The sequence below is a fragment of the Neolamprologus multifasciatus genome, chromosome 1 (assembly GCF_963576455.1).
Source record: "Neolamprologus multifasciatus chromosome 1, fNeoMul1.2, whole genome shotgun sequence".
Classification (NCBI taxonomy): domain Eukaryota; kingdom Metazoa; phylum Chordata; class Actinopteri; order Cichliformes; family Cichlidae; genus Neolamprologus; species Neolamprologus multifasciatus.
In genome coordinates this window covers 21,819,039-22,390,528 of record NC_140439.1, presented here as the reverse complement: position 1 = coordinate 22,390,528, position 571,490 = coordinate 21,819,039, and the positions used below count along the sequence as shown (strand labels likewise).

Sequence of the window (571,490 nt, the reverse complement as noted above, 5' to 3'; positions counted from 1 at the left end):
CTTGTCATTAAGCAATTTAAAGCTCCGCTAACTTAATGGAATTTAATTGGAATTCTTAAAAACAACCTTGGGAAGGTGGGAAATAAGCAATGAATTCACACTTAAAGAAAGCACAACCTGATTATCTAAAAAAGATGCAAAGATAAAAGACGAACTCAGAGTTTAATAAGTACCCTTCAACTAGCAAAAAAGGGAGGGTGGGGGGTGGGGGGGAGACATAAACACACAAACAAACATTTGATTTCTGCCAGTGCTGCCGCTTTTTCTTCCTGGGTGGCTTTCAGAGGACATTCCTTTCTATTCGTAATTGCCGGGGTCAAAAAAACGCTTTGTTCTTCCTGCTTGTGTCCTCTCATGCTTGAACAGTTCAATTACTGACTGCTGAAAGGAAGCGACACACAGGCAGTAAATAATTTCTGCATAATTTCTTCACACAAACACAAACACACACCTCTGTAACTCCACGCATAAAAGCTTCTTTGGCGAGTTTGGCCGGTCCGTCGACAGTTTTGCCGTCGTCCTCCGGACCCCAACTGGCGCTGTAGACGTCAATATGCTGGGGATTCAGACTGAGAGACTGTGCCTCCACCATGTCAGTCACCTCACCGTCCAGCATTCGCACACCTGCATGTACGTTCACAAATGCAAATGTCAACTACGTCAAAGACGGCATGGCAAAACATGGATTTATTACTACTTTTACACCATTATTCTTACGATACTGTAAGTCAAAGATGCTAATTCAGTTTCACTACGTGTCACTCTGGAAAATGAGAATTGCTCCAGGAGCCAGAGAATTTACTGACATGCTTAGGTTAACTGAAAATGTGCGTGTCATTTAGCCTTTACAGATACAGAATCATCCGCATAAGGTACGAAGCTGCATCTGGAAGAGTGAATTTGTACAAAATGAAATGGCTGGTAATGGGCAGGTGCAAGGTTATCGATGATTACACCCTCATGCAATAAAGAGGATGTATGTTTTATCACAAGACGGCTGATCAATATTTCACCAACTCATCTAAACAAGGCATTTTGTAGAAGGTGTAACACATAAGCCATTATAAGATCCCTACTACATTTGTGGTGCAGAAAATTATCTCAAAGCTAAATTGATTTAAAAAAAATTGAGAGAGATTTGGTCGCCCATACGGAGATTTAGACTTATTTTCATTACAATCAAATACAAAAAACTAAAGCAGAATTAGAAATCTGTCTCACACACATGCGTTATAAATATTTTAGTAGAATTTTAATGACTAGTTTTTAATTTTGTGTCTGTTAACTGTGATGTTTTTGGTGTTTTTAGTTTTGGTTGTTGTTTTGAGGTTTTTTTTTTTTAAACCTGTACAGTGTACAGCTTAGTTTTGGTTCACCTTGAATCCAACGATAAGCACTCAAACTACCCTGCGGTCATGACAAGAAAGAAAAATGCATGCAATAAAATGTGTATTTTACATACATATATACATACATACATATGAATGAATGCAATGCTAAATGAGTGCAGTTTTCCAATAAAACTGAACAATGCAAAGTGCTGATGTTGACGGCAATCTTGCAGAAATCTGTTACTGTCGTCTGTAGCTCTTTGCCATAGTGTCGCAGCATGAAATGACAATGTACTCAGCAAGGTGTAGGCACAGAACACTACCGCTGTAGTGTCTAATTTGCATATTTACACATGGGTTTTCGATGCAGCGTTCATGTGTATTTGTAAATCTCCTGCAGTGGTGTGCTGCTTGCTGCTGTTAGTTTTATGTCTACCTGCTGGGATTACGGAGCCCATCACGTAAATCAAACACTATCTCTATTGATTTTCTTTGGTCTTTGAGCTGGTTTGTGGGTGAACTACCTCCTCAAGTGTGAAGCAGACTCCTGTGACTAAAAACTCAGATAAAAAGAGGAAAGGAAACAATTTTTCTTCTTCTTCTGTGTCTACATGAAATTAGTGCAGCTGTGAGAGCGTAAATTTGATCAAAGTTACTCTTATTTCAACATCTAACAGTGTTAAACTAAAGCTTCTTTATAAGGCAAATGATAGCAAGAATATGCTGTGCCAGTGACAAAACATACATAATGCAGGATGGCTATATAGAGTAGGTGTTTGTCCAATCCAATTATTTTTTTTCAGACGTTTGTCTCGCAATGAAACTAGCGTTCTTCCACAAGAAAAGTGACAGGGGTGGGAGAATCCAAGGCACTTTAATAACAAACTAATTTGCTGCTCCGATTACAGGTCAGGTTACTTCATGTTGTTATATATGGCTATAAGTAACAAAGCCGCTACTCTTTGAAGTTCTCCAAAAGCTCCAAACGGTCACTGCTACTAGCGTTTCCATGGCAGCATACATTTTTGTGAGAGGAATGTGTAGGTCGACGAGGAGACTCAAGCATTTCCTCTAGCTGTCCAAAATCCTGAATCACAATCTCCCCAAAATAGAGAGGCTAAGAGCCATACTACAGGTTCAATACAGTTCTAGAGCAGATTCTACATTCCAGCCTCTGAATCTTATTAATTATTTGCATTTCTGTCAATAATCTTTTTAAAGTGTTTAAAAAATAAACGAACAAATAAAACAACTGATTGTAATGTCCAGGTGCCACACGTTGAAGGAAACACAAAGCGGCAGTGAATTATTAGCTCATCAGTCTCATCATCCCCCACAGAGAAACAGGTTTTTAAAAAAAAAATAAAAAATTGGTGACGACCCATTAGGTGATAATTGTGTGCAGCTTTGATTAAATTCTGGCCAACGCTGTTGGAGGAGTTTCAATTCTTGTGAACAAGCCGACACCTCTATATGCCATATGCTGACCAGCCTGAAGGAACGATGAGCTCATCCTGCAGCGGCTGTGGCCTAACAGGGTCAGAATATTGGTGGTTCAATCCCATCCTGCTCTAGTATGCATGCCAAAGTATCTTAGAACATGATACTGAGCCCCAGATGCATCTATCAAAGTGTAATTGTCTGAGTCTATTTACCATAAACCCAAAGAAGTGAAACATTTCAGAGAAGATTTAAAGAGTTTTGAGGTGGTGACCCTCCTAATGTTGGATTTTGGTCAAAGCTACTGTATCAGCTTCTACTTTTGTTAGAACTGGGGCTTTTCTAGTTAATTGTGAGGATTATTTGTTTCTTTACCCCAGTTAATCTTAAGAATACTGAAGCCAGTCAATCAATCTAATTTAAGAACAGCCATAAAAGTACCTCACAGGAGAGGATTCTGGCTAAACAATGGGGTTCAGTTCTGCAGGTGATAAGATGGCAGGTGATCTTGTGCAGGGAAAAAAGAAAAGAAAACCCCTAAAAAACTTTGCACTGCTGCACCGCTACCTCCCAGCTTATGCTACTGGAATAATGACAGCATGAACAATAAATGGGTTTCCCTCGCTTGTTTCTGATGTTTGACAAACACATTTCCTTCCATTTCTTTAGAGCTATTGAAGAATCTGCACAATCTGGACTCATGTTACTGTGTTGTATTATGTCAGGTAAATTTTTGGAAAATGTCTGTACCCTGTAATAAGAAAAAAAGATTGTTATTCTTTTTTGTTGTTTTTCCTTTAGTTATTTGTGAATGGTGGTTTTGGTTAGACTTTACCGATCGAAAAGAGCCTTAAGTGTAGATAAAGAACACAGTAGTCAAACTTTATCACAGCTGGGAGTAGGCAGAAGGATATTGAGATAAGCAGAGACATAGTGAGCTAAAGCGTGCACTTAGATAAAAAAGCTCCTACAGCATGTGCAGTCCTTAAAAAGGACTAAACATCATTAGGTTGCATCCTGGAGTCATCAGACCACCACAACACTGACAAAACAATATGTCTTCTGCACTAAAACAGGCATTGAGCCATCATCATCATCATCAACACAGCACACATGTGCACATGTACTGGCAATAGCTCCACAGCAACTTATTTTCAACATCAAATTTGATGTGGCTGGAATTTTAGCATGTGAGAAAAAAATTTAATTACACTTTTTTTTTAAAGATGAAATAATTTATATGCAAGATGTACAAATCAAATCTGATATTTGTTATAATATCAAAAAGCTACTGAGGTTTCTTTTGAAGGATGGGAAGAGAAACGATAAAACTGCTCTCTCCCTCTAGGCAGAAGCAAAACAACCCATCGGGGTGCAAAATCCTTTTTAGAACAAACAAATTAATATTTCAAAATATTTTGCCACGCTCTCCGCTTTTGTATATTCTCATAAATGAGAAGCTCCGACTGCTGCTCCGCATCTTCATCATTTAAAGATAAAACTAACAGTGGTACACAGCACACGCCGACCCCTAAGGCCAAACACCAGCATATGATTATTCATCTGTGTGGAGTTGCACCTTGACACGTTAACTGCTAGCTCACTGAAACTGTTTATTAACAAGGACACCCATTAGGAGTGCAAAATAATCCGTTAAGAAAAAAAAAAACACAAGAGAACAAGATTATCACAGGCATTAGCACCGAGACTAGGGTTTTCATTATTGGGAAACTCGTTAATAGGTTAATTAACCGATCAATCAAACATCTAAAACAGTTTAAAATAATAAAAATATGACTTTTAAGTGATGGAAATATTTATCTTGTGAGAAAAAGTGAGAAAAGAATCTTTGAGAAGCTGCAACCAGGAAATTGGTTTGTTTTATTTCATAAAAAGAAATAAGAGAAATACTTTAAGAAAATGGTTGTATTCATTTTCTATCAACCGATTTGTTTTGGGTCAATCTGCCACATAAATTTTGCATTAGTAGTTTGCCTTGTAGATGAAAATGGAAAATATATCTGTAAAACAAAGAGAACAATGAGACAAACCCGAAACAATGAAGTACAAATATGCATTTGGGATTTATTTCATTGGACTTGCTTTCTTAAATTAAAAAAGACAACGAGTGAAGATGAAAGCCAGCAACAGCCTGCATGTGCACAGTGATGGACACAGACACGAGGTGATGGCATTTCTTTGGCTAGAGTGACACAGTCAATTTGTGGTTGCATCACTTGAAAACAGCAGGAGCTGAAATTACAGCAGGGTGCCAACGAGACCCTGCCAAACGTGTAGAACAGCAATCTGACTTCTGGCTGTCTGGGACTTGGCTTAAAAAAACAGAAGACAAAAAAACCTAAAGCAGAATTTGCCTTTGACCAACTAAAGAATGCAGATTCACATTTATGCTGAATTAGTTAAAACCTTGAGGAGTCTCTTCATTTCTTCTGAGACACCATCAGCACAACAATGTGCCTGTAAATATTCAGAGTTTGAAATTTATTGCGCTGATGTCTGTCAGCAAAATTACACCAAAAAAAGCTTAATTTCAAGCATCTATGTGGAGAGCTGGACTAATGGGCCAATACAAATCTTAAAAATGTAAGGCAGGGCACTGACCTTGGCTAAGGACTGTCACAAAATTTTAAAGAGATAATTTAACTAATAATTTTATGGGTTCGGGGATAGAACAGTTTGCCTGAAGAGAACACCTGAAGTGAAGTATAAAAGCCATTTTTATTTATGTGTAGTGTGTATACAAACTGTTATGGCTAATGGAGATTCAATAAAAGCTATATGATTGTCTCATTTCAGTGCATTTCAGCACTTCTACTCCATGCAAAACCATTACACTTACAGCACACTGGCAATCCACATAACAACTGTGGTGATGTTCAAAGAGATTCAGTGGCATGCTGTGCCTGGGAAATGGGCTGAAAATAACACAGGCACAGCAGAACAAGTATTTCACCTCATTCTGGCAGTCAGAGGAAAAAAAAGGAAGAAAAAAATAAAACCTGAGATGAAACTGAGTTTTGCCTCTGTGAGATCGAATCAATCATCCACACCATACCTCCAATCTTTGCATTGTAAGCCACACCAACGCCACAGATCCCATTGCTGGCAACTGCCGCCACTTCTCCTGCGCATCGGGTCCCATGCCTTAAAAGAAAGAATGAGAACGTCAGACAAACTGCTTATCCTAATGTTATTTGCCTAATGACAGCATTTTGCTGTATAAATAAACACACACACACACGGCAGGTTGTGCACTTGTCTAACAAAAAGTTACTTGTGAAATACTCAACTTCATCTTTCATTGTGGTTAAGCTGCAGACCGAGACAAAACACACCCACACTCTTTGGCCTTGATTGTTTAAACAATCTGAATTCAACCATTAAAGAAAAAAATGTTTATGACTGAAAACCACTGTGCATTACCATGTCCTTGTAGAAAAAGTAAACCTTAGGAAGCCTAAAGCGGTCAAGTGAAAGAAAAAATAAATGGCCATATAACACTAGTGGCAAGAAACTGAGAATCACTTCTGCTGTTATCGAAACGCCTATTTCATCAAGTTTGAACTTCTCTAGCAAGATAAAGCTGTAGGCAGAGATACAAAAAGCAGATACAGAAGGGCTTGGGAACATATTCCAGTCAAGTGCATTCCCATCGCCTGCCAGATGGACATGCACTCTTAATGCCCTCTAAACCATGGCGCAATCCCCATTGGATTGCAGCCATTCCTAGACAGGAATGCTGGATCCATCAGGAAACAACAGATACAGTGGACCTTCACTACTGAAGGAACTATCTAGGCCAGCAGGCTTTCATTGAGGCCCTCTGGGTAACCTGCCAAACCACAAACCAAATAATCAAAACACCCTATCAGCAGTGAACAGCCTTCCCTGATAAAATGGGCTGCATCTGATGTCAGAACACGGACATTTAGTCTGAGGGTAGACTAGGGCTGTTCAATATAACGATATATATCGGATGACGATATAAAAACGTCTATCATTTCATTTTACGCTATCGTTTGTTTCGTGGTGTCGCAAAATAAACTGTTTACAGCAATATTTTTTTCATCGTTTTGATGGTCACTGTAGTGGCTATATTAATTTCTTAAAGTTCTCTCTTCCTCTTATATTTAATATAACCACACTGCAGACGGACACGCGCCTGTTTTTATGGGTTGTGGTTAGCAACAACGACGGTAAAACCATCGCATGTCCGCTTGTTTATTTTCCACATAAACCTTTCACAATAAAGCTCAAGATCCTGTTGAGAATTTTCAAAATAAACGGAATCACGTGAAAAAGTATGCAGAGTATTGTCGGATGAGAAGCAAAAAAAGAGTCGTCAGGTGCTAAAAAATAAACCTTAGACTCAAACGTTAGAACAGGCTTTCCCCGCAGCACACCATGTAATAAATACTCACAAAGAAAACGGCGGCCGTTACAACCTATGTCTAAAAATGTGTAGTTTCATGCATCGGTTAAAACACTCGACTCCAGGTACAAGACGCCCAGCTGGAAACACTTCACCTACCTGAGATTCACAGAATTTACAGAAAATATTAAATTTTTTGTGATTTATATCGTTATTGGACGATAGATGTTTTATATCGGGATATGAGATTTTGGTCATATCGCACAGCCCTAGGGTAGACAGCTACTAAAGTCATAAGTAGTTCTAAATGAGCATTAAATAAATAAGAGGGCAAAGGTTAATGTCAATGCCAGAGGCAACAAAAGTGCCACGTCTCTTAAAGGCCTCTGTTACCACAGAGCTGGTAGCAGAGGCCCAGTTGGATAATAAAAAACATCTTTACAGACACCAAGTTAAACACTCACACACGCATGCACACGTCATCTGGATTTTCCAGTGAACTTTATCACAGCAATCCCAGTAGTGTGCGTTTGTTGACTTTGGAGTCTTAGATCCTACAGCATCCGTGTTTTTGATGAGAAAGCTGATGATAAAGAACAGCTCAGGTGTCTGCGATGGGATCCCAGGCATGCACAGGCCTATCCCTCCTGAAGTCTTCCTCTAATACATGCATTAAAGTCAATTACGTGCTAGGCTGTTCATGGGATACAAATGATTCACAGAGAGAGCCCTGGGCTTCTGAACCTGATTATATAAGAATGACTTGCGTAATCAGGGTTTTGGGAATCATTTTCCTGTGAGAAATGAAATGGATACACAAAGATATCTCTTTGCTCCTCCTACTCATTGCTAAGGTCAGTAGAAAAGGGGGGGGAGAGAAAGAGAGAAGGGTGCATCTTTGGGCCAAATTCTAGCAAATTCTGATTGGGCAAAGAAGCTTACTCCCTTACTCAAATGAAATTTTACTACCGTATCAGTTTTTTAGGTTGTGAGGTCAACACATCCACAAAACCTCCTCTCTCTGCAGAGACAGTACAGTGTTCTAAAACTGGTGCAGCGCCCGTTCACATTGTCCCTGTTTAGAGGGGGACCAGTGCACTTTGCAGCACAATTGAGTTATTGCAGTCATTTATCATGGGGGGGAAATGAGATACAGTGGGGCAAAAAAGTATTTAGTCAGCCACCGATTGTGCAAGTTCCCCCACTTAAAATGATGACAGAGGTCAGTAATTTGCACCAGAGGTACACTTCAACTGTGAGAGACAGAATGTGAAAAAAAAATCCATGAATTCACATGGTAGGATTTGTAAAGAATTTATTCGTAAATCAGGGTGGAAAATAAGTATTTGGTCACCTCAAACAAGGAAAATCCCTGGCTCTCACAGACCTGTAACGTCTTCTGTAAGAAGCTTTTCTGTCCCCCACTCGTTACCTGTATGAATGGCACCTGTTTGACCTCATCATCTGTATAAAAGACACCTGTCCACAGCCTCAACCAGTCAGACTCCAAACTCCGCCATGGCCAAGACCAAAGAGCTTTCGAAGGACACCAGGAAAAGAATTGTAGACCTGCACCAGACTGGGAAGAGTGAATCTACAATAGGCAAGCAGCTTGGTGTGAAAAAATCAACTGTGGGAGCAATCATCAGAAAATGGAAGACATACAAGACCACTGATAATCTCCCTCGATCTGGGGCTCCACGCAAGATCTCATCCCGTGGGGTCAAAATGATCATGAGAACGGTGAGCAAAGATCCCAGAACCACACGGGGGGACCTGGTGAATGACCTGCAGAGAGCTGGGACCAAAGTAACAAAGGTCACCATCAGTAACACACTACAACGGCAGGGAATCAAATCCCGCAGTGCCAGACGTGTTCCGCTGCTGAAGCCAGTGCATGTCCAGGCCCGTCTGAAGTTTGCCAGAGAGCACATGGATGATACAGCAGAGGATTGGGAGAATGTCATGTGGTCAGATGAAACCAAAGTAGAACTTTTTGGTATAAACTCAACTCGTCGTGTTTGGAGGAAGAAGAATACTGAGTTGCATCCCAAGAACACCATACCTACTGTGAAGCATGGGGGTGGAAACATCATGCTATGGGGCTGTTTTTCTGCCAAGGGGACAGGACGACTGATCCGTGTTAAGGACAGAATGAATGGGGCCAAGTATCGTGAGATTTTGAGCCAAAACCTCCTTCCATCAGTGAGAACTTTGAAGATGAAACGAGGCTGGGTCTTCCAACATGACAATGATCCAAAACACACCGCCCGGGCAACAAAGGAGTGGCTCCGTAAGAAGCATTTGAAAGTCCTGGAGTGGCCTAGCCAGTCTCCAGACCTCAACCCCATAGAAAATCTGTGGCGGGAGTTGAAAGTCCGTGTTGCTCGGCAACAGCCCCAAAACATCACTGCTCTTGAGAAGATCTGCATGGAGGAATGGGCCAAAATACCAGCTACTGTGTGTGCAAACCTGGTAAAGACCTATAGCAAACGTTTGACCTCTGTTATTGCCAACAAAGGTTATGTTACAAAGTATTGAGTTGTATTTTTGTTATTGACCAAATACTTATTTTCCACCCTGATTTACGAATAAATTCTTTACAAATCCTACCATGTGAATTCATGGATTTTTTTTCCACATTCTGTCTCTCACAGTTGAAGTGTACCTCTGGTGCAAATTACTGACCTCTGTCATCATTTTAAGTGGGGGAACTTGCACAATCGGTGGCTGACTAAATACTTTTTTGCCCCACTGTATGTCAGCAAATACACAGCTGATTTGGGTTTTCAACATTTACCTGCAATGATCCAACAGCATTAGTCTTTGACTACGATCCAGAAATGACATTATTTAGATTGATTTTATATGCACAGGCTTTAATACTTGCCCTGCATGTGTGCTGCCATAGTAAACAACAAGCAGCCAGAGTGTTTATAAGAAGTACAGTGTGCAGAAACTCATACATACACACATACACATAAATACTGTGTGAGTTTTGAAAGGAGGACAGCTATAAGTTCATACGCGTCTCTCACTGCATGCAAGCTCAAACACAAGTGAAGCGAGCTTTAGCTGCAGAGCTTGTGCCTATCGAGCGGACCACAATAGTTAATCAGTCCCAAACTCCACTTTCACTAGCTGCTTGCTGTTAAATAACCACTGTGGTGATAAAACAGATGGTGGGACAGCTGATAGTTACTAAAGATAGCATTCCTCAACAACTTCACATCAGGTGGTAATAAGTCTGTCTCAATGACTGTTCGCAGTTTAGACTGAGCCCTAGTCAATGAGCTGTTGTGATCACGCTTCTAACACTCCCTATCGACAGTGGCCTACTAAGGATGTCGTGCTCAACAGTTTTTCTTGTGAAAGAATAACAGAAATCAACTTTTAGCCCAAAATAGGACTTCACTTCCTTGGGTGTGAAGCAGATTGGATGAATGGTGGTGAGGAGAGGGGGGAAAAGGGGAATAAGAGAGAAGCCTTTATAATAATATCAAATAGAACCCCGGTGAAAGATTTTAATAGTTTATTGCCCAAAATCTCCAAATGCAGATTGATTCCATATCTAATTAGAAACTATGACTCTGAGTTCATCTGTCAACAGCATAATCATTCACAAAGATTAGCCTCGGGGAGCTTCCAGTCCCGATAATGAGAGCGAGACGTGATTGAAGGAATGAATGCTGGCTCACTGACTGTCCTCATTTCTACTGTTTCGAGTTTCTGAGAAGACATCACATTAAAGCTGGACTGAACCTCGTGCTCAGGGTTCCGGCAGGAGGCTAAAGAGCTGACAGCACAGTGCTGGAGATCTTCACATGAAGTACTCCAGAGAAACCACTCAGAGACATTGTCAGCAGGAACATAGAGCTGACTGACAAGACAAGGGTAGAAGTGTTCCATCAGTTGTTAACAAGTCCCGGAGATTAATTATCACGGCTGTAATATCGTCCAGATAAATTCCCTGACACTGCAAGGCTCTCAGATAATATGAAACAGTCTTCTAAACTCTCAGTTGCACACACTTCTTAAAAAGAAAACTGATCATGCTACATTTACACAGGACAAAACTTGTTTGCCTTGTTTCTGTGTCCTTCCTCCGAAATACATTTTCCCATTCTGTTAGATGTAGTTTGGCAAGTGCATCAGAAAGCCCTTATTATATGGAATAGAGTACAAAGAAAACAGAAATAAAAGCAATGTTATCCATCATCATGTGGACAATTAAATCTGATTTCTGTATACATTAATGTCATTAAATGCCTCCCACTTTACCAACTTTACTTTTTGACTGGTGGGTTTATAGCTATGCTGCCTAAATTAGCAATTACAATCATTAGCAGTTACAGTATGAAAACGTTCTCCTAAATAAATAAATTAAATAAATAAATAAATAAATAAATAAAGACCTTTAATTATCATTCTCTGCGGAGCTGCCATAAAATCTCCCTTTTCCTGGAAATAAAAAAAACTCTTCATAGAAACGCTGAAACACCTTTTGTATGTGATACACTGTTCATTAACTGGATTCTTTGTCTCTAACAAAAAATTATGGTGAACAAAGAGCCGTTTCAACAAAGCCCTGTTCCGATTACAGCAGGAACAAGCCCTATGGCAGACTCGAGGCACAAGGACTGACTTGGGTTACAGCAACTACAGCTGGCTGCAGGCTCAAGGCCAACACACAATCAGTATTCAGACCCACAGCTGGCAGAACAATCAGCATTGTCTAAAACCTAAACTGCTTCACTCAGACATGATATTGTCGTCCTCAAACTCGAGGAATACTTGCTGGCTGGTCTCTGAACAACCACCTTCTCTGTTCATTCTTTAGTCTATTGATGGTTTACCAGTTAACAAACAATCAGACCCACAGGTCAAAGTGTCTGGTTACGTTTGCAGAGGAAAGTGAAGTAAGGAATGTGAGGTAAATTGTCCTGAGAGATCAACGTAAGGTCTGGAAAAGTATTCACAAGGTTAGTGTTAGCAGGCTTTTTATCCATTGCTGTGCAGTGAATTCTTTTGAGGTCACATGTTTAGTCAGTCCTGTGTACGGATACAGATCAACTTGTGTCATACATGAAGCACACTTTCACCCAACAAAAAGCCTAAATTCAGTTTAGTTCAGCTTGAGTCACAAACAGTAAGACATGGTCAATGTGATGCATCTCAAAGTAGCAGCAAGATTTGTGGTGGAGATTCTGTGAAAGGGTTACTAAGGCTCGTAGCTGCCGAGAGTTTAAGGATCTCTCAGCTGGTTGGTCACACGCTACTGAAAACCAATGTGTCAGTTAGTTATTGGCTTTTGCTCTCAGTCACTCTCCCCGTGGCTACTGTACATGTCTGCTCCAGTTTGTAGCAGCTACCAAGGCAAGGCAGTGCTGTTGCAGTGCTTTATATTCAAAAACACACCAGTCTGGGATTGAGTGCCAACTGGACACCCTGTGTCCCCTATCACAATTTTTTTCCATATAAATTATATATAAAGTTCAAGGAAATTCCCTGCTGCATGTTTATTAAGTTAATGAATAATTCTGCTAAATTACTGAGATTCCAACTATTGAGCAAAATAATCATGACTATGGTTTTTGTGCTACAGCAGCACTAAAAGCTCACAGGCTCAAATTAATTTTTATTTTTTTTAAGCATCCCTGTAGACTGTCAGTTTAACATTAATCAAGAATTGCAGATTTGGAAACCGTTCTGATAGAACTGAGAGAAACCTTGGAAAAAGAAACATCTAGATCACATGGTGTTTTAGATAAACATGACGGTGAATGGTCCTTATTGCTGCGAGAGAAAGACTGCTTTATGTAGGTGAACAGAGTTGGGCTTTCTGCAGGGAACAGACACTTACAGTTTAACACAACGTTACGCAGTTTCATGCCTGCCCACAGGCTGTTTACACATGCATCTGCACCAACCTCACAGTAGAGCAAGGATAACAGGCAAACACACATCGTGCAGTGTCTCACACACACACACACACACACACACACACACACAATTGTTCCAGCAATAAGACAGACACAGGGAGCTGGGTGGCAGGAGATAAGGGCCGAGGTGAGCGAGGGTTGGAAAGAGGTGCAACCAAAAATGAAGGAAACATCAATAGTAAGTGTCTTAGCTGGGCTCCGGGCCACTACGAGCAGCTAGAAGAGCTTAAGCGTGCCTTGGCATAGATTTTGGATATATGGAGCCGCACCAGAGGGATGTTTTTCCACATTCTTTCACAAGAAAATCTTGATGTCGCTGTTAAAAACACTTAACTGAGCTAAATCAGAAAGCATGGCACATACTGTTTGCATTGTCTCACCGTTCCAAGCGTTTGCTGATAACTGTTTGTGCTTCTGCTTTAAATTACGGTGAACTATGTTTAATTTGAAAGCAATTAGCTACTACAATCAGCCCCAAACCCCTGTATGTTCGACAAAGCCTTTAAGGTGCTGATTCAGCATTAGCATAGTTTCAATATGTTTGGGCCATGCTGCCACTCTGATTGTATCCCTCTGGCCTCCATACTGATGGTGCCTGCTCCAGGGCCCTGTTGCATTTTCATCCATGCCCAAGTATAATCTTCTCACCAGTAATCATGGTGAGCCTCAAGTTAAAAAAGCCTCCCAGGCCAGTGGCCCACAAGCAGCAGATTATAGCAAATCAGAAATTAAACCCAGAAAGAAGGCAGGCACTGAGAATGAAGAGAAGCAAACAGAGACCCTCCAGAGCCAAGAGCTTTGCTGTTTCATTAATGCTGATGAACTTAATTCAATCAATTCTCTGCAAGATGTCACTGTGATGGTAAACAAGTCCTAATGCCATCTGCAGATGCCACTGCAAGAAAGTAGTTTTCTTCGCACACTACCTTAATCCTTCTGCAGATTTATCTGGGCTAAAGAAACGCTCGATTTTTAAAGGCCAAATCAAATCAGAGACTTATGTTGTGGATATGACAGGAGTAAGGTTTACTTTAGAAGGCAGCGGCACATTTTCGGAAATATCAAATATCCTAAATACCAAAAAGGGAGAGAGAAAAAAAAAGAAGCTGTTTAATAAAACAAAACCTACAGCCTTTTACATTTAATTGTATCTGCCCTCAGAATTTATGCCTCCAGGCTAAACAGAGGATGGGAAACAGTCGCAGACTTATCTAGATTTCAGTTGTGAGCTATTACACAGGGAGGTGGACAAATTAATAAACAAGTTTTATCTTGACAAAGAAGAACAAGAGCGTGTTTTCAGGGAAGGCCAAGAGTAAATTAAGTTCTTATCTGAGTAGAGTTTTACCTGTTGTCATTAAGCTGTGTGTATCGAGGCTGGGGATCTGGATCACCATCGTTCACATCGTAGCTGGCATCCGGGTCCTTAGAAAGGACAGATGGTTTACTGACATTTTTATGAACTTAAAAAGCATGTAAATGTTAGAAACATTACTACAGAAAAATAAAAGCAGGGCAACACTGCAGAATTAATTAGAAAATCCTTAGAATAGCCCTCTATTGTAATTGTACAAGTACAATGAAGGAAAAAAAAAAAACCTTAGCAGGTGCTACTCACATAGTTCTGCATCAGGTCAGGATGGTTCTTCTCGATTCCATCATCCAAGATTGACACCACCACACCTTTACCTGTGTAGCCCAACTGCCATGCAGCTTTAGCATTCAAGTCATGGTGGTTGCTGTTGTACTGAGGGGCAGAGAGCAATGAAATACACAGAATTTAGCTATGAGAAAAATATCTGTGAGATGACAATCAGTTTTAACCAAATGTGAAAAGGACACCTTTAATAAAAACAAATTAATAAAATAAGAGCAATTTAACATGTTTAGGTGAAGGCTGAGCTTTTTGCAAAGTTGTTTTGTTTTTTTTTTTAACCATATTTTATTAATACCTGGTAAGCCAGAGATATAGTGACGTGGAAAATAGCAATGATCATTCAGTATGCTTTTTGATGGGCTTTCGACATTCAGCTTGACCTTTGGTCAAAAGCCACGTCTTGCTTTCAACTACTTCAAAGCCCTTTTTATTTTCAAAGTGCATCATTAAAATATAATGTGTCTAGTGTAGCGTTTACTGTATTTTCCTCTTAAATTTCCACGCCTTGTGAGTGCAATTTACCAGACAGAATTATTTTTATTTCTCAAGCTTGTACTGCCATTGACACTTTTAAACCATCGACAGGAAAATAAATTAAAATGTAAACGCTGCGATCTGCAATGCTGATTCAGACTGAAAAGGTCTTTTGTGGCTTACACACTTGCTGAATAATAAATCTGAGAGGCATGTCCAAGGTTTCACTTTGGATATTGTTCATCAAATCTTTCCCATCTCTCTTAATTTTAGCATTTCCTTGGGCGCACTCATATTTCGAGCAAATTTAGAGCTGAGCATGAGATCTGCCCATGATTTATCAATTGTACAAGAATGAGTCTAATCAGACTCTTTTCCCTCCTTGATAAATATAAGCATTATTAAATATTCATTGTAACAGCAGATGCTGGAAACCCTGCCAACAGACCCACCCACACCCTCGTGTGGTCAGTCTGGTTCGTTTTAATGAGAATCAGACTTATTTAGTGCGTTGAGAGAAGAGCAGCACATTACTGATGCTCACGACCTCTTTGGACAATTGAGTATCACCAATATTATTCAAATCCACCCAATGCATTTTGCATAATGACAACCATTTACTGATTTTCTTTATTTTATTTCTGCAAGGCTGAAACAGACAGAAGTATAATCCTCTTCTGTGCTCTCCAGTGGATTAGCTGGACAAAAGGAATGATAAGAATCATCAGCTGCAGCCCTTGAAAGACACTAAAAGCACTCCCCCAACTTTCACATAAAACATATCTACATGTATCACAGACAGGTTTTTATTAAACAGTTCAACTCTTAAATGCTGTGAACTTGGCACATTTACTTATCAAAGTGCCACTAACAGTTCAAGCACAGTGGAGAACAGAGTGCGTTAAAGCGAAGACATTTTGAACAAGTGGTGAAACAAGTGTGCTTTGCATCACCATGAATAATCTTCTGCCTCAAGCAACCTCACAGTAATTGCAGGAAGAGTGAGGCTGAACAGAAAATCTCCAGAGTTGTTACTGCTGCTTTTAACAGGCCAGTGTATCAGTGGCATTCTTCAAGTCGAATGTGAAAATCAATCGACTGAAAACAAGCGCACTTCAAGATGAATCACCCCTCTCTCACTCCGCTTTTTGCTCTTTGTTGCTGTGCTGTTTATGGACCAAAGTAAACCATCAATTTCAAGAAACATGCCATTCAGAGCTGAGGGGAGCTCGGTGTACGAAAGTATGCTATTGTTAAAGCTGAATCCTTTAGGTAAAGTCACACTAGAGTGTCTTGTTCTACAAACAAGCCAGACAAACAGCACCCTCCCCAAAAACACACACAAAAAAAGTATATTGGATTCATACAGGTTTATTTTCAAACCCTGAGGAAATATCACAGCTCTAAATGTAATTACCTATATTGACTTTAGACAGATAAAAAGCTCTACTAGGCTGCAGCACAGAATTATTTTTCAAAGACTGACAGAAAAAGAAAAAGAAAAAACCCATGGCCTCTTGTTTATACTTACCAGGTACCACTGGTCTCTGAACTTGGGATCTAAAGGCTCTTCAAAGACATCCCTCTTTTTCCTCTGTTTTACCACCTGTTGCTCTGCCCAGGTCACCTAAACAGAGAAAGGACACATTAGGAGTTTAACAATGGTGAGTCTTAAAAAATAAAATAAAATAAAAAAACCTTTTAACCACACTCAGAAAATAGTACAAGAAATTAAAATGAACTGGCCACGAGTGTCACCATGTCACATAAATTAATAGAGAGTCCTCAGCAGGACAACAGCAGAAATGGTGAGATTAGAGGCACAGGAGCACTATGGACTCCTCACTAATGAGACTCACTGAATTCCAGAGCAGCTCAGGACTAATTAAAAATTTCTGTCTCACTTTGCTTGTGGGTGCACCTAGACAAGTATGCAAACCAACAACAGACAAACGGAGGCAGTTTTTGAGCCAACGCCAAACAGAACAGTAACCAAGTCTGCACTGGGTTTTCAAAACATGGGAGCTCTATCAGGAATTGTTGACAGAAGCAGAATACAGTGAATATAAGCCCGCCTTTTTACACCCTCTGCAGAATTGTTCTTGCTGTACTGCAAAACGGCTGGTTACACGAGAACAGGAGAGGGGGAAAAAAATGTGTCAGAGGAGGAAGACAGAGAAGTGCCTGCTGCAAGGACGAGCACCTGATTTGAAGGACGACTAAATCACAGCACACCCCTCTCCCCGCCTCTACAGATCACTAGAGACACAAGGCTGAGAGAAGCAAGAAGTAAATGAAGGTCATTTCGACAGCTACACTGAAGCAATGCCAGTTCAAAAAGTGACAAAAGGGAGGTATTTCACTTAAGGTATGTACGTGAGGTCAATCTATCCAAGCGGAAATGTTAACATCCAGATTCATCCGGGGTCAACGGGGGTGACGTGTTACTGTGGCAGTTTACACCAGACTGAAAATAAGGGCCATAACAGAGCAAACCACAAATACAGACAAGCACGCATATTTTAAAAAAATAAAAATAAAAAAATGTTACCATACACAGAAAAATAAATGTCTACGCTTACTTCCTTTCCATTTTCAATTCTCTTGAAGTGAGATCAAGGTGGTGCAACATCTCAGACTAAAAGGTTACTATGATTCTCTCTCTCCAAGACTGTTATTTATATCTTAACAGCAAATGTCATGTTGTACACAGAGACAAGATAATAATAAAGTATATTAAATATTGCTTCTCAGCACTGAATCAAATTCTATCAAATCTAAAAAAAAAAAAGAAGGCAATCAAACGAGCCATTCATTTTGCAAGAGTCACACAGCATGTTATGTCCAGGGGCAGCTGTGGCTCAGGGGGTTGAGGGGATTGTCTGCAAACTGGAGGGTTGGTAGTTCTGAATGTTAAAGTATCCTCAGGCAAGATACTGAACCTTGAGTTGCCCAGATGCATCCAAAGAACTTAGACATACAAAAAAAAAAAAAAAAAAACAACAACCAAAAAAACCCAAACAAACTGTACTTTTTAGTGGCCCCCATTTGGCCACCCCTATGTAAAAATTCAGGAGCCATCCCTGCCTGTATCATGTGTGCTATTTGCTAACACTTGATGCTGATCTCTCAATCCAAGCTATGTAGAGTTAGCAGCTTTGTAAAGTCCACCTGACAACCATCTCTTCTCTCTCAGGGCACAACAAAGAGACAACATTTGGTTTTGCCCTGAGAGAGAAGTAGTACTAGAAGTTGCCTATTGATATGAGCTATTGGCTAATGCTTGTAATTTTACTTAGTAGCAGTTAGTAGATATTTGGTTTTATACTGCTTTTGACCTTAGGTTAGAGAACTGTCTTGCTTTTGCTTTTTGTGTTAGTCTAGTGTTGGGTTGGTTTGAAGCCTTAAAAAAAAGATGTCTTGAAGCAAATAAACTGCTAATCTCTAGGCAGGAGATTTAACAAGTACCCTAATTACTCTGAAAAGGGCAGGTAACAGTACAGTTTAGAGAAATAAAGCGAGCTGATGATATGCAATGTCTTTCAGTCACTCTAATATTGGCTTCCTAAGGAAAAGGGCACAACTGACAAAAATGATGTCTACAGTCAGTTGTACGCTGTGACCAATTTGTAATTTTCAGTCATAAAAAGAAAAAAGTATGACATTTTCTCCTGCGTCATCACGTGGTTCTACGGGACTTTCTCTTCTTCGTTTTCTGCAATGTTTTCATCACACCTTAATCTTGGTTTCACACCTACGCAGGGTCGATGGTTGTTGTGCAACATTTCCACAATGATTCTGTTCAAACAGATCAAGATTCTTGGAAGACAGAAAATGTTTGCAAAGTCTGATGCAACACAGGAAATTCAAAAATTTGCAACAGAGGATTTTCACTATAAACATGGTGTGTGTGAAGTGTATACTACTAGATCTAATCTCATCAATTAATGCAAGTCATAGTTCAAGTGTATGCCTTTGGTGCAGAGAAGGCATGCCACCTTTATTACACTCTATACATTAAAACCAATATAAAATTACTGATCCTTTTAGGGTCTTTTTCATCTTTGTATGACTAAAAGAAAACACTATTTTTGATACAAACAGCAGCCACTGCAGTTTAGAAATCAGTACTTGTCCCATTACCTGTTAAGGTTGCTTAAAACAGAGTTAATCTTTCCTATGTTAGTCATAATAGATGACTGCCAAGTCATACACACTCGACTTCCAGCAAACATGCAGAATAGCTTCCCTGCAGTCGTTACAGTTCCTGCTCCTTTCAGCTTCAGGCATCTCAGTGACACCAGTTATTTCCAGCTAATTTGTGCAGTCAGTCATCTTAATGTCACACACAGTTCTTGGAAATGTCCATCAAACTGAACAAAGACATAATTTTCCACTAATTAATGTATTAGAGAGGAGTACTTTAGTTCTAGTCACAAGGAACTGACAGCAGAGATTAGTGGCCCGGGCATGTCCATAAACTATGCACACAATGAGGATGCAGAGTTTTAGAAATGCATCTCTCCGCTGACACCTTACATTATTTACCAATCATTTTTAATAGCGCGTCTTTTCTATAAATTGAGCATCTCCATACTTAAGTAAACGGTGAACAGAAATGGTGTAAGTTATATACTTTTTCAAAGCCAAACTTGGACAGATTCCTACTTTTTCCTGGAGTGTAGCAAGCATTTCCACTTTCTACCTTTTAAAAAGAGTCTTTTGAAAACCTTCAATAGTCTGTGACAGAACACAAAGTATCTATGAAGTTGTCAAATGGGCACTTTTATTAAAAGGAGGCTTTGAAAATTAAAAACTGTCTGTCTATCTCATACGCCCAGACCGGCCAACGCACAACTAATGTTTACAAACAGACTGCCTTGGCTCATGTTTAGGTGGAGAGTCCTATCTCTGCAACACATAGGCTCCCCACCCTTCCCATCTTACCCAACCACTGCTTTGCCCTTCATTATACAAACACAGCATCCTCCCACAGGGACCAAGTTGGAGCCTCAAATGAGGAATCATTCCCATAAAGGAATACAGTCGAGTGCCATTCGTATCACACCTCAGTCACAATGTCATTTATGTTTACAGAGCTGTTATTATTCTTGACATAAAAAGCCTCAACCAGTCAAACCTATTACAGCAAATCCAGCTTACAGTGCTCTGTGTATGCGCGCATCTTCTTTTTCTTCTATTCAACAAAATAATGAAATGAAGTAAACTTCCCAAACAAACCAAAAAGAAAAGCACAGACAGCATAAAACGGGACAGCTGAAGTCACGGAGGTAGTAGATAGACCCAAGCTTTAAATCTTGAACAGACCCTATTAACAGTACTCTCAGCTCTGTCGTCATTCTATGAGATCTGGCATAGGTCCAGGTGCTTTTGTAAGTAATTAGATGCTCTTCAAAGAGTTTACTGAGCCTTTTGTTCAGGCTTCATCTCAATCAGTTTAAAAGCTGCAGAGGGCCTTGCTAAGATTTAAAATTCCTTTCATTTGAAGCATTTCTGCAATATTTTATGGAAAAACACTTGGGCTGATGCAAATGCAAGTCCGACCTGCTGGTTTTCAAGCTCTGATCAAACTATTCATTACAGGAAAGTTTAAAATGTGTAGCAATGCTAATACGTTTGCAAGTTAATGATAATTGTGCAAAGCTCTACTGATAAAATAAACTCACGAATACTGACAAACTAATCTGACCATCGTGAACTAGACAGGAGGACATGAAACTGTAAGGCTCCACTTTCTCTGAGTTGCTGTGGGGGGGAAAAGGATTCAAAAACAGGAAATGGAACACCAGCGTTAAAGGAAATCCCAAAGAGGGAGGTGGGCCACTTCTAACATGTACGCAAACAAACCCAGCAGAAGTTGTTCTACTCCCAGTGTGCACCTGTACTGCAGAGATGCAGTGTGTGGCCAGAGATACTTCAAGGCAGATTTCATTTCTTTTCTTCCGAGGCAGCAGTAGTTTTGATGCACATAATGATTCTGCAGATGCACCTGTCGAGATTACTGTAACGGGCATTAAATTTCGAGGTTTACAGAATAGACAGGACACAATTTAAATGCAAATACATTTATATCGTTTCCAGAGACTTGTACGAAAGCAAAGAGGAGCTTTTTTACAATTTACAAGGAGGAGAGGAACAGTGTTGAGAAGCTGGAGCCAGATTATAAAAGTCTATTCACAGTTATGCATCATGTTATTTTAGTCAGGTTTTTTCAGTGAAACCCAGTGCACACAGATCACTGTGATCCAGTGTCAGGGAGAAACAAAAAACAAACAAAAAAACAAAACAAATCAAAAAAACCATCAGCGTTTAAATGAATAGAATAAAATATATGCAAGTATAATATTATATATAATATTATATATAATGTTATAGTTTTTTCTTTTCTGCATAATTTAGAATCCACTGCAATCAGCTGGAAGTTATGATTTAACTTTTGATTCCTGCATGTGATTCGGTCTGAAAGTCACCCTAAACTCTCCTGTCACAAAAACAGAAGGTCATTTCCAGCTCCTTCAAAGATTACACAACAACGGGGCAAAATTTTTTACATAAAACACTATGGAAACCCACTGAGCTGAGCTTAGAGCTGTAATAATTGCTTAATTAATGGATCAAAGGATTATCTCAGGAGGTAAAATGGGTCGCTCATTAATTACAAGGTTGGTGGTTCAGTTCCGGCTCCCTTTTTATGCACCCCTCAGGCCAGACACTGAAACTGGCTTCGGATGGTCACCCCAGCATGTTGCACAATAACCTGCTGCTTTAGCTACATGTGAAGTTGAGGCATGTCATACATCTATATCCAAATTGATACATTGAATGGTACACTAGTTGATGTTTGCATTTATGCTTATGTGGTCAGTAATTTAGCAACTTTAGTAGTTAGCAGATACAGACAAAAAAGTTTACTACAAAGCTGCCATGTTTGACAAGTTTTTGTATTTTTTTTCTATATTGATTTGGTTTTAAGTAGAGATGGCACGATACCACTTATTAATGTCCGATACCAATTCCGATATCATAAATTTGGATATCTGCCGATACCTATATGAATCCGATACAGTGTATTTTGTAATCAAAAACGTTTTTATAAATATCTTGTTGCATTTTGTATAAGTTCATACTAAATTTATGCAAAAAATACACTCCACCCAAAACATTTTACAGTTCAGCAACACTGATCAATCTAATAGATTTAAACCTACACCGTCCTCCCTATTCTGGTATTTTAAAGAGTACTTAGTGGAAATATTAAGCAACCTAACTAATAGAGTTGCCAACTCCCAGCAAAAATATTAGGGAACCACCCCCTGCCCTTAATCGATGTAATTAACTTTAATTTAATGCGAGTGTAAAACAAATGCACAGAAATCAATTATTTTTCTACAATATTTAAATAGATTTAACATCTCAGGAAAAAGTACTATAGCTTACTAGGGTGTATATTAGACTTATTAGTTACTATATACAATAATGGATTTCTATACATTTAATCAGATGACCACTTTTGTAAGATTCAGATAATTATTTATTCAAAGGTTTTAAATGACATAACAAAGAAAAATATTTATTTGTGCCCCCCTTTCTCTGTTAATGCCCAAAACTTTGCTAGACCCGCCCCTGCACAGTTACCAGCCGTCAGCTATGTAGAAAAGGATCCTGCTGTTATTTGTCTCTCAGAAACAGTTCATAACTTCCCTTCAACTCATTCATGTCACCTAAAAGGTAAACCTGTTTCTCCATCACCTGTTCAGCTCTGATGATTCAGTAAGGACATCTCCTGGTTTTATCTTCATGTTTCCCTCTCATATCCAAACCGATGTCATGACCAGCAGCTTTTACAGCTGTGGCTCCAGCAAACATCAGCTGATAGTAGAAAGTAATATTAAATATATTCTAACAACAGCTGATCACGCTGAAAAGTGCTCCTGTTGTTTATCCGCTGGTCTCCTCTTTCTAGCGCAAAGTGGGCGATAAACAAACAAGAAAGACGAGACTTGCGGCAGAAAAGCCGATCAGCTGATCATTGATCAGTTTCATGTTTGAAGTAATAACAGGAGAGGAAGGAGGAGTGAATGAGAGAAGTAGATGCAACTGCGCAGCAAAGACAGAATAACTCCAGCTTTGTGTCTATTTTTTAATTCTAGCTGAAGTACGGGACAAATCGCTTCCTTTTCACTTCAATATGGAACTCCAATGGCCAGTCCAGCTGTGGCTCAACATATCAGTTGTTAAGCTTAATGTGGAAATACTATGCAAACATTCAGTGATGAACTTACACACTTGCTTTACTTCTCTGGGATAGTTTTCGCCGAGATGAAATGCCGCGGTTAGGAAGCATGTAGCGAGGCTCCAAATGCTCCAACAGCCGCTCTGTCACGTGACACATACTGCTCCGATGCGCCGATCTGGGTTACGCCAAGTAGGGCGTTTTGTGAGGTGATTTTGTGATACTTCGGATCGGATTACATTTTTTTATTTCTCTCCGATATCCGATCCAGTAATTTATGTCGGTATCGGACTGATACGTAATATCGGATTGGTCCATCTCTAGCTTTAAGTGTCTTTTTTCAAAATGAATGATTTTCTTTCATTTAGAAGCATTAAAAAGAATCCTTCAAACATTCTCTTTCTCACTTGCTTTCCCACAGCCATGAATGTTAATTTCACACCCTTCCCTATGTCCCTCCCAGTGGGGGTAGGACACTGACTCATTTTCACACTAACCTCAAACTCCTACAAAAAAGCAAGAAAACACAGACATGTGAATTTTCAAATTACAACAGTTAAGGAGGAGGAAGAATCAGGTCGATAGAGAACTGCATGTTCACCTTCCAAGCCCTTGAGTAAATGAGGGGTGGGGGGGGGGGGAGAATTTCAGTCCTAGCATCAACAGTTGCCTCTCGCAACTGTTGATGCTAGGACTGAAGTGCTGCGTTTAAAAAAAAAAATAAAAGGGAGAGGAAATTGTTTGGACTGACAAACCAGAAGAAAGATCTCTTACATTTTTTTAAGTTAGATTATTATTACAATGCCAAACAATAAAAACAGAATGACTTTAATATTGAACATATGGTAATAAAATGCAAGAAAATCTGCCTGCACGACATAATGGGGTTGTCATCTATTTTATCAACCTAATTGTTCAATATGTTAAACACGTTTATTCCCCATTATCCCAGCCCATGTACACTGAACAGCTACTTTATTTGGTACACAGTGGTTTGCCTACAGATCTGCTTTAATTCTTCATAGCATCGTTTCAACAAGGTTGCTGGAAACGTTTCTGAGGTTAGACAAAATCGATGTGCAAAACCAACCGAAATTGACACCAAAGCACAGTTTGTTCACGCCAGCAGATGTGATTCTCTTTCGGTTGTGTGGGAAAATCCCAGCCTTTCTGAAATAGTCAGACTGACACCAACAATGATCCAAAAGTCACTTAAATGAATTTTCTCCCTCATTATGACGCTCAGTTTGACCTTTGTCTTGATTGCACCGGCATGACTAAATGCACCGAGTTGTTGCCATTGGACTTTCTGATTAGATATTTGTATGAACAAGCAGTTGAAGAGGTGTACCTAACAAAATGGTTGGTGAGCCCACACAAGGCACTGATCTTATTAAAAAACAAAAAACAAAAGCACGAGTGCCATTATTTAGGTTTGTGTATGGAAATAAAACTTTTGGAATATTTATGTTAGTCTTAAAAGCATTTCTGTTTATCTGTTTATGTTCTTATAAACTTTGCAAGACTTTGTTCCCCCATTTCTGACATTTTAGATGACAACCCATAGCAAATGATTTTAAGAGATGGTTTTATATTTGAAAATAAATAAATAAAAAAAATACATCCAAAGTAGGATTTATAAGCTTTAAAGAGAGTGCGGTTTACTAGGTCAAACACAATTCTAAAGCCCGATTCACTACCAACTTCATCCAAAATGCCCAAAAATAAACCCCAACACTGCAAAAATCCATCCCACAAAGTGCGCTCTAGCATAAAGCAGCAGTTTCAACACTTCACACCTAGTCAGTCATCATTGCATTAGAAACCAACAGACTTCCTTTGCATGCACGACTGTAGCACCAAAAACAAATGTCTTACCTTGGGATCGTTTAGTAGACGGACGTGCGTCCCCCTGTGATCCGACAGTGATCTCTTCACCACTGTGCGATGCCGGAAGTGATAATAATCACCAAATACCTGCAGAGATAAGGAGATATGATCCATTATCACATCAGAGCCATTTAAGTCTCTCTGTAGTCTGATAACAACTCTTCATATGATAATATGTTCAATAAAGTATGAAATCACTGTAGTCTCTATCCTTTCATATCCTCGACCAATAAATCAATATTTCCAGGAAAATCACAACTGTGTGTACAGAGCCAGTGCAAAGTCAGGCAACACGCAGCTGGCAGTTAATTTATAAAATAATACACAGGTATTGGTAGGACCTTCACAGCAGTTATAGAAATATTTCATAAATATATACATATGCTCATATAAAGTGTACACATAGTTACATAAAATTCTTAAAGAAAAATACAACATAACAGATGATAAAAAAAAAAATCAAATTCATGTTTCTATTTACTACAGTCCATCTATAAACCCATTTTGGCCTGGCTTATCTCTCCCATCTTTGCAACCATTTCTCTCCACATTTTGCGGCACCTAATTAGGCTAATGGGCTGCCAGCAATGCATGACACGATGTACTCGCATTGTTTGTGTAAACCTACCCCACCCCACTCATGGTACCACAAACTTGACTTACACATTACTCATTGGGAAATCCTATACGTGACCCATATTCCTCTGTAATCAGTCCATTAATACAGTATGAACCTAGGTTATTAATATTGAGCAGCAGCACACTTGGGAGAACAAGTTGTCTAAGCAAATGAAAAACACTTCACATCACAGCAGAGCAGTTTCAGAGGGAAAGAAACATGGTAGCTTTGTTTTACTTTATTTTTTTAAAAAGTATATATTTAAAAAACAAAAAAAGAAAAGAAGAAGAAGAAAAAAAACACTATAATAACCCATTATCACACTGATCCTTGTTTTCAAAGCCCCGCATTATGAAATGATTCAGTATGTTATAGAAACAATGCAATTAAACATTTTTTAAAAGGGCTATGAATGAAAGTAAAATGTTCTCGGGTGGTGGTGAAGCGGTGCCTCTAATTAAGCTTTTTTTTTTTTTTTTTTTAAGTTTAGTTTCACTTTTTGTTTTCAAAAGAAGGATTTCCAAAGCCAGTTTTGAGTGTTAAAAATGTTGATGGGTAGCCTTAATTAGGAGTGGAGAACAGCCATATATAATCAGTGTCTGCCTGAGCCCGTTTGTCACTGCGTGCTACATGGACTGTTGATACAGTCTGTCTAATGAGTGATGACTAAATAAACTAACTAAATGAATTAATGGTGAGAATCTGCACACCCCAAAAATAAATTAATTGACACCGAATCCAATTTTATAGTCTATTACTAATTTAAATCATGTTTCAATAAAAAGAAACGGACTCAAGGTTTAGCTTGCTTTTGTACTAGTTCTCTACTGGTGTTTTGACTTTCTGATCAATTATTAAAGCAAATGTACTCATCAGTTAGAGCAAAAATTACCAATGAGTTTTGGAGAGAGAAAAAATACCCATGTATACTCAACTAATCAAACAATCAAAAACTGTATTGAGTAGCAGCTGATTTTCCCTTTCCTTATGTTTCTTCTCAGTTTCCCTGCTTGTTCCCGCTCTGCATTTGTGTGATTTCTCTCCAGCCGCCACTTGCACACTCTTGCACTGATCCACTAATCAACCTCCGGCTGGATACATTCCGGCTCTTCACTCAATTATCTCACACATTGTGCAGTTAGCCAATGTGTTCCAAATACAACGGACAGCTTCTAGTTCAGTTGTTTTCTTGTGCTACCAAGCCTGCCAGCCCTGCCCCCTCTTCCACATCCACTGTTCCAGCCACGCTCTCCTTCCTGCTCCACCTTAAGCAGTTTCCTTGCTCCCCACCTCATGCTCATCCTGACAATGGTACTGTACAACAAATTCAGTTCAACTGCTCATTCTGCTGGAATCCTGCTTTTGCTCCTCATTCGGCTTCTTTATATTCGAACTGTTAACTAAAACATACTTACACATTTTTTTTGTGTGTGTGTTGTGTGTCCCAGTAGAGATTGGTGTTGAGCTAAGGTAGTGCAACACTCCTCAACTCTAAAACAGATACGGCTCAGCCCACCAACCTCCTCTGCTCCCATTTAATCACAGTAAACAGGCCAATTCAGCCTGGCTGACACAAAAAGCTCCTGCACACAAAAACCAAAGGACAATAGGGAGGCAATAACCGAGAGGGAGGACACACTTTACAGTGATATTTAGCTCAGAGGTGGGACTACCAAAACCACAAGTCTCTGTGTGCAAAAATCATTAAAGAACAAGTCTGGATATAAAAGGGGAGAGAACACTGACAACCAAAAGGCATTAGCCGAGCCAACCAACCCTTTTCCGAATAAAAGAATGAAAGCAGGTAGCGTGTCCATTGAGTTTGCCAAGATAAGAGCCTGGGAGGCTGGACACTGATCAAAGACATGGGCAAAGAGTGGCAGGATTCATTAAGCAACCTTAAATAACACCAACATCGGTGAAAAGATTGGCTGAATGGAATAATTGAAACTCATTGCAATGATGGTCAAAGAAGATAAACAAGGTAAAATGAAAAGGAAAAAAAAAAAAAAAGTTACTGTTATCCAACTTGGGAAACCTTTTAATTAAATATATGTGTCTGAAAATCTTATTTCCATAGGTCATAATTATTTCACTTTAAGGCATCTTGTCATCAGATTTTTAGGAAATTTGCAAAGTTATGCCGACCTCCCTACAAAAAAAAAAAAAAAAAAAAAAAAAAAAAAAAGAACCACGGCAATCTGGCCTGTGATTAGTTTTTGGACAAACACACCTTGCATGCACACACATACTCGAGCAGGGACAAAAAGGTCAATTCCCCTGAAAACATCTCAGCTGTTACAAATGTATGCGCACACATACACTCACCCGCACTTAACCAAAGGAAATCCATTCCAGTCCTGTTAAATGTCTACCCTGCAGCTTAATCATCATCATCAGGCAATCAGCAACAAATCTTAAGAGCTTGTGTTTAACAATTTATCTCAGGATCACACTGTTTCTGTGGGGTTTTAACTGCTTTCCACTGAGAGAGAAAGAGCCATTTACAGCAAAGACATTCACGTGGAAAACTGATCTGGTCCACAACTTCTGATGCGATAAGCTGGGCACCGTTGGAGCACGACAGACTTAACCGGTGCTCACCTAGTGGCCTGTTACTAAAGTGAGGCATTAATCCATCAACCTCATTAATATGCATAGTAACAGACAGTGGAAAATTACTGTCTGCTGCTTTGTTTGCACGTTGGCTCCCTCCTCAGCTGCCAAATTTACCTTTTGGGCAAAGCACTTATCGAAAGGTTTGGTGTCTCATCTCCAGAGGCTGTTGACACAATTATGTCTTACAAAGAGCCAAACAATGTCTGGAGACAAATTGGGAAAGAGGTTTGGGGCTGCAATAAGACGATAGCAAACAGTTTCGGATGCTGTGAACATCGAGCCTGTGGATTTTTGAAAATCCCATTCAAGGGGGAGCCATCATTGTGGTTCAACTATGGACACATCAAACCACCCCACACTTCATTTTCACTTGGATTGCGTTTGATTTAAGAGAATCACAATACATTACCATCACAAAACATTACCATATTTTGCTCGTGCATCAGTGAGCAGAGATAAATTGAAAAAAAAAAAAAAAAATTAGACTTTCATAGGACAAGTAATCATCCTAAAATAGTTCAGCAACTTGTTTATTTAATGAGGCCAGAGTCCAATTACTCGCTGCGGTGAATGGGCAGAACAGGGCACAGATGGCCACAGTGGCAGCTGGATATAACAAACTGTTTCTTAAAAAAATAAATAAATGAAATAAAATAAAGACAACAACAGAGTAGACAGACCAACCCGAGCTCCCCGCACACACCTGAAAATGGGCTTTCACAGCTGGTCTATGTTTCTGCCAAACCGCATTTAGTCATTACATGTTCTCTCCTCATTGTTTGCCCCCTTAATTATTTTCCTAGCACACGGCATCTCTAGTTACTCATTAACCTTTAGTTTTATTTGGCAACTATGCTATGTATTTACTTAATAAGAACACAAGCTAAATCATCACCACAGTGGCTCAATGGCACTGTTGCCCCACAGGAAGAACACCGTGTTTTGAAACCTCGCCACAACAAGGCTGTTTTGTATAAGATTTGTATGTGCTCTGTGTTTGCATAAGCTGCCTCCAGTTTTAACCCATCCTATGAGGATCTAAATACAGACAGCAAACATTTTGCACGAGTTAAAGAAAATTACTCAAAAAAACTTGCTTCAAACTTTAATTTAACATTCTTTTGTTTTCTGTTAAAGAGCTGTACATTAAGCAGTGGGTAATTTGACAAACAAAAAATGTCTAAATTAATATAAAACAAACTGGAACAAACTGTTAAACATATGAAGCCTTACAAGGTAAACGCAAGCTACCTTATTTATCAACAACCAATCCATTCTCAACAAGCTACCGCCCTCATTCCTTCGCTCTGTTTATACTGTAAACAGAGATTATAATTCTTGGCACAGTCGACCAATCAGTCTACACAAACTGTTTTGAAGAACTCTGATTGGCTCATTTAATGTTGAACAAAAAAAGAAAATGGATTAAATACAGAATTGACATTTCTGTACAGAGGACAGGCTGATATAGGCAGTTTCAATATCTACACTTGAAAGAAAAAAAATTACCCACAGAGTTAAGAGAGCCTCAGTTTAAGTGCTAATGATCTAATGATTAAGCTAATTTTGTATTATGTGGCTGGATGGGTTAATGTGCAAAACAAAAAGGTCAGGATGCCCTCCTTTAGCAGATGATTAACCTTCTCAGGGGTCTGCCACTTGGCTTTTGTTGGCTAGTTGGGGACCTCTGATGAACCCAAACACACCTACATTCACCTGCTGGCAACACAGCAGGCGCACATTGGCAGATTCTGTTCAGCAATGTAATGCAATACTTGAAATCCTCGCCACATTTTTACTTCTTGTTAACCATTGACTACACAGTAAATGCCAATTTTTTTTATTGACAAAAATAAATAATATTTACACTGATGCAGTCAAATAAAATACTGATTCTCGCAGCTTAAATTTATGGCAAGCCTCTATAATAACCATGCAATAAAACAAAAGAGGCAACTATTGTTTGCCTTCTAATTACTTAATAAAAAACAAAGAAATATTAGCTCATTATATGCTCCTTTCTTATTGAGTCCCTGCATTAGGAAATGACGGACTCAGCATCTCGGCCACTGCAGCACAACCTCAACTTTATAGAGAGGATGAGCGTGTAAAAAGTTTACAGTGTCATTGCAGGAGTGCTGCAGGGCTGGTAGCTCACGGGTCGATGCATGCTGTTCTCAGATGACTAACTCCTCGCAGTGTCTTTATGGTGCTGTGAAGGTAAAGTCAGAAGCACAGGACAAGACACATACACAGCTGCTTTAACACCCAAGTCCCAGCTGCACTGAGTTTGTACAGACTAACATAATCAATTATAGAAAAGCCAATACATCTGAGCAGTAGAAATCCAATCCATCTGTGCAATCGTGTTATGATATATGGAGATATAAATATATATAAACACACCTCTCCCCTTTAGGTATTTAGCCCCATTTGTGAATCACATGGTTTCCTCGAGTGTCTCCATGGTCACACATTAAAAACGAATGTCTAAAAAAAGTGAAAGGAGAAAAAGAAATACCAGAATGTTCTGGCTGAATACTGAAGACTTACTGTGAGACACTGAAAGCTGGCCTCAGGATGAAGTCAGATAACACGCTAAAAATTAGCTCATCCTGAGCACAACTACAACCAGCAGGTGCTGTAGGGGAAATGTCTGAGATACGGATTCATGAAAAATATTCTCAGAAATGAAACAAGGTTCATTGGATGATGGCTGACCGCAAAAAAATACCTTCAATTATTAACCTTTATTTAACCACCAAGTAAAAATAATTCAGACTTTTTAAAAGAGCTCTGTGGGCCCAGAAAGGCAGCATTGCCATAGCAAGATTTTTGATGCGATGAGTTGTTGAGTTTGAACCCAAGACCTTCCTGCTGTGAGGAAACATTGCCAACCACAGGACCACTTTAGTATTGTTCAATTCAATTTGATTTATACAGCAACAAATTACAACAGCAGCTGCCTTAAGGCACTTTGCACTGTGAGGAAAAGACCCTACAATAATACAACAATATACCCAGAGATGGTTGAAGAATCAATTCCTCAGCTGTCTTGGGACATGTGTGCAAAAATGTATCTCGGATTTAACTGTCACAGATAAGACGTTTAAAAATCTCTATATATGTGAAGGTCTTGATATTCATAGTGCTTTAGAAAAAGAAGAAAAAGAGTGAAGTGTGCACACGTCACCATTTCCTGAACTGGGAAATTCATCTACTGAAGGTTTTGATGTACAACCAGCAGTATTCACAAGAAACACAAAGGTAAAGGCAAGTGCAAGATATGAATCATCCACAGCAGATGATTCAGACTAAAATAAATCAGGGTTTGTCCAACAGCCCATTTTTTTGTATTCATTCTGATAGCAGTGGTGGCACTGCAATATTGTTCATTACTCCCCCAGTAACATTTTACTTTCATTAATATTTAAAATTATGTCTAATTTATTTTGCTGTAAACACCTCCCAGGCAGCTGCAGTGCATATATGCATGCACACTTTTTTAAAGCAGTTCACTAATGCAATACAATGTCCCCAAGCAGGCATAAAGTGATAGTCTAACTCGAGCAGTCGTCTTGCATTGATCCTTTTAATTGTTAATAACAGAGCAAAGAATTCCCTCAAAGTGGACAAAAGATTAAATTAGAAGAGTGCAAACATGCTAAACTACTAATCAAAAAACTTGGCTGATGTGAAAACGTCCCTTCTTGTTAACTGAAATAAATATCTATAATGTTAAAAAGTTAAAAAAAAAAAAAAAAAAAATAAGGCACATGTGTGATTATGCTCATAGAACTTCTAACATGATGAACCTCTAATCACAATTGTGCACTCTCTCTTACAGCCGGGAAACAAACTACTTTTCATGATCAGCCTGCTGGAAATCAAAGATTGCCCCATTAGATTTGTATTAAAAGTTGAGAGATAATCTCTTTAAACCCATCAACAACTCTCATGCAGATGTCTTGATGAGCTCTTCCTCATTAGTGGACTGTATCCATCACTGGAGTGTGAGTGTGTGTGTGTGTGGGGGGGGGGGGGGGGGTGAGGTGGGAGCACTGGGGCTGGGGGTGTCTGGAAAGGAAAGACATCTATACAGAGATGGAGGAAATTGGAGAGGGACAGAGAGGAAGCAGGCTTTTATCACAAGGGAGGCAATTCTATCAGTGGGAGAGCAGAGTGTATGATTGCTTCTGACACTGCGAGGGAATACTAAATCTAATCTGAGCTTTCAATCTGTATTTAAAAAATAAAAAATAAAAAAAGTACAGAAAACTGACCAAAACAGTTTAAATGGAGAAAATGATGATCTTTAAAACCAAAAAGATACCAGGGAGTCATTTTGCGCGTCGGGGTTCTTCCTATTTTGCCCCCCTTTTCCAGCAAACTTCCATCTTTTGCGGTTATTTCGGTCTATTTCACAAATAAAAATTAAAAGTAGGTTTGAGTGAACAAAATCATACTGAACAAAACAGGTTTAATCTTTTGTTTTTAGAACGGTGGTGAGTTTCCTCTTACTAAAACCTTTATTGGTGTCTGCAAAATCTCTATGTAGAAACAAATAATAATCCTGTTATTGTGTAAATACACTGTTGTGGCATTCTGGCTAATTGCTATATTGCTAAATAATTACTTAGAGACTATAGCTCAAGGCTGCGAAGTTCAAGAAACACAAAAGGCGATACACAGCATTTATTCCGGTTGCAGTGCTAAAACAGTGAGCAACAACACTGCTGCCAAAACAGGAAGTAACTGGTTCTGCTGATACCTTCCTCGTCCCTCAGACATTTTGACATCTGTGCAGCCTTGTGTATTACAGTTTCTTTGAAGAACTACAGCTATAAAGAATGGATCATTACAACAAAATTTCTTTCCTGCTACTACATTGCTGTATAACTTGTTAATGTTCAGCCAAGCTTAACAGTTGATTATTTGTAACGATATATGTACCGGCAGTTCAATGATATTGCCACTTATTTCAAAATAATTTGGTTGTGACAGTCATATTAACACAGTTATAAGGCAGTTGGTAGAGAGCCGCTTTGCAGGCTGTGCTGTACAGGTATACAAGCAGCTCTGCATAAATCACACCATCCTGCTTGCCTTGTTTTTGAATATATAAAGCTCATTGTGCCCGACGCTCCCTACCACAGTAAACAATACTCTGTGCAAGCAGCAGAGCCAAACCACGTGAAAAACTGCATATGGTCATTACTGTGGAAACAAATGCGTTTCCATTTTTTCCCCTTCATTTTTTGCAAAGTTATCTAGTCTTTTGAAACAGCAACATTTTCATATGATAACTGGCCATGTTCTAATGCAGTATTAAAAATGACCCAACATGGTTGTAGTGGTTTGTCTGTGTTACCTGAAACATTCTTGATAGCACTCTACATGCAGCAAATGTACACTTTTTAGGAAATGGAGAAAATAATCCGCATGATGAGGTGAAATGTTTTGGGGGTTTTTCCAGCTCTCAAAAAGGTCACACCATTTCACATTCATGAAGATTCTCTTCCCCCCTTAACACTGAACAAAGTAAAATCTGACAGTGCTGAGAAGAACAGAAGATGCACCATGAATTCACTGGCAGGTAGTTTGCTTCTCAGCCCCAAAGGCCCCCTGTCAGGAGTGCTGGAATAAAAGCTATTATATAAGGAGACATGAAAGCAGGGTGCAAAAAAAAAAAAAATCTTGGATTGGATGCCATTAATATGCACTGATGAATAACCATGAGCGCTGATATTAATGCTGCAATGAGTCAGATTACCGCACTGAATTATATGATTAGGCTGAAATGTAGGTCTCATCACCTGGTTTCTGTTTTATTTTTATTTCCCTATTTTAAGGTCAGTTTATGATGTACATGCAGAGGTGATGTTCTTTACGGGGAGTTTAACAGCTGAATCTGAAGTTAACAGTGCATCTAAACTAGCAAAGTAGCACTTGGATTGTAAATTCTAAGACCACAAGGACACACGCACACACCTCTGTGCTCATTTCAAATATAATGTCAGTAATAACCTGTTGAATTTCTTCCCACCTTCCCCTCTTCCTTGCTCACACACACAGACTCCCTCACACACACACACACACACACACACACACACACACTGAAGATGGTGCAAAAGGTGATTGCCAGTGGGACAGGGGCTAATAAGATTTAATTCTGCAGTCTAATTCTATCTCCCCTTTTAACTCACGGAGCAAAGATAGAGCACTCCTGCAAGACAGTAATACCAAACAGGCTCTCCCCCCACCACCACTGATGGACCGCTGGGGCCATGTGAGGAAGCTGCACTCTCTTAATTTCCATCTAAAACATTTCCATCACTGTCCTCTCCCGCCACAGAGGACTGAGCATTTTAGTCTCTGCACCCACCACACCACCACAGGTAGCTGAGCCCTCTGCACTTCAATTTAAAGGAGTGTCATGAGGGTCTCCCCAAGGTGCACAGCAGCTGCATTTTAAGAGTGACTTTGAGGGAAATTGTGAGGTGAAGGACATTTCTTTAATGAAAACTGCCTTAAGTTAGAACATTTCTTGGCTATTTTTGATGGCCTTAGCACAATATGGAAACTCTATACTTCAAGCAGCTTCTCTCAACTCTCTCCCCGACAAAGAAGTGATTTGAAGACCACCTCTGTACTCTTAATGAGGAGTTCTGACACCTCAGTATGTGTGTATCTATCTATCTATCTATCTATCTATCTATCTATCAGGAAAGACATGGGTTGACGACCATTAAAATATTTTCCAGTTTTTCTAAGGTTAGAGGATCATCTCTCTCTAACAGCTAACGTCTGAGGCAAACTCAGTCATTGTGTTCATCAGCTCAGAAAAGAGCTTCAAGAGTTGCTCCTCTCTGTCTTTCTAAGAACAATATTTAACACTGTTCATTAGACTGGGCTCATTTTGACCATTTTCTGAGTGTTCTGTTATCTTTGACTAGTCTGGACTCTATTGTGTGAACAACAAGTAAATTAATCACCCAGAATATCCTTAATCATTATTTGTTTGTTTATTCCAGTACATCCTGCTACACAGTGCTGCCATTAAATACTGCTGCCAAGGCCTGAGGCTTTATGCATTAGTCCATGTGTGAGATCGCCCTGTTATTCCACAACAGTCACTGACTCAGTACTTCTCAATGCGCCATATGGGAAGTCGTGTGAAAGATCGCAAAACAAGACGCAGCACACATTTTGAACAGGGGAAGCCCTTAAAGCCTGTTTGTTACTGCTGCTTCCATGGAGACCGAGACTCAGTTTTGACAATCTGGTATCTTTTAAGGGGGTGAGAAGGGCAAGGGAAGGTAATAAAGTATTTGGTTTGTCAAAATAAGAACAGCCTAGGTGAGTAAGGAAAGGGATTATGCACACTGGAATTCATCCACAAGTAATGCGGTGTTATTTTTAAGTGCAGCAGGGCTTTTCAAAACATCACCCAAACTAGACACAACCGCTGTGCATTTGATATGGCATGCTTTGCAAACATTTATGATTTAAAAAAAATAAATAAATAAAAATGTTGAGCACATATTTCAGGCTGAATAGCCATCTCATCAGTCATTACTTATCTATACTGCCATTGTCTTGCTTGAGGAAAGACTACACGCTGGGGCTTTGTGCTTTTATGATGTTGCAGTAAAGGTGCTAATTTGGGGAAAAAAGTCTTCCTCCTCAGTAATGGGCACCTGGTGCCTTATGGGCCACTACACACATGCACTCACATCTTTCATCCCTTTACCTTAAATTTATTTCAACATCAATTTCACAGATAAACGTGCAGCAATAGGCGAGAAATTGATGGTGCCAAAAAGTGTTCCGGCGACTACTCACACATATGTGCTAAAACAAAATGCTACACACGCGCACGCACGCACACGCACGCACTCGCACGCACACACAAATTTTTTTTTTTTTAAAAAAGTTGTTAAATATTTCTTCAGAAAACTGCTTCCAAGTAACTGAACAGTCTAAATGAGGCACCAGCATAGTGAGGCTCATCAGCAGCAGTGCATAAATGCATATTACAGGCACACCCACTTTCTAGCTATCTGCAAGAGATAAGATTTTTTTTTTAAGCTCTGCACTGATATCAAAGTTTCCCATAAATGAACTGCATCGCAACTGTGAACGGTACCAGGAAAAAGCCACGGACCATTTCTGAAAGCACTTTTGATATTTATCTGTTGTAAGAAACCAAAGGACATCCTGTAAGTAAAGGATCATTTCCCCGAATATCTCAGTCATCTTTAAAGTAGATAGTACAGGGAAAGCATTTTACACTTAGGTTTTATGTAGCGGATAATGGCTGGCTGGCTCTTCTGAGGAATTTGTGGGATGTCTTTTATATTCAAATACATTCAAAAGAAGATTAATAGTCACAGTTCAGCGCATCGACTTCTGAGATTTGACTTTCAAAGAAGATTTGTTCTCTCTCCCCCCCCACATCCAGTTAGAATGGTTAAGTATAAGCATAACCTAAGTCACATCCAGTCAACTTTATTGTGCATCTTCCAGTTTGCAAAGAACAAATCTGTCACATCACAGCATACGACACAAACATCACCATCGATTCAATATCCAAAGGTGAGTTGGATGACATCCATTAAAAGGTTTATAGATCAGAAGGGACATAGGAACAAAAAAAATGTAGATTCCCAATTAAATTTACTCACTAGTAAACAGATTAGAGCAGGGGTCTCAAACTCCAGTCCTCGAGGGCCGCTGTCCTGAAGCTTTTCCATGTGTCCCTGTTGCAACACGCCTGAATACAATTAGTAGGTCATTAGCAAGACTCTATAGAACATGACTGCATGCTGAGGTGGTGATTCAGCTATTGGATTCATGTTACAGCAGCTCATGAGTGAATGAACATGGTCCAATAAAAGTACTTTTAGAAGTATATTTTTCCAAACACTTACATTAACTTAAATTTACTTGAGTAGGGTTAGGGGTTGGCACTTCAGCATGCAGTCAAGTTCTATACTCTTGCTAATTTTACTCAGGCGTGTTGCAACAGGGACACATGGAAAAGCTTCAGGACAGCGGCCCTCGAGGACTGGAGTTCGAGACCCCTGGATTAGAGTGTTACCTCCAAAAATGATGTGCAACAAGGACAGGGTTTTAGTGTTCTCAGTCACCTCACCATTCCTATCCTTGGGGCATCATTGTGTCAAAACAGGTGACTTTTATACACAAGAAGTCACACTTGGTAATGGGTTGATCCGAAATCTTTTTAATACCCCAAGAATTGTATATTCATCCGTTTTCTTCAACTTCGGGCAAGAGCCTATATCTTGACAGGTCACCAGGCCTACCTTGACAGCACCATTCATACTTTCATTCACACCTATGGGCAAGTTTAGATTCACCAATTACCCTAACCTTACTAACTGCATGTTTTGGACTATGGGAGGAAGACAGAGTACCAAGAGAAATTATGTAAACTCCACACAAAGGCCAGAGTGTGAATGTTAACACAGGACCTTCTTTTTTGAGGGAACAGTGCTAACCACCATGCTGCCCTACACAAAGTTGTATGTACTTCCTAAACCTTACCAAGTTGTCTTTACTGCCAAAGCTAATCAGTAAACTTACGGACTGCAGATTTAAAAATCTAGTAACCCGATGATATATTAGCCATTATTTTTTTCCCCTTTTAGATGCATGAAACAGATACCCTAACATTTGTTACGTTATTTACTTGTTTACACTCTGGCCAAGTTGGCTTCTGTTGTGGTGCTCTAAACACTCATAACACTGTTGAAAGCAAACACCCTCCACATCTTCTCTTTACTTATTATTTTAATCTACTGTCCATTATAAATGCCAACATGATATATTGGCAAACACCCAATATTGGCTGATAATATCAGTCTGCAGTTAAACTGGTCGAGCTCTAACAACGAGTGGAAGTGAAACTAAAAAGTGTGTGGGGACCCAAAGGTCTATGAGCCAGGCTTTTCCGGCTGTAAACCCAGGAGATTATGCCAGCAGCATCCCTCCAACCTCATTATGAGAAATTTGCAAGTCTTTAAAATGGGATGTTACCTCCAAGCAGCCGACATAGTCGTAGCCCAAGCATCTGAGCACTGATCTAGTTTATTGGGATGAGAAGTCTTTTGATGCGACACAACAGACAATCCTGCCCATCATTACACAATTTTTTGCTGATCAATAGGTGGCAAGAAGGCAAAAATAAACTTAGCTGGCAGATACAGGGAAGAAGGAGGAGGTAAAAAGTAGCCACGCATGTAAAACGGTGGAGGATCAAACTGTTTAATAAAACTAAAAAAAGTTGAACAAAAACTCCACAGGTGACCTTCACGTCTCGGTTAGCAACATAGAAGCTGAGCTGATAAGCGAATAAATCAGAAGACTAAGCGGAGTACTACGCACACGCTGGGTGTAATGAGCAAATGATGATTAGCACGGTAGTCTTATTTACGATAAGGCTGAGTGAAAATACTGTCAACAGCAATAAAGTAGAAGTGAAATCAGTTCCAAGCAGATTGTCAGAGAAACTGGGCCACCGTGGCTGATGATGAACCATCATCATCATCTTAGGAAAGCACATCAACATAGAAATCACAGCTGCGCCCTGCTGCAGTCGCCACTGTTGCCATACATGCTGCACCTATTTGTTCCTTGAATATGAAACTGATGTGTTCATTTATGTGGGTGAATGTCAATCAACAAAATTATTCATAATTTCCTCACCCTAGGCAGTATGAACAAATACACTCTTCCAACCAAATAATTCAGCAGTCGAGGGAAGATATGTTGAATGCACTTGCAAAACAGAATTATTCATAGTAGACAGCACCATGGAGCAAAACAACTCATGTCCACATTATGAGAAAGAAAAGCAGTCACTGCCTTGTCAAGGATCATTAAACTCATATGACATGGCTGCCTTTATTTCAGCTCCCTGTCAAATAAAGATGCACTTGGTGTGGCTTAAAAATAATATCAATTACGCACTCGTTCCATAGAGTGGAGAGTGTACAGACATTAAGCCGTGTGTACTGCCTTGCATATTGTGTGTGATCCTGGCACAGGAAACATCAAAGTCAAGCCAAACATCAATACAGTTTAAGTAACACAACACTGAGTAGAGAGAACTGTGTGTGCAAGATGAATTACCAAAAGCAATTATAAGAATAATTCACTTGCTCACTTAAATTCACTGTCAGACCATATGGTCTCTCAAAATGTGTGTAAAGTGTCTACCACTGAAAACTGACATTTTCAAAAGGAACTGTGGCTCTTCGGTGTACCCTTATGATTGGCACATCTTTTGCCAATAACCAACCGACTGACTGCAGATGAGCAAATCCTGAGCAATCCTGCCTTCTAACTCTTAGAAGGACTATAAATTCCAAAATAAACTTTATTGTACTCAATATGACCTGAAACTAGTGACTGAGATCAGAAAGTTGTCAGGAAATTGTTTACAGAGGTCACAGAGGAAACAAGCCAATGGGCCTTTAAAAAGAACACAACTTTAAGGCATTTCCACATTGGCTTCACTTTCCAGCCCCAAAAGCTACTTCCAGCTTTTAAACTGTCAGTGAATCATACTGTTGGAAAAGGTTACCAAAATATTTCTACAGTCTTGGGATTCCTGTCAATCTACAATAAGGCAAAAAGAGGAAACACTGATGCCGTGTACTCTGGGGCACTTTTCACATCTTTCAGGATGTTTTCTTGCAACTGTGGCATTGTCAGTTATGTCAGTGAGTCTTCCCCAACATCAACGCACTCAACTGGCAAGTAAATTCCCGGTAACTTTATCCATCATCTGTGCCAATGTTCTTTTCTTTAGCAATCACAACTTGGACAAAAAAAAAAAACTCACTCACAATAAACACAATAAGAAAAGTCCACAACGCGTGTGACACAGGTCTAAAGAGCACACTGGTAAATATCCTCAGCCTATTCATTCATGTCCTCTGTAGTGGACACACAAATCACCCAAAATTTACAATTTTCTTCGTTCTCAGGAGGACCCGCGGGACGGTTTCCTCTTAGGAGGAGGATTACTGCACGTCGTCCAACGTGAACAGATGCTGAGCCATACTCTGTCTGCACCTCCTCCTCAATCTCACTCACAGCAGGTGAGAGTGAAAACAGCAGAGCTGCACATAACACAATCGCCGAATACTAGCAGTAACCTTAAGCAGCATCGAGTCGTACTGTGGATACTATTGGCACACTAATCAGATTCAAATCAAAATGCTCACATATCACCATTAAAGCATTGTACATTTACTGGGCACAGCTAATATAGAATTAGTATAGGCCTGATTGAAGTTGTGTATCCAGAGGTTAAAACATAAATCCTACACACAGCAGCACAGTTGCCATACACCTACTCAAACATGTAATTACACATCATACGCTGCCTACAGATACTAAACCAAGTCCGGAAGAACTGTATGTTAGAAACACCTGTGTTTGCTTCATTCTGGCAGAGAATGATGGAAGCACAACATGAAACTGATTGAAAGGGGATCAGTTATGTTACAGTAAATAAAGGGGTGTAAATAGCTACATGGACAACAGCTGTCTCCCATTCAGTAAACAATCAAAATACAAGTTAACCAGATGTAACCAGTAATAGTCTGGTTCAAAAACGTAAATCAATGGATGCAACATCTGTGGGGAATTAAATTAAAGAACAATGTGTACAGTACGGAGGCAGGGCTGCTGGTAAAGTCCCTCCACACTGATGGTTGACCCACACATGCGCACTTGGGGCAACTAAAAAGTTTTCCCAAAGAAAGTACTAAAACAATGTAAATTAGATGCCGTGACACATGGTATCAGATTATTTGTAACAGTGTGACTCAATTCATGAAGTATGGAAATTTCACAATTTCCAGCATAGCTCAAGCTATTAAAATAAATAAATAAAAAATTAAAGTGTCAGTAAGCTGACTTCCCAGAGTATAAGACATGGCTTACCAGTTTAACCCATTACTTAATGCGAAAACTTTTTATAGACCATTTTTCTCAGGTTTTGCACTGTGGTGGCATTTCGGGTCACATATTTCTATGGAAAGGAAAATTCCTTTCTCTTGAATAGCTCTGAGCACACAGACTGTTCAGCTGCCACAACTGCTGGATTAAGACTTCTGGCTGGCCAAACCACACTGCTGCATGGAGGCAAGGACAATGGCAGGAAAGCTGGCCACAACCATTTCCTCCAGACTAACAGACCCAGCATGGTCATTCTGTTATTTAAGAGATTCCCTTCCTCCTTCGACTTTTAATCCACATCATCTGGTTCATTTCCCCACAGTACAAGACTGCTCTGCTTAAAAGTGTAAGATCAATTAACATTGAGACAAAGATTCAATTTATCCAACTTTTTAAAAACAAACAAACAAAAAAAACAACTTTAAATTGACTTAGATTATGTCCTTTAATTACAATTCAACTGAAACAAAAATTTTAAAAGAAATAAAAACTGAACATGGGATCAAGAATTTGAATCAGATGACACCAGTGGGTGTTTCTGCCCATTAAGTCCATTTCACAAGAACAAGTCAGATCTTTGCTGTTCAAAACACTGAGTCAGTTTGGGTTTTGAAACGGGGATGAGTGCACCATTACAAAGATGAGGGCTGCACTGGGTTTATAAGACAAGGCAAAGGGTTTAATAAAATGATATAAATGCCAGCCCTATCCTAGCATCTAGGAAGATTAATAATATACCATATATATGATTTCTGATGATAAATGTCTTGTTAAAAGGAAATATGTCAGTGGTAAACAGAAAACCACCATGAGGCGCACATTTATAACTCTCTTAAGTTTTCCCTTCACTGACTAATATGTGACTAAGCAAAAACAGAAGGCATGTCTCCTGAAACCCTAACAAGTATCAGCACCAGTATCAGAGTTACTGTGAGCTGGGACAACAAGGAAGAAAGTGGAACAGAACTAAAATAGACAAACGAGCTGACCTGGTGCCAAAAAAAGGATAATAAAAGGTTTCAGGCTGTGTTGTGTGCATGTGTTGAGGGGGGTTATGATACAGCTAGTATTATAGGTCTGGAAAGCAGTGGGAGGCTGACAGTTTTCTGTGGACTAAACACTGAGCCCACTTGCTGGGAAAGCTGCCTCAGAGTCAGCACAGGACTCGGCTATTTCCCATGCACCATAATTGCTGGTCTCTTGGTTTACTTTGTGCATTGGAAGATTGAGAAATGGCAGCACTAGACTCTGAGGGAAACCTGTGAACTGTAGTATCTCCACTGGCCCACAGCAGCATGCAACTGAGCAGGCTGACGGGAACAAGTACTGTAGTCTGGACAACTGCCCTGAGAAGGAGAGCGAGCTACTGAGCCCCACCAACTGTCAAAGCTATCAGAGTACCCCGTCCAAAACATTGTAACGTTCCTTGAGCTGAAGTTTTTCAGAAACAGATCCAAACAGATGGACACTTGTCACAAAACACCGTCATCACACTTTCCTTTGCTACTCATTTCCTTTATATTGCACCAAATGCTGCTGGAATCTAACATTTTTAGGTTGTGAGAGGCCAATTCAGCTCTGAGCCTTTTTTAGCTATAATGTCTAGAGCTCTTTTACATGTATTGGTTGCGCATCTAGGGCTGTTGTGCAGTTATATTAGTTAAGGGAGACATGCTTGTATTGTAGCGGTCACAATTTCCAAATCAGAAATGTAATGCGACATGCATCTTTAAAAAGGGATCAGCTATGATTTAGTCGACGCACAGCCTAAGGTGCACTGAGATTAAGTGGGGTTTGAAGTTCTGTGATATTGTGATTACGTGTTGCCAACTTCACTCAAATTTCTGTCTTGCTACAGTACTCTTCCAACAGAAGTGTTCAAATTTCCTGATATAATACACAGAAAACGGAAGGATTTTAGCGTTTAAATGCCAGTTTATCTAATATGTAACTGTGCGCATGTGTCTAAAGTTGCCAAAATTAGACAATCTGTCTGAATAACATATTTTTTAAGCTTATACTCGAACAGGTATTTTAATAACTGGCTGGTTAGACTGGCTCTCTAAGCTCACAGCGCAGCTCCTGAACCGTGCAAGAACTACATTCCCAGGATGCAGTCTAACATGATGGAGGTGGAGTTCATCTCCCTGTGGAGATAATCACTAAATAGTATCAGCAGTGACTGGTTAACTGCTCAGCAACATAGGAATGGCCAGAGCTGGCTGGTTTGCAGCAACATAACTTTAAAAACTATTAAAACAGAGAGCGTAATTCTGCTGGTCAGATGAAAAAAAAATAAAATAAGATCACAAAAATGCTAGAATTATTTGCCAAACATACTTGAGAGGATGTTAACATAACTGGGAAGCCAGCCCAAGTCTGTGGGAATCACTATGTAAGGAATTATGGATCAAAATGATAATCACCGTTTGCAGCCCTTGAGAATATCGGGGGGGGGGGGGGGGGGGGAATCTCTTGTTATTGTAGTTTTGAGTTGAACCAGATCGTCCCAACTTAATGTAAATGGAAAAATAGATTACAGCTTGGACCTCTTTCATAACCATTAAAAAGGACACAGCCTTCCCCCTCAGCTGCCAACATCCAGATATGTACATAAAAGTATTATTCTCCATCCAACAAACCAGTGGCTGCAAACTCCCACCACTAAATACCAGCCATAAAAAGAATCCAATTTAGCCAGCATGTCTTCAGTCAGCAAAATCATCATCCACAATAAAGAAGACGAGCATCCTATCAATAGCGAGCATCCTGGGATTCAATTTCACAAACATCTGACGAGGTGGTGGGAGAGGGAGGGGGAGCTGCAACCCACTGATGCATAGCTTACATCAGCAATAAAATATTCATGAACACTTGAGCGTACACACCAACAACTGATACAGTACGTTGATATGATGATTCCTCTTCCTTTGCAACATGGATAGATGACCTAGAAAGAAACCCTGTGTTTTACAGTCTGTGTCACTCGACTGCAGAGCTCAAACTAGCCAGCTAAGAGGACTTCCATGGAAACCAGAGAACAAAGACCCGATGAGCCCATCACATCAATAAAACAGATGATATAACACGCTGGAAGGACAAACACTTTTTTTCCAAGGGATATCAACACACACAAAAAACCCACTACCTCCAGCACATCTAGAAAATATCTCTGCCAAGTTGGCATGATAGCAAAACATTACTGGAAACACTCAAAAACAAATAAGCGCCTACTCAGAGTAAGACATTGCAAGCCAGGAACTCCATGGTGCATGATTGGAAGCTCTGAAAAATTAATTCAAGGTGCAACAAAAGAGACCGAGAGGTATTTGGTTGTTCGTGCCAAACAGCACTTTGATGAGAATTCTTCCAAGACAGACTCGGCCTGCGAACGAAAGCAACTGTACTGACGTGCTGGTTTCATTCGGGCTGACAAAGAAATGTAACTGACGGCAAAAACAAGATGTTTCTCGTCAATACAGTAAACAAACAAATTGTACTGGCAGCCACAAAAATGTGCTGTGCATCATGTACGTTGCCAAAGAGACCATCACATTTTTCAAAATCTGATTTTCATGGTGACCAGTGACACAAAACCAGACTCCTTTCAGAGCAGAAACCTCTACCTCTGGCACTGCTGTAAAACAACACTACCTGTATCGCTGAAGATGACACCTGATGTGAAATCTAAACCCAGCATCTCTGCTACACTACAATCTAAGACCTCAAAAGTGTTGCAATTTAGCAGGACTCCTGTTTCAAAGGTGTGGGGTTGGAGGGGGGGGTTTGCACGTAGTCGTCATAATAAAGCTCCACCCAAATGCTGCATTCCTCCCATGCTGCTGCCTCCATTACAGGCTTTTAAACATTCACTTCATTGTTTTCATTGTAAGGGGCTTATCAGATCTAAGCCTTTAACCTTTTCAAACTGCAACGCAAATGACTGCTCCACCTCCTGGCAGCTTGCATGCGTATCTTGACAACATGAGGAGAGGTAGGTCAAAGAAGATCGTTGCGCCTTTGTTTAGAGCCCCTGACATGACATCAAAAGCCAAAACCAGCTACTTTCACAAACAGATCAGTTACCGTCTAACACAATGCTAAACAATGTGCCTCACTTTACCTCCCGGCAACGTAACACTTAAACCATCCCCAAACGTCCACTGACATGAGGGAAACCAAGCAGCATCTGCTAATGCTTCATAATGAGAAACAACAGCGGCATAATGCATTCTACTGTTTTAAAACTCCACTAAGTCTCATTTGAACACATTTAGCAATAATGCTGATTTTCAGTGTGACACACGTTCACGCCTGGAAGGTGCCCAGTTCGACCACAGTCTTATCTCGTGGCCACTGGAGCAGATGGGTAAGTACACAGTCTAACGGCCCCTAAAAATTGGCTTCCTTCCTTGAAGTGATGTGTTCATTTCCCCACCCAAATTTACAGTGTCAGCGATAACATTTATGACCACACATTCAAAGCTTTTTTTAACTTTACATTTTCTGTAGGAACTCTACTTAAACATAAACCAAATATATTAAAATCACTGATGTCTTACTCTGGGAAAACTGTACATGCTGCACATACACAACATACATCAGAGGCTTTTTGTGCCTTTGTTCAGGTGTTGACCCAGTGAAAGACAACCATTAATGGGGAGGGTTTGGGAAGTTCCTGTAGCTAAAAGTGAAGGCAATATTGCAGTTATCCACTGACCACCAAGACCCTAGAGTTTATCCTTACATTTTGTTTGTTTTAAACCCTGCCTTTAAGTATTGATCATTTGTTCTATTTATTAATTTATTTTTATTTTTTTTAAATTACGGTAACAGAATTATTACCTCACTCATGAAATAAAACTGCCATCCATCTACCTTCTTAATGGATACAATGAATGACCATTTCAGTCAATATGCATGTTATTTCCTCAATGTATAAAATCAAAGTCAAAACTGAAAACCACTTCCCAAAATTCAGTGTAGCTCCCTTAAATGATTTCTGCAACAACCCACACACTGCACATAGGTTTATGACACTTTGATGAGTACAGTGCACCGCCTGTGATGTTTTATACATTAATAGGCATAAAAATGTGTCACGCATTTAAGTCAAACCAGTAGCTGAACATTTTGTAGGTATTCCCCACTGTCATCATCATAATCAGCGTACAAAACCAAGAGTACTCTCCATTTCAATACTGGCATTCCTAAAATACCTCTTCTCTCAGTATGTGTACGTGCTTGTACATGTAAGCATGCTTATATTTAAAAGCTACAGAGGTGCCTGTCCACGTGTTTTCATGTCCCCTCAGCACATCTGGCTCTAGTTACAGCCCCTGTGACCTGTGTGTGGTTCTGCTCCATCCCAGCCCCCATCGCTCCGCTGTGGGAGAGCAGAGTAATGACTGAGTGCTGCTGGGCCTCTGCTGCTACATTTCCCAGGACCTCTGGTAATATGGGTGGTTCACTTCTTTGTTCAAGGCTTTAGATGGCCTCCTGCTGATCAGTTTGTTCCTCCCGCCCCCACCAATCTTTGTCTTTTTTTGTCTGACTTATTTTTTAAAAAGGAGAACAAGAGTTATGTTGTCAGAATGTGTCTCCACAAATACGGATTTGTTTCTATGTTCTCATGATGTTGGCCTTCTCCACGATTACTGCACGTCGCAACACTGAGTTTTTTGACAAGACAGCATTTATTAGTTTGACCTATAGCAGTGTCATTTTGATTAATAACCCAATCTAAAAAGATAAAAAACAGAGGTTCACAGAAACTTATCAGTGACTGAACTATAATGAGAATACCAAACAGAACGGAGCCGATAAATTTCACTGAGCCTTTGAAGTTGTCTCCATACCAGACACTGTTTTCCATCTTTGGGGAAAATAGCCTGCACATACTATTGTGACATTTTGCACAAATATGTGCACCGATTTAAACAGAAAAAACCAAAAACAAACCCATGCCAGATGAAAATGTTGCTTAATAAATGAGTGGTTAAAAAGTCCTTTTGATGTATGGAAGATTTGAGAACACAAGCCTGTCATACTTGGACACAATTATAAGAAGTCCATTGGCTTTTTCCGTTCACATTCTGCAACAACAACTTCATTGCATTAAAAGAACCAACAAGGTCAACCGTGCAAGAAATGAACAAAAGGCATTTCTCCAGCAGTCCAAATTGTTTTGCAGCTGTAAAAAAATGAGTAGGCGTCGTTCTGCTTTGCTCCAACTGTATGAAGCTCGTGCTAATGCATGATATGGGCAGACAGAAGCTTTCTTGGTTATTAATATAATTACTTTGCTAGAAATTCACTATCATTTACTCATCTGAAAGCATTTCATCTACGAGGATTCCAGCAGTTTACCTTTTTGTCATCTTTACACAAAGTTGCTGCCTAGCCATGAATGCATCGACTTAACTGAGCATAAAGGCGAGAAAAAAAGATGAGGGAGAAAAAGAAAAAGATATGCGCTATCACCATACAATATGTGTGGCCAAGTCACATCTCAAATTACTTCTGTGACACAGACACGCTGCTGCTGGTGTGAGGAGAGACAAGATGAGTACAGAAGTGTTTATTTTTTTTCCAGCAAGAATGAACAGACCACTGATCACCTCATTCACATGGAGCAATAAATGACTTCTAGTAAACAAATGTGGCTGTATATCAGCTGTAAGAGAGAAAGTAACAAGTCTTTTTTTTTTTTTTTTTTTTTTTTTTTTAAAACAAACATACTTTTTAAATCAGTCTTTCTATGCCTAAATATAAGAGCGGGCTAATAAGATACATTATAAAACTGATGCCTGGCAAAGAGGGTCAACTCAGGCCTGCAGGGCTTGCACAACACTGGTCATAGTTTTGAGGTTTTCAAAGAGAAAAAAAACAAAAAAAACCTTTGATTACAAGTTCAAGGCATGTTCAATTGCTGACAAAATCTGTAGATAAAGCAGGATTAATCAGCTCAAACCTTCAACCCTTGCTGGCATTTTTATGGTAATTTCTAAGCTCCAAACACAGACAAAATTTAATGAAAAAAAAATAATAGTGTAATACAAAACTTTCACAATAAGTGTAATTTAATACTTGGCTCATCAATAAAAAGGATTCCAATATCAGTTACAGCTTTTTGTGCTGGTAATGGATTAGGATTTAATTTCAGGTGGCTCTAAAGTCCTTGCTTTCAACACAGAAGTCTCCAGCAGAGCAAACAGGATAAGTCGATCTCTGCAGTTCATTAACTTTCAAAGAAGTGCAGCTGCACTGAGATGAAGTGAGATCTGGGTCTGCTTAGTGAGAGAGAGGCTGAAGCATGGAATAAAAGGGAGCCTCTCTCATTAACAACAGCACAAGGGCCAGAGACACTACAGAGATACACCACCCGCTGATGAGCAACTGTCCCAAGAAGAGAAATGATACATTCATCTCTAGATTAGAACAAAAATAAATTAAAAAAAAAAAAACTTGCCCTTTTAATAGTTATGTACCAACTAACGGCCTAAATCCAACAGTTCAGCACTGGTTTGCGCCATTCGTTACTGAACTTCAAAGAAGCAAAGTCTTTAAGGCACATGCTACACGACTGTACAGGGCTGCACACTCCATTGGAGCCATCAGCTCTCATTGGCTAAAGTGGACCAGAGCCACAGTACATAGAGTGGTGTGTTAAAGATTTATGAAGATATGGCACAAGTAAATCAGCTTACAAAATATGCTTAAGTATACTAAAATATTTAGAAGTACAATCAACACAGCTGGTGTGTTTAAGCCACATTTGACTCAAGGACCCTTAAAGGCCTTCTGGGAACAGTAACATCATGCATGATGATGCACAAACCGTGATCCCAGTATAATAACCGTTGTCCCTCGAAGCTTTTGCTAAACACACACTGTAGACCAACCGATTCCGAATAATTTTAGGATCCTTGTAAATTAATCAATTCTATACACCATATCTACCAGATAAATTACACTGGCTACTGTATATTTCCTTTGGTGTTTACATTAGAGAAAAGAAAAAACACAAAAGCCTTTCTTAACATCAAGTCCAGAAAGGCTTTTCCCCAGACCTGCATGCGCTTCGTTTTTTCCCAGATGAACCCACTTTCCATGTCAGCTACAGAAAAAGCAAAGAACAATTTCACAGTTTGTGACATTTCACACTTCATATTTACTTCAAAGTAGGATGTTGCTAGTATCATGTTAGGTAGCTACAGCTCAGTGAATCAGAAAAGAGGCGTTGATTTAACCCTTATTTAGCTATTATGAAGGTGCTGATCAGTCTCTTTTCCGGCAGATGAACACTGTGCTTAGCAGCACAAAGCAGGGGGGGAGAAGAAGAAAAAGAAAAAAGCAGAAGCACCTGCGCGTGATTGTACAAATCATGCAGCGGAGCTCCTTTCAACACTCAGCAGGTAGTTTCTTCCCCATCATCTGTGGGCCAATCATGACAGCTCAGAAAACTTTCCAGCAAATTTCTTCAACCCCCCCCCCCCCCCAACCACAGTTAATCACTTCAGGTCTCCAGAGTCCAATTATGCATTCTGTTCCTTCAGTCTTTCTATGCTGATGCTTTTCTCTGATTCAAGGCTATTGTGCATAGTGATAAAGTTTCACCAGAAAATAATTAGTCCTTTTAGCAGGTACTTACCGTTTACCAGACCAGAGAATCTGTTTTCAGGTTTTGTAGCCAGAACACTTTTATCGCTAAACTTTTGACTTAGACCCTTCATCAAATCTCATTTTCTGCACATTTATGCTAAAAAAAAAAAATATTAAAAAAAAAAAAAAAAAAACTTTAAAAAAAAAAAAAAAAAAAAAAAAAAAAAAACCACCACGATTTTAAGAAACCGGTTCTGCCAAAGCATGACATGCTAGGTACACTCAAGTAACCAGGGAGAAGTCTTGAAATTAATTATGTAAAATGTGTTTCAAACAGGCCTTATTTAAAAGACAAACTGGCAGCTTAAGTCAAGAAAATATGCCTTCACTGTATGTCCCAGACACTGCATAAATACCATAATACTACACTGAACAAATTTAATAACAGAAACCATTCAGTGCTGCTGACAACACACTTTACTCAATGATTAAAGCATGAGAAACTACTCATGTCCACAGGGTGTGACAAAGTCTGATTCAGAAAATGAAAAATGAGAAGACTGTGAGCGAGGAAAACAAACACTGATCATAACCCAATCTCACAGAAACCTCCTTCAAATGAAAGGAAACTTTACTTTTAACAAGCTCTGTAGATAAGTTCAATTCAACAGGGCCAGACAGTCCCATGTTTTGTTTTAGTTCAGTTTATGGATTAGTGTAAATATACTTTGTGACATGTTTTATTTAGCCTGCATCAGCAAATTAAACTAGTTAAACTTTATTTCACTGTGGCAAACCTTTAAAATCTTCCAATACACATAATTTACCACAAAACTCTTTAGACACCTACGCCAAATGTTTTTCCATTAAATATGACAGGTCTTGGATGATTTTAAAGAAAGAGGGGAGAGCTATATACCTGGCTCACCCACTTAAACGTAACATTATGTTCTGGGATTTGACATTTTCTGATGTCATTTTTACCCATTTAAAACTCAATGACTGATTGGTAAGTGTTTGCTCGCTGTTGCTAGGTGAAATCAGTCACAGACAGGGTGCTACCACTGGTCACTGGCAGACTGATGCGGTCGTCCGTAGTGGAATGGAATATATGTATGGAATACGTATGGAATATCACCTTCAAAGTAAAAGTTCCAGTTTGCCTCTTACTTTTCACAATAACGAGGAGGTTTTTGGTGCCGCGCCATATAACTCTTTGCAATCAATTTCAGCTGTCGACTCCCACCAACCTTCAGCAAAAACTTGGGGTATGTACATGTTTCCCCAGTAACCAGTAGTTGCCAGGGTGTCGCCAACTGGTCTCTAGGCTTGTGGGTCTGTGGGCTTAGATGCACAATAAATGTTGCAACACAATCAACACACCAAGTTAACACTTCTGTGTAAAAGGGCTCTAAGTGTGCTGCTGTGTCATGAGTTACTGAGACACAGGAGACTCATCACATGCACTTCATCAGAACTGGAGATAATTTCCATCTTTTTTCGCTACTCCTTTAATCTTGTGCTGGACAGAATATTAATCATCTTTTTTTTTTTCTTTTTTTTTTTTTGGGGGGGGGGGGGGGTCTTACCACTTCAAAAAGGAGGAAGAAATGAGCACATTACACAACAGAAACGGGTCAAGATGGTGCCATGGAGTACAGTGAGAGCACTATACAGAAACAATCCTCTCTTACAAGCAAAGCCCTGGGGTAGACCAGCAGAACAAGCCAGGAGGGCAGTTGGTCTCTAAATAGATCAGCATCAAGAACACAGGCGTTTTTATCCACCAGCAGCAACATAAAACCACTGCTCACAAGAAGGGAAGTGACAGGCTTCTGAGGACTTTGGCTTTGAAGTGAGTGAACAAATAAATGAGCTACTGATTCATTATCCTTTTGATTCCACCTCTGTTTATGAATAATCAGAGGGAAAAACTTACCAATACCAAGGAAACATTTTAATTACTTTAAATTATTATTATTATTTTTTCATATTAACAAACACTAGTATCCTTCACATTCCAGGAGCAGGAGGAAGCAGAAAAAGGTTCTACTGACACAAGCTCTTTGCAGTAAAAGCAACACTGTGTTAACGTCTAAGACTTCCATGGAAGCACAAGTTAAAAATGATGACATGCCAACTTCCCCATTCTTTAGTAATTCCAAGACATGGTGTTACATAAATACCTCACGAGTACAAGCAGCACGATTCTTCAATAAAAGAAAACGCAAGGTTGACCTGCGACATTTTCAGAAACTATGTTGCTGCATTTTCAATTATGCCTTTGATCTTATTCCATCTGATCCCATTCACTGATCACACTATAATGATTTTTAACATTGTGTCAGTCCTTATCAAATCACATCTTACCACCAACAGCAATTCCCCTAATCCCATTTGACCATTTATTTAAATACCAGCATAATGGAGGAGCAATTGAAACAGATGTGCCACGAAAATTTAAGGTCCTCTTGAAAAACTGCAACGCACGTCTGACGATCTGGGCAAGAAACTGGGCCTTTAAAATTTAAAATAACCATCCGGAGACACAAGTTGGCAGTTAATACCCATTTGCCACAGTGTGAGTCAGCAGTTTCCTAATTTTATTACTTTTACTTAGTTTTAATTATTATCCTTATTCTTAAATGGCCCTATAATCTTGACGTAATGTCAAAGTGAGAGGCGTAATCTATTTGCAGACCACTTGGTCAGAGCAACCCTTTACTTTTAAAAGAGATAGTCTGGTTAATTTGAGGCACATTTACAGGAACATCTCTGCCTTTAACAATCAAGGGAGGATGAGAAAAAAGAAAGACTTATAAAGGCAGCCAAGTAAGGGGTAGCACATAGAGGCAGTATAGCTCAGTTGTGACAGTTTGTGCACTTAGTGTGTCAAGAGTTTTACATGATTTGCTGCCATCAGACAACAGCTTGATGGCAGCTTTCAAGTTTCTGCACCGTAAAACAACCAGCTCGAGTCTCACAGTCTCTGGCTCGGTTTGATTGATTTGCAGTAAAAGAAAACAAACTGGACTTAAAGTGAAGTTTACCTTCAACACAACTTGAAAAAGATAAAAAAAATAAGGGGAGATCAAACAACAACAAAAACTATACATATATAAAAAACAAAAACAAACCCCTTGATTTAATGGCACTGTGATTCTGATTCAGCAGCCTCAATACAAATACTAAAAACTGAATGAGAAAATGTCAAAAATGTCAAATCAAAGTTAAATATCCATTACCATTTAAAAAAAGAAAACACATAACCCTGACTCACTGCTTTGGGTCAGCCAGCTAGACTTTTGTTGCCTGTGAATCCCCTGCTCTGCAGAACAGATGACACATAGATTACTCAAAAGGAAAAGTACTCTGTAGCTGCAGTCATAAATCCGACTGGTATATAAAGACACATAATGAACTGAATGCACCACATAAAAACAAATCGCTCATTGAGCAAAATTATCTCAAACATATCTACCCGACTCGTGCAATGCATCGTGTACGATTTGTTCTTCATCTTTTTGTTTACAGAAATGTCTTCGCCCAGGGTTTGGTCCACTAGGCACATCAGAGTTTGGACATGTCCATCATTGGTGGGTTTTATTTTGCCAATTTACTTCTCTGCCTCTTTTGAACATGTCAGTGAATTACAGACTTGTACAGGGTAACCGTCTGAAGATGAGGCCTCCTTGGGTGGCTGTAGCTCAAGTGGTAGAACAGGCCATCTACTAATCGGAAGGTTGCTGGTTTGATCCCTGGCAACTAACCCCAAGTTGCTCTCCGATGCAACTATCAGAGTGTGAATGTTCGATAGAAAGCACTAGAAAGAGAAAAAAAAAAAAAAAGTACTTATGAATGGGGCACATTGCATAAAGTGCTTTGAGTGCTCAGGTAGAGCAGAAAAGAGCTATATAAGAACCAGTCCATTTACCATTCCTTTTTGTTGTATTGAAAGAGTTCACAGATGTTACTCTAGATTCTTAATAGTATGATTAGCAAATCTAAACAGTGGAGACCTGACATTGTAAGTTAAAAGGTAAGACAAAGCACCACTGTGGAAGTTTCCATTAAACTGTCAAGACTCATAAGAAATCCACAAGAAGCTAGCTAGCTACTGCTAGCGAGCATCATTATCTGAAATAACCCAATGTTCTCGGTTGTGCATCCTGAAATTTGAACAGTATATGAAGTAACCCATATGTGAAAAATGGGATAATCTTACACAACCACAATGGCGCTCACTAACATTCTGATTAGCAGACGTTCCTGCCAACCACGTTATCCCCAACTTTTAATGTGAAGGATTTTTTTTTGGTCCCAATTTTCGCCCATATCACCTAATTTACAGGACCAGGATGGGACAAGCAGCGATAACTATATCTAATGATGGCTGTTGGACTGATGGGTAATTTTAACCTATAAACTGCAATTAATGCAGACACCTTCATGAGAACATGCTCTCGTGTCACATAAAAATTGTGGGTTGGCTAAGGGAGAGGTTTGTATGGATGCCATAGAGCGAGCAGCATAAGTGAAGGCGAAATAAAAACAACCATCATCAGCGCTATAAAACCTGCCCAGCTGCAGTCTTTGATCCTCCCCTCCAGCTCCCCTGCTTAATTTGAACACCTGCACACACCGAGCCACACGCACAGCCCCGCTGCTCACACACGCCACGCCTGGCCACACATCGCTCACACAGCAAATCTCACTTCCCATCAGCTGTAGGCAGGAGCAGCAAACAGATTTGTTTGTTTCCATCTCTGAAGGAATTACTTCATTTTAATCAATGAGCAGTGATGTTATGCCGTCGGGGCAGCGCAGAGCATGAGCGCGTCTCTATTTTAGTTATCACTTATGGTTATAGCTAACCTTTCAAAGATCATTAGCAAAATGCCAAGGACTGAACAGATGTGGGCGTTGCATGTCATTTACTCTTAAGGTTTCATATGCAACTGGATGTCTCCTGAAGCCTGTGCCTAAAACGGTCAATTCAATTAGAGCTGCAACGAGGGATCATTTTCACCACCAACTATTCTATTGATTTAATAAAAGACATCTGTGAAAACATCTCATCGGTTTTACAAATCTATAAATGTCTTTGTCTCTGTGTGTCAAACAGCTCAAAATACCCAAAAGACATTTGAACCACAGACTTCTAGAACAAAAAGCATTTCCACCCATTCCCTTAAAACCAAAACACAGTTCTGGCAATGTGTTCACTGCTTTAATAAACTGAGTGCCTGCTGCATCTTTGTTAAGACAAAATCATTAGAAAAAGGTTATCATTCATTTTTTTGTCCTTTCCACACTAACCTTGAGTGCACACAGAGGAAGTTAATGCTGGTAACGATCGGTAATCCGTCTTGTGAATTTCTCTTTGATAAATCAAACCCAGGTTTTCATAGGATGCCAGCAGCCCAGCATGTGCACATTAGGACACAGGTAATGGTGGAATTCCTTAGCAGCATAAGATGGCTGCCATAGTTCTTCCTGCAGAACATGTATGAGGTCAGGGCTGATGCCTTTTTAAGCAGGATAGTGGATCTAATGTTGGGCTGTATTTACTCACCTATTCTCAAAAACACCAAACATGTATAACATGTTGTGGATCAAAAGGGGGGAGGGGTTTAATAAGAGGGATAACTGATTTAAGTGAAAACCTGGAACATCTGTTTTTCATTCAGTTCATGTTTCAGACTTCAGAGACCTCAAGGCTTTACTCAGCATCTTTCCAGCTAACTTTATTAAGCCTGCTTTGTTAGATAGACCCACGCTCTGCCCTTTTTCCTGTCTAGATGCTGCGTCAAGACTACCTCATCAATCTACCTCTGGTCAGACAAAACGGTCCATTTTCCTTCCATAAAACATCATAAAATCTTTTAAGTTGCTGAGACAGGCCGAAACATGCGGAACCTCATCTCCAGGGTGCAGTTTTGTAACTACATGGGTGTAATTGCTTTGTCTGGGTTTCTTGTTATTCACAGCCAATACATAGTTAAAGGATTAAATGTGTAGGATTACTCACTAGTCTTCATGCTGTGATTCAGAGCGAGAATAACATTCCTAGTCACGACCAGTAATACCATATGGTGCAGTGCGGAATATTGTTCCCTGAAAACAAGGTGAGGCTACACAGACTGAAACATCTGCTTGTTCCTCAATCATTTTCTAAACCAGTCAAAATTAACATTTTTAAAAATTGTATATTTAGAAAAACAAAAGTAATACAAATGCACACTGGCATTTAAAAAGGAGACAAATGGGTCACTACCTACGAGCTTACCTCGGTCCCAACTCTGTCAGCTTGTTAGTGTTTTTAAAAAAAATCACGTGAAACTTTATTAAAATTTATGCGACATTGCAAAAAAAAGTATTATTTACATGTATAATTTGAATTGATTTGAGTTGTTGGTGAGTGTTTAACACTCACCAACAACTTAACCATTCCCCAGTCTAATTAAATAATGTTTAAATAAAGTTTATTTTACAAATATATCCACTAGTTTTCACTTTCTTGGGGTGAAATAATAGATCCAACGTAACACAGCTCTGTCACATATACTTAAAGTTACTCGTTATGATTGTTTCATACAGAACAAAACAATTTTGAAGCTTGAAAAATCCATTTCCCCGAGACATGTTGGCCACATTTCCTTTCCAAGAAGAAATAAAAATAATAAAAACTTTATAGGGACTCATTACTATTCCATACAGACGTATAAAACAATTTAAAAGAAGGTTATTTATTTATTTAGATACTTTTCACAAGCTGCAGTATTACATCTGTGGTTTTATTTCATACATGGGTACTGGCTCTATGTTGACTTTAAAGCTTATTATTCTAGTGTGACACCTGTTGAGCCATTTCTCCCCTCCTATTGGGTTAGCTGTTAATCACCGATACATGACAACAATTCAGCTTTTGAACAGTAGTCAAGACAAAGAAAACACTCCTTCATGCTGAAAGACTAAATTAACCTTTCCCGTCTTTTTCCTTTGCAAGGGGAGGGTGTGATGGAGTTAAAGGATAACTTTGTTAATTGGTTTCCATCGAGTCCAAACAGGAAGTCATTAAAAAGTGCCTGAAGATTACAGGAAATAATTATCTGTAAGTTGCTGGCCATTTCTTCTGAGTTTGAAAACTATGGGAATTGTAAAATCTTCATTTTAAAGCTTTCGCATATTGAAAGCAGTTCAAAAAAAAAGATCAGTACCAAGTTTACGAATATGCACAAAAATCTGCTCATTATTCAGTGTTTTCACCTTTGTCTTGTTTACTTAGATTCTTTAAATATTGTCATCAATAAAAACTATAGACGTTATGAGGCGTTTCCTGCTTTAGGGGAGGTTTGTATATTTGTATACTGCAGTTTTAGCCTACAGTCCCAACTAGCTCACTACCTAGCGCTAAGAAAACTAAAACCATTTTTTTAAGACTATTTAAAAATCAGATTTCTTGGAAGAAATTCATGCTTCTTGTAGAACCCATCTCATAACAATGATCATGTAAAAAAGCACTGGCAGGACAGGTAATACATAATGCTTCATCACACCATAACAATACAGTCACACAATGGGCCAAAGAACAGAAAACCGGTTTTAACTGGAAACATCAACAATGTGAAGAAATCAGAGTGCTTGTCTTCCGATGACAAAGTTTGCTCTCAGACTGCTGAGAAACAGCAAGCCAGAAAACAATGGCTTTAAAAATAATCACTAAAATCATCAAGAAACTCTCATAAAGGATTTCATAAATGTTTAGAGAATATAATAACAGAATTTACCAAATCAGAAATTAGACATAACAAGGGCACACTGTGATCATAGCTGCAAGCCCACCTTCTTTCTTCAGGAATTAGATAAGCCCTATATTTAGATAGTCAAATTGAGGTTTGTTTAAATTTCATATGAACTGTTTACCCCTAATCAAGAGTACTTCAGGTCTTTGACACTCCGATATGAAAACAATGCAACAGCAAATGCAGGAAAAGAAAAAGAAAATGCAGCTTATTACTTACGTGTCCATAGTTGATGAATCCATGTTTGCTAGCAATTTGATCAGCCTCCTCCTGACCTCCAGGTATGTGGACAGCCCATGTGTTGGTGTAGACCTTCTGACCCTGTACCGGTCCACAAACCAGCAACACCAACAGAGGCACAAGCAGCAACTCCAGCAGCCTGAACCTGCGGCCTACGGAGGGAGATGGATGGCCAGTAGCCATGGGTTCCCCTAGTGCAGCACAGTCACTGAGCACAGCGCCTCTCCAACAGGCCGGGGCTGCTCACAGTACATGCAGGTGCACGGAGCGTCAGAGAAAAGGAAAGTCACAAATCACCTGAAAAGAAAAGGCAAAAAATAACAAAAGGTACAGTATTAAAACAAGATACCGTAAGGTTTTAAACTAACAAAAGATTTAAAGATACACAAATCAAATTTCCACAGAACACAAGAACAAACACACGCAAGGGAAAGAGGGGAAAGTAAACAGTTTAATTTTAACCTTATCGCCTTCCTTTATTTGGTGGATTAAAGAACATAAAGGGGAACAAGAAAGAAATAGGCTTGGTGTGGAACTTTACAGATTTTAAATTACACTGTAAAGTGACTGCAGAGGTGTTGCAAAGAAAACTGACCACATTAAATATGTTAATCTGTTTTGTTCATCCACCCCAACAGGAGTTCTGACCACGCACGTTGCAGCCCAGCTAAACACAGCCATTTGATAATCCCACAGGAAGAGCCGGACGCCCAGCCCCAAAATGATGTTGCGGTCAGACACGCAGCGGCAAATTGTGGTGTTCACGCTCTCTTGGGAGGATACAGTACATGCCGTTTACAAAAAAAATAAATAAAAAAATGCTGAGGTATACCAAGTTGGCAGCAGAGGTGGAGAAATGTGGTTGGAAAGCTAGACTACGCCCCGGATGCTGGGGGATCACAGCAGAGGCAGTTTTGGTATGAGGTGCAGGATCGGCTTGAGGGAGGAGTTTAAATGCCTGAAGGTAGCAGCGGCAGCCACCGAATGGCTGAGGCCAAGGACAGAACATCAAGTGTTAGAGGAGAGAAAAAAAAAGTTTCCGATTTGAGTGATGCCATTTCTTTGAAAAATGCTAACTGATGCGTTATCAGCCACTCATTGGAAAACATCTAACACAATCTTATGAATGAGACAAAGCAATTTATCTTATCAAGCCACAGCAGCCAGTGCGAGCCGAGAGATCTCAGCTTGCGGTGATTGTTTGCTGATACAATTTTGCATCCGAGCTGTTGTTTAGAGTCAAGGTCAGCTGTGGCTGTTGAGACCATTATCCAAAGTGCTAACTCTGTTGTAATCTTAAGCTCACTATGCTGCACTAAATAAAGTGCTTCCATTCGGCCTTTTCATCGCATCTGTTCTGCTGTGGGACGGAGCTTTCCATCCTTTCGCGGGTGTTACAGCCTCTGTTTTAGCCATTCGACAAATTAAAAGACTTGAAATTATCTCGCACTCCAAATGAACAAACAAGCGCTTCGAGATTTCCCTGAGCAGTTTGTTGTGAGGCACGCATGATGTGTTAAGAGGTGGAAGGAAAATTTAGCTGTCACTTTTAGTGCATAGTGTTACCAAAGACAGATTAAAAATATCCCACCAATCCATTCATCACAACAACAGCACACAAAACAACATCTTTACTATATGAATATTACATATATTTACATCACACACACACCTTATCTAGGTTTGAGGTGCAATAGGAAGCAATCTAAATAGGAATGTTTAATCCCTGTCCTGTTCCCTGTCGTTTTTCCTCCAGTTCTTCCCAGGAAGACACTGCAGCATTCCCAAGCCAGGCAAGAGACAACATAATTTCTCCATCAAGTTCTGAGTCTGCCCTGGAGGTCTTGTTTCAGCTGGATATGTCAAAAATATCTCACTTGGGAGACATCCAAGGCAGATGTCCAAATCAGCTCAAGTGGCCCAACACTGGTTGTCAACTTCTCTTAGAATTCCAGGATTTTACACCAGAAAAACCCATTAATCAACAGATACGTGACCAAACTTTGTGTATCACTTAGAACTTGATACATGAGCCATCAAGAACAGCCTGATACTTCTGTCCATGCCTTGAGATAAGGGAAGACATTTGGATCCAGATTAGTTTGTTACATTTTCTTCATTAGAACATCAAGACAATGTCTTCTGGGTTTCTGATTTAACTCCTTCTAAAATTCCTATAACAATGACCTGCATCCACACCAAAGTTTAATCACTTGTAATTCGGGAAACCTTTTAGTAACACTGAGTAAGCCTGAGAAAACTAACCAATAAACAAACAAAATCAAATCGATTATGACCTCCTTGGTGGAAGTAAATAAACACAATGATTATCTACTCACTATTTTGTCGTTATCAAAAGCTGATACTCTGCTGAACACTCAACACAGCTCAAGGCTGCTTCCCAGGAACCTCTGCACTGTCAAATGTCAAAACACCTCTAACAGCAATTTGTCCTAAATGTGGAACTTTAAGTGCGATTTTTTTTGTTGTTAGGTTTATATCAACCTTGATGTAAAAAAAAATGAAATAAAAATATGTGGTAGATCTCCATCACTTCAGTATTAAAGTTTCTAGAACAATGGTGGCTGTACTATTGCTCCAATGGTGGAGCTTATTGCTCAGAAACACAGAGGAAGTCTCCTGGCATAACCTCCTCTTCTGCATACGTGTCAAAACATCTTTATCTTTTGCTGCCAGATGCTATACACTGTAACAAAATGTCTTTGGTAACTTTATTGCCTAACACAAATACCAGATTAACGCAGAGCATGCCAACTCGCTTGAAATAACAACATCTACCTTTTAAAAGCTCCTTGTTATCTGGAATAAATAATGCACATGTAGAACTGACAGGCTGCATGAGGTGAGGACTTAAAAGTGTACATCAGACATCAGAGTCCAGACATTTACTCATCCCTTTACTAGGTCCGACTTTGTTCAGTGTGTTGTGAAGCTACAGGTCACATCATTAGCAAAAAGCAAGCAAACAGGTCAGCCCGGCTCTGGCTGACATGTCAAGCTGCTAATCTATGTCAGGACGTTTCAAGAGTAGATTTTCATTGCATAAATCCCTTCACATCAGAAACAACTATAAATAAAAAGCAACATGTATAAGAAAGCGAGCAGAACAAATCAGGTGTCAGAAATACATCTCAAAAACACCCAAATCCCTCCATCGCCTGTTAATTCCCTCTCTCTGTTCAGATAAGCCTGTTTTACAAACACAGAAATATCTAGCTAAATTAAAAAATTAATCCAAACGCGCCATATTAATTACACGTTTACCTTTTCATTGCCCACTCAATTTGTACTGAAATAGACACACAAGAGTTTGCTCCTGTGTGGATTTTACATCCTTCTGAAAAGCTCAAAGGTTACAAGCTACTTAAACAAATATTTGCATAAGTATTAAAATTAGGTTAAAATGATCAGATTTTTCTAATTAAAAGGAGTCAAGCACTCAAAGTATTACAGACTAATATGACGGCATAACTCACTTTACTTTGTCTTCTTTCCTGTAATGCAGTAAGTATCAGCGAGTGGCCGATCCCTGTGCTCTGTTTGGTTTGACACGCACCTTCTTTAAAGCACTTTTGCCTGTGACCTCACCTCAGTGCTCAACCACTCAGTTTCTCCAACGTCAGCTTGGAAAACCCACATACCGTGGCCCAACAACCACTCAACTACTTTACAGTCTGCGAGAGACAAAGACAAAGCCGACCGCTGGGCTGCGAGGTCTTTAGTGTTACCGCGGTAAATGATACCATATGTCAGACTGCGATAACACAGGTTATTACAGAAAAAACCTGCACCATATTATAATTAGCCAAGTATCATTAAACTCAAAGGATAATACCGCCCTCATTACCAATCTCATCAGGACAATTTAGAAAGGAAAACAGTTTACACCTCATCAGTTTATTGTTTACATTTTAATGAGATAAAAATGAACTCAAATGCATTTAGCCCATATGACCCTTTGAGAAATTCAAATATCTGGCAATTAGGATTCTCTCTCACATTGTGACATACACAAAAATCAATATTTCTCCGTTGGCGACTCAAAGAGCCTCCAGAGGGTTCTGAAGATAATAATCTGTGTGTGTAGCAGAGTGATGAAATGACAATAACGATACTGATAAGTTGAATCATGAAAATGCTACGAACAACATAATAAAAATTCAATTAGTGCTCTCTGCTAAATATTGCAAGAGATTAGCGGAGAAGTGGAGTGCTCAAGCCAAAAATATTATACACAGTAAGCGTTCGCATCCGGGATACTACAAACCATCAACTTCTACTTCTTTAAACTGTCTACAAGCACAAGTCAGCAGTTCTTGGACGTCTACGGTAAACCACAGCGTTTCTAAATGTGTAGATTAGAATCCTCAGGGAAAATCTGGTAATTCCAATCAATTGACATGTTGTGATGCCACACGTTTACATTGCCTAGTATTCCTAACAACAACCCCAGACATTTTTTCTTTCATACATATGCAATAGCACTGTTGTAGCCAAAAGTGCAAATAAACTTGTTTAACCGCTTGTGGCAAAAAACACACCAGTGAGTACAACCAGGATATAAAGGCATGCAAAGAGGATATACGAGCACCTGGTGGCGTGCAACCCAGTCACAAACAAATGACTGAGCCAAACACTCGCCTGGATGGAAATGACTGCTAAAAATAAAAGCGTTTCTTAAAATTTCCAGGTAAAACATTACGTAGCCTACTTTTATGCTTTCATTTGACTTTTAATGTGTCACTGTTGTTGTACTATAATGCTCCTACTGCTGGTGGCACCCTGTGACAACAGATGCACATTTCGAATTAGGCAGTCTGTCATCGGAAACTACCCTTCATTTTGTTCCCACTAATAAATGCTGTTGCCTGCAAGCTGCAACCACCAATAACACTTTCACTGTTTTTCATACATCTTTATAAATACCATTATTGCAAATTTCATTTAAATATCATGTTATAATTTTGAGGCTATATCACCCACCCCTAGTATCATTAGCAGTATTTGGCAATTTCAAAATCTCACGTTCCAATATGTCAGACAATATTTTTCCCTCCTTTCAGAAACACAAAGAAACAGATTTTCTTAACATTTGATAGTTTACAGCTCTGCTAAGATCAGTTGGTTGTTGCGTTCCAAACCCATGTTGCAAACAGGAAGTTGCAGAGTACCCTCTGGTTTAAAAAAATAAAATACTATCACAATATGCATTCTCAACATCTCGAACATGGTTGAAAGGAGTTTCTCACGCGTTTACTTTTTAAAAACATTTTGATTAATCAGCTGTTCTAAATGGTGATGAGCAAAAACCAATCAGCTTTGCAATGATTGTTTTTCTAAAATGCATTTATCAATAACCTCTTAATAGGTTATCCCACCCCTGTTAGAGACAGAGGCCTCTCCCTAAGAATAACCTTTTAAAAGAAGCCGACTGAACCAGCAGAATATTCGTGTTTCTATCCTTCCATGTGCTGAGGAAAGCCTCTGGATGACACACAGGTTTCACTGCTGAATAAAGCAGGAAAACAGAATTCATTGAGAAGTGTAACTGCAGTGTTAACTTCTTCCTGTCACAGATTTCCACTGAAGAACTAAAGAACTCAAGATGAAGCCTGCTTTTGAAATAGATACCTGTATTATTGAAGAGAACGAAAAAGAAAAAGAGCTTTGGGACCACTACTGGTTCACATGTGCTTTATAAAAAAAAATTTAAAAAAAACACCGCTGTGCATCTTTATAGAACAAGCCCTGTGTTAAACCTAAACCTGGCACAGCTGCAAGTATAAAACCCTTTCATTCAACATACCAGGAGTACAATGAAAAACATCCAAGCTGAACCTCTCCTGGTATTGTTTATGCTCTTGAATGCAGGTTTCTAATAGCAGGGGTGGCTTTTTATTCATCCCCAGGGTGCATGTTCTCACCATTTTCCCATTTTTTGCGTATCACACCTTCTTAGACACACAACTAAAACCAAACACATCATCAGTGCAGTGTTCCCAGTTTTAAAAAAACAAACAAACAAAAAAAAAAAACAAACCAAAACACAGCCTTCATTGTCCACAGAATATCATGTGCTTTGCTATCATTTTTTAGGAGTGAGCTATAATTTTTATTATTAAACCTATTTGGGGGGTTACTGGAGGACTGATTATCACCCTGCCCTATTAGTGCTTGCAAACAACAAAAAAAACTTGCTCATCTGCCCCCCCCAAACATGCGTTTTGTTCCAGTGTTGTCATCTAACTACTTCTCCAGACTTCCTGCTGCAATTTCAGCATTAATGTATTATATAAACACCTCTGTAATATTTTTTCTGACCCTGAGAGCTCTTTCTACGTTTTAATTTTTCTTAAAAGAGCCAAGTGCACAGATGAATTCCGTTAAAAATCTGGCATGATAAGGAAAAGCTTGCTCAGATCTATAAAGCATCAAATGCTTGCATTCAAAACAACATGCATTGTGTTTTTGTAATGTGGTACATGTCACTGCATGCAAGGAGCTTTACAGCTTGTTTTTATGTTTATCCATAACGATGAGCAGCTCTATATTGCCACAGCAGAGAGGTAAAATTATCAGTAGGTGTAACAATAATGGGGAAAACACAGAGGCACAACAAAAGCAGGTCAGCTCCCACGATCAGTGCAGCATATAGTGTGACACTTAATATTCAATGTTCAGTCACATTTCATAAACCCCAAACGAGATTTTCAGGGAAAGCTAATCCAGATTATGTCTTAAACTGTACAAGACTTGTATGTAAAGCAGGCCAGACAGCGAGGTTAATACAACAGCATTTAAACTACTCACATGTGCCAAAATAACAGCAATAGCTGATCAGGACATTACTCAAAGAAAAACTGTGTGTCTCAGTCTCCATAGTCATTGGATATACAAGAGTTCCTATAAGCTGCATGTGGCAACAACAAGTACTTAGCCTTCAGAAGACGGTAGCAGAGATTAACTGCAGTACAGATCAGGAAGGAGGAAAAACTTCTTTCTCGGGCCTTAAATGCCAAGAAAAAAAAGGGGGGGGTGAAACGCTTTGATGTTTACCAGCTAAAGTTGAGAGGTTTTCGTGTGTCAGCTGACGGCGGAGTTTGCGGTCGCTTAAACTCAACTCACAGGTTAAGTCCGTGACAACAACACGCTGTCATAATTTGGCTCGGAGCAAGAGGTTGGAGCTGATCCGATGATGACTCCTGCGCTTGACAAATATGTCTGAAACTGTAAGCGCGCCGCGATTAACGCAAACTTGACGCCGCGGTAGACTGGGCTGTTCCGTCTCACAGGTGCCTCCCCTTTTTTCCCCCTCTCTCATCCGCCCCTGCCGAGCATTTCCTCACATTTTACTCCTCACAGCACGGATCACGAACGCCACGATTTTTTTTCTCCTCCACTCCGCAGGAACAACCACAGAAACCGGACGCGGCGCAGTCGACGTCAGCTCGGCATGTGTGTGTGTATACGCGAGAGGTCTCCCCCTTTTTCAAGCAGACACCCACAAACTGACAGGATAACAAAAAAAACATCAACACGTCGTCCGGTTCTGCCCTGTGTCACGGACCCGGTGGTCCTGACACCGAGGGCTCGGTAAACTTGGCAGCCCAAACAAGTAACGACACAAGCTAAAGCAGACAGGAAACTTACCGACGGCTCAACTTACCAGCTGCCGTTTACATCCTGCTCCACACGGCTTGTTGGTGCCTCACACCGCGGTGTTAGAACCGACGACGACGCGACGAAACCGCAAAAAAACTGATAACAGCGAACTGCTGGTTATAAATAGTCATGATAACCCTCCGGTGTGTGGCTGAGTGGTCCGTACAAGCCCCAGGAAATACGTCACGGCCGTGAATGTAGCGGAGACGTTAGAGGAAAACTACCGAGCTGCGGCGCTGCTACAGCCCCACCTGCCGGCCACAGGCGGCGTCGCACCCTCATGCCGACACAGAGGCTGTGTCCGGCAGCTGCCAAACACGCTATTGATTCCTAGAGGGGTCATTTATTATAGTGAAAAACACGCAGTGGATGCCAATCTGTTACGTGTGCGTGACTGTATGCCAATAAAGCTTACTGTAGTTGAGAAAACTGCTGTTGGGCCTATTAATTTACCAGCTTCCTTAACCTTTAAAAGGTTGGGGGGAAAAAACATAATCTATGTCACGGTGCAGATTATGACCTTTTGGCATATGTGGAAAACAACCCATATGTTATCTGAAACAGGTTCAATGCGTTTTAAAAAGCACATTTGCAGCATCTGGTCCAAGCCTGATCGCTATAATTTCCTTTGTTACAGTTTTCTCCACACAAACTCTAATAGTTTTTTTGTTTGTTTGTTTGTTTGTTTGTTTTATCTCATGATGCTGCCACTCCCAGAGCCTGGTCCTGTCCAAGGTCTTTTCCCTTTGAAAGGGAGTTTTTCCTTGCCACTTTCACAAGGGCTTCATACAGAGTTGTTGGATTATTGGGTTTTTCTCCCGATTACCTTCCAGTGTAAAGGACTTTGATTCTGTTTAAATTTTTCACAATCAATCCCTTTGATGTATACCAGTATAGTAAATTTACATTTACACAGAATCTCAAAGCATGCAAATGACTGGCTTAGACCAAGGAGGACCCCTATCGCCTCACCGTAGGAGGGTCTCCGTGTGCCTTTGAGGTACCCCAGCTTTCCCCCACAGTGCAAAGACATGCATGTTGGGTTAACTGGTGATTCTAAATTGGCTGCAGGTGTGAATGTGAGAGTGAATTGTTGTCTGTCTCTGTGGGTCAGCCTTGGGACAGACTGGCGACTTGGCTAGGGAGTACCCCGCCTCTCCTTCCATTGCTGGGGTAGGCTCCAACCTAACCCTGAACTAGATAAGTGGAAGTAAATGAATGGATGGAAAACTCATATGTTAATAATACTGACTAGTCCCTGCTTTTCTGTGTTAGATTTAACCCGACTCTAATTAGATGCATGCACCATGTGGGCTGCCCCTGAAGCCAGCGCCTGGTTCCCTTCCATATGGGGACAAACTCAGCACCAGGGTTGCATGTCATTAATTCATCTCTCTCACTCCATTTTCTGTCAACTGTCTAATGGAGCATTTTAATAAATTAACACACTACCTCAAAAATAATGGGAAAAAATTAACATAATATCAAGAAAAACTATTCACTTTTTTTCAGATAATACAGGAACCAGTTTATTAAACAACCTCCAGAATAAAGCAGGATGTTAAACCTACTCCAGGTCCCGGTGGGCAGGCCCATTTCTTAAATCAGAAACCAAATGATAAGCAGTGAACAGTTTCTCACTTGCCTCTTTCTATCAGCGTCCTTCAATAATTTAGTGAGGCCACCTGCAACAGTCTATGGAACAAACACTTCAAATGCTATTGCATTCATCAAATGTTAAACTGTTGCATAGTTTAAACTATTCAACGGTGCCTCCGCTCAAACCTGTTTCCTTGACTACCCATTTTCCATGAGTGCTTATTCAGCTCACCGGGGGCCTGTCACAGCTGACTCAGGGCAAAAAGAGGGGTAAAACCCAGAGAGATCATCATGTCATCACAGGCAACACAGACACTCACACTTCACATTCACATCCACTCCTAAAAGTTGACATACTGAAGTGAATATTCAGACAATTTGCAGTTTTGGACTTTAAAGTCTCAAATCATGACAGCTAAAAGGTTGTAGCAATGGCTAACTGAGGCTACATCTTTTAATTACTGACTTACTGAAAGTGACAGTTCAGTAATACAATACAAAAACAGAAATGTTTATTTTTATCCCTTACGTCTTTTCAATTAATTTATTTTTATTGATAAGTTAAAACAATAACATATTCTGCAGATTTTAGAGTATTTGTTTGTTTCTTTGTTTTTTGTTGTTTGTTTAGAGAAATTAAAGAAATTGAGTTTGTTGCAAAGCTTATACAAGATTCATAAATGACGTGATTGTATTGTTGTCCAGAGACGGTAAGCTGGGCACACTCAAAGGCCATATCCTGCGGTATTGAAGGATTCTTCCATCAAATATGCAGCATTTCATAAAATGAAATGAAATCCTGCTGTAGGGGGGAAAAAATCTTTTAAGCGCACTGAAAGCTCTATTTCCACTGACACAGTGCCGGTGTTATAATGTGCAGTTGTGCCTTGCTACCTTTTGAGAAGCAGCCAGCATTCTGACAGGATTGAGAATCTATTATTATGCAGCTATAGTCGGGGTAATTGATAGGGGAAGAGAATCATGGTGGGCAGAGTCTGCGGGCTTCATCTCTGTCGTGGTCCCTGTGGTTTCCACTTCTTGTGCCTTCTGTGTTCCACTTTCTTTGTTATCATGTTTTCTTTCAGTCTTAATTCTCAGCGTTAGCTATTACCTATTTGTGGTGACAGCCTCTTTTACTTTGAAAGTTAGTTTGTTCATTTGTCTTGTTTTTTGGCTTTGTTTCCTGTTTTGTTTTTGTTTTATTGAAAAGGCATATAGACTCAATCAAACTGAACATCAGAATTGAGAAGAAAGACTTGAATTTGGCGTGGTTGTTGGTGTCAGACAGGGTCGTCCGAGTATTTCAGAAACTGCTGATCTACTGGAATTTTTCCCACACACAAAATATCCAGCAGATCAGCAGTTCTTTGGGTGAAAAGGCCTTGTTGATGTAAAAGGTCAAAGGTCAGACTGCTTTGAGTTGATAGGAAGGCAACAGTAAAGCTTGATTTTGACTTCTGTGGGAAATCTACGCCCTAATTTATGTAGTAACCGAAAAACTCCTTTTACCCCTGCACGCAACCTTCCACGCCATTCAGACTGTTGTGGAATGCCTTGACCCGACGTGTAGTTACATTTCTCAGGAGGTGCACGTCAGGTTACATAGAAGGTTGCGGTGTAGGGTTAAAATGAAGTTGCGGTTATGGCCTAAGTTATGACGTAGATCTGATGCAGAAGTATAATTCATGTGTAACTCAAATGAGTGCAGAAGAGCACACATTGGTTTCAGCAGCAGAAGACCACACCACATGCCAGTCCTGTCAGCTAAGATGCGAAAACTAAGACTGCAAATTTACACCGGCTCACTGAAACTAGACAATAGGAGATTTGAAAAATATTGCCTGGTACAATGAGTATTGATTTCTGCTACATTATTCAGATGGTAGGGTAAGAATTTGGAGTAAAAAGCATGAGCGCATTGAACGATTCTGCCTCGTGTCAACTGTTCAGGCTGCTGGTGACACGGTAATGGTGTGGTGAATATTTTCTTGGCTCACTTTAGGTTCCATAGTTCTAGCTGAGCATTGTGTAAACACCACAGGCTTACCCCTTTATGACTGCAGTTTATCCATCTTCTAATGGCTGCTTTGGGCCATGTCACAAAGCTCAAATCATCTTAAAGTGCTTTCTTGAACATGGCAAGAGTTCACTGTACTCAAATGGCCTCCACAGTGACCAGATCTCTATTCAGTAGAGCACATTTAGGATGTGATGAAACAAGAGATTCAGATCATGGATGTGCAACCAACAGATTTGCAGCAAGTCCAACCCAGTAGCAGCAAACAGAGCCTAAGAAATTGTCTGATGAGTGTATAGACCACGGTGTATTAATGTAATGAAGTATCTCAAATTTCTGAAAGTCTTATCCTCTGTCAAACATTAATTATTGCAGTGAGATTGTTCTAACAAAAGAACATTACAGACAAAACACCTACATAAACTCATTTATATTCTGCCAAGCTGATAACCCACATAAGAGAGAAACATGTGCAGCCAAGCACAATCAAGAGCAATGCAATTTAAAGGAATAGCACGCAGACGAAACAGAACAGTTCAAATTATTTATTTGAAGTACAAATATGATGATACCATGTCAAAGGGACAATTAAATGTTCTTCCAGTCTTTTAAATGAGTTGCCAAAAGAAGAGGTGCAAAGCCAGTGAGCATAAAGTGAAGATGTCTTTGTTCAGGGCTGCTGGAGCCAAGTTTCTCCCTGTGGAAGAAGGAGAACACAGAATACATCATGAGCAAACACACAAATCTTATTCAGTGCTTACCAGAAACAAGTATCATGCAGAGTGGCTTTAACAGACTAAATATGGGGGAGGTTATCAGTTGTATTGTTTCTAAAGACACCCACCTCTCAGCTCCAGCAGAACATCTCCTTCGTATTGAGCTAATCCAACAGCATGTCTCTGTTCCTTGTCCAGCTCTGCCCACTGCTCCTCAGTGACAGCCCACGCCTGCTCCACACTCAACCATGACAACTGAACTGCACTAAACACCACCTGTCAGGCACACACCCAACACAAAAAATATATATTTTTCATTTCCAGGAATGCAGACATTACATGGCATCAGATTTCCTTTGATTTGACATTTCTCAGTTATTTCCAGAGTTGCACATTTTTATGGCGAGTTCAGTAACTTGTATATAAATAAAATGTTATATTATGTGTATTACAGCAAAAAACTATCCTGTTCTGTTTATCTGTCCAATTAAAAATCACAGACAAACCCTTTTGAGGCCCACTGTAAGTTAGTGCATTATTTATAATATTTACTTATTTAATATTCATTTGGTGAAAATCACAAGCTTAAAAAAAGGTTTTTCCTCATTTTCAAAAAGATAAAAGAGAATGACTGAATATATAGTCATGTGAAAAAGAGAGAGCTCTTGGCTATGCATGTCCTTAAAATGATTGTCTCAGATACATAGATGCCTCCAGCTGTAAGCAAGGAAATCGCTGCCCACCTGCTCTGCAGACCTTCTGTTTGCAGAGGGCACTCAATCAGAAGAGAGCTGACTTAAAGGGAAATGACCTAAGACTGCTTGCTTCACCAAGGGCCAGAATAAAAAAAATAAGGATTATTTTAATCTGTGAATCATGCAAAGCTACTCTAATGGATCTAAGAATAAAATTATGGAGCTAAAAATCGAGATTCCCTTTAAAACAAGTGATGAAACTCACTGCCATCTTTTTTGGTGATATCAGGGCGATAGCTTCAGGGGTGATTCCCCCCACTTGTTCTTGTAGCAGGGCTGACAGCACCATGTCTGGCAGGCCCGCTGGACATAGAGGGAGAGAGAGAGAGAAGCGCTATAGTGAGATAATTAATGTTTCTCATGTCACATCACAGGAGGAGTGTAGAGAAACATTTCCTCTTACTTCCGAGCCTGTACCCTCAGGGATACTTTTAATTGTATCTATCCATCTAAGAGCTGTCATTTCCACTTTAAAAAGAAACAATTTTTTTAAAAAGTTAATCAAAAAGAGTTTACACCCAAGGGATATTATGCTCTACTATACCTGCCAACGTCCCAATTTCAGTGAAAACTTCTGGTCCCCAAGTATTAACTGGACCAAAGGCCTGTGGTCTGGACAAACAGCTTGTCAATGCCTCCATCTGCTGCTCTGTGCATGGCAGGGATGTCTCCCGCAGGAACACAACAGCCATACTGCAGTTTGAGGGAAAAGATTCAAGATTTTATTCCTCCTCTGAGGGGAGAAAACGTTTTCACTGGGTTTGTTTTGCTCAGAATCGTGCTCCCGCCTGCTGTTGGTTAGCATCTGCTAGCAGGTTCATGTGATATCAGCTCTTTTATTCATAAAACCACAGCAGATAGTTTTGTGTTGCAGCAGGAGGGAGTTTCATTATGAGCTATTACTTTGACAGATTGTGAGAGTAGCATTATTTGACAGATTTTTTTTTTCTCCATCATGTCAAACTAAGCTGATAGCTATGTTTGACATCTGCCAGTTTGTGATTGTTCCCGTACATATGCTGGATAATTTGTTTATAAAGTTGGATCGCTGTGTTTCCTCCTTCTTGCTTTTACATGTTTCTGTTGTAGCTAGAGCTAGAGCTAAGTGCATGTAGGAAGTGTGGGTAAGCAATTTATGTCACTGACCTGAGGTTGTAGGGGCTCAGTTTTTTTATCTCAGAGGGATGCAGACCACAGATCAGATGGCCAAACACTGCCAGATCAACAACTGTTAACTGCTCCACTTTAAGTTTGCGTTTCCGCAGCACATTCAAAATCACTGCTCTCATCTGAAAAGTCAGACAGGAACCACACATTTTCATATTAACACACTCAAGTTTTGATTCTGCAACTTATTTTTATAAATTTGGGGGTCAAATTCAAAGGAAAAGCCTTCAACAATGCAGTCAGTGAATCTTATGCATCGGGTATGCGGAGTATACTTGGCCCTGAGTGACTATCTTTATCCCATAATGAAATAAATGATCCTGGTGGCAGACACTAAATCGTTTGAAGACTTTGCAAAAGACACGAATCAGGCAATAGAGCCCAGAGTCTCTAGATCTCAACCCATCTGCATCCCTGTGGGAGATTTGGACATTATTTTCAAACTTCAAAACACAGAAGAACCCAGTTCAAACCCTTCTTTAAAACTCCACATGCTCATAGATTCAGTGCCAACAGTTTAGGCTGGTTTTACTTTCATTTGTCACCCATCTGTTTTAGAGAATAAATTAATAAATATTTTTTAAAAATAGCTCACCTTTTTAGGGCTCCAGTCTGTCAGTGTGCCCAGATGTGCCAAAACACCTGGATTAGAGAGGTTAGTGTCTTGCAGGTCCTTGTCTCGCATTGCAGTCACCAGTGAGCCCAGCTCCAGCACCTGATCTTCACTCAGCTCTCTCACTGGACTCAACAACTGGATTGAATGATTTATTTTTTATTTTTTAAGCTAAGACACAATAGTCTAGATATACAGTGGGGCAAAAAAGTATTTAGTCAGCCACCGATTGTGCAAGTTCCCCCACTTAAAATGATGACAGAGGTCAGTAATTTGCACCAGAGGTACACTTCAACTGTGAGAGACAGAATGTGAAAAAAAAAAAAATCCATGAATTCACATGGTAGGATTTGTAAAGAATTTATTCATAAATCAGGGTGGAAAATAAGTATTTGGTCAATAACAAAAATACAACTCAATACTTTGTAACATAACCTTTGTTGGCAATAACAGAGGTCAAACGTTTACTATAGGTCTTTACCAGGTTTGCACACACAGTAGCTGGTATTTTGGCCCATTCCTCCATGCAGATCTTCTCAAGAGCAGTGATGTTTTGGGGCTGTCGCCGAGCAACACGGACTTTCAACTCCCGCCACAGATTTTCTATGGGGTTGAGGTCTGGAGACTGGCTAGGCCACTCCAGGACTTTCAAATGCTTCTTACGGAGCCACTCCTTTGTTGCCCGGGCGGTGTGTTTTGGATCATTGTCATGTTGGAAGACCCAGCCTCGTTTCATCTTCAAAGTTCTCACTGATGGAAGGAGGTTTTGGCTCAAAATCTCACGATACTTGGCCCCATTCATTCTGTCCTTAACACGGATCAGTCGTCCTGTCCCCTTGGCAGAAAAACAGCCCCATAGCATGATGTTTCCACCCCCATGCTTCACAGTAGGTATGGTGTTCTTGGGATGCAACTCAGTATTCTTCTTCCTCCAAACACGACGAGTTGAGTTTATACCAAAAAGTTCTACTTTGGTTTCATCTGACCACATGACATTCTCCCAATCCTCTGCTGTATCATCCATGTGCTCTCTGGCAAACTTCAGACGGGCCTGGACATGCACTGGCTTCAGCAGCGGAACACGTCTGGCACTGCGGGATTTGATTCCCTGCCGTTGTAGTGTGTTACTGATGGTGACCTTTGTTACTTTGGTCCCAGCTCTCTGCAGGTCATCCACCAGGTCCCCCTGTGTGGTTCTGGGATCTTTGCTCACCGTTCTCATGATCATTTTGACCCCACGGGATGAGATCTTGCGTGGAGCCCCAGATCGAGGGAGATTATCAGTGGTCTTGTATGTCTTCCATTTTCTGATGATTGCTCCCACAGTTGATTTTTTCACACCAAGCTGCTTGCCTATTGTAGATTCACTCTTCCCAGTCTGGTGCAGGTCTACAATTCTTTTCCTGGTGTCCTTCGAAAGCTCTTTGGTCTTGGCCATGGCGGAGTTTGGAGTCTGACTGGTTGAGGCTGTGGACAGGTGTCTTTTATACAGATGATGAGGTCAAACAGGTGCCATTCATACAGGTAACGAGTGGGGGACAGAAAAGCTTCTTACAGAAGACGTTACAGGTCTGTGAGAGCCAGGGATTTTCCTTGTTTGAGGTGACCAAATACTTATTTTCCACCCTGATTTACGAATAAATTCTTTACAAATCCTACCATGTGAATTCATGGATTTTTTTTTCACATTCTGTCTCTCACAGTTGAAGTGTACCTCTGGTGCAAATTACTGACCTCTGTCATCATTTTAAGTGGGGGAACTTGCACAATCGGTGGCTGACTAAATACTTTTTTGCCCCACTGTATATATATATATATATATATATATATATATATATATATATTTTATTTTTATTTATTTTATTTTTTTTCCCTCTACATCTCATAATTATTTTAATTCTTTAGCACCTCTTATAGATTTTTGATCACATTTTTGGAACATATATTGCTACCACTTTTGTTTTAGATCCACCTCATGGGGTCAAAATCTAAACATGAAGGAGAGACAGAAGAGTCCCGCTCTGACAGACCCTGAAGCAATCTTAAGGGATGATATATACAGAGAAATATAAAGAGGAGGACCTGTAAGTGGAATTTAACTGACCTGTCTGAGTTTCACCCACAGTGACCGGCGCTGCTCTGAGCTCAGCAAAGAATCCTGACCAAACACCTCTACGCACTGTTTCAGCTCCTCCTGTGACATTCGGCTAAGCTGAGTGGATGTCCAAGCTGAAGGATATGTCCCTCTAATGTCTGCACAGCTTGGAACCGGCACTGCTCAAGAAAAAAAAAAAACCCCACACATGCGGATTCAGTGAAAAGCTGCTAAAAGTTGGCATTTATATGTTCTAGTTAACAGAGCTATGTAAAATGCATTAAACAGAGCATGCACTTAAAGAAACATTTACTGAACTTTTTGCCCTCCGGCTCCGTGCTTTCACAATGCCCCGAATGAGGCTCTGAGTCTGCTGTCTCTGGCGATGCTGGTCAATACACTGGGTAATGCACACGCCACCAGTAATGCTGTCTTCCCAGCGCCTTTGACCCACCAGGACCTGCTCCACAGTGTCTTTATTCAGCACTGACTGTACAGCAGAAACCCTTATTATGAATTCCTGCAGGTCAAAATGTCTCCAAGAAAGCCAGTGAAAGTAAAATAAATGTAGTTATTTGAATGATTTTTGCTGCTTACCAGTGGAATGGAGTTAATCTGCTTTGTTGAGAGAGCAAACACCAGTCGACCCAAATGTTCTACATCTCCAATTTGCCACTTGGATGGCTCTCTGGAAAACAAGAGTAGGTATTCATTACTGCTGCTTAAAGTGGGAAATCTCTTATTATCCTGGGTTGTGGAGCCGGGGTTTTATTAGTTCTTTGAAATTTAGGGGTTGTGTTTATTGTCTGGGATTTGATTTACATTCTTTTTTTTTTTAGAATTTCTGGTTCTTAGTGATGTTTATCAAGTAAGTCTGTTCCTCTTATGTTCTGAGTATGTGTTCTGTTAGTATGTTTTGTTAGCTCAGTGTTCCCTCTTTTCATTCTGTAATGTTCCTGTCTCTGCATCCACAGAGGTTTAGTTATTATTTCTTACTTCCTGTTTTATTTTGTAAGTTGCTCTCTCCCTGCACTTTAATCATAATTAGTTCCATCTACATGTTGTTTCTTCAGCTGTGACTCTAGCCCTCAGTGTGAATGTTCTTCGTCTCAGTGTCTTTTTAACCAGTTATCAAGCCCTGTGTGTTTCTCTTTGTGCCTTTGTGGATTTTGTATTGCTGTGTGGGACTTTTACACCCAGCCTCATTAAACGGCTGACAGTTGTTAAATCTTGCTCGTCTCCTGAGTTTACATTTGGGTCCTAATCCTCCGAATTGTGACAATCCACGTGTTAGTGCAGGAGCAGTGCTGGGATTTCCCAAATGGACTTGTATTTTACACCATTATTCTACTCTCCACAAATGGATGTGGTTTGTGTCTGAAATACAAAGTTCGCAGGTCAGTGTAAGACGATTAGTATATTTTACTGTATTTTGGACCAAGAAGCTTTGTTTTGCAAATTGTTAAAAGTTGAGACCACATAATGAGACAACTCATCCAGATTCTTAATTTCATTTCACCCGGAATAATCCTCAGCTTGACAGACTGCAGACTGTATTTAACCATTAGTTATTATCCGTCTCTGTTTCTCTTCCACAGTGTCTTTTGTCTTGTCCCCCTCCCCCCCCAGCCATGTGTAACAGATGGCTGCACCTCCCTGAGCCTGGTTCTGCTGGAGGTGTCTTCCTGTTAAAAGGGAGTTTTTCCTTCCCGCTGTCACCATGCGCTTGCTTAGAGGGTGTCGTCTCATCGTTGAGGTTTTTCTCTGTATTACTGTAGGGTCGCTACTTCACAATATAACACCACTTTAGGCGACTCTTGTTGTGATTTAGTGCTCTATGAATGAAACTGAATTGAACTGGAGGTGGTAATTTGTTACAGGTTATTATTGTATGTACTGGTTTCAGGGTCACTTGAGATCAGTTGGGGCTAAAATGTACAAAAATGGTTCAGACAACCAAGCTGGTACATTAGTTTGTGTGTGAAATTTCCGATTTGCTACAGCACTGGGCAGCAGCACTATTTTGGTCCAGATTGAACTATCACATAAATGCTGATGCTGCAGTCGTGACCTTTACGTCAGTATATTTCAACTTATATAAGATATGATAAAGAAAATGATGTGGTGGGCTTGATTTATTTACATATATTTTTACAGGCTTACATTTCATGACTTCCACAGTCCTGTTTGATATATTTTCGATTTAAGTTTTCATCATGTAACCTTTTTTTTTTCTAATTAATTCATTTTTCAGTGCTTATGCTGCTTGTTTGTGTGAATCCAAAATAATAATAATAACAATATTTTAATTCTTATCTTGAGGTGTCAAAAACTCCTACACATGTGTTGCTTTACCCAAACAGGTCTTTCTGGGTGAGCAGAGCGCTGATATCCCTCAGAGCCTCTTTAGGAAGGCAGAAATGTCTCATCTCCTCCAGCCGCAAAGCCACCGCTCGTCTGTCCACCAGAGCCAAACTGTCCCTGTCTAAGAAAGGCAGCAAAGGTCCGAGGATATCCAGAGCGGTGCCATCAATCTGCCCCTCAGACAGAGAAGAGCCCTGCGGAGCACGACATACAGAGAGAGACGTCCCGGATTACCAGGATTTCACACTGAAATGACTTCACTTGTGTGAAAAGCTGCCGAGAGGATAAAGGCGGGTTATGTTCTGAAGCACTTTCTCCATCTGTTTTTCTCTAAATACTATAACCGCCTGCTTGAAAAGCCTGAACACACAAATGTTCTTTCTGCAAAATTAATGAGTTAAAACAAATCAAATACGTGACACACAAACACTAACTGAAGCCCTGATTTAACTCATCGAGAAAATGCTCTTCTTCTTTTCGGTTTGCTCTGAATTCTCATTATAATGGTTTAGAATTTTATTACTTTGGGAATTTGCAGAATTTGGTATTTGAGCTTGATAAAGTTTACTTCCTACAGCAACAGAAAGTCTAAAACGTGCTGAAACATGTGCTAACTTGTGCCCATCTTGCTTGATAAGCTGTTATTTTGGGTGTTTTACCAGCTCGGTTAAGGCCTTCTCGGCTAAATTGGTCTGTTTATAATGTGGCAGTCTGAGAAAATCAGCAAACTGTGCTTGAACGTGGTCCAAAATGGCTCTGAGGGATGTATTAGAGAGTCTCTCTATCATGGTCACCCTGGAAAAGAGCAGAGCATGGGTGTAAATGCAGTCACCCGAGAGAAACAGTAAAACATTTATTCAGAAAAAAAGAGTAATATACAAATATAAGGAGGTGATATTTACGGCAATGTTGCAGAAAATGCAGAACTCAAAATATTGAGGTCGAGTTTAGGTTGTCTCCTCAGTTCCTCTATGATACATTTTCGCTGGTGGCACATCTGAACTTGTTAGTACAGGGAAAAAATGCATTTTCATGGAAACATAAATTTTTATGGCTCATATTCCTCACCAGAGCAGGTCTTATGCCTCCAGGCAGCTCACTAACAAACTGAAGCAGCTCTACAAAATCTGTATCATTGGTCCAGAGCTTCAGAAAGTCACAGCTCATTCCACCAGCGATATGACCCAGATCTCTATGAGTGAGAAAGAAGTCATTATTTAGACTGTCTTCTAAGCAGGTGTCTGACTGAAAATGAAACTTCAGATGTTTCTGTTGTGTTTTTTATTTTAGCTTGCAATCAAAATATTAAATGAATTATTAAATCAGTGCTTTGGCTGGGGTGAAACCTACCTCACTGACTTGCTGGTAATGTTTAGAAATTCATGGATCTTACTGAATAGAAACTGAGTCTGTAAAGAAAAGGAACAGCATGAGTCAGCATTTTGACTGTGTGTTTCTTTAAAATCAAGAAAGAAACTCAAACCAGTTTCCAGATATTACAATAAGGCAAGTTTTTTTTAGCCCCAACAGGAAAATGAAAAATCAATTCCCTAAACGGTGACGAACAATTGGTCCCTTATATACTTTAGCATTGCCATTTGTGAAACTAACAGTACCCTCATTTCTCATTATTACACATGACATAATTTATGGACATCTATAGTTTGACTTCTTTACATGTGTGAATTGGATGGGTTGTTACAGACGTTTGCTGAAAATGTCACATCAATATATACTTAGAAAATTGGTGTTCAATTTTTATTTTAGCCACTCTATATGCACACACACTGGTTGGAGGATATTTATCAGCAGACGCTGGTTAACAAGAGATATATGTATATTGTACAATATAAAAATCATATTGCAGGTTAGTTCAGAAATAGTGTCATCACGTTGTTTAACCAGAAACGTGAGTTCAGCTCAGCTGCCATTCTATCCTTTTTTTCCATGTAGCACGTCATAATAGAAGGAGACTGTATATGACACTCAGTCCTTCACAATAGTTTCCTCCTTCATGTGAGACTGACTAATATGAGCACAGATGCTCTGCCTGCTGTTGATGGTATTTTTCTCCCCTACAGCTAAGTGCAACTGTAAACATGGCAAAGTAAAAGGGAAATTATGCTACCAGCTTAGAGGAAATGTGAATTGGAGCAAACAGCCAGCAGTATGTGTAGAACAGTCAAGATTTTATCACTGTAGATTCACTTTAATCTGTAGAGCGATCCTCATAATAGACCAGCATAAACGACCACACCCTCTCTGCTGGCATCAGCCCCAGAAATCATAAATGTCTCTATACTATATATATGCAGCAGTATTGGTTTTAGGTGAAATTTAAGATCACTCTGACAAGTGTTTAATTCATAATGCTCATATAAACATTTAGTACTGTTTTTAAGAGGAAATTTAAGGTTTAACACTGACCCAATGATCAGTCCGATTACTGCACATATCAAGGAAGATAATGAGAGAAAAGGAACTTCATTGGTTTGACTGAAGTTTTGTCGGGCTGAGAATAGGTGGTGAAAGCAGGCTAAAGCAATTTTGGCTGTGACAAAACCCCTTTAAGGTAGCCAATTATTAATTTATGCTGTACTCCTCCACATCATTGTACAACATCCAAACTAATTAGCTTGATGGCAGCTGATGTGAATGGAGTATTAATATCCTGAAAGGGCCTCCTGAAGCATATCCTATGAGTTGCAGATTAACGGGGGTGAAAACTGAAGCTGCTAACAGTTTCTTCTTTTGTAAAAGAGCTATTGTTGTTGTATGAATGTGATGTTAAACAGCATGCAAAAAAAGGGATTCAAGTAAAAGGGTGCACCTGGTGTGGCGACCAGTCTATGTCTCTGTACACGCCGATGCTTCTCGAAATGATTTCAGCACTCATGGTCTGCATCAGCACCCTCAGAGGGACAAATGGTAAAAGACAGTTTAGCTGCAGAGTGGTGTTCTTCGTGTCTCTGTGCAGAGCCTGCTGAAACAGAACCACAATAAGAAATGTGAATTTATGCTTTATTGAATCTAATTTGTCACAACCTGCTCAAATGTCTTTTTTACTCAATGCGGCACCAGAGGGGAAATAATAAACCATAAGATTAGAAAAGTGAGAAGAAGCAGAGGAGGAGAAACAAAGCTCCATCACCTCCTGCATTGCATTGTATAGCATGGCTCTATGGCCAGGCTTAAGCTCAGTTAGCAATGTTCTCCAGCACTGGCAGTGGACAGCTTCACTGATCTCAGCCCACTGGAGGTCTCTGAGCACAGCGGGGGAGAGACCGGAGTGTAACGGCTTCAGTCGGCACAGTTTTTCCATGGTGAGCTGGCATGAGGAGAAAAACTCAGAGGTGAAAGTGCAGCTGGACGGAATTCAGCACAAATATTTTTAAAATTTCCACTTACGTTGGCGTCCTTCGAAATCTTGGATAACATTTTAAATGCCTGCAAAGAGCATTAAAAAATAAGTCTGCCAACAAAACACCCACATTTTAAGAAAGTTCACACAGGACACATATTTCATCTCTGCTTATTCCCTGCTTTTCATTAGTTATATGCAAATTAATAGTAGACTTACATTTATGCCAAAAATCCCTGGCATTACATATTTCAGTAAAGGTTAGCATTTCATTTCTCTGAAAAGGGGGGTCCACTGCTACACGCTTCACATCACTTTATAAAAAACAACTAGAAGTTGTCCTGACAAATCGGAAACTTTGTCGAAATGCAACTCAAATTTATACATTTACAGTGACACTTGGGGAGGAAGAAGATAAGCATGACAAGAGAAATAATTCCCTGCTGACCTGTGCTGGGGAATATGTGTGTAATCCTGGCTGTGACAGGACTTCCAGGAGTTGATCTGAGGGGAGTGACAGCAGAAAAGAAGCTCCCAACTGGGGAAGCAGACCACTGAGAGCAGACAGCTCCAGAGGAGCCATGCTGCTGACATTCAGGGTCTGAACTGCTGGTATTAACCAAGAAGACAGCTATTCATAAGACACAGTGAAACAGAGTTAGTCAGACATGCCATGAAAACATACTTGAGAGGAGACTGTAACCTGAAGTTGTCCCGTGCCCCTCACCCTGCCACCGGCACTGACAAAGCCCTTGGATATGCACAGAGACAGCTGCTGCCAGAGAGCAGAGGCCACAGCAGAGTCCTGAAGATATGAACCCAAGTCGGATGGATCCATGTAGCACGCAAGGACTCCTAATCTGCAAAAGGCACTCATTCACTTTTCTGATCACTTGATTTAACATTAAGTTCAATGGCATAATGCTTTTTGTAATAGACTTCTATTATCTATCTATCTATCTATCTATCTATCTATCTATCTATCTATCTATCTATCTATCTATCTATCTATCTATCTATCTATCTATCTATCTATCTATTATGAGATAAATCACAGCTAAATACAGAGATCCTTACAGAATGAATAAACTACAGCACAATATAGATAACATATGTTGCATTGGGTCTGATTAAAATGAGATTCACTGCTGTTATTAATCATCATCAGCTTGACTTTCTGGGTGAAAAAGAAAATTGCCGTGGACCCTCTAAGCTACAACTATGGACCCCAGATTCATGTTAACTTCCTTTGCTAAAACAATACCAAACAAATATTATTGTGCAAAAGTCTTTAAACATGCCTAATTTCTTTACAGTTGGCTCAGGAAATTGGAAATAGGGGCACCAGTTTATTTAAGCATGAGTAAACATAAATGAAAATACAATTAAAAAATTTTTTTTTTTAAAGTTTTCACAAGCTTGAAAGTCAGTTCTTGTCAGTCAAGTTTTATTGTAATTTCTCTAAGTAGTCTTTGGGAGTAGTTCTCCAGGCTTCTTGAAGGACATTCAAAGCTCTTTTTTGGATTTTGGCTGCATTATGTTTTGTGTCAATATGATCCCACACTGCTTCAGTCATGTTGAGGTCCGGGCTCTGGGGAGGCCAATCCATGACTGATAGTGATCCATTGTGTGTTTTTTCCATTTGCTTTTACTGAACTAACAGTGTGTATGGGATCGTTGTCATTCTGGGAAAAAAATAACAATAACATTTAAAAATGCCAATCAGATGCTTTCTATATGCTATTTGATGGTGGATAAAAATTAGATGTTAGTTTTTATATTTCCATCAGTTTTGACAGGATCTTCATCACCACTGGCTAGCCCAAACCATGACAGAGCTGCCACCGTGTTTTACAGATGGCTGTAGACTATCTCTCCTAACCTCCTCTGTACATAGTGATGAGGATTTCAACATGTTGCCACTCATTTTCAGTCCAGTCCTTGAGGCATACCTCTGCCTTTTCTCCCCTTTTCCCTTTTCTTAAGAATGGCAGTCACCCTTCCACTGAGTCAAATTCTGATGAGGCTTCAGTGAACAGCAGACGGAACAGCTGAAGGACCAGATGCATTTTTCACCTGTCAGGTCTGTGCTGTTTTTTTTTTCTTTCTGTTTCTTGAGGACCTGGTTTTGAGATCATGTTCATCTGCTATGGACAGTTTTTTAGGCCTGACACGTTTTTGTCTTCCGGTTGTCCAGTTTCCTCATTTTTTAAGGACTCACTACACACTATGCCAGGTTTTCAACTTTTTTTGGTGCAAAAATACTATTTTATGCTTGTCAAACTGTATTATCTTTGGTATTCTTCAAAGATTCAACTGCAAAATGGGAACAAATTATATGTTTTTGCAGCACCTAAACATACAATTGAAAATTGTGGTATATCTGAGTGACTCACAGGCTGGCGTTAAGTGGTTGATCACATACAGAACTGGTCTGGAAATGAGTGAAAAAGCAGCCAATGTCCAAAGAAAAAGAAAAACTGTTGCTCTATTGGTCTAGACTACTCAGAAATTTTGAAGAAAGTCCGACTCCTTGGAAGAAAAAATTAAAGAAATGCGAGGGGGCTCAAGACTTTTGCACAATACTCCAGACATGGATAAGCTTGGATAAGTTTAAGGTATCTGGGTCCCACCTCATTATGTTGTCACCAGTCACATTTATCTTCCTACTGAAGAGGGTCCGCAGCACATGGCGCCCCCTTACTCCATCCAGACTGCCATTGCCAAGTAACTCCACCAAAGGAGCAAGCTGACAGAGAGGATTACAAAGCATGCAGAGTGAAAAGAAAGTTTCATGGTGGTAAAGTAGGTCTTTAATAGTGGAGGTGGAGAACACTTTTCTCTAAAACCTCACATACGTGTTGGTATTGGTTGGTGTATGGAAGCATTAATTCATGTAGGTATTCATTAATGAAAAGAGATAAAGTCATGCAAGAATATGTCAATCAGAGAAATGCCCTCAAACCTGCTGTGATGTCAGCTGCTGAAAATGACTGACTGGGAGGTAAGGCAGAAGTGGGAGGATGGAGCTGAGAAAGTATGGTGGCCATGTAGGGACATCACCCACCACGCTAGACTGCAGGAGTCTTTTTACAAAGGCCTTTTTCTGCAGGGACTTCATCCCCGAGCTGTGGTCACGGATGGCTGTCAATCTGAAGAGCATTGCAGAAGCTGTTAGTGTCACATTGAGATGTTTTACATTAACTATGACCACGTTTGGCCCACAACTCACACGCTGTCATTGACGATGAGGGAGGCTGGGAAGCTCATTATGTCAGAGACAGACATAAAGGGAATGAACTGAGAAAGGTCCACAAACAGCTCTGGGGTCACTCGCGGGAACTTGTGGATGAAAGCTGCTGTCATTGTTTCCATGGCCTGCAACTCTTTTTGAGAGGCCTGACAGAGAAAACAAAACGTCATACAGGAATGGACGTGGATTCAATTTGGCACTCTTTAACTATGCATGGACCATGACTTGAATCCAAATAAAGCAGAAGCAGCACAGTGCAACCTACTGTAATAACCACCAATCAAAAGAAATGCATATGAAAGAAAACACATTACAATTCTTCTCCATCTCCTTACTCTGTGATGAATAGTTTTACTGAGTGAAATCAACAGGGGCTCATTTATGTGTATCTATCCAGCTAATTAGCTTCTTACACAGAGGAAGCTTTAGCAATAAACATATTTAAGTACAAAAAGTTGAAGAACAAACCTGGCTGGTTTCAACCTGAAGCTGATCCCAGCTTCGATGCATGTGGGAGAGAAATCTCTTGACTGCATCCTTCTCAGCCGACATCACTAGAGTACGAATGCTGTCTCTTGGCATCTGGAGGTACTCCTGGTGGGAGATTCAGTTGAATTTAACTCTCAGTGTGTCTATGTGTGAGGTGTTATATGTGGGTAAATCTGCACACGCTCAGTACCTGCAGCAGAACCTTGAGAGCAGATGAGTTGTCATCACGCTGGATGAGGTCCCAGAGGACTGGCTGATGTAACAGGAGTAACAGGTTATTTACTTATTGTGTGTCTGTTAAACAAATATGTCTGTTAGTAACTGCATCTTACACTGAAGCAGCTCAGCAGATCCTCCTTTAGTGTGGCATTCTGCTCTCTGCGTAGGAACACTCCCACAGTGTGGAGAACGCTCGTGGAGGCTTCCGGCTGCAGTGCGGACCAGGATGTGTTGTCGATGAGACTGGAGAGGAGAATAGCCTGACCCAGACCCTGCCTTGCCTCTCTTTCTCCCTCGTCCAGCCCCGAAGAGAGACCCACCATAAAATCTAAGACTCGCAACACATATCCCAGCGCCACTAAAAAACCCTCACGCTCTCCCATCTCGACCTCACATACGCTCAGCTTGTGCAGGACATCCATCAGCAGTGGTGCCGGCTCCACGCACAGCTGCGATGTATCAAAGTCATAAGGTGCTGGAAGCATGTCAAAAAACCTCTGGAGGAAGCACTTCCTGTCTTCCTGTTCAGCCAGCAGATCAGCACAGACATCAGCAAACTGAGGATTTGTTCTTAAAAGCCGATAGTAGAGTGTGGCATTCAGACAGATGTACTCTCTCAGTCCACGTGTCTGCACACAGAGCTCCAGGAGGGTGAAGTTAGTGAAATGTTGCACAGGCCACTCTCTGTACTGACAAGTCTTCAAAGTGGTGTCATCATGGGAGACATTGTGTATTTTGGAACAGTATGCTGCAGCCCACCTGCCCTCTGGCAAGGACTGGTGAGAGTCAGTGCCACACAGAGATGAGATCAGGACTGAGTTGTTGGGTAGAAAGCAGTGTCTGAAAGCCTGAGCACTGAGAGACCTGCTGCCCAACTGAGCCAGACAGTTCTCACTGAGTCCTGTATTCCACATTGACTCATCTGAAAGCTGCACACACAGCTCATCTATGCTCGTCTGGTTAAAAAAATGATAGTCCTTTGTCACTGCAGCCTGAAACAGCACAAAAGAAATTAGTCAACCCACAGAATATTCAGTTCTTTATTAAGAATCTTGTTTCGACTTAACTCTGGAAACAAAAGATTTAATTGCACATAAACAACAAATATTAAATGTATTAATTAAACAAACGATATTAACAAAGTTTGTTTGTATTCTAACTGTGAAAACCATTAGGACACCCAACCCCCTAATAGCCAGTGTTACCCCCTTTGTTAGAAATAACATCAGTGATGCTTCTTGTAGCCGTCCACCAGTCTCTGACATGGTCTGAGGAAGGTTTCCTCCAATCCAGCAGAATTCCTTCAGCTGTGAGATTTTTGAGGAATTATTTGCATGTACAGCCCATTATCCCAGAAGTCCTAGTTTTTGTTCTCTCTGGCCTCCTGGCCTCTCCCATGCAAGTTAAACATGTGCAGTCTGATTTCTGATTGTAGAGGCATGCATTTTACATCAGCAGTCGCAATAGCCTGCTGTATGTCCTGTGAAGACATTTTTTTGGAGACTTCTTTTAGCATCTTGCACTCTGCTCTGGGGATGAACTTGCTCAGACAGCCAGACCTGTTTTCAATGTCCTCCACTTGTAGACTATTTTTGGGAAGGAATTGCTGACTTCAAATTCTTTTGAGATCTTTCCAAATCCCTTCCCAAACTCATAAGCTGCTGCAATCTTCTATCTGAAGACCTGAGACAGCTCTTTTGATCTCATGATAGTGTTCACTCTCACTTCAATGGTCAGGAGCACACCAAACTCAGCCTCTTAGGTTTAAACAGGGCAAGCCTCCTTTAAAATGCTGAGTAAGGTTGTTTTAGTCATGTGCAACTGATGTGATTCGCCTGTGAGCGAATCCTTGGCCATTTTTAATGTGAATTAATGCAGCGGTGTCCTAACTCAAGTATTGCATTTTACATTAAAATGTGTTTTCTTCAGTTATAATTGTTTAGTTTTATAATTTGAACCTCCCACCATTGTTAAAATGAATATTAAATTTCCATATGACCAAACATGCTTGCAGGCTTTCACAGCATGTCCTAATTTTTTCACATGACTGTATGTTAAGATTAAAAAAAAAGGCAACCAAAACTCAAATTTGTATTCCTTGCTAAGCTGAATTCCAAAAAGACACTCATGCTCACTCATCTAAAAAGTAATCCATTACCTGATGTGCTCTCTGCAGCCAGAAAGATGAGTTGGCACACACTGTATTGTTAAATTCATGGGCAAAGAACTCGCTGCAGACATGGACCCAGAGGAAGTCCTCCTCTGCAGCAGACAGGTACCAGGCTGCATCAGAGCACGTAGCATGCAGGTCGAGCTCCATCTGATCCATTGCAGGGTTAACTGACCCATTCTCACCTTCAAACAGTTTACAATAGAGGAATACAGTGAAGTTAGAGACGCCAGTCAAGCCTGGGATGGATTCATTACATGCAGCCTCCAGGATTTCTGTAGAGGTGGAGTACTCCATCTCCTTCTGCTGACCGGTGCTCTCTTTAGTCTCTGTTTGTGACTGGCTGTTAGGTGCAGTTAATGGTTCAATGTGAAGCTTTTTGTTGGAGACTTTACGTGAAGCGGGAGTGGCTTTTGGGGTTGACTGAGCTGGTGATTTTGGTGATCTTGGCTCATCTCCTTCAGTGGAAGGGCAGGACAGGAATGGGAGGGAGCTCGGGAGGCCCCGGGAGCTTACACCCAAAGCTTGGGTGTTCCACATCACGTTGTGCCTTATTCCCCTACAAATCCACAGACAGAACAATGTCTGTTTTGTTTTGCTAGATATTTAATGCAAAATATATCAAATTAAATCAAAAACTAAGTCATTTATATTTCTAATATATCTTACCATAAGATGAGCTGTCGTAGGTCGACTTCAAGAAGACCGATAAGAAAGGAAACATTATTTGGAAATCAAAGTGAATAAGTAGTGGAAAAGCAGCTGGAAGCTTCTGCAGTACACAACCATGGATGATGTAACACTGCAGCTCGACTAACAATGCCCAACATATAAAGTTACTGACATCAATGGGAGTATTAACAGATGCCCTCACTGGCCAGGATGATTATAACGTTTTTAAAGCAGTGTCATTCACTGTCCTCTCCCTGGGGGGTTTCTCTGGGTTAAAATTGTTTTCTGAACGAGCACTTTTTATGGAAACTACAGGAATGTGACCTTATTTAATTATGAAATTATGAAAAGATTCTGATGTTAGTTTGTGTTTAAATGCAAAAAACAAAGATTTCTAACCACATCAGATAAATTTAACTCCTGTTTTTTATTTCTTCTAATTGTGAGAACAACTTTAGACCAAATCTCATATAAATACTCACCAGCGGAGCACCGGCTCCGGGTTTTGGGCTGTGGCATATCCACCAGGCTGCTAACGTCATCAAGCAGCGCCATTGTGACTCTTGATACTTTCTCCCTCAGGTTGCCATAGACAGAACTGCCCACCCTGTGCAGGAGGCCCCTTCTCAGCCCATCCAAACTCTGCACGAGAGCTAAATTTTTCTGTGCCAAATTGCCTCCTCGCTCGCCTCCACCCGAACGTGACAAAGCCTGCAGCAGCAAGCTTTGCATGGAGTTTGCCTCCTCCTCGGTGGCTACCATTTCATCCATGGATGCATTTCCGTACAACCCATTCTGTCTCATGGCCTCAGGGGGCAAGCTGAAGGGCTTTAAACGTCCGAATGCATTCGAGCCCTTGCTGTGTTCAGCAGCTTCCCCTGCTGGGTGCAAACTAACTACAGGCTTCCAGTTGCGTGTTTCTAGGAACAGCAGCAGCTGCTGAAGCCAGCTGACACTAAAGGCACAGTCAGTGCGACCCTTCAGTGCACAGATGAAGCTTTGTAGGCCTGCACTGGCCTGACCGTAGGTCCCGCTGACGAGAGCCTGAAGAGCAGCTTCCAGCACAGCACTCACTGTCCTCCAGTTTTGAGCTATGAAAGTCAAGAAGGGCCTGTGAGACTGACGCTCTGATAGAGTGATGAGGCTCTGCAGCAGGCCTAGGAGCCAGTCCCAGTGTGGGCTACCTCTGAGGGACAGAAACCAGTCCTGCATTCTAACGCTGGGCCGGGGTGGCACCCGGCCGTTCCACTGATTCTGGGCAGCGTTTCCTTCAGACTGCAGGAAATAATGCAGCACTTTCTCCCAAAGCTGCTCCTCGTCTGGCTCTGCCGGCTCCTCCTCCAACTCAGCACCCATCTCCTGAAGATACATGGAGATGTTGTAGAGGAAGCCAGAGAGACGATGTCTGTTAATTGGCTTGTTTAAAGAAGGCATATTCCTGCTGGGAAGTAGACCAAGCGTTTTTAAGCCCCCCACGATATTCCTCATCCAAGTGGGCACAGACTGATCCTTGGTGTTTGTCTCAGTGGGAGCTCTCTGTGGATTTGCACCGCCTCCTTTACTCCACTCTGAAATGATCTCCTTCAGAATGGCGTATTTCTGGTCTTCCTTGCCACCTCCTATAAAATAGCATCAGAGATAGCTTGAGCTAGCATTGTGTAATAAACAGATAGTAACCAAATACATAAAAAAGTGGATTTGGTAGCATGTTTTGGTGGCCTACTCACCTGTCCTCTCAGGTGCTCCTTGTCTGAGTAAAACAGCACAAACTATGATGCTTGTGAATTTAAGAGCAGCCATCTCCGACCCTTTCATAGCCATCTTCATCTCATGCCAGCCCACACCGCGACTCGTTGGTGTCACATGTTGCTCTGTAGACTGAGTCTGCTATTGATTTCACAAAACCGTCATTGAAATGCTTTTTCATTTTAGGTGATGGGGTTGGCCTTAAGGAGTAAAGTGTCTCAGTGGAAAGGGGATATTAAACCTTAATGCCTGGCTACCACATCACCTTACCATCATGGCTGCTAAAACAAGTATCAGTAATGTAATTAAGTCTTACAAATGTTGGGGCTGAAAATTTAAAGGGTCCACATTTTACGCTGAATGGATATCTAAAGACTGTTAAACAGGATTCTTATATTCACACTTCAGTACATCCTTAGAATACCAGGATACATCTGTTTCATTAAAACTATGCTTTTGAATGATAATTATACTAAAGACAAAAAGAAGAGAACTTATTTTCTGAACTTACCCGCAGTTCCTATGCATTCATGCCTGTAAGTATCCTCTGAAGTGTTTGTCTAACACCTCCTCACACTGAGCGGTGTCAGCACGCTCTGCACTGACCTCTTCCTGAGTGCCACTCTCTATTTCACCATCGCTTGGACTTTCTCTACCTTTCACTCTCCTTCCCCACCCCTCCCCCCAGTGTCCTCTATCACTCTGTTATTTTAACTATTTGTGGCACCTGTTTTTTTCTTTGTCTCTGGGGTTCAGGCTGATGCTTGGATTAGTATTTCATGGTGTTAGTTGTGTGGATTGTTTGGGGGGGGGGGGGGGGGGGGGGGGGGGGGGGGTTGGGGGAGGGGGGTAAATCTGACTTCATTTGACTGTGCAGATAATCGGCAAGGCAAAGTGGTTACTTTGAAATAAGGCATCACATGTCTCAGTCTTGTTGGTCACTACTAGTGCATACCCATGTTTTAAGTGCTCCCAGTATATTTTGAAGCACCTCGAGGCTACAGGAAGGTCACAGCATTCAGCAAGGTGCACAAAGAACATGAAAATCTGGATCATGTTAATCACACCCAGGATATCTATCCCCTAACTGTCCCATGTCCCCCTGCTGCTTAATTCTCCATTGAGCTGAGACTCATCTTATGACACAGGGTTTGTTGAGGGTGTAGTCTTACCAGCAGTGCCAGACCAGCAGGACTGTGCAGGCTGTCAGTGTTTGGACACATTTATCCCTCAGTAAAGCAAACTTACAATTGAGCCCTGTGCAAGGGGACGGGAGCAGGCTCCCCAGAGTCAGACCACTGTCTGCAGGCGCTGAAACCCTAGAGGGTTGAGTGAAAGGACCATCCCCTCCCTCCACTTGCTTTAGCTGTATGATACTGTGGCCTGCACCGGGACAATAACTTCCTCCTGTATTATTGATGCAGCGGGGAACAGCGATCACTCAGCGCAGCGGGGCTCGATTCACCACGGGAATAGGCAATGAGAAACTGGATCTGCCACATACGTTCCTCCTCTCTCTGCTGGAAACTCAGTCATGGCGGAGGGGAAATCATCTGATGAAAGTAGCAGTTGAGATTGGAATATTTGATTTGAGTCAACTTTTTTGACCTCATATTCCTACATGAGGCCAAAAAGCTTGCAAATAGTCAAAATATAAAAGTAATATATTTAAATTGCAGCTTGTGTGAGAGATATTGTTTTGTTTGATTGTTTTTGCTGTTTTCTGTGTCTTAAAATGGTGAGAACAAGCAGCAGCATCCAGGAAAGAGAAACAATGGACCTGTGTTGTGCCAAAAAGTGGTTTTGAGTTATTTACCAGATTTTTTAACTGTTGTAAATGAGTTGTTAGCCTATAATTAGTCTAAAATATGCCAAACATATCACTCATGAATGACATCAAGTACTTTTGAACCAGAAAGAACATTTCTGTCACAAGGCAGAAGCAACGATCAGTTTTTAGCAAACTGACTGTTTTCTATACTTTATTTATCAAGGTATAGTACTTTGTGCTTGTTTGATCTAAAATATGGTTACACAAGTTCAAAAAATATGCAAAAAAACCCCCAAAACATATACACATATGGTTTACACTTATCCATTTCAGGGTCATGGGGCCTATCTCAGCTGTCTTGGTGTGAGTGCGGAACAACATGGACACTATCCACTGTATCTCACACCCTCACCCTATAGACAATTTTGAAACAGCAGTTATTTTAAAAAAAGAAGCACTGGGACAGTGGGGGAAAAAAAACAAGGAAGACCATGTGAACTTCATAGAGAGGCTGAGGTCAACCAGGAGGTGCAATCCCAGAAACCTCTTGCTGTGAAGCAACGTTGTAGCGTTAACCACTGAATGATTGTACAAAACACTTTAATGCAGGAAGCAATGGAAAGAGTTTTAACAATTTTAATGAACAACTTCAAGATATGCTAACAACATCTGCGGCAAGTTCAGGAATTAAAGTTGAATAATGTTCAAGGGAAGGTCACAGATCAGCAATCTAATGGTCAAGTCTACTCTTTACACAGGATAGAGTTCAGTTACTGCAGCATTCTTGAACTGCTCAGTTTTCGGCAGGGTTCTCGTTCAGAAAGACTGACGTTGATTCACATAAGAATTCCCTGTTGCCCACAGGTCTAGACTTATGTGAGTATTCCTCAGTAAAGCCAGAGGGGAACAGGCCAGGAAAAACCAGGCGCTAGGCAGGCGCACACACCCAATCTGGATGGAAGAGGATAACAAGGTAAGTACCAAAACATCTATTGGAAGAGGCCTGAGTAACACTGCCACATGATATAGCTTAGCAAACTGGCAATGTAGGGATAACAGTGGTTAAATACTGCAGGTGGGTGTTGATAAGAAACAGGTGCACCAGGGAGTCTTGGGTAACCACGCCCACTTCTGGGAGGAGTCTCGCTCCCATGACAAAGAGCGTCAGACCGAGCAAACGGAGAGAAAGAGTGAAGCCAGGCCAACATCTGTGACCATGACACCGTCTGAGACACAACGATGAATTGTGTGAATAGCGCCACCTATTGGCTGTCATTAAAAACACCTGACAAATGACCAATGAAGTATCTTCATCTTTCAGTTGCTCCCTTTAGAGACGACATACTGGACAAAGGATGTCAAATATGGAGATGACACGCAGGCTTAAAGGAGAAAGACCACAGAGAAAATTCATGGAGGTGATGAAGGAGGACATGCTGAGGGTTGGTGTGACAGAGGATGCTACAGATAGAAGCATGACATACCCTTTAGTCTAAAACAACACACAACTTTTTTTTTTTCTCAGGATTAAGAGATCCCATTTTAAATTTTGATTTATATTTCTTTAAGTCATACGAGCATTAAAGGTAGATTAAAGAAAAGATGTAAATGAAACATAAGTGTTCCAGTCTTTGCAATCTTTGCTTCTCACTTTAATCCAAGTGCTGCTCCACATTTTTACCACGAGGATTCCTCTCATTGGGAATTACAAAGGAGCTCTTCCACAGGAACACCAAGAGCCTTTACCTCAGTGTGCAGCAGAAAATGCTTCCGGACCTGCAGGATACAAAGTTTCACGGCGCTTATTGTTATGAAATACATTAAAAGTAATTTCGGGAAACAAACAGACAACTAACCATGGAAATTTGATTTATTTTGTGCTGTAGGGTCTTGATGGCAGTATTTTTGGAGTCAATATGTGCCTGCAAGCAAAAACATTAAGAGCTTCTTTAATGTTCTTATAAAAACATGACACTTCCAGAAATATACTTAAAAATATACACTCACAGGCCACTTTGTTGGTAACGCCTTGCTAATACCAGAATTAACCTTTTGAGAGCTTCAGAGCTTTTTCTCCTATTTCTTTGTGGCACAGATTCAACAAGGTGCTGAAAACACTCATGTACATTCATAATGTGACTCACCCGTTCCACCACAGCCCAAAGGTGCTTTATTGGATTGCGATCTGGTGACTGTGGAGGTTATTTGACTCCAGTGAACTCATTGCCATGTTCCAGAAACCAGTTTAAAATAATCTGAGCTTTGTGACATGGTGTGTTATTCTGCTGGGTGCAACCATCAAAAGATGGGTACACCGTGATCATAAAGGGGCGGATACAGTCAGCAACAATACTAGGCGGTAGGCTGCAGTGTTTAAATGATGCTCAGTTGGTCCTGACGGGTCAAGAAAATCCCCCCACCACACACACACAAACACACAATTACCTCACCACCAGCACCCTAAAACAGTGGCACAAGGCAGTGTGGATCATGTTGTTTAAGCCAAATTCTGGCCCTGCTATCCAAATGTCACAGCAGAATTTGGCACTCATCAGACCGTGCGCTTCAAGGTTCAATGGTTTGTTCAGAGATGTTCTTCCAATCAGCTTGAAGCAGTCTGGCCATTCTCCTCTGACATCAACAAGGCATTTTCACACAGAAAGTTGCTGCTTCTCTTTTCCTCATCATTCTCTGTGAACCTTCAAGATGGTTATGTGTGTGAAAATCCCAACAGATCAGCAGTTTGTGAAATCCTGACCATGTCTACAGGCCGAATGCCTTGCTACCACGTCACTGGCTGATTAGATATTTGCGTAAATACGCAGTTGAACTAGTGTATCTAACAAAGTGGCCAGTAAGTGTATATAAAATCAGTGTAAAGGTTTAGATGACTGCTGAAGAAGAAACATGAAGTAGATGTACAACACTACCTCAGTTTTCTTTATGACCCTGATGAGGGCTGTTTGGTCCATGTTGGAGGCTGAAAGCACCGCACTGAGCTGAGCCTCCATCTCCTCCAGGCTCTCTGTCAGAGCCTGCAGCTTCTTTTCCACCACCATGTTCTCTATGTCTCCATTATGCTGCGCCTTCTCAACAATCTCAGTGAAAGCCTTGCGAAGTTCATCCCTTTCCAGTTGGAGCTGTGCAGCAAACACACAAAAACATTCACATAAAATGTGTGCAACTACACATGAATGGAGCTGATTGTTAGTTTTTACCTCGCTGAATTTCTGTTCCAACACCTCGTGCTCTGCTTTCAGATCTTTCAGCTTTTTTCTTTTGATGTTTCCAATTACATCCTGTCAAAAGCAGTGCACAGAAATTATGCTCATACTGGGCTACAGCGATGCTGCACAACAACGAAGATGCTGGTAAAAGCAAGAGAAACTGTCCAACAGTAAACTCTGTGAAAAAAGGTGCCAAAAGAACCTTATTTCTTGAGTAGTGTCTCAGTTTCTTGGCAATTTCATCGTTTTCTTCCTTGATCTTTGAGATAAGCTCAGCAAGATGTTTGTTCTCCTTCAAAACAGTTACCACCTCCAGTTTCATGTTCTTTTGTTTCTTCTTTGCTTCATTAATTTCTCCCTGGAAAATTCAAATAAAACATTGCATGTGAAAATAAAACACATCTGGGTCAAAGCTGGTATAAAAACTGTTCAGCAACAATAAATAATAAAATTTCAGTCACCATTTCAAATTTGGAGGCTTTTGTTTTGCATTTTACAGAATATCAAAACAATTTACCTGGTTTAAAGATACCCTCTAATGGTTCTGCTATTTCATAGATAAACCGTTCTAAAAATTATAAGCTGTAGTCACAAGCAGAAGACTGATCAGTAGTGAGTTATAGGTTTAAACAAAGCTTGTGTTTGTGATCGCACCTTGAGTTCAGTGAGCGTGTCCGTGTCCGTTTTCATGATAATGACAAATTCCTCAGCGCTGCGGTAGGTTTCGTCGTGATCTTGTTTAAGAGCGGCGATGTGGCTGTTCCAGTGGTTTTCTCTATCGCTGATCTCACTTTTCCAGATGTTGTCCAGATCTTGTTTTAGCGCCTGCACTTTCATCTCAAACGACGCTGTAATTTCTGCTCCAGCCGTAACACAAAAGGATGGCCCGTGTTCAGTGCTCGACAACGTGAAGCAATGAATTCAACTCAGAATGCGGTTTTTATTTTTGGGTTGTGTTTTTTACCTGCAAGCTGTTTCTCCAGGTGGTCGCTCCTTGTGGTCAGTTCTTCATCACGTTTCTGTTAAGATAACAACCAGTTAGGAGTGTTTATTCTTGCAAGCTGAAGTATATCAGGGTCAGACGTGTAGAGCTATGTAATACAGTACTGAGGTGCAACAACAGATAACAGCTATGCCCACGGTTAAACCACAGTGAGGATTTTACACTGATTAATCAGCCTTAAAAGACCACAAGAACAAATTTGTGGTCAAGTTCTTACAGCTCATGGAAGCCAGACTTTATGAATTCACATGTGATTCTTTTTTGTTTGAGGATCAATTTTGACCAAATTTTGCTCTTTTGATAAACATTAGTGATTTTTCCCCTTATCTCGTTTATTTATTTACTTACAGTCTCTGTTTGTACTTTGCCTTCTAGTCCATCTTATTCTTAGGTTATGTTCTAGTTTAGTCCTTGTTCTCCCAACAACAGGAGGAAGTATACAATCAGTACTGTTTGTATGTGCTTGTAAGCAGTCTAGCATGCACAGTTTTCAAGATATCATTTTTAGATAAATGATATCTTGGATACCAATAACAGCTCAAGCTGATTTCATTTTGATGAAAACCAGGTCAAGGTCATGGCACATTTGTGAAAATCAGTAAAAATGTTATATTATCTACAGTTTTTTGTGGATTATCAAACTTCACAACATGATACTAGGTATTGGGGGACATGAGTACGTGTTAGCACCCAAGGTCAAAGTTGACCTCGGAAAAAAAAAATATCAAGAAACCATAATCTATCATATGAAAGGGCACGTAGAGAGGTGTACGACACACACTTTTTTTTAATACGACACCCTATGACATCACAATGACACCATAAAGTTTTGCAAAATCAAAATATCTCAAGTTCTTACAGCTCATAGAGCCAAAGATTTCAACTGATTCATATGGGTAAAGTACACTGTTTTAGTATTTAATGGTTCAAAGTCATGGGTCAAAGCAGGCTGATGTCAGCAATTTGTAATAAAAAAAAAAATCACAAAAAATTAAGGTTTCATATCCTCTCATTATTTGTCTGTATATTTATTGTGGTAGTCTCCCCTTGTCCTTTGTCACGTGCTCACTCTGGTCTATGTAACTGTCATAGGTTCCTAGTAAGTTCCTGGTTTCTACCTAGTCTGAGTTTTCTTGTATTTCATTTCCAGTGAGTTCACCAATAAAGTTCTTAACAATGTTTCACAATAAAAGCATTGTTAAAAAATGCTATGCTTTTGGACACTGGTTTAGCTCGGTGGTTGAGCAGCGACCACATGCCGCAAAGCCAAATGCAGTGGTGTGTGAATTAAGCCATCCATCCAGGTTCTACCCTCTTCTGTGTCCAAGTCATGGGAGTAACAGTCTAAGCAGACATGGCCACACCTTCCTCTCCACAGCCACTTCCTCCAGCTCCTCTGAGGTGTTCCAAGTCCAGCCATGAGATGTGATCTCTCGAGCGAGTGCTCTCTCCGCTCAGCAGGACATGCCCCAAACACCTAACTTATGTCAGAAGCCTGAACCACCCCACCTGGTTTCTTTTGATGTAGAAGGGCAGCAGATCTACTCTGAGCACCTCCTGAATGACTGAGGCCCTCACCCTCTCTCTAATGCTGAGATCAGACATCCTTTGGAGGATGCTCATTTACCACTGCTTGTGTCCACAGTCTCAGTGTTTCGGTCATTTCTCACAGCTTGTGGCCGTGGGTGTGGGTGGAAGCAAAAATCTACTTAAATACAGAAATATGAAGGTTTTTTTCCTCAAAAGTGGAACAAGTGGCAGAGTATTATTCTAGAGCACCCCGTCAACACTACGAATATGATTAAGGTAAAGGGAAATGTATGTTTTGTACTACAAACCAGTTCAAGTTCCTTCTTGGTTTGTTTAAAGTTGATCTCTTGGATGTCCACCCGCGTAATTGTCTTACGAAGCTCTTCCTCTAGGTGCTCTTGCTCTTTCTCCATCAGTTCACTGGACGCCAAAGAATCTGCATTCAGTTCAGCGATATCATTCAGGTGTTCATGCTGGAGGTGCTTGATCTTCTGCTTGTACACCTGGTGGAAAAACAATCACATGTGAGCGTTTATATGGAAATCCAGTATTCCTAAAACACGTAGCCTTGCAGTTGGTATCATCCACCATCTTTTAGCCCTAACCCAAACCCCTGGCTTGGTACCTATTCAAGTTAGATCAGCGGTCTCCAACCCCCGGGCCACGGACCGGCCGTGAGAGTTGAGGCTCAGGTGTGAAATGTATGGTTTTCAGGGTTTTTATCGGTTTTTATCGTTATTTTTTTTATCGTTTCTATCGTTTTTGGTACCGGTACTGGTTTTATTTTGTTGTATTTATCCACGACACCTTAAAGGCCGGTCTGTGAAAATATTGTCGGATATAAACCAGTCCGTGGCGCAAAAAACGTTGGCGACCGCTGAGTTAGATTATAATCTCTGGCCAAACCTCATAGACAACTTAATATTAACACCACAGCCCTCTCGGTTAGCCATCTTTATCTTTTATGCTAGCGGCATAGAAAATAAAGTCATCTGTACCTTAAATTTATCAGTAGCCATTAATAAGCAAATCTCCATAAACAGATTCCTACATATATCATAGAATAACCTGTAAACACTGAACCACATATCCTGGTTTCACTAAAAACCTTAAAATATTAGCATAAGAAACTTGTCCTGATTTAGGTTTCTTGAAATGTTTTACTAAATTTAAGAACACGATTTGGGACTTCAGCATCACCTGACTCCACCTGACCAGCCTTCAAAATGGAAGAGCTATCTATTTTTTAATATTCTCTCTTAAAATCAGTAAAATCTTACCTTAACGTCTAATTGGTGACGGGCCTCATTTTCTTCTACATCCTTTTCTACCTTTTGCAGCTCAGAGTCAACCTCCTTCTGTTTTCTAAATGTGATTTCCCAAAAGCTGTGGATCTTGTCCCTCTCCAACTGAAAGTAGTTTCTCTCTTCCCGCTCTCTATCCAGTTCCTCTCGAAGACGCATAATGTGCTCCTCCAGCTGAAACACAGAAAGGTGTGACTGTAGTTTTCATGTGCTCGACAAACCAAATGAACATATTGTCACTTTTTTTCACGCTTTAAGAGAGTCTGAAGAAATCACTCTCCAATTTCCATACACTCATCATGGGCATCAATATCATGGTAATTTGGTCCTTTTAATGATTTCTTTGTTGCTTTTCTCTAACCAACAAAGGATCAAAAGTTTACATACCAGCTCAAATATATACACATACAGTCACATAAGTCTTATAAGTGATCCTACATGTTCTACAATGTATCTTAACTTGATAAGGCCAAGGCCCATTAACTTGGAGGAGTGTGGATTAGAAAAAATCCTAAATTAATTCAAACTTGCACACTCCAATCTTGGTTTTTTTTTTTTGTTGTTGTTTTTCTAATTCATTAAAGATATAGCGTGTACAATCATTCCACCCTGGAGAAACAACAGTTCAAAGAAATCTTTAAAAGCCCCAGAATGCTATAACATCCATGTCCATGACAAGTGCATGTAAACTTTTACCATATCCATGTTTTGTTTTTGTTGTTTTTGCTTTTTTTTGGTACTTCGATGGATTTATGCATCTTAAAAGTCTTCAGGGGAAGCTTGGCACATTACAAAGTTAGAAAAAAATCTGAATTGCATTATCTGCATCATGACGCCTTTTTGCAGGCAGGGAGGCTCTAATTAAAATATTCCAACGGAGTGTTTACAGAGCTTGATCCGTATTAGGAGCCAAGATATGTCAATCTCACTTGCATTGAGTGTTACTTAAATGTTGTGCCTCAGCTTTATGTGCTACCCCTCTCAATGCACAGATCACTTTGAACAGGTTCCTATTTGTTTCCTCCTGACAAAAAAATACACATTCAGACACATTTTATCACTCTTCAGCTCTGACCTGCTCCTTGGACATTTCATCCTTGGTGAGGCCATTTATCAGCGTGGGGGTCCTTGGATTTGCTGGTTTTTTATCTGCACTTTTCTTTTTGGGTGGCTGGGGGGAAAAGAGTCAGCACAGCTGTTTAAAGTTAAAACTGCTTTCTGGTTAGCAACCAATGACTGCATAAAAGATAAAAGTATATATGTATCGATCCATGTATCCTTTTATATTTATAAAAGAAAAAGTTTTCTATAGTCACTGGTGGTAGCCTTGAGTGTGTTTTTTAATTAGCAATGAGAAGTATACAAAAGTAAGCTACATTTATACACACGCCCAGCTGCTAGCGGCATAAAAGATAAAGCTGGTTATTTACTACAGATAAATCACTTGTTTCTTAATTATTTAATGCTCACCATCTTGTACGCTGCTCAAATTACGCGAAGAAGTGTTCGGTTTGATGCGAAAAGAGCAGCACACTCAGTAAGTACTAGTGTTGTTATAGCAACATAAACACAAACCTGCTGAGGAGGCGGAATCTACAGACGGAAAACCAATCAAATGGGACAGGAAGGGTTCTTGAAGCAGGATGATTGGTTAACAATTATCAGGTAATTCTACTGAGTCTGTTGAACACAAAACAGGCACATACTCATAAGCACTAAACAAGGGGGAAAAAAGAACATCAGCGTTTACGAGTGTGCGTATCTTTCATTAAATATTTCAGTGCTTTTAAAGCCGGTGATAGAGCTTCAGGTTTTAATGCAGTTCTTTTCATGTAACCAGTGAAATCAACTTATTAGAAGTTAAGGTGGGTAACAGGAGGGGATTCACAACTGCTGCAGTGTTGACGTCCTACTAGAAAGATTTTAGCATGCTTTTCAGCAGAAAGGAAGAGACTATTATCACTCCTGATCTAGTCACCTATGGGAATAGAGCCGATAATACTTAAAAAAAAAGAAGAAAAAAAACCCTCCAAAAGTCCTTTAAAAATATGCCATATATGAACCAAGTATTAAAGATAGGTTTATATTCTGGTCCTGCTTATTTTGGGGGAAAGATTTATCCTTTTAGCCTGCCAGATAATTTCCTTAAAAGCAAATTGATCTGATGGGCATGAGTGCTGCCAACTGATAGTTGAGCTGGCCTTTGAAAATAGAATATTTAGAAATTTAACTGTATACCACACAATTTGTTTAGAAAGTGAAACAGTATTGACAAGAAATAGTAAACAAAGGTTAAGTGCTAAATCAACAGTGTTTTGCTAATAGCATGGCTCTACTGAGGCCACTTAGGCCCAGACTAAAATATTAAACTCTGCTTAGATTGTGATGAGAGTATGCAGATCTTTCATTGTCCCCAGTAGATTAGATGTCTCAGTGCAGGTTATCCCAGCTGCTCCCATCAAGATTCATAAAGCTTTATCACTAAACACATACAAGAGGAACAGCATTCCCATCAGTTTCAGTTGTTCTTCTAGGCTAATAGGCAAATGTTGGCATACCAGTATTTAATAAACATATACCTGTTTAACTTCAAAATATTAGGACACCAACATTTAGCTCAAAGCACTGCCATGTCATGGGTGTATTTAGAGAAAGTACAGTATCAGAGATGTAAGTGTAGTTGTACAGCTTTAGGCCTGTTATTCACACGTTTGGTATGATGCAGGTATTTTAAAATCAAGCGATATCGTAAACTAATACTTTAGACCTGAGTAAAATTTCATCTGAGCGACATTTCACACATATTGTAATCTGAGGCTATAGCTCATGGTGGTCTGGAGCAGTAGTTCTCCAGACTTTCTGAAGTTGGCCTTTGGCTGCTATTCCACTCATTTTCAGAATATTTGCTTTTGCTTATTTGTTAAATCACACCAGCCTATGAAAGACAATAAAGGCACCCTGTGTTAGATGCTTTTTGGGGGGGGTTTTCTTTAGTTGGCACTACAATTTTTTTTTTTAAAGATAACAATTTCACAGACATAAAAAACTGTATTTTTGCACAGAGGTGATTCTCTAGCTGAAGACTCATATCTTAGCAGTATGTTCTTAAAAAATGAGTAAAAAGTGGACAAGTGGAGGTGAAAATAAATAAGAGGCATTAATAAAAATATTTAAAAACAAACAAATACTATCTACAGCATTTGAAAGCCCTGTCATTAAGAAAAAGGAAAAAAAATTCAGGATAGACCTGACAGATGCATCTAGAGCTTCAGTTGATTGACCTACTGATCTACTAATCAGGAATAGTTTTAATGACATATTAAGGAAGGGAAACGGGAAGAAAAGGCCAAACTGTCCAAGAACCAGACCATAAATCAGCCAATCAATTAGTGAAAGGATGTAAGGAGTGATGCATCCAAAGTTGACATTTGTGGTTCAAATCAATATGTATGGCGATTAGAAAAGAAATACAATAGTGAAAGTTTTCAGTCATCGAAAACGGTGGAGGCTCTGTCATGGTTTGGGACCACATTTCATCTATTGGTGTCAGTCTTGTACTGTTACCATTTCCAATTTTTCTAGAAAATACAAAGAAACTTTTTGCATAATTTTATTGTTGTTATGTCTTAAAAGTTAAATACAAATCATTATTTAAAAAGTGAATATTCGCTTTTGAACATAGGGCTGAGTTCCAGATAAAACACTGGGTACACTTACACCCATCTAAAAAGCTTATCCAAATCATGGTCACAGGTCCCAGCAAGGCGAGAGGTAGTCAATCATCAGGCCAACACAGAGACAGGTTTAACACTCACACTTATAATAGTGGCTAATTTAGCCAGTTAATCTAGGCACCAGTCACCAGTTAACCTAGCATATCTTTGGACTGTGGGAGACATCAGCATACCCAGAAAAAACCCACGCCCCACACAAAAGTCTGGATTCAAATTCAAACCCAGGACCTTCCTGTTGTGAGTCAACAGGGCTAACTGCTGTGACTCTAGGCCACCTGTTGTGCTTTTACATGGAGCCTAAAATTCTGGAAGTAACTGGTTTAAAAGCTGAAATGCTTGACAGTTCAATCAGAATACAAATACTTTAACTCTGAGTGTGCTTTCTGTCCACGCCCTTGGTGTTTGCTTCCAAATTCAAACTCTTGGACACTTTACATCAACAGCACTGAAAACACCATAAATATGGATCTTCAGGAAGCTCGAGAAGAATGCTGCACGTTCGCCGAGGTCCCACAGTTCTGATTAAATGCATTTCATCACAAACCAGTGTTTAAAATCCCACCCAATTAAAAACATTAGCTCATGTAACCACAGGCTTTGAGCATGGGGATGTCGAAGAGGTTGCAGATGCCTTCTCTCTCATCCAGATCACAGGTGTAATCTTGTTTAGATGAGGGATGGAGACAAATGGAGCAGAGGAGAAAAAACGGTTAGGCAGATGTAAACGTGTAATTACCACATTCAATATGCAATAATTGTTAATAACTTTATAAAGATGAATAAAGTGTACTTACCTTCAGAGGACAAGAGCTTTGTGATTAGATTTGTATTTAATATTCCTACAAAAAGAAAAACAAACCAGACATCAATTTACAGTAAAATTATCTGACTTTAGTATTTTTAAGAGCGAAGACCGGCACTACCTCTGGGCGGCTCTGTTTGGTCCTGGCGTTGGTTCGATGGATCTGGTGCTGGAAAAAAGATTTTTTTTGAACAAACTGTGAGCTTGAAAATGTAGATACGTTAAATGTAAAGCCTGCATAAGCATGAAAGAAGGAACAGCCTGTCTGTATCATTTCCTCCTTTAATATTTAACGATACCATTAGTCACACAGCTTATTTAACTAAGCATTGAATCGACTTTTTCATGTTAGAATATTATGTGCTTTTTTTTTAAATTAACTGATTCCAGTCACATGGGGGAAAACAGTGAAGACTGTGGCACGATCCAAAGTGGTTGCTTCAAACACCAAGTCTGCCACCACGCAGGGTCAGCTATCATCATCAACATCATACACAGCAGTTTGTTGCCTTTTAAAAGTTTAAAAGTTAAAAAACTGTTGGATGAATATTAAAAAGGCATGGAACTTATAAAATGAAGGGTTTATTAGTTTTCATTTCTCTTTCAGTGGTGTATCCAGGAAAGATAACCGACTCACTTTTGGATTCATCAGTTTTGTTACTGACTTTACTGTTTTCTTCTCGCCAGGCAGACAGAGCTAAGCTGGCGCTCTGTAAAATTTCTTCTGCTGGTGGGACTGGAAGTACAACAGAAGCAGAGCTGACGGAGCATTTGTTTAGAAGGACGACATCTATGGGACCTCTGGCGCTTTTCAGATGGATCTGGTACCTTGCCGGGCAGTTCTGGACCTGTACAAAAGAGGAGGAAGCACACATAAATCACCCCCGTCTGAATTAAGGGCAGCAGCGGGAGTATAAAGTACAGTCGCTTTCAGTGATGCAGAACTTACAGCTTTGGGAATGGGGACATCTAGCTGTGTGCCAGGTGGTGCTTGCACTGCTAAAAGTGTGTGGCCTGAGAAGAAACAAGATGCAGACAAGTCAAAATATGATTTATATGTATTTATTCCAAAGAGCAGAAAGCACCATCTCAGGCTTACTGACTCTACTTTATTTTTTTAACTATATAAAAATATACTGAAGAAAGAGTAATTGCTTGAAAAGAGGGATTATACATCACCACAAAAGCAGTTGCAGATATCTTCATGATTCACATATGTCAGAGTTGATCTGAGTTAAGGTTCAACCTAAAATATTTTGCTATTCAGAAAAGAGATGTGATGGATTGTTGCACAGCATTTTCTGTAACAGCACAAATGCAAATGCAGCGTATCTGTCACAGAAACACATTAAATCTCATCAAATCTGCTAAAAATAATATCCAATATCTCATTTTCAGTTAAAGCTGGAAGCATAAAACATTTAGTACAAATACACATAATTCTGTTCCTACGTTGTGGTAAACAGAAGTAAACACATACACGCCCACGGACTATACTACAACTTTGATGTTTTTATTACAACATGCTGACATCAGCTTGTCTTTTGGAAATCCTCAGTAATGACATCGGTATTGTTTTCATAGATCATTTGCACTGCTGTCAGGATTGTTAATATGGAAATCTAATGTAGTATATTAATCATATTTGTGTCATTGTGAAGTCATATAATGGTTTACTGAAAAAATAATGTTTTAAAGAGCTCAAAAAACAAAGTGCTTACACCCCCCAATGACTAATATATTGCCCCTAAAGTTTGGAGATGATTCAATGGAACCTAAAACTTTTTCCTAAATCGGGTGACCCTGACCTTTGACCTTGAAGCATTCAATGCTTAAATTATGTATTTTATTGTCTTTACCCAAATGATTGAGGCAGAATTGGCTGAAATCTTTGGCTTCTGTGAGCTGTGAGAACTTCAACCTTTCATGACTTGTTACTTGATATGGTTTCACAAAAAGTTTTAACTCATTTTCACGTTTGGTGTGTCCTTCACCTTAACCCTGTTTTTACCTAAATGAAATCAGCATTTAAAAAAGATACCTTGAAAACTAAAGGCTAGGCTGTAAACAAACAAAACAGAAGCAATTACATACTCCCTACCTTCTAGGGGGAGAATAATGACTGAGCAATGTATTCAACAGTTATAGGAGAAAAGGATATTTTCTGCAGTCTTCTGTTATATTCTTGATGCTCTGTTCGACCCAGCGTTTCTGCTGGTCCAAAACACATTCCATTTGCTCCAAGCCCTTCACCTCAGACTTTAACTCCACCAGCCTGTTGGCTAATAGCTGTGTATTCTCTCCCAACGTGTGGCCTCTTATTCGTGGGGAAAATAAAAGAGAACATGTTAACTTTTACTATTATTTATGTTATGCTTCATATTCTTGACATATGTGCATGCACACAAGAGAAGAGTTAAAAACTCACATCCACTTTACGGTGCTCTTGGATATTTTCATAATCAGGCCGATGCCCTCCAGTACATTTGTGATGTCGTAGATTCGCCTCTTCTGTCCAACAGCCAGAGCCCTGACTGCCTGAAACAACAGGGGGAAAAAAGATGCTTTTTCTACCCCAGCCTCCGTGTCTGACACACACACACAGCAGTTCTTCAAAGACAATGCATCAGACCTACACTAACACCCCAGATGTGCTCCAGTTCTGTACTGTCAGCTGGTCTCCTTAGGGGTCAACAAAGTTGAATATCTGCCTCCGTCTCACTCTGTCTCTTCACACCAGTCTGCATGTACTCCTTCTTAGTTTTTACACTCACAATGTTAACAAAATCAAGCTGCTGTTCTTGTGGGGTTTAATGCACTTATTTATTTTTCCTGAAGCAAAAGCTTTTGCTTAACAAATGACGTGTAATTTTTAAATGTATGCCAAAATGTAGCCAGAACAATCCATGGACTTTAAATCAGAGAAAACATCTTAAAGAACTTTAAAGAAATCGAACCCTAAACCCACACATGGGGAAAGGACAGCCCGGGCCCCACAGATCATGCCAAATAAGGGCTGCCGCATGCTAAAACACAAACAAAACAAAGCCCAAAATTTAAAAATAAATAAATACGTGTAAAACTCGTGCTTAGGAATCTCAAGATGCAGTGTGTTTTTATTGCTATTTAACTTGGCTTCAATCCAGTTTGAATATCAAAAAAATGGCAACATACAGACTAATTTAAATGTCTTTTTAGCATGTTAGATGAATGATGTAATGTTTCCATTCTAACCTGTTACAATGTGTCAATTCAATTCAATTCAATTCAATTTTATTTATATAGCGCCAAATCACAACAAATGTCGCCTCAAGGCGCTTCATAGATACAGAGAAAAGCCCAACAGTCATATGACCCCCTATGAGCAAGCACTTTGGCGACAGTGGGAAGGAAAAACTCCCTTTTAACAGGAAGAAACCTCCGGCAGAACCAGGCTCAGGGAGGGGCGGCCATCTGCTGCGACCGGTTGGGGTGAGAGAAGGAAGACAGGATAAAGACATGCTGTGGAAGAGAGACAAAGATTAATAACAGATACGATTCAATACAGAGAGGTCTGTTAATACATAGTGAGTGAGAAAGGTGACTGGAAAGGAAAGACTCAATGCATCATGGGAATCCCCCGGCAGCCTACATCTATTGCAGCATAACTAAGGGAGGATTCAGGGTCACCTGGTCCAGCCCTAACTATATGCTTTAGCAAAAAGGAAGGTTTTAAGCCTAATCTTAAAAGTAGAGATAGTGTCTGTCTCCTGAATCCAAACTGGAAGCTGGTTCCACAGAAGAGGGGCCTGAAAACTGAAGGCTCTCCCTCCCATTCTACTTTTAAATACTCTAGGAACAACAAGTAGGCCTGCAGAGCGGGAGCGAAGTGCTCTAATAGGGTGATATGGTACTACAAGGTCATTAAGATAAGATGGGGCCTGATTATTTAAGACCTTGTATGTGAGGAGCAGGATTTTGAATTCAATTCTGGATTTAACAGGAAGCCAATGAAGGGAAGCCAAAACAGGAGAAATATGCTCTCTCCTTCTAGTCCCTGTCAGTACTCTTGCTGCAGCATTTTGGATTAACTGAAGGCTTTTCAGTGAGTTTTTTGGACATCCTGATAATAATGAATTGCAGTAGTCTAGCCTGGAAGTAATAAATGCATGAACTAGTTTTTCAGCGTCACTCTGAGACAGGATATTTCTAATTTTAGAGATGTTGCGCAAATGGAAGAACGCAGTCTTACATATTTGTTTAATATGTGCGTTGAAGGACATATCCTGGTCAAAAATGACTCCAAGGTTCCTCACAGTGTTACTGGAGGCCAAGGTAATGCCATCCAGAGTAAGAATCTGGTTAGATACCATATTTCTAAGCTTTTCAGCGCCGAGTACAATGACCTCAGTTTTATCTGAGTTAAGAAGCAGAAAGTTAGTGGCCATCCAAGTCTTTATGTCTTTAAGACATTCCTGCAGTTTAACTAATTGGTGTGTGTTATCTGGCTTCATGGACAGATAGAGCTGGGTGTCATCTGCATAGCAGTGAAAATGTATGCTATGTCTTCTAATGATGCTGCCTAGGGGAAGCATGTATAATGTAAACAGAATTGGTCCTAGCACCGAACCCTGTGGAACTCCATAATTAACCTCAGTGTGTGAAGAGGACTCTCCATTTACATGCACAAATTGGAGTCTATTAGATAGATATGATACAAACCACTGCAGTGCAATACCTGTAATACCTACAGCATGTTCTAATCGCTCTAATAGAATATTATGGTCAACAGTATCGAATGCTGCACTAAGGTCAAGAAGGACAAGCACAGAGATGAGTCCACTGTCAGAGGCCATAAGAAGATCATTTGTAACCTTCAATAAAGCTGTTTCTGTGCTGTGATGAACTCTGAAACCTGACTGAAACTCTTCAAATAAACCATTCCTCTGCAGATGATCTGTTAGCTGTTTGACAACTACTCTTTCAAGGATTTTTGATATGAAAGGAAGGTTGGAGATTGGCCTATAATTAGCTAAGACTGCTGGGTCTAGAGATGGCTTTTTGAGTAAAGGTTTAACTGCAGCCACCTTGAAGGCCTGTGGTACATAGCCGATTATTAGAGATAGGTTGATCATATATAAGATCGAAGAATTAATCAATGGCAGGACTTCTTTGAGCAATTCAGTTATGCAGTGTGTGGTCCTTCACTTACTTTAGCAAAGCTAGTATGGCTCTCTTAATTTAATATATATGAAGCAGAAGATCTGCATGTACAGTAACCAGATGATGATAGTATGTAGTAAAGTGTGACCGGTCGCCCCCTTGTGAGCCTTGAAGGTACTGCAATTTATTTACAATATGTCTGTGAAGGTTCTCAGTCATCTTTTTCTTTATTTTGCTTGAAGAGGTTTCACCTCTCATCCGAGAAGTTTCTTCAGTTCTAGGGTAAAATGGTAGAGAGTCCCAGATTTAAACCCTGTGGGAGTTTCCCCCCAAAGAGGGACAAAAGGACCCCCTGATGATCCTCTACCTAATCACATGAGCCAAGGTGTGAAAGCGGGTATAGGTCACAATCAGCCACGGTTTCTGGTGGGCTCATTGTGAAACCTAGCCCCACCCTATCATGTGATTTCCTGAGGTCAGATGGCCCAGGGTGTGAGTGGCAGTTAAGGCGTCTGGGACGGGATCTCAAAACTGGATTATAGATGGCAGACAGTTGGTATCGTAAGCCACCGCCTCTGTTCAAAGATAGTCGCTCACAGTGGACGTCAAGTATTTATTTATAATAAATACTTATAAATAAATAAGTATTTATTTATAATAAATACTTTCTTCTTTTTTTTAAATCAGTTAACTGAAATTATTCTTATAAGATTTTAAAAATAGAATGATATATTAATCTAAAAATGTAAAAGTCTATAACCTACAGGACAAGAGTAATTCTATTCCAAATCATCTCATGTAAAGTAAAACATGTAGAACATCTTTAACTTCAAATTTTCCGTCACAAAATTGGAGAAAATGCTGTTTTCATGCTTAATTCATCCTGGATTGAAAAAAATATCAAGTTCTACCACAAAAAGAAAGATAGCATAATCGGAATAAAAGAAAATCAAAAGTATCCAGATGACTTAGAGAATAATTTTATTAAATATGCACATTTTTCGATTTTGAGACCCACTGTGTTTACATTTAAAAAGTAAACTGAAGTATTTACTGTGCTCCCTTTATTTATGTACTCTGTGTTCCTAAACCTCTTGATGAAGGATCAGGTCAACCAGTAAATCCTCCGAGGACCAAAATGAAGTAATGAAAACACAAAGGAAAACTAGGCCACGGAGGCCTGAAGTTTAAAAATGGCAGGCATACAGTATAGTGTAGCACAAATTTAAAGTTTCAAAGCTATAAAATACTGTACAACACACAGGTATAATTTGATGCAACATGCTGGCCTAGGTGTTTACTGTACTGTGTGGGCTCACTTACGTCTCTCAGGTCCAGCTCGCCGCTTTTAGACTCTTGCAGTAACTGGACAAACTTCGTGGTGAGCACATGAAGACTCCTCTGACTCCTCTTGTATTTGGGGTTTTGTTCTGGCATGCTGGTGTCTTCGTCCGGGCTGTGTGGGCTATCTTCAGGATCCATAGCTGCTGCTGGGCAGGAACACAAAACAAATGAACCCGAGATGGGGCCTCTCCGATCTTTGAATGAGCCCGCCTCACACAGCTGCAGAGTTCCCTTCGAAATAAAATATTCTCAGTGTTTTCCGTGTATGCTCTCTGCCGTTGCTTTGTCGGGTTTTCGGGTATATCTTGTGTAAATAAGCGTTTTGGCTAATCAATAATGTCGAGCTCTTTAGATTTACATTCACCTTCACCATAAGTGCTACCTGGGGCTGATTTATTATGAAAAGACTGTGTCGGAAATGCAAAAAAATGTTTAGCTTTTCACTCGAAAGTGGCTGTTTTAGGAGGTGTAGTTTATCCTGCAAACTGGTAAAACCCTTTAGTTTTTCTAAAGATCACTTCCACACGAACACAAAAAGCGACGAGCGTAAGACAAAACAACTGTGTTTACCTTGATGGCTGGAGGAAGTAGCAGCGCAGAGTTGCTAACGTTAGCAAGCCCAACAACGACAGCCGATTTCAGTGTTTAAACTGAGACAAAGGTTTTGGCGGACAAGTAAATATATCCGTTCTTAACCTCTAATGTAAACACAGTATTTACATGGTAAACAACACCGCGCTAACTCTAGTAACAGTCTACTCCCAACTGTTTAGGCGCGGAGCATTCCGGTAGCTGCATTTACCTGCCTTCACAATAAAACCTAACCATTCGACCAACCAAAATAAAATCAGTCTAGTCGGACATCCAAAACCTGTGAATCACTGACAAAAATAGGTTTTCTGCGACTTTATCCTCGTGTGAAAAAGAGTGTAAAAATTAGATTTTGTTTTTGTTTTTGTTTTCAAAAACGTGTTTTCATTTAGCAAATTTCTTAATTTTCATTTAAAGATAAAATTTACAAGCAACACAGCAACAATGTGGACATTACGCTAGCATAATGGAAAAGATGTCTGCAAACATTTCATGGAAAATAAGCACATAATAAGTAATAATAAATGAACGTTTGCTGAATATCAATTTATTTAAATCTTGATATGAAAGGTGAATATGAAAACTTATCATCTATGCATATTAATGCGCTATTAATGGGCTATATACATGCTGCACACAATTCATCACAAGCCTGTAAATGATTTATCTTGAAATCTGCAGCAAAATCATATATAGAGGTTATAGATAATTATTAAGTACTGTAAAGTAATGTTTATACTTGCTCTCGCTTTATTAAAGGTATATTGACAAGGAAAAAAATTATTGTAGTCAAGCGATCTTTATACATATGTGCTGTAAGTAATATGATCATATGATAAAAATATATTCTCAGTAATTTAAAGACTTATTTAAAAAAAACTGTGACAAAGATTCTGAATGCTTGTTTAAAGTGGCTGCAGACGGGTGCAAACCCATTCCTTGTCACACTCCAGTCTGATAAAAAGAAAAAAATTTAGTATTAACATTTTTAATATTTATTTTTTTTCAATAAAACCTGAAAAACACATCTGGTATTTAAAATTGGTATTAGTGGAAATGCAAATGTGTTGTATGTATTTGCATTTTTATGTTAAAAACAGCAATTTATATTCAGTGATTGGAACCTGACCTTTACTTTGTAACTACAGCCAGCTTCATATCATCAACACCGGTCCATATAAATGTATATAAATGTATATTATTTACATTTTTATGAGTAAATAAGTCATTATATCCAGGAAATAATTATTTACGATTATTTACTGGAAATAATTATTTACAATTATTTACTGGATAATAATATTGTGTTATATAGATAAACCCAGATTTGCTATTTGAGAATGATAAAAACTTGGAGTCATGAAATCCAGAAACCTGGTCATGCTCCTTATCATTATAGGGATCAGATGTCCCACTAGGACTGTTTTCGGATTAGGGACTGTTATCAGGAACTGCACAGAATTCCCTTGTACCCCTTTAGTACTACGGCCATGTTCTACATTTTGATCAGCTCTAATTTGCAGAACCCCGCACAGCAGCTTTTAACCCTTGGGAGTAAATTTCAATTTGGTCACCCAAAATGTCTCTGCTGGGAATCCTTTGGCAGAGAGTTGTCATTTAACTCATCTGCTCTATTTCTACCATCCTGAAATGGCCCCAGGCACTTATCTGAGTAGTTATTTTTGAAGCATTTATTTAATACAACAAAAACAAAAACTGCATGTGCAAAAGTCACCACTCTAAACTGATCACACTGTGTCCCATACTCTGGGTTTAAAAGCTTTAACTTAATTCAACTTCCACTTTTACCAGCATCTTTCCTCTTCTTCTTTCAGCTGCTTCCTTTTGGGGTCACCACAGATGATCATCTGCCTCCTCTGCCATCCTCTTCTGTCACACCAACCCTCTGCATGTCCTCCTTTACGATATCCACAAATCTTCTCTGAGGTGTTCCTGTTTTCCTCCTGCCTGGCAGCTCTATATTCAACATCCCTCTGATGTACTCATTTTTTTCTAATCTTGTTCATCTTGGCCACTCCCAATGAACATCTAAGCATCATCAACACTGCCACCTCCAGTTCAGCCTCCTGTCTTTATGGCAGTACAAAACCACACCATATATCACTGCAGGCCTCACTAATATCCTATAACCCCCCCACCCCCCCTCACTCTTATGTCCTCACAAAGCACCCCTGACACTCGTCTTCACCAGCTCCTCCACTGTCTTTTGTTGTCACCGTTGTTGCTTTGGATATTGAGTACTATCGACCCGTTTCTTTTGTCCTCAGGCTTGATAGAGAAGACACAAACTCAGTGTATTCAAAATATATACTTTATTCAACAAAACCTTCCGGGAGGGAGATGTGCACAGCGCGAAGCCTCCTGCAAAATCTAATGCATTATGTTACGGATTCAAATATTGGGGATGGATACAAGAGGAAAACCCAAAATAACAACACTGGTCCGGCCGGGTCAAGTCAAACGATGATTTAATGAACACACGCGTGGGAGATGGACACCATACAGCAGACAGCATCAGATCTCAAAATGGTGGAGCCTTGATCAAACTCTTATAGCCTCTAGTGGCCCCCACCTAATCATAAAAGCCTAAACATTCACATTCTTTCTCACACAGCGCCTAAGCTACGACCTTGGCTCCCTGTTTATCTGCTCCTGCTAAGATGGGGCAGTATGTTCTGTTCTCTTCTAACCAGACAAATAAGGCGATGACTTTCTGTGAACAGTATTTCTTATAACTCACAGTATAATGCATCATAAAACAATATCATTCATTCACAATAAATCAGCAGTCTAATGTAATGCAAATCAGTTTACCAAATGTAATAGTTATCACCTTCTTCTAATTCAGGAGAATAATGCAAACTAAAACTACATAATAATTCACAATCTTTAATTAGGGGTCTAACATGGCATAAAATAATATTATAATCCGACAATTACCAACAGGATGAGTGTAATATACTCTACACCCCCGCTCCCAGTGGCGGTCCTAGCCTGTTTGGCGCCCTGGGCGAACATTCCCTCTGGCGCCCCCCCCCCCCCCCCCACACACACACACACACAAACACACACACAAAACATATTAAGGATTGTACATTAACATAAAACTGTTGTACACACACACACACGAAGAGAGAGAGAGTATGCATAGTATGCAAACGGCTACCAAACAGCCATCATAATTCGTCATACAATGAGAACAGGACAAATCAACAATTGACAATGACTAATTAATATTAAAATCTGTAACATAATGTATTGTTTGGAGTTTAGTCTGTTACTGTTACTACTTTTACCATTTCTTCTTGGAGCAACTGTAACCCACATCATTTCCTTAGGGATTAATAAAGTATTCTGATTCTGATTGTTTCAGGATGACCTGCCATTATCCAATCACACATCTGCTTACCTGTATCTTTTGCTCGTTTCTCCTCCTCTTCTTTTCTCTTTTTTCTAAACTGAGGACCTGATGGCTTTGAACTTTTCTTGTCCATCTTCCATTGGTTTTAACGTTGCACTCCAGTATGAACACAAATCCCCCAACCCGAGGATCAGCACAACATAACCTAACAGACCTACACCTTAGTTCACAGAATCACTTTGTCTAAGGTTTATTTCTGAGATTTCACACAACCCTGGATTCAAATCATGAATACATAATGGGCTTGGATTTACAACATTATAAATGAAATGTGCTCTATTTGGAAGCAGCCAGCCCCCTCCCCCTTCGACGGGTTGTGTGTGAGACTTTAAATCATCAAACTGTAAATTTTAAATTGTTATTGATCCCTTTACCCCGAGTCCTAAAGTGTATGTTTATTTTCTTACTCTTCTTATATTTATTGTTTGTTTCCTTGCACTGCTGTAACTGGAGCCTCGTCGTCTCGTCTCTCTATAAACTGGACTGTATGTAGCGGAGATGACAATAAAGGTTACTTTGACTTCAGCAGCGAGCAGGCGCACCGAGGGCTCTCGCGCTCACTTTTCGTGTATAGAATTGGAAAAAACATCGGTGCAAATTATAAGTCTGTATCAGGATGTCTGGTGTTTTCGTGTTTGTTGGTTTGTTTTTATTTTGTTTTATTGCGAGTTGGTTATTAGACGCTGCTCCAGCCGGTCAGAGAATCCCCCGCCGCCCCGCCCTCTGGTCTCTGCGCCGCAAGCAGCAGGCGCACCTCGCAAACGAAGGACGCCCTTACTCCCAGCAAATGGGCGATAGAAAACCGATCGGTGCCTGTGCCATTCCCAATATGCGCTGGCTGACGTCGGGGCAGCATGAGTACGAGCATTATTTATTTTTCGCCGATGCCCGTGATGCCGCCCCCCACCACGATGCCGCCCCGGGCAACTGCCCGTGTCGCCCGTATCTAAAACCGCTACTGCCCGCTCCCCACGTCTGGCACTCACGGCCCGAAGATCGTCTCCTGATATTATCATCAGCACAAACATGAGACTTTCTGGAAAGTCTGCACTAAAGATCCTGTTTATCACAATTTCATGTCGCCAAGCAGTCTAATGACCTAAAACACAGTGTATAAACCCTCAAAGCTGGCCTTTAATATTACACTTTAATATTACTTTAATATATACTTAGCAAATAGGCACTTGGATTATATTTTATAACAGTGCTACTAAAAGTAAATATAACAAAATTAAGGTAACAAGGAATCGTTTCAGCCCTTGTCAGATTTGTCATACTTAGGCGTATTTGGGATGTCTACTGCATTCGAAAAGCTACATTTTTATTATTATAACTACTCTGAAAAATAGAGAATGTCCTTTATTTACAAAAAAATAACAAAGAAAAAGCTAACAGTGAAACTACTAAAAACTAAAAGTTAGTTTAGTTTTTCAACAATAAAAAGTAAAACTGAAAACGAAACAAAAAACTTAAAAAAACAACAACAACAACAACCAACAACTGTCATTTCAATTATTCACACCTGTTTCTAAACTTCAATATTTGTGTTCGACAGCGCCATGTGAGTCATGTGACCCACCCCGCCGGTCATATGACGTTCATTTTCCTGCGGAGCTGTAATTGAGGAAGTTGAAGTGAACGCTTCTTCCTCTTTCCTCGCCGAGCGCAGGGATTTATTTTCGGGGTTCGTTTTGTGTTTGAGACATGACCCGGGCTTCAGCCATGCTCGGTGGAGGTCTGCTGCTGTGTTTGCTGGCCGTGTTTCCGCTCGGCTCGCGGGCTGAGTACCATCCGGACGAAGTGACGCACTTGCCCGGAATGACGTTCAAACCGAACTACCGACAGTGGTCAGGATACCTGCAGGCACGGCCTGGAAAGTTTCTCCATTACTGGTAAGAACCGGTGGTAAATGCGCCAGAAACGTCGTCAGAGCATGACAGGTTGCCCACACCGCGGTGGTTTCTGTGAGCAAATGCAGTATATATACACTTCTATTTCTTTATAATGAGACACGCAAAGCTTTCTTTTTAGCCCCACACACAGAATATAAACAACTTTAGCAAACTTTTACCTCTTATACTAATTATCTGCAACGGGAGCCAGATTAAGTTTTCAGTTTAGAGCCCAAAAGGGAAAAGAATCGGCTCATAATCAACTTTTATAATAATATTAATTACAACTAAGTACATCCTTCACGTTCTTCCCACTAATACAGAGTCTATTAATTACCCCTGAGTGTATATGGACCACCTACATAATAATATATAATAATATATACTTTTCCCCTAAACCCACCTGCAGGTATGTTACAGCTTTCAGTCTTCCTGCAGGATTTTGGAGTGTGTCTGTGGGGAATTTTTGCCCATTCATCTAGAAGAGCTTTTGTAAGGTCAGACACTGTTGTCGGAGGAGATGACCTGGCTCACTGTCTCAGTTCTTGTTCATCCCTAAGGTGCTCTGTGGGGTTGAGGTCAGGGCTCTGTGCAGGCCTTACCTTTATGGACCTTGGTCCATCCCGGAACAGAAAAGGGCCTTCACCAAACTGTGCCTACAAAGTTGTCTAAAATGTCTTGGAATGCTGAAGCATTACAATTTTCCTTCACTGGAACTAAAGGGCCCCACAACAATCCCATAAAACAATCCCATCACATTATTGGATTCAATAACTAAGCGGTACACCTAAATGCTTCTGTTGCTTTTGTCCACATGATGTGTTTCCTTACGTAGTTCATGTAAGCCTGGTAAACATGACTTCATGTTTGCAGCAGCACCTTGTGTTATCTTGAATCAGAAAGACAAACCAGTTGAGCAGGTTTCTTAAACTTAAACACCAAATCACTGAGGAACTTCAAGAAAAGCTTTAGATCACGGATTTTGATGCAGACAAACAAAACTGTCCTTGTGGTTCTAGCTTGGGTCTTATCTGGTGTATGAGTGGTGTCAAAGGTTTTCTGAGCTCAATTATTGTATTGGCTCTCAGGTTAAAGTGCATTGGAGCAATTGGTCCTTATTATACTCGTTCTTGCCTGCAGATCTACTTTCACTATTCACAAGAGATTATCTAGTTAGTTGGAAAGAGTAACTTTGAGTTTGTGATAGCTTGTGATTTCCTGCAGGTTTGTAACTTCTCAGAGGGACCCAGTCAAAGACCCTCTGGTGCTCTGGTTGAATGGAGGCCCTGGCTGCAGCTCGCTGGATGGGTTCCTCTCAGAGAATGGACCATTTCATGTGAGTTTGCTCACTGTGTGCATAACTACACTCGTGCACTGAGTAAAGTGGATTTCAATTGAAAAGTCTTGAATCTGATTTTCAGGTAAATGATGATGGGGCTACGCTGTACGAGAACAAATTCAGCTGGAACAAGATTGCCAATGTGCTGTATGTCGAGTCTCCTGCAGGTGTGGGATATTCCTACTCTGATGATGAGAAATATGCAACTGATGATGACCAGGTGAGTTCAGTGTGTTAAATAACCAATGCAGATTTTTACAAAGGAAGAAAAAGTGATTGTGAAATGTGAAAACATGTGAAATGTTTATCATAGGTTGCCCAAGATAATTACAAAGCCCTGCAGAATTTCTTCTCCAAGTTCCCAAACTTCAGTCAGAACAAGTTCTTCATCTTCGGGGAGAGCTACGGTGGAATTTATGCACCAACGCTCAGCCTCCTTGTGGCCACGGGAAAAGCCAAAATAAACTTTAAGGTGAGATGCTTCATCTGCCTCATTTCCTTAATGTAGTTTCATGATGAAGGAGAAGTTGTTCCTCTATATTGTGCCCACTGACGTGGTTTAAAGTGACGCATTTGCTTGTTTCCAGGGCTTTGCAGTAGGAAATGGCCTCAGCAGCTTTAATCTCAATGACCAGTCATTGATCTACTTTGGTTACTACCACGGCCTCTTTGGAGAAGAGTAAGTTTTGCCAAGGTTTCTTGTTTTATTATGAAGCAATGGTGTTTATTGTTTGCATGCTCCATTACACACGAGATGAATTCTCTTGAGTTGATACATAAAAAAAAATATCTGATCACTTAGATTATTTTTCCTATTAAAGTCAGGAGCTGGGAAGCATATTAAAATTTTTACATTTTAATATCATTCTTCATATAAAAATATGACAGAAGTAATCTGCCTTCAAGTTAAGAGATCATTTGCACAGAGCTGATGCAGAGCTGTTTCTTGTGCAGTTTGTGGCGTGACCTGAACATAAATTGCTGTAAGGATGGGACCTGCAATTTCTACAACTCCAGTTCTGAGACATGCACGATACTGGTAACGTGTTCACTGTTGCCTTAATCAACTGGGAATTTCTCATGTTGACTTCAGAGTCTTTCAGACATATACTTCTTTGTCTCCTTTACAGGTAAACGTGGCCTTTGGTCTCATCTATAATAGTGGACTTAATGAGTACGCTCTTTACTTGGATTGTGAAGGTCAGAGAAGATCCAGTAGAGTCTATGAGAGGACCATGAGTCTTCTGTTTAGGAACTACAGGAATCACCCACATACACACAAGGTAACCCTCCAAAAACAAGTTTTCGTGAACTCCATGTCTGTCCTTCACTTGTCCTGGGTTTTAATGATAATGTTTATTGAAGTTTTCAGCACAGAGAAGTTCCTCCACCACTCTGGGTGAAGTCCCACCCTGCATCAACAGCACAGCCCAGATGAACTGGCTGAACCGAGGTGACGTGAGGAAAGCGTTGCACATTCCAGCTATCCTGCCTCCCTGGGATATCTGCAGGTACGGTAAATAATGAAATCTTCTGGTTATTGCAAAATTGGTGATAAATAATGTTATGTGTGCACCTCAAGTCCTCTTTGTTGCAGTTTTACTGAATACAGTGGGATGCGAAAGTTTGGGCAACCTTGTTAATAGTCATTATTTTCCTGTATAAATCGTTGGTTGTTACAATAAAAAATGTCAGTTAAATATATCATATAGGACACACACAGTGATATTTGAGAAGTGAAGTTTATTGGATTTCCAGAAAGTGTGTAAACACATGACTGTGGCTCTCTAATGGTGGGTTGTTCCTCATCATAATAATAATAATAACAATAAACTCAGACACTGAGGCTTCTATATGTATACATCCTCACATATATCAGCATTTCTGCCAATAACAGCAAGTTCAAATAAATCCTGGTGTGGACGGTGGTGTTGATGGAAGGCGAAATGAAGATTAAGTTTCACTTTTTAAGAAATCTAAACCTTTCTCAAAGGCAGTATAACTTGCCAGGGCCCTCGCATTTAAAGCATTATCTTAGTTCAGTTCAGTTCACTTCAGTTCAGTTATATTTATATAGCACCAAATCAGGCAACGGCCTCCTGTTGTTGTACTTTTTTTTGTAAGGTAAAGACCCTAAAATAATAGAAAAACCCAAACAATGAGACAACCACCTGTTAGCAAGGACTTGGTGACAGTGGGAAGAAAAAACTCCCTTTTAACAGGAAGAAACCTTCAGCCGAACCGGGCTCGGGGAGGGGCGGCCAGCTGACGCTACCGATGGGGGTGAGGGGAGGAAGACGGGACAAAAAAAGCACAAATGAATAACTAATGACTGAATGCAGAGTATGATTGTAATTAGCATGGTGTGATTTCCGTGATGATAAATATGTATTTGTTGCAGTGATCAAGTTGGAGCGCAGTACAAAGTGCTGTATGCAACAATGAAGGACGTGTACCTGAAGCTGCTCTCTCTGGGCCTCCGTGCGCTCGTCTATAACGGAGACACCGACATGGCCTGCAACTTTCTGGGTGACCAGTGGTTCGTGGAAGATCTCGGCTTGAAGGTAGCTTTAATTCTACATTCATAAATTATACTTTTTCACACCAATTACAGGCACTACTTAATTGTACTAAAATGTTCTTAGGCAACCACTAAATACCAAACCTGGATTCATGAGGACCAAATTGCTGGCTTTTATCAGATGTTTGGAAACATCACTTTTCTGACTGTTAAGGTAAGCATTAATGCTTTTGCATTGTCGATTTGTTTTATGTGAAGATGTCGCAGTTACTCAAAATACTGCTTTGATCTGTTTCAGGGTGCAGGTCACATGGTTCCTCAGTGGGCTCCGGGTCCAGCTCTCCACATGTTTCAGTCTTTCATAACAAATTCCCCTTACTGAGTCGGAGAATGTACTTTTTCTTTATTTGTTATTGTTGTTCTCAGGGAAATAAATTTGAGATGTAAAAATGACTCTTTGGTACTGCACTTGTTCATTTTCAGTTACCTCCACTTTTAATAGGTCAAGGCTGTCAGCCTGGCTCTTGACAGAACAAATGGAGAACACTTTCTTTGTTTTTGTTTTTTGTGGGGTGGGGCGTGTCCAAAAGTTGAATTCATCATATTAACAAAGAAATGAATAACCCATAGTTATTAAATGGTTATAACTGTTTTGCCCTCAATCTGTTTTTATGGGTGAAATTTGTGTTCGTTTAGATTGAAGTTAACAACTGATTTGGTCACAAACCTGCTCCAAAGCTGCTGGTTCGTGTGTATTTTTACCATTTTTGTCAGTAAATTCGGGAGCTACTTGTGTATAAAAGAACCATCTGCATCCTGTGGTTTCTGCAAAGCTTCTTCTCATTGACTCAGACAGATCTGAGTCCAGTTACTTGATGCTGAACTTTAATAAAAGTATATAAAATACTGTCTGTGGCACTTATGTAAATGTTTTTTTTTTTCATCCTTATGGTTGACGTGTTAATAAAATAACAATATAAAAGGATTTTTTTTTTTTAAACGTGTTGTCTGATGATGCCTTAACTCCGATCAAAAACTGTAAGTCGAAGTAAATTCAATGTCTTTTATTACATTTTTTGTTCAACTCATGAGATTTGAGCAGTCTACATTTATTCACATGCTTTAACTGCACCTCATTAATAGAAGTAGCATTAAATGTTCACTAAAATATTTCTACCAAATCTTCCCATTAACATATTTTCAAGTCACTTTTATGAGACAACAGGGACATGATTGTGATTAGCAAATGCTTTGTTAATCAGTGGCGTAAATGCAGCTGATCATCAATAAATTAAGTTTGACACACAAGTTAAAGCACCAAACCATAAAAACACAATGATCATAACAATGATTGTCTAAAAAAAAAAAGTATCCCAGCACTTAGTATTTTAAGAAATTTTCATTTTGTAGTTTTTCTTCACAATTATGATAAATGTGTCCGTCCAGCAGTCTCATGTAGCATACCCGTGTTTCTGACAGTCCCTTTTTTCTGTTTTGTCAGTTGTGTTCACAAAAATACTTGCTGGGTTTCATTAAACGGGAAAAATATAACTACATAAACATGAAATCACCAGAGTCACAAAAAAAACCAAAACATGTACTGCAAAAATGGTTATTAAAGTTACAGTTGGTACAAAGATGAGGGGTAAAGTCATTTGATGTAGTTTAACCATGTCAGTGATCTGTGCTCTGTACGTCTTTAGTGCTGGAGTTTTGGGATATTTGAGAAAAAAAAGAAAGCTCCCACTTTGGTTTGAGGCAAACAAAAAGTAAAATTATTTCTATCATCACATTAACTTAAAATGTCACATGTGCAGTTTGTTCACTTAGTTTCCTTCCTGCCGTGTCTTAAAACCCTTTTGTGTAAATAAAGTGCAAAGTGAATTGCTTTGAAGGTTACATCCTTCCCTCTCTTTACAAACCTGTGGAGGTGGTGCTCATTTGTGCAGACACCGAGCTGCACTTTTCACCCTGTTTTACACACTGGCTTCAATGAGCATATCTTTGTAGGCTTTTGCTCATTTGTACAAATAATCTAATACAATCTAATCTAAAATTCACTTGTAAAACTACCTTGTACTATAGCACAATAAATTACACAAACCAATAAACAAAAAAACAAAAAAAGTAACTCATTTCTAAATCAGTTTTAAAGTGTAGTATGTTTGGTTGTTTTGTCCCTATAATTGAAAACCTCATAATCAAACTGCCCTGGCTCTGCATTAATGCCACTCTACGCCTTTACATACATTTAATATGCTTTGTCCTACTGTGGTAACGTATCACGTAATTCAGATTTTGTTTTTTACACTGGTGAGTAGACAAACTATTAGCAGCGACATAATTAGTACTGAACATGAATTACATTATGACATGCTAATTAAATTACGCAAAGTGGTACAATTCTTTTCTTATAATCAATCTGATTAAGTCCTCCAGCTCTTGTAAACAGGAACGCGTCATTGTTACATCCGCAGAGGGGAGTAAGGAGTGTGTGTCCCCTCTGGAAATAATGACACAGTAAAACACATGAAACATGCTGTTAGAAGCGTCTGAATTCCCTCGGCATGACGGGGTGACTCCCCGATTGAGCAAAACTCTCTAGACCTTCATGTCAGTACGGAGAAGGTGATGTTTGTCTTTGTTGTTGTTGTTGGGGGTTTTTTTGGTCACGAGATACTTTGTATCATCCAGAGGCCTGAGAGCAGCACTGGCTCATGAAAAACATTCCCTTCAGTTGACGACGTCCTGGTAGATGGAGTTCGTCGTGGTGAGGCCGAATATGAACGCTCCAAGTGTAACCATGGCGACACTGAAGATCACCAGCCCGTGCCAGCTGTGAAAGAGAGCAAATACATTCGTTTGAGCATGGATAACCTTTTTTGCAATAATGACAGTGAATCATGTGGCTCCAATGTCAAAAGATTAAAGAATCTTTAAAAAGTGTTCAACTGGAAAGTTTTTCTTCAACTTTGATTCGTCACAGATCAAACAGATGCAGAATCACAGTGGCATAAAAGACGGGCTTATCCAGTTTTACAGCTTTTGCTACTAATAAAGACGTCCCCCATGGCCATTCATACCGCACTAAATTAATAGATAAACAATGAAGTTATAGAATGGGTTTTTTTTTTCAATATTTACTCTATAAATTTCAGTTCCACAGTAATTAATAAACTAATTAATAAAAAATTGCCCATTTTCTGTAAATTAACAAAAACCTTCTGCTTTATAATTAAAGGGTAGTCTGATCAATAGCTCTCAGAACAGCCTCTGCAATGTTAAACATTTACACCCAAACAGTTGTGCTGACGCTTTTCTGTCATCACAGCAGGATTTCTTTGATATGTAGAAAAAGGCAGGTACTATTGAAACTGCACTTATTTTTCTTATATTGGGGGGATTAGGGATATCCGGGATTAAATACGTAGTTAAACCTTTTTACAACGGCAAAAACAGGAGCTTCACTGGTCTGGCCCACTTAAGATCAAGGTATGCTGTATGTAATCTGTTGTAGTCATTTAATTGTGAAGGGTAACTATAATGTAGCATCCAGTATTAATGCAGTTTTAAAAAGAGTGCAAATATGCCCACAAGCTCAATGACAGCCTCACATGCAGAGGGCCTTTTGAGGTTTTGAATGTGTAGTCAGCTGATGAGAAAAGAGCGTCATGCAAAATAATCACTGCATGATTCAACAAAAAAAATAAAAAATAAAAAATTCTATACACAAGCAGAAACAAGACCAGAAATCAGCAGTGCCTCACCTTGCAGATCGGATGTCTGTCTCTGAGAGTTTGGCTTGCATCAAACACAAACCTGTAAATTTAAAGAAACACTTGGTTGGCTTTACAGCGCGTCAATAAAAGCTGCACAGAAAACCCGAACAGATGGCGTGCAGTGTACCTGGGAAGACAAAGATGAAGCAGGCTGCCAGTCCTCCGATCAGAGAGATCACTCGACCAATGTCTGGGATGAAGAGGGCAAGGACGAGGGTGATGATAAACCACACCAGCGTCTGCAGGATCCTCCTCCTGCTCTCACGACGTACACACACCTCTACCTGTTCACCTTGGAAACGCAGCCAAAGTCCCTCTATAACTGCCCTAGAACAACACATGACCACAGCAGAGTACTGAGAAGAAAAGATCCATAAAAACTAAACAAGGACTTCAGTACACACAAACACACCGAGGACATACCAGCAATCCCTTTGACTTTTTCTGGCTTGTATTTTTAAATCATCTGATACAGATTTTAAAAACTACACACGGGGTACCACCTGAAACAAATCCCACATCAATGCTCCTTTTCAATTTCTAAATATTGGAAAATTTAGCAACCCTAGAATCACTAATAAACATTATTTAATGAGGACAGATTATATTTAGCCAACAACAAATACATAAATATGGTCAGTTTCTTCTGCTGGCGATAATTTGAATGCATCTCAGTGCATGAAAAAAAAAAGAAAAATCACAGGAGACAAAAAGGCCAAAACAGAAAAGATGTAAATTATCTGATGCCAGTAACAGGCTGCAGTGAGAAATCTCACAGATATCGCTTCATAAGTTTTTCACTAGTAAGAACTGACAGCTGGAAAATGCAAGCTCAGTGCATGTGTTGATAAAATTACCTAAATGGGAGCCTCACTATAAAAATAATAAAAATCAGCTAATATATTTTAGACACTTGAAATGCAACCACTAAAGGAAATAGGTAAGGTAATAAATAAAGGAAAGAAATAAAGTAAAGGAAACAGAGCAGAGCAAAAAAAAAAGAAGAAGAAGAAGAAGAAGAAGAAGAAATGCTCACATAGTAAAATTACTATTACTGGATGATGCAATAAAATGCTACAGTAAGCCAACAGATGTTGAACCCATAATCATCATCACGTGTGTTTCAACCCGTATGTGTGTCTAATTTGACAAATACACACTTGAAGAGAGAGAGAGCAGCAAATTAGCAGTAAAGACTCACTGTGGGCACATAAAATACGAATGTTTATGGTTTTACATCAGAATTTTTTTCCTTACATTTGCAACTTTGTAAACTTAAACTATGCTGTCATTCTTTTTAGAGAGAAGAGGCTTTCCTCTAGTAAATTGTGCTGTCATTAACTTTAATATTTAACATGCTCATTGAGCCCTATAGAGTCTGAGATGTAGCTTTGGGGGTTACTGCAGTTTCTCCAAGTATTGGGGGTCTAGTCTCAGGGTCCACTTACTGGGACGTCCACTCCTGTGAAGATTATGGCATGTTTTGACACACTCTCCACCTCTAAAGCTTCTGCCTTTATAGAGGTGATCACGCTTGATTACTCTCGATTAATCAGCTGCCTTCAATCAGCACCACTTAGCTGCTGCTTATCCTAAGAGTGTTCTTCGCTTTTATTTTTCACAAGGGATACAAATAAAATACTTTATTTTGATTATGCCATCTCACTTTAAGCTTTTCTCAAGATGAAGGGGAGGAAATACAGTTAGAAATGGAGGAAACAATATGCACTCAGACACATGTGCAGCTGAAGCAGCCACAAGAAAAACTGAGACGCTCAGATTACAACAGAAACAGACAGACACAGTGAGTATTACTCTATTCTCTGCTGAGGAAACCTTTAGTCCACTGTATCTTTACACTGCATATGGCTTTCTGCTGTATTGTCTTGACCCATTAATATATCCAGATATCAACTACAGGTTCATCATTAGTATTACACGTTTTAGTTTTGTTGTGTCTTACCTGCCACAGAAGTGTAAAATAGGGTAGGAGGTGACCACACAGACGATGATGAAAGCTCTCGCAATGGCTACGGCGATATCATCGGGGGGGTACGACATCAACACATCCTGACTGACGCTGGAGCCAAATGTCAGGAAGCCGCAGACACCTGAACAAATCAAAAATCACACCAAGGATCGTTTCACTGTAAAAAAGCAAACCTGCAGGCTGACTACATTTCTGGAATATATTTCCATGCTATAAAAATACCTTCAAGTACCTTTTACATGTAGTTTCTCAAATATATTTAAAAGTCAATTATAAACATGCATCTTATTCAGTATATATGTACAATACCTGTTCCAGTGTAAACAAAAAGGCAGATTAACATGCTGAAGGTCACAACAAGCCCCCAGGGTCTGATCTCTTTCCTCCTCATGCTGTTGAACACTGGCACGGAGCTGACATGGCACTGTGACCGGAGATCAGGACGGAGAAGGCAGGAGATACAGTTTATTAATATTAAAGTCTAATCATAAAAGGCACATAACTTAAAATCTCATCAAATGATACCAAATGAGGAGATACCTGGAAGCCAAAGCATATGGTGGGCATTGCATTAAAAACTGCAGTCCAGGAAGCAGAACTGTAACAAACACAATGATTTAGCAACTCAAACAAAGCCAGATGAGGAGGATGCAGATGTTTAGAAAGTGTTGTGAAATGTGTCCACACCTGGTAGGAACATAGCCCGGAGTCACCTCTTTGTCTGGCCAGAAGTACTTAATGATGACCACTATGGTAACATACCAGGTTCCCATCACACTCAGAGTACTACCAGAGAAAAAACGAACAACTCAAATAATCAGTGTAAATTTAAAAAAAACAACAACATAATAATAATAATAACAAGAAGAAGAAATCGATTCTCAGAATGAAAATAAGCTGCAGGTTAACAGGGGCAAAGTTCTGTACCTGGCATACTTCTGGAAGCCAATCTCTTTGGGGATGGAGAGAGGAAGAATGACCAGTATCGCAGTCAGAGAGATGGTAAATTTGCGGTTAGTGTACCAGAAGTGATCGGCTTCACCCTCTGCATTATGACCCGCTGCAGCAATCACTGTAACAAAAAAATAAGGATTTCAAAAACACTTGAGAAGGCCCCAAAGAGAAAGAGCCAGAGTACAATCTGCTGTTTGCTGGAGAAGGGTACAGAGCAGGAGATTAACTAAACTGCTGTACACACGGGAGGGATGTAGAAATGCAGACGATCTAAGTCACAAACACTTCATTCATTTCTAAATAGCAAAAGGCCAGAGTTGAATTCTTTTAAACGCTGTCAGCATCTCTGGGTTGAGTTAATCACATGAGAGACACATTTACTGAGCGAAAAAAGCTGAGTAGTGTCATCTCTGATGTTCTTTGCCCTCATCATTGATGACACTGCCTTTTTTATACTGCTCTATGACAGAAAGACTTCCCCTATTTAATACATCACAGCTAAATGCAAAAGGAAAGCAGAAATGTCATTTAAATGTAGGAGATGATCCGAACATCTCATGAATTAGGCCGTGTAAAGATAAATAAAATAAATCAAAACCTTATATGATTTAAATTTGGCTGATCTTCCTTTTAAAGATCATACTCTTGTCCACCCCAGACCACTTTAAGTGTCACTAATATTTTTGATGGCTTCCTGGAAGTCCTGTCCTGTCCCTGCCTCTGCAGCGTGCACTGGATCTTGTCCTTTACATGAAATTAAATCCTTCACCTCAGATTTCATTTTATGGAAGTGGTCAAAGTCACACAGAGTCAAACCCAGGAAACAGAGCTTGTGGTCAATAACGACTGTGTAGCCAGAATTTTATTTTTTTTAAAGATGGTTTTGAAGAGATGAACAGCTAAATTTAATTCAGGTACATCTTTTGACTTTTACATTCCAGTTTTAGAGGTTTTGGTTTTCTAGAGACGAAACAAAAGAGCTAACCAGTCTGATAAAGTACACTTACAGCGATCGAGCTGGTCTCCGATGACAATGAAGAAAGCAATGCATGTGCCAAATGTGTAGATGGCAATGGCTACTTCACATACAACTCCTGTGACTTTCCCGCAAGTGGCTCGAACAACTTCCTGGTAAGTAGCTTCATTACTGACCTGAATAAAAAAGACATAATTAAAAAAAGGACGTTGATCAAACAGTAGGTAGGTACACGGTAGTGATACTAAGGTTTCTTATGTGACTTCATTATCCAAGAGTTGCCTGCCATATTGGAGGTGATGCAATCTATTGCCTGTTGAGGGTGTACATGTTTTTTCACTCACAATTGTGACAGTTTATCTCATTTATGCTTAATGTTTAATAAGTTTATCGCTCACTTAGATCCCAGTCATACAGACCTAGAGACCAGTCAGTGACCGCACCTGGCAACCTTTGGTTCCTAGGGAAAAATGTATATTTCCCAACTGGCTGGCGGGTGGTTGGAGACAGTCACTAGGTAAAATCTGTAGCACAGAGGGTGGTGACCCAAACACCTTATTGTGGTTGGTTTGCAGATCATCACAGTCGCCCACTTCAAATGCTCACCAACTACTCTCCAATGGTAACCAAAGCAACCAAAAACAGGTGTTTGAGTCAGCACCATATAGCTCTTCACAACCAATTTCGACAAGCAACCTCCACCAATAACTCGCCAACCAATCAAGAAACACACACATACACATTTTTCCCCTAGAAACCAATGGTTGCTAAATGGCCTGCAATCGGCCTCTAGGCCTATGTGATTTGGGTTTTATTCAATTAACACAAAAAATTTACAAAGTTGCACGAGTTAAATTCACAAGGTTAGCAATCACATCTGTAGCCTGTATGTATTTACCTGAATTTTCATTTACCACCATTAAAATCATCATCATTAAAATGTTACACTTAAATTAGCCGTTGAGTTTCAATGCCACTGAAACAAAGGTTAACTGTCCAAATTAGGTTTTTCAACACAAGCCTGTGATATTTCCCGCAAGCCTAAACTGATGTATCCATGCACTCACTGAGAACATGGAGTCCTCCTGCAGTGTGCGGCATTTAAAACAGGTTTTTCTACATAACTCCACAAACAACCGAGCAGCAGGAGCATCGCTGTTTACTACTTGAGTAATTCAAGTCACTCTTAATTGGATTCTGCCAGCACGCAGGTTAAAGACACAGAAAAACACTTTATCTTGGCTACCACAGCTTGATTTACCGATGTCTGCATAGTTATTGGCAAAATTAAGGTTGGAGTCTCACACATTTACACAGCCAGAAACCATCCAACAGCTGAATGTAAATGATTTTCTTCAGCGGATATTGTTGCATCACTTAAAATTTACTTAATTCAGCTGACTCAGTCTTAGCTTTACTCTTTTATTCCAGTGTTTTGCGAGACGTAAGCACAAATCTGAGCTAGTGAGGAAGTGAAAGTCCAAACCTATCCATATGATCAGGATTACAACCACAGAATAAAGAAGTTGTTACTTAAGAAGCCTGCGCAGTTTGTTTCACTACAAATGAAGGAAGAAGACAAAAGAGAGACAACACTGTTCTGAGTTAGAGGTCCAGAACATGGCAGAGAAAATATAAGAAAAACAAGTGAAAGGTGAAGAAAGTTTGGGGGCGGGGGCAACACAAACCAGGGAGCAGTATCCGAGGATCACCAGCCCGGTGATTATGAAGATCAGCATAAACTGAAACACAAGGAAACACAAAGCAGCACTATATGAATATGCTGTCACATGAATACAGAGAAAGCAGGTGCTCTGGTTGTCAGTGCTTATATTCTGGGAATGAACAAGCTCATGCTATATTCAGTCTGACTCCCCTTCCAGCTAACCTAATAATAACTGTGGGTAGTGACATAAAATAACATTTTTTTTTCCTTTCAGCTTCTCTTAGTGCCAAAAAATGTTTCACCCTCAGTATAATGAGGGTATACATTGATCAGCCACAACATTAAACATCAGAGTTATATTCTGGAGGTCCTTCTTGACCCTCCAAAACTGGTCTGGGGACTGGGCAATGAACACAAGACATCCCTTGGTGTCTGATACTCTAACACTGCCAGTGGATCTCGTAGATTAAAGGGTGTGACTTGTGTGGTTCACATTCTTCTGGCACATCCCGCTGATGCTCTGTCAGACTGGGATGTCAGGAGATTGGAGACCAAACGTGGTTGTGTTTCTAAAGCTGTTTCCAAGCATTTTCTCAAGTATGATGGAACGCATTGTTCTGCTATAGGATGCTTCCATTTCTATCCAATGATGTGCTTGGCCTCTAGCAATGTTAAGGTGTGTGGTATGTCTCAAAGTAACATGGGACCAGGACCATGCCAGGACCCAAGACCTTTTAGGACAAAAACAGGATCCATTCATCTCAACACTCAGTGGTTTTAATATTATAGATGATCAATGCATGTAGTTCATAAAAACTGAGCAGACCAAATTATAACTGAATCCTAATTTAACTGTACTTCATGACATACATGCTTCGTGCAAGACAAAAGAGGTGTAGCAGAAGCGCATAATCTCCTCACCATCTGAAGCACGAATCCTGCAGTTACACCTCCTGCCATATTGAAGGCCGCAGGAAAATTGAGTAGACCTGCTCCCAGCGCTGCATTCACCACGATGAAAACAGCGCCTATTGGTGACACCCCCGAGCTCCTCCTGTCAGACTCGGGTTGCCGAACAGAATCCACACTGGGGCTCTGCAAGAGCCACGCCCTTTCTCCAGAGTCACTACTGCCAGCACCACCCCAGTCCTCAACATCATTTTTAATTGCCATGAGTCACCAGGGTGCAGCTCAGTCTGGGAAGCGTTAAGCACCTCAGAAAAACAGGTGACGAAATTTGAATGAAGCTACGAGATATAACCCAGCTGCAGATGAATATTTATGTCCAGTCAGGAGCCAGCTGAGGTTTCTCAACGGTGATGGTTTGATGGTGAAGCCATTTGGAGATTGAGCTGTAATACAATATTGCCTGCATTTAGATGCATTTGGGAGAAGTGTGGTATCAAAATAACATACTGAGTACATTAGATGGGGAAGTAAAAAAAAAAAAAAAAAAAAAAAAAGGGGGTTTGAATCACGAGTCATGTTTGGTAAAACAGTTTCTGCTCACTGATTCCTAGAAGTCCATAATATACTGTATGTAGAAATTACCCAGTTTAAGGCAGTGAAGGGGTACTATTCATTTTAGGAAGATGACATGATTCTTATAATCACCATGTTTAAAAAAAAAAATCTAAATCAGTGAGCTCAAGAACAAACATACGTTTTAGAGAACAGTCGTTTTACAAGTGGATCTCTTAGAAAGTAGCTAATAAATGTACGGCAGGAAGTGTAGGAGAACACGCAAAGCTGCCAGGAATAAAGCATGGAGGTGTCCAGCTGATCTCCAACACAGTCACTGTCACACTCACACACACACACACACACACACACACACGGGTATCTACAGGAGACACTGGTCAAGTAATCCACCTTTTATCGTAGCCAGATTCAGGCTTTTGTTTTCACTAAGGCATTTATCAATACACCCATATACCACTGTGCCTACATTAGCTAGCTAGCAAACAGCACACCGAGCTAAAGAGATCTCGTTTTCGACAACAAATCCACACATTTAAACACCTCCGCGTTACTCACAATAAGGATTAAAGAGTCGTCTCTGTTTCGTGTAAGACTAAAGTGCTCGTATCCTACCTTATGCCGCCACCGCTGGAAATGAGAGACCTTAGTGTTTTGACCGTAACCGTGACGAGCAAGTCACATGCGGTACAATAGAATTGTGGGTAATGTAGTTCCCCCTGTCGTTTTCTTAAACCCTGTGGGATTACCTGAGGCCTTCACTCTTGACATAATCAGGAAATTGTTTCTACCCTTCCTTATATGCCGCTGTTTCTTAAACTTATGGCGAACATATAACGTACTCTTAACTTAACCTTTGTTTTTGCTATAAATATACTACTGTACATTTTATGCTTTTAAAAGTATTGGTAAAGACCGATTTTTGTGTTTCTATAATATATGTGTATGCTCTGTTGTTCATTTCTGACTTCTCAAAGGAATCCAGTGTGCTGGTTCAAACTGGTTATAAGAACATGAATTCAGTTTTGCCTAAAATAATTTTTAGTTTAAAGGTGTTTGTATCATGTTTATGACAGGTGGTCTATTAAATTTGTTTATTGCTGTTATCTGTCAATAAAACAGAACAAAGGGCGCATGTAACCATTTCTTACATGGGTAAACTATTATCCAAGAACATATCAGAAACTTAAAGACCAATGAAAATGCAGCCACACCCATTTAAGCAAATCGATAAGTCAGAGCACTCTGTACTTTTGTGCTTATGCAAGTCAAGATCACTATATACAAGTTTAGCCTATCATAGCTAACAAAGAGCGAGGAAACTGCCCTGGACCTCAGTGCAATAATCCATCACTTGGGATAAGATGTAGGTTGTCTGAGCATGATGTGGTGGGTAAATGTGAAGTAAACAGACAAAATTGACTGGTTTCACATCTTTACTCTATAATGATTTATTATTTGTTCAATGATGTACAAGACCGACGATCCATAAGAGAGAATGCAAAAACATGGAGGCAGAGTACCAGAAGTATGAGCAGACTCGGGCAAACCCCACATTTTGTATTGCCATCTGTGTCTCCCAGTCCAGATTCACACACTAAAAACATGATGTTCATCTGAATGAACAGCGTGTGTGCATCATGAGATGTTGTGTTCCCCCGAAGAAAGTACCCCACACAACTTTACCATGGAGTACAGAGTTTTCATTTGGGGAGATGAACAAGTTAAGTTTTGTGTAATAAAAATTTCTCGCAGTGAGATCGACAGATTTATTGTCTCCATTCTCAACGCTGAACCATGTGCTTGTTTGTATCTGGGCTTTTTATGAGGATCAGCAGAGAGAGACTGCTGCCCTGTAATCACTAAAACAGAAATCAAACAGATTCAAATTCTACTGAAACAGAACAGATAAAGAGTAAACTGCTGAATCATTGTTAGGGCACATCCACAGAGTAAAGAGATTACATGATTGGCAGATGCCCATTAGTACAGTAAAGCCCAGTTAAGTGCCAGTGATGTCTTGAGACTCAAACAGTGCCTCACAGGTTAAAGTGCTACAACTCCACAATTAAAAGGAAAACCTCAGATCAACTACAAGCTTTCACAAAGAACGAGAGATCTCATCTCCGCCTAGCATCGCCTGGATAATTTTTCCTCAACGTTTTAGAGTGTAGGCCCACAGCAGATAGAGTATACATGTAGGAGGACACGAATGTACAGCCAACAGTTCATTTCTGATAATAAATAAGCAAAAATGATTCAGTCATGGGAAGAAATCTCTCAATTTGGCAGGGGAAGTCTTTAGTGAAATGTAGAGGAAAGAAAGTGCCTGTAACAAGAGCAATTGTTCCAAATTTAACTCATGATGAAAGCCAGTCAGGAAACAAAAAGGCTACAACTTAGAAAAGAAAAAAAGAAAAGGAAGTTTTCTAAAGGTGGAATGAAGGAGACAGAATAAATGACGCTTGAAGCTCCTCTTTAGTGCTGCTCCTTCTGATTTTTGCTGCTCCCCCAGCGGGATCCACTCTACTTGGTGACTGCGTGGATCGCGTCTGCAAGGTAGCCCACGTTTCCAGAGGTCACACCTGCCATGGAAATTCTGCCATCCTTGGTCATGTACACTGAGAACTCTTTTGTCAAGCGCTCGACCTGCAGGGAAAGAAAACACAGCACAAATGAAGCAGAGGAAAAAGGCACTTTTTATTGTTTGTTTTAAATAAACATTCATCTACAGGATCAAGACTCATAATGTCAAACAAAGACTGAAGAATGCATGTTTTTAAATGAGACAGCAGGCGTTTAAGACCACATTCTTAATGCAACCTGCACAATACAAATCGCCACTAAACTTTGGAACAACTAAAAAGTTAAACAGCAGTAAACCATTACCCCCTGGCGGTGAAACCTCAGTCAGTACAGAAAGCAGCCTTACACAACAGATATGACTGTAAGAGTGGGCCTGCCAAAAGGCAAGTCCCTTTCCTAAGAGAAACTCTCCTCTGATATGACCTGTGAGGTTTATTGCTGAATGACATTATTCATTACACTTTGTTTAAAGATGAAAACTTATCAATTTCTCTGCCTGCTCTGCCATTAATCGTCTCAGTACCTGTTCTGGCTTGAGTCCTGTGAAGCAAAACATCCCGATCTGGTCGATGACGTGCTGCCAGTTGTGGGAGGAGCCATTCTTTTTCAAACCGGCCACCAGCTGCTCTCTCATCTTGATGATGCGGTTAGCCATACCATGGACCTCCTCCAGCCTGGACACAAAAAAACAAAACAAAAAAACAAAACACATAACTAAGCATCAACCTTTTTGGGGCACGCTGAAGATTTGAAGCGTTCCCAAAGTATTCAGACTACATTAGTTTGATGTGTCAGAGTTTAAGTTGCTAGTTGGCAGCAGCGCATAGAGCACTGACCAGGCTCCATCCCTGAAGGTCCTGGAACTGTGTCTCTAAAACCTGACTTTACTCCTGGAACATGCTCAACTGAGGTAGTCGTGTCACTCCCAGCTCTGATTTCTGTGGCCAAAGGAACGCAGCATAAGTGCAGTGTTGTGATAACCTAAGGAGCTTGAAGAGAAAGCAACTGGGCTTCATTTGGTTTTAAAACTGAAGAAGCCTCTTGGATGAGAAGTGAAACCTCTGCATGAAGCTTAAAGGAGGAAAGAGCCCAGTATTTAAACCCTAGTGGGGTCGTCTGTGGATATGTCCGTGTTTAAAAGGTCGTACCACAGTGAGTGCAGCTCTGGCGTGTTGAGAATAGTTGCTGCAATTCTGGCACCATTCACTGGTGGGTTGGAGTAGATGGGCCTGATGAGGATCTTGAGTTGAGACTCCACCCTCTTTGCCTCCTCTGAATCTTTGCACACGACAGTGAAGCCTCCAACACGTTCACCTGTCAACATGCACAGCAAGTAAAAAATATAAACACTGATGACAAAAAAAACAAAAAACTCAGGGTTTAATACAAGATTTTGGTTCAAGATAAACCACCAACTCTACTGAACAACCAATTTTAAGAAAATTGAACAGGTTAAAAATAAGCAAGGATGACAGAAACACACGCACGTGTGTAATTAAATAGCTTGCGATTCTTATGTTAGTCACATTTTCCCAGACTCATGTAGGTTTTAATGTGGCACCAGTGTCAGAAGGTGGCAGTAATGCACCTACAGACTGTTTGCAAGACACCACTAAACAGAAATAAAAGACTACGTAGAAGGAGACTATTCTAACCATATGTGGACAGTGAGAATAAGTGTTGCCATACAAGTGTGACAACATTCAAAACTCAAAAGGACTACTGCTGTACCCAAATAAATATATTTTAGTATCAGTGGGTCTTGTTAAGGGATCAAGATAGATCTGCTCAAATGTTTCATTTCAGAACAGAAAACACCCATCGTGTTGCATTTAAGAGCCTGCACTGAATCTGACTGACCATAGAGTCCCATGTTCTTGGCAAAGGATTGCGACAGCACAATGTTGTGACCGTTTTCAATGAAGTGGCGGACAGCCCAGGCATCGCGATTAATGTCTCCACTTGCAAAGCCCTGGTAGGCCATGTCGAAGAACACGAGCAGGTTCCTTTTCTATAAGAGTGGTGGTGGATGAACAAAGACAGACAGCAGTTAATTATGCAGAGCTCATCAATTCTGCTGTCTTAACTGTCAGAGACCTCATGAGATAAAAGCAAAGCAACCGTTTCATCATTAGCATTTTCAGAACCTCTGATAACGTCTCACCTTCACAATGTCAGCAATCTCCTTCCACTGCTCGGGCCTTGGATCCACACCAGTGGGGTTGTGGGCACATGCATGCAGCAGGATGATGCTCTGCTCTGGGATTTTCTGCAACATAAACGAGGGTTTCAGTTTTCAGCCTACAAAAACCCACACACTACAGACCTGACAGTGTTCTCACAGCAGCAGTACTCTTACACTGCTCATGCACTAGATATGACTAACATGAAGTGGTTCCTCACCACGAGATAAAGCAGCGTTTTCCCAACCTTTTGGAGCCATGGCACATATTTCACATTAGGAAAGTCAAACAAAAATGTAACAAAAAGCATATTAATAATAGCTTTGTCTTCTGACCATTACTCATGCTAGGGCCTTCATCTGGGTTGGAATTTACTCCAGGACCCAGGTCAGATACACTACATTTTCTTTTCAAATACTTATCTATTGCTATTACGCGCTGTGTTGTCTCACTCGCATGACTAATATGCAATTTCTCCTGTTTTCTGTTTTACTGGCAGTTGGCAACTGATTTAATTAGAGCAGGTAGTTGAACTGCCCTCTAGTGGAAGAGAATGTAATTGTTCTGTTTGTTACTCAAGCCACTTGCTTGGAATACCAGATGTGGAACCAGATAATTTTTCCACAGCACACCTGATCATTTCTCACAGTACACCTATGTGCTGTAGCACAGTGGTTGGGAAATACTAAGATAAGGGGATGAGAATTACATGTACATTTCAGCAAATCTTTATTAGAGCCTCATACACTGATGCAACAACAATTCACACTATGCCCAGTGAAACTTCCCTGATATCTGTGTGTAAACAGAAAGTGGGGCAAGACCAAAGTCCTCTTGGATGGCTCTTAGTATAAATACACCGTTTGCACTACACACCACAAAAGTAAAAAAGCAGAGTCCCATGTCCTGCGTTCCTTTCCCAATAAAAGGAAAATTTCTTAAATCTGATCACTACTCTCGAACTTATCCTTCAAAATCATAGATATCATTTGGACAACTCAAAAAGGATAAAATAATCAACAATAATCAAATTGTTGGGAAAAATGCTGAACATGTTTCATTTTCTTTTGACGCATGTATTTTACACATTTCTTACAGAGATGTCATCCAGCGCTCCTTTGAAGTCAAAGCCACAGGTGGAAGGTTCATAGTAGCGGTAAGCTTTGAGCTGCATGCCAGCATCTCTGAAGATGGGTGTGTGGTTCCCCCAGGAGGGTTTGGGCAGGTACACATCATGTGGCCCAGGGTGGAATCGAGCCTGTGAAACAGGAAAAGCTGATGAGCTATAGCACACCAAGAAACCTCATTTTTAAAAACAGGTTTTAAATGTCAGGTGATCAATACAAGAAGACCTCACCAAGAAATTGGCTCCAATACGCAGAGATCCAGTTCCCGAGATGGTCTGGACGGTGACGCTCTGTCAGGAGAAGAAAACTGCTGTACTGATATGGATTTCTTTTAAAAGACAAAAACTATCCATCGTCAACTGAACTTTAAGTTGAACTTACTCTGCTACTTTTCAAAACCTCATTTTCAGGACCAAGAGCCAGCTGAGCACAGGCTTTACTGAATTCAGCCAAACCACCAATGGGAAGGTACTCCTTATCCAGCTGCTTAGCTGCAATGATAGCCTCTGCCTAGAAGAAGGCAAAGAAAATGAGGCATAAAACATCCTCCTTTTCATCAGCTGGCAATGGTGTGTGTATGTGTATGTATGTAACACACACACACACTTTGCATCTGATAATTTAATCAGGAGGTGGATCTACCTTGCGAACACAGCTGAGGACAAAAGGCTTTCCTTGATCATCCCTGTAGGCTCCCACTCCCAAGTTCATCTTCTTGGGGTTTGTGTCCTTCTTGAAGGCTTCAGTCACCCCCAGGATGGGATCAGGGGGACCCATCTGCACTCCACCCCACCAGGAGCTGCACCAAAGCAGATGAGTCTAGTACTTAGATTGTGGTCACAAACAAATACTAGTGCATCTTTGAAGAGGGGCAAACTGCTTTTAAGGTGCCACTACCTTGTACAGTTTAATGCATGTAGCCTGCCAACAGACTGCAGATGCAAATTAGCAGTAAGCTAAAACTGATACAATGCATCAAATGGCAACATTTATGTTAATATTGTAGATGGTCCCCTTTCCAGAAAAGGCCAATAAAAGAAAAAAGAAACATGCTGCAGAGCCTAATACCAGCTTAACACCTCATGTGACCTGGAGATAACACACTGACTTAGAGACGCATGAATGACACATGCTTGGCTGGTACAAGCATCATGAAACATAATCCCATCAGGAAGTCCAGAGTCCAACAACAAGTGTGACAGTTAATCAGGATCAAAAATGCCATAATTACCCAGTTCCCACGACAACAAACACTCAGTGGAGTATTATATTCCACTGAGTGAGTATTACCGTTCTTTCCTTTATATGCTCTTCCAGCTTTCAGCATCATCTTGTTGAATATCATTATTTTCTTTTTAAGCTTATTGATCTTTTGCTGTTTCAAAATACTTGATGCTAATTAAAATATTTGTTTAAGTGGCTGATTAAGGTAAAGAAACTAAACAGTCCTTGAATTTCTTATTAACAGTACTTATTAGTAATTATTTAAAAAAAAAAACCCACACAAACATTAACAGTACTTATTAGTAATTATAAAAAAAAAAAAAAACCCACACAAACACACTACAGAAAGCAAGACAGATACCTAAAGTTCTTCCTTGGGACAAATGGCTTAGAAAGGCTTATTTTTCAATCTCACATTTTACAACACAGACTAAAGACTGAAGTCTGATTTAAGCATAGACGGGGATATATGGGTTTTGGAAAAAAGAAAGAAGAAGAGAAAAAAGTCAATCAGTTCACTTTTCTGCTTTCACATCGTCAACTGATATTAATACAATACATCTCCGTTTGTACATAGATTTAGAAAACCCACACCCACTATCACGTTTTTTTAACGTGGCATGATTTTACTTTTGCTGCACTCTTGCCCTCACAGACATGTTATTGTATCAGGTTTCTTCTACTTTCTAAACTTGAGTCTAAATTTAGGACAGGACACTTTGCAAAGGGCAAGTGTCTCTAAAGTGACATTAAAATATTTTTCCTATCATTTGGCACAAACTTTTTTTCACCTAATTAACATCTATACAAACAGTATTAGTTTTACTGTGTGTAACATACTACTGTTGACATTAACAGCAGGAACGTAGCAACTAAAGTGTTATTTGCGTTCATTTGTCTCATCACACTTGCAGTGTGCATGCAAGCAGAACCTTTGAACAGACAAACTTCAGCGTTCATTTAAATATTTACTGAGAAGTTATCAGCGATCAGTAGAGCAGAGGCCTTTGTGGCACGGTAAAGGGCAATATTGTTGTTCACCCCTATCAACTTCTGACATTACCCTCTAAAATTACACAATAACGGCTGGCTGCGTGCTTGAACATAAGACACCGAATCACGACAGCAGAAGCTAGAAAAACGAAACCTAGAGTTACTGCAGTGAAGGAGTAAGCTAAATACAGTTTCCCACGTTCACAAATATCAGCATTTACGAAAGCTTGAAGTTAAATATTTTAATCGCACAAACGAGTAACTGAGGACGAGTTTGTCCTCCAAGCACACCCTGAAAGGACACACCAGTGTCTCAATTTCCACCTAGAAATTAGCCAATCGGCGCTCAAAGGTGGGAAGCGACAGCCAATCAGCTCGCACGACTTTACAAACTACGACAAGTCGCTTAGCTCAAACTGTGCAACTGAAATTATCGCGATGGTTTAAGTCACTCAAAATGTTTTCAGGAGCAAAAGGCGAAACCGTTTATTAACAATAAAGTTAACTGTTTAATACTGTAAACTTAAGCTGCTCTTGATAACGTAACAAATCCGGCTGGGCTTCAGTCTCCACCATGCTCCGGTGCTAACACACCAGCATGACTTTCATCAGTACCGTTAACCTCATTAACAGCAACTCAAAGTTGTGGTAACTCAAAGTTACTGTTTTGAGGTCAGGTTAGAGGTAAGCAAAGAGAAAGTTTGTCTTAAACAATGGCTGTTGACCTTTCAGGCCATCAAGTCACAAGAGGACATCGCTAACCTACATATTAGCTGCTACCTGGGAGCAGATGCTAAACCCCGGACAACAGCAGGCCGTTTAAAAATCCTTTGACCTCAGTCTGAAGTTAGCTGACCGGCTATTGGGGCTACACTAACCGCAGAGCAACCAAGCTCCACCATAAAACATAAGGTAACGTCAACCTTCAAATAACGTTTGTTCATTGAGCTAGTTGCAAAACGTGACAGTTCATGCGACCAAGTAGGTGGTGCTTAACGAACTGAACGTCCACGTTACTGCCGTTTACCTGTTGCGGGTGGACAGGACTCCCATGGACGGGGAGATGTTCCCCAGGCAGTAGACCATTTTGCTGGACTTGAGCAGAGCCATCGTTGCTGCGTTTGGGAGGCGAGCCTAGAAGGATGTGGACGGATGTGAAGGACAGGCGAGACCACGCTCCTACGCTCTGAATACGCGCTGACGTCAGAACAGTCGCCAGTGATCGTACGGTGTCGTTTGGTCTGTATTTATAGAGGAGAAAAAGGAGAAGAAGCGTGAGTAATTTGTTATAGATACACACAGAAACCAGATAGTAAAACTCAGTAGCGGTTTTTGATACGGGCGACACGGGCGGTTACCCGTGGTGGGAGGCGGCATCACAGACATCGGCAAAAAAAAAAAAAAATGCTCGTACTCGTGCTGCCCCGACATCAACCAGCTAGTGATGGGATTTCCGGCTCTTTCGGTTCGGCTCACTAAAAAGAGCCGGCTCTTTCGGCTCCGAACCGGCTCTTCAGGTTGTTTTGTTGCTTTAATTAATTTATTATTAACAATAATATAAAATTATGCACAAAAGGAATTACTAACGTAAAAAAAGTGGTTTTATTTATATATGTTTATATATAAATATATGCAGTGGCCCCTAGAGACAAAACACGTACAAACTCCAAAACACATTTCTAGCATGAACTGAACTTCCAAAGCAGAGCTACTAGATCACTTAAATTATACAATTGAAAGCATGTGTGTATTGTTTGTGTATTTATACGCAGGCACTCATATATATTCAAATAATTAAAAAAAAAAAAGTTCATTTACCTGTTATTACCACACCAAATCTGGTCGTTGGTACTTGCTGGCTTGTGTAGCCACTAGGTAACAAAAACTCAACAGTGCGCCCTAGCATCCTGGAGCACTTCTGTTGTCTTTTGTACGTGTTTTGAGTTTTTATGTGCTTCTGAGTTTTTACGTGTTTTGGAGTTTGTACGTGCTTCAGGGTTTGTACGTGATTTGAAGTTTGTATGTGCTTTGTCTCTAGGGGCCACCGTAAATCTACTTTTATTTATTCACTCCACATAAAATGTAATAAATAAATCATATAATACAAAAATCAACTATTCACATTTCAACTTTTAACTATTTAAATTTTCAGCTTTTTCCTTTTACAAATTTAACATGAAACAACACAAAACACTGCAAACCACAACACAATTAAATATAAATTAAAATATGAAAACAAAAAGAACATACATATTCTCTGTCATATGGGCCTGCATGAATAAACTTTCTGAATCCTTTATCATCTGCAACTGAAAATAGTTGTGGATGATTACTATACCTTTCTAATGTGAAGTTGTTGTCCCTGGCTCTCTTTCTCTGTCTCTCCCTCTGGCTCTGTTCCTGTGCTACTACTGAGTGTAACTACCGCCCCTCCCCCCTCTGCCCAGCGTAAAGCACAAGGCTCGTGTGCTGAGTGAAGCAGGAAAAAAAAGTGCGAGAGAGAGGCTGAGAGAAAGAAAAAAAAACCCACGTGACGGCTCGCGATAAGGAGCCGGCTCGCATCGTTCACGTCAAAGACCCGGCTCTAAGAGCCATTTCGTTCGCGAACGACCCATCACTACAACCAGCGCATTTTGGGGATGGCATAGGCACCTATCGGTTTTCTATCGCCCCTTCGCTGGGAGTAAGGGCGTCCTCGTTTGCGAGGTGCGCCTGCTGCTTGCGGCACAGGGAGGAGAGGGCGGGGCGGCGGGGGATTCTCTGGCTGGCTAGAGCTCGCATAATAAAAGAAAATAAAAACAAAACAACAAACATGAAAACAGCAGACATCATGATACAGACTTATAATTTGCACCGATGTTTTTTCGAAATTCTATACACGAAAAGTGAGCGCATGAGCCCCCGGTGCACCTGCTTGCTGCTGAAGTTAAAGTAAACTTTATTGTCATCTCCGCTACATACAGTCCAGTATATAGAGAGACGAGGCTCCAGTTACAGCAGTGCAAGTAAACAAACAATAAATATAAGAAGAGTAAGAAAATAAATATACACTTTAGGACTCGGGGTAAAGGGATCAATAACAATTTAAAATTTACAGTTTGATGATTTAAAGTCTCACACAGAACCCGTCGAAAGAGGATGGGGGCCCTGCTGCTTCCAAATAGAGCACATTTCATTTATAATGTTGTAAATCCAAGCCCATTATGTATTCATGATTTGAATCCTGGGTTGTGTGAAATCTCAGAAATACACCCTAGACAAAGTGAATCTGTGAACTAAGGTGTAGGTGTGTTAGATCATGTTGTGGTGATCCTCGGGTTGAGGGAATAAAGAATACTTTATTAATCCCTAAGGAAATTATGTGGGTTACAGTTGCTCCAAGAAGAAATGGTAAAAATAGTAACAGTAACAGACTAAGCTCCAAACAATACATTATGTTACAGATTTTACACATTTAAGAAATAGCACTAATATATACAGATCATTATCATTAAATATCAAGGATTAACAGAGGTGAATATAAATAACTGTCAAGAAAATTGACAAGAATATTAGAGAGTAGAAAAGAGCATGTGTAAAAAGGGTGTAACTATTGCAGTGTTCACAGTGTGTTAGAGGATACCACTGACCACAACAGAAATACAACAAGATAGCATTTATTAGTAGGGATAGTGAAGTGTCACTTGGCTATGATATTAAAAAGTAGACACTGATGTAGCTTACTGAATTTTGGACTGTGTTCAGCACAATATTAATTAGTCATTGTCAATAGTTGATTTGTCCTATTCTCATTGTATGATGAATTGGAATGGCTGTTTGGTAGCCATTTGCATACTATGCATACTCTTCATATATGTGTGTGTCTGTGTGTATGTTTCTCTGGTGAAATTCAGTATGGTTCCAACAACAGTTTTATGTTAATGTACAATCCTTAGTATGTTTTATTTGTGTGTGTGTGTGTGTGTGTGTGTGTGTGTGTGTGTGTGTGTGTGTGTGTGTGTGTGTGTGTGTGTGCGTGGGAGGGGGGTGCACCAAGGGAGTGTTCGCCCAGGGCGCCAAAGAGGCTAGGACCGCCACTGGTAAAACTTTCATCTCGCTGTGGATCTTAATTATAAATTTCTGTGTGCTAGAAAAGGACATATTTGCCAGATTTCTTAAAAAGAAAACAAATTAAATGAAGGTGAATGTTGAAATAAATGTGTATCAATAATTTTGAAAACAACAACATGAGAGATGGATAGATGGAACTTTAGTGAATCAGGAAGTGCGGATGATTAGTAAGGAGGAGGTGAGGACATCTATGAAGAAGATGAAGAACTGAAAGTGGTTGGTGCAGATAAAACATCTTTGGAGGTATGGAGATATCCAGGAGAGAGAGAACACAATCTTGGAGAGTACTGAATGAAAGTCAGTGGAAGCAAAATTTCTGATGAGAGTGGGACAGGTGGAGAGGTGAAGCTGCAAGGAGTAGAGGTAGTGAAGATAGATGAGTTTAAATACCTGGGCTCAGCCATGCAAAGCAACAGATAGTGCTTAAGAGAGGTATAGAAGAAGGTACAGGCAGGGTGAAGAGGGTGGAAATCAGTGGGGTTTTTTGGAGATTTTTAGTCTTTTACCAGCTTGTTAAGTACATTGTCCATCATTTTGAACACCGCGTGGCTGTCACTTCAAATGACAGAAGCAACATGACTGTGTTCGCTTGCATATTTATTTGCCTATGGAGAGCCAACAAACATTTTTATTTGCTTCCCTCAGTTACAATAACTTCAAGTGTCCACACTGTAAAAGGAGGCCATAACACAGTTTGGCTGTACGGGGTCAGCTCAGTTGATACAAGATTAAGATTCGATATTATTATATGGAACGTCAGGGGATTCCCCAGGAGCGTCTTCCTTGGAGAGCTCAACCCGGGGTTGCGGTCATGGCCTGTTAAGGGCTCTGTTTTGCTCTTAGGTGATGGTTTCCTCGTGGCTGCGTGCAGCGGGGCTAGGGGAGGGTCTGTGGTGACGGAGGTGGGTTACTGACCTGGTAGCCTAGCTGCCCCTGGGTGGATCCGGGGAGGGCGTGGGGTTCTGGGGGTGCTGCGTCTCCGGGCTGGGGACCTGGCTGGGCTTGGGGGCTTGGGTCCTGGTTGGTGTGTCCCCGGGATTATTGGCGGGTGGGTGTATGAGGGCTCAGCGGTGCGGGGTGCCGCCAGTGCATCGACCCACCTGGGGGGCTCTTCAACTGGTGGGGGAGGCTGTTACATCTTGCAGGAGGTCTCTTCTCTCCAGGAACTCACTCTGCAGGTGGGGGAGATATAGGAGAGGTGGAGGAAGAACTCAGACTGGGTGTCTATTGTCTTGTGTAGTCTGGAAGATGAGTGGATGACGGGGTGGGTGCAGTTTTCTCTGTGGTGGGGTTGGGTGGGCTGTCCCTGGCTCTGTGGGGCCGGGCGGCGCTGCCCCCTTGCCCTGGCGGGTTGCAGAGTATGGGGGTGCCTACTGGGGTCAGCGGGGGAGCTGGCCCCAGGGAGGGGCGAGGGAGGAGGAGTTGGTCGTCCGATTGGGGTCTGGAGTGTGGGGCCTCCCTGCTGCTGCGGAGTCAGGGCAGTCTGCTTCTCTCCACCCCAGGGAAGAGGGTAACACTACCTGGGTCTGGGTGCAGTTTCCCCCTCCAGGGGCAAGGGTACCTAGACCTGGGGCTTAGAGTACGCTTGGGGAGTGTGATTGTGTGTACAATGTCTCTTTATGTCTGTCTCCACGTTGGGTGAGTGTTGAGTAATTGCATATGAGAGCATGAGGGTGGGAATGGATGTTCGTATTTGTGTGTGCCTGTTTGTCTGTGTCTATATGTCAGGTTGGGTATCAGATGCCACCTTTCTGGGGACATCTCAGGCCCTCCAAGGTATGGAGGCCTATCTCCCCCACCACTCCCCCTGCCAGTGGCAGACGCCCTCAGACATCGGTGCATTGGTGGTTCTTTGTGTCCGGGGGTGGGCGTCCAGGTACGCACCGGCTCACTCCTGGTAGCTGCTGGTCGGGGCCTGAAGCCTGGGGCTCGCTCAGGCCCCTTCGGGGGTGGGGTGCCCTCGGCCTCTCGGCCTGGGGCTCGGTCACTCTGGCACAGCTGGCTGCCGGCAGAGCTCATGGGCACGTCACTGCAACCCCCCCTGGCTTCTGCTCCGCGGCTGCTGAGTGACCCCTCATCTGGGGCTCTCCTCAGCTCTCTCAGGGAGAGTGGCACAGCTGCCCCTCCGTTGGTCTTCTTTGGTCTCTTGTGCTCTGAGGGCCTCTGGATGTCTGGAGCCTGGATCTCCTCCATACCTGCTTCATGCCCTGGAGGACGGGGCTGTGGATCCCCACACCATCTAGCAGATCATTACATGAAGGAACCTTTTAAATACAAGCGCGCTCATGCTCACAGGTGTACACATGGGTGCTCACACACACAAACTACACCCTTTTTGGCTCCTACCTCAAAACACACTGTGCGCTGTCGATCCTACGTGCTGCACAATAATATTCAATATTTAGTATTTACTGTAATATTCACATAGATTATCGCAATGATGTTGTTTATTATATTGCTCTCTTTTTTTGCTTGTTTTCTCTTTTTTCTTTCTCAACAGGTGATCCAAGTGATTGATATATGTATTTTTTGTCTGTTTGTTTTGTTGGTTTTTGCCCTTTATCACCGTTCCTCTTCCCCGCTGTTTTTCTTTCCCTACCTCTCTTTCTTTCTCCCTTTTCTTTCCCCCAGTCATGTCTGTCCCGTGTGTAGCAAGTGAAAATAAAATAAAATTTAAAAAAAAAGATTTGATATTATAATCTGACTCTTAATCCCTAGAGTAGTGTGGCATGGAGAGGGCAGTGAAGGAGGGAGGGGGACACTATACATACATAAATCCACACAAGAGCAGTGCAATCTTATTTTAATTTACATAACGTCTCCTGGATAAAAGCCATCTGACTCAAATAGAGGAGCTTTACGTCTTTTTAGTCACTAAATTTTCAGGGGAATTGATTTATTTGACACGGGCATAATAACACTGCATTGAAACACCCAGTTATGCACAAGCACCACATGCACTGCAGCTAATTTACAACACCTGTCCTGAGGTGAGACAAAGGGAGCCATATATAAAAATATGAAACAGATATAAAAATAAAGCTCAAGTTGAATACAGAGTTATAGTGCGGGTGTGCTTTTATTTCAGCCATAGTTTATTGCTTCTGTTGAAAACACTCAAACTGGTTTGCATTTTTATATCACAACCTTTGCTCTTTTAATGATGGTGAGACAAGATTTTGTGCATTGTGATGTGACAGTTACTGTTTATTGAGGCCTGTGTGCTGTTTGTACTGCAGTGCTGATGTCTGGACACAAAATATCTCTGAGTACTGAGGAAGCATGGCGTTGTATGTATTTTAAAATAATCCTTAGGTTGGCTTTTAAAGCGAAACATACTTTGTTTTCCTAAAAAATGAAAGGAAAAAAAAAAACAATGTATCTGTTCATTTTTAAGTAACTTTTATTACCTGACCTTACAGTCATGTGATTGGTAGTTTTAGGTTATAGCAAGACTTTTCTACACACATTATTCACGTCTTTCAAATCTTAGATGTGAGTCTAAGATGATTGTTCCCTGATAACTTAATTTCTTTTTTTTCTTCCTTTTCTTATGTTTTTTTTTTACCATGAATGCTAATTTTTGGCATTGTTTACTTGTAGAAAAAGTAATTGAGAATATATATATATATAGGGGTGGGTTTTTATAATCGATTTATCGATTAAAATCGATTCTGGCTTGGATTACGTAAAATCGATTCATTAAAATCCTGAATCGATTTTTTTAATATAAATTTATTTTGCCCGAAATGCCAGAATCTCTGGTGAAATCTCACAAAATTTCAACAACCACCAAACAGCTAAAACAGTAAATGAGAGCAGGAACACGGATTCTGCACAAAGACTTAAACACACAGTGCAGCCCGCGGATCAGAATCAGTTAGATGTCGAATTTCTCACAGTCGGGGCGGAAAGCCGACAGCCCGCTGATTTTGATCTGTCGGCGGGTCTGCGCTTTGTGTTCACCTCCTTTATGCGCTGATTCTAAAGCTGTTAGTTTGATGTCTCTCCAAACAATATTGACCGAACCAGCAGCAAAAGAGGATCCAAACTACGCTTCACAAAAACATCGTCATGTATTCACTCTTACTTTTACTGTTTTGCTTCGACCACGATGCACAGCTCTCTCTCTCTCTCTCTCTCTCTCTCTCTCTCTCTCTCTCTCCCCCTCTCTCTCTCTGTACGGTTTTCTGCATTATTCGCTTGCTTGTTAGGCACAAGTCTACCGTTGTTTACAGCGCTATCGGCCGACTTTTTTTTTTCTGTTTTATATACTTCCGAAAAGAAAACCTAATTTCTGCCGTTCAATGCTGAACAAATTTAAAATTTTTAAAATTATGCAAAATGCAAAATGCTTAGCCATGTCTCTAATAAAACCGCTGTAACTTCAGAGGTAATGTTCATATGTTGATTAATGGTTTTCTTTCGTTTTTGATGTACTGCAGAATATTTTTATAAAATCCCAGGCCAGGAAAAATCACCTTCATGTGTTTCTGTGTTTTATCTTCAGCTACTTTGACACAAAGGCATCTGCTGTGACGCTCACACCTTTGATAAAGTCTTGCGTGTGTCAGCTTCCTTTTTATAGATACAAAAATATGTAAATGTACTAATCTGAATTATAATATTTCTGACTGTCAAAATTTCCCATATTCAAATCGAAGTGAATCGAATCGAATCGAATTAAATCGAATCGTGGATCGAATCGATTCTGGACCTTGTGAATCGGAATTGAATCGATTCTAAAAATCAGTGACGATACCCAGCCCTATATATATATATATATATATATATATATATATATATATAAACATCTTTTGTTAAATGAGAGAGAATTTAAATTAGAGTAAAATGTCAGTCATATATATGTAATATCTGTAATATTCTGGATATTTATAAATGAGCAATTTGTATATTTTATAGCTATTTCTTATACTTTGTAACTTTGTAATATATTATATTTTTTAATCAAGTTCAGTCTGTTACTGTTCTTATTGTCTTGGAGCAACTGTAACTACATAATTTCCTTAGGGATTAATAAAGTATTCTGATTCTGGATTTAATGATTCACAGACCATAATGGATATGCACAAATAAATACAAACTTTAAAAAATAATAATTAAGGGAACACTGAGTCATCACAGTATAAGTCAGTTAAAGCTTCCTGGAGGTCATTTTGTAGGGCTCTGGCAGTCATCTTCCTCTTCCTCCTCATACAAAGGAGCAAATTCGGGTCATGCTGCTGTCTCTGATGGGAGACAGAGCTAACCTTCTTGCAACAGCATGTTTAGATGTCATCCTGGAGGAGCTGGACTACCTTTACAAGCTGAATGGGCAGCAGGAGCCCATGCTACCACAAATGACTCAACACTAGAAAAAAGTAGACGTGATAAGGAAGGATAAGGACAGATTAATGATCTGTAGCCACCGCCTGCTAATCAGGTATTTTACTTAATATAAATAAGAAATAAAATGATTGCAGGAACGATGCCGCCAGATATTAACAGCATTCTGCAATTACTTGATTTTCCACTTGAGGGCAATATAACACAATAGGCAGTGTCTGTCTGTGAAGGTTCTCAGTCATCCGAGAAGCTTCTTCAGTTCTGATGACTGTAAGGTCAGAACTGAAGAAGCTTCTCGGATGAGAGGTGAAATGTCCTCAAGCATTTTAAAGAAGTCCAGATGCTTTACTTTCCAAGCTCCTTAGACAATAGGCAGTGTCTCATACTATGGCTTAAAACTGTCTTTTTTAAAGCTTTATACATCCTTACCATAGTAATCTTGATGATCACTGTGAAAAATATTAGAAGATGGAGTTCATTCACACTTTAGTGTTTAACATAAAAAATCAAGCACATGATTGTACCTGAAACACTGCAGAAGATTGTGCTGTTTCTTTCAAGGAAGTAAAATTAAGAATTGCCATTTCCTGTGTCTGTGTACAGGTTCTTCCCACTAGATGGAGACCTACATATGTCAAATGTCACTATATGTGTACCAGCCAACGATCCAAATGAACTATTTATCCAACCTTTTATCCAGACAGTTTTATCCAGGGGAAGAGGCAGAGTACAAATTGCCGGTCCACAACCATTTATATTCATATCCACACTCCTAGCAAATAGATAATCATCAGTTAAGCTAACATGCATGCATTTGGTCTGTGGGAGTAAGTCAGCATCCAGAGAAAGCAGGAGCATGGCTGTGTGTAAACTGTACACAGAAAAGCCCGACACAGCCACCCAGAACTGCCAGCACCCCACAAATGTGACCTGGGAGCTAAACAGCTCCACTAACATAACAAATGACAGGAAGACTGAGAGTTTACATTGGGATCCAACCTTTACAAACGCATTGCAATAGTCTTTGCTTCCATATTAACATCCAGTCGCCCAACTCCTTTTCTGTTAAGCACCCTTATTCTTTGTGTCCCTCTAATCATTCAGGGTGCACGAATGAGCTGTGGTTTGATGTTAAGGGGCTTCTGCAGTCAGTGCTGCTCTACATGAAGATGTCAGTCATGCTTATTTTCTTCCAGAAGCAAACAAGTTTGCAAGAACAACGACCTCGCTTTCACTCAGTCTGTGTGGAAGGAAAGAGCAATCTGGAAGAGGATCACACAGCAGAGCCTGGAAGTCCATAAAACGTTCTTCTGCAACTTGACAGAAAACAGCAGCTTCCACTGGCACACCAACACAGTGACAGAACAGGACGTATACTTGGCTTATGTGGGACTGCCAGTGTGCAAAGGAGATATGGATATTTCCAGCAAGCCCACATCAGAGAGAGGGACAGACATGAGGAAGAGCGCAATGCAGATTTTAGCTTTTTCTTTTTGTTTAGTCACAAGTAACATGCAAGGGTTTGACTTGGAATAGATTGTAGCTGAAGGTTCATCATTAGTGACTGCACCATATGTTTGTCTGAGTATGATTCAAGTAATATAAATATGTAATAAATAGTAATATAAAATGTTAAAGCTACTAAATCGTACCCCAAAGCAGAATTGAAGTCATCCAACATTTTTGCTAAAACCACTGAGCTGAAAGAAGTTTAAGTGATGAGGAGAAGAAGGAGGCTGAAGAACTGTGATGTAAACAGATCAGAGTGGAAAGAAGCATTAAAATGGAAAAGCACCAGCAAAAGAATAGAGGAAGGAGTGGTGAGAGAGGCCTGTTATTCACTGTAATGCTGAGTGATGTTTCACTGCTTAGCTGAGATTTTTGAACAGGCCCTTTAGGAAAATATTACATAGGATACATGTGATATGTTTCTGTTGCTATGGCTTATGAAAATCCCTCATTATTTACTTCTCTTTATTCTCTGTGAGGTTCTGAGCTCATAGATGGAGAGGGACAGACATGAGGAAGCATAATCTGTGATTATAAAAGGACACAAAGCAGTGCAGAGAACCAACAAACATTACATTTAGTGCATTTATCATATTTAGTAATCGGCACAATGTAAAGTAGTGTCTTAAATAGTGTCTATTTATTTTTATTATTTGGAAAAATAATAAAAATAAAAGAATTCTGACAACAAATTTAATCTGACAATAGAAATACTGACAGAAATATACAGGAACAAATCAAGTGAAGCTCGTTTCTGCCACTGAAAACACATTTTTCAGTCTATAAGTCAAGAAATTGTGTTATTATATTCAGGTTTTAGTTATTTTCTCAGAAGTTTCAAAAATTTGAGATAATAACCTGAAATTCTGATTTATAGATGGCAAAAAAATCCTCTTTCCAGTGGTGAAAACAAAGTTTCATAATAGGAAGATATCAGTACACAATTGTTTTATTCTTCTTGCAATCGTGTTGGTGATGCACAGGGTTCCTAACAAGATAGAGCTTGTTTGGTGCAGTCTGCTGTGGTGCACAGTCCCAGGAAATAAAGAGACTTTTTTTTTTTTTTTTTTAAATCTAAGACCTGTAAGGTTTATTATCCTTCTCAGTGATCGGAGGAATATATGAGTATGCGAGGCCGTGCATACATAAACAACTACTTTGCTCCATACTGGTCTTTTTTTCATAGCAATCATTTGGAGGGGGTTTATTTTATTTGGGAATAAACATGCAGGAAAAATGATGGCTTTGTTCTATTAAAGAGCCCCAGTAAGTCATAACACTGTGAGCCCGGATGCACAAACCAGGACCCTGAAACTAAAGTGGATAATAGTTTTATTACTCTTACTGGGATTTTTCCAGTCATTGTTAATCTGAGGTCTCATAAAGCAGAATAAATGAAACACCTGTGAGGGAGCGCAGGGCCCTTAACAATATTTCCTTGAATTTTAATGTGTAAAAAAACTTGGATGGTCGTTATTATGTACCTTGTGGCCATCCAGCTGCAAAGAATACTATATGTTCTACCTATGAGTGCATTCATCATTATTGCTTTTTAATTGTCCTGTAATAGTACTGTCACTTCAGCTGTGTAGATTTAAAACAGGGTACTCAAATAAAAATATTCGTGTTTCACTTCAGTGTGCGTTTCGGTTCTTGGTGTGGTTTAGGTAGAGGGCAAGAGACAGACAATAAGAAGGAAAAAAGCGTTTGTACAGATTTTTACAGGCAGCATGAAATCTGCAAAAATCAAACTAATATACATCTCAACAAGTCCTGCAGCACCAGTGGAAAGACGTAAAACAAAAATTGCCACACATCAGCTGTGTGTCTCTAAGCTGAGTCAGAGTGGTGGGTGCAGCAGTCTAAGCAGGGACCTCTGTCTCCCCAGTGACTAGCAGCTCTTCTAGGAAGACAGTGAGGAGTTCCAAAACCATCTGAGAGACATAATCTCTTTAGTGTGTCCCAGTCTAGCCCAGGGTCTCCTCCCGGTTGGGCCTGAAACACATGATCCAGGAGGTAGATGCTCGAATCAACTTGAAAAAAATAATTTGTAAAGTATCTGCGAGTCCTCCTGAAGGCCTGTGTCCCCATACTGGGATGTTACATTTTGGTTTCTTTGCACCTTATGCTTCATTTTACTCAATAAAGTTGTTCTTGAACTTGTTAAGCAATTGTGTTGTACTGTAGAAACAGCCAATGACCCATATGAGCGCATAGTTTAAAAAAAAGAAAAAACAATGTTCTCTTTAAAAACAATGGTTAGTCCAACTAATCCCAAATAACTAAAATTAAAAATGCATCCCAAACCAAAAGCTTTTTTTTTATTTATTTTTTTTAGTTTAACCAATCAGGATAGGATTGATATGTTTATTGATTAGCATTCAAATATCTCAGTGAAGACAGAACAAAGATTTACCACAAAGCAAGAAAGCATGAGACAAGGCTAATCAAAAGGTATTGGCTGAAGCATTTGCTTATTACGCCAACCCTTTTAACAAAAGATCTTTTAGCATGCAGCTCCTGTACACAGGGCTCGAAGCAAATAATAAAATTCAATTCAATTCAATTTCATTTATATAGCGCCAAATCACAACAAATGTCGCCTCAAGGCGCTTCATAGATACAGAGAGAAAAGCCCAACAATCATATGACCTCCTATGAGCAAGCACTTTGGCGACAGTGGGAAGGAAAAACTCCCTTTTAACAGGAAGAAACCTCCGGCAGAACCCGGCTCAGGGAGGGGCGGCCATCTGCTGCGACCGGTTGGGGTGAGAGAAGGCAAACAAAGCAAAAACAAAACAAACAAACAAACAAACAAGAAAAAACACCACCACCTTAGTAAGTAACTACATCAAAGCAAAAGAATCAAGAGGTTTTCTGTTTTTTGTTTTTGTTTTTTTTTTTGCTCTTTTCATTCTTGATATATATATTTTTCTAATACTCTATTTTTAAACATATTTTTAAAAGCTTGACTCTGGAGGTTAAAGAATGCAATGTATGATGTAAAACATACATTTAATTCAAATACTTATCAAGTCCAACTAATCCCAAATAACTCAGGGGAATTAAAAATGCATCGCAAACCAAAAGCTTGACTCTCTGGAGGTTAAAGAATGCAATGTATGATGTAAAACAGGAGATAAAGAGGATAAAGATGGAATAAGTCACGTAAAAACGAAATGCCAGGCTGTATGGGTTCTGCACAGACAGAACTACAGGAAAATATTTTACAGCAGCCTCTAATATTAACATAATTTGCTCATAACATAAAGATAAATATATATGAGATTTTAAAAAAGCTCCATAGCAAATGCTTTTAAACTCAAAACCTGTGTGAGTGTGTGTATAATATAAACACTCTCAGGGCTCTCATCTGCTTGTCTCATTCCTCTCGCCGAGTGGGACTGATGAGTGTGAGGGAATCAGAGCGGATATAACTCTCGTTTCCTTGTTGTCAGCAGTTAACAGCTCGATCTGCAGCCCAGTTTTTCACTCTGTGCTCTGCTGTGGAAGTTACGTGTGTGTGTGCATGCCCACATGTATGTGACAGTTAAGATTTGCTGCACTTTTTGAGAGTGTGTGCAGTGGCAGCGATGGTGTACATGGAGGGGTGTGCTTTAAAGATAGTGAGTTTAATTAAAGATGAAAGAGCTGATGATTAATTGATGAAAGGTAGACTGTTCCATTGCGCTGAAGTACGGGGGGGGGGGGGGGGGGGGTGGGGTTGACCCTCTTCTCATATAGAAAGCAACTGAAAATTGCCAGTATGTAAATACCAGTGATGTGTTATCACATCTTTTGGAGCCTTCTTCCTCATGTTATTCCAGTTTTGGTGAACTATTCCACACATAATCTATAGAAAATATCTGGAAGATCACTTTTGTGGTGGAGACTATGTTCCAGTTAACTAACATCACCAATCATTTCTTATATTTTGCTGCATTATACCAGGTTTTTGCTATATCTGTTTCAGAAAGAACGAGGCAATCATCCTACTGCTGTTTTGTTGTTTGTATTCTGGCTCGTCTTCCTCTGCTGACTTCATCTCAAAGACTAGTGCCTCTGAGGCTCTCCTCTATAAAAAATGGAGTAGCACAAGGTCTTTTTACATCACACTTTCTGGTACCAGGAGATTAGAAAGTGAAGGTGGAGTGCTCTGGAGAAAACACTCTTGCTCTGGGCATCTGTCCTGCAGTTGTACTTGCCACGAGACACTAGGAGTGAGAACAGACTACATCAACGTCTTACTGCGGCAGCTGTGGCACAGTGGAAACAATCCCCCTGATAGCTGACGTGTAACAAAACAGTATTTATGCGCTGGTGGGACTTCTTTTGATGCGAGTGAATAACTGGGACAAGAGCTGTCATGTTATGTTTATTCATTCTTTCGGTAATATCTTTAGTAAACAGTACAAGCCTCATCAAATAAAACAAGCTCATAATAATAAATGGTGAATGAGTTTGATATAAATAAACAAATTCAACAGAAGCATTCAACTTGAATTCAACAGGAGGGGAACATATGTCGACAGAAATTAATTTAAAAATAGAAACGCATATCAAAAACGGGACATCAAATGAATAAATACTTTAGTCATTGCTAGCTGTCTCACTATTGAACTGCATGTTTAAAAAAGAAGAAGAAGAAACTCTGATGGTACAAAGACTAAACAGCAGGGCTGCAGTACACTGTGCTTTCAGGGGCGTTTTTGTCTTCACTCTAAGTGGTGTAGCGAGGCCGGGGGTCATACATGCAGCAGGTTACATCAGGAGGTAGGAAGGAGGAGGCCGTGGGGGAAGGATGGAGTCCAGGCAGAGGAGTCACAGCATGGAGTCCCGGCAGAGGACGATCTCCATCTCAGTGCGGTACAGTTTCCCTCCATCTGATAGAGCCATGATGCTCTTCTTGTAATCCTCCAGTCCGGTTGAGTCCACGTCCTGCCATAAATGACACGGGCACACCGAGTCAGCGGATAAGCATACTCTACACTACAGCAATCTCATCTCTGCTCTATATTTAGCAAGTAGACAAGTAACCTGAACTGATTAATCAATAGGCTGACTATTCATTACCATTTTGTTCTTGTCACAGAGGTCCTTCAGCAGAGCATCGAGCTCCTGCTCATCAATACATCCGTTACCATCCTGGTGGATGAGACAAGAGAGGAGGTCTGAATTATACAGACAAGGAAAAGTTCTCCTAAAAGCAGGGATCAAAGCAGGTGAGGGAACCGGATCAGGTGTAGCGGTGCAGCATAGGGGAAAACACTTCTTAGAAATAAGTCACATAACAACTTGTTTTGTGAGTTTCTTAGTGTGCACGTTGTGAATAATCCCACTGAATTAAACAAGATATACGCAGATGTTTTATGAGCTATTCGGCTGATTTTCCACTATTTGATGCTGTAAAGCAAAAATTTGAATTCAGTGAGTGAATCTAATCATGACCTTAAATATAAACTGATGTCTGCTGCCCTTGATGTACATCCAAACATTGACCATGTAAGCCACAGCCTGCTGTAATCTTCCCCAAAATACTGCACAAAATATACCAAACTGCCTGATATTCTCATGAAACCTTTAAACAACACAAAAAATAGTACACTTCGATTACTTTTGCAAGATTTTTCACAAAAACATAATTAGGACATCCAATGTATTAAATTTCTCTTGTGTTTGAAAACATTCTCTCATCTTCCTCCCCTGTCCTGTGTTGCTCTTCCTTCAGTATCGCACATTTACAACAACTGAGCACTCAGCTAGCAGACAAATCCTGTGACAAACTGCACAAGAAACGTTTCGTGTGTACAAATCTGTACATATTTGTCATATTTGTTCAGTTTAAAAATGACCTTAAAATAGTTACTCTGATTATACTGCGACCAAAACTGTATTTGCAGCTGCAGTATTAACGGTTCACCAAGAAACCATTAATAAAAGAAAAATTGTCTTTCTTGAAGGTGTGGGACGCCATGATTTTCTTATCAACGAGCTACTTCTGCCATGCCCTCAGTCAACACATCAAGAGTGAAAAATCAATTCAATTTTTTTCATTCATGATCAGATACTATTATGGTCCAGGCTAAAGGGTTTTGTTTTCCTTCTCCTGTCATCGATTGTGCTTTCTTTAGTTTCTTTTTCTGTGCAGGCGGTGAAGTAAGCTGACGTTTTCCTCAGTCTGCCTTCGGGCATGGCCTCCACTGGGAGCCATCTACACCTGTGTTCAATCACATTATCCTGAATACTTAGTGGCTAGAAGGACAGCAGAACTCCGTCAAATTGTTCGTCTCCCTCATTTGTATGAGGCACTTTGACTGCATGTCTTCCTCTTTTTCCTGGGTCCTGGCTCTGCTGTGCTTACCTGTTATCCAGACTTACCGGTATTGCCAAGGAGTTGCAACCGTCTCCGTCCATGTACACCTGCCAGTACACCCTTCATCAACACTCACAGCGATTCTTTGAGGCTAAGATTAAGACACTAAGACCTCACCTCTTTGTTAATTAGGACAGATGCTTTTTACATTACACTATTAATTCGTTTTTTAAGTAATTCATTCTGTACTAAAGCAGAACAAAAGACTGAAATTCCCATGATGATAGCAGAACTAAAACTATCCACTTTCTACCGCTGATCTGGGCCCGGGTCACAGGAGCAGCAGCCTAAGCAGGGATGCCCAGACCCTTTTATCGCTGGTCACAGCCTCCAGCTCTTCCAGGGCAACACAGATACGCTCCTGAGCCAGCTGAGAGGCATAATCTCCCCAGCGTGTCCATGTCTGACCCAGTGTGTTTGTTTAGAAAGTATTTCACAGATACTTTGTATGATAATCAAATCAAAATGATTTTATTAATCCCTGCAGTGAAATGTGGATCAGTCACTAGTGTTTCTATCCCCAAATCCATGACATTATATAGACTGCTAAGACATTTCCCGTGATGATGATCCAGAATTATTTGATCCTCAGTTTTCCACCAATCCCCATGAGGGTGACATTTATAGTAGAGAGCAAAACAAAATCATCAAGCACTTGACAATGTAAGATATTCAGAGTTATCCGTAAGGGTGTTAGCATTCTGATCTGAGCAACTACCTCCAGTACAGCTTTACAAAGCTGCTAGCACAGCTGCACACATCTGTTTAGGTACCACACACCATGGATAATACACAGGAAGGGAATATAAACTATGACAGAAAAAGCTGAGGAAGATGCTGTTTTCACCTGATCGTAGAAAGTGAAGATGGAGTCAAACTCCTTAACCGTGAGTCTGATACCCTGTGTGTAAGAGAAAAACAGAGAGGAGCAAAATTTGTTAGAAACTGATGGGTATTTCTAGAGAGCGGTAAAAGCCCCACCAGATCCAGAACCGATATTAATCCATGCAGATTATGATAACTGGGACTAGATTTCAGTTAATCCTCAGCAGACAGACTAATCCTCTGTCCGAAAGAAATTGCGGATCTGCCCTCACAAGTCAGCTGTACATATCATGACATGGTACACATGGGATGTATATGTGAAATGGAAGGTGAAACCTTTCTTTTTTAAAATAATAATCTTCTACAGTGCTGTTTACAAGTATTTCACCTCTTCCTGATGTCTTATTTTTGCATATTTGTCACACTTACATGATCCAGATCATCAAAAAAATAAACATTAGACAAAAATAACCTGAGTAAATACTAAAGGGAAAAATCTATCCAATCCGCTGTGTGAGAAAGTGTTCCCCCGCTTGTTAAATAATGAGTTAACTGTGATTAACCACATTTTTTGGAAAGCTGGGTTCAGTTTCTCTCACCACACCTGAGCCAGACCTGTATAGTCAAAACGTGACTTAAATAGAACCTGAAGCAGGCTAGAAGAGCCCAAGAAGAGCTGAGAAACAAAGCCTGGAAAGGGTTATAAAGCCATTTCTAAGGCTTTGAGACTCTACTGAACCACAATGAGGGCCATTATCAACAAATGGAGAAAACCTGGAACAGTGGTGCATGTTCCCAGGAGTGACTAGGAGTTAAAGGTTCACACAGATACCTGCTGATAAGTGCTACGTAACAGACTTCTTCAGCTTTTCAAGCAGGTCAGAGTCTCGGCTTTAACTGGGTCACTGTAACACGTTGATTTTTTTCCTTTTTCAGCCCTTCTGTTGTAGATTTGCTGCTGTGTTTGGGATCATTGTCCTCTTGCATAACTCACTTTGGGCCAAGCTTTAGCTGTCAGACAGATGGCTTCACATCCGACTCTAGATCACTTTGGTATATAGATGCGTTCATAGTCTACTCATTGACTCCAAGGTGCCTAGGTCCTGTGGCAGCAAAACAAACCAAAATCATCAATCCTCAACCACCACTGCACTGACAGGTGGTATGAGGTGTTTGTGCTGACATGCAAGTGTCCAAAAGACATTGTTCTGGAAGTCTAGTGGTTCGTTCAGATCTAATGTTGAAGACATAAAATGTGCTGCCATTTTTTTTATTTTTTTTAGAGAGAGAAGCTTTTTGCTGGAAACCCTGCCATACAGGCCACACTTGTTCTTTTTTCTCATTTTACTGTCACAAACTTTAACACTTAGCGTGCTAACTGAAGTCTGTAGAGTCTGGGATGTGGGTCTTGGGTTTTTATGTGAGTTTGTGGAGATGTATTAACACACATCTGAGTGCTACAGATGTGCTACAGACCAGTGAACTGCCAAAACCTCTGTTTTTTTGTATAGCGTTGCTGATACTTCCTGATGATCAATTAATCAAGCAGATTTGATTAGCAGCACCTAGCTGCTACTAAGCCTCTTCCTGTGAAACCTTTCTTTCTTACATGACTGTACCTGACCAATGTTGTTGTCCTGCCAGATAGGTCTTATCTGCCTGGCTGGACTGCCTCAGTGGTTTACAAAATCCCAGCTCAATCAGGCATTCACAGAGAAAGATGTTGAACCTAGAAATCCCATCTCAATACACCAAGAAACATGGAGCCCATCTGGCCGCAGGAGGGGAACTTAGACTATCATATATTTAGCTATCATATATAATTTTGTTCTGAATCCCTGAAGAGCTCTTCAGTTTCTGACTTTTTCACATCAAAAGGAACTGACGGGATCTGAAGGAACAAGCTTTTGTCGCTTATAAGCATAATCTTACCTGGAACTTCAGCAGGAAATTTTCCTGGACCGGCAAGAGCCTGTGGTGAAACACAGACATGTGAACAGTGTCCTTAAAGAAAATCTTCCTAGCATACAAATAACACAAAGATGACACTCACCTGGCCATCTCAGAGAGGCCCAGCTTCCCATCGCCATTAAGATCAAACATATTTAGCTACACAGAAAGAAAATTAACAGGGAATTTACTGAAGTAATGTATCACATATTAACTACTCAAGGGAGCTTAAATGCGGCAGTTAGGTGTTTAGCCCACAGCAATACAGGGTTATTCTGTGCTAATGGGCTGCAATGTTTGCAATCTTTGCCTCGTGGCACTCACAATCGTCTGCGTGTATTCATTAAGCTTCTTGTCTTCATAGTTTCTGTTCGCCTTCTTCAGCAGGTCTGACAGGAAACCCTGAAGTGAGAACAAAATAACCACCTCAGCCACTGATTAGATGAGCAAGCTGAGTGTTTGTTTTCAAGTTGACGTTTTGTTTTTCACATGGCAGAATTTTCAATGGAGCGTGTCATGTCCATGTGCAGTTTCAGAGTAGTTCAATCAGTAGCACCGATTCTTCCAACAGCGTAACACACAGAAATGAATCATCTCAACCAAGGACAGATTAGTTTAGTGTATTCGCTGCACAGCCAGTCACACTCCACATATTATCTACTTACTGCTTCCTTTTGTTTGGTTGTGAAAGGAAAATGACATGTATAACATTTTCTAAATATGTCTTAAATACTGGCGTGTCTATGTAAATTGCCCCTACGTTTGATATTAATTAGTTATTATCACATGTAGGGGCAATTCTGCAGCCACAGTGATCAATTTGAATTTACTGCACAGATCACTGCCCCATGCAGCAATCTGCTGTATAGTAGCACACTGAAGTCATCTTTTGCTGTTTCATTTATAATTAGAAGTGTTGTGTAGGCCTGAATCATGAGGAAAAGACTTAAAGTTTGAATTAATGCTTTTATGTGGATGCAGCAAAGCGTGTCTGCATGCAGAGATGGAGCCACTCAATCTGTTTAGGATTACATACATGGATAGTCCATGAAGAAGACTACATATGAGGGTCACACAATGGGTCACATTTACCTAGAGTCTGAAGAAAACGGTTTGTAGAGAAGATTTCTAAAATGCATGAACAAAACCAACAAAACTGTCCATCTGCATAATGATACTACATTTATTTTTGCTTTATTTGTGATTTACCTTCAGCTCATTCGATTCAATGTATCCACTGCGGTCAGTGTCATACTTCCGCCAGGCCTGTCGGACAAGAGTAATGTTTTCAGAAAACACCATATCATCTTTAACCACTTTGACAGTAAAATAATAAAACTAAATCCTTACACACTCATAAAAACTCAAGTAAAAACAAACACTGTGTAAATGTTGACTCTGTCAAAGACCTCATCAAAGATGGATACCTAAAAGTCCTCCAGCGCTCTCTGCGTTTCCCCTGCACAAAGCTGTGCTCCATTCATAATGTATGGCTATCTGAGAATAGCTTTAACACACAGAACAGCCTGAACATCACACCACTAAAAACCTTATAAAGTAGCGCACATTAAGTGTGTGTTTGTACAGTTTGTTTACAATTTAAGCTCACCAGATGTTTTCTCTCAAACAGGAAATCTCTGCTTTATTATGTACAAGGTGTTAAAATATCTTTGGAAGAACTCCTTCAATGTAATTAATCCATTATAGGTGATATAAAGATGCTTCTCAGGCTCAGAGTCATCAAATAACTATTTACTGTATTTGCTTTTTGCTTCTAATTTTAGGTTATTTCAACTATTCATCAAAATGGCCAAAGAGAATTTATGCACATCAGTGATGTCATTCTGCTGCCAGGCGTGAGTGTGACCTAGATCTCAAACACAGCAGTTTTCAGGACAATATCGAATATTTTATGAGTATCCAGGGTTCTAATTAACAATTCACACCTTAAGTGGATTGTCTCTGTATGAAACAGGTGTCCTAACTTGGGAGGAAAATTAAAGGAAATGTGAGTCAGCTGAACGGGCGTCCCACAGGACGGGCTGTAATGGCACACGGACTAGAGGCGATTGTGAGCAAATTTCACAGCTCACTAAGATTTATTAGTCACTGAGCAACTTTCCCTCCAAAATATGGGACTTCAAAAGAAGCACAGAAGGAAGGAGGCTAATTCTTTACATTCAACTGAATGGCTTTGGATAAGAATATGAGCTTGGCTGACCAAATGTGTAGGGTTATGTAAGAGTGCTCGCTGCAGATCAACAGTTAAAGCCCGGGACACAGATGTGCATATATGCCAACTTACTGCCATGAATTCAGAACTGGATCCAACAAACTCTCTGAAACAAATCAGGAAGTTTTCTTCTGTGGGCAGAATCTGAGCCAACTGCAGAGTGATACATGAAGAAATGGGACGATTATTAACCAACGTCACATATGTTATGTTATTGGTTTGTAGTTAGAGAGTGTGAAGCATTTGAAATGTAGGCTTCATATAAACAATTGCCGTTCACACTGGAGACAAACAGGGAACAGAAGAGGATGAATGAGGCTGGATAAAAAGTTTCTAAGAAAATTAATTGTTCTCACCTCTGACATCTCAATTCTCCCATCAGAATTTTTGTCAAAGCTGGTCATGAACTCTTTCATCTTTTCTTTGAATGTGGCGTGTGAGGGATCCTGCAAACACATCGAATTACACTTATCAAGATATATGAAATATATGAAAGGTTACTCTTATAGAGTAAGGTTTAGTAATGGGCATAACTCTTGAAAACAGAACAAAACACCACAATCTGAAAATAGACAGCTCTCTTCCTTCAGCTCTCAACCTCTTTATTCTAAGCCCCGCACATCATGGGCTAAAAATAAATACATGATTTTGGGGCTTTCAGTGGAATACTTTTAGGTTTACACGCTCTGCCTTTGCAGAGGGGTAGAAGACGCATAAAAAGTGGCTTTTCGCGGCCATATTACTCTTGATCTGCACAAAATGATCCCTATGAGTGCCACCCACTCCAATCTGAGACATTATCAGATGATGATGATAATGATGAATAAAATGGTGGTAAAAAAAATATAATGCAACATTTTTATAAATAAGCCATTAGATAAATGCTGGAGAGAATCATTTATCTTGGGATTTAGTGCATAAAGTGCTAAGACAAAGATTTTAATTCAATTATAATTGAATGCACTCTTAATGGTGGTGTTTATTTCTGAGGTGGCAGCAGCACATTAGAGCTCTGAAACCTTAACCTGGATACGTTTAAACTTTAAAATGTTACCGTACCACAGTCTTGTACTGAAGGAAACGTGAGAATCACTTTAGTTTGTTTAGTTTTTAGTATCAATGTGAAATTAATTTTAGTGACTGAACGGGTATTCTTGTTGTGTATTTTGTGTTTGAATAGCTCAAATTCTAACAGAGTAAAATACACTTTGTAGCACATTAGCATCAAGCATAACAACATTTATACATTTTCTGTATCACCAAATTAATACATGCACGTTCTCGTGATAAAGTGACGCAGATTTTGCACATATAAAGGCTACAGGAGATCATCTGATTACAGGGGTTTTCTCTGTATTATTGTAGTGTTTTTAGCTTGCAATATAAAGCACCTTGTGATTTTTTTTTATTGTGCAATTTACTTCTAATATTTTTTTATTTTATTTTTCTTCTTTTAACCAAGATTTATATTTTACAATCAAGGTTTATGTTTTTTACTGTATATTTTATTTTATAGTTCATATTTATTTTTAATTTAGTGACTGTTATATATAATATAACAGCCTGTACAGCACTCTGGTCAACTGATATGATAAAGGGATAAATTTTGACTTCACTTCACTTGAAGCTGAGTGAAGTGAAGTTGTCCATTTATATTAACTGATTAGGGCAACACGGTTGTGCAGTGGTCAGCGCTGTTGCCTCACAACAAGAAGCTTCGGGTTTCCTGGGTTGTCTGTCTCTTGATGATAGACTGGCGACCTTTCCAAGGTGTACTTTGCCTCTTGCCCTATGACAGCTGGGACAAATTTTTCAACACCCCCACAACCCTGAATTGGACAAGTGGAAGAAAATAAACTGATGGATGTACAAAGAGTAAACACACTCACCATCCCTGCTCCTCGTCTTGCATTCTCCAGCTCGCTGAAGAAGTTTTCTAACTCCTTCCCTTCGATGTAACCATTTCCTGCGGCGCATCAGAGGAACAAAATTAGTTTGACACAAATGATGTTATGAGGCTTTTAAGTCGCCTCAAGTTTTGTTGACTGTTCAAAAGTTTAATTAAAGACTCAGATGTGGATGAGTGATTAAAGGTCACCAGGGGTTCTTTAAATTTGGCAACAGCCGCCAAACATTGAGCTCTACTTCAGTCTCAAGTCCTCTTACCCCAGTAAGCAGTTTACAGGAGTGTATATGGAGCCTGTACATGCCCACAGCTTCACCAAAATCACTCTCTAAATATATTTGGCTGGTCCATCCATCAAATCAGCACAAAAATCTGAATAAAACTCTGAATGAACACTGGACAAGATATGAGTGAATCCTGGAGGACGGCCACACTGGGAAATAAGATGACCAGCTGCTATATCATCTCTACAGAAGTAAAACTCACTCTGATGAACTGGAAAGGTATGTTACACAAAAACAAAGTCATGCTAAGCTGATATTTAGCTGTGTGGCGATTCAGTGTCATGCTGAAATAAATAAAAAAAACAGTCAAGCGCTGCCAGAGTGTAAGCAGCATAATGAGCGCTTCGTTTTCTTGCCTAAGAGGGTGAAAGTGTTCAGTCAGATTGATGCTTATTGGGGCATCCTGTCCCTCTGTCTGGGTTTGTGCTTCTTATGATGATCACATGACCCGAGATAATTTAACACAATAATTTACTTCACTGGTTTGCCAGTAACACGGTAACATAAATTACACTCCCCAGTCTCTTTTTAATCATAAGAATGAGTCCCATCTGTGTACTATACCAAGGGGGGAGGGGTTGCTTTTTATGTTGCAAAAATAGACATCGATGTAAAGGTTATTTCAAATAAAACAGAGTAAAATGCAGAGATGCACTATGCTCCTATCTTCATCTCTTAATCTCTTATCCTCTCATCTCCCTTCCTTTTTGATCGTTTTCTCGCTCCCTTCGTCCTTTCCTCCCTTCCTCTCATCTCGGTGCCCAGCATTATTTGGACACTTTATTTGATAGGTGCTCCATGTCACCATCTGGGCTACGGGTGAGCCGATGTTTCGACATAAACATCTCAGTTTTTCAGAGAAAGATTACAAAGCTTTGGGTGCAAAAAAACCAAAAGATACAACATGCAAAAACTACACAGCCTCAGTTCAGCAGATAGTGATGTTCAGCTGAGAGTTCCTATTTTTTACTATTTCTAAGAGGCTGGGATTTAAATGGTAAAATGGCTGGATGACCATAATCTCTATCAAAGTGCAAATTAATGATAGAGAGCTTTTAAATTGCAGAATTTAAGCTATAAAAATCATCTGGTCATCAAGATGTCAGGAGAAAGGGTCAACAGTCTGACCATTAATTTTTGCATCACACTATTACTTGTATAGATAAATAACTGAACGAGTGGACGAACAAGCAAAGATAAAATTCGCGGAAATTCATCGTGTCCAAAAAACAAAAAATATCTTTGGTATTAAAATAAAATTTATTAAAATAAGGAGGAATCCTTATTTTATACCATTTTATTAAATGATATGGCACAGAGTTGTCTCATAGTGAAAAGAGTGGATTTGAGCGTTTGTATGTGGATGTTGTGCGTTCTCTATGTGCGTGAGTGGGTGCTTGTTTCCTCCCACTATCTTTCAGAACTGGTTAATTTAAATTGATCGTGGCAGTTTTTCTCTCTGTGCTGGCCTTGTGGTGGAGTGGTGCTCAAACCAGGGTGTCCACTGCCTTTAACCTTTTGCCAGATGTGATAGCCTCCCAGCAAAGAAAGTGAATGGGTGGATGCTAAGGAGGTTGGAAAAGAGCGCATAATCTGTGGTGATATTTCTATCATATGTCCGCACCCCGGGCCTACATAAGCAACCCCTCTCAGCTCATCGGCGCCTGCTGCCAGAGTTTATGTTGCAGTCCGAATCTCAGCTGTCACATGGAGCGCACCACTGCACACTGAGCAGATGCAGTCGTTTCTCTCCCCAAACAAAAACACAGCTCAACTGCTGATTGCTCAGTGACACCTCGGAAACAATTCAGCTGATGCACGATGACTAAAAATGACAAAAGAGGGTCATGTGGGAAACAGATTTCTCAGAGAGGGCGCCTGAGTGTTTCACCCCTAGGTGTGAACACAAACCCACATGAGGCACTACATGCTGCAGTATCAGCTGTATGAGTTGTTTTTGTTTGTATGACAAAGAGGAAAATTTGATTCATTCTTTGTGTTTAATTCACTGCAAAGCAAAGTCTTTTGTCGGATACACTTTATATCAAAGATGAATAAAGTCACCGGGTCTGAAAAGTGAAACCCGGCTATTGTTTTTTTAATGACCAACAGGGGGCAGCTCCTCTGGTTTAAAAAATGAGTTCAATTTAATAAAAATCTATAAGAAAATAATCATACTTGACAGTTATTTATGAACTTAATAAACATTTTCCCCATGAGTTTGTGGTACCAATCATGAGTTTAAAATCTTCTTTAATACAAAGCAATGTTCATTTTGCATTAATATGGTCCCATTTAGAGTAGAATTTATAATACAGCAGGATATACTTTAGGATGTGACTACCTCATGACTGAGCATCCAGTGCAATGTCCTCAGTTTATCACTTCTCACCTATGACATATGCTTTCAGAAGATCTAACTGGGTAACCTGAGGTCTCCAAACAGGAATCTACAAACCGGTGGTTAGTGTCACTGTGACTGCATCCGTCTGGTAACTATACAATCCTTGCTGCACTACAGAAAGGAATTTGTTGATGCCCTTTTAGTCAACAAAAGCGCACTGCCTACATATCACCCAAAACAGACTGTCAAGGTTGTGATTAACTCATTTCTCTCACCTTTGCAATTTAGTCCATCTTGGAGTGGGGAATTAATTACTCCTCACCCTTACTGAGCTGCTCCTAACCCTCTCCTTCTACAGGCACAGTTAAGCCACAAAAATAACTTAGATTAAGAACAAATTGGGGTTAAAATGAACTAAAGTGTTGAAAGGGAGCAGAATTTACAGTGAGGCTTATTGTGAAAGCTCTGTGGGCCGCTGCAGTACTGTCAGGCTGTGCTGTTTGATGAAAACAAACTGCAAATTTATCGGACAAATAAAGGTCATGACTTTTTCTCAATGGCTTCAGAGGGTAATCTTTCAACTGAAGTTGCAAAATGAAAATATGTATAGCTGGATCGGCTCATCGTGAAACAAGGTGGGGCGATGAAAGCACTCTTCTGCAGTTCAGCTGCCCCACAGTTAAACAAATATCTATTTGTATATCAGATATAATATCACTAATTGCAAATATGCATCAACTAAACTTAGACTAAACTTGGGAATTGTATTTACTTTTATTCCTTGAAACTGATATAACAGCTTTTGTAGTTTTGATCCATTTATAGACTAAAATAAGATTTGTTTTCATTTCAAATCTTAGAAATTAAAATAAAAAAACGGAAAATTTCATTCCACCTTGAGCACTTAATGTTACTTTAAAGATATTTTATAATGAAGTCTACCTCAAAATTAATTACACTGATCATTGCTTTCTTCTGTGATGCAAGTTACGCTATATTCATATTCATTTTAGTGCAAACTGTCCAGTTTCGGAGATGCTGGCTATAGAGATGTCTGCCTTCTCCTGCCTTGTAATTTTCAAAGTTTGAAAATTCATTTCAAAATCTGGTCTTTTTCTTGAAATCATGACCAGATACTCAAAAAAATCCATCATGCTTGCGCTGAGAATTTTCTTTCTACTATCCACATCCCCAAAACAAAACAAAGAAAGCGTATAGCTGCAGTTCTCTAAAGATCAGGACTGTTCCTGTAGAAACATCTATCACAGAAATACATTCAAGTAATTGTTTTCTGTATGGCTTTATCATTGTGGCCCACTTTACAATGTTGCTTCACTGTATTGACGGTTGTGAGCAGTTACAGTTCTTCTAAGATACCTCCAGGGGACGTCAATCAGGTTGAAGTCTTGACTTTGGACCATCGCAGCACGTTGATTCTTTTCTTTTTCAGCCATTCTCTTGCAGATTTGTTGCTGTGCTTGGGATCATAGTTCTGTTCCATGACCCAATTTTGGCCAAGCTTTAGCTGCTGGACAGATGGCCTCACATTTGATTCCAGAATACTTTGGTATACAGAGCAGTTCATGGTTAACTCAACGATTTTAAGGTGCTCAGATCCTGTGGCTGCAAAAACAAGCCCAAATCACCACCCCTCCACCATGATGCTTAACGGCTGACGTAGGAGCCATTTTTTATGTTGGTACCTTATGTATGCCGCTAGGGGTCACCTTTTGTGTTTTACGACATGGTGTTTATGGAAATGTATTTAAGGTAGACACACGTAATTAGCGGCAGGTGTGTTGTTGTTCGGAAGGAGCAAACAGTTTGTGACCGCTGTGCTGTCATGATATGGTGTTGGATAAAGAGAACTGTTGACATCAAATACAACAGAGGGAAGTGGAATAAAGATTCGAAATGAACAAGATAAGTACGGCTGGAGTTATTGGACTGTAACAAGTTTAACAAGTTCATTCATATCAGTGGCAACGCGTCACCCCCGCCAACGAACACCTCAGTAGCTTCAGCTGGCCTGAGGTGTTCTTGCTGATATGCTGTGTTTGGTTTTCTCCAAACACAGTGCTGTGCATTATGGCCAAACAATGCACAGCATTGGTTGGGTTGCTTAGTAGAAAATAGGCCTGAAACCTCTCTCAACAGTTCACAGTAGGTTTTTATTTGCTTGTTTTGGTGCTTGAAATGCCACACAGAAAGTTCCACTTGTTCTCCAATGCGACAGCTCACACTAAAACAATATAGATGGATAAATACAGACCAGAGTAAAAATACCTATATCTTATTAAATGAAATTAACACTTGCATTAATGAATATAAGTGGCTGTTTGCCAGTGAGCATGCATTCTGGCACATTTACATGGCCATCTTTTAACATCGACCCTAACCGGAACCTGTTTATATCCTTAACCCTAACAGCAAGTGGAGGGCTGTGGTAGACAGGATCATCCAACATGTCCTCAATCCAGTGGTCTAAAACTCAAACTGATCCTCATAACGATAGCTGTACAAGTACACACACACACACACACACACACACACCATCCACTCTCCACTTCACTGTAAGCTCCACCCAACAAAATCCAGAGAGAAAAAAACACTCCTTCACTCTTGCATCCTCTCATCTCTTACCTTTTCACGCTCCCTCCATCCCCCACGCTGCTACCCCTTTCCCCCTTCCTCCTCTGCATCCACATCGCTCTCTCCCCTATATCCCCTTCACTCTCTCTTTTCTATCTTTCAGCCCTTCGTCTCACTGTTTCTGATCTGTTTTTTCCCTTCGCCCTCTTTTTCAGCATCCTCTTCGTAACACAACTTTACAATCCACTGCAGACCCCCTGACACATTTCTATAGTAAACAAAGTCACAACGTAAATGATCTACAGTGATTTAATCTGATGGATTTTACTAAGTAAAATAGAAAAACTGTTTACTCATATCACAAATGTATCCTATATATAGTAACCTATTAGTTAATTTTCTTACTGCAGTTTGTGGCATTACTGCACTGATTCTGCAGATTTTTATTACATTTTATAGTCGCTGAATTATGTTTTTTTTTAACGCACAAAAGGGTTTCAACTCTAGCTGGACACAAAATTCTTTTATATGCACTAATTTCAACCCCACCTTCTACATAATTACTGTTTAGTAATAAACACAAATTGATCCGATGGCTAGTTCCACAGTCATTAGACAGGCGGACACTTGAGCGCACTGACCGTCTACGTCAAAATGCTTCCAGATGTCGATGAACTGCGCTGCGGTCAGCTCAGCCAGGTGCAGTTGGGGCGGCTGCTGCGGTTGAGTTGCCATCTTTGCTGTTTCTCCCAGCTTTAAGTCGTCCACAGTAGTTGGAGGTAAACTTTTCCCGGTGTAGAGTTCCTCGGGTCTGTGGGATGTGCCTCCTCAGCCGGGGCTTTTAAACCACCCGCGATGCCCGCGCTTCTGCTGTCCGCCACACGGGGGCGTCTCGACCGCGAAGAGAGCAACAGCAGAAGACCAATTACAGGAGGAGTGTGAGTGTGTGTGTGTGTGTGTGGGGGGGGGGGGGGGGGGGGGGGTCCTCTGGGCTTTGTATATGAGTCACCATTAACTGCCGTCCAGGTTGCTGGTTTCATGGAAGGATCATTATACATCATCCAATCCTGCTGCTCCCGCAAGGGGAAAATTGCATCAAACAATTTATTCTAAAGCAGGGCGCCCTGCTGGCTCCAGTGGGTCTACTCACATCTATGTCATGCCTGTCTCTGCCAGTCCTGCATCTTCCTGAAATGTGAATGATCAGATAAAGTGTTAAATTAATGTCCAAGCACACCTGAGGAGGAGGAAGAACTCATAAAAATGAAAGGCTGAGGGCCATCCTTTCTCACAAATCCCTACGCCACTGCTTTTTCTTTTGAGATGACCTATCTGTCTTTCCTTCCATCACCTCCTCCCCTCTCAACCTTCCACACCCTTTAGCATCAATCTTCCCGACCTGTGCAGGTGAGAGGGGAACTCAGTCTCCCCAGCCAATCAAACACGTACTTGGCTTCAATCCAAGCAGCAGCAGCAGTAGCTGTTCTTGAATGGCCACTAAATCACCTAAATTCTTTTGTTCATTCTGCAGTGCACTGTTGTCCCCCTTTTCCTCACCTTCCCCTCATTCTGTGGTTCTTATCCCTCTCTGGTTTGGACCCCAAAGAAGGATAGTTGGTGTGCTGGGGGATGGGACTCAGACGATGAGGATGCAGAAGAAGAAGAAGAAGGAGACACTTTATCTCCTCACTGCAGAGCTGTGTGCTGCAGAGAAATGGAAGAAAAAAGAAGGAGAGAGAGCAGGAGAGGGCAGCTTATAAGTCTCTGTGTGTGCGTGTGTGTGCGCGTGTGTAGGATAAAATGCATATGTAAATACTGTGTATGTGTGAAAGACAGAAAAAAGTGGGGGTATTTTTAGGAACTCCCCTCTTAAAGCCTGAAGTGTATGAATAATGATCAGAGAATTTATAGGATTTGTTTGCAGAGCTCGGAGCACTTTCTGATGAAAGTGCCAGAAGTAAAGCAATTCCCTGAATAGTGAAGATGGATAAGTGATGAGGTTGTTAATGGACCACTGATCACCTTTTAAACAGACTTTGATCTGACTTATCCAAACACAAAAAAGGCATGTGAAGATGTGCACGTGCATCATGAATTTAAATCAGGACGGTTCCCCCGTTAGTGTTTGCATTGCATGCCACTCATACTTTTTGTGGTTTGCAGATTATGGATAATGATGCAATCTGGTTAGCGGTGTATTAAACATATCATATGAAATTTAGATTAGCTAAAGTGGCTCAGTGTTGATATCTAAAATGGAAAATGAAATCAGGATGAGGGGATGGGGCAGACAGCCAGGTGTTTAAGAGGCTTTTCAGTTCACTTTGATTACATTTTGTGAAAGGCAACAACAAAGTAGCATCTTTGGTTTTATGTAGAATTATTCAGGATCAAGAGCACAAACCCTGCACAAGTTTACACATAAAGACAACTGATTATTTAACAAATTTATAACCCAGCATGTGGTCAAAATGTAGCTTCAATATACAGTCATGTGAAGAAAACTTTAACTTAGTGTAGTATTTCACAGGACTGCAGGGAGTCCTGTGAAATACTAAGTAAACCACATGATTCAATAATTTGTTGAGTCACCTTTAGCAGCAAAGACGTTAAGTAATAATTTTCTGTATGACATTATTAGTCTCTAACATCATATTAAAGGAATTTCATATAGCCTTTCTTTGAAATGTTACTTCATTTCTTTGAGCTTTTCATTTATTTGTTTAATCACAGCTCTCATGAAGTCCCACCACAGCATTTCAATCAGGCTTGTGCTTTTATAGAGGTGATCACACTTGCTGATGATCAAGTGCATTTGTTTGCAGCACCTGGCTGCTACTGCCCTCTTGCTTCCTGTGGAATCATTAAGGGTGGACTTTAACAGGATTATGTAAAAACTTTTTTTCCCCACATGAATGTATATGAATGAATATCCACTGAATTTTAATAAGAGGAGATTGTTTGGTGACTGCAGGTTGACGCTGTCGGTTGATGGTATTTGTAGAGGATAATTCTCTCTCTGCATCTGTGCTGCTCTGATCGGTGAAACTGTTTTTCTCAGTTGTTCACCTCTCTTTTTTTTCCACAAGGAAAGAAAGTGCATCCAAAGATTCAGATTCAGATTATAAATCTTTCTGGCTTGGGTGAAAGAGGCCTTGTGCTTTCATGTGTTTCTAACACACAAAGTTTTTCTGTGATGTTGTAAAATAGCCTCCAAGGATGAGGCTCCATTCATTTTGTTAAGAAGGCTGACATTAATCCAAAAGAAGGAGGGAATCAAAAGTGTGAGCATGATCCAACACAAAATGCAACTCTTTCAGTAAGTACAGCAAAGGTTTTTCTTTTATTTGTTCATTTAATTTGGGGGTAAGCTGTGTGGGGTTTATGCGATAAGACAGCGGAGAGCGAAAGATGCGGCAGCTGCAGCGTATTATATTAAACATTAGCGTCGTCCAAATAACGTGATGCAGCTGTACGAATGCTCTCCTTGTCTAAATGTAGCCCCTGGCTCATCGCTGCTTATCCACACTACTGCTGATTAGCATGAGTTACTGCAGCCAGGAAGAAACACTGATGAAGCAGAGTCCAGTGTGCTTAGAGACAAATTATCCAGTCATCCATCCTTTTTTTGTAAAACTCTAACTTAGGGTTGCTGGGAGCTGGAGCCTATATCAGCTGACTTGAAGGGAGAGGCTGGATAATACCTGCCTAATGAGCCCCTCACTAATGTGCATGCTCTGAAATCCAAAATGCTTCAGCTATTGCATGCCAACATGTAATGCTTGAATTTCTGTGCATCTCTGTTTGATATTGGATAAACAAACAGCACACAAATGAATAATGTGACCCATATGGCACATTAATTACAACAGAATAAATTTAGGTTCACACATAAAAGAAAGGTCAGGGTGCATGAGGTATGTGTACTGAGGAAGCTGGTTCATAAATAACTGAGCCTTGAACATTTATCCTTCTAAAATACTCACTGGCATTTCTTTTAGCTTAGATCAGTTGAACTCTGATAAAGTTTACAGGTGGATGTGAGCAACAGCAATCCAGGATGGGAAAATAAATGAAAGAAGAAGAAAAAAACCCACCATGAAAAAAATTGATTAAATTATTGAAATCAAGTCAAGTGATATAAAGAACAAATAGCAAATAGCATATCACCTTCTCTTACACCTACTTCTACAGCAACCTCTGAGTGTTAAAATTTAATAATTTTTTCATCTTAAGTTCCTAACCATCCATATAAGAAATTATTTTTCTCCTACATGGAAGGCATTTAACTGTGGTCCACAGTCCAATCTGACCATGGACAGGATGAGTGTTAAAGTGAACTGTGCTGAGGTGAACTCAAATGCAAAATGCAAAGCCTAACAATGTAAATCAAAACCAAGGTTTTTATGTGCCGTTATCAAAGTCCAAAAACTAAATAAAATTTTTAAAAAAAGAGAATCAAGAGATGACCTGGAATCTCAGAGAAACACAGGAAGCTAATTAACCATACACAGAAAAAAATCTGACACAACAATTTATACACAGAGAAATAATCTGACATGACTATTTACATACAGAGAAACAACCTGACAGGGGTATATGTACACAAAAATATATCTGGAAGGAACATTTATACACAGTGAAATTATGGTAAATGGACTGATTCTTATATAGCGCTTTTCTACTCTCCCGGAGTACTCAAAGCGCTGCATCCAACATGCCACATTCACCCAATCACACCCATTCTCCCAAGCACTGACTCTAAACTGAGTGCTTTTCTAACAACATTCACACATGCAGACTGGAGGAGCCAGGGATCGAACCCACCAACCTGCTCTACCTCCTGAGCTACAGCCTCCTCAATAGTCCTGACAGGACTAATTATATAAAGAAAGAAAACTTTCTTTTCTTTCTTTATATAATTAGTTTACTTTTTTTTCCGGTGTTCATAGAACAAGTAGTAGAATCGATCTCGTCTTCACCCCCAAACAATCGTTGGGAAACATTTTGAGATGTACAATAGGCGATATTATTATATCAGATCATGCGCCGGTTTTTGTTCAGCTAAGTGATCTAAATCCTGTCCCTCGGTCTCATACCTGGAGATTTAACAATTTTTTGATTCACGACCCAAAATTCGAAATATTTTTAAATGATCAGCTTGAACATTTTTTAAAGGTTAATGCAACCCCTGAAGTTTCTCCAGGCCTGCTTTGGGACACCCTGAAGGCACCCGTGGGCTGATTATATCATATTCAGCAGGCCAGAAACGGAAAAATCAGATGGAACAACGGAAATTAGAACTGGAATTGCACAAACTGCAAGCTGAACATAATGAATCACCTTCAGAGCAATTAAGGAATGAAATTCAGGTGGTTAAAACAGCTTTGGAGGCACTATTGACAAGAAAGGCTGAGAAATCTCTTTTCTTCGTGAGGCAGAGGTTATATGAGTTTGCTAATAAACCTAACCGCTATCTGGCCAATCTTCTTCATAATAAGGGTGCTGGTTGTAATATCCCATGTGTTAGAGACTCATCTGGTTTACCTAAATATGACAATTTAATTATTAATGATACTTTTAAAACTTTTTATAAGCAGTTATATACCTCCCAGTTTAAATCAACATTGGAACAAGGTATGCATCACTTCTTCTTAGGACTAAATTTACCTAAAGTTACTGAAATCCAAAGGGATGATTTATGTAAACCTATAACGCAAAGTGAAATTCTGAAAGTTATTCAGATGCTTCCAAATAACAAAGCCCCGGGTCCAGACGGGTTCACGGGGGAATTTTTTAAGAAATTTAGTAAGATTCTGACTTCCCCACTGTATAAGATGCTTCTGTCCTCTTTTGAGGCAGGCACTCTCCCCCCCTCCTTAATGGAGGCTAATATTTCGCTAATTTTGAAGAAGGGGAAACCTCCTGAAGAATGCGCTTCTTATAGGCCTATATCTGTTTTAAATCTTGATTTGAAGATACTTGCTAAGGTCCTAGCTATACGTCTTGAGCCAATACTACCTTCGATCGTTAAGAATGATCAAACTGGTTTTATACGGGGGCGGTATTCCGCACATAGCGTGAGGCGCCTACTTAACATTATTCAGCACTCATCTTTGTTTAACCCTGAGGCTCTAGTCATCTCACTTGATGCTGAAAAGGCCTTTGACCGTCTGGAATGGCCGTTTCTTCTTTTCACACTTCAAGAATTTGGTTTAGGTGACAACTTTGTTAAATGGATCCAGATCCTTTATACTTCCCCTCTTTCGGCAGTGATTACCAATGGTTATAGGTCGGACAATTTCAGTATTGAACGTGGCAGTCGGCAGGGCTGTCCGCTGAGCCCTTTGTTATTCGCCCTGGCTATGGAACCCCTTGCCACAGCCATTAGGAAGGATGCTGCTATTGAAGGACTCTGTTTGAACAATTCTCAACATAAGATTTCACTTTATGCAGATGACGTCTTAATTTTTCTAAATTCTCCTGCTCACTCAATTCCTAGATTAGTTGCGTTAATTTCCCAATACGGCTCCTTCTCAGGCTACAAGATCAATTTTTCTAAAAGTGAGGCTATGCCCCTCTCTGTTCTGAATGAGGTTGATCCAAACATTTCTCAGCCTTTTCGTTGGTCTCCCTCCGGTTTCACTTATTTAGGAGTAAAGATTTCACCGAATCTAAAAGAAATGTATAGTCTGAACTACACCCCTTTAATTCAGACCATCAATCGCGATTTGGATAGGTGGTGCAGCCTCCCTCTGTCTCTCTTAGGTCGTATTCATCTGGTCAAGATGAATATCCTCCCTCGCCTCTTGTATTTATTCCAGATGTTGCCGCTTGCTCTGTCCAAAAAGGTTTTGTCGAAATTAAATGGTTCAATTATTTCTTTTATATGGCGTAAGAAAAGACCTAGGCTGAGATACAATTTTCTGTGTTTGCCTGTTCAGAAATGCGGTCTTGCCGCTCCCTCCTTCCTACAATACTTCTTGGCTGCACAGTTTAAATTTCTTACAGAATGGTTTATGGACGATCAGGATTCCATTTACCTCATCGCTGAGTCCACTTCTTTAAAGGGTCTTCCGTTGCGGAACCTGCTATATATTTCCTCAGGTAAAGCCACAGTTCTAACACGAGATAATAATGAGCATAAGAATATGCTCATTATTTGGCGCAAAGTCAGGCGCCTGGAAGGATATCATAATTGTTTCTCCCTTCTTACTCCTATTCATGAAAACCCTGACTTCTTACCTGGTCTTCGGGCTGGTTTTGCGGACTGGTCTCAAAAAGGGATTAATACGGTGGGTGATCTTGTTCATGAGAACTCTCTTCTTACTTTTATTCAACTGAAAAGCAAGTTTGGTCTGACCAATAAGGATTTTTTGAAGTACTTTCAGGTAAAGCACTATATTACTTCTAAATTGAAGGATTTTAATGGAGGTTTTGGTCTTTCTCCTATAGAATCACTCATGGTAAAAACTACCCAACTAAAATGTATCACTAAAAAGATTTATAACATTCTGTCTGATCTTAGAATGGATAACTCTAACAAAATCAAGGGGCAATGGGAATCAGACGTAGGCGCTATAGATGCTGAAGCTTGGGATGAGTTGTGTTGTTGTCCTTTTAAAGCCTTGGCATCTAATTCTATTTGGGAAAGGCAGTTTAAACTTATAAATAGGCTTTATATTACACCTGAGAAGAGACACATAATGTTTCCAGCTTTGCCTAATCTCTGTAACAAATGTCAGTCTGCTGTTGGTTCCTTTTTTCATTGTCTGTGGAGCTGCCCTGTTATTCTACAGTTTTGGAGATCACTCATAGATAAGCTATGTACTATATTTAATTGCCGACTGCATCTGGGTCCAAGGACTTGCTTGTTAGGACTAAATGATGAGCTACCTGCCAGCTTTCGCAGCAAAGATCTCCTTCACATACTGCTACACTATGCTCGAAAGTGCATTATGGTACTGTGGATTTCTGATAAGGCTCCATCTGTCAACCAGTGGCTACAGTCGGTGATATGTATTGTGCCAATGGAAGCCTTCTCTACAGGACTTAAGGACAAACCTTTCCTTTTCTATCGCATATGGGACCCTTTTTTGGCCCATCTGGACACTCCTTCTGCTCAGAGGTTGAAATCGGGCTTACGGGATTTAGCCTGGCAACAAAGGGACGATTGTTAACCTTTCTCATTGTTTATTACTATTGCTGTTGGCTTTTTCTCTCTGCCTCCCACGTCCTGCTATACATGTAGATGCATCTTTGTCCTGTGTACGTATATGCTGGTGACTGCTGTTTTCCTGCTTTGCAATTAAAAGTTCAATAAAAAAAAAATTTAAAAAAAGAAAAAAAAAGAAAGAAAACCTGACAAGCCTATTTATATACACAAAAACAATTTGGTATGACTATTTATATGCAGTGGACTAATTGGGAACAAGAAACAGGGGGTAGCTGAGATGAATTACATGTAGTAAGAGACACCAATACAAGGCATAAAATACAGAACTAGTACAGACAGGTATACAAACCCTTTAGTCAGATATGAGGAGTCAAGACATTAATTCAATTCAGTTTATTTTTTATATAGTGTCAAATCACAACAACAGTTGCTTCAGGGCACAGAAATTAAGCAGAAGGAATAGACTTGAAAACACTGAATGAACTATATCCAAATAATACAGCAACCATAGACACTGGTAAATGGATTAGTACTTATTTAAGAGTTTTCTCCTCAATTTGAGCACTAAAAGTGCTGTCTTACTACATGTCTCCTTTTTTTCTATGCCTAATCTCCAAAGATGTCTAAGATCCCCAATATTTCGAGATGGGATGAATCTACTAGCATGGCCACTGTCATACTGGTGCCAAAGAAGGCCTTTTGTGTAAATATGATACATCAGCTGCTTTGACAAAACAGTATTTAATGCCTCAGGGATTAAAACAGGCCCAGAAAAGTCACAAAAGATTGTCTGGCTCTTTCATCCAAAGAACACTGAGCAGTAGTTTAGATATCCAGAGAGTCTGGACCAAAGTGGTGGACCAGCTGGGATTTTAAAAAAAACTACCACCCTCTTTGTGCCACTATAAAAATCTCGCTGGTAACAGAAAATTTGAATAAAAGGCAGCGCAATAAAGTGACAGAGAGAAGCAGGAACACTGATTTAAATCCACTGTGGCAAGTATGAAGCAGCTGAAATGATCAGGGTGATGCAGAACAGCTTGTTCTGAGGCAGAGCAAGGGGATCAGCTATGACAGTTATGTTCATCCCACTACCATGATATATAACAATTGTGACTGAGAAGCAAAGTGCACTTCATAAGGGTACTATTTTATTTGTGCCGTCACAAACTCTTGGTCTGATGATACTATAGTGGCATCTTCACACTCTACAGATAACAGTAGGTATCATGTATGGAGGCACTCACAGACTTCCTGGATCTAGTAATCAAGCTCATGGTGATTCAGTTTAGCCACATTCATGTGCTATTTCACATCTTCCTCTACCAAACCTCCCACAAGCCTCTTTCTGATCACTCAGGAACATTGATTGAAATTTGAAATTTTACAAAGTCCTCCTCTCTTATGAGATGCCACTGAAATGGCAGCATCTACAACTGCATAATTACATGCTCTAACAAACAATAAATGCCAAATGTGCATATTGTTGGTAGGAATGAATATCATGGCGGGATTATTTGTTTGGAAGTGTGCATGTAGATTAAATTACGCTTTCTGGGTTTGACTGCCACACATTTGCTCCAGTGTTAATGTAGCTGAGCAGCAGTCAGAGTGGGAGGGTACGATTTGTGTAAATTAGAGTGACAGTGAGCCTCATCGCCGTAATCAGGCAGTTTTATCAGCCGAACAATGTGGACTGAGTAACCATAGTGAAATCATCAGAGAAGTTTGAGCTGCCAGAGGCTGAAAAGCTACGCTGAAGACAGATAAAGCAGAATCCAATTTTTGCTCTTTTTGGCAGATTATGTTGTGACTTAACAGCGCGAGAGATAAACACTTTACAGTGACAAAAACTGCATCATCATTTTGTGCATGCTTTTTGTATAAGCAGCAAATATATACAGATTCACAGACAGTATCTGCCACTCTCTGCCTCCACACTGTGGCCTCCTGTGGAGATAGAAGCTAACAGACTGCAACCCAAACATCAGCATGTGGCTTTCACAGATGAAAGCAGGACAACATCTTCTCTCCTTTCCACAGGGAACAATTAAGATGTGGACCTCCCAAGAGCACACTGGAAAACAACTCTACCATGTGGAATAGAGTCACCTGAGACAAGAAGGGACTATTTGCACTCATCATGCAATAACAAGCCCTGGAGTGATGTGAACTAACAACTTCATAGGTCAGCAAAAAAATTAAGCACTGCAGGTTACAGAAGAGTTTGTGCACCTTTAGATCTCACCCTGGGTCAACACACCTGAATCACATGATTAGTTCATTACCAGGCCTCTGGAGAACTTCAAGACATGTTGAGAAGGTAATTTATCCATTTAAATCAGCTGTGATGGATCAAGGACACATCTAAAACCTGCAGGGACACCGGCCCTCGTGGACTGGGATTGGGGACCCCTGGTGGAGATGGTGGGTACTTTTCATTTATAGAAAACAGTGCAGAAAAAGGAGCTAATGCTAGTTAGCTCAGTAAGCATACACTGTATTGACCTTTTCTAGACATGTGACCACTGACCACATGACATTAACTTGTCCTCCATTTTGGACATGTGACAATCATGGTGACAGTGCAGGCTCAAGTAAATAAGCCCCGGTCTCATAGGCCTAGAAACCAGTTCACAACTATCTGGCAAACACCAGTTGTGAGCGCAGGGTGTACTTGGGAGTATAATGCACAATTCTAACTCCTTATGCAATACAAATACAAAGGTTGTGGGGGGGAAACAACAGTGTCTATATATTTGTTGAAAAACAAATGACTGGCTGTAGACTAAAATAACTTTGGTGCCTGACTATAAACATTTTAACATGCAAGTCACATTTTAACATGTGAGTTAATTTAACATGTGAATTAACATGCTTTTAGAGTTTGAAGGGTTAACAAGAGAAATTGGAGTCTTTGTCACTTCTGCTTTGGCTTCATTTTTCAGTCCCTCAGTTTGATGCTGGTGTGTTAAATATGTCAAAAATACTCTCGATCTAGAAGTTGTTATCACATTGCTTCAGTCTGTGGTCTATTTTAGGCTGTGGCCCTGACTGAAGCATTGAAGCCGGAGCATCGGTCAGTGTGGGAAGCGGTGCCTCTCCAATGTGCACATCCACTCTGCAGCATCAGTGTTGTTGGGGGCGAAAAATGAATGTGTTAGTACGAGCATGAATCACACACATGCAGCTGTGATGAATCTGCGTGCTGACAGGTTTCCATAAACAAATGCACTGAAGCACAGCAAGCACTCCCATATAGACAGCCCAGCACACACACCCGAGCAAACACACCGTCAGATGGACGTCTACTGTACTCTGAGTCTATGTGTGTGTGAACAAGTGTCCCTGTGGCCTGATTTGTGCCCTCTGCCCCTACAGGCAATCCTTTTTATTGAGTCAATCCAATTCACTGGTTGAAGAGAAAACTATTGATGTGCCTTCAAGCAAAAAGCGAGACCCCATCAGAGAGGCAGGGAGAGAGAGAGGCACCAGTGTGCAGTTAACAGCACCTGCAATGAGCAAAAATCCATCCGTTATTGATTAGAATTGTTCAAACTGTAGAAAAGAATAAATGCTTAGTGAAATCCTCAACGCTGAAGCAAATTAATCAAATTAAACTAAAACCAATGTGGCCCATATGGTCTATAATCTAGCTGCCAAACTGATAAAAACACACACACACAAGTGCAACCCAACAAACACACAGCAGCTTCCAGCACTCACTCTGGCAGCTGCACATTTTTAGGCTTTGGCTTTGCCTCATGTTTATGTTCTGGATAGAAAATTAGACAATGAGCTCAAAGTGCAAGCTGTTGGCTCAGAATACAAGCCAGGCGGGTTTTTAGCAATGTCAGATTAACATTTTAGACTTTTGGGCTTTGGGGTTTTTTCCCCCAAATTCCCCTCAAACACTGTCAGTGTCGAAAACATATATATTTGTTTTATTCTTATATAGATATTTTTTACTTTAATGTGCCCAATTGAAGATTTGTCAATATAATTAACTGTACATGATCCCAGTATAACACCGTGTGGAAATACCAGCCACGTCTCACACAAACCATCAGACTGCAGTCAGTATTTACCTTTTATGCCCTTTTCCATATTTATACGTGTCTACTTGGTTGGACTGTATTTTACCTTAATTCTCCTTTAACTAGCTGGAATCAGCCATAAGAAGATGAGCACACTGAGTCATGAAGGAAAGGATATGTTCAGCAACAACACTCAAGTAGGCTGTGGCATTTAAATGATGTGTTAAAAGATTTTACCTTATTACCTTTATGTTTAGCTTATTTAAATTGCACAGAAATGCCTGTACATAGCGTGTCAGCAAATTCTTTAGCTGGAACAAAGTGATCACATGAGGAAGTTGCTCAAGTTTAGACAACACCCACATGTATTGTTTTAACCCACTACAAGATCGTTAATCAACTTGTTCCTCCTTGTCTTGCAAGGCTGCATCCTGTGCAGCCTCGTATGCAATCACCAGATAAGAAGTTGTTTTTTCCTAACTTGTACTCCACCCATGAGTGTTACGTGAGTAAGCAGTATATAATAAAGTCTGACCAGATGCCTGGCGCGCTTTGCCTGCACGTCTTTGTAATTGACGGGACGTGGTCAGGCAATCGTCCATGTACATGAATTAACTCTGGGGCCCGTGATTCTTTGCTTTCCTGAGGTTTTTCTCCTAACATGATGCTTAACTAGTATTAAGGGGCCCAAAGCAAAAATGTCACAATTACACCAACCACAATGAATCTAAACTTTTGATGCGATTCTGAACCATCTGTCACAGAAGAAACTGAGACTCATCAGACCAAGATTTTTCCAATCTTCTGTTTTCCCATTTTTAAGGCTTTTATAGTTAAAACAAAAAATAGATGTTAAATAACATTTTATAACATAAGCACTTCAATTAGAATAACTAATTATAACTAATAACTAACTAATCTGTGACTCTCTATAGTCAGATATTAGATTTTTTTTTTTTAACATTATCTCTTTTATTGAGAAAGTAATTGAACATGACAGTAGTATGTCTTTTTACATTGTCTTTGCTTTCACATTTTATTAGATGTTTTAATAGCAGTAATAGCACAAACATGGGATTATAGCTGTCTATCTGAGGACTGGCACCTCATCTGCTAATATTTGGTTGACACTTTGTGGTTTTTCACACTTATTCCTTAGTGTCGCAGAAACTGCCAGCTTTTAAGAACAGCTAACATTTGAAGATCTAAAGTCATGTCACATACTCAAAAGGGTCAGACCATGTGCTCCCTTAGCACTTATCATCTCTGGAGCCAAGAGAAGAATTTCAGAGAAGTGGATTTATGAGTATCAGACTATGACAGATAAATTACTTAAAACCAAGGGCTTCTGTTCTTGGCTACACTGGAGGTGCACTGCCAACACCAGCTGCTGTAAAGAATATTACTGTGTTGTGAATCTTAGTGAATGTAAAACAGTTGCACAGCTGCCTGAATTTATCACAGCATAATTTAGGATGGGTCAGGGTCACCTGATTCAGTCTGAACTACAGCACTGTTAAAAGTATTTAGTACTTAGTTTTAGGATTTGCATATTTGTCACACTTACATGTTTCAGATCATCAAACACTTTTTAATTCACTTCACTACACTCAGGTGGCAGAGCAGATCAGCCACTAATCAGAAGGTCCTGGCTGCATGCCAAATATCCTTGGGCAAGATACTAATCCCATGTTTGCCTACTGGTGGTGGTCAGAGGGCCCGGTGGCGCCAGTGTCCGGCAGCCTCGCCTCTGTCAGCGCGCCCCAGGGCAGCTGTGGCTACAGTGTAGCTTGCCATTGCCAGTGTGTGAATGGGTGAATGGGACCCCAAAGGTCCCATTCAATGGGAATGTGAATGGGACCCCAAAGGTCCCATTCACAGTGTGTGAATGGGACCCCAAAGGTCCTTCCCTAAGGACTTTTGGGGTCCTTAGGGAAGGATTGAATGTATCTGCTATACAAATGCAGGCCATTTACTATGGAGGAATATTGGTCCACTCTTCTTTGCAGGATTGTTTAAATTCAGCCACATTGGAGGCTTTTCGAGCAACAATGTCCTCTTTAAGGTCATGCCAAAGTATCTTAACATGATTATTATTATTATTATTAAAGTCAAATTTTGATGAGATCACTCCAAAACCTTCATTTTGGGTTTGTTGTTTTAAGCCATTCAGAGCTGGACTTAATGGTGTGTTTCAGATTGTTTCCTTGCTGCATAACCAAAGTGTACTTGAGCTTCAGGACATTCTCCTTCAGGGTTTTCTGGTAGAAAGCAGAATTCATGGTTCCATCAATTACAGCAAGTTGTTTGGATCCTGAAGTAGCAACGCAGCTCCAGACCACCTCCAACTGAATAATTTAAAATGTTGACTTACTATTGCAGCTTTTGTAACCTGATTAAATATATAATAAATGACCTTTTGATTTGTTGGAATTGGACACATTCATGTTTAATGCGACAGAACCATCTGTGTTCAGGAAAAGCTGATCGGTCTATTTGTATTAAGGTTGTCGACACACAAATACCATGGGCCATCCTGTGTCACTAGAGCTTCTAAATAGCATCTTACAAACCACACATTCAAAAAGCCAACCAATCAAAATGAAAGAAAATGTTTTCTAGTGTAGACGGCTCTATATGTGCAGTTGGTGGGGCTGAAAAAGGAAAAAGTCCCATGTGCTGAGGTGATTTACCTGCTGGTTTTGTCTCTAGAGATTAACAAGATTTACACAGCCTTTAAAACAGAACTAAAATGTTTATTCCCTAGAATCAACAAAGATTTACACTCCAAGTGTGGCTGAGTTTCAAAGGTTAATAGGTTTCTGTTGTTTGAAGATGGAAAACACCTGTCACAGAAAAAGATTTGTAACCTTAAATGCCTCCTTTCTCCTCCTGTGGCATTTTTTTCTTTCCCCACAGACTCCTAAGCTGTATAAAGTAGGATTAATACATCCAAACCGCATACTCTCTTTCAGTAAGGTCTCGAGAATTAATGTAAGATTATGTATGTATCACTTCAAATATTATCTGCAGCAATCAGTTTGGATATAGAAATTTAGGATTTAGGTTTTATCTCACTGGGGGACTTATATGAACAGCCAGTCATAGTTTACTTATCTGTGGGGTTTTTTAATGTCTTTTCTCTTAACATTTCTACTAATGCTGCAGAAAACAGTGGCGTGACACTGCTATCAGTGACTGCTCTGCAGATTTTAGAAGGCTTTGCTTTCGGTTGTGATTCTGAAAAGCCTTTTGGCCATGACAGCAACTTCACAAGCTGCTTGCTGGGAGCTGTTACCACAGATTAAAATGTGCCTTTTCCACATGTCGATGTTTGTTTGTGTCCTTGCTCATACTGTAAAAGCATTGTTTGCTACTACCATGCCAGATGTGCTATGCCTCGTGTCTCATATTCTAATTCAGAGGTTGACCTCTCCTCTGTGTGCTTTTAGATGATCCATCTTTCCTGTATAAGACAGACAAAGTGGGTTTGCTGTCAGACAACATCTGCAGGAGGAGAGAGAGCGACTCGTTTGCATCGCTGTGGTGTGCTGGTGACAGAGAGCAGATGTTCTCTGTGATTGCTTAGCGCTGTTTATTTCTGCTCTGTTCCTCGCCTCGTCACAGATAATACATAACTGTCATCCTTCACATTCCTCGAGCGTAACTATCAAAATTCACCCAACTTTTACAAGCACTGCATGTTTGCGTTTTACGTAGTTATTTAGTATCTGTTCTGAGATTATATAATAATGACTACTTCACCATTGTATATGTGCTGCGCATGTTTTTATTATATTAACATGACATATATTTTGGCAAGTAAATAACTGGAACTGATTTGTTATCTTAAGTCTAGAAAGAGTCTCTATAGTCATCAAGCATGCAGTGCTGAGCATGACCAAGTGGTTTCCCTTCAAGGTTTTCGCCCAGAGACTTTCCATCCATTCTCTTCTGCTTCTCTTCAGCATCACGGGGCATGAGTGGGGGCTGGACCTTAACCCAGCTTATCATAAGGCGAGAGGAAGGGGACACCCTGGACAAGTCGCCAGTGTGTCACAGGGCTCAGAGAATTTCCTTCTTTTGCATTAGTGACAGTTTCCAGCCTCAGATTGCTTGGCTTAGCCAAAGTAAAAATGTGATTGAATTTTAAGAAAATGATTTGGGTTAAAATACACCCTAATCTCTGAGAGCGTGTCTGGCAGAAAAGCCTGAAAGAAGCACAGCAATGCTTTAAACTAAAGGCCTCCATCAGTCTGGCATGTTAACAATGACTACATTAAGCTATAGGGAAAGTATAATTTCTTTGTTTAGGATGTTAGCATGGTAATCTTTTAGTTTTTTCCCCTCCTTTTCTCCTTTTCCTCTAAGGGGTAGTGAAGACTGACAATCCCAAACTCAGACTCTTAGGCAGGCAGGTATCCAATAAAACCAATGTTTTATTGAAGGTGAAGTGAAATCCATAAAAACACACCGGGAGCTAGGAAACTAAGAACCAAGAAATAGGATGATGTGACAACTAACTAAGACAACCTGAGGGATTAAATAGCTAAACGAAGAGATGTAGGCAAAGGGAGACAGGGTAATATCAATCTGACAAAACATGGGGAACACCAGAAAGGCGGGGTAAAGTGAAAGACGATATATCAAAAACATAACAGTAACTGCAATAAAATCACAAAGCTGAAAAACACAGCAACAAACTAAGAAACAAACTGAGGATAACTGATAATCATCAGGATCAACAAAGGTCCAAAATTTAAAAAATGCAGTGTAAAACACCCAGAACCATAACACTTTCTCCTTTGCCTTGATCTCTCCTGAGCTCTGAGGTGGACATGGGCAGGCTCTATCTACCTGTTTCTTTCTAATCACTCGCCAGGACTTCTGAACCAGCTCGAGTTACCATTGTCTGACAGACTGTCATCTGTGGTTGTGGTAAACAGGCAATCTGATATTCTCTCTGTAACTGTGTTAGCTCAGCCGAAGGGCTCGCGCTCCCTGTGGATCAAAGTCTTCAGACGTTGTCTACTACACAAACTAATCTACTTCTCTTTTCATACAGAAGTCACCTGCTGTATAAAACTCCAGAACTTCCCATTGACCTCCTTGTTGGAAGTCTTAGCTGATATTTTTAAGTTCCTGTTCAATAAATATTTGACACAGTGAATGACGAAAGTACAGCTTAACCTGGTGTAATTGCTTACAAATCACAGGAAATGAGAAATTATTGATGAACGAAGTCATCCATAAGATCTGGTTCTAAAATCTATAAACAGGAACCTTCATGATGACCGTACAGATGACCAGGTCGCCAAGGTTATGGGTTATGCTGAAAGTGTCAAACAGCTTTGACGTTTCATTAATTTTTGCCAAACATTGTTTTAATGAGCATAGTTTCCTGGATGTTTAGTTACCTTTGTAGAGCTTTCTATGGTTTCACACAGTTAAGACAAGTTAATGTCTAACTGAGGTATCAGTCATTAATTTTGCCTTTGTTTTCTGAATAATCCTTGGTGGAGTTACATCCTTGTTGGGGGGAGGTTATTCAGGGCTCCAGCCACTGAAGTCAGAGAGTTTAAAAACTCCTTGAACCTGGCTATTAATGTAGGATAGTAATTATTTATATTTATATAAATAATTACTATTTATATAAATAATTTATATTTATATATAATTATTAATAATAGGATATTAATGGATAGGAAGATTACGTTTATGTTAGGTAAGTTCTGTAGTTGTTGATTTTTGTGTTTCAATCCAGCAACAAAAATCAATTAAATACTTTATTGTCCCACAAGGGGAAATTAGTTTAGCAGCAAGGGCAACAATAAGAGTAAACAAAACAATAATAAAAAGCCACAAGTCAGTTATTTACCATTAAGGAGACAGGTTACAGTAGGGATAAAGGAAACCTGGGGTCTTTTAGTCTTCCTCACCGATACTCTAAAACAGCGGCCAGAGTCACAAGTCAAACTCACTGTGAAGTGGATGGTTAAGCAATTAACAATAGAATGAGCCTTCTCAGCCCATGCTTGTTATAATTGCCTCAGACTTGCCAATGCCCTGAGATTTTGCTGGCAGTTTTTACCAAAAGGTTCCAACAGAGTCACGTTACCAAACCAAGCAACGATACAGAAAGAAATAACAGTTTCAATAAAACTTCTGTAAAACAAGCATAACATTTCAGATGAGACCGATCTAATTTTCCTTAAAAATAGTCTTTGCTGAACTTTTGGTAATGGCATCAAAACACAGTTTGTGGTCGAGAACAACCCCTAAATACTTGTAACTCTCCACAATCTAAATATCAGCAGCTTTAATGATAGTAGTTGATGAGCTATAAGAAGAGTTCCTAAAAATCAATAATCATTTCTTTTGTTTTTGACACATTTAATGGAAGGAAGGACTCATCACACCAATCCACAAAATCTTCTACAACCTGCCCATGTCCTGTCTCGTTGCCCACAAGAAGACTAACGATCACTGTATCATCAGCAAACTTCAGGATGTGTCTGTTAGTGAAATTACTGCGACACTCATTCGCATACAGAATGAACAGAAGGGGTGAGAAACAGCAACCGTGGGGAGATCCAGTAGAAGAGGAGAGCACATCAGAAAGTACACTGTTCACCTTTACGCATTGTGACCTATTAGTCAAAAGGTCTAGCACCCGACTGAGTTGGATCAAGCTTAAAGTGATTATAAAGCCTATCAGCAAGTAAGGGGAGCTAAATTGTTGAATGCAGGTGAAAAGTCAAATAATAATCTTGAATGAGTGATAGGGCTGTCAAGATGCTTATGCAAGAAATGCAGGAGTGTGACAACAGCATCCTCCAAACATCTTCCTGCCCTATATGCGAACTGGAAGGGGTCAAGGTGATGTTCAACCTGCATTAAAATCTCTTTCTTAATTATCTTCTCAAAGGACTTCATCACTAAAGAAAGTCAGAGCCACTGGTCGAAAGTACCAGTGGCTCTAAGTACCTTAGAGGAACTGCCCTTAGCAGCTGGAAAAATGACAGCATGTTTCCAAGTCTTAGGTACTGTCTGAAACTCTAAAGAAAGTGAAAAACTGTGATTAAAAATCCCACTCAACTGACCAGCACAAGCTTTCAGTACCTGTCCACAGATGTAGTCAGATCCAGGAGTCTTAACCTTAGTGTGTCTAAAGAGATTAGCTACCTCCCATCATCATACAAAATGTAGGAGTGTTAGTCTTTTTTCTTATTGTACTCGTCTGCATAGAACAATCAAGATTTTCAAAGCTAAAATAAAAACTGTTAATATCTGACAAAGGTAGAGGTAACCCCATCTAAAGAAATGTTACAGTTACCCTTAGTTTGTAGTCCTATCAGGGTTTTCACACCATACCAAGCTCTCTTAAGGTTATTACTACTGAGTTCTGCCTCAATGTCAAACTGTCATTGCTGAATGTGTGGATAGCGTTTCAGCTTGCTAATTAGGCTTAGACTGGGTAATAACTCTAGCATTGGCTAACCAGTTTGTTTGGTGTGGAAGTATAGTAGAGATCTAGCACAGCTCCAGCTGAGAGGGAGTACCAGCTCAAGACAGAGTTGGAGGTGGACAGGTCAACAGTCCTGAACATTCACAATAATAAAAATGGATTGCATTTATATAGCGCTTTTCTAGGCACCCAAAGCACTTTACAATTCCACTATTCATTCACTCTCACATTCACACACTGGTGAAGGCAAGCTACAGTTCTAGCCACAGCTACCCTGCCATATCGCGCCATCAGCCCCTCTGGCCAACACCAGTAGGCAGTAGGGCACAACGACCAGGAGAGAGAGCCCGCGGATTGAACCGGCAACCTTCCGGTTACAGATGAGCTTCCCAACCCCCTGAGCCACAGTTGCCCAATAGTGACTGGGAGCTGTGTGGTGTAGTTCCATTTCCACGGAGGTGCAAGTCAGGTTACAGCGTAGGCTATAGCTCAGATTTAACACAGAAGTCTAAATAAACCCTCTGTTACTTTGAGGTCTTTGAGCTGATAGCTAGCACACTCCACTAGCTTCAGGATGTGCGGTCCAAACAAGGCTCAGAAAGTCTGTTTGTCTTGACCATAAGAAACTTGAAGTTGCCATTTCAAAATCTATGAGCTTGTGCCAGAGGTCTATAGGCAACATTTTCAAAGACTCAAGAAACTAAGAAGTCAAACTTATCAAGGCTTTGATGGAGAAAAATGAATTTTCTTCAATGCTGGAGCTCTGTTTGTGATGCTACAGATCTGCCGTGAGTATGAGCTACTCCCAGTTGAAGATTTTGAGAACTCCGGTAGACCATTCAGCAGATATTGAGCTCTTAGTTCCAATTTTATCTTCTTCTATCACAAAGATGATACAGCATCTGGTAAAACATCTGTTTTGACAGCTTCATCAACTGACCAAATATCATGAAGAAAAACATGCTGATATATTCATCGAAGTGATGATGGTTGATGGAACTGCTTTGTCAAGCAGACAGGTGGGACCTGACAAAACAACTGAGGAGAAGCTGTTTGTCAGTAATAGGCATACAAAAGACTGTCTTATCATAGATGGAAGTAGTCACCCATGATGTCACCCACTAGTACCATATTCAGTCCTCACCTCTGGCATTTTGGCCACGATGTCTTTGTTTTTTTGTTGTTTAAAAAAAAACATAAACAGTGAGGTACACAAGCAGCTTTTTAGCTTACCTTCAAATCGTTTTATTCTAAATGAATAGGACAGGATCTTTATTGTCACTGTAACATGCTCAGCAAAATTAAGTGCAATTTCAGCAATGCGAAGATCACTCGCAACAATCATAAAACCTATAAACTATATAAAAGTGTATGAAGACATAAAAATTAACAAAAAATAAAAGGAACCAGCCTCCCAGGCTGCAGAAACCCTTATTGCACAGAGTAATTCATATAGATATTGCAGCATTTAATGGCTGTACAGCTCTGCAGTAAAATCTGTCTTTTTGTCCTTGTTTTGATTTTTCTGTACCTGTATCTTCTGTATCTCCTTTATTACCCCAATGAGTAGGTGATCAGGGTGAGATGGACCTATTATGAAATTATTTTCCTTTTGGGGATTTGATTAATAAACAGACTGTAATGGCAGGAGTCACATCCCCGCTGGTAATTCAGGTTTAATCCCTTTGATCGTCTTTTTTATTTGCTCTCTGATAGTTTTATTAGAAAAAATGCGTAACTGTGCACAAAGGGTATTTTGTAAAAAAGGAAAAAAAAGCCAGTTTTATTGTACTGTTGTATCAATCATGTGTTGGACATTTAACTCTCAGCAGGCTGTTTTATTTGACTCCTTTTAGCCTTGAAGTCACGTGAGGCCTAAAGGTGAAAAACACTGTTGATCAGGTAAAAAAAACCTGCTGCAGAAGCTGTTGCGGAGCTTTTTCAAACACTTTGCAAATTTAATGTGAAACAGGATTATGAAAACTAGGCACAGAATAAAACCGAGAGTTTAGTAGTCTTTTTGTTTTGACAGGTATGTTTTTGTGGAATGTTAATACTTACTGCAACCCATTTTATTTCTGTCACAGATTAGCGATTGAAGTTGCAGAGTGAGACTAACAAGCAAGACAGCTTGTCTGAAAGTGAGATCAGACAAAGAAAACTGACTGAACTGAGCTGATTCCCTCTGATGAACATGTTCCTCCTCACCAGCATCTTCCTGCTGTCTTTATTTTTTTATTGTTGCATAATGAGAGTTTCACTGTCAACATCTTTACTCTGCAGACACAGGAGCAAGTGGAGAATCTCCGTTCAACCCTGAAATAAAAGCAAAAATCAAATAATCAAATTCTTTTGTTTGCGGTCTGTAGTCTCTCCTCACTCAAGCCGATCGCCCATCAAAGCCTCGCTGTCTCGCAGATTTCTTACTGCTGAGAGTCGAACTGAGTTAACTAACTGACTGTGCATGACTTCAAGTCCAGAGTGGCCCGTGGTCAGAATCAACAGAAACAACACCCACTCAGTTATTTGGTAGTGTGTATGTGTGTGTGTGCATAATTTGCAAAGGCAGAATGGAGAAGAATATTACACAGAGAAAGAAATATATTGAAGTTACACAACCCAGTCTCTCTCTTACACACACTTTTTAAACAAACCTATCCATTTTTTCCTATTTTTGCTGGATTAAATCTCCTAAACCGTACATCTGTATGAATCTCTGTGGTCTAAATTGTGTGTGTGGGGTGGTGGTGTTAATGGAGACGGGCAAACAGGGAAAAAAAGATTAGTGGAATTTTCTGATTCTGTCAGTGATCCAGTTTTCAGCTATAATCTGCAATCAAACTTGAATTGTATTAAACAAAATAATGAAAATCCAGACAACTTACTTTTTACAATGGCAGTTTTTAAATGGTTTGACCCCATTACTGACCCATATTACAGATTAATCTCACTCGACCTATACTCACATGAAAGATTTGTACTGTTGCATTCGGATTATTTCAGGGTCACCATCCTGGTTGCAAACCTGTCTGAACTAATAAACAACTATTTATATCGGTTTAATTTATTGGTTTGTTTTTCTGAAACCTCTGAGGTGAACCTTCTCAGTTAGGGTGATTTAACAGCTTCTTCTACATCCACAGATGCTGACACAAAGATATCCACCAATGGCTGAACAGATAAAGCAACAGCTACAACATGATGGTGGTGGAAGTGCTGCTTAGTCATTTGGGATAATTGGGAGATACTCTGTTTCCACAAATGTTTGTACATCACAAACAATTGCTGCACCTATTTCCTAACAAGCTATAAAGAAATGACAAGTAGTTCAAGAACTTTGCGCAGGACCGAGATCGTGTTGATCTTTTGGATGCTCCTTTTTAAAGTTGGCTTCAAAAAACATCTGCCTATATCTCACTTTGTCCCCAGCATCAACCTTCTGTCACACCATGAACTCCATCCTAGAGAAGCACCATGTGTTGTTAACCCCGGTCCCAACCAATCAAGTATCAAAACCTCATTTTTCCGAGCTTGGAACTAACTGTGTGAGCCATGAAACAACTGCCAGAACATTCTTCTTCTTTTTTTTTTTATTTAGTGTTTATTGAACCTTTTGTAAAAAAAATTAGCATATATAAAATTTAATTTGTATCATACATTTTTTGCAGTTTATTGCTTGAGAGTATTATGGACTTTATTTTGGTTTTTCATTGGGAAAGAAAAAAAAGAAATCACACAGATGATGTATAAGTCTCAAAAACTCACAATAACTGTATGTATCAAATATGATACACATGACTAGACATTAAGGAGTTAATACACTAGTTGGGTTATCTTTAGACTTAAGTAAACTAGCATTCTTAAAAGAAAAGAAAGCCTCCATGTCCTTTTTTTAAAGCCACTTTTCTTTTTACATTATTTTTATAACAAAATATACTCCTAATTCAAATTATACTGAAAAAACAGAATAAACAAACTAAAAAGATGACAAATAAAACAAATCCCACAACACTCCCCCTCCAGCTGTACAGAGCATGACAGATGAAACTTTTTTTTTCTGTCCATTGACAGTACAAAGTTTTCCTCACTGGACACAAATGAAATTAACTGGAAACAGTAATCTGATGGAGAGCTGCATAAAAGATAAAAAGATACTCAACACAGTGGGATTAAACACCGTGTTGATGCAAAATAGCAGGCACTTCAGGCTCTCTGTGATGTCAACTCAAAACATCCGTGACCAACAGGAGGTTTGGTGCCGACAGCTGGACCGCTGTTTATTTAGCATCCTGAAATCCCTCTGAGACTTTGGTCATGGACATTTTCTGCTGATCAAGTACTGAAAGTAATTTGCATTTTTTGCCATGCCACGTTTGTGACTCCACTTGATAGATGTCTCACACGTGACTGCATCCATCAAGAGAAGTCTGATAAACGTCTTCTGACTGCCAGCGTCGGTTCGAGTTGAAGCACACTGAAGGATCTGAATATCTGGAGGTGTGTTGTAATAAATAAGTGGGAGGAGTGTAATGTTAAATCAGATGAGTTCATATCAACATGCAAAAGCGATTCGGTGACTAACTGCTGAAAGCTCATGCAGCTGAGCAGTCTGCTGATTCCATAAGCAAATAAACTGGACTGTGACATGATGAAACTGCTTCTGAAGCGAAAGAGTGTATACCACAGTGACAGCCCACCAAAGCGCTATGCCTGCATGAGCAGATGCAGCTTCCGTTGGATGATTTCAGAGTTCACGGTCCACAGGAAGTCAGTCAGTCCTCCAGTGAGCAGCTCCTCCATGGGAACAAACTGCAGCACCTGTCTGTCGCCTCCACCAGGCTCATTTTTACCCTCCTCATCTCTTAACAGCTGGCTCATGCTCTCCCAGACTTCAGCGAGAACCAGCAGCATTTGGGCAGCGGCTTCAGGGCAGAAGCCAACACACACCAGCACCGTCCCAACCCCTCCAGAGGGGGGAGGGCACTTGAAGGAGACGGAGCGAAAACATGCGTGCAGGCAGAGCACAACGGCTGCCGTGACACGGGTGAGAGCAGAAATCACAGGCAGCAGCAGGGCGTCCCCAGAGCTCAGGCTCTGCAGGGCAAACATAACACAACTTAAGAGCTGCCGCTGATACAGTGGCTCACCATCGTGCAGCAACACGGAGCCTCTTTCAGGAAATGAAGGCTCTGCAGAAAATGTTAACACTAGATCCTCAGCTTGGCTATCAGAGATCCCCCAAACCGAGCAGCTGCCAAACACCAGACACTTTGTCTTCTTTTTGCCTCCTAAAGTGTCGGCTTTAAAGACACACTGGCCTGCAACCCCTGACAAAATGGAGGACGTGCAAACCACATGGCAAGAGTCACAAGAAGTCACGTGAGTCCAATCTACAGCTGTGTCCATCAGTGCTTCGTTCAAGTGGTTTAACAACCCGCCATCACAGAACGGAGAGTTTCTGATTGCAGGCAGAGCAGTCCCCACAACAACATACCACGAATCCACCTGACAGTTGGACAGGGGTCCCTCCAGCTTGCAGTCCTTCCCACTCTCCTCAGTCCAGTGTCTCTGTATCCAGGTGCCATGGCAACCCCTCTGAACACGCTCCCTCCAGCTTAAGGTCTGCAATTCCCTCCGCTCATTGAAGGAGCCCGCTTGCTTCTTCTGTCCCAGAGGTCGTCCGGCTGACACGCTGCAGCAGGCAGGAATCACGGTGTTACGAGAAATCCATCGACTTCGCGGGAGAAAACACACCTGCACACAGAAAGACGTGATCAGATTTAGACTTCTGGGAGCATCACACTAGTGTTGGGTCAGAGTATCATGTTTTTTTTTTTTAAAAGGCTACATTTGGATTTAAAATTAATTTCAGATTTTTGCTGTAATTTGTAAATTGTTTCTTAAATAAAAGTTGCAGCCTAACCAGATGACTAACCTAAAAAGAATGAAATTGAAAATTAAAATGTAGAATGAGTATTCAAGCCATCTTAAATATGGATTTCTTTCAAATTTCTTACAGAGCTATCAAGTTGCTTGCACAATACGGAAAATATTGGACAAAATTTTTAGAAAAAAAAGTTTTCAAAGACTATTTTAAAATGACAAGAAGAACAATTTTTTTTATACACGTTAAGAGCCTGAATGTGTAAACGCTTCTATGAACAGGCTCTGAAACTCACACATTCTCATCCAGCTCAGTAAGTCTGACTCAAAGTGCTAAATGTATGTGAGACTGCATCATAAAAACACACACACACATTTTTTTGTTTTGCTGTCTTCAACTTTTCTTTTTTCTTGCAGTTTTGTATCAGTGCAGAAACTCCCTTTGGGGAAAATATAGTTCCAGTTGAAGTGTGCGCATTCCCAAGCGGACTGAAAAATGAAGCCAACACGGAAACACCAAAAACCAAACTTTTATAACTGCCACTCGAGGCTGACTCCCCAAGGACTCACGCATTAAGATTTCTGAATTTACAGGGTTCGGATGCATGTTTACAGCCTGGTTTTGGCCTCTCCTGGAATCAATCCAACCTAACTCCGAGATAAAAACTGCAAGTCATTCTTTTATGTGTAAAGCGATATCCGGCTTCACTTGTCTATCACAATGCTTGTCTATCTTTGCAAAACAAAATGTATTACACACACCCAAGACCTGAGTTTACTTAATTGGAATTACAGCTCATTTAAATCTCATTCCAGGTAAGTTTGAGAGTCATCTGGCTGCTGCACTTGTTGGTGCACTTGCTCACATACACATCGGTCACAAATGAAATAAAGCAAAATAATATTAATAATAATTAGCTGAAGCAGTGTTCATTTTGTTGACCAGCAATTTTCGTCAGTGACATTTTTTTTTCTCACGAAAACAAGACAATAGCTAAAAGCTAATGCAGAAGGACGAAAACTATGATGACACTTTGGTCAACAAATAAAAACAAGATGAAAATATTCTGGAAAGGCGTGATCCGATCAGAAGTAATTAAGTTGTGTAGAAGTGTTTGGAAGTGATTCCCATTTCTCATAAATGTCGAGAGGAAGAAAAAAAAAAACAAAAACACGTATATGGACACATTTCGCATTTGACATTGTGCAAAATTCTCCCCGATAACAACACAAACTTTTTCACTGTATATTTTAATCAACTTTGCATTTAGTCTACCACAATTTTATGATATTTAGTTGACTAAAACTAAACTTAAACTAAAGGAAGATGCCTAAATTATAACTAAAAGTAAATGAAAGTAAACTCTGAGTTGAAGACGTTATGTTACCATAAGAGCAATGAAAGGGCGAATGTGAGAGAACAGGAAAGCATGGCTGTCATCAGAGCTTTTCACTTGCATCAACTCTCATTTGGAAACAAAGAAAAGCTGCTGTTGCTGAGCAGTGATTTGCCAAACATATAACAACATACATGTGTACTGAACAGTCTTGAGTTTTCATCTGCATCCCACCATAGTTTGACCGTAATTTTTAAAATAACTAATCCTGAAATTATGCTTTAAATTAGGCTTTTTAATATCATAAAAGTTATTACCAAAGAAATTATGAAATTAGGGAAAGGAGCATAAATGTCTCTGTAAATTTATGAAATTTGTCCAACAGTTGGAGAAATTTCACCCTCAGGGCTCAGTGAATGTTTAAACATAAATTTACAGCAATCGATGGAAAATGTTGCTTAAGTTTTGTTTTGTATCCCGACCAAACTGGTGGAATGACTAACCCTCATCACCTTTTCTAGAGCCATGATTGAGTATAGCCAGTAGTCAAGCCAAATTTTAGGCTAAATTTTGGGCACAACATTATTACAGCACTCTTAAATCCTTCGAATCCTAATTAACTTTCATAAAAGCTCCCAAACATCTGCTAGCTGGATATTTACGTTTGTATCAGCTCAGTTTTCTATCATTTTAAAGCATCTTACCTGGAAGCGCCGTAGGTACTCCTGAGCCACACAGTCCCTAATGTGGTTGAGCCTCTGCCTCTGCTCTGCGCTCATACCTTTAAACAGTTGCAGGTTCTCTGATATCGTCTCTACCTGCAGGGTGTGGAAGTATGAACACACTTCCACATGCTGGCTCATGAACGACTCCGGGATTATAGAATTCTGGAAAAGTGCCTCCCTGTCGGCTAGATGTGATCCATAATTACGAATCAGTTTTGAGAGCAGAGGCCTCACAGCCTCCTTGTTGTCATAGTTCAGACACACAACATACACCTCAGAGTTTCCTGCTTTGCTGGTGGCGGGTTTGAAGACAGTGACAGACTGAAAACAGCAGTTCAGCAGGTAGAGCAAGCAGATGGACGAGTGTTCATACAGGGTGAACATTTTTAGTACAAAGGAGCCGCCGGGGCTCAGGAGCAGCAGAGCAGCTGTGGCCTCACAGTAATGTAGTGACGCCACCAGCGCCTCCTGCTCGTCGGGGTTCTCCTGACAGTCGAAACTTCCATCTGCCGTCACCAAATCAATCCTCCGCATGTTAGACACAAAGTTCTGCAGATCCAGCAAGTATTGCTGGATCATGATGTTCCCTGTGTTGTCTGTGCCGAAGAACCACCAGGGCAGCGTGTTAGCAATTAATCGATCATCTGCGATGGTTGTGTTTCCCCCGTTGGCCTCGTGGTACGGGTTGAGGGTGTTAGCAACCCAGTTCCAGTCACAGTATCGTGTGGCCTCACTGGTTTTGAGGTAGTGGTTGAGAGCGGTTATGAAGGCCCCCGGTGCCTCACACAGATGGACCGTGTTCAGCTCTCCGTTTTGAAGAGCCTCGTTTGGAAGGAGTTTAAAGGTTCCCAGGATTTCGTAGAACTTACACCACGCCTGAGTGCAGATCTCTGCGTTGGCAGCAGACCGGACGGCACCGATCACCTTCCCGGCCCGATTGGTGGAGCTGGTGTGCTGATGCCACACCTGTACATTTTTGTCACTGAGCTGGTTCTTCACGTCATTCAGCGAAACCTTCAGTGCCTGCAGACGGCAGTGCTGTTCCGGTGCGTGTCTGAGAGCAACGTTCGGGTCAGGAATGCACCACTCAGACCCACTGGATGGTTTCACATACGTTCTAACTTTGCTAAAAAGACCTTGAATCTCAGCCAGAGTTTCAGGGTCAGGTGCCACCATGTTGTTAAAATGTTGCTGCTGCTGCTTGCCAACTTTCCTCCTGGTCCCATTGCCTGTGCTCATCCTCCACACTTCCTGTGGGGAAAAAAGAAGGGTAGCTGACTGATCAAAAAGCCAACCTGCTTCATCTGTTTTGACAGAAAGCTCAATATAACCAGGCCTTCTTTGCACTATCTTGCTTCCTAAAAGCTGAAAACCCAGTCAGAGATTAGAGTTATTATAAAGATAGAACAGGTGTTTATCCACTTTTTGTGCTAAACCAGGTTTTATATTCAAGCTGTGAGCACAGTCACATAAAAAAAAGGGGGGGGGGGGCATTTGTCTAATTTGAATCCTCTTCTACATAAAATCGATCAGTTGAGCACCGCCTGTTACAGTAATGACCCTCTGAGATGGGTGATAGATATAACTGCAAGTTTAAAGACTACTGCTACAAATTAGACTAGAAAGTAATGTAGAGTTTACCTAAGCAGAGTGTTACGAACAAGGGGATGCAAAGTCTGCAAACATGCTGTGCATAGCTGTGCCCAGGCTGAATGCTGATTGGTTGAAAAGTGGGCTAGAACAGGCCAAACTGAAGCTAATTTATAGACATCGTGCTGTGGGCGTCAACTTTAGCACTGTTCACACAAATTTATTTTCTGCTCAATCTGTGATGTAATCTGTGATGTAGTGAGCCATGTAAAACACTATAATGGGATACTCAAATAAATTCACCAACCCATATAAGTATTGAGCATTTTATTTAATGACTTTAAAATAATTTACAGTCAGAATTAAATTACCAAAGCTAACATTTTACTCACGAGCGCACATGAATTAGATCACAGCGCCGGGTAGGAGGAGGTACTTCTGGGTCATTTCTTAATGAGTCTGGAGTGACTCAGTGATGAACAATGTTTGCTAATCACAGTATATTAATCTGTTATTTGTCATGAATCACACCGATAAACTGCTGTGCATGAAAGTCAGCTGTTCCGCTCAGTATTTGTAAACACTTCAGTTACGGTTAACGTAAACTAGATGGAAAACCAGCCTGTTACTTTTAGCGGAGGGCTAAAAGTATCCACACATCACGTCATCAGTGACGGAGGGTCACTGATGACGTGATGTGTGGATTTGTTTCTCTGTTATCAGAGTACTCAAAAAGTTAGGGATGAATTTCTATGATTTGTTTGTTTTGTCTGTCTTTATTTTTTCCCAATTTAAGATTACATTTTGCACTTGATTCTGGTTCTGGATCGGAAATTTTGGAAGGGTTCTTTATTATGTGTGAGGGAATCTCAGCCTTGGTTGAAGTATGCAGTCCTCGGCTGCTCTTGGTTTTCCATACAAGAAACCGGGGAGGAGATTAAACGGCCATGGCAAGCATTTAGAAAATGAAAAATAAAACTGTAAGTGCTGTGACTCTAAACTTAAAAATCATAGCTGAATCCAAATAAACTAATTAACACTCTTTTTGCTTTAGGTACATGATACTTATAATAAATAATGAAATAGATAAATGAATGAAGATACGCTCAACAGAGAAACCATGAACGATTCATACTCACAGCCACTTTATAAAGGTACAATTATTCAACTGTCTGTTACCACAAATGTCTAATCAGCCAATGACGAGGAAGAAAGGTGATTTAAGTGACTTTGAACGTGACATGATTGTTGGTGGCAGACGGGCTGGTCTGATCATTTCTGCTGCCTTGCTTTTTGGGATTTTTACACACATCCATTTCAAGGGTTTACTGAGAATGGTCTAAAAAAGAAAAAATATCCAGTAGTTTTATATGACAATAAGTTCACTGTACTAAACTCTTTTAAAGCATCTTTGGGATGTGCAGCAACTATTATTTGGTCCATATTGACTATATCATGTCAATATGGACCAAATCTCTGTTTCAGGCTCATGCCATCCTTATCTTTAAAAAATATGAAATGAAATGAGAAATTCTGACAACACTGGGATTATTGAGTGTGTAAATAAACCTGCGGGCACGCGTTAAGGAAAACAATCTTTACACAGCTGTGTGTTTAGGGCTTTATGAGTACTAAGCAGACCTCTGCGTGATAAACTGGATGCTAAATGGGACACAGTCCGGGTTGTGTCTCTTCGGAAACCTTGAATCTTCTCTCACAGCGTGTTCAGACCTTTAAGTCTTTGAGGAAGAAGGAAAGATGTTTCTATAACGCTACTGTATAACAGAGACAACAGAACACTCTGAGCAGAAACTCACCCAACTGCTGATGTTGTTGTCCGGAAGCGGAACCTGCGGTTCACGTGATTTACAAGATCCTGCGCATGCGTGAAGCCGAGTGGGTGGGGTTCTTTCTTAAAGGAGTATGCCGCATAAATTTGGTGGTGAGATTGTTTTAAACTTCACCAACATTATCATTCAAAAAGAGTTTATTATGTATGCTGCTCAAAAAACTAAAGGAGCGCTTAAAAAAAAAAGAAAACCAGAGTATAGCATCAAGTTAAACCTGTGGGTTGTTTATCTGCTGAGTTAAGTTGAAGTTTTAGATGTTGGAGGCCACTGACATTTTTTCCTTCTCATCCTTTCTGGCTGTTTTTTTCGCTAGTAGTTTTTTTTTTTTTTTTTTAGCGAGGGTCAATGTCTCTATTGGTAGCATGAGCTGGACCCTACACAGGTTGCACAGATAGTCCAACTCCTCCAGGATGGAACATCAATATGTGTTTCCACATAGTTCTGTAAGAGGATGACTGGTGAAATCAGAGTCTCTGACCCAACAATGAACTTGTTGGATTTGGATTTGCATGCATCTTTTCAGCCAAATTACTCACAGCGACCCGATCTGTGTCATCATGTTACATAATTATTAGAGCTCGTTCAAGTGTAAGCTGATAAAACCTGAATTTTAAAATATTGTGTTTTAATGCCATGTTTGCAAGGACTTTTTATTCTGTTTGTATCTCTGATTGCTTTTCCTTCTTTACAGTCTCCTTACATATGTTTCATATACGGCGTATGCAAAGTAAATCCAGGCTTTAGTAAAAAATATGTGACTAACTAAAAACAGGACAATCACAGAGGAAGTCTCATTCATAAATAATGGCCCTTTGGGATATCCAAGTGCAATTAGCATTCCAAAAATAGTGGGCACCAGTGTTTTGTCATCCAATTTAGTGCAATAACAGTGACACCTTCTCTAATATTAATTAATATTAATGTGTGCATTGTAGTTACCTTTTCCCACCAGTTCAAGTACACTGCAGTCTGTCAAACCTTTTCAGATGAAGGAAATCAGAGAGGGAGTTTGGGGAAGAGGAGGTGAATGAAGGGCTTGTTTTAAGATGCAGTTATGCATTGTGATCATTAATAGTCCAAGTTCACAAATGATTTAAAGATTACTTTTAAAACTGTGAAGAGAACTAAGCTTATATTTACTGTTTATTCATTGTTTTGTCTTATTAGGCTGTGAAACAGAGACATATCAGGATGTCCTCTTTAAATATGACTAAAGCTATTTATTTTATAACCTTGGTTCTTCAATCCAGAAGATTATAGTTTTGCACTAACCATACTAGTCAAGTAGTTTTGTAACATGCACATGTAAAATAATTTATTTAGTACTGTACATCTCTGGAACTGCAGTAGATCAGTGAGCACTGAAGATTAGTCTTAGATTAGTCCTCTGAATGATTTGTCCTGTGAATTCCTAAGTGCACATTTACTGTTTCCATAGGAATTAAGAGGTAGAAGCCCAGGGCTGCTAATCAAATGTACTTTATTAATTGATCATTAGCAAGCATGAGCACCTCATATAAAAGCTTTTTATCTGGTCCAGAGGAGCAAACATCAGTGTTACAGTCTTCCCTGGAGTGGACATCCCAGCAAATTCACCTCAAAGTCAAAACAGTGCACAAAAACCCAAGAGCTACATCTCAGACTCCACCATAACAAAACCTTTGCTCATCCACTGACTTTGTCTTTTTAAGTGGTCCCATGGACCCATGGTTGCTTCTGTCAAGCTAAAATGTGATGTGCAGCATTCAGAGTGCAGCTCAACTCAAACTTACATGATGTAAACAAAAATGGAATAAACCGGCACTGTGCACAAGTTTTGACAAATGTTGCTGGTCACTTGTCCCTAGCAGAGGTGTGGCTGACAGCAGTGCACTGCTGGATCAACATCTGCCTGCACAGTAATCTTACAATGATGAGCTGCAAGAAGCTCCCAGAAACCACAGGACATCAGCAGAGATCTGAGCTGTTTTTGTTGTAGACAGAACCACACAATGCTAATCAGGTGGTTTTAATGCAGGAACTGATCAGTGTAGTGTATAATGTATACAGTCTCTAACATGATAACCTATGAATTAAAGTAGATACTCTCTAAATATGTAAATGCTTTATTGGACAGGAATAAAATGACTGTGCTTTTTGCACACAAATAGGATGCAGTGCTATTGTGATCTGATGCACACACAAGGTGACACTGGCCTCTCCTTCACCTGAGCTCATTGCTACTGCAGCGATTATACCACAGAGTTCGGCCTGGAGGTTAAATATCTGCAGTCATCACTTCAGTAAAGACCGAGCAGCAAAATGATGAAAACACGTTATCTCCATTGTGATGATCTCAGCCTGCTAGCAATAAACACCATGCATAAAAAGGTCATACAAGTACTGCATTCAGCTATGTTATACATGCAGCACGCTGTCAGCTGCAGACAGTCAAAACAGTAAAAGCAATACAAAAAAGAAAACTGACATTTGCAAACTGAGCAGAGACAAAATATTCTTTTTTTAAAAAAAAAATTCTGAACACAAAAGAAATGCAGATTTCAATCAGTGTGACAACAAAGGACCACACACACACACACACACACACACAAATGCAGACACAGAAATAATATGCATCCATCCGTTCTCATTCAGGCCTTCTGCTGACACTCTTATCAGGAAGAATTAAGCGTTTAAAGAGATGTCACCCACAAATTGTCGTTTAATTAATCAACAGTGGAGATACAAGCAATCTTTCAGTTGGAAAGAAGCTTCAGGGGACAACATAGTAATGAGGGTTGGAAATTATCTTTAAAAGTAAGGGGGGAAATAAAAAAAAGTCTCATGTAAAGAATAAGTAATGATTTTTTAATGAAGCTGGCAGCATCACACTAGACACAGAAATGTCAGTACATTTATCAGATAGGTTTGACTGTCATGGTGCACAGATAATTTTAATGACTTTTGGTGAAATCTTGAAATCTTGGTCATTTTCACTTGTCTAGAAAAATGTTGTGTCTATTAGCACCAACCAGCAGAAGGCTGATACTGGACTGTGATTGTTGTTGATGGGTAGGGGACGTTCAAGTTCATTTCAACTGGTCATTAATGTGAACCAATCACATGCCAGCACATGCCAGCAACTCAGTGCATTTAGGTACCGCAGCATGGCGCTGATGACCCACTGAGCATCGGAATGAGGTCAAAGGTGATTTGAATGTGACTTTGAATGTGACCTGTGTGTAAACTGCTGATCCACTGGCATTTTCCCATACAACCATCTCTATGGTCTACAGAGGTTGTTCTGAAAAAGAGAAAACAACAACAAGAACTCAAATGACCATAACCAAGATATGCAGATGAGCATCTCTGAACACATAGTATGTCACAACTTGAAGCAAATGGGCTACAGCAGCAGAAGACCACACTGGGTACCACTCCTGTCAGCTAAAAACAGGAAGCTGAGGCTACAGTTAACACAGGCTCACCAAAATCATTAGATTAGAAGATTCGAAAATGTTTCCTGTTCTGAGTCTTTCTTTCATTCAGATGGTAGGGTTAAAATTTGGTATAAACATGAAAGGGTGGAATCCATCCTTGCTTGTTCCCAGGATCTGCATCACATCTGACCAATCACATTGTTATGATGTCACAACTTTGTGACTTGGTGAAAAAACCTGCCGATCTACACTCAGGAAGAAAATCTAAAAATCGGGGGCAGTTAGGGTTTCAGTTTTGTGTGCAGCGTTTCCACATAGCAAAACTATGACATCACTACAATGTGAATAGTCACTTGCAATGTTGAACCAAAACTAATGTTCCTGAATCAACAAAACTAATGTTGATTCAGGAACAGCAACAACACAACAATAGAAGGTGTACCTAATAACGCGAGTTTTCTGGTTGATTTGTGCATTTGTTTGTTTTTTATTTCAATAGCATGAAAATGTATGTGTTAAATCGTCTAAGGATCTTGGAAAGAAAAGCGTCTGGACTTCTTTAAGTTGATTGAAGACGTTTCACCTCTCATCCGAGAAGCTAAGAGGTGAAACGTCTTCAAGCAACTTAAAGAAGTACAGACACTTTTCTTTCCAAGCTCCTTAGACTATCCTTTATGCCCAAACAGACGAGCCAATAATATTCCAATTGTTCTCAACCATTAGCTTTGTTTAATGAGTATTAGCAATGTTAGCATGCTAATTTACTAAACTGATGAAAACAGTAAACATGAGAGGTAAATATCAGCAGGTGAGCGTGACTTCTTTGAGGATTGTGATGTTAACCTTTAAGTCACAGCAGTGCTGATCCTGCTCCAACACTGAGTCAGAAATCGGGCTTCAACATCTTTATGTGGATGCTGGACAATAGTGAGGGTTGATTGAGTGGGTGAAGTGGGTGAGTGAAGTGCTGCTGTGACTGAAACATCTGTTTCATCCATTTCACATGTTTGTTGCTTCAAATTTGGCAAAGCTGCAGGTGAAGATTTTTGTAACAATTTATAGCCTTATGATAAGGAGACTTATTGTACACTTTTGTTGAACCAAAACTAATGTTCCTGAATCAACAAAACTAATGTTGATTCAGGAACAGCAACAACACAACAATAGAAGGTGTACCTAATAACGCGAGTTTTCTGGTTGATTTGTGCATTTGTTTGTTTTTTATTTCAATAGCATGAAAATGTATGTGTTAAATCGTCTAAGGATCTTGGAAAGAAAAGCGTCTGGACTTCTTTAAGTTGATTGAAGACGTTTCACCTCTCATCCGAGAAGCTAAGAGGTGAAACGTCTTCAAGCAACTTAAAGAAGTACAGACGCTTTTCTTTCCAAGCTCCTTAGACTATCCTTTATGCCCAAACAGACGAGCCAATAATATTCCAATTGTTCTCAACCATTAGCTTTGTTTAATGAGTATTAGCAATGTTAGCATGCTAATTTACTAAACTGATGAAAACAGTAAACATGAGAGGTAAATATCAGCAGGTGAGCGTGACTTCTTTGAGGATTGTGATGTTAACCTTTAAGTCACAGCAGTGCTGATCCTGCTCCAACACTGAGTCAGAAATCGGGCTTCAACATCTTTATGTGGATGCTGGACAATAGTGAGGGTTGATTGAGTGGGTGAAGTGGGTGAGTGAAGTGCTGCTGTGACTGAAACATCTGTTTCATCCATTTCACATGTTTGTTGCTTCAAATTTGGCAAAGCTGCAGGTGAAGATTTTTGTAACAATTTATAGCCTTATGATAAGGAGACTTATTGTACACTCCTCTTATCCATGGAGCTCAAAGATTTTCATTTTGGCCAATTTTAAACTTCCACCTTTAGACTTAATAACTACAGAAACTACCAGCAAGCTTGTCTTACTGGCTTTACCTATTAAGTTGCCTACATAAATGTAATGACAGAGAATGACTGCAAGATTTAAGCGGTTTTCTTGATTTTCACCCTTTTTTCCTTGAAAATGGTCATTTTTCCAGCAGGTTGGGCAAAACACAAGAAGAGCATCACATTATGAGGGTTTTCCTTAAGGACATCAATAGCAAACATCTATTGCATATTGCATAATATTCATGAGGAACTGCTGTGTTCCTTTTTTAATTTTTTTAAATGAAAGTTATTTAAATGTTGTATGTTCAGACAGATAAGTGCTGGATTACTGCAAAGTCAGCATGGCTCATTTTGCTTTTAAATCAGATGCCTCCAGACTCCAGATAAAACACCCAATTTTCCAGATGTAGTGTAAACTATTACTCACTCGTGCACTGACACACGTGTGTGAGCATGTGAACGCTTCCAGGCAGCGTCCTATTACTCTTTTATGCTTGAAGTCCATAAACAATAAACAGCTATATTCAGCACACCTCAGCCATCACCCTGTGCTCAGTGAAAGCAGCAGATTTATATCGCCGCTGGGATTAAGGCAGTGTGGAGTTTAGAAATGGTGCGACAAGATAAGGAACAAACACTTAAGAGAAAGGGAAAAAAACAAGTCTTCAGTCAATTTATCATCCTGTAAATGCAAAAGTACATTTCAGGGACAATGAGTCCATCTGTTTATGCTGAAAAGGCTCAGCGGGCTCAGACAAGCCATTATCGCTGTGGCCAAAATAAGCATGATAAGAAAACAGCTTCATCTTATCTGTGTTGTCACTATGCAGTTCCAGATATTCAGCATGTGGATGAAAAATATACAGAGAGAGGCACTTCCTAAATGGTGCAATGCTGCCCCCTGGCAGTGCTTAAACATAAACGAGGGCTCAGACAGATGAGATGTTTCACTGATGCTTCACCAGGCAGTCAAATATTATAGTCAATATTCATCACATCACATAAGAAACCATTCAGACACTGTCAACCTAAATTAAGGCCACAGACAGTCAAATAAGAGTCACACATACCCCTAAAAACCTCCTTTAAAAATGCAACATTCAGCTCTCTGAGAGAAAAAGAGAGAGTTTATCTAGTTCTGAAAGTTCAAAATTTGCGGAAAACCTCCATGACAGCAAGGGTTGTGCTCTGTCCAAAGATGAATGTTCCAACTACAATCGTTATGACTCCCCAAGCTGTTAAAATCGCCCTGAAATGATAAAAATGCAATCAGGTAATCAGGAGCATCAAGTGACAGATCAGTGCAGATGACGCGGAGCAACGGCAATAAAAGAAAAAAAGAAAATTCAGAAGCATTTATCAGTCTGTCCTTTAGCCAGAAATCCTTCACTTCTGAGACACTGGATCAGATTTACTGTGCAAATAAAAGCCCAGAGAGGGAGACATTACCTCACAGCCATTGCTGCTGTCTGTTACTGAATCTAAGAGTCATTCTTAGCATACAGTCATGCAAAATAAATTCACAATATTTCCTGAAAAATCTCCAGGAAGTAAAAATTTCCACATAAAATACTGTCTAACATTCATTTATTGCGATATATTCTTTAAACATTTGTTTACCTGTACAAACTGTTGCATGTTCAGCATGTTCCATTTATTTGGATACATTGATTTGAATAGAGATACTAGCTGAATGAATTAGAATAATACATGGATTGTTTCTGTCTGCTCACCTGACTCTTGAAGAGATGTTCTCAGTTTGCATGGTGAACACTAAGCAAAGACCTGCAACACACAAAAACACACCACACAAGGGCCTGGGTTACAACAAAGTCCTTGTACACCTTTCTCTTATTTTTGTATTGATTGTATATGACAATAAAGGGCTATTCTATTCTATTCTATTCTATTCTGTTCTATTGCACCCAAATGTAAATATGTCATTACAAAACAATCAAAGTCACATTAAAGTGAATGTTGCTGCTACCAGGAAATATAAAGATGAAGAAGGCGCTGATTCCACCGATGATGCTGATGACGTCGCTCATGTCAGGTACAAACATGGCAATGACAAGCGTGAAGGTGATCCAGGCCACCGTGAGAACAACTCTACAGCGAGTCTCAAACGAATGAGTGACGATTCCCCGGTAATGTCTGCGAACTCGTAACATCAGGTTCAGGATGACTGACCTGTTCCACACACAGAAACACAACATGGTAGTAAGCATGCTCAGAGTCAGAAAATTAAAAACATCTCCACCCTGGTGAGACTTACCTCCCGAGAAGAAGAATAATTGGGTAGATGGTGATAATTGATATTCCGAAAAGTAGCCTGGAAACTATCATGACCACATCATTTCCTGGATATGACATCAAAATATCTGAGGCTACGTCTTTTCCAAATGTCAAGAAGCCGTACACACCTGGAGAAGAGAGCAGGTTTGATAGAGAGCTGCCAAGTAAGCCGATAATACGCTTGTTTTGGGAGGGGACTCACCAGTTAGAGTGTAAATGAGCAAACAGAAAAGCATGGAGAGCACAGAAATGACCACCCAGTGGGAGATCTTCTGGTTCTCCATGCTAGTGTAGATCGCTATACAGGCTTCATGGCACTGCACACACACAAGCACACTGTCAGAATATTTGAATAAAATCCAGGCTGTCTTTTGATGATGCTGAACATTGAGTTCATTTTAGCATGACACAAATGTATACATCCTTACTGGAGTTGACAGGAAAGCATATACATATATATAATTATAAATAATAAAACAAATCGGGAAAATTTGTTTTTATAGTTTCTGGTAAATAATCTTGATTTGAGTAAGTGTGACACACTCCTGTTTATCTCCTCATTCTTTAAAATATATATAAAGACTTAAGGCAGGTGTGGATAGAAATGGGGTGCAATCTGCTGGGTATACCTAATAAATTGGCTATTAGACTGTATTATATAAAGGGAACATTAGGGAGTCAAGCGCCTTGAGGCGACATTTGTTGTGATTTGGCGCTATATAAATAAAATTGAATTGAATTGAATTGAACAGTTAAAGATGTCCAAAAACAATCCTACCTGAAAGCCAAAGCAAATGGTGGGTACAACACTAAACATCGATGCCCATGAACTCACACTGAAAGACACAGATACATGTTCAGTAAGGTCGCACACGACAGGCACTAATCATGAGGATATGCATGCATTCAGATTTACTGACCTTTGGCTGTGGTCTGGAGATATGACTGCGTGACTGTCCATCAGGTAATATTTTACAATCACTGCCACACACAGATATGTAGCAGCCAGCGTCCCCAGCACACTGACACAAAGAGAGACGATGAACTCGCGTAAACATTTGCACTGTGAGTCAGGCTGAACGCAGGTTAGTGCTGCTTACCTTGTGTATTTCTGGATGCCAATTTCTTTTGGGATGGACAGTGGTAGGATGATTACAAGGCACATGACGAAGAGGGCAAATCGTTGGTCTGTGTACCAGTGGTAGGGCATTCCCGCCTCACTCGATCCCGTAACTGTCTCATAGAGAGAAATACACACTGGAGACAAAAAAGCGAGAGAAGTTCACAATATTTATCTACTGCAACATGAAAAGCATCAGTAAGCAGGACAACAGGGAGCAAGAACTGTCAAATCCTATAAGATTTAATGGGTCTAGTTGACTAGATTTACAAAACAGTCACATAAATTTTGCTTTTTCCTTTGTAATTTTTTTTATGGCAAGATATCAGTTTTTAAAGTCAGTGGACCAACACACAGAAAGATGAGGTGTCCTGTGAATTTGTTTCAGCCATTTTTCACTAATCTGTATCATGCAGAATCTCTGAAAGTCAGGTGGGGTTTGGGGGATGGAGTGTGTTTGGAAATCCAATCAAATGATGTGTTTAAAACGGTAACAAAGCAAAAACACTAAAGGAGATTTAAAGGTTTTCAGATAAACAAAACACAACAGGAAAAAAATGAAAACGTGAGATATTCCTGCTCCCAGTCACATGTTTAGCCTAATGCAAGCTAGAATAAAAATTAAAGAGCAGGTGATCTGCAGTCTGTATTAGGTTGCATGGTTACAGGTTACAGGGAATGGCAGCTAAACTGATCAAACTCAGGTGACGACAAAATAATGTCAAATACTCTAGAAAGCAGTGTGAAAACAGAATTCTTACAAGCTTTCTTTTATTCATATATTTAACCTGCTAAGGAAATAGAAAAGGTAACATTAAAAGTATTAAAAGGTCATAATTTGGGAGTTTTTAGTGCATCAGCAGAGCATTCAGTGCATCACACATTCTGCTGTAATGGGTAACCTTAACCTGCTATCCTGTTAAAACCCCTAAAAATGTTGGCCTTACAGCTAGAGGCTAAGTCAGTGGAGTGGCAGTATTTGTTTGTGCTCAAGGTCTGCAAATCTAATGGTTTATTAATATGTGTATAGTTAATGTTAGCAGATTTCTATAAGTGACTTTGTTTCTTGTCATCTTTCCCTGCTGTACATGAACACACAGGTGCAAAGTGTAACTTTTCATGCCTACTTCTGGTTGTGAGTTCATGTGCAGGCAGATATTGGAAGTCTGCAAGTCTGGAGCTGAAACAGGACTTCACTGTGTTTGTTAATGGACCACTGAGACCCATTCAGCCGTCTTTTTCTGCCCCTGGTCCAGGTCACAGGGGTGGAAGTCTAAGCAGACAGGAGGTGCTGGTCAGATCCTGGTCAGATGATCAAGCCACCTCCACTGGCTCTTTTAGACATAGAGAAGTAGCAGCTTTTCTCTGCAATGCCAGGAGCTGTACATTGTCTCTGGTAGGGCCTCCTAAGACCACTGGACCACTGGGTAAGGTGTCAGACAAAGAGAGATTCAGTAAAGCCCCATGATGGTGCCCAGTGTTTAGTGCCTTGTGGACTGGTTTGAAGTCTAGTGAGAGGCTATGGTGGTCTGATCCCTGATTGGCATCACTGGCTTTAGGAGCGGTGATAAGATAACAGGAACTTATTCAATAAAGTTTTTATTTTATTCTCATTTTCCTAGTTAACTTTTCATTGGAAATGAGTTAAAAAGAACGTTTGGGGTGTAATGTTTTCCTTTCCATCATATTGGATCTGAGGATACCTGTTACACACTTCAAAACTGTTGTCGGTGTCCTCTTTCTTGATATTTTGTTATTTCCAACTGACACCAAGTAATGTCAGAGCAAAACAGAGAAAGCCATAGAAGAAAGCAAGAATTTGCTTACTGATTACCAAGGCACTGATGCCACAGGTGAAGCTGTTTCTCTTAAAGCTAAAGAAAGCAAAGAGGAAGGCACAGGTCTCGCTTACATTTCTCCAGCTGATCCTGGACCACCACGAGGAAGGCAACACTTATCATGAAGAGGTTGAAGCAGAAACAGACTTCACAGAGTTTCCCCACGGCTCGTCCACACACTTCTCTCACCACGTCCTGATACGTCTTCTGTCTGCTGACAGATGAAGCATAGCCGAGGACGACCAGGCCGCTGATGAGGAAAACCAGAGACACCTGAAGGGGCATCAAAGGGATCAGCTTACCACAGTGATGATATCGCAAACTATGAGACAACAAGGCTGTGGGTATAGGTGTTTAAAAAAAGACACCTGAAAGAAGAAACATGCAAAGAAAGAAAAATATCCCAAAGCCTACATGTTTAAAATATTCAGTCTCTCCAACCAGTAATCCAAAACACTCAGGTTAATAAGATAGATGTCTAAGTAAACACTCTTTCTCTCCTGGGGGAAATTGAGCACACGGGAAAATGAGATGAGGAAGAAGTAAGAGTAAAGACAGGTGGCTCACAGAATAAAACAGAAAGTAACTATTACAACCTAGACGCACATATGCACAGCAGCTTAACACTCAGGGAAAGAACAAATCCCAGGACTTTGAAAAGTGCATCTCAGCATTTTTAACACTGCAGGAAATTAAATGATTAAACAATATCTGTGTGCAAGTTATAAGTTGCAGCTGCTGTAACCAAAGTGACCGTTACAACAACTGGTGTTAAAAATATAAAATATATAACAACAGTTATATGAGACAAAGATGTCAAGCTCTGTGCTCGCTGACCTCTTGGGCCCATTCTTGGAAAGCATGCAGTAATAAGTCCATGAGATACACACACACACTGCTTTTCCAGCAGTCAGATGCAGTGCACTGAAAGTTTCAATCTTCACCTAAAGTGGAAGCTTCATTAGAGCTCACGTGTTAAATCTATTGTTCTCTTTCACACCAAGAAGCCAGAGAGAGGGATGGTGAATCCATACTGAGCCCACACAGGTGGTAGACCAACAGACAAAGTAACCTCTGGGGGAGGGGGACATATAAAACTGTTGAATTTTGACCTAAATTATTATGTTTCGATATTTTAGATAATTCTTTGTAAACAACACTAACTTCAGCTGCAGCGTGTTAGATCCTGTACTCACCAGCTCCACACTGACTGCAGTGGTGACTCCCCCCGCCTTCTGAAAGGCCCAGGGGAAGTTGAGCAGTCCGGCTCCCAGGGCAGACTTCAGCATGATGAACACCGCACCGAACGAGCCGAGCCGCGGGGGGGCCGCGTGAGATGCCGATCGGGCCAGCAGGCTGATGCTCTCCCGGGCCAGCTCCTCCATGATCCAGAACCAACACACAGACTCACAGAAACACCAGAAACTATTCTTGTGCACCCAGAAACTTGCAGTTCACGTGTTTGACTCCCTCTGTATCTCCAGAAGTAGTCTCAACCCGGTGAGCTGTAAACTGTGCCAATATATAGACCCACACACCCGCACACACACGACTAACATGGTCTAATTAGACTTTTCGACTATTACAAATTTCACTCTGAGGTGAAAAATTTGACAGTAAGGTGAGCATGTTTACTTCTGCCCACTCCGCCATCCCTTCATGTCTGTCTCTGATGCTTGCTGATGAAGAAGCCTAACTGAGCAGTGAGGCAAGTTTGAAAAATTTAATCAAATCAAATATATGATGTTTCATCAAAGCTGACAAACTTGCAGTGACATCAGCAGACTGACCTGCTGAGTGTTTCCGGGAAGAAATATTCAACTAAGTCCATTTTACTCTCTTGTTTCTTTCTATATAAACAGTCCCAGCGCATCTCACACCATCGTTAAGGACAATAACACCCACCTCAGGGGGGAAATTGACAGAGAAATAAATACAATTGTTCATTTTATTCTTATTTCTTATTAATTTCACGCATTATGTACACAGATCATAGAGTTGGTGCTCAGTTCAGCTGACAGCTTTAAAGTGTTTACATCCTGGTAGAATAAACCCTCGGCCACATGGATTGGACAGCCCAATCTAATACACCAGGAATTCATAATCCCTGCCATGTTTTATGCTACACACCATCTGCTGTAGAGCATCGCTCAAAAGCGGATGAGGACTCAGTTGAGAACAAAAATAAGTTTAAAAAAAACAACAACATGAAAACATGTTAATGGTCAGACTTTGCGGCTCCTCCTTTGAGTCTCACGGTGATGGAGATCGACTCCTGTGACGATTATGATAGAGAGATTTGAGTGAGCAGGTCTGCGAAGGTGTTCTGGGGACAGACAAACTATTTAAGGGACAGGTCATCAAACTAAGATATAAATAGATGTTTTTATATAAAGAATTCAAAATGTATTTTTGCAGGCTACACAAAGATCTTTTTGTTTCTTTAAAAATATTTAAAGTGAAATTAAATTGAGTTTGTTATGAATTGGGCAAATACATTTTTGCATGTCTTCATTAATTAGTTGATTTATATTTAATTTCACCAGAGCTGTAGCCCCAAATTCTAACAATCACTGAGTACTGCTGCCAAATCTTTTATCACATAGGTGCCACAATGGTGTAATAGTCAGCGCTGTCACCACGCAACACGAAGGTCTGGGGTTTGACTCCACACAAGTACACACTTTGCACTTCTTGAGTGGAGTTAGCATGTGTGGGTTCTCTCTAGCTTCCTCCCACACTCCACGACATCCACATTAAGTAATTTTTTTCTAAACTGGCCCCAGGTATGAATGTTATCATGAAAAGTTATCTGTCTTTGGATGTTGACCCTGATTGGCTGTGCTGCCCAGTGGCAGTTGTGCCCCATGACCCTGAATTAGATAAGCAAATTGGAACTGGGTATAGAAGAGCTCAGTGGAAAGACTTTTAAATAAAATACCTTTCTTACCATTCTTTCTCTTTCTAGTTCACATGAGCCAAGGTGTGAATTGCTAGGTATGTGAACTTAAACAACCTGCACTCACCATCAGCTGTTAGAACTGAAGAAGCCTTTCAGGTGAGAGCTGAAATGTTTTTAAGGACCTGAACAGAAGTCCAGCTGCTTTCAACTCAAGCACTTTTGATTACATAAACTGGGAGACTGCTGTGCTGACTTACACAAAGTATGTGCAAGTGTATGTGTATGTCAGCACAGCACAGCACAGCACCATGCTATGTGGATTCAATAAAAAAAGAAGCAGCATAAACGGTCACTTTAGAGCACCAGAACTAGATGCTTCTGCATATGTATGTTTCTGTTTTCATTTGCTGCTCAGGTCTGTTGTAGTTTTATTTAACTAACCAATCTGCAGACTAGTTAGTTAAACTAATCCATACATACGCTGAATGTTAGTTTTCATTTCAAATCACGCTCATAATACATGTTATATCTGCAAAAATTAAAAGAAAAAATAGTATTTTTATCTATAAACAGTGTAGCTCTAACCCTCTAGGTGGATTCCACCCATTTTCAGTGTAATTCTTAATTATCTTCATAGGAACACACTGTCTTGTCTGTTTTGCACTCTTTGACAAACACTCCAACTTTAGATTCCTGCCTAAACTAAAAGACTGCTTTTAAAATGTGTTCATTTAGGCACAGCAGCTTTTCCCCTTTCTGTTTGTGGCGACCTGCCATGTTATGTGCAAACTCACTGAGGGTCGTATTGAAATTCAGTCTTTGTGTACTAGTCAGGATTTTAATCTGTATTTTTAGACAGAGCAAAATGCTTTTTGATGGCAGTCTGATGGATTTCAGGCCAAAACTGGAATCAGATAAATCTGTAGTAGAGATGACACGATACCACTTTTTTATGTCAGATACCGATACCGATATCATAAACTTGGATATCGGCCGATACCGATATGAATCCGATATAGTGTGTTTTTTAATAAATAAAACTGTTTTTTAATATCTTGCTGCTTTTTGTATAAGTTCAAACTCAAGTTTAAAAAAAAAACACTAAAGCTATTCTGTTATACCTGTATGCAAAAAATACACTGTACCCAAAATATTTCATAGTTCAGCAATACTGATCAATCTAATAAACTTAAATCTTCTCCATCCTCCCTATTCTGGTATTTTAAAGAGTAAGCAACCTAACTAATAGGGTTGCAAACTCCCAGCAAAAAAAAAAAAAGGGAACCACCCTCCACCTTATGATGCTTAATCGACGTAATCAACTTTAATTTGATGCAGTGTGAAAAAAATGCACAGAAATAAATTATTTTTCAAGAATAATTAAATAGATTCAACATCTTTCTTTAACCGAATTGCAGACAGATGGTATCTTCCCAAAGGAAAAAGTACTAGCTTACTAGGGTATATTAGACTTAATAGTTACTATATACAGTAATGGATTTACATCAGATTAAAACTTTGGGTGTAAGATTCAGATAATTAATTATTAAAAGCTAGACATTTTAAATGAGAATAAGAAAGAAAAGTATGTCTTTGTTCCCTCCCTTTTCCCCGTTCATGTCCTATCGCCCCCCTGGCTAAACTTTGCTAGATCCGCCCCTGCACAGTTACCAGCCATCAGCTACATAGAAAAAGATCCTGGTGTAGAAAGTAATATTAAATAAATTCTAACAACAGATTATCAAGCTTAAACGTGCTGCTGTTGTTCAGCCGCTGGTTTCCTCTTTCTGGCGCGAAGTGGGCAATGTCTTGATGCATTCTCAATCATTCAGGAAAATAAATCTCCAAAAGTTGATTCTGTTCATCTGGACGTAGCGTTTTCTGGGAGAAACGTTTCGTCACTCATCCAAGTGACTTCTTCAGTCTCAGCTGACTGCAGGTTTCCCCAATCTTATAAACAGTTAAGGGTACATCTTTCGCCATCTTACAATGCTGTGATTGCAGCCATTCCCCAACTCTCTGTGAATGGTACTCATGGCCATTGATCAGTGGTCTTTGATCAGTGGGTTTTGGTCAGTGGTTGTTGATCAATGGTCATGAGAATTTGCATAATTATGATTAAGGAACTGACCTCACAGCCCATTGTTCCTTCAGTGGGCTGGTTTCAGTCATTATGCAAATGTACTGTTTATAAGATTGGGGAAACCTGCAGTCAGCTGAGACTGAAGAAGTCACTTGGATGAGTGACGAAACGTTTCTCCCAGAAAATGCTACGTCCAGATGAACAGAATCAACTTTTGGAGAAGTGGGCAATAAACAAACAAGAGACACGGACTCACGACAGAAAAGCTGATCAGCTGATCATTGATCAGTTTCACGATTGAAGTAGCAGCAGGAGAGGGAGGGAGAGAGAGGCAGTCGCTCCATATATCAGTTGTTAAGCTAAACGCTGGAATGCTTTACAAACATTCAGAGATGAACTTACACACTTGCTTTACTTCTCTCTGGGATAACTTTCTCGGAGATGAAATGTAGCGAGGCTCCAAATGCTCAACCAGACCGCAGACAGGTCTGGCACGCCAGAGCTGCTCTATCACGTGATGCATACTGCTCCGGGTTATGGGCCGAGTTACGCCGTGTCGCAAGTTTTGTGAGGTGCTTTTTTGATATGTAATGGATCGGATTACATTTTTTATTTCTCTCCGATATCCGATCCAGTAATTTAGGTCAGTATCTGACCAATAGGTAATATCAGATCGGTCCATCTCTAATCTGTAGTGCAAATGGAATGAGACGTACACACTTAAAACGATGAAAGAGCGCTGGTCAGGCTAACCTGTGAGATTTGGATAATCTGGAGGTTGATAAATATTAAAGGTATTTAAGGTCCACCTGAGGTTCCCTTGACTGCCACAGCATCAGTCATCACTCCTCACATGATGTTCAAGTCTTCCTACCTACGGTGTTTATCTGCTCTGAGGCCACTGAGACTGATTTTAAGTGTTTTGAGGTGCAACCTGCTACACAGTGGATGAATAAAGATAGATGAGATTAATCATGACTCTGCTGTTATGAAACAGCTTAAGGGTATTAAGATTACACACACACACACACACACACACACACACACACACACACACACACACACACACACACATAAAACCTGACTCAAAGCATTTGATTTTAGGATCAGTAATAGTTTCAATCACTCAGCAAGACTGTGTCATGTATGTTAACATACCTTCCATGGTGAAAAATCACAGTGACGTAAAGTTGCATGTCCCACTAAATAATGCAAAACTAGAAAATGATGCAGCAAATACACCAGTGATGTGTAAACCAGTGAAAGAAATTCAAAACATTCTTACAAATGACAATTATACACTAAAGAGACTCAGACTGCTGACTAATGTGCTTGTTTTCCTTTATGCTTCATTACTGTCCAAGGAAATGTTTATTGCATGCTTTTTGTGCATTTTATTGAGACATGTGCACACTGTTCCCACAGGAGACATCTTTAAACTGGGTTAAAGTCACATGAAATAATAACATGTAGCAGCACATCAGAGAGTCTGTCGTCACATAAATCTGATTTCATGTCGTTAAACCAGTCAAACAGGGTGATGACTTAAACCTACTGCACAAAAACACAGTTCGCCCCCCTCGCTGATAATACTCTCCTCCAGATCACACCTGATTAGGTTGCACCAGATCTGAACACCTGGCGTTACAGCATGCCTCAAAATCTCCTTTGTCCTCAAATCATGGGACACTGGTGATGAACTGCAGCAGGGCTAAAAGATATATATTTTTCATAACCAGAGCTTTTCTTTCAGCTAAGTTGCCTCATTAAAGAGATGTGGGGAAAGGGTTTATTCTTCCTTACATTAACTGTTCGTTCTTCTTTAACAGAATAATAAATATTAGATCATGCGAATTTAATCAAAATCATTTAAACTCTTGCAGTGATTGAAAACTTGGTGGACTTCATGTAAGAGGCTTCTGTCTGACAGAAGGCAGGTCTTCAAATTTTTTCAATGCGTCAATGCTGTATTAGTGTACTGAACCAAGCATTTCAAACTGATCCAGTTATAGCAATCCTTATTTAAGGATTATGATGAAAGTGACTTGTATGGATTGTGTGCCCTTGTTTGTTTGGATTGTAGGGGCAGCAGGACTGTGATGGCCTGCTGGCATCACTCCGACCGAAGGGTTAATATGGGTTAACTAACTCCTGAGCAGAATTAGCAGCATGCTACACGCAGGGAGCAGTACAGTGAAGAGCGTGGGGCTGTGCTTGTGTGTTTGCCCTTTCAGTGTTTCCTGGTTTGTCTGGTCGGACGTGGGGGGGGCTCTGAGCTGCAGGCACGGTGCTGGGTGGGAGTGTTGTGCGGCTGGCGCACATGTTGTAGAGGTTTCCAGAAAACTCTGTCTTCCTGGACTCTTGTCTTAGAGACTCCCAAACCGCTGCTGCTTCTCCAGGACAGCCAGCCAGAGCTGAGTTGGCACAAACGTGAAATGCATTCCAGGACCTTGAAAGAACCAGGATAGGAAGAGAGGTTAGCATCTCCAACACATAACATAAATAATAACCCAGTAAAGTAATGAGATTACTACAGTGCTGATAAGTAGCTGACTTCCTGTGGTTTATCACTTCTCTGGTGTCCTGCAGGACCTTCTGACATCACTTTTGGGTCACAGACTTAAGACAGCTCATTTTCTGGTAATTCGAAGGAGACCTATGTTTACTTCCAGCTTCATATGTTTATTCTTAAGGCCTTTGCACACAGCGCATTGTTAAAAAAAAAACTATTTCACTCGCTGGGCCCACGTCCTCATTTTAGGTTTGACAGTGTTTTTAGTAGGTACAAGTGAATGCTTGGACAAGAATTGAGCTGCGGTTTGAGGAAGGCCTTGAAGGGGACTGGCGATGGCTCCCGGGCCTGGCAGATCCCCATGCACCATCTTTCTGAAGCAGGTTTGTGTGACGTGTACACACTGTAAATATATTTTTGTGAAGCATTTTTCCTCAAAAATGCACCACTAAGCAACTGAGTATATCAAGCACTGATGAGCTGGCCCTGATGTTTCTAAACAAAAATCGTAAGAAACTGAGATTCAGCCGATTCTCATGAGAAGGCTGCTTTCATACATATTTATGGATGTCAATGAGGCAGTTTGAGCTGTTGTTGGAGGACTTGTAACAACTTCTGAGGATGCAGAGAGCCAGTTGACCCAGAGCAGCAACTAGTAGTGTGTCTGAGGTAAACCAGTATTATCTTACCAATTCCAGATCACTCGCATTTTAACTTACAAGCTCACTGGTTGCCAGATGCAGTGGCCTGATTGGTCAGATCTGTTTATCTGGAACTGAAAAACTAAATTTGATTCATAAATTCATCCTGCGATAACATGTTTGGTGTGCATTAAAAACAGGTGAGTCCAAAAAATATTTTGAAAGGACAAAGAAACACAGCCCTTCAGCTCTTGATCTGTGACCTCAGTGAACACTTTCCCAAAGGGTCTGTGGTTTCAGTCACTAGTTTCAAGTCTCATTAACATAACATTAAAAAAGACTACAAAGCAGGGCTTTGCTATGTTTTGGAATGGACAGTTTCTGGTGATGGTGTTATAAAAACTGATCAAAACAACTTCAAGACAGATTAACAGTCGTACCGTGCACTGACAGACTGACACACACAAACACACACCTGCAGATGGCATCGATGTCCTGTGTGCTCTGCTCTTTTTGTGTGTCCACTAAACTGTCCCCGAGTGTGAGTAAACACTGAGCAAAGCGTTTGTAGATGGAACCACATGAAACAGGGATTGCGGCGCTGAGACACACGGGGACCAAGCCTGCTGGAGAGGGAAAGACAAGACACAAATATTTGAACACTACAAAAAGATCATTTTATCTAAAGAAGGTCGATGCTCTTTCTCAAAGTTGAGCACTAAAGACATATAAAACACTCCTTTTTTCAGTGCAGAAGAAATGAATGCATACATGAGGAGACTGCGAATACAGTGTTACTAAACTAAAAGGTTATGATGGGAGAAAAATAAAACCACTAGATTGTTGAGGATTTGAATACAATGTTTGTATGCTCATAGTTGTGATCCATCAGGTTCTTAGATGGATCAAACAGATACAGAAATATGTTGTATTCCATTCATCTGGAGGGATTATACACCCTCAGAGCCAAATTCCATGTAGCACTATAAAGCCATGTATAAGCTGTATGGTTGCATCGGTCAGTCCACATAACATGTCATATAAAACATGTCCTTATGTAGTTTGAGTTTTCACTGAAACCTTCCTGAAAAGCTGAGACACAAGGTCTGACTGGAGCACTGATTTGGGAGTAAATCTGTACTGCAAGATCGCTATCAGTTTGTCGTTGGCCTCGAACACATTCGTTTGCCAGCAGACCTGATGAGCTGTTCCAGGGTCAGCCCTAAAACCATAAACATCAATCTGATGCTAAACCAGCCTTCATTTTTCTGGCTCCAGGCTTTCCACAGAAATTTGGATGCTCTCTTTCTAATGTACTGCATGTGACTGAGTGCAGTTTGTCTAATTTCTGCCTTTGTGGTTCAGAACTACTGTTGGCTCTGGACAAGCTGCTTACACAGGGTGTAAAGAACACTGATCTTATTTTATATATCACTGAATATTGAAGCATTGATATTTGAATTAAAGAACAGAGCTTAAACAGCAATCCCAAAGGAGATCTGGCTGTCTGTATACATTTGACCAGAGGATATAAAACAAAAGTTAAATATGCATTGCAAAAACCAACCGCTTGTCTAAAAAATTAGCTCAGAAATTGGTGACATCTCGGACATTTTTGCCTTTTGTCCACACGCCACTTGGAACTTTTGTGATTCAATCAGTCTAAGACGACCTCGTTTCTGCCTAATGCCAGTGCACGTTATCAGCTGCATCATTAAAGCCCTGATGTTTTGCTTTTGCTTCTCTGTGTTCTTTCTTTGCAGATGTTTTTTAATAGCTGTCTCTGCAAAAATGTAATGAATTCCTGTTGCGAAATTTCCATGTAACTTGGTAGATTTTTCCACAAATGAGCTTCATTCATAAAATGCGGTTGCACTCCTCACCACCACTGGCAGTCACGGCTGACTGCATTATGTTTCCAGGTTGTTGGAAAGTGTTCTCATGGGCACAATGTCTCCAGGGATTTTCTTCGTGTTTTCCACAAATGTTCAGTTGAACTCGAGGATGAACTGATTACATTTCTGCACTCAAAGGTCAAAGACATTGTGACCTCAATAAATATGTTGCTTTGTGATAACTCAGTAGCTCCGATTAAGACAGAATTTCACACAAATGACAAATGGAGATGAAATGATGATGTTGTGACTTTTATATGCAAAAGGATAAAGGTCGTGTTCACTGCAATGCCTTAATTTTCTGCAGAAACATCCTTCTGGCAATTATTCAAGGGCATTATGTAGCTATGTTAAAAAGTCAACCCCAAAAACCTTTATAATGTTAGGACAGCCAAGGTGGAAGCAGAATTCGCATTATTTACTATTAATAAAAACATTATATAAAGATAATAACATAAAATATAAAACAATATATAATAAATATATTTAATATAACTTATACAATAATAAATATTACCACAAGCATCTTACAGGGTGCCTGAGCTTCTTCTGAAACTGATTTCTTCTGCATCAACTTATTTACCCTTTTTTAAAAATTTGTGAGAAATCCAGCCACAGATACTCTGAACAAATATAAAAGTAGCAGAAAAATTGAGCACAAAATGAAAAAGTGGTTAATCAGTAAATCATTTTGGCTGTACCTTTATGAACTTCTGAGTAGTTTGATTTGTGATATAAAAAACAAAAAAAACAAACATATTTTGTGTTCTTTATGTTATATATGCTCAAATCTACATAATTCAAATACTGAATAACATTAATACTAATATAATAAATGTACCAAAGTAAAAAACACAATATATTCTTCAGTCTGCTCTGAAGACTATTTATTTAACCTTGACTTGAAACTCACATGGTTTCCTGTGTACCCAGACTTAGTGTATGTGTGTCTGTGTACAAATGACAAATAAAAAAAATTGAATCTAATCTTTCTCTCTAAGATAGATGGTTTTGTTTCCCTGGGAGAAAGATTCTGTAACTGAAGAGTGTAATTGATATCTTGCATTGCACTGGGTATCTATTTTATTCTATTTTATTCTATTTTATTGTTTCCTTTTTTTTAATCAATGTGTGCTTGGAAAAAAGATTTTAATCTGAAAGATATTACAGTAAAGTAAAGGTTAGATAAAATTTAATATGTGTTGTAGCAGAAATATAACGTGGTATGAAAAGAAGGCTCCAATTTGTCCTCAGCTAAATCTACTTAGTTTCCTTCCATTGGTGTTCACACTCAAATACACAATGTTGTACACCTTTCTGCATGCACACACACACACACAAACAGCCTGGGGAGCATTTCATTAAGGTAAGCGCATTTGTAAAGCCTTTCTCATTAATATCAGAACAAGCTGAAGGGAACATCCATTATAAGCCATCTGAACTTCTCTGGACCTTTTCTGACAAATCTGAAAGAGCAAAAAAAAATGTATATCCGTATACAGATGCAGGACAAAATTGGGGCAGTGAAGAGCACACTCAACACTTACAAAGTTTTCCCACAAGACTGGATTGCACACAAACACATACAACATGGTCACACTACAACTGGAGAGTACGGCAAGTTCCTTACTGAGGCAGAGGGCGATGGGCAGCAGCACCGTCGAGCTACCTGGATGGGACTTCATTGTTTGGCTCAGAAGTCCCGTGGAGCCGAGTACCACCCCCGAGCAAGAGGCTCTGATGTGAAGCTCCCACTTGACGTAAATCCAAAAAGTGCAAAATTTCTGGCCTAAAATGTGATTTTTCCAACCGTCCGTGGGGAATTTATCAGATGGCAAAAGTGCAGCAATGCACGGAGGCACAACCCAGCTGGATTAACAGTGAAAGGGACCAATGCATCACAGAGAGTAAGAGGATGTTGTGCTTGTGTGTATGTGTATGTGTGTGTGTGCACTGGGAAGGCTTGGAGCAACAGACCAATGAGAGCATCACATCATAGCACAGTGGATTAGAGTGTTCTCATTTCCGGTTTTCAGTATTTGGAACACTTGTTTGAAACCCAGATATATGATCTTATAATGATTTTGCTGTTCACACTTGTGTGACACCTACCTGTTGCAAAAATCTGTTTTAACCATTGAACAGAGTTTGTAAGTGAACAGTGAAACAAACCATTATTAAAGGTGTCAGGAGGCAGGAGGATTTTTTTTGTGCACAGATGGATGACATCCCAGTGAGGATAACACAATCAGGCTCACCTGGGAGTCCAATGTGGTTCCACAGCGCCTTCTGGGAATAGCCTCAGCCCACGAGAGAATTCATCCGCTTTTTGGGTTATGACAATAAGAGACAAAGACAGAACTGTTAAACTGTTGAAAACGGGTGATTGTGATCTTTACTCCTTGACTTCCTTGCGATTCCATCTTACATCCCCCTCCTCACCCTCCCAGATGGTTCACACTCTGTGCATTAGTATAAGTCCTGGTTGACATCTGCATACCGACACAGGAGGAATAGGAACCCATTGTTAATCTGCGGCTTAGAACAACCATCGACTGCAGAGTAATCTGTCTGTGTCCCAAGCTGCTGCCCTAAATCGATACATCACTGGAGCTACTTTGGCAAAAAGTTTTCCTGGAAACATCTGCATTAGCTCATCAAATTCATCTCTATGCAATGTCATATTGCAGATGTGTAACATTTACGGTGCCATGAAAAAGATGTCATTCACATCTATCAGTTGGGAAAGGTTTCAAAGACATTTCTGAGGCTTTGGGACTCCAGAGCTATTATCCACAAATGGAGAAAACTTCAAACTGTGGTAAACCTTCCCAGGAGGGGCCATTGTTACCAAAGAAGCGCTTCAATAACTCTTCCAAAAAGTCTCGAAAGAACCCACATTTGCCCAAAAACATCTTTGTGACCCCCAAGATTTTTGGGAAAACATTCTTTGCACTGACAAGACAAAAGTTTGCCTTTTTGGAAGGTTTGAGTTACTGTTACATGTGGCATAAAACTAACACAGCATTTCTTAAAAAGAAAATAGTACCAAGTCAAACATGGTGGTGGTCAAGAGTTAGTCTGGGCCTGCTTTTCTGCTTCAGGACCTGGGCGAAAGAAGAAGAATGTCCGGCCATCAGTTCATGTTCTAAAGCTTGAGCGTGCTGTATATAATCAGGTTATATCTGAAACATGCAAGTGTGACAAGAATGAAATAAATAAAGAAATCATGAAGAGGGCAGATACTTTTTCACTGCACTGTAAACTGGGTGAACTTATCTAGATTTTTTTGCTATTCTAAAAAAAAAGAAATTCCATTGTTTATATATAGCCAAACAATGGCTGTATTCACAGTAACATCACCCACTGGTTAGTGAAGTACAATTGTGAATCCTTAAGTTGAGGACTTTTGCTGTCCTGATGTTGTGAAACTGGAAATTATGGGGGTGGGATCTCACACCTTCCTTCAACCTCCTTTTTGGCTCTAACCGGGACCGCAGAAGTAAACATAATGCCATTTTATGTAAGACGCAAAACTAGCAACTGAAACCGTGAAGTTAGGAAAGAGGCTCACAGATTAAAGGATCTGAAGGACTGTTTTACCCCTAAAATTGTATTCAGTCTTATTTTTTTGTAAGCACAGGAGTCGCCCTCTGTTGGCCAAAGACTGCATGCTTTGAAGAACTTTGGCTTCATTTTTGAGATTTGGAAGTGATGTCCATGTTTCACATGCTTTGTGATTGTCCAAATCAAGGACTTTATATTATACAGTCTTCAGGGTTTCTATAGGCAGGACCAATCAAATAAGACTTAACTTAAATTATTGCTGCATGTTGATGGGAGTCAATGGCTGTATCCCAATTCAGGGTCTGCAGCCTTATGGGGCGCATTTTAAGGTCGATTATGTCACAGCTACACGACAAAGGTTGTCCCAATTCAAGGGCTGCTCGAAATGCGGCCCTCAAATGCGTCCTTCATTTCCCTGAATTTTAAGGATGTGGCGGTGTAGACTTCGTGGCCCAACATATCCCAGAATGCATAGCACAGCGCTGGGTGTGGATAATTTTGCCATAAAAAAACAGCGGATGAGGGGGGGCCTGAAGAGTAAACTTTAAGTAAGTACTGAATATTATGTCACTTATTTATGTGCAAATGTTTAATAACTAAGAACATTAAAACATTACTGTTGGCCACATGTCGGACAATGCTGTATGAAACGTTTCCAGCTGTTAGTATGATAGTTGCTAGGCAACCTGGGCAGCGCGACGGAGGCTAGACCATCCCATTTTACAAGCCTCGCACTTCCGTCCTTAGCGGTCTTTGAGTACGCGGCCCTTGTGGACCGTTAAGGCTGCTTACTTTAAGGCTGCAGACTCTGAATTGGGATACAGCCAATGTCGGGAGTTTCCCTGTGCTCAGGGTCCTAATATGCCACACCCCTGAACGGCTGCAGTTTATCTTGAGGCTATATTTAAATGTTTGGACCTTATGTTTAAATTAAAACCAATCCACACTGAAAACAACTTTTGTTGTGAGATTCTCCTCAAAGAGGACTCCTGCTGACAACTTTTGTGAAGTGCTGCGCTGACCGTTTTCCTCCTCCTCTTCTTCATTGCTCACTCACTTAGCTCAGAGCCGTGATCCATGCACGGTTACTTTGCTGTTGCGAAACTGTCCTGTTTGCCTCACGCAGGACACCCAGCTTGTTGTGTGATGATTCCATCAGCGTTTTCCTGGACAGCTCTGCAGAGAGCTGCGATTTGCTTTGTCATGAGCAGTTGAGACGATGGTTGCAGAAGATTCCAGATATAATATTCCTTATTCGATTTGTTTTAAAAGGACAATGTAGTTTTTCCTTATTCTTTTAATACAGGAAGTCAAAGCTTTAAAGTGTCACAAAGTATTTAAACACAATCTGATGAATAGAAGCTCAATATAAAATGTCAAAAGAATTATTAAAATAATTAAATATTATTCAGTAATTATTATTATCAAAAAGTACATTCCTAAAGGAAACTGAAAGCCTAATTAATAGTGTAGAAAATGTTTCAAGCATTTCAATTTACAAGTAAAACAATATACACAAGATGTGAATATTGATATACATGTAGCACACTAAGTATTCACACTAAAAACAAAATATGCAGTAGCAGCATTAGTAGGATATGACGGAGTTTTTAAATGGCAATTCTGCATACTGTCAGCTGTCCAAGGATGACCCCCCTGATCGAGACTCACACACTGAAAGATAAAGGTGGATTATTATATAGCTATAGGAAATTGCAAAAGGATGTCATGCAACTTTTTTTCTATAAATCTAACATTGCTTCCTTAATTTTTTTTAGATCATGACCAGCAAAACTATAAACTTTGACCTGGATTACTTACTTTATTGCCTTTATTACTACCCTTTCTGACACACTTCAAAGATTTTCCATGTTTATATACAGAAAGTCTTATTTCAGTGGATTTCAGAATCACATGTTGCTTTCATTGTTGTACCTAAACAATGAAACCTGCCTTGAAAAGATGTCATTTGGCCTGATTGCAGTGGTAACAGCCATCAAGAAGGAAGATAGAGTTGTGTAAGTTTGATTGACAGCATTGGATTAAGGCCTTACGCAACACTGTAGGGAGTAGAAAAGATAAATCCAGATGAGATTACGAACTGGATCCTCGCTCTTTCCAATGCTCTCTCTCTCCATCCATTCATCCATCGCTACCCCTTTCTCTGTTTCACATTAATACATTAGGTGTTCAAAAATTACCCATTCCAGTGTGAGCGGTGGAACTGCATTACATGCCTATGTTCGTGTTGAGATAATTAGCATTTCACTTCCTTAAAATCTGTAACAATTAAGCAAATGAGCATCAGATTGGCCACACATAGATAGATCAAGCAAATTAGGTCATAAAGAGAGGAGCTGAAGCTTCTCTTCTTCAAGCTTTTATCCCAGCGCCATCTAGAGGGTAAAAATCATGCTTCAGACTCCGACTGTACAGATGATTATTGCTGTCCTGAAACTCTGGACTGGACAAGATGAAGAATCAGTTTCCAGTCAACTAAAATATGACACTTTGCTGTTTTAAAAATGAAATCACATTTGCATTAAAGCAAGAAGTCAGAATGTGTAATTGAATTCACTATTTTCTAGTAATTGGCCTCATTTATTAACAAATTGGGTCTTAATTTATCAATTTAGTAAATCTGAAGCAAAATACGACTAGGGATCATTTTTTGAGGAGTGATTTCTCTTTGGTGAGTTGGTCCTTTAATCAGTTTAGGCTTGTTATTTACACTAGCAAAGAGAGAGATATATAAAAAATTAATCTTTTGTTCTGACATTATATAACCCAGTTTCAGTGTAAGCCGTAAACAGAAGGCACTCATTACATTTAAGCGAGAAAACATTTCATTTGTTTTCTTTGTGCAATATTAGATTAGAAATTTCAGTTTTGTGCAATAAAATCGAGATTTATTTTTTAAATAAAGTCCTATCTCTGTTATTCTGAATGTAATGCCAGCAAAAAACTGTGTAAAACTTTGGGGAAGAGCAACAAAATACTGTGGAGCCAAAAACCCTTCTCACTCACTTTAGCTAAGTTGGTAAAAACAGCTTCTCAGACATTTAGAAATAGAATTTAACATACAGTGTAATTAGAAAGATGATTTCACCAGGCCAAAGATGGCCATCACATTCAGGTTTTCAGGTGGTGCTGGATTCAAACAACAGTCAGAGCACGGGTTTATAAACAGAGCCACAAAAGCAAGTTAAAACTCTGACATGAAAAGAAACACACAAAGAAGATCCAAAAACTCTAATATGTTCTTGAGATCCAGCCTGAACAATGACGTAAAATATAAAGCTGTTTTCTGACCACTCAAAAGTTTAACTTCCTGATAGAAGTAATACTATGCATCCTGTGAGCTAAAGAGAGAGATTTGTAGACCCAAAGTCAGCATCTCTATGATGCAGAGCTATTAATCTGCACAGATTATCTATCCTGTGCATCTGTGAAGGCACCACTAGTGCTAAACAATGTGTGTGAATAATTTTAAGATCACTGCACTTTACGCGACGATCGTAAACTGTAAGGTTTCCAACACAAGTCTTTTATAAGTTTATTTCATACAAATTTTATTATTTTGTCCACAACTCAACAAAGCTGAAAAAATTTGTAATATGACTTACAAGAGCCACTGCAAATCTTCGTGTCATTTTAAAATAAACCCCTCACCACAGTCCGGGGATGAGATCACATGAGCCAAACCCCCCCAACCCCAATATCAATGAAGGCTTAAAAAGAAAACAACAGAAACACTGTCAGATCCTTTTTTCCCCACCAGAAGTCTCTAAAATGCTGCTATGAGACAAAATGCTTGTTGGCTTGAGAAATAACTTGCCAGTCTTAAACAATGAGCTGCCAGATCAGCTTCAAAAATATGAAATGTTTGTAATAACCTGTGCTTAAAACACTGATGAACAGGACAAATATGTGGCCACTAAACATCTGTGTGAAGAATAATGAAGAGGCACGTAAAATGTTTAAATCACACCCAAAAAATGAAAAAGAAGTAGGTGCTGCTTCCCCAAAACTATGGAAAAAACGTCCCCAAGAAGCATCCTTTAATAACAATTAATTTTAAGTGCCCTTTAAAGCTTTGAGGAATTTCTTCAAGTCTTTTTTTCTTCTTCTCAGCTGCAAAAATACCTCTAGCAACAAAAACAATGGAAATAATCTTAAGGTACCTTTAAAGGCACCTTAAGGCACCTTTAAAGGCAACTCTGAAACAGTCGCGGTAGAGTTTTATTTAGTTCACTACAACCCTAAGCAGGCCAAGATTAGTGTTTTGGTTAAAAAAAAAATCCTATAGATACTTTATCTTGGCGCATTTTTGCTTGTTATTGTGGGGTGTTATCCTTTTTTTTTTTTTTTTGCAACAAGAGCTCCTAAACTCGGCTGGAAAAACAAAACAAAAACAGCCTAAGGACAAAAAACACTTTATGCAGCTAGGCAGTTTTGAGCATGTTCTTCGCCGGTGTCCCCTCAGTCTGTCCCGTCATAAATAAGTCTGAAATGTGAGTCTGTGCAAACTACGAGTCTTGTCTGAATGGATTCATGTGATCTTGGTTTGGCTGCAGACCAGAGGCAGACTGTGCATGTTTCAATTAGATTAGCAATAAGTTTATTACTATCAGCTACATCAACTAGCCAGCCTACAAAAAAAAATTAAAAAGCAAATAAAAATAAAAATCAGCTCTACTTGAAAATAAATTGTCATCGCTCTCAGTTTCGTAGAAATCGGGGCTGGATCTGCTGTCTCCTGCTCTCCGTCAGTCTGAGTCTGTATAACGGCTCGTCGATGTTCACCCATCCCATCAGATTTTCTTCCGAACGTTAGCAGCCACCGTGTGGCCGTACAGCAACCGGTCCCGTTCCCGCACTTCCTCTTGCAGCTTGGCCTCCGCCACCCGGAGCTGGCGGATGGTCGCCTTCATCTCCTTCATCTTCACCTCCATGAGCGCGATGATGTCCCGCTGCTCGTTCAGCTTCCTCAGCAGCTCGGCCGACGTGGTGCCAGTGGTCAGAGAGTACGAGTGGTCCAGCGGGCTGCTGGTCACGCTGACATACTGCACGGGTGCCGCCGCGGATGAGGTGTCCACCTGCGAGTCGCCAGCCGTTACCTCGGCTGTACCGCCGACCTGCCCCGTGTAAGATGTCCCCTCCGTTTGGACGGGCAGTCGCGCGGTGCCCAAGTACTCTCCGTTTTGGCCAATCTGCACCACGGTGATGCTGTCGTCGCTCGCTTCCCCGCCTGCGTTGGCCTCGGCTCCTTCTGCGGTGCTGCCCAGCACGGAGCTGGTGACAACAATTCCGGAGGTCGCAGCTGCGGCGGGCGCGGGAACCGCCGCGGATACTTTCCTGCCTCTGCCCCGCCGACTCCTGCGCTCATTCACCCCTCGCAGAGGGAAGAGGGACGGCACCCGGATGCTGTAGGTTTTCCTCCCGCCAGCGAAATGCACGCTGCAGACTCGATGCCCCGTAGTCGGCTGGAAGGTGCTGAAGCAGCCGCTGACCCCGGCCCGGGAGATGTTCCTCAGCCACTGCTCTCTGAGAGCGGTGTCCTTAGGAAACGTGTAGAAGCGCAGTTCCCGGTCCCGGTGCGAGTTGTTGTAGCAGCCGGGGACACAGCAGGTGAACCCAGGCATATTTACTTCAGCGCCGAGGCTAAATCTGCGGCCTTCGGGTGAACTTAAGATTATTTTATTTTTGTTTCTTTATTCTATGCTATGTTATCAAGCTCGGCGGCCTGCAAGCGGAACTACACGTCCCACAACGCTAACAACTTCCTGTTTATTTTTTAGCAAAAGTGAGGCGCTCTCCTTCGTACGACGACTAAATCCATCCGAGATTAAACGGCCGCGGAGCACACGAAGCTCTTGCATATGCTGAATTCACGGCTGCTGTTTTATTTTCAACGGTAAATGTTTTTTCTTGTTCTTAGCTCTGTTATCAGGGTAATCGTCCACCACTGAGAACTAAAAGTCCCACAATTCCTTGCGCTTCCTGTCCATAACCGTTAGTGATATAACGCCTCTGCTGGTCAGTGTGTGTAACGACACCGTTCAAGTAGGCGTGTGTGTAAAGAAAATACTATCAACGTGTTAAAAAAAAACACAAAAGAACTTAATTAATTATTTATCTTTTTAAAACAAACGCTGTATTTTAATGTAAAACGACTTATATTTCCTTCTCAAAGGAAAAGAATATATAGAATCACAAACTAAGGTGTTTTCAGTTACAGCTGATGATTAACTGATTAAAGCAACCTAAGTTTAATTGGGGGAAAACTTCAAATACAGAATAACAATACTGTAAAATTTGATTAATACATATGTGCAATCAGAAATAACCATGGAGAATAAAACACTTTTTAGATGGATCAATTTTATTAAATTCAAGTCTAATAATTTAATGTTCTGCTTTTTCTTTTGACTTGCCCTTTTAGATGTTGCTATGGCATATCATAGGCCTCTGTCTCACCCTATAACTTTTATCCCCCTTAATCACACCATCAGCCATTGTCATCAGTAAATGTCATATTTTGGGGTGAAATCACCGACAATAATAGAAACAGTGCATCCCCACCAGTATAAATATCTAATCAACTTACATCTAATAAGCATCCACAGAAGGTGTATTGTATTGTATTGTATTGTATCTTTATTTTGAACATGTTAAAATAGTACAACAACAGAAAAAAGAGACAAACAAACAAACACAGCAAAACAAAAGGAAAACAAAGCAACAATAATTATAAATAACTTACATGTTCAAAAAGGAGTAGGAAGAAGCATAATCTTATTTAATCCCACCCCCTTTCCACTATTTAGTAGTTAATAGTCTACACTTTTTCTTCCTGTTTCCCTGTCCATCAGAAATTCTTCATTACAATTACATTACATGTTACATGTGTTTTTTATTTATTTATCTATTTTTATATTTTTACATTTATACTTTAAATATATTCTTATATAAACATACTAGTGCACCTACACATATATACACATCACTGTTGTGAAAATAGTGGGTGAGAACACCCGATCAGAGCCCTACCTCCTTCCTTTACTTTGCAAAAACCACAATTTTGAACTGAGTCATGCTTGGACATTGCTTCAGTTTTTCACTTCCAGAATGTGGAATGATTTGTGATCCAGATGTGTTTTACTTTACTTTACTCATGGTGATATATCATGTGTGTATTTTATGAGAATTTCAAAAAAGGTATCAACGGGTATTTTTCACTAATTTAAAGTTAGACTGATTTTCAGTCTGTTTCCTTGGATTGTTTGTTCATCTTTCCATGTCAACTGCCACACTGTCCAGGTGGTAGTAACCATTATCATCCACCTGATGGCCTTGTAGAACCCTCTTCCTGCACTCCTGTGCTGGTTTAGTGTTTGGCTGGTTTAGTGGTTGGCTGGATGGTTGTTGATTTGGATGCTGCAGGTGTCACTTTTCTGATCATCATCACACTGCTATTTCTGCAGATTTAGTTTATTATTTACACACTGTAAATCTGTAGTAGCCAAATAAACCTCACACCGTATTCATCCAAGATCATTTCACAAAGTAAACACCAAAGTTTAAAAGTATTTTTAAAAATAAATTGTATTTGAAAAAGCAGAGGCAAAAGAATGTAAACCAAAGTCACCCCTGCCAACAGCAGCGTTAAACATGAGCGCTCACACACACCTCTACAAGTTTAAAGTCTAGTGTGTTGCTCATGGTGCCAACAGATGAACTAAGAGTTAACAATGGGTTCTTATCAGGGAAAAAAGATACATTTAAAATGGTATCTGCGTTGCAGTAAGTAAGGTCCTGCTATTATACTTGCATCAGGGCACTTATCTGGTTATTTGAAACATATGTTACTGGCCCTCCATTCAAAAACAAACAAAAATCACTATTGATTCTCCACGAACAAATATTGAATATATATTTGAGTTTGTTTCTGTGAAATCTGTGCAATTGTAACTAATACTGTCAAATAAAATTAACCAGAATAAATTATCGAAATACATTTAACCGGAGACATTATATGAGAGGGATGTCACTAACGTAACTGAAATACAAGGGAAAACACTGCAATAGTAAACGTGGTAGAATTAGGCTATAACTTTAAGAGAGTTTTTAACCGTTTTAAACCTTAATTTCGTCTCAAAGCAAGCAAATTGTTTTGTGGATATATTTAGATTGGAGTGGTAGCTACGCCTTGAGTTTTGGTAATGGTTAAAAATAACAAGTCAGATAACTGCTTTGGGGTAGGCCTATTTCAAGACGACTGCCCACTTGGAAGAAGCTTTGAGGCAACTGTTGTTGCGATTTACATAAAACTGAATTGAAAATTTTTAGATTAAACGAGTGAAACTAGTTGACGTACTGTGGGATTTGTACAGGTAGCGCACTGAATCATGGGAAAACTATTGAAACTTCAAGTAATGCCTTAACAGCAAGGGCACATATTTTATTCGTAAGACGTATTAATACATTAATAAAAAATATCTTTCAAAGCAAGGTTTTGTGAAACTTTTAGTATCTTTGTGTTTAAACGTAACGTGTTTCCTATGTGTCCCCCGTGTTGATTTTCCGCCGGTGACCTATCTTCACAGCTTTAGTATGTCCGGTTCCCGTCACAGTATTGCTGTTGCTGCTGAAGTTACCATTAGCAACTGGGCAGCGCCCGGCTCGACACCTTCCGACGTCGCTGATGTTGTGCTGCCAAATACAGTAGGTAGTTAACGTTTCCTTGCTTTTCACTTGGGATCTGTTTTAAATAATACCCGTTTCTAGATACTTTAACGCTAAACAGTGAGCCCGAGAAGTATCTTTACTGGGAGTTTTTTGTGCACGCTCTGCGGTTGTCTGGCCAGCTAGCTGAACGTGCTAGCTAACGTTATCAATAACCTGACTGTTTAGCTAGCTCACTGTGTGTGTGTAGGTGTGTGTGCACTTGTAGCAGTACGCGTGTTTGAAACGAAGACGTGGCCACTTTGAGGAAGTTTGCAGTGTTTTATGACATATGTCTGATCCCGAGCTACTACTTCTGATTCAGAAAGCGACGAGTCTGTGTGTCATGCCTTTGATATCTCATCTGTCTAGCTGACTCGGCACGGCACGGCTCAGTTGCCAGCGTTGTCGGTGTGTGAGAGAATTCAGCTGCTTTAGCCTGGCGCGGATGCGGTTTAAACCAGAGAAGGTTCCCAAAGGTGGCACAGGTAATGCAGGTGCAGGGGCACGCAGACTTTCCTCCGTCACCCTTCTGTTGTACAGTCATCATGGCCACAGGGAGAGTCGGCAAGATAGACATGCTCATTGTTCACCAATATAGCACTGTGCTAAATATGGACCCACCCCGCATTTCTTTATATTTTGCTAGGAAAACGGAAAATAGGTACAGCAATTTATGGAGTGAGAGAAGTTCACATCTGAGCCAAAGCTGCTGTTCTGCTGTTTCTCCTCTCAGCATATACCTTTCCTTTCCCCCCCTTATTTCTCCCTAAGAGTCCACATTCAGTCCCCAAAGACTGTAGTCTTTGTAGTGGTACATTTAGTTCATTTAATGTTTATAAATCAATTTCACTTTTTACTTTGAATTATAATTAACGTTTTTGGAAAACTTCTGAATTAAAAGGATATTTTTTTTGTGTTTTTGTGTATGTTTTTCAGCTTAGTTGATTTTTATGCATATGTATTTAATGTAGATATGGCCTGCTATTTAAATCAGTCACCAGTCTATTATCATTCCAGATCAGGAAAACAAGGGAGTAAACTCATACTGGTTCAGGTGATTTATAACTTTCAGAACAACATCAAGTGAGCTAAATGATTAGATTGTTCTGGCTTCTGGTTTTTATGTTTAGCCTGGTTGAAAGACAAAAGATGACATTGACATTCAGTGGGTGTGAACGAGGAAAGGCATGTTAAGTATGTGGCAGGACACGGCGTGAGAGCCTGTCACAGAGGTCTGATAAGAAAAACTGGGCTGAATTTTCATTAGACCTGCAGATACAGTCAATAAAGCTGGGATAAATGGGTAAAGCACTTATTCACTACTCTTTCTCATTTCTTAGTGCTGCATTCACAAAGAGTTTTTTTTATTTCCCGGGATTTTGTTATGTTACTGGATAAAGGTTGATTGTTCTTTAACTGTTCAATTGTTAATTGTTTTATAGGCTAAAATCAACAGCACAGGCCTTGAAAAGCTAGTGGATGATTTGCTGTTGAGGTGCTGGAGTGACTGGCGATGGTTCACACATAGGGTCCCACTGAGCAGCTCTACCATGCTGCCGGGAGTCGGTGTGTTTGGCACGGGGAGTACGGCCCGAGTGCTGGTCCCACTGCTAAAAGCTGAAGGCTTTGAGGTTCATGCACTCTGGGGGCGAAGCGAAGAGGAAGCATGCTGCTTGGCAAAGGAGCTCGGCATCCCGTTTCACACCAGCCAATCTGACGACGTCCTGCTGCATCAAGATGTTGACCTTGTCTGCATCTATATTCCACCATCCATGACAAGGCAGATAGCAGTCAAGGCACTGGGTAAGACTCCATAAACACAAATATAACATAATCTAACACAGTGTGTTTGGCAGGATAGTGACTGAGCTATTAGCACTGTCACAGCAAGAGGGGTTCAAATCCAGGCAACACTCTTTCGTACAATGTTTGTATGGTCTCCCTGTTCTTGTGCAGGCTTTCTACAGGGCCTCCAGTTTCTCCTACCACTAACCCTATTTAGTATGTCATGAAAGAAACCATCTCAAGAGTTAACACCCTAAATGAAGGTTGAAATATTAAGATTCACATGTTAGTATTGCATATTTCTTCCTCTTGCAATAATGCTTTCATGTTATCAGTGTTCTGGTACCAAATTACAAAATTTTAATGAAAACATGCAGTGCTCTGAAACACTGACCACACGGTGAAAATGGCAGACAGCACAGATAGCAGGGAAAAGCACATCGGTGGCATTATTAATCACACTAATTAAACTGAAAAATATTGATTACACACACAGTGTGGTGAATAAATATATAATTACTGCTGATAGCCTCATTAGGGACATTTTTTTTATTAGTTATACAGGTATTTGATGTATCTTCTATGTTTGTTTTACAGTGTGTCCAGAACTGTAGGACTCAGTTTCATGATATTGCCATTATTTTGGGGAATGTATTATTAGTTGCTTCCACCTGTAATGACTATAATCCTAATGCAGCTCCTCTGGGGGTATCTCCACTTATCTTTGTGCTTCATCACAAGCCAGATGTGTCAGATAGAAACCCTTCCAAGTTTCAGTTCTGGGTTTCGATTTAGCACCCGTAGCTGTTTTCACACATGACCTCCATGGATTGTCAGGAAACTCAAGTGTGGTAATTGCCCTACATCACATGTAGCACACACCAGGTGATAGTCTACTTTAGATGCGTTCTCACTGCTGGAAATACTGCATTTGTTTAAAGCAAGGGAACTGCCTGGGTAGAGCATGCAAGAAGCAGCATACATGAGTGCCCACTCATTTGCTGGAACTTCACCAAACAATTATGTGTGCTGTTCCCACACGAGAACCGTCAACCATCACGCACCATTTGTTCCAGTAGGCCGGAGATCGTTCATTGTCCATTCTGACTATGTTAAACATTTGCTGTGTCACATACAGCTTCATCAGGTGAGGTGTGGAAAAGTTCAGAGCCGTATGTGAAAACGGCTCGTGCCCTGAAGCAGCTGGGTGTGACAGGTCAGATCTCAAACGCATTTCCTCTGTAACGTATTCTTCAGGGTTTGTTATTGATGTGTGATTAATGGTGATCAAAGCCTTGATCAACAGCAAATGTAGCTACAATTTTTTTTTAAAAAACAGAAAGAACAAATTCTGTCAGCAGTAGACTGAAGCAAACATAATCAACAAGGTTTCCCAATCAAAGGGGACTTGATACAGGGCTTACTGTATCTGATGGAATTCCTAAGCGTTGACCACAGTTTCCTGTTTTAGTTGCAACTTCCTGAGTGTTTCCCCGCTGAGGGACTAATCCATGGGACCAATTCCAAAGGCTAGTGAGGTCTGATTTAAAATGTATAACAAACGCTGCACTCACTAGATGCCGTCACATAATTTTGGTTTATTCGTACCTAATATGAGGAAATGAACAGTAAAGCAATCAAATGCACGCTCTGATAGATGCACCGAACTGAAACTGCTGCAGATCTGAGCTTATGTAAAATAAATTGTGTGAAATCTGTTCTCATTGGCTCTACGCCAAAGATCAGTGCAGTAAGTTAATAACTGCTGAATCTCCGTCTGTCTTCAGGTATCGGTAAGAATGTCGTGTGTGAGAAAGCTGCAACTGCTGTGGATTCATTCAAGATGGTCACTGCAGCCAGATACTACCCACAGCTGCTCAGCATTATGGGTAACACCCTGCGCTTCCTGCCAGCTTTTGTTGCAATGCGCCAGCTGCTGGTGGAGGGATATGTGGGCGAACTGCAGGTGTGTGATGTCCGAGTCTATGGTCCGAGCCTGCTGGACCAGTCGTACGGCTGGACCTGCGAGGAGCTGATGGGAGGAGGCGGTCTTCACACTGTTGGCTCCGCCATCATCGACCTTTTGAGTTACCTGTCTGGCACTCGGGCACACCGCGTGCATGGTTTACTGCGGACCTTCGTGCAGCAAAACAGTTTGATCCGAGGGATACGCCGCGTCACCAGCGACGACTTCTGTTTCTTCCAAATGTTGATGGGTGGGACAGGGTCCAGTAGCGTGTGCTGCACTGTGACCCTAAACTTCAACATGCCGGGGTCGTTTGTACATGAGGTTATGGTAGTTGGATCCACTGGGAGATTAATTGCCAGAGGGACAGAACTGTATGGGCAACGCAACGGGAGTAAAAGTGAGGAGCTGTTGGTAGGCGACAACGGCTGGGTGGGACCAGAGGTAAAAGAAATGCCCCTGCCTCTCCTGCAGGGCCTGAGCTCCATGGTGAAGGCGCTGAGGCAGTCTTTTCAGGCTAAGGAGGAGCGCCGGTGTTGGGCACGGGGACCAGTTGCCACTGCACCAACGTTTGAGGACGGTCTGTACGTGCAGACGGTGGTGGAGGCGGTGAAGCGGTCCAGCAGCAGCGGAGAATGGGAGTGTGTTGAGATCATGAGTCATGAACCTGATCCAAACCAGAACCTGTGTGAGGCTCTCAAGAGAAACAAAAACTAGATCTGTTAATTCACCCAGTGCGACTACTGCATGTCTGACAAAACGGAGCTCTGAATGTTTCAAGTCCGCTGCTTCAACCTTTTATGTGACACATGACTACTTGGCTTGTTTTTTTTAACACACTTGTCACAATTTGAACATAATTTTTTTTATTTGACTGTGTTGTGAATGCTTGAACCCTCACAGATGTGATTTGTTTGTACACTAAATTTGTAAACCACAGCTCTATTATTCTGATTCTCAACAGAAAACATTATCATAGCTGTAAAGCTCATTTAAACGTGTTAAAAGCTCCCTGTGCCCCACCAGCAGTCACCTTACGCTGCCTTTATTCTCATTCTTAGCTTGAAGTTGCGGAGTCATGATTTCAGATTTTCGGCTAAAAAAGGATCTAGACCTATATTAGTTGTTAGCCAATAGTAGATTTTAATTTTAAAAAATGGTTTTAGGTTGTTGGGTTGTTTTTTGTTGTTGTTTTCAACTTATGAGCAGTTTCTTTTGATTTATTAATATAGAAAGAAAACAATTATGAAGTCTGAATAAGTGCATTACCCCTGAACATCCCTTTTTTTTTCTGGTTATTGTTTTTAATATTTTGTTGCTGTTGTTTTTTCTTTTAAAGTTTGGGTATTAGAGTTTGAGCTGAGTCTAATATTTCCATGACCACCGGCTGGCTCGCTGGCTAATAAACCATGCGCCAGCAGGAACAGTTCATTGAACCCTGCAAGAAGTCAGTGGTTTCAGGACAGATTGAAAAGAGTGTCTCAGTCATATCTGAGTTTGTTTTCGCTGATAACGTGAGAGGGATTAATGGGTACAGTATGCCTATTTTATCTGAATTAATAGTCTCAGCTTGTATATCCACCCTTTTTGATGGTTTTCTCTAGTTTTACGATTAGATAGATAGTTATTTTGTTGAGCCTTCAGCTCTGGGTCAAGGATCCTTTCCCACACTTTGCAAATCCAGGTCTGTAAGTTTCAGCATATTGGTTGCAGTTCACCAGTTCGCCTGTGCTAAAAGTTTTGTACTGTAGCTACAGAAAGATTTGTTCAAGCACCATTTTTCAGGTGATTAATGATGCTGTGTATTACTATAGGGAAACTGGAACACCATGTGATTCTCTACTGTAGATAAAATTTAGACTTTAATATGTTTGAATGGAAATATATTGGTATTAATGTACACTAACAGCACCTTTTTATAAAAGAGGGAGTGTTTACCTCAGCCATGACTGTGACCATCACAGCAGCCGGGTGATTTGACTAACAAATGACCCGTTGTGATTCTGATAGAACTCAAATTAGAGCAAGTATAATGGAGCTGTGTTCAGTTTACTTTCTATTTTATTTTTCACCATGTAATAAGTATATTTTAGACATTTGAAAAAAAGAGGCTTAGTAATGTGTTTGTTACAAAATGGCCATGACTTACATGATACCAGGGATTGAGTAAAATAAGCTATGTAGAGAATAAAGTAACAGTCTGTAGCAATGCCCCTGAATTCCCCACTGTAAATGTATACTGAACTATTACTCCTGTAAGCTGGAAAAGAGGATGTAGAAAGTGTGCAGTTGCCTGCTGCACAGACAGAGCAGCAGTCACAGTTTTACCAAAGTACATTATAAAAATTCAAAATAAAAGCTCTACTCTAGGATGGATGACTCAGCCATGTCCTGTTGCATAACTGAATTATGCCTCAGGGAGTTTTTGGTGCATACGCTTAGCACCTGTTTTTCCATTTTGGACTGATAGTATTCCATAAGGATGTAGACCTTGTGGAATACGATCACCATATTAAATTGGTATTTCCAGTTTATTTTGATGTGTATTTTCATAGACAGTATAACAGATGAACGAAGCTTTCAAGTCTAAAAGTTGAAGCCAGCCTGGGAGTGCCATAAACATAATTATTTTTAAAGGCAAAACCTGCAATACTGTGGGGGGAATGACCATTGAATTTGACCTGTGTAAACACTCTCCTGTTGAGTCACTCATTTTGGGTCACACTAAATAAATGATTACGTCTGTTTTTTAAATTTTGGTCATTCTTTGTGTCAGATAAAAAGATTTTTGAGGGTATGCTGGTTAGCTAGCAGCTTGTGATTGGCAAGCTGTTATGAGCATCACAGTAGCTATGTCCATCTTTTATACTGTCCATGGATTTATCAAATAGATTATAAGATGACAACAACATTGAAAATAAAAGCTAGGATGCTTAGGGGGAGTCATTCTCACATGCTCTGTTTGTTTGTTTTGGTTTTCTTCTGTAATGTTTTGGGCAAACAATGACTGCTGAGATGAAACATCAGTGGATTATTTGGATTGTGTCTCAGGGAGTGTTTTGGAGATGTTCTTGGCACCTGATTTCCACTTCACACTGATCATAATCCATTTAACCAGAGAGCTTCTACTAGCCTTCAGGCTGCAAAGCAGAAAATTAAAGTAGCAGCCGGCTCTTCATAGCATTCACAGTGTTTAGTGGTAAACTCTGAGATGTATTTGATTCAAAGCCTGAGTGGTTTTAAAGTTTGTGTTTAAGGTGTGTTTACATTTGTTAAGCACTGAAGTAAATTGCAGATTTTTTTTAAACACATGTGGGGTCACCAGTCGTTCAGAAACTGTACTGATGTTTTTATTGAGTGAAATCACTGGATTTGATCTGTGTGAAAGTGTAAATGTGCTCCAAGCCAGACAAGCTTAACAGGCGTTGTAGTCGCTCACTGCTTCTTACCTCTGCTGACTATCCTAACAAATCGTGGCTTCACTGTTGCTAACGCTGGTGTGACAGGAAATGACAGGGGGTGTGTACTGCTTTCGTCTGGCATGTCTGTCCCCTTTTTCAGCACCACGCAGGATTGCAGATATAAACAGATGCCCGTTACACTCTTACTTCATGCTGTCCCAACAGTGCTTTACAAAAACAGGAAGTTGAGTTTACATTAAGTGTCTTTATAAAAAACACAAAGCATGTCACGTTTGCCTGCAGGATGTTCCATAATCTGACACTACTAAAATACATTCCAGCATTCATCATCATATTCTTATCTACAGTTGTTTTGTTGTTTTTGCACTGAGAATGACATGATGCCACATATTTAATAAACACCGTGATGCGTGTAGCGTCCGGCCAGCTCGCTGAAGAACACTTTTTATATTTATTTGTAAGCTCAAGTGGAGAAAGTTTGCCATTTTCTTTTGTGTTTTTAGCCTGTGAACTTCTTTTTAAACCTGTTTTTTAAGCACTAATGTGTTGCTTTAAAGTAGGGAAACTGTAATGCTCATCTGCTTGACGGATATTTCCTTTAATAAAAACGGCTGCCTTTGTTTAACGCCTGTTGTCTAATCTGAGTTTGTTTATTGTGTTAACTGTGAAGAAGCAAGGCAAGCTAAGCATAGAAAAAGAAAAAAAACCCTCCATCAACCTTGATGCTCCTTTAAAACATATAAAGTGAGGGTTACATTAGAACTATTGTGCTGTAATCTGATGGCACAGCATCAGCCACTCCAGCTTGTTTGAGAACATGTGGAGTGTGAGAATATGCCAAAGACAATCAATTTAAGAGATGCCAGTTTATCTTTTATTATTATCAAACTGTGTTGCAGTAAGAGAAAACCATTCCATTGATCTATACTAATTCTAGCAAGTGCAGGGCATGAGTCTTTTGCCATATTTTACTCAAATCTGTGTATTTTCCTTTTGTTTGCTGCAGCAAATGTTCTACCCCAACTTTATTCACTCATGAAATTACAAGAGTTTCATGGTTATATCTTTAAAACTCGAGTCAAATGTCAAACACCTTTAAAGAGCTCTTATTTTCACAATTATACTCGAGCACACCTATTGTGTAGGCATAGAGATATAAAGCTAATTCCTTACTCACAAGGGGCCACCACATTGGGCAGTTCCACATGCTTTGATTTTGCTATTTTTTTTTACATTGTATGCCCTCCAAAGGGATATGTGTCTGCCCCCAGGATCAAACCGGGGATCTTTTATTTGTTAGGTGAATGTGTAAACAGCTACATCATAGAGCTAACTAGTTATCATGATAACTAGTTTATATTTATAGTATTATTTACTTTGAACTTTGTTATCAGTAAAATTTAGATTCCATTACGTTTTATTGCCTACGCAGTTTAGTTTTTAATAATTAGTTTCAGTGTTTGTTTGTTTGTTTTTATTAACTCGGTTATTTAATTTTCATTCTTTCAGCATTCTCTTATTCTCCACGACCGGATTAAATAATCTGATTTTTAGAAGTCACTGCATCTCCTAGATATCCTCATAATGATAATAAGAAAATATATTAAATAAAATTTAAAAAATAAACTCTAACTCTTGAGTCAGATTTAGTAAACATTTAAGATATGTCTACTTGTGATCGCCGCGAATCGCTATTAATCTGTTACTTGTGGACGGTAGAAGCTGCCTAGGTAACCATCTTCCATATTTACTACCGGGTCAGCAGCGGCAGCGTGTGCTTTCATTGGTAGTTTTTCAGTCGTTCGCGTGGAAGCTAGCAGTTATTCTGTCGCCTTTAGTAGCTGAAAATCGCTGAAAGTCATTCACTTTTTATGGACTCCGGTCGCTACGTCGCTTCCAGTGTTGTCCCGCGCGGAAGACGACGGTTGATACCCCGGATATGACGTAGGGCTATTACATTTTCGTATGCTGCGCGTAGTATCAGCTAGGCTAGCACATCAAAAACAAATAAACTCCATTAATAGTACGGATAGCCGCAGAGTAAATATTCGTTCTATACCGAGCCGTGGCATTTGACTTTTTATTCACAGCAGTGCCAACCTGTATCCACCGCGATGGTTCGGGCGCGTAGTAGTGTAGTTTGGAGTTTTTTCGAAAACAACGACTCACGATCTGTCCGTTGTCTTCTCTGCGCTCGTCACTTGCTCAAAAAAGGTTGTGGTTCCACCACTGCTATGCTGAGACACCTGCGTGTGAAGCATCCCAACGAGCTCTCCACGAGAAGTTACGGACCCGGATCTAAACATGGCCCCGGGGAAGACCAGCACCATCAGGCGGAAGGAGAGCAGTTCTGCTCCGGTACAGCTCGTCAAACCATCTAAAGTGAACCCCAGCTTTGTGGGGACAGAAGTAGATATACTGTATAGTGTTTTAGAAAAAGGCCGCCAAAGGGTTAGGGTTAGTTAAGGGTGAAAACCATATTCTATGTGTATTGAGCAGTCACTAAGTATTATCATGTAGCAGAATGTTCACCACTTAAATGTAACTTTGTCTCTTTCTTCTTCAGTGGAAGTGGCACTGGAGGACGATGAGGGTGGCACCATCACCGCTGTACACACAACTGGAATCAGCTCTTCTTTGAATGATCTCCTTCCACAGGAGGGTCCATCAGAAATAATAACACAAATGGAGACAAGTGATGAGCGCCCTGTGAAACGATCGCGACATCGCAGTGTGATCTGGAAACACTTTGATTGCTTGGACAATCTGAACGCCGTTCGTTGTCGCATCTGCATGAAGAAGCTGGTTGAAAGTGGTGGCGTCAGCAACCTGCGGCGACACTTGTCCTCAAAACATCCTAAGGTGTACTCTGAGCTGTTATCCACCCAGCAGTACCCACCAACACCCTTAAACTCCTCACAGGACTCAAACACTAACCCTGAGTCCGATGAGGCCTTATGGGGGACAGAGCAGAGTGATGCTCTAGGTAAGCTGTTTGACAGCCATATTAAAGTTTCACATCTACACAAACAAGAGATAACACCTTGCTTATCTTCCTCTTCAGTATCAAGGGAGGTAGCTAAAGTTCTGGATTGTTTTCTAGTGTTTTCTGTAATCAAGACAAAAATAGAGGAATGAAAACTCTATACCAGGGGTTTCATTTTACAGTGTGATATTGATAGGAGATCTCCCGCCTGCCAAAAGTTACTGTTTTTCCACTGTCCACTATAGAAATGTCTGGGGTTTTGTCTGTTTGTTTGTTTTTCACGGTGTTTTCACAGTTTTAAAAATGATATTTTCTGCAAATTAACAAAAACTTTATAGTTTATAATTACAGGAACCTTTTATGTAATTTTACTGGTCTGGTCTGATCAAAGTGAATAGGCTATAAGCACTTTTCCACCCTTACGGACCAAAATTCTTAAACCTCTCACACATTAATTCATAGTACTATGCTGCTCCCTTCACTTCCACTCTGCTGCTTTGTCTGCAGTAGCTCTGTTGCCTTCAGACTTGATTATGCCATATTATAGTTTGATTTTTCCTTTCTAAGATCACTCGCTCTGCTCCCAGTGGACTTATATCTCTTTGTGATTGGTCAGATGCTGCCAGTGTCACACCTTTTCATGCATGTGTATCTATGAAAAGGAGAATAAAGAATCATTTGAAAGGATTTAGGCACTGATTATGCATATAATGTGGTCTCCTTTTTATCTGAGTGACCAATACACACAAACTTAAGTGGCTCAAATTTAAGAACACATAAACAGCTGTGAATCTACATCTGGAAAAATAAGTGAACTGCTATAATGTGACTTCTTCTCTAAAGGCTACCTGGAGTCAGGTGTTCCAGTTAAGGACATGAGGTGTGAGTTGTGTGATTACAACTATGTTTTCTTTCTTTTCAGTGGAAGTCTTGTCGAAGGACAGAGACTCTGAGACAGTAACACTGGTGAATGAAACCGATAACAGTTTGGCTATCAACGGTATCTTAGACGCTTCCCACGGAAATCCAGCAGAACCTCAAACACACACAGAAGGGAGTGACGACCTTCCTGCAGGACGTCCACTACGCAGTACCATCTGGAGACACTTTGAGCGCTTGGACAGTCTGAACGCTGCTCGTTGCCGTATCTGCACGAAGAAGCTGAAGTGCGGGAAAAATAGCTCCAGTAATCTGCACCGACACATGTCAAAGAGACACCCAAACTTGCTGTCAGAGCAGGTGTCCAATGGGCTGCGTTTACCGCCGTTAAACTCATCTCAGGTCTCACATGCCAACAACAAGACGTCAGAGCAGCGACAGGCTCCAGGTACGATTTTATAGCTCACAGTTGTTTCACTCAGTCTACAGGAATTGTTATGATACAAATCTCTCCCTCTAAATGCTTCACTCTGGGTCAGCCCTGCTTTTGGTCGCATGGTCCTGTTTCTCCATGTAAATGTGTTCAAAGAAATTTTCTCAATGAAGAGGAGTGTATATATAGATATATAGATATATATTTATTAGTGGTGCAACGATACTCGTATCTAGGGCTGGGCGATATATCGAGTTTTTTAAAAATATCGATATATTTTTATACGAGATATAAGATGTGACAATATCTTTTATATCGATATAGTCTATGTTACGTTATAATTATAGTTGTGGAGCCACAAGTTTGCCTCTCTTTTGTCCACTTTTGTCTTTACCCAACGTTACTCGGCCTCGCCTCTCCTTCACTGAACACAACTCCACCTCCTCCCCCATCACTTCACCTGCAGGAAGTAGTGATGGGTCGTTCGCGAACGAAATGGCTCTTAGAGCCGACTCTTTGAAGTGAACGACGCGAGCCGGCTCCCTGAGGTGTTTTTTTTTCCTTCTCTCACCCTCTCTCTCGCCCTTTTTTCCGCCAAACTCCGCACGCGCGGCCTGTACTTTGCGCTGGGCAGAGGGGGGAGGGGCGTTAGTTACACTCGCAGTAGCACAGGAACAGAGCCAGAGACAAAGAGCCAGGGACAACAAAGTCACATTAGAAAGGTATAGTAATCATCCACTATTTTCAGTTGCAGATGATAAAGGATTCAGAAATCATGCAGGCCCATATGACAGAGAATGTGCATCTTCTTTTTGTTTTAATATTTTAATTTATATTTAATTGTGTTGTGGTTTGCAGTGTTTTGTGTTGTTTCACGTTAAATTTATTTAAAAGGAAAAAGCTGAAAATTTAAATAGTTAAAAGTCTAAAATGTAAATAGTTGTTCTTTGTATTATATGATTTAATTATTACATTTTATGTGGAGTGAATAAATAAAGTATATTTATGGTGGCCCTTAGAGAAAAAGCACGTACAAACTCCAAAACACGTACAAACTCAGAAGCACATACAAACTCCAAAACACGTACAAACTCCTAAGCACGTACAAACTCCAAAACACGTAAAAACTCCAAAACACGTAAAAACTCAGAAGCACGTACAAACTCCAAAACACATAAAAACTCAGAAGCACGTACAAACTACAAAACACGTAAAAACTCAGAAGCACGTACAAACTCAGAATCATGTACAAAAGACAACAGAAGTGCTCCAGGATGCTAGGGCGCAGTGTTGAGCTTTTGTTACCTAGTGGCTACACAAGCCAGGAAGTATCAACAACCGGATTTGGTGTGTGGTAGTAACAGGTAAATTAATTTTTTTTAAATTATTTGAATAAATATGAGTGCTTGTCTATAAATACACAAACAATACACACATGTTTTCAATTGTGTAATTTAAGTGATCTGGGTAGCTCTGTTTTGGAAGTTCAGTTAACGCTAGAAATGTGTTTTGGAGTTTGTATGTGCTTTTTGGAGTTTGTATATGCTTTAGAGTTTGTACATGCTTTGTCTCTAGGGGCCATATATAAACATATATAAATAAAACCACTTTTTTTACATTAGTAATTCCTTTTCTGCATAATTTTATATTATTGTTAATGATTAAATAATTAAAGCAACAAAACAAACTGAAGACCCGGTTCGGAGCCGAAAGAGCCGGCTCTTTTTAGTGAGCCGAGCCGAAAGAGCCGGATCTCTAAAAAGAGCCGGAAATCCCATCACTAGCAGGAAGCGACAAGATGGACACGGCAAATCTCCGTTAACGAGTTACTGCGCATCGCCCCGTGCGTGGGGCTGGACAGCGTCAACGTGCTAACGAGCTAACCACGCTAACGAGCTAACCACGTTAACGCCATACACGGCCTGAAATCCTTTCATTTTTTAAAAAACCGACAGCGCGCCTTATGTATGAATTCTGGTTGTGCTTGATGACCGCGAACCGATTTAATGTGGTACACCACGCTCAGCAATCTGTCAAAAATGTTTTAGTATGCGTTTGCTAAGCTACGGAGCTGCACCGCTTGATGGATTGTCGGAGCATTACGGCTACCGAGGAGCCTCGCGGAGTGATACGTACTGTGCTTCAACGTAATATTACCGTATTGTGTGTGTATAAGGACCATAAATGGCACCTGTAAGACACACGGTTATGAAGCGGATTTCAAACTCCAGGCTGTCAGTCACGAACTTGGAAAGAGAGCAGCTGTGAAATCTGTCTTTGTTATGCACAAAAACAACATAGTTTTCTTTTATTTATGGAGCAATATTATTTAATAAATGCTCATAATTTATTTTTGAGTAGTTTTTTTTCATGTACATCTGCGCTGTATGTTAATAAAAGTGCCCATGTGACATCTGGGACACAGCTTTAAATAAGAACTCTCTTTTTGTTCTTACCTTATAGCTTTATAAAAAAATATCGAGATATATATCTTATATCGCCATTCAGCTAAAAAATATCGAGATATGAATTTTGGGTCATATCGCCCAGCCCTACTCGTATCTATATTGAACCGTTCGATACAGTGATTTCGGTTCAGTACGCATATGTAGGAACAATACAAAATTTTTAATTTATTTTATCAACTTTCCTTCCAACGGTGCTGTCTGTGTTGAGCGCTCAGTGGATCTGCGCTCGACAGTGCAGCCTAGGCGGAGTAGTCGAACGCAGATTCACTGAGTGCAGGGTAAGCTAGCAAGAAAGAAGTTAAGCTCTCCTTGCAACATGGCAAATTGAACTTCCCCTACCCTCATTCAGATCTGGCGTTTGGAACTATTTTGGTTTTCATGTGACGTACGGCCCTGAAGGTAAGCGTGTCATGGACTAAAGTAAAACAGTATGTTGGATGTGCCAGCAATGCTCAATTACATGGGTGGGAACTAGTGTGTTAGCACAGTTAGCTCGTTAACGTGTTGGCTGTCCAGCCCCAAGCACAGGGCGATCCGCGGTAGCTCGTTAACGGAGATTTGCCGTGTTGTGGCGTTAACTCATTTCAACAAGATTTACTGACAGCACTAGTGGGAACACAACGAATATGACTGCACATTTACGCAACACCATCCTAGTGCAAAGACAAGTGGAAGCAGACAAAAACAACAAGCACGCATGCTGCAAACTTTACCCGAGTCATTTAGACAGCCGTTAGCACATGATTCTCCTTATGGGAACCTGATATGTTTAATATGCTTCTGAGAATATAGCCCAGAAGAAGCGTATAGTATAGCTTTTATTTTGGAAAGAGCCATTTCTCTGTAATAAACTCTCTTTTCCAAAGATGAGTGATTCCTCAATCAGATACAGGGCTCGCAAAATCGCTAGCCCGACGTCCCGCGCCCAGCGATTTTTCCAGTCGGGCTACCAAAATCTATCTCTGCCCTGCCCGTCGGCCTATCGTAGGAAGGAAAAATATATGTCAATGCTTTTGCATTCTTTCGGAAATGTAGCTGGGTAATTATGTCATTGCCATCGGTGAGCCACTGTCAGTATGTGACATATTGAAATCGCGTTTGAATTTGCGCTTGTTTTTTGCTTTCACTTTGCAATCGCGCGAACTGTGTATAGAGAGCGACAGCACTGATTGGTGAGTGATGATAATTTGCGCACCAATTCCTCTGACATCGTCTTATCAATCATTAGCTTACTATGCAAACATGACAAGTGAAATCTCCAGCAGCAAGCTTAAACATGTGAGAGGTTGATCGCGCAGAGAATCGCTGAGCGTTATGTGAGTGCCTGTGTAAAAGCAGCAGGATATATATTTTAGTTCTGCTGAGCCAAATAAGACAGGTCAGCGTGAAGAAGTGACAGCCAAAGAAAAGCTTACCACAAAACGGAAAAGTTATGACAAATCAGACTATAAGGCAAAAGGAAAGTGCAGCTTTATGGTTTCATGGACAAAAGAATTTCTGTGGCTGCAATATGACAAGCTAAATAACCAGGGGTGCACATAAGTGGTCCGCAGGTGCGCATTCGCTGTCAAAATAAAAAACGTGCACAAGATAAGAAGTTGCAACGCGTGTTTGCGTACATAAGATTTTCAGGAGGAGGACAGGCATTTGTTTAGAACTCTTAAAGATGTCGAAGAAGCTCCTTTAAGCAATTACTGTGATGTTCCTCCACCTCCAAAGAAATGTCAGAAGGAGTCCGAACCACAAAAGAAGCGCGTATTCTCGGAAAAGTGGTTGCAGGAGGCGAGCTGGCTTCAAACAAATGATGAACGCACAGAGATGTGGTGCAGAATGTGCCGTGAAAATTTAATAAATGACAAATTAAAAAGGCATGAACATTTTTTTTGTATCGAAAAAATATCAAACCGTGACACCAAAGTACCGAACCGAACCGTGAATTTTGTGTATCGTTGCACCCCTAATGTGTGTGTGTATATATGTATATATGTGTGTGTGTGTATATATATATATATATATATATATATGTATGTATGTATGAATGTAATGTGCCATTGCTCACACTCTGAACCGAAAAGAAAGGAAGAAAAGAACAGGCAGACCGAAAGGGCTCGTGCTGATGCAGCCACTACTCTGTCTGCACTCCCTACTCTTTGGTTTAGAGCAATTTCCTTTTTACAAGACTGAAGTGACATAGTCATTACTCCAAATTATGGCACAATATGATATATAAATCTATATTTTGAGGACTTTTTTTTCTTTGCTTTAAATGTTTATCTGTTCCAAATACCTGTTGTAACTCCCTCTGATTAAGAATAATCAGTAGCAGCCCTTAAAAAGACACCTCAGTCCTGTTTTCCAGGTTTCCACTGTGCTGGAGGCTGTAATGAGCCTAAACCTGAGTCCTTCTCCTCTTGCAGGTGCATTGAAGACGTCTGAAGGAGAAAAGCGTACGCTCAAGAGGGAGAGAGAGCTGATAGAAGCTCTGAGGAGAACGCAGAAGGAGGAGGCTCGGACTCTGGAGCATCAGAGGGAGCTGCTGGAGAAGCTGCGTGCAGCTAGTGCCAGAGAGGCGGCAGCAGAGAGGGAGCAAATCGAGTCTCTGAGGAAAGCACAGCAGGAGGAAGCCAACGACTTAAGTAGACAGCAAGAGGAGCTGCAGAAGGAAAAGGAAGAACTACAGAAGAAATGGGAAGAGCTCCAGCAGGAAAGAGAAGAGCTCCTGCTGTTTTCCAGAGAGCAGCAAGTCTCTTGATTTTAACTTTGATGAATGCAGCCAGCATTGCTTAAAACACAAAATGCTCTGAATTTGTTTTAGTAAAATATGAAAATGTGAAAACAATAGGTGTGCAGTGGTTTGTTTGGTTTTTTTTGTTACGGCTTCATCCTGGTATTTAATCCAGAACCCCATCTCACCTTGCAAAGCCACAAAAAGCAACTTTCAGTTAACTTTTCCCTTTAAAGATACCAAGAATATCATATAGATCAGATATATGTTTTTAATACCATAGTAGGTGGGGATGCTCTGCCAATGGCTTTCCAGGACAATATACAATAATGGTGGTGACGTGTGCTGGTCTATGCATTACATTTAACCCTCTACTGTAAACTATTATCAAGTTAATACAGAAATTTTCTTTTTTCATTAAGCAAACTTGAGAGCCACAAAACTGCTTTTGTTCATTCACATTTTTAGCAAATAGTTAGATGTTATTAAAAATGTGTACTTGGTTAAATAAATCTTGGTTTATGCTTGTACATCATCTCATATGCGTCTGTAAACATTTATACACCAATTTCCTTCCATAGTTTTAGCCCCATACGGTCTCCGTTCACTGAGAGGTGTTGCAGCAGCGCCCTCTAGGGGACCAGTTTCGGTGCTGTGGGTTTGTGAGCATGCGTGGTGGTACGTGAAAAGTTTCTCCCCGAGTAACAGTTGTCAGGCACTTGTGTAAAAATGCTGACCTATCCTCACCACTAACAGACTTTAATATGTAATAAAATGTATATATTTATATTATTCTTGGTTAAATATAACGTTGTCGACACGGTTATGATTTTAAGACGAGTTCGTCTTCTCTAAAGACCCGATAATAATGCGCCGAAACGCTGCCTGGCAGACTAATCACGGGGAATAGTAACAAAATGATGGACGTTGGCTTCTGTGTCCTGTTCGGTGGCGGAAGATGGCTGACGGTGTGACCCATAACAGCGAGAAGATGCGACTCCAGCTCTCTGTCCTCTGTGAGTATGGACACCATCTCTGCCTGACGGAGCTGGAGGACCTGGAGAAATTTACCAGCAGCTCTGCGAGGAGAGGTTCGTACCAATGGCCGCTGATGGTGGTTTGTTTGCGGCACACAGGTGCTGTCGTCATCCACGTAAACTTAACAGGCGCTCCTCCTCAAACCCGCTGCTGAGAAAGATGTCTGCTTTAATAGATATTCACAAAAACAGCAAGCTTTAATAATAGTTGACTGTCATCAGTAGGAATGCAGTCATGCACCGTGTCACTTCATATTTAGTGTTTTTTTTCTGTTAAATCACCATGGATCGCCTTCTTCCTGCTATCAGGTGTTTCCCAGTATTTGTTGTCGCTTCGTTGTCTCATTAAGTTTTACTGTGTTTATATTCAACAAGCTCCTACTTACATAAATAACCCCTTTACCGCCTTTTAGATGTGGACAGATCGATCCAAATATCTAGTATCAATTCCAACACTAATATTGACATTGGATCGATACTTGCTACACCAGCATATTTCTTGCGTTCTTCGCACCCATCAGATAAAAACGAGACTTTCGAGAAACACATGTCCTTAAGTCAAATACAGCCAATCAGCAATGTAAATATGAAAGATGGGAAATGATAACATGAAAACACTCTACAGTGTTTGTCTCATCAGTCATGGTATATGATGACAGAGATGGACCAATTTACCCTTAAGTAGACCTGAATATACAGTGTATTGTCTGAATGTTGCGGCAGAAACTGAGACTCATCAGACGAGGCAGCGTTGTTCCAGTGTTCTGTGTTCCAGTTTTGGTGATACTGACAGGACTGCTGTTGTAGGTTCTTCTTCAAGTGATTATTTCAGTTACTGTTGCCTTCCCATCAGCTTGAAGCCCATTCTCCTTTGACCTCTGGAATCGGCAAGGTATTTTCTCCCAGAGATCTGCTGCTCACTGGATATTTCCTGTTCTTCAAACCAATCTCTGTAAACTTTAGAGATGGTTATGTGGAAAAATCTCAGATCTGTAGTTTCTGTAATACTCATACCTGTCTGACACCAACAACCATCCCATGCTGAAAATAACTTAATTCACCTTTTGTCCCCATTCTGATAGTCATTTGAACTTAATTAGGTTGTCTTAGTTACATCTACATGGCTAGATGAACTGAATGTGATTGCCTGATTAAATATTTGGATAAATGAGCAGTTGTACCTAATGAAGTGTGGATAAAGTAATGAGAGTTGTGGGACCTCTATAAAGAAAAAACTGGTGTTTGTTTTGTGTTTATTGCAGAAGGAGGTGGAAACAGAGCTGGACAGACTGGTAGGGCAGGAGGGGGCCATTCACACCAAAATGCTGGCACTACACAGGATGGGGTACACACAAAATCAGCTGCTGGTCTAAAGTATTTAAATGCTAATCTGTAATGTGTTGTACTGAGAAAAAAAATGCTTTCTCTCTTTGCTCTGCAGACCCAACCTCCAGCTGATTGGAGGAGATGCCAGCCAGCTGTCGGGCATGATCACTTTTACCTGCAGCCTGGCTGAAAACGTCAGCCGTAAAGTACGACAACTAGACCTGGCAAAGGTGAGCATGCATATATTTTAAAGCACCTCCATCAGACCCGCCCAAAATCAGCAGTTTTTTGTTTTGCTTTTTTTTTTTTTTGCTTTTTGGCACTATAACTTGCAAATTTAAAACCAGCAAATTTGTGCCTTTGAAGTACGTAAAACATAGTATTTTTTTTACCATACTTGTTACAGGTTTTGGAGACCTTGTAACTTTATAAGGACAGGAGATGGCTTCATGAAATTTACAACCATCTTTGAACGTCAGTAAAAGATGTTAGCATGTGAAAGGTCTCCTTTTAGGCCATCATTTTGATACCAGGCTCATTTTCTAGGCGTGACTCCTTCTGGGTCAAAACAGCTTTGATTTCTGAACATGTATCTCATTTGATTTCCCTCAGACGCGGCTATATAACGTCATCCAGCGTGCCGATGATATCCTCGACCTGAAATTCTGCACAGACGGGGTGCAGACAGCTCTGCGTAATGAAGATTACGAACAGGCTGCTGCTCACATCCATCGATACCTGTCTCTGGACCAGTCCGTTATCGAGCTGAGCAGGCAGGGAGAAGAAAGTATGGAGCCTCTTATTCTACATCAGCGTGCGATCTTAAACTGCAGGCTTAGGGTTAATTAAGCAAATGGAAAATGCAGTTACAGTTGATTTGAAAAATAAAGCTCCATATAGCAGTTAAAGTCGTTACATTAAGGTTTGGGTAAGTGCCACAAAGATACACTAACACTACCATTTCATCACGTCTGCACAGGCAGCGCTGTGGACGCCAGTCTGGTCCTACTGCAGGAAGCAGAGCAGAAACTAAAGGTCATTGTTGCAGAGAAGCTTGATGAAGCCGTAGCAGCAGTCGACCTGGCACAGGTGGAAAGGTTTTTCAAGATCTTCCCTCTTCTTGGCCTCCACCAGCAAGGCCTCGCTCGATTTGGCCAGTATCTCTGCAGTCAGGTCAGTAATGAAAACAAGTCCTTTATATTTGCTCCTTGTGATGTGGTGATGTGGATCCAGATTTGGCTTAATGGGGACATTACAATTCAGTGGTGATAGATAGCACATTGGTAGTCCATGAGAGAGTGTCCAAAGTATATGGAACAGCTGGTCAATGGGCCACTCTTCATCTGTCAGCCAGCCAAGAAGAGAAGTTATAACGTTCAAAGAGCTGAAGTGAAACCGAGAGTTAAAAACAGAGAAAAGTGTCACTGCAGCCGCTGTTTGTGCTTTTCATGCTGTATTTTTTAATCTTTGGTGTTTGTTTCTCGCTGTTCTCGTTCCCGATGATTTTCACTGCTGCTCCCTTCAGTGTTCCAGCCCGCTTTCCAACCAGTGGTTGAAAACGCCTGTCTGCAAGGCTCTCCATAAGCAAATACACAGACAGCGGTAGCACAAAATTAAGCATAACTCATCATAGGTGGTGACCCTAACTGTGGTCTTATGCTATTATGTGTTATTTATGCATCATAAATTTCTTTTCTATTTTTCCTAAAATGTTTTGCTTTTCTTCAAAGGATAGGTTTGGGGTTGGGTTCTTCACCAATGATCAGTTAAAGGTTGTCTGGTTTACTGATGAAGGTCACCTGCCAGCAAACCAGAATGGGTTCACCGGTGGGGATTTTACTTTGTTGTGAACACAGACAGCTGCAGAGACTACAGACGTACAGTCATTGTAATGTAACACATGTGTAGTTGGTGTTGTTGTAGTGTAGTCCACATGGATGCAGTTATTTAAAAAAAAACAGTACACAGATCACCATCAGGTGACGATATTTACGCCACTCAGACCCAAGTAGAACTCAGCGGACGCACAGATATGGAAACTAACTTAGCCTCCTGCATGCTGGCTTGCCGTGCCAGCCGTTGGTCGCTCTATGAAAGTGATTTTCAACCACAAAGGAAGGAAACAGTATAGTTTAAAAAGGCAAAAGCAGAATACTTACAAGCCAATGTTTTGGTATGGAGGATGAGTGACTTACATAAATGATGGTCTCATGCTTGGTCGGGGCACCTACTAGTCATATTTTCTTTTTGTCTCCTATTTATGCATTTCATCACACTTGTAATTTCAGTTTATCCTGATTTGAGTCATGTATTTTAGTCAGCTACAATATGTCATTTTGATTCACACACTCTCACACAGCTTGCCTCCAAAGCTGAGGAGAACCTGCTGCTAGCGACTGGAGCAGATCTGGGTGAGAAGAGAGCTCTGCTGATATTTGCAGACACGCTAACGCTGCTGCTGGAAGGTGAGAAAACACAGACTGTGCGTGTCTGCCTGAATTCCCCTTTGCATGCTCTCTCCACCCGTGTGCTGGTTTGCGTTCACAGGTATCGCTCGCGTTGTGGAGACCCATCAGCCAATAGTAGAGACGTACTACGGTCCAGGCCATTTGTACACGCTCATCACTCACCTGCAGCAGGAATGTGATCGCCAGGCCCAAAAAATAGTTGACAGGTTCATCCAGCAGAGAGGATACCACACCAAGGTGCGTGTGAGACGCCGGCGCTGCATCACATGGTTGCTTTCACTGCGTCCCTGACCCGGCTGTGACCTTGAATCTGCTCTTTAGTTTCAGGTCGTCCAAAGCAGCATGATGAAGAGTGTTCCAGGGGAGAGGATCGAGCCAAGGTGCGTGTGTTTGCCTGAGCGGGATGCTGCATTTCCTACATGTTTGAGGGTTTATATTTTTGTTTATACCTCCTCCTTCCACAAACAGGGAGCTGGATCCCGTCCTGGCAGAAGTCACTCTGATGAACGCGAGAGCGGAGCTCTACTTGCGCTTTCTACGTCGCCGCGTGATGGCCGACTTTGAAGTTGGGGACGCTCAGAGCATCACGCAGGGTAGCTTCATGTGTGATTTTCTTTTTCTTTTTCTTTTTTAAATTGAAATGTGATTGTAAAGAAGTGTGCAGTTGAAAATGTGTGTTTTCCCCTCCGTGTTTAAACACACAGAGCATCAGCAGAACGTGGAGAAGCTGCTGAAACACTGCCTGCTGAGCACAACGATGCAGGAGCTGATTGGTTATTACATTCCCATGGAAGAGTACTACATGAGAGAGTCTGTCAACAAGGTCAGCTGAGTGCAGTGTTATTTCTGTACTCAGTTCACTCAGTTCACTCATCGAAGACTGTTTATGTGTCCGCTGCACTGACACAAACGTGAAAAGGTTGTGTAACATTTCTGTGGATGTGCAGGGAGCTGTACATGTCGAGTCTGAGGTTAAAAAAAAAAAAGCTTAAATTCTGCAGGTCACCCTCATCTCTGCTTCAGGCTACATTAGCTGCTGATAGTATAATGCACTCAGATGACAGACCAAACTGTGGTGGTCATGTTGCATCATGGGTAATTACACATCTGTTTTAGAAAGGGAAAGAGAATATGAGGGATAAAAAAAAAGGCAGCTGGCTGGTTTTACGTGCAAATTCATCAGCATTTTCTTACTTGAATTTATCTGTGATTTCACTGCAAACATTAAAAATTGCTTAGATTACCTCAGAGCAAATGATTCCCAAAGTGTGGCCTGCAGCCCCCTGGTGGGCTGTGAAGGTATTGCCAAAGGTTAATTGGCAATAAATACAGACTGTGTCAAAAAGATTTATCCAATTTCAAAAGGTTGTATTTTTTGTATTTCATTTGAAATTTAAACATTTTATTTTAAAATTTAACACCATCTGCTTCTTGGGGTTTGTGTTTTTGTTGGGGGTTTTAAAGCTATCGTCACTCCTGAGCAAATGCTTTGCTTCTCTCATGAAAAAGGTTTACAGCTTTCCCTAGTGGAACAGTTCAGAGCATACATATTTCCTTCATCAGGGTTTCTTAACCTTTTCCCTGCACTTTACAATGCCCAAAAACTTCACACATCAACTGTTTCTCATTTATGATTAGTGATGAAAAAAAGGTTCGGCGGTGCTCATGTAATACAAAAAGACAGGTCCGCCGGATAGATCAGCAATTTCCTGTTTGTTTACTTTTCCTGAAACAGATATGTGCATTAATTTAACGTAGTTTTACTCCACATTCATCCCCTGGTTGTCCACCCTGGCCATGCAGAAGCTCTGTGCCTTACATAGAAAAATGAGGACATTTCAGCATATGCTAATTATAAATAGACAGACTGATTCTCATTCAGTCGTGTCCTGAATGTGACAGTAATTTTACATGTGTTTGATGACTCGCAGGTCTGGCAATGAAATGGCTATAGTGACATTTTTAAAAATCAAATGTAATATTTGTAGACAAGATCTGAATGTACTCCAAACATGCATCCAAAAACGTAACTCTTTAACACCCGAGTATCAAACAGGATGCCTGACTTATAAATCAAATATTTCTCATGTTTCTGAAACAGTTTAAAGTTTCTCTCTAGCCCAAACTTGTAGAAGAGCAACGGTAATGACAGCAGTACCTTGTGAATGCTTGTGCTACTGTATAATAAAGTCAAGTTGCTCATGTCAAGCTCATTTTACATCAGAGGCAACATACACTTCAATCTTAGATGGGGGCGGACAAGTAAAAATACCCTTTCTGTCACTATAAAAATGTGTTAACTAACTAACTTAACTCTTTTACAAAAAAGAGTAACTTTGTATCATTTTATTGTATGTGTGTTACCTTATTACTGTAGTATAAAGTAACTTCACGTTTTTCAAAGCCCCTGATTTATTCCTTACCATGTTATTAACTCCTCTCCTCCCCCAGGCTGTTGCTATGGACACATACGAAAAGGGACAGCTGACCAGCAGCATGGTGGACGACTGTTTCTACATTGTGAAAAAGTGCATCAGCAGAGCTTTATCGAGTTCCAGCATCGACTGCCTCTGTGCAATGATCAACCACGCCAACTCCGTGCTGGAGTCTGACTTCAGGTCGCTCGCTCATTTTCTACCTCTTTAAAATCCTGGTTTTGTTTGGTTTTACACATTTATTACATTGACACGTACCCCTTTCCTGCCTCAATGCCTCTTCTCACCCGTCAGGGAGGTGTTGTATAACAAGCTGCGGCAGGGCTTCCCGGCTACAACACTGCAGGACATCCAGCGTGGTGTCAGCAGCGCGGTCAGTCTGATGCAGAGCAGCTTACAGCAGGGCAAGTTCAACACGCTGGGCATCGAGAGTACCGAAGACGCCAAGGCTGCGTTCCTGGTGAGACCAGGAATACTTGCCTCACTCGTAGAGCAGTTCCTTATAAATCTTTGTCAGACTGTAAGATAAATGAATCACTCACATCTGCTGTATAAGCCTTTTAAAAAAGAGCTCAGCAGTAATTTAAAGGAGGAATCGAATGAATGAGCTAAGTGAGTAGTGCTTTAATTTTTAAAATGGCTCTTTGTTAAAACAAGAGCGACTTCAAAAACCTTTTTAATATCATTATAAATTGAAATTAAGAAACACTTAAAGGCTTATAACTACCAGCTGAGGCAGGAGATGTCAAAATACCTCATCTCCAGCAGATTATAGTTTTTAAAGCAGGACTGAGTCACGTTGGCTGTAAGAATCATTCGCCCTCGTCCCCCACTCAGGTGACCCTGAATAACGTCGAGGTGTGCAGTGAGAACATCACAACTTTAAAGAGGAACCTGGAGGTGGGTTTGTGCCACAGCTCTTCCTTCCTCCTGTTCATTGTATTATTTATATTTTTCTCCCCAGAAATAAAAAAAAATTTAAATTTTCTTTCCGGTCAGAACGACTGCTCCAAGTTGTTCAGTCAGGGGGTCGGCTCTGGAGAGCAAGCCAAGATTGAGAGCTGTTTGTCCGACCTTGTCAGCACGTCCACAAAGTTCAAAGATCTATTACAGGTTGGACGTGCACGCAGACACACACACACACACACACACACACCACATGCTTGTCTGCACAGACTTGTATATTTTCTTAATTGGAGTGGGAGCCTCAGGATGGAGAACTGTTGTTAGACCAGAGAGCACCGTGGAGGGAGAGCTCTTATTTATTTAACAAGTCACAGGAGATCTAGAAGCGCAGCTTTAATGAGATCTTTTAATAAAGCCCTGTTTTCGAGGAGGTGCGTGTCGTTGTTGTGTAACCCCGGGGATACTCCGGGCGTGGCTGCCTGACATCCGGCTCCAATGAAGCAGATCGCACCTGCTCCACACGGTGCTTATGATTCCAGAAAATGCATCCCAGAAACAAGTTTTTGCTTCGTGTTGGCGCTGGAGAAGCCAAAGACTGGAACAGTGTAGAGCACCCAGTCAGTTACTAAAATAACAGACCTCGTGCTCCCGGGGTATCCCAGTATCCCGTGAAAACATGACAAACCCACAACCTGTGTGCTTCCAGAATAAAGAGAAATGGAAAGAACTAAGAATTTATTTATTTTTTAAGGTCAGGTATTTGTCTTTGGTTTTCTTTCACAGGAGGGTCTGACGGAGCTAAACACAACAGCCATAAAGCCTCAGGTCAAACCCTGGATCAGCAGCTTCCTGTCCATCTCACATAACATAGAGGAGGTAACGCTTTCACCTTTCTGCACACGAATAAATCAGAGGTTACAGAACGTCTTGCTGCAACTGTCTGCATCCCTCACAGGAGGAGTTTAATGACTATGAAGCTAATGACCCCTGGGTGCAGCAGCTCATCGTCAACTTGGAGCAGCTGATGACCGAGTTTAAGGTGTCTTTTAAGATTTGACTTTGTGTTTACCGGCTAAAGATACTCTTCCTCACTGTTTAGTAAACTTCTCTTCCCGTCTTCCGATCTGAACTCCCCGCCAGATGGCACTCTCCCCGGTCATCTACGACACGCTGACCAGCCTGATGACCAGTCTGATAGCTATTGAAATGGAGAAGACAGTCCTCAAATGCTCGTTCAGCAGGGTGAGGCGCTTAGCTTGGCCACTGGGTGGCAGCGAGCTGCTTGTGCGTCACGTCACTGACACTCCCTTAAAGAAAGGCCTCCAATAATTTATTAATGAGTTCAGAAAGGCCTGTAGCAGAGAGTGATTCCTTCTGGCACGGCAGCTTCTTCCTATTTTTGTGCAGCATGTTTTTACATAACCTCTAAATAAATTATGACACAATGTAGAACATATAGTCCTAAAAAAGAAAGTTGCCGTGTACGTAAAATGCACCCAGACATTATTTTTTACTTTTCTGTTGTAGCTCGGGGGGCTCCAGTTCGATAAAGAGCTCCGGTCTCTCGTGGCGTACCTCACAACTGTGACAACCTGGACCATCAGAGACAAGTTCGCTCGCCTCACACAGATGGCCACCATTCTCAACCTTGAGCGGGTAATTTAGACTGTTTTAGAAACACACACACCATTTATGGGGGCTTAGCACCAGTGATGGATTGTAACTAGCAATGTTTTTGCCATTGGGAAATATCTATGTGACAGCTTTAGCTGCTATCCATCCATTCTCTTCCGCTTATCCAATTTAGGGTCGCAGGGGGGCTAGAGCCTATCCCAGCTGTCATAGGGTGAGAGGCGGGGTACACCTTTAGCAGGACACCTTTAGCTACGAGTTGCTTTCATTAACCTGGCTTTAGCCTACCTCATACAGCAATGAAATGTGGCCTGCTGGCTTAAATGCAGGAGTTTTTTCCCCTGTATAAGTCAATTTTTGGTATTCCTTTCCCCAAAGAAGTCCCCAGTCAGTATCACGTTGTCAACTGGGATTTCTTTTATTCTTTTTGTCTCATAGCATGTTTAGAAATGACAAGAAATATGGGCTCATGTGGTTTCCACAGAGTGTGGACCACTCGTGCTTTCTGTCATACTGTTGTGAGCTGGAAAAAACACTCTAAAAGTACCAAAAATAACCAACTAAAGTTACTATTACTTTACCGATTTCTTCTGCAGGTAACTGAGATCTTGGATTACTGGGGCACTAATTCTGGTCCCCTGACGTGGCGACTGACGCCGGCAGAGGTGCGTCAGGTCCTGGCGCTCCGCATCGACTTCCGAAGCGAGGACATCAAAAGGCTGCGGCTGTAACCCTTGGAACTGGTGTGCGGGTGCCTTCGATTGCTGTGAGAGTTTTCACTGCAGAACTCTGTTTGCATTTCTGTGGAGTACGGACAAGCTGAGGATTTCTTTTTATCTGAATTCGGGGGGGTTCAGACCTTCTGCTCTTCACCCCTGACTGATGACAGTCTATATCATTATAGCCGGGCTTTTATGGGGCAGGGATTTTGACGAATTTGATAGGAATTAACTGTAAAATATGAGAACATTCTGTTAAATGTTAAATTAAAAGCGTGACTGTGTAATTATATCTCAGTGGGAGTTTAACCTGTAACTGGCTCTGAGAAACGAGGACACACTGGGACTGAAGAGCGGCGCTCTGCGGCTCTCGGTGAAACAGAGCAGTAATGAACATCGTACCCATTAAACTGACAGAAGCAGGTCAGACAGCTGATCCAGCCTAGTCATTCAATATATGAATAGCTCCTTGTCTGCAGCGATGGAACACTTTTAACCTAATAAATCGAGAGCTGCTGTGCGACGCCTCTGATCCCCCGCCATCCGCCACATTTCACCGAGTGCTGCTCCGCTGCTGCGCACGACCTGCTCCCAATCTTTTATACATATTTCTGACACTAAATACAAAGCTGTGCTCACCAGGCGATGAAGCATTAAAAGTGGTCCACTTTCATAATGTTCAGCCTAATTTCCCGGTCTAACCTTAGTTCTCGGCACAGGTTAAAGCAGGTCAGCGTTTGTTTAAAGTTTTGTTTTTTCCTGAGCAGCGTTGCAACCGTGACGGTCTCGTTTTTTGTTTTCCTTTCAGTCCTGTGTAATCAGACTCAGACAAACACAGGGATAGTTAGGAAAAGTGTGGCTTTAATGTAAACACAACATTCGATTGGCTCAGCACAAACATTCCACATGAGAGCAACCAATAAACTACTGAATAGGATGAGGGGTGCAGCACAAAAACATTCACAGTAAAAAAAAAAGAAAAAAAAATCTGGTATAATCATAATATATATATACAGTACGGTGCTTTTTTTAAGGTGAAAATGGAGATATGAGGGTTGATATGTGATGGCTAGAGAGTATACGGGGGTGGGAAGATAAATTTCTGGGTGCATGGGTGAAAATGGAGAGCTGTTTTTTTGGGGGGGTTTTTTTGTATTTTTCCTTCTCTGTGAAAAGAGAAACATGACAGAAGAAAGAGGAGAGAAGGAGAGGGGAGTGGTGGGATAATGGTTCCCTCCTCACTGATCAGGGGAGGGGAGGTGAGGAGGAGGAGGGAGTGAGGGAAGAAAAACTTGACTCCCCAGACAGAGGCTGCCTCAAATGAAATTGTTCTCCTCGTGCAGTCTTCTATTTCTACACAGATTCACATCGAAGGGTCACGCACCACACGGAGAACAAGATGTCATCGGAGGGCTGATTTCTACCCTCTGAACCGAAGGCGGGAATCGGTGCACCCCAGTTATTTTGTGACAGGAAATAAATAAGGTGGCATGGGATTTCAGGAGGTAGGAGGAGGCATGTAGGGCGTGAGGCTTAAATAAATAAATCATTCACTGATAATAAAATGTTATATCTGTTGGTTAAATAATAGAGTCGATATAATGAGCTATGATTTCTGATCCTATTCCCCTAACTGTCGTTCTCAGATGGTTGGCACCGATATTTTTTCAAGAGATATCATTGGCTGTTAGGTATTTCCTCAGGCTACAGGAGGCCAGTGCTGATGGGCAGCCACTCTGAACAGAGGGATCCTCTCTTCTAATCGTGATTAAAGTAAAAGAGAAAACCGAGAGTGGAACAGACCTGGGGGGCTACTCCGTCATGTGCACGTCTGAAGGAAAGTTTAAATAAGCCTCCTTCTTTTCCATCCATAGCCCTCAGCCACAAGTACAGCACCTCCCTGACATCCCCGTCGTCATCTCCACACACAACAGCAGCTCTTCAAACGGCGCACCAGAGGCTGTATTCAGTAAAGAGGCGTGCCTTGAGACTTGCACTTAAAAACAAAAATGCCCACAAATTCTGGGGACAATATTCCACGTTGTGCTTAACCCCAAAAAAAAAAAAAAAAAGCACGCTCCTCGCATTACGTTTCAAGCTCCGGCTGAATAAACCCCTGGTGCCGCCGCTTCTGACCCTCCCGGTTGTTGACACGGTCATAGACGAAACAGCAAACATTCAGCTCAAAAACACATTTTGAAAAAAAAAGAGAGACAAAAACGGTTTTTTTTATACTGAAATCAAAATAAGAGGAAGAGGAACAAATCATGGCAATAATCCAGTGTGGTGTCTGACGGCAGCTCTTTGGGTCCGTTTGGACGTGTAGAATTACATATTTATGTGTTTAAGTATCATCAAAATTATCATTATTAACACCTCATACACTCCATGACAACCTCTGTGCTTGGCCAGGCCTCAGTATAAGCCACACCCTCTAAGGTTGTTTGCAATAATGATGTCGGTGACGGCATCAAACACTACCTGGATGTTTCCCGTGTCTGTGGCACAGGTCAGGTGACAGTAGATCTCCTTGTTTGGAGAGCGGTTCTTACTCTCAAACTGAACCTGAATATATGCAGTAGCGTCTTCGTAAGTGTTAGCACCTGGAGAGAAAACAGCAGAGGGCGATTAAAGCGCGTCGCTTTGCTCGGGAAGCCGCTCCGACTGAGGGCGCGGGACTCACCTGTGTATTCTGGAAAACAGATCGTCAGCGGGGACTTCTTTATCTTCTCAGCGAACAGATCCTTCTTGTTGAGGAAGAGGATGATGGAGGTGTCGATGAAGAACTTGTTGTTGCAGATGGAATCGAAGAGCATGAGTGATTCGTGCATGCGGTTCTGCGGAAAGAACAAGTAAAACAATGAGGGGAGTCTAATAAAACACAGGCCCAAAAGACACAGGCCCGGTCTGAGCCCAGAAAAACCCTGATAAACTAAATCACAGTCCCAGCTTTAATGATTGTTTAATTGCTTCTGTTATGAAACAGAACAAACACACATTTTACAGGATTATTATTATTCCTGTTAACTCAGCACTTGGCAAATATGCATGTGTGGGGGTTTTCCGTCACAGAGGCCTTTTAGAGCGGTTTTAGCCAAACACAAAGAGAAATCACCAGCCTTGTCACATTTTTTAACCACTTTTGCTCATCTTAGTCTGATTTTTTCTTTTTTTGCACTTGAAACGGTTGGAAGTCACAGGGAAAGGCATAGAGTTCTGTCAAGTATGGTAACAAAAGTATTAAGCCAGGGGGGAAAAAACTGTGTCAAATTTATATTGAAGAAGAAACGATAAATAAATGAATAAGAAGTGTTTTTTTCTTAAAATTTAAAGTCTGAGAATGGAATGAGGTGGTGTGTGGACTGTACATCCTGCCTCTGAGACAAATTGAGATTGCATAAATACATATTTTTATACAAACACGTGGCAAAAAAAACTTGCCATGAAATCTTCAAGTTAATTGGACGACTTCTAAGTTTTATTGGATTAGCGTCAGTGGAGGGATTCAGGCACACTTACAGTTGTTTCATCTTCATGGAGCACCTGGTCGTACCCACTCAGAGCGACGCAGAAGATGATGGCCGTCACGTCTTCAAAGCAGTGGATCCATTTCTTCCTCTCTGACCTCTGACCTCCCACGTCAAAAAGCCTGGAAAAGGGCGGGGGGTGTCAATACAGAGCGGGAGCAGAAAATCTTTGAACTTCGAGCAGGAGCGGCTTCCTACCTGAAGTGGAGGTTTTTGAAGGTGAAGTGGGTTTCGACGATACCAGTGGTCTTCACACGGGTTCTCAGGATGTCCTGCTCTGTGGGCTGGTAGTCTGCCGCACCAATTCGGTCTAAACTGTCCAGATAGCTGATGAAGGAAGACAGGAAAAGCAGTGGATAAAAATGGTGGATTTTTTGTTTGTTTTTTTTTTCCTTTTGTAGTCTTTTTGCTCGACTCACTATTTAGCCGAATCATTAAGCTGGTATTCTCGAGCACGGTTGAAGCACTCCTGAGTCCCGGCGTCAGCCCATAAACGCTTCATAGCACTGAGGAGCTCTGCAGAGTACGGCTCTGTGTCCTCCATACGACTGACCACATCACAAACCAGCTTAGCATCGGCCTGCACGAGCACATTTCATTAGATCAGGGAAGAGCAACTAAATTATATCAGTATATTTATTATTCATCATCTGTCAAAGCTGTATATATGGGGCTTTTTAAATATGATAAATCAAAATACACATCTGTTCCTCTAAATGGATGCTACAAAGAAGTTGAAAAGTACACTAGATAAAACTGCTGCATCCAGTCCTTAAATCAAAACCCAAAGATGCTGTGAACTACATGAGACCAAAATTCGAGGTTATTTTGTTAAAATTGCAGCTTCTGAAGGGTGAAGGTAAGACTAACTTTTCGATCCTTGTCTCCAAACTCAATGCCCAGTGAGTCCATGGCTCGAAGGATGGCTGCCAAGCTCTGGATGGTGTTGCTGTAGACCACAGGCTTGTACTGCTTCACATCATCCCCAGAAAAGCCATCTTCATGGATAATCCTGCACAAGTACAGAGATATTAAAGAGGGAAAAGTCAGACTAGTCCGTATGCTATTGCACAGCTAAATAACTGCCTTTTCACAATAAAGGTTCTGCCTCTGTGTGTGCGCACGTGTGTGAGGTGGTTACTGTCTTATCATGCTCTCTCCCGTGTTCCTACCATCTCTGCCTTAAATCCATTTTTAAGTGTGTGTGTATAGTGTGTATAATGAGGCAGAAATTGATCACACACTCTGTCTGTGATCTGTAATTGGGCAGTAATGCGATATTTATAATTTATGATGGGAAATGGGGTGGAATCAGTCAGAGCACCAATCAATCACACAGTTAAACTCCTCCATAATCCGGGTAGCATTAAATCATCCATCAGGACATCCTCACCCCCTGGCTTGATCGATAAAATGTCAGGTGCATCCTCCTGAAAACTGACCCGCAATCTACTCCTTAAAGCGGGCACCCCGTTCCCTCACTTGTCATCAGCAATTGATATTTGATTTGGGGGGTGGGGTAGTAAATATGGGATGACGGTTTTAATATATTCATCTCATTAGTGCACATTACGAAAAGATGTTTCACGGCAGGGAGATCAGCCTCACGCCCTGAATCTCCACCACCATCATAAAAATTAACAGTCGTGTGAAATAAAACATTAACCCAGAGGGAAACAGGAGCAGAGGTGCCATCTAAAGCTGATAGGAATTATACCCGTCGATTAATCGCTCATGCAGTGAGTATTTCCAAAGTGAAAATACTCAAAATACAATTACGGATAAAAGAAAAGCACCATTCAATCATCAGAATAAGTTCCTGACAATTAACTAATTGGTGAAGCTCTAAGGTAACTGTGACTATTGATCAATCCTACAAAGATGTGTGTGTGCACAAAATGCTTATAGTGACAAAAAACCTGCATAATAATAACTATTCTGACTGAACGAGATACAGGGAAGTGGATAGTTGTTATAAAATTATAAAATTATTAAAAATTATTAAGAATTCAAAGCACTAGTTTAAGGTATATGCTACTAATAAAGACCAATCACAGAGTGTGACAGTGGAAATGTATATAAATAGACATGCCTGACATTTCTGCAGCTGCAACTGACTGCCGTGGCAAGTGCTACATCAATCTATCGATGAAGCTGCTCCTTGTTTAATTCACTCAGTCCATGTGGAAAATCTACTCTGGTGTGTATGTCTGTGCTGCACTTTTCTGGCTCTACTAAGGCTTTTCAAACATTTCCTGTTGCCTCTCTTTTACAAACTGGCTAGAGTGAAATTGCAACACTGCCTAAATACCAACCTGCAAGATGATGTGTTGGCAAATCAAAATAAGGGCATGCAACCTGAACTCTCCAATACCTAAACTTTATTACTCATGATGTGTGTGTGTGTGTGTGTGTGTGTGTGTGTGTGTGTGTGTGTGTGTGTGTGTGTGTGTGTGTGTGTGTGTGGTAAAAACCCATCCATCTGCTGCTTGCTTGGGCTGAAGGAAGCTCTGAAAGTGTTTGTAAACACTATCTGGCCCAGTGTGTGGAGTTCAGGGAAGAGTGGTGAGTTATGGGCAATCAGAGACCGCAAGGAGGGTAATGAGGTGAAGGGAAGAGGCATAGAGGGAGGGCGCAGTCGGTGCAGTTGCAGGAAGGAGACAGAGATGTTTCACAGGACAGAATAAGCAGAACAGCGTGGCTTTTTCATGCTAAAATATCGAGAAACTTAACTAAGAGGGTTAGAGGAGATGACAACTGTGATTTAAAACATCAAAGAGTGATTTAGCTCAGACAGGGGGAGGTTTAGATGCTGTTTTAGAAGCCATATTTCTGCGTAAATCGGCTTTATGGGCAAAGTACTCCCGGCGATATCGGGCACTTAAAGCCATTAAGATTAAAAGCAGAGGTATTCACTAATGGACCTGTAGTCCTCACTGTAATTCACACACACACGCTCGCGCGCGCACGCACACACTCGCATACGGAGAAACAACACCCACACCTCCCCAGTCGCACACTCCCTGTAGTCAAGCCAAAGCCTCGTTAACTACATTTCAGCACCCCGGCGGTGAACAGCACCCTGGGACGCACCGGTGTGGCCTCCGCAGCCTCACTGTCGGTCTACAGGAGGTGCTCGAGTCACCGGCACTCCTCCTGGGCTATACGGCCTCTCGAAACATGGCGGCTCAACCTGCCTTAGCCCATATAGGGGAGGCAGGCGCAATCTCGGGCCTTTCACTCTCGATGTGTGTAAGAGGGTCGAAATAAGGCCCCGAAAAAATTAAAATTAACGGACACTTACTTCATCTGCTTGACGATGGTGCTTTTGCCGGACTCTCCGCCGCCTGTAAAGAGGGGAGGAGGGCAAGAGTGAGAGCCGGCAAAGAAATCAGTACCACGGAGAGCACCTCCGCCCCATGCAGTCCCACCAAAAGAGGTAGACCGAGCCGAGGAGACGAAGCCCCGCGGCCGGGGCGGCTCTGATCTTACCGAGCAGGAGGAGTTTGACGTCCTTTGCGGCCACCAGCCCGTCCTCTTTCAGGTTTTTCTCGATGGCCTTGCTCCGGTCCAGAGCGGCGCGCTCCTCGGCGCTCAGCGTACATCCCATGTTTCCAGGCGAATGAGCAATCCCGTCGTCTCCCCGGTCCGCCCTGTCCCTCGCCGACTCTCTGTCACTGCGTTGTCTCGCTCGCGCTCTCCTCCCGCGCGGTCTGCTACAGCATTAGGCCCGGATTGAGGGCGAAACGGAGCCGGGATCCCGAAAAGGTCTTTTCTCCGTGACTGTGAGTCTCTGGCTCCGTCCCCTCTATCAGAGGGGGTTGAGAAGGGGGGTGGGAGGTGGGGTCGTTGTGCTCGAGCCTGCGGGGTTGGGGTTGTTGTTAGGTGGGGAGGGGGGGTCTCGAGCGCGCGCTCTCTCTCTCTTTTTCTCTCGCTCTACAGGGCGGCGCTGATGGTGATGATGGTAGCGAGCGCGAGCGATTTCATCGTATCTTTTTTTCACGAAAGCAGGCAGGAGGGGCGCTAGAGGATGAGGGAGGGGAGGAGGAGGAGGGAAAGCTGCGCGAGACTCACCTAACGCGGACAATCTGGCTGACGTCAGAGCAGCCGAGCTCTAATCACGTCCGATGAAAGATTATTCAAACGAAAAAGCCGTTTAAATGGCAAACGTCGCCCCCGTGTCTCGTGGCATCAGTGGAAATCGTGCAGTGGTGGGAACGTTAAAACGCCCCAACGCGGTCACCGTCTATTCCCTGGGACAAGCATGACGTGCGATTATGTCAACAGCATAAATAGGCCTGACCTTGTGATCCCGGCGAGCGAGTTTACTGTGTAAAAGTACTACAGTGATTTTTAAATAACGTTGTTTTAGGAGTTAAATACAAATTCCGTGTATCCTATGCACAGGTATGCTATATAACGTCTGCCGTTGGGTAACTGTAACGGTGTAAAGCAGCACAATCGCAGTCACACATACAACCACTAGCATAAACAACTGTTTACGAATGCAAATATAACACTTTAATTTTTTTAAATCTTACATTTAAGATCTTAAGTTCATTAAAAGCTGCATGAGGAAAAATGTGAAGAACAAAAATTCCCAAATTAATGTGGTGAAAGGTACAAAAAAACCCTCTCAGAAACAGGGAAGTGGGCAAAAGTTTACATCCACTCATCATAGATACAAATGTCACTGTAATATGGGGCTTTTAATTATTGTTTTTGTAACTGTTCTTTTTCTAGGGTGGAGTAATTGTACAGGATACATCTTTAATGACTTTAAAAGACTAATTTGGCGAATATACACCCCAATAATTGCTTTAATGTCCCTTAGCAAGTTGCAACCAGATGCTTTTAGTAGCCAACAAAAAACTTTTGGCATAATTCTGTCTGTATACTCAGCCATTATCCTTAGCAGAATTGGTAGAGTTCATTTGAATTAATATGGTGTCCTGGTATGGACCTGAGTTTTCAGCATAATCCACAAATTTTAAGTAGGGTTGAGGTCAAGGCTTTGGAAAAACTATTCCAGAAATTTAATGCTAGCCTGCTTTATCAATTGTGTCCAAGTTTCAACTTTCTAGCTGCTGTCCTTGAGGTGAAGTTGAACAATTTGGAGGTAATCACCTTTTACATTATTCCATTTATTTAGTGAAATGTACCAGTACCAGTGGCAGCAAAACAGCCCCAAAACACGATGCTGCCATCACCATGCTGACATATGGAACAGTGTTCTACAGTGAAAGCCTCACCTCCTCCAAACATACCTCTTGTGATCAGAGCAGGGACTTTTTTTTTTTTTTCTTGGTCAGCACCCTTTCAGTCCGTGACAATGTAAAACTGGCTTCACTGTGGACAGAGACCCTGTTGTTACAGAAGTTTTCAGTTTATGGCAGGCATGAGTCCTTGTGGCTCCCAGGTTGTTCCTGAACATCCTAAACAATTTCCTCTCATCTGAGGGTGACAGGTTGAGTCTTCTGCCAGATTTTGGTAAAGTGAGGACATATCAGAATAACTTGTACTTATGTACAATAGTTTGAACTCATGATCTTGCAATCTGCAGTTGTTTAAAACTGGCTCCAAGAGACCTTCCTAACTTGTGTGTCTACAAGTCTCCTTCTTAGATCTTCATTGAGTTCCTAGGTCTTTCCTTGGAGTACTGGTCAGTCCAATGAGTGCTGTTAAACAAATCCTTTTGCCAGCAAAGACAAAATACCAGTTGTAGTTAATCATTATCACTAAGGGGAATGAACGGTGGTGTTGTCAGTTTTTAAGACATTGTAGAACCTTTAGCACCACCTATTTAAAGTTTTAAGTCAGTGTTTGTACATATTTGAATCTGTATGATTGTGACTCATTCTTAGCACCAAATTCTTGTTTTGTAAGTTATTAAAGATTTATTCTATACAATCATTCCTCCCTGGAAAAAGAACAGTTCAAAGAAATAATTAAAAGCTCCAAATTGAGGTTGAAGACATCCACACCTGGACAACTGATTGCTCCAGACCAGCAAACCGCTTCCCACGAAAGCAGAAGGGATGTAGCTACTTCTTTTTTCACAGAACGACACAGAGTCCTGTAAAAACGTTCTTTTTGCATGTGCCTGTTTATAGGTTTGGAACAAACATACACAGCCATTCAAATGAAGTCTCTTTCAGGTAAGTCTTTGCTGATTTCGACAACACACAACCAAACCACATCCTGCACATATCCCATCGGCTTAGCTCCACAAAAAAAAAAGAACACGTGTATCCAAACTGGCTGACCTGTTGTCGCACCTGTTCACCTGCCGACCCCAACCCACAAAAAATTATGTGGATTAATTTTATTCTCCATCATTATGATCTAAATGTTTTCTTGAATTCATCTTTTAACCTCCATCAGGCCTAAAAGTCATATCATTTAAATCACTTGACGGTATTAACAATATCAGTGTCAGATTAAATCAACATATGCCACATCGTGTCAGTGCGGGAGTAAACACCTCTGTACTCCATAAACCCACAAAATTCCCAAAAATATTACTGAGGACACAGCCTAGCTATCACCAGCAGTTGGAGCAGCAGGGACGTGTGTGTTTAACTTAGGACACTATGTATGTCTATTTGAAGAGTCTGTATTACATTAGTGTGTGTGTGTGTGTGTGTGTGTGTGTGTGTGTGTGTGTGTGTGTGTGTGTGTGTGTGAGATAAACACGTCTAATCCACAAATCTCATCTGGATGGATGGTCAAGTTAAAAAAAAAAAAAGTGGGGGAGGGGCTCTTTTACAGTGGACCCTGAATGAAACCAGCACAGGAGCTCAACCTGTAGAAGCTCCATCCATCTTTGACAGCCAAGCTGAGATAAAACACACACACCTACCTCAGATCCGCCCTGAAGCGCCCACATCATGACTCAAGCAGTGACACACACACAGACATTCAGCATCAGCAGTTCAATCATGTGCACGTGTGTGAGTGACAGCCAGCGCTGGTGGAGAGGGAGGGCGGATTAACACTAAATTATACCTGAGGGACTTTTGACAAAATGGTGTTTTCAGGTTTAATTACACTAATGCATCAAACAGAAACATGAAGCTTGTTTTTTTTTGTCTTTTTTTTTGTTTGTTCCTCAATCATTTAATTTGAATGCACCCATTTTGTAGGAGAAAAAAAACAGTCTCGCACTCATTAGAAAGAAGACCCAACAGGTTCCATCTGTAAATGACTTTAAAAGGAGAACATGATGACAAACAGTTTAAACAGTGCATTAAATCATGTACAGCATTTTTTAAAAAAGTGATGACAGATCATTCAACTAAATTGAAAACAATTATCAATAATACTAATAATTGAAAAGCAAAGACGTGAATCATTCAATATACGCACACACTCCCACAACACACTCCTACCACGCACGAACACACGGGGGATGATTTGAAGGATGGGATGCTGCGATGACAGACGTGAAGAACAAACACACTGTGTGTATAACATAAGCAGGGAGGACAAAGTCGCTGCTCCTTGCACAGAGAGGACTCCGCCCCCCCCTTCTCTGTTTTCACAGCTCAGACTCAGAGTTACTCTCGCGGCCTGCAGGTCCAGAATATTTTCAGCCAGGCTCGTGAGTTTGCAGTCCTCTCAGTGCTTTGACCAGTCGGCTCAGCTGGCCGCCCTCCCCTCCGCCTGGATGAAGCGGCTGAGAAGCTGATAGGCTTGCTCATACAGCCCTTCTCTCTCGTTACTCGTAGGCCAGGTTGTCTATGGCCGGGCCCTTCAGAGCGCGGCAGTTTCTTTCCCCAAGGCCCTCCCTACGTGCTTCCACTGACGGCCCACTCCGTTAGAAAAAGCTTGCACATCTGCCGATGTCAGGCAATTCGAGTCCTCTGACGGGGCCACAGGATAAAGATGAAGGGAAAGCATTAATGTAAACCGCAATCAGGTACAATTACATAAACAGTGTTTTACAAACAGATGTAAACAGCAAGCTCTCACAGAAGAACTTAGGGCAGGGGTGTCGAAACTCCTATTAGTTCACGGGTGATAGTGAGCCGAACTCTAAAACCATTACATAATAATGTATAATTAAAAAAAAAAAAAAAAAAAAAAACACTCCTCAATGTTTCCATCTCTGAGGTATAAAAACCTGAGCGAGAGTCAAGATTTTAATAATAGCTGAAACCATAAAGCTAAATGAAAGACACCCATCATCCCACTCCACTAAAAAGAAAAGAAAAAAAAAAAAAAAACACACAGCCAGACAACAGAAATTAGCACTTTCTTTAAAAAAAATCACTGCTCATTTAATAAGAAATGTATTTATACACAGATGACAAAAATTATTCTATGCGTTCTTTCCATGTTTCCACATAACCAGAGTCCATCAATCCATGGTTTTTAACTGCTTATCCAATTCACAGCTGCAGAGCCAATGGAGCCAATCCCAGCCTGTCACAGGGTGGAGGCGGGGTGCCCCGTGGGACAGGTCACTTGTCTCTCAACTATTCCCACTCTCATTCACACCAATGGGCAATTTTAGAATCACCAATAAACCTAATGTGCTTTTTTTTTTTTTTATGGTGGTGGGAAGCATGTGGATTTAGAAAGTCACTAAACCCTCACAACTTTTCAAAATCAAATACATTTTCACTTCCCAAACTTTTCCACTTCCGCGTAGTAATCCCAGCATCACTACGTGAAGAATCACATTTCAATTTATCAAAAAAATTAGAGTTTTAAAAGAATTTACTTAAAAGTCTTTAGCAGGCTGCTTCAATCACACATTTGACTCTTTTGATGTAGTGTTTCTTTTCAGCTGATAACTCCAAATGCTTTTCTAAAAATGTCCAGGTGAGAGCACCTTGGGAGGGAGCTCTAAGCAAATAATAGTACCTGACTCTAGTACAGCAAACTAAATAGTCATATAATCAAAACTACAGTATTTCATATTGATACTGTAGTTTTCCAGGAGTAAGTGCACACCTGAATCCTCAGACCAGCAGTGTTACCTTCTCCGCTGATGTCCAGTCATCCCCCACTATGAGTGTATAACTATGAGAAAAGCTAAAGGCTGCAGCTTTCAACCCAAACTTAAACACCAATAGGACTTGTGTACATGATGCATTATTGTGTGGATGCTTTAAGGCATCCACACTATTGTTTTTTAATTCCTTGCTTCTCATTTAGTGTTGATGTCAGTTTGGCTGCTGTTTTATATAAAGGGCCACACATAAGGGACACTCAGCACCTCTGGAAACTCCTGTAAACATCTGTAAAATTAACCACATTTATTTTCAAGCTTCAGATTTTTTCGAAACATGTAAACCATGTTTCTAATAGGTAAGTGAAATTTAGCCATGTTGGTCCACTTTTAAATGCAGGAGCAAAGAGTCAACAAGAAGGGCTCATCCAGTTGTGAGGCTAGAAGAGAGGTAGAGCATCTGCCAGTCATGTATCATGACACTGCTGGTGGTACACCCAGCAAACGTTTAAGACCCCTGAACTTGTATGACCTCCCTGTTGACATTTAATAAATCCCTTTTCTACATACATAGAGCTCCGATTGCATACGGCTGGAAAAAAGCTCAAGTGGATGCACCCCCACACTGTTTAATTTTAATGTACACCGACAGGACTTTCATACTTTAATACTGCACTGTCCTTTTGCCAGCTGTAGCTGCAGATTCTGCATATTCATTCGTTTCATGTGCTTTAAGATTATAAAACAGCTTTAATGAGTAATTTTCAGCCAGATGGGGACAGTGATACCACCTGTAAACACGCATTTTACCTGACACAACTACAACTATTCCATGTGGGCAAGTTGCTCTTTAGACATTCAACAGTTACACAGCAACACTAGCAAACATCTGGAGACTAAAATTCATTCATTTTCCTAACCGCTTCTATAATTCAGGGAGATGTGAGGCTGGAGCCTGTCCCAGCTGTCATAGGGGGATAGGCTACCTCTCCAGGCTATCTGGAGAGCTGTACCGGTGGATTTGAACCCAGGACTTCTCAACGTGAGGCAACAGTGCTACCCAGCTGACCAATGTCCTAACAAGTCTAAAGTTCATCTTAACTTAGCTTAAGCTTTATGTCTTCACTACCTCCTGAAGTGCATATCGCACTTAGCACCTTTAAGTTCACTGGTTTGGTTTTCTGGCTCACTGCTTCAGCAAGCAGCTGGTCTCAAGCAGCAAACACTACTTGCTAAGCACCAAACAACAAACAGGCAAAGTCAGCGAATAGCCTGTGAGCTGTATAATCTGATTGTTCGTATGGAAAAAACTGGTCAGAGCAGCTTTAAAGTTGTGCACTTGCATGATCAAAAGTACTGAAAAATCAGGTGCAATTAATAAAGACCAGTCAGTTCATTAACAAAAATCCCTGCTGTTGTACTTTCACACTTTCCTTTTTCCCCATCAAGACCACCAACATCAATTTACAAACCCCAGGAGAGCTTTAATGTGTCACTGGGTGTTTAATTTCAGTTGTTTGGCAGCCACCAAATCTCCTGCATTTTTATTAATTCAAATTTTAGTTGACCCAATATGAAATCAGTCCAAGTATGAAAACCAAATACATTATCTGCAGTCATTAATCTCTTCCCACTGACTGGCTGGATTAGGGAGTCATCTGAAACAGTATTGAATTCATGTGCTGTCGAGAAAAAAAAAGTCAATCAACAAAGTTCTGTCAGGTTCTTGAATTTAAAAAAAATTGTTTTTGCAGACACATGAAGAGAACGAGGAGATGGCAGTAAACCCACCATTTGTAAATGAACGACCATCCTCGATAGTTAAATTACAGAGAATATAGATATATAGAATATAGATATTCTCTGTAATAGATATAGATATAATAATGTACTGTGGACAGCACACCACACACACGACTAGTAACAAGGACCGTCTCGACTCACCAAACACTCTGTTCTGAAACTTGAAGCAGTTGCTGGGAACGGGAGACTCTTCCTGCATGATGGTGACGGACTGTGAGGCAGGACCGCGGGCCTGACTCTGCAGCTGCTGCTCGAGCTCATCGATCTCCTCATCGCGCAGGCGCTCCGGCTGAAAGGCACAAAATGGCAGAAATCCCTCAGAATAAAAATAAATGAGAACGTCAAAGTGGGCACACTCTCCGAAGGCCATAGTGACTACAATAAAGGGCCATGGCTTAAATTTGGCAGAAACAGGAGATTATTTGTTTCAAAATGCTAAATTTTGTGGTTACATTTTCAGTGGATCCAAAATGCTGCAGAGCAAGTACTCACAGGAACTAGAAAGAGAGAGGATATTTCCCATATTGGCTTCTCTTCTTTGGCTCTCTGGTAGAATCAAATTTAAAATCCTGCTCCTCACATACAAGGTCTTGAATAATCACCCCCCATGTTAATGACCTCATAGTAGCATATCACCCCATTAGAGCACTTTGCTCTCAGACAGCGGGCTAACTTGCGATTCCCAGAGTATTTAAAAGTAGAATCAGAGGCAGAGCCTTCAGCCTCCCAGTTTGGATTCAGGAGACAGAAACCCTCTCTACTTTTAAGATTAGGGTTAGAACTTTCCTTCTTGGTAAAGCAAATAGCTACGGATGGATCAGGTGATCCCTGAATGCCCTCTTAGTTATGTTGCAATAGGTTCAGACTGCTGGGGGCTTCCCGTGAAGCAGTGTTCCTCATTCTGGTCTCTTTTCACTCACTGTATGTTTTGACACCTCTCTGCATTTAATCATTAGTTATTATTAAATCTCTGGCTCTCTTCCACAGTGTGTCTTTTGTCTTGTCTCCCTCTCCTCAAACTCAACTGCTCCCAACAGTTGGCTGTGTGGAACTCTAACAAGTGATCAGGCTGAACTGTCACTGAGAGAGTGTGGCTGTTAGCTTTCAGGAACAGGTATGATTATGACAAACCTGCTTGTGTGAATCTTTGTGAAAAGGTTTCACATTGCAGCTAAATTACCTTGCAAGAAAAAATCCCATTAGAAATCGGCCAGTGTCAGGCACGATGAGGTGAAATGAGATCTACTTTTAAAATCCTTTTGCCTCTTTAAAATCACTGGAGAACAGTTTAACAGGAACATCAACCTTACCTGTGACAGGTGGATGTGCTGTAGGCAAAGATCCAGCTTGTCCAGACACCGATCCAGAGTATGAGTGCCTGCCTTGAGCTGGGTTTCCACAGTTAACTCCTGGGACAGAGCGAGCAGCCGGCAGGCGTGCTGGCAGAGATACTGCCTCACTGCTCCAGAGCTGTAGCTCTCCAGGAACTGATGACATGCTGCCACATTCACAAACTTGACCTCCACCCCCAGGAAGGGATCCGCGTCATGGACCTTTAGGATCTCAAATGTACCCAGGCCTCCAGCAGAGTCTTAACAGTGGAAGACTATGATTAATCAAGGTAAATCCTACAAGAGGTTTTTTCTATTTTAATGAGCATGCAGTATGAGAAATGCCTAACCGAGGGCTCACCTGTAAGTGTCAGCTTGATGACTTTGAAAATGATGAACTTTCCCTGTGGGTCTTTGTAGAGAGAGAGCAGGTTCACACCAGGACACAGCGACTGCAGAAACATGACTGCGCATCCCGTCCATTGACCTCCATCCACAGTCTTGTCCGCCATTCTCTGAACACTACTTGAGACAATTAATGCAGAAAGGTACACTTTCATATATTGTATATTCATCAAATATAAAGTGAAATATTTCAAGCTTTGTTTTTGCTTTAACTTCATTGATTTTAATGTATGGCTCATGAAATCAAGTATCTGAGATTAGTAAAATATTTGCCGAGATCAATGGGAATAAAAAGGATTTACAAAGGAAACATCCACATGTTTATACACTTGATACTTGGTTTGAGCTCCTTTGCCACTAATTACTGCATAAGTGCAGTAATGTGGCATGAAACCGATCAGCTTGTAGCACTGCTGAGGTGTTACTGAAGCCTAGGTTGCTTTGATTGTGGCCTTAAGCTTGTCTGTGTTTTGGTTTTGGGTATTTCTCGTCTACTTTGTAGATTTCTTGCGGTGGGAGTTAGGGTCAAGTGAGTTGGCTGGTAAATGCAGCAGGGTGAAAACAGGGCCAGCAAACCATTTGGTGGTAGTTTTATTGCTGTGGACAGGTCCTAAGTGGTGCTGGGAAAGGAAATTGACATCACTGTAAAGGTTGTTAGCAGATGGATTGATAAAGTGCTCTAAAGTCTCCTGGTAGACGACTGTGTTGACCGCCACCAGCAGCAGCAGATGAAATGGCACCCTAAATTGTCACAGACTGTGGAAACTTCACACTGGACTTCAAACACGTTGGATTCTCCACTCTTTCTCACATATCCAGGACCTTGATTTCCAAATAAAATGCAAGTTTTACTTTCGGCTGAAGACGTCTGTATGTGGTGGCTCTTGATGCACTGACACCAGCCTCTGTCCACTTCTTGTGAAATTCTCTGAAGTTCTTAAATCCACTTTTTCCCCCTCTACAATCCTCTCAAGTCTTCTGTCATTGTGGTGCAAATTTTACAATACTCTTCATTCTTACAGTCAACTTTCTGTTTATATGCTTCAATACAGCAATGACTCTCTATGGCTTATCCTCCGTGAGGAGGGTGTTGATGATCGACTGGACAACTGTCAACTCAGCATTTTTCCTAATGATTGTGCTTGACCACGTGGTTAACAGAGTGTATATATACTGTGAAATCCAAATTAAATATTCTACAATATTCCACTACATGAGCTATAAACCATAATCAACTGAATTTAATCAAAAACACGTCTTGAAATAATTTGCTTTGTGTAATGAATACAGAATACATGGAAGTTTACTTTTTTAAATTCAATTACATGAATGATATTCAATTTCTTGCACTAGCATAACAAATAAGACAGTGAGCCCTACTCTATCACCTGTTTGTAGGTTTTCTTGTTTGTTAAATTTGAGGATTTTCTCCTTTTCTCTTATTTCTCTTGTCTTAAATGTAATGATTCTGGGTTTTGTTGTGTTATTTAAACATTTAACTACATTTTTGGATATAGATTTTTTTTTTTAACTGGTTCAAGGTAAGAGGCAAGGTGAACCCTGGATCAATCCATCACAGGGCTAACATTTGGAGACGGACATCCACACTTACTCACAGATAATTAAAAAAAATACTGACAGCAGCAGCTCAGCCTCCTAGCAGATGCACCTATTTAAATTTCAAGTTTTCAATTTCAAAACTGACCTCTAACTTTGAGATCACGGTCAATGAGATTCAAACTCACCTGAGATTTTTAATAGATACACCAGCTGTATCAGACCATTGCTTCGTTCTCGAGTTATCACGTTATCGCCCAACAAACTTGGGTGTCCACGTCCCCCACCCACTCGCTCAGCAGGATAATGAAAATACCCCATCAGCCTTTTACGACTAAGGGATAAAAACAACTATTACTCAAACACGCATGTCTTTGGACTGTGTGGTGAAACCGGAGCATGCAGAAGAAACCCATGAAGATGTAGGGAATATGAAACTCCACAGAAAGGCTCCAGCACAGCAGGAGGTTTGAACCCAGTGTAAATCACTGTTCCTCCACCATCAGCAGGTAATAAAAACATGTGGTGAGAAACGTACGTCATCTCAAATTCAGGCTCTAAATTTTTGATCAGTGGTCATTAATTCTACGTCTCATTTTATCTGAAGCAGGAGATTCAGTTTCTAATCGTGTTCACTCAGAGTGATGGAATAATAAACCGTATCACCTCTGCTGACTTAACCGCCCCGACCCACGGCAGCCAAAATACATCCACCATGTTTCTGGCCTCACTCCACCTTTTTTACCCCAGCTCCCTTCTGAAACCCTCATTACATAAAAACATGTTTAATCTCATCCCTCCCCTCCCCCACTCCAGCCCCTGACTCCTGTGCCCTGGATGAACCGCTGAAACCTGCTAATGCTGTCTCTATGCATCCTGACTTTGAGCGCTCTGCAGGGAAAGAGGAACCTCTGAGCTGGATTAGGTGCACGTCCTCGCATTTTACTGAATCACAGTATGCTTGGCGTCTAGGTGTACAGGAAACGACTTAGGCAGTATGTAATTATTTGCTATCCTATCAACTGGTACACTGGAAGTATACTGTGAGATTAGTTTAGCAGCTGGATGAGGATTAAGTGATCATCGGGAGCTTAAAATATATAATTCATCCTTTGCTGCCAAAAGCCAACCTCTAGTATTCCCTGGAGAGCTTGTTTGGTGTTTGGGTAACAAAACATTTTTTGATTCAGAAGCATGAATCAAACGAATTCAAAAATGGCTCATTTTGTCCAGTCCAAAAAAAATACGAACAATAAATTCAGATGACATAAAAGGGTAAAAATGGAAAGTCCTCACATTTGAAAAGCATAAGCAGAAAACATTTTGTAATCCCCCCTGACTAAGTTTGCAAACGATCATTTTCAATTATAAATGTAGCTTTTTAACATCTAATCATCATACATAAATATAAGAATAACTGACACGGGGCTAATGATACAGCATTAAGTTACACTTGTAGCGTTTTTAGTAAAGCTCTCTGTTGGAAAACAAAACATGCCAACTACATGGTGACGCCATGCCATATATCATTTATCTGATGTCAAGTCTGGCAAGAGATTTAAAATGACCACAAATAATTCTTCTTTTTTTTTTTTGGTCTAAAAAAAAAACCTTGAAAAATGTGATCACAGGGTCTGCAGGTAACTCTGTTGCATGTGTCTGGCACACCTGTGTGGGAGTCATGCAAGAAAAAGGTCTTTATTGTCAGGAAAAGACCATCCCTACATGGTTATGTCAGCCTGGGGGGAACATCTGTGACTCAAGTGTCAACAACCAGTAGTTAAATCCTTGGCATGTCCATTCTGTGGTGTTCTTTGGCAATATATTAAACCCCAAATCACCTCCCATGATAATAATCCTCAGCACACCGACAAATCCACAAAGGAAGACCTGAGAGGCAGGAAAGGGAGGGTTATTGTTCCTGTGAAGGTAACACTTGTTACATGCAGGAAAACCCTCAAACATCTTTCAACTGATGGACATGAAGGAAGAGGGGTCAAAAATTTGCAACCCAATATGAAACACCAGTGGAAAAAATTCATTATTCCTGCTAAGGTGGACAACACAAGCTTCTGTGGCTGAGGGCGTAATTACGTAATTCACACAAATGAATGATGTGGTGAAGCATGCGACCTTTATCTGTAGTCACTGTATCAAAGATCAGAGGTTTGCTCGTCAAAACGAAAAGCCCAGTTTCCAGAGGATGTACAAGGTGCTATTTACACAACTGAATATTGATGGAAAACAGCTACAGCTAGAAATATTGATTCCTCATATCCGAAAGATCCTTTCCTTAAAGTAGTTTTAACAGTAACAGTGTGATCTGACCATCCAGAGATATAAAAATGAACTGACTCTGTCAAAATTCAGAGGTTTCACCTTGTGAGAAGGGGGTGGCAAAATCAGAGCCTTCGTGGTCATTCATCATCCGAAGCTTCAGCATTCTGTGATTAAATCAAGTGGGTTTTTCCGAGGTTACAGTGTTTTTAAGTTTCAAGTTCAGTTTGACTTGTTTCTTCAGTGAACTGCTGGTTAGAGAGGACAAATTTTCCTCAGCAGAAGTTTGGAAAACCTGAGGCCTTACATGTTGGGAAGGCTCCTCTTTACAGTCAGTATGAATAAGAGGAGCACGTTTTGCATGCAGACGCATAAGAAGCGACTTGTGTTTTTGATCACCTTAACTTGGCAGGTCTTCCAAAACCATTTCAATTAACCATAAACTTTGTTTGCAGACTATTTTTGCTCAGGCACGTTTATAAACAGTTTGTAAACTGTAAGTAATGAATTAAGGGGCAAGAAAAAACATTTAACTCCTCTGGAATATCTGAGGTTTCTGAATTGATTCCCAGCAAAATATTATATGGAAAAAAAAGCACACTATGACTAATAACACACCAAACACAATCTGAAATTCCTCCTCTTCATCATGAATGCCTCTAAAAACTGCTACAGGAAGCATCTGACGGAGGTCGCGGCTGCTGAAGGCGGCTGTTTCAGTTACTAATTTCAAGAGTTCATTTGTTATTTTCCACCTTCACTGTTTGTTATCTAGCTGTTCATAAAGGACACGAAAATGTTTTCAGTTTATTCAGATTTTGTTTTTATCTTATTTTTACTTAGAATATCAGATCACATTATTTCCAATGTCTTTAAAACAGTTATTAATTTATTTTTTCAATTTAGCCTTAGATTCTTTTTAATTTTGGGCTGCCATGGTATCAGAAAACCCTCTTCAGCATGGCTCTTGTGTTTCAAGTTAGATCATTCTAATTAGGGAGACACAACGCAATGTGTGAGGGGTTCATCTCTGAAAATGACATTTAGCACATCTGAACTAACTCAAACTTACATTAACAAAAGGAGGCTAGTTGTGAATAAGTTATTTATCCCCCTGTACATCGAATATGACTAGCACTTCCACTATAAGTCGAGTATGGATGACCTGGGTAAACATGTGGAATGAAGCTGACTTAAAATAATGGTTCCTACACCAGTAGCCTGAGCCATGGATCCATGCTTTTATGTCAAATTCTGACCCTACCATCTGAAAGTTGGAGTAGAAAACAAGACTCATCAGACCAGGCAATGTTTCTCCCCCCCTATCTTCTGTTGTTCAGGTTTGTTGAGCCCCTGTGAACTGTAGCCTCGGTCTCCTGATCGTAGCTAGGGTGGCACTCGCTGTGCCCTCTGCTGCTGGTATGGTCTTGTGCAGCTGAGCCTATTTGCTTCCAAGTTGGATGTGCTATGTTTTCATAGATGCTCTCCAGCATACCTTTGTTGTAACTAGTGGTTATTTCAGTTGCTGTTAATTTCCTATGAGCTCAAAGCAGTCACCCCATTCGCCTCTAGCATCAACAAGGCCATGTGATTGGCTGATTAGATATTTGTGTTAAGAACAGGTGTATCCAATAAAGTCGCAGTTAAGTGTATAATAAATACGTACATCACGATTACAGCTTTAGCTTTGACTTCTAAAGTCAGGCAAGCCAGAAAAAGTTCGAGATCCACTGAATTATAAGCAAAAACATTAACAAATGTTGCTATCTGAGGATATTTTATTACATTTCTATGTTTCCTAGCTTAAAGTAACAACAAAACCTTCGGTTACAGCTTATAAATTCATCATAAATTAAGCCTTACAGAAACAACAGAAAACACACCTAGAGTTTACTCAAATTATAGACTATGTAACTTTAATGTCAAAGCTATAACTGTTGTCCAACTTAAAACTAGGGGACGTGGTTGCTATGCGACACGTACGTACAGGTGAGCTAGCTGATTACCTTTACAGTTTGACAGCTGCATTGGTTTGAGTCAGAACACCGCAAAGATAGCTATTCCGTTTTAAAATGTCAGTGCCTTATACTGAAAGGGATGGAGGTTACTGTGAGAAATGTCACGCAGAATAGATAGAGCTACCGTAAAGCTACGAGCAGCCACGCCGCTGAAGCGGCCCAAAGCCTCGGGAAGCCCACACGCCTAGTTTCTGCCTAGGAGGTCCTTTGATTCACCGTGAAGTAACACTTTGACAAGCTCGGCTCAAACTTACCTTAAAACTTTGTTAAAGTGTTTGGTAACGCTTCCTTCTGTGGAATCACACGGACAGTATGAGCTTCCTGGCTTTCCATTGGGTGAGCAGCAATCAAGCTGCGTTCTGATTGGTGGAAATCAACGAGGAAAATCGTGACGGGAAGGAAGTGTTTTTTTGTGTGTGTGAGGGTTTTTTTGTTTTTTGTTTTTTTCATTTTAACGTAAACGTTCATATGTAGTTCAACGAATCCCTTTACGAACAATTTCATCTAGCATTTAATCATAAATATAAACCTGAACCAAAACACTGAAACACTTTACTGGCTCTTTGACGAGTCTAATTTCTTACTGTGTTCGCTGGGTTTTTGTGTGTTAACAGATTTAAACAGCTGCTGGGGAAAACCAAAACAATGCACTAGGCATATTTGCATAGTCACACTGACAGACAAAAACGATGCAGGGGTGCAAAGGTTTCCCGGAAATTTAGACACAGGTGAAACTGATCTAAGAAATCTAATCAAAAACATTAATCAAATGGAACTTTTATGTCATTTATGAACAAATATATCTGCTGGCTTCAGCTTTTAAGTTTTATTTTGTTTAAATATATTTGTTTTGGGGGACTTTTAGCCTAACACAACTAAATCTGAATGTATATAGTCCTGTGCAAAAGTCTTGAGCCAACAGCTCATTATATTAATTTGTATAGTAAGAAAAATATTATTTTAAGATAAATATAACAACAAAATAATCAAAACATGAAGACAAAAATGTAACCAAGTTACAGAAAGTCTAAAAAAAGTGAGTTTTTAACTGCTTTTTAATGAACACCACAGAGTCTGGAGGATCTCAGGCTCAGTGGGAGAGTCTGAGCACCACTGCTGCAAAAACTCTGTCTCCTTTAGTACTCACCCTGATCACATGATGTCTAGAACCTGCTGAAGATGTATGGACGTATGGACGTTTACTGATCTAGACTAATGTTTAACACATAACTAAATTGATAACAGTGTGACGTGTCGGTACTGCAAACACTTTTGCAGTGGCGAACAAAGAAGCTTTGTTAAGCCAACAAATTCCTATCATTCAGATGCAATGATATAAATGCATGAATATTAATTTCCAACTTAGAGCATGACACTATTGAAGAGTGAACCAGAGATTTAATGTGAACATCTAAAGTGAAAGCTGCATCAAAAGTTGCCCCAGGGTTCCTAATAAAAGATTTAATAAATGTGGCATAGTTTCCAATATTATAGACACAAATCTGCCAGGGGCACAAACAAGGATTCATGTTTTTCTTCAATAGGTTGGATAAAATTGTCAGTCATCAAGCTTCTAAAAGAGTCTACGCACCTATGCAATCTCTGTAACTTAGAAGCACATTGGGGCTTAAAAGGTATATAACAGAATGTCATCTGCATAACAGTGATAAGGAATGTCCTTAAAAGCATTCAAAATGTGCTGAAGAGAGAGCAGGTATAACAAAAACAATCAAGGCCCGCAAAACTGAGCCTTGTGGCACACATTATGGCAAGCAAAGGGGTAGAAGGCCTTCAAGACCTCAAGGAGTTATACTTTCTTGTATTTTTTAGTGGTCTTGAGGAACAGTTTTCTGGGCTTTTTGAAGGTCTTTTTTTGTTTATTTTTTGTTTTGTTAAGCTGCTTAACACTGACCTATGAATCATTCAAATATAAAAACGACATCTAACTCAAGGGATGAAATAGTTTTAGCAAAGAACCCATTTGAAATTATATTTATTGGTAGTTTGTTACCAGCAGCCTGTCACAAACATATTTCTTTCCATTTCTTGATTCTTTAAAAATATCAAAGATAGCACAGTTTGACAGTCATAAAATCATATTTTTGCACCACCAAGGACAGATAAAAACTTGGTGTATGTCAATATGATGTGTAGTGTGTGCAGTGTGGAGAAACTGAGCAAGTGGAGGATAAATACTGAAAATCAGCAACAACAGGTCTTGAGGAGATCAATCCAAATTTTAGTTGTTTTCATACAAATGGTCATCATTATGTATGGAGCAGGTCAGGATAATCTAAAATAACCCTTTTAATAAGTTCTAAGGAACCAGAGTGGTACTCCTCTTCCAGGCACAGGCAGGCCACAGATAATAAGATCAGATAAGACCAGATAATCGACACAGTTAATCTAAAAACGTTGTGAAAAGTTTATTTTTAGTCATGTTTTTAAAATGTTTTACTCAAGCAATGTACAACTCTGGGCAACGAGCTTTCATAAATGTTTTATCTCATTTTTTTGCACATGTCAGAAGTCTATTTAAACCCTACCATATTAAAAAGGTAACACACAAAAGTGAACAGCCCCCAAAGATTCTCTGTCAGGAAATTTACAATTTGGATTCTTGTACATTTACTCTAGCCAGTCAGGTGAAGGTAACACTAAATGTTGGATGTCCACTACTTAAAAGGAAGAATAAGATGAATCAGCTCCCGCATGCTTGACAAGTATAACAGCATGGATACATAAACAGTATAAAAGATTGATAAAGGCACTCTTTCGCAGTCGCCGTCTTGCTATTTTTGAACCACTTTTGAAACATGGTGGATTTAACTGTCAAAATGAGGGTTACTGCACAATCACACCTTGTGATTAAGAAGTTGGTATGCTTGTTAATACCCTGCCAGCTAGCATGGTATTCTTGGTGGATTATGCTCCTTTATAACTCTAATAATGACCATAATTCACAAGATGAACTTCATGTTTCATTCTGTATGACCTGAAAATAGCAACTGAGCCCATAAAAGCGTTTACTGAGGTCACAGAGTGAGGGGGGCGAGGGTCTTTTTCTCATAAATGTGAATACAACCTGAAGTCTTTTGGAAGCAGAGGAGTCGCCCCCTGCTGACCATTAGAAAGAATGCAGGTTTAAGACACAAGTTGGCATTACTTTTCAGACGTGGTAGTGCCATCATAACTACGGCTTTTCTATTTAAAAAAAGTTTTTGTCAAGTTTTGTTAGGCCTGAATGCAGCCCAGGTGCATACGCTATGCTGCGGACTGGCTCTGAATATAGCAAGGAGAGCCATTTTCATCCTTTTCCAGATTTCTACAACTTTAACAAATAACATAAGTAACTTTTTTAAGGTGACCCCTATACCATAAGACTATTACAGAGGCCTGGGTTAAAATGTACACCAAGGTAGTTTTGTGCATGTCTTTTTCCCAGCTTTTCTGTCCTCTCTCCACTGTCCTATTGCAATAATGACTAAAAAGCCTAAAAATACACGTTTAAAAAACGTTTTTTTCCCCCTTCTTGGAATAACTAAAAAACTGAAGTGTCAGTAACATCGCACAAGTCAAAGTAGCTTTGGTTGGCATTACATAGCATGTTGCCCATCATTGGTGGTTAGATCCAACCAAGACTCCATCCCTATATATTTCCAAGTGAGAGGAGTGAGTGGAGTTCATCTGCCAGTGTAAATGCCCCCCCCACACACACACACTCTTATGTATTTATATACATATTTATTCATAGTAGACAAAAGAAAAGTCATAAAACTCTCTGCAGGTGGAGCTGCCATCAGGCTCAGTAGTGCTTTTATGGTTGACATGTTTGACAAACTTGAGAGTCTCTTTGTCTCTGTAGACGAGTGCGAGGGAATTGTCCTCTGGGTAGACAGTCAGAAGCTGTGAAGAAAGAAAGCGATGATGATGACTGCCGAAGCAACATCCACACATGTGCGATTACACGTCACATTAATCAGCACTCACCTCCTCATCCTCTTCATTAGCGACATAACATGTAAAGCCGCCAAACTCTGACTGCCAGCCTATGAGAGAGAATTAAAAGTTCAGTACAGTCACACTGGTGTCCGACAGTTCGTTCTTCTGCTGGGTGTGAACTCACCGGCACAGCCGAAAGGCAAAACGAGGTCCAGCGCATATTCTGCCCGCGCTGCCTCTCCATCGTGCAACAGGGTGTAGCCGCCATGAGACCATCGACGTACTTCCCCGCAGCACAAAGGGGTGCTCGGCTCTGAAAATACACAGAGGTCAAAACACACGAACAGCGGCGGCGGCTGAATGAAAGCACTCACAGCGATGCACACCTTTCTCTCTGCTCGCATCTGCTGAGGATGGTTCATTTGACGACCCCGTGGCTTCTCCATCATCTTGCTGCTTTTTATCCTTCTCTTCATCGCCATTCTCTTCGTTGTCAGCCGGGCAGAGATAGTGCAATCGAAGGCCAGTGAAGTTGGAGAGGAGCAGGAAGAATGCTTCTGAATGAAGCAGCTCCCAGCATGCACTCACACACTGAGGCAGTGAGTCCAGAGCAGCAGCTTCATAGCACCTGAAAGCACACAGGTTATTAACCAATCTTAAATACAGAGTGCTACTTTAAAGAGTCAAACATACTCACTTCTTATTGGGTGGACCTCTCTTCTTCCACTCAATCTGAGAGAGCCGAAGTGCTTCACTCACCTCTTTGAACTTCTCCTCCTGAAGACAAACGCATAATCACTCAGCGAAAACAAATGAACACGGGAAAGACACGACACCAGTGCCAGCGCTGCTCTGATGCCTTTTTGAAAAGCAGTGCACACTGGATACTTGGAAATTATCTCATTACTCAGTGTTGTGTAGCTAAAGCTGAGGTACTTTCTGTGTGGAAAAAAAAATCATGCGTGCTTCATCTGCAAATCATCTGTGAATAAGAATTTCCAGCTGCAGTACTGCGTCGGTGGAAAAGAGTTTTTAGAAGTTACCTTGAGAAATCCTTTGAGCTGAATTTCAGAGCTGTCTTCAAAGTCCTCCTGAATCTGCTCTTGATAAGAAATGTCCAAATAGATGGGATTGATCCACTCCAGCAGCACAGTTTCCTGCCACGAACACAAACAGCAAACACATGAGCTGGCAAGGAGGCTGTCCAAGAGAGGAACAATCTGACATTATAAGAAATCAACTGATGCTCACAACTGATTAAAAAAAGCTTACACTGGAGCCTGGAGATAGCTAGATTTGCATACAGAGCTCTCATAACACTATAATGTACTCTCACAAGCCACTAGGTGCACCAGCTCAACTGCTCGTTAATGCAAGTCAATGGAGGCATGTAAACATGGCAAAGACAACCTGCTGAATTTCAAACTAAGAATCCGAATAGTCGAAAAGTGGTGATTCAAGTGACTTTGAACGTGGCATGATTGTTTGCACCAGATGGGTTGATCTTAGTCTTTATGCTGAGCTAAGCTAACAAATGCCTCCAGCTGTAAATTGATTGAGAATCATGCAAATTATATGTTATATCTATCAAACAAAACGTATATAAAATTCTTCTTCCAAAATTTTTTGAGATATTCCTACAAGATAGCACCCACATCTCTCGGTAAGTGTGGATTCCTCTGGACGGGAGCCACTGTGTGGCGAGGAGGACGTTCCAGAGAAGGTCCGTGAAACCAGCCGCTCAGAGACAGTCGACATTTGTCCTGCGACAAAACTTCAGACACCTGAAGAAAAAAAGAAACCCCAAACAGTGTAATTTCCAAACGCAGCCTTTTCAAAGAAATAGTAAAAACAAGAATATTTATCCTTACTTGGTGAAAGGAAACTGGAGAAACTTCAAAGAGCACGAGTGTGTTCCAGGAGGGTACGAGTGACTTCACTATGCTCTGTGGCTGCAAATAACCTGACGACAAAAATGAAATACACACTTCTGTTGTGTAAGAGAATACGCACACGCGCGCGCGCGCACACGCAAACACAGTGGGACACTCACTGTCTGTTGTGTAAAGATTGAGGGTTCCCCCGTCGCTGCTCTGCCACGGGGGCACAAGATACAAAATGAATGCAACGCGCCTCCCTTCCAACTCATCATCGTGGCACAAAAGAACATCTAGAAATAAGACAGACAGACAATAACTAAAACAGAAACTCACAATGTAACAGTTTTCCTACTGAGCTAATCTCACCTGTATATTCATATTTGGCACAAGAAATATCCACAGTGGGCTCCAGCTCAACCCCCAGAACCTCCCCGAGCCAGGACCGGAAACGCCCAAACAGTGCTGCCCTACAGACAGTGGTACAGAAACGGGCACACTGTGAAAACCTGGCCGTGACCTTTAAACGCCGTTTAAAATTTGTAACTCTCACCACACGGACAGATTGTTTAGCTACCTGAAAGCCCTCTGTGACATTTTGTTAAGACATAAATAATAGATGACCACAGAGGGAGGCCGTTACTGTGTAATTACTGTATTTATTCCCCAGTGCTGCACTTCTTCAGCAGGTAAAGCGCATATACTCACAAATATGTATCCAGCACATGTAAGTGATTCACTGTAGACAGCTTGTCATAATTATAAGAAGAAAGCAGCACGTTATTTCTCAAAGAAGAAAGGTTTACACTGGATTGTGCTATTTTGGTAATATATGGAGCCTCTGATTTGACACACAGCTGATTTATACGCTGAGATCCTGATTTTTCTTGGACTTGTCTCACACACCGAACCTCTTGGCAGTCATTTCCAACATCTACTCTGCTCCGATGACTTACAGCCTTGTGTTCACTGCCAGCCTCAGCTCTGTAGTAGAAACTAAAGAATAAACCACCTTCCTGCTTTAACAAACAGTCCAAATATTCGCAAGAAGTTTCAGTCATCATCACTAAATGTAATATACCAATTAGGAGGGCATCTGTAATCTCTGGCTCCACCTGCTGGACCTGAAGAATAAACTTCAGAATGTTTCTCATCCTTCCATCAACATCAAGAGTCCAACAATATCAATATGGAGCTGGATACAAATACGAAAGTACCTCTTTTAGTGTCTCGGTAAATCTGCGAGCCAACATGAACAATGCCAGGACCCTGAAGGTGGCTCACTTAATGAAGTCCTCATTAATTTTCTTGCTTTGAAGCACCAAAACACCAGCTGTGAAAAGGATCTGTGACTTAAATCTACCTGATGAATATTGTCCACATCTGCTTTGTGCCACCAAACACAACTCTGACCTGTCAGAGGCCTTTATTCCACAAGACCTCTGACACGAGGTGAGGCCTCCATCGATCAGGATGCTCTGTGCGTACGATACATTTTTATAGCGAGCAGTATTAAGGTTGAGGGTAGGGCTGGGCCATATCATACCGTTCACGGTAATACCGGTATAATGTTGGGCAACGACAAGAAAATTAAATATCGCGATAGAATATGGGTAAAATGCGCATGCGCGGTGCCTTTGTTTTCATACGCACATGGCGAAAAAGGCATGGCGGCGACAGAGAATGACAAGGGCGAAAGCGGATTTTTGAATGAAATGGATGAACCAGTTTGTAAAAATGCTGCAACGACAGTGGTGTGGAACTGGTTTAGCTTTCGTCCGTCAGATATACAACAAAGCACTATTTTTGGTAGAGCATGCTAGCGGGCCGTCGTTATTACCGTGTATTTTTGGTAAATATGGCACACTTAAAATCAAACCTTTGATTTTTCTGAAAATCGACAGTGCCCCTTATAATCCCGTGTGCCTTATGTTTGGATTCTCGTTGTGTTTACTGACCTCGAAACGATTTTATGTGGTACACGGCGCTCGAAAATCTGTCAAATGTTTTAGCAAAGCCACACTGCTTGATGGATTGTCGGAGCATTACGGCTATCATAGGCAGGAGCCTCGCGGAGTGATATGTACGGTGCTTCAACATAATATTACCGTGTGCATAAGCTCTTTTTAAGTTTTGTGGATATTATACATGGTTATGCTGAGGATCTGTCGGCAATTTTCACTGGAAATGCCTTTTGGTTAAACTGTCAGCTAGGAATTTGCATTTGCACTGTTACGTTTTTATACAACTTTAATGTAAAAAAACAGCTGCTTGTTTAAGTGAAAATACATTGATGGGTTTTTTTGCACTAATAAAATTGTGGAGTTGTAAAGTATTTTGTCTAGTGTCAATTATATCGTCAGTTATATCGTTATCTATATCGTGATAAATATTTTTGGTCATAACGGCCTGCTCTAGTTGAGGGGTCAGAAAGCACTCGAGTCAATAAGCCTTGGGTACCCAGGTCCAGTTCACCCGTTTTCCTTTAGCCACTTTTTTTTTTTAGGCACCAAAACATTTTTTGCGCCACGTTGTGATTTGATATCGCTTGTGTTTCACCTTTAAGCACGCCCTTTTCCTTTTCTTTTCATCCACTTGCTTGCCTTCATCTTCTTCTTTTTTAGTCTTCATCTTCTTTGCCTTCTTCTCTGTTTTTGTCCTCTTCATTGTCATTCTTTGCTTTTGCCATCCTCCTTTTTGGATTTTTTTTTAATCTTCATCTGCCTCCATCTCACTTTAACACTCTCTTCTGTCACACCAACCTTCTGCATGTCTTCCTTTGCTACAGTCGTGAACTTCCTCTGTGTTCTACCTCCTTTCCTTTTGCCTGGCAGTTCTTTATTCAACATCCTTCGTCCAGTACGTCCACTACCCCTCCTCTTTGCACATGTCCAAAACCATCTCAGCCTTGCCTCTGTAACTTGGTTTCCAATCCTGTTATACTCAGGACCCATCTGGGTCACTCCCAGTGAAAATCATCTTAAACTCTGCCCCCTCCAACTCAGAGCTGGAAGTTCAGTCGTAGTTTTTAAATAATATGACAACAAGAAGATGAGTATAATAAAATGTGAAAAAAATCAAGGCTTCTGATTTTCATAAATGAAAGCTTTCTGCCCATTTGACAGCTCACACACACATATAACACAAATGAATTCAAACTATTTTGTTACCTCAGCCCTGCGATATGTGGCTCTGTTCTTTTCTTCAGGTCATCTGACTGTGTGGGGACAACAAAAACAAATAATAAAAAACACAAATGATAAAGACACTGGAATAAATCAGTGTGAGGATGAATGAAAAAAAAAACCTGTTTAAATTTATACAGGTCGTTTGATTTTTCATGGAAGTTTAGCTCCAGCAGCTCTTTCTTGAGGTTTTCTGCGAAGGCTTGGCTGCTGATGAAGTTTCTGAAGATGCAGTGAGGGAACGGTTGGCAGTCCAACTCCAGATCGCCTGCACAATAATTACACACACACACAAGGGAAACTGTGTAAACAGCAAAGTTAAAAAAAAAAAAAAAGGGCAAAACAAACGTGGCAATATTTGCTTTAGAAGAGAGACAGAAACTTAAAATACTACACTGACCACGGCCACTGTGAGAGGGGTGCTGCAGAATAGTCCAAGTGATTGCTGCTTTAATTTCCCGGTCAACTATACATAAATTGCACGTCAACACGATTTTTTAAAGCTGGTGAACTAGACCAGAAATAATTGATAACAAAAGAACAATAAATCTACTTTCTCCGGTACTTTATACCCTCTCAGTTGCAATGCAATTTAACGCTCAACTACAAATCAATGGCTTTTTGATGGTGACCGGAGCAGAATGATGGTCAACTTTTTGTCACCTGGTCGACTACAAATAGATCAAATATCAATGACAAAAAAACAACGGTAAATCAACATTATTACAACGTCCCTATAGTAAGACCGTCGGTTTACCACAGTATTTCAATGTTGTTACAACATTGGCATTTCAACCCTGACCATAACGACGGATCGGATGAAAAATCAACATCAATTCAATGTCGTCTTGCTATCTGGGGGGTCTTTACAATCTGTGAGGGCAAAGTTTCAGAACAATGATTAAAGTTTAATTTGGGGGGATGTTTTGTGCCTATATTAGTAATTATAGCAAATGTTAGGCAGGAAAGCAGGAAGAGAGAGCGGCGTACTGTTGTATTACAAGATGAATGACATGGGAGAGGGCATGCATATAAACGTCAGAGAGGGTTTACTCCAAATTTGCTGCTCCTGATTGAAGCAGATCTCCCAACAAATTCCCGTAAACACACCAATAACAGCCGCGTCAAAGCTGCAGGTTTCTGAAGACTGATTAACAGCTGCAGATAAATATCTGAAGCTGAACTTTGGTCCTCTCACTGACCGTGGCTGTAGGTAGTCCTGCGGCTCCATGCCTCCGTGACGGCTCTCTTCACCTGGTCGTCTTCTACGGCTGCGCAGAGCTCCACCGGCTCCTCGCGGCTCTCCTTCTCGCTCTTCTTCTTCTTCTTCTTGTCTGTGCTGCTGCACTCGTCCTGTGGTCGTTTGGTGGCCATTACAGAAACCTGACACGAACTTTCAAAACACGCGTGGACATGGCCTCGCACGACGCGTCGCGGATAAATGACGTTATTAATGCTTGTAGTTTGGCCCTGAGTGCAGACTGTCAGGCAGAACTGAAACATGACTATAATATTCACACTAAAATAGAACTTTTAGGATCTGATTTCAGGGATTTACTTTATCATAATTTTACCTCTTTAGCTTTCGGAGGATTAGGTAATAAATCTCTTACAGCAGCCAGGTAAGAAAGCATATTAAAGATATAGCTCTTCAGTCAGTGGAGGGGATCACGTACAGATGACTTGTCTCTGTTAAAGACCAAAATAAATAAAATCAAAAATATACATATTGGTCTTTTTTTCTCCATTAGTCTATGGAGACCAATGAAAACTAAACATTTCAAAGAAATACTCAATTAAATTCAAAATAAAAAGTCATAACTAAACAAAAACTAGATAAAATATGTCTGTTCTCATTCAAGCACTTGAAAGTAAGGCAACTGAATTCTATTTGGTTCACGAAGACGTTTTAATTCACTAAAAAAAATTGTTCCCTTGGAGGTGGTCCTGAGAGTGGTTGGCACACCAATCCAAAATGTGAACATTTGCACTCTTGGAAGTGTGTCATGTTCACATTTTGGACCAAGATGACAGATGATCTGAAAGAAGAATAAAGGAGGCTCTCCATGTCCATGGTCAATAACCATCATTGAATAAAATCGGTGGCCCTTCACAGGCGATTCAGCCCTCACTCACACCTTGACCCATGTGAGCTTAATGGCTCACATGAAGGCAGGGTGGGGCCTCACAAAGAATTAAGAGTTGCTGATGCTAATAACCCATGTCTGGATTCATACCTAGGCTCATGTATTGCTGATCGACTTGTATAAATGTAACAGGGTCATAAGTCACATTGTTATAATTACACAAAATGTGTCCTAAACCCCCAAACTGTTCCTTTTATACCTGACTTTTAGGACCTCCAAGCCTGTAGTTATGTTCATTATCAGTTAGAGCCCCTCCTCATTCTTTTCTTCTTCTTCTTTGGTGCAACCCTATAAATACAGTGTACCCCTTTTGCCTCTCCCCTTTTCTACAATTCCCCTGTGGGAGAGGTGGGTGTCATTTCTTTCCCAACACTGTAAAACGCTCATATAATGCATATTTAGCCACCTGGATGTTTCTGATTGTGATTTTAGTTCAATTATTGTCATTATTAAGCCTGTTTTTTGTTAGATGTTATAAGTGTGTAGTATGTGTGTATTATAAATGTGTTTTAGGCGCCATAAATGCTAGCTTGGAAGTTGTGGTGGGTTGAGCTAACCCTCTTCCCCACTGTTTGTATTTGGTCATAGGAGCTGGAGTGGCAAATTATTTACTTGGAGGCCTTTCTTTCTTTTACCTTTTGTGATCAGGTATGTCGGATTTTGTGTTGTTGTTTTGTTTTATCTTATGTCAAATATGTTACGTGTAAATCCATACTTTATGTTCAATGTAAAAATAAATGCAGCCCTTTTCTACAATTCCCCTGTGGGAGAGGAGCTGGAGTGGGCAAATTATTTACTTGGAGGCCTTTCTTTCTTTTACCTTTTGTGATCAGAGATCAGACACAACGCAGAATCACACCGGTTACATAAAGAAATGGTCAGCCATTTTCAGGACCACCGCCAAGAGGAAACCTGATGAGGTGAAGCAAGTACACAAATCAAAATAAGTCCGGTTCCTGTTATTTCAAGCGCTTAAGACTATTTAAAAGCAGATCTGGTGCAGACTACATAATTTGGTGCTGACCATAACCTCAAACATATGCCACAAGTTTAAAAACCCTAGAAAAAGAAACTGGGTTTTGGGGCTAAACCTTTATTGACTATGACAAGGATATTCTGTTCAATTAAAACCTGTGGGTAGCTGAGATCTGGGCTAATTAGAATAGAACTCAAACTTAATTTTCAAAATATAAACTTGACCAATACTTTCCAGTATTTTTCAAATATAACCCAATGAAGTCTCAAATCAAAAAGTCAGTTTTTCCATGATAAAAATATTATTGAATTAATCACTACTGTGGGTGGTTCCTGGCTCTTACCATTTATTTAAGATATGGTGAGAAATTTCCTTAAGTATAAGACGTTTTTGAAGCTTTTTTTAGTGGTTAAGATTTTTCATGCTGTCTAATTCTAGTCAAAAATCCACAGTATTCCCAAAATACATTGTAACGATTTTCCTTTTTTGGTGTTTTTTAAAGCGCATGTGTTATGAAGCATGTCTCTATAACTTGCACATCATCTCCTGTCTTTTTATGGCATCCATTTATATTATTATGATTACTCATGTCTGCAGCCACATGAACATCAGAAAGCTGAGCTGTGGGCAAATAATTAGAAATTATCTGAATAAAGGAACAAACACACTGTTTCTGTCAAGTACAGCCTCACAATTTGCGTGATAACACAAACTGAAAAATGTGGATCCTGATCACTTTGGTATCAAATAAATACACTATTTTAAAAAAAACCCAAGAGAATACTCAATTATCACAGTACAACGCAAAGTTAGTTCAACTTTAGGGAACATCAGTTTTTTCGGACAGGAAGGAGAAACTATGGTACGGGATGTTATCAGAACTAGACCTCCGTGAGGATGGTATGAGGGCCTGATGTCATTTAGTGGGACTGGCTTGATAAATGTAGACCAAAGAACTTCAGAACTGCAGGTCTGCCACTGGGACTCTGATCTCTTCACAGATGAGAGCACATGTGACAGGCATAAAAGAGTCTAGAGATCCACTCTTTCTTCATGCAAACATAGTTGACGGGAAGATGAGCATTTAAGGAGCCAAAGCTGCCCACCTTCAATCTTTGAAGCACTACGACAGCTTGTTAGTGGGAGACGTTACTCATCATCTCACTGCTGGTGGAAGAAACAAGACAGATGTAGATTTCTATACATTGATTTGCATTAAGCCACATTAGAATTCAGGCACTGGAAGGCATTTCATTACTCAGCAGGATCATAATCCTGAAAATAGAGCAGGAAAAGAAAAAAAAAAAAAAGCAAAGCGTTGAAGGGGAAGAGGTGGAGAAACATCCTCGACTGGCTGAGTCAGTCAGCTGATCTGAATCCAAATGAGCGCCCAGAGCTGGATGTGGCTGTGGGGAAGCCTGGGAGAACATCACTGACTGCACAGCATTTTCCCCATACATTAATCACAATAATGCACACATTTCTGTCTGACCTCCTCAAATTAGATCCCAGACTTTAATGGCACCTGCTGTCACTTTACCAGTTTTTGGTTGTTGTTTTTTTAATTCAGCCTACATCACAAAAATTACTAACTTCTCCAAAGCTTCTTTGGATTTGTATTTCTGAACAGCAAAAGATGTAATGTAGCATATTATTGAAACTTCAAAAACAAGTCAGTCAGACACGGCTGCTCTTTGCACTTTATAAAAAACGTACTCAAAAGACTGCTTTATTAAAAGAAAATAAAAAGAAAACACGGCATTGTTACAGGTTAAAACAACAGGAAACTCAATGTTTCAGCTTGTTTAATCAAACACTGGCCTCCTTCGAGAGGACATAAAATCAGATTTTTAACGCACTGGAATACAAACCTGCAGACTACAACAACTCTTAAGGTTAAAAAGAAACAAAGAAAAAAAAAGACATTTTCATAGTCTTCTTAAACAGTATAAACACCCCTGCGGTCTGCAGATATACCTGACATGACAAGCATTTGTTTTGTGAAAGATGGTGCTGAGGCGAAGTCTTTTTTCTCCACACTGCGGGACGCACTCACAGAGACGGCCACATGTACTTCTGATCATTCGAGTTAGTTGTAGATGAAGTTAAACCTGTAAAAAACAAACAGTGATTATTACAAAATCAATGCCAGTTAGACACTCACGTTGACAAACTTTGATGATAAGAGCATCTTTTCCAGGACAAATCTGTACATTGCAGAAGGTTTACTACAAAGGAAGTAGCTGTTTTTAACCTGGCTAGAACTAATGTGCTCAGTTATGCTCAGTTTGGATTTAAAATCCCATCATCATTTCTTCACAACCCCCCCCCCCCCCCCCCCCAATTTGTCACGTGTTTCAGATCAAACTAATTTTAATACTAGACAAAGAGCAAATACAAAATTCAGCTAATAATGCGATGATTTCATGTATTGAGGGAAAAACCTTTTAAGTTCTGTCCCACTTCAGTAGCTGCATCCTTTGAAGACCAGCTCGATTACATCACAGCAGGTCACCGAGGGCCGTTCACATCCGAAGGCTCCTTTGAAAGTGACCTACAAATGTGTCCTCTTCCCGGGCTTTCAAGGATATGCTGAGTGCATCCCTCATAGGCCACCCTATCCCAAGTTTCATTGTGTGCCACCGGCTGTGGGCTCATCACTACCTGTTAGTGTCATGGTTGCTAGGCAACAGAAGCAGCACACGAGAGGCTAGGCCGCCTCATTTAGCAGCAGCCGATGAATTGGGACGTAGCCGCTAATTCGTACGTAGCTATAAGAAACACATACGTTCAACGCACTGAGCCATACCTCATCAACACAAGCTAGTGAAGCTCCTCTGTAAGGTTGCACCACACTAACTGTGTGCATCACTTTGTCACTAGAATTTGTGTCAAGTTAGTGATGCATAAAAGTTTATACTCGTGCCTTTTACCGAGTGGAAATTCCAGCCATTGCGATACAGATTTGAAAATCGATGGGTTACATTTGTAGGCCATTTATCACTGATAAATGATATATTTATATTTAGCTCATGGATTGGTAAAATAAATATATTACCTCAAGAATTCACATACATAATGATCTTCTGCAGCATCAATCTCTTGTCTAATTTGCAGGAATAGTCTTCCATTTTGCTGTTATATGTTTTATCACCTGTTGTGTTGATAATGTCTCTGATCGGAGTGCAAACTTTGTGCATTTGTGCACACTGCCAGTGACCAGAAAGAAACCCTGCTATGTTATTTCACAGCGCATCCCTCTGCTCTGAGGAATCCCTGCATCACTCGAAAACATTGCAGTTCTACTATTTTCTGTCCAAACGCATGCAAAAGTCCTGAACATTACCTGCTCAGCAGCTGTGGTAGACTGGAAATGATCGGTCCATATCCAGGAGCGTTGTCATACAGTTCAAACAACGGTGCAGCCACCAGTTTATAGTTTTTGGGCACGGCAAACAGTGCTGTACAAACATCAAACAGAGATTTCAGTAACAACCAAAGAGACTCATCTAAGTCTTTACTTATTTTAATTAAACGTAAAAGAAATTTTGAGATACACTGACCTTTTTCCTGCAACTGGACCAGGAACAGCTTCTTATGCTCTTTAGGTTTAGTGATGTGAGCTGGAATATAGGGATACTGCAGGGCAAAAACTTCAGATTAGTTCACATCAAGATGTAGATGTGGCAATATCCAACATGACTGATATAAAAATGAATCTAATATTAATTTTAGTCATTCTGTTGAACTGTTCTTCTTCCAGGGTGGAATGATTGTAAATCATACATCTGTTGATATGCAGTGAAGTTGAAGAATTTGGAGGTGGTCCTCTTTCTTCATCATTTCATCCACTTATCACAGTGTAGCAGTACCACGGGCAAACTTCTGACAACTGTATGTATATTCTTGGATGTAGAGCAATGTTTAAATTGAGCCTAATGTTTATTCCAAGTTTCTTCCTCACAGTAAGAATTACATGGGTCTGTACTCAGTATAGGCTAATACCTGAAGCCAAGGTATCTGTATCAGATCAGATCTGGAAAGGGCTGGCTTGATGCATCCCTAGTTAAAGTATCATAAATATCCTTCTGATCATCTTCTTTGTACTGACCTGTGGAGGCTCAAAGTTGGGGCGCCACCAGTTACCAATACAATCATCGATCACCCAGTCTTGCTTCACACCATCCTGCCGTCCAAGGATCTAACAATAAATTTGAAGTTAATACACACAGAATCAAAACAGCCAGCACAATGACACTAAACTCAAAGTTTGGTAGCTACCTCGGTCATCAGGCGCTTCAGACCCTCCACCTCATCTTCCCCAGGGTTCAACTCTCCACCAGGCCTGCAGCAGAGAAGCAAACTGTGAGGCACCCGTACAGGAAAAACTACCTCAGTTTGTTCACACAGTAGAGCTCTGAACATCAGATACTCACAGTTTAAAGAAAGTTGTGCCCAGCTGCAGGAGCAAAACATGAGGCAGTCTGTGTTCATGGACAATGAGGACACCCTCCACTGTCCTCCGCATCCCCATCTTATCAAACTCTTCCCGCATCCGCTGGAACCGGGCTGCCACCGAGCTGTCCTTCTCATACAGCGGCTCCTTGGTACCGAATGTGTAGTTGGTGAGGGGGTATCTGACAGGAAAACACACAAGAAGGCATTTCAGCATAAATGGAGATACCCACAGCGGGGTACACACACAGAGAAAGCTGTGGGAGACAGAATGATAAAACATACAAAGAATTTTTTAATCTATGGCTATAACAAAGGTTTTTCTCAAGAAAATAACTGGTTTTACTTAATTATTCAGGGCTGCTCAAATTTGTTCATTAAACAGTTAAAACCCAGATTTTATGTTTAAAAAGTAAAAGCACCCCAAAAAATTTAATTTCACTGCTTAATTCAGGCTTTCAGCTGCCACAATCAACCTGATTAAGTCCCTAGTTTGTTTGTTTTTTCCTTATTTTTTGTAAAAACGTGATGGAGTATTTATCAAATTAATTTTTTTCTTAGAAATATTTTCTGAAAAAAAATCATAATTGGAGAAAAAATGTCAGATTAATTTATTAGAGGTGACTAATTGGTTATTTTCTTGATTGACGGATGATTCGATTTCAAACATTAATAAACAAAGAGCCCTTTTTTTCAGAGCCCTTGTGAATTTGAGACATTTCTTTTAACCTTCATAAATTCTTAGAAATTCCTTAATATTATTTGAATGTAATTTTGTAAATTTTCTTAATATTCTAAGTGAAGACTTAGTTACCTGTCAGGCAACTTCATGGCAATCACATTTAAATCACGTCTCGTCTCCAACACTGATAATGGGAATAATTAGTTACACCTGTAACTAAAAGTCAAAATTTTACACTACGTTCAGGTGAAATAAACACCAAAGCTCGGTTATAATGTCAGGGTTACAGCCGAGATGTTTTTCCCATGTTTTAATTTCAGAATAACCCTCTCAAAGCCTTGATAAGACCACAGACATCGACCCGCTAAGTGGCTTCGTCCTGCAGCGACCACAATTAACCGAACCAAGCAGGTCGCGCTGCATCCTGACTCCTCGGTGTGCGATAATTAACGGCCCCACGACGGTAGTGAGACCAGCTACGTGTGCGGTGCTTTTAGAACGAGCCACACGGACTTACAGGTTGATTGTCCTCTCCAGTGTGAGCGGCTTCGCGGGCCCGTATTTGTTCCCAAACTGGACGGGAGCGGAGCGCGGCCAGCCGGTGGACGAGCGGCTGGGAGGCGGGACCGACATCTCTAGCGTATGCTCAGCGACACTAAACCCGCCGGAAAGAAAGCACCTCCGCTGGGAGCTGGTTATTTATTGGATTATATGAATTACTTCAGAAACGCCGCCGACCCTCCACAACAAATGTCTCCGCCGTTGTTAACCTCGCTCCTCTTCCGGGTGAAGTGCGGCTTTGTGGTGGGGGAGACTCTTCGCCAGCGACCCCTGCTGGTCTGGATCTGAGACGTTACTTCGTATTTGATATGTAGCGAACTATAAAAGGGTGTGTCAGTGAAAATTGAAGTGTAAATTAACCAAAAATGACCTGTTTTACATTAAAATATATATATATATATTTTATAAAATATTTGTTTATTTTATTTTTTATTTTGGATTTTTCTATTGTATATGAAAGGCACGAGTCAGAAGTATGTGTGGGTGGTGCAGGACAAAGACAGATGGGTTTAAGGTGGGGATGAGATTTCATCAGGAGTATACTCTGAGCTCCTCCACCCAAGAATACAGACGAGGCCAGGCTATGATGGACTGCGATGTCTTCACATGACACTGTGATCTGTTGTGAGATTAGGGACCAGGCGAAAGAGAGCAGGTGGAGGTATCCTTTAGAGAGAAAATGAATAAAAGTTGGTAGATGCAAGACAGAACAGCTGTGAATGGATGAGAGACACATTTAACAATGAAGCTGCAAGGAGCAGAGGTAGTGACAGTGGATGAGTCTTAATACCTGGGGTCAACTGACAATGCACAAGGGAGGTGAAAAAGAGAGTTCAAGCAGGAGGGACAAGGTGGAGATGGGGTTTATTTGTGACAGAAGGATAGCCGCAAAAGTGAAAGGGAATGTTTACAGGATGATAGTGAGACCTGTTTTGATATATGGTGTGGAGACAGTGGCACTAACAAAAAAAGATGTTCAGATTTTCACTTCACATTTTCATTTTATATTATCATTCTTATTCTTATATCAAGGTTAGAAATTGGTATGTCAGGGGGAGAGGTCAGGTTTGAGAGGCAAAGCTGAAGACAGTTTGGACATGTGCAGAGGAGGGATTGTGGATATACTGGACAGAGGATGTTGAATATTGATCTGCCAAGCAGGAGGACAAGGGGAAGACCACAGGCCCAGCAAACATCCCCCCTTGTTGCTCGAGGGGGTAATGTGGGCAGAACCCCTTGGGTTACCAGGGATCTGGATCTGATGCAAAAAGAAATCCACAATCAGAAGCTCTGCACAGTCAAGTCAAATGAGAAACGCCTCTAAATTACAACAAATGCATTTCATTTCTACTTTGTATTAACTCTTGTATTAACCCTCCATATTGAACTTGTATATCACGTGCACCTAAAGTAAGACTCTTTGTGTTTAAACTGTTTCCTTTCACCCTCCAGGCCTTTCATCATGCAGTTTCTGCATACCGGCAATCATATGTTTAAAAAAAACACGTCCTCAGCCATTGTATACATGTGCAAAATCGGTAGCACGAAACTGAGAGATTAAATTTGTTATGTAAGTTAGCTGACATGCAAAAGGTGACACCTTTCCTGATAATACACAACTCGCACAGATGTTCAGTGGTTAAATGTAGTCCGATGAAAAAAAGGAAACTCTTGGAAATGTCTGCCTCATAGAAATGAAAAGGAAAAATACTATTTCATATGTATGACTGAGTTTTCAGATGTATGACAACTCTGTATACCAGAGTTGTTTATTGAAAGATGATAAGTAGAAAACCAGTTTCACTAAGACCCAGCTATGAAATGTGTTTAAATAGGCTTTTATACATTACCATTTATCTTTAATTACAACTCTTTTACAAATAAATTTGCTAAAGTTAAAGGCATTTGACTTTAATAAAAATAACAACATTATCAAACTTTCATTCTCTGCAGATGAAAGTTGCTCTTTTATGATCAAATTAAAATCTGTTAGTGTGTGTGGCCATAATCGAGGCTGAGGATTATTATGAGATGTGGGAAAAACCTCCACAAAAAGCTGAGATGAAGTTGCTCAAAGTAATGATTTCACACAGTCACTTCAATACTCCATTTAATAGTCATAACTATGTCTCTTATCCATCTATTGTAAACATTGTGTATTTTTTTTTACCACAATAATTGTCTTATGGTACATAATCACACGTGCAATGCAAAACCTCAAACATAAGTTAAAAAAGGACAAAGACACTGCTGGATTTGTTGATTACATCACACCGAGGGGATCTCAGTTCTTTGGTCCAGTGGCCCACCCTTTGTGGTGTGCTGCTGTGATGTGGTGGTCCCTGTAGGAAGTGCCATGGATCATCATTCCCCTCCCTCTGCTTCACCCTTTACTGTGGCCTCTCCTGCCCCCTCCTCCGTCACAGTAGTTGGTCCCGTGTTTAGCATTTCCTTTTTTCCTCACTTATCACTCACTGGTTTAGTTTCCTCTTGCTTTTGACCCACTATCACTGCTTTCTCTGTGCAGCGCTCACCATCCTCCACTGCTGCAGGTTCAGCCAGTGTGTCTGCTTCAGCTTTCACACTTTCTTCCCGCTCTTCTTTCGTTGTCGGTTCACTCTGGGCCACGGTTGGTTTCTCACTCTGGCTCCAACTGTCAACCACTTCCTTCTTCTCGTCTGCCTCAAGTACTTTGTTCGTTTGTTCCCCATCTGCTGCTAAAAGAAAAACAATATCATAAAACACACCATTCACCATGCACCTATATACAGAGATCACAAGCAGAACTTAAAACTCACCAGTGCCTTTTTCTGCAGGCCCTACACCGGATCTCTCATCAGATATCTGGATTACGTTATCTTGGCCTGGACTATCGCTAGCGGGTGGTGCAGCAGAACTTGTGTTATCGGTAGTGGGCGGGCTAGAGATAGTTGGTGTGAGCTTAGTGTCAACATTGTTGGGAAAAGGTGGCTCTGACCCAGTCGTGAGTGGGGAGCTAATTGCACCGGAGGTTGACAAACTAGCGGTGGAGGTGGTTTCTGCTCGGTTCAGACTGGTAGCAGTGGAAGTGGTGTCTGTAGGGTTTGTTTCACTAGAAGAGGTGGAGGGAACGGACGTAGTGGCTGGGTGAATGGCGGTAGATGAAGAAGCGGAGTTAATGGAGTCAGTGGATAATTGGGGTTGAGGTTGAGCTGTAGGAGTGGTAGAAGGTGCTGAGGTGGTAGGAGGAAGGGCAGCAGAGACCATGGTGGAGGAAGCGGTAAAGGTGGGGTCATGTGAAATTGTATTTACATCACTTGAGTCAGAGGGAGGTGATGTAGTCATAGTGACTAATGTTGAAGAGCTACTGGATGTGACTGAAGCTGGTTCATGACTGACTTCACTGATGGTGGTGGTAGACAAGCCCGGCGGCACATCTGACACGCTGGTGCAGGGCGCAGAAGCTGTGGTGGTGACAGAAATAGCTGCATCGCCACCAGCAGCAGGAGCAACATCAAGTGAGAGAACGCCATTTGGCTCTGGCAAAGTCGATTTGGCTGACAGATTTGTTGACGCCGTGGAAACAGGGCTTTCGTCACTGGGAGCAGAAACAGTTTCCGAGGTGGTAATGGAAGGCCCGGCAACTGTTGCTGCTGAGGTGGAAGTGACAGCGAGGCTTGGAGTAACAGACTCTGAGGAGGTGGGGGTAACGGATGCGTTGGCAGGGGGCTCTGTGGGTGTGGTCGTAGTTTCGGGGACGGAGGTTGCTGCGGGAGAGTCAGTGCATACATCTGCGTGTGAGGGAGTTACAGTACTCGAAGGGGGAGCTTCAAAGTCGGTCGAGTCGGGGACTGCGTTTGAGATTGTCGGTGCAGCGGGAGCGGTGGTGGCCGGAGGTGACGGCGCCGCGGCAGGGCTGAGTTTAGTGGGCGTGTGTGTCTCTGCTTCCTGTATTTGGGCCAGCTCGTTCTCAGGTGTGTTGCGGCCGGATGTTGTGGGGGGTGGCCCCGGTTTGATAACCGGCTTTGGAAGCAGAGCGGGTTTCCCGGCTCCTTCGTGCGCTGACACACTTGCCCGAATCTGATGCCTTGTGTCTAAAAGGCAAGCAAAATAAACGTGAAAATGGTTCACTTACTGTACTCTGTACACATTAGAGCGTAAACCAGCGTTTTACCTGATGATGCAGACATCGTTCGAGGTTTTGAGAAAGTGGGAGGTGGCTCGGGTTTACTGTCAATGATGGTACCTGAAGGGCAAAAATCATTACCACAGGAATTAATGGCCCTATAATAGACTGAAAAACCACAGACTCCTGCTTGGCTTATCAGCGCAGCCCCTCAGATACTAAATCTTTTCATTGGAGAACTGATCCATGTCGAGAAGCCTATCCTTTTGACACAAATCCCTAGACTTCAAAGATTAATTTAGCCTCATTAATACTACGCTGGAGCTGAGAAGACTATTAAACGTCTCACAGATAAAGGCACATACCTTCAGACTCTGCCTTTTTCATCTCTCCTTCTTGATCCTACATAAAAAAGGAGCATTTAGTACTTTTTAAGGCCTCTAAGATATCCATAACAACATTCAGACATGCAGATGTGCAAACCTGTGTCTCTCCTGGCAGGGGTTTGGAAACTCCAATACGCTGAAGCATGAGATGGAGCTTCTGTTCAAAGCTATTCTGGCCTTCAAATTGTTTCTAAAAGCAGCAGCAAACCAAATTTCAGTTCTTATCCACTAATGAAAAAGACTAAAAAAAACAGGCATTAACTCTAGCAACACCCACCTTTGCTGTGTTTCTGGCATTGGTCGACCCCGCTGCTGCTGAGCCAGATAGCAAAATGAGAGACTGGGACTTCCCCTCTCTGAGAGCTCGGCGGGGAGGCACTGCTTCGCCCCTCAGCGGCGGAGCACCAGAAACAGGTGTCTCCCGAACAGCTGGCTCTCCAGAAACAGCAGTGGGAGCCTCTTTTGCTTTCTCCTTTTCATTTTCCTTGTCGTGTTCCTTTACTCTGTCTTTGTCTTTGTCTTTCTCGGATCTCGCAACCTCCCTGAGAGGGCGAATGAGATCAGCGATGGAGGCCTTTTTGGGACGCCCCTCATGGCTCGTCTCTGATTTCAAACCTCGCCTCTTTTTGAGCGTAAAGAAATCACCCAGCTTCCTCCGGAGGGTTTTCGTCGGGGCCGGACAAGGGACAGAGCTGGCAGGAGCCACTTCGTGCACTGTGATAGATTCCTCATCCTGCAGCTTCCTGTACAAAGAGTCGTATGTCTCAGTTTAAGGTCTATTCACTTGTACGGGTGAACATGAAGGGGCTAATTTGTGTGCCGTGATACTCACAGTGTATCAGCAGGCAGTACTCTCTTAGTAAAGAACTCTTCAACTCCTTCATCCACACGCCCCATGAGCTCAAGGACTTCATTTTCACTCTCGATTATTGTCTCCTAATTACCCCCCAGACACACACACACACACACAGAAATCAGATATTTTGCACCACGGATCAAACAAACTAACAAGGAACAACTCGCATCTTACAGCATGTAACTTTACATTACATAACCATCACTTCTGAAAACCCACACACTCCTGGCACTCCTCATGCCTCTATAGGTGTATTTTGGTTTGATTCTCTCATCCATTTATGTTACGATCCGGGCCTCCCTGGACTCAGTTGCTCAGTAACGTACAATGGGTGCTGGGGGGTGGAGTGGGAGGGGGTCGTCATTGAATTTTTTAAACGCTGAATGGAAGCAACATAACTCATTTTTGCCAATATAGGTAACGTGATATCAAAATTGGAGCCGCATCGTCCTGATCACATTAACATCTGTGCCCACAAGTAGCAATGAAAGTCGGGGGAGGCTCGAGTCCAGAAGGCAAATTTAGCCGAAGTCACCGTTACATGATATCCTGTCAGGGGAATTGCTTGAATTTTGTCTCCCAGGCCATTTGTCTCCAAGGGAGTGACTGAATGTCTGCAGCCTAATAGCTTTGTGACAGCGTGATCAGCTCAGTGGAAAACGGATGAGCTCACACATATATTTTACACGATCACATGAAGAAACTGAATGGCTTCTTTTTTTCTTTTTTTTTTTAAAGAGAAAGCAAGAAAACGAGCGCCCACTCTCACAGAGGCAGATTTCATTGGCTTCCTGAAGCAGCCGGTGACCGGTACAATGGCACTGCCTAATTCAAGCCGGGGACCAGGCATCTTTTACAGCACTCCCCCTCCATCCTTCCCTTCCCCCTGCCTCTCCCCTCTGTACCCTATTCCATCTCTCCTCTCTCCCTCCCTTCCATTTTCCCTCCTCTCTCTCTCAAACACACACACACACACCTTTCCCTCACTCTCCATTTTTACAGAAACCTCCCTGATTCTCCTGCACAGTACCTGCGGTCTGCTGGGACGATAGTTCAGTTTCTGTCGGTGAGGTCTCGGTCTGCTCTGGGTGTAGTGCCTGAGCGCCGGTCCGCCCAATGGCAGCTCCATTGGGGAGACACACGGCACGCTGTTGCCGTGGAGCTCTGTTGCCGTGGCTCTGTTGCCGAGGCACCGTTGCTAAGAGCACGAGCAGCAGCGGCAGTATGTAATGCCTCTGCTGAGGTGGGAGGGGCCGGGATGGCGAGACTGACAGATCTGACAACAGAACCAAGCCTTTCTCTGTCCCCCTCCCCTCTGTGAGAGGAATACCACGGGAAAAAAAGATGGTGATAAAATAAGGAGGCAGGGATAAAGTGACCACCCTAACATTTGCTTCATCCCTGCAGCCTCAGCCAGGAACGGCACATGCATGGATGCACCGATTTACTCCAGTGTGAAAAGGCTGAGTGCACAAAATGTTTTACTGTGGTTACGTAATAAATTAATAATTAATTTTATATGCGGAAAAGAAGCTATAAATGACAGACTGACCCACTCTGAAAAACTTCACATTGCATGCATTTAGTGTAACGCCTGTGTTTTACTCTACCTCTCCTGCATGTGGTGACAGGATTAAGTTATCTAAAAAGCCCGGTGTTTATGCACTGTGCATATTTATCTCTCTAGCGTATAAAGTGTACTGTCATTATTATATCATACATATATATATATATAGTTATATCGGGTGTGTGGTATACACACACAGACCCTAAAATTGCACAAATTCTAATTATTATTTTCTCCTTTCGTCTAAAACACGTTTTAAACAGCTTTTCTGTAGTTCTTATCTTTCTTTCCCTTTTTTTTCCTCTCTCCTTCACAAATGTTTGCTTTTGATCTGAATAGAGTTGTGCACGCCCCCACAACAGTTCCTCACACACACATAGTCTCTTTTTCACGTATTTCACTGTTTATATCGCTGTGCTCTTCTCTTACTGTTATGTCACTGTTCTCTCCTATGTTTCAAAAATTAAAACTCGTTCCTGAACCATTAAATAAGGCACACGCCCTTAGCAGCAGTTTCCATACATCTTAATTATGCTGCATATCCTCCAAAGGACGCGTATGGCAGGTTTCATGGGAATTTGGTTTCCTGGTTGGAATATTTGATAATCAAAACCAGGGCTGGTATTTACATGGAGCTCATGTTTCTTTTCCAAAATAACAACCCACAAACAACTTGTTTTTGCATTTATAAACAAAGGTCAGGTTTTCCACATGAAGTAACATGAGAACAGACCTACAGCAGGTCACTGTAACCTAGAAGTAACTTGATTATTTAGATCTCTTTATTATGCTGACAGAAATCAAATAAAACTTGCAGTGCTCAGATTACAATTTCATCTAATCAGCAGGTTGTCTGGAGAAACTTCACCAGTCCAGAAATGCTCAGGACAAACAAGGGGATCAAGTGTTCACGTGTAACTGACTTTCACAAATAATGTCGGAGGTATTTGTACTTGCATTTCAAGAAATGTTAAGCTTTTAATGCATTACAGTTCAAAGGCAATTACTGTACTGCGCAGCTTTTGTCTGCCAGCTGAACACAACCAAGTCTGATCTTCAAAACGTGGAATATTTCCCAAACTGTGACAGATTATAAAGAAATGTGAGTCTGAATTATTAGACAAGCAGCTGACAGATGACGACATGCAATAATTTGCATCATTATCCACTATGCACATTTCAGCTCAATGCTTTTAAGGTGTGAATGCAAAGGAAACCCAGTACCTAGTAATCAAGGCAGTTAGGACTTTTATAGGCCCCAGCAGAGGCAGAGGCAGACATTTGATACATCCGGGGCTTAGGGTAGTACGCATGTGGGATGTGTGTGTGTGGGGGGGGGGGGGGGGGGGGGGGGGGCGATCAAGACACGAGGACTAAACCCCAATTCAACCAGACCCCCGAACTGATCCGAAATTAAAACAGGACTACAACAGTTCAAAATCAGGACTACTTAGGATTTAACCAAGACAGAACCACAATCAGAACTAGATGATAGCAGCACTGAAAATCATCATAGACCTGCACTACACTTATTTTTTAATTCTGCCAAAGTCCACTATTTAGGTTCAGAAAAGTTTATATTATTATTTAGCCTTGTTGTGCAAACAAGCCTGCATTACTTAATAAATATAGAACTTGAAAAATAACAAACCTAAAAAGAAACACTAGGTACGAGATACATGAGTACCTATGATACGGTGATACTTTTGGTAAACAACCATTTGACTAACATGTCTGTCTCACCTGCTCTTGTTCCATCTCTGTTCTGTCCTCATTCTCCATCTCCCTCTCTGTTCCTCTCTCTCTCCCTCTTTGTGCTGACAATCAAGCCAAACACCAACATCATCAAATATACAGTTGAAACCAGATATTTACATACTCTTCAGATAAAAACAGATACACTTTTTTAATTGTAACATCAAATCAGACTAAATGTTTATTTTTTTAGGTTGATAAATATAAAGAGTAAAGAGAGAAACTATCTGTATTTCTTAATTGTAAATGGCACCAAATTGTATTCAAAATTGAGCCACACTTATGGAGCTCCACAATTCTTTTCCTGGTGTTTTGGTTGACATCTCTTGATTTTCCCATTTCAAAGAAACAGGCTCTGTGTTTTGCCTTATATGCATCTGTGCCACAAATTTACTCACATGGACTCTGCTAACCTATCAGAAGCTTCTTCAGCTCAGAATGGAATCGTCTGGAGTTTTCTTATTAATTAACAATAAACTTAGTGTATATGTACTCCTAAATTTGATGAAAGTAATAAAAAATAGACAGCTCTCACTCTCTTCTTTTAAAACAGTGCTGCCTGAGAGCCCCAGAATCACAGGAATCCAGTACTGATTTCCAGCTTTGTCCCTAGCACACAAGAGATTTCTCCAAATTCTCTGAATCTTGTGACGATAATATGTACTGTAGATGATAACATATTCACAGTCTTTTTACATTTTACATGGAGGAACAATATTCAGAGATATTTTCAATATTTTTCAATAATCAGGAATTGTTCCACAGTTTGTGGACACAGTTTATTCTAGACTGGTGAACATCTACCCAGCTTTACTTCTAAGAAAGTCTGTCTCTCTAAGATGCTGGGTCTAATTAACCTAATTGCAAAATGTCCCTCCAGCTTAAACATTTACTTTGTATCTGTGTTCTAGTGTGGATAAAATATGAGTTTATGGGATTTGCAAATCACTGAATTCTGTTTTTGTTTACATTTTGCACACTATCTCAGTTGTATGGTAGTTTTTCGTGTTCTAGCTACTTTTATTTTATCTCATGTTTAATTTTTGTTCTTAATTTTGTGTTTAGCTCCAGGTCCCAGTTCCAAGTCTTAGTAAACAAAGGCTAAAATAAAAGATTTCCCGTTTAATTTTAGCTGCTTTTTTATTTTATTTCATATGACTTAAATATTTTATACCTAGTTATTGTTTCTAGTTTGGTGTTAGTTAACTAAAAAACCTTTGAACCAAATAATTAATGGTGGGCTATAATTGAAAAGCCCTAAAAGCTAGGGTCCAGGAGATCACTTTCCCATGGCAACAGTCTAAATAGGTTTTCTTTTCATCTTACATACACTATGCAGCTAATTATCACTCACGATTTCATTTGTGTGCATGTTGTAAACCCCAATTTGACACTTTCATGCCGCCCTCCAGTGGCTAACTGGATGAACTGCTTTAATCCAGCAAACGTTATTTCTAATCTTGACTCGATGCTGTTGAATTTTTAAAGGTCACTCCCGATGGAAAAAAAACTGATAGCATATCAGAAAACTAATCAATAACTTCTCCCTTTTAATAACCGTCTCCGTGGTTGCCACGCCCACGCCTGAATTCAAATCTGGCGCCCATCACCCACAGCAACATCCCGATCCCTCCTCTTTACTCCCCGGGCACCTAGTTGCGCAGGCGCAGTGGCTCTTATGGGCCGCCATTTTGTATGTTAGGCCCACTCTTCCAAAGCGGGAGAAAATTATTAGCCCGGCGCGGAGCAGTTACGGCCGTTCGCTGCGGGACTGAAAGGAGCTACTGTAGGCGCTGAGCTTCCAAGTGAACATAAGGAGTAAAGGAAGAAACCAGGAGTAAGTAGAGCTTTTACTTTGCCTCCAAACGCGGAAACGTTTTTGTAGGAGCCGTCGCCGGCCTCTAGGTGTCACGGTAGGGCTTACCGGCCAGGCGGCTGGCGGGGGGTGTTTGTCTCCCTCTATCGTTATCTAAAATGCACTAAATCCGTCTATAAAATGTAACTCCCTGTTTCAGTTGAGCATTTTGTTGGTTTTTGACCGATATTTCGATGTATGTGCACAGGGATGGCTGTATTTATCGGTGTTCCTGTTTTAAGTTTGTTCAGGCCTGACGTCCATCTTATCGTGCCCTTTGTTTCCTGTTTTCAGACGTACTCGCGCCTCCCGAGTTAACCAACTAACACGAGACAGTATTTAAGTAGTTTTATTTCGCTTATTAAACTATACATCATCTTTTGGACAATGTCCCGTGAATTGATAAGAACAGAATGGAGGAGAACGGATTTTTAGATAAAAAAAACACACACACAAGCGAACAAATGCTTCCTGAAGCATCAGACTAAATGTGATTTCTGTTACTGGCTCACAGTCAAAACCTATCAGCGTTCAGCCAAACCAGATAACCAGTGGAAGGCACGAATGAAAACTCTTTTAAACATTTGCATCACAGTTATTAAAAACGGTTACTGCATCGTCCACCAGAGTTTCACTCTGGCTCAGGTGCTAGTTTACATGACCCGGACTCCTCGAACTCTGGCTTGTGCGGGGTGTCACTGCGTAATAGCTGTACGTGCTTAGTGTAAAGAGTCTAAATATGATCGTTTTTAGTACTCTGGTGACTCTTAACATCTGTGGTCTCTAGTGGGCCCAAGTCCAGGAGATGAGACTTTTATTGGTCCCTTGTATACTTTTACTGACTCACAAAAAGCAAAGCTAAATCCCGGGAGCTTAATCTGTAAAACTATAGCATAATTTATTAAGCGATTTGTTTTACATTATAAATAAAACTGTTAAATAATCTAGTGTATTGTTTAAAGCTTGCACATTTAAACTTGTGGCGAACTTAAAGTTAATCTGAATAGAGACAGCTTTCATTGTAGCCTCTTAATTGTGCTGTGTAAAACAACCTGATCAGTTGAAGAGGAGAGCTTTTCTTAAACTATCTGAACAGGTACTTTATGTGGAACCCTTTAACTAAAAACAAGGTTTCTTGTCATCACACACAACTACAGCTAGCTGGCCCTCTCCACATATGGTGACCAGTAAATGAAAAACGTTAAAATACTTTGTACAAAATGCATTGAGCGCTGTTTGGTATGTATGTTCACATGAGAAAGCACAAAATAAATGAAAACAGAGAACATGTTGGGTTGAGGCATTAAATCAACTAGTTACTAGTTGGTGGCCCTGGTGAAAATGGGGCATCACTCATCCCTAGCAGAGGTGGGGTTTGTTTGTTTGTTTTATTTTGTGTTTTGTTTTAAAAAGTAAAAAAAAAACATGCTGCTCATCTGACATCAACTCCAAGTAAAGGACAAGGGAAACGGAGTTTGGTGTATAAGCCCCCAAAAACCCAAACAAACTGTGGACAGTTTTACACACTAAACTGTTTTTTTCTAAAGTTGCCAGTTTAAATGGGTGTAATTGATATCCTGGAAATGGAAAAGCTTTGTATTCTGCTGGCAGCACTTTTTGTCATACTGCACATTCAGGAAAAGGAAAACCAAACACTGGGAATGTTTTCAGCGCACAGGCAAATATTGATACAAGGATATTTTTTTTTTAATTGTTTGTTCAGTTAATCTAGGTGCTTTCATCATCTGGTCTAAACATGTCTGGATTTACTGAAAGCCATCCCGTTGTTTCAGTTTAGCCAGAGGGCAAAGGAAGGGGGGGATCAAATAAAAAAATAAACAAAGCACTTTTTGGTTACAAACAATTCTCCATCACATCAGTCTTTCCTTTTGCTAAAGATATTCACGTTCTTTCTGTTTAGCGCATTTGTTGGCTCATTGCCATGGAGGCTGAGGTTGTTTCCATGGAGTCCGCTCAGGTGACGGATGGAAAGGTCCTGCCAGAGGGTGGAGAGGCCTTGACGCAGGGTGAAGTCGCTGGTAACATGGAGATGATGGTGATGGATGCTCTAGATCCAACTCTTCTACAAATGAAGACAGAGGTGTTGGAGGGAGGCGGCACAATGACAGTTTCAGGTGGAGACGAGGGCCAGATCATCACGCTCCAGGTTTGTAAAGAGCACGGTTTAAACTTTTTTGCCTGATTATCTATGTCAGGTCTTTTATTTTTGCCATCAAACGATAAAGTCCAGTCTCTCTTCACAGGTGGTGAACATGGAGGAGCAAGCAGGTGCAACATTAGGTCTGGGTCAGCTTCAGCTCGTGCAGGTACCTGTCACAACTACAACTGTAGACGGGCTCCAGGCTACTTATGTTGAGACGTCAGCGGCTAACAAGGATGCAGAGCCAGTTATTTGTCACACTCTTCCTTTACCTGAGGGCTTCCAGGTGAGAAATGACTTGAGGCTACCCGGTGCTTTTGATTGTCTTTGATTTTCAGTGAAGTCTTTGTTCCATTAGGATTCATATGTCATATTCCTACACTAGGTAGTTAAAGTGGGCGCAAATGGTGAAGTGGAAACTGTAGAGCAGGAGGAGCTCCAGGCAGCCCACGAGGAGCTCCAAGGGACAAGGGTGGAGGAGGAAGAGGAAGATGAAGAGCCAGCAGAGGTGGAGACCTCTGTGCCCCCGCAAGATGACCCAGAGTGGACAAAGGACCCTGACTACCAGCCCATTTCTGCTGTCCGTAAAGCAAAGAAGGGAAAGAAGAGTCGCCTGCGCTATGCAGAAGGCGATCGTGACATGGATGTTTCTGTGTACGACTTTGAGGAAGAGCAGCAGGAAGGACTGCTGTCTGAGGTTAATGCTGAGAAGGTTGTGGGCAACATGAAGCCCCCGAAGCCCACAAAGATCAAGAAAAAAGGTTAGACTTTGATCAAGTTACACGATTTTTTCTTCTTCTTTCCCAGTGCTAAATTGAACATCTCTGTGTCCAGGTGTTAAGAAGACTTTCCAGTGTGAGCTGTGCAGCTACACCTGCCCACGGCGCTCTAACCTGGACCGACACATGAAGAGCCACACAGATGAGAGGCCGCATAAATGTCACTTGTGCGGGAGAGCGTTCAGAACAGTCACACTGCTGAGAAACCACCTCAACACACACACAGGTATTTGGAGAAATTACAGAAATGGAAACAATTTACTGGATGGTCTTGGTGAGCGAGAAAGTAAACTTTCAGAGTGTTTACTTATTATTACTGCAAAATTTAGTGGGCATTTATCTCCTTTTCATCCAGTGTTGTATTTCAGATTTCAGCTACACCAGCAGTTAATATACAGTTCTGATTTTCTTCTTCGTTTAAAGGCACTCGGCCACATAAATGCACAGATTGCGACATGGCGTTTGTGACCAGCGGTGAGTTAGTGCGTCATCGTCGCTACAAGCACACACACGAGAAGCCTTTTAAGTGCTCCATGTGCGACTATTCCAGTGTCGAGGTGAGTTATATTAGTTATTTAATTGGGCATCAACCTGGTCTCTATACCATGGGATAAAGGCTAATGTGTCTCTCTTTTCCTAGGTGAGCAAGTTGAAAAGGCACATCCGCTCTCACACAGGGGAGCGACCCTTCCAGTGCAGTCTGTGCAGCTATGCCAGCAGAGACACTTATAAGCTGAAGAGACACATGAGGACACACTCTGGTAAAATCCTCTTAGATTTTCAGTCAAAGTGTGTTTTAGCTCCAGTCTTTTAGGAGAGTAGCTGACTCGTCTTCTTCTGTTGCAGGTGAGAAGCCATACGAGTGTTACATCTGCCATGCTCGTTTCACACAAAGCGGCACCATGAAGATGCACATCCTGCAGAAACACACAGAGAATGTGGCAAAGTTTCACTGCCCACACTGTGATACCGTTATTGCACGTAAAAGTGATCTTGGTGAGTGATTTGAGACTATTTCTACTTCAAACTGCATGCAGAAGGACAGTTAAAGGAACGTAAGCATGTTGCTCTCGGTTGGTGGATTGCCCTGTGTTGAGAACCAGAATATTTCAGGGGGTCTTTATCTCTATAACAAGGCAATATGACATTTATCTGACTGGATTTTTATGCCTTTGTCTCCATCTTAGGTGTTCACCTGAGAAAACAGCATTCTTTTATTGAGACGGGGAAGAAATGTCGTTACTGCGATGCTGTGTTTCATGAGCGCTATGCTCTCATTCAGCACCAGAAGACTCACAAGAATGAGAAGCGTTTCAGATGTGACCAGTGTGACTACTGCTGCAGACAGGTCCGTGTTGGGCTGGAATACGTTATGCTCCTGCTGTTTATTTTACTGCTAAACAAACGTTAAATGTCTTTTGTTCTGTTACCCAACAGGAACGCCACATGATAATGCACAAGCGCACGCACACAGGGGAGAAGCCATTCGCCTGCAGCCAGTGTGAGAAAACTTTCCGTCAGAAGCAGCTCCTGGACATGCACTTCAAGCGTTACCACGATCCTAACTTCATCCCCACTGCCTTCGTCTGCAACAAATGTAGCAAGACATTCACTCGCAGGGTAGGACTGACCCTTGAGATCCTAGTGCACACATGAGAGGGTTGTTTGTGTGCGTATGTCACAGAGGTGTGACAGTTCTGTGTTTTTTGCTCCACAGAACACGATGCTGCGTCATGCTGACAGCTGTACAGGTGACGCTTCTTTAGAAGAAAACGGAACTCCACCACCCAAAAAGGGACGACGTGGCAGAAAGAGGAAGATGCAGTCCAGGAGGGATGATGATGACGACGACACAGGTCTTGTACACAAGTGCTTGAAAAGCTGATATGCAAATAATCAAAGTGTCTTAAGTAAATATTTAGGAGCCTGTCAAAGAGGTTTGGGTGCTACATTAAATTGTTGCAGATCTTGATTTTTAAGGCTGTGCAAGAAAATGTGATCAAGTCTAACAAGTTATTGTCTCCCCCCCCCCCCCCTTTTTAAAAAAAAAAAATATATATATATATATAGAGGGCGATCTTGATGAGGTAGAGGAGGAAGACGATATGCTGACTGAGATGGAGGTGGAGCAGGCCCCGCCTGTTGTCCCTATCCCAGCCCCAGTGGAGCCACCAGTCAAGAGGAAGCGTGGGCGCCCCCCAAAGAGCAAACCAGACAGTAAGCGTTTAATTGGTGACCGTTTTTGATGTCATTTAACTCGTAGTGTGTAGTGTTGCATTTTTCACATATAACAAAGTACCCTTTAAACAAATGTACCAATTTGAAAAGGTGTGTCTTTAGTCTGACCTGAAATTGTCCTAAACAGCGGCTGCTATCATCCGTGTGGAGGACGAGGCCACCGGAGAGGTGGACGACATCATTGTGAAGAAGGAGGTCGGAGCCGACCAAGACGATGATGCCAATGAGGCCGCACAAGAGGTGGTGGTGGGTGGAGGGAAGTCGACCATCCAGATGGAGGAGCTGACCCAGGGAGAGGGTGCCACGCAGGTGGGGCAGCTGTCTGAAGCCCCTCCGAACGGGGACCTGACTCCTGAGATGATCCTCAGCATGATGGACCGGTGATGGGTGTGAGGGTCAACCCTGTTTTTAAAAAGGAAAAACAAAACCCAGCCCTTTTATTAAGTCTGCAATTTAATTCTTGGCATTTAGGATAACAAAAGTCCTCCACAGACAAAAACATCACTGTTGTAATTTAAGATTTTCTTTTTAAATCATGTATTGATACGTGACTCGGATGAGTGAAAAGAGATTTTTTTTTTTTTCATGTTTGTTTGTTTTTTGGTTTTTTTAAGTAATGATTTACCAACCAAAAACTCATGGCAGTTAATTTTGGAGTGGCTGTAGTTCACGGGAGTATCTTACCCTTTTTGTTTGCTTGTTTTGGGGGGGGGGGGGGGGGGTTCCCCTCTTGTCAAAAATCACCATTCAGTTCATTTCAAGATTACCCAATTCTATTCTGGATACATTTCCGACCTCAAAATCTGCGAAGGCATCCTAATCGTTCTTTAAGTTTAGTTTTTGTTTTGTACATAGTGCACATGGTGTTAAAATCCAGATCATATTTATCAGTGAAGCGTTGGTAAATAGGAAAGTGCTGTCTAGTAAAACTGCAGAGGAAAATTGTCTTCTGGGGTTTCACTTAAGAGCAGTGTGATGCCAAAAACATGTAAATTAAGCCCAGAGCGGAAAGTCTTTTGAAAAAATTGATTGCGGAAATACATTTTAAATAAAGGGGACTTTTGATACTGCTGCTAGTCACAGCCACTTCAAGATTTTTTTTTTTTTCTTCTTTTTTTTTGAAAAGAGTATTTTGAATTGTATTTCTTTTTCTTTCTCTGTGGTGAGTAAATCCCTTTTTAAGCATATTTTAGTTTTTAAAGCTTAATAGACTGCTTCTCTCATGCTCCTTTCTTGCTACTGTTACACTTGTAGATTATGTGTATGTACTAAACATTGATGAGTTGATCAAAAGATGGTTGTTTTCGCTCTCTCGTGTAGCCATTCCACTTTGAGTTGTTGTTTCCCTTTTGTACCATTGGCGATGCAAAGCTACGTAGCAGCTTGAATGACCTTTTAATAACTGTGTGGCAGATGAGAACAGATGTACAACTGCACAACCAATAAATGAGACTAGTAGACACGAGACTTTAGGTTTCTGCAGCTGCAATAACTGTTTTTAAAAGTCTGGTTTGGCTGAGTAATTAACGTTAGTGGCGCACTCATGGCAAAATGTTTGCTTGAATAATTGTTTATTAAAATTGGCTAAGAAACAGAGTGATAAAACAGAAATGTCGGTTTATTTTGCTTGCAAATATATTTTATTAAATGGAAACATTGATATTAATTTTTTTAAAATCTTTATTTGTATGTCCTAAAGAATATTTGGGAAATGGGCTCTGGTAGTGGATGTCATTAACATAAACTGTATATAAAAGGTGGTCGTAAGTGAAAGGTAAAATCAGTCCAGATGTGTTAAACCCCCATTCTTTCTCTTGGCCAGCAGAGGGTGCAAAACTGAGTATATTTGTTTGAGCTCAGTAAACAGTTTCCTGCTGAGTTTATTGTCTCAGTTGCTAGTTTTGAGTTGTAATCAACACAATATGATTGTTTTGTAAACTGGTCCCAGTTCAAGTCAAAAAGGATAAACGACCTTGAGATTGGTTAGATATACCACTTCGCTTGTGCTTGGACTTGATGACGCAAATTCACGTAGGGATATCCTATTCGGGGTTGCCATTTAGCTGGCTTCACTTTCCCTTCCAATCAGGCAAAGTGATCTCATTTGTTTATCACTCTCTCTTTTGGCATATTCACGTGAAGTGGATTACGCTGGACACATCTGACCAGTCGCAAACATACTGGCAGCAGTGATATTTTTTTTGTATTATTATATTTATTTATTCTTTTGGTTTTTAAATATGTTTTTAAAAGAAGAAAGGAAACTCCAGTATTAGAAAAATTTAAAGTTGCTCACATAATCCAGGCTAAAGGAAACACAGTCAGCTGTGTGTGTGTGTTTGCATTTTAAGTCCTTTGGTCAGTAAAACTAAAGTTAACCCTTTTTGAAGCTAGGAAGGAAAGTAAAAAAAACCAAGCACATCATGCAAGTTAACAAGACTCATCTGTATCACTAGAACGTGATGGGTTATAGTTATTCCATTAAAGTTTTAGTTTTTTATTTCTTTGGCTGCCAGTCCTGGTGCAGTTTAATGACATGAGAGTAATGTAATATATAAATAAGAACTTAAATGCTGTTTACCTGTAAATTTGTCACACCGTCGACAGAGGTCTGTGGCATTTCCCAGGAATGATGGTACTCTCCAGAGAAGTGAAGTCAGCAGCATAAGTTACCATGGCGATGTACTGCAGTAAGAAGTCTTTGTCTTGATAATAATTAAAACCCAGAGCTAAACTCAAAGTTACCTGGGCATGCCCAAATCTTGCTTCTTAGTTCACCAGTGGAAATGCTCAACATCAGACCTCACAAGGGATCTCCCTGACTGCTGGACGACATCACTGCACTGTGGCTGCATCCATCTTTTACAAAGTCTAAAGGTGTCAAAACACAGCTGTGCCTAAAGATACGACTCACTGCTGCACCTTCCTCTCTGTTCCTTCTACTCACTGTCTTCCTCAGCTGGATACAGGTAATGCAGTCAAAACCTGGCAAAGCTCAGCGTGCTCTCACAGACTAAGGCAGGAACTCAGAACAGCCACATCAAAGCATCTAAAAGCACAGCGACAACATAGATCCATTACATTAAAAATTGGGCCTCTGTTTGACACAAGCGCCTCTCCCTTAAAGCCAGCTTTCTTCTAACTGGCTGTCCCACACAAACACAAGGTTGGAACAGCAGGTGGGTGGAGCTATTATATCCCTGAGATTGCCTATTTGACATAGAGAGCTAAGAAATAATGGTTTCAAATAGAGCATTTAGATTATTTGTGCACACATGACCTATTTATTAGAAATTTTGCCCATGTTTAATATGAACATTCACCACTATAACAGCACATATAGCTGGCTTTTATATATAAATGTGAAAGATGATACAATTGATAACATTTCACATTATAAATGAGTCATAATTTGGACATTATTCTAGCATAACTGATTTACTAAAATACTCTTTTTACAAATAAACTGCTGAAGATTTGTGACCCAGAGTGTATCTCTTAAATTTGAAGCTGTGGATTTTAATCACTATAAAGTCATTAAGATTATACGTCCATGCTCACACACTCACTCATGGTTTTCTTACACTAATTGGGATCTTTGTGGGATCAGTCTGATCAGCCTCCAATAATAAAATTCTCAACTCCGTTTAATCTTTGGCTTCAGTGAACGTGCAGCAGCAGCAGGATCCAAAATTCCACTTCCATTGCATGTGACTTGTCCCGTGAATTTTTATCATGTGAAAGGCACGCTGGGGCCGATTATAAATGCTTTTCACTGCTACTGCTGCCATTTTAATTTACCACATGCCCAATTTAACTAAAATAATCTCATTTTTGTATGTGCACCAACAAAAGGAGTAAATATCTGCAGGGTATTTTAATGCATTACTTTAAAAAGTAGATTTTTTTGTCCTGTTAGTTAGCATACTCAGCAGCCTCACTTAATGCTTTTGGGTGATACTATCCATGGAGTACTGACATTCACACGTGGCACCCATCTTATTCAAACTGGATGTTTAGTGTCTGCTTTTCTTTTTACTATCGAAGCGTTAGCTCACTAAGGCCTTCAGAAAGATCTGAGTCTCCATCCATCTATTTTCTTCCCCTTATTTGGGGCCAGGTTGCGGGAGCAGTAGCCTAAGCAAAGAAGCCAGGACCTTTTGTCTCCCCAGCCACTCCTCCAGCTTATCCGGTGAATACTAAGGCATTCCCAGGCCAGCAGAGAGGCATAATCTCTGCCCAGGGTTCCATGTCCCAACAGTTAGCCTCGATAGCTGGGCATTGGACCATCAGGGCCTCTGCCCTTGACCACCACCCTACATTGCACCTGCAGGAGATGGCCCGACATGAGTCCAGGCCCATGTTTCCTGTTCGAACCCCATGGAATAAGGCCCAGCCACCCTCCCTCTCCAGGCCTGGCTCCAGGGTGAGGCCATGAGAATCCTGTTCAAGGGAGGGTAAACTAAACCTTGATTTCTTCCCCTTCATTTGGGTCTTGTGAATTGCTCTTCATCTGTCCCCTCAACTAGGACAAATCCCCTAGCAGGCGACAAAAGCCACATACAAACTCCTCCATCATGGTAAGGTAGCCATTCATGGAGGGGTGTTTATGAGTCTGAGAAATGAAACTGTTTGAAATATATCTCCCTGCTGTGGAGAAGACAGTTTAAACTGGTTCAGGACTGGCCACCCTAGCAATTTTCAAACAGGTGGGTACATATGATGGAGGTATATAAATACAAAAGGCCATCAGTCAAACAATAAAGTTGTTCCTTAGTCTAAAAGCGAGACGGGAGTTTTAACCGCTCCTCTCTGAACATTTTAGAAGAAGGTGAAGTTGTGCCAGAAACCTCAGCCCCCACACTTCACCAAGGGATCTGCAAGCAGTTGTTGGCGTCAAAGTCTGGCACAGACTGGGCTTCCATGGGAGTCGTGCCATGAAACAAATCTCCAAAAAAAACTTTAGAGCTAAACTAGTTTGTTAAATCTGTAGGCAAACGCTTGATGCCTGATCCAGACCAAAGACAGTTTTCCAGGATAAAAACCTCAGCCATGAAGCGTGGGGACCCTTTGCTGCCCATGGGCACAATGCTAAAGCTATACACCTCATCAAAAGAGTGCTTGATGACAATTTAAGCCAATCTGTTTTAAAGTTAAGGTGGTCACCTCAGTCACTTCACAGCAAGAAGGTCCTAGGTTCAAATCCAGTGGCCTGCTGCAGTCTTGCTGTGCAAAACAGCGCAAAAACATGCACGTTAGGTTGAGTAGTGATTCTAAACTGGCTGCAGGCCCTGCAATCGACCGGGATCTGTCCAGAGGGTGGATGGATCAGCTTACATGTCTGAAATAGTGTAGTGTCACACTTTTCACTCACTCTCATATGAAAAGCGTATCACAAACTATAAATGTCACACCAAATGAGAGACACTTTGTTTTTAACTCTGGCTAATACCTGAGTTAACACACAGCAGCAATCAGCCAATCAGCAGATGAGCTGTCTTGTTAAATTATCAACGAAGAACACACTTGCTGATTAACTTACATTTGACTGTTTTCATGTCAGAAATTAAAAACCAAGCGACATCCTTATCTGCCTAATCATACTCATGCTGTTAGTTATAGTGCTGGAACACTCTGGTGCAAGTGTCACTGGCCATACACTGCACCTGAGTCTCTTTCTGGCTGTTGTCTGGGGTTTAAAAAGGTGGTTTGCTGCCAATCTTTGACTTTCTTTTATAAGTTATAGACACCCCTTCCCTTAAATCTCTCACTAGGGGTTCTTCATTTCCATCCTTGCTTACAAAAAAAGTTGAAAAACATATCACAGGGCCTCTTTGTGTCTCAACAGCCAGAAGGTGGAAGCTTAGGGGGTTTTGGCTACTAAAATAATATAAAAGCCTTTATCATTTATTCCAAACTGCCTGTGATGTCCTGGACCTGGTTTTTTAAAATTTCTTTTTTTAATGCCTGTTTTTGGTTGTAATTTTTCCATTTAGCGTTTTCCTGTTTTTCTTCCCCTCCTTGAGCACCAGTGGTTTGTTATGGAAGCTTGTTTTTGCCACAGAAAAAGACAAGCAACCAAACATTTGTTGTCATCCAAAAGCCACTTTTTTGTGTTTATATATATATATATATATATATATATATAAAACACAAAAAAGTTCTGAGAATTAACTTCTCAGAACTTTGAGTTAGTAAGTTGAAAATTTCAGATAATAATTGCAAATTTTGAGTTGTGAATGGCATTTTTTTTTTTTTTTTGGGTTGGCAAAAACAAGCTTGTGCAAGAAGTGTGTGCAACACCAAAGGTCCTCCTGTTTTATTGGGTTATTCCATCTCAATTCATAAGAGATGAATAACCCTTCTTCTTCTTCCTGAAGAAAGGAACAAAAAGAACTGCAGGTAAAAAACAAACAAACAAACAAAAAACAGTAATAAAATAAAAAAGTGCATTTCCTAATAAGAATTATACAAAATTGCAGGTCCTTACTGTCATCAGTTTTCTCAAAATAAAATATTTGAAAGGATGAAGACAGATTTTTTTTTAAATTAAACTACACAGACAAACACTTGAGCTCAGTCATTTACCAAAAAAAAATCTGGTGTTGTTCCTCATTTTCCCAGCATGACTTAAAAAAATGTCTACAGTATGTTTGGCATCATTTACAACATATACAGTGTGTTTTGTAATGGCACCCAGCACACAGCCTCTCTTCTTGACCAGAAAAAAACTTCCTGCTGGGCTTTGAGGTTACAGTAACTGAATTAAAGCATGCTGCTCTGCCTCTGAAACAATCTTTGCCTGCCCTGTATGAGCATTTTAAAAATTCATATAGGGAAAATTCGAGAGAACATAACAAGAAAGTTAAAATATATGGTACATAGTGGCATACCTGGGGAATACTGTACGGCAGTTGTATGAAAATGCACTCTGACGAGCTGTAACTAAAATATCAGGCCCCTGCATGCAAAACTGTGGTTTCTACGGGCCTCCAACTCGGCTGTCAGAGATAAGACATCCAAATATTTGCAAGCATCCATCATTCTGTGTTAACCAGAGCTGTCACGTACTCAGTCACATTCATTCCTTCATTTTTTAAAAAATTGTTTTTTTGTTTTATAAAACTATAGACAGTAGGAACCTGAAATTTTGCATAGTTCCCAGTAGGAAGTGCATCTTTCTTTGGAATTTCTTTCATGTAGCTCTGGGATGATCAGGTGGGAAGAATTAGATGAAATAACATGGGATGACTTTCCTTTTAAAAAAAAAAAAAAAAAACATATTGCCGTCTTTTTTTATGGGGAGGAGGGCATTTTGGACCGTGTGTGATATTATATTAATTTTATACATGTATATTTTAAGGGGGAACCGTTTTAAGAGCATTTGGTGTTGCTGAAGGAGAAGCTGTTCCTACATTTTATCACAGGCACGTTAAAACATGAGCCGTGAATGCAGCACATCTGTAAACATCTTACGCAGTCCACCATGCTAATCATCCGCGTCCCGCTGCTAAGGCTAAAGGGACACTTTTTTTTTTTTTTAGCTTTTAATAACCTCGTGTTTTCTGTGATGGGAGGACTTAACTAAACTTAACTAATTTAAACTAGCTCTAAACTGTACAATCAGATGTGTCTGCTTGTCTTTTCTTGCGTTTACAATGAACTACAGTTGTGTTGCGCTGTTTAGTTGCGGCGTTATTTAACGTACGGGGTTCTTCTCGGCGGCTCTCCCGGTTGTCCCAGCTGCAACGTTTTGTTGTGGAAGTCTGGAGGAAAAAGTGCCACATGCTTTCCCCCCACCTCCTCCTCATCCTCCTCCTCGCCTCGGTCAAACTTAGACAAACGGTTCTCGGAGTTCCTGCACCTGATAGATTTAACGGCCCAATGAGAGGCTTCACCGAGCCGCCACCCCCGGCTTACGGCCACGGCTGAAGGAGAAGTCGGTACTTCCCTCAGTGCTCTCCTTCCAAAACGTCATATCTGTTTTTTTCCGATGGGTTCACGGTGGCGTCGCCAGCGAAGCACAAGCAGCAACGGAGAAAACAGTGACAGACAGAGGGACATCCTTGTTGCCACAGCAACTAACAGAACCGCGATTCCCGGTCTGTGGAACATTTCAAAATAAAAGCAGGATAAAAGCAGGATTTTAACTATTTCTGTTTTCATGTGTCCAGTAAGCGACGTTGTTTTGTTTGGTTGTGTGATTCTTAAAATGCGACAAAGTGCTCAAAATACGTGTTTGTGGAGACTGGTCTATAAATATAAATATACATCTGATATAACAGAAATGGAAGCATCTTCCTGCTATAGCTGGTCATTTTGATAAGCAAATTATTAAAAGAAAAGAAAAGAAAAACTTTGGCACAAGTTTTATTACAAGGAGGAAAAAAGTCAGTTGAGAAAGACTTTCATATATACTGTATGCAACAGATTTCTGCTTGTTCATTTTGAGGATGTTATGAGAAGTCAAATCAGGAAATTGTTGTATTGTCCTGTCTAAAAACAGATTAATGTCTGTTTACTTTTTGAAATGGCAAGTTGCCATAATTTGATAAGTTAAATATGGAGATGAGGCATATTTAAGGAAGGTGGAAATAAACAAGTACTCACAGATTGAAAAAGTGGAGGTGTGGCTACAGACAGAATGAAGGTTTAAGGACAAATTGATGTCTGTTGTACAATGGGCCATTAGAACAAACTGACTCTTTCAGTCTTCTTTTTTCAGCTTTTCTCTTTAGGGGCCACCAGATAATGTCCTCACATGTCCCCCTTCATTACATCCACCAATCTTCTCTGTGGTCTTCCTATTTTCTTCCTGCCTGCGGCTCGATATTCAGGATCCTTTATCCAGTATATCCACTTTCCCTACTCTGAACATGTTCAAACCATCTCAGCCTAACCTTTCTAATCGTATCCCTCCTTGTCACTCCCAGTGAATTCTAGCTCAGCCTCCTGTCTTTTTGTCAGTGCCACTATCTTCAAACCATACATCATAGTAGGTCTCACTACCATCTTGTAAACCTCCCTTTTTACAATTTCTGCTATCCCTCTGTCACAAATTACCCCTGACATTCTTCCCCACCCACTCCACCGTGCTTGCACTCTTTTAATCTCCTCTCTTGTGCACTGTCCGTTCTTTTCGATGGTTGATCCCAGATATTTAAAGTCATCAACACTCTTAAAGCAAGCATAACCTCTGTAGTGCTCTTTCTAAACATGAAGTCACACTGCTCCTCACTGATCATCAGCTTTCCCCCCCCCATATTGGAAAACACCAATATGTTAGAAATCTGTCAGAAACTCGTTTAAAACTAAACATTTCTATTGTTATTTATTATATAAATAACAAACGCAGCCCACACTTTTATACCCAAATTTGAGCGGGCACACTGGACAATCTCTGAGACTGAATCAAACACAACATCCAACCAGTAAAACTACTTTGTCTGTTCAGGAATGCAAGTAAATTACTCTAATTTGGCATTTTAATAATAAAGTAATAAATAAGTTATTTACAAATAAATTTGTAAAGCACTATAGTTCTTAGTATTTTCCACCCCTCTGCTATTTGCTTCAATGCAGTTACTGCAAAATAAATAAAATAAAATACGTAATTCTCGTGTTGTTTTAGGTTAATTAGAGGTTTCCTCCCGCCAAAAATATAAAACTGAATAAAACTGGCTTTATTTGACTTGGGTAACAAGCATTTGTCTGGCATTGCCAGTCTGTCTCTCCTGGACCAAAGTAAGCTTTAACTCTGAAAAATGCGAGCCGGAAGTGGTATGCGGTGCTTGCCGTTGATTTTACTGTGAACACAAAAAACTGCGAAATCAAGGAGAAGGACAGCGCCCCGAATAACTGTAAACCTCTGCAAACTGCGAGCGGCACTGTGCTGGAAATGGGACCGGGGTCGTGTCCTCCGGGTGGTCGGACTTTAAAAGAGAGGTAAGGGGCTTCTGTTTTTATCCCCAAGGTCACAAGCAGAAGCCTGGTCATTTTCTCTACATGGACATGAGTCCGTCCGCCGTGAAGTTGCCTTGCAGTGATGTTGTCGAAATAAAATCCGCTAGCAGGCTCCACTTTGTCCCTGTTTTTTCCCAGCCGCTTTCGGTGTTGTGATTTAGCGGGATGATACTTTAAGGAATAGAGTGGGTTAGAGGGAGAGAGAAGAAGGCGTCCTGGTGGAGTTTTTGTGGCCTGTGATGAGCTCCGTGGGGGCCCCGGTGGGATATGTGTGTGTGCGGAATACGAAATGTGGCACGACGGGCGGCTTACAAGTTTTGCGGGTGGGACTCCATCCCCCGGACTGATGGTTGAAGTAAAGAGCAGGGCTGGCCGAGGCGTGTTATCCGACTCAGTGGCCTGCTTTCCGCCGGGTGAGGCTAATCCAGTAATCTGTAATAGAGGTGGTGGCGTTTCATTGTAGCACCATCCTCCTCCTCCTCTTCCTCTTCTTCCTCCTCAGAAACCACAGAAACTACGGATGAGCGCTCTGTCTGCACAGTGGGAGCGACATGGCTGGCTGTTTTTGCTCGTTTGCTTCTTAAATGCCTCATAATTGGTCGATTAATTGAAGCCGTTCAGTAGCTGCTTTCCTCCTTATGTGCAGTTTTGTGGTAAAATACACACTTCGGTGCAGTTTTGTTCAGTGTAAACCAGTTAAGACACCACCTTTACCTTTACCCGGTACCTCTCCATAACCCGCTTTATTTTCAATTATGGAGCATTATAGCTTTAGTAATAAAGACATTAATCAAAATACTATCGTTATGTTTAGTTTAGTTATGATCGAATCACCATATGTGACAGCTCCAACCTCAACCCTGTGTTTTGGAGAAAAGCTAAAGGACTTTTGATGAGCTTCCATACCTCATGCAGTTGTTTTATTTAGATCTATAGGGTACGTGTTATTATTTATTAAGGCAATTTGCACTACCTCTTACACAATGTCAGCCTTATTTTTAGTGTTAGTTAACTAACTAACTTATTTTGACTTTTGTTTTGTGTGTTGTGTATTAAATTTCTTAGTATAAGACCCAAATTAGGCACCTGTAGCACTTTAACTTTGTTGTGTATTTGTCATGTTTATCATGTTGCTGTAACACAAAAGTTCCCTTTCCTCATTAAATTATCTAGCTAGCTATCTTATCTCCCTGACTACCAAGAAGCCTTCAACGCCCCTTCTTGTTCTTTATTTATATACTTTTTCTATTTATTTAAGTTATTATCATTATTGTTATTAAGAAATGTGACATATTCTGACCATATAAAAAGCTTGTAGTGAAGATAAAAATGCAGATTTATATCTGTCGTATTAAGCTAGCTATATGTGTTTGAGCATTCAGTGAGTGCATTAAAGTTATTTATTTTATTTTATTTTTTGGTTGTTTTTTTTTTTTTAAACAAAGCCCTGGTCTTGTGAGGTGTTTGGGAACAGTATCCTCTTTGTTCCCCCCCTGCTGCGTGGAGAGGATTAATCCAGCTAATCATCTCTAATGTATGTAGGGGAAGGGATAAAATCACATCTGATGGAGAGGAAACTGAGCGACTGCGTCTCGTAATTATCAATATAACCAAAGCCCGCTGGTGTATGACATTTATGTGAGCGTGCAAGATGTGGGTTTCCCTCTGTCTCCTCTGTGTGTGTGTTACCATGATGACTTTGCACTTTCATAGCCAAGTCCTGCACATGTTTGGCTAAAGGCGATTGGTGGTGGGGATGTTTTATCCGTGAAAAACTCTTATAGGGTGTTACACCTTTTTTTTGCCATGTTCTAAGCACGATCAGCTCCAGTTAATCCCCCCTCGTGTGCAGCAACTAAGATTAGTGGGTTTAAGTGGACCCCCCCTAGTCCCTGTGTGAGAGGAGGAATAAATTCAGGGTGTATACGCTCATATCATATCACTGGTATTGATTGTGATTAGGTTTTGATTGTGTAATCTGTGAGAAACTGGTACCACAATTCACCGTGTCCTGTGCTGACTCATTCACAGACCCCGTGTGTTAATATGGGTTTGGCCCTTGCTTGGCGGATTTACTTTGGTTTTAAGTCTGCAATCTCTTTTGTGACTAGTTTAGCTCGGGCACGACCCTCTCTTCCTAAAGTTTTCCCTGACGGCAGCAGCATCGCTCTAATCTGCACCTTTACTAACTTAGCTCGGAGCGGTGAAGGGGTGAAAAGAGATGGTTTTCGATTCTTCGGGCCAAACGTCTGTGTAGAATTTCCTGTGTAGAGTCAGCCGTGAGACTTCCTGTATGTACTGTGGTGTTGGATGTGGAGTGGAGGGTGGGTGGAGTGGCAGGGAAGGAAGGGGAAGAGAAGCACAGGCAGACTGCACTCGCTGCTGTTGTCAGCCATGGCCACTGTGGTTGTTGCTAACGCGAAGCTCGCCGTCTTGCAGACAAAGCGGTATGGACACACTGAGGAAGTGAAAGAGGGGATTGCATCCTCTTTTTTTTTTCTCCTTTCTGTTTTCTCTGTGCTATTAGCTGAATCACTGATTGTCTTAAAGGAGCTGCAGTCCGATACAGTGAGGAGCGAAGCTAAGAGGGACATTTTGTTTCTAATATCTGCTTTTTGTGTAACTGCAGGACATGTTCTTCAGTCTGTTAAAGCCACAGTGCTGCACACAACTCTCCAAGCATGTTTCAGCACTGATAATATCTCTTCAATCAGCAGGTGGGCAGCACCCTGTCTGCCCTACTTGCCTGTTTTGAATGTGCTTAAACTGAATGATCCTGGTGGCCTTATCAGAAATCATCCCATCTATCGCTCTCTTTCTTCCTCCCCCTCCTTCAGCACTGTTTGATCCAAGAGAAGCGTGCCTTGTAAGGAAGCAGGATGTTCACAGGCTCCACCAAACTGCCACCCACTAAAACCCCCCAGCCCGAGCGGCTGGATGAAGTGTACGCTGCCTTACGCCGAGGCCTACAGTGAGTAAACACATTTCAGGCTCAGTTTAGGGATGGCTGCCAGGTGGCATATCTCTGAACACGCAGGAAACAGCTGGGCCTCTCTCTTTAGCATAAAGAAAGGAGAGATAATTTCTTTTTCGCCATCAGGTCGTACCTGCAGGTCCACCAGCTGGAGCTGGACAGCCTGGGTCAGCAGATCAGAGAAAACAAGAGGAATGGTCGCTTGGTGAGTCAAACCAGTCGCACCAGTACTGGCTGTGATCGGTGTCGTCAGCCGCTGCTTTGATTTGTGTTTTTGATCGGTGTGTTTTTTTTCTCTGCAGGGGTCTTTGTATGAGTTGGATAAGGTGAGATTTAGGCAATGAAACTGAAATAAATAACTTTCTTTACTAGTTTGGCAAGTGTAATAATCATATTCTCCTCTGCAGCACGTGAAAGCCATTGAGAGGTTCATGCGTCGCTTGGAGTTCCACCTCAGCAAGGTGTGTATTTACACATTCAACCCGTAATGAATGGCAGTGAGGGAAAGGACAACAGGCCATTGAAAAGGTGCTTCTCTGTATAATTCAGTAGGGCATTTTAGCATCTTTCAGCACATCACATCAAAACAATACATTATTTTTAATGGCTGCTGTGGACCAGTGTCTTTGTTCGCTCACTGCTTGGGAGGCAGCTATTTATAGCAACAAGTCCCTGATAAAGCCAGTTTGTAGAGATGCCAGGATACCAGATACCCAGTACCAGTAGAATTACATGATTCCAGAAACAAAAACCAAATGATTTCTCCTTCATTAAAAAATCATTTTTAAATCTCTGACATGGTGACGGCACTCTGTTTATTTGAATTGTTAACATTATATTTTGGAGACACGACACAGGCTGAAATGTTAGGATGGTTGCTCAGTAACCTGCTAACATTACCTTGAGGTATAAAGTTAGTTACATTAGCTTAAGCATTTGTATAATGTTCGCTAGGGATGGGTTATAAAGCCTAAAATCCAAACTTGTTTATGAAGCACATTTAAACATCACATGTACATTTCAATAAATACAGGGTATCAAAAGGAATCATCTGATTTGAAAGTGGTTTAATTATGCAGACATTCACCAGTAACGGTCAAAGTGCGTACTGTTAGAAAGATGTTGACGAGATTCGGGAGTTTCACGTGGTTGATGATAGGTACCATAGCAACAGCAGTGGCTGCAGTGACTCCAGAAACATAGGGCGAGTTTGACTATCGTATAGATGTGTGTCCCCCCTCTGGATGCACGGCATGAGTTTTGTATCTAAAACGTTGCATTCATCCGTGTATTCTAAATTTTACTGCAGGTTTTATTTAAGCCTTTTGAAATAGGATGATTCCTTTTGATACACCCTTTATATCCAAAAAACTCACAAAAATACAGGCAGCAGCATTTGTAAGTGTTAGTAAATGAATTCCCACATTTCCAGTAAGGTTCTGTCATTGATGATGCACTTCCCAATTTAAAGTGCAACTCTACTAAAACAAGCTGTAGCATTATAGTGTAATAGTGATGACACAGCACAAGTCAAATGTTAGCACAGAAATGGCCTGGGTAGGGTTTTCCCCGGTAACTTTAGGTCAAAGTATAAAATACATGCTTAACTAAAATAGCAGTGCACACTTTACCAAACAAAATGCTAAATATGCCAGAATAACATCATAAAGTACTTCCTTATCTGACTCATAATGCCTTTCTTATCAACAAGTCTGTTTGAGCCTAACCAACACAAGAGTTTTAACACAAAGACAGTTACCGATATGTGTCATGTGTGTTTCTTGCACATGAAACATAAAAAAGTTTCCCTAGAATTTGCCATTTATTTGTTCATTTCTTGGATCAGCTGACTGTTGTGTTTGTGGCGTTCCAAATGTGCTGCTGACAGAGAAGCTGCAAGCTGATGTGGTATTGATGTCAGCCTGCTGTGCGAGCTGCAATGCAGCATGGACACTAAAGTTTGTGAATGTAATAACTTAAGAATGAAGCGACGTAGGATTTTGAAATTCACGCTACAAGTGCATCTACAAAAACTGTTGGGCAAGTTTGAATGCTTGTGAATTCTAGTGACTCCAACCTCAACATCAAAGATCAACTTTTCTGAAAATCACCTAGGATTTTCAAATTTATGCCATAGGAGCTGAGTGGTTGCACTAGTCACCACCAGTATTTTTTAATTTTCATTTATCGGCCGTTATCAGTGCTGCTACTGACAGATTGGTAGATGGCTAATATTAATCGAAAATATTGACCCTAAAGATAGACTAGAAAACTTGTAGACGTAGTTTGCCTCCATTATTTCTCCAAAAATGGCTGCCTTGCAACATTCTGTACTAAAAAAGAAAAAGTACCATCACATTTTCAGAGTTTTGGTAGTGAGAGGTGTTTTGGATCTTTTGACATCCCTGGTTTGCACTGCCTGATGGCCACACGAAAAAGCAGCGATTAAGATTTGCTGGTGGAACATGTAGAAGTTAAAGAGGAAGCTATTTTCTCAGGAGGTGGTGGAGACCAAAACAGAGCAAAGGGGATGCTGAATATCGGATTTAAATTCAGCAGACAACTCCCAAAGGACGCTAATGTTGCTTTGTCACTCATTATATAACCTGCAACATTTATGAAACAAACATTAATGCTATTTTGTTTGATTAAACCGCAAAGGCACTAAACTTTTGCAATGTTTGCATTTCCAGGTTGAAGAACTGTACGATGCTTATTGTATACAGCGGCGACTGCGTGATGGAGCTAGCAAGATGGTGGCAGCCTTTAACTCTGCCAGTGGCAGCAAGGAGGCCCGAGAGAGTCTGAGTGAAGCCAACAAGGGCTACAGGGAATGTACAGAGGCAAGTAATGGGTGTGGTTCTGTTAGATGTTTCTATCATAACTAGGGCTGGGTATCGTCACTGATTTCTAGAATCGATTCGATTCTGATTCACAGGGTCCCGAATCGATTCAATCCACGATTTGATTAAATTCGATTCGATTCAATTCGATTTGAATCTGGGAAATTTTGACAGTCAGAAATATTATAATTCAGATCAGTAAATTTACATATTTTTGTATCTATAAAAAGGAAGCTGACACACGCAAGACTTTATCAAAGGTGTGAGCGTCACAGCAGATGCCTTTGTGTCAAAGTAGCTGAAGATAAAACACAGAAAAACATGAAGGTGGTTTTCCTGGCCTGGGATTTTATAAAAATATTCTGCAGTACATCAAAAACGAAAGAAAACCATTAATGAACATATGAACGTTACCTCTGACGTTACAGTGGTTTTATTAGAGACACAGCTAAGCGTTTTGCATTTTGCATAATTTTAAAAAGTTTAAATTTGTTCAGTGTTGAACGGCAGAAATTAGGTTTTCTTTTCAGAAGTATGTAAACGGGGAAAAAAACAGCGGCCGACAGCGCTGTAAACAACGGTAGACTTGTGCGTAACAAGCAAGCGAATAATGCAGAAAACAGTACAGAGAGAGAGAGAGAGAGCTGTGCATGAAATGTGGTAGAAGCAAAACAGTAAAAGTCAGAGGGAATTCATGACGATGTTTATGTGAAGCGTAGTTTGGATCTTCTTTTGCTGCTGGTTCAGTCAGTTTTATTTTTATTGTTTGGAGAGAGATCAAACTAACAGCTTTAGAATCGGCGCAAAAAGGGCGTAAACACAAAGCGCGGACCCGCCGACAGATCAAAATCAGCGAGCTGTCGGCTTTCAGCCCCGACCGTGTCCGTGCCGTCAGGTGAGAAAAGCGACATCTCACTGATTCTGATCCGCGGGTCCCGCTGTGTGTTTACGTTTTTGTGCAGAATCCGTGTACCTGCTCGCATTTACTGCTTTAGCTGTTTGGTGGTTGTTGAAATTTTGTGAGATTTCACCTGAGATTCTGTCATTTCGGGCAAAATAAATTTATATTAAAAAATCGATTCGGGATTTTAATGAATCGATTTCACGTTATCCAAGCCAGAATCGATTTTAATCGATAAATCGATTATAAAAACCCACCCCTAATCATAACATGATTGTTTGTGTGATTTGGGCTGAAGTGAATGACTAGTGAATTACCGATTAATCCAAAACCAAAGAAAAAACACATCTAAGAAGCAGAAAACATGAAATATCTGCCAAATTGACTAATAAGTCCCTATTTTTTTCGGCTCTTAATTTAATAGGAAGCTGTACAATATTTAAAGCTGTGTCTGCTTTTTTTCTCTGTAGCACATGTGCTCACTTGAGAGCGAATTAGAAAGTCATATGGGAGAATTTCATGTGAAGATGAAGGGTGAGTCGCTTTCTTAGCCCATGTGACTTCCCATTTGCTGCACTGTAAATGAGCTCAATTCTCACTTCTCAGTTTCTGATGTTTCAGGACTGGCTGGATTTGCACGTCTGTGCGCTGGTGACCAGTATGAGGTAGCACAAAAACACAGGCGCACATTTCTATTTGCGTATCTGCATCACCATTATCACACCCACTATTTTTGGCCCCGGCAGGTTCTGATGCGTTACGGTCGCCAGCGCTGGAGACTACGAGGCCGCGTAGAAGTCAGCAACAAGCAGATGTGGGATAGCGAAGACTATATTTTCCTGCCTCTCATCACAGAACTGCTGTCAATCAAGGTAATGATACCACATTTATGTAAATCTTACGGAAAACCTGCAGTGTGTTAGTTCATCTTTTACTAACTCCTACAGCCATTTTAATATGCAAAACACTACAAACAGTTCGCTAGTAGGAAGTGTTATAATTTTTTGTTTTTAAGCAAATGACAGACTTTATTGGTCCCCAAAGGTCAGAAAGTTCCTATAACAGCGACTGATCACATGCTCTGTGTATGGAGGGTGTATCCTCCCACCTGAGTTTGTTTCCACCCTTGACCATTTACTCCACTCCATTCTCTCCCCACGTTTATTACTATTAGAGGTGGAAGATAGGGCTGCTTGATTATGGCAAAAATGATAATCACGATTATTTTCACTGAAATTGAGATCTCGATTATTTGACGATATTTATTTAACAATAACAATGTATTGAATATTGACTTTAAAGATTGTCAAAAAATAATATAAAATAGTGTGCAAATACTGATAACAGTGCAAATGTTTGCAATATAAAAAATAAATGAAAAATGTAAACATCTATGTTTAGTGAACTTTGCAGTGTTGCTCTGTGGTGCAGCTACGACACCGTAGCAAAGTTTACACACTATGTCTACTTGATCCACGTCTGACTCCGCGAACCCATAATGTTTCCACACCACTGAAGTTTTTTTTTTTTACCTCTCTTTTCAACCAATGGCAGTCACTCTCCTCTCCAAATAACTTCTGCTTAGCTTTCCGAGCTTCCCTCGGGTCCTCTTAATCAGCGGTCCTCAACCCCCGGGCCTCGGACCGGTACCGGTCCGTGAGTCGTTTGGTACCGGGCCGCGAGAGTTGAGGCTCAGGTGTGAAATGTATAGTTTTCAGGGTTTTTATCGGTTTTCAGCGTTATTTTGTTATCGTTTTTATCGTTAACTCGGTTTTCCTGGGTCTTTTTACGTGTGTTAGGAATAAATTTTCTTTTTTTCGGTACCGGTACTAGTTTTATTTGTTGTATTTATCCGCAACACCTTAAAGGCCGGTCCATGAAAATATTGTCGGGCATAAACCGGTCCGTGGCACAAAAAAGGTTGGGGACCGCTGCTCTTAATTGTTGTGACACGTGTTCGAAATGCAGAGAGGTGCGCTCGATTTGCCACACGGAGCAGCGCGAGAGTAAAGCACGAGGGAGGGGCTAATAATCGGCTCAGTCATTTTTAATGATCGTTGAAAGCCCAGGTCGTAATTGTGATTAAAATTCGATTAATTGAGTAGCCCTATTTATTACATCCAGCTGCCTCAAAAAAAAGATCAGCAAATCAAAAAAAAAAAAGGCGAAATAATAAAGTAACGTCATAAAGTAAAGTAATAAATAAGTAAAATAACTCAGTAATATTCATGAGTCAGTCAAAACAAGAAAATAAATCCATTTTTGGGTCAGGCAAGTACATAGATTACAATATGGTGAGACAGAAGGACCACGAGGAAAAACATGTAGAGCAAACATGTAAAACATGTATGTCTTAAAATACAATTTTGTACCATCTTTAATGACTTTAAACAGCAGGCTGTGCCAGTGAGACATGAGAGATTGTTGAAGTTGTTAAAAAAATAGGCGATGATCAGTGAGTAGCAGTATGGCCTTATACAGATGTGATTGATGGAGACATGTCTAGAGAAGGCATAGGAGAGGAACTGTGGTACTACATGAGAAGGATGTGAGGGTGGTTAAGGTCACGTATGAGGACAGGGACACAGTGGTGAGGTGTTTGGTAGGAGGGACAGATGGGTATAAGGTGGTGGTAGGATTACATGTGAGATCAGCTTTGAGCACCTCCGTGTTTGCAGCGGTGGTGGACAGGTTGACAGGTGAGGTCACACATGTTTGCAGACAACAATGGGATTAGTAGTGAGAGTAAGGAGCAGGAAGAGCGTCTGGAAAGGTGGAGGTATAAAAGTAAAGGAGATGAAGAGGAATAAAAGTCAGTAGAAACAAAAAACAAAAAAAACCATTTGTGTGTGAATGTAGTGGTGTAAATAGCTGGAGTCACCCATCCAAACAACAGGAAGTGTACAAGAGAGGTGAAGAAGAGAGTTCAGGCGGGAGCAGGAGGTACAGGATTGGACATCAGTACATCAGAGAGAGCTTAGAGACAAAAGTTAGAGGGGCGAGGCTGAGACGGTTCAGACGTGCAGAGGAGGGATGGTGGATATATCGGACAAACGATGGCAGAATAAAGCAGCTCAGTAAGCAGAGAGTGTGACGTGTAGCAGACAGTGTTTGAAATAAAGATGAGGATAAGGACGGATGTGCTGGGTTATTTCATGAGGTAGTTAGATACTTCCTGTAGCAGAGGAGCTGAACCGTGATCTTTATCATGTTTTGACTGCACTAGAAAAAATACTTGTTGGTGGTCAGTTCGGTTTGTCACATACACCCAGAATAACTCCCTAATACATTCCCTGCTGTTAGAGACGTGATTCATTTTTTTAGACTTTGTCTTTGTTTTCTTTGATTGTTTGTTTTTCCATGTACAGATTAACAACTTCCAGACTGGTAATTCTGTAGTCATAATAAAAGTAATAATAACCTTACCCTTGCTCTTACACACGTTCATATATGTGCGTTTGTATCCACCTCTCAAAGCTTTAAATGACCACATGGTCTCTGCTCTCACGATGGGGTTTGTATTCTTCTGTTTCTAAGGTGACGGAGCTGAAGAGCCTGGCCAATCACGTGGTGGTGGGCAGCGTGTCTTGCGAAATGCTCGATCTTTTCTGCCCGCTGCCTCAAACACTCGCCGTGGATATCAATGACCTCGGGACAGTAAAACTGAACTTGGAGGTCACCTGGAGGTATTCAGACCTGCTACACACACACACACACACACACACACACACCTCAGTTTACATGTGCAGCTTTTTTTTATGATTATTCACACGTCTTTTGTCTCGTTTCTTCTTTCTTCAGTCCGTTTGATAAGGACGACCAGACATCTTCCTCCAGCACAGTTTCTAAACGCCTGCTGTCCAATCAGAGCCCTCCAGACACACCCTCTATGCGAGAGCAGGTGTTTTATGTGAGTGACAACATGAGAAACATTCACCTCCAGCTTTTTCCACTAACAACTTCTCCTTCACACCTGTTCTCCTAACATCGCTCGGTCCCAAATTCTATAAATCAGCTTCTTGCATTTATGCTAAACTGATGGGTGTCATTACTGTGGTTTCACTGGCCTGTTCTGTTTCAGCTGCTCCCCGACTGCTTCCTCTGTAGCGGTAGCGCTGATGTGTGTGAGGATGTTCTCAGAGGGTTGTGTGGGTGTGGTCGTGATGTGCCTGAGGCGAGCAGAGTGAACGATAGCCGTAGCGTGTTGTGTGACAGCAGCAGTATGTTGGAGCGGAGCTGTGGTCCTTGTAGCTGTTTAGTAGTGGTTGAGTAGAATTCCAATATGTTCCTCCTCTTCCTCGCCTCGATGAAGAGCATGGCTCGGTGTAGGCACTGGCAGAGCCGCTTGCTGGTCAAGGCCTTCCACGGGGTGGCGGCGGACAGGGCGGCGACCTTCCGCTGTGAACTCAGCCATGCAGCGCCTCAGTTCACCACAGCAGAGTCGGTGTGTTGGGATGTAGTCGTAGCTTTAATTTAGTTTATAGTGACGGAACAATTATTAACTAGTTAATATCCAATCAGATCCTAACCACCCCCCCCCCCCCCCCAAAAAAAAATAAATAAATAAAACAAAAACCCAAAAACTGATTGTATTTAATTTTTAATCCCAACTGATCCAAGTTTTGTTGCGGAGATTTGAGTTTTTCTCATATAATCAAGAAAGTTCAGTGTTTAAAGTAATGACATTTCACAAGTTACCAAGGTCCCAAAATTGTCCATCAACATTGCCTACACACAATCTTGCTATTGCTGGGTTGGACCCTCTTTTACCTTCGTTACCTCCTTAATTCTTCATGGCACAGATTCAACAATGTGCTGGAAATGTTCCTCAGAGGTTTGGTTCATAAAAACATGATAGCATCCCAAAGGTGCTCTCTTGGATTGAGATCTGATTGTGGAGGCAGTACAGTGAAGTTATTGTCATATTTAAAAGTTGCAGTTTGAGATGATTTAAGTTTCGTGACACAGTGCGTTATCCTGCTGGAAGCTTTCAGCAGAGAGAGGATGGTGGTCATGAAGGGATGGACATGATCAGCAACAATACTGAGGTAGTCTGTGGTGTTTAAATATGGTTGGTTGTTGTGAAGGGGCTCAAAGTGTGTGGAAAAAAACATAGCCTCCACCACCAGAAGCACTCTGAAGCGTTGACACACAGGATGGGTCCATGCTTTCATGCTTACTTCAAATTCTGACCCTGCCATCTGAATGTGGCAGCAGGAATTGAGACTGATTAGGCCAGGAAACATTATTCCAGTCTTCTGTTGTCCGATGTTGGGGTTTCCTCAGTTTCCTTTTGATAGCTAAGAGGAGCAGCACCAAGTGTGGTCTTCTGCTGTAGCCCATCTGCTCCAAGGTTTGATGTGCTGTCATTCTTCTCTGATGTCTGGCATCAACAAAGCATTTTCAGCCAGAGAGCTGCTGCTCACTGGATAGTTTCTCTTTTTCAGACGGTTCTTTGTAAATCCCAGAGATGCTTATGTGGGGAAAATTGGTGCCAAGCCCATCTGGCACCAAAACCACACCATATTTGAAATCATTTAAATCCGAGCTCTTCCCCATTCTGATGCTCAGTTTGAACATGTGATTGGATGATTAGAGATGTTGAACAGGTGTACCTAATGAAGGGGCTGATTAGTACATGTTACACTGTTGAGAATATTAGCAACAAAAACTGAGTGAGAAACCTAGGACACTGCATGCTCGTACAGAAGCATCTCTGCTTTATCACCTGTTTTACTCTAAATAGAACTACATTTACAAAATAAAAATCTTACGTCTAATAGGACCAGAAACAAGTGAGTTCATATGATAAACTCATCAGTAGAGCTTTTTTTCATAGATCACTGTGACATCAGCTTTACTTTTGTCCTGTCTTTCTCCCCTCAGACCAAACATTCATGTTACATGGCCGGCCCTCCCTGAGCCCGGTTCTGCCTGAAGGTTCTTCCTGTTAAAAGGAAGTTTTTCCTTCCCACTGTTGCCAAGTGCTTGCTCACTGTCCGATTGTTGGTATTTTCTCTATATTATCGTAGAGTCTTCCTCTTCCAGTCTAAAGCACCTTGAGGTCACTGTTGTTGTGGTTTGGCCCAATCCAGATAAAACTGAACTTTTCAGGGGATCATGTCCAACTTGAGAAACTGTGGCTTTGTTTTTGTGAAAACTCTGGAAACCGTCAGATTACTTTAGTTGAATGCTTTTATCTTTAATCTTCCCCCATTTAAAGCTTTAAGGATATAATTTAATGATAGGTGTTCAGTTAGCATTGTGCTGCGTGTCACAGTACAGGTGATTTAGTTTCTTGTTCTGATCTCGTTTCCTTTCATCTCTAGTCTCTGCTGAAGCGTCAGGGGGAAATGGAGAATGGGACGGTCTGGTCCAACTCCTCTGAATCCTCCGATGACTCATCCAGTCCAGCACTGGCTCATCACGCTCAGAGACTGACGGCGTCCAACTTGCTGCAAACCACTCTCACCACTCAGCTGTCATTCACGCCACACAAGTCCAGTGCATCAACGCCCTCGCTCTCATCCAACCAAGAGGAGGATGAGACCGAAACCGGGGAGGTTTTTCCTCAGACGAATGGCCATCTGCAGGCTTCCTTCTCCCACGGCCTCGCCAGTGAGAGCAGCCCGGATTGTACCGCAACTGACAGAGTGTCTGTCCAATCAGAGGAGCTCTCTGAAACCTCAGCAGACCTGAGCTGCTCCTGCCCCGACATTTCTCTGCCTCCTGTGGCGTTTGTGCCTGCGGAGGTGAACGATGACGCGTCCGTGGACTCGTTAGCCCGGGCTGAACAGACTGAAGCACAGACAGACACTGAAGCAGCAGCAGAGGAACACAAGGTAGACCAAAGTCAACCACATCAGCCCGTCCAGGAGATGAAACATGGCGAGGACGTTCCAGCGGTGAGTTCAGGAATAAATTTAACACATTCGTGTATAAACAGCGACGTATTTAACTCCTCCGTGTATTTCTCCTCAGCCTCCTTTCCCCACATCTGCGAGTTTTAACCAGGAAGTCGAAACTGCCCTTGAAAGCTTCGACTTTCTCAACTGCTCTGATCTCGATGAAGAAGAGGAAGAAGAACAAGAAGACAGAGGAGAGAAAGAAGAGGAGAGAGGAGAAAAGGAAGAGCGGGATAATAAATGTAAAGAGGACCAAAACAAGAAGGAAGAGGAGGAAATAAAGGAGGAAGAAAAGAATGCAGAGATCCTGTACTGTGGAGGAAGGTCAGTCAGTGTGGGGACAGAAATGTTTGTCGACCGTGTCCACAACTGTTAACCTCGGTTTCTTTATAACAGACTATATAAAGCTCCACACCAGCAGATAAGAGCTGGTGTGGAGCTTTACAGTTAAGTATAAACGCAACTTTAAAAATGAATCATTAACCAAACTCAGAGAAACATGGAGCATTTAGGGGCTGATGAAACCGGAGATGAGAGACCCAAAAAGAAGCAAAATGAGAGGGAAAATTTTTTAAAGATTAACATCAGGAATCGTTCTTGTGTCTCCATTTCTTCCATTGTCTTGAACATGTTTAGATTTTGATCCTCAGAGGTCATCGTGGCAGTAATTCTAGTTTAATCATCAACAGTCAGGTCTCCTCAGTACACTACTACAGTGTTTCCAGGTATTTGGCAGACGGATATTTCCAGCCATAATCTGCTGTGCAAATGCTGTTTATTATATTTCTTACTGTGTTATGAAATATCACAGCTTTGTTAACAATACTGTAGATGTTTAAAGTTCCTGATATCTGTGTCTCTGAACTAAAAGGTAGAAATGTGAAAGTTTTATTCTGACTCTGTTGCTCGTAATAATTTAATGTGGCCGCTAATGTATACACGTGTACACATACTGTATGTCAAAGATGGACGTGGCTAACCAGAGGGGGTGAGGGGCAACTCTCCCCTCCCCATCTATACGGCTCTCCCTTTCCTTCAGTAGTTTTTGAGCTGTTCAACATGGCAAACAACAATCAAATTAGAAACTGCTGTTAACTTTCAGCACTCACAATCCGCGACAATAGAACTTACCCTGCTTTGGGAGGACGATCCCATTCTTTTTAAAGATTTTTATTACATCACTAAGGTATTTGAGAGTAAAACCTATCATTAAACAATTAAACAAAACAAATGCACCGTATTCAGAGTCTCAGGAGACTCAGAAAAATCCTAGAAATATTCCTGCTGTGTGTCAAACACACTGATATCAGATTTCCTTACAAGATTGAGCTGTGCAGCTTCTTCTTTCTACTTGTTAGCAGCTACACACTGCTGTTGTGATATCCTGCAGTTATTCTACCTTTTTTCTTTTTTTTTTGATTTACTAGTGGTTGTGAAGCTGCTGCGACAGGCTGATATAGAGGAGCTTTAAAACTGCTGATCTCAGTAAATCCAAGTTTTCTTCTTGCTTGTGTGGATATTTGCAGACCTGGGCAAAAGTGGACTCCGGGCTTGACATAATCAAAGCGGACTGTTTTCCTAGGAGAATCTACTGTAGAGGAACATTTATTAAACTGACAGCATTTTGTGCTGTTGAAATTTGGGATTACTTCATATTTTTAGCTTGTTTGTCCAGTTTCAAAGCACCAAGGTGGTGATGGCCAAAATAGAGTTTCAAAAAGAAACCAAATGGCTGATGTCACAATGCCTGTGCATCTTTTTTATACAGTCTCTGTGTACATATATGTTTATGTGAGCTTCTTTATGCCCGGTACAACGTAACCGTGACGTTCTGTCTCAGGAACAGAATTAACTCTAAATCGAGAGATCCAAGCTGCACGTGGTACTCTGTGTCAGTGAGCAGGTGGGCGATAGCATTTATGTCAATGTCACAGCATTTTGTTTTGTCTCACTCAGCAGTGACGACGAAGAGGAGGCTGATGGTCTTGAGATCCTTATGGAAGCTCCAGAAGGATTTAGGAACTCTGATGAAGATCGTTTCTCTGAATCACAGGTAAACAGACTATAATGTTCTTTAATGCTCTGCGATTGATTAAGGTGTGGCGATGTGAGACGTTACATCTGTGATTGTAGCTCGTTAACAGCAGCATTACTATTTATTGCACAGTTTTCTTATAAAAATGCAGTGTTTTATAGTTGCTGTGGTCCATCCCACTTTAACTCTGGAACTGTGTGTGTGTCATCTGTCATACCAAGTCTGTTTCTAGGTAGTGTGCAGAATGTTGTTTGCAGTGACAATAAAGGAATTTGACCTTGTAGAGTAAGAGTAGAATTTTGGGACATAATTATTCACACTGTGTGTTCAGCGTAAAGCCTCAATCATACTTTCTATGTTTGTGAATCTGAGTTGAGTGACATAAATTTTATCATCTCACATGGGGTGTTGCATGTTTGCTTTTTGTGATCATATTGACGTGTCCATGGAGAATACACCACTAAAGAGAGGAGCCGAAAGAAGCATATCAGAGTGCAGGGGGTGTAGCAAACCTTAACATGTTTTAGTGCACACAGTTCATAATCTAAGAGGGTCGGTGCATATTGTAAATGCATGATGCATATATACATTCATGTTTTATGATCACCATCTGATGTAGGTAAACTGAATCTATAAGGTGCTGCACCGTGCTGCCTTTACAAATGAAGAATTGTGTTTTATTTTTCAGGAGTCGAGCGTGGGTGACGCGCAGGATTTGGGTCATATAGAAATTTCTGAGGGTAAGGAAGAGGAGCACAGCGAGGGAGGCGAGGATGACGGTGAGGAGTCAGTCAGTAAACACAGGTGGTAGTTCTTCAAACTGCAGGTGTGAGAGGTTTAATTTTCCCTCTTTTTAATCTCACAGGAAAGGATCAGGAAGAGGGTTGTTCTAATCCCAGCCAGGTGGACCTACCTGACTTCGAGTGAGACCACGGATCCACACTTAAACCATTTCTCCCACTCTGGTGCCATCTGTGTCCCTCTTACACTGCAGGATTGGAGGCCTTGAGGATGTTCCACTTACTGCTCAGACAAACAGGCTCCTCCCAATCACGGTGGAGTTTGTGCACATATTCGCCTTGTTCTCACCAGGAATGATAAACCTCGAGGTTTCTATACCTCAGTCGTGACTGTAAACACACACACACATACACACACACTTCCTCCTCTTCGTCCTCTGACAGTAATCATACTTTGAACGCAGACTTTATCATGTGCTCTGGGTTAAAGTGGGACCCCACTTAAGTTTACACTTTCATAAACTGCTCCTGTCATGTGGAAAAAAAACATTTCAGGAACAGCTTAAAAAGCGGCCTTTTTTGTTTTTTTAAGTGATCTAATCATTTTCAGGTGGTTTTATAATTTCAAGTTGATGTTTTTCAAGCTACAGAGACGCATACAATCAGCTACCAAGATGCATTATAGTGACTTCAGAAAAAAAAAAAGAGTATTTGTGGATATGGAAGAACTACCGAGGTATTGATTTTCAGTGTTAACTCTCTGCACAGCCCGGAGCTCTTTCATTGCGAGAGGACAGGGCTTCATGAGCATGTGATGTTTGTCTGAAGACATGAAGTCATTTCCAAAGCAGCAATGTACCCTGAAAGTGAGAATTTTAGGCTTTCAGAGACGGTTAATGTTTAGAAACACACTCGGAGTGAATTTAAAGGTCAAAGTCGTACCAGCGCCTAAGCTGTTATTAGAAATGAACACTTGAAGGATAGCAGAAGTGCGAAACTGTATTTAAACCTGCATGTGTAGCTGCCTCACACACATACATACACACACACACTGCCAGCATGTCTGCATTACAAAGCTCAGCTGATCAGTTTAGGTGTGTAAGCTATGCTCCGCTCTGAGAAAGCCATCCGGTCTGTGACTGTGTCAAAAAAAAAAAAGAAGAAAAAAAAAGCTGCCTCACAGGGGCGATATAGTCCGTCATGCTTTACATGTTTCTTTAACAGCCTCGTCATTCAGAAAGTGCCTCAAGCGACGTTTAGGTTTTAAATGCCACGACAGGAGAGATCAGGCAAAGAGAACAGTGTTTATTTTCTGAATTACTTTGAGAGTGTGCACAATAAGAGATATTTACTGTTTCATATAAAGAATTGTATATGTCTTGAAATGTCGAAATGTTTATGTTCAGAAATGTTTAAACTTTATAAAGGTTTCTTTAAAATTAACACGTGCTGCTGTGTTGAATGAATCAACTTTAGTCTCGCATGTCATCAGGAATGTGAAAGTATTTTATGTCCCCAAAATAACAGGAAAATGTACAGATGTCTGTAAAGGTGAGACTTGGTTACCTCTTAACTAGATACCACTCAGTCATGGTTATATGAGCAGCGTCCCACCAAAGGCTTAAAGTGACCAAAGTGGGATTGTTTATAGATATTTATACTTCCTGTTGTTGCATTTTTACTTTTAAAATTGTTTCTTACTACAAACTCACCAGCTACTTTATAAGTACACCTGTTCAGCTGTACACAAGTATCTAATCAGCCAGTCACATAGCAGCAACTCAAATGTATTTAGGCAGGTACACATGATGTTTAAACTGAGCATCAGAATGGAGAGAAAAGGTGATTTAAGTGATGTTGAACATGCTGGTCTACTGGAATTTTCCCACACAACCATCTCTAGAGTTTACAGAGAGTCGGTCAAAATATAGAAAATATCCAAAGGGTGAAAATTCCTTTTTGAACACCACACTGAACCTTAAAGCAGAAGATCACACAGGCTCACCAAAACTGGACAGTAGAAGGTTGGAAAAACTTTGTCTGGTCTGACAAGTCAACAGTTCAGACTGTTGGTGGTATAAAAGGTGATTTAAGTGATGTTGAACATGCTGGTCTACTGGGATTTTCCCACACAACCATCTCTAGAGTTTACAGGTTTACTCGTCTGGTCTGACGAGTCAACAGTTCAGACTGTTGGTGGTATAAAAGGTGTGGGAGATGTGCTCTTGGCACACTTTGAGCCTTTAATACCCACTGACTGTCATTTAAACACTGCAGACTGACCGAGTATTATTGCTGACCATCTCCACTTGACACATTTTTCTTACACTCGGGTTTTAATTTGATTGTAAATTATTCCCTGTCTGCTCTCTTCAAACACAGAGCAACATTATTAACTGACACAGAAGTCTCAAGGCAGAAACTCGATGCCCTCAGTGGTGATGAAAACAGCTCATTTGACAGAGACTGGTTATGGTTACTAAAACTGTTGGGTTGTGTGAGGGTTAAGCTTGGCGAAAGTCTCAAATAAAGAGGTCAGTGTGTGTTTGTATAATTCCTGTGAGCCAACAGCCTCAGCCTTTCTCAACCTTCTGTTTGTGAGCTACGACCAATCAGAAGCGTGGAGGTAAAGTATAAAGAGGAAAAATGGGTGAGATGTGCACAAAGGTCTGGTAAAAGATAAATAAGGATTATTTTTAACTCATGCAAAGCTACTCTCCCAAAATTCAGGGACAAAAATCTGGAGCTTGAAAAAAAAGAATAACAGGTAGCAATAACTAGACGATGTATTCTTATCAGAAACTAAATATCAAAGCTCGCTGAGTCACTGTAAGAAATGTCGATATTTTATTTGTTGAAATGTTCAGCGGGATAAGTCAACAGAAAAAAACATCTGTTATAAAAACCACCCTGTTAAATCTAACTACCTAATAACACTGCAACACACAAAATATAAAAATCAGTGCTTTAGGAATTTAAAATTTGTATTTCTTTGTGAGGCTGAAAACCACAGAAACCTCAACAGGTCCATAAAGATGATAACCCCCCCCCCACACACACACACACACACACACACGCACACAAACTGTAAAAACAATGAATCGTTTACCTAATAAACTCATGACTTTCAGTGCAATAAAGCATCAGCTTTTAAACACGACTTTAAAATAAGAAAACTCCAGGATCTTCCAGTGTCGTCTCTTTTGTGCGATCTCTCTGAAAATAAAACAAAGATTAGTCAGACTCAAAGGGTTTGATACATATGCATCATCGCTGTCAGGTTGATGTCAGTTTTAATGTTTCAGTTTGGTTTAATTAAATCTCTGATAATCTCATCTGATCACAGTAATAATCCCCGTTTGCATTCAGATTTTGCCTGTTCAGATACATAGATAAAGGGCCCTTTCATATAAATGGTGGCAGCTGTATCTGAAGATTGTATGTCTTCTTTTGACTGAGGGTCACCACAGCAGATCATCTACCTCCATCTTACCCTATTCCTAACACCGAACACCAACCGTCCGCTTCACTAACTCAGAGCTGTCCCTGAGCTGATGAAGTCATTTCTAATCCCCAACATCTCAGTCACGCCCAACGAAGCATCTTTACCTCATGTTCATCTGCCACCTCTAGCTTTGCATCCTGTGCTGTAAATAATAAACATAATGTCTCCAACAGATGTAATTCATAATGATGTCAGTGTATAAATAATACTTTTTAATATCTGATTGCAAAGAACAGTCCTGTACTATGATACAGGCCTTGAGGCTGAGCAAGGAGTCTTTAGCCTTGAGGTCTTTACCCACTGAGGAAAAAAAATAAACAACACAAAATTCAAAATCTTTTGGATCTGAACTTGTCATGTAACGTGTATAGACACTGAAAGGGTTTTTACAAAAGGTTTGCCCTCAGAAAAACTAAATCTAAAGAGAATGAAGTCGACATGAAGCGATGATGAGCTGGTCCTGATGGAAGAAACTGAGATTCTGGGTTCATCCGATTCTCAGAAGAAGGCAGCAGCAGGGAGAATTTCATGGTTTGATCCAGCAGTAGAAGCTGTATCACAGCAGGTTTCGTACATATTTCAGGATGTCAGTGGGGCAGTTTCAGCTCTTGTCAGCAGAGCTGGAGCCACATCTGAGAAGGCTGAGAAATCATTTCAGAGGCCGACTGACCTGAAGCAGCGTCCAGCTGTGTCTGAGGTAAAATAGTGTTATCTTACTATTTCTATATCACTGTTTATTAAGTACTGGCGCGCATTTTGAGCTATGATTGCACTTGTTGGCAAATGCAGTGACCTGATTGCTCAGATCTATTCATTAAAAAAAAAAATCCTGTGAGAAACTGAGAATCGATGAACCCAGAATCTCAGTTTCTTCCTTTTCTTATCTGAAAATTTTAGTTTTACAAAGATGTTTCAAGTCTTACTGGGGTATCACCATGGTAACTTATGCTGTTATATCTGTTAAGAGATCAACAAATATGAATCAACCTCCCAGTGACCAATCAGCTGTCTAAAAACCAGCACCACCGTCTCTGTGCAGATACAAAGAGGGTCTATGTGATGAGCATCAATGAGAAATATTAAGATCTTGGAGAATATGTTTAAACTTTTTACTTTTAAAGCAACTTTTTAAAAATATGCTCCTAAAACACAATACCTGAGCCTCATTGACCTTTTATTCAGAAGGCAGGTAAATGAGCTGACTGCTGACATCAGGTAAAGAAAAGCTATTCTGGGTATGTTGAACTTGCCTCAGGTGCATGTGAACATCTTTATTTCTGAGTTTCAGTAAAGGCGGGTGTGCCCTCACCTATAAATCAAGGGGCTCCTCCACCGATGCCCCCAGCTGCACTAAAGCGTCGCTGAGTCCGGCCTTCAGCGCTGAGTAATCGGGCTGCTCGGAGTACTGCAGAGCCATCACTGCAGTCAGGTACGTTTGAAATGCTCCTGCAGCACAAAAAACAGAAAGATATCACCAAAGAAAATGCAGGAAAATGTGGTATATGATACAGAAGAAACACTGGAACTCACTGGAAGCACTCCTCCTCCCAAAGCACTGGCTCAGAAGTGCAGGAACATCCTCCATGTACCTACAGCCATGTGTTATTTTGTTTCACACAGAAGGTTAAAATTACACAAAAATGACAGATAATCTCTCTCTTACCTCTGTTTCTCAGTGGCTATCTGCTGTGGTTGAGTGAGCTCGGTCCACGGCAGCAATCCAGTGTGCCAGTGCAGCATGCAGTAACCCAAAGACTGCAGGTCGCTGCGGCAAGATGGAGCTGAAAGAGTGTGATGACAAAAATTAGTTAAAAAAACCCAAAAAAACCCCAACAACAACAACAACAACAACAACAACAGGCCTTAGGTTTACAAAAACATCTCCTTGTTTTTCCTCAAGTGAAATTTGTGCCTTTTAACTTCAAAAGCTGTAAAAACAACAACAAAAAAACAGCTTCACATGTGAAAATAAAATCATACTAATGTGAAGCCATGGATGTTGCCAGGCAGAAAGAAAAAAGGAAAGCCACAGAGAAGGATGGATGTAGTGACGCAAATGGTTGGTGTGACGGAGGAGGATGGTAGATGATCCGCTGTGGCACGAGCAGCCGAAAGAAGAAGGAGAAGCAGATGTGAAGCCAGTGTTTGGCCAGATGGAGCGTGGTCAGAGCGCTCTGGTTTACAGCAGCTTACACGATGAAGTATGATTTAGTGACACTGACAGACTACAGATGGCTCAGTGGACCACAGGGGCAACACACCTGCTCCTTTATGCGCGTCCAGGCTGATGAACTGGACGGTGCCCTCGTGTGGGGTTCGGCTGGCTTCACGGTACTCCACATGCTTTCCTCCTGGACCGTACCTGAAGGCATGGCAGTATCCTACAAGGTACACCTAGACACACAAACACACACACAGAAGCAGCCTGGTTACACACACTTCAGGACAGAGTAGTGCAGTTTGAAGCTCAGAGCATATCTCACCTGTGACCTCTGTCCTTGTTTTATGTACACGTTCTCGGCACTGATATCCGCATGAACGTATTCATTTGAATGGATGTAGTGCAGCACGTCTAACTGCAAGGGAAAAGAAAAGTTAGTCTCTTAACGCTTTATCGCCCAGGCCTAATGGATTTATTTTGTAATTCTGGCTCTAAAATTAAAATAATAACTCATCTTTCCAAAACCATTACAGTTTTGTCTCTAGCGCCTGTGAAATGGGAATGATGGGCACACATAAACAGGTCAGCACAAAGAAAAGTAATCACTGTGCTTTCCAGTTCTTCTCAGACACACAATTCCAGCTGTGAGCACAGAAGCCCCACCCACTTGCTGTCCAAGCCTTCCATTTGTGAAGGTCAGCCAATCAGAAACCAGCTGGCTTAAAGAAGTGGGTCTCAGGAGTGGAGCAGGAGCTTTTTTGTGTGTGTGGGGGGTTTTTTTTACTTCAGAGGTGATGCTCAGCTATTGATTAAAATGACCAAGTGGGATTATTTATGACCTCATTATATTTTGCACAGATTTTTTTTAATGGCTCTGTATGTTTATCATTCGTATACAGTTTCCTTCATCTACCTCACACAATGTGAAAGCTCTTCATCGTTACTTTGTGCATGGAGTTTCTGCAGTTTTAAATGTCGCTGCTCTACCTCTGTTAGTGCAAAACATCACAGTTTAGTGAACAGAAGTGGAAAATTACATAATTGGATACATATTTCTGTTAAATATGAAAAAGCGTGTAGTAGAAGTAAATCAACAAATGCAATGCTAGGAAATATTTTTATGGCTAAAAATCATACATAGCACACACACACACACACACACACACACACCTCGCTGAGGAGGTTTCTTCCTGTTAAAAGGGAGTTTTTCCTTCTCACTGTTGCCAAAGTGCTTGCTCATAGGGAGTCAAATGATTGTTGGGTTTTTCTCTGTATCTATTATTGTAAGTTCTACCTTACAATATAAGGCGCCTTGAGGTGACCGTTGTTGTGATTTGGTGCTGTATAAATAAAATAAAATTGAACTGAACAGAATAGAAGGTTAAAGGAAGAGGAGCTAAAGCAGCTCGTTTCAGACTGTGTCTACACAAAAGTCCAGTAAGAGATAAATAAGCATTATTAAGAAGAGGAAAAAGTACAAAAGGTCCACTTCTAGAGTATTTTTTGTGACTAGACAATTTGAAAACACCAACTATTCTATAGGCCAGCTGAAGAACAACTTCCTCAGACAGAGGCTGATTTTCTTTCTCGATGATGGACTGGAGCGACTCGCCAATGCTGGGAAAAATTAGAAACCTACAGAAACGAAAATAAAATGAAATTAATGGAAACAGATTTACAGGTCAAAGTAAAATGCTTTCATATGTTTTGTATGTGCAGGTAAAGCTCACACCTGTACGAGTCTGTATGGAGACCAAAGCCAACGCAGGAAGGAATCCCCAGGAAATCCAGCTTGTTTTGCTTGACCCACTTTTCCACTACAGAGAAAACAAGTCTTAGTAGGAAAATCATCACACAGGCAGAAAACACTGTGTATATGTACAGATGCACTGCCTTCAGAGTCTGAAAAGTCAGTTCAGAATAGTTTTCAATCTACATTCTTTCTCACAGCCAGCAGAGGGCGACTCTTCTGGCTACAAAACAAACATCTATGGGAAAATGACCCTTATCATTGAATACACCTCCCTGAAGAGTTCATCACTAAATCAACAGCTTAAAAGCTTTGAATATCACATGATGGTCAATCTGTAATTCACGGCCCCTGTTAGAGATTGCGGCCCTCGCCGTCTGGTTTAATAAAACTGAGAATGTGATGACAGAAATCGTCAAATCAAGGTTTTAAAACAGGAGTCCTCAAGCCAAAGGGTGAAGTTGCTGCGCTGTGATGAGGGTTAAAGACACAACAATGCTCCTCTGATGCCTATCAAGTCAAACAGATGTATTACAGCTTCATGCCTGAGCTGTTAGTGTTTCTTTCTCTGACTCATTTGTTGCCTTTGAGAGTTTAGTTTTGAGTCACCTGGTAATTTAAATCCTTTGTGTCAAAGTGAATGTCCTGTGCACAGACAAAACATCCTAACCCTCCGTAGGTGATAGAAACAGTCACCTTATCCTCTGTCTTTATTGAAATCAGAATAAAGTCAGCTTTGGGAACTAATTCTGGTAATTATGGGCTTCTAAACATGACAGAAAAGCACAATAAATCCTCACCAGATGCCGGTTTAGCAGCTCTCTGCAGAAAGTTTTGTTCATTGAAGATTCTTCCATCTTTAGCTCCCTAAAAGTGAAAAACAAAATATAACTTTGATTTTTTTTGGCACAGGGAAACTCAGGAGCAGAAGAAGCATTACAACAAAGTAGAGAGCAATTCAACCGATTATTGGTAAATAAATTGAAAAGCAGATACATTTATCTACCATTTGTACTCACCAGTTTGAGGGTGTGATTCAACTCCTTTGAGCTTGGCCGAGAAACTGAAGAGAGAAAAAACGCTTTATTCATCTGTGATCATAAAATGTTCTATTAATATTTATCTTTTCTAAGTCAATAAATAGTCAACTGGTTTATCCTGCTGGAGTGCAATGCAGTGTTGACCAGCTACACTGGATTAGTCCTCTCTTTGCTTTAATAAAGTTTACTGGACTCAAACAGATATAATATAGACTTGACTTATTGCATTAAATGTGGGCTGCAGTTATTATGTTTCCCTATTTGTGGTGTGCTGTAGTTTATAGTACATCCAGAATCACTTTAAAGGTACTCTGATAAAAAAAATCTGCATGTAGAGAATTTGCTGAAATGCAATCTCAAATCCATGGACTATCATCTGCCAGCGATGTTGGGTTACTTAACGTAATCCCTGGTTCTTTGATAAACGTGTGAGGGGTTTCACTATGGGAATACAGACCACTCGAGCTGTGCTCAGAGCCGATCAGCCCTTCCCTGCTCATCATCGGTTTCTTCCCATGAGAAACCACACCGAGCTCCTTCAGCACACCCAGGCTGATTTGGATGCCAGAACATCACCGAACACGCTGCACTGAGTGAGTCCTTTTAAAGACGTGTGCTTATAGTTACACTCTGGGGACAGCGGCCATATTCCTTCTCAGTGACGATAACAGCTGGTCGATGCATCACAGAAACTTCTGCTGCAACAACTCAACTAGACTTCCCTCAAACAGGTTTTCTGCCAGCTGTTCATATTGAGTTTGCTCAGTGGGACACAGGACGTCAGCGATCACCACGACTATTTCACGTGAGTCAAACTCTTCAATTGTACATTTGTCTTTGTTTTCATTTCTTCCCCTTATGTCTTGTGACCAGTCCTACCTTCGTAGAGCAGCTCGGTTGCGCTCTGACTGAGCTGCCTGATCAGCTTCCACTTCTTGCCGGTCATGTCGGTCACCTCCTCACCTTCAGGCAGCGGTTCCACAGAGGATGCATGCTTTGCCTTCCTGCCTTTATTTTTTCCAGTTGCTGCAAATTAATGAAAACACTTCAAATTAATTAGTGCAGGAATACACCCCCACACACAAAATTACACACCTAAAGTATGCTGTGCTGTGATCGACTCAACAAAATCTTTTTGCACAAAGAATTTGTAAAACATTTCTGCACACTAGAAGAAATGGAAGAAAGAAAGACGACTATTTCTTTTTACTGATTTTAATTTAACTTAAGTTTAATTTATTGATAAATTTATTTTACTAAGCTGAAACTAGTCCACGCTGAGAAGCTTTAGATTTAGTTTTTATTATTACTATTTGCCTCTCGTGTATCAGAAGCTTTATGTGAATTCTGTTTATAACAGTGATTCCTAAAGTGTGGGCTGCAAAGGTACTGCAGGTGGGCCACAGAAACACAAATTCAGTTTGAAATTACTCACAAGTATGTACGGTCAGAAAGCATTTATTTATATATTTAATATATATTTAATATATACATTTATATTTATATAAAAGTGAATTAAATCCATTAACAGGAGGTGGTTAGTTTGTGACTTTACTCCTTAGTCTTAACTAGAACTAACTTTTCTTGTATTGAGGTTTGTGTCCGAGTGGCAGGTTTGTCACACGTTCTCCTTAAAAGCCATCCACATGACTGATGAGCATTAGGAATTTATAAACAACAGCCTGTGTTGTTTATGTTTTTTTAATTAAATTTTCAAGGAAAAACATCATCTTCCCTTGTTTTTGATTGGATTTAAAATTGGGGGCCCCCCATGAGGTTTTCTGGTATATCAGTGAACTATAGCACTTCTGTAAAAGAAGTGGTTAAATTTAAAGGTAACTCTGAAAAGTCTAAGTAATGTAATTAAATTATTAATTGAATAGATATTCTAAGAGAAATGAATGAGTTCTCTTGTTACAGCAATAAAACTGCAGTAAACGTGGTGATTGTAACGACGCCAGAACAACAATAAAGCTCCCGATCATTAATTTTTTTTTGATGTTCATACAAACCTATCAGTGTACTTGTGTGTAACATGCTCCTGTTACATCATTCAAGGTGTAGCTCACCTTTTGCAGGAGACTTGGAGTTTGGTGAGGAAACAGGTGAAGCTCCATCTACTGCTGATCTCCCCTCTATACAGCCTGTTTTTGCAGACAGCTTCTTTTCTTCTTCTTCCTGCTTTTTCAAAGGACTGCAGAGCTTCCCTTTCCTTCGCACTACACAGCAACAGTTAACAAAGCAAAGAGGAGAGGTAATGGAGATTTCATAAAAGAACTGCAGGAACGGGCAGATAAATCAGTGCTTCTGCTCACCAGATCGAGGAGATTTTGCAACAGGAGACTCTACGATTGGCTGCGCCCCAGTGTCGAGTTTAAAGGTGACCATGTTCTTCTTTGGTGGAGATTCCTGCAACCCAGCGTCATTATCTGTGGAAGCAAAGTACTTCTGGTTCAGGGCTTCAACTGATTGTGATTGATTATGACTAATTTGACTAGTTTGTCCAGACAAAGCAGTCTGGACAAACATAAAAAAATATAAGCTACAAGATTATGCATCCAAATAAACATAATAACATATACTTAGAGGTAATAAATAACTGGGGGACAAATATAATTACAAACACGAACAAAATAAGTGGAGTAATCTATAGGCACAGTGAGTAAAGAGTTAAAGTAATCAATAAAAAATTCCACTTTGGGGGGAAAAAAAGGAATAAAGCTTCCTTTGACTGTGAGAAATGACATCACATCTATGAAGCCACAAGGAACCGGATCAGGGTTTAGCTGACTTCCAGAGGTGTGAGATACGACACGCTGATAACAGAAATGTAAAAGAAAGACTTTTTTTGTTGCACAGAGGTACAGGGAACAAGTGAACCCTCAAAATATCAATGAAGGGTTCGTATTTATCTACGTCACTAAAACATCAGACATGGGGAGCCGGTTTAGCTCACTGGGGTGAGCAGGCAACAACATTGCGTATAGCTAAGAGCGGCCGGCCAGTGTTTGAATCCAAAATTACTTGCCGCATGTCTTCTTCTCTCTCTCTCCCTCCGCTTTCCTGTCACTCCTCACTGTTCCTATTCAATAAAGCCAGAAAAGGCCAAAAAACAACAACAACAACAAAAAAAACAAAAAAAACAACAGATTTTCAAAATCTTAAAAAAAAAAACAAAAAAAAAAACAACAACTCAACAACATGCAAAACAGACATTCATGAAGTCATCGATCCAGAACTCAAGTATTTTACAGCATGAATAAAACACATGGTTTAGATCATAAGCCGCATGTAAGCCACTGTACTTGAATGTATACTAAGGACAGCTTTCTTGCACCATTGATCTACCAGCCTGATTCCAAACTCCAGGGCCATCCATCAGCCAAGTGATTTTTAATTCACTCTAAAGGCCAGAAGAGCCTCTCATGGCCTTTCAGTGTAATGTAATGTACTCACATTTACAAAGCACTTTAACTATAAGTTTGTTCTATACACTTCGAGGTCTTCAGACCCACCAGTGCACGAACTCCACAAATAAAGGCCCCAGCTGGAATCACAGTGAAGCTACAAAAGGTGGAGTTTTTAGAACTAAACAACTTCAGGGAGCTGAACCCTTTGGTTTGACATCCCTGCTCCAGCTGAATTTACTCATGCTGTTTTCATACCTCATTATAACTGACCTCTTAACAGGATAACCTGTATGATCTCCTTTACCTTCTTTACCTTCTTTGTCCAGGCAAAGGGTGTTGCGAGTCCTTCGCAGTGCAGGGACGTGGTGTTAACGAACTTAAAGTGTCAAAATCCCTGGGCTGGACACAGAGAGAGATTGTTACATTGTTAAAGCTAAATTACTTGGTATTTTAAGTGTTTATTTAAAGACATACTGCCACCTGTATTCACCTGTACTGAGTTCACAGCTCGTGCTTGGAGTGGGGCTTGGATTAACTACAGATGTTGCTGCTGCATTTTTCAGAGGCGAGGAGAAACTTGAGTTCACAGATTCAGATTGAAATGGACTTTCAGGACCGGGAAGTTTCTCCCCACATGAAGGACAGAATCTGAATTCAGGCTGTAACTTTGTCCCACACTGGGGGCAGAAATGGAAAGGCATTCTGCAAGAGTGAGGATAAAACATGATTATACATCAATCGTCTGCTCCAGCCACGTCGTGTGTCTGTCCGAGGTTTATCGTGTGGATCAGGAAACTACACACAAATAATCTGACAGTTGTTGGCTGGTAAATCTGTTAGAAATGAATTCGTAGTACAGTTTTTAGCCACATCAGTGTTCACAAAAGCTTTGCAAGTGTCACAAAAAAGTTTTCAGAAAATAAAGTCAAGTTCACAATTCTATTCCCAAAGTAAACATGAGTTTACTGAGAGGATTCTGGATATTTCTTTTTATCAGTGCAGAGGTAATATTATATAAACCAGGCTATGAATGTTAATATATCCCTCTGCAAAAATGGACAGCTTTAGTGAGTGCAAAGACTACATGAGATTTTAAGCTTTAAGTATGAGGGGAAAAAACAAAAACAAAAAAAAAACATCCATCCCACTTTCTAATGGTAGTTTTTGCAAGCATTGGTTCCCTCTGCAGCATTTTATCAGCAGGTGTCCTGAGATGATTCATTCTTCTCTCTCCAGGATCGCCTCCACCTTCACTCCTTGCTCCCTACAGAGCTCATGTTGTCTGCAAACATAGTTCTGTCTATCACACTGCAAACAAGAAGAGGCTCAGAGCCCAATCCTTGAAGTAATCTAACTCCCACCTTGAAACCATCTGTTACTTCTACTTCTGACTGACTTCCTTCATGGATCTGTAGATCCACAAAGAATCTCGCTCTGATCTTCACTATGCACCTCCACCAACTCTCTGGCTCATGGATGGAGCCAGCATATTACTGATTACTTGCATGGTTAAAAAAAACCTTGTGGTGACCCACTATATCACCTGGTGGTACAAACTGGTGTTATATGAAAGTATAGCTTGGCCCCATTTCAACTTCAGTTATCTCACCATACAGTATAGAGATGGTTTGGACGTAAAGTCATAGTAGTTGTCTCCTCACACTCTGTTGACAGCCTTAGTTAAATTTGAAAGATTTAAAACTCATAAAAATTAATTTACAAACAGTACCTAAAAGATTATTTATTGAAAATTCTAGACATATTTTTTTTAAAGAGAACAATTAATTTAGAGGTAAAGATCCCAATTTAGACAGCATCTTTTACACTTCAATCATATAAATGCTGTTAGAACTATAGATACTCTTTAACCGAACAAAGCTACAAATAATGAGGTACAAATCACATTCAAGAAATCCCTCTCAGAAAAATAAAAACTCGAGATTTAGACTGTGCTAAATGTTGAGTTTCTGACCTTTTTTTTTTTTTTTTTTTTTACACTGTTGAATTTTTATGGAAGACATGGTCTTTATCAAACAGTCAGCTCATGTACATGTAGCAACACTTATGTTTGGGAGAAGCACCAAAACAAAGTTAAAATGAGAAATTAAATATCTCATTTCAGACAGAAGATAAAGGCAGTGCCTGGACCAGTGCTCGATATAAGATACATAAAGACCAATTTTGACCTGTGAAACATGCAAAAATTATACACTATTGTGCAAGTCTGGAACCACCCCTCATTTCTTTATATTGTGGTTCCAAGGAAGCATACTCTTGATTCTTTCACAGGGGTGTTGAGCAATAGTTCTCCAGGCTTTCCGAAGGTCTTTCTTTGGACATTAGCTGTCTTTTCACTCATTTTAAGTCCATTTAACAATGACATATAAATCGTTCAAACGTCAAAAGGGGCACCTATGTTAAAGCAAATGAATCTATGAATAGTGTCAAAGATAACACAGTTTAACAGACATAAAATAGTATTTTTGCAACAAGGTGAACCTCAAAGAGCTATTAGCTGAAAACTTGATATGTCTCAGTGGGATGTACAGTGTGCCCTTAAAATGAAGAAACTGGACAAGAAGAAGACTAAAGAACAAGTGTCACAGGACAAGAAGAGAAAGTCGTGTTCTTAAGAAGCAGATAAAAGAAAATCCAGCAAAGACTTGAAAAAGGCCCTGAATGATGAAGTCATTTCACTTGCTAAGTCCACGTCCTCATTTTATGTTTGACGGCGTTTTAATAGATAAAGATGAATGGCTTAAACATGAACTGAGCTGCGGTTTGGGGAAGGCCTCAAAGGGTACTGGCAGCAGCTCCCGGGCCTGGCACGAAAACGAACAGCTTGTAGAACTGGGGGACTCGCATATAGATAAGAACCGGAAGGAGCGTGTTTGGAGGCGTGGTCCCGCTCCTGAAATCCACATACTTTATCTCCAAAACATTGATCCAGCTACTGTTCACAAAAGCTTAATCAGAAATGGTCTCATTAGCTGTCAAGAATCAATGCTTAAGGAAAGAGAAACAGGGAGTTTGAGAGTGATCCCAAACACACTGCCAACACAGTAAAAACACCTGCACAGAAAACACACACAGTGCAACACTACCAGTCATGGATTGGCCTCCCCAGAGCCCGGACCTCGACATTATTGAAGCCTGTGGGATGATGTTGACACAGAACAAGACTACAAAGCAGCTAACATCCAAAGAGCAACTTTGAACGTCTTTAAGAAGCTGGAAAGCTATTCCTGAAAAACTACTTAAAGAAATTACTAGAAAGCTTGATTAAGAGATTTCAGGCTGTGTTTCAGAATCAAAGGTGGCTCCGCATTTAGCAAAGCTCTGCCTGCTGGCTGACTGTGTTGCATAACTTTTTCAGGGAACCGTTTAAGAAGAGGTTTTAACGGGGTACGTAAAGGAAACTACAGTCCTTATCGCGACAGGAACTCCTTACTTAGAAAATATAAAATAGATGAAGACCGAGTACGTTTCACATGAAGTTATTTCAGCGTGTTTGCCGCTTTCAGTTTAATTAACAAACACAAAACACTCCATATACTGACCCAAACATTCGTGTTAGCTAGCTAAAAGTCGAGCAAAACTTTTAAAAAACTTTTCGGGCGGAAGCGCCGCAAAGCAGTGATATTAACTTTTGTTTACAATAAGTCTAAAAATTTTGCACCTGGTTTTGTTCGTATATAATAAAAACCTACAAACAGTTTAAAACGTCTGGTACCTTTGTTTTGCTGCTTCTTCTTCACCGCATTGACAATCTCAGAGGTGGAGCTACGCAGGCGCAATCTGCCCTCTGCAGGACTTTAGGACAGTTGCAACCAGCTGTGGCTAAAAAACCACAAAGCTAGTTTTTAGCGCAGCTCTTCTTCTTTTCTGTCATTTTTAACGGCAGTTTGCATCCAAAGATGCTGCACTACTGCCATCTCCTGGCTTTACTCTCACTTCACTTCTAAATCCTTAGAGCCTCTCGATGCGCAAAGCAAGATTATAAAGAGTTTTGTATTTCATAATTAGTCTATTTCATTATTATTCGTTTTAGTTGTTCCCGTTAGTTCACTTTCCAGAGCGAATTTTTTCGTTTCACTTTAGTTTTTATTGTTTGAAAATGTTTTCATGGTAGCTTTAATTAGATTCAATGATAGCTACAGTGCTATGAAAAACTATTTGCTTCCTTCCTGAGGTTTTTTTATTGTTTAAAATTTGTTTGATCCTCTGAAAACATGTGACTGTGAAAAATAAAATATTGGGGATCATCATAATATCTTTTTGCTAATGTGAGCTTTTGTATTCTTTTTTGTCAGCAATGATTTTTCCCCTTCTAACTCTCCCATTGATGCCATTTTTTGTCCATTCTCTTTCTTTTGTTGAATCATGAACTCTGACCTTAACTGAGGCCAGACCAGCCTGCAGTTCTTTAGATGTTGTTCTGGGATCATTCTTGACCTCTAGGATGAGTTGTTGATGCACTCCTGGAGTAATTTTGGTAGGCCGGTCACTCCCCAGAAAGTTCACCGCTGTTCCAAGTTTTGTCAGTTTGTGGCTAATGGCTCTCACTGTGGCTCACTGGAGTCCCAAAGCCTTAAATGTCTCTGTAACCCCTTCCAGACTGATAGATGTCAACTTTTATTCCCTGTAAATCCTGGAGAGGTTTCTGTGAGAAAATTCCAGCACATTAGGAGTCTGGTACAAACTACCATGGCATGATCAAAGTCACTTAGATCACCTTTCTTCTCTTCTCTAATGCTTAATTTGACTTCAGCAGGTCATGTTGGCCATCTCTACATGCCTAAATTAGTTGCTGCCATGTGATTGACTGACTACACCCGAAGTCCTGCTGTTAAAACCTTTATTTCAGAATTATTTTTTGTTTCTAAGAAGTCATAACATACTTTTTATATACATATGAGACTTTAGGATGCTATAACTGTAGCGGCCTGTAGGAAAACCGAAGCAGTCTCCTGCTACAGAAACTCACAACAAGCTAAAGAAATGTGTATTAATTTTTCATTAAATGTCTGAAAGGCTTTGTACAAAATCTGTGAATTTAAATCAGAGTGTCAGTGTTGCATGTTTGAATATTGGCACAGATAACAAGCATCTGGTATTAATTATACTCAGAATCTGAAAATAATTAAATAAAACAGTCAGATACATAAATACAAATGTTTATTTCTGGATATAATTTACACATTTTGCATATGAAAGTATGGCACAACTGACAATATGACACATTTCAGTTTTGCCTTTCTTATGTGATCAAATCTCATTTTCGGTGACAAATAATGTGCCTCAACTAAAACATCACTCTCAGCCTTTCATAAATAAAATGTAACTTCAGTGTTAAATGTAAATATCAGAGGTATAAAATTGATCTGAAAGATTAAATTTATACCTTGATTGTAAACTAAAGTGCAAGCCCCATTTTTTTGCCCTAAATATAATACAGCATCTGAGCGCATCAGTTTTAAACACATTCAGCAACAGTGTGCAACCAAGTAAGAGCTGAGAATTAAGCAACAGCGGCAGGTGCTTTTGTTTTTATATCCACAGGTGCTGATAAATAAACAGTATCCACACACAGTGAAAGGACAAGCCATAGGGGATTACTACAAATTAAGCTCAACATAGCCAGGCTTTTCTGGCGTTAACTAGCTTAACAAAACCTGAACCCGCAGTATCAGCTTTCTTCGTTAACTTTCTGCTTCAGGCTTTGCGTACACTCACATAAAAAGATGCTTTTGATGTATGATTTCCCTCTAATTCTGCATAGAAATGAGTCTCCAGTGTATCACCAACTTTAGACAAAGACTAAGTGATAGAGATCTAAACAGCAAAATGAAAGACCAAGTGTAATGCTGCAGGAAATTGTTAATCTCCAATTATCACAATCACATTCAGCAGTAAAATAAAGTTTGAGTTAGTATATTTAAATTCCCTTCACTTCAGTCTACCACCGGATCAATGTGAACACCGATTTTTTTAACATGGTGTATAAAGCCTAAAATGTAACTGATCTGTTTTCTAATCTGTTATCTAGTAGCTGCAAACCCAGCAGTGTGAAACAGACTAGCAGCAGATTTGGATCAAGCAGCCAACGTGAAATTTCTGCATAACCGCCTGAATTTCAGCAAACAGTCTGAGGCACAGTTAGCACTGCTGTAAACCTTACAGCTGGGCTTCGCGTTAGTGAGGTAAAGCTCTGCAGCTTTCATGTGTGAAATGTGTTCCTTTAGCACTTTGAGCATACTGTAAATACGAGCAGAAACTTTTGTTTTACCACAGTAATCAAGTCAGGTCGCATTAAAAGCTCTGACCTCTGATTTCGAGGTCAAGTTCACTGAGATTTGAACTCATCTGACATTTTCAGTAGTAGCAGTAGAAACAGTTTGAAAATCCTAGGTAACATCCTTCTTGAGTTATCGTAGTTATTGTATAATTTATATTCGGTTTAATCTGCCGATAAACTAAAGTGATGGGAAATCATCGGAATTGAACACACCGAGTAATGTTTGAAAGCTTCAGACATTAAACAAGTTGTCAAAAACATTGTTTTATGCGAGTGTGCTCAGAGTCTGAAGCAGAAAGCCTGATTTTCCCACCACATCACTGGGTTTTTAACGTTTTATCCAGCCAGGCAATGCCAGGGAAGCCTGGATATGCTGAACCTTGCTTCGTAATACTGCCCTCTGGAGTAATAAATATTTATTTGTCAAGGTGTTCGGGACTTTACGAATACTACAAATGATGATAAATCTGAAAATCTGGGTGAAATTCAGGAAATTAGTCAAAGCCTCTCTTCAGACACAAGTGTTATCATTGGGATAACAATGGCTTCTGCATTTATTAATCAGAAGCCCATTTTGATCATTTTTAGTCTCCAAGATATTCCTCAAAAGTAATCTGAAAGTCCACACACACTGATATTTTAGCTTAAAATATAAAACTGAGTATTATGTTTAGCCCAAAAAAGTCCAAATATGCACAAAAGTTTGATGTTTTTAAACATTTTCTGCAACCGTCTGTTTTCAGCTGCAGGATAGTTAACCAGAATCATCCCCGTTCCTGAGTTATTGCCCTGTTTTAAATCACTTTAATTCATTCTAACTACTGAATGTACTTTTTTTTTTAGTAATTATTGGACTTAACTGTACATAATAAAGTTTAGATGATTTAGTGAAACAGAGTTTTGTAATTTTGCAGGCAAACAAGCACAAAGATTTAGGAAGGAAAATAAAGAGTGTTACTTGTCCATCTAGCTAACACCGGATGGTCACTGTGAGCTACATTTCCTCTTGCTGTGGCACCGGTGAGATTACAGCTTAACATTCAGAAGAGCATCAGTAGAACATAACCTAAAACTCCATAAATAGCTAATTTATCTCTAAAGCAAGTATAGTCATAAAACCTGTGGCACTGCAGTTCACCTTTGAATATATGATCTGGAAATTTAAGCTATTCATCATAAGAAATAAATATCCCAAAATCACAACCAGCATGAATTAATCATTCAAAAGACTCATTAAATCAATTCAAATTAAATGCCCAAATCCAAAAGGCATTTAACTCAGCACTGACAAACTGGATGGAAATGTGTAACACACTGGGTGTGTCGGATTGCATGGCACGAATGATCATCACAGAGCATACAATAATAATGATAATAATAATAATAATAATATACAGACTCCCACCTCTTCATCATTTCCCACCCACACTATGAACACAGATGTTTAAAATAAACCTAACATGCACATCTGCTTCTGTCGGAGCCCTCTGAGGGGTCTGGGGTGAAGGGTCCGTTAGCTCGGACAGTCCCATCGGGGATCCAGGACTTGTCCACACATCGTTCCATCCTCTTCATGATGAGATCCAGCAGGACTTCCACGGCCTGGCTCACGTTATCCCCGTTTGCAGCACTCGTCTCAAAATACGGGATTCTGCACAGAAACATGTTTCAGTTACAAAACAGGGATCAAAGACAGCAGCTATAGTGTAGCTCAAACCTTTTGTTGACGTAGGAGTGCAATTAAAAAGTTGTGACTCTGCTCATAAGAAGCAAAAAATAATAATAATAATAAAAAAAATTTTTTTTAAAAATCGGTCATTGAAATTAAAGACTGGTCCAGAGTCATCCATCGAAACGACCTGAACGTCGCCCCACTCACAGAAGGGCACACCGAAACAATTTTACCCTCCCCACCTGCCCCATTCGCCAGATCTGACTCCGCCCCAAAATGAAATTCAAGCTGAAGGGTCGCCGTTTTGACGCAGTGAAGGCGATCCGGCAAGCATCACAGCTTTCAGGACAAGACTTTCATGGAGCTGAAGTTGAGAACATGAGTATTGATTTTGTTCGTTTTTATGTGCAGAGCTGTGGAACCAAGCATGTTGATTAAGTTTGTGAAATGGAGCTCAGTGTTTTCCTGAAACAGCCTGACGCTGTTATTTCTAAACTAATTAGCAGCAAAAAAAGGTCATTTACTGACTACCTGGAGACGTTTTCATCTTTGGAGTACCCATCTGCTGCTGTGTACTTATTAAAATACTAAAATACACAGATATAATAATACGACAGTACACGGACTGCTACAGTATTGTTTGATCAGTCGGTTAACTGATATACTTAACCACACTGAGATAAGGGTGTTAGATATTGTTTATATAAATGAACAGATAAATATGGCACAGACTATATTAAAAGTAAATAAATTCATTTAAAATAAATAAATACAAAAAAAAAAAAAAAAAGGGAGAAATGTCTGTGGGACATCTGCAAAGCTGAGGTCGTCCTCGACTGTATAAATGTCATTTTATAGTCCTTTGTTAGGTGGTTGCCAGGTAGACATGATGCCATTTGTAGATATAAATGAGAAGTTATTGTCAAGGCCATTGGCTGATTGTCATACAGTGCTTTTCTACTCTACTTGAGGACTCATGTCACATATACATTCACAGCAGATGGACAGAAATGCCATATGCTTGAATGCATCGTTTATATTTTTAGTAAAGGTGTGTCTGATGGGTCCCAAGCCATTTTACACGTGTGCACAAATATTTGTTTTTCAAGGAGGATTAATTTAGTTCAACATTGTCCTGCACGAACTTTGGCAAACAAAGTGGCCACTGCCTCCTTGGCAAATGTTTGAGGGAGAGGTTCATGTACAGATGGATCACAGGCGGGCAGGCAGACAGACATACCCGTACTTCTCGGCGAGTTCACGAGCCTGGTTTTCACTGATCATTCTCTGGTCTGACAGGTCACATTTGTTCCCACACAGAACGATGTCCGGATTTTCACAGTATGCATGGATCTGTAACTGACCTGAAACGATCAGAGGTTGTTTTTTTTTTTTTTTAAATGCATAAAGTTGTGTTTCCATGGAAATATCTTAAATAGTGGCAAACACACCAAGGTGTCATTCATGTACTAGTTGATACAGCTGGGGTTAGAGTAGGGAAAGAGTAATAAAAGGGAGATTAAAAGTTTAATTACACTTTGGGTCTAAAACCAAACTCCACGAGTCGGACATAATAAGCCTTTGTGCACAGTCAACAAGAAACAGATTATTTCTCTGCCAAGGCAGAGCCGACGTGGATGTTTGTTTGTTTGTCTGTCAGCAAGATTACTGAAAAGCTACAGAGCTGAATTTCATAAAACCTGGTGGAGAGATGAAGGCCAGGCAAGGAAGAAATAAAATCTGGATTACTTTCTTTAAAAATCAGTAGAAGGGCATCTACAGGTGCCCTTGTAGATATCCAGTGACTGGTGCACTTATATTAATTACACCAGCGGTGAACTGATTGTTCATTCTTCCATTTTCATGACTAAAAATGTGCTTTCAGCTCAACACATTAGGACACATACTCATCCAGTGTCTGACGTTGAGGAAACTTTGCTCGTTTGTGAGGTCGAAGAGGAGGAGGAAACCCATTGCATCTCTGAAGAAAGCAGTCGTCAAACTTCGAAACCTGAAATCAGAGGAAGAAAAAACACTTAATGGAGAAACACTAATGTTAGAGATCAAGAAGTTAGAACAGAGTTTACCTCTCCTGTCCTGCAGTGTCCCACAGCTGCATGTGGATCTTCTGTCCTTTGCTTGATGTGCCATCTGGACCAGGTGATTTGTACAGCTTAGAAACAGAAAAATATACATATACTTAATTTAACAGATATTAAACTGGGATGTTGAGGATATAGCCACCCCATTAACCATTTAGGAACAAGAGGGGGGAGAGAAAAAGAAACAAAACAAAGACGATGATAGAAAAGGTCTGAAAACCAAGTTAGTTGGCAGCCAGTTTGAGGAGTTTAGAAGTGTTTCTGTTTGCTAATGAATCTTATGATAATCCTGATATTTATGACTGTGCAGGGAGTTTTGTACTATTCAAAAGTAAAGTTTAAATTAAGTTATGAACAGGGGATCTGTGTAAATGTAATTATCAGATACCAAATCAGAGCTCTCAAACTAAAAACAGGAGAGAGGAATGAATCACTGAATCATGCCTATGAGTGTTGACAGAGCGGGTTAAATGTTAAATGAGAAAATGTGAGAATAATTAGAGTACTGCCAGTTTGTGCTTTTTATGACTGCATCTTTTTTTCTTTTTTTTTTTTTAAACAAAAATTCTGACATTTCCATCATAAATCAGTGCAGAAAAGGCAGAAACTAAAGGGAAAATTATGTTAATGACATTTAAAATTTCCTGGAGAAGCAGGAACCATGAACCAGGAACAGAAGGCTCCTCCTGGGCTAATCACCTATGGCCAACGTTGAGATGATGGATAGTTAACACAATTATTTACAGAGTTTGTCAAAAACTGTAGATTCATTAAACTTTAATAATTAGAAGGTCAGAGATAACTGCCCATAAAACAACAAATATGACCTTGATAACGAGTTTATATTGTGTGAGCTCTCATTGTGTACACGTTTGATTAACTAATGACCCACACTGTAGGAGGAGTAATGACTCATGTGAGCAGACAGATGGACGACGGACAGTTCCCCGTCGCAGGAGCTCATCAGTCCTGCAGCCGGATGAGCTGAAATGTGACTTAACGCTTGAAGTGGGAACTCGTCTCTCTCTTTGATTCCACTCCTTGTGTCTTGTTACCGCTCACCAGAGATACAAGCAGAGGAGTAGATAAGTAGAGACACGGGGAGGGAGAAGTTGAGGCAGCAAACATTTAAGAAAATGTTTTCCTGATTTTTCAGCCTCATTTTGAAGTTGCATGAATAGTTTGTTATAGTCAAATTACAGCTCAACTTGATACCAGTGTCAATTTATTTAATATATATAGTTTCAATAAAATCCACATCACTCTCAAGATGTTATTGTTCTTTTAAATTCTCACAAATGGTGAAGTGCAAAAACTCTGAAAACAGCTGAAACAACTTATGAATATAATAAGGACAAGTTGTTCCAAAAGTCCTCCTCCCTCCGTGGTTTCTATATTCCAGCTGTGTCTCACACCTCTGATGTAAACTGATTGTAACTTTTGCCTGTGCATCCTCCATCACGGCTTCTCCTCCTCAGCCATTCTTAAACAGTGTACTGAGCAAAACTGCAGCTTGGTGTCAGTGATGGGGAAGTGCAGTTACCCCATGTATTAATTAAAAAACAAAAAACAGCTGGGGGAAAAAAAAACAAAACAAAAAAAACCAAACAGATTTCTGTTCATCTCCCCAAAACAAAAAAAAAAAAACAAATATTCCCCATCTGTGCACTCATTTAGATTTAAAAGTAAAGTTTTTATGTTTAACGAAAAGAGGTACATTCAAATCCTTCAGATCAAGCATTAGAGTCACTTCCACTGAAACGATAATGACAGATACATATAACAGGAGCAGGTTTTCTTCTCAGAGCTGAAGGTCAGCAGCATTAAAGTAAATATGAGATGTGCTCAGCTGTTTGCCAATGGTATGAAGTGTTTATTCTTAAGGAGGGTGCTGCCTGCCTCTCAGCAGTATTAGTCATTACTTTCTGTTGCAACATTCACCGGTAGGCTTTTGTAACGTGGAGTGAATGATCTGGGAATCTGTTTAGGCTCCTGATCAGGCTTCCTGTACAGCGTGAGAGTGGAGTGGGTTTTTTTGGGTGTTTGTTTTGTTTTGTTTTTTTAACCCCAATAATATGTTCATTAAGATTTCAAAAACACTGACAACATTAAAACAGAAAGTCAGAAACAAAAAAGAAAATGAAAAGAAAGCCATTCATCTTAATGCTGTACATGGTTATCCATATGGAAACAGCTCTTATTTATTTAAAAAAACAAAACAAATGCAAACACTGAGTCCATTCAAAACATAACAAACCAAACACTTAATGGTTTACATTTACAATTATTCACAATTACTTTCTGTTATATTTAAATCTTTCATGAAGTTCAGAAAGGGTGTTCAAAACTTCAAAATAGTTTTGCTTTGGTTTTCAGTAGATTGCAATTTAAATTATTTTGTTTTATCCAGTGACTAACATCTGGTCTTTCAAGGTTTTTGGTATTTTAAACATTGTTTGTTGATTTTTAATCAAGTGGAAACAGCTTTGGGTCTGCTGGACTTTCTTTAAGGTCACTTCCCTCACACCTGATGTCCTCCTAAACTGCTTTGATGCCAAAAAAGAAGAGCTGAAGGAAAGAGCTCCGACTCACCACTCGTTTTTCTCTGAAGTCTATTCCGACTGTAGTGATGAACTTGGAGTTAAACTTGCTATCTGTGTACTGGTACAGGAAGCTCGTTTTTCCCACGCCAGAGTCACCAAGGGCTAAAAATTTGATGAGGTAATCATATTCCCCATCAGACATAGTGAGGCCTTAATTTCTGAAACACATGAACAAAACAACTCAGTCAGCCAACAATCTTATAAATAAATATAAATGGAAAAAGGAAGTCATAGTCATATCTCTATTCTTCAGAAATTAAGCAGAGAGTGGAGTGAAAAAGTACAAAACTGGAACTAAACATAACTCTTGTAAAGTTTTAGTACATGTCTTATCCAAAACCCTCAAACACAGAAACTCTACAATACATGACACTTTTAATATTCAAAAGGTACACTCAACATGAAAAGAGCAAAAGTACCAATGAACTACTGCGTCTGTGTAAAGGTTATTATTATTCAGTACGTGCTGTAGGTTAAAAGCAAACATGCGCACACCAGGAAAACAAGATGTGTTTATGTACTATAGAAAACAGTTCACTGCTAAAGTATTAATTAGTCCTGTGGTTGTTCATATTTGCTAAAACTATAGTTGCCACATAGACATTTATGTCTTCATCAGTAAGAACCAGAAGTCTAGAAGCGGAGTGCCAAAGACAGGCGCTCTATTACGCAAATCCAGTGGTTGCTAAATGTTGTGCCGTAAGGCAGGGCCTAGTGTGCAGTGGAATTTTTTTGGGGGGGAACCACACAATCAATGAAATGCACAACTGTAAAAAAAAAAAAAAAAAAAAAAAAAAAAAAAAGAATTTAAAAAAAGTTGCATATATAATGTCTGTATGAATTACTTGGTGCTGGTTAAAGCCAACTTCTGTCAGATGTTACTGAATGATGGGAATTACAAGAGCAGGATTTAGCAGTGTGCTGACAGATAATCCCCGAGACAGCTCGTTTCGACCAGTATTTGACCAACTCTCTGTGTACAGCCTTTCAAGTTTCTAAAGATGTAAAGATCTGCATATGTTAGATCAAGGGTGGGGAACTCCAGTGGGTCAACACACCTGAATCAAATGATTAGTTCATTACCAGGCCTCTGGAGAACTACAAGAGATGTTGAGGCGGTAATTTAGCCATTTGAATCAGCTGTGTTGAATCAAGGACACATCTAAAACCTGCAGGATCACCAGCCATTAAGGTCTGGAGTTCCCCAACCCTGTCTAAGGCTACGTTCACACTGCAGGCAAAAGTGCATCAAATCCGATTTTTTTGACCCTATGCGACCCATATAATTTACATTATTATGTAAATAACAAAATAACTTAAAGCAAAAATTGGGAAATGTAAAGTCCGAAGTCTTTATTATTAAGGGCCATCAGTCAAACAACACTGTTTGCTCTGGGTCTAAACAGAGCGCGTTGTGTGTGACATCATCTTTTGCGCATGCGGGCCGCTTTGAGCGTTCACACTAGAGCACGTTTGATGTCGCATTTTATTTGTAGTGTGAACAAGCAGACAAAAAAAAATTATATTTGATCAACAAAATCGGAATTGTGCATTAAGACCTGCAGTGTGAACGTAGCCTTAGATAAATATTAGAGCTCTGGCTCCACTACAGTGTGAAGATAATGTAAGTTACCGTTCTCCAGTCCAAGCAGCAGATTTTAGTATTTAATTACAATTGCATTTATTTTCTGATGCTTTCGCATGAACTCCGTCTTCCCTAAAATAACAATACTGATAAGTCATCTTCACACATGAAGATGACTTATCAGTGACTTATCTGCGGTCTAAAACTTTTCTTGCATGAGGTGCATGTGAGAACATGCACCTCATGCAAGTGCTCAGACATTAGCTCAGAGTGCTCACAGTGCTCAGACATTAGCTGGTCTTCAACCTGCCAGCTCCCTAACAGAGTCTTTGTGAGAATAGAAGCTAATATTCTGCTGCATTCACCACCAATTATAACTACTACCTCCTGCACGCTCTACCCAGACAAATGCCTCACCTAAACCACACTGTTTCCAGTAGTGCAAAGCACGAGCAAAAAATATTATCCCAACCTGATTTCTCTGAGATCATCTGAAGTAAAAAACAGAAAAATATAAAAAAAAACTTTTTTTTTTTTTCCTTTTAAACAGTTGGTAAAACTTGTGATTTTAAAAAAATCTCGTGTGGAACTGTTTACTAGGCCGACACATGCGAAACCAAACATCTTGGAGAGCATGACAACTCCAAACAGAAGGGTTCAGACTAGGGCTGCCACGATTAGTCGACTAGTCACGATTAAAATCTATCAATCACTATCAAAATCGTCGACGACTGATTTAATAGTCGACACGTCGTTTGAAGCTTTGTAAGATCACAAAAGACGCAGGAACAAGTAGTAGGATTTAAGAGTGTAATAACGGACTGAAACAGAAGATGGCAGCACTGCATGTACAAGGATGCCAGCTGCCGTTAAACCCCGAAGAAGAAGAAGTAGCTCCGTCCTAGAATTCATAGCGCAGCCCAGCTCAGTTTCCAACAATGGCAGCAGCTAGTTAGTTTTAATATTACTCTTTTTATTCTTTCTGGGTCACAAAATAAATGTTTAACATATTTTCAGGCGAGAACGTAGCTGTGTAAATCTCAAATATCTGCTCAGTTTATCAAGACACCACATATTTTGAAAAGCGCTCCGATGTCTGTTACCCACCAGCTCAATAGCTAGCCGGGGGCAAAGCTCACTAGAGCCGGTGAGAACACCAGACTCCGGGCAAATCGTTTTCAAACCCACCGCCGTCTTTTGCTACTCAGGTTAAACATATATAAGTCACTTAGATAACTTAAAAATGTTATTGTTTCGCTTTTTTTTAGTATTTTATTTATTCCTGAGTAAATTGGCTTGGCTGAGATTAAAGTTATAGTTTTTACACAGCTGAATAAACCTCAAGCAAACAACTGATTATCAGAAGTGTGAGATGCTCGAGAATATACTCCGGTGTCCTGTTATAATTTAGATAGCAAGGAGTTTATTAAACTTCACTGAAACAATCTGCAAATTTCATTAAAATTTAATAAACTATCATCTTGTCTTTATTTTTAGTTAGCACATACCTTAAACACTTAAAGCTGTAAGCTAATGATAGTTATATAAGAGCAGATGCATGCTGGTGCAATAAGCTGTACGTTTTACGTCCAATGGATGCATGATGTGATTAGTCGACTAATCGCAAAAATAATCGGTGACTAGTCGACTACCAAAATAATCGTTTGTGGCAGCCCTAGTTCAGACTTTCTGCTAGACTTCAAACCCGGGACCCTCTTGCTGTAAAATAAAATGCTAACCACGGATCTACTGCGCTAAACATGACTGTGTAACCACAGACACCAACCGCAGCATTCAACCTCACCACAACATTACACTCAGAGCACTGTAAAAGGCACATTAAACCTTTAACCGTGTCACAAAAAAATCAGTCTTAGAGCTATTTTTCTCTGCAGTGTAATTGTTTGTTAGTCTGTAAAAGGGCAAAATGCAACCAGTCTTCAAAATTTCGTTTTTTGTAGGAAAATCTTTTTGAACTCCAAAAAGGACCAATGAAATTTATTTTACTGTTAAGTACCCCTTTAGATACTAGAGCAGGGGTGGGAAACTCCAGGCCTCAAGAGCCGGTGTCCTGCAGGTTTTAGATATCACCCTGGGTCAGCACACCTGAATCAAATGATTAGTTCATTACCAGGCCTCTGGGAAAACTTCAACACATGTTGAGGAGGTAATTTAACTATTTAGATCAGCTGTGTTGAATCAAGGACACATTTAAAACCTGCAGGACATATTCAGACTTTATCATATAGTCTGACTAAATAGACTCATGTTCTCTTAAACTTAAACTACAGTGAAAATTGGCAAGATACATGCATTCCTTCTTTTAGAGTTTTAAGTGCCTTCGAGGCTTAGATTTGTACGGTGAATGGCACTGTGGGGCTAATCTGTGTGTGACGGAAGAGTGGTTTCATCTTGCTGACACGGTGACAGGAAGCATTTTAAATTCCTCTCCGACTAAAGACACGCACTCTGACTCAGACAATGTTTTATGTTCCTACAGCTTTAATGTAGTTACAAATTTTCTGAGCAAATTATATTATTTTCTACATACTTGAATGTACTGTGTTGTAGCTGCTGGATGTAACATTTTCATTTGTAATGGTCGAATAGGTCCAATCAAAACAGTTAAAAGATGGCGGAGATGTATCATATGACCACTGCACAGAAAAGCATTCAGACAAGTCTTACATTCTTTCACTCTATCGCTCATTGAACTCTCCATCTAGGACTATAATAAGCAGCTTAAGACTTTAAGTGCAAAATCAGGATCCACAATAAACACCCTGAGATGGAAATGCCTGCTTTAAGCACGGATATGGCCATAAACTGAGCAAAGAGCACCAAGTCAGACGACAGTGACGTCTACATTCCTTCTCGTGTGTCCGTTTTCACTCAGGCGGGTTAAAACTTCTAAACAAGGTTTTAATAATAACTTTAAAAGCCTTGGTGTTTCCATTAGGTCTCCTGGAAGAAACTCTGGTTGGATCAACTGCCATCAGCATTACATAAATCTTGAAAGAAACTACTTTTATTCTACATTTCAAATAAAGGGGATATATCAGTATTATTATCTTTTATCAATACAAATGTAAACTTAGTGACACATATTTAATATTCAACCTTGTTTGCATGTTTACACACACAGAAAATCTATCTCATAAACATGCAATAACCTAAAAGTTATAAGTATGTAAAGTTATAGTCTGTTAGAGTAGCCCTATTATACCCATTTCCATCTGCATATTTTTGGGAATAGTGTTGCAAAGTTCAAAATAAGCTCATCTTATACTGGGCCTTGGAGCAGCCCCTCACTTCATCTACTGACTTTAGTGCCTCTCATTTTAAAACCACCCTCTCTTTAAGCCATACTTTATTCTGATTGGGTGCTCCTCCTAAAGCAATGATTAGAACAGTAGGTAAAAGGGGCTTCTGTGAGATTGAGGGGCTATGTCTAATATGGCAAAGAAATCATGCAGATCAGAGCACAGTGCTCAGCACTGGGCCATCTGTATATTTTTACTGGTCCACAAAAAAAGCACAAAAGGTCAGGGTATGCGTATTTAATATGGGAATCCACCATATAAAGATCTCAGACTCCTGCTCTTAAAGCAGCGTTTTCATGTTTGTGTTTTACAGATTTAGATTCTTCACCACAGAGAACAACAAGATCTATCAGACAGGTTCATACTGAGAACCATGTATTAGCTCAAACAATATGACCAGTGTTGGGACTAACGCGTTATTAAGTAACGCGTTACAGTAACTACGTTATTATTGTGGTAACGAGCACGGTAACTAGTTATTATGCCAAAATCAGGAACGCGTTAATCGTTACTGGGATTTAGATAGGTTCGTTACTCGTTACTTCGTGTGGTGGCTATCGCGGAGCTTCCACAGATTCAGTAACATTAGCAAGTGGTGGAGGCCAGCAGGTGGATGAGAGAAAGGGGAGGCAAGAGGGGAGACCCGAGGCGGCCGCCGGTCCGAGTGTCAGGTGAACTGAACTTCAGGTAAGAAGTTATGACCTGCAGTCTATCTGGGTCAGATATAAACCAAGGTTAGGTGGAGTTTATTTTTGTTATGCTGACTTTTTTGTACTGCATACTAGCTAGCATGACGGAGTTTCTATACAGCTGGGCGGGTGCTATGTTACTGATGTTGAACTTTATTTTGTTCATAAGGTTAATTATTAGAGTTGCCAACCGTCCCCTAAAAAACGGAATAGTCTCGTATTCAGAGAAAATATTACGCGTTTCGTATTGAGCTGAAAAGGAACACAGTTTGTCCAGGACTTCAGCTACAATGAAAAAGACACAAAGCTGGAGTTATTCTGTGTCTTTGCTGCACAGCTCCCTCGTCTTCTCTCATTCTCTCCCCCTCCCTCTCCTGTTGCTACTTTAATCATGAAACTGATCAATGATCAGCTGATTGGCTTTTCTCTCTTGTTTGTTTATCGCCGACTTCGCGCCACAAAGAAGAAACCAGCGGATGTCGCGTTAAACAACAGCAGCACGTTTAAGCTTGATCAGCTGTTGTTAGAATTTATTTAATATTACTTTCTAGTATTAGCTGATGTTTGCTGGAGCCACAGCTGTAAAACCTGCTCAGGGCTCGCAAAATCGCTTTTGCACGTATTCTCGGAAAAGTGGTTGCAGGAGGTGAGCTGCATTTGTATAGCGCTTTTCTAGTCCTTAAGGACCCCAAAGCGCTTTACACTACATTCAGTCATTCACTCATTCACACACACATTCACACACTGGCGATGGCAAGCTACATTGTAGCCACAGCTGCCCTGGGGCGCACTGACAGAGGCGAGGCTGCCGGACACAGGCGCCACCAGGCCCAGAACAAACACCAATTGCAAATAACATACTAAAAATAAACCTGAAAAATCTGCGTACTATGTTGCAAAGAGAGAACTACCACTGGCACAATTTAGCAGTCTTTGCAAACTTCAAAGAGCAAATGGCCTAGATCTTGGTTCCACTTGCATCTTAAATTTCAAATTCAGGATCTGACACAGACTGATTCATGTTCTACACAGTTCTTACAAGTTCATAGAAATGTCTGTTCAATTAGAACCAAGTATTTGAGTTGATGATTGTAATTTTTATACAATGTTGTAATTTGTGTTTCAATTTTTTGATTAATGTTTTGTTTCCGTTACAATAATATACTTTAATGTATAATATTGTAACAGAAACAAAACAGGAAACAAAACATCAATCAAAAAATTGCTCTCTTTTTTATTCGGGCTACTTAAATTTATTTTGGGCTACCAAAAACTGAAGAGTCCCTGCCCGAAGGGCGACCAGGGATTTTGAAATTTTGGGAGCCCTGCTGCTGGTCATGATATCGGTTTGGATATGTGGTGAGAGTGAAACATGGATTTGAAACCAGGAGATGTCCTTACTGAATCATCAGAGCTGAACAGGTGATGGAGAAACAGGTTTACCTTTTAGGTGACATGAATGAGTTGAAGGGAAGTTATGAACTGTTTCTGAGAGACAAATAACACCAGGATCCTTTTCTATGTAGCTGACAGCTGGTAACTGTGCAGGGGCGGGTCTAGCAAAGTGTTGCCAGGGGCCAGGTAGGGCATTAACAGGGAAAGGGGGGCACAAAGAAATACTTTTCTTTCTTATTCTCATTTAAAATGTCTAGCTTTTAAAAAATAATTATATGAGTCATACAACAAACGATTGATAGATTGATACATATATACCATCAGAACAGTGTACATCACTGTCACAACAGCGTTTGTTTTCATTCAAAGGCTTTATGATTTGGTAAAAAATGGTAAATGGCCTTCATTTGTATAGCGCTTTTCTAGTCCCTAAGGACCCCAAAGCGCTTCACACTACATTCAGTCATTCACCCATTCACACACACATTCACAGCTGCCCTGGGGCGCACTGACAGAGGCGAGGCTGCCCTCTGACCACCACCAGTAGGCAAACATGGGGTTAGTATCTTGCCCAAGGATATTTAGCATGCAGCCAGGAGGCAGCCTGGGATCGAACCACCGACCTTCTGATTAGTGGCCGACCTGCTCAGGCCACCTGAGCTACAGCCACCCTATAATGGCGGGCCGGTCTCTAATCAAAATGCCCGGGCCGATTTTTTGTCCCAGTCCAGCCCTGTATGCAGCTCATCTGCAGTCTGGTGTTGCCTACATCTTCCTATTCAGAAGGCAGAATTTCCAAGTTCTGAGGGCAATCGAAAACACCGCGACTGCAGTTTTTGTGTTGGATGTAAAAAGCGCGCATGACACTGTGATGTAGGCGAGAATCATGGCGGCGGTCAACAACGGTCCAGGCGTGGGATTTCTCTCGTGGAAATATGCACATTATCTTTTCCTTTCTATTGGTAGGTGGCACAGTGCACTTGTGGCAAGTAAGCAAGCTAGAAGACTGGCAATCTTGCTGGGTATCCAGTTACGGAAGCAACACATTAACAAGAGAAGTCTGAGTAAAACCAAAGTTACTTTCCCTAGTAACTAGTTACTTTGAAAGTAATGAGTATCTTGAAGTAACTGAGTTACTTTTGATAGAACTAGTAATGTAACTAAGTTACTAATTTAAAGTAACTTAATACTGAACACTGAATATGACAGCTTGGATTAACGTCAAATAAAACATAAGAAAACAGACATAACCTTTTGTAGTCTAAATTCAACCTACATGGATGTGATGGCTGAAAATTTGTCTGGAGAAATCCAGGGAAAGAACTCCAACAAGATTACAGGACTACACTAAGCCTACAGAGAAACATGGAGGAGGGGCTGTTTTCCCCTTTAGAAAACTTTCAGGCCAGAGCCCTAAACCCTGTAGTTGGCCTATGAGATGCCAAGAAAAAAAAAGAAGTTAATGACTGGTGTGAAGGTACCGAAAGCTTAGCTGGTTGAAACATGCAGAAAAGTCTCTGCGTGAGTCCAAGCACAGGCAGTTCTGTGAGGTTTCATGAATTCCCCGTTGGGGTTAACTGCCACTCCATTTCCACATAAACATTTAAACCATATAACTGATTAAAACACCACAACATCACATCAAAGCAAAAACTAGTGTAATCCTTTAACTTTTTTCAGGTCAGAAACAGGTTTGTAAAAAAAAAAAAAAAAAAGTCTAGATAGGGCCAACAAAAAAAACACAACGAGAAGAAATAGAGCATCTTGTACAGGATGGATGGAGTTCACTCTGTGAAAAACTGTAAGAAGTAGTTTAGAAATGTTATAGCGTAATACTGAGAAGAAAAAAAAAGTGGTATTTCCACACCTTGTTTAAAATACTGAGAAATCTCCTCAGAAGCGCTTCTGAAAGCTACCATCAGCGAGCTGGGCTCCTCATTGTAGCCACCGATGCAAAGACAAAACAAATGCAAACAAGACACCAACTTCTCTGGGCTCAGGCTTATTTAAAATGGACTGAGATTGGACTGAATGGAAAACTGTCCTGTAGCCTGACCAATTAAATCCTTTTCCAGGATCTGTGATGTTATGGAAGGCATTAGAGCACACACATTGGGTAACTCGCCCACCTGTAAAGGCACCATTAATGCCAAACAATATACTTACAGTGACTTTGGAACAGTATGTGTACAGATGCAATCTTTTCCAGCAAAAGGCAGCAGGCCACATATTTCAACAGCACAATTCTGTGGTAAGAGTCCAGGTACTAAACTGCCTTGCCAGCAGTCCATACTGGCCACCCAATAGTGCATTACATAACAATAAACAAATGACAAAGAGGGCTACAAACTGTTAAGCAACTGCTGAATTAAGCAACAATGTAAAACTGTTTCACTCAACTTCCATATACTTAGTGTTGTTAAAGAGGTGATGCAACACAGTGGGAAAAGTGTTGTTTCTGAAACGTGTTAGCACGCAACTGAAATTATGCATAATTTTTCTTCTTTGTAGTATTTTTACTTGGGTATAAAGTGTAAATATGAATTATTGCACACTGCTTGTTATTTATCTTTTAATCAGTGTCCCAAATATTTGGAAATTATGTTGTCAATTTTGAAGTGTGGCTGAACTGCTCACATGCATGTAGATCAACAACTAAAGTGACTACAAAACCATCTAAATAGTTTAATCAAGAAGTAAACACTAGAGCCTTTACCCCAAAAGCTGATTCTGTTCATCTGGGCGGGGCATTTTCAGCGCGAGAAACATTTTGTCACTCATCCAAGTGACTTCTTCAGTCTCAGCTGACTGCAGGTTTCTCCAACCTTACAAACAGTACATTTGCACAATGACTGAAACTAGCACCACTGACAAACATGGGCTGTGAGGTCAGTTTCTTGATCATTAATATGCAAATTGTCATGAACATTGATCAACAACTACTGATCAAAGACCATTGATCAGTGACCATGTGTACTATTCACAGAGTTGAGGAATGGCTGCAATCACAGCATTGGTGATGCAGATGATGAAAGATATACCCTTAGGCCCCTTCCTTGATTCAGAGATCATCTTTCTCTTTTCACGTAAATGGCCTCCTTGACATCCCCCTCAAACCTGTGTTCCTTCCTGTCCAGGATGTTTACATCCTCATCATTGAAAGAGTGTCCACTGATCTGTAGGTGTAAATAGCCTATGGGGTCCTGGCCTGACAAGTTAGCGTTTCTGTGTTGTGCCATCCGCTTAGCCAGAGGTTGTTTGGTTTCCCGGATGTATAAATCAGAGCAATCCTCCAGGCACTTAACAGCGTACACTACATTACTCTGTTTGTGCCAGGGGACCAGATCCTTGGGGTGGAGCAATTTTTGGTGCCGCTTATTTCTGGGTTCGAAAGCCACAGAGATGTGGTGTTTAGAGAAAAATGTGTCTTAGCTGTTCCGATACTTCTGACACATGAGGGATCACTAAGGGTTTTTGCTTAGACAGCAGTTGTTCTTCTTCTCTCCAAGAGAGCCTTTACAGCCTTTAAAGTAGAATTTATTACAGGATTTCTTTTTTGTTTCATCCTCAGCAAAAAGTTGGAAAAGTAATTATATAATTTAACCTAATTATTACATTTGTTAAAATGTTCACTAATAAAAATCATGTTTATCTAAAAGAGTTTAAAGTCCTTGTATTGTACTGTGTCTCACTGGAAAAGAAACTGAAAAATGTGCTTCTTCATTTATGACAAGTCAAAAAGTACTCTAATGGAGAAAAAAAAAACCTTTCAGTTTTAAGTCAATGGTTTTAATAAAAGCACTGGATTAACCTTGTAGGACTTGCAGCCAGTTTTACAAATAGACCAGTTACTGTTTTTAGTGCTCAGAAAATGGGCCAATATATTTTATCTACGAAGATACACTAAAGAATCCATTCATTATTAGCATTAGTATTCTTTTTTTAATGATGGTTTTTCCTGCTACCATATAGCAAACTGGCAACTATGTACCTAAAGATAACAGGACCACATGTTACTAAAGAGAAAAAAGAAAAAAAACCTACCCCTTTATGTTTTTTTTTGTTGTTTTTTTTGTTTTTTTTTAAATTGACGGAAAAGCTTGAGCCAATATACAAAATGTGCTTCGGCTAAAACAGGTCACAGAAGTGACACAGTCGAGCAAAACCACAGTGAAGATTGTGTCAGCACATTTCTGCAGATTATTATCAGCTAATCAGAGACGTTCTTATTGCGTTTCATTTAAGTACAAAAAAATGGCACATCATCATACATCAAGAAAATGCATTACATGGTATGTGTGGCACTGTTCTAAAATGTAAAGTTTGAGGTAAATTGCACAGTCATACAGCACTTCACAAACCTAGTATAGCTGTGAAAAGGAAACAAGCTCTGATAGCACAGTATGATCTCTTGTGTTAGGCAAGAAAACATCATGAGCTGTGAGCATCAAAAAGAAGAAGCAGCAGCAGTCCTGTCCTTGTTACTGCCTTACAAAATGTGAATCTTTCATAATCAATAACACCAAGGGTCCTCCTCGTTCACTGGATGTACACCACTCTAAAAGAAACATATTACATGCTGGTTTCATGTAGGAGATCTGAACTCTTTACTTGCAGTGTAAGAATCCAAGTGCTGCCGAGACTCAGAAGTCCACCAATAACCATTTTAATAACTTGTGTGTCTTTGGACTGTGGGAGGAAGCCATACTGTCTGGAGAAAACCAACACAGGTACGGGGTAAACGTGTAACCTCCCCACAGAAAGGCCTCAGACAGCCAGTAGAACCATTACCCTTCTTGCTGTGAGGTGACAGTGCTAACCACTGCACAACCTAAAATAAGAGTAAAGACGCATAGTGCAGACACCACATACAAGTTGTAATTCATGTTATACTTGTATAATGGTTCCACCCTCCAACCCTCCCATTTAATCGCCGAGACTGGGATTGGCACTACAAGCTTGTGACTCCTGAGGCTGGAATTGTGCCTCAAACCAGGGAACTTGTAACTGTACTTGTCACATGTAACACAAGTGTGTTAACCACTATACTATGGAGCCGGTATGAAATGCCTCCATAGATGGGAACTAAGCCTGTTGCTGGATTTAAGTACATTTATTTCATTATTAGGGCAAAAGGTGACATGCAGGTTAGGATAATGGGTGGTCCTAAAATTGCCCCTTTATGTAGCAGTCTGGCGACCCATCCACGGTTGGCTGGACGGGCCGATAGATGGATGGTGTCATTACTAACAACTTCCTTTTATAAATGAAGGAGGATTACTATGACATTTGTTTTGTTGATGGTGTGCTTAATATTCAAAATTTGGAAGCTTAGAAAGGAGATTTAGAAAAAAAAAAAAAGCATATTTAATTATCTGAATAGTTTTTAAACACTTTACCCTACTGCATCTGAACATCTTTATCTGTGGTACACCTGCATTCCTAATCTAACCTGATAGTCCACCTTTCTATCAGCTAGGATGAGCTGTCACCAGCTTCAAAATTACTCTCGTTTGTACATGTGTTATATTGTCTGCATCGACAACACAGTCTAATAGCAAAATGTGAAACAGTCCCTAAGAAGTAGTTTGTTTGTCCTCATGGAGGTGAGATGTCACTTTTTCATCAGTCAGCTGGACTTTGAAACTAACATGTACGCATGAATTATATTTTTACTCTGTTTTTATTTCAATTTTCCATGTTTTATTTTTATTGATTTTTGTTTAATATGTGTTTTTGGACTTTATTGCTATCTTTTAATCAGAAGGCACTTCGGTCAATTATATTGTTTTTAAAGCGCTCTATATATATGAAGTTGGGTTGGACTGGATGTCTGCAGCATATCTGCTTCTCAGACAAACCAGGGACGTATCATCAAGGTAACCAATAAAAGAGCTTTGAAAAAAAAATGTTTAACCCAATTTTGTTATCCCAAAAAAGTGATTTTTCTGAATCTAATCTGGTACTTTTATCACATAAACCAAATCATTCACAACTAGACTTAACCAAGTCATTTTTAATGATAATAATGTGCCCAAAATAATGCAAATGAACTGCAAACATCTGTCACATGGCTGACTTGAACTACAATGTCTCGAACCACTTTGCACAGAAGGTTGTTTCCACCTCTGAAAAAAAAAAAAGTTTTTTGCCATCCATGAGCCTAAAGTTCAAATTATTATCTAAATCTTTAATTAGTTTCTCAAACATTTGAGTAAGTAAGTTGAAATATTGATATGCCCAACTAGGGCTGGGCGATGTGGCCTAAAATCCATATCGCGGTATAATTTGAAGCATGTGCGGTAACGATATATTCTTTTCTTCTGTATAACGTATTTTCCACACTATAATGAATTCTGGTTGTGCTTACTGAACTCGAACAGATTTTGGCGTGCAGAAATCTGTTAAAAAATGTTTTAGTACAACTTTGGTAAGCCGCACTGCTTAATGGATTATCAGAGCATTACGGATGCCGTAGTGAGAAGCTTCGGGGAGTAATCTGGGTCCAAAACTCCGTCCGCTTCAGGTCCCAAAGTCAAACGAACACAGAGTTAAAAACGGTCTAAATTATTTCATCTTTAATAAAATCATCAGCGTTGCTGCTTTACCAGTTGTTACAATTAAGTTTAACATCCAGGCATCCATGAAAACAGAATTTTTATTCAATTTAACAAAGTTAGAAGTTAACAGGAAGTTAGTTCGCTAGTTTCCCCCTAAACATGACATACCATGTTCTGACTGAGAGATTTTTTAAACTAATTAAAACGTACAGCTCTGCTATCACTTCCAACATAAATGAAGACAGAAAACTAAACAGCAGTGGCGTTTGCAGGGTTACTAAAGTTGGACTACCTGGTATATAATGTTGTGCTAGCGACACAGCTATGTTAGCATAACATTAGCACAGTGAAGCTGGAGGATGAACGCCAACTTTTTTTCCACTCGATAAAAGTTAACGTGATGGATTCTGGTTGTCAGGGTCAAATGCAATCACATAGCAGGATGCTATACACGGGCCAAACTTCAGTCAGGAGAACAACTGAGATTATTCATCCATAATACAAGGTTAGTTATTAATATACTGCAACAACATGGGAATAGAGCAGCTGCGAGAGAATTCAACATTAATGAATCAATGCTACAAAAGTGGAGGAAGCGCAGTTTCTGGCTTTCCCCATATTTCAAAAGTGCTTCATCTCTTTGCTATGACTGTCGCCCGGCATAATTTACAGATGATAATGGTTGTAGCCGCTGCGATGCTTTAGACCAAAACAGGAGCAGCTTGATGACATCATCAACATGCGCTATCACGGTAGAGCGGTATAGTCAAAATCTCTATCGTTGGCCAAATTTATATCGTTTCTATCGTATATTGTTTATATCACCCACCCCATGCCCAACTCAAAAGATTGACTGATACATGACAAAAAAAATATTGATTTTTTTCAGTGGCATAAACAGGCTTCCATATATCAACATAAAAAAGCTATGCAGAGGTTGTTGTTATTACAGCATTACATGCAAGACTGGACAGAGGAAAAATCGTATTTGGGGACACGTTAAGAAGTGTGGGAAAAGTGTTACCAGGAAGACAAAAACAGATTAGAGGTTAAGACCATTTCACAAACTGTGATGAGACTTAGCACTGATGGTGGAAAGCTCTTTTATAGGTTTTGAAAATTGTTAAGCGGCAGCTTTAACTAATCTATGTTGTTTCTTTAAAAAGGGTCCTTAAATGACAACATTGAAAACTTTTCTGATAGCTTTCTTATCACATTTGTTATCATACATGTGCCATGTTGTTTGTCCTTAATTTAGTCTTGTTTTTTCACATCTTGTCCAGAGCTGTCTAGAAAGAAATCTTTTAAAAAAAAGCTGTACAATATACCCTAAAAGATCTCAGGGCTGTACCTTGGTATGCATGGGAATGGATTTAGAGGCCATTCCTGTCAGGCTGCCACCCATGCAAACAAAAAGCAGCTTTAATCATTTGTCAAAGCTAAAGTGGAAGACCCACCCTGGGCAGCTGTCCAAAACAGAAGGAGGCAGCTCCTTGGGAAAATCCGGATGCGCCAGTACCATAAACTTCAAGCAAAATAGGCAAGGAAAAAAAAAAAGAAAAGAAAAGAAAAGAAAAAGGGTGCTACACAAGTGATGTATTTGACTGGATAAGGAGGTCCTGCATCAACGATCTAGTCATTAAAATACCTTGTGAGGACTTATCAGCAGCAGGCAGTCGGAGGCGCACAAAACCCATTGCCACGCTCCAATCGATTAACCGAAAACAGGCCGATAGAATCTAATAATCATCAGCTGGTCCTCGTGTGTGTCACTTCTGATCACGTGACTTGTTAGGCAAGAAATAATCACTTATTTTAAATTTTTAAAAACAACAACAACAACAACTTTAACATAGATCCTGTGAAGAAGGCAGAACTGCATGGCAGCTTCCTCTGTCAAACAAACTGCTGCCACCAGTTTGGTCTAAGCATGGCAGAGAAGAAGTGTGATAAGAGCTGGAGACAGCCAGAGTTTCACACGTTTCAACAGTCTGCTCCAATTATCGAGCAAGTGTGGAGCAAGCTACGAGCTCTGGCTATTTGAGGAGAGAATAAAGCAGGTGCTAAAACGTTTCCCCACGCCAGCGCTCCTTTACGTTAACCACACACAAACACAAGCAGCCCCAAAGCAACATATTCGAGCGAGGTAAAAGTTTTCTTGCTAACTGCAGACAGATGCTACAGACTGGTTTCTTCGACTTACATTTCCTGGAGTATACTCACCCGCCGCGGGGCGTTGCTGCTGGGCGCTTTGTCGCGTCTTAAAAAAAAGTGGCTAAAAAAGTGGCCCCTGAAGACTTTAAGGAAAGTTAGGAAATGAAAGTTTTACTTTGTCCGTCGCCGCTGGCCTTTTAGTCGACATGAGAGAGGCCTCATCAGCAGTGAGCAGCCGTGGTAACTCGGTCGGTGTGGTCGTGCTGAGAAACAGCTCCTCCTCACGGCTAACGTCAGCTAACTGAAGGAAACGGCAGTTACAACACACAGCCAGACCAGACCGCACTGCTTCAACTGGCACACGATACCTCCTCAGGAAACATCATATTTTCTAATAACTACACACGGCGGCGTGATAACCGTGCCAACGCAAACTGTAACTACGCCATGTGCTCGTTTTGAGGCACTTTTTAATTACGCGATATTCAGCGCAGGGGCGTTTCCAGAATTTTTTAAAGTAGCGGGCACAAAGGGGACCCACGAACAACAGGCAGGGGGGCATGGTACATAAGTATATGTAATGCAGGATATTAAAAAACCAACAGAAAGTAATACTTTTTACATCAGAATCCTGATTTTTAAAAAAATAATTTTTCTGACCTTAATTACGAATTCTGACTTTTCTTTATTATAATTCTGACAATAATCTCAGGATTCTAAGATCTAAATTTTTAGTCAGAATTCTGAGATTAATGTCAAATATTCTGCCTTTTTTTTAAATTAGAATTCTGACATTCTGTAAAATAAAAGTAAGAATTCTGTGATTACTGTCAGATATAGATAGATAAATAACTAGCTCAACTACACATTTACGTCATGGTTCTATCTTATGACCCAAAGTATACAGAAGAGAGCACGATGAGGACCCTACCCAGTCTTTGGATTGGAACAGTGTAGTGCTGTCAGTGACACTCTTGAGTTCAATCCCGGAAAGATGCAGTTCTTAGGGGTGAATAGTTTTTATTTCTGTAAATGGTGGAAACATTGTAACCACTTCTATGTTGGCAATATGTATTCATAATGTAGCTGGTTCCCTGAAAATGATTGCTGAATGAGTAATTCTATACAAAATCACTTGTCTGAAGCTATGAAGCACATGTTAGTTGAGAAAATGGTAAAACCTTTTTAAAACTCTGTGTAGGCTATATATTATTACATTTGGGGGAAGTAATTACATAGTTCTGATCACTTAAATGTTTAGATGTTAAAAAAAAAAAAAAAAAAGTCATATTTTTGTGTTTCTTTGTGGTTTTCTGTTAGAAGCACAGAAAATGGGAAAAGTCTAGAACTGCATCTTTGACACACCTGGTGTAGTTCAAATAGGCATCTGTGTTGTTGTTTTTTTTTTTTTTTTTTAAGAAATAATTGATCTGGGCACACTGCACTGATATCACAACACAATTTTGTGAGTAACACCATGGGGGCCAATCAGATATCAGAGGATATTCCACTCGAGGTCTCCCTTCAACCATGGTTTTGTTTATATAGTGCTTATAAATAATGATAATTGAATGAATTACAAATGTATAATTTTGTTTTTATATAGTTGCATTGTTAGTTCATTTATCCCATGAAGAGACACAAATGCATTTCATGTGGCAGAACAAAATGTGACCTGTTTTCAGGCTTCTGTGGACCACAAACCTCATTTTCTCTTTGCAGATGTCTACACGTGAATGTGGCACTGTAGAACACTCAGCAAGGGCAACTAAGGGCAACTAAAGGGCCGTTACAGTGCTTTTAGTAATGTTTGATCAATTTAAGTTATGTCTAAGCTTTATGGGCTCACAGTCTCATGGGTAACAGCATTTACTCATATGAGAGATACACTCTAACAGTTGTCTGTAGGAGGTAAGGCAAAGACTTTTCTTTTTAAGAAACTGATGAGTAATTAATTTTGTTACAAGTCATTCTGAAACAGATATGAGAACATGAAATTATTAAATATTTATTCTGTACATTTATAATCACAAACAGCAGGAATCAGTATGACTTCATCCATGGTGATCTTGTCTTTTTGTTTGGCCTCCAGTCCAGCAGTCTCCTGCCTTCTCAAACTCCTTCAGTCCAGTTCATTCTCTTTCTTTGGCTTGTCCTGGATCTGCTCTCCTGATGTCTTTGGCACAGTCTCGAAATAAGGTCTGTAGATGTAAATTCCACCGGCAACTCCGAGCATTGTGGCAAAGGCTAACTGTGTGAAAGGCAGTCTTCTTCGAAACATGATTTATTATTCTTTTAAAAATTAGGATTTCCCAATAGTGAACCTAAAAGAACAACAAAAGAGTTATAAGACACTTTAAATGCTCAAGCCAGTCCAACACACAGCTTTGAAACATGTGAAAACAGTAGTGAAATCACTCATCCCTTTACCACAAAGGCACAACAATGTGAGGAAAGTGAAAAGTCTTTTTAGGTCTTAGCAAATTCGTTTGTACCACCGCTCAGTGCCTTTTTTCTCTGGAAAACTAACTATATGTATACTATTATTTTGAAAAATCCATATCGGATAATAGAGGAGGCCGATCGCTAGCTTCACAGTTTGTTCACCTTCTAGCTGGGAACATTTCAAATATAAAAACTTTTTATTTAAAAATTATTATTTGTAACTTTTATAGCTCACCGAGGAAGCCTTTTGATCGATGTGTTTGTAACTGCGGAGCAGACGCACAAAGATAAAAACCCGAGGAGATAAAAACAGAAGAAAGAACAAGCAGGACAGTCAGTTACAGCAGGATGACATTCTTCTTCTACGCTGAGAAGAAAGCTGCACTGCACCACCTACAGGAGCGTAGAGTTACTTGCTGCTTGCTCACACACACACACACACACACTCACACACACAAAACAACACACCGAAAAAGCAAACATATTTTGACATAATACCTAAGGTAATATTATGGGACACATGAGCAGGTGAAGTTGTTTTTTTTTTGTTGTTGTTGTTTTTTTACTTCCTGTCAGGGCTTGAGTTTCAAAGGAAAAATTTTCTTAAAAATATGACACAATGTAAGATATGACATGATGATAATAATGATGATGACGATAATAATAATAATAATAATAATAATAATAGACCTTTAAGCCCAATTCTATTTTTTGGCATAATCCATCATATAATTTTGAATCAATTGAAAAATTCTCTTTTTCAATGTTGTTTTGTAAGTTTTAATATTTTAACTTTAGAAATATTGATTCAAACAAAAATTTAATTATATGCATTGCTCTTTGACTTGAATATGCCTGCATATTCTGGCATATAAAATAAAAGAATTTTTTGTGGTTATACTCACTCTTTCAAATAGATGCAAGTAAAACACAGCAAAATAAATACAATCAAAGATTCAGCTGCACTAAGTCCTGTTGCTTTTAAATCTATTTTCACCTCTCTAGCAGGAGTGGAGCAGTCTGAGCTTTGTCTGGTGCCACAGCAGTCATGTCAGTGGGGGGATCCGGGGGCTTCTCTGTGAATTTCACATTGCCATGTCAGTTTGCTAGATGCTTGCTCAGATTTGAAGTTTAATTTTTTACACTGTAGAAACACATTTTCTTCCCACACAGAGTGTACAGTGGACGCTAATGTTTTTGTCACTTTTTACAGAATCAAACTCAAAGTAATGTTAGTACTTCCAAGTTTTAAATGCAGCATTGTCATACTGTCTCCCACACTCTATATTATCGACTGTTGATCTATACACTTCTGTTGTTACCATGGACGTCGCACATTCGTATGTCATTGTCATGAGACACTCTCACAAACAAAATGGTTTAGTAATGCAGTAAAACAGCATGCTCATGGGAAGGTAAGAGTAATCTAATTAGTTTTTTGCAATAGTAATCCCTTACTTGAAAAAAAATATAATTGCATTAATTGTACTTGTAACACATTGCCGCACATCTCTGGTGGTCAGTATCTGAAAGTAGTCCAGGGAAGGAACAGTAGTGAACTAGTGACAGAGGCATGGGCAACCAAGGCTCTCTGACGAGCTACACAGGTGTCAGAACACCCCTGTGCATTACAGATCAGTCTGATTCCCCAGTCTGATTCCCGTCTACCACCAAAAGCACCAACAACAAACTGGACCATGGGGCAATCACCTGTTTAAATGAATCATGTTTTCTTTTACATCACATGGATGGGCAGGTGTGTCCATATTTTATCTGGTGAAAACCAGGCATCAGGATGCACTATGGGGAGAAGGCAAGTTGGTGGTGGCAGTATGATGCTTTAGACAATGTTTTGCTGGAAAACCTTGTTACTTTGACATGTACCACCTACATAAGTATTGTTGCAGACCATGTCCACCCTTCCATGGAAACTGCATTCCCTAATGGCTGAAGTCTGCCACAAAGCAAAACAATGAGTGTGTGGTGTTGACTTCGCCTCCAAATTCTCCTAATCTAAATCCAGTTGAGCATCTGTGAATGGACAATATATCCAACCTTAAAACAGCAGGATGACAAAATAAATAAAGGAGCTTTTATTTTGAAGGCGGGAGAGAACATTTCACCGGAAGTAGACATGATTGCGGAAGCGGTCCATAGTTCATTTAGCTAACTGAAATTAACTTACATTTATGAAGACTTTTTGGAGATATAACAGTCTAATAATGCTAGTTAAATAAACCCCTCGCTCGTCCCTGTCGGCAGGCCTGGAGCTCAGTTTTTCTTCACTTTTAAAACTGATTGTATATGTTAACTTTTTGATTGTGTGAGGAGCGAACTTACCTGCTGCAACACATCCGGGGACAGGTTAGCTGAGCTGAGCTATGCCCGCAAGAGGTTTATGTAAAGATGGAGAATCTGCGCTCACGTCTGAAGTTTGGGAGCAAAGTGGAGGACGTGAAGCTGAGGAGACGTAAATCCCAGCTGTACTCCAGGCAGGAGGAGAGTCCTCTGAACATCGGTGGGGCTCTGAGATTTATCACAAAGAGAAATAAAACAGATGTTCACCGCAGCTGCTCAAATGTGCTCATTTGTCTGACCTCCACAGGTGTGCTGAGCGTGACCGTGTTTTGTGTCGTGTTCAGACTGATTAACTGCCTCCTGGTTCAAACCATCTTCGTCCCGGATGAGTACTGGCAGTCTCTGGAGGTCTCCCATAGGATGGTCTTCAAATATCCTTTTTGGGAGACACCCCTCACAGAGGGCACAGTGGATACGTGCACTTTTATTCATTCATTTACTTTTATTTAATATTTCTAAGCAACTTTGCTGTGTTCAAAGTCACTTAAATCACCTTCCTTCCCCAATGTGATGCTCAGATTGGACTTCAGCAGGTGACTTGATCATGTCACCATGTCTAATTGCAGTTGAGTTGCTGACCTGTGATTGGCTGATTGCAAATTTGGTTAGACTGTTGAGCTCTACTTTTTTGTGCTTTTCTGAACTTCCTAATTATTGCCCCTGATACAATTCCATCAGTTAAACATTAAGAAAATGAAAAACTAAACTGAAATGCGCAAACCCCCTGTTTATGTTTATGGTTCCCAGCAGAGATACATGAAGTGACTGTTCACTGTTTTAAATCCCAACAGCAGCTTCATGCATTACCGTTGTTATTCTATCCTTAACATAGTAACTTATGGGTATCTGACCTGGGAATGGAAGGCGGGAATAAGAGGATTCTCATATCCACTTCTCTTTGCATTCTTATATAAGATCTTACAGTTCATCAGCTACGACTCGGTTCAGCTGCTGGCAAGTTTCTTTATTATTTTCTCTCAGTAATCTTTTTTTAATGAGCATTTGAACAATTTCCTGTAGTCACAAAGTTTCTATAAACTTGTCTGTCTCTTCAGATTTGGCTTCCGCGAATTCTTCAGTCGCTTCTGGCTTCGTTTGCTGACGTGAAATTCTTCTTCCTGCTTCAAACGCTGGAAAATCAGGATGTTGCAAGATGGACAGTAGGTGGATGTATGCAGATAACGAAAGATTTGAGTGAATATAAGCAGACTGTTTTGCATGGTGACTGTGCTTGGGATTATTTTAAAGATGGAAGATGGAAACCTGCCTTTTGTTCAATTCACACTGCGGTTTAAGCATAATAATAATAATAATAATAATAATAAAAACGGCTTCAGTGCTCTGCAGTTTTCATACCTAATCCTCACTTGTCTTTCACCTCCAGTTCTTCTGTCACATGTGCTCCTGGTTTACGTGGTTCTGCTGCACCAGGACTCTGACCAACAGCATGGAGGCCACCATCACCACTCTGGCTCTTTCTTACTTTCCTCTTCCCGGGTCCAAAACACACAGCAGGTCTAGATCTTAAATAGAATTTCTTCTAAAATAAAATTAAGAAACATGAAATAAATAAAAAATGGGGAAAAAATCTGAAAAAGTTAAAAGTAAAAAAAAACTGAATTAAAAAAGTCAATAAAAATAAAAATACGTTAAAAACAAGAGAAAAAAATCTTACACAAAGGATGCATATCAGAAAGTATCCTTGAAGTGAACTTACACTTTTCAGTTCACAGTAGTGTAAAATGTAACCTTAGCTATGCTTTAAACAAACAATAAATTAAAACCAAAACAGGCCCAACCCACCTCCCCATCAATCTGAGCCCTCCCCATCACTCCACATAACCAGAGACCAAAATAAACATCTGAAATGTAGCTTGATCAGAGTTATAAATAATAACCTCCATCTAAACTGATTGCCGGCAGTTTTAAAGCAAAGCGGTGCACCAAAGTCTCTCCTGTTGAATTACACAGAAGCGAAATGTACTTTTTATTTACCCTGATGATCTCTGTGGGGTGTTTTATATACATGCTGCTGTTTTCCAGTAAGAAGTACTTGGCCCTGGTGGCCTTGGCTGTGATTATTCGCCCGACGGCCGTGATCGTCTGGTTTCCTCTGCTGTTGTATCATTTCTGGCAGGAAGACAACAAACTGAGGCTCATCACTCATCACTACATTCCCACAGGGTTCGTACTTTCAGCCTATTCTCCTCTATAACCGTTAGCTTTACAGTCTTTTGTCTCCGGTGTATGATTGTTCTGTCATCACTAGGACGTTGGCCATTGTCACTTCAACAGCGATTGACTGTTTTTTCTATGAGAAGGTAAAATCTGTTTGTCTCTCTCTCTCACACTCACACACACGCACACATATCCAGTAACTCCCTCAGCATGAAGTCGGTCGGCTGTAACGGCTCCTTTCTGTTTTCCAGTGGACACCAGTGCAGTTTAACTTCCTCAAGTTTAACATCTTGCACGGTGTGGCTGATTTCTACGGCTCTCACCCCTGGCACTGGTACCTCACTCAGGGCTTTGCCGTGGTGATCGGCCCTCATCTCCCGCTCTTTCTTCACGGTTGCATGCTCGCCTTCAAGAGATACAAAATCCTGCTGGCAGCTGTCGTCTGGACCATCGCAATTTACAGGTGAAGCTGCAACACACACTGCTTACCTGTTCTTGTGATGCTGGCTTATGGTTATTAAACACAAATGCAGAGTTTCCTTTGCCCCTTATTTTTATTCTTTAAAAAAAAAGATTAGTGTGAAATATTTGATGTCTGTTTGGACCCCGATTGGCTGCAGAGTGGAGCCTTCCATGGGTGGAGTTTCTTTCAACGCATGCGTGTGTGGATTTTGGATCTGGGCGAATTGGAGACTGTGTCTGTGGCTTTAGCTCTTTTCATGTTCTCTGGCATGCAGAGCGTGCATAGTGTGTTTGGCCCATTTAAAACATTTATGTTGGTGGTGCTCGTCAAAGAAACCTCTGCACAAATGTCAGGAGCCAGATTTTTTTCCAACAGAACATTGTAACTTAAAGGCAAACAGCTTTGTTCACTTTACCATTCAGTTTGATTTAGAGTCTGACTCATTTAGGATTTATTATACCAATTTTATTTTGGTGATTTAAAAAGTCGATAGATCAGCCAATATTTTTTTTTCTTTTCTGAAACAAATTTCTCTGACATATATGTGTAGTTATTTGTGAGTCCTTCCTAAGATAATACGTCAGTCCAGTTTAACAATAATGTTGTTTTACTGTTTTGACAAGTCATGGATCTAGTTTGTACTCTAAACATTCTGCTTGGATCAGCTGATTTTGCCAACAGGGAAGTTACAGAGTGGCCTCTGGTGGACAAACTATACAACATCAACACTCATAAAATCAGAATTAGAATACTTTATTAATCCCTAGGGAAATTAATTTAAGGGTCTTTTGCCAGTCTCTCTTTTAAATTTTTATTTGATGACCAATATGAATATCGATATTTCAGCAAATAGCTAAAATTGGCCGATGTATCATTTAGGTTGTGTTTGATGGATATTATTTTTAGTCCAATTATGTTGTTCAGTCATTCAGAGGCATTTATCTGAAAGCACACGCTCACCTGTTTCTGTTCTAGACATCCAGGATGTCACATAGTCAAAGAAGAGGAGAAGGGACAGAGTTTAAATTGATGGTTTAAAGATCTCTGAGCAGATTTATTTTTACGCTCAACAAAACCCTTTATTCATTTTGAGTCCTCCTAAGACATTTGCAAACGTTTTTATTTTTTTTAACAGTGTGAAACCTGTTTAAATCCCAGCTACTTGTTATGTAATAGATTCCTATAAAGCTTCCTGTGGGTCCTGGTTGGTAGACAGTCTGACCTGTTTTATTTTTTACTTCCAGTTTGCTTCCACACAAGGAGTTCAGATTCATTTATCCAGTGCTGCCTTTCTGTATGGTCTTCTGTGGTAAGTCACATATTCACATCAGAACTGCAGTATGTGGTCATTTCCATCCAGGTTTGTTTATATAATAAAGGTTTTCTTTCCACAGGGATTTCTTTGGCTCATCTGAAATTGTGGCGTCAACCTGCAGCAGCCGCCTTGTTATCGGCCAATCTTATTCCTGCTCTGTACACTGGTCTGATTCACCAGCGAGGCACTCTGGACGTCATGAACCACCTACAGCCACTTTGTGACGTAGGTAATGTCTCCACCACCCGTCCACAGCCGGATGTACTCTTTCTCATGCCCTGCCACTCGACACCCTTCTACAGGTATTTGATGTGTTTCAATAGATTTCCAAACCACTGCATTCAGTTGTTTTCATTTCACACAGCATCCCAAGTTTTCAAGATTTGGGATTGTCTTAACCTGATATTTAAGATTTATTCACTTAAAATCAGTTTTCAAAATAAAACATTGGAAACATGTTTTAATAATGTATCTGCTGTGGTACGAAAGAGTGATTCATATAAACGTGCTTAGCTATCCTGTCAGTCTTCAGAGCTCATTTCCTCAATCACATTATGATGCTGTGCAGCTGATGGTCCTCTGTCTCCTCACAGCCACATCCACTGCCCGATTAAGATGAGATTTCTCGAGTGTCCTCCCGATCTGGGAGAGGAAGCTTACGTGGATGAAGCTGAGAGATTTTACGAGGAGCCTCTTCTCTGGTTCAGGACCTCGTTCCCATACAAGTCCTCTCTGCCCACCCATCTGATCATGTTTGATGTTTTGGAAAAGGTAAGACACAAATTACATTTCTAATTTTTGCTTGCAGTGTTTTTAAGCACATTTTGTGTGTTTTCTTCACAGGAAATCTCTGTATTTTTGGACGGGAATAACTTTGTGAGGGCAGCAAAGATATTTCACACTCATTTTCCTGAAGGAAGAGTCGGAGAAAGCATCTTTATTTATGAAAGGCACTGACAAACACTGGAACAATGGGAACTTTCTGTCCTTATGGCAAAACATGTGGGGGGGGTTTCTTTTTCAAATGGAAATAAATATTTTACACTTAAATCTTGTCATTCATTTTCATCAATTTAAATTTTCATCAATTTAAAAAAATCCTTTTATATACAGTTATATTTCCTCAAATGTTATTTTTCCAGTTTTTTTTCCTTTTCCATCACAAGTGAAACTGTCCAGTTAAATTAAGTTAAAGGTGGAATGATAGGAAACAGCATGTGAGCTCTCACATCACACAAAGCTGTTAGTGTAGCAGCAAATTAAAACCATCAAACTGAACACAGAAACAAAAGTGCCCCCCCCCCCCCCCCCCTTTTTTTTTTTTTTAGTCTCTGCTATTTTTAAATGAAGGTGTTGGGGCTGAAGAGGGAGGTGCTCATCAGTCTAAAATTTACCAGCCAAAATTTAAAGAATGACTCAGTTTAACATCTTAGATAAACTCAAGCTACATGTAGTTAGGCCACTTCCACTCCAACCTAATGATTTCTTCACCAAACACCAAAGAGCTGAAGGCCGTTCAGTAGCATTCAAAAGTTGTGCAAACTTACAAAAACAAAAAAGATGACTTTGCAACTAAAGTTTGTAGCCATTGTAATAAACTAGCTGAAATCGTTTCAGTATTTGGGGTCAAAGGGCATCGGGCCCAGCTCTATCTTCACATCAGCCATGTGTCTGTCTGCGTTTCTTCCTGATCGGCTCCACTTGCGTTCGCTGTGGGGTCGAGACCGGGCTCGCTGCTGCTTCCGCTGCTCCTGCTTTGTCCTCGATTCCTCCTTTGAGTCTGCCTCGGGTCCTTCAAACGGCCCACTGGATGATTCAAACACAACACAGACGAATGACATCACCGTGAGCGTGATGATATGAAAAAATTTATATGAACCGGCTGCAGCGCTGAAGAAAACAGGTTCAGTCCTCACTCAACTAACCTAACCCCAACCTTTGTGGGGGACAAAAGGTGTATTTTTTTGTTTGTTTTCAGGTGCAAACCTGTTACCATGGCAATAGTAATTAGTGGTAACAGCACGTAGTGTGCCTCTAATAATGACCTTCACTCCCTGGCTTAAATGGACCCTGTGTAAATGTTAAAATGTAAGCAGACAGAATAATAGAACTGGTAGAAGATGCCACGTACTTATTCCACTATTTAAGCTTAAAGTCAGCCAGAAAAGTCAGAGGTGGACTCCAAGTACACATTTTATTGTAAAGATTCAATCAGCTTATCTAAACACCCAATGGAGGCTTGTACAACCCAATAAATCATTCATAAAACTGTTTATACACTTATCCCTGTGTTTGAATTGTATGCAGGACCAAAGGAGAAAAGCATTTATGATTTTTATTTTACACCAGTTATTTCCAGTAGATAATCAAACTACAGACATATGAATTTTGATTAAATTACTTCAGTTATTAATTTTTGGAACTACAAACAACATTCAACCAAAAAAAGGAACGACTGAAAACTGAAATTACATTATTTACACGTAATTTGAGTTCTTCACGACCAGTCAGTCTCTGATGGACTGCGGTTGTTTGGAGTCTGAGTTCCATCCACCAGGTGACCCGTGCAATCGCCTTGTGCTCAAAAAGTTGCACAAGTAACAATTTGCAGTCAGTTGTAAAAAAAGAAAAGAAAAAAGTAATGAAAAAACTGAGCTGACCATCATAGTTTTACTTTAGTGTGACTATTGAGCCATTATTTTGCTTCCTTACGGTTATCGAACCACCTTTGATGAGCTCCTCCCCATTTTCCTGTCAGCATGAGGCTGTAAAAGTGAGCTCTCTAGTTTGATTATTACTGTTTATTGAACATTTAGAGGAGCTGGCTTTTTTTTAAAGGTCTGTTTTTATTTTAGTTATTTTTCACACATTTTTAGTTTAGATCACTATAACAGCTTCACTTGGACTGTTTCCGAGAAATTTGGTGTTTTTGTGGGGTTTTTTTTTTTGTAAATTTATGACTTTAATCTAGAATTTATTTTCACCCATCCAGAACTTTTATAAATTATTCAGACGCAACCTAACAATAAATTAAAGGATCTTTCTGGACGCTCACCTCGGGCCGTAACTCTTTGTGTTTGTTTCTCCAAAGAAGTGCCTGTAGATGTAGTCATCAACATCCCCGAAAGCGTCATCATCGAGGCCGTGGTACTTGCGCATGTCTGCAAGAAAGTTTTCGACCCTGCTCACAAAGTCTGTGAACAGCATCTGGTCGTGAATGAACACTCCGTTGCGGAAGAAGTTGTTGATGAACGTCTCCAGCTCCTTCCAATGGTGGAAGTGGTCGACCTCCTGCTGCAGGTAGCTCTGCAGCAGCTTGTGAAACTCGTCAGCTCTGATTGGCTCTGTGGCTTTGTTGAAGAGCCTGGTGGATTCCTGGTAGGCACAGTCGAAAACCCCGGAGCATCCCTTCATGTGGGCTTTGTGAGTGTTTTGCTCCCAGTCCTGGTGAACTTTGTCTCCTGACTTCCGGGTGTTGTGGCCAGAGTCGTGTTTGTGTCGTTGATGAGGCTTGTGGGACCTGTGCTGCCACGACTCCCTTGTATTCTTCTCATTGCTTCTCTGTTTATAAAACCCTCGAGCTTTATTGATGAAGGTCGAGGCAGAATCCTTGAAATGTCTGAAAGTGGATTTGACAGAGTCAGAGAACTTCCTCAGGTTCTCCTTCACGGCCTCTTTGGCTTTTTTAATCTGCTCCTTGTGGTGGTGTACGAACTCCTTGGTGGAGTTCTTCACAGCATCAAACGTCTCCTTCACTTTTCCCGCCATGCCATGCTTTGGTTTTTTCACTTTGGGCTCCGTGTCTCCTTTGGGTCTTTCCTCTTTGGTCTCCACATACAGCCGCTCCCACAGGTCAGAGCGCTGCTGCTCAAAGCTCAGCCTCTTCTCCAGCTCCATCAGACGGGACTGAAGCTCCTCCGCCTCTGAACCCAATTCCTTTCCGGCTCCTGGGAATCGACTTCTCAGTTGACTTAGCTCTCTCCTCAGCTCATCCGTGACCTTCCTCTCTTTGTCAAGCTTCTTTCTCAGCGTCTGTGCTTCGGCCATTATGTTAGTCAGCTGGCCGTGGAAGCTTCTGGTCACCTGCTTCTCTTCCTCCAGCTGCTCTTTCAGGTTCTGGTTTTCTGACAGCAGCAAGTCGGCTCCTTCTTCCATCGACTCCAGATCTCTGATCTTAGAGTGCAGACTCTTCAGCTCCTCCTGTAAGGCTGACAACGACATCTCTTCTTGCTGCAGAGAGCTTTTCAGCAGCTGGTTCTCAGCTGCTAACTTCTGCTGCTGAGACACCATGTTAGTGTTCTCCTCCTCCTTCTCTTTCAGCAACATTTCCAACTTATCTCTCTGGGTCTTGATGGGAAAAAGAGGAACAGACATAAGATTGCATATGCTGTGATTACCTGAAGCAGTGCATTCACTAAAATTATTCAATATTTCAACAATAAAACTAAATATTTAGTATTTCTATTTTTAAATGCCAGAAAAACGCAACCAAGTGTGGTGGAGGAATAATTCTTCTTGCATAGAAACACCCTGTTCTTCTACTGGGTTTGCAGAAATCAAGTGAAAAGTGTACGCAGCAACAAAAACATTATGATCCAGATGGGGGATAGATCTGATCAGCTGTTCACAGCACGTCCTATGTTGGAATATATGTTGTCACGTTGTCAGAAAGAATGATCACGTTTTCATGTGCACCATCACAAATGTAAGTGATGTCATTTTCCTGGGATTTTTTAACGTTAAATTCGTGTAAAATTTTAAGAGATACAGATTTGACATTTGTGTATCTGGAAAAATGTGTACATTTTTTAATTTATTTATGTAGGTATTATTACATACATATACATAACCCTGGGATATAAAGTTTGTATTGATGTATATTAAGTTAAAATGCTCAAAATAAAATGTGAAGAGGTTGTGACAGAATATTATAAACCTGGAGTGTCACCATCAGTTACCTGAACATGAGCTTGTTTCAGAATGAGCTCTTGGTTCTCGTTCCTAATACTCTCAAGCTCCATGAGCAATGGAATTTGGTCGTCATGCATTTCTTCCATGCCATACTCGAACAACTCTTCCTAAGTGAGAAAAAGAAGTAAAACAAGCCCATCAAAGTCCTGCTTATGGCTCCTCCATCTTTGATTTTTTTTTTTTTTATCTATCTAAGATGAATATGGTTTGTGGGAGCTAAAGCTCAATACCCAGATGGTTGTTGGTTCTATATTTGTTTCACATCTTATAAGAGCAGAGGTGTCCAACATGAGGCCTGAGGCCAGATTTATAAAGTGGGAAACACCAGTGAAATCATTAAATACTATTAAATATCTTTCACTTTGACTTCTGGTTCCAGATTTATTAAAATCTCAGCTCTGGTTGAAGTGAACTTTTTCACAGTGTATAAAGTTATAAGTAAAGAAATATGCAGCAGTGTTTTGTTTGAATGCCCCACTTCAGGTTAAATTTGAACTGAACTAAAAAGAGTTTGACACCCCTGTATAAGAGGAAGGTAAATATCCACATTTAGTCTTTACGACTGTGAGTTTCTGTTACACTAGTACCAACTCAGCTTGACTAGGTTTTTAGGGTTTTCCATTAGGTGGTAGTGCCTGATATCAGATACTCTTTTAGTACCTACTCAGCCAGGAATCCAAGCAATCTGAGTCTGACTTTTGGTAGATTCTAATGCTTTTTTTTACTGCACAATTGTAGATCAAATTCATACACACCACAGCATTATGAAGGATTTAAGAATAAAAGCAAATAAAGTGATAAATTATCCATGTAAGAAGTTACAAAAATCAAAAGCACGGCACAGAAATTCATGATTACTGTTCTACCAAAAATAATAAAATTACTCCTCGAGTCGGGACCTGTGTAGTCACTGACCTGGGATGTAAGGTCCATCACATAGTCCACATCAAAGAGCTTCTTCTTCATCTCGTATTTCTCTGTAAGTGAAAGTTTTTACACATTACAGTAGACAGGAAACAGGTTGAATCACATGAGCTACAGTACATCCCTAAAGTTGAGGTCCAAGAAAACTTTCTGCATTTATCCCAGTAAAGCTGGACTACTCACCATAGAAGTGACCCAAACACAGGAAGGCAGCTATTACGACAGTGATGAGGATCGACGTTTTGAAGATGCTGCTGCTTTGGGCTCTCTCTTCAACATCCCGAGCAGCTCCTCTCACTTCAGTCTCCTCCTCCTCCTCTTGCTGCTGCTTCTGTTCTTTAACCTCCTGCTCCCCTTTATCATCATCATCATCACTCGGGCGAGATTCCAACACAGCCTCCTCCTCGGGGTCAGTCACGGTGTTTGTGGTACTCCTCCTCAACCTTCGTCTTCGTACAACAGTGCTGGCGCTGCGTCCAGCCTCGTCCTCGCTGCTGCTCGAGTTTGTCACCGCTGGCGGCTGCACTGGGAAAACTACGGTTAAAAAATGAGAAGTTTTACATGAAGAGAGGAAAAAAAGCACAAAACAAAAAACAGCACACATGCAAACGGTTTCAAAAAGCAAGCATCGGTGCAGTTAATCATGCAGACAACAGGTACTGGCAGTGAGACCCCTGATCCATTTGTACACTTTGGGCCACATATAGCTCATTTGGATCTTACATGGGCTGAACCAGTGACACTGCCCTGAAGTTTAACTACACCTTTAATGGACAGTTGCACCGGAGTACTACTTGTTGGCCCCTGTCATATTACCTTAAAGCCACAGTGGATGCTCTAGCTCACTGGTTTAGCTTGCTTGAGAACTGGTATATCAGCCAGCACTAACAAAAACAAAGCTTAGAACTATTTGTTTAATCAGAGATTTGCTTTCCTCAGTTGCTGTGTTTGAAAAACACAAGCATACACACTTACAGTGGGGCAAAAAAGTATTTAGTCAGCCACCGATTGTGCAAGTTCCCCCACTTAAAATGATGACAGAGGTCAGTAATTTGCACCAGAGGTACACTTCAACTGTGAGAGACAGAATGTGAAAAAAAAAAAATCCATGAATTCACATGGTAGGATTTGTAAAGAATTTATTCGTAAATCAGGGTGGAAAATAAGTATTTGGTCACCTCAAACAAGGAAAATCCCTGGCTCTCACAGACCTGTAACGTCTTCTGTAAGAAGCTTTTCTGTCCCCCACTCGTTACCTGTATGAATGGCACCTGTTTGACCTCATCATCTGTATAAAAGACACCTGTCCACAGCCTCAACCAGTCAGACTCCAAACTCTGCCATGGCCAAGACCAAAGAGCTTTTGAAGGACACCAGGAAAAGAATTGTAGACCTGCACCAGACTGGGAAGAGTGAATCTACAATAGGCAAGCAGCTTGGTGTGAAAAAATCAACTGTGGGAGCAATCATCAGAAAATGGAAGATATACAAGACCACTGATAATCTCCCTCGATCTGGGGCTCCACGCAAGATCTCATCCCGTGGGGTCAAAATGATCATGAGAACGGTGAGCAAAGATCCCAGAACCACACGGGGGGACCTGGTGAATGACCTGCAGAGAGCTGGGACCAAAGTAACAAAGGTCACCATCAGTAACACACTACAACGGCAGGGAATCAAATCCCGCAGTGCCAGACGTGTTCCGCTGCTGAAGCCAGTGCATGTCCAGGCCCGTCTGAAGTTTGCCAGAGAGCACATGGATGATACAGCAGAGGATTGGGAGAATGTCATGTGGTCAGATGAAACCAAAGTAGAACTTTTTGGTATAAACTCAACTCGTCGTGTTTGGAGGAAGAAGAATACTGAGTTGCATCCCAAGAACACCATACCTACTGTGAAGCATGGGGGTGGAAACATCATGCTATGGGGCTGTTTTTCTGCCAAGGGGACAGGACGACTGATCCGTGTTAAGGACAGAATGAATGGGGCCAAGTATCGTGAGATTTTGAGCCAAAACCTCCTTCCATCAGTGAGAACTTTGAAGATGAAACGAGGCTGGGTCTTCCAACATGACAATGATCCAAAACACACCGCCCGGGCAACAAAGGAGTGGCTCCGTAAGAAGCATTTGAAAGTCCTGGAGTGGCCTAGCCAGTCTCCAGACCTCAACCCCATAGAAAATCTGTGGCGGGAGTTGAAAGTCCGTGTTGCTCGGCGACAGCCCCAAAACATCACTGCTCTTGAGAAGATCTGCATGGAGGAATGGGCCAAAATACCAGCTACTGTGTGTGCAAACCTGGTAAAGACCTATAGTAAACGTTTGACCTCTGTTATTGCCAACAAAGGTTATGTTACAAAGTATTGAGTTGTATTTTGGTTATTGACCAAATACTTATTTTCCACCCTGATTTACGAATAAATTCTTTACAAATCCTACCATGTGAATTCATGGATTTTTTTTTCACATTCTGTCTCTCACAGTTGAAGTGTACCTCTGGTGCAAATTACTGACCTCTGTCATCATTTTAAGTGGGGGAACTTGCACAATCGGTGGCTGACTAAATACTTTTTTGCCCCACTGTATCCACCAATTCCTAAAAAGAAAGAAATAATTTAAAGGACACTACTTCTCTGGTGCTACTCCAGAGACTGTTCCTGCATTAATCACATTCAGAAAACTACAGAGTTGAGTCTACAGTACCACTGATTACTGACAGTTTGGCAGCCTGGACCTGGCTATCACTATCTCACGGTTTTGTAACCAAATGGGAGGAACGAGACAGATCTGACTAAGAAACTAAGGAATACTGCAGTCATTTAAAGGCAGCCATACCGCAAGACATTTTAACTGTTCTGGTACCATAATTCACAAGATAAACACCCTTGTGTGTTAAAAATGCATACCACACAAACCAGATGAGACTTTAAATGTAGTTTGAAACCCTCTCCACTGTCTATGCTTTACATATAGGCTATAGTTATTATCTCACTTCTCCACACAGAAAAATTAAATAAATCAATCAAAGTATTTGACTCCTCATATTTGCTCAGGCACACAAGCTTTAAACTGTCTGACAGCATCTCATCACCTCACAGTGATTCAGCTGCATCAGGATTAGTTTCGAGCGCTGCTCACCAAGCTAAGCATCAAATCAGAGTCACTGCATTTTCAAATCAGGCCACCTGGAAAAGAGCGGCCACCGGTCAGCTGACTTCTCAGACGGCTGCTTAAGTTCATCAGAGTCTGTGGAAGTTTCCAGTGACTCAACAACAAACCTGCTTTGGCAAACAGGAGAAATGTTTGTGTTGTTGTTTTAATGTTGGTAATAAAATAAGCTGTCTTTAGTGTGTGTGCGCCATCCTACCGGTCTCTGCAGCACTGAAGGTGTACTGGCTGCTGCAGGAGGTGCCGAGGTAAAGATCTTCACTGACGGCTGCCTCTTCTTCCACTTCGGCATGCTCCCCCTCCTTCAAGTCTGGCAGAGTCACGATGTCGGAGAGGTCGCTGGAGGACAGCACAGGCTCTTTCCCTGCAGCTTCGTCTCCGGCCTGCAGACGATACAATGAAGACAAGTTATACAGCGAGAAGAAGGGACGAGGCTCTGGATTAATTATTCCAGGGACATTTTCATGTCCTCTCACCTCTGAGGCGTTCAGTGTCTCATCTAAAGTTTGTTCTCCCAGAGTGTTGTCCGGTGAATCAGCAGTCCTTTCTTCTGCACACACAGCTGTCAATGTGAACATAAATGTGTGTTGTGTCAAACAAACTCCAATCAAAGTCACATCTGGATAAAAAAAAAGAAAAAGAAGGAGCTTTACCAGCAGATACCGAAGTCTGAACATCCTGCGCCTCTGGTTCTTGCACCAGAGGGCGCTCTAACAGCTCAGCTCCGTACTCCACTGCAGTCTCGGATCCCAAAGTCTCAATATCTGAACCCTGCAAACACAAACGTTCAAAAACCAAACACACTGGATGAACTTCTTTGAACGTTCTTTATAAATAACTGACCGTAATTAACTATTCAGAAAAGGACAATTTAATGATGAATTATAGCTGTAACTGACCAGCTATAGCAAAAAGCTGAAGGTTTTATCAATGAAGAAAAATATTTTAAATTTTTCTTGTTAATGAGGGAAAAAAAATTAAGCATAAACAGAATACATTAAGGCTAGTGCTGTCAGTGTCAGCAAACTCTGGTTTGCAGTTAAACTTGTTTATCTTGTAAAACTCTAAAATAAACTTGAAGAAAGAACACAGGAAACTGTAATGTAGCATATCTCTTCAACATGTTCAACAATTCATTGACATTTTATACTTAATGACCCATGCAGACCTGATTAAAATGATAAAAACCATAAGACAACAAGTGGTAAGGATAAAGGATAAACAGAGGAAAGGATTTATACCTCATTACTAATAATAGTCCAGCCACAGGAGGACTCTGCATCGCTGGAGGTCTCTGACATTTCTGTCAGCTGTCAGCAGCACACAGACGTCTGGAGGAGAGAAGAAGAACACCTGAACTTGACTGAGCATCATTTTCAAATTTACAATAAAATTGTTTTCAGAAGCTTTACACAAGTAAAAGTAGAAAACCAGCACTGGAAAAATATTACGTTCAAAGTAAGTCTAGTAATAAAAGTGAAACTAATAAAATATGTATGTAAATTCAGAAAATTTAGATAAAATAAAGGCACTCACTGGAGGAAAATGGCCCCTGAGTTTCTTATATTGTTGTGCTTTTAATCAGACATACAGAAATATAAAAGCAGAGTTTGGTTTTTGTAGATGATGAAAGTCGAGTCCATTTTCTAAAATATCAACCTGCAACTAACAATAATGATCTGCTGATTATGTTTCCAATAAATTAATTACTTAGTTCCTAAAACTTCAGAAAATACTTTATATTTCTGTATTAAATTGACATTGTAAGTTAATTTGAGCACAGCAACTCTGGCTGACTGCTGCCATTTCTGATATCAACTTGAAGAGAGAAACACTGCCGCCAGCTGCAGAGCAACGCAGGTACACCAGACAGATAAGTGTAAATGCTGCCAACGGCATCAGCCTCTTGACTGGGCTATGTGGTAGGCTGAATTACCACTTAAAGTGACACCATCACATTGATATGTTGTCCAAACAACACCTTAAATCTCCCTTAATTTTCAAAATTACTGAAGGTTAAAATGAGCAAAAGTAGCAAATTTTAAAAGCTGGAAGGAAGAAATGTACAAATATTAACCAAGCAACCAATAAACAATTATACAACCAATACCACAATATTGTCCTCTAAAATAGCATGTAGGTCTCAAATAAAGTAAATAAATCCTCCAGTTTTTCCACTTCGATGCAGCACTCAAGTTCTTTCTTTATGTTGCACCGTCTTTCCCATCCCACCCATAAACAGAAACCTAAGCTGCTGAGAAAAACACTTCAAGCTTGTTCAGAAGTCACGGAGGGATCAATTAAACGCTTCAGCACCACCATCCACACCCAGCTACAGGCATGAGCAGGGTGTGGGTTTTCACAGGGATAGCAAAATAAATACACGTAACAGTTTAACAGTGCAGGCAGTGACACCAACAGCTGCACAAATCATTGAGTTATTATTTCTATCTGACTTAGACTATGCCTGCTGTTCAGCCTCTTGTAGTGAAAGGCAAAGCGAGATGTGCAGGTGAGAGTGGCACAGCATGCAATTAAACTTCTATCAATCACTGCACATCCTGTTCATACAGCAGGGACTACTTTAACTCCATATAAAGAAAAAAAAAACAAACCCCCACATATCAGTTAAATAAATTCATCCACCCATCACGCGGCTGACCAGTGGTGTCACTTTACATTCGACTGCCAGACTGCTGCAGCAGTGGAGCTCCCGCTGAGCTCCACCTACACCTGAGACTGAGAATATGTTGTAGTGAAAAGATGAGCAAGACCTGTATGCCACAAAAAATTCACAGCAGGCCTGTCCAACTCATTTTAGTTTGTAGATCTGACTGTAACACGCGAAAGAGCTTTCTGCTTGTCTCCTCCTGCACCATTAGGAGCTTTGCACACAGATACATCTTAGGCTCCGGAAGGTTCTTATCTAGATGTTAACATGTTGCCTAGAAACCATGTAGCAACAGCTTAAAATGATCTGTTTTTAGCATTTAAGCACTTATCAACACCTTATAAAAGAACTGTACATTTTTTTTATTTATCAACAAAAATATCTTATCCATATCCACAAAAGTTGAATTATGCACAATATAGTTGCATAATTGCCCTCAAGTTGCCTGGCAACCACCCTGCATTGGGTTAAGTGGCCTGTTTATAGTCTTTAGATCTGGGGTGACCAACTCCAGTCCTCGAGGGCTACCATCCTGCAGCTTTTAGATGCATCCCAACACAGCTGAATCAAATGATTTGATTACGTCTTCAGCATGCCATGTCGTTTGGCAAAGGTCTGTTAACAAGCCATTCATTTGGTTCAGGTGTGTCAAAACAAGGATGCATCTAAAAGCTGCATAAAGGTAGCCCTAGAGGACTGGGGTTGGTGACCCCTGCTTTAGATACAGGATTTTTAAGACTGATACCAATACTCAGTGATTTAAAAATCCAATATTTACTCATATCAGCCTAATTATTACTGAACATGGTTCTGCGTAGATCAGCTGTGTTTCGTCAGGACACACAAGGAAAGCAGTGGTTGACTTGTCAAATCTAGAAAAACCAGACAAACTAACATGAATCAGTTGTGAAGAATCGTTTCTGCTTGCTTTCATGTGAAAGTCACAATACTCACTTGTTATTTACCGACCATTTACCGGTCTGCAACGTGCCCTCTGATGGGCACACTATTAAACATCAACATCACAATATAGTTGCGAGCAAGGTTCTAATAACTAAAACTAAATATGCATAATGGCAAAGAGGCCAGCAGAAAGTACAACAAAAGTTAGTTAATAGTTTTATAAAGATATTTAAAGTGGTCAAATAGGACTGGGTTGATTATAATGCAGAAAACTGACACAATAACACAGAGTCATAAAGATACTTGGATAACAGCTAATTTCTTTATTGTATATACATAAATCCTGTAAACTACAGCCTGTATATAAACACAGATATTAGTCATAAAAAAATCACACAGAAACATCAGTAATCACTTTTTGGCACAAAACCTCATTGGAGTCTTGTTGTGGCATCCCTAGATCTACGCGGTACTGTGATAATACCGTTATAACCTCTAACTTTGGCAGTCTCAGACTCCTCACCCCGAATCCGGTTACATGTCCCCCCCGTCGACGTGTTGTAACCGCAGCTAATGCCTTTTTTTCAGCTGGTCACGAGCTGATACCTGGCAGTGTAAGCAAACAGAGGAACCAGCGCCCTCTGGCGATGAAAGCTAGAAGACGATGCCAACCAACGCGCGGCCTCACGCTGAAAAAAAGCCGCTGTTTACGTCTCTAACGGACAAATCTGCGGTTAAACCTGCAGCAGCTACGGGCAGCGAACACCAGCTTCGTCCGCTGACATCAAATAACCGCATTTGGCGTCAGTTTCGCTGTTACCGAACTAACTTCAGAGGCTTGTTATTACCGTCACCTCTATAAACGTCGTCGGAACGTATAATTGAAACCGTCTCGAGACTATCCGTTATTTTTAACAGTCGTTTAACATCACTGCAACCTAGAGTATGACGATAAGTGACTAAACTCACCAGTGTTTTGTTCCTGGCGGCGATACAGCTGTTTGCAAGAAGCTCCACAGTTATTGCAGTATATGCCCGAGCCAGTTTATCCGTTAACGCTGCGTAACCGACCAGTGGGAGGGAAGTGTAGTTTTAAAGGGTTTAGCTGGACACGCGGCTCAATGTCTTCTGCGAATACCCGAAACTACATATCCCATGGGTCAGCGCGGCGGCCAAACAAACTCGGCGAGGGTGGAGCGAAAATCCCCGTGCGGCTGCGAAAAAGAAAAAAACATAAACAAGGAAGCGTGACGAAGCACCGACACAGTAACAATAACGAGGGCGGAGACACGTCGATGAAGAGCTTTTCAAATGAGTGTTTTATATGTTTAGATGTGCAGCCTAAGCAGAACATTAAATAAGCAAAACGCCATACCTGAAAACTTTAACTGAACACACGTGGCAGTTGTTGTTCAAATCCCGTGTCTCTTGCAAAAGACTTAATGAATACATAATAATATGTTGCTCGACTGGTTTGGGAAAACATGGTGTTGCCATCTAACAAATACTAAACAGCTGCAACTGCACTCGAAGAAGAAGAAGATAATAGTTTGTAAGAGGGGAAGAAAAGGTAAAGAAAGAGAATGATTGAACATTTGTTCATGTTCCTGTAAAGCTTCACAGGTCTGTCAGTAACTACCGACACGTGTGTGTGTGTGTTATTGTGTTATACATATATATTATGAGCAGGGCAAATAGGCTTACAACACACTATTAAGAACAATAACAACAACAACAATAATACAAATAAAAAACAGAGCTAGAGTAGCAATATGAAACTAGACAATGCCGTTTCTGGAGAAATTGCAGTGACATTTTTGCTACTTGGTCTGTGGCTTGTTACTCAAACCTCTAAGGTAAATAAGTTGTTAACAGCAGATGCTAGTTGCATCATAAGAAGCTCAATAAGTAAGTAGGTGGCTTATACACTGACACTGATGCAAAGACACATAAACTGGTTAAGATCAAATAAAACATTTATACACTGGGTTATAAGCAAGGAGTTGCTCTACAAATGTGAGGGTTTCTTGTCTTAACAGTTTCAAGAATGCGGTCACGAGATCAAACACAAGAAAGAATCATTGATCGAATTCTAGTGGTTGTCTCACACAGATGCATACAGATGAATAAAAATGTGTACATCTGCTGATTTTGAGGAAGACATCCTCTGAAAAGAGCCACGCTTCCTACAAATTGGTGGTAAAATGATGCCCATAGAGTGAAAACTGTGATTTTGTAACACGTAAAAGACAAATATTTCTGAAATCTTTCTGCTTCTCCCACTCTATCAATTAATCCTTCCACCTTCACTCTGAACATTTTATTTAGGGAAATAAATGAGATTTGGTTAGAAGTACGAGCCATTTAGGTATTTAAATGGTGTTTCTGAGACAAATCTTTGCTCTTTCTGATAGTTTCATTTGTTACAATGTTTATTATCTCCTTAAAGTTGCAGACAGTGAAAAGAGAAGTGGAAAGCCTCAACCGTCACGGCATATGGCTGTCCTCCCTGACCCTGGTTCTGCCAGAGGTCTTTTCCTGTTAAAAAGGACTTTTTCCTTTCCACTATCACCACGTGCTTGTTCATAGGGGGGCCATCTCATTGTTGGGGTTTTCTCTTTATTATCGTAGTGTCTTTACCTTATAGTATGAAGTGTGAGGCAATTGTTGTTGTGATTTCTTGCTGTACAAATATAAGTGAATTGATCTTAAAAACAAAAACAAAATCTTAGGTAACTCGGTTGTTCATATTATGCAGTTTCCTATAGCCATGCTCTAATTGGTGTACATTTTACAGTCCCTATTATTCACTTAAGTTCTGAAGTCCAGTTCTAAGGTGTTATACTTCAGTATGAATGTTTACAGCTCTCTGTGGCTCCATCCATCCATCTTCTTCCGCTTTTCCGGGGCCAGGTCGTGGGGGCAGCAGCCTAAGCAGAGAAGCCCAGACCTCCTTCTCCCCAGCCACCTCCTCTAGTTTATCCAGGGGAACACCAAGGCGTTCCCCGGGCAGCCGAGAGACATAGTCTCTCCAGCGTGTCATGTGTCTGCCCCGGGGCCTCCTCCCGGAGGGCCATACCTGGAGCACCTCACCCAGGAGGCATCCTTGTCAGATGCCCAAACCACCTCAACTGGCTCCTTTCGATGTGGAGGAGGGTGACTCTACTCTGAGCCAGAAACCACACAAATTAAAATGAATCAGTTGTGAAGAATCGTTTCTGCTTGCTTTCATGTTAAAGACACAACACTTACTTGTTATTTACAGACTATTTACCGGGTTGTAGTTTTAAGTAAGACTGTGAGACTGGATGTTTGAGATTTTAGTGATATTGTGCAAATGCAAGAAAAAAAAGTCCAACATTGAAGGACATATTCTGGTCAAAAATAAATCCAAGACTCCACAGTGTTCCTGGAGCCCAAGGTAATGCCATCCAGAGTAAGCATCTGGTTAAACACCATGTTTGTAAGATGTTTAGGGCCAAGTACAGTAACCTAAAGTTTTATCAGAATTTACAAGCAGAAAATTGGCTGTCATTCAAGTCTTTGTATCTTTAAGACATTGCTGCAGCTTAACTAATTGGTATGTGTTATCTAGCTTCACGGACAGATAAAGTTCGGTATCATCTGCATAGCAGGGAAAATTTATGCCATACCTTCTAATGAATCTGTCTAAGGCAGCCTTCCCCAACCCGCAGGCCATGGACTGGTACCGGGCCACGAGAGTTGAAGCTCGGGTGTGAAATTTATGGTTTTCAGGGGTTTTATCGTTAACTTGGTTTCCCTGGGTCTTTCCCGTGTTGTAGTTGTGTGTCTTATTTTGAAAGAAATATTTTACGCGTTATCATAGCGACCAGAGAGCATTAAGGGGCAGAGGAGGATGCTACTCTCAATGTTGTTGGCACATTTCAGGAGGACGCTGCTAATAAAGTTACACAGTGAATTCACGTTTATTATTATATTTACAAAATACCACCGTTGTTCTCTTGGTTGTATCATTTTATTTTGTTGTATTTATCCGCCACACTTTAAAGGCCGGTCCGTGAAAAAAATTGTCTGCCATTAAACCGGTCCATGAAGCAAAAAAGGCTGGGGACCGCTGGTCTAAGGGACACATGTATAATGTAAACAGAATTGGTCCTAGCACAGATCCCTGTGGTACTCCATAATTAACCTTAATGTGTAAAGAGTACTCTCCATTCACATGACAAAATTGGAGTTTATTAGATATCTATGATTAAAACTGCAGCGCAGTACCTTTAATACCTATGGCAACTGAATACTGTATAGAAAAGTAAAAAGAATGCTCAGAGTTTCAGATAGAATCAACAAAGACCGACTACAACAGCAGATATTATAGCATTTCTGTATTTTTATTTAAAGTGAGAATCAGACTTTTTATCATTAGCTGTTTGTATAGAAACTTCTATCTAAACATTTTGGAAACTTGCAAGTCATTCAGCTGGCACAGACCAAATATAACAAAACATTAAGAGAAAATATCAGGTAACATAATAATTACATAAAGATACATTCAATTTCAAACACTTGAAACCTGCTTTGTCCTGATGGATGAGCAGCTGTGGGTCCCCCTGAGTCTAACTGTAAATGACCCTCAGTGCTCCTCCACACAGGATTAAAACATTACTGCAGAAGACTGTGTGTGTTTAACCCTTTAAATTCACATGTTTTTAACATTTATGAGATGAAAAGCAGCACATCAACTTCCCCAGTCCCACGTTTGATGGCTGTACATCTTGGCCCTTACAGGCATTAAGGACCCCAATCACGTTGAATCTGTACCCATAAAAACAATATGGAAACAAACACCAGAGGTAGGACTCATGTACCTGCATGAACTACTCAAGGGTCTAATCCAGAACCTGCTCGACAAGAGCGGTGATGTGTGTGTAAACGCACAAAGTTCAGATGTTTTTGGATTCTGGATCGGGCCCTTAAAGCTCAGGCAGTACGTCTGAAAACAAAGACTCAAACTGTTCTTTGCAAAAGCAGGAAAACAGTATTTAGTATTTAAAAAAAACCACAACAGCAGTTGTTTTTGTTGAAATGATTAAAAAACACACTGTAACGTTTCCATCCTCCTGACATCATGCAGTAATAAAATGAGTACAACAGCAGTGGAAATAACATTTCACACAAAGACAGGATGATTTTAAACTGATCTCTTGCCAACATGCAACGGTGACCTTTTAATAAAAAAAATCTTTGGTTTGCTTTTTCTTAAGAAAGAAAGTTAAACTGATTGTGTCACCTAAATATATCAAATGATTGAATCCTCTGCAAAGTCCTCTGATTAAAAATACAGAAATGTGACGACTTGTGCACCCACTGGCATTTTAGCTAATTTATGCCATAAAATTAGTTAAAAATGCAATAATTTTTTCTTGTGAGCACTTAGAATGAAATTAAACTATAGAAATATAATAATAATAATACACTTTAAACATATTATTCCTTCTAATTATTTTTTTACACTCATTTACAGGAGACAAACCAGTGGATGCACGTTGACACACAGCTGCACTGCCGCAACACAGACTGCTAATCCATATAAAATACTGTATTTAACTCTTATAACATTATAACCATGCAGACGTATGTTTGCTTCAGTCTTTGAGGAACTCTGCTGCAGGATAACCTGGCTCGTGTGCATAAAGCTTATTAGTCATTGTCACTCCATTTAGTGCCTGTGAATCCTGCAGGCACAACTTCCACCATTTATTTTCCTTTAAAATCTTCATCGTGGGTCAAGGCCACTAATGTGCAAGGCTTTGTTTGATGATGAACTGATCTCCGAAGCCGGGTTTCATCTTTGGTCTTTGGTTTCAGTTGTTCCAGCCAGAGATCAGTTGAGAAACTAAAATAAACGTGATAGCGTCACAGTCACCGCTGCACATTGGCCTCTAATACAAACTACTTTCCAGACAAGTGCTAACCTTTATCTACTCTAAAGCAAAGCAAAAATACTTAGAACAAAAGTAACTACAAGAACATCATCCTCTAACAAAAATAGACTTTTTATAAGTAAATGTTGTCCATTCGATTCTTTACTTCAGTCTCTGATTGAACACTTCCATTACAACCACTCTTCATGTGTTGCATCCTCATGTGGGGTGTCTCCCTCAGAGAGATTAGGCTTTGGTTTTGGAGTCTGAGGAAACGCTGTCCACATTAAGGCTGATCATAAAGCTTTTCCATACGGACATGCCGTTGCAAGCACTTCTGGTGTGAATTCTTACACAGATACAATGAAGAAGAAGTCAACATACAGACATTAAAGAACCCGCAGATGTGTCCGTCTGTGGTAAGGGCAGCACAAACATCTGAGCTGCTGGCACATAATGTCAGCGATACATTCATAGCGTTTTCTTTGAGGCAATTACACGCGAAAACAGCTTAGTACTGAGAAGTTACCCTGTCAGTCCATCATATAACATTACACGACTTTTCGAACGTACTAAACTTTGTTCCCTGAGTTTAGGAAAACAATAAGACAATAAAATTAAATCTTAAACGAGGTAGTATAAAAACAGGAGTAGCAAGGGCGACTGCACACCAACATAAAGAAGAAAAAAGAAAGATAAAACAGACATTCATTATATCAGTAACTGATAAAAAAAACTGAACAAAGACCTATTAATACTGGCTCAGTGCCTCAGCAACATCTGAGGTGATAAATAATAAACTGTGAGTGTGTGTTACATCCTTCAGTCCACACCACAGGTGGAGCGAAAGGAGTGAGCTGCAGCGCCCTTACCATCCCGTACATCAGAACAAAGCGAGGAGAGAAGATGAGGAAATATAAAGTGTAATGTGACGGAAGCAGCCCATCACACAACGCAAGGTTTAAGTAGTTATTAAATATACAGTGGGAGGTTTACCCATGAGGCAAACCGAGGTAGATAATCCGCAAAAAGGACCTCCCTTTCGCTCCAGTGATAAACTCTTAAATAGCATCAGAAATGTCACTTTGACACTCTTTTTTAAACATTCATGGTGGGTGAGAAAAACACATGTACAGACACGCACACAGATGCATACACGCACACACACACAGGAAATGAAAAGAGAGAGTGAGAGAGAAAGAAGGAAGTTCAAAGGATAAAACGAGCTTTCCTGTCAACACTTTATACTGTAGAAGGACTTTGTTAGCTTAGCGTTCATAGTGTGTAGAAACAAAGAAGAAGAAAAAACAAAAAATCAACACAGTCATGCTCACATTCAGGCCAGCAGTTTACCTGCACATAAATAACATTATCAGGTTTGTTGTTTGTGGTTAATTCAATATTTTGGTCATTTTAGGTGCTTATTCTCTCTTGGCCTAGAGTTGGATGAGAAGATTAGTAAGCGCTCACATCTCATGTTCTTTAATTTGATGCTACAGCTTAGCTCAAAGTCTACAACAGAGATGTTCATGAATATGTGACAAGATGATTAAATGTTGCCGTCCTTACAAGATGGCAACAGAAACAAAGTCAGGTTCCCTAATAATTTATATTTTATTCATATACAATGCAAGTTAAGATGTTATCCTGTGGCAGATAGAAAAAAAAAACTAGAAAAAAATGTTTTTTTCAGTACTTTCATCATTAAAAGGATTTTTAGGTTGGCTATGTCAGAGTAAACTGATTAAACTGACATATAACCACTCCACATTAGTTCTTTAAGGCGCATGTGTGTAACGTAAAGCACTGTGCTAAAAGCCACATATTTCAGTGACATTTAAAAACACTTTGGTTACTGAAGAATGTGATTAAGTATTTCAAATTATTCTTAAGGCAGTGCTTAACCTCGTCCATGATCACTCGATTGTGATCACTTTTGACCGCTTCTGTTTTCTGACCGTTTTTTTTTTACTTTTAGTCTAGTCGACTAGTTTGTTTTGTTTCTTTTCCTGTTAAACATGCTTATATCACTTTTGTTTTACGGGGTATGTGTGCCTATTTCTTACCTCTGCGATGCAATTAAAGCAAAAAGGCAAACTCATAACAGCCCAAATAAGAGGCAGCATGGTTCCAGACATTCTTCACTGCACTCACTGACGTGCAGTGTAAATAAACAATAAAGTAAACTCTGGTGAGTGCACACACTTTTATATTATGTGAATGTTTGTGCAAGTAAACCACCGCCTTCACACTCACACACACACACACACACACGCACACACACACACACACACACACAGAGGCACGCCTTCACACTCTGCTTTGGGCTTCGTGTCGACAGCTGCCAGCATTCATTGACTCCTTTGCCTTCTGTTTGCTCTGATTTTCCTCTGAGAGCTCGTTCAACTCTTCAGCGCAGCTGCTACAGTCAAACTCGGTCCCGTCCTCTGCCGTGGGAGACGCAAGGTGGCTGCTGGGCCCTGAGGACAGGTTGGTCAGCTCCGTCTCATCGTGAGAGTAGCGGCCTGAGTCACCGGTGGCGTGGCTGCCCTCGCTATTTGAAGATCCCTCTGTGTCGCCGGAACGTCCGAGCAGGGTCTGCAGGTTGGTGGGCTGGTTTGAAGAAAGCTCCTCTTCGTAGGTCAGCACTGTGGTGCCGTGCTGGTATGAGGCCGCGTCAAGTCTTGTGTTCTGCAGCGCAGAGAGAAAGTTTCTCTTATTAGTCTGACTGTTCACAGCTCGGTTTCACATCTGCAGAGATCTTAACATCTCGAGCAAATCAACAGAAAAAAATATTCAGCCCTCATGAGAAGTGATTCAAACTAGATTTCAAACCCAACAGACACAACATACCATGCTGTCGTCTTCAGGTTTGATTATTTGGTAATCACTTATTGAGAAGGACTCATTATTTTTAATCTCACCTGTGTGGGTTTACTCTCCCTTTTCACATCACTGCTGAAGGAGAACCATTTCCTTTTCCTCTCAGCGGTGTGCTGAATGGGGCCGAGAGAATTGATGATGAGATCTGTTCCACCCTGCAAGAAAAGCAGCAATAAAAGAAAAGAGGCTTTATTACAGTTCAACTGTTGTTTAAGCAGCTCACATTGGCACTTAATTATAAACCTGCACTGTCATTGTGAAATGTGACATTATTTTTTTTACAATGTCACATTTCTCAAAATGTAAATATAACTTAACACATTTAATCAAAATATTTTCTGGATTTTAGTGTCACGAGTATGACATGCTGTACCTTTGCATCAAGAAAATGGTTTTGATTCATCATTGGCATGCTCACATCAGCATGCTCAGCTTCTCCTTGAGAGGATGGAGGTCTTGCAGCTGCAGCAGATGTGCTCATTCCCTCTCTGCATGTTTTCACAGCAGAAAGTTTCCTGAAAGGACACAAAGTGACGTGTTCAGAGAGGAAACCTCGATGTCTTGAGACAACTGTTGTTGTGATTTGGCTCTATATAGATAAAAGTGAATTGAATTGATGTGGGATATGGTCACTACACTCAGAGACACCAGGTACCTGTTTTTGCCTCTGCAGATGATGATGAAGGCACAGATGATGATGCAGATGAGAGCGATGCAGACTCCAACGCTGATGCCGGTCATCGACTTCTGATCCAGGTGGTAGAAGTTATCAGAAAACGCTATGGGCCGAGGAAACATTGTCAGGTTATCATGTGACCTCTTAAGAAAAGAAAGCTTTACACTGTAAGACATCATGTTGGTTTCACTGACTTGTGGAGCCACGAGAAACCCGGAGATCATGACCAAGGGGGAGACCTTCTCGTACTGTCAGCTCCACCGCGTGAGAAAACGGACCGTCGCCCATGTCGTTGGATGCTGAAACCTTCACGAAGTAAATCTGGCTGGGCTTCAGGTTCTCCAGCAGCGCCATGGTGATGGTCCCTGTTGTGAGATGAAATTCTGTCTGAATACACCAGTGTGTATAAAGCACAAAAGCAGCAAAGACCACAAGGTTCTCCGTTTAATAGCACACTGTTTGTCCATGTTCAGGTAGTTTATGGCTCTTCTGTGGCACTGTAATCCATGATGAATAAAAATAAGTTCATAAAGTAGAACAAATAATTAAAAAAAATGTTTACTAGAGCCAGATTGATACAGGGTGCTTAATACCAATACCAATATTATCAGACACTAGACCGATATGTAACAATTTAAAAATCTAATATACCAGCTGATCTATTATTTTCTTTCAGACACACTAAATCTCTGTCATCTGCGGTTACTCACAAGTCCTTACTAAGATAATATAGCAATTCTGTTTAAAAATCCTGTTTTATTGTTAATTGTCCCAACTCAGCTTGGGAAGAGCGTTCCAAACAAAACATGTTCCAACAGGAAAGTTGCAGAGCACCCTCTGGTGGACACACTATGCAATGCCAACACCCATAAAAAGGTTAAAGGGTGTTTCTCCCGCCTCTTCTTTAATTTTTTTTTGCTTATTATATATTATAAATATGGATATTGGTATAACGACAAATAGCTAGTAACCAATATACTGGTCAAGCTGAGAACTATCCTGTGACATTTACAATCATGAATTTTTTATTTAACTATGTTTTCACAGTAACCTTTATAGTAATAATAATAATAATAACAATAATAATAACAATGCATCTTATTATAGTCACCTTTAAAGACCTTCAAGGTCAGCTTCCAATAGGACAAAAAATAAATAAATAAAAACATAAGGCAAGGAACAAAACAAAACAAAAAACAAGCATGAAAGTATAAAAGCTAAACAAGGTAAAAACAGAGTAAGATGGAATCATGATGAAGGGTATGCAATTTTGAACAGATGAGTTTTAAGATGCGATATATATATATAAATATGGGGGAGCAAGGTTATGAAGTGCTTTGAAAGTAATAAGCAGGATATTGGAATTGACATGGAGGTGAACTGGAAGCCAAAGGGGCTGTTTAAGAACAGGTGTTATACGTTCAGTTGATCTAATTCGGAATATAATACGAGCAGCTGTATTTTAAACTAAGTGCAATTTACGGAGAGATTTATGAGGTAGACCATAGAGAAGAGAATTACAGTAATCTAAACGAGATGTGACAAGAGCATTGACAAGAACTGCAGTACTGTTTGGAGTGAGTGAAAAACGAAGGCGGTTAATATTACGAAGATGAAAATAGGAAGAAAGAGTGATATTATTTATATGTGCTTTATAGATTAATTGGGAATTTTGGAAAATACAAACCAAATATGTGGTTGCAGTAAAGAGCCTGGAAAAAAGGGGATACTGCCTTCCTGGCAAAAATGCAAATACACAATTTCGTTGTACATGTACAATGACAATAATGGGGTGTTTTATTCTATTAAAGGGCAACTTTTTTAAATGTTTAAACCATTGAAAAAAGTAACCTAAAAACAACAAAATTCCATAAAGCAAAGACCAAAAATGATGAGCCATTTCTCCTTACCTTCCCTTTCCATCACCTGCCACTCCCCCGCTATCCAGTCATTTCTGGAGGCATACAGGATTGTGTAGCGTGTCACAGGTACGTTGAGTTCATCTGGGAGCTTCCATGAAACAAGTGCGGTGTCTTCTTCAATTAGAGTCACTCTGATGTTGGAAGGAGGTCGCGTGGGAGCTGGGAGGTGAGAATGAAAAGACAAAGTGAACTCAGAACAGCTTTAACATGGGGATGCTCGTCTTTGTGCATGAAGAAATGAAGAAATTAATGGGTGAATAAGATGTATTTTGCATTTTCACCTTTAGGGAAGGTGTTCTGATAGACCACAGGGCTCCAGGGGCTGGACAGCTGGTCAAGATGGAGGCGAACAGCAAATTCGTACTTGGTATTGGGCTCCAGATCTCGCACAAGGAGTCTCTGTTCACTCCTGCAGAATACATGCACACTTTAAGAATTGTGATCTCCTTTACAGATTCAATACTTACTGGCAAGACATTCCAGGGAACTTCAGACATCTATGTTTAAAGAGGGTCAAAAAATGGCCAGAAGAGGGCGATATGGAGCTGTGATTGCAGTGTAAAGAAAGAATAACTTTCCCAAACAAGTGTGAAGACAGCATTTATGTTGTTAAAGTGTTGTAAACACACAGTTTAAGAAATGCATTCAGCTGATTTTAGGTTGGGATAATCAGCTGCTGCTAAAAAAATCAAAATTACTGTTACTGTTTAAAAAAATACTGTTAAAATAAAAACTAAACTATGAAAGGAAACCAGGCAGTCGAACAGTAAATGCAGCAAATGCAGGTGAAATTACACGCGAACAAATATGAAAATCAATCTACATGTAGTCATGTTCACTTTGGTCTGAAGGGTAATTTCTTACGTCTGCAGGTAGAGCACCAGGGAGGCATTCTGCAGACCAACTGGATTGCAGCGGACGGTGTAGTTGACTGCATGGCTGGAGGTGAATGCTGGTCGGCTCCAGTGCAGAAAGACGGCGGTCGAACTGTTGGTTTTAGCGTACACGTTGTGTGGAGGAGGTGGAGGGGGTACCAGGCGATCTCGAACAGCTGAGAGGTACATCTAGATTAGTACTGTTATTTTCCCCCACTTTTTCTGCACCATGTGGTCTGACTTTTCTAGTATAATGTGGGACTTACAGACACATCCAGGGGTGCTGATAGTCTGGTCTGCTTGGTACCCATCTCCCACAACATTATAAGCCAGGATCTTAACGTGGTACTTCTTTCTTGGATCTACATTAAGAGATGAAAACAAAAAAGAGCACTAAAGATTTAGATTGACAATTCCTTACACAAGTCAGTATGGGCCACAACAGTGCCAGATGTGTTTCCTAAAGCTAATGGGAAGTGGGGGTGCTGTGTGAAAGAGAGCTGGCCGGTGTGGGTGTGAGGTCAGTGATGTGCTCTGGTTTGATGGCGTGGTGAGAACAAGGGGTAGGGCAGGGCGACAGATGCTCTGTGCTGCAAGTCCTTTGGTCAGTTTTGACACCACCCAAGGCAGCAGAACAGATAAGCCCCCCCCCCAATCCATCACCCTGTCACCCCCAGCCTTTTGACCACATATAAAGAAAGCTCTTTCTCTGGCCCCGTCAAGCCTGCTGGTCATTGGTCAGTGGCCACACCTACTCGGGTCCTGAATCTAGGGGTTAAATCTGGAGTCAAAACCCCTTGGGAAGGACACTGCTGATGGTCAGCAGCAGTAGCAGACCTTAGTGACCCTGAAGACCCTCTGCTGAACAATAGCCAACTGACCACATGTCCCTTTTACCCCTAAATGGTCATAATTTCCAGTACTTACAAACAGTAAACAAAATGTGACCCACAGTCTCTAAATGATGTTTTTAAGATGCAGGATCACAGTTTGGTGAGAAACACCAGGTGGATGTGCAAAATAACAAAATCCAAACCAATCAATCCTTACTACTACAACTACTACTATCAGAGTCCTGTGTGTCCTGCAGACAACACAAACAGATGTAATTGATGTTCAGACATTTAGAAGCTCGAGAGAATAGGGAGACCACAGGAGATGAATTTATCTCCATGGAAGTTTGCAAAGTTTAGCGTGGGTGGAGCTACACACATCACACCCCCACAGAGCCCTGAGGAGTTTCACTGAAGCCACACCAGGGCCAACAGGTCAGGCCAAGATAAAACTGAAAGAATCTGGGGTCATGGGTGTGGAATATGAGCTGAACCTCTTTTTTTGCCCAGGAAGCCTAAAACCTTTTTAAAAGTTTTTCCTAAAGACAATTAAAAGCAATGAGGAAAAATAAAAGAACACAATATTCAGCAATGTAAACTGTCTCACGAGTTGCTGCAGAGTAGACAAATGTTTACAGAGAAGAAGGACTGTCCATCTCTTTGTTACTTCCAGAACTAAGTGAAAGCAGAATTCCTCGACTTCTACAGCTCTACAATGTCCTCCTTGTTATCTGGAGTTTCTGAGCCGCTTGTTAAGCCTTACCTCTAAAGAGGAGTAGGCATGTAGCATGCACCTCTACCCAAACCCACAATACAATGGGCCTGCCGTAATTATGTGAGAGAGGAGCTATGAGTGGGGGGAAGCTGTGACATCTGGGCCACGACCTTTGACATGGAATCTGGGCAAGCTAAATCCTGCAAAAAAAGGGGGAGGGTTACCTCTCTCCCCTTGAAGGGGGAGGGTCAAGCGGAGGAAGTGAGTGAAAAAGCAGGGAACCACCAAGAGTCAAACTGGCTTAAAGTAGCATCATATCAAAGTGTCCTGGTAAAACCATGAAGATGACTCTTGAAGCTCTCAACAACACAGTCAGGTGAACAAAATCAAAGCAACAAATGACAACAACAAGGATTTTGCAACAGCAAAAGATAAGAAATACAAAAGATAAGAAAATAATCTGAACTAAGTGTTCCTGATGATTATTCTGTTTAATTTACAGCACATGTAATAAAAAAAAAAATGGCACGTTTCAAAATCCATCAAACAAGCTACTCAAAAAAACCCAAAAATAAACTGTAGTAAAAAAACAGAGAAATGAGTAGACTTAATAAAAGTCACTTTTAATTAAACAAGCACAATCATTACAAATGTTGTAGGGGAAAATGCAACTCAGAGGAAGTGACTCACTCACTTTCCTCGAGCTGTGAGTGCATCACAGTTAAACTGAAAATGTTTAAGAAGTTTTTCCATCTTCTTACATGAAACAATTCACTCACAACTCTATAACTAGGTTTTCTTTGCTTAATTAAAAGACTGAGTGTAAATATCACTGCTGGAAGGTATTTTTCATATGCAGAACTAGATTTACAAATTTTAAATGTGGCTACAATACTACACATTGTATTCCGCTTTCAAAGCCATTCCTCGGGAGAAGATGCTTTCCTGTCCTTCCCACTGGGATACAGGCTTTTACTCTCATAAATTATTCTGTTTGGGGATATTCAAGCCATTTGTGACCCCCCCCCCCTTTTTTTTTTAAACAGCTAAAATGCAGTTCCTGTTGGCCCTTGCAGTGTTGTTCTGTTGCGAAAGGCCCCCAGGCCCGAAGAGAGGCAATAAATGTCAATTCCTGCAAGAGCCCTCACACCGGCATCTATTAACCAGTATACCCCTACTATTCCTGTCTTTAGCCTCCGACACAAATCAGCAGACACACATGCAGGTTAAACATGACATAGCTTTTTTAAAACGAAGACTGTATTTCACACAGAACATGCTTTGCCTCATGTTTAATAAAAGGAGTGGACAAGATGCAACATGGCCTGCAGCTGTGAGATAAATCTGCAGTCCTGCCTGGTGCCAACAGGTATGAGAGGTCTTTAAGCTTCAGCTATGACAACTTGTGCCGTTCATGGGCCAAGCAAAGAATACACATGCGAGGAAAGGTCACATCACCGTGCCATTTATACCAAACTGAAGCCTCTAAAACCACATTCCTGCTTTTTATGGTGTGCTTTCAATCATCTGGCTTGTCATGAGTGAGTTCAGAGCATGTTCTTCTGCAGCTGAATCAGCAGCTTGTGGTTTTTCCTACAGATGACAGTTCAGAAATCAATACTATTGACTGCTGTATACAAAATCAAGTAGATTATGAGAAAATTAATTCATAGCACAAGCTGATTTGATTTGCAACGATAAACAGCCTCAAAGCTGCTTCCAGCACATCTTTAAAGCCGAGTTTAAAAGAAAAGCAACCACAAACCTATATATAGTTTTAGGGCAGCTTTTTTATACCTGTTCCTGTTTTATAAGTAACCACATGGGGCCAGGCAACTTAAGCTATAAAATGTAATTTGAAATGTAAAACTGCCAGAACACAGGCACTGAAACACTGAATTATAATCCCATAAATATTTCCAAAGCATATGACGCTCTGTGACTAACACTGCATCAGTCTACGAGCTCATTTCAATCAGCTTTACTAGCTGCCATTATCTAATGAGAACAATTTGCAGTAAATAACAATGTAACAGACACAGTTAATGTATTCATTCATAATTCAATAATACAATAATTCATCTAAGACCACTTAAATGTAAATCCAAAACAGGGGGGGGGAACCCATAAGGGAATATGGAGAAAATTCACTACAACTAGACTGATGCAACCGATTACTGCCTATTATCTAAGCTGGATAATAATAATAATAATAATAATAATAATAATAATAATAATAACGGATTGCATTTATATAGCACTTTTCGAGACCCTCAAAGCACTGTACAATTCCACTATTCATTCACTCTCACATTCACACACTGGTGGGGCAAGATACAGCTGTAGCCACAGCTGCCCTGGGGCAGACTGACTGAAGCAAGGCTGCCATATCGCGCCATTGGCCCCTCTGGCCGATGGCGCTGAGAGCACTGCTCATTGCCTGATCATCTTTAAAGATCACCTTAAAAGTGAGGCAATGTTGCTTCTAAAAAAAGGAAACACACATTCTTCCCTTATAGAAATAAAAATAACAAATAAATAAGACAGAAAGAAAGACTTGTTGAATTCACTGGACTCTTCCACAGCTTTAGTTGGTCTGGAGTGGCCAGAAGCTTACTGTGACAAATGCCAATGCAGTCAAAAATATTTATAACTCATGCTAATGCTACTTTTTTGACTCATTTTAACATCCAAATTTCCTTTCAACCTTTTTCCAATGCAAACTTCCTTTTAACAAAAATTCAAATGCTGTAACAAGATTGTGTAAAATATAATTATCAAAATAATTTCAAAAGAAAAGAAAGCAGGTATAATTAGAGGAAATGTCAGACTGCTCACAGCACAGAAATGCCTTCTGTGCTGCAGAATGCGTTGCCACACAGGACATCAGACACTTCAGTTCACACCTTTCTCCCCATGCACAGCGCTGCAGCTAATTTATGAGGAAGAAATCTCAAACCTGTGACATAGTGAGCTCACAAGGCATGCTCATTGTTTAGCCAACAGCTCTCAGTTGGTCAGAGGATGGTTTTCCTTGAAATTCTGGCTAATACACCATCTTTGTGGCCGTCAAAGCCAAACAGAATAGGAGTCTTTGATCTTAATTCTCCTCCAGCAACACTGCTCAAAGGAGTCATAAAAGGCATGATAAATCAGCCTCCACAAAACAGTCTTGCCCTCTTTAAAACACGGCCATGGAAAGCTGTTTTAACAACAAGGAACAAAAAGATGATTCTTTTAATTCAGCAGAAGCTGTATTTTACAAAGTGACCACAGCTCGCTCGTCCTCCCAGAACAACCCAGAACATCCAATATTCAGGGAAAAAAACAAGAAAACAAAAACCAAAACAGCTTAGAAATATTTCATACAACCATTATTGCTAAAACATTTAATAAATACTGAAAACCCCCCCACAAACTTTAACTGAATACAGAGGAATCTTTTTACTTTTTCCAGCACCTCAAGCTATAGCTATCATTAAAATAATATTCCAGGTATAACTTCATATCTAGGCAAGTAATTTTAGTGTCTGTGACTTTATCTGCACTAGATTCAGCTATGAGTTAATCCTAGCAGGAGAAATGGGTTTAGTTGTCATATTTTTCATAGGATGTGGCAGAATGAGCCTAAACAGTTGTAGTGTTTATTGAAGTAAATTCTAACTTACTGAACACCTGTATCATTTAGACTTCACACCTACAGTAATATAGAGTGACTACTTGTCTTTCTCCCTTTCTGATCTCACTTGAACACAGAGGCTTCTGATTTACAACTCAGCTGCTGACCACCTGGCTGACCTCCTCTGGCCACATATGGTCAGTTGTCCTTGGAGCTAGCCTGAGCTCCCTTTCCTCTCTCAAACAAAAAAGCTAAAATGAATCTGACCTAAAGGGCAGAGAGGCTGTGATGTGTCCCGAACGCTATTCAGCAGCAGCAGAAAAGCCGCACACTGATGTCCTGCAGAAGTCAAGAGGTCGTGGAAACTGGATGTGATGCTAATGTTTCCCACTTAAAGAACCTCTGCTCCAAATGTGACATGACTTAAGCTAATTAATCGCTCACGTTCCCTAAAAAGATGCGTCCAGATTTTAATAAAAAATCTTAAAGACTGCTTTCTCTACCCTATGTATTTCCATAAATGACAGAGATACACACATGATAAACAAGCAACAAGGCAGGTAAGCAACGGAATGTACACCTTGTCCATTACTTTAGTTGTTAGAATACTGGCATTCAAATTATGCTTTTTGATCATTTCATCTGAATATCTGGGACACTGCAAGCAAACAAATGTCTTAGCTGGGAACTCACATGTAGCAGCTACCAAAACACAGACGGTCTCAGATTACACACACACACACTTTCCCTGCAAAGAACCCCATTAGTTCAACACATCTTTTCATAGCAAATGTCTATTTCCAGCATATTAAATCATTAAACTATGACACCTTTAATTATGACGTAGGCAATATTAATAAAAAACAAACAAACAAGTACTGTTAAACTAATAACACGTTAAAAATCAACATTTTCAAAGATTGCCTCAAAATCTTAACAGATCTTAAAACTTGCAAAGCAAACACGCAACTTCCATCATGTGTTGGTGTTCATGTGAAAATACTGTAAAATGACCCAAACAGCCAAATTGGTGGCAGAAGGTAACCTAAGGTGAAAACTCACCGAGCCCTCCGATGGTGTGTTTATTATCCGAGGCGTGAAACTGAACTGGGGTGCTCTCAGGCTGGCTCTCCTCATGGTAGAATAGCTTGTAGCCCCGCACACTCGCTGAGTTTCTGGGTGCCAGCTGCCAATGTACCAAAATAGTGGTGCAGTTTAAAGACTCCAGATGCAGCTCAGGAGCCAGGGGAACTGCAGAAGAATAAGACCATACGAACCACATTTATTTATTTTTTATACGTACGTCACAGTCTTCTTATAAAGTCGTACAAAAGAGGAACTTGATCCTAAAACAACTACAATCCATTATTTGAGCTGTTTTTGAGTGACAGAGGAAGTTTCTGTCCTGACCAGGTAAATGTTTCTGAAAAGTCAAATAATAAAATATAATGCCCCCATCCCCCCACACTTTTAAATACTCAATAGAAACCACACGTAGAGATAAGGAAGCTTGTTTGACACGTTTAGGTTAGTTTGCCAATAGAAGTTGCCTTTCAGAGTTTACACTGGACACTAAGGGTAAAAGAGATGGACAGAAAAAAAAACAAATCCTCCCCTCCCCCTTCCCAAAGCTTCAGATGTAGCTCTAAAAAGCCATATATTCTGTCCAGCTCTGAAGCCCGAGGTCTCCCTTTATGACCCATGACTGAAGCCCTTCCAGTGTTACTGACAGCACAGGGGAAAGGTCAGAGAGAAACAAATGCAATGTCTTAACAAGATTATTAGAGCGTGCTCTTCTCAATCTCTTGCCCAATTCAAATTTTTGACTCAACTTCCTCTGCTTGGATGAGAATCTATTTAAAGTACAATTCTGACTTCATATTTTTGATTAAATGCTTCTATTTTAGAGGTTATGAGGACAATTGTTCAAGTACCTTGAGCACCGGATGCTTTCGGGGTGCGGTGCGATGTCCAGGCGGACTGCTCACCCCACCCTACGCTGGTGGCAGCAACAATTCGAAGAAGGTAGATGGTGTCGGGTTGCAGGTTTTCCAGGAGATGCTGGGTCTTTTCTCCAGGTAGTTCTATCTGTGAGACCGCGCTGTCAGAACTGGTACGATAGGACAAGTGGTAGCTGCAGACTCGGCCACGACTCAGCTTGTCTGGAAGAGGCTGCCAAGACACCTGGATGTCTGTGGGGCTGCGACTGGTGAGGCTGAGCTCAGGGGCGCGGAGGGGAACTGTGGACCAAAGTTCAAATGATGAGCTCAGAGCATGTACAAGTAAACCTGTAAGCCAAAAGCTTCACGGTGCTCTACGCACTCAGTTTCAGACTGTCTTTGTTTTTTGTCTTTTAACTCTTTCCTGTGTATTACGTCAAAGAGAGGCTCTGAACACCCAGCACCACTCATCCATCTACTCAAACCTTCTGTTTCCCAGTGCTAGCCAATCTGAAAGCCTAAAGAAATGCCCAAACAGGGAGGAAGTTGCTTGTTTTGCACCACCTTGTAGCTAACACTGGACGTTCAAACCTCCCACTGCACCCCGTCATATGTGCCAAAAAAATGCTATCCGCTGTCAGGGACTTGTGCTGTGATGTATCAGTACTGAAATATAAAAACAAACAACGGAAGAAGCAATCGCTAGTAAAACCACCTATGCAACTAAAAAAAAAACATATGAAACAGCCTCATATCCTGTTTTTAATTATATCATACAGGAAAGACCATGGCTAACCCATCTGCAGAAAATTCAGTATCTACTTCAGTTCAATGAACTTAAACAGGGCTTATTTCTTGTTTTGTATTGACTGCATTAATGATTTTTTTGTTTGTTATTGTAGACCTCACCGTCCTCAAGTGTGTGCTGAAACACGTTGTCCGACATGCGACTGGCTCCCATTGGCATGTAGGCGACTACATAGAAGGTGTAGTTGTGCGCTGGCTCCAGATCATCAATAATATAGCGAGTTGTATCGTTTCCAATGACAATTTGATATTCCTCATTGTTTAATCCTGGACAAATGACAGGATTAAAAAAAAAAGTTGAGATAACAATGAAAAGCAGAACATTCAAACTTTAGCCCCCACCCCCCAAAAACAGCAACAATATGATATAGTTTTGTTACTGTAGGTTTTCATAATTTATTCAACATTTTATGTATGTCCAGTCACTTTGTCTTATTTTACCACTGCTCAGCTTGTTTTTTGCATTCCCATGGTTTTTTCATTGTAATAAGAACATATATATACAGCTGCAGTTTTCATTTCCTGCCCCTTGGAACAACCAGCCAAGCCAGAAACAAAGACGGATTGGTACCTGGTCTAATTTCTCACTTAAGGTACTTCAGGCAAACAAAAATGTATTCTGTGTAGTCTGAATGCCTCAGTACGGCTCCCTGGAAGTCTTAACAAAGCTTGACTTCCTGTCCAATTTAAACTATCTTTCCCTCATAGAATACACACTTTTGGCCACTCCATCACACTGGCTAAACAGTTCCCTTTTTCAGTAGATCTTCAGTTAAGTCCCAAGCCTCTATCAACAACCTCAGGTAAAGAGCACACTGCCTGATAACCAGCTTCTTTAAGTGGCACCAAGAGGACAAAAGAAAATCTGTGAAAAGTGCAACAAATTCCTGACAGATGTCAGTTATTTGTTCAGCGACATCCTGTTTTTTTTTCTCAGACATCCTTATTCCCACCAAAAATGCAGCAGGTGTTCTTTTTTCAATAGTTGAATTCTGTACGTCTCTCCTCCTCAATGGAAGTCAGTGGCATTATAATGAAGTGCAGTCCTTGAACGCACAGCCTGCACATTTTCCTGAAATGCTGCATTGTTTAAATGTGACTCTTGTTGTCAACAGAAAGAAAGTTCCCAGGAAAACTGAAAGGCTTTAAGGCTTTTCTGCTGCCACACTACAACCGTTGTGCTTTTTGTGAATAGTGCATCCTGTGTTTTATCCAGCAAAGGAAGGAACCCTGCATCTTTAAGCTTAACATGTCTTGTTGGTTCAGAAAACGCAGCTGTTCCAATTAACTCCGGAGTACAACAACACAACACTAACGTCACAGTGTCTGACAGAAAGTAGGATTTCTGAAACTGCCACGAAAATCCTGTCTTAATGTACTGTTCCTGTTACCAAAAAAACCAACAACAAAACGTGTGTGTGGATTCTGCTTACCTTCAGCCTTCATGTAGTGTACAGAGTAAGCAATAACTTTATCCGAGTTATACAGAGGCCTCTCCCAAGCCAGAAGGATGGCAGAGCTCGACACAGTGTCAGCTCGGATGTTCCTGGGTGCGCTTGGCCGGTCCTCTGACATCACCACAATGAGCCTCGCCATAGTGAGGACTGATCCCTGCTCATTCTCTGCCTGGCACTGATAGATGGCGTCATCCTCAGGGATAATCTGGTTGATGACTAGTTTGCTGGAGACACCCAGAGATAAAGAGTATGGACCCAGATGATTTCAGGTGAAAATTTTGAGGAAACCAACAAAATTTCCATTGACACATTTATAAATATACAGGGTGGGCCATTTATATGGATACACCGTAATAAAATGGGAATGGTTGGTGATATTAAAGTCATGTTTGTGGCACATTAGTATATGTGAGGGGGCAAACTCCTCAAGATGGGTGGTGACCATGGTGGCCATTTAGAAGTCGGCCATCTTGGATACAACTTTTGTTTTTTCAATAGGAAGAGGGCCATGTGACACATCAAACTTATTGGTAATGTCACAAGAAAAACATTGTGTGATATTTGAAAGTTCTGGTCAACTAGAACTTTCAAATATCATGATAATTTGGGGTCACAGTAATGACTCTTTAAATGAACTGAAGAGAAACATACCTGTTGTACATCTTGATCCGACCATTAGAGTGAACTTTTTCTCCGTTCTTAAGCCAAGTGATGCGAGGCGTTGGATTTCCTTCAGCATGGCACACAAAGCGAGCGGTGCCAGCTCTGGGGCGCGTAAGGCTCTCAGGCCACTCCACCAAGGAAGGCGGTGCTTTAGAAAAAGAACAGCAATATGTTCAATTCTACGTGATCATCACAAATAGAAATCATGAACAGCCTGAGTAGTATATTCTGTTTTTACCTAGCACAGTGACATTAGCTGAGGCCATGGTATAGTTCCTTGTGCCAGGTGTGGTGGCTCTGCACAAATAGACTCCTCCGTGCTGGGGCTTGATGTCTGTGATAATGAGGTTGCCGTTCCCCAGCACTTTGGTGTTGTAAACATCAATAGGTTTGCTGTCTGCTCTGCTCCAGGAGATGATGGGTCGGGGATTGCCTGTGGCCATGCATTCCAGGATGGCAGTTTGGTGCAGTGACACTGAGATGTTCTGTGGTGAAGCAATGATACGAGGTCTCTGGGGAAGCTGCGGTCTGGGACCTGTGGAGAGAGAGCAGAAGACAGCTTTAGTGCACATGGTGAGCTGTAGGGCTTTCAACAAACAACTGCTTCAGAGTCAGACTTTTTAACTCAACTGTGTGCTTAAATATTACAAGTTTGCAAAAAGTGAGCTGGCTAACACACCTGGGGTCACAGTGAGGGTGGCCTCCGTGCTTCGGCGTCGACTAGCAATATTGGTGGCGACGCAGCGGTAATTTCCAGCGTCAGCCTGCTGCACACCCTGAATCTGAAGAACACCACTGGGCAGGACTGTGATTCTGAAAGACAGAAACACACGCACCCACACAACAATTATACTTACAATATGGACCAATTTCATATGAAACATCTTAGACAACATGAAATAATGGTTAATAAAAAATCTCATCTAAAACGTGTGTAGGAATAATGTAAATGAGTAAGATGAAATTAAACTGAAAACAACAGAGTGCATACCGTTCAGTGGCGAGGGGTAATGTGACCCGATTGAACTCCCAAGTGATGATGGGAGGAGGGTGTGCAACAGTTTTACAAGAAAACCTGGCGACTGAGCCTTCAGTCGCCACAATAGACGTCGGCTGGACTGAAAATGAGGAAATACCTGCAACAAAGCCAACCAGGAGACAGATTAGAGACTTGTTATGTATGCAGAAGTACAGGGAATTAATGTGTATCATTAAAATAATAAACAATAATTATTTACATTTAAGGTTTTGCTCAACTCAGTCAAAACAAATCAAAGTGTTACAAGCATATCCAAGTTTGTGATTATCATGACATCATCCATCCATCTCAGTCAGATATCAGAAAACAGACGTGCCTGCTCCCGAAGCTGTAAACATGCAGCATGCTGCAGGAAGGTGGTGACTGGAGGGGAACAGCTACATCTTGCGTGGATTGGGTTTCCCTGAAACTGAGCTGGTGTCAGCCACCAGCCAAGCAGCAAGCAAATAAGACCCAACCAGATTTACAATAAGGACCTTTTAGATCTTTGTGTAAATCTATTCAAGTTTTTGAATAGCTGTTCCTCTTGAGTCACAAAAATCCTGAAAGACACCCAGATCCTCATGCCCCCCTCTACTTAAAAAGCAGGTCAGTCGCTTGTTAAAAGAAATCAATTGCACTCTTGTCTGTGATAGACAGAACAGTGAGCCCCACAGCTTGCTAACATTTACTATAATAAATAAATCAAATTATCAATGGCATACATGGACAAATCAGTAGACTTTAAATTTTTGCAGTGGACCAACAAATTAAATTTTCAATTTCAGTAGATCCATTTTCAAAAGCTGTTGCCTGTTTTTAAGTCAAAACCATCACCCATTCAGCAATGGATAAACAAATACACTGTGGTGCTCTTTAACCTCTGAGCACACACCCAGAGCCGCTTCTGCTGCAGTGAGCCATCAGCACTCAGCAAAAGAAACACAAAAGAACAGGAAGCAGGATATCAAGTTAAAACCACGTCTGTCACATGTTTACTGCAAAAAACACATCCAAAGAGACATTTGGAGATGCTGCATGGAGAAATACCAAAGAAACTACAAATAAGGAAGAAAACAAAGAGAAACCACAGAGGAAACAAGCATAAACCAAACAGTGAAATGGATGGTATCTGAATTACTCATTGCCAGCTCTAATCCTTTACACTCTGATATTTAACATCCTTATCGGGATACTTTTCTTTTAGCTCAGTGCTATGATAACCTCTGCTTTCGAGAAAAGTCTCCAGGAAATCCCTTAACTGCAATAAACACACAGGGGTGCGTATAGGGGAGGGGGTGATGGATGGCTGTGTGTAAGCAGTGCTGCCAGCTGCTGTGATGTTAAACAACAGCAGAGCTCAGACTGCGTTCAGTGAATTATGACTTTTACACATTTAACAGAAACTGTCAGCTTCAAATCAAGCTGACATTTGGAGAGGAAAGAAAGTATCTGTAGTTTGATTCCAGAGATAAAATTAACTTCTAATTACTAAATTGCAATTTTATTAGGACTATTTGGGGTTTTGTGTCATGCAAGGGACTTCATGAATGAAAAACATTAAAAAGGCATGGCTGCTGGTTTCATCCATTTCTGATGAACCGTTGGACAAAAGTCAAACTGTTGTCAGGATCAGATGTCTTCACCATGGACACGTTTAATCTAATTAGCCTTAAGCTGTTGCCTCCTTAGCTCCACTGTGGATGTTTGATGTGAGGACAGAAGCAGAGAGAGGCATTGAAACCGCCTCTCCCAGGCCCTCTCCTGCCCCTCCTGTTTTAACACAACCTCTTACAAAAATGCCATTACCCTGTTGAAGTGATATGACTGCAGGGCATGAGAGATGAGCTGCTCTGATCCTTTGCCTCTCCACTCTGCCTTTCCATTCACTCGAGTGATGCTCGATTGACAAACAGCGGGACAATCATTGATTATTGATTAACCACTAAGACAAGAAGGAAGAAAATCTTTAACTGCTGAGGGTTTGTTGTGCACTGTTCTAAGCTGAAAAACAGGAGGCGGTCCCTCTTTGAGGGATGATGTTTGCCAAGAGGCATCTAAGACGTAGATAAAATCATCAAGGCAAACAGCCGAGCTCTTTCTAATTCAGTCAAATATACACATTTTCTGATTCGGCTATTTATTCTGTGTATTTCACAGTGAGTTATGTGGTGTAATTTCCTTTCCTACACCAAAATATACCAACATAACAATCTCTGGTGTAACATTTTGGCCTTTACCCTAAATCAAACAGAGTAAATACCTCAGCCTTATTCCCTAAAGGCTTGACAAAGCAGTTCCGACCATCTGCCCTTCCCAGCAATCTCACCTCTCACCTTTGACCTCCACAAATCCTGCATAGCACCCAACTATGGCAGAGTCCTGTGTGACCACCCCAAACTAGTCCTGTTGCTCAAACTGCCAGGAAAACTACCTAGAAACCACATTGCCCCAGCTGTGAGGCTTTCAAATACTGTTTTACAATAATAATAATAATTCGTCTTTTGTTCTATCAGTGACATCTTCCGGTTGTTTCTGTTACAACAAAATAAAACAGTACAGATGGTCCAGCTGCTTTTTTACAATATACAACAGCCTAGAATTGACAGATAACATGAATTGAAATGTCATTGTCTTTTCTCTGTCTCGTTTAATTGGATAAGCAGTTATAAAAGTTGTGGTTTTAATTCCCACCACACAAAAGGTCATTATGGCAGTTTACTGTTGCTTGTTTATTGTTTTTACTTGAAAAAGATTATTTCAATTATGTCAATTTGAATAATACTGCACCTCTAGCTTTCTAGAGATTTGCAGAAAAGCACGTTACACAGTTTAAATCAACAACATGCACTTTCCATGACTTTTCTAAGTAGAGTTAGGTTACCTTAAATCTACTCTTCTTATGAGCCTGATTCTTGTTAACTGGAGTGAACCACGTGCTGAGACTGAAATAAACCAATTCCAGCAGCACTATTGAAAAGCATCGTCATTTAATTATGAAGAGTGGTGAGTTCTTTACTATAATCACTGGCCCTACTGAACATTGATACAGGCTCTGAAAGAAAAAAAGGCCTGATAAGAAGAAGAAGAATGCAAGGCTGAAAAAACCCACAAAATCAATCACTAGCTGCATGGCAGATGTGGCGCTGCTCCATGCAGGCTGTCGGACAGTCAAGTGACCACTGGCCTGGCTAAACAAAGAGCTATTCCCATGAGCAGTGTGACCTCTCAAAGCTCCGAATGGGCAGTGGGGGAGCAGTGTTGGAAAGAGCATTCATCCCCCTTCTCCAATTCCTTATCTCTGCTGCAAAGTTTTCCAATCATTCAACAGCAACCCTGCACTCACAAACAGTGGCTTCATTGTCTTGAAACTCCCTAGCAGAGAACAGAGTTAATAAAGTCACTCTGTAAATACCCGTGTTCTGGTTTTGGCAACAGTTTTATCCTTTGTTGTGGTATGAAATAAAACATATGAGAGATAGATGCTCATGATCACTATGAAGGAAACTAATCAAGCCAGATGCGCACCCAGCATTATTGCAGGACAGATTTTAGGCCTACTCTGCGTCCCACTACACCTCCATCTATTGAACAGTTAAAAGAAACCTTTGACCTTTGGGCCCGGTGTTCAGGGGAACCATGGTAACCTTTTGTAACCAGCAGAGGAGAAAAGCAAGAATCTTGGGTTTGAGTTGTCTCACTTAAGGGCATTTCCTTCACTCACATTGCAGTTCACACTGTGTAAGGTTTGCATTTGTCTTCAAAATGTGCCAAGCTGGTGCAAGTCAGATGCATTCCTTAGCAACTTAAAATAATGTCACAGTCCTGACCTTGCAGGCTGTGGACACACCAGCGAGGTAAAATAAACTTCTCCTTAGAATACCTCCTTTAAAGCATGAGCACAAACAAAGTGAAGACTACCCAGAGTAATAATTCATGCCAAACTCTCTTAAACAGTGACAACTTCACTTGTGAAAATTTGTTTTCTTATAAACATGAAAAAAGTTCAACAAACCACTAACCCAGGATACTGTTATCATAATCTCTGTTATCTGACTTAACAGAGTTCTATGCATTTTCCTGCTATTTTTGCCCATTTCATCAACAAAAATTATTATTATTATTTCTTGTTGGACAGCAGGTGGGGATGGGAATCAAGATCAGTTCGTGTGCCAGAGGAGGAAAACAGCGACGCAGTCCAGACCATGAGGCATTCACTTCCTAACACACTGGCCTTAATTTTATTGTCTTAGTCTAGTCCTCAGATCTACCAAGTATAAACCTTACGAGCTGCAAGAACTGAGCCACAAATTTCAAAACACTGTAGTTTCTCTAATGGCCACTCAAGGCTTACTACAACATACATCAATCCCTACAGACATCCATGTTAAAATTTTCAAATTTACAGCATGTTTGCAGCTACATTTCATCCACCTGGATGGTAGAGGATGGTTAGGGGCGTGGCCACTTTGATTGAGAAGCCTCCATAAACAGGTACCTCTAGCCCATCAGTGACTCCTAGGCCTCACAACTACTACCACTGGAGTCAATGAACTGTACATCTTCACTGTGTTTATTCCTACTGGAAAATTTTAAGTGAATATTCTGACAAACTGTTTCATTTCACTTCATCAGCTTTCACCAGGATGAGGCTATCCTTTCACTAGCAGACAGTGCCCACATTACATCAGTATGGGAGCTACAAATACACCAGAGCTGTAAATGTTTATTAAAAATAAAATTGGAAATTTTCCTATTTTTATACAGTATTCACTTGTAGTGGTATATTTTTCTGAGGAGACAACTCAAGAGTCAGTCCCTGTACTGAAATCCCCATCAATCTGAGGTCTGTTGACAAAAGTCACACGATGAGGCTCAGGTGTCACATTCCTTTTCATCAAGACCAAATCCCTTCTCACCTTTGTGCTTCAGGATCCTGTGTTTAAAGTTACCTTCTATCACCACCATATTTCTCAAACAACAACGAACATCCATCCAGAGGTGGAGCAACGTTTGAAAAAGCTACCAAGGAGCAGACCGTCTGCAAAAGCAGCATAAATCAGCTGAGGAACACATGAAAAGACTCCAAAATTCAGACATCAATGAGCAGACCCCCATGCAACAGGCACGTCATATGATAATTAATTAAAATGCAGATCTACTAATATTTAACTTTTACAACTAGTGCAATTAGCCTTGCTGTGGTGACCACTTCCAGCAGCTCTGTCCACTTTTGCCCACAAAGAATGCCTTCTTCTTTTGTGAGCCGGGAGTGGACAAAAAGAGAGTGAAAAGCTTTATACTCTTTCACCGGGGCAGTGAGGCAGAAGACAATTGGGTTAAGCCTACGATGCCTACTGACCTGCTAAGGCCTGCAATAAAGTTTGGTCATTTAGACACTCAGGGTAAAGCCGCAGTATTGGGAAAGCAGCAATTCACATTTGTGTGTGTGTGCGTGTGTGAACCACTTACAACAACCCCCACTGCTACCTCTGTGTCCTTCAACTGAGCATTTCTCAGGTATGTGAAAACTTTATGAGCTTCCAGATAGACCTTCCAGCAGGTCTAAGTGCTGTTTTAAAACAAACTAGTAAAGCTTACAGGCAGCCTTTATCACCTCTTAACTTAAAGCTATAAAGCAAACTAAACCACTCAATCAATTAATCAAGCCACACTTTTTAAACACCAGAAATTGTCTGAGTTATGACTGGGAGCTCTATCAGAAAGCACTGCCTGTGGTACCGCTCCAGAATAATTAATGTGAACACAATAACTGTTATGTAACACATGCCAATTGCAGTTTTTTGGCACAACCTGCTCTTAAAATCTCCTCCCCTACAGCACTGCAAAAAAATTAAAATTATTTTTTGTATGTATTTTTTGGTTACTAATTGATCAAAAGCAATAGAAGACGCACTCATGACAGGTTAAAAATAAATAAACACATTTTACAAAGTGGCACAACAAGATAGCAAATTTCAGGGCCTGTGAGTGGAAGAAGATATAAGGTGCCAAAAGACCAACTCTGTCTGAAGCCTCCCCTGCCTCCCCCTGAAAATACGAGGCCAACTCGCACAGCGCAGGAGGAGAAAGCATTCAAAAAGAACAATTCCTCGAGCCATCAGGGTGCAATAACATGAAAGCCAGGGCCAGTGAATAGGGGTCATCTGCTCTTTCGCATTGGAGAGCCAGTATCCCACACTGCTCCTAACCTTTCAAACCTCCTGGTCCTTCATTAACACACCAATGGGCATTTTCCTCATTTCCCAGCAGCATCCCTTTTAAGCTCTAACTTTGAAGACTTTGTCCGTCTTCTTGCTGCCACCAAAGCTGCCCAGACTAGACCAGACTGAGCATACGTTGTGCGTATAACAGCAAATCATGCCAGATTACACAACTCATATCCCTGATACTCACTTGCAATTGTAAGGTGGGCTTTCTGGCTCAGGATTGCTCCATACTTGTTCTGAGCAAGGCACTGATAAAACCCCTCATCTGATTTGTCTCCTCTTCTGCTCTCCACCTCTGAAATAAAAAGGGAGCCATTGGAGAGCAGGTACACCCGCTCATTCTCCGCGATTTGTACTCCGCTCTTTAGCCATTTGACGTCGATGGGCGCCTCTCCATGCGCCTGACAGTTCAAAATAGCTGCTTCTTTCCGCATGACTGTGACATCGAGGGGCTCCTTGATGAAAAATAACTCACTAAAGCACAACACACCTGCAGGCAGAGAGACCAGGAAGAGAGTTGTTATGATTTAAGGAATTTAACAGCATTTGTACACTAGTTAAAGAGTTTAAGACCAGCCCGATGTAAAAAAAAATTTAAAGACGTTTAATATTTTCAAGCTGGGTCTCATCAGTGTCTGTGGAGCCAGTTTACAGCACCTACTAAGGGAAAATCACATATAAAAGGCTTGTAGGCCTGCCAGCAGGAGGTCTACTGTCCAGTATAGTCATAACACTCAAGCTTGAGGTCTTCCTGCACCACCTACTTAAGGCTATAAAGCTGAAGATGAAACAGATTGTCCTATTAGACCAAGCCTGTAGTTTAAAGCATTAACAGGACAACGTGCAACTATATTTACATCTTACAAGCTTATAAAATGTATAAGAATCTTTTCTCATATTACTCATGAACCAACACTGTTATATGTATTGATTTTGCTTTGGTAGCTGGATCTGATCTTTGATTTCAGCTCAACCCCTGACTTACAGTTTCTACTAATACTCTGTGGTACCTTTAAAGTATATTCAGATGTTCTAACGCAGGGATGTTAAACTCATTTTACATTGGGGGAACTTCCTCTTTATCAGTTTTTCCACATGACAAAGAAATACTGCTTTGGGCTTAAACTGTAAGAAATAAATATGTAAATTTACAGAAAAAAAAACTCTGTTTGGTCACTGTGAAGAGCTGTAACTATATTGTAATTATAAAATGGATATTTCTTGTTTATTGACAGAACGTCATCTTTTTGTTTTTTAACAGTCAACCTAGTGCAAAAATGATGGCTTTTTATAGTAGTTACTTTAAAAAATGAAACTTTCTGTCATTTAATTGTTAATCTGTTACTTATTTTGTTTTGCGTAGTATCAACGACCATGGAGGAGGTCTGTGTTAGTAATAAAAGGTGTAGCCACATATGAAAATACAATTAAAAGTCGAAAAATGATGGCTTCCTTCACATTTTCGAAGTTATCTAATAGGCCAACCTGGAGTCTTTAGCTGTACGATTCTGGCGGCCGGGCCCCATGTTTTACACCCCTGATAATACAGTTTTTATATCTACCTGTAAATGGATTACAATTAACCAGGTGAACATTTGAAGTTAAGACTGACTGTTGAATGAACCAAAATAGGACATATTGCCTTTAATACTCATGTTTTATGGCTTTTAAAATAAAACTTTTTACCAAATATGTTTAAAAACTGCCTCCGTGTCTTCGGTTTATTTTAGGCAGCTAGCTAAAAGTTAAAACCGTTAAACTGAATCTGCGTGCTTCCGTTAAAGTCCGCAGACTAACACACACGTCCGCACGGGACAGTCAGTGATGTCCATACAGGACGCCGCTCACTCACAGGTTAAAATGAGTAAAAGTGGTCCTGCTTCTTACCTGTGATTGGAAGAAAAACGACAAACAGCAGACGCTGGTATAAACCCCTTTTAAATCGCGCCATTTACGTGAATTGTCCGCGCATGCTAGCTGCTCTCTGTCCTTGCTGTTTCCTCCACATGAGCTGCTCTGCTACTGACGAGGAGGACTCCCTACTCTGAGGTGCAAGAGGACAGCTTCCCTCGTCCGGCCGAGGGTGGACGGTAACACCAATTAATCACGTCCATAGTACAGCGTGCGGTGCGGCGCCACCTAGCTGCAAGGCACGGACACTACACCCGGAAAAACATTACTGAATCATAACATTCTTAAGTGGTTTTGTTTTTTGCTTTTTTATTTTTATTATTTTTATTTTTTTATTTTTATTTTTATTTTTTATTTTTTTTGGGGGGGGGGTTCCTTTATACAAAATAAACAAGTCACAGATATATTTATGAAACGAATAGAAAAGAGTAATCACTTTTCTAAGAAAAATAATCTGCAGTTGAATTAGAGCAGGGGTGTCAAACATGGGCCAGAATTAGCCACCCAAAGACTCAATATTGATCCTCTGGATGGCTGTGCGAAATGAGAGCAGGTGCAAAAATTTGAGACTTTTAAATGTGTTTTTGTATGTTTATCCTACTGATCAAAACCTCCCCCATGGCCAGTCATACTACACCAAAGTAAATAAGTAATTGATAAACAATTAAATGAAATAAATAAAAGACACTTCCTGTTTTTTCTCTTTCTACTATAGAAATTTAACTGTGTAATTTTAAAACTGTGTATATACTGTATATTCTGTGTATTTATAATCTCACTATTATTGCCTGTTTATGGCCTGTCCTTATCTTCAACGTCATGCTGCTCTGTTGTATCTTAATTGCCCCTTGTGGATAAATAAAGTCTTTCTGATTCTGATTCTGATTTGTGATTTTTGCAGTGAGTTCACAGCAAAAAGCAAATGAAAAAACAAAAATGGAAAATTCAATTAAAGAAGAACAAATTTTCAGTTTTATTATTGCGGGACAGTCTGTGCAATGTGCTACCAGAACATTTTCAGTAAATTTACATAGTTATTTCTTATCATTTAGGGCTTAAGCAGTATCTGTTTGACCGTGTAGAAAAACCAAGCTCTACTGTTAAAATTTTACTTTATATATTGAAACATCTCAGAGATTAAATGTGTGATTAAACTCTATTAGAAAGTTTCAGAAAGTTCAGAAAGTTTCACTGGTCCTGTTCACATAAGATCAAAGTGAGCTTAATGTGGTTCACAATGTAAAATTAATATGATATCCCTGAGTTATAGTGTTTGCCAACTTTAACGAGCTGTTGCACCTGAGTGATCAAAAGGACTCATGGTCAAAACATGAGCGCTGCCAGCTAAAAACAATGGAAGAGATCCAACACAGAGTGTGGCAAAAGATGTGGTTCCCGGTCAGCTGTGTCTCAGGCAAGCCCAAATAAAATGGGACTTTTGTAATAGGAAAACATACAGGCAGACCATGAAAGTTGCCATGAAAATGGACAGAAAAGACTATAAAAAAGGTTTTAAAAATAACATAAAAACACTAACATAGGGTTCAGAGTCACCTGACTCTGTATTTCTAATATTAAAAGTACAGAGGCAGGCTGTCTGTCTCCCAAATCCAAACTGGGAGCTGGTTTGACAGGAGAGGGACTGAAAGCTAAAGTCACTGTCTCCCGTTCTACTTTTAGAAAATCTGGAAGCCCCAGTAAAGCCCGCAAACTGAGACCAATGTGCTCTACTGGGATAATATAATTCTGTGAGGTCAAAGTTCAGTTCTTGAAGGAAAAACAAAAAACATGCTTTTGCATGTGGCAGATTTTCAAAAACAAAGCATGATGACAGGTAAAGTTTTCTGCTGTAATGTCCTTATTGTGATGTGTAAATATCTGTATTCAAACAGATGCCTGTTAGAAACAGAGAAATGTTTAAGTGCAGTGATGATGGCAGATAGAAACTTAGCTGACTTTGTGTCTGAAGCTAGGATTATCTGTTTAACGCTTCTATGGCAGTTGGTGACCATAAATAGTGTTTAATGTGTTTTATAGATTATTTAGTAAAACACAGTAACATGATAACTGAGAAGCCTTCATCTGCTGTGGAAAGCTGTCAGTGGAGGTGCAGAAGCTCCAGGACGAATGAGTACACATAACTAAAATACTGATGTCTTATTTGATAACTTTTCAAAGTCAGTGATTAATCTTCAAGCTGAATTTGCACATATTGTTGCTCTGCTCTAATAAAAGTTTAATTGTCTTCTTTGGCCCATTAATACTGCACAATTTGTATCAATTACGTCATGGGCAGATGATTCGCAGTCATTTTCTGTGTAGTATCAGCCCAGCACCCATGATACTGCCTAGCAGAGCAACACCAACATCACTCGCTCCACCCTTATCAACAACCTCCAGTCATATTGATGGGAACAGATCCCTCAGTATCAAAGGCCAGACTTTTCAGACTGAAAAAATAATGTTAATGGAAATGAGTTTGTCCTTTAAACCTGAGCTCTGCAACTATGACAAGCACCGATAGGAGCAGGACAGCTGCTGTGTCAATGTCCATATTGATCCGATGTCCATCACTTATTGTGGGGAGAGATCAAACCCCCCACCTCCACATGCTCCTTCCCTTCCTCCCTTTGTGAATCTCTATAAAGCAGCAGGGCCACAGGCCAGCTGTGATCTGGAAACTGAAAAGGAAGAAGGGGAAAAACGAAAACAGAACTCCTCTGTAACTGGTTGGGTTTATCAGTACATGAGGATTTTTTATTGAGAAGGAGACACTGACTACAGTAAGAGACCAAGAAAGAACCAATCTGTGGGTCTCTCTGTCTTCAGTCTTGTATTTAATAACTTAAAGCATGCTCTCTTGAGTTGAGATCAGGTGACTAATTTGGCCTTTGAAGAATATCCCATATCTTTGCCTCCTTTCTTTGCTCATTTCCTTCTAGGCAGAGTATGGCCCTGCACACCTCACAAGTCCTGGTACTTCTGTCACCAGTCACATAATGTATAAACCCCAGTGACCCAGTTCAACTGTCAGCCATGCCATAACATGAACATGAGCTGTTCCTTTGCTTCTTCATACTTTTTTCTTCCCTTTATTCTGGTGTAATGTTTAACCTTTAATCATTTATCCTGCTTTCATTGGTCCAAAGAATTTGGAAAAAAAAGGGCAAAGAACCCTTTTTCTAGTGAAGTCTAACCTGGCCTTCTTGTCCTTGGGTTCATCCAGGGGTTTGCACCTTGCTGCAACCCCTCTGAATTCACATTCATACATTTTTATTGGTGATTAAAGATTAAAGACTTTTTATACATCAAACTCCTTGTTTTGTTCTTCACTCCTTTAGATGTTGTGAATTTAACATCTTGTCAGCATCTGTTTGCAATAATTGCAAGAGTTAATACAATACTTAAGTTCATCCCCTTTAAATAAAGCTGAAAGTTTGCAATTCAATCACATACTGATTGGTGGATTGATTTGAAATCCACTGTGGTGCACAGAGGCAAAACTACAAAAAAAAAAAACCCCAACCCTACTATCATATTTCTGAACAAGATTTGATCCATATTGATCCATATCAGTTGTTCAGTGATATCCACCCAAAACTGCTTAACAAGAGGACCACAGCATTCTCCACAACCACAGCAACACAATTTTAACGATGCATGATCAAGTTTCTTCAGCGTACAGGGTTTGGCATAGCTCCTGCGTAATATTTATAATTGCAGTATTGTGTATGTGACACAATTAGATGTTTTTGTTCCATATATTTTCATAGAAAGGTTATTACCCAACCATAAAATTGATTGTCAGCTCTTCTATTAAAGACGGTCAAAAAACCCCAAAAAAACAAACAAACAAACATCTGTATGTTACTCTAAGTTTACATACACATACATGACTAGTGAGGTTTCCCCTTGCTGTACTTGTACCATAATCCAATAACTGGCCACGTCCTCAGTTTAAGTGGTGGGCACGTCTCTTACATAACATGGGAAAGTGGGGGTCTGACCTCATTCATGGTCAGTGAGGATCAATAAAGAATTTAGTTTCAGCACCTGCCAATATGCTGCAGTTTGGTGGGTGGAGTGATGTTTAAGCTCTGCGGCCAGATCAATGAAGTAAAAGTCATTACTGGGTTATGAATGTTGGTAAGGGTGTGGGTGAAGGGGAGCCAGCTTTCCCCAAAACCTACCATCATTGGCTGAGGGCTTTATCCTGCTGCTACCACCCATGCCCATCCCCACTGACCCCTGAAGTGTCCAAAAGGCCGGCCTGAATCATGTGTAACCTTTCCACTGACCTCCGTGGAGGGTGAGGCCTTTCTTTTTTTTACTGCCCTGATGGGGGGTTGTGGAGAAATTAGGACTTTGGCTCTTCAGCTGAAAGGCTCCAGCAAGAGAGATGTAGATGAGTCCTCTCCACACGCTACTCTTGTTCACCAGAAACAGTTCTCATGAATTGAGCCCTCCCCCCCAACAATAATAGGGCTGTTATACAGTGAAATGTAGCTTAAAATGAATCACAGCTGGAAATGAAGAAGCAGAACTCAAAGAGAGAGAGAGAAAAGAACAACAGCCGGTGTGAGCTGAAACAACACCAATTTGTTCATAAATGTAGTTTTTCATATTTTATAACATAACCTCAGAAGAAAATTGATGAATTAAACACTTCATATGCACTTAAAAGCTCACTGAGCTCTCTATGCTTAAAGCAGATTTAAGATGTTAAAAGTATCTCTTACAAAAGTCTGGGTTAAAATGAGTCCAGACTTGCAGGTATACCACTGACTAACTACAATTTGTGTTCACTTTAAAGTATGGATGTTACTGCTCTCTTGTTTCCTATTATAGGACACAAATTTAAACAGTACCATGCGATTTTGCCGACATGCTTTGGTTGTATCCACATGTGCAGACATCTGACTGCTTTTTTCAACTGTCAGTGTTTTTCTGCACTTGTCCCTTACAATTAATCTGTTAAATAAAAATAATATTAATAAAAACATAGCAGTTTTGTGATGCCCCAACTGCTATGTTCAGGAAATCTGATTGTGTTTCATCTCCCCCAGCTGGAACAAGTCAGTACTACAACCACAGGCATGTAAGAACATGCTGGATCACAGGTTTAGATCAGATTTAGACAAGCGATTTTTATTTCCACACAATAGTCAAGTTACTTTTATTTACAGAGCACATTTAACCCAGCATGCTCTCCAGTTAAGGACCCAAGTACTAAACAGTAAAACTCACACAAACAAGTGACATGATAAAAAAAAAAAAAAAAAGCAAAGCAAAAATTACTCTATTAGTGAAAAACACAATAAATGCCAAAGCTGCTGAAGTTTAATCTGAGGATCAGAATGTGGAAAAAAGGTAATTTAAGTGACTTTAAATGTAGCACGGTTGTCAGGGGAAGACGTGCAGTATAGGGCCCTGAGTGGTTTCAAGCCCAGGCTGTTCCATTTCACACATGTTACATATGGCCTTAGTTATCATCATAGTTAGATTCTTTTCTTCAGTTTGCCAACCAATCTGCACTGTAAATATGACACACGAATTCCCTGCTGTGAAGAAAAGCCAATAAAGAGGCTGGACTGTCATTCTGTTGTAAGGCCTGTAGTTAACATTAATCAGTAACTTCCAATTTAGACATATTTACACTGCTACAAAGAACCACTTGTATGTAATCTCTTCATCTCTGAAATAAATCAATCATGTTATTGATAACAGTGAATGTGAGACAGGAATTTTCCATGACTTATTGAAAGCATTTAATCACTATGTGTTTATACACCACTCTACATTTAATCATTAGTTACTATTAAGCTCCGGCTCTCTCCCACAGCATGTCTTTGTCCTGTCTTCCTTCCCTCACCCAACCAGTTGGGGCAGACAGCTGCCCCTGTCTGAGCCTGGTTCTTCTGGAGGTTTCTTCCTGTTAAAAGGGATTTTTTCCTTCCCACTGTCGCCAAAGTACTTACTCAAATGGTCATATGACTTTTGGGGGTCTTCTCTGTTTTCTTTGTATTATTATAAGGTGTTTACCTTACAATATAAAGCACCTGTTGTTGTGATATGGCACTATATAAATTAAATTGAACTGAATTTATACTCTAGACTTCTTTTAGGCAGCCTAGGACATGGTGTCAGGGGATAGCACTTAGTAGCTGTCAAATGTGGGGCCCCACAGGGATCAATGTTAGGACCACTTACCTTCCTTCCACTTCTCTAGCATTTTCTTCCATGTGAAGCATTACTTATTTTGTACCAATCACTGTTTGAGCCTCACTTAAATGATTATAATGCTTTACAAAAGGAAATTCCTCTTGTATGAGCCATGCCAAGGTCTAAGTTAGATGCTCCCTCTGATCCTCTTTTTCATGGTTACAAACTTTTGAAGCTAACTGAACTAAGCTGACTTCTTTCAAAATGCTTGTGTTATGCATAATGTAGCATTAGACTTAACAAAAGACTTTGTGAGCCTATTGTAAATATATCAATCCTCTAACATGTATAACATGAGGGGAAAACAACAAACAAAACAAAGGGTAATAAACTTGGATACTTAAGTTTGCATTTAGTGTGACCTGGCCACTTTTGTGGACCTGTAGAGATGGAGGTCCACAAATTTGGTACTCTTAAAAAAAATAAAAATAAAAATAAATAAATAAATAAAATAGTTGTTACTAAAACTTGTCTGATTTTGAATCCTGTATAGCAAGAATCTTTCAAAACTTAACAGCTCCCTATCAGAAGGACAGCAAAATAAGGTAATAATACAAAAAGGAAGAAGAAGAGACTGGATAAGTGTTTTTACATGTCTTTATTTTTCCAATACATTTATATTCTGTGTTATAGGCCATCACATTGGGATTTAACAGCTACAGTTTGTTCTGCCCTTTAAAATGTTTTACATACGCCATCGATGATTTAATGCACTTACAGGTGTTACAATAAGAAAGTTTGATATATCTGAAATGAAGAACGTATTAATTAGTCTTCAGTAGGCAACAGGATGTCTATTCATTTCATAGACCAGCGAATTCGATGACACATGACAAATAAAAGGCATTGGTATTTAAATACCATTGAAAGGAGAGAATGTGCTTTTCTCAGCAAAAAAATGCTCTCAGCAATGCTCACATGTAAACATCTGAAGAGATGTGCGCTTAAAGCATCGGATCATGATTTTAAAGAGAGATTTATGCAGGCGACAGATTGGCAAAGATTTCAGAAGTAAGACTCATCAATATTAACAAAGTGCTTAACTTTATAAAAGAACAGGTATATAAAACTGTCGTCAGAGACAAAAACCAGCCCACAATTTTCTTTCCTTTCATCACCGACCTGTAAACACGGCAGTTATGTAAACACGTGTCTTACCGTTCAGAAAAAGTTCAAAGTACGGCTTAAGCACAGTTACTTTCTCACAAAGTAACTGCATACAAAAGGCACTACGAGTAATTAATTTTGAAAAGAACAATCTGTACACATTTTAAACAACCAACAATATATATATATGTTTTTGTAAATTGCACTCTTAAAAATAGAGCACTTTGCTGCAATTAGACACCCTTGATGAGTAGAAGACAATAAAATGTCATTCACTGACAAAAATCAAAGCATAAAATCTAACACGCCGTATTAAAACTGTATAAGTTTACTAACGTTTATGCAAAGCTAAGGAGCTCTAACGTGAATGTACATTTATTTATTCTTCTGCTTTATAAACAGTCAGTGTTGAACTTGAGCGCGAGGAGCTATTGAACGAACAAGAACAGATACTGACTGTAGAGATGCACCGAGACCTGTTCGACAACACCGAGCAACTCCCGAGTGGCAGTTTAAACAAATGCAGTCACATTTGCATAGTACATCAGCACAGTCCAACACTGCAGACAGTCACTTCTCCAAATCTGCACACAGACAAGAGCGTATTTAGTCTGTTACTGGTCCTGGTTTTTACACATCACGACCACAATGATTTACCAAACTGACTAACGGCAGTCGCTCACATTCCTACGTAACCTGCACATTTTCTGCTAGAAATGCTTCTGAGGTCTATACATATATATATTTGGGGCACTGCATCAGTGCTTCAAAAAAAACTGGAATGGAAAAAAAGTTTAAAAAAAATAAATAAAAAGAAACTAAATGAAAAGTTTAATCTTTTTTGTTGTTTAAGGACATTTTAAACTGTTGAACAGAAACACCCAATTCGTGTTTAACAGCAATGAAGACAAATTAAGTGGCGAGCATGGCTTTTTTTTTAAAGCATTAAATTCTTGCCTTTGCTAGAGTGCAATAGTTTTTACACCGAGCATGAAGGACCGGCATGTAATAAAGTGACAACATAAGACCCAAAATGAGCTGAACACGACTGTATAAACAAGCACGCACAAAGAAAGAATGCGCAGTGAGTTTTGTGTGCACCTCAGGCGTAATTCAGACAATTCATTCACATGTTTTTATAGAGAAAATGGGGCATGATGAAGTGGAAATGACTTACTAACATTAAACACCTACTACTATTATTAATAACTAAGGCAGTGTGTAACGTACAAACAGATGAGCTTTCTTGTTTCTAGAACTCGGCCGGGATTTTTTTTCCCCCTGAACTTTCACCTTTCTTCTGCTGCAGATTTTCTTGCAGCTTTTGATTCCACAAATGGGTCCATCACATAAAACATTTCCTTATCCCTGCTCTTCCCCTGCCATTTCTGTTCAGTTCCTCAGTTTCACATTTGGTACAACTACCCTTTTTTAATGGCCAAATTAAATAACCTGAGGTGCAAACAGTGGTTTCATTAACAACCCCCCCCCCCCCAAAAAAAAAAACCCAAAACAAAAAAAGAGTGGTTACATCCATTCATGTATAAAGATGCAGTGGAAAGACTTGTTTATGTATTTACAGTTTCAAACACTGATGTTATTAAGAGAGGACAATCTGACTGAAAGGATGTGTGTACACATCTGTCTTTATGCATCTGGCTGGGCAAAAAGTGAGTAAAACTAAATCAAACGTCCATTTTTAAAAGGTAGGTTTTTATCATAAACTGTACAGCTGTTATTCACATTCAGATACTCTTATCGCTTCACAGAATCAAGTTATTTAAATATATGAGCATTTTCGCAGAACAAATAAGAGTGAATACACCTTTGAGCGACTTGCATCAGAGAATTAAATACTAGGATAACCTGATTTGTAAACTTTACAACACGCAGGGTGACGTAAAAACACCTCCATCACTCCAGATTTCATGTCTTTTCTTCAGCTGGGCCCCGACAGAGGACTCATGTGAGTCTTGTTGCTCTCAATCTTCACAGCTGGCAGGTTGTATCAGACCTGAGTCTGATACACAGCTTTGTTGTTGTTGTTGTTGTTTTCCCCCCAGGGGCATAACGCAGCTTTGCTTTACTCCAATGACACCAATGTCAGTTCAGCTCATTTCCCACGTATGCACTAATCCACCCCGTCGAAGCCTTGTGCATTCTCTATAGCGATGTTAAGCTTCTCCCTCAGTTCCTCAAAGGACTCGTACGGAGGAAGGTCCAGCCGATTAAAGCTTTAAGAAGCAAAAGAACAGACAAGAAGAAATTCACAGTTAAAATTTAAGCAGGGGCAAAAAGGGAACACGCAGTAGCGTAAACACTGTGATGTGCCGGTGAAACTAAGAATGACAGTAATGCGCCACTAGTGGGCTTCCACAACTCTGCACTATGAGATACAGTAGGCAGTTTGAAAGCAGCACAAAACATGAATGAAGTTTCTGGTCTGGGAAGTGAAGCCAGTGCTTAAACCTGCATTCTTTCTAAGACTCGTCTGACTGCATGAAGATTTCTGGTTGTGCAGAAGTTTATGAAAAAACTGCCTTCAGCTCTCTTGCTCTGCGACTTCTAGCACTTTCCTGATGACTTTGCAGCCTTAATCAATAGTTTCTGGTCACGCTGAATAGAACATGAAGTTATAAAATGTGGTCATTATTAGAGTAGGAAAGGACAATTATCCAGGGTACACCGCTCTTCAGAAACACGGGTACAATCTCCAAGGCTCGCAAAATTTCAAAATCTCTGGTAGCCCTTCGGGCAGGCATTCTTCAGTTTTTGGTAGCCCAAAATAAATTTAAGTAGCCCGAATAAAAAAAGAAATTTTTTTTACGTTTGGTTTCCTTTACAATATTATACATTAAAGTATAATATTGTAACGGAAACAAAAATTAATCAAAAAAATTGTTAAAATATAAATCACAACAACTGTATAAAAATTAAAACCATCAACTCAAATACTTGGTTCTAATTGAACAGAAATTTCTATGAACTTGTAAGAACTGTGTAGAACATGAATCAGTCTGTGTCAGATCCTGAATCTGAAATTTTCACTGAAGTCACGGGTAAGAAGTAAGTGGAACCAAGATCTAGGCCATTTGCTTTTTGAAGTTTGCAAAGACTGCTAAATTCTGCCAATGGTAGTTCACTCTTTGCAATATAGCACGCTGTTCTAAACAGCTTTTTCAGGAGTTCTTGTTGTGCTTGGTTTATTTGTAGTATGTTTTTTTGCAATTGGTGTTTGTTCTGGGAAAGATACTGCAGACTGGGCAGTAATGCATTTCTTGCATTTCTCATGGGTTCTGATGGGGTCTTTCTTAAAATGACTGGTCCCAGTAACAAAGGCGCTTGTCGACTCAGAAATCAAATGAAACTCACAACACACCTGGCAGAACATCATGTTATTTAGCTCGTCATATTCCAGCCACAGAAATTCTTTTGTCCATGAAACCAAAAAAGCTCTGCTTTCTTTTTGCCTCATAGTCTTTAGGCTAGGTTACAAATCGTCAACATATTACGTTTTCGGCTACCCACCACATTCCTAAATGACGACCTCGGAAAAATGAGGAAATATGAGAACCGTATGGACTCAATCTACACATGTTCGCTCTTTTCCTTCAAATAGCTTAGAAACACGCTATTTAACATCATTAAAGTCCTGGTTAAGATCAGGAAAAAGGTTATGGTTAGGGCTAGGGATAAGGTTAGGTTTAGGGCTGGAATACAGGGCTGGAACGTCTATTACCGCGGGAGCGTCATTGCACTGGATTTCAGCCATAACCCGCCGCGTACCATAAGAACGCGAAGTCTCCTTTCGCGTTCCTCAGGAACACCGCGGGACGTGACAAAACGTCGCCATGTTACGCCTCGGGAGTGAGAACGGGCTCGATTTGTCATATCTTTTCCGTTTTGTGATCGGCTTTTCTTTGGCTGCCCCTTCTTCACCCTGACCTGTCTTATTTGGCTCTGCAGAACTAAAATACCAGCGTAAATCCTGCTGCTTTTACACACGTACTTACATAATGATCAGCGATTCTTTGCGCACTCAACCTCTCACATGTTTAAGCTTGCTGCGAGAGATTTCACTTGTCGCGTTTGAATAGTAAGCTAATGAGTGATAAGACGATGTCAGAGGAATTGGTGCGCAATTAATCGTCACTCACCAATCAGTGCTGCCGCTCTCTATACACCGTTCGCGCGATCGCAAAATGAAAGTGAAAGCAAAAAACAAGCGCAAATTCAAACGCGATTTCAATATGTCACATATTGACAGTGGCTCACCGATGCCAATGACATAATTACTCAGCTACATTGGCGAAAGAATGCAAAAGCACTGACATATATTTTCCTATGATAGCCCGACGGGCAGGGCTGAGTTAGATTTTGGTAGCCCGACTGGAAAAATTGCTAGCCCCGGGACGTCGGGCTAGCGATTTTGCGAGCCCTGATCTCACTGCTCACACATGTGCACACACATCTCCGCAGACAGTCATCTACATGTTGTAGCTCTGCCGTGTCACCAGGAGGCGTTGTTCCAAATGTGTGGACAAACAGGTCTATGGGCTACACCTTAAGAGTGTCATGTCTGACTTCAACACAAGCTTGCTTATAACAGCACCTCACTAAACAGCCACATAACGGTGGGTACATAGATGATTGATACCAGTCTCTTTTCAACAAGCTGCTCAATTTCAACACAAAACATGGTCAAAGCAAAGTGACGCTAATGCTTTAAACCGGCACTCTTTCTAAAGGCCAGTAGGGCGATGAGACTCTGGCTGGAAAGAGAAGCCAGAAAATAAATCTATGAGAAAGGATTTATTTATTATTATTATTTATAAATAAATAAATGGATAAAATGCCATTTTCTATAAATGTTCTGTACGGCACAGTGTTTATTGAAAACACATCAGATCTCAGTGGGGGGGGAAAAACCCAAATAATGTTGATATCTATACTTATATGGACTAGGTAATGTGTTAGGAACACCAACTATTAGAATATGTGCTGTTACAACTCCGGGCCTTCGTGCAGGACTTGTGTTGAATGAGTTTCCTGGGGAGAGGCGCATGAGAAAATCTGAGTAAATCCAGTCTTTTTGGGTTTGTGGATCCCTGCTGTTTGTGTGATTTTCCATGTGTCTTTCCAATTTTACAGGGGGGATTGATGGGCCGGTGATTGGTGAAGGTGTTTCTCTGGAGTATGATTAATTGTTTTAGGGATTCCCACCTATCACGTAATTCTTGTAAGGTAACAGTAAAAATATAACAAAGCTGAAATGGCTAAACTCAACTGTGCTAATACTACAAGCTTCACTGCTAGATCCAACGCAAGAAGAGCAGAGGAAGAAACAAATGTGCTTTTATCCTTTTTAAAAGTTGGCAAAAACCTTCAATAAAATCTAAAATGATCCTTTGTTAAAAACAACTGTGTCCAATATAAAGGGAGATAAAAAAGAGGAAGAAGGGAAAAAAGAAAAGAAAAGCAAAGCACAGTGAAATGCTTACCATGTGTGGGCCCTGGGAAGTTTTTCACGTGTTCCCCAAAGCTCGATGGTGAAGAGCTGCGGTCCATTAGAGCCTGGTACATAAAACCATTAAACATCAGATGACAACAACAACAAACATGAGTTCAAGTGGAATTAATTTGCAAGAAACAAAGAAATCAACCCAAGGGCAAATAGTTAAAAAATAAACCCTGTTCATTTAGAGAGGGAATAATTCTAATCTCACCATAGAGTTCAGCAAAGCCATTCATCGGGACCCTGGATGTCCCCGTCACAAACTGTAAGAGCCGGATTCGCTTTTCTGCATCCATCAGCAGCACCGCCTGTAATAAAACAAAACAAAAAGCATGAAAAAAATACATATCACTGAAGCTTTTCTGCACAGAGGTCCCTGCCCCAGCTGCAGATTATTAGCCACAGGTATGGAAACTTGTCTCACCTTCCAAAACCACAGGATAACCACGTGGTTGGAGCAGTAGCCGTTCTTATACTTTGTGTTCGCTCTCCAGTCGTTCACGTCCACATCTCCAAGACCACACATGAGCAGCTGTGGAGGAAAACAAAGCAGATACACTGAACATTTTCCATCTCTGAGAAACTGAAACAGTTTTGGGGTTTTTTTGCTAGTTGGATCAGCTAAAAACTCACCTCGAGCTCATTCTCATCAAAGATCTTGATCAGATCTTGCGGTACCAACTCAAAGAATCCCTAAAACACAAAGTATACCAGACTTTTATTCCTTTGTGTGTCTTTAATACCCGTACCGTGTTTAGCAAGTTTAAAAAACAAAACCACTGTTTACCTCCTTGAAGGCAGTCATCTGCTTCTGTATTCTGTTCACAAACCTCCACTGAATCACCAGGCTGTTAATCACAAAACGGCATGTCAGCATCAAACTGCATTTACACACACACTGAGAAAAAAAACAAAGAAAGCATTTTTCTTACTGGATGTATTCATCCTTGTTTTCATTGGTGACGACAATCTCTGAGCCATCGGGTTTCAGGTCATGCTGGTGAGTCTGAACAGGTGGTGGTGTAAGAAATGAAGCATCAGTCAGAGAGACACAAAGCCGCGTCACAACTTAAATGTTGGGACAAAAAACAAGGACGTTCAGCAGACCTGTCCAAACAGCTCTTCATCAATAGTGAACCTCATGTCCAAGTCTGTTGGGTCATTCTCCAAAATCCACTTCAGGGAGTTGAAATATTCACCGTCCTGAAAAGAAAAGAAAAAAAGACATTTAATTGAAATTGATCTACATCACATCCAAGATCCCGAATCACACCAATGCAATAATTACTACAGTCATACTCACAACAGACTCCATGTCCTGGAGGGTGATTGGCTTCCCCAGCATCATCTTGTAGAAGGGCCGAATGAAGAAAGCTGTGAAGTAAACAAATACGCAAACACTTACAAAGATATTTACTGGTGACGTTTTTAAAAAGGTGCAACAAGAGCAGCTCCCATCAAACCAAACATGCCTCCCTCTTTCATTTACATTTCCAAACACACGTGGTAACTATAGTCAGCTGATTGTAAGTGTGTTTTCCTGCTCCTCTTCCTCTTGTTACTTTCACTCTCTCTGTTACGTATACTGTTAGTGAGAGTTAATGTGGGTGAAACAGAGCACAGGAGAGCAGTGAGGACAGACTCTACCACAGAGCTGAAATTAAAATCAAGTAAGTATATGTTACAAACAGCTTTTTTCTTTTATTCTTTGCTTTTTGGCAAAGCTGACCACTCTGGAGTGCACTGTGTCATCCATTTCGAGTGTCCCCTCTGTTGGCTTTCTCAAATTATAAAAAATTTGTGGCACCAGTGTGACCCCTCAACCTGAAGATGAACCTACGGTAAAAAAAATCCTATTGAAAATCCTTGGTGATTTTCAGAAAAGTTGACACGTGACCTTGAAGATCTGAGAAACCTCGACTTCGTGGTCACCGAGATTTGAACTCGTCTGAGATTTTAGTAGATGTCCCTATGTGACGAATTTGAAAATCCCATCTCAAGTTATCTAGAGAACAAGGTGACATGGGATTTTCAAGGCCACGGGTGTCCACGCCAACCACCTGTCCAGTATGGTGACGACAATACCCCATCAGCCTTTTACAGCTGGAGGTAAAAACAACTTGAGAGAGCCAGTAGCCTCAAATGGAGGGACTCCTATCCAGAACCATGCACAAACACCCAGAAAAGTTACCAAAATGCAAACAATAAAGCACAGACAACAACACACAAAGAAAGACAGTGAGGTAATTTTTTCACTTTCTTCAGATAAAAATACTTCCTGCTGCTACATGAAGAACTCTGAAAATATCTGACCATTTTCAGCAGCCACGTGACACTCACCATCGAGGAGTTTGCCGTGAAACACAGCCATGCCTGCCACGCGACCGATGAACTTGAAGTAGGTCAGGTGGTCCTCGTTACATAAACCTGAGTTGGGGTTAATCTGCAGTGTGTAGTTGTCCCTAAAACATAAGGCAGATCAGGAAAGTGTCTTTAGTAAATGCAGTAGTACTTGCATAGTATTTTTCTACTCAATTTGAACACTCAGAGCTTTCTGTCTACAAGTGTCATTCACTCATTCATTCATACAATAGCATTTTTTAACCTGATGTTCACACTCTCACAACTTTGGGTTCAGCATCTTGCCAAAGGTTGTGGAAAACGGCATTGAACCACCAATCTTCCCACAGGTCAACAAGCCACGGCACCAAATGTTAGTATGAACAATTACTACTTTTGTGGATCCTAGCCCAGATAGCCCTATAAGCGGACTGAACATTCTCACATGGTTTGTAGTGACACATTTTGGTTCACCTGGATTTTTCTGCGTGAAAAGAAGCCAAATCACGGGGAAAAGCTTGTGCAAAATCATCAGCTGATTCACGCCAGGATAAATGATCTACAGCTGTGAAAATGCCCTTAGAGAGCTGGTCCAGGCCTTTGCTGTAACATATACCACAGTTATTTGATGTGCTTTGTACCAGGGCTGGAGATTTTGATTTAAACTTTTTCAGCCCACATTTTCACAGCCAAAGAGAGTTTTGATTGCCTTTTGTGTGTAAATGTCTGCAGCACCTCTCCCTCATTCCTCTGTGTGTGTGTGTGTCAGCTCTATTTTTTTTCTCCCTTGTGTTTCTCTGTTGTTCCCTGGTGTGAACGTGCTCTGTGTCATTTTGTGTATATGGGAGTGGCTGAAGACTCCCATGCCTGTGGCTGCTTTTTGCATAAACCCCCAGGTTTACGCATTGCTCAAAATTCGTAGTACATCTCCCCACCACTTTAAAAATAGCCTCTTCCTCTCCTTTTCCCTTGAATGCATCATCCCCCCCCCTTTTTACACTTATCCCACTGGCTTCCTGTCAGCCTCTTATCTGTCATACTCCCCCCGACTCACTCATACTCCTACAGGACTCCTATTTACAGTGAAAATGAAGGTTAATAAAGCATAATGACCTGTAAATATGCCCCCTTAAACAAAAATACATCATCCCAAACATCGCTACCTCACAGAGACACATTGAAATTAGCAGTGATTTAATATATCGATCTCGGGAACTGTACAGAAGTCCTGGATTTGAAGTAAATACAAGCACTGACATCTTTTTGTCCACATTTTAGCTGTCAGTGTAGAGGATGCACATCACTCGTGCAACATATAATTGCTTAAAAATTTCCAAAAGTGGGAAAACTACAAGTAACAACAACTGAATACAAAAATAAAGACTCACGTGGCGGAATACTCGAATAGCCCGTAGTACGGGTTGAACATCTCTTTGGACATTAGGAAGAACCACTCCCTGGCCACGCCACCATAGTCCAGTCCTTTTTCTCCATCAAACTCCACCCACAGTCGTGCCTTCAACAGGTCTGGCCTCTTGACCGAGAGGATGCGTCGGTATGAGTCCTCCAGCACTGCATTTCGTTTCAGCTTCATCTCAAAGCGGTTTGGGATGTCCGCCTACATTTAAAAAAACAAAAACAAACAAACAAACAAAAAAAAAAGCACAGTGGTGAGTTTTCGGTTACCTTTAAGAAGTTATGTTAAAAATCAGTGTGGCGGAGGTGTGGTTCCTGGCTCAGCTGCAGGGGAAGAGTGGTCAAGGGGGCAGTGCCAAGGAGGCTGGAGAGATAGGTGGTGGGGATCTGTCTAATGAGGCTTCTGCCTTTTATAAACAGTGAAGCTGGAGAGCACAGGGAAGTGTGTGTGCTGACAACCAACTGGAAAGTCGAGGAGCCGGGTGCCGAAACATACGTGTGTGTCACTTCAATAAACACTTCCAAGTATAAAATATCACAGTGTGTCAGGTCGATCTCTACAATCAGTAAGAGCTTTTGAGGATGCTCACCGGTTTCTTCAGCTTCTTCTTGAAGTAGTCATACTTCTGTTTGTAGTCTCTAGAGTAAGGCACTGCCTGTAATCACCAAAGGATGGAGGTCAGTAACAGCAACAGCAACAGCAACAACAACAACAACAACTTTCAAAGTCATACTTACTGGTCCAGTTATAGCAGCGTTCTGCAATCTGGGATCTTCCCATTGAGTGTTCTTTGTGTCTATGAAATAAAATATATCAAAAAATATATATTAACAAGAAAACAGATTGATTAATGTACTAATCAAAGATGTTTTCGATCACATCATACGCACTGTGATCTATGTAGAAGACCCTGCCATCACTGTGGACCCTCTCCTCCCAGCCAGGCTAGAAATGAAGAAAATATCAAATCTATATTAATCAGGCAGATTAAATATCATATCAGCAAACCAATCAGGGCACCGCATACAGTGTTCAGCCACAACAGTAAAACCACCATTCGTCTCAAAAAGGAAATGCAGTGATGGATAGTTTGAAGCACATAAACAGATTAATGGGACAATTATCTCTAAATTATATCACGGAAACGGAAACGCAATAATACAAATTACATTAAAACAAAACAGGGAAACGAAATAAACAAAGAAACAGCTGAAGAGACATCAACTAGCTCAAGGAAATGAATAAACATCTGATTTTTGTTACACCTTATGTTAAAAGCAAGCAATCCTGGAGACAGTGTGGTCATAACCACTCCCACATATTTTGGAAATTAAGTAAAATTCAAGTATTTCAGGAGAATATAGGTGTAGCTCTAAGATGCCAGGTTATGAAATCTCAGTAGATGTCATTGGAGCAATTAAAGAGGGTGATGTTGTTGTTAAAAAGTCATTTTTGCAAAATATTTCTTACCTAAAACTATAACAAAGACCTGGTATAAACTTGACCCACCAGGTCTTAAACAATGGATGGAGTAACATCTTTATAAAGAAGAGGACGATTTTCTTGCTAAAGGCCTAAAGGAGATGCCTTTTTACAAAAGTGGAAGAAAAGAATCACCTTTATGTCAACTGAGATGGTTAAGGACAGTTGGGACAATATATTCTGAGACTGTAGCGATGTTTGCAGTGTCCCACCGGTGCTTTTTGTTAAAACTTGAAGAGAAAAACAAACCTTAAACACTGGCAGGTGGACAGGTGGAGTAAATAACACTGATAATCTTGTTAAATTTGGGAAATGCCAAGGAGTGGCAGCAAGCAAACGGGCAGCCAATGAGCTGGACACAAAATGTTTTCATAGACGGGTAACTGACGGATGCTGACAACAGTGGTCTAAGAGGATAAATGGTGAAGGGTCAAGTGTGCACAAAGTTAACTGCTGTGCATAAGGGGAGGAAGGTGGATCCATGCGGTCTGATCCTACAGAAGAGCGAATGTAGCACAAATTGATGAAAACCTCAATTTGGGCTGCGAGAGAAAGAAAGTGCGTCACAGCTTACTGTGTTGTCCACCGATATAAAAAGCCTACAGTGGGATGAAGATGAGCCACGGAACAATGAAAGAAGATGGGCCGTTTGATGAATCACTTATTTTCTCTTGCACCTTTGTATTAACCGGGAGAGGTATGTGAAGTACGCAGCTGATGGATGCAGATTGGTGCTCTGGGTAGTTAAAAAGAAATCTGCTCTTTCATCGTTTCAGAAAACAAAACATTTATTTTAAAAATGAAATGAGAGTCTGATTTTATGCATAAAAATTTGATAAGAATTTCTTTAGACCACACAGCCCACTGTGTATGTGGCCTGCAGTGGCCTGTTTAAGCAGGAAAACTGCAACTGTCACATGACAAAATTCAAAATATGACCTCTTCCTTCAATATTTCCAGAACAAAGTGTTGACTTGACCTCAAATCTGATAAGGAAACTATGGGATATGCTGAAAGACTCAGCAACCTTGAAAAACTCTGGACTTCAAAAGTTTCCTTTGCCAATGTCTCAGTCCCCTATTTTGAAGATTTAAAGATCTGTTGGTGGTGCAAGTGGACTGGACTTTACTATGCATGGTGGTCTTAATGTTTTGGCTAGCAGGCTTTTTCCCCTGATAGGTGATCCTCAAAAGTTGATGCCTGTGTTGCATCTTGTTACTGAACTTACCGGCAGAGGGCCGAGATCGGAAGGATCAAGCGAGGATCTCCTCCTCATTTGTACAGGAATCCTTATCCTGGGATCTTCCTGTTCAGAGAAAAACAAGCAGGGTGTGTTTCAGTCAGAGAGGAAATCCTCACACAAGAGATGGTGGTGAATTACAGCTTGGAAACTCACTTGCTTTGTGGCACAGATTAGAAAAAAAGTCAACTAAATAACTGAAACCCAGTCTAGTTTTTCTGAATTGGACACACAGGTGCATTCAAAGCCTTTGGCTGCTATCTTCTCACCCAGGTAGTTGTCTTGGTATTGTGGTCGATAAAAAACGGCCTTCCATTGGGTGCACTGCGAACTTCCCAACCGAGCGGCAGGAAGCCAGATTCTCGCGTGGCCTCGGGGCTTGGAGTGTGCTGAGGAGACTCCTCTGTTGCTGCTGGTGGTTGGGATGGTGTAGGGCTTTGTGATAAGCCTGTACTACTCTGTGCCGCTGCTGCTGCTGATGGTGCTGCTGCTGCTGATGGTGCTGGTGCTGCCTCTGAAGTTCTCTGTACAAATAAAAAGACTCCAGTGAGATTCTAAATCGAGAACAGACACACTGAAGGGGAAAAGTGACAGAACAGTGCTATTTCAGAGTTTTAATCTAATAAAAACAACAACAACAACAGGGGTTTAACAAAAGTTGCTATGCAGAATGCGAATAAAAAGATATGAATGCTGAAGTACCTGCACGAGAGGTCGTGTCCATGTAGTGGTTCGGTTGTTGTGGTTGATAAAGTAGCGTCTTCCTTTACTATCTCGCTTTTCCTCCCAGCCTGGAGGTAACCCAGTTGAGGTTGGAAGCAGCTGTCAAATTAAAAATAAGTAAATACATTCTCAAGACGATAATTCAAGGACAATAATTTGGCATAAGATATAATTTCTACCATAATCATACAGACAGTCATTATAAGTCATTATCTATGCAAATTATTATTAATCTATCCTATCCAGTTTGTTGGCCAGGTTCCGTTGTGGTCCGACTACTTCGTGTGGAGCCTTATTACTCCAAGCTCAGAGGCTGAAGAGCCTATGACCACCAACTACAGTCCAAGATGGCACGTTGGTGAGGCCCATCACAGGATGAGAGACTCACTGGCTGAATAACAGGACTGTTGTGACAGCTACCTCACACAGAGGTCAGGGACTAGCAGTGCTGGGTCAGAAACCCTCTTGTGATTGATTTGGTTGCTAGCAGATTGCTGGAGTAGTCCAAAATTTGTATGGAAGATGCCAAACATATGCAAACACTCACCAACTGCTCACTAGTAATGAAACTAGAAAGTCTGACACAAACAGGAAAAAGATAACTCAATAAACATATTTACTAAATCAATCATGACTGGCATGATTGATTGCTGACTGCTCTCTAGACCTGTGTGACTCAGGCTTGTGACACTAAGGGAAGATGATAAAATGGGCTGATTACAAAGGACTGAACTTTCAAAATAAAACATAGAAACTCGCATTCTAAACTTTCTAATGCACATGAACAAATCAAAAGCATGACTGGTAATAATTTCTATAAAAGACAGCATGGTGGACTAAAAACAACAACACCCAGACCAACAGCAACAGACACAAAAGCAATCAGAGCTTTCAGCAAAAGAGTGAAAACAAGATGCAGCGATTCATGAGAAGGCATTTCAGATTTGATCTGGAGTGACAAGTTTTTTGTATCCACAAAAATAGTATAAGTGGTCAAATGACTCTAACCTAATCTGTGGGAATAATCGTGATACAGATTATTAATTGTGAATCTAGCAAACAGACAAACTCTAGCAAACACAATATTCCACATAGAAATCTATAACACCGTTAACAATGCCGTATTCCTTAAATGTCCCTCCACAGGAACTGTGACAGTCTAAGATGATTGAAAAGTGAACTCATAAAGACTGAAGCATTCAGATGTAAGAACATTTTGGGGACTTCAACAGAGAGCGAAACACTCACCACAGGATTAGCAGGATGTTCCTCTCCTGTTGAGGTCTGGGCACTTCCTCTGCGACTGGAATGCCTTGAATTACTGCTGTGATCCTGCAGGAGAGTGGAAGGATGACTCTGATGACCACTTGGCCATTAATGTGCATAAATTTTCCACCACTCTCCCACTCTCAGCTCACATTTATATAATTACGGGCCTACTCCTCCCCTCTCTGCTTTCAGTAAGTCAAACCTCAAGCGACACAGAAAATAACTCACGATCTGGGAGGGGCGCCGCTCGCCAGCTGCGGCAGCGATGTTAACGTTCCTCATTTCATCGCACAGTGAGTGGAACTCCACTGGGGTGCGGGGTGAAGGTGATCTGAGCTGGTTACTACTGTGGTACTGGGTGGAATCATCCTCTGTAATGATCTCCCAGCTCTACATGATGACAGAGAGGAGACTCCAATGATCCGAAGCAACAACAGTGCAAGGCTGTTAGAGGTAGTATGACAAAGATCTGAACTTCTTTGTTTAAATATACAGCGGATTGAGAAGACGAGCCCGACGCATGACGTCTGCTTTGCTTAGGCTGTGTTAACACTGATGAACCTTAAAGCTGGTTTTAAAAACATCCCTGTGCAGTTAACCTTTTTTTTTTTGCAAGCATGTAAGCCTGCACATGACAGAATTAACTTAATATATACATAAAAATCAAATGAATTGGGCTCTATAATCTTTTTTAAGAGCTACTTAATCAGTACTTCCTGTCTTTGTCCTTTTCTCCGCCGACTCCCTTTGCTCCACCCCCATCAGTTTCACCTGTGTTCAATCACACCTGTGTATTTACAGTCCCCTCTTGTTTTTCCTGGTACCCACATCCTACATCCTTCTCAAGTGCCTCATGGTTCTTTCTGGATGCCCTGTGTTTTACTCTTGTTGGACCTTCTACTGATATTGTTTTGGATTAGCCCTGCTCACGTGAGCAATGCCCTTTGTTGCCATTTTCCTCCATAGGTCAAAGTTGAGCTTAATTGTACCATTGCATGTCTTTGCAACACTGCAACAGTTTGTATCACTATTAAAAAGGATTAATTAAGATCATGTCCTGCACTGATTTTGAAAATGCACAGTGTCCATCTGAGTTCAATCTGAGCATCAGAATGGGGAGGAAAGGTGAATTCACTGACTATGAATGCAGCATGCTTGTTGGGGCTAGACGGGCTGGTCTTAATATTTGAGAAACTGCTGATGTACTAGGATTTTAAGAGAAGACCATCTCTGAATGCAAAACAACTGCTCCAAACGTCAAAGCAGATGGGCGACAGTAGCAGTAAACCCCACCGGATGCCACTCCTGTCAACTAAGAACAGGAAACTGAGGCTACAGTTCACTCAGGCTCACCAGATTGGACAATAGAAAATTGGGAAAATGTTGCCTGCTCCAGAGACTCTTGATTTCTGCTGCGACATTCACATCACAGGGTCACAATCTGGCATCAACATGAAAGCATGAATCCATTCTGCCTTAAATAATACTGGAGGTGGTGTGGGTGATGCTTTCTTGCAAACCTCTGGGCCCCTTGGGAACTAAATGAGCACCATTTAAACCCCACAGTTTCCCTAACTATTGCTGCTCACCATGTCCATTCCTTTATGACCACGGTGTATCCATCCTCCAACAACTCAAATCATCTCAGTAAGGGTTTCTTGAACCTGACAGAAAGTTCACTGTCATAACATGGCCTTAAGCACATCGCATCTCAATCCAATTGAGCATTTTTGGGATGTGGTGGAACAAGAGATTCACATCATAGATGCACAGCAACTGTGTGATGCTATCATGTCGACATGGACTAAAATCTCAGAGGAATCCTTCTAGCACCTTGTTAAATCTTTAATATAAAGAAATTAAGGCAGCTCTGAAGGCAAAAGGAGCCTAAGACTACATTTATGTACTAAATATATTTCCAAGCAGAACATCACCAATATTTCTGATTATTCCTAACAGACTGCTTTAGACTATATCCTGAGGCAAGCAGCAGACTCCTTTACTACTGTGTTAACCAGCTAGGTGCTAACCATGTTTATGTTGGCTGTTTGGTGCTAAGCAAGTACTGCAGAGTTGGGCGGGTTTCAAAGTTTTTGCAGCAAAAACAGCATTATGAAAGGGTTGGACTCAAGTGTTAAACCATGAAACTTGTTCTCTAATTTGAGGAACATTATCAGAAATCCTGGGACACAACAAGGAAACAGGGAACAAAAAATTAAAGAGTTACCTCTGGAGACTCTTGCGTGCTATCCTCATGTTCTGAGATCTGTCTGCGTGTTATGAAAACATGCGCCGCATCCGTATTACTGTTCTGTCTTTGTTGAACTTCCAAATTGCCGTCTCTGTTCAGGGGGAGACAGACACTTAGATTCTCACTAATGAAATGCATCAAAAGGGTTTTTTAAATAATTTTTTTTATAGGATATGGGAGCCATCTTACTGCGTGGTGGGCCGTTGCCATTGTGTGGTTCTGGTTTCATGATTAACATAGTAGATCCTTCCCAGATTATCTTGCCTCTCCTCCCAGCCAGGAGGAAGAGGAGGCAGGATCTGGTTTTGTCTGGGACCTGACATATCATGTGTCTCTAGAAGCTCCCAACCAGGCTGTTAAACAAGGAGGACATCATTTTGAAATGCTAAAGAACTAAACTAAGCTGTACATATGGAAAACTGGAGATAAAAAAAGTCTCGCCTTATTGGAAAATAAAATTAAACTGCCATTTTCACATTTATAAACACAGCTACTGATATTAATATGTACAATTTACTATATACAAAGTTCAGTGCAAATAACTTTGTGTGTACTAAACTTTATCTGGTACATTACTATTACTGTTCTTGGTAACTGAGTGGCATGCAAATAGCTGCGGCTATGCATAATGGTTGCTTTGGCCTTGAAGACCTCTTTTACCCTTTTCTTTGAATAGTTTTTTGTATTCGGCATTCTTATTTCCTACATTTCTCAGATGACTGTCTCAGTTTCACACACGTTCACGCTTTGTCATTTCCTTTCTATAAATTCCACGCCCAATTTTTGTGGTGCAAACAGTGAATTTATATGCAAACAAAGTAAGGGAGTGTGTACGTCCATTCATGGCTAAAGATGAGGGTGGAAATCACGTTGGTGCACACACACAATACAGTTCACAATGACTGAGATTTAGAGAAAGTATCATGGATGTGCAGTATCGTGTGTGTATATGTAAGAGATTTATACACCTGACACTCTGACTTGTGCTTTGATCTGTCAGTAAGGAGATGAACCACAAGCTATTTTGTACCTAACGCTGAAAACCAGGTGACAAGGCCAAGGTTATAGCTGGGATCTCAATGTGACCCAGCTTGTCAAAACGAGCCATAACAGTTTAATAACCTCGCAGTGTTAAGATTTAAGTTAATCTAAATCTAAATGTTAATTTACAATACTGTTCAAAAGTCTTAAATCACCTCTCATTTCTTCATCTTTTGCTCAGAAAAATGGGAAACTGCTTTATTGAAATGTACAAATATAAAAGAAACAGAGTTTGTACAATTTTAATGAGCCTGAAAGTCAATAATTGTATAACCCTGCCCCTTTATTCTTCAACACAGCCTGAACTCTCTTAGCCAAGAGTTAGGATAATTTCTGTAAGTAGCCTTCAGGAGTAGTTCTTGAAAGTCATTCAAAGCTCTTCTTTGGATGTTGCCTGTCTTTTGTTCTGTTGTCTGTCAGCATGATCCCACACTGCCTCTATAGTGTTGAGGGTCTGAGCCCTGGGGAGGCAAATTCATGACTGAAAGTGTCATTGTGTGTCTTCTTGTGTAGGTATGCTTTTTTTTTGGGATTGTCATCATGCTGAAACATACTGACGGGCTACAGTGCTACCCCTCAGCCTCCTAGCAGATACACCTATAGCATAAATTTGAAATTATGAATCTTAGTCATATCATATGTACATTAATAGTAATAAAAACACAGATTCTGGTTCAGAGATTCTTACAATTAAAGATGCAAATTAATGCAAACATTTTCGTGTGATGCTCTAAAGGCGAGTGCAAGGACTTAAATTCAGCACCAACTACTAACTGACCTGACACTCACGTTGAACAAGTGGAAGCACTGCTAACACAAAAGCATTCGTAACACTAAGCATAAACTTACATCGTTGTCCTCAGTCAGATCTGCAGTTTCCTCCTCTGAACCTGGGTTTTTTGGCAGGTAGGTCATTTTTAGACGCAGATGACCTTTAACTCTGGACTTGTGACTGTGTGGGAATGGCAAAAAAGTAAATAAATAATTGTTTTGTTTTCTTTGTTTTTAGTGGAAGAAATAAATATCCAAAATGCTAAATAAATAATAAATGAGTGAGCCAATATATGGGAAATGGAATGTAAAACAGAGAAAGACAAAAGATTAAATAACCATGAAATCATGCCAACCTTCGTGGGTGAAGCAGAAAATCCTTGAATGTGTATGGCCTTTCATTGTTAGGATTTTCTGTCTGAGAAAACAAAATAAGAAAAGGAAATCTTTCATTTCTTCACACTGCATGAATAAATCTGCTGTTCAGCTCAGGATCATAACACTTTTAAGATACCAATGGGTGAAATGACAGTGACCGTGCACAGTGAGGGCTAATTTGTGTGTGCTGTATTTATAACAAAACAAAAGCAGCAGCATAACATAAACACAACCGACTGTATTTCCAAAACTGTGGACACTGATGTGGAACAGGCAGTAGAATAAGGATGTCCATGTTTATATTTAAATGGTGCCATAGGTGGGACTGAAGCTAAGAGCTCACACAGTGAAAACCAAATTACATTCAGCCTACTGTGATCTTAGATTAGAGACATCAGTATTACAATGAATTTTCTACAGCCAAGCACTCACCGGTATTTGATTTAAGGGGATATCCACCTGTCCCAGGAAGTCATCACGTGTCTGAAAGGGAGAGAGAGAGGGAAACACATGGACATCAGAGCCGTGACAACATCATCTACAAACACAGAGGATGGGCTGTTAATCTGATGTCTTCGAGTTCCTGTTCCAGAATGCAGGTTTAGCTAAACCTGAGAAAACTCATCTCAGCTTTTCTGCTCCAAATTTCTGACCCACAGGACCCAAATCAGTTGCCTGACAATCAGTTTCTTTTTCTTATTTATACAGTTGATATCAAAGCACATACATACTGCTTTTACAATTAGTCTGTCACCAATTTCACCAGACATCATCGGTTTATTATCAGCTCAGAATATACTGTATATATGGGGACTGATTTTTCCATTGCAAATGACCAAAATCAGTCTTAATTTGTCTAATGCAAGTGTGTCAAGCATAAGGGCCGGGGGCCAGAATTAGCCCGCTAAAGACTCCAATCTGGCGAAGCAATTTGGGCAGCTTTGAAAAATGTGAAGAAGGGCATAAATTTCAGACTTAACTGTGTCTTCATATGTTTTACAACTTTTTCCACGAGCATTCATACTACACCAAAGATATATAACAGATAAGACATTAAATGACATACTTTTTTTTTTTGTATCTACTATAGAAATCTATGATTTTTACAGTGAGTTCACAGTAAACACACAAAAAACATAAAACAAGGACTGACAATTAATTTTAGTTTTGTTTTATAATCACAGGGCACTGTGCAAAGAGCTAACAGAACTTTTACTGTAAATTTACATATTTATTTCTTGCATTCTTATTTCTTTACACCCAACGCAGCATTTTTTTTTACAATGTAGAAAACCTATGCTGTATTGTTGGACTTATATATTAAAATACCTCTGAGATTAGATTAGTGATTAAACTTTTTTACAATATGAGAAAGAGGAGTTTCACTGATATACGTCGCCCGTGATATAAAATGAGTTCTGTCTAACGTCATAGATAAACAATGTCATATCTGTGTTATCCATAATTTTAACTTCAGGTGCGACCACCCAAAAAAACCTGCAATAAATAAATAAATAAATAAAATGTTTTTTACATGATTCATGAAATTAAATTAGCAGGACTAATCTGGCCTAAATCAAAGGCCAGATTAACAGTTTAACAGCAGAGTAACTTCTCTGTGTTAAACAAACCACAACTAACCACAAGTGCAGACAAAGCATCACCGAAATAACACAAAAGGTGATCAGAGCAAAAGCTCCCTGGATGAGGAATGTTAACATGCCTCGTCTGTTGGGAGGGGGGATGATTAACAAGCTAAAAACAAGTTTTGGGAGACAAAACTTACTTTCTGAGAGAAACCAGACAAAACACATGTCATGTGAAATAACCTAAATGTGGCAATATTCAGTCAAGTCAGACACACAGGTTTAAGGTTTCACTCTACCACATCATTACCACAGTCAATGGCATTACATAGCACACAATTCATGTTTTTGGACTAGTTAAATCTATAAATTTGTTTCAATGACACTACTCTGCATTCTAACTGACAGGCACAAATAGACTTATGAGATGCATTAATTACTTTTTCTGTTTTGAGTTACCGTCCTGCTGCTTCAGTTTTTCCTGGTTTGTTAAAAGAGGAAACTATGGGTGGAGCCATTGAAATACACATGGCCAACAAGTAGACCAAACTATCAGCTGTGAAAGTATGGGGGGGATGGGAGTTCTTTGCACAGTTAATCGATTGTCCTTGGGGTTTCCCCTCCTTTTTCCTCTTCTGCCCTCCTTGCATTTAAAAATGGTCTATTCCTTTAATATATAGCATAACTTCTTGATTTACACAGGTTAGTTTGTTGAGTTAGGGTCTTGATTTGTTAAGCAGTTAACTCCTTTACAGGTTCACTTCTTGCTTAAAATAGTTTGTTTTCATTATTTTGTATTTTTGGTATAATTTTATGTGTTTTAAGGTACAAAATAACCCTCATTTGTGAACCTTTGTAAACATTACACTTACTTGTGCATGTACATCATTTCCTCAGTCCCTTATATGGCATAAATGGGAAGCTGCAAGTGGCTTCCTCTTACCCCCCCCCCCCCCCCCAAAAAAAAATAAAAATAAAAAAAAAACAAAACTTGGGTGTGGCTTAAGAGTTTGGCAGGACCTTTAGTGTGCCTTGGACAGAAACAGTATTTAAAAACAACTGATTTAGAGTACAGAGAATCACTTTAATATCTCTAAAGAAGTATGTCTGTGTTATCTGCAGTGACTTCAAGGTTGTACATCTCTCTCTTTTATCTCAATCATCAGTAAGGGCTAGAAATATTTCCTCTCACCCGATTTTTTCACAAGACACTCCCTTTAACAAACCGTCTTTAATTGTAGATTTAACAGAAAACGTTTCCCGCTGCACTATTTTCCTACTTCAAACAATGAGAGTCATTTAACTGGCTCCATTTCCGTGTATATTTAGCATGTTGCGCAGGCAGGAATGTGTTTATCAGCCGACGATGAATGGCTGCTCTGTGTTATTCCAACAGAGACTGGGATCAAAATAATGTAGCATTTGCCAGATGAACCGTCTTTGCTTTGAACTCTTCACACATTCACTGCATGCCTTTATTGGAGCTGTTAAGGTCTCGAAAGCAGAAGGCTGAGGCCAAGCACAGTGGGAGTCAGCATGTGTGACCAAAATTAACACCCATGGCAGGTCAAACTGTCTAACAGGGGTACAAAGTGTTTATGTGAACAAATTTAGATGGAGGCCTCCTTCATCGTGCCCTTGCACTTCTAATAGAGCAACTGAGAAAAGCATAAATCCAGATTAAAATAAACTCTGAGCAAGCTTTTCCAAAATTACAATGAACTGTCCTAAAAACAGCAGTCTCTGTTTTATGCAAGCGGTATTAAGACAAGCACACTTGTTATCGTTGCTGTTATACTGGCAGGCTTTGCATTTCCATTAAGAAACCGCCTGCTTTGCACATTATTTCCTTCATGAGGTCTTCTAAGAATACTAAGGTTAAACGCACTGTCAGTCCTCTGTGTTTATTTACCCTCCACCATATTACGGAAGTCAGAAATAATTGTATTTATTTTGAGTTTGTTTACAATACTGAATGACTGGAGATTTAACATACAGTAAACAGAGCAGCTGTGGCTGTATATAGAACACTGTCTTTGTTGTTTACAGTAGTTTATATTAACAGTGGGTACCCATATGGAAAATAATTAAAAACTATTATTAGCATTGTCTATCTGATACTATGACTTACTCATAAAAGTGGCTCCCTCCACATTTCTCTCCTTTTTGTATTAGAAATCTGCTAAAGAATCCTATTTAATTTGTAAATCATAGTATAAGACATAAAGGGCTCACATAAATAACTCATAGAGCTCTTTTTGATGAATAAAAGTAAGAATAAAAGTTGGATAAAGAAATGTTTCATTTCTTTTTAATGGAGACATTGCGCTTATAAAACATTGAGAGATGCTCTTAACTTAAATAGATTACTTCCAAACAGCAGACTCTTGGATTGCAATGTTAAAAGCAGAAGTACTAAAAATCACAGTTCTTGGAGTGAAAATCCAGAAGCAAGTCAATCCACACAGACTCTCATATTAAAATCCCCAATTTTAGCTATAGAAACTGTTTACAGCATGGTTGAAAACAAAGACATTGGTACTTATGGATAGTTTCTCCCTTTATTATTTTTTTAAAGGAGTACTATATTGAGAGAAATATTAAAGTTTCCTTTCCAATTAGTTGTACTAACAGCTCATTTAAGATATCTGTGCTCCAATTCTGGTGATTGAAATATTTTTTTATTTGTGTAATGCACTCAATAGGAGGTTTAATTCAATTCAATTTCAGTTATATTTATATAACGCCAAATCACAACAGTAGTCACCTCAAGTTGCTTTATATTGTAAGGTAAAGAACGTCAACAATCATATGACCTCCTATGAGCAAGCGCTTTAGTGACAGTGGAAAGGAAAAAATCCCTTTTGACAGGAATACACCTCCAGCAGAACTAGGTCAGGCAGGAGCGCATATCTGCCGTGACCGGTTGGGGTGAGAGGAGGAAGTCAGGACAAAGACACGGTGTGGTGTCTGTCTGACTTCAAAAATTGAACATATAGTTAAAATGTGGGCACCAAAACCAAACATCTTTTTTTAATATAGGCTATGGCTCCATCTGGCTATATATATTACAGCTTTACTCAATTGGTGTTATCTCATTTAATAAACTGAGAACTTACACTATATATTGCAGCTGAATCCATTTTTCTTAGCATCCCGTGCAAGCGGTTATTACTAAAAGCTAGCTAAGGATAAATTGGTTTTACCCAGAAACACAATCTCCAGAATGTCCAGATCATTTTGGTGTTGTGTTTACATCAGCTGATCAAATCCACTGATCTCTCTGCCAAATAAATATTTAACTCAGCCAAAAACCGTAGTGCATAAACAATTAAAGCTAACGGTTTGAAGTTGAGTAGGTCACGTCTATATCAGTAGCGAACAGATGATGGAGTGAAATCAGAGCTTCCTGGGTAAGGTGAGGCTAAAGATAACAAAGGGGAAATGCATGCTACGGACACGTGAAAAAAAACTGCCCAAGATAAATGATAACGACTAGGGATGGGTATCGTTTAGGTTTTATCCGATACCGGTGTCAAACCGGTACTTTTGAAACGGTGCCGGTGCTTAAACGGTGCCCAAACCGGTGCTTAAAGAATGGAAAACACAAAATTGGTCCAAAAACCTCTCATGTTCAGCTGTTTTTTTGTAAAAAGATAACAATGTTAGTCTTTTCTGCAGGTATAGGGCATATATGGTATCACTCTGGGCTGGAAGCAGTGCTTAAACAATGGAAAAAAACACAAACTTTGTCCAAAAACCTCTCATGTTTAGCTGTTTTCCACTTTTTCTTCGGTCATTTTAGCCTTTTTGGCCAGGGTGAAGGGAGTATCTGCCATCAAACAAGAAGACAGCCGCATGTAGCTATGATGGTGTTTGCTAGTTCACGTTACATGCATTAATTTAATAACGCGGTTAGCTTACTCAACGTAAATTACACACGAACAACATTAAGCTACTCACGCAGAGAAGAACGGCTGCTGCTGCCATCATCATTTCTGCTACACTGGCAGGGCTAGGTTCATCGGATTTAAAGTGTGACCTCCTTTGACAGTATCAGCTTAAAGCACTTGTTGCAGGCTGCTGAGTTTGCATCTTTTGCTGTGAAGTACAGCCAGACTTTTGACCGCTTTGCCTTGGGCATTTTTAATCTGTAGCTCTGCTCTAAAAGAACGTACGTACCTGGACCCGCCTACTATCCTCGAAACGTAAAATGATTGGCTAGAATCTAAAGTGTATCATTCCATACCAGTTGGTGGCGGTAATGCACCTTTCAGTTGTTTGCCAACCGCCAATAGAAATGTAAGGAAGAAGAAAGTGTATCACAGCTCAGGAAAAAAAAGCACCGAAATAAAGCACCGAAATGCGCGCTGCTTTTCGGTCTGGTTACTACCGTTTATGTCAGAACCGGTGCCATGATGGCACCGGATACCGGTACCCATCCCTAATAACGACAGATAAATGTCCATTCAGACCATCCCTGCAGGCTCGTGTGACACTGAATGCAGCTCAAGTTTAGCATATGGCATTAAGCAGTGCTGACCACAGACTGCATGAGATTGCGGCAAACAGCTACAGACACATGTTGGTAGCCTCAGCGATATCCATCTTGGCTGTGCAACGAAAAGCTGCTTTTGACAGGTGGGCAGCAGCTTGTGAAAAATAAGCTTCTGAGGAGCTAATGTGGAGGTGGTAGCGTGGTGATGATGGACACTGAACTGAAAGCTGACACAGGTGTCAAAACAGCACTTCATTGCCATGACAAAGTTAAGGCAAGTTAAAACACATTATGTCTGACAGCCTAGATGTCATTTGTTATGCTCTTGGGGAATATGCAAACAAATTATTTAACTACAGGATGAAGAATGATGTCAAATATTTCCCAACTACTGGCTGTAACCCAGTCTGTAAACTTTTTAAAGCACAGAAGTTGGGCTTTGTATAAATCATATGGGGTTAAAGGGCACTTTGCTGGGCTATCTCTCTAAATACACATTAGTTATTTTGCATGTTAACTCAGCAGCTCCACAAACCCACTTGTTTGTGTAGTGAGATACCCCTAAAATGTTTAATGCTCTATGAAACTGTAAATGCTTGTTATTTCGCTATATAAAATTATTGTTAACATTCATTTGATTCATGTCTTCACCTTGTTGTGCAACATATTCATACCTGGTTATTCATTAACTATGGTGATGACTCATCGGATGACTTTGGGAGCGCGGCTAACCAGAGCAAAGGAAGTTTTCAAACACTACACCACTGATATGAACCGACATGTTCAGTCACACACAGCTTCTCTTTGTTTCTGGAGCAGTATTTAAAGGTTTTAGGTGATTGTCCACGTGCAGCTGAGAAAAACAAATTCTAAAAATATTTTTAAAAAAGGTCCAGAAATAGACAGATGCTAATTTGTCATATTGCAGTATTATTAAGTCTGCAACAGTTATATGTTTGTATTTTTGGAGTACATATGTTGGTTAGCAGTGCTGGTCTGTTTGTACTCAGGTGACCTATTTTTTTGAAGTGGCTATAAAAGGAAGTACAAAGTACAAATTTATACACGTTTGGGCAATAAAATCTGTAACTGTTTTTAAACATTTCCACTACAGATGTGGGAGGATTATCCACGAACTGTATGGGTTTTATTATTGTCGCATCTTTTTCCTATAGTTACCTAAGATTATGATGCACAAGATCTTAGATAACCATTAGCACGACTCACAGCGTAGGTGGACATGACAATAAAAACAAAAGCGTGTAATACAAAAGACTTTCAAGAAGAACTTATAGTTACTGTGGTTTTGCATTTTAATTAGTTCAGTTTTTGTTTTCACTTTATTTACAAGGTCTTGAATAACTAGGCCCCATCTTATGTTTAAGACCTCATAGTACCTCGCTGGGTGCTTCCCATGAGTGTTTCTTTTTTTCTGACCCTTTTTTCACTAACTGTGTTTACACACCTCTCTGCATTTAATTATTAGTTATTATTTATCTCTGGTTTTCTTCCACATTGTGTCTTTTGTCCTCTCTCCCTCCCCTCACCCCCAACGGGTCATGCAGATGGCTGAGCCTGGTTCTACCAGAGGTTTCTTCTTGTTAAAAGGGAGTTTTTCCGTACCATTGTCACCAAGTGCTTTCTTATAGATGATCGTTTGATTGTTGGGGTTTTCTCTGTATTACTGTAGGGTCTTTACTCCACAATATAATAAGCACCTCGAGGCAACTGTTGCTGTGATTTGGCACTATATAAATATTGAAAAAAAAAAGAACCCTAACAACCCCGGTTAAATGACACTCCTGTTGCACAGGTCTAGAAACCAGTCTATGTCTTCCTGGCAACCACAACCCCGACTATTTGGCGAATGGGTGCTGGAGGTTTCTAGCAGGTTTCTCGGTGAAACTGCACAACCAAAAACTGTTTGGCCACCTGTTTTTTGCACTGAAGACGCTGACTCATCTGCAAACACCCGCCAACTACTCACTGAGGGGTGGGTATAAATGCATGATGCAAACTAGAAATAGAGATCATTCACCTTCAAAATAAAAGTGCATTTTGAAACATGCTGGTTGTACAATTAAGCAGAACTTTTACTTTTTCAAAGAAATCCGCTAGCGACCAAGGAAATCAAAATGAGGTTTTCAGTGCAGCAACCTCTTTGACACCAGTAACCATTTGCCAACTAGTCTGGGACTACACATTTTTCAATAGAAGCAGTCTCTAGGCCTGTGTGACTAAGGCCTAAGTTCTTAAGAAACTGGATTGGGGACAATATTGTTTTAGTTAGCGTTTGCCTTCTTCTGACGTGTAGTTGTTATTTATAAGTCAGTTAACTAAATGTTTTTTACAGCTAGTTTCAGTTTAGTTTTAACCACATTCACCTTGTGAGACTAAATGTATATGACGCAGTTCAGTTTTTATTGTATGAAAATGTGTAGTTTTAGTCTAGTTTTTTTTTTTTGGTGTCAGTGTTAGTGCATTTTTTATTATTATATGGAGAACATATGTCAGAGGGAAGAAGTAAGAAAATCAGTGCAGGTATTACAATTAAAACACAGAACTTTTTGACTCACAGCAGAAAGCAGTTGACTCACATTCTTGTCTACAGACTCATTAAACACATCCATCAAAGCCTTATTGGCAAGTTGTGAAACAATTTTTCCAAATTAACAACTTTCTCAATTTTATTTTCTTTTATTAGCAATTTTTTTTAAGAGTCAAATTTTTTATTTTTTTTTTAAAGATAATTTACAAGTTTTTCCATGTTTATTATTTATAGTTAGGCATGAAGCCTGTTTTGGGCCTTCTAGAGTGAAAGTATAACTGAGATTTACCTAAGGAAACATAACTATTTTAAAAATAAATGGACTGACTAATTAGTGGAGGAAGCCGTCCTACTTGACATTCTGCTAAATGGAGGGGGGTAGGGGTGGAGACTGACACTTGATATTTCACAAACACTGGCTGGCAGTGGCACCAAGGAAAGCAACACACCACCAGCTTACTGGGAAAGGCTCACACTTTCATTCCGCCTACATTACATTAGCACCACACACATGCACGTCCACAGATGGCTGGTATGACTGCGCAGCGCTCTAGTATCATGCAGTTAAATTTGAATCAGTGCTACACACCAGCAGACTATCTGGAGTCAGGCAGAATATTTCAGAGGCACTTTATTTATATCAGCAAGGGGCACCACTTTTCCCACTGCTATAATTAGCCTGGGTAAATACTTAGGTCAATTACTCATAGTGCTAACAGAATAATAAAAAAGGAAACTATTCAAAAGATGAGTTCACACACTGACAGACACACAAACAGGTTGAAAGGGAACCTTTCCCTCTTATTCACTGATTTCTGGGAAACTAATAAGCAGATGGATTTACTGTAATGCAACCGAATACCTTTGAATGTTTGTCCACATTGGGCTTGTTAATTGCATGACTTAGCTGTAGCGATCTTCTCAGTTACTGAACCTCACTCTTTCTTGACCCGCAGTAAACTGAGTTTTAAGAATGTGAATGGCAGAGCTGTATATCTGTATAGCTATATAGACATAAAATACACAGAACTATTTGAATGTTGAACTTTATGCAAGGGAAAATTAAGCACAAAGTCAATATAAAATATAGTTGTTATTTGCATTACTTTACACAGTCCAGCTGTTATTTTAGTCCCGTGTACATGGCAGTTAAAGTCAGTGCATGTGGAATCTCCTGGAACCAGTTTAACAACATTTCAGTGAATCCACTTTGTTCTTTACCTTAACGTGCTTTCCTGAGCCTTGCTGTGTCACATAAACTTAAAAAAACTGCTTATTTGACAGCTGTTATCCTCTCTGTACACTATGAGGTATAAGGCCTGGGACCTTCCATTTAAGAAACTTACCTCGGCACATTGACCTGAGCTTATGGGTGTATTATTCCATTTGTTGCCTGTGTTTATATCAGGAAGAGAGGTAGGCAACTTAGCCGGGCAGCAAGGAGACAAATGAATGTGCACATGTGGAGAGCAGGGGCTGCTGAGTTTGGGATTCGAAACGTGACATGAAATTCCAGTGTTGGCGTAAGGCACCTCGAGGGAAAAGCTCCTCTGTATGGCGTGATGACAGGGTTTTTCCTGGTGGCCTTTTCCTGATGAACAAGCTTTCAGGTTTTTCTCAGAAGGTTTAGTTGAGGAGAACAAACAAGCAGAGGTACTACGATAAAGTTTCTTGTGGCAGTCGCGATCACCCTCTGGGTGCTCTGCTGGGTAATGAGCCTCGGGATATTCCACATTGACTGTAGCTGTTGTTGTGGCTCCTTTTCCTGATATCATTGGTTTCTGGTGGGCAAAGCGCAGCAACAGGCTGCTGGAGTGACGATTTGATCTGTCTAGAGACGATGACACTTCCTTTATTTTGCTCATGTCCTCTGTTTTAGATTTTGGTTCGTCCTGTAAGGGAATATTAAACTGCACCATGTGTTTGGTGTCCCTGAACTCAGCCGAACAGCTTTCTTTTGGGAAGCGATGGCCGCTTACTGCCGTGTTGGTGGAAGTCACTTCCTCGTCTGCCAGTGAGTATCCATTAACAGAAGTCTGAAGAGATGACTGATTAGAGCCCTTCCCTATAGGGAGCGCAGGAAAAGCCACTGGACTTACTGGGGAAGCAGGTGGGGTGCTGCAGGGGCTCTTTGGGAATATAACTAAGGAGGAGCACCGCCTCAGGGGGACCTTGGACTTGCAGCAGTGTAGACTCCTCTCTTGGGTGTTCTTATGCTTTTCTGGTGCCTCTGGCTCGAAGATGCTGTTACTGCTACAGTAGCCGCCATCGCTGGCCATGCTGCTGCTGCACGAACCCCCGTCAGAACCCGCACACGCACCTCCTCCTTCACCAGCTCCTGGTTCTCCATCCTCTACGCTGCCATCCACCTCTCCGCTGAGCTTTCCACAGGGCTGGAGTGAGATCTGTAGAATTCTCTTCTTATTACATCCTCCGGTGTTAACCCTGGGTATGAACACTGAAGAGTATTGATTATAAGCATAATCTGGTGACAGAGGAGTCACCTTCAAGTGGACAGAATTGTGCGCCAGACTCTCCGAGGGGCTTTGAGCTGACACACTGACTCCGCTTTCCTCACCATGGCTGCTGAGGCTTTCTGACAGAGGGTCCGTGCTGCTTCTCCTTGACGCAAAATGCAAGCGGAGCCGACGTGCCATTCGTTTAACTCTCTAATCCCTGCAGCGCCAGCAGGAGCTGCATGATCAAACTTGCTGGCTGGGAAAAGGAGAGCAAAGCAACTGCTCCAAACTCTGCTCTGTGATCACAATCATTAGGGACTGCACATTGCCAAAATAGCTCTGGTGACAACCTACATTCCTCTCCAGGCGGACCACGGCTTTTAGTCAGGGGAGGTCAGTGGTTCTGTGTGGAGGCATGACCCAAACAGATGACCTTTGAAAACAGATTAATCTCACTGCTGAGCCCCCTTTAAAGACACGGCCGCGGAGCAGAAAGCAACACTGAGAGTTGAAGGAAAAAGCGGACCTGCTTCATAGCCTTAGTTCAGGGCTAGTTAACTGCACCCTCTGACAAATGTTTAACACCTCACATCTGCTGCTGCCACCTCACTCCTGTTTACTCCCTTGGGGAAAAAAAAAACAACAACAAAAAAACCACAACGTGGCAGTCGTCCACACTGCATCTTCGACTAAAGCTCTGGTCAACTGTTACTTCTGCTTCAGGCCACTCACCCAAGACTTCACTTCCTGCTGCAGCTATGCTTCTTATGTTTCTGCTGCTCTGTGCCCCCACAAATATTTTTACCCACTGCTATTAAATTACAGGAAATCAAAGGGACTGACTTTCAACATAATTCTGCTTCAGAGTGAGGACTGGGTGACAAAGCTCAGCTAGCACACAATAAAAATGCCAAAGAAAATATGCAAAAGAGCACCTAAACAAATAAAAACACTAATAAAAATGCTTTTTGATCCTCATTGACTGAACAACCTGCTGCAAATCATCTGCTTTACTGCAGAAAATTCGACACGATAAGAGGGAGAAAGATTTGTGGGACTGCGGTGACGCGACACCAGTCACTCGACACTTCATGTAACAGTCAGTACTCATCTGATTTCCTCTCCACGCCTGTTACTCTGATATTACTCTGCCTCTAAATCGGTTTTAGCATAGTTTTTAATAGTAAGACGCCAGGCCAGGATAAAGCAATGATTCACCGGTGGACACTTCCTGCTGCGGTGGAAGTCATCACCTAAATTTTTAAGGAGCATGACAAACTGCCAGAAAAAACCCGTGACTGGACATTAATCACTCATCCAGGCAAAAGCAGCTTTAACTGATGTTGACGGTATCTAGGCCATAAGACAAGGCTGGTGACGCACACATTCATGTTAAGTCACAGAATATGGTGTGATACGCCAATATTGCAAAGCTGCCTGGAAATAGGCACAAGAATTTGGCATGACAGCGAACATCATGCTTTGCATTGAAGGATAAGTTATATATTTATTTAATAAAGTCTTCAGCGAACGTGTCTGAGGTGAGGTCATCAATAAATTGGGTCAGTGGGGTGTGGCTAGAGTAGAGGCTGGGCATCTATTAAGGTGCAGCCCTAAAGAGTTTTGATGTTTTACGATCAAACAAATCAGCGGAAAATATGGCTGAACTGATAACGTTGTCCTAGAGGAACAAGGGGCACTGACTGACATCTGACTGGGGTGTCTGAGAGTTGGTGTGTGTAAATGTGTTCTATACAACTCATCACACATGAAGTAATCAAACTTTTAGAGAGCTGAGTAGCATTTCTTAGATCTCTGTCCAAGAAAATATTGACAGGCATTTTTCATCCATCCATGCATTCTCTTCTGCTTATCCTTATCAGGGTCACAGGGGGGCTGGAGCCTATCCCAGCTACCAGCTGGTTTATTGAAGTTTATTGAAGACTTATTTGGCACCTTTCTAAATTTTAATTTCAAGCACTCACACATGGATTCAGATAGCACTTTATTATATGCCTTTAAGCACTTTCTAACTATCACACACTGTCTTTCTCTAATGGATTTTTCTGAAGAACTTTGGGGATCAAACCACTGACCTTGTTTTTATCAGATGACCCGAATGACTGAGCAACATGTCCTGTTTTGTTCACTTATACCATTTCTGATTTACTAGAATGTTTCTACTGATAAACTTACTGCAAACCAAGATATCAACAGCTACATGTTTGAAGCTAGCTTCCTGCTAGTAAGTAACTGCTACAGTTTCATTTTCCACACATGGAAGTTCACTGCAGGTTCCATTTAGGATTAGGCTTAATCCATATATGAAAAAGCCACTGATGTAGTTTATCTTCACAGAAGAGATGTATTTTGTGTACTATATAACAAATTTTAGTGATATAGTAATACCTCCAGCTCCAGTCTCAGTCTGAGTATGTTTTTCTACCTGCCTGATTGGTTTGGATAAGTTTGGTTGCCTCTCAGCGTTTAGCTTTTTTTCATAGTCTTTGTAAATGTTGTTTTGCTGTAGGCTACAAAGCAGCTACCATTGTATCACTTTCTTTTACCATTTGAATCGTGTCAATTAATTCAAGTGCAGGTAACCATAGCAACTTCTGCATTCATGCTGTCTCTGGAAGTGGGGAAAAGCCTGCTGCAAAGACACACTCATGTATTTTAAGCGAGAACTGTACAGCAGCATCTCATTTACCTTTTTATGGTTTTTGTGGGTGTGTCTAACTGCCTGTGAGATAACTGAGAACTAGATATTAGATTATGGGGGTCTGCTGGCATAGCCTGGAGAAGTGATTTACTATAGAGTTTAACCCTGTGGAGTCTGACCTCTTGCTATCAGAATATATATATATATATATATATATATATATATATATATATATATATATATATATATATATATATATATATATATATAGTAACTGGCTGAATCTGGCCAGATCTAAAAATCTGGCCAAAAAAATAAAGTGTCCAAATATATGCATCCATCAAAGTTTCACATTTTGTTAAAGTAAAAAGTGGTGGTGCTAGAGGACATGTCATAGTCCAAAGGAACAAAGATTTATGCTGTGGGAATAATAAATGTTTATTTATTAAACTCTCAAGAAGCTATAATTGAAAGTCTTAGCCAGAAGAATCTTATCATGCCAAGATGTGAAAGCTCACACTGTGGAAACACCATGTGGAAACAATAATCATCCAATCAACGCATCTCGTAGGAGACGACCAACAAAGCACGTTTCTTGCGGAGCTCTCGGTGTGCCAGAGCTGCAGACACACACACACACACAAACACTTTCACAGCTCTGACACACCCTCCAAAATACTCCAACGTGTACCTGGAGCATGACAAGGCAGAACTGAGTGACTCACCCCCGTCTTTATTTTATCATGTGACTGGAAACCTGTGACGTAATGACAGGTTCTAGAAACATTCAGCCATTTAGCTGCAAATGAAAACTCGTGTGTTGACGTTTTTTTAATGACCTAACGACTGACTGTACCTGAAAAGTCTGAGCAAAACCCGCTGAAACATGTTGAATGTTGTGGTAACAAATTTATGATGTAGAAACTCCACGATTACAAAAAGCATCACAAGACTATTAACAGTGAGGTGATTCAGATTTCACAAGAGTTAGAAATGTGAATGTAATTATCATAAACTGATGGGACTGCTGGATGGCTGCCCAATGCTTGGCTTTTTATTGACTTGTAATTCCGAGAATCTACTTTGCCGCTTCCTGGTATTGTTGGGGACCAAACTTTACCAGTGATAAAAGTCTATGAAGCTGTATACAGCTCCAGTGGGAAAGGGGCAGGTGATTCACTGATTCCAAAAACTGCAAGACATGTATCACAGTTATAAGAAATGTAGCTTAGGACACTACAAAGAATGACAACTTATTTTGTTTACTTTCCATTATAAAATAAAGTTAGTTATGAATGAAATATTAAATATGGAGCAGCAAAACAATCAAGAAAACAATCCAAAGCTTCCAATAAAAAAACCTGTATGAGCTTTGGAAAACCTGTTTTCCCCCAAGTGATTGCTGGAAATTGCTGGCAGCCAGTAGATGAAATTGGTCCCAAAGAGGTACATACGGTGCTGCACATAGGAACTCCTTGCAGTTGCTTTGGTCACTAGCAGATTGCCACAGTTGCCACATGTAGTTTGCATGGACTTGCAAAAAATTGCCGACTGCTCGCCGAGCGGTAGTAAAACTGTGAAAAGTGAGACGCAAACTAAAAAATGGAGACTGTTTGACTTCAAAGTAAAAGCTGGTCGCTCGTCAACCAGTCTCTAGGACTAAGCACTAGTAGATGTTTTTATCATTATCATTTTCTAGCCTGCTTTGTGGACACAAGTGTAGTTGGTGCTTTTTTTAGCGGAGGATCAATGCAAATTGAACAAGAGCAGCTCAAGACAAATATCTACACCAAGTCTCTGAATCCAGATTAGTCTCTGATACAATCTTGAGAACATTAACAATTTCTTCTGATATTTATTATTTCAACTTATAGACGTGATTGCTGTTTCTTGAAGGAGACAACAAGGAGAGCGACTCCAAAAGTTAATCAATTCCTACCTCTGGTAACACTTTTATAAATATGTTCATACTTTTTAAAATAATCGTAAAACCAAACCGTAAAACCAAAGCTTACCGTGGCAGATGCATAAAAGGAAACAGGAGTTTTATTCAATGTGAAGCTAATTTGTAATACGCATGCACATCTCTCTGGTGCATGAATATAAGAGTGATAAAGAGAGTTTTCAGTTCATTTTCTGCTTCTGTGAGTTGAGGTGATATTTAGTACAGTCACATAAAGACTTCTGAGCATCCATGTTGGTTCACTGCTTGACCGTGTTGACTTTGCATACAGTTACAGACTGTTACCTGCAAAACTCAGACAGAAGTGGTCGTGTCACTAGAGTCCGCCTGTTCGTGCGTACCTGCTTTGTATCAGCCCAGGATGAAACTGGGTCAGCAGCTTATCACATCTCCTCCTACATTTAGGCTACATCCTAAAACCTTTAACATCACTTTGCGCCAATTGTGTAATCAATAAGGAAACACTAGACACAGCCATCAATATTCTCTTCAGTCTCCTATTCAAACTATTCAGCTGCATCCTCTCCATGCCCTTAAGATTTGCCCCTATTTACAGTCATGAATAATAAGGTATCCCAGTTTCCAACAGTACTTCAAGTGTCATGGCAAAATAAGGGCCTCTGTGTATTTGAAAGGCAGACAAAGCACAGTTAACCTTGTAATGACTGGGGCATACCCTCCTCCATACAAATATGAAACATACTGTACCATTTTACGACATGCAACGGTTTCTTTGCACTGCAATAAATTTTCTTAGTCAATAAATGGGCAAAACTGAGTTGTGCAGTGTGAAAGCTGATCATTTTTTATATTCAATTTATTTAAGACGACCTTATAAAAAAAAACTTTAATCAAGTTTGTTACTCTTGTGTTCTTAGAATAAATTACAAATATTTTCCTTATTATAAGATATAATTTTAAAAAAAAGCCTACTGAGCTAGTAGATCTGTCAATAATGAGGGTACCATGGACATTTGACAATCACACAATCCATAACTGTAACTGGCATTTCTTTCATCTAGCAAAAATTAATTTCAGTGGAAAATAAGGCTTTATAAGTTGCAATTTAAGACCATAAACATGATCTAAAAGAGACCTTAGGCTCCAGCAACTAGCAATTTAAGCCTATTTTACTTCTGCTGGTCAGACAGGAAATGTATATGTGCTATCTTGGGATTTGTAAATGTGTTGAACCATTACTCGAAGTTATCACTTTCTGCAGACTGGAGCCTGGTCCAAGTGTGCAGAGCATGAAATAAGTAAAGTAAATGCTCATTATAGGCTCAGATTTTGGTTGGACTCAGATCTAGTGGACAATGCCAAATGACAAAAACGCACTGAAGCAGATAAACTGGGAATATTACTGTTATGTTAGCAGTTAATGTGATAAAATGCAGAATATATTTCCAGTAAAAAACATTTGTTTCATTCATTGTCTGTTGTTACACTTCAAATCTCATATCTGCTGACTCTCATTCACATATAAAATAAAAATGTAGTATATAATGCCACCATCTCATCTACAACCTCATTTGACTTGACCAAACACACACATATACAGATCACAGTAGGAGGTCTGTATTTGTTAGGGAAATCTGGGGAATTAAAAAAAAATGAACTAATTAATAGTGTGTTAGAGACCCAGTTTACTCTTAAATGTTACCCTGATCGATCTGTCCCATTCTAACAGGAATTATTGGGGTGCCTGTTTAGCCTACTCCACAGCTCCACATTACACTTTAGCTCCACAATATTTGACCAGCTTTGCATTTAGGCAATCCAACCACAACTAAAGAGCATAATCCCAGTACCTTTAGTAATTAAACCCCCTCCAGATATCACATTTCACGTAGATTTTACACTGTGTGTGGAAATACTGACGATAAAGATCTGCTGCTGATCTGCTCACTTATTTTCACTTATTCACATTTGTTTTCACATTTGCACAGACACACACACACACATGGAAACCCATGCCCAAAAGCTCCTGGCAGACAATTTTTGTGCTGATGTTAATCCCAGAGGCGGTTTGAAGGTCTGCCAGGTTTTACACAGTCAGCGACCGCACTCTATAACTTTACGTGGTATGACACTTTGGTGGTTGACTTGTAGTACCTAAAGTTTGCAGTAGCATAGCTTATAACGTATAGCTTGGTTGTGAATATCTAGGAGGGAGGACACTTCACCAACTGACTTGTTGCAATGCTGGCATCTAATTACAGTTTCACAAATTCAGCGAGCGCATCAGAACAACCCATTCCTTCACAAATGTTTGTAAAGGCAGACTGCACGGCTAGGTGCTTGATTTTATACACCTGTGGTAATGTGACTAAAAGCACCTGAATTCAAAGAATAAGATTTGTCACCCAATGCAGTTTAGCGTAGATCATATACAGAAACAAACATAAATAATTAAAACTAACTCACCAGCCGGTTCTCATCAAACACCTCAAACAGCAGACGATGCTTCTTGGGATCAACCTGAAACACGACAGACACTTTAAAGTCAAAGCTGCTTAATCGACCAGTACAATAACCAAGATGCGTGGACAACAATGCCAGAGCAATTTAAGTGTCACATGTTATGGCTACATTTGATTTCAATCTGATTTCGGAATCAGGTTTTTCTAAGTAAAATGGTAAATGGTAAATGGTCTGTATTTGTATAGCGCTTTACTTGGTCCTAAGGACCCCAAAGCGCTTTACACTATACACAATCATCCACCCATTCACACACACATTCACACACTGGTGATGGCAAGCTACATTGTAGCCACAGCCACCCTGGGGCGCACTGACAGAGGCGAGGCTGCCGGACACTGGCGCCACCGGGCCCTCTGACCACCACCAGTAGGCAACGGGTGAAGTGTCTTGCCCAAGGACACAACGACCGAGACTGTCGGAGCCGGGGCTCAAACCGGCAACCTTCCGATTACAAGACGAACGCCCAACTCTTGAGCCACGATCGCCCCGTAGGCATTGATTTGACTGATATCGCATCAGAGTACATTCATTTTATGAAAAAAAAATAAAACATTACATGCATTTTAAAATGTGCTTAATGTGAATCACGTTTCACTCACTCTGAAAAAAAATTCTTCATTCCACTTGGGGTCCAGTGTCTTCGGGTCAAATGAAAAGAGAAAAGAATAAAATAAATCAACGAGATATGAGCACGACTTCAAAAGCAGGTGTTCACGTATGTACCTTTTTGATAGTTTTGGTCTGAAGGCTTGCGATTTCTCCAGTGACAGGATCATAGAGGGACAGTCTGGTATAGGGATCACTGCAAAGGAAAAACAGAGACTCACTAAGTCATTGGTCTATACAGATTCAAACAGTTATGATCTGCTTCCTGCCCTCAGCGGTTTATTCAAAACACTTAATATCAGCCTCTACCTTCAGAACGTAAGAAACATTAACGAAATTGTTCCAGCTTGACATGCTCATAATTGCAGTTTCTAATTTATAATAATTCTAGGAACTGTGCATAGAAACCACATCCATCAAAGAAACTGTATTATTCATTGCTCTGTCTTAACAAAGCATTAGTAATGCATTAAATGACGAGCGCTCCACTAGAGTGGTACTAATAGAGCAATTTTGGCCATTACGCGAACAATTAAACACGAAATGGACATAAAGACACAAGAGTCCCAAAACGACCAACAAAATCAACAGAAACTCTCAATTATGCATCTTTGCTTTGTATGCTGTGCTATGTGGAAGTTAGGGGAATTATTTTCAACTTTAAAAAAACTAAAAGTGGGGGAAAGGTATGAGTGAATGTTGTAGACACACTGGTTTGTGCTTCTTTGGAGGGAGTCCCAGAGTTACAACAGCACAACAAATCCCCAGAAAAACCTTGAATGAGGGGTGGAAATAAGAAGGGTAGCCAGCTGTATCTAAATATTTGAGGAATGTTAACCATCAGAAAACAGAGTTTAACTAAAGCTTTTCTGCAAATGACAAAACAAAGTCCTTCTGTTTTTTGGAACAAATGGAGGATTTAATATGAATCAGTGATTCACAAATTCTGGTAAGCTCTGATTGTAATGTAAAGAGGAAACAGACAGGAACAAGGTGCCCCCTGTGCTCTGGAAGTTGGTGACTTAAGATTTCTTTCAAATCTGCTGTGAACATTTTTAATAATCATCGATTTATTTACATAAAGGATCACAAAGAAATTGTACGGTTGTCAAGTAGCACATGTTGCTTTTCTCTTTAGATGTCCTGCAATGCTGCCCATTAAATATGTTTGTATTTTGAATCGCTGATAAAACTAAATGAGAAATGCCAAAGAATCACACTAAGGTTTTAGAAGATAAAAAACAGTCATATATTTCTAAAACATTGGATTAGTCTAATCAATCAAACTGGAGAACAACCTGTAACTCTTCTGATTTTAAAGGTTCAGGCTTCTAATTCTGCTACAAGTGTGTGTGATTTTTTTAAGTTTACAACAGTTGATAATCCTATTTCTAATTTCATAAAGGAAGAGCTCTGAAGGTCATGTGGTATGTGGTTAGAATGCAAAACACATTAGTGACAATGCCCTAACCCCTGAGTCTCAGACTTTTCCAACACTTCCTGTGCTGGAAAACCGTGGCTGTATTAAGAATGCCCACTTAAGGCACAGGTGAAATTATATTTAAAGTTGTTGTTTGAGCAAACTGGCATGAAAAACAGACCATGTTCCTTCAGCTTACCTGGCTCCAAGAATATCCTTTTTGGCCAGTCCAATTCCAGCAATGACTTTCACCTTCAGGATTCTGTTATCGTCCTGAATCAACAAAATAAAATAAAACAAGTCTATTTACAGTACAGTACAGTAAGATACAAATAGGGACAGAGACTGCATACAGCCTACAGCTTTGACTTCTGCTGCACATATGTACACACACAGGCAATATTACTCAGTAATCATAGTTTTCTGACTTTTTATTTATTTTTAACTTGTGTCTTGTTTGCACACTGTGGGTCGAGAGTGTAATGATATTACACTCCTGTGCATGTCCTGTAAACATGGCAGAACTGACTTTGACTTCAGTCCAGTCCAGAGTTATCCTAAACTGGATAAGCAGAAGAAAACGAATGGATGGATGGATGGATGGATGTATGTATGCATGAGGACAAGCATGAGGCGACTTAGGTGTATTTGTTTATTAAGACTGAGCTATCTGTGTCACTGAGTCAAGAGTTTGGATTGTAACACTGGATCTAAACTTCTTAAATCTTCCACCTGTCCAGTTTATAATAACTCTAAAACTAATAAACACTAAACTGACACTCACCTTTTCATACAACACAAAATAAACAGAAAACCCACAAAAATCACTCTTATTATAGCTTCATAATATAGTAATAATCTGCGCATGGGCAGTCTACTGTATACCGATGACTTGTATGACAACAGGTGTCCAATAAGTGATAAAAGACAATAATAAGAGTGTAGCAGCACTGATGCAGTGTGGCTTCAGTCTGATCGTTACCACATGCATGCATGCACACAGCTCGCCGTGCAAGCATACATGCAGTGGTCTCAGGGTGATGTAACATCCTCACAACACTTGGCTCTTGTGCCGCATTTTTACCGTAAAATCAGTGAATCATCGGGAGATTTCGCAACCTGTCACACTGACCCCAGCTCCTTACTCTGCATTCCCTGTTTTGCTTTGTTGCCCTCTGAATCTTTTCACAGACATCTGCTGCTTCGGTAGAGCTCAGTTTTGTTTGCTTGTTTGTTTGTTTTGTTTATCTTGAGCAAACACAAAAGGCGTTGACAACCCAGGAGACGGCGGGTTTCCTGCCCGAGAAAAACAAAAGCTCTATTATTTTCAAGCCTCCTCTAACACTGCCTGGCAGTAGTTGGGAGATTTTCAAACTACATCGATTGTCTGCTAATAGGTAACACATTTATCTGGCGGAGACGAAACTCCGAAGCGGACAGACGCGGTAAGTTAGGGAGAGTTAGCTCGCTAACTCGACGCTCCGGTTAGTTTCTAGGTTAGCTGCCGTTGGTTAGCTGGCTAACGACAGCGGCCTCGTTTATAAACCCCCCAAGTTTACCTCATCTGTCTGAAGTCCTGAGATCTGTGAAGAAACTGAAGCCATAATAGTATCCTCGCCCTTCTTCCTCCCACACAGCGACAAGAAGAGGAAGAAGAAGAAGAAGGAGGTGGCGGTGCGACAGTCAGTGCTCCGCAAAGGTGTGCTTTTCCACTCCGCTGTAAGTGAGGTACTCCCTCCGTTTGTTTACCCTGCTGGATGGCGTGAAACTAACCTACTGATAAAGCTGCGACACCTTCGTCACTCTGTATCCATCCTCCTCCTCCGCCTTCTCTTCCTCCTCCTCCTCCTCCTCATGCTTCCTCTTCCTCTCTGGGTCCCCCTGTCAAAGCCTGAGGAAACCCAGAGGGAGCTTCCTAGAGATCGATGTAATGTCACAGTGCGTGCGTTATCTAAAAGAAACCATCCATGTTTGTTACAATGTAAATGAGACAGGCATTAAACAGGTTGGTCGCACTGATAGAGAGTAAGAAGCACATATTTGAGTGAGAGAGGTGTTATGAAACAAAGATAATATATTAAATTAACCCGATTTAAAAAAAAAATTAGTTTAGTTTTGAGTTTATTTTTTTCTCAAGGGTTTCCACTTCCCCATTTCAGTTTGAAAAGTTTAACTTTAGTTTCGTTTTAAAGGCCTACTTTCTCTGACAGTACTATCTGAACACTCTTAGGCAAGCTTTGTTGTAATTTCTTTAAGTAGTCTTCAGGAAGCACCTTGAGCTACTGTTGTGATTTGGCGCAATTTAAATTAAATTCAACTGAATGGACTAGTTCCCCAGACTTCTTAAAGGAAATCTAAAGCCCTTCTTTGGATGTTGGCTGCCTTTATTTTCCACTCTCTATTGATATGATTCCACACTGCTTCGGTAACCTTAGGGTTCAGGCTCTGGGGAGGCCTGATATTATGTCAAATATATTTTCAAACTGTGAATTGTGTCAAATGTTTCCAGATGCTATTGCGTAGTGAATCAAACTCTGATGGTACTTTTCTGTGTTAATAATCCCATCAATTATGAGCAGATCTCTAATATCACTGGCTAAAATACAGCCCCAAACCATGGTAGAGAGTCTGCAGTGTTTCCGAGCTAAAGAGCTGGGATGCCCAACAAGGCCCAGGGACCAGAATTGGCCCACCAAAGACTCCCACATGGCCCACTGGATGGCTTTGAAAAACGTAAATGTGGGTATAAATTTTAGACTTATAACTGTTTTTTCAAAGATTTTATGACTTTTCTACCTCACTCATGACCACTCATACTACACCAAAGTAAAATGACAGAATGATTGTATTTTTTACACTATCTACTATATATATTTATGATTTTTACAGTGTCTTCACCATTAAAATTAAGACAAATAAAGACGACCGTCTGTGTAATGAACGTTTTCTGTAAATTTGCATATTTATTTCTCACAATTGCAGAGAAATAAATAGCAAAGCAGCAAAGCAGCATTTCTGTATCATACAAAAAGACTGAGATGTATTGGTGTAATTGGTGTAATAACTTTGCATTTATCACTCTGTAAGAAGTGTTGCCACAAGGACGGGGCTTTTACATAATGTCCACCTGCTGTGAGATAACATTTTAAGCCTGACACTTCTTGTTTTGTTCTACATGTGTCCAGCTTTCTCCATTTTTTAAGGACAAAATGCACACCGTGCCAAAATATGAAGCTTTCAGCTAATAGATCTTTGGGATTCACCTTGTTGGTAAAAAAACAAACAAAAAAACAAACAAACTATTTTTTATCTGTCAAACGGTGTGATTTTTCTTTGATTCAACTAAAGAAATGGAAACAAATGATGTGTTTTGTGATAAGGTGCTTATAACAAAGTGCCTAAAGATAGAATTTTAAATTGATTCTTTGCTAAATTGTCTGTTATGTCTAGACACAACACTTTTTTAATGTCAGAATGATTCATAGGTTACTGTTAAGTGGCTTAACAAACAATAACGGCAGCAACAAACATTCCTCTGCAATTTATCAGGTACAAGGACCGCACCGGAAGTGAGTGAAAAAGCAGCCAATTTCCAAAGAAAAGCTCCAAAAAGCCTGAAGAACCATTGCTCAAGAGCACCTTAAAATAATTCCAAGAAAGTTGATTGGGAGCAAAATATAAAGAAATGTGGTGCAAGACCTTTCCACAGTATTGTACTGTAGTTCTAGATTTTAGTTTAGGTGTAGTTACCTATAACACTTATACAACACCAATAAAACTCCAATACAAATACAAATGCACGTGAACGCAATTATAAAAGCATAAACTGTAAGATCAACGACACTGCTGAAGATTATAACATCACAATAAAGGAAATTTACAGATGAAGAGGTGGGAGGAGTAATCTATTAGACAACCATGGAAAAATACTACAAGAGTGGTGACTCGGTGTCACATGGCATGTTGAGCTGCTCTGCATTTTTATCCGCTTCTTCCCAAATTATTTTGACAGTGTCTCACATGTTTATAGGGCTGTTAAACTAATTTTAGTGCAGGAGTTATATGCCGTCAAATTTGATCAATTGTAAAATACATAATTTTAAAAAAACACATTTTCACGTCTTCATTTTTAGTGAAAGTACATTATGAAAACATTTACATTTAATGAGTCAAATTTATCCAAAATGATGAACAACCTGAGCCATTTTAAGAAAAAGCTATTTCTTTTTGGGCTTTTTAGCCTTTATTGAAACAAGAAACTTACAGTAAATGGCTTCAGGGTTGACTCTAACGCAGGTTTCTGCAATATTCTTATCACATTTGGTCACCCGCTCAACTGGTGGGCTATACCGATGCCCAGGAAAAGCTTTATAACTATATTTGCTTTCATCATGTGAACATTTATAGATCCAGAAAGCCACAAAAAAATCACATGTAGAGTTTTTATAACTAAGTAATTAATTGCTTGCTGTTGTTGTTGTTTTGGTTTTGTTGTTATTTTTAGAAGTAATTAATGATTTCACTTCATGTTTGAGATGAAGTTTAAACATGCTTAAAAGTCAAAACATCCACTACAGTGATACTAATACACAATTAAATATGAAATAAATATACATTTAAAAAAGCTTAAAAATGTTGTACACTTGCCTTTATTTAATTTGAATGAGGAGAGAAAATAAAAATGTAGGCAGATGTAAATGTTTTAGGAATGTAAACCATCTATAACACAAAGTTTAACTCAAGTTCCTTCTTTTTTCAACACAGAAAAAAGTCCTTCTGTGTTTTTTGGAGACTGGAGGACGTGGCACAATCTTCCAGCCCTGAACGTCCCCAAGGTTAAACTGTGCAAAAAACTCAAGGGCTATATCTCAGGCTCTACAGGCCTCACTTAGCATGTTAAATAAATGGAACAATGTGACAAAAGTGGAGATGTTTGGGCATAATTCACAGTATCACGTTTGGTGAAAACTAAACATAGCATATCAGCACAAATGCCAACACACTGGTGAAGGGCAATGATTTGGGCTTGTTTCACAGTCACAGAGCCTGGGCAGTGTGGAGTCACTGAACTCCCCTGTATGCCAAAGTATTTTAAAGTTAAATGTGAGGCCATCTGTCTGCTAAACCTTTGTCCACATTGTGTCATGCAACAGGACAATGATTCCAAGCACAGCAGCAAATCTGCATCTGAATGGCTGAAAAACAAAAGAACTAATGGCCCAGTTAAAGCTTCAACCTGATTGAAATGCTGTGGCAGGACCTTAAGAAAGCTGTGAATGAACAAATTCCTGCAAAAATCAATGAACTGAAGCTTTGTTATTAAGAAGAGTGAGCCAAAATTCCTTCACAATGATGTCAGAGACCGATAAAGTCATACAGGAAACAGTTACTCCAAGTTACTGCTGCTAAAGGTGGCTCTACGTGCTGCTGAATCTGAGGCTGTATCTTTTCAAAAGACTGCATTTGAGTTCCTGTCAAAACGTGTCAAAACTGGAACTGATCAGTGAATCACAAATTCCCGTATTCACCTCTTCACAGAAATAATCGAGATTTTGTTTCTCACTTTTCAAATGTGAGGATTTGTTGTTTTTCCCTTTTTGTGTGTGTATCAGTGTAATGTAATTTATATATATTTGGGTTGTAACATTGCAACAAGCTCTTTGTTGTGTTGTTGTATTTTTTATTTTTTTTATTTTTTTTATTTATTTATTTATTTTTTCCGCCTGTCCCATTTGGTTCTTTAGCCGTCAGAATTGTTGTCTGAAGACCAACAAGGATACCCAATGGATTTATTTTGCCAAATGGATCATCATGGCATTGCCGTATTGGTCCATTTGATCGACCTTTGTTTTTATTATTTATTTTATTTTCAGTTGTTACAGACGGGACAGACATGAGTGAGGGATAGGAAAGGGAGAAAGAAAGAGGAAGGAAAAGAAAAACAGAAGGGGAGAGGGACAGTGAGAAAGGGGGGAAGAAAAAATATCTCCGGGATCACCTGTTGAGAGAAAAAGAATAGAAAACAAGCAAAAAAAAAAACAAAACAATGCAACATACTATACACAACACCATCGCATTAATCTAGCTAAGTGAAAACAGCAGTAAATACTAAATATTGAATGTTGTTGTGCAGCACGCAGGACAGACAGCGCACAATGTGCTTTGAAGTAGCAGCCAAGAAAGGTGTGATTTAAGTCTACGAATAGTGAACACCCATGTGCACACCTGTGTGGATCGGCGCGCTTGTATTCAAATGGTTTCCCCATGTAATGGTCTGCTAGAGGATGTAGAGAGCCATAGCCCCGTCCCCCAGGGCATGAAGCAGGCATGGAGGAGATCCAGGCCCCAGACATCCAGAGGCCCCAGAGTGCAAGAGCCCAAGGAGGACCACCGGAGGGGCATCCGTGCCACCTTCATGGGAAGGGCTGAGGATCCCCAGATGAGGGGTCACCCAGTAGCCACCGGGCAGAAGCTAGAGGGGGCTGCACCGGCGTGCCCGCCGGCTCTGCCGGCAGCCAGCTGTGCCAGAGTGAACCGAGCCACAGGCACAGAGGCCGGAGGCCCGAGGGCCCCCCGCGCCCCGGAAGAGGCCTGACCGAGCAGCAGGCGCCAGGCCCCGCCAAGTAGTCACCGGGAGTGAGCTGGTACATACCTGAGCGCCCAGCCCCGGACACCAAGAACCACCAACGCACCGACCCCTGAGGGCATCAGTCACCGGCAGGGAGTGTGGTGAGGGGAGATAGGCCTCCACACTTTGGAGGGCCTTGGAGTTCCCAGAGAGGTGAAGTCTAAGACCCGACCTGACATATAGACACAGACAAACAGGCACACACAGACACAGACATGCATTCCCACCCTCATGCACACATATACAAACACTCAGCACTCACCCAACGCAGGAATAAACGTAAATGGACATGTACACACAATCACACTCCCCAAACATACTCTATATCCCGGGTCCAGGTATCCTCACCCCCAGAGATGGAAACGGCACCCAGACCCAAGAGATGTTACCCTTCCCTCCGGGGTGGAGGCAAGCAGACCGCCCCAGGCTCCGCAGCAGCAGGGAGGCCAATCGGACAGCCAGCATCTCTTCCCAGCCCCCCCGCCCCGATGGCTAGCAGAGAACAGGGGTGTGTTAAGACCCCATACCTCCCTCCTCCCGCTCAAGTGTAGTGTTGCTGCGTGTTGCTCTAAAGTGTATTTAAAACAAGGGAGAGCATGGTGCTGCTGCCAGAGAGCAGCAGGTGTTAGCACGGCCCCTCCCGAGAACCCTCAATGTCTACATGGATTTAAAATTGAGAGGTGGGCACCGGCGCCAGAGGCAGGTTTGAATACACAGACCGTCTACTGGACGCCGTTAACGTGCCCACCCTCAAGGCCCTATATATATATATATGTGTGTGTTATGAGAGTGTAAGTAATGTGGATGTCTAAGTTGTGAGATAAAATTGAGGCACAGGTGGCCAGAAGAGGACAGAGGGGGGGGGAATGTCTCCCCTGCACCCTGGTGACACACCCGCACCCCAAAGCCCTACCTGTGTGGGTGGGTGTGGTGGAGCGTGAAGAGGGAGGCAGACGGGGATGGGGAGGAAAAGAAGGGAGGGGAGGGTGTCCCTCCCTAGGGCCAGCTCCCCCGCTGACCCCAATATGCACCCCCGTCCTCTGGTATCCACCAAGGCAAGGGAGCCCAGGCCCATCCAGACCGGGGCCTACGGCAGCAACACCGCCAAGCCCCACAGGACCCGGGGCAGCCCACTCTACCCCACCGCAGAGGAAACTGTACCCACCCCAACATTCAATCATCTCCCAGACTACACAAGACACAGACACCCAGGTTAAGTTTATTCTCCACCTCTCCTATGTCTCTCCCCCACCTGCAGAGTGGACTCCTGCAAAGATGGAACAACCTCCCTGCCAGTTCAAGAGCCCCCCGGTTAGGCCGATGCACAAGAGGCCCCCTGCGCCAGGGCTGAGCCCCCGTGCACCCACCCGCCCACAACCTCGGCGACACACCGACGAGGACCGAAGCCCCCAAGGCCCAGCCAGAGCCCCAGCACGGAGGCGAAGCACCCCCGAACCCCAAACCCCAAAAAATAATTTTTTTTTTTTTTTTTTTTTTTTTTTTTTTTTTTTCCGCCTGTCCCATTTGGTTCTTTAGCCGTCAGAATTGTTGTCTGAAGACCAACAAGGATACCCAATGGATTTATTTTGCCAAATGGATCATCATGGCATTGCCGTATTGGTCCATTTGATCGACCTTTGTTTTTATTATTTATTTTATTTTCAGTTGTTACAGACGGGACAGACATGAGTGAGGGATAGGAAAGGGAGAAAGAAAGAGGAAGGAAAAGAAAAACAGAAGGGGAGAGGGACAGTGAGAAAGGGGGGAAGAAAAAATATCTCCGGGATCACCTGTTGAGAGAAAAAGAATAGAAAACAAGCAAAAAAAAAAACAAAACAATGCAACATACTATACACAACACCATCGCATTAATCTAGCTAAGTGAAAACAGCAGTAAATACTAAATATTGAATGTTGTTGTGCAGCACGCAGGACAGACAGCGCACAATGTGCTTTGAAGTAGCAGCCAAGAAAGGTGTGATTTAAGTCTACGAATAGTGAACACCCATGTGCACACCTGTGTGGATCGGCGCGCTTGTATTCAAATGGTTTCCCCATGTAATGGTCTGCTAGAGGATGTAGAGAGCCATAGCCCCGTCCCCCAGGGCATGAAGCAGGCATGGAGGAGATCCAGGCCCCAGACATCCAGAGGCCCCAGAGTGCAAGAGCCCAAGGAGGACCACCGGAGGGGCATCCGTGCCACCTTCATGGGAAGGGCTGAGGATCCCCAGATGAGGGGTCACCCAGTAGCCACCGGGCAGAAGCTAGAGGGGGCTGCACCGGCGTGCCCGCCGGCTCTGCCGGCAGCCAGCTGTGCCAGAGTGAACCGAGCCACAGGCACAGAGGCCGGAGGCCCGAGGGCCCCCCGCGCCCCGGAAGAGGCCTGACCGAGCAGCAGGCGCCAGGCCCCGCCAAGTAGTCACCGGGAGTGAGCTGGTACATACCTGAGCGCCCAGCCCCGGACACCAAGAACCACCAACGCACCGACCCCTGAGGGCATCAGTCACCGGCAGGGAGTGTGGTGAGGGGAGATAGGCCTCCACACTTTGGAGGGCCTTGGAGTTCCCAGAGAGGTGAAGTCTAAGACCCGACCTGACATATAGACACAGACAAACAGGCACACACAGACACAGACATGCATTCCCACCCTCATGCACACATATACAAACACTCAGCACTCACCCAACGCAGGAATAAACGTAAATGGACATGTACACACAATCACACTCCCCAAACATACTCTATATCCCGGGTCCAGGTATCCTCACCCCCAGAGATGGAAACGGCACCCAGACCCAAGAGATGTTACCCTTCCCTCCGGGGTGGAGGCAAGCAGACCGCCCCAGGCTCCGCAGCAGCAGGGAGGCCAATCGGACAGCCAGCATCTCTTCCCAGCCCCCCCGCCCCGATGGCTAGCAGAGAACAGGGGTGTGTTAAGACCCCATACCTCCCTCCTCCCGCTCAAGTGTAGTGTTGCTGCGTGTTGCTCTAAAGTGTATTTAAAACAAGGGAGAGCATGGTGCTGCTGCCAGAGAGCAGCAGGTGTTAGCACGGCCCCTCCCGAGAACCCTCAATGTCTACATGGATTTAAAATTGAGAGGTGGGCACCGGCGCCAGAGGCAGGTTTGAATACACAGACCGTCTACTGGACGCCGTTAACGTGCCCACCCTCAAGGCCCTATATATATATATATGTGTGTGTTATGAGAGTGTAAGTAATGTGGATGTCTAAGTTGTGAGATAAAATTGAGGCACAGGTGGCCAGAAGAGGACAGAGGGGGGGGGAATGTCTCCCCTGCACCCTGGTGACACACCCGCACCCCAAAGCCCTACCTGTGTGGGTGGGTGTGGTGGAGCGTGAAGAGGGAGGCAGACGGGGATGGGGAGGAAAAGAAGGGAGGGGAGGGTGTCCCTCCCTAGGGCCAGCTCCCCCGCTGACCCCAATATGCACCCCCGTCCTCTGGTATCCACCAAGGCAAGGGAGCCCAGGCCCATCCAGACCGGGGCCTACGGCAGCAACACCGCCAAGCCCCACAGGACCCGGGGCAGCCCACTCTACCCCACCGCAGAGGAAACTGTACCCACCCCAACATTCAATCATCTCCCAGACTACACAAGACACAGACACCCAGGTTAAGTTTATTCTCCACCTCTCCTATGTCTCTCCCCCACCTGCAGAGTGGACTCCTGCAAAGATGGAACAACCTCCCTGCCAGTTCAAGAGCCCCCCGGTTAGGCCGATGCACAAGAGGCCCCCTGCGCCAGGGCTGAGCCCCCGTGCACCCACCCGCCCACAACCTCGGCGACACACCGACGAGGACCGAAGCCCCCAAGGCCCAGCCAGAGCCCCAGCACGGAGGCGAAGCACCCCCGAACCCCAAACCCCCACGCCCGCCCCGGATCCACTCAGGGGCAGCCAGGCCACCAGGCCAGTAACCTACGTCCGCCAGCACAGACCATCCTCCAGCCCCGCTGCACGCGGCCACGAGGAGAACAACCTCTGAGAGCGACCAGAGCCACTAACCAGGTTATGAACACAACCCCCGGGTTAAGCCCTCCAGGGATAACGTCTCTAGGGGTCCTCCAGGTGCCCTAAGCCCATCCCAACCTCCACATCAACCACAATAGCCAAGGCGGGACCAAACCACGACCCCCCACCCCCGCTAGGTGATGGAGCCGATCAAAGGAGCCCAGAGGGATTGATCTAATGTGGTGGCAGAGGCTATATCGAGACTAATGTGATCTATTAGATAGTTTCTGTATTGGTTAGAATTAAGATTATTTTTATTTTTCCAGTTCATGAGGACCGTTTTCTTGGCGATGCATAGGGCAATAAAAACCATGTGGACTGTATTAATTTCTGTAGTGACATCATCCAAATTTCCCAACAAGCATACTAAAGGGGAGGTTGGAATTTTACATTTCAGACACTTTGATAAGTCCTCACATATCTCGTGCCAAAACTTCTGCACTGGTGGACAGAACCAAAGAGCGTGGATGTAACTGTCTGGTGTATTGCCTTGACAGTGTGAGCAGTTGTTGGCGGATGTAAAGCCCATCTTAAACATTCGATGACCTGTATAGTGCACTCTATGCAGTATTTTGTATTGTATTAATTGCAGATTGGGATTTTTAATAAATTTAAAGGTTTTTAAGCAAATCTGAGACCAGACGTTTTGGTCTAAGCTGACTGATAAATCTGCTTCCCACTTTGCAATAGGAAGGGATATTGATTCATCTATTTTAGAAAGTGTTCTGTATATTTTAGATAATAGTTTGGGGGATTTAAGAGTAAGAAATTGAACCACACTTGGTGGTGTTTGTAATTCAACTTGACTGAGGTTAAATTTCTTTTTTACTATGGATTTAATTTGTTGATATTCTAAAAATCTTTTCTTGTTGATCCCATATTGTGTAACTAGTCTGTCAAATGGAATAAATTCTGTTCCCTCTAATATATGTTCTAAGTATTTAATTCCTTTACAACTCCATTCTGGGAAATTAATCATATTTTTGTTTTGTAATATGTCAGGGTTATTCCAGATAGGTGTACGTTTGCATGGGATTAATGAAGACTCCGTTATTTTTAGAAACTCCCACCATGCTGACAGAGAAAAGCTGATGTTGATGCTTTTAAAGCATTCATGTCTTTTGATGTTTGAGCTAATAAATGGTAGGTCTGAAATCTCTAGATCATTGCATAGTGCCTGTTCAACATCTAGCCAGGGCTCATCTAAGAGGGTACATTTTAACCATTCTGAGATGAACTGAAGCCTGTTGGCTAAGAAGTATTGGTGAAAATTAGGCAGATCTAGTCCTCCTCTATCCTTGGTTCTTTGTAGCGTTTTTAAGCTGATGCGCGGGGGTTTATCTTTCCAAAGGAATTTAGAAATATGTGAATCCAGAGATCTGAACCAATCTTGTGATGGTTTGTTAGGGATCATTAAAAATAAGTAATTTATTTTTGGCAAGATCATCATTTTTATAGTGGCGACCCTTCCCATGAGTGATATGGGTAGAGATTTCCATCTAGTCAGATCGCCTTCTACTTTCTTTAGAAGTGGGATGTGGTTTAATTTAATTAAGTCTGAAAGCTTAGGAGAAACAATAATACCTAAATATTTAATATTTCCAGATTGTAGTGGGGCAGAAGATGAATTGTGGAAGGAGCAGTTAATGGGAAGAACTGTAGATTTTGGCCAGTTAATTGAATAGTCTGAAACTCTTGAAAACCAGTTTATTAGAGTAATTACCTCAGAGAGGTTGATTTGTGAGTTTTGCAGAAAAAGCAACACATCATCTGCATAGAGACTGATTTTATGTTCTACGTTATTACATTTTATGCCCTTAATTGTTGTAGCCTGTCTAAGTGCTGCTGCTAGAGGTTCGATAAAAATTGCAAAAAGTGAAGGGGAGAGTGGGCATCCCTGTCTGGTGCCCCTCAGGAGACAAAAGCTGGAGGATGTCTGGTCATTTGTTCTGATACGAGCTGTTGGGGAATTGTATAATATTCTTATCCAATTTATGAAAGAGTTTCCAAAACCAAATTTGTGTAAAGTTGCAAATAAAAATTTCCAGTTAACTCTGTCAAATGCTTTTTCTGCATCTAGAGATAATATTATGGTTTCAATGTTTTTATTGTATGAGTAGTCTATTAAATTAAGAAATCTACGAGTATTTGTTGAGGAGTGCCGACCTTTTATGAAACCAGTTTGGTCAGGATGAATTAAGAGGGGGGTTATTTTCTCTAATCTCTTTGAGAGAGCTTTGCAGATTATTTTAAGGTCTACATTTATAAGGGATATTGGACGATAACTTGAGGGAAATAAAGGGTCTTTTCCTGGTTTTAGCAGGAGACTAATGTTAGCAGAATTCATATTTGGTGGTAGTCTGCCATTTTTCTTGATTTCCTGCAACATTCCATGGAATACTGGTGCCAAAATTGTCCAGAATTCTTTGTAGAATTCTGCAGGAAAGCCGTCTGGACCTGGAGCTTTATTAATGGGCATACTTATCAGGGCTTCCTGGAGTTCACCTGGCGTCAGTGGCGAATCCAGTGCCATTGCTTGACTGTCTAGTAATTTTGGAAGAGTTACGTTGTCAAGAAACAAATCAATTTCATTTTTAGACGGGTTTATTTGTGGTGAATATAAAGTTTCATAGAAATCCCTAAAAATCTTGTTTATTCTTCCAGGGTCATATATTGTGTTCCCTGATAAATCTTTAGTGGCACATATAGTTGTTTTTTCTTTATTTATTTTTAACTGGTTTGCTAGAAATCGACCTGGTTTTGTATTTTTTAAAAGTGCTACACAAATTAAGTTCATTATGATAAAATGCAGTATATTTGTCGATGCCATGCCTTTAACCTGCATAGTTTTTTTTATTTATATCAAAATTTCATGTGTCCTGCATTGTCCCACACAAACATGCTCTTTGCCCCACATTTAGTTTGTTGGGGTCCGGTCAGCCCAGCACAAACACAGTATTTGTAAACACTCATTATGCAGATGCTGCTTCAGTTTTTGATATGCATTTGTAATTGTACCCTGTTAGATGCGTTTATAAGCTGTTGTAATCACTTCACACAGAGTCCAGCAGACTGTTTCGCTGCTCTCTCTAACTTTTTACACCACACCTGGGCCCAGTGTGCTATACAAAAGCACTTATGGCTCAGTTACCATGTGGCTCTCCTTCCTGAGACACAAGTTTCCTCGCACTAAACAATAAAACATTCACTGCCTCATCACTCTTGCAGTCACACATCTACTGTACACACGCCTTGGTTTGTTTAAGTTCTTTCTTTATGTTTCTTTCATTGAAAAGAAACCATTTGCGTTCATCAAGCCAGTTCTCGTGGCTGTGCAGCCCGATTTGTGACAAGTGGGGACCCGTCCAATAAATCTGAGTTCCTGGGTGTGTCACATTTCTTTTTATAACTAAAGAACAGCTTACATTCACCTAAAAATCGCCAAGGTTGGAAAAATGTCTTTGTCCCACAGAAGAGTCTTTAAAAAAATAGATGAGCCTAAACTTGTTTAGTAGATTGAATTCAGCCGTGGTGGACACTGAGCAGAGGGAATGCACATGCTCAGTCTCAACCGCCTGATGTTGATATTATGCTTTATGGTTAGGGTATGTGTCTTTTTACGTAAGCTTTTATTGTTTTGTTGTATGCATGTGTTTTTTTTTTATCTGTCTACATGTATTCTGTGGATGTTTTAACTAACCTATGTGGAGCCTGTTATAGTCAGTAAAGATAATAACCATAATAAGGGTCACATTTTTCCTTTAAAGTACAAGTTTGTGCACAAAAAGTGCTGCATGCAGGATTTCACCACAGACAGCGTCAGCTACTGCAGGTGTGGAGTGGAAGCTGTGGCTCCAACCTAATTAAAATGAATTAAGGATTCAGCAGTACTAAAATACTGTATGCACAGGGAAACTGAATAATTATGTCATATCACTCTTCATGTTTTTGTGGGTATTTTTTTGACATTTTGTATTAATGTTGATAATTTAGCTGTATACAAAACAAAACTGAGTATTAAAAGAAACTGCTAATGTGGAATCCGAGTCCTCTGAAATCCATGGAAATCAGTCAGATTGTGACTGTGACTGTTGAAAACTCTGCTGCAGACCTCATGCTGGACATTTGAACCCATTGTTTTTGAATATTCTGGTTAAACCTCAACTTTTTAAAGTCAGTATAGATCAAGTTTTCTTGGCCTGTTTCTGATACAAGCACAAAACCAATGTTTGTATCTGTGAATGGATTTCAAGAGTTCGGCCTCTGATGAATGGAGTTTTTTCTTTGCTTGAGGCTTGGATGAAAAAAAGCTGTATGGAAAACACGTGTCAAAGCCAGATTGCCGAGTTTGAAGAATGTTATTCAGATAAGAGATAAGGCAGAGGAAGATACACTGCCTTACTGGTTTCAAATAACCACACACACACACACACACACACCTGAGGGTTTCTGCCTAAGCTCTTTATAAGTGTGTGTTCTTTTTATGTAGGCAGGATTTTTCTGGAAATCCTGCTACTATTTCCACTAAAACTAAAAATACTCCAATGAAAATAAAGCCAGATACTTCATGTTGACCTCGTGTGCAGTAACCGACAGTGATTGTTTGACATGTATGAGGTGAAATGTGCAAAACAGAAAACAATGGGAATCACAGTCTGATTATAAAAATGAGGTTGTGTCGCCCGACTGTAACTAAATGTGAACAGTTGAAGAGGTCTGCTCAGACAGAGAGGAGCTCTGATATAAGCATGGATGTTAAATTACTGCCTGCAGTAATAGGACTGTTCGTTTAAGGGGATTTAACTTTTATTTAACTTATATTTATGTGTCAGCACATGACGCTAACACCATAATACCTCACAATACTTTATTTTGAAAGGCTCTGTTCATTGCTCCATATCCCTCCCTCACACAGACATGTTATTATTTGATTTAAAGACTTTTAAATAGACTGACTGATATCATTCACAGGCACAGGCTGGTAAGTGCTCATGGTATAAAATCACGTAATTAAAGTGAAAGACATTGTCCCAATCCTCAAAATATCTCCTTATACTTTTGTTTAGTTGAGTGTACTCAAGGAAAGTGGTGGCCTGAAGGTTAATGTAGTGTTTGTTGTGAAATCCCTTTGACGTTTAGGACATAAATGAACTGTTTAATGACACTAGCTTCTGAAAGGTCCCAGAAGTGGGAAATAAAGTACAGGATTTCTGTCTTTTTTTGGACACTTTTGATCCTCTTTAAAACATTACCAATAAAAAAAGCTTATGTACTCACCACTCTGGTAAAATCTGAAGAGTTTTCTAAGACCTTCAGAATAAAGTTCTGTCACGCAGTGGATTTAAAAAGATCTCCAGGACAGTCAGACTGGTCACCACATTAAGCAAGTTTCCATGGCAAACTTTTCACATGAGACCTGAAGAAACTGTACAGTGAGCATGTGTGTAAATCACTTTTTGCATGGTACCAATCCTTTCAGCGTCCCATAATATGCAGATTTTCCAAGGTCACGGTTCCCTCTGTGTTTGGTTTTGAGAAAATGCAAGTTCAAGATTTGAACACACAGAGGCTCAGCTGAGTGAATCTAAACTTTAGTAGTGTAAAATCAGAGACTTATGCCTGCTCTGTATTTCAGTACTGTTGTTCTTATTCTGCATAATCAAAAATATCTGAAACCTTCAGACTATTTCTCATTTAATTCACATGAAAGAAAACTACATTTACCAACAGATGTTTTGTATTAAAATACTGACACTTGTTGCTGTGTTTTTTTTGTCTGTGAGCACTGTAGATATATGAATATTTAAATATTTAAAAGTCCTAGCTATACATACATATATATATACATACATATACATACATATACATATATATACATATACATATATATATACATATACATATATATACACATATACATATACATATATATACACATATACATATATATACATATATACAGTGGGGCAAAAAAGTATTTAGTCAGCCACCGATTGTGCAAGTTCCCCCACTTAAAATGATGACAGAGGTCAGTAATTTGCACCAGAGGTACACTTCAACTGTGAGAGACAGAATGTGAAAAAAAAATCCATGAATTCACATGGTAGGATTTGTAAAGAATTTATTCGTAAATCAGGGTGGAAAATAAGTATTTGGTCACCTCAAACAAGGAAAATCCCTGGCTCTCACAGACCTGTAACGTCTTCTGTAAGAAGCTTTTCTGTCCCCCACTCGTTACCTGTATGAATGGCACCTGTTTGACCTCATCATCTGTATAAAAGACACCTGTCCACAGCCTCAACCAGTCAGACTCCAAACTCTGCCATGGCCAAGACCAAAGAGCTTTTGAAGGACACCAGGAAAAGAATTGTAGACCTGCACCAGACTGGGAAGAGTGAATCTACAATAGGCAAGCAGCTTGGTGTGAAAAAAATCAACTGTGGGAGCAATCATCAGAAAATGGAAGATATACAAGACCACTGATAATCTCCCTCGATCTGGGGCTCCACGCAAGATCTCATCCCGTGGGGTCAAAATGATCATGAGAACGGTGAGCAAAGATCCCAGAACCACACGGGGGGACCTGGTGAATGACCTGCAGAGAGCTGGGACCAAAGTAACAAAGGTCACCATCAGTAACACACTACAACGGCAGGGAATCAAATCCCGCAGTGCCAGACGTGTTCCGCTGCTGAAGCCAGTGCATGTCCAGGCCCGTCTGAAGTTTGCCAGAGAGCACATGGATGATACAGCAGAGGATTGGGAGAATGTCATGTGGTCAGATGAAACCAAAGTAGAACTTTTTGGTATAAACTCAACTCGTCGTGTTTGGAGGAAGAAGAATACTGAGTTGCATCCCAAGAACACCATACCTACTGTGAAGCATGGGGGTGGAAACATCATGCTATGGGGCTGTTTTTCTGCCAAGGGGACAGGACGACTGATCCGTGTTAAGGACAGAATGAATGGGGCCAAGTATCGTGAGATTTTGAGCCAAAACCTCCTTCCATCAGTGAGAACTTTGAAGATGAAACGAGGCTGGGTCTTCCAACATGACAATGATCCAAAACACACCGCCCGGGCAACAAAGGAGTGGCTCCGTAAGAAGCATTTGAAAGTCCTGGAGTGGCCTAGCCAGTCTCCAGACCTCAACCCCATAGAAAATCTGTGGCGGGAGTTGAAAGTCTGTGTTGCTCGGCGACAGCCCCAAAACATCACTGCTCTTGAGAAGATCTGCATGGAGGAATGGGCCAAAATACCAGCTACTGTGTGTGCAAACCTGGTAAAGACCTATAGTAAACGTTTGACCTCTGTTATTGCCAACAAAGGTTATGTTACAAAGTATTGAGTTGTATTTTTGTTATTGACCAAATACTTATTTTCCACCCTGATTTACGAATAAATTCTTTACAAATCCTACCATGTGAATTCATGGATTTTTTTTTTCACATTCTGTCTCTCACAGTTGAAGTGTACCTCTGGTGCAAATTACTGACCTCTGTCATCATTTTAAGTGGGGGAACTTGCACAATCGGTGGCTGACTAAATACTTTTTTGCCCCACTGTATACATAAACACCCAGCACGCCCCTGCGGGCGGTTTATCCTTCAAGCTCGGGTCCTCTACCAGAGGCCTGGGAGCTTGAGGGTCCTGCGCAGTATCTTAGCTGTTCCCAGGACTGCGCTCTTCTGGACAGAGATCTCCGATGTTAGTCCCGGGATCTGCTGGAGCCACTCGCCTAGCTTGGGAGTCACCGCACCTAGTGCTCCGATTACCACGGGGACCACCGATACCTTCACCCTCCACATCCTCTCGAGCTCTTCTCTGAGCCCTTGGTATTTCTCCAGCTTCTCGTGTTCCTTCTTCCTGATATTGCTGTCATTCGGAACCGCTACATCGATCACTACGGCCGTCTTCTTCTGTTTGTCTACTACCACTATGTCCGGTTGGTTAGCCACCACCATTTTGTCCGTCTGTATCTGGAAGTCCCACAGGATCTTAGCTCGGTCATTCTCCACCACCCTTGGGGGCATTTCCCATTTTGACCTCGGGACTTCCAGGTTATACTCGGCACAGATTTTCCTGTACACTATGCCGGCCACTTGGTTATGGCGTTCCATGTATGCCTTGCCTGCTAGCATCTTGCACCCTGCTGTTATGTGCTGGATTGTCTCTGGGGCATCTTTACACAGCCTACACCTGCGGTCTTGCCTGGTGTGATAGACCCCAGCCTCTATGGATCTTGTACTCAGAGCTTGTTCTTGTGCTGCCATGATTAGTGCCTCTGTGCTATCTTTCAGTCCAGCTTTGTCCAGCCACTGGTAGGATTTCTGGATATCAGCCACCTCCTCTATCTGCCGGTGGTACATACCGTGTAGGGGCCTGTCCTTCCATGATGGTTCCTCGTCTCCCTCCTCTTTCTTGGGTTTCTGCTGCCTGAGGTATTCACTGAACACGCTGTCAGTTGGGGCCATCTTCGTGATGTATTCTTGGATGTTCGTTGTCTCATCCTGGACTGTGGTGCTGACACTCACCAGTCCCCGACCCCCTTCCTTCCGCTTAGCGTACAGCCTCAGGGTGCTGGACTTGGGGTGAAACCCTCCATGCATGGTAAGGAGCTTTCTTGTCTTTATGTCAGTGGCTTCTATCTCCTCCTTTGGCCAGCCTATTACCCCAGCAGGGTACCTGATCACAGGCAGGGCGTACGTGTTGATGGCCCGGCTCTTGTTCTTACCGTTCAACTGACTCCTCAGGACTTGCCTGACCCTCTGCAGGTACTTGGTGGTTGCAGCTTTCCTAGCGGCCTCTTCATGGTTCCCATTCGCCTGCGGGATCCCCAGGTACTTGTAACTGTCCTCTATGTCTGCAATGTTGCCTTCTGGTAGTTCAATCCCCTGAGTTCTGACTACCTTCCCTCTCTTTGTTACCATCCGACTACACTTCTCCAGCCCGAACGACATTCCAATGTCATTGCTGTATAGCCTGGTAGTGTGGATCAGTGAATCGATGTCTCGTTCACTCTTGGCATACAGCTTGATGTCATCCATGTACAGGAGGTGGCTGACAACTGCTCCGTTCCGTAGTCGGTATCCGTAGCCAGTCTTGTTAATGATCTCACTGAGGGGGTTCAGGCCTATGCAGAACAGCAGTGGGGACAGAGCATCTCCTTGGTAGATCCCGCACTTGATGGTGACTTGTGCTATGGGCTTGGAGTTGGCCTCTAGTGTTGTACGCCACATCCCCATTGAGTTCCCGATGAAGGCTCTTAGGGTCCCATTGATCTTATACAATTCTAGGCATTCCAGTATCCAGCTGTGGGGCATTGAGTCATAGGCCTTCTTGTAATCAATCCAGGCAGTGCACAGGTTGGTCAGTCTGGTCTTGCAGTCTCGGCTGACTGTTCTGTCTACCAGTAGCTGGTGTTTTGCGCCTCTGGTATTCTTGCCAATTCCTTTCTGTGTCCCGCTCATGTATTGACCCATGTGCCTGTTCATCTTAGCCGATATGATGCCTGACAGGAGCTTCCATGTAGTACTGAGGCAGGTTATTGGTCGGTAGTTGGAGGGGACTGGTCCCTTCTTGGGGTCCTTGGGGATCAGGACCGTCCGACCTTCGGTTAGCCATTCCGGGTGTCTCTCATCAACTAGCAGCTGGTTCATTTGTGCTGCCAGACGCTCGTGGAGTGCAGTCAGCTTCTTCAGCCAGTAGGCATGAACCATGTCGGGCCCTGGTGCTGTCCAACTCTTCATACTGGAGACCCTTTCTTGGATATCTGCCACTGTGATGGTTACTGGACCCTGTTCAGGGAGGTCGCTATGGTCTGCCCTCAGATCCACTAGCCACTGAGCATTGCCGTTATGGGTTGCGTCCTTCTCCTATATGCTCTTCCAGTATTGCTCCGTCTGCAGCCTTGGTGGTGCTGTTCTCTTATTATTGTTCCCTTGCCACTGAGAGTACACCTTTGCTGGTTCTGTGGAGAACAGCTGGTTTATTCTCCTGCCTTCTATCTCTCTGGTGTACCTCCTCAAGCGGCTGGCCAAGGCTGTGAGTCTTTGCTTGGCAGTTTCCAAGGCCTCAGGTATGGACAGCTTGCTGTATTTCTTATGCACCTTCTTATGCACCTTCTATGCACCTTCGCAACTTCTACTAGTTGTTTCGCCGTCATTGTGGATGTTGGGTATCGAAGAATCCATAGGTCCCTCATCCTATTCATGTAGCCCCTTCCGCCGGGGTTACTTGCGTAGTAGCATTCCAACAACGCCCTGTTTTCGTCTCTTGCCCACCGATGCCTTCTTGTTCCAGTAGCCCACTTCTCGTCAGGGTGCCCTGGTTCCTCAAGACCTGACGCGGACCTTGTTGATCCGGGCGACGTCCGAGCCGGCATGCCTTCATATTTATCTGTCTCGCTCATGTCTGCAGTAGGCTCGCTTAGCATAGGGGGTCTAGCCTTAGGACCCTTACTGGATACAGACGCCCCAGGCATGTATGTAAGAAAGGATAAAAAAAATCCCAACTATTTGCTGTTTATAATCATATTAAGTATTATGAACCCACTTGCTTAGTGTTCTGGTATTAAAGTGATGCCAGCATAATTCACTCATATCTTAAGGTTTAAATTTAATTTAATTAGAGTTTTAGAAGTTAAACAGTTGTGTCCACAGTTGCATTTATTGCATTTCATTTATTTTGTTGTATTGTTGTTTTTTCATTTTCAGGATATGTTTTATTTGTTTTCATAATAAATAAATTTTCCTGCTGCTTATTAAACTTCCAAATTTCATCTGAATGCTTCTGGTTAATACCATGAAACATCAGTATGGGTGAATTTATGCTACTTTATTGGCTTTGTATGTAAAATATCAGAGGTGAAGATCCAGTTGTGTCCTGGGCAGACAACAGCACAGCATCTTTGAAGTAGATGTACTCAAAAATGTTTATTAGTTTTAAAAAGTTTTCAAAAACCGGTATCAACAAGCACTTCCCCTTATAAAAGCACTTGATAAAATGCAAAACAACAACAACAAAAAGAAAATATTTGTATTAAAAACCACAGCAACTTAACACAGTGGAGGGCGGCTCTACAGCTCCTAGCCACTTACAAGAGGAAGGGTAAATTCTTCATAAAGAAACATCAGCGTTAACAAACACACAGACCCACAATGGAGTTAAACATCGAAACTGAGAGAAATCAGAGGTCAAAAAAGTACTCAAAATAATTAGATGTTACAATGATACAATCAGATTTTAAAGAAGTTAAAAATACAGTATTCTGTATAAAATCACCAGATTAAATCCAGACATTAATTTAGTTCATTCAAAATGTTTGGTTTTTTTTGTCACAGAGGGACAACTTTCAAGCTCATGAAGGGAAGTACAATTGCACAATTACGCACCGTATATTAAGGAACAGTGCCATTTCCACATTTTAAATCAAGTGCAAACATTTTCTGGCATGAATTCCTGTCAAAATCCAGTTCTGCGAGGTTTTAGTTCTTTAATTTCTCATTATTCACTGCCAAATTTCGGAAAAGTCTTGATAATGCACGTGATACGCGGTAACACACTATGACACTTAAAGCGTATGCTACAAAACATCATAACAGTGCAAGTCAGGTTATTGTGAACACACAAACACACACACGCACACAAACAAACAATTAAATGGTTTCCAAGAGTACATATCCTGTACAAATAGCACAATGTAAAATAATAAATAGTAATAAAACAAACCAAAGAGCACCGGACACCTGGCCACACCCCCAATCTGTACAACAAATTAAGTGAGTGTGACCAACAATACATGGTTAAGAGATCTACTGCTAACACAGAGACACACACGGTTTAGCGACTGTGATGCTGCCGTGAAAACATCACATACCTGTTGGAAGGGTGCGGGTTACAAAAGCATCAACAACAGTAAACAAAGGAACCCTCAGCATTTACAGATTTTCACCTTTCTTCTGAATACATTTGTTACAGGCGTCATCAAGCACTTTATTGTCAGAGAGTCCACCACATTGGAGGCTATGTTACACCCGTGGCCACGTTGCAGCTTACATCTTTGGCATAAGGACATAAGGCTCAGAAACCCAAAGCCCTCAGACGCAGCTTAGAGTCAGCAGCTGCACGACTTCTTTACCGGATGCTCGACGTCAGTGTAAAGCTCGACTTCCACATTTGATCGGCAGCTGTTTTTCATTTGAACCTCAGGATTCAGAGTAAAATTGTTCCATACAAATCAAACAGTGTTTTCCCCCCTTTATAAAGCACAAGGATTATAGATTGTCAGTGCATTAGAATAAGTGTAATATACACGCTCGTTAGGCTCCTCTCACTTTCCATGCCTTCCTTTTTAGTAATCTGCACGTGATAGATAATACATTTAAATAGTGATAAAAAGCTCTCGGTTCATTTTTCAAGTGCAAAAGAAGACCCGTCAGAGGTTTGGTTTAATTCTTAGGTAAGTGATTTTATCATAAATGTCCTGTAAGGGTTAAGCGGTCGAGCCCTCGTCTTTCAGGGGCTGCAACACAGATCCCATAAAATGGTCTGTGTGACACACCTACATGTAACCATACAAAGACTGAAAGCATAATTAAAGCTGATCAGCAGATCATCTTTCTTGGTTTAATATAGTGATTCTCAACCTATGGGGCATGGCCCCCTGGTGGGACACAGACTCTTTGCCGCAGAGTGGTGTGGATGCTGATTTAAATTCTTTTTAATTCAGACTCATTTTTGTTGTTGTTGCTGTTAATAAAGATTGATAAAATTTGAAGGTGAGAATTATTTTGGTGGCGGGGCCATGCCGGTTTGAGAACAGCTGGTTTAATATTTTATGTTTTTGTCTGTTTTCTTTTATTGCATGTAAATTTTGCATATGCTTTAAAGGGATTGATTAAGATTTGAACATCTTTATAATCACAATTACAGTCCTGAGAAAAACTAAGTGCACCCTGTGATTCAGTAGCTTGAAGAACAACTTTTAGCAGCAATGACGTAGAAGTAATAGTTTTCTGTATGACTTTCTCAGCTCTCACGTTATCGTGGAGAGTTTTTGGCCCACTCTGCTTTACAACATTGCATTCATGCACAGCTCTCTTAAGGTCCACCCAAAGCAGGCTGAGGTCTGGACTTTGATATTGCAACACTTGGAGTACAACTTGGAGTAATTAGGACCCTACACCACCGGGCAGAACATGTTCCCTCTAAGCCTGAAGGGAAAAAGAAGGAACACACACATGTAAAGGAAGCACTCAAAACGTGCGGCTATCCGAAATGGGCGTTCTTAAAGTCAGCAAAGAGGCACAGAAAAGAAGATCAGACACCAGCGAGGGAGGATAAGAAGGACAGACGCAACAACATTGTCATCCCCTATGTAGCCGGTGTATCAGAGAAACTCAGGAGGGTTTTCTCCAAGCATGACATCCCGGTGCATTTCAGACCCAGCAACACGCTCAGACAAAAACTGGTTCACCCGAAAGAAAAAACGCCAAAACACAGACTTAACAATGTGGTGTATGCTGTACAGTGCAGTGAGGAATGCCCAGACCTCTACATTGGAGAGACCAAACAGCCACTTCACAAGCGCATGGCACAACACAGAAGAGCCACCTCCACAGGACAAGACTCAGCTGTCCATCTGCATCTTAAGGATAAAGGACACTCTTTCGAGGATGCCAATGTTCACATTTTGGACAGAGAGGACAGATGGTTTGAAAGAGGAGTGAAAGAAGCAATCTATGTCCACTGTGAGCGACCATCTTTGAACAGAGGCGGTGGTTTACGACACCAACTCTCTGCCATCTATAATCCAGTTTTGAGATCCCTTCCCAGACGCCTTAACGCCCACTCACATCTTGGGCCATCTGACCTCAGGAATTCGCATGATAAGGTGGGGCCAGGTTTCACAATGAACTCACCCAAAACTCTGGCTGATTGGGACTCACACCCAGTTCCACACCTTGGCTCAGGCGATTAGAGGATCATCAGGGGGTCCTTTTGTCCCTCTGTGGGGGGGTACTCCCACTAGGTTTATATCTGGGACTCTCCACCATTTGACCTTAGAACTGAAGAAGCTTCTCGGATGAGAGGTGAAACGTCTTCAAGTAACTTAAAGAAGTCCAGACGCTTTTCTTTGCAAGCGCCTTTGACTACGATGACCTGGATGACTGAGAACCTTCACAGAGATATTGCAACACCTCCATTCTTTTTTACTTTCAGCCATTCTGTTGATACATTTCATTTTGTTGTGTTTGGGGTAATTTATCTCCTACAGTACATAACCTAATTTAGGCCAAGCTTGACTCTTAACCTGTTTTGTCTCCACTTTGGTGTCATCTGTGGTTTGTTTAGATGCTGCTTGGCAAACCTAAAGCAAACTCTGCTGTCATGTTTGTTTCAGAGGGAAGAGATATTCTCTTGGGATTCCTTTGTGGCAGGCCATATTTGTCTTGTAATTCTATTTTGATGAAATTTAACCTTTAACATACTAGCTCAAGCCTGTAGAGCTGAGGCATTTCTACAGTCAGGCCTTGTTGGGACGTTAACACTTGGAAAGATTGTGTCATTGTGTTAGCTCACACCTGAATGCACCAGACCACCAAACTACCAAAACTGCTGCTTTTTTAAAGGTGCTCACCTATGATAACAAGGGTGTACTTAGTTATTCACATGACTGTATACAAGACCTATTTTAAATGCAACTTAAAAGAGGACTAATAATATTTTTATTATTATTTAATCTACATGAAGGGGTTTGAAGAGACTCATCAGCTGATTAACAGAGACTCAAAGTCTATTTAAAATAAACTTTAGAAACTTTAGACAGTATAGACTTATACTGCTGAATTTTGCGGTTCAAAGTTTTACCGCATACCTTTTATATATTTCACCAAAATGAGTCAGTAAAGGCCAGTGCTGTGTTTGGGAAGAGATACATATATTTATATTGGTATATTTATATATTAAGATTATGAGTACATTATATGGATTTACATGGATGAATTTGATTCTGTGTATTTGTGAACGCATAATAATTTAATGTATGTGTGTACACGTCACATATCTTAATGTTAAATTCAAAACCTTTTAAGTGCTTTTTTTCTTTAAGTAAAGCTACACAACAAACACATATTGTTAGTTTAGGATTAAATATCATTTGTTTTTTTGCACCTAACTTAGCCTGCAGTTTATACACGGTGACAGAAATAAGTAGCGTTGCATAAGGTTTATTCACACTGATCCACGGCTCTGTTATTGATCTGACTGTTCAATAAAATTAGCTGTTTGAAACCTAGCTTTTTTCTGTGTGTGTTTTCTTGTTGACAATTCTCTTTATCAAACAAAGTGAGGCAATATTCTCTCATTAAAGGGAAATGACCAGCATTTTCAGTGAGTGTTGCAGCATTAGCTCAGTTTTTAGCCTGGCACTTAATCTGGACAGACCTCATTGTATCCAGTGTTGCATTATAAATGCCTGAAAATAAATAAAACAACCATCAACCGCAGATTAACATGTTCAACATGACTATAAAAAGCTCTGCTCTCAGCCCATCAGCCCAACAGTTGGGTGATCTTTGCTCTCCAACCAGTCGAGACCACCTGAATGAGCCGCTTCGCTGGTGATTTGCTGAAACAGCGAATCGTCCACCAGCTCCTCTGGGGCGGCGTGCTGATACTGGCCTTGCTGCTGGCTGGGGTCGAACAGCAGGTTTGTGTCCAATGCGTTAAGGTCACTGATGCTACTGGGAAGCTCCGATGTCATTCTGATTTCACCGGGGAAATCGGCCCCGCCTGCTGTTAGCTCTGACACCTGCTCCATGAGCTGATTGCCAGCAGCGAGGAGGTCTTGAGAGGTGCTGAAGTCTAACTGCTGGTGTTGCTGCTGCTGTGAGTTCAAAGCTGACATGATGGACTGCTGCTGATGCTGCTCTCCACCGGCTGCTTGTATTTGGCCTTGACCTGCCGAGAGAATCATTTGTTCACTGATAGAATTTTCCATGAGGTAATTGGGCCTCTGCAGGTTGCAGGTACTGCTGGAGTTGGAGGTCATCAGGCTGTCAGTGCAGGAGAGGCTGGAGTTGGACTCGAGGATCTGGGTCAGGTTCATACGAGCGGTGTAGGTGGGAGGTAAATTATTGATTCCCACACCCCGCACACTATTCTCGTGATCTCCATCTAGCTTGCTCAGGAGGACGCTGGCGATGCTTTTGGTGCTGCACTGCTGGCCCGGTGTGGGCGGGGCCTCGCTTTGCATCATGATGTTGAGCGGCACAGAGCGGCTCCTCTGGGCCATGCTGTTCACGCCGAGGTTTGTCTGGCTGTTTGCGAAGATGTTCAACACCTCAGCCGTCACAGGAGAATTAAAGGGAGACACTACCGATCGGGAGGCATTGGAAAGGTTGGTTCCTGCTCCTGTGCCGCTGAAGTTCCTCTGATGTACAGCGGGACTTACGCTGCGACACCTAAAATTTGCAGCAGACGTGTTGGCAGTTTTATTATCCAGAGGGGCAGGCACTGCAAAACCCTCCTGCTTGGCCATGCTTGCTACCTGCTGCTGCACGGGTGAGATGGGAGTCAAGCGGCCGAAATGGCTGTCGTGGTGCCGCGCGTGAGGAACGGCGAAGGCGTGAGGTTTTTGAAAATGGTCGTCTATCAGGCTGTGATAGCCGGGCAGAATTTCCATTCCGCTGTTGGATCTGCTGGTGGTCCCGCCGCTGCTATTGTAACTGTTATTCATCCACTCCAGCCTGGTCTTGTCTGGATGGGTGGCCATCGGTCTCTGCATCGGTTTCACGGGGCTGCTGGAGATGGTGCTGCCGTCATGGAAACCAGTAATGCTGGAGTTAATGGGTGTGAACGCAAATGGGTTTCTGCACTCTACTGGACTGGGAGGAACATTGCTGCTGCAGTTTGAGTGTGGCGTCCCAACCGGGGTGTGGCGACTGCTTCCGAGCGCGCTGTCCACCGGGGTCGTGGAGGCGATTTGGGAGCAGGGGCTTTCTCCTGTCAGTCCCTGGGCTCCTCCCATCATTTCCGACATGGGTGTAGGTGTCGGCGTTTGAATTGTTTGGATTGGGTTACTGTTGTTGTTCGCAACATGATAGAAAGCCATGTTCTTATTAGCGGACGTCATGTTGTTTGGCATCGCAACCTGCTGGCCCTGCAGCGTGACAGAATCTCCAAACTGCTGCAGGTTATTAAGTTTCATCTGCTCCTCCATCTGCACCAATTCCTCCACTATGCTGTCCTGAGTCACATCATCATCAAAGCAAAAGTAATCTGTCATGTCTGTCTGCATGGGCAGTTGACCGGATGATGAAGCGTGATTCAAAAACTCTAAGGTTTCAGTAGCAGGACTGGACTGAGAGCAGGGCTGCTGCTGGACTCCTTCCAGGCTCGAGTTTGAACCCACACCTGAATGCTTTGGAAAACTGGGATTATCGGGCACAGCTGCGTGCCCCTGATGTTGCTGTATTAATGCGTGACTGACTGAAGTGCCAGTTTCCATAACGGCAGAAATGTTTTTCCTCTGCAATGAACTATGTGTTTTGGCAACAGAGTAAAAGCCACTCGCTCTGAAAGAAGGAGAAGTGCCAAGTGCGTGGACTTGAGTGGTCATTTTCACTTCTACTTCCCTGGTGGCTGGTGCACTTTCAGGTCTAGCTGGAGCGCCTGGCCTGGATACATTACCCGTCATGTTTCTGATACCATACCCTGGACCAGCAGCACCCTCTACTGGCTGCTGGGGTATAAAAACCCTTTTGATTGGTGAAAGGTCTGGACTGAGCCCTGAACGTTTTCTGAGGCTCTTAGTGGACAAGAAGCCTTGCTTAGTTTGGTTGTTTTCCCCACATGAAGCTGTTCTGCTGGTGTTCAGTAGAGACACAGTGCTGGTATTCTGAGTGGAGGGATTTAAGTGCAAAGTGCTTGTATTATTAGCGCTATTATTGCCGCTGTCGCCTGTGGCCACAGTATTAGTGCTTGAAGAGGACTCTCTGCTGCATTTATTGCTGGACATTTCCTCGAGACCCAAGAAGCCTCTAGTTTGCGGTATGGGCACACTGGCGGCCCTCTGTACAGCCCCTTTGACTCTATTGGTCATTGCCCTTGGTGGCAAAACTTGACTGCCCAAAGTTTGCATTTGGCTGCTTTCATGTATAGCTTCAACTTCCATTTCTACATCGATGCTTGGAGTGTTAGAAGTCTGCCCTTGCCTGGCCACCGGGGCCAAAATGGGGACCGTTGAGGAACTCCTCGCGCTCTGACTGGAGCTGGCGTCTTCTGTAGCTTTAAAGTTGATGTCTGCAGATGCCGGCCGCAGCACGTTTGTGAAGGATGTGGTAGTTTCACTGCTGTTGGGTGCGAGCGATATGGCTGCCATTTTGACGAGACTGACTGGGCTGACATGACATGGCGTTACAACAGTCTTAATGGGGCTGTTTGCGATGATCATGGTGGAGGGCGAGCGCAAAGCGATGGCAGTGGTGGCTGAAGGTTTAGGGAGGATTTGAGCGTAGCGCTGCCGAGCTGTGCGCTCCCCCGCTGGATTGGACAGAATATTTTGGGGGTGTTTGGGGCTCTGCTTCACTCCCTGAACTGGCTGGGTCACCATCTGGATGTTAATTGGCAGTACTTTGCTCTCCACTGTTCCCACTGTACTCGGGGACATCAGCGGCCTACTCCTCTGAACCTGCAGGGGAAAAAAGAGGAATCATGACATCAAAGTTTATATCCTGTCTTTGACAGAGAGAGAGAGATAGAGGGGGCTTTATGGTACCATTTTTTTTAATGTTTCCTTTTCCGCCTCCCTGCACGTCTGTGTGAATATATCCTTCGTCTCTTTTTACTTCAGGCTTTATATTTTCTTTTAGAGGTTTTACTGTGTTTTTACCTCGCATGTTTGTTGTCTTCTCACCTGTCATTGCCTGATGAGTTCACCTGGTGCCTTATTACTTTTCTCCTTGGTGTTACTTATTTTGACAGTTTTGACACCTTTTTGATTTTAACTATGGTTATTTTGTTTTCAGTCCACTTAAGAAACAGCTATCCATGCAGTTACTGTATGTTGTAGATATTTTGTTTATTGGTAAAAACAACTATTTAATCCCAAGTGTGTGATTTTATAATGCATTAAATATATAAAGCAGCCTTGGTGACATTAAAAGGGATACAAAAATGTGTTAGAATATCTACTCCAACTCCAATGATGAATTCTGTGGACTATCATTTCTGGCTTATCTCTTCTTCAGACTACACAAAATGATAAGATCAGAAATGTGATGTGACCTCAGATAAATGAAAGTTTGACTATTATATTGATGAAAAGAAAATTCAGTGACCTATAAGAATGTAAATCAACAGTAACTGCAGCAACGTGTTGTAGCTAATTAATAGATTAGAAAAGGGTATTTTTTTTTTATCTAATGTGGGCTCATTGTGTTCTAAACATTCATGAAATTACGTGCAGTTAATCTTTCCTTCAGTGGGGAAAGAAATGACACATGATAGTGTGATCCAGCTCTCTCTCTCACCGTGATCGGGCTTGGCACGGCAGCAACCATGATGCCTATAGTTGGTTGAGGTGACGGAGGGGTGGGACTACCACAAGACACACCGTCGTCTGCCTTCCTAATCTGTCCCTCTCCGGGTAGAGGAGATGTCAGCTTTTGTTCCTGTTGCTTCCTCTGGATCTTCCTCTGGAGCTGCTGTTTTGCGTCGATAGACGGAGAGGACAGCATGGTCACATGAGGCTGGAAGGAGTGAGCGTCTGCAGCTGGGGCGAAGGCTGAGACGCTCTGTGAACCTTTCACCTCTGAAGAAAATCAAAAGAAATTTGTATTCAGTATACATCAAATGCTCCTACAAAAAGAATATATAACACTGTGCAGGGGAACTTAGTACTGTACATCTTCAGTTATTGCAAAAAAAAAAAAAAAAAAAATTAAATTTGAGGTAGCAGAGTGTTTTGCAGCATGTTCCCTGATATATTCAGATGTAATTCTACTGGTTTCAAAAGTGAATTCCTTGTTATTAAAACCTGGCAGCCACCAGTGCTACCCCAGCCTCCTAGTGGATGTACCTATGGTATAATTTTGAAAATCCAAGGTGATTTTCAGGAAAGTTGACCCCTAACCTTGACTTTGAGTTCAAGATCACTGAGATTCAAACTCATCTGAGACTTTTAGTAGATGCACCCATTTCTCTTACTCCTTAGTATTTGTGGGTTTCTGTATTGTGTATCAGGTTGTTAGTCACTCTGTGTTGAGCATTTGGATTCACAGCTTTTAGTTGTTGTATTTTGTATTTAAGTTTCTGTCAGTGCAAGTGAAATTTTCATATTTTCTTGTTTCCGTTTTTTTCTTATTTTCAAGAAATATAACATCCAATTTCACTGCCGTGCAGATTACACTCAGCCATACTACAGCTCTCCAAATCCACAGCTACTCTCCCACCCATATCTATTTCTGATTGTTTAAGTGAAATCAAGGTCTGGTTTGCTCACAACGTTCTTAAACTTAATGGCAATACAACTGAATTTACTTTAATAGGCACCAAATCAGAACTTTAAACCAGATGTCTTTCATTATCCATTGATAACTCTGTTGTCACACCTTCCCCTCAGGTTAAGAGTCTTGATGTCATACTCGACAGCACTCTTTCCTTCACAACACATAAATAATATCACTCGGTCTTCCTGTTTTCATCTTTCAATATTAACCGCCTTTGTCCTTCACTCACTCCAAACTATTCAAAACTCTATTCAAAATTGCATCATGATTTTTACCTTGTTTAGCTTTTATACTTTCATGCTTGTTTTTTCCATATTTACCTTGTGTTTTTATTTATTTACTTATTTTTTTTGTACTATTGTAAGATGACCTTGAGGGTCTTTAAAGGCACCTATAAATAAAATGCATTATTATTATTATTCCATTCATCCATTTGCTTCCACTTATCCTTTTCAGGGTGCTGGAGCCTATCCCAGCTGTCATAGGGCGAGAGGTGGGGTACACCCTGGACAGGTGTAGTTTGGTCTTTGTAGTGTGTTCTTGCATCTTGTTAAGGCTTTGTCTTTGTTTTGTGATTCCCCTTTTAGTAGCTTCCTGTTTTATTTGTGCTTTCCCGTCACTTTTACTTCCTTTGTCTTAATTAGCTTCAGCTATGTCTTGTTACCCTGGCGTTTCCCAGCCCCCTGATTACTTCATGTGTCTATTTAAAACCTGAAAAGGTTGCCTTAATTCTTTGTTGAGTCATACTTGCTTATGTGTTTACTGTATTTCTGTTTGGATTTATTCACTTATTTAACTTTTCCGTATGTGTACTTTGTGTTTTGCCTTAATAAAAGGTTGTTTTACGTTTCTCAGGTTTGACTTAGCAGTGTGTATTTGGGTCCCTTTCCTGTGTAACCCTGATATCATCACACAAAAAATCAATAGCTCATTAAAATGAAAAACAAGGACTAACAAAAGAAAAGTCCCCGTTGAGCTCCCACCTGACATCCAGATTGCTCTGCATCTAGGAAGGGTTGCCAAGAAACTTATTCTTAAAACCTGGCAGTCTGCCTCTCCAACTGCCTTTGTACATGGTATTAAATCACAGAATCAAAGAACTGTGCAATCTCAGGGTAGATTAACAGGAGATGATGGGCCTTTATTTCAACAATCGCACATTATCTCTTAAAAGTAGAGATTCCTGCTGTTCTCTTGGCTCAGTTATGCTTATATCCCACATGTTTTCTTTGCATCCCCACTTTACATTTCAGTGTCTGGGAGCTTCTTGTTGGTTCTTTGTTAAACAATTATTTTTACTTAAATCTGAACACTGAACCTTCCAGTTTATGAGGTATACAAATATATACCACCATTGTGTAGTGGTTTAATAAGCCTAACAAGTGAAAAGCTGATCTGCCAAAATAAAAATGCAGAACTACCTGCTGAAGAGAGCCCTAGTGAATAAAGGAGCAGCCGAGGGTAGCTGTTCAGTTTATGTTAAAATGATGTGACAATTCAGTGACATTATTATTTTGTTGTCTTTTTCTTTGCATTGATTCAATCACAAAATGCTCTTCATCAAAATTACATGTTTAAGTAATATATATATATATATATATATATATATATATATATATATATATATATATATATATATATATATAGAACAGCTTAGATATTTGCACACTTCTGTGGAAAATGCATATTGCGCTACGCTCCATTTGAAGTGGGAAGCCTGAAATCCCGAGACACCTCTGAATCTGTCTTCTTGAGCTTGTCATTGGTATGCAAGCTTCAGGGCAAAAATGATCGCACATGGGTTTTATAAACTGCTTCTGGTTTATAAAGAAAACCTATTTTAAGTAGTTTTACTGCAAATTGAGTATTTAATAAACACAAACATGTTTTTTCTGAAATGATTACACAGTTGAACAAAAAGTTCTAATTTATTTTAAAGTAAAACTGAAGATTATAATCGCTGTAAAGATTTATTGCAAGGTTGGCAAGTTAGACTGCTTGATGTTCCTGAGTATAAGAGTCCAAGAACAACATTAATCTGGTGTAGAGACAGAACTTCAATAGACGGATAAAGCCATAGGTGCGTTAACAGGGAGCTGCCACCAGAAGTCACTCTTGACCTTTATGTTCTGCACTCTGGGAACATCAAGTTGTCAAGTGTCCTACCTGCTGCTGTGCCGGTCATTATGGTGAGAGCTGCCAAAGACTTGTTGCTGATGTAATGGCTGTCGATTAGGAAGCGAGCCAGGTCCTCCACAGCATCAAACTGGCGTTTGAGCACCTTTTGAGCCCACTCACACACAAGATCACAGGCTGCAAACCGCACCTCTTCCTTAATACTGCTCAGCTGGCCCGGGGAGTCGAGTACATCACACTGGGGCTGCAAACAATTGACATTTAGTTTTATATATAGACACATATATATGGAAAAAAGCTATATTCCAAAGACATAATATTAATATTAATATGAAAATAAGTGTAAATAAATGTGCTTACTCCATCTCCTGTTTTATGGAGGTCCAGAGTTGGTAAAGACGGCATCTGAACAAATGGTCTCTTCCTTAGGCCACTATAGCAGTATGTGAGTCAGTGTTAAGATAAAAAAAAATCTCAAAAGATCTCCGAAGAATACATATGAGAACTATACAGAGGAAACCCTGAATAAAACACAGCCTGTGTAGTATTAGCAGCTCAATACGCCATGTGATAACAGAAAACTGGCAGCGCCAATTCTCATTCGTAAACTGCATCCAAATTTCCATATTTATCTTTTGTGTTACCTGAGCCTTAAATTAGCATTACTGAGCATTACTGAGTTATTGGAGTTACTTTTTATCTGTTCTTGTTAAGTCTTGTTGTTATTTCATTTTGTTCCAAAGTCCCGTACTACAAAGCAGGATTTTGGCTTCTCCAGCTAAATCCAAGGTGGATCTTTTTAATGGGACATAATCACCATAGTAACATTTGGCGCAACCCTAACCGGCACTTAATGAGGTTATATACCCGATTAGAGATCAAAAGGTGTGGAATCACCACGACTGCAGTGTTACAAACTCATAAGATCATCTGGACCTCTGTGCACGGGGAGTAGGAGGGCCTGAAGTTTTTGTTTTATTAAAAATATAGAACCTTAGCCGCTTCTTTACTCCCAAATTTTTTCCCTGTCAGCTGCAAACTGCACCTGTGTTGCTTTGATTCTGTATCCTGTTCTTAACCTTTTCATATCCCTGTGTAAGATTGGTCACTTTGTTCCCAGTTCACTTCATATTTGTTATTGGTTCAATGCTGCCAGTGACACACTTTTATCTTTACAAGTCCTTATATAGAGCTTTTCTACTCTTACTGAGCACTCTATATAACTTTTTGGAGATGCGAACTACCAGCCTTCTGATTAGTATATGACCCGCTCTACCTCCTTCCAGTCTACCTTTATCAAGGTAGACTGACAAAGCCCGGGTTGATCACCAGCTTTGCCCGACCACTCGTCCTGATTTTTGATGTTGGGTAAAGCGAATCCAGATAACTGATACTTTGGGTATGTTGATTTGGCTTTGCAGTACAGGGACCTGGTGTTTTGGTTTGTCCACAGTTTTTCCTGTATCCTGTCTGTGTGTTCAGTTATTTCCTGTTTTACTTTGTTAATTAATCCTAATTACTTTAGGCCTTTTCTTGTCACCTTCCTGTTTTCACTTCCCCTAATTACCCTCTGAGTGTCTTTCCTTTGTTCTTTGTTGCTTTGCAAGTTCTCTTGTTTCTTGATCCCTATGTTTTCTGGATTTTCTCCTTGGATTATGCTTCTTTTGGAACTAAAGAGCTTACTTTTTGTTTGAATCCTCTGCCTGCAGCAACCTGCATTTGGCTCTGCTACTCTAAACGATGATAATATATGATGAGTAGACCAGTGCAAAACAGCAGAAAAAAGTATTTATAGTATTCACTGGCTGGGACAGAGTGTGTACACACTTCAAAGACGTTTTCTGTTAAAAGATTCAGTTCTGATGAAGCTTGATTTATGCTTTTAAGTAACACTCTTTGATGACTTTAATGTCTCATGCTACACTCAGGCTTTGTTTAATTGTAGATGAAAGCTTTGCCGACTGTTACTAGAACAAATAACTAGAATTATTGGTATGCCATCGTATGCCTCCAATAGTCAGCGAAGTTACACGTTACATTCATGTTTGTCCAGTCAGGTAATAATTGTAGTCAAGAAATTAAATACTGTATGTGGGAACCAAGCATCAGTGTCACCAATTCAAACAAATATGAACAATACAGGGTGGGCCATTTATATGGATACACCGTAATAACATGGGAATGGTTGGTGATATTAAAGTCCTGTTTGTGGCACATTAGTATATGTGAGGGGGCAAACTCCTAACGATGGGTGGTGACCATTTAGAAGTCGGCCATCTTGGATACAACTTTTGTTTTTTCCAATAGGAAGAGGGCCATGTGACACATCAAACTTATAGGTAATGTCACAAGAAAAACAATGGTGTGCTTGGTTTCAACGTAACTTTATTCTTAGAATTCTAGAATAAAGTTACATGGCCCTCTTCCTATTGAAAAAACAAAAGTTGTATCCAAGATGGCCGACTTCTAAATGGTCACCACCCATCTGAAGGAGTTTGCCCCCTCACATATACTAATGTGCCACAAACAGGACTTTAATATCACCAACCATTCCCATGTTATTATGGTGTATCCATATAAATGGCCCACCCTGTAGTTGCAATCTCCCATTCTGTACCTGACTCACAATGCATTTATTTTTTTGGACATTTGTGTGTAAAAATGTTGTAATAAAAGGAGCCAAGTCCACAAATTATGGTCAAAAATGTACTTAACAAAGGTCACAGTGACCTTTAATCCCCAAATCGTAACCAGTTCATAGTCTGAGGTCAAGTGAAAGTTTGAGCCACATTTAAACAAATCCACTCATGGCGTATTAACAGTGATTGTGCTTACAAGAATAAGGCAGACAACCAGATAACCTTAAAATTTAAAGCCTCTTGCATGGCTGTCGCTGGAGTGGAGGCATAAAAATAAATAAATAAATAACAGGATGGGCTTTGTAGTGAAAAGTGACACTGACAGCTGGTTCTGTGAATAGCAGCAGCAAATACTTTGCTTCTGAAGCTTACAAAGTCCAACAAATCCAAGTAATTATTTATTTTTTTAAATTTGCCAGGTTTCATAAACATTTCAGTTTAAAAAAAATATAGAATTTCTGGAAATTATTCAACAGTTCAGGCTTTATGGGGTTAAGACTCATTTATATCGTAAAGCTTTTTAAAAACTTGAGTATAGATTTTGTGATTCTGACATTCCTGGTTTAACTTCATCTTATTCTTTTAACTTCTGCATTTTTATGATAATTTCATTGGAATCATATTGTATATTATTCTTGTTCTCAGTCTTTTTTGACCTATTTTAATATGTAAACAGATTTTGTTTGTTTTTTTTATTACTTTTTCTCAGACAGTTTGTCTAATATCAAATTAAAATTTTCATGCCATTAATCAATACTCTTTGAAACAATTCTCTACAAGATGTATGAAAAAAAAATGCCCACCACCCTTTTTAGAGTTTAATTTAAAAGTAACTACAACAAAATTAAGCATAAATTAAATATAAGTATGTTATAGTCCTGGATTTTGAACTAGTTTTTTTTTCGGTTTATACTCTTTAAAATATTTTATATCATTACATATCCAATATTTGGTTCTTAGTTTGTTAATTATTTACATTTTATCTTAGATTTTTAGCCTTTAGTGCTTACTTGAATTTGGTGCTGGTATCAGTTTGTTAGTTTTCTTTTTGCCTCACTTAAGTGTCTTTCCCCCATGTCAAGTTTAAGATTGTCAATTTCCTCGTCTACTTACAAATCTCACTTCCTGTTTTGGTAGTTAACTTTTGACAGTTAGTGGTCTTTTGTGTTTTGTATTTAGTTTTACTTCATTGTACATTACCTTGATTGTTTTCAGCTGTGTTTAGCTTCCCTCCTGCTCCCACTTCTGTTACCTTCTGCTTATTTAAAGTCTCAGTCACACCTTTTGTTTTGTTTTTTATTTTTGGACGTGGAGTCTGCATTTGGATCCTGTCTTTCAACACACTATGACAAAGCTGCTTGTTTCACAGGATTCAGTGACAACATAGTGAGCCACTGCATTTAAAATTAGTCTGTAGGATGATTTTAACGGTTTCAATTTCTAATTGAAAGCAATTTCACATTTTTCAAACATTGGCACAGAATTCGTTTTTGTAGATTATGTAGATAAGGACTGACATGAGGAGCTGAGTTCTAAGCAAACCATTTTACCTGAAAGTTAATAAGACTATAACGCAGGTAAAGGTCATGACAATAAACCAAGATGTTCCATTAGACGTCATAAGCTAAACAGAAAAAAAAAAAAAAAATCACAATGTTACGTGAAGGTCAAGATCACAGGGACTCCCCTGAGGGTCTCTGCATTATTATGCTTCTGCTTCGAAGGCAGAGGGGGGCTTTATTTCATTTCACGTCTATATTTAGCGAGCTTATGAACTGCAGCAGCAGATGGTCTGTGACCAGAGACAGAGGCCAGACTGCTACACTCCATTCCAGTAAAGGATATTTTGATTTTCCCCTCATGCCGAGCCGACGCGCCTTCATGTTCGGGAATACATTTTTCATCATCTTCCCAAAGTCTGCAGCACTTAGTGGGTGGTAGTTAAGATTGTCACAGAAGCTCCTGAAACACAGAAACAGAATTAATACAATTAATTTTATTTAATTAGGAACACAGTGCAGGTCAGCATCATAGCCAGGCTGTCATTGTCTCTGGGTGCAGATGTGAACACACTAACCAGGGTGGGGACCTAAACAACTGTACCGAGACCCTATGGAGGGGGTGGTCTCGATGTGGTTCCAAAACGAACTCCAGAGCACTTTGTTTATGGTGTGAATGTGATCGACCTTGACCCGAGCCGACCAACAAGCTGACTTTCAAGTCTGAGCTAAAAACTTTCTGTAGCCGTGTATGCTTTTGTGCGATAGACACAATAGATGTTCAAAGTTCTGTACGAGTTAGCAACTAGCGACAAAATGATTGTCTGTTTGTCTTCTTTGTGAGCTCCCTGCTGGTTTTCGAATTCTGTCGCCTCCTTTGTTTCTGGACTGTTAGACTTTTCTGGACTTCTGAAAACAGCTTTAATAAAATGTTCACCTTTTGTTTACTTGTAGCTGTGAGTCTTGCGGGATTAATTTAAGAGATTTTAATTTATTTTTTTTTAGCAAAGAGGGTTTAGCACAGTTACACAGATGTTGACATATCAGGACTAAATGCTTCCCAAGGAAGTGTCTGACTATGCTCCTGATGGTGAAAGGCATGTGCCGTTTTTCAGGTATAGCAAAGGATTTACAACACTTATTAAACACAACTTATTTCATGACATAAAGCTGCCTTTCTTTTCTTGACAAGTATAGTAGTAATATATGTAGTATATAGGTAACTGAGCTAGGAACGTCTTCAAAACCCTGAAAGCAGCAAGCTTGTCTGAATCTCTCTCATGTTTAAGGTCTGTTAGCCGTGGTTTACTTCAGAACAATGTTATGAGTAGAAGTGGAAAATTACAAAAAAAATCATAACCTAAGATTCCAAAAGAAACCCATACATATATTTTCAGGATCATAAATTATACAACTTTTGATTATCTTTGCTAGACCGATCGATGTGCCTGTTGTAAAAGCAGACAGATTCATGGTAGTGAGAATTTTTTTTAATGAAAAATAAAACATGTCAATGGCACATATGACCCCACTCGATCACTTAAAGTTTAACATCTTGCTGTTCGATAAGCAGATACAGCTGACCTTTATTTCATATCATTTATTCTGAGTAGAAACATCCGCATCTGCTAAAACAGCTAGCCAATAAAGACCTGAGCAGTGGTGGAGCACTAAAGTTACACAGTGACTGTGTCCAATGTGGTTGTTTGACTGTGAAAAACATGAAGCACGTTAGGTCTGTTTAAAGCCTTTTCGCCTGTCTGCACTGAAGGCGCCAATATTTCTGGAGGACGCTGTATTTTTGTTCTAGCTGAGTTAAAAAGGCAGTTGCATAACAGCGTCAGAACATTTCAATGGCTGTCTCAGACTTTCCATTCTAATATTACCGACACATGCGGCTCTGTGATTCTCATGCCTGCAGCATCTATTTATACTGATGCTTCTGCCTGCAGTAAACTGGAGGAGAAAGAGGCTCAAACATTGGAAGCAGCTATCTATGCAAAAGGTGAACGTCAACAATGACTATTTCTCCAAGAAAAATGGGTTTATGCAGTGAAACTAAACTCCGCCTGTCTGTTTTATACCTACTTGTATTCATCGTAGACTTCCTGCTTGGGGAGCGAGGTCTCGGGGTACTCCTCTAAATGATTTCGGATCCAGGTGAATGCGTGCATCTGCTGCGTGCGGCTCGATGACAGGGCACTCTGGTCACTGCACAAAGATGTGGGTCAGTGATGTTTGTGAAGACAAACAATGCAGTGCTTACTGTCACCTCAGGCCTGATAAATGACGCCAACGCTAATCGAGGCTCTGTGTGTGGAAATGGGCTCATTTTTGTTTCAATAAGTAAGCATTATTTTTTTTGTCCAGTTTTCTACAAAAACATTTAGAAACAAGTATATCCTCACCTTTTATCGACACTGCTGCTCGGACCAGAAGGCAACTTGAGGTAGAGGTAGAGTTTTTCGATGTCTGAGAACTTCTCGACATCTTGCTGTAGAAACAAAAAGTCAAAGATGTTTAAACAAGCAGGTCGGTCACACCTGCAGCACATGCATAATGAAAGCAGGACTAGGATAGTTCATAAGGGACATTATTTACAAGTTCAACATTTCCTCTGTTATTTTTCATTACTAACTACTCTGTCATTATTTTAATTTGAAAATATCTAATAACGTAGTTCTTATTTTGCCGGACTCATCAACAAAACATATAAAATCATTACAACATAAGAAAAAGAAAAATGTGAAATATTAATGTTTGAGATGGTGAGACTAGAAAATATTTATTTGTTCAAAATATTATTATCACCATGATATTATTTTCTATTTATTTTGAACAAATATTTATTTGAACAAATAAATATTTGTATTATTATTAAAACAACATTATGTCTAATTATTAGTCCATTACCCTTTGCGTGTCACCCCTCTCCTATAACCATACTTGATTTCCTCTTACTTACACTTTTATACAAATAGAAATGTCTGCTTTAAGCATGAATTGAAATACAATTTAGACAACAAACAGAACAAGCAAAGCATCCTTACAACAAGAAAAATCTTCAGTCTTTCCAGTAAACACTGAAACCACGACAGAGCCATGGCTGAGCTATCTGGCCACCCACTGCATGCATCCAGATGGCACTGATAGCGCTCTCTTTCTGTCTGTTACATATCAGTCTGAGCCAGCAGCTGGTTTCAGGGGAACAGTTAAAGTTTCAGTCTGAAGGCAACAAAATCAACCTCTCATCTCTGCTGAAGCTCTCTAACCTCCTGAGACTGATACTTACACGCGGACAATGCATGTGGGGGTTTTATTTCTGCACATTACACTTCAGTCACTCATACTGAGACCTGTTGCATCCCATGAATCCCAAACAAGAGCTTAGGTTGAAGGCTGAAAAGCGCAATAAATACATTTTTTGAATTGTTACAGATCGTTTGAGGTATTAACTGAATGCAGTGCTATTCTTTAAGCCAGGGAGCAGGTCAAAGGAGAAAAGAGGCTTTTTGACAATTCAGGACTTACAAGTTCAAGAAGACTACATAGTGGAAATAACAAACTAACCCAGGATGCAATCTTAATATAAAGATTTGTTTTGTTTATCTTAAAAAAAGCACAAGCCTCAGCTGCACAGTTAACGTTTTAAAGCTGAAACATCACAGCGGGGTCTTCTGTTAAGTTAAAACATCACTCGCTAATAAAGTGTTATGTCATCTCTCAGTAATTGAATATGTTAGCTACAGCTCTATAAGCAACATTTTAGCCTAAGCAGGACTGATTTTAGCATCACTCTCAGGACATGCTGTAAATTTTACATCAGTAACTGAAGAACAGCAACAGCGTGCTTTCACTGGGATTGATTTTCACCAAAACCAATGCTTCAAATTAATAATTCTCTCTTCTACTCCAAGTAAACCAAGACATTTATTATAAATAAATAAATTATTTCAGCCCTCATCACTTCATCCTTAAACAGACCATAACAAAACATCAAGCAATCATGAAAAGCAACTACTTGTTCATGTTCACAGATACAAACTGATGCCTTTTTTCACAACAGTCAACAGGGAACTATGTATTTCAATAGGAAGCACATTTGTGTCAGCAACACCTGCTGTGTCATAAGACAACGTGAAGCTACATCACCATGGCAACTGACAAAGCTTTCATAACCAACCCAGTAGTAGAAATCCTGTCTTCCTCCCCTCACCTCCAAGCAGTCATAGGAGAGGGCTGTCCCACCCCCAGCCTGTTATGCCAGAGGTTTTCCTGTTAACAGGGAGTTTTCCCTTCCCACCGTCACCAAGTGCTTGCTTATATTACCGTACCAAATATAAATACATATATTCTATTTCTATAATATATATTAGATATATAGATATTTATTTATAAATTAAATTGAATTAAATTGAATAGTAATGCCTGATCCTCACCAAGTATTGGTGACTTCCAAATGTGGATCCCCCCCCCCCCCAACAAAAATAATGGGTGTCGTGGGTTTTGAAACCAGCGTTTTCAGTTTCGTACTCTCAGTTTCTTTTTGATATTTTCTGTTTAAGAGCTTAAAGATTGTGAATGTTTAACAAACTGCTGTCAGACTGCACTGAAAAATAAAAGACTGGCCATCAATCAACAAAGCAAATATTGTGGCATAAATTATATAGTGCCTGTTTTGATGTACGCTAAAGGGGCTCTAGAATAAAAATCATAATCTGACACTTTACTGATTCGCACTGTTTCGTACTCCATCCACTGAGCTGATGCTGACTTGTTAAGAGTGCATTTATAGAGTCAGATCACTGTGTCAGTGTAAACAAAGGATTACTAAATTGTAAATTAAAACATATATAAACATGTAGGCCTCAGGAGTAGTTGTGCAACTCTTAAACCCTTTTATAGTATAATAGTTTACACATTCACCTAACAAGCACGAGATCCCTAGTTTGAAAAATCTGCAAACTAAAACATGTGATGCTACCTGCTCTTGTACCCTCTTGCAAGGGTGCAAGAGCTGAAAGGGAGTAAAGTTTGGAGAATAGGGGCGGAGTAGACTGATGACATAAGTGGGGGCCTCACCTCATAAGACCATAAAAACAAGAACGAAGATTTTAAACTCATCCTTAAACCTCACAAGAGGCCAGTGCAGACACTTTAACAATGAGGTAATATAAGAAACGCGAGTAGGAGTTAGAAGCCTTGCAAAAGCATTTTGGACAAACTGACACAATTAAATACAACAGACAAGAAAACAGAGAGTTATAATAATCTAAGCAGGACAAGATTAATCCAACTTTTGAGACAACAGTCTTGAGTTTAGCGATATTTCTTAAGTAGAAAAAGCAAGAGCAGGTCCAAGACTTGATGTGAGCATCAAAGGTCAAAGACTGAAAGCTAATGAATAGATTATTGGGCTCAATTTTGGTCACAGTGGATCAGAAAGGAACCAGATGTGTCTAATACGGGGGAAAGTACTCCCCAGAGCAATAATTAGAGACTGTCTTGTCTGTGTTAAGCTGCAAAAACATTTTTTGCAGAATATAATATAATGAAAATAAAAAGGGACTTCAACAAGATCCTTGTGGAACACCACATAGCAGCCACATTAGAATAGAAATTTCCCACTTAAATCAAAAGTGTTCTATCAGCAAGAAATGAAGTGAACCACTCCAACACATCAAAATGAGCACTTGAGGCTAGCTACAAAGAAATGTGGAAAGATTTAAAGTTTATAGAAGAAACAGCTCTGATTCATTTGTCTTTAACGACTTAAAAAGGTTATGTTATTGGACTGAATTATAAACTGTCAATCCATTATGCCTACCCTTCTCACCCTGTTGAACAGCGGCGTATGTGAGCTGCAGCAACAGTTTGAAAGATTACATTTTGTGGAGGGGGAAAAAAACTCACCAGTTTCTTTCCTTCTAGTTTTGAATTCCTCTCCTCCTATACCCACACTGGTGTGGGAATTTTGTGTGAGTGGAGACACCCATTGTACAGGAGAATACTGCAGCAGGTACCCGTGCCCTAAACACTGGTGTACATGGAACAAAGCTGTGGTAACGTCACCGCTAGCGTGCAAAGCAACTAATGCGGTGGATGTACTGGGATTCTTAGAGGTGTGGCTGCTAGCTGTCAGCAAGGCCTCACCTCTGCTAATTTTAGACACTGAACTGTATATTCTAACTGTGCTATAAACAGAATATAAAGTCTGTCCAAGAAGTCTATGTTCCGGTTTTTGGTAGTGAAATTATTTTCTTTGTTCGTTAATTCACACTAACTAGCAGGTGGCTGCACATCCCATAGATGCAATGCAGAAAATATTATAAGACTGACAAAGAAACCATCTTTGTTATACAGTCTATGTTTCAGCCTTCAGATACACCCTTAACCTCCTGAGAACTGAGGAAAAGAGATTCTTCCAATTGAACTTTTTGATTTCCTTCCTCTTTGGAGCTAAAAGAGGCCACCCAAACGCATGAGATATCAGTGGAATGGATGTCCTCTATTTAGCACAACAAGACCTATTAGGGTAGCTCAAATAAGTCAAAATATATAGACCAAAAACATCCAAAAATGTCCATTGCACAAGCCATAAATGAATAGGCTGGTTCTCAGGAGGTTAATGCTTAACACTGCTACCAACGGATCTTCTATTTTTATTTTTAAACTATACATGGATGGTAGGAATGTTTTTTTTCTGCCCAACCTATTGGGAACACTAATAATCTTCTGACAATATCTGAACAGAGTGTATGAAAAATGTCCTTCAAGTTGTTATCTGCAGATCACAAATATGTCAGGAATACTCACCAGAATGTTTTCCACTTTTGATTGAACAGATTTGCTGCAAAACAGGGACATAGTACAAATTAGCATGAAGCCGGTGTAACATGAGCACTTGTGTCTGAAGTATATTTATTTATAAAGCAGAGGAATGTTTGGCATGAGACGACCCTCCCCTCAGGATCTCTCAGGTCATGTATCCCACCACCACAAGCACATGTGGTCATATGTAAAAAGAAACAGGGACATGAACTGTGCTGACATTGTTTAGGACAGAAGATCTTTTTTATCAACAGTTTTCCCAAATATTTTTCTGTGTTTACAGGTTTTATTCTCATACTCCTATTTTATATTCAACAGAAAAGTGACCAGTACAATACAAAGTTCTGGCAAAATTTAGTGAAAGCCTAACTTAAATTAAAAACTTAATCAAAAATAACATTAACACATGTAACTGCTTCCCTGTGTCCCACCATGTTCATGTGTCACTTCTATTTTTTGCCTTAGCATCTCACACAGGCCTCGGAAGCATGAAATTCTCTTCCTGATTGACTTTTAATGATGTAGGTTTTAACCTGAGGTCAATCCGGAAGAAGTGTAAGATTTGATTGAGGCTCATAAACAGCCACTGCTGAGGTGCAGCTAAAAACTATCAAAAATCACTACAAAAATCCAAGAGTGACTGGAATGATGTTCAGGCTACAGCTAATATTAACATACAATCAAAAAGACTTTGATAGCAGGAAAGATCACAATTATTCGCTCCTATTTAGGTCCACTCCTGCAGACAGAAAAACCAAACTGAGGAATAAAGTCTCCAGGTTTCATCTGTCGTCCACAGACAGGGCAGCATGCTGTCAATGACTGTGGGGCAGAAGGTAGGTCACATTTAAAGACTATTACTTGAGCTGGGCAGGTCAGAATCAGGAGACGCTCTAAGCCATGACAAGAACAGTTCACTTTAATTGACTGTTACCAGGGGGCTGAGGATTTCCTGGTGCTGAAAGACCGTCAGTAAGCTGTTTGTGAGGCAGACTTAGCAGATAAACTGAACGACACCTGACGCAACTTTCTGCAAGACCTAAGCCTTAAAAAATAAATAACTGAAACAAGACAAACAAATGTTGCTGATAAACCAGCAAGATGTACACCTAACCCCAGACCAGTGATTCCTAATTAGGGCTAAAAGTACCCCAGTAGGTACTTATACAGAAGTTAGGGGGAGTTCATGGAAAAATTAGCTCAACTTATAAAAATAAAAACCCCCTCAAACAAACAAGTTGGAGCAGAAGCAGTTACAGTAAACTGAACATAGTGGCTATGGTGCAGAGTGGCTCCATAGTTTGAGGTTGTGCCAGTAAGAGCATCTGTCAACTCAAACATGTAGAGCTACCTGCTGTGATAACCACATGTGACAAGGGAGCAGTGAAAGTGGATCAATTTTAGTGGATACGGTGCAGGAAAAAACAAATCACAAAAATCTTTAAAATAAATAAATAGATAAAGCAGCTAATTAAAGTCCTAACCAAAGAAAAGAAAATCTAATTATCATTAACAAAAGGTTGTCAGTTGTTAAGCTTATATGCTTTTAGCAGCTACTGTAACTGCTAAAACTATCACTTTAATAAGTAATGAATGCCTAAAACAGGACAAAAGAAACAGCAAAAACATAAGCGATAAATACATAGTTTAGTCACTGAGTTTAATCAAAAATTAGTGACTCTAATAGTAACTTCTAATTTAGTGGATGAATATTTAAATTAGTAAACCACTATTTATGGACAGCCAATAATTCTAGCTAATCATTTAGCTACTAGAAGTTACAGGATAACTATTTGAAATTGTCAATTAACAGAAGAAATATAACAATTGGCAAACTATTAGGGATAAATTAATGAAATCTGATTAAATGAATAGCTGTTATATAGAGTAGTAGCTACTACTAACTGAATGGACGAAGGGTTACATAGTAGGCTAACAATTTATGGACAGATGAAACAGCTAACAATTTAGCTGCTACAGTTAGCATTTTAAAAGGCAAGATTACAGTGAACAAAAAAGAAATGATGAAATTAGAGATGAAAGATGAAATTTGTTGTTGGATGAAGGGTTAAATAGTATAGTTTTAGAGTAGATTAGAGATGTACCAATTGACCGACTATGGACCAAAACTGGATGATTTCCAGTGTTCTCGGCCTGGACCGGTGAGCGGCTGGTCAGCCTTCGATATGATTTATTACGAGCCCACTCATTTTTATGAATACACAATGTGCACAATGACATGTGGCTCACAGCCACATGCTACGCTGTTACCATGGAAGTGAGTAAGGTAAAAAGTTTGCTAAAGTAAACCACAATGGGGAAACAAAAATGTTTGTAACAACAAACCCAATGACACATGTAAACATGCACATTTTAAACAAATGAAAAGCAACTAAAGCTAAAGCCATCCACAATACAAAGCCAGCCATAAGTCAGTATCCTCTGTAAGAGCCTCGGTATTAGCAAACAATCAAAGCAGTTAGGAGTGAAAAAGATAAAAGGGTCAATGTCCTGTTGTCTGGTGAAGCTATAAACATGCTATAAAATTAAGAAAGTACATGACATTTGTTTTGTTATATAAAAAGATTTGTGTTTGCTTTTTTTTAGTAAGGTAAAATATGTCAGGTAAAGGTAGGTGTACAGCAACTCATTTCAGCACTTTATTTTCAGTTATTTCAGTAAGAGAAGATCCTGTAACATACTGCAGTTTAGGGGACATTTTTTATGTTTAATAATTTCTTTATTTAATTAGCAAGTAAGCAATCCAGATTAAAATGAGTTCGATTACGCTAACGTGAACATCAAAGGTGGGGTTTTGAAAATCAATGCTTTGATTGTCCAGACTTCCTGTGCAGACAGAGTGACGGTATGTTGCAGGTGAACTTGTTGACCCAGACTACGACTATATCACTTCACCAAGAGCCACCCAGAAGCAGGTCACTGAGGTGAATGCCAATATTTATGCTCTACTCCTCTCAAAGGTTAAACCTGTATGGAGCTGGGCAAATGTTCAGGATCCTAACATGTTATTGATAAACTGTTAGCAGCACAGTGACAAGTTTCTATTGAGGTATTTCCTGCAGACATTTGAACTCTGAACTGCTGTGTTTCCGGTTGTTCAGCTCCTTGACATTTTCTTGCTGTTTGATATTTAAATGATAGAACTTAAGTTCATTTAGAAAAAAAGGTCAGAACAGGACCTTAAGTAGGAGACACAAAAGAACACGTGCCTTACAAGAAATCAAGTCTTTTCCTTTACTCTGTTCACATTAAGCCTCTTATCGAGCCATAACCAATTTTGAATCAACAGTTCTAAAGGAGCAAGCTGGAACCCAAACAAGCACAAGGACAACATGGAAAATCCACACAGAAAGGCGCTGGTATTTTCTCAGGATTCACTAGCAGAACCTAGAGGTTAGCAGTGTTGCCTCACTGCAAGAAGGTCCTGGATTCAAATCTATTGGCTGCAGGTGTGAGTGTGACTGGTTGTCTGTGTCTGTGTTAGAGCTGCGACAAACTGGCTACCAGTATGACAGTTGAGAGAGGCTCCAGTCTGCCAGAGACTCTCAAACTGAGAACTGGTTAAAAATATAAATTTGATTTGCCTCTTCTTGATTTGTTATTATTTTTTCTTTATTTTTTATTGTTTTATTTTTTTGAGCTATTCAGAAGTGGACTTGTTAGTGTGTTTTGGATTGTTGTCCTGGTGCTTGACCCAAGTACCATTGAGCTTTAGGGCTCAAACTAATTTTCTGGTAGAGAGCAGAATTAATGGTTCCTTCAATTACAGAAAGTCATCCAACCAGAGCAAAGCAGCCAGACCATCACACTATCACCACCACTTGACTCCTGGTATGATGTTCTTTTTATGAAATGCTGTGTTTATGCTGCTTTATGGCAGATGTAACAGGACTTGAACTTTCCAATAAAGTTTAGCTTTTGTCTTGTCAGTCCACAGAATATTTTCCCAAAAGTCTTGGGGATCATCAAGGTTGTGTTTTGTTTTTTTTTTGGCAAATGTGAGCCTTTGTCTTTTTGTTCAGCAGTGTTTTTTTTCCTTGAACTCTTTCATGGATGCCATTTTTTCCCAGTCTCTTATTGTTGAATCATGAACTCTGACTTAACTGAGGCAAATAAGGCCTGCAGTTCTTTATATGTCATTCTGGGTTCTAATATGACCTCTTGGATGAGTCGCTGAATGCTCTTGGAGTAATTTTCGTAGGCTGACCACTCCTAAGAAAGTTTATCACTCTTCCAAGTTTTCTCCATTTGTGGATAATCACTCTAACGTGGTTCACAAAGCCTTAAAAATGGCTTTTCAGCCCTTTCCAAACTAATAGATGTCAATAACTTTGTTTTTCGATTGTTTTCTTAAGTTGTGGCATGATGTGTTGATTTAGGCTTGCTTCACTTTTTTAGACAGGTTCTATTGTACTGATTTCTTGATTCTGCAGGTCTCAGTGTTGCTGGTGAAACTGAAATCAGCTTCATCATTCAACTTCATCATTTTTACAGCACTGTATATTACAGAAAGCGAGAAAGATATTGGGGAAATATGACTCCTTCCTCTCTTGCATTAGGAATCAGTTTTCAAATCCCTGATTAAGTGTACACTGTTTTCTGTCCCATTTTACATATAAAACTAAAATATAAGACAGCGCTTCAGATAAATGAACAGCGTAAAACAAATAAATGCAAAATAAAAATGATAATAAAGTTGCCATACATGTAAGAGTAATAAGAACTCAATAATCACTAGAATACAATGTGCTGCTCTGACAGAGACCATTATGTCAGCCATACAGAGTAATTTTACTTTTGCTATTTCCAGAGCATTTTCCTCGTGATTTCTGTGTTAAATATAGCTACTTTTACTGGAGTAAACATGGTGATGGGATGTGAAAAAATACCTGTATTCAAGGAGTCGAGTAATTAGTTACTCAAGCATAAAACAAGTTCCTTAAGCTTTATTTGAGTCATTTAATTTTTCCATTTGCATAGTGTCTACTCTACCAGGTTTATCCGGCTGTTTTATCACAAGCACACGCTGCAGCTCGTGCATGTGTCTCACATTTAACATGCTGGACTTCAACGGTTGTTATTATTTACTTATTATTATATTTAAGCAGTGAAGATGCGACCAAGCATGATAAGAGCAGTTTAAAAATGTTGTGATGAGTTTCCCTTTAAGCATCAAATCGTGCGTATGCACAGCACAACAGTGTGTGAAGTAAACATCTCCTCACCAGATGGAGTTCTTGATCCTGAGCTGCAGAGCGCTGGCCTCAGCGCCCTGCAGCCCGGGGAGTAGGCCGGGCAGGCTCCCCGCCCCGCTCTCCGGCGGCGGCTGCTGCTGCTGGGGGTCCTCATCGGCCATCACTGGAGGTCACTGTGGGACGGGAGTGGACCGGTAGGGAGGCGAGGACAGGTGTAGTCGCCCGGCAGGGTTAAACATGGACCGGAGGACGTTGCGATGCTAGGGGGACAGCAGCGCGCCCTGTTGTTGTTGTGGCTGCCACCCTGCGCTCCTCCGACATCGCTCGCTTCGAGCCCGGACTGCTGGTCAGTACTGGCGCCTGTGGAGCGGAACTACGAGCCGCTGTCAAACACGGGCCAACACATGAATATAAATAAAGGCAAGAGTAAACAGGCAACCTGACAGCTGCAAAACAACTAGCTAGTCCCTCCGGTGTGCTCCGCCTGCCCCGCACGTTATGATTGCTCTACATGTGCATGGTGAGTAGTAGCTGTCTGGCAGGCGCATGCGCATTGAGAGGCTCAGCATTAAAAACAAAATGTAAGCAGAAGACATCACTGACCGTGCGAGACTGCATTTATATAAACACACTCCTGTTTTATATGTGTGCTAGTTTCATCATTATTATTATAGCATGCTTGTCTTTATTAACAGTAGCGGTTGTAATAGGGTAGTATTATTAAAAACAAGAATTATAACAAATCCTCTACAGATTTTATTTTGCTCTAGGAGGGGTAAATGACTGAACCTTGATATACAGAAAGGTAACAAAAACAGTTACTTTTCAGTTAAAAGACAGATAAAATACAAAGCCATATTTAATATTCCTTTTTGTTTAATATAACAGTAAAACATGGAAAACTAGAAATAAAATGGACAATAAATAAGAAAGACTAAAAAGTGAACAAAACAGCTGGCTAAAACTGACTTGAAGCTAACTCTGGTACTTCTCCTAAAGTGCCCTGGAGAAAAGGTGTTGAAAGGTGTTAAAACCTGAAGTTGTGACAACTCATTTCTGTGTTCCAGTTTTGATGTGGGGACAGCAAGGAGTGACTGTTCAGCTCATCTGAGAGACCTTTGTGTATTTGTACAAAGTATGCCAAGTCAGTGGGAGCCAAGCTACTTAAAACTTTAAAAGCAAACAATAAAATTTAAAATGGACAGACAACCAATGTGAAGAAGCACAAACAGGGGTAATGTGCTGATGTTTGCTTGTCCTTGTTAGCAGACAAAGAGCAGCATTCTGGACCATTTGTAAGTGTGATATTAAGACCTGATTAATACCAACATAAAGTGCATTACAATAATCAAGGCGAGTGCTCCCAAACTCATATAAATCCCTGAGTCACAAAAGGTGATAAAAGGTTTAACTGTAGAGAGCTGCTGCTGCAAAAAGCTTGTCAGGTTAATTTGTCATCCCCACACTGTATCCCTGATCTAAAATAAGTATGTGATTTACATTTCTATGTTATTATTATAATGAAAAGAGATGGCACGATATCACTTTTTTATGTCCGACACTGATACCGATATCATAAATTTGGATATCTGCCGATACCGATATAAATCCGATATAGCATATTTTATAATCAATAAAACATTTTTTTAAATATCTTGCTGCATTTTGTATAAGTTCATACTCAAGTTTATAAAAAAACAAAACTAAAGCTATTCTGTTATACCTGTATGCAAAAAATACACTGCACCCAAAATATTTCATAGTTCAGCAATACTGATCAGTCTAATAAACTTAAACCTACACCATTCTCCCTATTCTGGTATTTTAAAGAGTACTTAGTGGAAATATTAAGCAACCTAACTACACTGAACAAAAATATAAACGCAACACTTTTGTTTTTGGTCCCATTTTTCATGGGATGAACTCAAACATCTGAAAATTTTTCTACATACACAAAAGACCCATTACTCTCAAATATTGTTCACAAATCTGTCTACATCTGTGTTAGTGAGCACTTATCCTTTACCGAGATAATCCATCCCACCTCACAGGTGTGGCATATCAAGGGGCTGATTAGACAGCATGAATATTGCACAGGTGTGCCTTAGGCTACGTTCACACTGCAGGTCTTAATGCTCAATTCTGATTTTTTTTGATCAAATCCGATTTTTTTGTCTGCTTGTTCACACTACAAATAAAATGCGACAGCAAACGCGCTATAGTGTGAACGCTCAAAGCGGCCCGCACGTGCAAAAGATGTCACACACAACGCGCTCTGCACACCCAGAGCAAACAATATTGTTTGACTGATGGCCCTTAATATAAAGACTTCGGACTTTACTTTTCTAAATCTTTGCTTTAAGTTATTTTGTTATTTACATAATAATGTAGATAACCTAATAATTATCCTTATTGCTGTTTTAGAGGAGTGGTGCTTCAAAGGATAGTTGCAGATTTCTGTCAGAATCTGCAGATTATACAGTACAAATAAAATATTCACGTTTCTCCAACGTTGTCTTCCCAACAGTTTCACTAACATCTACACAGGATGGCCAGGAAGCATTCGCGATGTCTTCTCGGGCGTTTCTCCGGAGCTGATAATTGGCGTCTGTCTTGTGACAGTGACGTAAAAGACGGATTTAATGCGACATGACCGTTCAAACAGCAGTCGCTTTCTAAAACATCGGATATGTATCGGATTCAGTACCACATACGAAAGTGACCCAGATCGGATTTGAAAATATCGGATTTGTGCCGTTCACACTGTCATACCATGATCGGATATGGGTCGCATAGGGTCAAAAAAAAAAAAAAATCGGATTTGATGCGCTTTCGCCTGCAGTGTGAACGTAGCCTTAGACTGCCCACAATAACAGGCCACCCAGAAATGTGCAGTTTCATCAAACAGCACAATGCCACAGATGTCGCAACCTTTGAGGGAGCGTGCAATTGGCATGCTGACTGCAGGAATGTCTACCAGAGCTGTTGCCTGTGAAATGAATGTTCATTTCTCTACCATAAGCCATCTCCAAAGGTGTTTCAGAGAATTTGGCAGTACATCCAACCCGCCTCACAACTGCAGACCACATGTAACCACACCAGCCCAGGACCTTCACATCCAGCATGTTCACCTCCAGGATCGCCTGAGACCAGCCACCCGGACAGCTGCAGCAACAATCGGTTGGCATAACCAAAGAATTTCAGCACAAAGTGTCAGAAACTTTCTCAGGGAAGCTCATCTGCATGCTTGTCACCCTCATCGGGGTCTGGACCTGACTGCAGTTTGTTGTTGTAACCGACTTGAGTGGGCAAACGCTCACATTCGATGGCGTTTGGCACATTGAAGAGGTGTTCTGTTCACAGTCCCAGTTTTCACCGTTTAGGGCAGATGGCAGACAGCGTGTGTGGCGTCGTGTGGGTGAGCAGTTTGCTGATGTCAACGTTGTGGATCGAGTGGCCCATGGTGGCGGTGGGGTTCTGGTATGGGCAGGCGTATGTTATGGACAACGAACACAAGTGCATTTTATTGATGGTATTTTGAATGCACAGAGGTACCGTGATGAGATCCTGAGGCCCATTGTTGTGCCATTCATCCACAACCATCACCTCATGTTGCAGCATGATAATGCATAGCCCCATATTGCAAGGATCTGTACACAATTCCTGGAAGCTGAAAACATCCCAGTTCTTGCATGGCCAGCATACTCACCAGACATGTCACCCATTGAGCATGTTTGGGATGCTCTGGATCGGCATATACGACAGCGTGTTCCAGTTCCTGCCAATAGTCAGCAACTTCTCACAGCTATTGAAGAGGAGTGGACCAACATTCCACAGGCCACAATCAACAACCTGATCAACTCTATGCGACGGAGAGGTGTTGTCCTGTGTGAGGCAAATGGTGGCCACACCAGATACTGACTGTTTTTCTACCCCTCCGCCCCTCCATAAAGCAAAACTGTGTACATTTCAGAGTGGCCTTTTATTGTGGGCAGTCTAAGGCACACCTGTACAATATTCATGCTGTCTAATCAGCCCCTTGATATGCCACACCTGTGAGGTGGGATGGATTATCTCGGTAAAGGAGAAGTGCTCACTAACACAGATGTAGACAGATTTGAGAACAATATTTGAGAGTCATGGGTCTTTTGTGTATGTAGAAAATTTTTCAGATGTTTGAGTTCAGCTCATAAAAAATGGGAGCAAAAACTAAAGTGTTGCGTTTATATTTTTGTTCAGTGTAATAGGGTTGCCAGCTCACAGCAAAAAGAAAAAAGTAGGGAACCAGCCCCCACCCTCCACCTCATAATGCTTAATTGACGTAATCGACTTTAATTTAATGCACGTGTGTTTATAAAAAAAACAAACCAAAACACAGAAATCACTTATTTTTCTACAATAATTAAATAGATTCAACTTCTTTCTTCAACAGAAATGCAGACTGCACAGACGGTACCTTCCCAAAGGAAAAAGTACTATACTAGTTTATATATTAGACGTAATAGTTCCTATATACAGTAATGGATTTCTATACATTTTACATCAGATGAAAACTTTGGTTGTAAGATTCAGATAATTATTTGTTAAAAGCTAGACATGACAATTAGAAAGAAAAGTATGTCTTTGTGCCCCCCCCCCTTTCCCTGTCAATGCCCTACCTGGACCCCTGGAAAAACATTGCTAGACCCGCCCCTGGACAGTTACCAGCCGTCAGCTACTTAGAAAACGATCCTGGTGTAGAAAGTACTATTAAATAAATTCTAACACCAGCTTATCAAGCTTAAACGTGCTGCTGTTGTTTATCCGCTGGTTTCCTCTTTCTGGTGCAAAGTGGGCGATATACAAACAAGAGAGACGGGAGTCGCGACAGAAAAGCCGATCAATTTCATGATTGAAGTAGCAACAGGAGGGGGAGAGAAGAGGCAGTCGCTCCATATATTGGTTGTTAAGCTTAATGTGGGAATGCTTTACAAACATTCAGAGAACTTACGCACTTGCTTTACTTCTCTCTGGGATAACTTTCTCTAAGATGAAATACCAGTTTGGTAGCGAGGCTCCAAATGCTCAACCAGACCGCCGACAGGGTTCGCGTGCCACAGCCGCTCTATCACGTGACACATACTGCTCCGACGTGCTAAGGTTATGAGCTGGATTATGCCATTTCGCAAGTTTTGTGAGGTGCTTTTGTGATATTTAATGGATCGGATTACATTTTTTATTTCTCTCCTATATCTGATCCAGTAATTTAGGTCAGTATCAGACCGATACGAAATATCGGATTGGTCCATGTCTAATTATTATTTGGCTACTGGATTATTTAACAGGTGAGATAGTCTTTCATGTTCTTGCCTAAACCTATCTGAATAACTACACAGTTACTGATGTATCTATATTATTTTTCATTTGAATTGTTATTTGGACATGGCTTCACAACAACTCCACATACAAAAAGCGCCAAACCTCCACCCCAACACTTCCCTTAACCCTGGGTGTGAGTGGGGCCACCTGGTGGTTCGCCACAATATATATAATTACATGCAGTGAATAGAATAGAATAGAATTCAACTTTATTGTCATTGCACATGCACAGGTACAGGGCAACGAAATGCAGTTTGCATCCATCCAGAAGTGCTTTAGTGATATAGATATATTACAATATATATTAGCAATAATATAGATATGTAAGTATGTTACAGAAATGGGTCTATTATGGTATGTTATAATGTACACGGTGTGAAGTATGTTATGAATATTCTATAACTATAAGTATGTACAGGCTATGAACAGGATATAAATATGAAATAAAAAAAACTATACAGAAATCTGAGATATACAGTTATACAGAAATGTGAACTATGCAAGTTATAAACAGTTGTAGGATTAAAAATTATCGTATGATTATTTACACAGAACTATACAGTAGTGCAGTTAAGATAAGTGAGATATGTGGATAATTTCTACAGAGGTATATAAAGTGCTAGTGATTGTGAATGGTGGTTCAGTCCATGTTATTATTGTGTGTTTGAGGGTACGGTTGTCCATTGGGTGTGTGTGTAGGTGGTTGTGGGTGTGTGTATGTCCAGTCCATGAGTTTAACGTGGGTCAGATGTCAGGAGGCAGAGTTCAGGAGTCTGACAGCTGTGGGGAAGAAGCTGTTCCGGTACCTGGTGGTCTTAGTCCGGAGGCTCCTGTAGCGCCTCCTAGAGGGCAGGAGGGTGAAGAGTCTATGTGATGGGTGACTGGGGTCTTTGATGATTTTCCCAGCCCTTTTCAGACACCGCTTCCTGTATATGTCTTTTATGGCAGGAAGTGGTGCTCCGGCGATGCGCTGGGCAGTTTTCATGACCCTCTGCAACGCCTTCCGGTCCGAGGCAGAGCAGTTCCCATACCAGACTGTTATACAGTTGGTCAGGATGCTCTCGATGGTACAGCGATAGAAGTTCATCAGGATGTCTGAGGACAGGTGGTTTTTCCTCAGAGTCCTCAAGAAGAAGAGGCGCTGGTGAGCCTTCTTGACCAGCTTGGAGCAGTTGGTCGTCCAGATGAGATCCTCGGAGATGTGGACTCCCAGGAACTTGAAGCTGCTCACACGCTCCACAGCCGTCCCCTTAATGTGGATGGGTGGATGTGGGTCAGCATTCCTCCTGTAGTCCACGATGAGCTCCTTGGTCTTCTCTGTGTTAAGCAGCAGGTTGTTTCTGTTGCACCACTCAGCCAGACGATCCACCTCCTCCCTGTAGGCGGCCTCATCGTTGTCACTGATGAGGCCAATCACCGTGGTGTCATCTGCAAACTTAATGATGGTGTTGGAACCATCAGCAGGTCTGCAGTCATGGGTGAAGAGGGAGTAGAGGAAAGGGCTCATCACACAGCCTTGTGGTACACCGGTGTTCATTGTGATTGTAGATGAGCAGTGGTTATCCAGCCGGACATGTTGGGGGCGGTTGGTCAGGAAGTCCAGTAACCATTTGCAGATGAGGGAACTGATGCCCAGGTCTGTCAGTTTTCTGATGAGTTGTGAGGGGTGGATTGTATTGAATGCTGAACTGAAGTCTATAAACAGCATTCTGGCGTATGTGTTGTTGTTGTCCAGGTGTGAGAGGACAGAGTGCAGTGCGATGGAGACTGCATCCTCTGTGCTCCTGTTCTGGCGGTATGCGAATTGGTGGGGGTCCAGGATGGGGGGGAGACAGGATTTGAAGTGTGCTAGGACCAGCTGCTCTAAGCACTTAGTGATGATGGGGGTGAGTGCTACTGGGCGGTAGTCGTTGAGGCAAGATGGGTTGGAGTTTTTGGGTATCGGGACGATGGAGGTGGATTTGAAGCAGGCCGGTACCACAGCGTGGGCCAAGGACAGGTTGAATATGTCTGTGAGCACTCCTGCAAGCTCCCCAGAACACGCTCTGAGAACACGCCCGGGGATGCCATCAGGACCTGCAGCCTTGTGGACATTGATCCTGCTCAGCACCGCTCCTACATCGGTGGGGGAGAGAGTCAGAGGTTGGTGGTCTGGCGTCATGTCTGTTTTGGTTGTGGTTGTTGGATTCCCTCGCTCAAAACGAGCATAAAAGTTGTTGAGCTCGTTGAGGAAGGAGACATCAGAGGATGCGGGGGAGGGTTTGGTGGTCCTGTAGTCTGTAATGGTCTGGAGTCCTTGCCACATGCGTCGGGGGTTGGAGTTGGAGAAGTGTTCTTCTACCTTCTTTTTGTAGTGGTGTTTGGCTTTTTTGATGCCCTTCTTTAGATTAGCCCTGGCTGTACTGTAGGCGTGTGCATCTCCTGACCTAAAGGCAGTGTTGCGGGCCTTCAGGAGGAGACGAACATCCCGGTTCATCCAAGGCTTCTGGTTGGGGTACATGGTGATCCGTTTCTGGGTGGTGACACTGTCTGTGGTTTCGGAGATGTAATCCAGTACAGATGAGGCATACTGGTCCAGGTCTGTGTGGGTGAACATATTCCAGTCTGTGTTTTTAAATCTGTCCTGGAGCACTGCGTCTGTCCCCTCTGGCCACACTTTAATTGTGGCATCATGCAGTGTCTGCATGATACAAAATGTCTTTGTCCTAAAATGATGTGGTTTTTTTTTTTTTTGCCATGTACATATTTACTGTTGAGGAGTTGTTGTTTTATCAGCTGGTCTAAGATCATGTGCATATAATTTATTTTGTACATAGGCTACAGCTGGAGTTAAGTAGCAACAAAAGACACTCTCCCAAGAGTACCTGGCTGCAGCCACTGGGGAGCGCCATATTGTGACCTCCACAGTAACTGGAAACAGATGACTTCGGTTACGTTGCACAAGAAATTTTGTTTTTGTGATATATCCCATATTTTCTTAATACTTTTAGCTAATTTTTTTATCCATAAATATAAGTTTACTATTAAAATACCATATTTCTGTTATTTTCTTAAGGATGTGGAATTATTTTTGTGTTTATTTATTAGGGGTGCAACAATACTGGTATCGATATTGAACCGTATGAACAATACAAAATATTTTATTTATTCTATCAACTTTTCTTCTGATGATGCTGTCTGTGTTGAGCGCTCAGTGGATCTGCGTTTGACTACTCCACCTAGGCTGCACTGTCAAGTGCAGATCCACTGAGCGCAGCGCAAGCTAGCAAGACAGAAGCTAAGCTCGTTGCAACATGGCAACTGCCTCAACGCTACCCAAAATTGAACCTCCCCCACCCTCATTCAGATCTGGCGTTTGGAACTATCTTGGTTTTCATGTGACACATGACCCTGATGGTAAGCCGTCATGGACAAAAGTAAAACAGTATGTGGGATGTGCCACGCAATGCTAAATTGGTGGGAACTACTGCTTTAGCGCAGTTAGCTTGTCAACATGTTGACGCTGTCCAGCCCCATGCACAGGGCGATCTGTGGTAACTCGTTAACGGAAATTTGCCGCGTTATGGCGTTAATGTCATTTTAACGAAATTAACGCTGACAGCACTAGTGGGAACACAATGAATATGACTGCACATTTACCCGGACATCATCCTAGTGCAAAGACAAGTGGAAGCAGACAAAAACAACAAGCACACATGCTACAAACTTTACCCTAGTCATTTAGACAGCCGTTAGCACATGATTCTCCTTATGGGGACCTGATATGTTTAATATGCTGCTGAGAATATAGCCCAGAAGAAGCGTATAGTATAGCTTTTATTTTGGAAAGAGCCATTTCTCTGTAATAAACTCTCTTTTCCAAAGATGAGTGATTTCTCGATCAGATGGATTTTTTTATTATTATTATTTTGTTGTTTCAGCAACATTAAATTTAAAAACTGTACTTTTGAGTTAAAATATATATTTATAATTTTAATAAGTGACAAATTAAAAAGGCATGAACATTTTTTTGTATTAAAACCGTGACACCAAAGTGTTGAACGAACCATGAATTTTGTGTATGTTGCACCCCTAGTGTTTATATAACTATTTTATTTTTTACCCCTGTTTATTTGTATTTATGTTCTATTCTCTTGTATACTTCATCTGCTTGTATGTTTTATACTCATTGTTTGTTCAATAAAGTTCTTGTTTGAATAAAACGTATCCTGTATTGCAATATTTTGGAATAAAAGGTTTTAAAAATATAGAATCTACTTAAAATAGATAAGAACAATCGACTTTGAGAGTGAAAATTAAATTGGGTTTTTGTTACTATTGATGCTGCTGAGAAATAGTGTTTTTCAATCCTGTTCCTATCCCTTCAGCTTTTTTGTGGCAAAAAGTGTCAGTTTCTGCATAACAAGGGCGCTGGAGCCTATCCCAGCTGTCATTAACATCACATTGATTATTATGCATTGTTATTTTTGTGCAAGGAGAGCAAAATAGACAAAACTCCCTCTCAGCTTGTTTGTTGCCAAAAATGGCCACCTTTTGTTTACGTTCACAAAATGCTATAAAATTTATATATATTAAAATATTTTTCTACTTTGACCAACTTGAGTCTTTAAATTAGCACCAGTCCTTGTCACCAAAACCAGACGTTTATCTAAATTCATTTTTTATCCTTTAAATACCAGGGAGATTATATATTACCAGTAACCTTTTGGTAAAAAGGGGATAATGGTCTAATTTTTTTCACCATATAATTGATGAAACTTTATATGTTTTTTCAGTTGAGCATCAGGGACAAGGCTGTCTTGCAATTGTTGAGGTCACTAGTGTACGCCCCATTTCTTCCAGGATTACTCTTCATTTGTAGGTTTTAGAGGACCGTGAAGTGGTTTTCATGGGACAAAGGCATTGTATTCCAAGACATCTGGGAGATTGTAGAAATGAGCAGCAATGCCCTTCTTGTCATCTTTCTAGAAAAATAAGTGATCTGGAAGCTGTTAGGCTTACTTACAGCAGTAGCACTTTCTGCACCTGCATAAAGGACACATTTACTAGCAGTGTTTGTTGCTGTATGTGCTACAGCTGCAGCTTTGATTTTTTTTTTTTTTTTTTTGAGAGTTAATATTTTGGCTATGGTATCTTGTTATGAAATGTACAAGAGTAAAAGTGTTTTTAGCATGTGCTTCAAAAGCTAAGTTTGACTGGGAAACTCAAAGCTCAATAACCTGGATCAACAGAAATTCACTGCAGCCTTTGTAATATTTGATTAATATAACTATTAGATCCTTAAGATCAAACCTGTGTCATTCTATTGGTCCATTGCAGTGTAGTAAGACATGAAAAGCCCCTATTTGAAACTAAGAATATTACATGAAATTGGTTGTTTGGCCAAAAATGGGTAAATGATGAAATTGCATGATTTAGCACTGTCAATAACAAGGAATTTTAAAATGTCCTAATAATGGGTTTCGGGTGGTGAAAAGTTTCCATGATCAAGGGAACAATGTTCAGTGTATATATTTTTGATGAATTTAAGAAGCTGCAAATTATTAAAGCTGAAAAAAATCTAGACCCTTTCATTACATTGGCATAAACACAGCAAAAATGGTCAACAAAAAAGAGAGAAAGAAGTGGCCACAAATGGCCAGGATAGAGACCAGAGGATTAATGCGTAAAATGTATAAAAATATTATTAATTACAGGGTAATACTGTAATAATAGCAAATGTAAGCTTTTTATTTTGAAGTTACAAGTATAAACAATGCTGTTACATTTACACTGTAATTGTTTTTACTATTGAACTATTGATTCTTAAATCAATGCAATGAAATACATCAGCCAAATCATTGCAAACTTAGAAATCGGATGTCCTTGCAGAGCCATAACTCCATCTTCTACATCCGATTTCGACTGAAGCTGTGCAGAATGACTTTTGAGTTAGGTGTGGTTGGTGGCTATCTAACCTATCAGTTCTGTCTTCAAGGGAAGCATCTGGGCCAAAATATTTCTTCTACGTACTTAGTTATTACAAAGACGCGGACCGTATTCTGTCATTCAACTCACATTGAGTCTGCATGAAATAAAATGTTAACATATGACTAGGTTTCCTTTATTTGTATTAAAATGAATATTAAGTGTGAGTAAATGTTTTTTATATAACAAATAACTCAGCAACTATCCGAGTACCCTTTTTAAACATTATTTTTTAGTATTTTAGCACAACGTCGATAAACAATGACTTGCTTTAATCGTTTAAAAATCTCGGTAATTGTCTTTCATGGGTTGCCGTACTGTGCCCGCGGTGTACCAGCTGTTGCTATGCAACCATTAACGCGTCGTTTTGGTCTGCGACACGATGGCGGCAAGAAGTGCTGATAAAAAGGGCCAGCCCTTCATTTCGCAGGTTTGTAACATTACTTTTTCATGTTAATGTCTCTCAGACCATTAAGCTGAGCTTTGTAGTTGTGCCTAACCAAAATGTTTTACTAACTGAAGTAACTATGGCAACCGTTTCTGCTTCCGCCAACAGGAGCACTGACAAAGCAAAATAAATAAATAAATAAAATCCACACGCACAAAAAATACATACAAAAAAACAAAACAAAAAACACCAAAACATAACATCACAGTCTCATTCTTACTGTTGCACATCAAAGTTACAAAAAAGAGCCTTATAATATGGCATAGCCATGTTCTAGTGAACTGGATAACCTCTGATAGTGATAATATAAAATAATGCAGCACTTATAAAAAGGAATTAGAACAGCTAAGTACAGAACAAAGCAGGTAAACTAGCAAAAACACGTACAAAAGGTGGAAAATAGTTAAATAGAAAAAAGAATAAAAGAGCTTAACGAGTATAAATCTAACAAATAAATGCTGGTATTGTGGTATCAGATGGAATGTGAAATTTTGAATGCTTGTTTGTGCCACTGAAAAAACAAAACATTATTTCGACTCACTAACTGAAACTTCTGAGAAAATAACTCAAAACTAAGAAAATAGCTTGAAATTTGAGTTATGTTAAAATAATAAGTCAAAGGAAAAACCTTTTTTTCATAGCTGTTGATAACTCTCCTGTTATGTCATTTTTTGTTGATGTTTAGGTCAAGAAACGTCCATCCTCTACCAGTAAGGCTGAAAGGTCCAAAAGAGTTGAAATAAGGGCACAGTCAAAATCTGCTTCTGGTCAGGCAAAGAAGCACACAGATGAACTTTTAGCCAAAGAAGAAGAGTATAAGTAGGAGTTGTTCTCACACCTGCTTACTTTATTTTTGTATATAGTAATTGCACTAACCCTTCTGATAATTTTAACATTGCATTTTAGTCTAAGTTGCTCATTTATGTCAGAATAAGTTATATGTGGACTATTTCTTGCACTTGTTTAATCAGTAGTTCTTTAGGGCACTGACCAGTACTGGTTACCTATAATAATAAAAAGTAACTCCAGATAGAGTGACCCACTTGTATCACCAACAATCCTGCAGCACTAAATTTCAACTTGTTGAAAGTTGTTTATATAAATCTGCTTATTCATTATTTTATTTCCAACAGACTCCTTAATGCAGAGCTGGAAGCCAAAACAGCAGATTTAGTTAGACAGGCTGAGCAACTTATGGTAAGTTATTAACAGGTTTGCATTCAATAATTGGAAGAAAAAAATTTGTGAGTGCAGTAGCACAAAAAAAGTCAGATGAAAGAAGTTAAGAAGGGAGCATGCTTTCTTTAAAGTCAAAACTCTGTGTTTATTTTAGAGAGAACAAAGTGAAGTTCTTTCAAAGCCTTTATCCAATGTCCTGCTCACAGACACTGAAGAAGAAGAGACGTCCAGGTAAAAGGTTTGATTTCCTTATCTCCGATCATTTGGATATATCATTTTAGCAAAACCACCTTGAAAAGAAAGATATTTTTTTATATTCATGTACATTTGCATCTCTCTGTTTAACTTTTCACTTGCAGGATAACGAAGACTCACACATGTGCTGTGCAGCAGCCTGGTGTGAAGGTCTGTATCTCATGCATTTTGCTCAGCAGTTTGTATTATTGTTGTGGACGTTTTCAGCTCTGTTCAGTTTTATTTCTCTTAGCAGAAGTTGAAAACAAGGTGTTTTATATTGGTATTTAAAGAAGAAAAAAGGCCCAGTACTATTAAAGAGAAACCCCATCAATCAGATGATCTCATATGACCAGCACTTGTCTACTGTGGTAAGGAAAAACTCCCTTTTAACAGGAATAGACCTCACGGAGGAGCAGCCAGTGGGGAGTCAAGAAAACTGCTCGGGCATCTTAGAAAACGCCCCTCAACCAAAGCTCTTAACAGCTTAGCATAGGGAGGCTTCAGGGTCACGTGAGCCAGCCGAATTAGCTTTATTCAAAAGTAAAGTTTTAAGGCTAATCTCAAAAGTAGAGGGACTGTCAGCTGGACTCAAACTGGGAGCTGGTTCCACAAGAGAGGAACTAAAAGCTAAAAAGCTAAAAGCTAAAACTAAAAGCTCTGCCTCCCATTCCCCTTTTTTTCTCTCTTTTCTTTTTTTTTATACTTGGAAACAACAAGTAAGCAATCTGTGAGCGAAGTGTACGGTGGCCCTGAGAGGTCACACAGTAACTTCATGGATGAACAAGTAAAGAACAGCAGCAGAAGTGATAAGATAACAGTAAAAAGCTAACAGCAAACATCGATGGACAGCATTATATGAATCTTGTTTAAACCCCACGACACAAAATATAATCCTCCATTTCTTTGAAATATATCTCAGTGCAATCCTCCAGATGTTTTGGTTTCCAGCACTTCTGCAGCTGTTCCATTACTTTATCGTCTCTTCAGAAACACTTCTTTTGTGAATTTGCTTTTTTAGCTTTTGTGGCACATTTTTCTATTTGCTGGTGTTTTCTTAAGTTGCAGTGTTTTTGACCTCTCAGGGTCACCTTAGAAGTGTCCTGTTGGGGTAACAAGGGTAAGTTCTTTAAGGTCACTTCAGTATTTTTGTGTAATTCTTTTAGGAGGCGACCAAAAGAATTGTTGCATCAAGATCACAAAATATGCTGAGTGGAAAACAAGTGAAAGATCCCCACTTTAAAACTGGGTGAGTTTTATTTGTATATAATTTCTAAATCCATTTAAAGCCTTTCTGTTCATAAATCTTTTGTAAGATTTATTCTCCAGGAGGAATCACAGTTTACAGGTTTTCACGAAATTGTGCTTGATTGTTTCAGGAGCTCAGAGGATGATTTTGAAGCTGTAGAAGATTCTGCTAATTCATTCTTGGCAAAGACAATTCACAGCATGGAGGAAAAAATGAACAATGCTGTAGTTCATGAAAATGCTGTGGATGAAATACCTAACTTTGGAGACAATGTAGGATCAGGTAATGCTTATTTCACTTAAAAATAATAAACCACATTTTTATTCAGTGGGAACAATGACTAAATAACATGTATAGTTTTCCACGAATAGGCTTTTTTCTGTCAGATGATTTTTGCCCCTTGAGAATCCCAAATGAAGGCCAAACTGGAGCTTTGAGATTAATTAATTCATGTGATAAGTTTCATATGCTTATATAGATTTTTTCACAAGCATATAAATCTGATTGTTGTCTCTTAAGGAGTTTCAGAAGCTCAAATACGAGTCCTGAAGGCAAAACTCCGGATTATGCAAGAGGAACTGGACCAGATCTCATGTGAATATTACAAGAAGGTAATGTAAATATTTATATATATATATATATATATATATATATATCTAGATCTAGATATATATATATATATATATATATACAGGCCCCTGCACGGTATGTACCACCGGCAGATAGAGGAGGTGGCTGATATCCAGAAATCCTACCAGTGGCTGGACAAAGCTGGACTGAAAGATAGCACAGAGGCACTAATCATGGCAGCACAAGAACAAGCTCTGTGTACAAGATCCATAGAGGTTGGGGTCTATCACACCAGGCAAGACCCCAGGTGCAGGCTGTGTAAAGATGCCCCAGAGACAATCCAGCACATAACAGCAGGGTGCAAGATGCTAGCAGGCAAGGCATACATGGAACGCCATAACCAAGTGGCCGGCATAGTGTACAGGAACATCTGTGCCGAGTATAACCTGGAAGTCCCGAGGTCAAAATGGGAAATGCCCCCAAGGGTGGTGGAGAATGACCGAGCTAAGATCCTGTGGGACTTCCAGATACAGACGGACAAAATGGTGGTGGCTAACCAACCGGACATAGTGGTGGTAGTATCTGGATTGTTTTTTCTACTGCTCAGACTGAAGTGTCTGAACTTATGTCTCTGCAGGACGATGAAAACACAAAGCTTAGCGCAAAGATTAAGGAGCTGGAGGAGGATCGAGCCCGGCTGCAGAAGACCGTGAGCATTCAGCAGACACAAATCGAGAAGCACCGAGCTTTAGCCGCAGAGTCCAACAAAAAATGTGATGGACTTCAACTGGAAGTGTCTGGTTTGAGCAAGGTGTGTGTCGCCAACAGCTCTGAGCAAATTACTACTGCAACAATTTCTTTAAAACAAGCAGTAAAACTGGACAGCGTAATTCATCTGAGCTGCTGTTGTGTGTCACCTGTTTTTGTGCTCTGTGTAGGAGATAGAAAATCTGAATAGATCCCACAAACAAGCAGCAGCTGTCCACAGCACGGTGGAGGTACGCCTGAACCGAGCTCTAGAGGAGGTGGAGAGGCTGAAGACTCAATTGAACAAAATGAAACAGGAGAAAAAGGTAACAGCATTAAAACAAAGATTCCTGTATAAACATGTCTGTGTTTTCTATGTTTGTCTTTATATCAGAAATATACACTAGTCAAAGAAATTAAAGGAATACTTCAGAGTACAGCATCGAGTCAGTTAAACTTGTGGGATATTAATATGGTCAGTTAAGTAGCAGAGGGGGTTGTTAATCAGTTTCAGCTGCTTTGGTGTTAATAAAATTAACAGCAGACGCACAAGAAAGGGAACAATGAGACAACCGCCCAAGACAGCAATAGTTTTACAGGTGGAGGCTGCTGACATTTTTTACCTCTTCATCTTATCTGAGGCTCTGCTCTGAGTCTGCATAATAAAGGGAGGATTTGTATGAATTCAAGAATTTGTCAGTTTTGACCCATGTCTTAAATCAGCCAAATAAAATAGCCTCAGAACGGTGTTTAATCATCCAGTTTGTTTGTTGCCTATCATTTACCTTGTTAGGCTACCTTATGTCTGAAAATATTGGTTTTAATTTTTTTTGCCATAGCCTTTCAGGTCCTTTCCTCAGCATACCTTTTGTTTCTATCTAAAAGAAAATTGTAAATTGAACCTCAAGAGAATTTAGAAAAAAAAAGGTTATGTTACCTACTATTACTGAGAAGTGTTATTACCTATAGTAACACTTTTATATGGAAAGGAACAAAACATTCTTTAGCTGTCACCTGTGGCCCTGGGTTGAATCTCAGTGGAAGGAGCTGCACCCATCTCTCATATACATCCTTGATGGGAGCAAGTATATCAGATGTTGCTCTAGTATGTCTGCTGTAAAATCTAAGGACTAAAAAGGTCTGAAGCAACATTGTTGCCTGAAAAATAGTTCTGCCTGTCGATGCTTGGTCTCGCTGCTTCATCTGTACACTGCAGCAAGAAGGGCACCATTATAAGCATTCGGGTATTCCTCATCACTGTCATTCCAAATGTCACCGTGGACTTTTTTTCCTTCAAGGGCTGTGATAGCCATGATGACTTTTTTTTTTAGTGACAATGGCATGAACAAATCAAAACACGAGCAGGTTCGCACCTGTGACCTCCTCATCAGATCTGACTTTGACCTCTGGTTGATAATCTATATTATCCTCCTACTCAGAAAGAGGGTCATCCATATTGCTGTGCTGTTTTATGTCCTCAAAGATATTATCCAGAGCTTTGCTTTTTATAACTCTTCTTAATTTTGCATGCCATTTGCATGCTGCAAACTGGTGATGTGTACTCTGCAAGTCACCAACTACACTGAGTTGGTCTTATATGACTTGCGTGTCTGTACATTTCTATCTGGATGACCATTTCAATGAAGCAGTAGGTATAAAAAGGGCTGTTTGTTCAGGTTAAGAGACAAACAGGAAAAGAGAGAAGCCCCTAACGTCTCTCTGACAGTGATTGAGATCACAGTGTTTATGATTTTAGTTTTGGGTCTAATTATTGTTTTATAGTGTTATATTATCTGCTTCAATATCTATAATCAAATAAAATGGAATATATATATAATGTGTATGCAGGATATATAATGATTTTTGTTTTTTTGAGTGGTCATGTTGGGCCGCCTGGATCAAAAATGCCAGGACCGATTTTTTTTTCCAGTCCTATTAAAAAGCAGACTTCCATTGCAGGTATAAACACTACCATCAAAATAAAACATTTGTTTAAAATACAGAGGTTTAAAACCAATAACAAAAACAAAATTCCAATATGTAATCATTAAATCTTGTTATAGAGACACAACAGCCACAAAGTGTCTTATATTTATTTGTATATCAGCAATTCTAATTAAACAGGCATAGCAGAAAAACTTGAATTCATAGGTGTAGTTAAAGATGCAGAGAAAAAATATGAGTTAAGGTAATGCTATTATGTCCCTCACACCAACATCTTATTTTGAAGATCTTTCACATGTACATAGAACTGAATTTTAAGCTGCACACTAAAACATCTGCTCTGACAACTTCAGATTGCACAAACAAGGTGAGGTCCTGCTGAGCCTGCACTAATTTCTGCTTTTTGCCTTCTTTTATAAATAAGGACAAAATAACTGAGGAACATCAGAGTAAAGAAAATCTGCTGGCTGAAAACAAAATGCTAAAAAAGCAGAAAGCCGAACTCATCATGGCCTTCAAGAAACAACTGAAGCTAATCGACATTCTCAAAAGGCAAAAGGTACGAGTCATCATGTAACTCTCTTAGTGGATACTGTGCTTAGTTTTTAATCTTAAGGGTTTTTTTTGTGTGTGCAGATGCATTTTGAAGCTGCTAAGCTGCTGAGCTTCACAGAAGAAGAATTCATGAAGGCTCTAGACTGGGGGAAGTAATAACCACTGAATGTCTACACTATTTTTTAAAAGCTAAAAAGTGTTGTAGGCTTCAGTTGTCTCTCAGAACATTGTCAGAAAAAATGATAAATAGATTTGGTTTGTCTCTTGAGCTAAACATTGGCAGACTGAGTTGCCACGTCTGTTTGGAATGATGTTAACTCAGTGCCTGTCAGCACCTCTTAATAAAAATATGTCCCTGAATCGGTCCCTTGTATCTATACTTCTGTAACTCTACACTGCCCTCTAGTGGCAGATTGGAGGAGATGCATCTAATCGTTGGCCTCCCAGCCATCATCAGAGAACGCATCAGCCTGACGTGTTTTAAAGTGTTTTCTGAAGTCTTCGTCTAAGTGTTCCAAGTCATCCTCCCGCAGCAAGCCCTGGAAACAAAACACAAGCGGTCATACACGTGTTTGATCTGAAGCTGCGTAAAATTATTTGTGACTCGTGTACCGCCTCACACCTTAGGCAAGTATCCAAGGAGTTGTGTCGCGTGACGCTTCAGAAGCCTCTGCCTCTCTTCTTCAACGATCTGTCTCCGCAACGCCTCTTTCTGCTCCTCAATCGCTCTTTCTTTAGCCTCCAGCTCCTGGAAGAGTTAAGAGAGTTATCAAAATATCACAAAGCACATCATTAAAAGCATACATTAAGATAAAAAATTATCAAAGAGTAATTTGTACCATGTCGGCCTCCTGCTGTCGTCTTCTGTCCTCTATTAGTTTCTCCACCTCACGTTTGTGTTCAAGCTGCTTCATGCGTCGTTTCTGGGCGTTCATCTGCTCTATACGGTCGTCCTCTGCAAACTTGGCCATCATCATCTTCCTGAAGGCCTCCTCTTCCTCTTTCTCAGCCTGCCTCCGCATCTCTTTGAAAGCCAGCTGCTCCTGGAAGGTCTGCTGCATCATCAGCCTCTGTCTGATTTTCTTCTCCATCTCTTCCTGTTACACAAAAGAGTAAGAGCGAGTCACCAGTCTGTCACACAAAGAATCAGACAAGCATTCACACCATACAGTCAATTCAAAATCGCAACATAACACACTCTTTTTCCTGTGGAAGGAAGCTGGACAGAGTAAAGCTCCTTACGATTTCTCTCTGCCTGTTAGCCTCTTCTTGCTCTTCCAAATAAAGCTCCTGACGAACGCGCTCCATCTCTTCACGCTGCTGCTCCTCCTCCTCAATCTTCACGCAGAGCTGCAGAGGACAGAGACGTTAGTTACAGATGCACTCCGGCATCGTCACCAAAGAGTTAAGAAGCCGAGAGTCTTCACCAATTTATGAAGATGCTCCTTCGCCTCTTCTCTCTCTTTGAGCTTGGCTATCCTGTCCTTCTCCATGTGCTGCTGCTGCATGGCAAACTCCATGATGCGCCGGTTCTCGGCCTCCATCCTTTCTCGCTCCATGCGCCTCCACTCGGCCTGCTGTCTCTTGAACTCTTCGATATGCTGCTGAGTGGCTCGGACTTTCTCCAGTTTCAGCTGCCGCTCCCTTTCAGGAAAACATTTCAAAAAGTCACTCATCCTGTGCTACCTCTGCATCCCGTTTAGAAGGAAGCTGTTGTCTGAGACACTTGCTATTGTTTTTTGCAGGTATTTTTTTAACTAATCATGAAGAGATTATGAATTAGTAGCGACTCACATCTGATCCTCCTCGTAAATCTTCCTGACGATCTCGTCCACCATGAGCTTCTCTTTGAGGAACTCCTCATACGCCTCCTGTCTCCTGCGCTCCCTCTCTATGAGCTGCTGCTCCAGCTCTTTCTGATACTGCACCATCTCCTCCTGGCGCTTCTGCTGCAGCTTCTGCTGCTCAACAGCTGCCCGCTCCTGCTCGCTCCTCATCTTGCGACCGTAGTCTGCCTCTTCACGCTAAAAGACACATCATATTTATACAACCTACAGACTTCAGAGCAGCCTTTATATTCTTTGTACTTACCCAAAAGTAGTAGTTTTGGGTGTTTTCTATTAAGATTTCCACACTTCAAGAGTATTTGTTATATTTAAAGAAAGTCGGCCTTTAGGACTCACCATTGTCTCAAACCTCATGGCCTCCTGCTCAGCAATCTGTGCGGCTCTGTCCTTGTTCAGGTACGCAGACTTCAGCTTCAACTCCAGCTCTCGAAGCTCCATGCTGAAAAATACACAAAGAAAATATTTAACAGGCAGAAAGTGACAAATGTCGAATGTAAGTGTTTGTTTACTGACCCAGAGCCTCCAGTAAGTCAGGGTAACGAGGTCAGTGTGTGAGTGTACCTGTTCTCTTTGATATACTGCCTCATTTTCTCCTCTTTCTGCTTCTCGTGGTTGATGCGGGCCAGCTCCCTGGCCATTCTCTCTTCCTGTTCAAGCTGCTTTTCCCGGTTAACTCGATCCTCCTCTGCCTGCGAATCAGATTTATTTATCACATTTAAAGCTCAGATAAGAGAAAAGTGTTAGAGGGATATTTTTTAAAGTTTGGATCTAAAATCTGTAGTCAGTTATTGATTATGAAACAAAAGAACTCCTGGCCACAAACATGTGCTGCTGTCTCTCTGTGATCTTTTGTTCTGTATTTCTTTCTAGGGGTAAATATCATATAATTTTAACTCAAGGACAAGACAAAGTGCCCCCTGATTCTCTAGGGGCTTGAGTCTGTGCCCAATAGGCACTGTTCCTGTCAGCACTGTCAGTATTGGCTTTTTAAGGATTAACTATACTAAAAACAAACTCAAAGAACAAGTTCTTCTAGTAATCAAGCAGAAATCTGGGAACAACCTTTGAATTTTCCAGTATGGTGAAGTATCAAGTCACAAGGCATTAAAATTAACATTTTTAGTTGAATTAACATTTTGGATCCATGGACAGTAAACTCCTCACATCTTAATCCAATCAAGACTTGGTCAATACTTTAAAAAGCATGTCTTATTTTGGACTGTAAAGAATTTAGCTTCAAAGATACTGGTCTGATGTAAAATTAGAAATGGAAAATATATTAGATCTGAAATTGGAGACAAATTTCAATAGGTGAGGCTGAGATGGTCTGGACAGGTGCAGCGGAGGGATATTGGATATACTGGACAAAGGATGTTGAAGATGGAGCTGCTAAGAAGGAGGAAAAGAGGAAGATCTTAGGGGGAATTCATGGCTATAATTAAGGAGGGAGGGTTGGTGCTATGGTGAGATAGAAGGAGTTGATCCACTGCGGTGCTGGGAACAGTGAAAGAAGATTATATATGTAAATGGAGATGGTCCCAAAATCTCTTATTCTATGCTTTTATACTAGATGTATTCGATTACTTTATTTATGCTGCAAGGAAAAACAACTACTGCTTTATTTAGTTTCATTTGGATACTTTACATGCATTTTAATTAATCCCAGAAGAATTTTATTTAGTTTTTCATTTGAAGTATTTGCTATTATGCTGAAAGGATTTTTCTGATTAAAAAGGTTTGTGCATTTCTTTTTATTTCACCAGATTTCAGAATGGATCCATCTCTCACCTGTAAAAGCGAAAACCAATATATTCAGAAAAATAAAACCGAATAGAGCGTGCTTAAATGTCAAACGTCACCCCCGAAACAGACACACAAACCTTGAGCAGGGCGCTCTCTATCTGCTTCTCCTTGAGCTCCTGCTGCACCTGTCGCAGATACCTCCTCCTCTCGAAGCCCTCCTCCTCCCTCAGGCTGGCCTGGACCTGCCGCTCTCTGTCCACCCGCTGGGCCTCCTGCTCCCGGTGCTGCTCCTGGACCCGCCGCTGAGCCATTAACCTCTGCTGGTGGCTGTACATCCTGTTACCACTCTGTGTCCACAACAATGACACGGGAGGAGAAAACACGTGACCAGAAACCGGCGTTATGTTAACTTTGAGGTCGTGAACTAGCAGCCAAGCTAACGTTAAATTCGCTTCTAGGATTTACCATGTTTGAGGTTATTCTCCTGGATTCCCGCTTTCTCAACTCAAGCCTTTAACTTTCTTTAACGCAGAAAACTTCGAATGGACTGAAGCGAATGTTAATCCTCGGTGTTTCTGAGCGGGTCAGTAGCTGCCGCGGGTTACCTCGGTCAGTTGTTTGGCGTTTCGTTGTCCTGGGAACGCTTGGTCTTCCTAAACTGGGCCAATGAGTGAGCGTTGGCAGTGACGTCAGGCCCGGGAAACTCAAACCGGTTTCAGGATGGAGGATTGTTTCCAGGATACACGCCATGAATAACTGACGCACTTCTGAAGGCAGGTGAATGTTTATCACAGTATTAACAATGTGTCTAATAAATTGTCAGAAGAAAAGCACAATAGATTCCACGTTAATATTTGATGTAAGAATACCTTTGCTATCAGTTTAGAGTTTTCGTTTTCAGCTGAGGTTAGCTTTAGGAGATGCATTGCTTTTTCCATTTTAGCTTCTAATATTTTTATTTAGTTTCATTAATTTTTGATTAGGTCTCGGAACACTGTGAACAGTAGTACCAACAACTAGTAGCGAGGTCTCATTACCACAGGAGGCTGCTGCTGCAAGCACTAGCTGTAGAGAAGTGAGGAAGAGATGAGAACCATAAATGCCAGGGCCAATTTTTTGTCTCAGTCCAGCCCTGCTCATAGTAACAAGTCTGACTACAAATGTTTTTCTTTAGGAGGAAAACTAAAAAGTATGTCTTTTTAGTTTTCCTCCTAAAGAAATCTCACCACTAGCTTCCTTCTTTGCTCAAGAGCAAAGAAAAAAAAAAAGATCAAAATACACCTCTTTTAATCAAGGAAATATGTGGCCAACAAACAAATCACACTCAAACTGGCTTGTATTAAAGATTTATTTACATAACAAAGAAGAGGAACACTTGGATCTAAGCCCAGAATGTTGATCAGAGGAAAATGTGTTCTAAGGGGAACCATAGCTTTATAGGAATGTATTAAAAACAGGTTGATGGGGGTACATTTATAGCGCCTTAATAGACATAGATGCATTTACAAACTTGCTGTACTGTACAAGTGAAAGATCTTTTTTTTGTTTTTTTGTTTTTAAAACAAACCTTCTGACATTTCAAGCCAAGTAAAACAAACACACAGTATTGTAAAAAAATCTTTCCAAATCCCCCCCCCCAGTAATTGTAAATCAAAACCCATCTAGTACCTAATCCAAAGGTATTTATTTTATAAGCTGGAACTGTCAACTCAGTTAACACAGTGAAATCTACCTAATCTTTCACTCAATGCTAAAATATTCAGGTTATGTTCACCTTTAAAACGCAAACCTTTCTCAGAGCTGAGATCACTTTCCATGTGGGTAGGGAACCCCCCCCCCCCCCAAAAAAAAAAAACAAAAAACAAAAAGCAAAAAAACATTCCACGTATTTTGCTAATGGTTTAAATCAGATATCTTAGTGTTGATAAACTTACTTAAAACCAGCAGGTGATCAAGGTAAATATGTGCTACATCACTTTAACATTTTTACACTTGCTGCACAGCAACCTGACTCTATATAAAGGGAGCAGCTTTGAGGTTCATTACAAATAAAAAATGAAAGGAAATAAAAAGCACATACACAATAGTAGCAACCACACATTAAAAACCCAAAACACTTTGACTGCCTCTCACTTCCTTGATCCTCTTCCTCCTATCCTAATTAATAAAAACACCAGGAAAAGCTATGGATGGGCCCAAGCTGCTTAAACATTCAGTAATTACAATATTTTTGCAGGCAAACTTTTAGGAGGACTACATGCAGAATTTAGGTATAAGTAATTTGAGCATTCTGTGCCGTGAAGTGGAATTTTTTTTTAAGGAAATCTGGTGGTCTTGACAAATTTATGTGTCAAGATTTTTTGACAATCACTGCCCTCTTTAGGCCAGCAGGGCGTCAGACACTTTGTGTGTTGGGAGGATCTTACAAAAAAAATCAAAAATATTTAGTGGGAATACTCCTGATCAATTTTGCAGGGTAAATAAAACTTTACTGAATCTACTTTTTTTTTTAAATTCACAAATATAAAGACGTTTTACATCTAGTTTCCATTTAACTGTCAGGAATCCGCAAAACAGCCAAAGCAACATCATAAATTTGATGTCTGTAAGAGAAACACTGGTGAGGTGTTTTCTGAATAACGGGAAGTCATTGTTTAGTTAGTCTGTACAGGTTTAATCTGACTGAGGCTGCTGGTCCACAGTCGCACTCTCTGCCGCAGACACAGAGTCGGGACGCTGATCTTCCTCATCTCTGCTCTCTGAGATCTCGTCACAGAGGTCAGATGTGCAGGAAGACGGTAAAGTGGGCAGCACAGACGTCTTTGAGTCACCTTCAGAGGAAGCCTGGATAACACTTGTTCCTGTGGAAATCTCATTCTGATCTCCTGCTGGTAACGGCGACTCTAATTCTGGTTTGTCAATAGTGCTGATGGCTGCACCTCCAGATGAGACACATTCAGCTTGTTTCGGGTCCGTTTCCTTTGGTTTTTGAGCAGGTGAGGATGTCAAGACGTACACTTGGACTTTGGCTGGCTGCCCCACGATGAGCTGCCTGTGTGAAGGGAAGAGGGCGGCATTATAACGTCAAACTTCAGATTGACGTTCAGCTAGCATGCATTTTCTACCAACAATTTTAAAAAATATGAACCTACTCATTTACAGTTATCTATTAGGGGTGCAACGATACACAAAATTCACGGTTCGGTTCGATACTTTGGTGTCACGGTTTGATAATTTTTCGATACAAAAACAATGTTCATGCCTTTTTAATTTGTCATTTATTAAAATTATAAATATATATTTTAACTCAAAAGTACAGTTTTTAAATTTAATGTTGCTGAAACAACAAAATAATAATAAAATAAAATCTATCTGATCGAGAAATCACTCATCTTTGGAAAAGAGAGTTTATTACAGAGAAATGGCTCTTTCCAAAATAAAAGCTATACTATACGCTTCTTCTGGGCTATATTCTCAGCAGCATATTAAACATATCAGGTCCCCATAAGGAGAATCATGTGCTAACGGCTGTCTAAATGACTCAGGTAAAGTTTGTAGCATGTGTGCTTGTTGTTTTTGTCTGCTTCCATTTGTCTTTGCACTAGGATGATGTCGGAGTAAATGTGCAGTCATATTCGTTGTGTTCGCACTAGTGCTGTCAGCGTTAATCTCGTTAAAATGACATTAACGCCATAACGCAGCAAATCTCCGTTAACAAGTTACCGCGGATCACCCCGTGTATGGGGCTGGACGGCGTCAACACGTTGACAAGCTAACTGCGCTAACGCACTAGTTCCCACCAATTGAGCATTGTGTGACACATCCGATATACTGTTTTACTTTTGTCCATGACGCGCTTACCATCAGGGTCATGCTTCATATGAAAACCAAGATAGTTCGAAACGCCAGATCTGAATGAGGGTGGGAAGGTTCAATTTCGGGTAGCGTTAAGGGAGTTGCCATGTTGCAACGAGCTTAGCTTCTGTCTTGCTAGCTTGCGCTGCGCTCAGTAGTCGAACGCAGATCCACTGAGCTCTCAACACAGACAGCATCGTCAGAAGAAAAGTTGATAAAATAAATAAAAGATTTTGTATTGTTCGATACATATGCGTACCGAACCGAAAGCACTGTATCAAACGGTTCAATATCAATACGAGTATTGTTGCACCCCTATTATCTATAGATATTAATAATAAATTTGCCTCTTAATGTTTTACTAAGTCATCTTAAAGGGGCACTCCTACGTCCACATGTTTACTAGTCACAAATCACAAGACAGAGCATGTTGGTTCGGTTTTAGGCCTTAATTTGCTACACTGTCCTCATCAGTGACCTCGACCTACTGTAAGACCTCAGTAACGCCTGTCGGTCCCATGAAACAGCCGCTCTGGACTGAGCTGTAAATAAAGCTGCAATGTTTGCAGCTTTGTGCATTAGTGGAAGAAGTGTAAATTGCAGGATTATTTTATTTTTTTAAATTGCTGCATCCACCAAGTTTTTTCAGGTTTGGGAAAAAAAGACTAATGCTGTGAAAAGAGTCAGAGTCATGTATACAGTCCTCAAGGAAAGTAGTTATTGGTTTTAACGAGTATCATGTGTCAAGTTTTGATTATTTGAAAATTACTTACACACACTTCCAAATAAGTAATTTATTAATTTTAAACTTCACATATTTTTTTCTCATTTTCTATCTCACAAAAATCCAACAAATCCTACGCATTTGTATCGTATATCTTTCTGCTAATTCCATCCTCAAAGATGCACCTGCAAACATTCACTATAGAGAGCGTGGATTGTGTGTGTAGATTCCATTTCACACACAATGTAACTTCGACACAAAATGGAAGCAAAAGACAGTAAATACAAAATGTATCAAATTAAGGTCCAGTGTAAATATTAAAATTTAGCAGTCAAAAGACCTATTTTGAGGAAGCACTTGATGACAGTGGGAAAGAAGAACTCTTTTTTTTAACAGGAAGAACCGTCTGAAAGAACCAAGCTCAACCATCTGCTGCAACTAGTTGAGTAGGGATGGGTATCGTTTAGGTTTTATCCGATACCGGTGCCAAACCGGTACTTTTGAAACGGTGCCGGTGCTTAAACGGTGCCCAAACCGGTGCTTAAAGAATGGAAAACACAAAATTGGTCCAAAAACCTCTCATGTTCAGCTGTTTTTTTGTAAAAAGATAACAATGTTAGTCTTTTCTGCAGGTATACGGCATATATGGTATCACTCTGGGCTGGAAGCAGTGCTTAAACAATGGAAAAAACACAAACTTTGTCCAAAAACCTCTCATGTTTAGCTGTTTTCCACTTTTTCTTCGGTCATTTTAGCCTTTTTGGCCAGGGTGAAGGGAGTATCTGACATCAAACAAGAAGACAGCCGCATGTAGCTATGATGGTGTTTGCTAGTTCACGTTACATGCATTAATTTAATAACGCGGTTAGCTTACTCAACGTAAATTACACACGAACAACATTAAGCTACTCACGCAGAGAAGAACGGCTGCTGCTGCCATCATCATTTCTGCTACACTGGCAGGGCTAGGTTCATCGGATTTAAAGTGTGACCTCCTTTGACAGTATCAGCTTAAAGCACTTGTTGCAGGCTGCTGAGTTTGCATCTTTTGCTGTGAAGTACAGCCAGACTTTTGACCGCTTTGCCTTGGGCATTTTTAATCTGTAGCTCTGCTGTAAAAGAACGTACGTACCTGGACCCGCCTACTATCCTCGAAACGTAAAATGATTGGCTAGAATCTAAAGTGTATCATTCCATACCAGTTGGTGGCGGTAATGCACCTTTCAGTTGTTTGCCAACCGCCAATAGAAATGTAAGGAAGAAGAAAGTGTATCACAGCTCAGGAAAAAAAATCACCGAAATAAAGCACCGAAATAAAGCACCGAAATGCGCGCTGCTTTTCGGTCTGGTTACTACCGTTTATGTCAGAACCGGTGCCATGATGGCACCGGATACCGGTACCCATCCCTATAGTTGAGAGTGATATTACATAAGCTGCAATGTAACCAGTTATAACACTGTACGGTTACTGAAGGTTATTGTCTCAAAGAAAATGACCACATGCAGGCCAAATACTGCAGACACAATAAAACATGCTGATGGTGGCCAGTGGTATCCCTCTGCCTCCTAGCAGATTATTGCATTGTATTTGCAAGATTTTCAGAAAATTTGACCTCTGACCCTAACTATGAGTTCAAAGAGATTCAAACTTGTCTGAGAGTTTTAGTAACTACACCTATGGTATCAATTTGAAGATCCTAAATCACTTTGTTCTGTAGTTATCACATTCACAAATCTGGATGAATTGATGTCGTTTATGACAGTAAAAAGTTCTAACAAACCTCTTTTTCCCCTAACCTCTTTGATAACATCTACACAGACAGATATTCAGCCCTGAATTATTCTCCACAGCAAGTCAGTTACTATTGTCCACGATTTATGTAATTGTGAGGTTATTTCAGTTTTGTATAAAGTATAACAGGAGTGAATAACAGAATATAAGAGATTCTACCTTTGCAGACGCTGGAGTTAATCGAGGTGTATGATATGCAGATATCTCAATCTCTGTTATGTCTCTATTTTGACAATATTTCAATCTGTTAAAGTCTGTTGCAAGTTGTTCAACTTCATGAAAGCAAACTAAATTGAAAAGAGTGCCCCTTTAAGAATTTAGTGCATTTTCTTTAGGTCTTCAGTGTGTTTCAGAGATTGACTACAAATCACAACATGTAAATGTTGGGAGCGGTTTCTACTCACACGCGATCTTTGGCTTTCATATCTGCTGGGTTAAAAACAAGAAACAACTTTTTCAAGCAACGTGTGAAACTAAACACTGGCCATGACTCCAGCGGTAGTGAAAGACAAACACAAACCTTTCTCAGCTATGACTTTGCATACGTGATTCGGTCGATCGTTTAAATGTTTGGTCATCAGGTCGCCACGTGATGCATCGACGAGAAGGTCACAGTTGAGACAAACCAACGTGAACCTGAAAACAGAAGAAGAAATTTTATTACTATTTTAACTCAGATTTACTGCCAAGTGAAAGTATAACTTGAGAAGTACTCTTACTTTGAGGCCAATGAATTTTTCTTGTGATCCATTTTCAAAAATCTGTTCTTGGTGATGGTGCTGTGAAATCTGATTTTTAAAAAAAAAAAAAAAAAAAGAAAGCAAGCTTTGTCATAAAAAAAGTCAGCAGATGCTAAAAGTCACTCAAATATCAATGGAAATCAGGGTCTTGCTGACCTTATCATATGATTCCCGATAGAAACTTTGCAACTTGTGCGATATTTGCATGCGCCGCAACTGGAAACCATTGGGAAATGAGAGAAAAAGTCGTCCACGTGTGCGTTGCATTCGATGCATGTGTAAATCCCTCCGCTAGCACTGAAAACACAAAATGTAACACTTTAAGATACTGTTAATGATGATTTGAATTTCTCATTACTATGATGCGTTAATTGTCTGCTGAGAGGTCTGTAGGTTTCTAATTGTACAGTCCGACTTGATGTACCACTAAATCATCTTATGTCTGATCTGCTTAAAAGCCCAAATAATGTGACTGAAGCCAGCAAATAGCTGTTGATTACTGAGCCTAATTAGCCAAATATCACACACACATTAATTTTTTTAAAGACAGAAATCCTGCTATACTCCATGTTATTTTTACTCAGCCTAATGAAGAGTGTCCAGAAAATTAATTAGAAATACAGTCATTTATTTTGTGTACTGCGGGGCTTTAATAACCTCCATTAATTTGCTCCCACCCTGCCTTGGATACCCAAGAGGTGGGGTTCCATGTTAGTGGTTGTGGTGCAATTTTAACCATATGCAAAAGACCCATTGTGTCATTAAGATAAATGATCTGCACTTTAGTGAAGACTGCAGTGTAAACATTTAATTTATTTAAAGAGTACAGTCATTTTAAAGGGTCTTGATATTTAACTTCTTAATAAATTTGCATCAGCTCAAATTGTATTAAGGGCTCAACGTTTGCGACTTCACAATAGTTTAAAAGAGTCCAAATGTATTTATTTACACCACCTACAGTGGAACGCAGGAACAAGTAATCCAACAAGAGACAACTACAACTACAGCGATTGATGCAATGATGCCATGAAAATGTCAAAAACTGATTGGTTGGAAAAAGCTGTCTTTAACAAGAAAACGAATAGCAGTCCACAAGCAGAGAAGGAACAACAGCCAACATTAGCAGATGTTTTTTACACATCTGACACCGCCCCCTGGTGACAACACACAGCTACAACAGGTAGACATGGGTCACATTAAATCCTGAAATAAGAAAGTCCGTGATGGTTTTGTCTGTGAAACGTTTTATAATAAGGACTGCTGAGATATTGATGAGGCTGTTGGCTGTGCGAAGCAGCGTAGCTGAAGCTGAAATGAGCCAGGAGTCCAGAGTGTGAACTAATCTAAGCAAATAAAGAGCGAAATCCAGAGGACCTGAATAGCTCGAGTTTCAGATCTGAAGAAATGGCTGAACCCTTGTGGCAGTTCTACTGTTATCATACCAAGTGAGGTTTTAAAAAAAGAACACTCTGAAATCTAAATTGATCTTCACTGATGTTTACATGCTGCACATCTTTAGAGTCTGCTCCTGAGTGCTGTGTGAAAAAGTTGCCAACCTGAGATTCCTGAGTGCCAGGTTGTGCTTGGACTGAGGGTTTTGCTTCTTGCTCTGAGGCATCTTTGCCTTTCCTGTTTCTGAGGTGGTTGGTTTAGACTTAGATACAGTAACATGAGGTTTTATTGGATGATTCACACTCAGACTTTCTGTACTGACGACAAAGCCAGGTTGCTTAGGGGACACCGGCAGTGCAGGTGACTTTCCTGTGAGGGAAGCTCTAATGGTCACCTGCAGTGAGAACACAACACTGGATCAAAGTTATATTTCTTTAACATTTAACATAATAGCACAGATGTTATTATGAGTGCCTCAGACCTTTGTACCAGGAGGAAGGCCCTCCAGGGCTTTAGGCTTCCTAAAAGTCTTGTGGACATGAGTCCTGTGCTCCACTTTCTCCTTGTAGGTAAGAAAATTCAGTCTACATTTTCCACAGCGATGGATCTTTTTTTTCTGAAATGGAGGGGGAGAGAAGCAGAAACACAAAAAAATGTGATTAATAAGTGGCTCTATGGGAGGCTAATAGCTGATATGTTTCATTTGGATTTGCTGAAAGAGTGTAACAAGTACGAAATAGACTAATTTCACTTCTATTAATAGAGTGGCAATTAATTTTTTTGGGTTCTAATTCGACCAAATTTATTGCTTTGTAGGGCAAGAGAAGCAGGTTTTATTGTGGAAGCTTTTATGTATTACACTTGTGTGCTCGGCAGACACCAAAATCAATTCAAACTTGGAGGTAATGGCAGGAACCAAAAACAAGTCCAAGCCTGTAAATGTTTAAAATTTCCTGGAGAAAATCTGAATTCACTAAACTGTATTTTGCACTGCGGCAGTTAAAACTGACATCTGTTTCTGAAAGGCTTTCAAACCGAGCGTGAACTTAGCTTCATACCTGATGTTTCATGTAGTGCTGCATGTATATATGACTAGTTCTAAGAACTTTGAGACAGAAGGGACACAGCAGGTCTTTTGTGTTTTCGTGGACGCTCCTGAAATGTGTCTCCAAATCAGAGAAGAAGGAAGACCTGTAATTGCAAACCTGTGAAAGCAGTAAAACCACAAATTCAGTACTGGCCACCGATTCTCTGCACACATTAAAAGAAACTGTAACCCTAAGACGAGTGCAGACCTGGCACACATAAGGCATTTCCCCAGGTTTGTGGTTTCCCTTCATGTGCTCCAGAAGCACCTGCTCTGATTCAAACGCCAGCTCACATATCTTGCAATTGGCTATAAGGGAAAAAATAGAGTAAAATCAGATATGGAAAATAAATTTCTAACCAAAAGGCCAGAATGAGCTTCATGAATCATCGTGTTATACTTGAGGATTCAATCGGGCTGTGAGCACTCTCGATGTGGCACTGCAGCTGGAACGGGGTCATGTACTGTCGGTAGCAGTGGTGGCAGGTTGTGTGGCTTTCCCAGCTCTCGCTGTTCTGCTTTTCCAGCTCCAAGTGGTGTTTCATATGGTTCATGAACCTGCAGCGAAGAGTGGAAACACACAGAGCACGGAAATGTCAACCAACTGTGGCAGCCTTTGAACAACTAGCCAGCTTTTAACTGTTATCAAGAACAGACTGCTGATGTTTATCTGAACTGATGATTCAGGCCTCAGTAAAGACCTAGAGACCACTCAGAACAGGTTGCTAAGAACCAACTGGTTCGCAAATAGTTGGTCACAAAGATGTATAATTCTTAGTGATTGCTTTGGTTGCTAGCATTGCTTGCCCATAAAAGATGCTAGCTTGTCTGCAAACACTAATTATTTGCAGAGTGGAATTGAACCTGTGAAAAGCATGAAGCAGGCTAGAAAGACCAATCGCCTTCATCGAAAAAGTTTTGAAACCTTTTGGTTTTAGCGTCGAGGCACAACTGTGCTCTGAAGGCAAACGGCCGTTTCTGGTTTTCATCACGTTTTCATCTTGGTTACAGATCAGTGAGTAGTTGCTGAATGTTTGCAGACATGACTTTTGTGCAAAGCACAGGTGACTGTGTTAATCTGCTCATTACCAAAGAAATCACAATAAGGCTTTCAGTGTAGCATCGTATCATTACAACTGATATCCCCTAGCAACAGCCAGCAACCTCAAGCAACCACTCATCATCCAGTTGTTACCAAGTTACTGGAGGTTGCCAACTGGTCTCTAGCCCTGTGTGACTGAAACCTTAGAAAGTATGAAATGGATGCATTTACCCGTATTTATTCATTCTAGCCCAGACCACCTGCTGCTGGAATGCAAAATTAATCTTAATAATTGCTTTTCATACTTTAACTAATGTTTTCATATAATTTAATTTTTTTTCCCATCCATGTCTTATTATATTTGTGGCACCTGTAATATTGAATCCTGAATCCTAAGAAACAAAAAGTGGAGTGAGTAAACTAATAGTAACATTTTTTTTAATTAATTTAAAAAAAAGTTCATTTCAGGTTATAAACAAAATGAAGTGTTTCTATAATTGTTCACAAATATACGTTATATGATGAACAGGTGTTCTGACTTTACAGTTCAGTTTTTTCTCATTATTAACCCTGTTTTAAACGTATTTAAATTGGTTAAATTTAACCCATAACAAAATATATTTTCAAGATATTAGTGTTGGTAATCAGTACTACTGATTGAAAATTTTGGCAGGCCACTTGTTGAATAGTTAAAGATCAGCTTAAACCTGTTGAGATCAGCTACAGTGCATGCTAACTGAACTTACTGAACATCTGTATACTGCTGGTTGTCTACACCCTACATTTTCAAAGCTGCTACATTAAAGAATTAATTTTTAAGCCAGAAACTATTAGGTGAGCTATTACTTATATTTACATTTAAGTGTATTTTCCACACAGCCCTTCCATTCATTCATCATAACAATGCTTGCATTTGGTCAGCGCAAACAGCTCAAGGTTGAATAAATAAATACACAAGTGTGGACTTGAACAAATTTGATCACGATTTATCTTTAAAGAGAAAATAGGTGCACTAAAACAACATCAACTTTAGCTTTGTGGGGGAAAAAATTAAATATTCATGGCCTGTGTACATGCACCGGATCCAGGTCCCAAAGGTTTTTAAGATAAATGAAGCGCTCTGCTCGCGCTTCACTTTCTAAGCATGTATAATGGCTGCTATAATATCAGCAATTACACAAAGATTTTTGTTTTGCTTAATGATACAGCGCCCCACGGCTGCACTGAGCACCTCCTCAGCTACCTGCCACTGCTGCCCTGATGAGGCATGGCCCATTTTTCAGCCTGCACATTCTGCTACCTCAGCTCCCCTAATAGAAATTTTTATGTGGCTGAACTCTGACCTCCGCTGTGAGAGTGTGGTTGCAGTACAAATGTGTTCTCCCATTAAAAGCAGCTTACAGAAGCTTTTTTTGCCCCACTGTTCTGAAAGCAAAGTTATTTAATCAAAGGAGCACTTCTTACGCCACCTAAACTAGCAGTCATTTTTCATCTCTACGCCCATGAGGGAAAATGTCATCCATCTGAGACAAAAGCTGCAGTTAGGGCAGAGGGAGATAACCTCCCTCCCCATCCTCTCTTTCGTTTTATTGGCACTGGACACAAAGTCCTTGAAAACTCAGTTTGGTTTTTGAACATTATATGTGTAGACAAAACAAGCCAAACACTACAGCACTGTCTATAAACACCATAAATATTCACTAACACTTTATTCAAATCCATGTTAGAGTTGCAAAAGGCAGATGGTTTTGCCTTTACTCCCCTTCATGAAGGGAATGTTGATTTCAAAATATAATTCCCACAAATTAACAATACCATTGGAGTTTAGATCAGTATCCGTACGCCTTCCTATTACTGTGCAAAACAGAATACTAAAGTTGACTAGACAAACCTGCCTATTTATTACTGTAATACAATCAGATGTTCCCCAGCAGAAAGCGATTAGCCTGGTTATGAGGTGAGCAGCCACCTGTAAGCCGAGCTGCTCAGACTTCCTTAAAGCAGGAAGCCCAATTACTACTATAAAACAATAACACGACGACCCAATCTAATGGATATTTGGAGCAAATATATGCTGGTTAATTTCTATTTAGTGACAAGGAAACACACACAAAAACAAACCAATATTTGTAAATATATAGTACATTATATCCTCCTGAGACCCAGCCTATTCACTTTTTCCTCTATTTTGGACATTTGTTTTCTTTCTATATCTTTTGACTTGTTTGAGCTACCCTTACTAGGTGTCGATGTGCTCACAGAGGACATGCTGGCCTTTCCAATGACATCTCATATGTTTGGGTGGCTTCTTTTAGCTCCAAAGAGGCGGGAAATCATAAAATCAATTTCTCAGGAGGATATTATGCATATTAATATAGTGGCATATGTACCAATCAAGGAGTAAGGTCTGATTTAGACTTTTGGGGAATCTTTGTAGAGCTTTTCATGTAACTTGCGCGAGTGGCCGAAGTCGTTGCTGACATTTATGACTGTGCACCGTTCATTATGCTTTAATTACTGTGTATTTGCGTCCTGTTGTTTTACATGTGGTGCCAGCCAATAGAAACCAATAAAATAATGTAAACAATTCAAACTTACAAAAGCAAAATGCTGAAATCAGCAAGAAGTCTGCACTCTTTGTGGGAAAAATGACAATTCATAAAGAAAAATTATGGCTATCTACTTAAGAATGAAAGCAAATTTTCCTACCTGATATTATTCTTGAGAACTTTTAAGCAGCTCTGGCACTTAAAGGTGGTGTTGGTCTTCTGTGCCTCCTTCTTTTGCACGTCTCCCTCAAAGTTACCGTAATAGAAATCTGCAACCAGCATGATGCGCTTGTTTGAGTTCGTGTTCAGGGCCGCTGGAGCTGTGCTTCCTCCGTTGGCACGGCAGTTCTGACATAAACGGATTAAACATATTAATGTTTCATGGAAACCAACACACGAATGATCGTTTGCTAAAACTGACGAGCTTTTAAAAACATTATTTTATATAATCCCATTTGACAATAACATATTCTTAACCAGAGTTTTACTCACCATCATGTGATATTTTAGAGCTTCCTCTGTGAGAATTTCTTCTTGACAATTGGGACACTTTCTCTTTACCATGCCATTTTCCACTCTGATGACTACTTTTTGTGGTGCTACAGAAAAGGAACTGAAGGTTAAACTTAATAAAATACAGCAGGAACTTGGATTAGAATCTTTAGAGTTTAAAAAAAATTGTCAATAAAACTTACACAAGTCAGGCTTTGATTTTTTTGCTACGTTGTCCATTTCCTGTGGTGTCAGTCCTCGTTTCAGTAAGCTCTGATCTGTACCAAAATGTAAAACAATTGATAATTGAGTCACTGCCAGCTGCCTGAGGCTAAAAACACATTTTTTTTTGTCACAGTTCCACATTTTTATCCCTAACTCTACAATAAACATACACAAGAGGTATATTGTTTTCTTTACTTTTGCATCTTTGTGGTCTTGCTACTTAATTTCACTGTGCAAGCAACTCTATACTGACAATAAAAGTTATATGTTCTAAGTTCTACAAGAGTAGCTTCGCATGATTCATAGATCAAAATAATCCAACAATTTCTGCGCTTTTGAACCAATACATTTTAACCCCCTTCCCCCTTAAAGTTGACTTTTTTTCTATTTCACTGCTCTTCATTAAGGTGTGTGGGGCTTCAAAGCTAGAGCTTTTGACTAATAAAGACTATTTGCACAAATACGGACCTCATTATCTAAAACTTTGGCTGTGTTTAATATGAGGAACCACCACTACAAAACATGTACACGTCGCAGAAAAAAAAAAAAATCAGGAAAAGCAAAATAGCTAACTTTTAGAGCGTTACCTCTGCTATTGGTGTCCTTTGCAGACATAGAAAAGGTCTGAAGAGGTTGTGAGGTGGATCTGTTTGGTTGAAGCTGACTAGGCTGTGTTGAGTATACAGCAGGACTCTGGACATTTGACAGTGTCACAACATTGTTGCTAATTTGTTGCACCTGTGGCCTGTGGACAGCGCCAGGTATGACTGTGGCTGGAGAGACCTGCTGAAAAATCTGCTGCTGACCAGCTGTAAGCAACAGGATACGCACTTGGCATTGCAAGACTCAAACTAAAGAAAATAAACAAACAAAATATAGTGCAATGAAGATTTACTCACAAAAGGATTACTATATTAAACTGAGATTTACCTGGAATGATTGTAATTGATGGTCTTGGGGGAAACGCGGCCCCAAAAGAGGCAATAAAGTCACTGCTATTTGTTAACTGTGGAGAAGTGACAATAAAGCCCTGAAAAAACAAACAAAAATCACCCATATCAGCTTCTGTTCCTTCTGCCTGCTCTTATCATTTAGTTTTTTGGTATTTAGAAACACTTAAATGCAAAAATACCTGATTATTGACAATAACAGGCTGTGGAGTTACTGTTGTCAGACTGGTTGGTACAGTACTCTTTGTTTTCCCAGGTATATTCAATGGCAGCACTATTGGTGAGGGGACCACAGCAGGCTGAGGAGGGGGGCACTTTACTTCTTGTTTTGCTGCACTTTTCCTTTGAGGAGTCGGAGGGTTAGAAGGCTTTCCATCCTTCTGGTTATTCGCTGTGAGAACATTAAGGGGGGCAAAAATAGGCAATTCAACAACAACAACCAGAAACAAAGTCAAAGCATGTGAAAACTTAAAATTTTAGCCGGCAATATGTGCAACTTGCTGGACAACAAGTAAAAACCCTAGAAAAAAAAAAACCTTCTGTAATAAGCTGCAATTTACTAAAAATAGTGAGTTACAGAAAATTAAATGTACACTATTTCTCCTCTGGATGCTGGGACAATATAGGGACATTCATCCATCCAAACTGTGTTTGGTACAACTTGCAGTTTGTGGGTTTCTCTGCCTACATTTTATAATGCACGAACCAGTCGGTTCTGCAGTATGTGGGTGAATCTGAGCAGAGAGTATAACCCTGTACACAGTTCAACAATTTATCCTGCTACTTCAATCTGCAGTAACATCATCAACAAACTCCATCGACTCAGTTCCACTGGCAGTCATACGTGGCAGCCATAACATTACCACCATCATGTTTGACAGATGATGTGATATGCTTCAGATCACGAGTCAAAGAACTGCATCTATTCGTGACAGCTTTTTTTTTTCATTGTAGACTTTGTCAATGACACATTTACTTCCTTATAACTTCACTAGATGGTGTACAGGGTGGCGTACTGAGGCAAAAAATTACAGACATTGTCACAGTCTCCTTCCAGAAAACACGACCCAGTTATTTAAAAAACTATGAATCTTGTATACCTGATGGCATAAATGAGTACTATAGAGTAAACTAAAACAATCTAGCAGGACAAACAGCTCTACATGCCAGAGGAGATACTTGATCTGGTGCCAGGAATTTCTTTGAAAGGACTTTTAACCACTTGGAGACAGGGTAAAAGTGGACATTTAGTTATCCTATATTTACAAGTGCATATTAAGAACTGAGCGATACTGTGTGGATGTTCCCGAATATTTAACAAACTAATCTGGATCTGGGCACAGGGAATTTCAGGGAAATTTCAGCTTTGGTGGAGGAATTCAGTCTGTTTTTGTATTATTATACATTCATTTGTGCCATTAAAGTTTTAACAATAAAATAAGACGTTTTTATATTTCTAAAAATGTGGTGTAACATACAGAGCACTCCAACAAAGATGGGCTCATCGTCATCATCTTCTATCAAGTGAACTTCAGGAACTTGTTTCTGCCACGGCTCCAGCTCCTCCTCTACACACTCCATAAAAAGTTCAGACATTGTGGACCTACAACAGAAAAACATTAAAGTTACTGCTTCACCAAACAACACACGTATCTCCCATCAGCCACTTTGAGATGAAATAAGAAACACAGATATCACTGACGGTGGCCCACTTAGGTACAGATCCTTGGATGATCTAATTATTGGGGGGAAAAAAAGGTGTTCCCAAAGTATTTCACAATAAATTGTCGAAACAGGCATTTGATATTTACCTGTGATTACTGATTATGCCTATTAAAAAAGTAACGATAAGAATCGCTGCAGCAAATGCATGGAAAACGGGTTACTGGGAGAAATTCGATTCAGGTGTGCAATCTGAGCATCCGCTGCCTGAGTCTGCACCAAAATAACTGCAAAATCTGCATTTGGCATACAGCTGGTCAGCACTCGGTTCTACAAGATTAAACAAGCTGAGCATAAAATAAATGACCCCTGATGTGGGCTTTACTAGCTGGAGTGGGGCTGCTTTTAGTAGAACTGATAATCGATTACTCAACATGTTAAGTAGCTCGATTTCTTAAACTTAATAAGAAGAGACTTTGTGTATTCAAACTGATTTCCTTGAATTTAGATTATAAATTGATTATAAACTGGTGGCATACTCAGATGCTACCATTTGACATGGCATTTTGGGGTTATGCCACAGCGTTTTAAGGGTGATGCCACGACCTATCCCGGCTTTTTGAGACGGTGCCATGACATACCTCGTCCAAACAGCTGAGCTGCCACAGCTGTGTGTGTTTTTTTTGTTTGTTTGTTTGTTTTTAATAATGTCTTTACTGTGGCCTTTTTGAAATACTGGAATGTCACAATGTATAGTGGTTGTCTGGAAATGTTTTTAGGTTTGCCATGGTTTGGAATGAGAGGCAGTGTCAGAACTAAATCTACAAGGTAAGCTTTAATGTTTAAATGACTATTATTATCATCAATTTTATTTATATAGCACCAAATCGCAACAACAGTTACCTCAAGGCTTTTTAAATTGTTTGGTTAAGACTCTACAATAGCCCTAACTATAAGCTTTACTCTAAGACACTGAATGTGACAGACTGTGCTTCAGAGATTTTCCTGGTTCAAACTTTTGGGAGGTTTGGGAGGTGTCTATGCATGTAAGCATTAATGGTCTGCCATCAATGTAATGAGGTGATGTTGACGTCTCTTAATATAACACAAAATCCCTGTCTGACAATCTCTGACACCTTAATGATCAGAAGTTGACCAACCAAACTTGGCACATAGGTCTCCTAAAGTTTTTTTTTTATCTATATCAGCTAATGTGACATTGTGTTGCCTAGCAACCATCTAGTTTTTAAGTCTTTCCTGACCTATAAAAGCTTACAATAGCATGGCATCTAGGGTTGCAACAATTCATGGAGTAAGTCAATTATAAAAATTTCTTGACACAAATTCTTCGCTTCGAGCAAAAATGCAGAGCCATTGCTGAGACACTGAGCTCAGGTACAGTGAAAACATGTTTCTAGAGTCCATAACAGCAGCCCTGTTTCTGTGTTCACCATTAAAACCTTCACTGGGTAAAAAACTACCATGAGTCCTTAATCAAGGACCTGATCAACAAACTAGCTCAATACTTCAATTTAACAGCAATCAAACAAAAAGCTAAGAAAACACCCAAATCACGAATCAAAGAAAATAACATAGTTCAGATAAATTACTTCATCTGGTTTGGTTGTAAACAATTCTGACTTATCCTCTCCAAATGCCTTGGCAGTGTGCGGCACCACCCCAAAATGCCACAGAATCATCTCCATATGCTACAGCATCACCCCAAACGCCGCGACAGATTGAGGTATTAGTCTAAGCAGCCATGGCATCACCCCTAAATGACATGGTACGCCTCCACCATGGGTGCCACAGTTAGAGGCTGATGCCACAATTTGATCCAGCCCTCAAACTGCATGGCATTTCATTGCATCTGAGGGTGCCACAATAAGGGGCCGATGCCGTAATTTGAACCAGCCACTGGCGCATAAACACAGGTACCTAAATATTATACAGTATGTAATTAGTCATTTGACACCAGACGTGAAGAAAAGCAAACTTTGTAGCTTATCCATTTATTTCTACAATAAATCTCCAGAAGTATTAAAATATGCAGATAAACTGTTAACTTAGTGAGTTAGTCTGATACAAGACTGGTTAAATTATACAGCTTTTTTTTTTTTTTTTACATGGAAGCAATACCTGCAGCAAACAGGGGTAAGTCTAAAGGGGGGCATGGGGTGCACGAGACCATACTTATTCCAAGGCTTTGGAAAGTAAAAAAAGTATTTCTTGTTCGATTACTTGATTAATTGATGGAATAATCGTTATACTACTCCATTCTGAAAATAATCAATAGCTGCAGCCCTAATGGCATCACTTTCACTTCATGGAGCACAATTTTTGGCCAGTTTGTTTAGATTTTTATTTATTTATTTTTGCTTTGAATACATGACTTTTAAAAAACAACAAAAAAAACAAATTTTTAAACATGCTTCAGGTTATTTTCAATCTGGCAAAATCTCATTAGTGGGTACCATTACTGGTTTTTTACCCTACAGTACAAACCCCTGATTATTTACAGTGATTATTGGTGAACATGATTTAAACTGGGTCTCAATGCTTTGGTTTTTTGTGTTGTGGAGACCCTAAAAGGAGCTTTTATAAACTGAAGGTTTTACAAAGCTGTGTAATTGTCGTTAAGGCGGTGACAACACTGCCTGCTGGTGTAGCTGTGCTCAGTTTCTATTGTATAATAGTCATACTAATGCCTCGCGTTTTAATGCATTACTTATTTGGGCCTGAACGCTTTTATAGCGACTAACAACTAACTGAAATTGCATGCACAAAGGCACAAAGGTGTTTAATTTTAAGCTAGCTCACCTCAGTGCACATTTCATAAACACATGAAAACAGGTAGAGTAAATGAAGACATTATTGTGTGCTACATTCAACAACAGAACAGCTAACGTCATGTTAGCCTAGCTCCCTCATAGCGAGCAGCGCTGTTTAACGTTAATGTCCCTTTTCACTAGCGGCAGAGCTAATGCTAAGGTCCAGTTTTCTAGTGCTGCTCCCGCTCTTCGGCCGCTGCACTCTGCCACAATATTAGAGCATTAAATGCGAAATCAGATTTTAGAGCTGCGGCACAGTGTATTGTCAGATCATTGTATCATTACTTTGCAAGAGTGACCGGTCATCGAGCAAAGCCTCATAACATTAGCCAGAATTGGTTAGCATGCACACATTTTCTGGGACAAAGCCTGCACCGGTAGGACGTGTGCTTAAACACAACTCTTTCACTGCCAGCTCGCAGTTTTAGGGGAAAAGCTGTGTCTACATACCAGTTTCGGCACAGTCCTTGAGCTGAGGACGGCGGATTTCAGACAGAGCGGGTGCACATTACACACACCAGGGGATGTATCGCTGCCCAAAGGCGGCGGAAAAGCTCGGTGTGTGCGGACCAATGCCTGGTGCTCCTCGCTGGGAACTTCCTTTCAGTGATGTACTGCTTCCTGGTCTCGCCATCAGTTCTCTGCACCTGCAAAGGAATAACCAGCTCAGCAAGACACATTTGCACACATTAAATAAACATTTGTTAAGTCTGCATTTTTATTCAGTCATCACTTTTAGATATATTTCTAAGTAATCAAGAGATGTGTAGATAATTAAAATAAAACAACATATACTTGGTCTCAAAGTTAGGAAATTCCTATGCAACATGACAAGACAAATATCTTAATGAGGTAAAAACTAAAGTAAAAAACATACACAGTAAATGATGTCAGATGACATTAAAAGACCCTTAAATGTTCGTGCCATGAGGTCAACAAGGTGCAGGAAACATCCTCAGTGATTGTGGTCCATATTGGCGTGTTATCCTCCTGGAAGCAGCATCAAAAGATCAGTACATGGACATGGTCAGCAGCTATACTCAAGCAGGCTGTGAGGTTAAGCAATGCTCAGCTGTAGCTAAGTTTCCCAATGTGTGGCAAGAAAATATCCCTCACATGATTACACCACCATCAACAGCCTGAACCACTGATCAAGGCAATATGGATTCATACTATTTACACCATCTGAATATTGCAGTGGAAATGGAGTCTCATCGGACCAGGCACCATTTTTCTAATCTTCCATTGTGCAGTTTTGGTGAGCCCATGTGAACTGTCTCAGTTAACTGTTCTTACCTGGTAGGAGTGGCACTCGGTGTGGTCTTCTGTTGCCGTGGCCCATCTGCTTCAAGGTTTGACATGTTGTGCATTTAAAAATGCTATTCTACATACTTTAGTTGTCAGTTTATTGACTTTGCACCTCATGGTGCAGCTGCTGTGATGGGAAGGAGAGGAACAGTCACACTCGTATTTTCTCTAATTTATATGTTCAAAAGTTTACATACAAGCTTAAATATATACATAAACTCCCTTAAATCTGTTAATAAGTGGTGCTGAAGGTTCTACAATGTCTTTTATC

At 40.5% G+C, this 571,490-nt stretch overlaps 33 protein-coding genes and 1 pseudogene across 63 annotated transcripts in view; 8 read left to right on the top strand and 26 right to left on the bottom strand.

The window, feature by feature from the left end:
* furina (furin (paired basic amino acid cleaving enzyme) a) overlaps positions 1 to 66,140 on the bottom strand; it is an 82,788-nt gene extending 16,648 nt beyond the window's left edge. The window contains exons 1-8 of one of the 4 annotated variants that reach the window (XM_085175988.1): positions 65,952 to 66,140; positions 58,244 to 58,561; positions 25,370 to 25,468; positions 16,769 to 16,864; positions 14,725 to 14,853; positions 14,455 to 14,531; positions 5,848 to 5,936; positions 452 to 624 (exon numbers count right to left, since the gene is read on the bottom strand). In XM_085175988.1, coding sequence (XP_085032114.1) covers positions 452 to 624; positions 5,848 to 5,936; positions 14,455 to 14,531; positions 14,725 to 14,853; positions 16,769 to 16,864; positions 25,370 to 25,468; positions 58,244 to 58,447 — 867 coding nt within the window. In that variant the 5' untranslated portion in view covers positions 58,448 to 58,561; positions 65,952 to 66,140. Of the gene's footprint in view, positions 1 to 451; positions 625 to 5,847; positions 5,937 to 14,454; positions 14,532 to 14,724; positions 14,854 to 16,768; positions 16,865 to 25,369; positions 25,469 to 58,243; positions 58,562 to 61,761; positions 65,317 to 65,341; positions 65,599 to 65,951 lie in introns of those variants that run through there. The other 3 variants (XM_085176154.1, XM_085176237.1, XM_085176070.1) reach the window with 3 other exon arrangements.
* A 3,697-nt stretch (positions 66,141 to 69,837) lies between these two features.
* On the bottom strand, positions 69,838 to 89,902 carry LOC146525736 (stereocilin). The gene is made up of 29 exons (XM_085155540.1): positions 89,165 to 89,902; positions 87,920 to 89,056; positions 87,435 to 87,459; positions 86,754 to 87,324; positions 84,709 to 85,587; positions 84,567 to 84,629; positions 84,356 to 84,481; positions 83,867 to 84,033; positions 83,600 to 83,786; positions 83,268 to 83,383; positions 81,362 to 81,494; positions 81,083 to 81,265; positions 80,682 to 80,720; positions 80,425 to 80,601; positions 80,104 to 80,253; positions 78,624 to 78,682; positions 78,342 to 78,465; positions 78,176 to 78,258; positions 77,933 to 78,068; positions 77,265 to 77,467; positions 75,507 to 75,597; positions 75,228 to 75,399; positions 74,919 to 75,088; positions 72,797 to 72,952; positions 72,181 to 72,323; positions 71,579 to 71,727; positions 71,240 to 71,337; positions 70,408 to 70,555; positions 69,838 to 70,260 (listed from the first exon to the last, which is right to left on the bottom strand). The coding sequence occupies exons 1-29, from the start codon at positions 89,262 to 89,264 to the stop codon at positions 70,172 to 70,174; spliced, it is 5,874 nt and encodes a 1,957-aa protein (XP_085011666.1). The 5' UTR covers positions 89,265 to 89,902; the 3' UTR covers positions 69,838 to 70,171.
* A 1,298-nt stretch (positions 89,903 to 91,200) lies between these two features.
* LOC146525735 (dynein regulatory complex subunit 4-like) lies at positions 91,201 to 99,606 on the bottom strand. Its single transcript, XM_085155511.1, has 12 exons — positions 99,489 to 99,606; positions 99,094 to 99,189; positions 97,995 to 98,192; positions 97,023 to 97,217; positions 95,146 to 95,200; positions 94,836 to 95,038; positions 94,384 to 94,539; positions 94,173 to 94,253; positions 93,885 to 94,094; positions 92,811 to 92,876; positions 91,534 to 92,730; positions 91,201 to 91,500 (listed from the first exon to the last, which is right to left on the bottom strand). Exons 1-11 carry the CDS (start codon positions 99,489 to 99,491, stop codon positions 92,650 to 92,652), a joined length of 1,344 nt encoding a protein of 447 aa, XP_085011637.1. The 5' UTR covers positions 99,492 to 99,606; the 3' UTR covers positions 91,201 to 91,500; positions 91,534 to 92,649.
* Positions 99,607 to 101,130: 1,524 nt separating this feature from the next.
* On the bottom strand, positions 101,131 to 109,844 carry LOC146525734 (transcription factor E2F5-like). 3 transcript variants are annotated; one of them, XM_085155538.1, is made up of 10 exons: positions 109,611 to 109,844; positions 109,020 to 109,183; positions 104,983 to 105,092; positions 104,716 to 104,871; positions 103,734 to 103,777; positions 103,504 to 103,568; positions 103,192 to 103,402; positions 102,676 to 102,717; positions 102,547 to 102,591; positions 101,131 to 102,413 (listed from the first exon to the last, which is right to left on the bottom strand). In XM_085155538.1, exons 2-10 carry the CDS (start codon positions 109,176 to 109,178, stop codon positions 102,328 to 102,330), a joined length of 918 nt encoding a protein of 305 aa, XP_085011664.1. In that variant the 5' UTR covers positions 109,179 to 109,183; positions 109,611 to 109,844; the 3' UTR covers positions 101,131 to 102,327. The 3 variants fall into 3 exon arrangements, with proteins under 3 accessions (XP_085011664.1, XP_085011661.1, XP_085011654.1); XM_085155535.1 differs by having other exon boundaries at positions 101,132 to 102,413; positions 102,676 to 102,723; positions 109,020 to 109,186; positions 109,611 to 109,843; XM_085155528.1 differs by having other exon boundaries at positions 101,132 to 102,413; positions 102,676 to 102,723; positions 109,611 to 109,842.
* Positions 109,845 to 114,658: 4,814 nt separating this feature from the next.
* Positions 114,659 to 120,419, top strand: LOC146525733 (lysosomal protective protein). Its single transcript, XM_085155486.1, has 11 exons — positions 114,659 to 114,965; positions 116,190 to 116,301; positions 116,387 to 116,524; positions 116,618 to 116,776; positions 116,892 to 116,983; positions 117,259 to 117,343; positions 117,435 to 117,587; positions 117,670 to 117,815; positions 118,706 to 118,868; positions 118,950 to 119,039; positions 119,124 to 120,419. Exons 1-11 carry the CDS (start codon positions 114,778 to 114,780, stop codon positions 119,205 to 119,207), a joined length of 1,410 nt encoding a protein of 469 aa, XP_085011612.1. The 5' UTR covers positions 114,659 to 114,777; the 3' UTR covers positions 119,208 to 120,419.
* A 325-nt stretch (positions 120,420 to 120,744) lies between these two features.
* On the bottom strand, positions 120,745 to 130,363 carry slc38a7 (solute carrier family 38 member 7). The gene is made up of 12 exons (XM_085155500.1): positions 130,285 to 130,363; positions 129,112 to 129,542; positions 128,213 to 128,266; positions 126,556 to 126,700; positions 125,522 to 125,666; positions 125,282 to 125,380; positions 125,135 to 125,192; positions 124,904 to 125,018; positions 124,568 to 124,715; positions 122,732 to 122,931; positions 122,593 to 122,644; positions 120,745 to 121,661 (listed from the first exon to the last, which is right to left on the bottom strand). The coding sequence occupies exons 2-12, from the start codon at positions 129,361 to 129,363 to the stop codon at positions 121,559 to 121,561; spliced, it is 1,371 nt and encodes a 456-aa protein (XP_085011626.1). The 5' UTR covers positions 129,364 to 129,542; positions 130,285 to 130,363; the 3' UTR covers positions 120,745 to 121,558.
* A 732-nt stretch (positions 130,364 to 131,095) lies between these two features.
* On the bottom strand, positions 131,096 to 139,000 carry LOC146525731 (aspartate aminotransferase, mitochondrial). Its single transcript, XM_085155520.1, has 10 exons — positions 138,810 to 139,000; positions 136,208 to 136,364; positions 135,947 to 136,075; positions 135,796 to 135,855; positions 135,535 to 135,696; positions 134,420 to 134,524; positions 134,116 to 134,266; positions 133,404 to 133,569; positions 132,779 to 132,929; positions 131,096 to 132,318 (listed from the first exon to the last, which is right to left on the bottom strand). Exons 1-10 carry the CDS (start codon positions 138,890 to 138,892, stop codon positions 132,196 to 132,198), a joined length of 1,287 nt encoding a protein of 428 aa, XP_085011646.1. The 5' UTR covers positions 138,893 to 139,000; the 3' UTR covers positions 131,096 to 132,195.
* A 14,109-nt stretch (positions 139,001 to 153,109) lies between these two features.
* LOC146525730 (calretinin-like) lies at positions 153,110 to 168,100 on the bottom strand. The gene is made up of 11 exons (XM_085155539.1): positions 167,896 to 168,100; positions 162,018 to 162,094; positions 160,485 to 160,574; positions 160,201 to 160,281; positions 159,105 to 159,161; positions 158,220 to 158,297; positions 157,999 to 158,054; positions 157,878 to 157,917; positions 155,968 to 156,021; positions 153,821 to 153,892; positions 153,110 to 153,685 (listed from the first exon to the last, which is right to left on the bottom strand). The coding sequence occupies exons 1-11, from the start codon at positions 167,987 to 167,989 to the stop codon at positions 153,569 to 153,571; spliced, it is 816 nt and encodes a 271-aa protein (XP_085011665.1). The 5' UTR covers positions 167,990 to 168,100; the 3' UTR covers positions 153,110 to 153,568.
* A 20,346-nt stretch (positions 168,101 to 188,446) lies between these two features.
* On the bottom strand, positions 188,447 to 198,386 carry cmtr2 (cap methyltransferase 2). Of its 3 annotated transcripts, none has more exons than XM_085159854.1 (3): positions 198,288 to 198,386; positions 194,860 to 196,131; positions 188,447 to 192,689 (listed from the first exon to the last, which is right to left on the bottom strand). In XM_085159854.1, the coding sequence occupies exons 2-3, from the start codon at positions 196,117 to 196,119 to the stop codon at positions 191,640 to 191,642; spliced, it is 2,310 nt and encodes a 769-aa protein (XP_085015980.1). In that variant the 5' UTR covers positions 196,120 to 196,131; positions 198,288 to 198,386; the 3' UTR covers positions 188,447 to 191,639. The 3 variants fall into 3 exon arrangements, with proteins under 3 accessions (XP_085015980.1, XP_085015990.1, XP_085015998.1); XM_085159864.1 differs by lacking the exon at positions 198,288 to 198,386 and adding an exon at positions 196,863 to 198,281; XM_085159872.1 differs by lacking the exon at positions 198,288 to 198,386 and adding an exon at positions 198,112 to 198,281.
* Positions 198,387 to 202,888: 4,502 nt separating this feature from the next.
* On the bottom strand, positions 202,889 to 212,738 carry slc38a8b (solute carrier family 38 member 8b). The gene is made up of 10 exons (XM_085163344.1): positions 210,077 to 212,738; positions 208,955 to 209,153; positions 207,023 to 207,179; positions 206,843 to 206,944; positions 206,701 to 206,758; positions 206,125 to 206,239; positions 205,903 to 206,050; positions 205,615 to 205,817; positions 205,361 to 205,412; positions 202,889 to 204,876 (listed from the first exon to the last, which is right to left on the bottom strand). The coding sequence occupies exons 1-10, from the start codon at positions 210,263 to 210,265 to the stop codon at positions 204,774 to 204,776; spliced, it is 1,326 nt and encodes a 441-aa protein (XP_085019470.1). The 5' UTR covers positions 210,266 to 212,738; the 3' UTR covers positions 202,889 to 204,773.
* Positions 212,739 to 214,958: 2,220 nt separating this feature from the next.
* Positions 214,959 to 220,902, bottom strand: nrn1lb (neuritin 1-like b). The gene is given in 4 exon segments (XM_085163449.1): positions 214,959 to 216,132; positions 216,134 to 216,314; positions 217,494 to 217,641; positions 220,544 to 220,902. Coding segments are annotated over 4 exon segments (507 nt in total). The 5' UTR covers positions 220,599 to 220,902; the 3' UTR covers positions 214,959 to 216,009.
* Positions 220,903 to 227,294: 6,392 nt separating this feature from the next.
* On the bottom strand, positions 227,295 to 228,125 carry thap11 (THAP domain containing 11). The gene has a single exon (XM_085163367.1). It carries the CDS (start codon positions 228,123 to 228,125, stop codon positions 227,295 to 227,297), a length of 831 nt encoding a protein of 276 aa, XP_085019493.1.
* A 159-nt stretch (positions 228,126 to 228,284) lies between these two features.
* gfod2 (glucose-fructose oxidoreductase domain containing 2) lies at positions 228,285 to 239,012 on the top strand. 3 transcript variants are annotated; one of them, XM_085163324.1, is made up of 4 exons: positions 228,285 to 228,397; positions 231,117 to 231,207; positions 232,653 to 233,013; positions 234,783 to 239,012. In XM_085163324.1, exons 1-4 carry the CDS (start codon positions 228,363 to 228,365, stop codon positions 235,676 to 235,678), a joined length of 1,383 nt encoding a protein of 460 aa, XP_085019450.1. In that variant the 5' UTR covers positions 228,285 to 228,362; the 3' UTR covers positions 235,679 to 239,012. The 3 variants fall into 3 exon arrangements, with proteins under 3 accessions (XP_085019450.1, XP_085019434.1, XP_085019441.1); XM_085163308.1 differs by having other exon boundaries at positions 231,090 to 231,207; XM_085163315.1 differs by having other exon boundaries at positions 228,286 to 228,397; positions 231,096 to 231,207.
* A 1,258-nt stretch (positions 239,013 to 240,270) lies between these two features.
* Positions 240,271 to 248,140, top strand: LOC146525724 (uncharacterized). Its single transcript, XM_085163332.1, has 4 exons — positions 240,271 to 240,741; positions 240,950 to 241,369; positions 242,292 to 242,696; positions 247,567 to 248,140. The coding sequence occupies exons 1-4, from the start codon at positions 240,498 to 240,500 to the stop codon at positions 247,899 to 247,901; spliced, it is 1,404 nt and encodes a 467-aa protein (XP_085019458.1). The 5' UTR covers positions 240,271 to 240,497; the 3' UTR covers positions 247,902 to 248,140.
* Positions 248,141 to 248,542: 402 nt separating this feature from the next.
* On the top strand, positions 248,543 to 260,552 carry cog4 (component of oligomeric golgi complex 4). Its single transcript, XM_085161271.1, is given in 22 exon segments — positions 248,543 to 248,552; positions 248,859 to 248,906; positions 248,909 to 248,935; positions 248,938 to 248,969; positions 250,177 to 250,256; positions 250,353 to 250,467; positions 250,850 to 251,024; positions 251,217 to 251,410; positions 252,597 to 252,702; positions 252,785 to 252,942; positions 253,027 to 253,085; positions 253,174 to 253,298; positions 253,410 to 253,528; positions 255,157 to 255,323; positions 255,435 to 255,600; positions 255,978 to 256,040; positions 256,140 to 256,253; positions 256,830 to 256,922; positions 257,002 to 257,085; positions 257,187 to 257,288; positions 257,574 to 257,702; positions 258,275 to 260,552. Coding segments are annotated over 22 exon segments (2,301 nt in total). The 3' UTR covers positions 258,410 to 260,552.
* gnao1b (guanine nucleotide binding protein (G protein), alpha activating activity polypeptide O, b) lies at positions 259,487 to 265,912 on the bottom strand. Its single transcript, XM_085163355.1, has 8 exons — positions 265,417 to 265,912; positions 265,229 to 265,271; positions 262,795 to 262,936; positions 262,344 to 262,504; positions 262,123 to 262,251; positions 261,917 to 262,046; positions 261,081 to 261,234; positions 259,487 to 261,000 (listed from the first exon to the last, which is right to left on the bottom strand). The coding sequence occupies exons 1-8, from the start codon at positions 265,532 to 265,534 to the stop codon at positions 260,813 to 260,815; spliced, it is 1,065 nt and encodes a 354-aa protein (XP_085019481.1). The 5' UTR covers positions 265,535 to 265,912; the 3' UTR covers positions 259,487 to 260,812.
* A 3,498-nt stretch (positions 265,913 to 269,410) lies between these two features.
* Positions 269,411 to 280,662, bottom strand: tradd (tnfrsf1a-associated via death domain). Of its 3 annotated transcripts, none has more exons than XM_085163387.1 (5): positions 280,529 to 280,662; positions 274,379 to 274,542; positions 273,997 to 274,277; positions 272,812 to 272,975; positions 269,411 to 269,770 (listed from the first exon to the last, which is right to left on the bottom strand). In XM_085163387.1, exons 2-5 carry the CDS (start codon positions 274,527 to 274,529, stop codon positions 269,680 to 269,682), a joined length of 687 nt encoding a protein of 228 aa, XP_085019513.1. In that variant the 5' UTR covers positions 274,530 to 274,542; positions 280,529 to 280,662; the 3' UTR covers positions 269,411 to 269,679. The 3 variants fall into 3 exon arrangements, with proteins under 3 accessions (XP_085019513.1, XP_085019522.1, XP_085019503.1); XM_085163396.1 differs by having other exon boundaries at positions 274,379 to 274,539; positions 280,529 to 280,658; XM_085163377.1 differs by lacking the exon at positions 280,529 to 280,662 and having other exon boundaries at positions 274,379 to 274,607.
* A 3,336-nt stretch (positions 280,663 to 283,998) lies between these two features.
* ogfod1 (2-oxoglutarate and iron-dependent oxygenase domain containing 1) lies at positions 283,999 to 290,735 on the bottom strand. Its single transcript, XM_085163283.1, has 13 exons — positions 290,481 to 290,735; positions 289,401 to 289,546; positions 289,264 to 289,310; positions 286,463 to 286,563; positions 286,270 to 286,386; positions 286,088 to 286,179; positions 285,872 to 286,000; positions 285,260 to 285,373; positions 284,914 to 284,993; positions 284,603 to 284,844; positions 284,401 to 284,529; positions 284,265 to 284,323; positions 283,999 to 284,180 (listed from the first exon to the last, which is right to left on the bottom strand). Exons 1-13 carry the CDS (start codon positions 290,650 to 290,652, stop codon positions 284,019 to 284,021), a joined length of 1,590 nt encoding a protein of 529 aa, XP_085019409.1. The 5' UTR covers positions 290,653 to 290,735; the 3' UTR covers positions 283,999 to 284,018.
* Positions 290,736 to 291,695: 960 nt separating this feature from the next.
* Positions 291,696 to 298,336, bottom strand: nudt21 (nudix hydrolase 21). 2 transcript variants are annotated; one of them, XM_085163410.1, is made up of 7 exons: positions 298,056 to 298,336; positions 296,838 to 297,038; positions 296,683 to 296,746; positions 296,513 to 296,602; positions 295,965 to 296,040; positions 295,748 to 295,862; positions 291,696 to 294,512 (listed from the first exon to the last, which is right to left on the bottom strand). In XM_085163410.1, the coding sequence occupies exons 1-7, from the start codon at positions 298,169 to 298,171 to the stop codon at positions 294,491 to 294,493; spliced, it is 684 nt and encodes a 227-aa protein (XP_085019536.1). In that variant the 5' UTR covers positions 298,172 to 298,336; the 3' UTR covers positions 291,696 to 294,490. The 2 variants fall into 2 exon arrangements, with proteins under 2 accessions (XP_085019536.1, XP_085019544.1); XM_085163418.1 differs by lacking the exon at positions 298,056 to 298,336 and adding an exon at positions 297,671 to 298,011.
* Positions 298,337 to 300,192: 1,856 nt separating this feature from the next.
* LOC146525718 (uncharacterized) lies at positions 300,193 to 314,025 on the bottom strand. Of its 5 annotated transcripts, none has more exons than XM_085163195.1 (10): positions 313,910 to 313,953; positions 306,757 to 306,830; positions 304,477 to 304,761; positions 303,423 to 303,526; positions 302,868 to 303,333; positions 302,688 to 302,780; positions 302,570 to 302,606; positions 302,253 to 302,324; positions 300,898 to 302,172; positions 300,193 to 300,816 (listed from the first exon to the last, which is right to left on the bottom strand). In XM_085163195.1, the coding sequence occupies exons 3-10, from the start codon at positions 304,573 to 304,575 to the stop codon at positions 300,560 to 300,562; spliced, it is 2,403 nt and encodes an 800-aa protein (XP_085019321.1). In that variant the 5' UTR covers positions 304,576 to 304,761; positions 306,757 to 306,830; positions 313,910 to 313,953; the 3' UTR covers positions 300,193 to 300,559. The 5 variants fall into 5 exon arrangements, with proteins under 5 accessions (XP_085019321.1, XP_085019329.1, XP_085019337.1 ...); XM_085163203.1 differs by having other exon boundaries at positions 300,193 to 300,813; XM_085163211.1 differs by lacking the exon at positions 304,477 to 304,761 and having other exon boundaries at positions 313,910 to 314,025.
* LOC146525717 (transcriptional repressor CTCF-like) lies at positions 310,566 to 315,467 on the top strand. Its single transcript, XM_085163239.1, has 12 exons — positions 310,566 to 310,790; positions 310,888 to 311,070; positions 311,170 to 311,545; positions 311,619 to 311,789; positions 311,987 to 312,120; positions 312,204 to 312,324; positions 312,410 to 312,559; positions 312,751 to 312,911; positions 313,001 to 313,183; positions 313,281 to 313,419; positions 313,634 to 313,780; positions 313,929 to 315,467. The coding sequence occupies exons 1-12, from the start codon at positions 310,566 to 310,568 to the stop codon at positions 314,183 to 314,185; spliced, it is 2,247 nt and encodes a 748-aa protein (XP_085019365.1). The 3' UTR covers positions 314,186 to 315,467.
* An 8,111-nt stretch (positions 315,468 to 323,578) lies between these two features.
* On the top strand, positions 323,579 to 341,605 carry LOC146525716 (rho family-interacting cell polarization regulator 1-like). Of its 4 annotated transcripts, none has more exons than XM_085163271.1 (17): positions 323,579 to 323,746; positions 326,602 to 326,735; positions 326,865 to 326,943; positions 327,041 to 327,064; positions 327,146 to 327,199; positions 329,432 to 329,581; positions 330,953 to 331,016; positions 331,104 to 331,147; positions 331,229 to 331,354; positions 334,020 to 334,168; positions 334,284 to 334,392; positions 334,795 to 334,926; positions 336,812 to 337,387; positions 337,464 to 337,711; positions 339,344 to 339,440; positions 340,111 to 340,201; positions 340,288 to 341,605. In XM_085163271.1, exons 2-17 carry the CDS (start codon positions 326,644 to 326,646, stop codon positions 340,347 to 340,349), a joined length of 2,097 nt encoding a protein of 698 aa, XP_085019397.1. In that variant the 5' UTR covers positions 323,579 to 323,746; positions 326,602 to 326,643; the 3' UTR covers positions 340,350 to 341,605. The 4 variants fall into 4 exon arrangements, with proteins under 4 accessions (XP_085019397.1, XP_085019384.1, XP_085019390.1 ...); XM_085163258.1 differs by lacking the exon at positions 334,795 to 334,926 and adding an exon at positions 326,394 to 326,481; XM_085163264.1 differs by lacking the exon at positions 334,795 to 334,926 and having other exon boundaries at positions 339,347 to 339,440.
* Positions 341,606 to 342,852: 1,247 nt separating this feature from the next.
* On the bottom strand, positions 342,853 to 354,387 carry vrk3 (VRK serine/threonine kinase 3). Its single transcript, XM_085161257.1, is given in 16 exon segments — positions 342,853 to 343,378; positions 344,977 to 345,113; positions 345,198 to 345,256; positions 345,331 to 345,448; positions 345,929 to 346,061; positions 346,151 to 346,243; positions 347,361 to 347,463; positions 347,561 to 347,645; positions 348,379 to 348,445; positions 348,598 to 348,641; positions 349,498 to 349,644; positions 350,688 to 350,837; positions 350,934 to 351,047; positions 352,342 to 352,387; positions 352,389 to 352,427; positions 354,301 to 354,387. Coding segments are annotated over 15 exon segments (1,422 nt in total). The 3' UTR covers positions 342,853 to 343,378.
* A 2,806-nt stretch (positions 354,388 to 357,193) lies between these two features.
* Positions 357,194 to 380,859, bottom strand: rab27a (RAB27A, member RAS oncogene family). Of its 3 annotated transcripts, XR_014874636.1 has the most exons (7): positions 380,479 to 380,858; positions 364,693 to 364,861; positions 362,086 to 362,171; positions 361,906 to 362,009; positions 361,239 to 361,362; positions 358,643 to 359,977; positions 357,194 to 358,073 (listed from the first exon to the last, which is right to left on the bottom strand). XR_014874636.1 is itself a non-coding variant. In XM_085163432.1 (6 exons), exons 2-6 carry the CDS (start codon positions 364,843 to 364,845, stop codon positions 359,782 to 359,784), a joined length of 663 nt encoding a protein of 220 aa, XP_085019558.1. In that variant the 5' UTR covers positions 364,846 to 364,861; positions 380,459 to 380,859; the 3' UTR covers positions 357,194 to 359,781. The 3 variants fall into 3 exon arrangements, 2 of the variants coding, with proteins under 2 accessions (XP_085019558.1, XP_085019552.1); XM_085163432.1 differs by having other exon boundaries at positions 357,194 to 359,977; positions 380,459 to 380,859; XM_085163426.1 differs by having other exon boundaries at positions 357,194 to 359,977.
* A 1,534-nt stretch (positions 380,860 to 382,393) lies between these two features.
* Positions 382,394 to 385,319, bottom strand: pigbos1 (PIGB opposite strand 1). Of its 5 annotated transcripts, none has more exons than XM_085163461.1 (4): positions 385,195 to 385,311; positions 383,852 to 383,930; positions 383,090 to 383,247; positions 382,394 to 382,733 (listed from the first exon to the last, which is right to left on the bottom strand). In XM_085163461.1, the coding sequence occupies exon 4, from the start codon at positions 382,688 to 382,690 to the stop codon at positions 382,532 to 382,534; it is 159 nt and encodes a 52-aa protein (XP_085019587.1). In that variant the 5' UTR covers positions 382,691 to 382,733; positions 383,090 to 383,247; positions 383,852 to 383,930; positions 385,195 to 385,311; the 3' UTR covers positions 382,394 to 382,531. The 5 variants fall into 5 exon arrangements, with proteins under 5 accessions (XP_085019587.1, XP_085019593.1, XP_085019602.1 ...); XM_085163467.1 differs by having other exon boundaries at positions 383,090 to 383,120; XM_085163476.1 differs by lacking the exon at positions 383,090 to 383,247.
* On the top strand, positions 385,244 to 390,218 carry pigb (phosphatidylinositol glycan anchor biosynthesis, class B). Its single transcript, XM_085163294.1, has 12 exons — positions 385,244 to 385,372; positions 385,460 to 385,583; positions 386,049 to 386,166; positions 386,268 to 386,372; positions 386,597 to 386,727; positions 387,256 to 387,396; positions 387,482 to 387,533; positions 387,642 to 387,853; positions 389,098 to 389,162; positions 389,248 to 389,470; positions 389,762 to 389,939; positions 390,012 to 390,218. The coding sequence occupies exons 1-12, from the start codon at positions 385,261 to 385,263 to the stop codon at positions 390,123 to 390,125; spliced, it is 1,575 nt and encodes a 524-aa protein (XP_085019420.1). The 5' UTR covers positions 385,244 to 385,260; the 3' UTR covers positions 390,126 to 390,218.
* ccpg1 (cell cycle progression 1) lies at positions 390,091 to 402,912 on the bottom strand. 2 transcript variants are annotated; one of them, XM_085163175.1, is made up of 11 exons: positions 402,773 to 402,912; positions 399,471 to 399,560; positions 398,883 to 399,000; positions 398,706 to 398,791; positions 398,429 to 398,612; positions 398,247 to 398,339; positions 395,247 to 395,597; positions 395,055 to 395,116; positions 394,127 to 394,246; positions 392,224 to 393,515; positions 390,091 to 390,974 (listed from the first exon to the last, which is right to left on the bottom strand). In XM_085163175.1, exons 2-11 carry the CDS (start codon positions 399,528 to 399,530, stop codon positions 390,782 to 390,784), a joined length of 2,559 nt encoding a protein of 852 aa, XP_085019301.1. In that variant the 5' UTR covers positions 399,531 to 399,560; positions 402,773 to 402,912; the 3' UTR covers positions 390,091 to 390,781. The 2 variants fall into 2 exon arrangements, with proteins under 2 accessions (XP_085019301.1, XP_085019310.1); XM_085163184.1 differs by lacking the exon at positions 398,247 to 398,339 and having other exon boundaries at positions 402,773 to 402,908.
* Positions 402,913 to 406,154: 3,242 nt separating this feature from the next.
* On the bottom strand, positions 406,155 to 433,515 carry prtga (protogenin homolog a (Gallus gallus)). The gene is made up of 19 exons (XM_085163165.1): positions 433,232 to 433,515; positions 431,532 to 431,834; positions 425,088 to 425,232; positions 424,776 to 424,909; positions 424,335 to 424,631; positions 424,085 to 424,244; positions 423,410 to 423,657; positions 422,079 to 422,243; positions 421,164 to 421,469; positions 420,292 to 420,480; positions 414,329 to 414,424; positions 414,052 to 414,238; positions 413,469 to 413,596; positions 413,176 to 413,346; positions 411,460 to 411,630; positions 411,245 to 411,368; positions 410,963 to 411,104; positions 410,631 to 410,744; positions 406,155 to 410,397 (listed from the first exon to the last, which is right to left on the bottom strand). Exons 1-19 carry the CDS (start codon positions 433,293 to 433,295, stop codon positions 410,017 to 410,019), a joined length of 3,525 nt encoding a protein of 1,174 aa, XP_085019291.1. The 5' UTR covers positions 433,296 to 433,515; the 3' UTR covers positions 406,155 to 410,016.
* Positions 433,516 to 442,642: 9,127 nt separating this feature from the next.
* Positions 442,643 to 481,107, bottom strand: nedd4a (NEDD4 E3 ubiquitin protein ligase a). 3 transcript variants are annotated; one of them, XM_085157482.1, is made up of 29 exons: positions 480,797 to 481,107; positions 479,437 to 479,510; positions 477,935 to 478,013; positions 477,811 to 477,849; positions 477,155 to 477,208; positions 459,444 to 459,494; positions 458,990 to 459,051; positions 458,712 to 458,814; positions 457,011 to 457,174; positions 456,798 to 456,912; positions 454,799 to 454,960; positions 454,550 to 454,633; positions 453,281 to 453,400; positions 452,848 to 453,102; positions 452,567 to 452,644; positions 450,747 to 450,801; positions 450,594 to 450,652; positions 450,446 to 450,511; positions 449,828 to 450,057; positions 448,440 to 448,561; positions 447,403 to 447,473; positions 447,207 to 447,302; positions 447,032 to 447,105; positions 446,887 to 446,947; positions 446,733 to 446,792; positions 446,524 to 446,631; positions 446,311 to 446,407; positions 446,086 to 446,158; positions 442,643 to 442,818 (listed from the first exon to the last, which is right to left on the bottom strand). In XM_085157482.1, the coding sequence occupies exons 1-29, from the start codon at positions 480,839 to 480,841 to the stop codon at positions 442,716 to 442,718; spliced, it is 2,760 nt and encodes a 919-aa protein (XP_085013608.1). In that variant the 5' UTR covers positions 480,842 to 481,107; the 3' UTR covers positions 442,643 to 442,715. The 3 variants fall into 3 exon arrangements, with proteins under 3 accessions (XP_085013608.1, XP_085013599.1, XP_085013616.1); XM_085157473.1 differs by lacking the exons at positions 477,155 to 477,208; positions 477,811 to 477,849; positions 477,935 to 478,013; positions 479,437 to 479,510; positions 480,797 to 481,107 and adding an exon at positions 468,990 to 472,958; XM_085157490.1 differs by lacking the exons at positions 477,155 to 477,208; positions 477,811 to 477,849; positions 477,935 to 478,013; positions 479,437 to 479,510; positions 480,797 to 481,107 and adding an exon at positions 461,038 to 461,528.
* A 19,703-nt stretch (positions 481,108 to 500,810) lies between these two features.
* Positions 500,811 to 529,291, bottom strand: LOC146525708 (DNA-binding protein RFX7-like). Its single transcript, XM_085158317.1, has 10 exons — positions 528,760 to 529,291; positions 523,499 to 523,532; positions 519,091 to 519,176; positions 518,771 to 518,893; positions 517,029 to 517,145; positions 512,905 to 512,989; positions 512,575 to 512,788; positions 509,431 to 509,711; positions 504,075 to 508,589; positions 500,811 to 503,024 (listed from the first exon to the last, which is right to left on the bottom strand). Exons 1-9 carry the CDS (start codon positions 528,888 to 528,890, stop codon positions 505,443 to 505,445), a joined length of 4,218 nt encoding a protein of 1,405 aa, XP_085014443.1. The 5' UTR covers positions 528,891 to 529,291; the 3' UTR covers positions 500,811 to 503,024; positions 504,075 to 505,442.
* A 1,792-nt stretch (positions 529,292 to 531,083) lies between these two features.
* On the bottom strand, positions 531,084 to 532,663 carry LOC146525707 (uncharacterized; annotated as a pseudogene).
* A 7,687-nt stretch (positions 532,664 to 540,350) lies between these two features.
* On the top strand, positions 540,351 to 552,408 carry tex9 (testis expressed 9). Its single transcript, XM_085158415.1, has 12 exons — positions 540,351 to 540,484; positions 541,188 to 541,321; positions 541,636 to 541,699; positions 541,836 to 541,912; positions 542,041 to 542,086; positions 543,082 to 543,164; positions 543,295 to 543,446; positions 543,684 to 543,775; positions 544,372 to 544,545; positions 544,673 to 544,807; positions 546,850 to 546,984; positions 547,062 to 552,408. Exons 1-12 carry the CDS (start codon positions 540,437 to 540,439, stop codon positions 547,134 to 547,136), a joined length of 1,215 nt encoding a protein of 404 aa, XP_085014541.1. The 5' UTR covers positions 540,351 to 540,436; the 3' UTR covers positions 547,137 to 552,408.
* mns1 (meiosis-specific nuclear structural 1) lies at positions 547,177 to 551,790 on the bottom strand. Its single transcript, XM_085158414.1, has 10 exons — positions 551,036 to 551,790; positions 550,708 to 550,917; positions 549,389 to 549,516; positions 549,164 to 549,266; positions 548,775 to 549,004; positions 548,408 to 548,624; positions 548,223 to 548,330; positions 547,820 to 548,077; positions 547,603 to 547,728; positions 547,177 to 547,519 (listed from the first exon to the last, which is right to left on the bottom strand). The coding sequence occupies exons 1-10, from the start codon at positions 551,036 to 551,038 to the stop codon at positions 547,409 to 547,411; spliced, it is 1,494 nt and encodes a 497-aa protein (XP_085014540.1). The 5' UTR covers positions 551,039 to 551,790; the 3' UTR covers positions 547,177 to 547,408.
* On the bottom strand, positions 551,905 to 570,512 carry znf280d (zinc finger protein 280D). Of its 3 annotated transcripts, none has more exons than XM_085158400.1 (18): positions 570,362 to 570,512; positions 566,897 to 567,021; positions 565,601 to 565,809; positions 565,399 to 565,498; positions 565,056 to 565,277; positions 564,447 to 564,521; positions 564,244 to 564,350; positions 563,912 to 564,099; positions 560,561 to 560,718; positions 560,369 to 560,469; positions 560,132 to 560,278; positions 559,555 to 559,689; positions 559,238 to 559,467; positions 557,838 to 557,978; positions 557,661 to 557,729; positions 557,462 to 557,577; positions 557,346 to 557,370; positions 551,905 to 553,622 (listed from the first exon to the last, which is right to left on the bottom strand). In XM_085158400.1, exons 2-18 carry the CDS (start codon positions 567,012 to 567,014, stop codon positions 553,244 to 553,246), a joined length of 2,520 nt encoding a protein of 839 aa, XP_085014526.1. In that variant the 5' UTR covers positions 567,015 to 567,021; positions 570,362 to 570,512; the 3' UTR covers positions 551,905 to 553,243. The 3 variants fall into 3 exon arrangements, with proteins under 3 accessions (XP_085014526.1, XP_085014535.1, XP_085014539.1); XM_085158409.1 differs by having other exon boundaries at positions 557,346 to 557,367; positions 570,362 to 570,511; XM_085158413.1 differs by lacking the exon at positions 557,346 to 557,370 and having other exon boundaries at positions 553,431 to 553,622; positions 570,362 to 570,511.
* Between the last annotated feature and the right edge of the window lie 978 nt (positions 570,513 to 571,490).

Excerpts from the sequence above, each read along its gene's own strand:
- LOC146525736 (XM_085155540.1), bottom strand. The coding sequence starts at position 89,264 with ATGAAGATGGCTATGAAAGGGTCGGAGATGGCTGCTCTTAAATTCACA. Across the intron at positions 78,683-80,103 it reads TAGACTGGTCGCCACACCAG|ACTCAGTTTCTATTCAGTAA; the intron begins GTGCACCCTTTT and ends TTTTCTTTACAG. Across the intron at positions 75,598-77,264 it reads ACCCAGAAAGACCTGTTTGG|AGAGCCATCCAAGTGGCAAA; the intron begins GTAAAGCAACAC and ends CTTGTTTTCCAG.
- LOC146525735 (XM_085155511.1), bottom strand. Across the intron at positions 98,193-99,093 it reads ATGAAATGTCCAAGGAGCAG|CTGGAGGAGCACATTATGCG; the intron begins GTCAGAGCTGAA and ends TCTGTGTTTCAG. Across the intron at positions 92,877-93,884 it reads GGGTCATAAAGAAAACTGAG|GCACATATTGACTCCAAAAA; the intron begins GTAGTGTTGTAC and ends TTTTGCTTGCAG.
- LOC146525734 (XM_085155535.1), bottom strand. The coding sequence starts at position 109,178 with ATGGATCCTGAAGATAGCCCACACAGCCCGGACGAAGACACCAGCATG. Across the intron at positions 103,778-104,715 it reads ATAACAGAAGACTGCAGAAA|TCTGACATATGTGAATCATG; the intron begins ATATCCTTTTCT and ends ACTCAGATCAAC. Across the intron at positions 102,592-102,675 it reads CCAAACAGAGCCGCCCAGAG|GAATATTAAATACAAATCTA; the intron begins GTAGTGCCGGTC and ends TTCTTTTTGTAG.
- LOC146525733 (XM_085155486.1), top strand. The coding sequence starts at position 114,778 with ATGACCCGGGCTTCAGCCATGCTCGGTGGAGGTCTGCTGCTGTGTTTG. Across the intron at positions 117,344-117,434 it reads CTGAGACATGCACGATACTG|GTAAACGTGGCCTTTGGTCT; the intron begins GTAACGTGTTCA and ends TCTCCTTTACAG. Across the intron at positions 118,869-118,949 it reads TGGAAGATCTCGGCTTGAAG|GCAACCACTAAATACCAAAC; the intron begins GTAGCTTTAATT and ends AAATGTTCTTAG.
- slc38a7 (XM_085155500.1), bottom strand. The coding sequence starts at position 129,363 with ATGGCAATTAAAAATGATGTTGAGGACTGGGGTGGTGCTGGCAGTAGT. Across the intron at positions 128,267-129,111 it reads CAGGATTCGTGCTTCAGATG|TTTATGCTGATCTTCATAAT; the intron begins GTGAGGAGATTA and ends CTTGTGTTTCAG. Across the intron at positions 126,701-128,212 it reads TCCTCGGATACTGCTCCCTG|GTCAGTAATGAAGCTACTTA; the intron begins GTTTGTGTTGCC and ends TTTTTTATTCAG.
- LOC146525731 (XM_085155520.1), bottom strand. The coding sequence starts at position 138,892 with ATGGCTCTGCTCAAGTCCAGCAAAATGGTCTACTGCCTGGGGAACATC. Across the intron at positions 134,525-135,534 it reads GAGCGCTGGATGACATCTCT|AAAATCCCAGAGCAGAGCAT; the intron begins GTAAGAAATGTG and ends TTTATGTTGCAG. Across the intron at positions 133,570-134,115 it reads CAAGAACATGGGACTCTATG|GTGAACGTGTTGGAGGCTTC; the intron begins GTCAGTCAGATT and ends GCATGTTGACAG.
- LOC146525730 (XM_085155539.1), bottom strand. The coding sequence starts at position 167,989 with ATGGCAACTCAACCGCAGCAGCCGCCCCAACTGCACCTGGCTGAGCTG. Across the intron at positions 160,575-162,017 it reads CAAGACGAGGAGCAGGGATG|GATCCCTCACACGCCACATT; the intron begins GTGAGTGTGTTT and ends ATGTGTTTGCAG. Across the intron at positions 160,282-160,484 it reads GGAGAATTGAGATGTCAGAG|TTGGCTCAGATTCTGCCCAC; the intron begins GTGAGAACAATT and ends ATCACTCTGCAG.
- cmtr2 (XM_085159854.1), bottom strand. The coding sequence starts at position 196,119 with ATGAGCACAGGCAATGGGACCAGGAGGAAAGTTGGCAAGCAGCAGCAG. Across the intron at positions 192,690-194,859 it reads AGTACCTACGGCGCTTCCAG|GTGTGTTTTCTCCCGCGAAG; the intron begins GTAAGATGCTTT and ends TTCTGTGTGCAG.
- slc38a8b (XM_085163344.1), bottom strand. The coding sequence starts at position 210,265 with ATGGAGGAGCTGGCCCGGGAGAGCATCAGCCTGCTGGCCCGATCGGCA. Across the intron at positions 209,154-210,076 it reads CTGCAGTCAGTGTGGAGCTG|GTGTCTCTGGTTTTCCTCAT; the intron begins GTGAGTACAGGA and ends ATGCCCCTTCAG. Across the intron at positions 207,180-208,954 it reads CCAGGATCAGCTGGAGAAAT|TGTGTATTTCTCTCTATGAG; the intron begins GTAAGCGAGACC and ends TTTTGTCTCCAG.
- thap11 (XM_085163367.1), bottom strand. The coding sequence starts at position 228,125 with ATGCCTGGGTTCACCTGCTGTGTCCCCGGCTGCTACAACAACTCGCAC.
- gfod2 (XM_085163308.1), top strand. The coding sequence starts at position 228,363 with ATGCTGAATTCACGGCTGCTGTTTTATTTTCAACG. Across the intron at positions 228,398-231,089 it reads CTGCTGTTTTATTTTCAACG|CTTTAGTATGTCCGGTTCCC; the intron begins GTAAATGTTTTT and ends CTATCTTCACAG. Across the intron at positions 233,014-234,782 it reads GATAGCAGTCAAGGCACTGG|GTATCGGTAAGAATGTCGTG; the intron begins GTAAGACTCCAT and ends GTCTGTCTTCAG.
- LOC146525724 (XM_085163332.1), top strand. The coding sequence starts at position 240,498 with ATGGTTCGGGCGCGTAGTAGTGTAGTTTGGAGTTTTTTCGAAAACAAC. Across the intron at positions 240,742-240,949 it reads AGGAGAGCAGTTCTGCTCCG|TGGAAGTGGCACTGGAGGAC; the intron begins GTACAGCTCGTC and ends TTTCTTCTTCAG. Across the intron at positions 241,370-242,291 it reads AGAGCAGAGTGATGCTCTAG|TGGAAGTCTTGTCGAAGGAC; the intron begins GTAAGCTGTTTG and ends CTTTCTTTTCAG.
- gnao1b (XM_085163355.1), bottom strand. The coding sequence starts at position 265,534 with ATGGGATGTACGCTGAGCGCCGAGGAGCGCGCCGCTCTGGACCGGAGC. Across the intron at positions 262,505-262,794 it reads TTGGAGACAAGGATCGAAAA|GCCGATGCTAAGCTGGTTTG; the intron begins GTTAGTCTTACC and ends GTGCTCGTGCAG. Across the intron at positions 261,001-261,080 it reads CTGTTTTCCAGAATACACAG|GTGCTAACACTTACGAAGAC; the intron begins GTGAGTCCCGCG and ends TTTTCTCTCCAG.
- tradd (XM_085163377.1), bottom strand. The coding sequence starts at position 274,592 with ATGAATATACAATATATGAAAGTGTACCTTTCTGCATTAATTGTCTCA. Across the intron at positions 274,278-274,378 it reads CATCAAGCTGACACTTACAG|ACTCTGCTGGAGGCCTGGGT; the intron begins GTGAGCCCTCGG and ends TCCACTGTTAAG. Across the intron at positions 269,771-272,811 it reads TTTGGTGAGTCGAGACGGTC|ATCGGCAGATGTGCAAGCTT; the intron begins CTTGTTACTAGT and ends GAATTGCCTGAC.
- ogfod1 (XM_085163283.1), bottom strand. The coding sequence starts at position 290,652 with ATGGCCACCAAACGACCACAGGACGAGTGCAGCAGCACAGACAAGAAG. Across the intron at positions 286,001-286,087 it reads CTCCAGTTTCCTTTCACCAA|GTGTCTGAAGTTTTGTCGCA; the intron begins GTAAGGATAAAT and ends TTTTTTCTTCAG. Across the intron at positions 284,181-284,264 it reads CTAATGAAGAGGATGAGGAG|CTTCTGACTGTCTACCCAGA; the intron begins GTGAGTGCTGAT and ends CTTTCTTCACAG.
- nudt21 (XM_085163410.1), bottom strand. The coding sequence starts at position 298,171 with ATGTCGGTCCCGCCTCCCAGCCGCTCGTCCACCGGCTGGCCGCGCTCC. Across the intron at positions 296,041-296,512 it reads CCAACTTTGAGCCTCCACAG|TATCCCTATATTCCAGCTCA; the intron begins GTCAGTACAAAG and ends TTTGCCCTGCAG. Across the intron at positions 294,513-295,747 it reads CTACCACAGCTGCTGAGCAG|GTTTAACTTCATCTACAACT; the intron begins GTAATGTTCAGG and ends TGTTTTTTACAG.
- LOC146525718 (XM_085163195.1), bottom strand. The coding sequence starts at position 304,575 with ATGGAGCTGCCATTGGGCGGACCGGCGCTCAGGCACTACACCCAGAGC. Across the intron at positions 302,607-302,687 it reads CCCTGCCAGGAGAGACACAG|GATCAAGAAGGAGAGATGAA; the intron begins GTTTGCACATCT and ends TTTTTTATGTAG. Across the intron at positions 302,173-302,252 it reads AACGATGTCTGCATCATCAG|ACACAAGGCATCAGATTCGG; the intron begins GTAAAACGCTGG and ends CTTGCCTTTTAG.
- LOC146525717 (XM_085163239.1), top strand. The coding sequence starts at position 310,566 with ATGGAGGCTGAGGTTGTTTCCATGGAGTCCGCTCAGGTGACGGATGGA. Across the intron at positions 310,791-310,887 it reads GCCAGATCATCACGCTCCAG|GTGGTGAACATGGAGGAGCA; the intron begins GTTTGTAAAGAG and ends CTCTCTTCACAG. Across the intron at positions 312,560-312,750 it reads TGCACGTAAAAGTGATCTTG|GTGTTCACCTGAGAAAACAG; the intron begins GTGAGTGATTTG and ends TCTCCATCTTAG.
- LOC146525716 (XM_085163271.1), top strand. The coding sequence starts at position 326,644 with ATGTTCACAGGCTCCACCAAACTGCCACCCACTAAAACCCCCCAGCCC. Across the intron at positions 331,355-334,019 it reads CAGAACTGCTGTCAATCAAG|GTGACGGAGCTGAAGAGCCT; the intron begins GTAATGATACCA and ends TCTGTTTCTAAG. Across the intron at positions 337,712-339,343 it reads ATCCTGTACTGTGGAGGAAG|CAGTGACGACGAAGAGGAGG; the intron begins GTCAGTCAGTGT and ends TGTCTCACTCAG.
- rab27a (XM_085163432.1), bottom strand. The coding sequence starts at position 364,845 with ATGTCTGATGGGGAATATGATTACCTCATCAAATTTTTAGCCCTTGGT. Across the intron at positions 362,172-364,692 it reads ACTTCAGAGAAAAACGAGTG|CTGTACAAATCACCTGGTCC; the intron begins GTGAGTCGGAGC and ends TCTGTTTCTAAG. Across the intron at positions 361,363-361,905 it reads CAACGTCAGACACTGGATGA|GTCAGTTACAGATCCATGCA; the intron begins GTATGTGTCCTA and ends TGATCGTTTCAG.
- pigbos1 (XM_085163490.1), bottom strand. The coding sequence starts at position 382,690 with ATGTTTCGAAGAAGACTGCCTTTCACACAGTTAGCCTTTGCCACAATG.
- pigb (XM_085163294.1), top strand. The coding sequence starts at position 385,261 with ATGGAGAATCTGCGCTCACGTCTGAAGTTTGGGAGCAAAGTGGAGGAC. Across the intron at positions 386,728-387,255 it reads GGGTCCAAAACACACAGCAG|TAAGAAGTACTTGGCCCTGG; the intron begins GTCTAGATCTTA and ends GCTGTTTTCCAG. Across the intron at positions 387,854-389,097 it reads TGGACCATCGCAATTTACAG|TTTGCTTCCACACAAGGAGT; the intron begins GTGAAGCTGCAA and ends TTTTACTTCCAG.
- ccpg1 (XM_085163175.1), bottom strand. The coding sequence starts at position 399,530 with ATGTCAGAGACCTCCAGCGATGCAGAGTCCTCCTGTGGCTGGACTATT. Across the intron at positions 399,001-399,470 it reads GGACTATTATTAGTAATGAG|GGTTCAGATATTGAGACTTT; the intron begins GTATAAATCCTT and ends TTGTGTTTGCAG. Across the intron at positions 395,117-395,246 it reads GTGTTTGGGTCACTTCTATG|AGAAATACGAGATGAAGAAG; the intron begins GTGAGTAGTCCA and ends TTTCACTTACAG.
- prtga (XM_085163165.1), bottom strand. The coding sequence starts at position 433,295 with ATGGCGCGATTTAAAAGGGGTTTATACCAGCGTCTGCTGTTTGTCGTT. Across the intron at positions 414,425-420,291 it reads ACACACCATCGGAGGGCTCG|ATCCAAGAAAGAAGTACCAC; the intron begins GTGAGTTTTCAC and ends CTCTTAATGTAG. Across the intron at positions 411,105-411,244 it reads ATCTGCAGAGGCAAAAACAG|GAAACTTTCTGCTGTGAAAA; the intron begins GTACCTGGTGTC and ends GTGTCCTTTCAG.
- nedd4a (XM_085157473.1), bottom strand. The coding sequence starts at position 470,300 with ATGGCACGTCGGCTCCGCTTGCATTTTGCGTCAAGGAGAAGCAGCACG. Across the intron at positions 450,512-450,593 it reads ACGCTGCTATAACTGGACCA|GCAGTGCCTTACTCTAGAGA; the intron begins GTAAGTATGACT and ends TGGTGATTACAG. Across the intron at positions 448,562-449,827 it reads CTATTCGAGTATTCCGCCAC|GGACAACTACACACTGCAGA; the intron begins GTGAGTCTTTAT and ends CTTATGTTTTAG.
- LOC146525708 (XM_085158317.1), bottom strand. The coding sequence starts at position 528,890 with ATGGCCGATGAGGACCCCCAGCAGCAGCAGCCGCCGCCGGAGAGCGGG. Across the intron at positions 517,146-518,770 it reads GAAGTCTACGATGAATACAA|GAGCTTCTGTGACAATCTTA; the intron begins GTAGGTATAAAA and ends TCTGTGTTTCAG. Across the intron at positions 512,789-512,904 it reads TCCATAAAACAGGAGATGGA|CCCCAGTGTGATGTACTCGA; the intron begins GTAAGCACATTT and ends AATTGTTTGCAG.
- tex9 (XM_085158415.1), top strand. The coding sequence starts at position 540,437 with ATGGCGGCAAGAAGTGCTGATAAAAAGGGCCAGCCCTTCATTTCGCAG. Across the intron at positions 541,913-542,040 it reads GAAGAAGAAGAGACGTCCAG|GATAACGAAGACTCACACAT; the intron begins GTAAAAGGTTTG and ends TTTCACTTGCAG. Across the intron at positions 542,087-543,081 it reads TGCAGCAGCCTGGTGTGAAG|GAGGCGACCAAAAGAATTGT; the intron begins GTCTGTATCTCA and ends TAATTCTTTTAG.
- mns1 (XM_085158414.1), bottom strand. Across the intron at positions 548,078-548,222 it reads CTAACAGGCAGAGAGAAATC|GAAGAGATGGAGAAGAAAAT; the intron begins GTAAGGAGCTTT and ends TTTGTGTAACAG. Across the intron at positions 547,520-547,602 it reads TCCTTGGATACTTGCCTAAG|GGCTTGCTGCGGGAGGATGA; the intron begins GTGTGAGGCGGT and ends TTTTGTTTCCAG.
- znf280d (XM_085158400.1), bottom strand. The coding sequence starts at position 567,014 with ATGTCTGAACTTTTTATGGAGTGTGTAGAGGAGGAGCTGGAGCCGTGG. Across the intron at positions 564,522-565,055 it reads AAAGGACACCAATAGCAGAG|ATCAGAGCTTACTGAAACGA; the intron begins GTAACGCTCTAA and ends ATTTTGGTACAG. Across the intron at positions 557,371-557,461 it reads CAAAGTCATAGCTGAGAAAG|CAGATATGAAAGCCAAAGAT; the intron begins GTTTGTGTTTGT and ends TTTTTAACCCAG.